The 488,662-nt window shown below is 47.0% G+C and overlaps 5 protein-coding genes and 1 pseudogene across 18 annotated transcripts; 5 read left to right on the forward strand and 1 right to left on the reverse strand.

Annotated features, from left to right (window-relative positions):
* Nucleotides 1-16,971: 16,971 nt before the first annotated feature.
* NSMCE4A (NSE4 homolog A, SMC5-SMC6 complex component) lies at nucleotides 16,972-31,711 on the reverse strand. 3 transcript variants are annotated; one of them, XM_004265755.3, is made up of 11 exons: nucleotides 30,913-31,416; nucleotides 30,126-30,203; nucleotides 27,177-27,307; nucleotides 24,805-24,956; nucleotides 22,503-22,602; nucleotides 21,663-21,753; nucleotides 20,723-20,817; nucleotides 19,517-19,565; nucleotides 18,693-18,787; nucleotides 18,516-18,602; nucleotides 16,972-17,136 (listed from the first exon to the last, which is right to left on the reverse strand). In XM_004265755.3, the coding sequence occupies exons 1-10, from the start codon at nucleotides 31,202-31,204 to the stop codon at nucleotides 18,528-18,530; spliced, it is 1,158 nt and encodes a 385-aa protein (XP_004265803.1). In that variant the 5' UTR covers nucleotides 31,205-31,416; the 3' UTR covers nucleotides 16,972-17,136; nucleotides 18,516-18,527. The 3 variants fall into 3 exon arrangements, with proteins under 3 accessions (XP_004265803.1, XP_049552457.1, XP_049552459.1); XM_049696500.1 differs by lacking the exon at nucleotides 16,972-17,136 and having other exon boundaries at nucleotides 18,515-18,602; nucleotides 30,913-31,422; XM_049696502.1 differs by lacking the exons at nucleotides 16,972-17,136; nucleotides 18,516-18,602; nucleotides 18,693-18,787; ... (1 more) ...; nucleotides 20,723-20,817; nucleotides 24,805-24,956 and having other exon boundaries at nucleotides 21,731-21,753; nucleotides 30,913-31,711.
* Nucleotides 31,712-45,890: 14,179 nt separating this feature from the next.
* Nucleotides 45,891-252,529, forward strand: TACC2 (transforming acidic coiled-coil containing protein 2). Of its 6 annotated transcripts, none has more exons than XM_049696478.1 (26): nucleotides 45,891-45,953; nucleotides 70,719-70,797; nucleotides 75,128-75,187; nucleotides 85,645-85,757; nucleotides 109,209-114,509; nucleotides 115,081-115,194; nucleotides 134,677-134,751; nucleotides 149,614-149,739; nucleotides 163,026-163,160; nucleotides 203,543-203,679; nucleotides 213,628-214,939; nucleotides 216,580-216,615; nucleotides 218,772-218,832; nucleotides 219,954-220,155; nucleotides 226,341-226,402; nucleotides 227,411-227,526; nucleotides 228,679-228,850; nucleotides 230,126-230,266; nucleotides 231,145-231,234; nucleotides 237,492-237,635; nucleotides 238,336-238,412; nucleotides 241,909-241,952; nucleotides 247,919-248,079; nucleotides 248,302-248,408; nucleotides 248,800-248,920; nucleotides 251,979-252,529. In XM_049696478.1, exons 2-26 carry the CDS (start codon nucleotides 70,765-70,767, stop codon nucleotides 252,042-252,044), a joined length of 9,006 nt encoding a protein of 3,001 aa, XP_049552435.1. In that variant the 5' UTR covers nucleotides 45,891-45,953; nucleotides 70,719-70,764; the 3' UTR covers nucleotides 252,045-252,529. The 6 variants fall into 6 exon arrangements, with proteins under 6 accessions (XP_049552435.1, XP_049552436.1, XP_049552438.1 ...); XM_049696479.1 differs by lacking the exons at nucleotides 45,891-45,953; nucleotides 134,677-134,751 and adding exons at nucleotides 68,017-68,173; nucleotides 118,458-118,508; XM_049696481.1 differs by lacking the exons at nucleotides 45,891-45,953; nucleotides 134,677-134,751; nucleotides 163,026-163,160; ... (1 more) ...; nucleotides 230,126-230,266; nucleotides 231,145-231,234 and adding an exon at nucleotides 68,021-68,173.
* An 11,129-nt stretch (nucleotides 252,530-263,658) lies between these two features.
* BTBD16 (BTB domain containing 16) lies at nucleotides 263,659-317,704 on the forward strand. The gene is given in 16 exon segments (XM_033420847.2): nucleotides 263,659-263,688; nucleotides 263,690-263,737; nucleotides 265,592-265,728; nucleotides 272,062-272,135; nucleotides 274,046-274,189; nucleotides 277,501-277,590; nucleotides 278,658-278,772; nucleotides 283,584-283,653; nucleotides 284,447-284,577; nucleotides 291,148-291,267; nucleotides 301,066-301,157; nucleotides 302,027-302,109; nucleotides 303,761-303,838; nucleotides 304,967-305,065; nucleotides 306,450-306,638; nucleotides 307,735-317,704. Coding segments are annotated over 16 exon segments (1,569 nt in total). The 3' UTR covers nucleotides 307,804-317,704.
* An 85-nt stretch (nucleotides 317,705-317,789) lies between these two features.
* On the forward strand, nucleotides 317,790-326,678 carry LOC125960945 (60S ribosomal protein L17-like; annotated as a pseudogene).
* Nucleotides 326,679-337,052: 10,374 nt separating this feature from the next.
* Nucleotides 337,053-395,950, forward strand: PLEKHA1 (pleckstrin homology domain containing A1). 7 transcript variants are annotated; one of them, XM_033420842.2, is made up of 13 exons: nucleotides 337,053-337,342; nucleotides 350,701-350,861; nucleotides 363,324-363,380; nucleotides 365,599-365,644; nucleotides 371,819-371,916; nucleotides 377,753-377,878; nucleotides 382,757-382,900; nucleotides 384,450-384,518; nucleotides 387,987-388,051; nucleotides 388,655-388,718; nucleotides 390,816-390,905; nucleotides 392,150-392,220; nucleotides 393,498-395,950. In XM_033420842.2, the coding sequence occupies exons 2-13, from the start codon at nucleotides 350,721-350,723 to the stop codon at nucleotides 393,706-393,708; spliced, it is 1,182 nt and encodes a 393-aa protein (XP_033276733.1). In that variant the 5' UTR covers nucleotides 337,053-337,342; nucleotides 350,701-350,720; the 3' UTR covers nucleotides 393,709-395,950. The 7 variants fall into 7 exon arrangements, with proteins under 7 accessions (XP_033276733.1, XP_033276734.1, XP_049552952.1 ...); XM_033420843.2 differs by having other exon boundaries at nucleotides 337,054-337,342; nucleotides 392,150-392,190; XM_004265748.4 differs by lacking the exon at nucleotides 392,150-392,220 and having other exon boundaries at nucleotides 337,056-337,342.
* Nucleotides 395,951-415,594: 19,644 nt separating this feature from the next.
* HTRA1 (HtrA serine peptidase 1) lies at nucleotides 415,595-471,440 on the forward strand. Its single transcript, XM_004265746.3, has 9 exons — nucleotides 415,595-416,168; nucleotides 445,848-445,947; nucleotides 446,361-446,565; nucleotides 464,014-464,208; nucleotides 465,222-465,254; nucleotides 467,030-467,144; nucleotides 467,708-467,765; nucleotides 469,322-469,417; nucleotides 470,728-471,440. Exons 1-9 carry the CDS (start codon nucleotides 415,610-415,612, stop codon nucleotides 470,894-470,896), a joined length of 1,530 nt encoding a protein of 509 aa, XP_004265794.2. The 5' UTR covers nucleotides 415,595-415,609; the 3' UTR covers nucleotides 470,897-471,440.
* Nucleotides 471,441-488,662: the final 17,222 nt, after the last annotated feature.

The raw sequence follows: 488,662 nt of genomic DNA on the forward strand, positions 1-488,662 counted from the left end.
ATATCGCTAAGCATCAGCTGTGCCTCACACAATGGGAAAGAACCTAAGGATAGCCATGTAGCATGCCGGAGGACCTTAGATTTATCCAGCTCCTCCAATCCTTAGATTTAAAGGCCCCTTACTAGATCTCAGTACCCATGTTCTTAAGACAGACCTCATCCGTTTTGTTCATTATAACAGATTTGACTATTTCTGGTGCTTTCCTGGACAACATAGGAAACAAAGGCCAGAGAAGCCAAATAATTTGCCTAAGATCACACAACTAGTAAGAGACAAATAGGCGGGGGAAAAGGTGATAAAAATAAAATTAATTGAAAAAGAAGAAAAGAGATCAACAAATACTAGGTTTGGACATGGGTAGGGCAATAGTTCCTAGATGTGTTTATTTTGCTGAAGGTTAGGCACAAAGTTTTCATCTTCCAGGCCCAAATGAGAAAAATAGTGCAAAGTTTCATTTAGTTTCCATCTTTGGGGGCCGGGGGGAGCTGGAAGAGGGCACTATTAGAACATCCTTTTATTTATGAAATTGCCAGTAATAGATAGTTGTCTTTGTTTTTAATTTTCATTCTTGACAAAATGCTGGCAACACTAGCATGTTTGGTTCCATTAACATAGTTTATATAACTGAATGTGAAGTTGAGTTTGCAAAGCTTAAGAGTGAGGTTCAGTCCTAGGCACTGATGATGTGAAGGACTCTGCATGGTGATAGGCCCGTGATGCTTGAATTAAAGTGAAATGTGTTTCTCTTTCCTTCTGAAGAAAGTGTTGTGAGTAGATAGTAAGTTGGGGGGTGGTGGGGAGGACAGTTAAATACAGAGAAGGGGGACACACTAGGAAAGAGCTGTGTTATGAGCAGAGGCAGGGAGGTAGATAGGAGCACCAGGGGTCTCAGGTACTGGTGGTGGTGGTAGAGTCCTAGGAAATGCTTTCCTCTGTGGGGCACTCACTGCCAAGAGACCTCAGATTAGACCCTTTCCCTCCACTGTCTAGACCTTTGCTCTCCAGTTTGGTAGCCACTAGCCACATGTGCCTGCTGAGCACGTAAAATGTGAATAGTATGACAGGGAAACAACTTTTATTTAAATTTACTTGAATTCTTAAATTGAGGCAGTATAGACAGCAAGCAGGATAAATGCCAAAAAATCTGCATGTAGGCACATCATATTCAAACTGCAGAAAATCGAAGACAAACAAAAATCTTGAAAAAAAAGCCAGAGGGGGGTAAACCCTTAGCTATAGAGGAGCAAGGATCAGAGTTACATCAGTCTTCTGGTTAGAAACCGTACAAGAAGAAAGGAAAGTGAAATATTTTAAGTATTGAAAGAAAAAAAAGACCAGCCTAGAATTCTGTATCCAGCAAAATTATCCTTCAAAAGTGAAAGAGAAGGCTTTCTCAGACAAAACAGAAATGGAGGAAATTTGTCCTCACTAGACCTGATTTGCAAGAAATGTTAAGAAATTCTCCAGAAAGACAGAAAGTAATATACGTCAGAAACTCAGACCTACTTTATAAAAAGAGCATTAGAGAAGGAATAAATGGAGGTAAAATGAAATTTTTCAGAATCTTAATTGACAGATAACAGATGGTTTAATAACAGCAACTTGTACAGGGTGCAAGTTTATGGATAAGTGAAATGAGTGAAGCAACGTTATAAGGGGTGGGAGGTAGGAAACTGGGAATACTCTTACAACGTACCCACACTGCCTGTAAAGTAGTTATTTGAAAAAGAATTTGGATTAGTTGTAAATGTATACTGCAAACTCAAGGGCAACCATTTAAAGAAGCAAAAAAAGTATAATTGCTATGCTAACAGAGGAGAAAAAAATAGAATCATAAAATGCTTAATTAAAACCATAGAAGGCAGAATAAGAGTGGAAGACAAAAAAACAGAGCAAGAGCAACAAATTGAAGACAGTAACAAATATGGTAGATATCAATCCAATTATATCAGGGATCACTTTAAACATCAATGGTCTAAATATACCAATTAAAAGACAGAGACTGGGCTTCCCTGATGGCTCAGTGGTTAAGAATCCGCCTGCCAATGCAGGGGACATGGGTTTGAGCCCTGCTCTGGGAAGATCCCACATGCCGCGGAGCAACTAAGCCCGTGCGCCACAACTACTGAGCCTGCGCTCTAGAGCCCACGAGCCGCAACTACTGAGGCCTGTGCGCCTAGAGCCCATGCTCTGCAACAAGAGAAGCCACCACAATGGGAAGCCCGTGCACCGCAATGAAAGAGTAGCCCCCACTCACCGCAACTAGAGAAAGCCCGCGCGCAGCAACGAAGACCCAACACAGCCAAAAATTAATTTTTTTTAAAAAGGACTATCAGACTGGATTAAAAAATGAGACCCAACTATATGTTATCTACAGAAAAACCCACTTTAAATATAAAAACACAGATTAAAGGGATGGAGAAAGATATATTGTGCTAACACTAATCAAAAGAAAGCTCGAGTAGCTACTTTAATTTCAGATAAAGTAAACTTTAGAGCAAGGAAAATTAGGGATGTAGAGGGAGCATTACATAATAATAAAGGGGTCAAGTACCCAAAAAGACATAACAGTCCTTAATGTGTATGCACCTAACACTGTTCCAAAATGTGTGAGGCAAAAACTGATAGAACTGCAGGGAGAAATAGAAGAATCCACTATTACAGAGACTTGAGCACCCCTCTATCAGTAATTGACAGGTCCAACAGGCAGGATCGTAATTGAACTGAAGACCGTCAGTCAACTGGATATAACTGACATCTATAGAATACTTCATTCATCTGCAGCAGAATACCTATTCTTCTCAAGCTTACACAGAACATTCACCAAAATAGACCACATTCTGGACCATTAAAAAAGAAAGAAAGAAAAGAAAAGAAAAGCCTTAACAAATTTAAAAGAATAGAAAGCATACAAACTATGCTGTCTGACCACAAAGGAATTAAACTAGAAATCAATAACAGAATGGTAGCTGGAGAAGTCCAAAATACCAGAGATTAAACAGCACACTTCTAAATAACACTTGGGTCAAGGAAGTTGCAAGAGAAATTTAGAAATATTTTGAACTAAATGAAAAAATACAACTTAACAAAATTTGTGGGATGTAGCATGCGCCGTGCTTAGAGAGAAACTTACAGCATTGAATGCATATATTAGAATAATGACCTCAAATCAGTAATCTAAGCTTCTACCTCAGGAAATGAGAAAAAGAAGAGCAAATTAAACCCAAAATAAGCAGAAAAAAATTACAAAAATTAAAGCAAAAAGAAAAATTACAAAAATTAAAGCAAAAATAAATGAAATTGAATACAGGAAATCAATCTAGAAAATCAATAAAACCAAAAGCTGGTTCTTTGAAAAGATAAAAAAAGTGATGAACCTCTAGTGAAGCTAATTAAGAAAAAAAGAATACAAATTACCAGTATCAGAAATGAGAAAAGGACACCACTACTGCTGCCATGTACATTAAAAGAATAATAAAGGAATATTCTGAACAATTCTATGCTCATACCTATGATAATCTAGAGGAAATGGATCAATTCTTTGAAAGACAATCAACCAAAACACACAAGAAGAAATAGATAATCTCAATAGGCCTGTATCTAAAGAAATAGAATCAATAGTTAATGACCTTTGAAAACAGAAAGCATCAGGCCCAGATGTGTTCACTGGTGAATTCTACCAAGCATTTAAGGAAGAAATTACACCAACTCTACAGTTTCTCCCAGAAAATAGAATCAAAGGGACTTTTCTAAATCATTTTATGAGGCCAGCATTACCTTAATACCAAAACCAAACAAAGACATTACAAGAAAGGAAAACTATAGATCAATATCTCTAATGAACATAAATGTGAAAATCCTCAACAAAATACTAGTAAATGGAGTCCAACAATGTAAAAAGAATTATACACCACCACTAAGTAGGACTTATTCCAGGTATGCAAGGCTGGTTCAACATGACAAAAGCAGTTAATGTAATCCATCACATTACTAGGCTAAAAAAAGAAAAATCATATGATAATATCAATAGATACAGAAAAAGCCTTTGACAAAATCCAATACCCATTTATGACAATTAAAAGAAATTTCAGCAAACTAGGAATATATAGGAACTTCCTCAACTTGGTAAAGAACATTTACAAACATTCTTAATGGTGAAAAATTATATGCTTTCTCAATAAGATCAGGAACAAAGCAAGGATGCCACCTCTCACCACTCCTATTAAACATCATACCAGATGTCCTAGCTAATGCAATAACAAGGAATAAAAGGCACACCTATTGGGAAGGAAGAAATAAAGCTTTCTTTCTTCACAAATGACATGATTAGCCAAATGGAAAATCCCAGAGAATCAACAACAACAAAAATCTGGAACTAAGAACCAATTATAGCAAGGTTGCAGGATACAAGGTTAATATATAAGAGTAAATTGCTTTCCTATATACAAGAAATTAATGAGTGGAATTTGAGAGTAAAAACAATACCATTTACATTAGCACCAGAAAAAAAAAACAAAACAAGAAATACTTGTGTATAAATCTAACAAAATATGTACAAGATCTGTATGAGGAAAACTATAAACCTGAGATGAAAGAAATCAAAGATCTAAATAAGTGGAGAGGTGATCCATCTTCATTGGTAGGAAGATGAATACTGTTAAGATGTCATTTCTTCCCAACTCGATCTTTAGATTCATTCTAATCCCAGTCAAAATCCTAGCAAGTTATTTTGTGAATATTGAAAAACTGATTCCAAAATTTATATGGAGAGGCAAAAGACTCAATAACCAAAACAGTGTTAAAGGAGAACAAAGTTGGAGGACTGACACTACCAGCCTTTAAGAATTACTACAAAGCTACAGTAATCAAGACAGTGTGGTATTGGTGAAAGAGTGGACAAATAGATCATTGGAACAGAGTAGAAAGCCCAGAAGTAGACACAGTTATATATAGTCAACTGATCTTTGACAAGGAAGCAAAGGGAATTCAATGAAAGGATAGTCTTAACAAATGGTGCTGGAACAACTGGGCACCCACCTGCAGTAAATAATTCAAAATGGAGCATAAGCCTAAATGTAAAACACAAAACTAAAAACTCCTGGAAGATAACTTAGAAAATCTAAGTGACCTTGGGTTTAGCAATGACTTTTTAGATGGAGCACTAAAAGCATGATCCATGAAAGAAGAAATGAAGTCATGCTTCATTAAAATTAAAAATGTTTGCTCTGCAAAAGACACTGTTAAAAGAATGAAAAGATGAGTCACAGACTGGTAGAAAATCTTAGCAAAACATCTGATAAAGGAATGATACCTAAAACATACAGAGAACTCTTAAAATTCTCAGCAATAAGAAAACAAGCAACCCAATTAAAAATGGGCAGAAGATCTGGACAGATACCTCCCAAAGAAGATAAACAAATGGCAAATAAGTATATGAAAATATGCTCAGCATCATGTCACATTAGCGAATTGCAAATTAAAACAATAATAAAATACCATTATGCACCTATTAGAATGGCTAAAATTCAGAACACTGACAACACCAAATAGGAGTGAGGATGTGGAGCTACAGGAACTCTCATTCATTGCTGGTGGGGATGCAAAATGTGCAGCCACTTTGGAAGACAGTTTGACAGTTTCTTACAAAACTAAACATACTCTTTACCATATGATCCAGTAATCGTGCTCCTTGGTATATACCCAAATGAGTTGAAAACTTAGGTCCACACAAAAACCTACACACGAATGTTTATAGTAGCTTTATTCATATTTGCCAAAACTTGGAAGAAACCAAGATGTCCTTCAGTATGTGAATGGATAAACTAATGGCTGTGCACCCATACAATAGAATATTATTCAACAATAAGAAGAAATGAGCTATTAAGCCATGAAAAGGCATAGAGGAACATTAAAGGCATAAGTGAAATAAATCAATAAGTGAAATAAATCAATCTGAAAAAGCCTTTACAGTATTAAAAAAAAGCCATATTGTATGATTCCAACTATATGACATTCTGGAAATGGCAAAACTATGGAGACAGTAAAAAGATCAGTGGTTGCCAGGGCTTTAGGGCAGTGATACAATTCTGTATGGTGTACTAATTATGGACACTTGTCATTATACATTTGTCAAAATCCATGGAATGTACAACACAAAAAGTGAACCTTAATGTAAACTATGGACTTTGGCTAATGATAGTGTGTCAGTATTGATTCATATATATACCACACTAATACAAGATATAAATAACAGGGGGAACTTGGAGGAAAAGAGTACTCTTTGATCAATATTTCTGTAAAACTACAGCTGCTCTAAAAAAAAATTGTTACTTTAAAAAACAGCAGTGTAAAGCTTTTAAAATTGATTAAGTGTAGAAATGTAATATTTTGTACATATATCCTGGAGATATTTTATCCTGACATCCTGATAAATACATATCACAAAAATTAACCTCATCTGTTTCTTTACTTTTTAAAATGTGACTCCTAGATGGCTTTAAATTACATCTCGGACTGACATTCTATTTTTGTTGAACAGTGCTTCCTCACTGGACCAACTCAATTCTCTACTTTTCTCTGCTTCTAGTCCCTACAGTTTCAGGATCTTTTCTCTAGTGCCACTTCTTCTTAAGCACTTTCCTGTTAACAAAATTTCATAGTTCTCTATTTGTTTTGGGAAATCATCAAAATTCCTCCACGTCATATTCTGGCCACTGCGTTCCTCACCACAGACTGTGCTCTATATTCTGGCCCGCAGCATCCATCTTGTACTCTGCCTGTGCAACCTCCTCTGGTTAACCACTCTGATTGACTCACCCCTTGCTTGGCTGGTCTCAGGAGTATCTTCCATTTTTGCCACTGCTCAAAATGTGCTCCCCAAGAAGCCCTCCTTGCTGCACCCCATCTCATGCTAATGACTCCTGCCCTTGGTTTTCCCTCCACACTTAAGCATCCCATTTATACCACTACATCATGCGTGTGCTCTTGCATACATTTCTTGCCTCCCTAATTGGACTGCAAAGTCTACAAAGGTAAGGACTGTGTTTCTACTTCTCCAGTATTCCAAGGTTAGGTGGTATGGCAGGCGCTTAGGACTACAGGCTTTGAGTTTAGACATCGACTTTCAAGTTTCAGTCTCCCACTTGGCTGCTGTGTGGCCTTGAACACATTTCTTACCTCTCTTAGCCACCATTTCCTCTCCTGGAAAATGGGGAGAATAATAACATTACCTCAAGGGTGTGGTTGGAATGTCCATATTTTATGTTCAGATACTGTCAGAGGCACTTTAGTTTGTTTTCAAACTCCTGCAAAATGGAGACAGCAGGCAAGGTGCTGCTTCCAGTGCCAGCAGTTAATCTGTGATTATACTGTGAAGATTATTTCACGCTCAGTGACGTGAGAAGTGGTTTCACAATCATTTCAGTTCAGAAAGCATCATCATCTCCTCCTCCAGCTAGGACTTCTCATAATTATTTAAACATATTTCGTGGTTTTTGACAAAGGGTTAAAATTTAGGTATATAAGAAGATACTTGTTAGCAAAGTGTCCTTTTTATATTTGTCGTGGAGAAACACAACTCAAGCCATCTTTGCTTATGTTTGGGCTAAGTGTAGTCTTGCTCAGCGTTTGTTTCAACCTAATTGGCTATCAGAGGTTTTTGTTTATCTCCCTGGCTTATATTCTTTATCCCCCCAGTTTCTCTTATCAGGAAAGAGAAACTTTACAGCATAGTACTCAAAAGTACTTTCAGGTCCACATGATTGTCTTTGTGTGTTTTAATTAAGCTGATTCCTTACTTAAAGAGAGGCTCACATTAAGAATTGCATAGTTTTCTTTATCAAAAAAAAAAGAGGCTTTCTATTCTGTTTTCATGGGATGATAAATAAGACATTGACTTTTAGTCCTTCACATAGTGCCTGGCTCATAGTCAGTGACTATTAGGAATGTGTGGTAGTATGATGCTGTCAGGTCCCAGGTGTTATAAACATTTTGGCGGAATTATCACATAAGTTTCACGTCTGAGCAGCATGACTTTTGATCAGTTTTAAAATGGTATCTTGTTTGGTTTGGGAAGCACCTGATATTAAAATGTAGACTGAAGGGGTGGGATAGGGAGGGTGAGGGGGGGCTCAAGAGGGAGGGGATATAGGGATATATGTGTGCATATGGCTGATTCACAGAGTTGTACAACAGAAACTAGCACAGCATTGTGAAGCAATTATACTCCAATAAAGATGTATTAAAAAAAAAAGAATTCAGTGCTTTGGTATGAAAATAGAAACCACTGTCATGACTTGATGTTTGAAATTCTTTGATTTTTTTTAAGCATAAAATACCCGTATTTACTTCTATAACTCATTTATTTCTGAATTTGAGTTTGGGGCTACGGTTTCAAGCTCGTCTCCACAAGCAGCACATTTTGGAAGGGGTACATTTTATTCCTACTAAATAAGCCAGGTTGTAATTAATCACTGTATTTTCTCCTTTTCACATTTTTTTAAAGAACTAGAGACATCATAGTGGGTTATGTGAGGACTTTGTTCGAATGGATGCCACTCACATGTATGGTGAACAGGGTTTCCTGATGTGAATATGCAGTCATTTTCATTAATGTGATTTCAACACTGGTGTATTTTTTGCTTAATGACCAGTTATGAACATAATTATACAGTATAGGACTAGAAGTATACTAAACAGTATCAAAGCTCACAACTTCATAGCAGGAGCAGTATTTAGTTGAGTGACACGCCAGCTAAGTAATGATGAGACCCCACGACTGGGCCACCTGCACACTTGTCCGACCTCCTGCCACTACTGTGAGTGTGTGTGCAGGACCCGCTCCAGGGTTCTCCACCGATTCCAGGGTTCCATTTCCATAGAAGATACACAATATATATCCCAAAAAGAAAAAAAAGGATGCTCCCATTGCCTTGGGAGATGCTCCCTCTAACTGCACTTTAGCCAGGACACCTGTGCGTGTGAAGCACAGGCCCTTGTGCTCTCTGTCTGCAGCTGTTTAGCCCAGCTCACGCTGAAGCTCATTCCGTGCCAGCCAGAAGATGTCTTCACCTACGACCTCCCAGTAGTCTCAATCTAGGATAGTGATGACACATACAGAAAAGCTTGTGACTACTTCTGGTTGCCCTAGAAATCAAACCAAGGCATCCTGAAGGATCAACAGTAGGTAGCTGAAAGACTGAAAGAGGGCCAGAAACTTTAATGGCTGGAAAACAGGACTTGGCAGAATAGAGAATGAGAGATGAGCGTTGGGAGAGCAGCTTAGGAGAGCACGTGCTGAGAGGAAGAGAGTGAAGGGCAGAGATGTGCTTTGTGAAACTGGCCATTGATAGGGCGATGGCTGAAACAGAAGACACCAGAGATAAACAGCATGTGGCCCTAAGAGCCGCGGAAGTGGCCACAGGTGCTCCGAGGAGAAGGGGTGGTGGGGGCTGCGGAAGGATCAACCGGCAGTGCAGATCCCACCCTCACACCCGCCTTTGGCGACAGACTCAGAACGGCTGGATCTGAGTGCAGAAGAGCAGTAGGTATTACTGTCCTTACATTTTGAGTAAAGGCAGGAGAAGATTCACCTATCTGGGAACGGGTGTAGCACAGGAAAGAAAATTATGTGCTCTGGAGTCACACAGGCACACATCCTGCCTCTGAAACCAACCCATGGGACCTTCAGCAAGTCACTGATCCTCTCTTGACCTCAGTCCACTTTGCTATGAAATGGGGGATAACAAGTACTTACCTCATACGGCTGTTTGGAAGATTAAGTAAAAGAATCCATTTGAGTTCTTAGTGCAATGCCTAGAGTATGGTAAACTCTATAAATGTTGCTGTGGAAATAATATAAGAATTGCTTAGGAAAGAAAAATATGAAAGCAGAAATATGAGTCTTTGAGAAATTAACTTTACCTAAACAGCAAATATAGTTTTGTTTTTTTCTAGTTCCATGTTATAAAATCCCTCCCTTCTGCTGCTAAGTCAGAGCAACAATATTTATGACCCAGATGGCTAAACAGAGAACCTATCTGCTAACTGAGCAGGTTAAGAGATGAGGTCTTGAGGATGCCTACATGTGATTGTGCTCCGTCTTAAGTGATAAATGTCTCTGCTTTATTCTTCTGCATTAAATTAAGAAAAAAAACCCACAACTCTTTCTTGCTGTCAAATTGTTTTATTATCTATCTAAAATGTAAACCTTTCACAAGAATCATGAAACATGTTATAGTTAGATAGCTATTATTGGAAATTAATGATAGCTTATCAGTTATATTTATCGTTAATCACCTTATGCATAACTGAACTTAAAATGGACTTACCAACTCTGGAATCTCAAATTTCTCATCAAAGGTAAGTTCTTTTTTCTACCGTGGTGTAGAAATAGCAACTTAGCCTCCCCTCTCCAGTGTTCAAATGAATGTACTGAGGACAGCCTCAACCTCAAACACAATTTGGCTCTTTGTTTATGCTTTTATCAGAGAGCACTCCTTCCTTGGTTCAAGGAAAGATAGAAGAAGTTAAACATATTGTGGAGGCCTGCCTATTGAAGCACAGAAATGCCTTTTGCTACATAATGAAAAGTGAGTCTCAAATCAACTCCCATTACCATTCATACCAGAGCATGTTTCCCAAAACCTTTCTCCAAATCCTTGTATAATTTCTCTTTTTGCTCTTCTAGATTGGCCTGGGCCAAAAATACTCAAGACCCTCGGTTTGCAGTAGGTTCCCAGTCCCCATGAGAAAAGAAGATTAAGGTGAGGAAATACATTTACCATGAGCTCTGGAGCCAGTAATAGAATCATAAAAATTTATCACCAAGTTAAAAAGGGCCCAGGTATTGCAAGGGAGCATGCTTTGCTTGTACTGTTTGGTTCACTGAGCAACAGTGGTGCTGACTGGACAGCACTGAACAAAATAACACCCGCAGCCTCCTAGGGCTTAGTCTAGTGAGGGATGTGGACATTAAATAGTTACCACAGATTGTGAGAAGTGTCATGAAAAGATGGGATTTTATTTGAATGAGTATGTAGAAGGTCTGAAGAAGTGACACAGGCTAAAACCTAAAAACCATAGTCAGGGGCTTCCCTGGTGGCGCAGTGGTTGAGAGTCCGCCTGCCGATGTGGGGGACACGGGTTCGTGCCCCGGTCCGGGAGGATCCCAAATGCTGCGGAGCGGCTGGGCCCATGAGCCATGGCCGCTGAGCCTGCGCGTCCGGAGCCTGTGCTCCGCAACGGGAGAGGCCACAACAGTGAGAGGCCCGCGTACCGCAAAAGAAAAGAGAAAAAAAGAAAAAAAAACCCTAGTCAGAGCTGCTATATTATGTGTTTGGGAGTATATAAAGGAAGAACATGTGAAAATACTCAAACAGGAAAAGTCAGCGTGGCTGCAGCAGAAGGAGCAGTCGGCTTGAGAAGCCTGTTTGGAGACGCAGACAGGAACCAGCTTATGGCTGCCATACTGGAATTGGGGATTTTCTCCCGAAAGCAGTAAGACGCTATCCCAGGTTTCTGTGCAGGAAAGCAATGTGCTCAGATTTATGGAATACAGAGATCGCTCTGGCTGCTGTATGTGTGATCGGTCTGATGGGGCTGGGGACAGAGGGAGAAAAGTGTGGATTCAGGGAAGCTAGTTATAGGCTGCTACCATGGGGCGGGGGGTGCGTTTTGAACTGAGAAGTGACAGGACTGAGAAGGGGGAACGGAAGGAAGCGCTCTGGAGGAAGAGTCGAGCAGGGATGCCAAGCAGGCAGGCGAAGCTGAGGCGAGCACAGGGCAGCCTGTGTGCCCGGCTGGCTCGCTCATCCCTGACTCCCACTCCAAACCGGTGCCTGACACACAGCACTTCACTTCCTGAACGATCAGGGCTGTCCTCGTCCAAGGAAGCCTGAGTGTGACTGTGCTCTATCTTAAGCGACAGTTTCTCTGCTGCATCTTCCTACATTACATTTAAAAGGCAACCAGCAAAGCCGGTGGAGGGGGTGGCCATGAGGCAGGAAGAGAATGAGGGGCTATTCAGTTACTCGCGGACATTCAGCTAATGGCTGGAAGAGTGTAGGGGGTCCAAGATAGCCTTAGTCACATGCCCTTGGCTATAGCCTGAAAGCCAGAAGAAAGAAAGGTATTTCAAGGAGGAGAGAGTGGTCACCACTGTAGAATGTTGCTGGGAAGTCAAGTATGACAGGGACAGAAACAAGATGACTCGTGACCTAGATGAGAGCAGTCTCAGACAAGCGATGGGGGTGAAAGCCGAACTGAAGAGGATTGAGGGAAAACGTGAGGCGAGAAAGTGGAGAGGCAACTGCTTCAAGTTACACTGTGAAGGGGAGTAAAAAAGGGGATGTGCAGTAAAGGAAGAATTTTCCTTTTTTGTTTGAAGATGATATATACTGAAGTGTATTTTTATGCTGATGGAGCGATCCAGTAGGCAGGAAATTTTGAAGCAGGAAAGGGAATCTGATCATGGTAAATTGAAGTTCTTGAAGTTCCGCGAGCACAGGTGGAAGAACTGGCTTTTGATGGGCCAAGGGGCATTGTTTCCACCGTAAAGGCAGGAGGGCAGAGTCCAGGATAGATGCACGGGGTTGTTCCTGCAGTGGGAAGAGGACGGTGTTCCTGAGGGGCTGCTTCTGTTTTTACAAGGATGTCTAAGGCACAGTCTTCAACTAGGAGGGAATGCAGGGGGAGGAGAGGGGAAGAGGCTTGAAGAGGAAGACATGAAACAATTACGAGACCCTAGCTGGGACGTGGTGTAAGAGTGCCCTGCAGGGCTAACAGCCACTTGAGATCTGTGCCATGGACTATATATACAATAAAGGACAACCAGATACGGAAACATGTATACTGAGCCGAACAAGCCAGAGGCCTCAGAGACCACAAGTGTCGACTACACCGTCAAGAAATCTCAAATGAAATCCCTTCCCCCAAAGTATTAACACTGGAGAAGAATGAACACACTGAAAATATCCAGAAAACACACAAAACTAAGACCAAAAAGCACAGGGTGGCCTGGGCAAAGAAACAAAGGGGCATCAAGATCAAATGACTTGAGGGAGAGAACTCACAGAGCAAAGCAATGGTCGACGAGGTGCTCAGAAACTCTCTACGCAAGCTCCCACTTTACTGAAATCTCAAGTGGAGAAAGAGGAAGTAAAAGAATTTGAATGGGTCACAGCCTATCCAACTGTCCAGCCTTACCAGGAAGCACTTATGGAAGTGACTATTCTGATGGAAAAGTCAAAAAAAAGAAGATAAAGTTGCAAACCACTCCGAAGAGAGCTCTTGAGTATACCACCATTTTTGAGAAGTCAACTAGAAAAGCAGAAAGTTTAAATTATTTTCTAGATTGTATTTCTTTTTTAGGCTAGCATACCTTCATAGATGTTGGTGCAGTTAAATCCTATATCCCCTAATGTTGTTTCTAAGTGCATCACACTGGAAAAAAAAAAAAAAAAAGTTAAACCACAAGCACAGCATTCCCAAGTGTTTCAGCTATCTCTATAACTAACCTAAAACCTTGTGAATTAAAACCACCACCATTTCATTTTACCTTACAGTTCTGTAGGGATTCAGGCAGAGCTCAGCTGAACAGTTTTTCTGCCCCGTGCAGCACCACTGGAAATGCTTGGGAACATTCAGGTGATGGCTTGGCAGGGATGGCTAGGAGGCTTGAGCCTAGCTGGTCCTTTGCCTTGTCTCCCCTTTCTAGGTAGTTTCAGGGCCACGTGGTAGTTGGACTTATTACATGGCGACTCAGGGCTCTGGGAGGCCTATCAGATGCTCACTTCTGCTGTATTCCACTGATCAAACAAGCCACCCAAGATCAGCCCACATTCAAGGGGAGAGAAACAGACTCTTTCTCTCAAATAAACTTGGGGCTGGGCTTCCCTGGTGGCACAGTGGTTGAGAATCCGCCTGCCAATGCAGGGGACACGGCTTCGATCTCTGGTCCGGGAAGATCCCACATGCCGCGGAGCAACTAAGCCCGTGCGCCACAACTACTGAGCCTGCGCTCTAGAGCCCGTGAGCCACAACTACTGAGCCCATGTGCCACGACTACTGAAGCCCGTGCGCCGAGAGCCCATGCTCCGCAGCAAGAGAGGCCACAATGAGAAGCCCGTGCACCGCAATGAAGAGTAGCCCCCGCTCTCTGCAACTAGAGAAAGCCCACGTGCAGCAACGAAGACCCAGCGCAGCCAAAAATAAATAAAAATTTAAAACAAAACAAAATACTTGGGGCTGTGTTTTAATCTACCACTCCAAGCCTCTGAAAACTCTTTATCACACACCTCTATCCTTCCTTATGCTTTTCATTGTTCTTTTATGTGAACACTGCTCATAAGAACAAATATTGTTATACAAAGAAACCTGCAATTCCACAGCTTCTGAGTTATCTTGACTAAAGAGCCCTGGCTCCCTCTCTATAAATATAGACAGACAGTGTAAAAGCCTGTTACAATTATTATGCAGACAACACATTGTCTTGTATTCTCCAATGTACCTAAAATTTAATGGGATATCATGTGCCTAAGCCCTAGCCCTGCCAGAGATCCAAGACTCTAGGACGTAGCCCCTTAGAGGGCTTACAATCTACTGGGGGAAGAGAACAATAGAAGAAGTAAAACAAAGCTATGTCCAATTCTGTAGTATGAAAAGCTATACTGAGAATATGGACTAGAGAGTAGGGTAGCAGCAATTTATGGGGGACGTGGGGGCCTGAGAATGCATTTTGGAAAATACGTCCTCGGGCAGGCAGAGCAGTTAGGAGAAACTCAACGTCAATGTCTACCTCCTGCTGGCCACCGTCGGCGCAAAAATGGGGCACAGACTTATTTCAGTTCCAGTGCAGGAACTCCACTGCAAACAGACAGGGTGAGGAGCACCGAATAACTGAGGTCAGCACAAGGTGCTGTTAGAACACAACGCTCTGCAGGAAAAGAGGCTTTGGGGATGTTACATGCGTTTGGTCTTTAAGAGAGAACATACCAGTTTTTTTTTTTTTTTCTTCCTATTCAGACATTTAAAGAAGTAAAAGTGGCCCATAATCTCCCTGTCCAAATAACTTCTGTTGATAATTTTTTAAAATAATGAAAAAGTACATGGTTAGAAAACTCAATTACAGAAAGGTACAAAATGCAAAAGAACAGCTTTGCCTCCTTGGTTTGCAGAAGGTAACCACTTTTAAGTCTCTTAATGACGAGTTTGAAACAAGTAGAAAGCAGATGAATGAAAAATCAGCTCTAAACACACATGCTCGAAAAGTCCAAATGTTAAAACCACACGCTGTGTGATTCCATTTATGTGAAATGTCCAGAATAGGCAAATTTACGAAGACAGAGACAGACACGTTTATAGTTGCAGTGCAGGTTAGGGGTCGGTTAGGCCGAGGGGCTGGAGGCTGGATGGAGAGGGGTGAGTGACTGCTACTGGTCCAAGGCTGGGGGGACAAAAATGTTCTAAAACCAGATTGCGGTGACGGCTGCACAAGCCCATGAACAGACTAAAAAACAATGAATTAATTATACACTTAAAATGGGTGAATAGAATAGTATGTAAAGTATATCTCAGTAGAGCTGTTTAACCAAAATGAAAGCAAGGGCTAGAGTTCAGAGGGAAGGAAGTGAGCCTGGAAATGTAGGCAAAAGGCCTGATCCTGCGAGGCTTTGAACATCACTGAAGAGCTCAGGTTTCAAATCTTGAAGGCAGTGGGGAGATGGCTGAGAAACTGACAAGTGGTTTTGAAGATATGGAAGCAATCTGAAGACAGACAGGAAGTGGGGGACACAGAGGCTAGTCTGTGGCAGCAAGGGACCATACGGGCATTAGTGACCACTTAAAAGGTAGAGACTGTGGCAGTAAAAGAGAAAAGAAATCCTAGGCTTCTCTCTGAGAAAATAAGGTAGTAAAAGTACCCATACGGCAATTACAGGGAAAACAAATTTGGGGGCTGTTTTATACGTATGTCTAAAACAGCCCCCACACATGCTGTCCAATAAGCCATTGGTTACGTGCATCTGTAGCTTTGCAGAGTTTAGTCAGATAAATTTTCGGGAATGTCCAGGATACAGATATAAATCATGAGAGTAAGGTGGTAGAAGGGGAACCAGGGAAAGCATCAGACATAAGGATGTAGAGTTTTCAAAAAGTAAATTTTCAAGTGTTAAATGCACAGCATTTATCCATCGGATTTAACAATTTGGAAAGGGAATCACCAATAAAGAGCCTTGGTAGGATGGTGGGAAAGGAGGTGCTACACAGCATGGTGTGAGGACTGACAGGAGGCAGCAAGTGATTGTTAATTTAAAAGGAGACAGGACAGTAACTTGAGAAGGGTCACAGTAATTTTTTTAAGATGAGAGGTGAGCGCGGCTGAAGGGAAAGTGCTAGATACAGCGAAGGAATGACTGACAGCAGAGATCCCAGGATGCAGAGATCCAGAGCCTCCACAGAAGAGACACCTCTACCTCTGACACCAGAAGGAAAGAGTGAGAAAGGATGGATATAGAAGTGTGGGAATGGGAAAAGGAAGCAACTAGGACTCAGAGAACATCAAGGACAGACTTGAAGGCCCTGCACCCACGGGAGCAGCATCTCTCCACCCTGTCGTTCGGGTTTTCTCTGCGCAGTCAGCAGCCCTCAAGTACAAAGCGAGGACTGCTGGTAAGATGGATCCAAAGCGGTCTGGCGTGGCTTGAAAGAGGACTGAGTCGTTTCTTGTGTGTAAATCACAGGCTGAATCCTATCAAATTGCTGATATTTGACTGTATTTTACTTAAAAAACCCAACAATTTCATATGGTGCCACGTAATATTTGTTGACTTGACTAGCTAACTTTACAGCTAAAAAGATGCACGAAGAACCATAATGATCTTTAGGCCATTAACAACCTAACTAAAACCTCTAATGGGACAGGACTGGAGAAAGGAGAAACTCTTCCCAAGAACAGAAAATAAAGAATAACTACAATTATTTGTGAATATGGCAGTGAACCTCCTTTAATCAAAGACGACCCATTAACTATCAAAAGCTACACTTTACTAAAAACAATCTGTCTTTAAAAATGTTTAATCATACAGTATGTACAATACAATACGCTGCTTTCCTTTTTGGACTTCGCTATCCACTTGAGTCCTAAAAAAAGGGGGAAAATAGCTGGTTAACAGTTTATAAATGATAAAAGTTCATTCAAGATGCATACATGAAATCTAACAACCAGCCCCTCCTCAGTGAGGAGGGCCCAAGTAAACACACATTATATATCTTACATGAATTCTCCTCCTTCCTTCAATTATCTTGGAACAAAAGAAGCTCAATTAATTGAAGCACATGTTAAGAGTTTACATGAATTGTCGCAAGATGTTTGGACCCAGATAACGTCTACAGTATAAATTCTTGGCTACTCTTTATGCTGTGATTTTACTCTGTCCTTCATGGACAGTATCAGAAAACACTGGTCACCATCATTTTACTTGGATTGTAGCAGAGAATTTAACGTATTGATGGATGCAATGAAAAGATAAATATTTTGTTAAATTTTTAAATGCTCAAATAATCCCCAATATATTGTGGGGATGAGTATCTTAGGGTAGGTAAACAGTTACTGAACCTTTTTCCTCAAAGTCAGTAGCTCTCTTCAATATCTACTAATAAATGTTATTGTCTTTGAAATTGAATTCCAAAATCTCATTGGAATATAATAAAGAGCATACATAATCAAGCTGAGGGCTTAAGTGAAAGATGCTGTTTCATGTATAGTTTCAGTAGACATTTGATTTCTTTTAAAAAGAAAGCTATTTTTCCTTTAAAAAAAAGTTTACATTAAGTACTAAAAAGCTAATTTTAATTCTCCAAATCATAGAAAATTTGAGCTAGAAAAAAAAGTCTTAGCAATTATCTAATTCAGAATCCCCCCATTTTATAGATAGATTTATAGAGAAGGAAAATAAAGCTGGGTGAGATTGACCTGCCGAACATTTTAAAGGGGCAGAGCCAACGGAATCCAGTCTGCTGATTCCCATCCACAGCTGTGTGCAGTACAGATCATTACTAAGATTTCCTCCCAGCAATGTTCTCCATAAAGATGAAGAATTACTTCAAAAGCATAACTCAAATTTCAGAAATGCCCATTACCAACATCATTCCAAGGTAATTCCATCTTAATCCTCCTTTTCTACTTTGTACCTATAAAGTAAGCGAACCTAATGGGACAATGAACAAAACTGATGGGAGGATTCAATATTCCACTTATCTACTTTATCCATTTGTTTGGGTGTAAAAAAAGCCAAACCAAGAACAACCCCTGCTCTGTCTCTTTCAACGGCAAGTCTTAACAACACCAAAGTAATCAATCCAAAGAAGGGAACTTGCAACCTCTAGGTCCTGTTCTGCATTTTTCAGCAGTTACACACAGTTCTAAAAATGGGGCACTAGAGGGAAGCAAAATCCAAATTTCACCAGAATGTGAGAAAAAACTTTAATAAATACGTGCAGCTTCCCATAGGAAATGTTACCTTCAGCTGGTGTCAAGCACTTAGCCTCTGCCGGCTTTGACTTGAAGTAATCATAGGCTCTGAGATCTCAAAGGTCTTCACAATCTCCTGGCAGAGAACAAAGAACATTTGGGCACTGGGTTTACAGCAAAGGAATTCTTGAAGACGAACTGCCCAAGGCAACATGCAGAGCATTACCTCCCAGTCACGGTAACTCAAAGCTATAATTCCCTGATTCCTAATTTGAGTGTTTTGGTCAATTCCTCCACTTTCTTCATTAATATTAACAGGCTCTGTTTGAAAGACAAAGTTTTCAAAAGTTATCAAGTCAGAAGAGGTAATCTGAACAGAAACCAATGAATAATAGGAAGGAAACCTGTATCGACAAGATACTTAGAATATTACATATTTATTAGGATTTCATGCATTACTGTGCTGTATTATTACAATAGCAAGTAGTCCCGTTTGCTTCCATTCAGAAAAAAAAAGTGGTAGAATAACACATTCCAATCATTTGAAAAACTCTGCATATCTATGAACCAACCACAGAGCTAAGGCCTAGTGGGTCCAACATGAAATTAAGAACTTTTAAAGGAAGACATAAGTGCAATGAAAGAACTTCATTCTCTACAGGAGACCTTAGAAAGCTTGTAATGGACAGTGTGAATCGTTCCACAAAGAATTAAAGATTCGAGCTGCTGGCATTAGGGTTAAAATAGAAAGAAGGAAACTACAAAAATAACTGCAATTACAAGCTTTCTAAATTAAAATTTAAGGGAAATTATATAATTTCTTGTTTGTCTTCACAGCAATAGATGTTCAATCAATGATACAGATGAATCCATAGGTTTTAAACTATGATTCAGTTTTCAGCATTTTCAGTTAGTTGAAGAAGACACAGCATGGTAAAGTTTGTTACCTAAAATAAAAACTAGTTTACATTTAATAAAATACATTTCACAAACTCTAGTAACAAGTACACTTTCTCTAAAACTAATTTTTCTGAACATAGAATCATTTACCTATTATTGGCAGTCGGTCTTGGTCAAGTCTTATTCTTGCAAACCCATCCTAAAACACAAATGTGATTTTAGGAGAAGACTAAAATTTAGATTCAAAACCTATAACCATTGGATGAAAAAATTACTCAAATAGAAAATTCTAAACCTTAGACAATCAAAGTGTACCGTAACAATGAGGAGTTTATATGGACAAGCCTCCTCTAACATCTTTCTCGACACGGGGTATCCCTCAGGTTCTAATCAGCTCTTTTACAACCGCATCCTGAGGAGCTCTTAAATAAAACTGTAACCATCTTGACTCTTTGACTGATTCATATTTTTTGAATATTCCACTTTTTATTTTTATTATTATTTTTTGTCTGTGCCACTTGGCTTGTGGGATCTTAGTTCCCCCACCAGGGACTGAACCCGGGCCCCTCAGCAGTGAGAGTGTGGAGTCCTAACCACTGGATAGCCAGGGAACTCCTGAATATCCACATTTTATAATGCATAATTCTACCATTTACCACTGACAAAATATGCCTTTGTTATCATTTCTGGAAAAATACTTTGGTCGATACAAGATTTTTGCGTAAGATGAAAATCGAACTCATCTTACAAGTGCAGGAATGCAACCTGACAGAAGACTAAAGACAGCCTAGAGCAAATTCTCAAAGTACATTTCTGAGTACTTTTTTTTTTTTCCTAAACCATCTATTTTGAAATTACTTCAAACTTAAGAGTTACAAGACTACTGTAAAGACCTCCCAGATATCCTTTACCCAGAGTCACCAATTGTTTGATTTTTGCCATATTTACATTATTGCTTTCTCTCTCTATATATTAATTTTTATGAGTGATGGACAATCTGTTCCTTTTCCCTAAGACTTCAGTGTATGTTTCTTGAAAACAAGAATATTCTCGTACATAACATGACAACTACCAAGTTTGGGAAATTTAACATTTACATCATACAGTTATCTAATCTATAAGTTCCATATTCAAATTTTGCCAATTCTTTCTCTAAAAAATTTCTATAATATAAAAGCAAGCATGTAAGTTTTTAGCTAGTTCCTTCTGCCTATGACTTGTCAATGTTTTGCTACAATGGGTCTAAAACACTTATTGGTTAGTACAAATTCCTTTGCCAGCTCCCATCTATACCTGTTATTATTTACCCTTTTAAAAGCATATAAAAACAATTAGAGAAATAATCTTAAATCTTACCCTTATAATAAAAGAAACATGAAAGATGTTTTCCACTGTTCGGGCAAAAGAATGTGGATCAACCACAAAGTCAAAGAAGGACATCGGAGTATCAGCTACAGACAAAAGAGGAAAACAATTCTTCAGTACAGGAAAAGTTGTTTTTGCTTATCAATTAAGACCAATACTCTCTAGTGTCAGCCAGAGAAAGGAAATGGGCATTCATCCTGTTGTGGGATGGAAATCAATACAACCCTGCTGGAGGGCAATCTTGTGTACCTGTTAAAAATCTGTAAGCTGTCCTACAGAAATATTAGCACATGTGCGCAAAGTTATGTGCCAAGATTTTTCACTCCAGCAGTTTACACAAGAGTAAAATGTTATAAAGACCTTGCCCACTAACAGAGGGTTTGTTAAATATATTTACGATACAGCCACCCAGTGGGAATCACTGAAAAGAATAAGCGGGATCTTATGTATTGATATGGGAAAATGTCCACATGGAGAAGTCATATTGCAGAATAATGTGTATATTATGATTAGCTTTGAAAAAAGCAAAAAACCGACCAAAAAAATCCCTACTTAGTTGCATATTTATTATGACATAAACATAAGAAAATCTGAAAATATACACATCACATTTTATAAGTGGCAACCTCTAGGGAGTGAGGACAGGTAGAATAGGTACTTGACTTTTTACTTTTCTCACTTCTATGGCATGTATTATTTTGTAACAGAAAAAATATCCCACCTTCTAAAGATAAAAATGAGAATTTACTACACCAATGTTCTCATGGAATTTCTAGAGAGGAGAAGCCTCATTAAAGACGTACGTCAAGAAAGAATCAAAATGATTCAAACATTACATATATGCCTTTTGAATAAAAATAACTTCTCACTGAAAGTGACACAGGCCTGATAAATACAAGTTGCTCTCTTTTGAGCTTGGTATCATACTTACGATCTTTTTGAAAATATGTTTGCAACAATCCCAAGATTCTTTCTACTTCTTTTTCTGTTGCTTCTTGATGAGATTCTTCCATTCTTTTTAACTGAAAATATAAAGTCGTTATCAAGCAGACTGACCTATTTGTCTGCCTGTTAACCTTTTCTGCTCTCTTACATGGCCAAACTCCTCTAAATATCTTTTATCTGGGATTGCTAGCAGTTTTTATCCCCATCTTACAACTAATAGTTAAAAAAGATTTTTCTGGTTTTAGTAACATTTTCATATTAATTTTCTAATAGAAGAGTAGCATTACCAAATCAACCATTTTCAGGTTGAACATAAAATAGCAAAATACAAAAGGGACACTTTAGAACAGTGGTTCTCAACCGGGAGTGACTGTGCACCACCCCTCCCCCACCCCACTGATGGGCCATTTGCTAACATTTGGTTGTCATACTTGGGGTGGGGCAGGGGGAGTGAGAGGATGCTATTAACATCTAGTGGGAAGAGGCCAAGGATGCTGCTAAACATCCTGTAATGCACAGGACAGCCTCTCACAACCAAGAATTATCCAGCCCAAATGCTGACAGCGCTGAGGTTAAGAAACCCTGGTTTGGGAGAACGAATCCAAACTATAGAAATGAGTTAAAACTAAGACAAGTGGTCAATCCGATAAAATGTTTAAAGGCTTAAACATGCCAAAAATGATTCAAACATTAAATGATTACTTTTAAGTGACAGAACCTGACTCCAGACCCTAAAGCTTAGAAAAGATGGGCAAAGTACATGTATATCGTATTAATGGCTATTTGAAATTAGGTGTGTTAAAAAGCAACATGTGAAGAAACAAACCTCGTCAGGCATTGCCTGCTGCTCTTCTATCATCCGAACTTTTCTGGAACGCTCGGTTCGTGGCTTTGGCACGGGGCACTCTCCTTGTATTGAACCCAACCTAATGAAAAATATGCTCTCATGTCTTTTTTTGGGGGGTTTTTTGTTTTTGTTTTTGTTTTTTGCGGTACACTGGCCTCTCACTGCTGTGGCCTCTTCCGTTGCGGAGCACAGGCTCTGGACGCACAGCCTCAGCGGCCATGGCTCACGGGCCCAGCCGCTCCGCGGCATGTGGGATCTTCCCGGACCGGGGCACGAACCCGTGTGCCCTGCATCGGCAGGCGGACTCTCAACCACCACACCACCAGGGAAGCCCTTTTGTTTGTTTTTAAAACAAACTAATTTCACTAACTGAAAGCAGTTCCCATGGCATAGTCAAATTCGCAACCAGGCATCAGTGATGTATGAGTGACATCAGACCAAGACTCTTGTGTCAGGTTTGTAACACCCTTTCTGCTCCCTCTGTGTGTCTAAAAGAATTCTTAGGAGCTCGCCTCAATCACAGATACCTCCTCAACACGTTCGTATTTTACTCTGAACAGTAAGCCGGTGAATATGCCTGTGGTCCTCCCAGCTAGCCTGTTGTCTGTTTCACAAAGCCAACTTCAGAGATCAGGGGAAGGGAACGAACAGCTCCACTGGGGTTAAGATTTAAAAGCCTTTTGGTCTGGGGGTGCCAGGGCAGAGGCCCACAGCCTGGGAATCCAGAACACACCTGTCTTAGGAGATAACAGGTCAGGCAGAGGCCAAGGGATTCCTTTCCCATTTGGATTCCCTCCACCTTCCAAAAAAGCCCTATAGAGGTACCATGCAGAAACCAAGGCCCAGAGAATTTAGACCCATGTGGTCCCTTCACTTGAGGAAATCAAAGTATACAGTAGAGATGGACAGATAAATATTCACGCACAAAGGTCCATTTCCACATAATATGGTAGATCCTGTGGTGCTGTAGTGGAGTATTACTCAAGTGCTATGAGAGCATTTGGACAGAGAGATCTACCCAGACACGGGAGGGGTCTGGTTGGGAAAACTGATCCTACACTGATACCTCTGTCTAGAGAAGTCACTGGAGGCTTCCAAGCTGGTGCCTGTGGGAGAAGTAAACCTTACCAGATGGAAAAAAGAGGGGAAAGGACACTGCAGGCCAAGGGAACAAACAGCAAGTGCAAGGCTGCAAAGCCGTACATAAATCATTGCGGCTGCAAGTTGAGCTGCATCATGAGATAAAGGTTAAGTCACACAACAAAAGGCTATCTTTAGATCCTAGGATTTATGACACAGCCTAGAACTCAGCCACAAAAAAGACTTGGACTTTTCCTATAGTAAGGAAGCTTGACTTTTTTGCTGTAATATACAGCGGTTCTGGGCACTTGAGTTAAGGGAAGTCTTGTTAAAAACAGATGCCGGGCCCCACGCCCCAGACGGACCACATCTGCATCTCCAAAGCCTTCTAACAGACACTACCAATCTCAGAAGGTTTAGAAGGGTAATCAGAAGAGACAGATGCCCTGGAGCTATCCACTTAAGGAAGAAACCACCTGGGTGCTTACCCCAGAGAAGTTATCTACTATGTATTTAAAGGCTGTCTCACAGAAGAACCAGTAAGAGCTGTTCTTAGCTTCTCCATAGGACTGAGCTGGGAAATTAAGACAGAAGCCAATTCCATCTGAGTATAAAGAAAAGCTTTTCAAAATTAGAGTTGTATCCAAAAACTGAACTAGGCAGTTTATGTGATAGTGACTCAAGCAGTCTTCAGACATAAGTCAGAGATCATCTAACAGGAAACTATATATAATAAATGGCACTTTACATATACTGGTAGAATTTTAAGACATCTTTCATAGGAGGTATCATCCTGCTACCTGATAAGGACTTTAAAGATGATAAAACAAAGCCAGACATTATGCCACAGACCCAAAGTCTGCCACGCCAGAAAGCAGAGGAGCAACTAAGACCCGGCACAGCCAAATAAGTAAGTAAATAAATAAATATAAAAAAGAAAATAGAAGAAAGAAAGCTAAGGAGCCAGCAGGGCGCCCTGGTAAGGAGGTACCAGCCCACGGCCTTTCCTCCTTAAATTAAGCAGGATGAGGGTCCATCCACATCAAGATTTTATGGGCTTTTAAATCAAAGTTTAGAAAGTCTCCAAACAACGTCATCATGATCGTCACCTCCACAATACCAAAGAATTTTTGCCCCTACAATAAAAAACAATTTAAGGTTTACAAATGGCTGGTGTGTCGGATTTTTAAAATAATCTTACAGAAAGTGGAATGTATGGGTTTTATTAAAGGTGTTTTCTGCTGTTCTGCCTGATATTTTCCAGGAGTCATAGACTATGAATTCAAAATCAGAACTATCTTCATCACGGATGAGTTCTTCAGCTTCTAGCGGATTTACACCCATATGTGTCAGCTACAAAAACGAAGGGAAACAAAAACCCCAGTTAAGCCACAAGCAATCATTCACCGTACCCAATCGTCTCTATCACTAAACAACAGGCCAGAGGCAAAGTCTGTTTTTGCTGTCCTAACACGTTGGCTAAATTCCTTATTATAAATTCCTATTTTCAAAGGTACCTTCTTTGTGGCAGAAAATATTCCTCAATGTACTCAGAACCTTTTGGTAAGAAAGCGAGATGATCCAGACCCATGGTTCTCACCAGAGTGATTCTGTACCCCCCGTGCCCCCGCAGGGGTCTTTTGGCTTCATGTCTGGAGACATTTTTGGCTGTCACAACTGGGTTGGGGGGAGGCGGAGAGGGCAGCGTTACTGGCAGCTGGTGGGCAGAAGCCAGGATGCTCTCAGTATCCTACAACAAGCCCCCACAACAAAGACTCAGCCAGCCCAAAATGTCCTTCGTGCCCAGCCTGAGAAACCTTGCTCTAGCCCCCTGCAGGCTGAGGGGTGGACGGACCAGAACTAAGCCCACCAGGAATTTCCGAACACCCGTAGTTCACTTTTAAAGTATTAGCAAAGCTGAATTAGCATAAAAATATGACATGACATCCCCAAGCAAAAGTTCTGAGACAGAGCAGGGAAGTTTAGTTGGCCTTGGATTTTCGTTTTTCAGCCAACCTCCGGGAGACCGCTATTCAGCTCGTATCTCAGCATTTCCAGAGAGCAGGGGCCTAGCGTCAGGGAGAGAATCGTTCATCTTAAAACCGCCTTCCTGGGAAGAGTTGGCGGAAGTCTAATAATTCTGCTACCTGAAGCTATCCTACAGAAAGTGTATTGCATTAAATTTGCTTTTATGAAAGTACACTTTTATTACACTATAAAATTATGAAATGCCTAGAGGTTATCAAATTAAAATGGTAGTATCATATATAAACAGTAATCAAAAACCCTCAGAGAGCTTCACCCGTTAAAGGCAGTTAAACTTTGAAGAAAGAGAGGCTGCCAGAACCCGATCAGAGAGGCGTGGTCAGCTCCACCCCATCCTCCTGCCGCCCTGTCCCACCGCCGCACGCTTGGAGGGACACATTTCAGTTTTTGTCTGGTCAAATCTACCAATCTTTTCTCTATAGTCCTTTTATTTAGTGTCATACTTGAAAAGATCTTCCCTTCCCAGAGACTAGACAGCTATTAATTTCAGGTTTTATATGGACTGCTTTAAGACTTCTGGAATTTATTTTGATATGTTATTTAAAGTACAAAGCTCACCCTGATAAATAAAAGTAATTTTTAAAAAGATTACCCAATACATAGTTAACTTGATTTATTGAGCTATACATTAGTGTGCATTTTCCAAAATGCATGATACGTCAAAATTTAAAAGTTGTTGAAAAAGAAAATTTTAAGGTTTAAAATTTAAGTAAATTTAAATTTTAAAAAAATCTAAGGTTTTAGAAACAACGAAAACCTCGTCTGCCTCATACCTTTACAAAATACTTTATCTGGTCAGGTCTCATGGTACTAAATCATTTTAATAACCTTTTAACAAACATTTGGTCAGAAAATCAGTGTCCTAGCAGAAACGCTAGGATACAGGTTGGCTCAAAGTAGAACCAAGGAAGAAAAGACAACAGAGTAACGTACAAAGTTAGCTTCCTTGTGCTTTTTTTTGGTAAATCCATCAAGGAAAAGTTTCCAAATTTCAGGTAACAGCCATTCAAACGTATTAAGAGGCAAAGACAGGTGAACAAAACAACAGCAACAAAAAAAACAAAAGCAGAACCCCAATCATATTCGGATGGTTCTGAAATATTCTCAAAGACAAATCGAAACATGGCCCCTCCACCAGACCTGTCATCTCCAGCTGAACTCTGCCACCTGCAGTGTGGGCTTTTGCCCAGCCTGGGACAAACGTCCTAGGTCACTGAGAATAAGCTGGAACACTTATGAACTGACAGCTGAGTGAGGAAAAACATGGCCATTTGAAATAAACATAGCGCCCAGAGTCTTAGAAGGCTAGGAGATTTTCAAACTGCTCTAAGCTGCCAACCTAGATTCCACCACATAGCTCGACTGTCATCTGTTTAATTTGGTAAGATCTCTTTGGAGGAATCTGAGGCCCAAAAAAGGAAAAATGAAGTGAAAACCATTTGCATATGGATATAAGCAAAGTAGATAATTATACAATATGTGACAGATGAAGCATTTTTTATTAAGATTCTGTAGCTTTGAACTTACTAGGGTTTCGACATATCTTAACATATCAAACGAGTTCAGATCAGAACGCAGCTGCTTTGCCTTCTCTTTGCCCAAATCTGAAGCCAAAACAAGAAAGTGGGCGTCTAGGACTGCTTCTCTCGCTCGGGACACTATTCAAAAAAGAAGGAAAACATACACATTACAGCATACACATTATCCACAGGTATTTTCCCAAAACTTCCAACTACACTTACTCCGCATTTCCCACGGGACCAAAAAAATCTCAAACATCATCTGTCTAAAAACTGGTTCCCCTGCCCAGCTCACCAAAATCTGAAATCAAAGCTAACCAGTCTTCCTAAAAGCCAGCTCCCTCTGCACTTTTCCTACTCCCGGGAACTGAACCGCAATCTCGTAACAACCCCAGCTTAACAAAACCTCCATCATCTCCAACACCGGCTTTTCCCTTTGACTCCAGCAACCCATCCCAGCCACTGTTAACACCGCGCTGATGATGTAAGTCAAACTAAATGCCTGCTATGTGTAAGGCACCGTGCTGGGCGTGGTGGTTTGCGAACCAGCAACAGGTAAGTGGTCAAGGAGCCTCAGGTGAAATTAGGTGCGGGCCGGCAGCGGAAGATGCAGCCTCTGCCTGGCAGCACGAGCACCACCAAATGAACAGTCTACAGGCAGCAGGGCCGTGACCGCTGAGGATGGATGATCCCAAGACGTTTGACAGAGGGCATGGGATTTAAGATAAGCTATAGGCAGAAAAAGATTTAAATAGGACAGAAGAAGGGAATGGGGCAGGGAAACCGAGGAGGAAGTTTGGGGAGGTGAGGGAAGGGTCCACTGGGGGAAACAGCAGGGCTGAGAGGAATGGGTTTAATCAGACTCCGAAGGGAACAGGCAGTGTGTAAAAAGCGCTCCAGGAACACCGGCAAAGGCAAATGGAAAAGACACCCAAGAAGAGACAAATACACAAATACCTTTGCTTGGCTCACTCCCCAAGGCCATTTCGTTTGAATTACTATTTCCCCGAACATTCCTCAGGCTGGTGAACTTACTGACTCCAGGCTTTGTATTTATACATCATTTTCTTTTTTTTTTAACATTATCACAATTTTTAAAAATATTTATTTATTTATTGGCTGCATTGGGTTTTCGCTGCTGAGCGCGGGCTTTCTCTAGTTGTGGCGACCAGGGGCTACTCTTCGTTGTGGTGTGCGGGCTTCTCACTGCGGTGGCTTCTCTTGTTGCAGAGCGCGGGCTCTAGGTGCGCAGGCTTCAGTAGTTGTGGAACAGGGGCTCAGTAGTTGTGGCTCGTGGGCTTTAGAATGCAGGCTCAGTAGTTGTGGCGCACGGGCTTAGTTGCTCCGCAGCATGTGGGACCTTCCCGGACCAGGGCTCGAACCCATGTCGCCTGCATTGGCAGGCGGATTCTTAACCACTGCACCACCAGCGAAGTCCCTTTCCTCAGTTTTAATTTAGGAGAATTACTGCGAAAGCGACAATGAGTGAGAGAACGAGGCAGAGGCAGAAGCTAGAGGGGCGGTTTCCTGGGCTGCTCTAGACCCCCCAGCACATCACTGTCACAGCGCACACTGAGGAAAGTGCAGATCTCTCACGGATGGATCCAAGCCTCTAAAGAGTTAAAACTGAGAACATCAGATCCACGTCTACGGGGGATGCAGAGTTCTGTGCTGGCTGACCACCTCCCAAGTCAGTTGTAAATAATTTTGCCTTAAAGAGGTGACCCAGCCAGCACAGTGGAAATGGCTGAGGGGGAAACGATCTGTTGATCGACAACTCTTAAGCTGGGTGAATAATAATAATAAGGGGGTGAAGGGGTCAACAGTAACCTTGAGGAGCCAGCCTGGGGGGGTCTAGGCTTGGGAGAGAAGAAAAGCCTAGAGGGTGGAGGAGGGATTTCACAGGGTGAAAAGGAAAGGCTGGCTTCCGGAAGGTTTGCGGAAATTAGGTGAACTGGTAGACCAAGATGGGGGATGGTAAGTAGACCAAGATGGGGGATGGTAAGGAGGCGGCAGTCACAGCAAGAGAGACACGGATTTGAAAGCGTACAGATAGAAAATGTGCAAGTGGGTGACATTTAAACATCAGCCACACTAGCGAATGACCAGAAATAAACATTCTGGTCTTCAAAGAACATGAGGAATCGTGGTGTCCGGGCAGCGGCCGGCTCTGCCGGCTTCTTCACCCGCGTCTGCCTGCACCCTCCCTTTCCGCTCCCAATGGACTTAGGAGGGAAAAGTGGTCTGGGGACTCATCCTAGGGCTCTGTGACCCAGTGCCCACATCAGGGGCCTCTCTGACCTGTCCTCTGTCTTCAGACAGACTGCTCTTACCACTAACACTGCTACTGCTTTTCATTCAAACCAAGATTATTTTTTAGCGCCTCCTCCTTCTGCAACACAGGTCTAGAGTTCAGTGCTGAGATTTCTCTCTCTCTTTCTCACACCCCTCCCCCCATTAGAGACCAACAGGGCCACCTTTGGACATGGCTACCCCTACTGGGTTACAGGTGGACCAAGAGGAAGGAGCTGAGGGAGGAGAGGTTGGGAGGACAGGGAAAGAAACAGGACGTCAAGGTCCAGCTCAGTCCTTTCTTTTTAATTCATCCATTCAACCAATGCATTCTGGGGATACAGCAGTCAATACAGTAGAAAGATAATACACAGAAAGTTCTCAAATTTGAACAAGCAACAGAACCACCTGGGGGGCTTTGTCAGACACAGCCCCCCACCTCCCCAAATTTCACGTAAAGCCCTTACTATATGCTTAGGGAATGGTAAGTGCACAATAAAAGTAGAAGTAGTGCTACAGTGAAAACGGTTCCAAAACTAGTTAAGCACTATTATAAATGTGGGAGTTGTCTGATGTCGATAATTCGCTTCTTATGTAAAACTAATGAAAATTATCCTAAAACATATGATAACACAAAGCTTCCATACATAAAATAATGAATTACCTCCATTAAACAGGGTGTTGGCCTCTTCAAGGACCTCTGTTAACTTGTCGCCGGCATTCAATATATCCTCCCGGTTTTCTATTTAAAAAAATACAAGCTTTGGGAAGCGTGCTCATCATTCGCTAACAAATGGCTGACAAAGTGACCAGCTGCAGCAACACAGCCAAGCCCCGCCCCCTGCTCCCCGGGGGAATTACTTCCAACAGCTTTATCTCTTTAACCAAAACGGCCAGGCGAGAGAAAGAGGACTGTACCCCTTTAGCAGAATGAACTTTAAAAGGGGACCCACTTGGCTCCCCCGAAACTTCACCCAAAGGCTCCACTCCTTCTGCAGCCTCTGAGGAGCGCTGCTAACAGTGGTTCTCAAACTCTGCAAGCCACAGGATCCCCTGGGCCACCTAGAGTTTCAGACTGGATAGGTCTGGAGTGCGGTCCGGGAATTTGAATTTCTGACAGTTCACAGGCGACGCTGCCGCGGGCGGGCGAGCGCTCGCTGGGAACCGCTGGTTGCAAGAGAAGGAGCCCAGGCTCCGCGTGCCGTCTCTCCCCCTTCCCGACCATCTGGGCTCGCACGAGCGCCCGCCCGCGCCTGGCCTCCGGCGGTGCCGTCCTGCTCCTCGGGGACCTGCGCGCCCCGGCCAAGGTCGTGCAGCGATATCCGCACGACGGATATGCGAGCGCCTCGCAAGCCAATCGAGGCGCGGCCAGGCGACACAGGGCTGGCCCCGGCCGCCGCCCGCGCCGCCCAGCGCCCGCGCCGCCCCGCGCCCGCGCCGCCCCGCCTTACGTTGGACCGAGTTGATGAGCGCCCGGTACTGATGGCGGATCTGGCGGCACAGGCCATGGTCGGTCTCCGCCTCCAAGCTCGCCGGGTCCATCATCTCGTCCCCGGAATCCGACGGCTCCGTCTCCTCCAAGCTCGGGCGCTCCGGGGCCTCCCTGCGCTCGGGCGCGGCGCCGCGGCGGGACACCGGCGACAGCGGGGAGCGCGATCGGGAGCGGGAGCAGGTGCGATCCCGGTGCGGGTCGCGGCCCCGGCCCCGGCCCTCGGACCGGCGGCCGCTGCCGTCCCCAGACATCGCGCCAAGCCGCCCTGCAACTTCGCAACGGCGGAAGTTCGCGCCAGAAACTGAAACCCCTGCTCTGCGCGAGCGCTTGCTCCCTGCGGAACGCGGCTCCCGGGCCGGCGCGAGAGCACAGCGACGCCTGTGGCTGGAGGCCGACGGCGGGGACGAGATCGGGGGTGCAGTGGTTAGAGCGCCGCCGGGCCGGCACCGGGCGCAACGCAGGCCCCTGACCTTTCGCGTCCCTGATGTTTGATACACTGAGATCCCACTTACTCCACACTGGAAGGTGCTTAGGATCTTGGTTGTCTGGTCCCGCGTGCCGGCCCCAACGGACTGGGAAAGGGTCTCTTTGGCTCTCCAGGACACAGCCACAGCCTTGAAACAAATACTTAGCATTCTTCCAGGTGAAAATTCATTCCAAGCGCCAGACAGAAATACCTGGGACATTTATTTCCAGGTCATGGGCACGCAGCCCATGTTTGTTGATCGAGGCTCCTGCAGTTAAGCAGGATGAGCGGTGGACCTGGAGATAAGAGAGGCGATTCTGCCACTATCTGTGAACTTAGTTCCTTGAGCCATCCTTGGGGGGACCAAATGGGGTTTATAAACAGCTGGCAATCCCACTCTTTTTGAGGACAGAAGAACTAATGAGCAAACAAAAAGTTCACAAGTTTTTTTGGTTTTCTCATAGTAAACTCTGTTAACCATCGCTTCTAAATATCTACACCTTGACAGTTTATGTTCATAATCGGTCCTCAAACTAAAAGATTCTAAAATACCTTCAAATGGGTCTAAGAACGATGAAATTATATTCCTATAGTTTTAAAGATAAATGGATGAATTTCATTCCATGTATTTTGGAATTTCATTCCATGTATTGCAATGTTTCTCAAGTGTTCTCTTTGGTGTTGAGAACACATTTTCTCAAAGGAACAACATTATAAGTTGAGTTACTACATGAGCCTACAAAAATACCATTTTGTGAATCAGGTATAGTCAGCTTGAGTAAGCACTATTCATTGCTGCCCAACACATATGTCTCACCTCACACCTGCTTCACCTGGATTTCAGGAAAGGTATGCGCTGGCACCTGCTTCATTGGATGAAGCATGATTGGTCTAAATGAATCATGGTAATCTCATCCCCCTTCCCCAATGACTGGGCTAGGGATAGGACTCGATCCAGTTCTGGACAGTGACGTGAGCAGGAGCTTCCCATTCGGATGACACACAAAGCCTCCGGAGAAGAAAGCCTTTACCCCCATCCTCACTCTTCTTTGTGATGCTGGCATGAGGAAATGGAGCCTGCACGATGACAACCGTCTACTACTGATGACATGACAAGCATGAGAAAAGACCAGAATACTGGGGACACTGGAGAGGAAGGATGGACATGGCTGAATTGCTGAGTGACTTGGAGTCTGCCTACCTCCAGACTCCTTGTTAAGTAAGCCACAAATATCCTGTGGTTTAGGCCGCCGTTAATTGTTTTGTAGTTGTTACTTGCAGCTCAGTGCGTTGGAACTGAAACAAATACTTAGCATTCTTCCAGGTGGAAATTTGTTCCACACTCCAGACAAAAATCCCTGGAACATTTCATTGAATTCAACAAGCTTTTGATGTGTATTAATAGGCCAGACACTCAGCAAACCAAGCAGGTTACAAAGACGGCTGAGAGACTTGTCTTTGCCTTCCAGGGTCTCACCAGGAGACAGATATGAAACTGATCCTAAAATTCATGTGGAAATGCAAGGGACCCAGAATAGACAAAACAACCTTGAAAAAGGAAGACAAAGTTGGAAGGACTCACACTTAATTCCAAAACTTATTACAAAGCTATAGTAATTAAGACTGTGATACTGTCATAAGGACGGACATAAAGATCAATGGAATAGAATTAAAAGTCAGAAATAAACCCATACATCTATGGTCAATTGATTTTCTAAAAAGGTGCCAAGACAACTCAAAGAGGAAAGAATAGTCTTGGCAACAAATGGTGGTGGGACAGTTGGATACCCATATGCAAAATAATGAAATTGGATTGCCCCTTGCACTATACACACAAATTAACTCAAATTGGATCAGACCTAAATGTAAGAGCTAGTACTATGAAACTCTTAGAGGCAAAATAGGAGAAAACCTTTGTGACCTTGGATTAGGTGATGGTTTCTTAGATATGACAACAAAAGCTCAAGCAACCAAGGAAAAAATAGACAAATTGGAGACCAGGTTTGTGGTAATTTGTTATAGTAGCCCTAGGAAACTTATACAGGCACCCAGGATGAGTGACACTGGGAAGTCATTACCACTTCTGGGCCTGGCAGGTCAGAGGAAGAAGCAGTGTTAGCAGAGCCCCATGAGGGCTAAAGCCACGAAGAAGGGTCCATCAGACAGGAGCTCTGGTCCCAGAGGGATGCAGCTATGCCAGGAAAAGAGAAAGTGCTAGGAAAAGAGGAAGTGGGAGCTGAAATACCCTGGTCTCTCTCTCTCAACATCTCCCCTGTGCTTACCTCCCATTGGCTGATGCCAACATGAAGCCACAGGGCAAGAGAACCTGTGTGATGTAGTCCATAGATCGGCCTCTGGGAAGAACACGGCCAAGGAAGGTCGGGATGGATGTGAGGTAGGGGTGAGGACAAAAGGACAATAACCAGGTTGGTGGGTAAAGGGTGTATCAGCGTCTATTCAGCTAAAAATAATAGAAACCCCACTGTAGTGCCTTAACCAAATAGGTATAATTTTTTTTGTGAAACTAGAAGTCTTGAAGTAAGCATTGGCTTCATTGCCTCAACCAGAAATGGCACGTCACTGTTGCTTGCAGTCTGTTGGTCAGGTCTGGTCACATGGCCCGACCTAACTGTAAGGGACACTGGGAAACATTTTCTGTTTCTGTTTCCCCATCTCTTCTTCTTTACTGTCGGAGCTCGTTTTCCACCATAGAAGCCAAAAAAAAAAAAAAAAACAGATATTCACCTTTCCTCCGAACTTCCTTGGTACCTGTGATGGAATGTGGCCCAATCTTGACCAATGGGACTAAGGAGAAACCTATGGAAGGTCTTCTCAAAAATGTCTTCTCCACAATAAAAATAAACACCAAGAGGAAATGTTCCTATTTAGCCAAAAGTATCATGTCCACGTGTGTTTCTCAAAATGTGGCAGCCATCTTGTGACCATGTGAGAACAAATTAACAAATTAACTTCACAAGGCAGCGAGAGTCCACGTCCTTGTTGACATAACCAAGCTGCTGAACCAGTGATGCAACTGCCCTTCCTCTGGACGTCTTGTTCCGGGAAGTCATAAATGTCCTCACTGCTTACACCGCTTTTCATCGGGTGTTCTCACTGCTTACACCGCTTTTCATCGGGTGTTCTGTTATGTGTAGACAAAACCGTACAAGTGATGCATTTCTTTCCTACTGAAGCCAATTTGGTTTAGATTCTAGTACCAAAAAATAGAGACTCCTAACATGTGCCACCAGGTGGATTCAGAAAGTTGGAACTGTGCCTGAAACAGGAAAGCCTGAGTAGCACAGAGGGTCACACATGATAATCAGGAACAAAGAGTATTTCAAGATGATGAGGTGGAGAACGGTGTGGTGAGAAGAGCCGTGTGGACTCCGTCCTCTCTTCCTGGAGATGAAGCCTCTGGATCACCCTCCCAAAGACCATGGCACGACAATGAGGAACTGCAAGATGAGGTGTAGACAAAAGGGGGCGCTATCTGGTAACCAGGACTTGATGAACACCAGGCAGAGAGGGGCAATGCAGGAAAAGAATCAAAGGTGGGGCAGGAACGAAGACAATGGGTCCCCTAGTGGCATGGACTCTCCTCCAGGCTGTAGCTGGTTACCAGCCTTTTTGCAAATCAAATGGGAAAACATGTACGTTCTCAGGTAGGAAAAAAAGTTTATAATGGTTCTGGCAACATCACCTCTCAGGAAGACAGCCAACTACAGGTGAGATCCTCCTGGTGAGATCTGATTTGGTGCCAGGAACTCTGGACTTGGTGGCTGTGTATGTCCAGCCGCGGCTGAGTTGGAGCATCAACAACGTGTTGTTTAGGGCTGGCGTCATAAACGTGTCACTTGCTGTTGTTCGATATTCGGTATGTCTGTCCAGGAAATCTCTGTGCCCCTACTCTGCCAGGCTTCCAGGCAAAGTGGGAAGTTAGTGAAAACTTTCAATGCCCTGTTCTTTCACAGCTCCTGCTGTGCTGCCAGTTACATGAATCTGAGATGAAAATCTGCCCCTTTTCCTGGTGCTTCATTTATTAATGAATGTTTACTGAGTGCCCACCATGTGCTGAGCCACGTGCTAGATACTGGAGATAGAGTAGCAGAGACAACAGACAAGGTCCTGCACTCGTGGAGTTTACAGTTTTTGGAGAAAGTCAGACATCAAGAAAATGAAGACAGAGATAACTGTATAACTGCTGCTGTGTCAAGTGCTAGGAAGGAAAGGATGAGGACCCAGGCAAGAATTTTGACCTCCATGGCAGTCAAGGTCATTCAGCTGAGATGGAAAGAAGCACAGGATGAGAGTCAGGATAGGATGAGGAAGGCAGCTGGGGCATCAGAGCCCAAAGCCTGATGCTTGGTATTTGGGAACTGCTTTGTGCAAAGGTGAAAAAATGATCACAGATGTGTCAGAACAGACACTCTGAGAGTCTCCTGCTACAAAACAACTCGATCCTGTATACACTATAATTTGTATGGCCCTGCTAGGCTCACAAAAAATAAAGGAAGTTTCTGCAGGAACATAAAAGAGAGCTAAAACTCGTGAAAAGGGAAAATGCCAGGAACTTGGGGTGGAAAACTGTGCCTGTGGCTGCAGGGGAGCTCGGAGGTGGCAGAGGCATAGGGCTGGACGGTGGCAGTTCAGCTCGAAGCCATCATGTGCCCATTAAACGTCAGGCTCTGCAGCATAAGCAAGATAGACAAGATCCCTGCTGTTCAGTGCAGACACCAGCGGGCAAGCTTATCAGGGAGAGAGACAATAAGCAAGGAATAAATAAATAATTTCAGATGGTGTATCATGAGGAAATTAAAAAGTGTGTTTTGGCCAAGAGTGATTAGGCAGTGAGGGGTCTAGGGGATTACTCTAGCTGGGGTCTGGGAAGGCCCCTCTGAAAAGCTGACATGTCAGTTAAGAACTAAATAATGAGAAGGAAACAGCCATTCAAAGTTCTGGGGGGCAGGGTAGAACTTTTCAGATCTAGAGACTTCTTCTTTTCCCTAGCATCTCCCCTAAGCCTAGACACTGATCCAACAGCTTTTGAGAGGAAACTGAGCCCAGGATTGGGACACGCCTGCCTTTATTGTCAAGACCTCTGGGTCAGGGTGCCCGAGACACAAGACAATGCAGGAGGGAAGGGTATGCACAGCTCCTTAGCAATTCCCACCTGGGCACAGACAGCAAAGGAAGCACCTACTTTGACGCAATTTGGCTAGAGAGCAGAGGGGCTGCTTGTACTTAGATATGCAACATGCATGCATGAACCCAGAGAAAGGTGTATACGGTCATCCCTCAGCATCCGAGGGGGGATTGGTTCCCGGATCCCCAAGAATACGAAAATCGGAGTTTGCTTAAGTCTCATGTAAAATGTCACAGCATTTGCAGATAACCTGCACTCATCTTATATACTTTGTCATCTCTAGATGACTTATGATACCTGATACAATGTATGCTATGTAAATAGCTTTAATACAATGTAAATGCTACGTAAACTGTTGCCAGTGCATGGCAATTTCAAGTTTTGCTTTTTGGAACTTTCCAGAAATAGCTGCATCTGCCCAGAGAAGCCGGCAGCCTTTAGAGGCATATTTTCCCAATCCTGATTTCTTTTCTTTTCTTTTCTGTTTTTAATTTTCTTGGCTGTGCCATGCGGCATGTCGGATCTTAGCTTCCCGACCAGGGATTGAACCTGCGCCCCTTGCATTGGAAACGCGGCGTCTTAACCGCTGGACCGCCAGGGAAGTCCCTCCCAATCCTGACTTCTGATATCTCGCCTCACTTGGTTTTAATATAATTAGATCAGGTGGCCTGAGAGCACAAGTATCACCATTTACAAAAAGTAATTTGTTTTAAAATAATTTCAAACCTATAGGCGTTTCAAGAAGAGTGCAGAGACTTGCCATTTGGTCAATTGTTTTTTTGTTTTGGTTTTTGTATTGTTTTGGCTGCGTGGCTTGCGGGATCTTAGTTCCCTGACCAGAGATCGAACCTATGCCCCCTGCAGTAGAAGCTCGGAGTCCTAACCACTGGGCCGCCAGGGAAGTCCCAGCTGTATGGTCAATTGTTAATGTTTCATTTATGCCCTCCTCCTCCTCTCAATATACTCATCACTATTGTTTTTTTCTTTTTTAAAAATCAACTTTAGCTATGCTATTTTGCCTCATAATAAGGATGTTAATAATGCTAAAAATTACTATTATTTTTATTACTAATGAATTTTCATGAATAATATTTGCTAACATTTAAATATCCAAGGTCTCAAAGCATAACTGAGACAATTCTCAAAAGTTTCCTTGGCGCAGAAAACGTATTTGGTTTATATATTAATACTGGTCTTAATTGTGTAAAAGAGTGCAAACGTTTACCTAAATACAGTCATTTCCTCATAAACAGAAATTCTCATTACATTCATCTCACCCAAATCAGAAACATGGTATATATCAACTTCTTTTTAGTCTATTGTCCTATTATTTATTTATTATTATTTTTTTTGCGGTACGCGGGCCTCTCACCGTTATGGCCTCTCCCGCCATGGAGCACAGGCTCCGGGCGCACAGGCCCAGCGGCCATGGCTTACGGGCCCAGCCGCTCCGCGGCATGTGGGATCTTCCCGGACCGGGGCACGAACCCGCGTCCCCTGCATCGGCAGGCAGACTCTCAACCACTGCGCCACCAGGGAAGCCCTGTCCTATTATTTTTATACACAGAACCCTTTTAAAAACCAACATTTACACAACACATACCAAACATGACACTAAATGTATTTTAAGATATGAAGAGTAATGCATTTTAGCAAAGCTCTGAACATTGAAATTAATGGTTGAAATTAATATTGAAAATATTGCAAAGAGGATGAAATTTTCATTACATTCTCGTACTCTTTGGGAACACTCATTCAGGTTGATATGCTGGATCTCCAATTTTAACCACACACACACTTCTTTAGCTGATTTGCTTTTCTGACCATGGAAGAACAGCACATTCTTTCCTTTCCTTCTGGGTAAAGCTATCAATCATCGGAGGAGAGATATCCTCTCTTGGACAAATGAAGCAGATGAGGCTATAGGCATAATGGTTAATTAACCAGGCTTTACGGTAAAACAGTCTTGAGCTCATCTCTTCCTAATTTAGGCACATTACTTAACTGTGTTAAGACTTAGTGCCCTTACCTCTAAAATGGGGACAATAATCTTGCATCAGAGAGTTGCTATAAAAATTAAATCAGTCAGTATTATCCTATATAAAGTTCTTAGCACAAACTGAGAAATACATATATATTTAGCTTAAGTATTTTTGTTATTGTTAGTTTTGAAATATGAATGAAAGCAGGCAAGGAGGAAAAATAAACGTGAGGTGATTAAGAAGCTGTAATAGGAGTGGATAATTTGCACTTGATACTGGTTGGAACCTAGCTTAGGAAAGTTGGTCTAAGGCATATTATAAAGGGTTTCAAAATAGAGCAGTTTTTGTTCTTCTTTACTATTATTTATTGACCACCCCGTATGCAAATGGACAGTTTGCAACTTGATTTGATATATAGAACTTTGCATGCAGGAAGACGCACACCTTTCAAATATCCAGGGAAGCTTCATGAAAATGGATCAAAGGCAACAAAGAAAAGAAATTCTGCAAAGTAGAAAAGAGGCAAAAAATGAATCACGTTAGGAACACGTATTATCCTTTTTTTAATCTAAATTTTTGAAGTCTGACTTTTTCTATTTTATTCTCTGTAAATATTGTTTGTAATTAAATTTTAATTACCACTATTTGTTTTAAAATTTATTTAAAAATTTGTTTAATTTCTATTTATTTTAAATTTAGATGAAAATAAATATTTTTAAATTTATTATTTAATTTAAAATTTAGTTAATTTCTGCTTTTCTCTTCATTGACTCCTACTTTCTAATTTCTGAAGGTTAATTTTGTTCTTCTTTTATAATATCATGAGTACATTTATTTAGTTTATTTTTAGTCTTCCTCATTTTGTTTTTCTTCCTTGTTTTAAAGTAAATTCATTCATGGTGTCAGTTTTCTTCTGGACACCTTAAATTTGAGAGGTAGTACTTTTATTTCATTTTTTTCAAAATAAGCATCAATTTTAATTTATATTTTTCCTTCTTTTTTTTTTTTTGGCTAAGTGTCCTAGGGGGTGTAGTTATAAAATTTTTAAAATTGTTGTTTAAAATTTTGTTTGTTTGCTTTTGTCATCATTTGAAATTAGCATCTAGTTTCACTGAATTTGGGTCAGAAAATACACGTTTTATTTTGGAATTTTTTTTGAAATTTGTAGAGTTTTTTTTCTTTTTTAAAAAGTTTCATTTAGGACTTCCCTGGTGGCGAAGTGGATAAGAATCCACCTGCCAATGTAGGGAACACGGGTTTGATCCCTGATCCGGGAAGATCCCACATACCGTGGAGCAACTAAACCCGTGCACCACGACTACCGAGCCTGCGCTCTAGAGCCCATGAGCCACAACTACTGAGCCTGTAAGCCACAACTACTGAAGCCCGCGCGCCTAGAGCCTGTGCTCCACAACAAGAGAAGCCACCGCAACGAGAAGCCTGCACACTGCAATGAAGAGTAGCCCCCGCTCGCCGCAACTAGAGAAAGCCGATGCGTGGCGACAGAGACCCAACGCAGCCAAAAGTAAATAAAATTAAATCTTAAAATAAATAAATAAATAATTCGATTTCATGAAACTAAAAAAGCAACACCCGTTTCTCCCACTCCTCCACACCATGCCTCTGGTAACCACTTATCTGTTCTCTGTATCTATTAGCTGAAAATACGTATATATGTATATATATTAGATTCCACATATAAGAGAGATCATATGGTATTTGTTTTCCTCTCTCTGACTTGTTTCGCTTAATACCCTTGAGGTCTATCCATGCTGTCACAAGTGACATGATTTCGTTCTTTTTTATAACTGAAGAATATTCCATTGTAAATATGTGCTACGTTTTTTAAAATTCGTCCATCCATTGATGGATACTTAGAGTGTTTTCATATCTTGGCTACTGTAAATAAAGCTGCAATGGACATAAGGGTGCATACATCTTTTTAACTTAGTGGGTGTTTTTCTTTGAATAAATACCCAGAAGCAGAAGTGGAATTTGGGAGCTGCCTGCCTGCCTGACTGCCTGCCTGACACTGAGGACACCATCTCTGGTGGCAGGTGGCACACAGATTGTCTCTGGTAGAGGGTGGCAGTGCAATTGTTAAGTGAACCATCTGTGCTTTGTCTATAGATCGATTTCCAAATCTGAAAATCAATGAGCAATGTTTTATTGGATTTCTGTGAATATTGTTTAATAAGGAGCTAGTGATCAATACAATTACTGGTTACATTTTTTTCTTACACTTTTGCTTTCTCCTACAGTTTCTGATTGCTTTCATCGCACCATTTGAAGAAATATATGGTCAATTTTTTCCACCTTCTTCATTCAGTCAACTATTCTACTGAAATTCCCCCTTTTATTCTGGAGATTTCCATCCCCAGCACCCTCTATCTGCCCACTTCAATTTGGATGAGCTGCAATTCCAGTCTTGCTGTACAGTTGTCACCATGAGGCTTCCCTTTCCTGCTTTCCTCTGTTAAAGCCCTTGCTTTCTGGATTCCATGTTTAAAACCTTTCTTGGGGGCTTCCCTGGTGGTGCAGTGGTTGAGAGTCCGCCTGCCGATGCAGGGGACACGGGTTCGTGCCCCGGTCCGGGAGGATCCTACATGCCGCGGAGCCGCTAGGCCCGTGAGCCATGGCCGCTGAGCCTGCGCGTCCAGAGCCTGTGCTCCGCAACGGGAGAGGCCACAGCAGTGAGAGACCCGCGTACCAAAAAAAAGTAAAAAAAAAAAACCTTTCTTGGGAATTCCCCGGCCATCCAGTGGTTAGAACGGCCCTTTCACTGCCATGGGCCTGGGTTCGATTCCTGGTGGGGAAACTAAGATCCCACAAGTCATGCAGTACAGCCAAAAAAACAAAACAAACAAAACCAAAACCTTCCTTAGTTTATGCCCTGATTTTGTGGAGACACTTTCTTAGAAGAGTTGTAAAGGGGAAATTTTTATGAGTCTGAAAAATGTCTCTATTCTCTCCTTCCATTTGGTTGAAGATGATTCAACCAAATGGAAGGATGTTTGACTGAACATAGAATTTTGAGTTGAAAATAGTTTTTTTCATCAGGAATTTAAAGGCATTGATCCGTTGTCTGCTTGAGATGGATTCTGATTCAATATCCACTCAACAAACATTCCAGGTGCTGCTCTAGGCATTGGAGATACAATGTGGAATAAGACAAAGACCCTACTCTCAGGGAGGAGATGGAAAATAAAAACAAAAACAAGAAAAAAGACTTGGTAATGGTAAGTGCTATGAAGAATTTAAATAAGGCTAAGGGTATAAGTGCTCACTGGGAATGCTATTTTAGATATGATGGGCAGGGATGCCTTCTCAGAGAAGGTGACATTTGAGATGAGACTTGAATTGTGAGAACTAATGAGTCACGCAGAGATGCAGGGAAATCGTATTCTAGTCGGAGCCAATGGCAAAGGAAAGACTTCGAGGATAAAATGAGTCTGGCACATGTAGCTGGAGTATGGTACACAAGGGAGAAAATGCTGGAAAACGAGTTTGGTTCTGATTCTCATTACTTTGTAAGTGACCTATCTTGTTTTATTTCTAGAAGCATTCAGGATTGGTGGTGACTTGAAGATGGCCAGGAATTCTTTGATATTCCTCCCACTGAAGTAGGAGATCTGTGTCTCCTCCTCTTTAATCTGGGCTCTGTGACTCTCTGACCAATAAAATATAGCAGAAGTGACACTGGGCCTGTTTCTGGATTCAGGCCTTAAGAGACTGGCAGCTTCTACTTCCTGTCTATTGGAACATTCACTCTTGGAACCCATCTGCCATGCTGTAAGGAAGCTCGAAACATGTGAAGAAGCCATATGTAGGCCACTGATGAGCTCCCAGCCAAAGCCTGTGTGACCTGCTAGCCATGGGAGTGAGCATTTTGAACACCCAGCCCCACTGAGCCTTTGGATAACTCTCGTTCTACCTGTTGTCTGACTGCAGCCACACAAGAGCCTTCCCCCAACATGAGGACGGGCTAGCTGAGCCCAGCCAACCCACAGGACTGTGCGAGATATTTTTAGTTATTGTACCAGGCACCTACTGGGTCCTTTCAATCTGGAGATTCACCTCCTTTCTCTTTGGGAAATATTCTTCTATTACTTCTTTGATACTTTCTTTCTCCCACTTTTTTGTTCCATGCCTGGATCTCCTGTTAATCAGGTGTGAGACTTCATCAATTGATTCTCTAAGCCTCTAATATGCTTTCATATTTTAAACCTTTCTTTAGTTCTATTTTCTTAGATTTTTGTAGAGCTTACCTTCAACCTTCTATTGTTGTTGTTGTTTCCAGAATACACTGGAGGTTTGGTTTTGGGTTTCGATTTTGCTTTTGTCTAGTTGATAGGCATCAGGGGAGGGGTGGGATGGGGTGGAAGAGTCAGATTCACTTACACCTATTTTTTATTTTCAGCCCCAGTTCTGCTCCCTCCAACGTTCCTGGTTTCAGAGCCTCTCCTGGGTCTGCAGGGTCTTGTTGGGCGAAAGCCCCATCGCCCCCTCACCCCAGCTCTAGGCTGCTCAGCCCTGATTCCTCCAGGATCAGCCCTCCATCCACTTCCTGTTATCCACAAACATGGAGCCATCTCTTGTCCGCTGATGTGCCGGCCAGTTTGCTTTGTTATTGTCCCAACAAACTTGAAAACAAAAAACATTCCTTTGGGGCTTCCCTGGTGGCGCAGTGGTTGAGAGTCCGCCTGCCGATGTAGGGGACACGGGTTTGTGCCCCGGTCTGGGAAGATCCCACATGCCGCGGAGCGGCTGGGCCCGTGAGCCATGGCCACTGAGCCTGCGCGTCCGGAGCCTATGCTCCGCGGCGGGAGAGGCCCCAGCAGTGAGAGGCCCGCGTACCACAAAAACAAAAAACAAACAAAAAAAACCCAAAAAGAACATTCCTTTGTGATCACTTTAATGAAGTCTCTTGAAGCAAGGAGTTAAATTTGCGTGTTCTGTTTGCTTCCTTAGCAGGAGTTTCTTTTTTGCCACGTAAGGAGATGATGAACCTTAAACATTATCTTTTTATTTTCATAAATCCACCTGTTTACTGTCATAATAAACATTACTTTGAATTTATTTTCCTTCCAGAATTTTTAAATAATCAGCCGTTCTAAGCATTGCCTGGGAAATGTTTTGTTTTCTTTACATTCTCTGCCATATGCTAGTAATTTTCAGCAAGTCCGCATTTGCATGAATTTGAATTGGGCAAATAAGTAATATGAAATAAAAATATTATAAGACCTTACTTTATAAGAAAATTTTGAAATATGTCAGATATGCTCAAATTAAAATGTTTTTTTGCTTTTGTTGATTAAGTAATTAGTTTTTAGGTCAAGAATCATTTCAAAGCTGACTGGACAAATGGTAAAAACTGAACTGTTCCTATTGCCACATGGTGGCGCCACTTCCGCTGGTAAGCAGACAAGTCTGCAGTTTTTCATCAGGATTGTGGGAACCACGCTGTTCACAGGCGTTGGAACTTTGGCCTGTGATTTTAGTGTAATCAAAAGCCTTTTTTATATTTCAAGGCCATTTCGCCAACGCATGATACCTTGGTACTAATGTGAAGACTAAAAAATTGCTCTGGATTAATAATAATAAATAATAATAATAAATTAATAATTAAATAAAAATAATAATAATTAATAAACTGGGAACAGAACTTAGATGTGATAGGAAACCATGCAGGCCAAAACAGCCCACGATGACAGGCCGGGAGGTTTGTTTAGAAGAAGGCATCCCATAATAATGGGAGGTGATGCTGAGAAAATTAAAAATAGTCCTAAGATGAATATTAACCACAATAACTGTAGATCCAGGCCCTCTGAAACTATGCCCTTTACTTTTATGCTTGGTCTTATGGGAAAATTTGACAAATTATTTGAATGTTGAATTACACAAGAACTTCAGGAAAACATTATAAAATGTGATCGCCCTGAACCATTCTATTCCTGAGCAAGGGTTTTCCGCTTTTAGAGGGTTTTTATATACATCGTCTTATTTGGGCCACGTTGGGCCTGTGGAGAAGGTGGGGTGTGGGACCGTTTTATACCTAATAAAATCGAGGCATGTGGCATTTGGACAATTGACCCAAGCCCTGGCTAGAAAGAAGATGAATCAGGACTAAACATCCAGGCTTCAGACCCCTTATTCAAAACTCACTCAGGTCCTTTGCTATTACAGGATTTTATCTATCGCAGAACTCTGCCTTCTTAAAGAATATCCTTCCCAATCCGATCAAAATATTTAAATATGTGAAAAGTTGGCGTTATGGTCAATTGAATTCAGTGCTCTGAATAGTAGAATAATTTTGAAAATTAAATATTGCTAATGAAAATTAGATCACCTTTGAAATTTTCTTTGAAAAATTACTATTCACATGAGATAAAATTCCTAGACCAGAAAAGGAAATATGTGAGAAGACAATCTTCCTCTTTCCCTCCCCCACCCCGCCCAGAGTCTCCGCCCCTCCCTGGTCCATACCTCCCTGGAGGCAAGCACTGTCACTAGTTTCTCCTGTGAATTTCCAAAGAGTCATTAATTTGTATATCATAATATAGTATAGTATGATTTTCTCAGGACATAGAATTTATATACTATACATAATGTATACACACGCAAATTTATACCCTCCTTTTTTTTTTTTAACACAAATGGTAGCATATCAGACACACTGTTCTGCACCTTAATTTTTTTCACTTAATGATGTATCTTGGAGAGTTTTCAGTGTTGGTACAAAAAGAGCTCCCCATCCTTTCTAAGAGTTGCTTAGTTGGCCATTGTACGGTTGCACGTTTAATTCATTAAATACTGATGGAGTTTTTAGGTAGCTTTGCCATTTAGAGTTGGCTTAACAGTCTTTGCTCATTTCCCCTTTCCCGAGGGAGCATACTGACATTTTCAAAAAAGACAACTTGATTTTATGAGGTCGGTAGAATCTGATGATGACCTGTCCCCATTTACCAAAAGCACTTCTAATTTTATAGCTTTTTTCTTTTTTTTTTTTAAGGCTGCTTTGTTTTGAAAAGTAGCCAAAATATAGAACTGCCCCAAGTAAATTAAACTGCAGCCCGAGGCAGTAGAGACTGGCTTCAGATCCCAGATAAACTTAGCAAAACAGAGAGCTGCAGGCTCCCGGTACCTGCAAGCTTTCTGCCCCTTGTTGCCCTCCCTCTGGGCTGCAGAGGCTTCTGGAAAGCTGCCGCCTGGCCTGGGTCAGATTGCTTACACACTGCTCCCTCCCAGGCCAGCGTTCCCAACCTTAAGCCAATGCACATTTATAGAACACTTTCATGTGATCCTGGGAAGACAGACCGCGGGCAGAGGGCAGTGCTGAAAAGTCGTAACATCAGCAAGAGAGGGCCTTTCCCCCTTCTCTGCCCCTCATGCTAAGAGGATACTAGGTAAGTAAGACTCAGATTGGTGGCTTTATTCCTTTGAGCAACATGTACTTTAAACTGGTTTGGCTACTGAGATTAGAGGGATAAATGCATTTGTTTCTTTCTTTCTTTTACCTTATAAAGGGAAATTGAAGGCCCACCTGTGCTCTTTCTTCCCCCCTTCTGATTGTCTCCTAAGTCACATAAACTGTAGTTTTTCTTTCCAATAAGTTACTGGTTGCTTTTGGTAGGATAAGTCCCCATTAATCTAGACCTTCGTCTCTTCCCTTGTAAAATAAGTTTGGGGCTAGGTGGTTACTGAAATTTCTTCTGGCTTCTGTGATGATTCTGCCCACGGCAAACTGGACTTTCAAGTATTTATGAGTCTGTGGAACGATGATTTAAGACAGCCCTAAGGGCCTAAGACAACAAGACTTTATGGCAAAAAGTTATTTTAAAACTGGCGATGCTGTTGATTTTGACATGTTTGCACAGTGTTTCTCTAGACTCACACAAGTACCTTTTCAGAGCTCTTTCTGATGTCGTGCTTGCCAGCTTAAGCTGCCATGTGATCTCGACAAAAACTGAGTGTTTCTGCGTTTGACTTGGGGTCGGTTATAACCGAATCTTCAGATCACACTGAAGTAAGGCAGTGAGCTAAGCCTCGTGAGAGAATCCAGCAGTGAAGTTAAACACCGTGGAGTGGGAGTGGGAGTATGTGTGTGTGTGTGTGTGTGTGTGTCCTATTTCATAACATGTTCCGTGCAACAGAAATGCATAGACTGAAATTCTTTATACCACTCACACCACATAAAGTCCAGTGTGTAATAGCTGTGTTTGTGTGTATGGCGAGCGCAAAGCTCCTCCCGGTTTTAGCTGCTGCTCCCATACTGGCCCACCGTCCCTTCCAGTGGATACCTGTTGGCTCCCTGGGGTTTTTCCTGCTCTCACGTCCAGCTGACAGTGCCCCGTTTCTTCCCTCTGCCTCTTGCTGCACCGACATCAAAAGCAGGTGGGTCTTGTTGTTGGTTGAAGTTCAGGGAAAACCTTATTATCCAGTTTCGTTGTGAGTGTCCATAGGTTTTCAGTTTTTCTAACCAATTGCTCTGTCTGTTTATAGGAGGGGATTTGGGAAGATCTTAAAACTCTGCTGCCGCCATCTTCCCAGAATTCTACTTGGCAGGTTTTTAATTGCAATCAGGGAGACCAGCTGGCTTCTGCAGGACCTCTAACCGGTAGTGATGAGGGTCTGGCCTGGAAGCCAAGGGAATGGGGAGGAAGGGGACAAGGAAAGAGACAGCAGGAAGAAAGAACCCAGAGGGCTTGGTGAGTGTATATCGGAGAGACAAGAGGAATGAGGCAGAGGGAAAAATAAAAGATAACCGTCCATTCCTCCAATTCACTCAGCAAACATTTAAGTGATCCCCACGTACCAGACCCTAGGAATAGCGGAGGGAAGGAGGGAATCGTTGTACACTCCAGTCACATAATCCAGGCCCTCGTGGAGCCTCTGAGCTAGAGGGGAGGCAGAGACTAAGCAAGCAATCACCATGCGGTGCAGAATTACCGTGAGGGTCCCAGGGGATGCGGCTGAAAGAACACGATGCTCTCAGTGGAAATGGGAAAGTCAAGAGAGGGGCTGGCTTGAAGAAGAAAGGTATCAAATGTGCATTTTAAGAGTTTGAGTGACTGTGTGTCATCCAAGTAGAGATATCCATCAGCGAGTTAAAAACGCGGTGGGGATAGGAGGGAGGAGTCAGGGCTGGCGTCCGGATTTGAAACGCGGTGGGGATAGGAGGGAGGAGTCAGGGCTGGCGTCCGGAGTTGAAACGCGGTGGGGATAGGAGGGAGGAGTCAGGGCTGGCGTCCGGATTTGAAACGCGGTGGGGATAGGAGGGAGGAGTCAGGGCTGGCGTCCGGATTTGAAACGCGGTGGGGATAGGAGGGAGGAGTCAGGGCTGGCGTCCGGATTTGAAACGCGGTGGGGATAGGAGGGAGGAGTCAGGGCTGGCGTCCGGATTTGAAACGCGGTGGGGATAGGAGGCAGGAGTCAGGGCTGGCGTCTGGAGTTGGAGTGTTCTGCCTGGGCTCGGTGGAGGAAGCTATGGGAACCCAGAGAATCTTCCTAGGGGAAGACCAGGCCGGGAGACCAAATCCCGAATCTCATGAAATGCCTTTACAAAGAGGGGAAGAGAAGCACCGGAGAAGTAAAAAGAGAACGAGATTTTGCAGCACCTTTTAGAAAAGTCCGAAGTGGAGAGAGTTTGTGACGAGGGTGGGGTGACAGTGTCAGGTGCTGTGGAAATGCTGGAGGATGAGGACTGCGAAGAGGCCAGAGTGTAAAGGTCATGGGCGACTTTTGAGTGTGGTTTCAATCGGGGAACACTTGGTTGCAAGAAACAGAAGCTCATTCAAAAAGAGAAGGTGGGGGAGGGCTTCCCTGGTGGCGCAGTGGTTGAGAGTCCGCCTGCCAATGCAGGGGACACGGGTTCGAGCCCTGGTCTGGGAAGATCCCACATGCCGCGGGGCAACTGGGCCCGTGAGCCACAACTACTGAGCCTGCGCGTCTGGAGCACAGGCCGCAATAGTGAGAGGCCCGCGCACCGCGATGAAGAGTGGCCCCCCCTTGCCACAACTAGAGAATGCCCTCACACAGAAACGAAAGACACAACACAGCAAAAATAAATTAATTAATAAACTCCTACACCCAACATCTTCTTAAAAAAAAAAAAGAGAAGGGAGGATTAGTTGAGAAGACACAGCTCCAGGTTGTAGCAACTCTTTTCACCCCTACTTCTCAGCTACCACCTGCTTCATTTTGGTCTGAGGGTGGACCAGTTTCTGCTGGGTTCCCAGACTCCCTCCCGTTCAGGTCAGCACACGCAGTCTCTGGGGGGTCTCTGGCACTGATCCCCATTCTTCATTACCTCATGGCTTGTGGCTTCCCTCATAGACTTCAAAGCCCCTATCAAATAGCAAGAGAGAAAATCTGATTGGCCCAGCTTAAGCCAGAACCAAGCCCTAGTCCAATTAACAGTGTCTGGGAGGTGAGTTGGTGTGTGGTGGGCCAAGACCGCTCAGCCAGTGGAGGGTGGGAAGGAGGGGAGAATGATGGAAGAGTGGTTTTCACAGCAAAGGACAAAGGTAGGCCCTCGAAAGTTGCCTGCTTAAGTGTGTGATTTCACAGGAGTAGAGAAGTGAAAGCTGGGTGGCTGTGATGAGTGCTACCACCTGCAGGCAAGGATGTGGATTTAATGGGCCAAGGCGTGCTGGGAGTGGCTGCAGGACAAATGCAATCGACCGGATTGTGGAGTACTGGCCAGCAGAAAGCCAATCTCGCTATGATACTCACGCTGGTCCGATGCTCTGATTCTTGAGGAGATCACAAGCCCAGGTGAGATCTGTCCATCTGAGCGCAAGAGGTCCCATCCCAACACCAAAGGCAGGGCGTGGGGAGCAACACTCCACGTGGTGCAACAACAAAGGGGCAGCCAGACACCGACCAGGAAACTAACACAGGAAGACGACACGCTGCGGCTTGTCTGCACCCTTCGAGGATCACTGAACAAGCCACGACCCTCGTCCCAGGGCTCTTAATTCAGAAGAGGTGGATAGCGGTGTGTTTTTATAATCCTAGCCTGGTAGGCAAGTTTGTGCATGTGTTTCAGTCTTGGGAAATGCCCCTGTACAGCAGGGGCAACTCAGGATAGTTACCACTTTGCCAGCGTTTCCTAAATGTTAATGAAGATGTTTAAAATTGACACAGTGGAGAGAGTCTCTGGGATGAGTGGGTGCTCTGAGTTTGTGACCTAAAAAGGGGAAATTCTGCTCCACACTCAAGCCAGGGAACAGCCTTGGCTGAGCTCTGTGCCAGAAGTGGTACCAGAGAATTATAAAGAGATTAAAGCCAGCAGCTCAGGCTGATGCTGTTCTAGTGAAGAGAGCTAACTTTCTGTAGTCAAGCTGCTTCCATCTGTATAAAGTTCCAGAATGACTAAAATTGGTCGTGTCTCAGTGTTCTGGGGCTCCCAAGAAACGTCCAGGCTCTAGCAAGGACCAGGCATCCTCTGAGCAGTTGCCTTTGGTGCTGATCAAATCCTGAGTTGCAAGACTTAGACCATGAAAGATTATTTCATCCTGGTTGTGCTGCTTTTGTGTGAAAGGACTGTGAAGGGTTTGGATGTGGGTGAAGCTAGAGTGATCATTTATAAGTGGGGCCATGTTTCTCATTTTGAGGAGACATAATTTTGTAAGTGACTCTATGGGTTCAAAAAACATGTCTCTGGGAGTCCCCTGGCTGTCCAGTGGTTAGGACTCCACGCTTTCACTGCCAAGGGCCTGGGTTCAGTCACTGGTCAGGGAACTAAGATCCCACAAGCCGCGTGGAGGGGCCAAAAAAAAAATAAAAATTAAACTAAACCAAACCAAAAAGCAAAAACGAAAAACAACCCATGGCTCTGTATTCACTTTTGGTCACGCCTAAAACCATTCTTATGACTATGCTTCTGCTGAAACATATTCAGTTTCAAGTTAGGATCTGACAATGTTATTTTGCATCTCGTATTTCATAGCAAACAGATGAGACAACTCTTGAATCCCATCAGTTACAAGATTATCCTCTTATGTGTTCCAGTTCTTTGAAGAACATTTGGTGAGGTTGTTGTTTGCATCACCTGGTGGGAGCGTCACTATTTGACATTTGTTGGGTGTGCTTCCCTCTCCCCCAGTACCAGCACGCTTTACTGCCCCAGGACTGTCAAAAGATTGAGATGTTTTTGCAAATGCCTCCTTCTCATTTAACATAAACAAAGAGATTCAGGTGGACTTATCTTGGTCAACGTGTTTGAGGAAAATGACCCAACTACAGTTGTGAACCTTGGAGAAACAACTAGATAGAGAAGGAACGATGCCCACGGACGATTATTAGTACCAGAGCTTCTTGTTCGGGGGGCAGATCCTAGTAGTAGGAAATTTAGGAAGTTTGGCAGATCTATCCTTTGGCAGATGTGTTTATACATGGCAAGGTCAGTCCTCAAGCCCAGGTTCTGGAAGCCAGGTAGTGATCAGATACACAATACTAGGAACCAACCCACCATGGATGGGAGAGAAGGGCTGAACTAGGACTTGGGAAAGAACACTAGGACTTAGAGGTCCATTGGAGGCACTGGGTCCACATTTGAAGTTCAACAAGGAAATTTGGTTTGGAAAATGCAAATCAAAAGTAGCCTAAATTACTGGCAGGTCAACTTGACGCATGCTTAGGAAGGGATGACCTGATTCCAAAGCTGACCATGGACAGGGCAGAGATTAGCTCAGCCAGGACTGGCTGGAGAACTGGAGTGGACCCCAGTAACACATGAAGGAGGAAGGATCTCTTTTCCTCCCTCCCACTCTCTCTCCTTCCCTTCCTTCACTTTTTATTATGGACTTTTCAAGCATGCACAAAGATAAGGAGAATATTATAAGAATCCTCATATACCCATTACTAGTTTCAATAATTATCTACATCTGGACAATCTTATTTCATGTATTACTCTACTTTCCATTAAGGTCTGCCCCTCCCCCAACAGTGATATTGTTTTCAAGCAAATCATTCCATCATTTAATCAGTGATATTTAAGTATGTACCTCTAAATGATGAGGGCTCTTTTTAATATGTGTATAATGATGACATTATTATCATGCCTAAAAAATAAACAATAATTCCTTAATATTAAAAATCCTATCAGTATTCAAATATCACTGATTGTCTCATTTTTTAAGGTGGTTTATTTCAATCAGGATCCAAACAAGAACCATACATTTCTTTGGGTTGATATATCTCTTAAGGCACTTTTCTGTTCCACAACCCCCTGCCCCAGGTTTCCATAGTCCTCCTATATCGTCTGCTATATATGTCCTCCAGAATTTTCCTGTCTTCCACCATTATATCTCTCTCTATTTTTTGTCTTGCTTGTAAGAGTTATTTTTAAGTCCTTGTTTGCCACTTCCAACTTCTAGGACATCTACGTGTCTGTTTATATTGATCATTCTCCCTCTTGATTATTCGTCCTGTTTCGCTGCTTCCTCACACACCTAGTTGTCTGTTAATGTGTATTGGATATTGTAGTGACACCTGTAGGCACTAGAGTCTATCCTCTTCCTCTAAATAGTATTGTATTTTCTTCTACAGGCAGTTAAATTACTGGGAGATTGCCTTGATCATGGGGAGGCTTAGTTCTAGACCTTGTTAAGGCAGGTCTATTTTGATTTAGCCCTTATTCCTAGGGCATAATCCTTAGTCCTGAAATATAGTCCTTATTCTCAAGGTGTGGTTCTTCCAGGGTTTCAAAGAGAAGCTTGAGGTATTTACCAAGCCCCTCTAATTCCATGGGACTTGAACTCCAAATGACCTTCTCTGCACCAGGCAGCTGCTGAAACCACTTCTCAGAGCTTTCAGCTTCCAGCCATTCCTTTTTCTTGAGCTCCTTGGAGTGCACCCTGAGGATGTGCATTTTAGGAATCAACCAGAGACTTGAGGGGAATCTGTGTGCAAATTTTGGGGCTCCCCCTCTGTGGCTTCTTCCTTTAAGAGCTTCCCCCTCAATTCCAGCTTCTCTGGCAGGCTCAAACTCCGTTTCTTCAACTTAGCAACAGTGCAGATTTCTGCTTCAGTTTTGGCCCCCATTTATCAAATAGATTGGGGAGAGCCCCCACAGAAAAAGCAGGTTAAATATGCTCTTAAGTGTTTTTTAATCTCTAAACATAGAGGTTCCTCTCTTTCTCGTACTATCTCCCTTTCCCTTGCAGTTATTTGTTGAGGAAATTGGGTCATCTTCCTGCAGGATTTCCCACTCTTCGGGTTTTGCTGACTGCATCCCTATGGCGACATTCCTCTATTCCCTATATTTCCTGTAAAGCGGTACTTAGCTCCTTAGATGCAGAGGCTTGATCAGATGTTTTTTTATTTTGTCAAGAATACTTCATAGGTGATGCTCTGTACATACTACAGCATCACACCAGGTGGCATTTCATGTCTAGCTGTCTCTTTTTTTGCTATGTTAAGATTGATCAATGAGTTCAGATATTCTCATCCTTTATAAAGTTTCCCATCAGCTTTTCACTTAATGCTGTTTGCGTGGAAGAATATCGCCTTACATGTATTATTTCATTAAGGTTTGGCAAATGGTGATTTTGTAATTCAATTACTCCTTCTTCATTTATTAATTGTGATTTCTCTAGAAAGAAGTTTCTATCATCAACTATTTGGATGTCCTGAAATGCAGTTTGTCTGGAAAGTCAGGTTCTGTGCTTGATTATTTCTATTTCTTGATTGCCTAGAATTCTTGAAAGGTGACCAATGAGCTTTGTTTAGGGAAGGAAGAGTATCATTATGAATTCATGGAAATTAACATATTGGATGTGTTTCAACTCATCGCAGTCGTTCTTTTTGATCAGTTCCTGGAAATCCCACTTGTTTGTAGTATGTTATTTTCTGAATGTGGTGCTAGAGTTTGTTTGCTAGTATTTTTAAAAAAATTTTTTGCAACAATATTCATGAATAATATTGATATGCAGCACTCCTGCAGTGATCCATTTTTTATCAGGTTTAGGAATGAGTTTATTATTCATAAAAAAAATTAAGAGTTTTTTATTTGCCTTTACAATGCCTTGGAGTAATTTATAGAGCATTGGGACTCTCTGATCTTTGAAGGTTTGGTAGAATTCCTCTGTGAAATCAACTAGCCTGGTGCTTTTTTTGTGGTATTGTTCTTTATAAATTTGTTGTTTTGTATGGAAATTGGTATGTTTAAGTTTTCTAACTCTAATGAAGTCAATTTGGTAACCTGAATTTCCCTAGGAAATTATCCATTTCATGCATTTTTCATTCGCAAAGAGGTCTGCAAAGCAGTCTCATAATTTAAAAATTTTCTTCTGTTACAATGGTTATTTCCCTCCTGTCATTTTTTATTTTGTATATTCATGCTTTCTCCCTTTTCTTCTTGATCAAGTTAGCTAGTAATTTTTCTGTTTCATTAATTTCTTTTTATTTATTTATTTTTTTGCGGTACACGGGCCTCTCACTGTTGTGGCCTCTCCCATTGTGGAGCACAGGCTCTGGACGCGCAGGCTCAGTGGCCATGGCTCACGTGCCCAGCCACTTCGCGGACCAGGGCACCCACTCCGGACCAGGGCACGAACCCACGTCCCCTGCATCAGCAAGCGGACTCTCAACCACTGAGCCACCAGGGAAGCCCTAGTTCATTAATTTCTTAAACAACTATGATTTTCATTCGTTCATTAGGCTGTTCATTTTTCTATTCTTTACCTCATTAATTTCTACTTTTGTCTGTATTATTTTCTTCTTTGTACTTTCCTTAGTTTATTTTGCTTTTCCTTTCCTAGTTTTTTGACTTGGAAATTTAATTTGTTATTTCCCTCATTTTATTTTCACTGATAAATATGTTTAGTGCAATGAATTTTCCTCTGACCCCTGCTTAAATACATCCCTGTTTTCTTACTTAAACTTTCACTCTCTGGTATATCAAGACTCAACACCCCCCACCCAATAACCTTTAATGCCCACCTCTTAACCTATAGCAATGAGCTTGTTCTAGTTTCCTCTTTCCCCTTCTGTCTTCTTCAGTTTTTTAGATGCATTACTTCTACTTTGTTAAATCAAATAACGTTTGTACATTAGTCTTCCATCCTTGCCCTCCCATCTTTGTTTTAGTCTTAGATGTATATTTAATTTTTTTTTTTTTTAAGCCATGCTGCAAGGCATGTGTGATCTTAGTTCCCCGACGGGGATCGAACCTGGGCTCCCTGCAGTGGAAGCACTGCTTCCTAACCACTGGACTGCAGGGAAGTCCCTATTTACATATTTTTAAATCCTTATCATCAGTCCTTTTGCTAAAGTTTTCCCAGTCATCACTAGGTTAGATGAAATATACATCCTCTAGGAGATACCCTGGAATGGAATCTGATGGAAATAGAATTCAGTAAGTTATTACATGTTGAAAATCATTTTCCTCTAGCCTTGATATATGAAGAGCAGCTTGGCTGAATATAAAATCCTTCATCCACACTGTAGTTCACTGGGTTTTTTAAAATGCTACTCCATTGTTACTTTGCTTTGTGTATTGATTTTTTAAAATATGATAGGAATCTTATTCTTTTGGCATTGTAAGTTATTTGATATTTCTCTCTGGAGGTCATGAGAGTTTTATCTTTTATCTTTGAAATCTAATAGTTTTACCAGGATATGTCTTGGAATTGATTGTTCTGGGTATATTTTCCCAAGTATTTAGTGAGTCCTTTCAGTGTGTACATTTGGGTATTTTCCTATTTCTGGAAAGTTTTCTTGGTTAAAAGTTTGAAATATTAGCCCCGCTCAATTTTTTTGTTTTTATATCAAGGACTCCAATAATAGGGATATTATTCCCTCTTTGTCTCCAATTTCCATATTTTCTCTCTGACCCTATTTGCTTCTTTCTTATGTCATTTCTCATTCTCTTCATTGTTTTCCTGATTTTCCTCAATACCCTCTATTAAATTTTTATTTGAATCTCTTCTCTCTTGGGTGCTTTGTGACTTATTTATTTCAGAGGTAATTTAACTGTTTTCTATTTCTTTCCTGAGTCCAATCAACAGTCTTTTCATTTCTCCCTGATTTTTGTTCATTGCCTTCTTGAATTTCTGATTCGAGGTGTTTTACATATGCTTGAATGCTTATTTAAGAATATTTAATTCTGTTTAGTGTATTGACTTATAATTTAGTTCTACTTAGTTTTTTGATGGTGTGGGAAAGATTTTCCCCAGGTGATATGTCTCCTGATTTTTTTGTTTTTGCAATAGCCCTGTATAGATTTGTTGACCTTCCTCTTGTCCACTTTTATAGCATCGGGATGCTCTGCAGTATTCCTGGGTTAATAGCGCCCTGTTCTGTCTGTAGAGAGTCCATGTTTGGTGGGTAGGGTGGGGGAGTTTTTGTGAGTCCTCTGATTTTGTGGTTCTCTTTTTCTTGTCAGGCTCTAAATTTTCTCTTTTTCATTCTTTTCCCCATTCAATACCCAGCTGCCATAGAGTGCTTCTCCTGTGGTTTTTGATTTTTTTTTTTTTTCCTGCCCCAGAGCAGTGCATTTTGAAGTGCAATGAATCATACCTGTCTCTTTAGATGTCCTGTGCTTTGAGGCCCTGACCCTGTAGTCCAGGCTCTGACCTGCTCAGGCACCTTTTTTTGGTATTTTCTGATTTAAGGTGGACTTAATCATTCTGACAATAATTTCAGATCAACTTAAGCTTCCTTCTTCTGTCTTCTCTACCGTTTTACTAGTATCGATGAAAATGCTAATCAGTAGTCAATCTGAGAAAGAAATGGAAAATTTTGTTCCAGTCACGCTGAGGATTATAAGCTGGGAGACAGTCTCTCAGAGAGCTCTGAGAACTGTTCCGAAGAGGTAAAGGAGGAGGCCAACATATATGTGATTTTGGAGAAGGAGGTATGTGCAATCAGGCACACATTTCAGTGGAATTTTGCTGCTAGCCAGAGAAGCAGACATCTTAGTTAATGGTTTTAGTGCTTTTCTAAGTATGGGAAGATGGAAGAATCCAGGTTCATAAAAAATTTCTCCTGAAAATATCTAACTATTTGCAGACCTGTTCTGTCAGTTTTCCCAGAACACAGAGGGCCTCATCCTGATCTTTGCCCTGAATTCCTTTCAGGGTGTGTTGTACGTAGGTCAGTGACTGAGGTCGTGTTGTACATAGGTCAGTGACTGAGGTTTTAATGATTCTTGTAGAACTGGACGGTGGGCAATGTTTCTTATTTTATAATCCCTTCCCTTTTGGAAGCACCTTAATGCCTCCCACATTAGGCATTTCGTGACTAATTTGTCCCACTGCACTAGGAATGCTCATTCCTAGGTCAGGCGAGGATTTTGTTGACAGGCCACTCAATTCTCTATTACTGGACTGGGCCCTGTTAACAGTAGCCAGAAACCTCTGGGTCGCCTGTCCTGCTAGTCTGTTATGGTCCAGGAGATGGTTCCCTCTTGTTGCCTCTTCCCATATCTAGAAGTTAGACTATTACAACCGTTGGTCTTATAGAACTATACATTCGGCCAATTCGCCAAATCATCGTTAATTTTATCTGAGGTTCAGTCACACATTTGGTAAAGCAAGAAACAATAATCTTGTAAAATAGGCAGAATACAAGCAATATAGCTAGTGACATTAATAAGGTCCTAACTAAGTATTTAAGATAAGAACTTCCATTAGGTGTGGCCCAGTACCTCCCCAGGAACTCTGACCAGTCTGTTCTGCACCAATCTCTATCTTTAAGGGAAATGATATATCGCATTGTACATAAAGTTCACCAAAGATGTCTATACGTACAAGGCCAGTGGTGGGTCATTGTAACCCTTTACAGGCTTGACAAAGGAATGTTATCTTCTAAGGAGTTACATAGCTGGCGCCAGAAAGAGAAAAATTGATCTTTATGGTTGAGCATGTATTTCTGCCATTGTGGGGTGAGGGTCTGCTTAAGGCATAATGGAGATGTACTATGCACACCAGAGGGGAGGCAGGAGGCCCAAACGGACAGAGAAATTTTTGTTTAAATTTTTCTTATCTTGCCTTAAAAGCTGAATTTTTATTTCTTCACTAGTTACTAGGTCCGTCTGCGCTTTTCACAAAGCTCTGTGGTGGGGTGAGGGTGGGAGCATGAGGAATTGTGCTCCAGGGCTGCCTGACTTTTCTCATTTTATTCACAGTTATTTTGAAGAGTGCTTAAGCGTCTCTGTCTTTCTTTCTACCGAGGGCCTGGTTTTTGAGTACATTTTCTTTCTCCTTCTTGTTGTTTTATTTCATTTGCAGAGGAAATATTGGGAGGCAGGTGGCTAGGATGCCTCTATTGTTTTTAGCCACCACCAAAGCTAACTTAAAAACAGGAAAATATGATTAAGATGTTCTTTTTGTTCTTGCTGGAAGAATGGTACTTAACAAAGTCTTATTTATAAGGACTTTTAAATTATATAACTATTGTTATCCTTAATTTTTTAAAGATAAATTTACAATAAACTTATCTGAGGAACAGAGTTTTTAAAAAGCTATTTTCTTTATTTCTTTCTTTCCTATTTATTTTTATTTTGGCTGCGCCAGGTCTTAGTTGCAGCATGCGGGATCTTTAGTTGTGGCATGAGGACTCTTAGTTGTGGCATGCATGTGGGATCTAGTTCCCTGACCAGGGATCAAACCCGGGACCCCTGCACTGGGAATGTGGAGTCTTACCCACTGGACCACCGGGAAGTCCCCTTAAAAAGCTATTTTCGGGACTTCCCTGGTGACGCAGTGGTTGAGAGTCTGCCTGCCAGTGCAGGGGACATGGGTTCGAGCTCTGGTCCAGGAAGATCCCACATGCCGCGGAGCAACTAAGCCCGTGTGCCACAACTACTGAGCCTGCGATCTATAGAGCCCAGGAGCCACAACTACTGAGCCCACGTGCCACAACTACTGAAGCCCACGCGCCTAGAGCCGGTGCTCTGCAACAAGAGAAGCCACCGCAATGAGAAGCCCGCATGCAGCACGTGAAGAGTGGCCCCCGCTCGCCGCAACTAGAGAAAGCCCGCGTGCAGCAACGAAGACCCAACGCAGCCAAAAAATAAATAAATAAAAAATTTTAAAAGCTACTTTCTATTTTACATAATAAAATTGCCTGATGTTAGCTGAAACTCTCTCTAAAGCTTAATAATTACATTTGCAAGTTCTTACTATGTCATATAGAAGGCAAATATCTTCAGTTTCTTAGTTCGGCTCTAATACATGACGCATACGTAATAGTATCTTTGGCTCTGATGTGATTGGCACCAATATCCCATCTACACTCAAGATCTCTGTCGTGTTGTTTGTGTTGAAACAGCCTTCCCGCACCCCCAATTCCATCCTCCTTCCACCCACCCCTTAGCCCCCAGTTCCCAGTTAGGTTGATGTATTTGATTTCCAAAAATGACAGCACGGTTCAGCTTTTGGATTCGAACTGATGTCTGAATTTTTGTGGGTTTCAACAGCTTGTTTTCATAAGAAATAAGTTTTGCTAATATCCAGTCTGCAGAGAAGGACTATATGGAAATTGTGAGTAAGGGGAACCTTATATTTAAATGTATCAGCAAATATCTGTTTTGGCAGGAAAAAAAGAGACCCCATTCCTGCAAATCTATATGCAGCTTCATGTTTCCATTTTGGGCTGAGGGTCTATGCATGGTTCGTAACATGGGATGCTCAGAGCATCACCCTCAGAGAGCTATAGGGTAATGACACTTAGTGTGGCATAGACCAAGGTGACACTAGGGGCCACCAGTCAAGGGGCTGTTCTTGTAAACTGTCATTTCACTGCTGCAGAGGGATTTGATCCATCTATCAGTCCTCCCTCATGTGGCATCCTTTGTGATGTCTTCAAGATCTTCAAGATGGCCAGCCAGAGTTGGGTGCAGCCTGGTATGAAGGAAAGTTCTAAGGACCCTCCAGGGGAAATTTTATCATTTAGCTTTTACCATGTAATAAACCACCCCAGAACTTGGTGGTTTAAAACAATAACCACTTACCTAGCTTCTGATTCTGTGGATTGGCAATTTTGGCTGGACTCAGCTGTGGTCCCTCAAGTGTCTGTGGTCACCTGTGGGCTGGCTAGCTGACCACAGCTACCACTCATCAGTCGTGAAGATGAGAGAGGATGCTGATTCAACGCAGTCCCAGAACAAGGCAAACTTAGGTTGGTGCTTGAGTAAAGGCTTGCAGCCCAGTCTAAGATGATGGTCCATAAAGTCAGCTAGATCGTCCATGTTGGTCCTCAGGCCTCACCACTGGCCATTGCCCAGCCCATGCCTAGTTGTAGTCACTATTGTCCAGAGCCGTTAGTTCAGCTCTCATGGAATCAAGGGTGGGATCTAGACTATGGAGCAATAGAAATAACTTTCCAGTGATCCAGTACACCTCTCTCCAGAAAAGATGCCTCAGCTTCCCTGGTGGCGCAGTGGTTGAGAGTCCGCCTGCCGATGCAGGGGACGCGGGTTCGTGCCCCGGTCCGGGAAGATCCCACATGCCGCGGAGCGGCTGGGCCCGTGAGCCATGGCCGCTGAGCCTGCGCGTCCGGAGCCTGTGCTCCGCAACGGGAGAGGCCACAACAGTGAGAGGCCCGCGTAAAAAAAAAAAAAAAAAATCGTGCTAAAAAAAGAAAAGATGCCTCAGGACGAAGTGAGTTTCCCATCACTGGAGGTATTCAAGCAGAGATTCCATGATTATTCACAGGTTCTGGTTTAGAGGTTCAAAACCTGGAAGGCATCACCACCACAGGTACCTGGCCTCTGTCCCAAAGAACCAGATTCCAGCTCATGAACGAAACCTTTCAAGACCTGTCTCAAACATTGTAGGACGTGATTGCCAATGGAGACCCCAGGTCTCCCCATTTAAAAAGCAGCACAGGGAGGCAAAACTCGCCTCATACAAGAATCCTCCGCTCTCCATCCTGACTGCTTGCTCTGGCACAGTCCTTGCCCCCGTTTCTGATCCTGCCAACCTGATTGTGCCCGTAAGTTCATCTCCCATTCATAATTCTCTGGTTTCAATACCTTCCTGCTTGATCTAACCTGCGGCAGTTTATGCTAAGTCCTACCCACCTCACTCTATAATTTCCTCCACTATCCCAGGCGGAGACAAGTTATACAAAATGAGAAATGTATTTTTAAACAGCTAAAACTTGGAGACAACTTAGTATCCACTGCAGCTATTAAATATGATATTGTAGCCATGGGGAAATGTTTCTGATATGTTACTGTTAAATGGGAAAAAAGAAGCAGTTTCAAAAAGAGCACAAACAGTACGTATGATCTCCAATTTCGTTGTGTTGGTTTTATTTAAGTTTACAAATATATGCTCACCCCAGGTGTCAGATGGGGTCTCCCTGACCTTTTACACTCAAGCTCAAGTCCATGACTGGGGATCTCCAAAGTCTACCCCCAGATTTCTGTGAATTCCCCAAAGTTTATTTTACACTCTGGTCTCCTCTACATTCAGGTTCCTACTTTATGCTCTCTCTGTTCCATATTGTATGGACCCAAATAAGAATAAAGTGCAGCCCTTTCTTCAAGTTCCAAACCCCCAATCCCAGCCAAAAACCAAACAAAGCAAAACACAGTACTAGCGAAGCATTCATGAATGTAGCGTGAAGATCTGTGGGGAGAGAGGAGAGCTTTGCACTCTAAGGACCGAAAACAACTTCAAAATGCCATTAGGCATTGCTGTTGTTCAAATGTCCCCGGTTCCTCATTTCAGGGGAAGTTCCACCGGCCCTTTACCTTATCATCCTCTATCTCACACCAAAGCCCAGGTTCATCTCCTCCAGCCCCCAATTCCTTTCTCTGACCCTGTGACCTCTTCTCTGACCTTCCACCTCTGGAACCAAACCCCAAATACTCTCATCTCACATGAGGAGCAATGTAACCAGCTCCTTTTACTGAGCTTCAGCTCCTGCCAACGCTTTGCACCTACACAGATTACATCACGTTCCTTTCCTAAATGAAGATTGTTCCTTCCCAAGAGGAATTCTGTGCTAGGCTTGAGAAGCCCAGGCTGGCCTGCCGGAGGATGAAGGAGAGCTGAGACGCTCTAGCCAACAGCTGAGGCTCTTCACATTTGGGCCGGTTACCTAAACTCTCTGGCCTTAAGTTCATCACCTATAAAAGGAAAGCCTTAGATTAGGTCACTGCTTCTCCACCGTAAGCCAGTGGCCCACTGCCGGGCAGACAGGTTACAAGATTTCGATATCCTCAACTCTTGGTGTGGCCAGGTCGGGCCTGGGCAGTGGATGAGCCATACAGCAGCCTTGTCCCAAGTCAGAGTCTGTATTAATGTGATTGTATTATGTGTGTCACGATGTGAAAAGGTTGGGGAGCCTTATAAGTTAGAGCTGTATTCCCTTCCAATTCTAATAGCTCGTGATAGAGACTAACATCTGGAAGACAGAAGGTCCAGGTTGTGATTGGGTGAGAGGTTGTTGTTGGTGATGGGGAATCCTAAACAACTTCTTTTTTTTTTTTTTTTATGAATTCATTTATTTATTTTGGGCTTTGCTGTCTTCATAGCTGTGTGGTCTTTCTCTAGTTGCGGTGAGCGGGCTTCTCATTGCAGTGGCTTCTCTTGTTGCAGAGCATGTGCTCTAGGCACACAGGCTTCAGTAGTTGTGGCACATGGGCTCAGTAGTTGTGGCTTGCGGGCTCCAGAGCGCAGGCTCAGTAGTTGGTGGCGCATGGGCTTAGTTGCTCCACGGCACGAGAGATCTTCTCGGACCAGGGCTTGAACCCGTGTCCCCTGCATTGGCAGGTGCATTCTTAACCACTGTGCCACCAGGGAAGCCCTGAACAACTTCTTATTAAAGTTAAAGCTGATGAGGGACTGAACTCGCTTTACTCATTCATTTAACTGAACACATATTTATTGGGTTCCAATGCAGAGAGTCGTGAACCAGGAGAAAGAAGATTTGTATCCCAGTTCTGCCAGCATATCAGGCACGGTTAAGTCAGAAGACAGAAACGTCCCAGTTATTTTAACAGAGAGAATTTAATATAAACGATTGTTATCTAGGTAAATGCAAAGGCAAAAGGCAAACTCTACAGGATGATGGAAGGTAGCCACTGCAGGAAGCAGTTATCATACTTAGGACTTAGAGAGCAAAGGGAAGTGGGAATTATTATTTAGGAGCTTGGAGGGGGTTCCCCACAGAAGGGAAACTCAGACCTCTGTGGAGGGATTTGCAGTCAGCTGGGGCTGATGTCCACGAGGCTAGCTCTGTAAGAGTTGGGAGAATGGCAAACTGGACCCCACTGCTGCCCCGGGTGGGAACTGTTGCTGCCACAGGGGAGAAGTGAGGTTGGGGGTGATGCTCCCAGAAGCAGGAAGCAGCCAGGAAGGAGTGTGCCCTCCTCTGGCTTCCGCCTTCCCCTGGCAGAGCCGCACGAGGAGCAGTTGGCAAAGCAGAAATGGAGTTTTCAGAGCCTCCCAGCATCTGAATATAGTGGGTTTGGAGCTGAGAAACAAGAACTTAATAATTGACCTGGCCGCTCACCAGCAGTCTCGTGTCTGATCTCTATGGCATGAGAGCAGGTGATATCTAAGATCTGCGAGAGTGGACTTTTCACATCAAAGTTTCTCGGTGCCCTCAGAGATGGGAGAGGAAAGAAGACAAGCGGCTAAGGGGAGAGTATGAAGGAAGAGTTGTCATTTCACTTAAACCCCCTGGAGCAGCCACGTCCACGGTGCTCACGAAGGGCCCCTGCTGGAGCAGAAAGCAGGCAATGTCTCTTAATAAATCCCTTTCCCAGGCTACGGGTGTTTGTTTGTATTCAAATAGGAACATGATAACAGAGCTATAAGTAGCTCTGCGCTCAGCCGTTCAAGGTAGGGAGTTAGAACAACTGACTTCAGCCACTGGAGGGAGAAGCTGAGGCCTCCTGCCTGCCTGGGGTGAGAGTTGGCGCCATCTGTGGGAACAGCAGCTGACTTAGGTCACTGGGTTTGTCAAGCAGCCAAAGGAGCTGCTAGGTCAGGTGAACCCGAGCTCACCCCCAGAGCAAGCATAACCTCCCAGTTGGTGCCTCCCATATCCTCAGCTGACGCAGGACCTGAACGGCTGGAGGCCACTGTGACTGGAGAGCAATGCCGTGCAGGAAAGGTGGGTCTCATCTGATCTTGCTGGGCCGGTCTGGAGGCGACTCCGGAGCCTGCAGAGGTCTTGTGAGGGGAGGCTGCCTGTTGGAAGCAAGCCTGTCTGAGTCCAGTTCTGGTTCCAGCCCTTGCTTGCTGTGGGAGGATGGGCAGATCATCTCTACCCTCTGGCCTCCGCTTCCTCGTCTGTGCTGGAGAAGATGATCTCCGCGCTGCTTCCAGCACTAACAACCGAAATGACTCAACGCAGAAGAATCCAAACGTATTGAGTCTTTAAAACGGATACATTTTTCTCATGTACAGAAAAAGAGTCTTTAAGATAGAGAATTAAAAACCCTGAATAGAAAACTCGATGAGATTGTCTGATGTATCAACACATCCCAATAGATTGCTCACAGGACAGTGGGAGTTTGGCTGCAAAACCTCTCTGAACCCACGTGTTACCATCGATGAAACGGGGCCTGCGTGATCTCGTCTTCGCTTCCGCAGCATCTTGTACCTCCCACCCCGTACACAGCAGGTAAAATGGGGCATCAGCTCAGACACCACAATCTGGGTTCTGAGCCACGTCCTCCACCCACATGCTGCTCTGCACAGTTTAGCTGCCGTGCTCGTTCTCCCAGCTCCATCCCCTCCTCTCTCAGACTTGGCTCCAGGCCCTGTTTCCCCAGCGGTGCTCCTGGCCCCTCTCAGCAATGCTTCTGGCTACCCAGCCCCATTAGGCTATCCCCGCCTCGGTGGTTCATCACCAGCCCAAACATTACCTCCTACCCTCTTCTAGATCAGCGAGGGGGATCCGTAAGCTGGAGCCTTCCCAAGCAGCTTCAGTCGCCAACAGCTAGAAACCCCATGCTCTGCTATAGAGGTAAGTAAGCGAGTGATCAAGGCAGTCATTACCTTTGAACACTTGCCAAAAGTCTTCCAAGGTGGCAGCACTGCACTGTTCATCGAATGCCAGGGTTGGGGCCATCAGGCTCCAGCCTTCCTTTTCCTCTCTCCTGGGCTTTGGCCATGCGACTTGACCTCTCTGAGTTTCAACTGTTCATCCATAAAAAAAGAAAAAACCTACCTCATGGCTTTGCTGTAAGTGCAAGAGAACACAGGGACCTCAGGCTTGGCACGTAGAAAGAGCTCAGTATTTATGGAATAGACGCGTAAGTAAATGAATGAATCAAAGACTGTCCCAGTTTATATTTGCAGCTGTGATGATGTGACACCAATACACCAGTTGAAAAATAAAAATTCTCCCAAACAACTATCATTTAAAATGAATTTTATATTTGAATCTACTGGAGACTAGGTTGAGGTTTAGCTGGCTGTCTGGACTCTGTACACAGAACAAGTGGGTAGAAGAAACCTTTGTGGATTCAGTCTTGCTTGTGGAAAACCCCCTTGAATTAATTAGAAGCCTAAACCATGGATCATTTTTGAAGAAGTACAGCTTCATTTGCCCGGGGATATAGAGCAACTCTAGCTAAATTAACATTGGATGCCCAGCAATGGCCACGTAGAGGGACAGGATTGGAATGATGGGTCACTTGCCCAGCAAATATTTTCATGTAAATTGCTTGGTCCAAGTTCTTGAAACCGTGAACTTCTTATTGAGCCTATGTTATAAATAGTCTTCATCAACATCTGTTTCTTTCGGTGCACAAGTCAGTTTAGCTGACGTACTGATTTCTAATCAGTAGCATCAGAATTCATGATTTTTCTGAAGGGACAAAAAAAGAAGGCAACCTAATCTTTGTGTCACTGCGGGATTTGCTTGTTGGGAGCTCCAAAGAGACCCACTGCCAGTAGTAATATAATAGGCAACGATCTATCTAGTGCTTAATCTATGGAAGAGCTTTATGGAAATTATCTCACCACAGTCACATGAGTTACGTATTGTTACGATTCCCATTTTATTTTATTTAATTATTTTTTGGCTGCATCGCACAGCATGTGGGATCTTACTTCCCCAACCGGGGATGGAACCCCTGCTTTGGAAGCGCGGGGTCTTGACCACTGGGCCGCTAGGGCAGTCCCTGATTCCTATTTTAAAGATGGCAAAACTGAGCACAGAGAAGTTAAACGATTTGCTAAAGTTTATACATCAGGCGGGTGGTGGAGTGGCGTTCACAGGGCAGCAGTCACGACCCCATCCTCCCTCCGAGGCGAGCTTGTCCCAGAGACAGATGAAGGAATTCACATACACGTGCGTTTAGCCGTCTGTGGCGGGAAGTGGAAAGCTGGTCCCTTGCTGGATGTCCAGCTTGGAAGAAAACAGCATGAAGAGAATGAGGCTGATCAGCACAAACAAATGCAGACAGCGGTAAGACTGCTGTTGGGGTCCCGTCAGAGCAGTACCTCCAGGAAAGGGCGTCTTGACTAAGAAATATGGACACTCTGGATTCCGTGGTGCCCGGCCTCCAGGCCTGTCCCCTGTACCTGGGGACTCTATCATTATAAGAGACAGAGCACTAGGTCCTGGGCTGGAAGCTGAAAAGTCTACGTATTCATTCACTCTCTTCCCCAGTGGCAGTGGCAGCCTCTGGTGCCCGTGGTGTCCAGGACAGCAGTGAGTGATGAGACAGGTGTCAACGACGATGCTCAGTGTTCAGCAGCTGTGGTAGTGGTGGTCCAGGGGCCAGTGGCGGCAGCAACAGGTAAGGCTGCAGAGCTGCCCGAGGGAGTGGTCCCTGGAGGGCATTTCACTGCTGAAATGTACACAACCGAAAACGGAGCACTGAACATTCCCCACCTTCAAAGTCCTTACCCTTAAGGGACTCCGCCACCGTGGTTGGCCATCCTGTCTCCCTCCTTTGCCTCTCTCCTTAGGAGTGAGCCCCCGACTCTCTCGTTCTCTTTGTCAGGGTTTTTTGCTATGTTTGCTCACCTGTTGAAGACTTGCTTGGGACCTTTCTTCATTCCCAACTGGCTCATCCAAGATATTTTGCTCGAAAAGATTCTCTTCCCTAGAAAAATTCTCTTTTGATTTTGTGATGGGGGGGAGGGAAGGGGGCGAGGGTAGGCAAAGGTTCTTGTTTCGTATCCCTTTAATCCTCAACTTTATGGGAATCTAGTGTTAATAAACACAAAAGCAGTCCTTTTCAAGCTTTTTCCCCCCAGTAGATTTATTTTTTCAAACAACATCTTACGCAGAATCTCAAGCTATGAAACATACTCACTTTAAAAACCTGAGTTGAAATGCACACAACACAAAATCAACCATTTCAAAGTGAGTAACTGAGTGGCATTTGATACGTTCACAATACTGGTGTCTGTCTCTCTGGATTTACCTGTTCTGGACATTTCACGTCAACAGAATCACACCGTGCGTGGCCTTTTGTGTCTGGCTGCTTTCACTTAGCATATTTTCAAGGTTCATCCAAGTTGTAGTCTGTCTCACAATCTCACTCCTTTTTATGGCTGAATAATATTCCACTGTATGGATAGATCACAATTTGCTTATCCGTTGTCTGCCGAAACATACACACTTCTGTTCTATTTGAACTAGAAGTGGGGCGCTGAGATCCCCCTCCACGTCCAACGTTCCCCTCCAAGGAGCCCCTGACGCTCCTCTGAGCTTGGTAGGACATCTGGTCTCCAAGAAACCTTTGAGGAAGTGCTAACTTTTTTCCCTGGAGGGCTGCACCGTGCGGCAGGTGTAAGGAGCTTCTGCAGAATGAATGGAAGTCTCGGCCACTACAAAAAATATACGTATATATATTGAAATGGACTGCATTCGTGAGAAAGAGTGGCTAATTGCTAATGACTGGAAACCAGAGAGGAAGGAGGCTGCTGAACAGAAGGGTCTTTGGTGGCTGCCTTTCTTCAGTCCCACCTGAGAGCCGCAGGGCCTCCTCCACCCTGGATGGGCAGGTCTGCCTACCAGCGAGCTGGGCAAGCCTGCTGCTTTTTACAACTTCACTTGCTGAAACCCAAGCCACGCCTGGGTAAGTACATTCTGCACACGCCACACCATAAACAGGTGCCAGACTGCTGCGTCATCATGTTTCCACAAGTTTTCTTTGTCTTTCCGTATTATTTACGGCAGAATTTTCCCAGGTGCAAACAGGAAGCCCTTGGAGCATTTTCCTCCTCTCTAGAAAGAAAGGTTTGTCTCCTGCTCTAAAGCATAAGGACAAGCGAGTGACTTATGGCACCCCTGCTCCGGGAGCAGGACGGTCCTTGCTCCCCTAGGTGCGGCCAGTCAGATCACAGGGGCCGGTTTTAGTTTGGATAAGCCTTTTCTGAAAGGAGCCCTGCTAATGTACTAACAGGAAAATCCTCTGCGTGAAAGGCCCTGGCCTCGATGGGCTGGGAAATGCTGATTGCACGTTTGTGTATTCACTGCGGCTCTGCTCTGGCTCTGCCCAGGTATGATGTGCAGCTGATTTGTGTCAGCGTCGTGGGTGGAGACTGGGCTGTGTTCCCAACTCGTTGAGGTGGGTCTGGGCCTCTGCTTAGACCTTGCTCGCTTCTGAATGGTGGAGGAGAAAGTCCAGTTGCTGACACACAGACTTTCCAGGGGCCTCGGCCTCCAAAGTCACAGACCGTCCCTGACTGTAAGTAGATGGCAGGGTCCTACAGAGCGGTACTTCCTCTCCGGTCTTGAGGAAGCCGGAGGAGGGCAGTTCTAAGGGTTACCAGGAGAGAGTTTTCAATGCAGCCAGGCCTTCCCTCTGGGGTTTTGAAATTTACAGTGAGCCAGAAGTAGTTTTAAAAGCCAGTTTAAAAATCTAGTTGAAGTGTTCTGATTCTTAAGAAAATTATTGAATTTTATTTGATAAATGAGTTTCAAAAATTAATGTTACATCGAATCCCATATATTTCCAGCTGCGTGTGGTTCAGCCTGGCCGGTACAAGGAAGTTATGATAATGGATGAGGGCACAATGATTGTGACACTCAACATTATTTCCTAATGAGGCAGAATTTTGCAAATGAACAGAAAAAATAAACTGAAGTGATTGATTTTAAATAAATGAAAATTTTTACATTCTGTAAGTGAGTATATGATTCCTTTTTTTTTTTTTTTGGCCATCTTATAAACAGCAAATGGCAGAAAGGATTGAACAATTGCAACTTTTTGATTAAAGGGTTAGGAGGGAGAGAATTGATCACTACAGTGACTTCACTCATAATTTTCTCAGTTTGGGGGCATTTTAATTAGGCCCGTTCAAAATACTTATATTTTATTTTCCCGTGACTGTTGATTACACGTAGTACATGGTAGCTACTCGCTCAATTTTGGTTGAATGGCTAAGCAAATCAATGGACACATTTTATTTTGAGTTAAGTCCATCACTGAAGTTTTCTGAGGAAATGCTATGATGACAGCCATCCTGCTGGGAAGAAATCTCGAATCAGAAGGCAGGAGACTGGGCTCTGTTTCCAACTCTGGCCTCCCCAAACTGGGTCTTTGGCAAGTCCCTGGCCTTCTCTGCAACCTCAGTTTCCCCACCGGATTACACTGGTAATCTCTAAGGCTCCAGCTCGAAAATTCTGTCATTTATTTTATTTATTTATTTATTTATTGAAGTATAGTTGATTTACAATGTTGTGGTAATTACTGCCGTACAACCAAGTGCTTCAGTTATACATATATATATATTCTTTTTTAAAATATGCTTTTCCATTACGGTTTATCATAGGATACTGAATATGGTTCCCTGTGCTATACAGCAGGGCCTTGTTGTTTATCCACTCTATATATAATAGCTTATATCTGCTGACCTCATCCGCCCACTCCATCCCTCCCCCAACCCCCTCCCCCTTGGCAACCACCAGTCTGTTCTCTATGTCCATGATTCTGTGTCTGTTTCATAGATGGGTTCATCTGTGGCATATTTTAGGTTCCACATATAAGTGATATCATATGGTATTTGTCTTTTTCTGACTTACTTCACTTAGTATGATAATCTCTAGTTGCATCCATGTTGCTGCACATGGCATTATTTTGTTCTTTTCTATGGCTGAGTAGTACTCCTTTCTGCATATGTATCACATCTTCTTTATCCATTCATCTGTCGATGGACATTTAGGTAGCTTCCATGTCTTGGCTATTGTGAATAGCACTGCAATGAACATAGGGGTGCATGTATTGAAAAGTCTATTATTTTATTTATTTATTTTATATTTTGGCCACGCTGTGTGGCATGCGGGAATATTAGTTCCCCAACCCGGGATGGAACCTGTGCCCCCTACATTGGAAGCGCAGAGTCTTAACCCCTGGACTGCCAGGGAAGTCCCTGAGAAGTCTGTGATTTATAAGCTTTCTGTAACTTAGTTTCTCCACCTAGATCAAGTGAACAAAGAGTCCTGATCCTGCTGTGCTATGGGGTCTCGTGGAACTCTGTTGGCGATGTCAGCAGATGTCCTGGGTTTCTCTGTGGGCTGTGTGGGAAACATCCTCATTATGATGACGATTAATAAACAACGTCACTAAGTAAGCCCAATGAAATGACTCTGGGTGTCCAGACAGCAAGCCGCTTTACATGATTATGTATTCCTTGTCTGGCTACAGCTACGCATTTTCCTCAGCAAGAAAAACATGCTGCCTTCATTGAAATATGTGCAGAAGTGAAACTGATTTGATGAAACAAGTGTTTAGAGAAAAAAATATGAAAACCACATGTTTTTGAAGAGCAGTGGATTTCACGCCTCCTAACATTGGACACCCAGCTCTGCTGTCCTCGACAGTGGGCAGCCAGCCACACTCTGGATTTCCAAACCGAACACAATTAGAAACAGAAAACACTCCAACAGCGGTGCTCCTCAAGCTGTCCTTGGCAAACGGGCCCCTTTAGTCACTCCGTTTGTAGGTATACATATACGTGCACGTTGGCGTTAGGTCAGAGGCTCAGCAACAAACTCGTCTTACAGAAGTGTCTGCCAACCCGAGGGAATAAAGGCTGGGAATAAAACACCAGCCTGTACTGCTGGGTGGCACGTCACAAAGGAAAACCCTTCAAAAGCAATTTTCCATGTTGTGACTGCAGAGATAAACACTTCCCATCATCTGGCTTTTGAGTTTGGGGAAATGAGCAGGTGGAAAAATCCTCAGATCTTCTTCAATTTTACAGATGTATATACCCTTTTGTTTCTTCCAGTCACCACTGATCAAATCCGAAGGGACGCTGGGCACCCTGAATCACCATGGGCAACGAGAACAGCACCTCAGGCAACCAGGTGGGTGTCACGGGGCTTCCCCTTAACCTACACGGGTCTCTTGAGTGACATTGACTAGACTGTTTTTTCAGCATCTCCTCTCTGCCCAGGAAGAAGTGAACTAAAACTCAGATTGTGGCTAGATACATGTGGGCATATTCGTATCCATGTAGGCATTTTTCATTCCATTTTCAGAATTCTCATATTAAGTCTAGCCCTAATTTTATTTTTTTTTTAATTTATTTTAATTTTATTTTTGGCCATGTTGTGTCTTTGTTGCTGCGCGCAGACTTTCTCTAGTTGCGGCAAGCAGGGGCTACTCTTCGTTGCGGTGCGTCGGCTTCTCATTGTAGTGGCTTCTCTTGTTGCAGAGCACGGGCTCTAGGCGCGTGGGCTTCAGTAGTTGTGGCACACGGGCTCAGTAGTTGTGGCTCACAGGCTTAGTTGCCCTGCGGCATGTGGGATCTTCCTGGACCAGGGCTCGAACCCGTGTCCCCTACATTGGTAGGAGGATTCTTAACCACTGCGCCACCAGGGAAGCCCCCTAATTTTATAAACTATTTTATAAACTATATATAAAAACTAGTTTTAATTCTTGTCCTATGCTTTTGAAATTGACATATGAGAGTTTGGCACATTATTCCTGGATGGTGCCCCCCACTCCATCTACTTACCTACATGGATACATACCCTTCCCCCCAAAAAAAGTCATGGGCCTGAAAAAGTGGTTTTAAAAATCTATAAATGTTGAGCAGATTAAATGTGAACTATCATTTCCACGTTAGGTAAGGTTTTCACAATTGAGGAATAGGCTTTGCTTGACTGTGTGTAATACTGGGATATTCAAATAAATTCAAATTTTATAGTTATCCATTTTAAGTTTGAGAGTTGCAATTCAATGCGCTGGTGAACAAAATTAGGGAAACACTTTCCCATTGATCTGAGACACAGTGGAAATTTTGGATTAATGGTATTGAGTTCTTTGAATGAGAAAATTCGACCTAAAGCCAGCCTAAGGCAATTCCTTTTCCCTCTGCTTTTTTCTTCCCCACAATCTTCTTTCCTCCCGCAGGAAAACAGGAATCATCAAAAGAAAAGATGGCAAAGTCCAACCTTTAGGGGCAGACAAGAAACAGTAATTGTGTTAAACAACTGGGTGGGAAAGTGTAGGGAGAGGTGGGAACTGTGGCACACAGAGGTGTCCTGTCCCACTGTCTAAAGGAGGCAGTCACCATCAACACCAGCTGATGGTTGCCAAGTAGAAATGTGGGTCCAGTGTTACAAGACCTTTCCATTTCTTCAAGAGAAGTCAGAAACCCATATTTTTATTTCCAAAACTCTTAAAGTTTTTAAAATTAAACTTTTTATGTTGAGATAATGGTTAGATTGGCATGTTGTTGGAAGAAATAATACAGAGAGATCCCACATACCCTTTACCTAGTTTCCCCCAGGGGAAACATTTTGCAAAACTAGAGTACAAAATCACAACCCCCATACTGACATCGACACAGTCAAGATACAGAACATTTCCAGAGACAGTATTCCTTTTGTTGCCCTTACAGCCACACCCACCTCCCTCCGGTGCCCCGTTCCTAACCCCTGGCAATTTCTAATTTGTTCTCTATCACCGTAGAGATGAGATAGAGAATGTTATACCATGTTATATAAATGCCATCATGCAGTAGGTGACCTTCTGGAATTGGCTTTTCTCACTCAGCATGATTGCCTCGAGATTCATCCAGATTGTTGCACGTGTCAAAGGTTCATTCCTTTCTATTGCTGAGTAGTGTTCCCCAGCACAGATGTACTACAGTTCATTGAACCATTCACTCAGCGAAGGACATCTGGGTTGTTTCCAGTTTGGGGCTGTTACAAATAAAACTGTTATGGACATTTGTGTACAGGTTTTTTTGTGAACATAAGTTTTCATTTCTCTGACATAAAGCCCAAGAGTGTAGTTGCTGGATCTTATGGTAGTTGCATGTGTAGTTTTATAAGAACTGCCAGACTGTTTGCTAGAATCCCTGTACCATTTTACATTCCCACCAGCAGTGCATGAGGGATCCAGCTTCTCTGCATCTGGTCATCATTTGGTACTGTCACTATTTGGTGTTGCCATTCTGATGTGTGTGTTGTGACGTCTCATTATGGTTTTAGTTTGCATTTCCCTGATGATTAATGATGTTGAACATCTTTCACATGCTTATTGCCATCCGTATATTCGCTTTGGTGAAATATCTGTGCGTGTCTTTTGCTCATTTTCTAACTGGATTTTTCTTACTGTTGATCTTGAGAATTTTTATATAGTCTAGATACTAATCCTTTGTCAAATTGTGGTTTGCAATTATTTTCTCCCTTTGGTAGCTTGTCTTTTCATCCTCTTAACAGGGTCTTTTACAGAAAAGTTTCTACCAGGTACAATATATCAGTTTTTCTTTTTATAGATAGTGCTTTTTGTATCTTCCCTAAGTTGAGAACTCCTACCTGAATACAGACAATAAAGTAGGTTATATTTTCTCTCTATTACCTATACTAAACCACACTGTCCAGAATTGAAGGCCGGTTTATTTAGGATAGATGCACAGAAATCGAATTGGCACATCAAATGGATGGTAAGTATTTTTGAAAGGCTCTTGCTATATATCTATATCTATATACGAAACGCATTTCAGAAAGGTGATGACAATTTATATGTCTCTCATCAGGATATGAGAGCCCATCTCACTATATCCTTTCAAGCAATGGATATTTTGGTGTCTCAGATCTTTATTGATTAGAAAGGTAAAAATACTTAAAGATTTAAAAACTCTCGCCCTACTATACCTTACACCCATTTCTCATCTCCTGCCAGCTCCCAACCCTAGCCTCCCTCCCCAGACCGCCCCTCCCCACTCCTGGAGCAGACAGGAGAGGTTTTCCCGGACCACAATTTTTCACATCTCCAACTTCAGCCAAACATGACCCAGTGGGGCATCACGGGGGTGACTTTAGGATTCCAGAATCAGAACAAGGTTTGCCTTCCTTGGAGAAACAAATAGAAATGAAGCACAAGTACGTTTGGCTGTAGGACTCAGGGTCCCCCACGGGGCTGAGGCTCCAAACCTGTCTTTCCACCATCTCCCGGATATCTCTGCCTGGATGACCTGCAGTCACCCTGAGCTCTTCAAACCTGAGCTCAACTGATCCTCTCCTTCTGTATTCCCCCTCTTGGGTACCAGGCCCTATCCTACCATTCAAGACAGAAACCTGGGGGTCACCTCTAACTCCACCCATTCCCATTCTCCATATTTAATAAATCACTTTATGATTGATTGATTGATTGATTGATTAATGGACTGGCCATTTAACTTTCCAAATTTCGGTTTAATCAGGACTGTTTTCAATTGTGAGAGACAGAAGCCCATCTCCAATGGCCACAAGCAGAGAAGGGGCTCGTCTGGTTTATAGAATTGAGAAGTCCGCGGAGAGGGTTTAGCTGTAGTAAGTTACTGAGTCCAAAGGGTCAAAAGATGACGCTGGAGATCTCTCCTCCCTGGATCTCACTCTGCTTTCCTCCATGATGCCCTAGTCCTTAGAGAGGTGCCCCAGCCCCACAGGCAGCTCCACGCTTCTTCCAGCTAATGGCCCGGCCTCTGATTAGCTCTCTCTAAGGAATCTGATGGGCCCTGATCTGTCATGTGCCCTCTCTTGAATCAATCACTGTGTCCCCAAATGTGGGACACTTTGATTAGCCAGCCTGAGCCACATCCCCATACCTGTAGGGGAAAGGTGGGCCCTGGGTGATGACGGTCCCATCAGTATGGCTTTAGAGCACTTTCTCAAAAGACAAAAATGTAGCACATATCCATGAAGTTTTTTCTTACAGCTTTTTTCCTCCACATCCCCATTGTCACAACCCTATTACCCCACACCTGGCTCACTTGCAGACACCTGCAAACTAGTTTCTCTGCCTCCACCCCCTCCCCCATCCCACCCACGCTCCCAGCCCTCTCTCTCAGAAGCGTTTTCTCTGCGAAGATGCACTTGGAGGTGCCTGCAATCTGCCTACAAGTGAACTCTTGGAAGGAAAGGTGCAGGTCTGAATGAACCTCTGTTCACAGATTAAGGACCAGGTGTTGAGAACCAGCCATGTCACTGGTGCAAAGGATGAGAGACAAGCCTGCCGAGTCCGGGCCCTTGCCTCCTTCATACACCCTCGGGCTTCAGGTTCCTCTCCCTCTGTTGTCTGATTTCCCCTGGGTAGCCGTGGGGGAGGTAGGAGCACCCCCAGCAGGTTAGGCTCTCGCTCTGGTACTCGGGGGGGATACAGTTCACTGTGGCCTGTCCTAACAGCAAGACACTTTGCTTTCAGCAAGAGGACTCCGGCTTGAATAACATCATCCTTTGGCCTCCAAACCCTGAACCTCTGCAGGTACTGGGAGACGTGCTGTGCGTGGCTTGCTGTCAGCCCCCTTCCTACCTTCTAGATGGTTGCAGGCTTTGGGCGTGTGTGCTGTGTTCATTTGCATTTTTAGTTTTTCTCCTCTTCCTCCTTCTCCCATCGCCTCCTCCCAGCCACCTCAAATAAGTGATAAAACACAGTAGAAATCTTCAATATATGTTTGGATTTTTAAAACTAACATTTTGGCGTGTCTACCCAAGACCTGGCTCGTTTGATATGCTTTGAGATGCTGAATAAGGCTTATGAGCTCAAGGTAACGCAGCTGCTAATACTTACCTTTCCAAACATTTCTACTTTGATTTCCTTTGTCCTGGACGGAAGCTGAGCATGGGATGGCGCCCCCCCCCCGCCCCCGCCATCGCCACCAGTGGGCAAAACTGATCTGTCGTAAGGAAGACTGATTCCCCAAGTGCCGCCAGTGTCGTTGTGCATAACACAGCTGGCTGTGAGTCCCCTAGTTTTAGCCCTGCTCAAAGTGTTTGCTGTCGGCTGGACAGGAGGGCAAATTGGGAGCTATGCATCCCTTTCATAGAGATGTTTCCTGGAGACAACATCAAGGTTGGTGTGTGCTGTGGGTGTGGTCAGGGTGAGGCAATAAAATGTGACTTGCTGTGAAATCCTGGCACACCCAGGAGGAAGAGGAGTGTTAGTCACCCACGATGTGTTCCTCGCCTTAAGGAAAGAGCAGCTCCACCCCAAGGGTGGCTGCCAGAAGGTCTGCTTGGTGCTGTTGATGAAAATACTCAAAACAATCAATAATAAGAATAGAAAAGAGTTTTACTTGAGCCAAACTGAGGACTATAGCCCAGAAGCCAGCTTCTCAGATTACTCTGAGAAAGTACTCCGGAGAGTTTTCAGCAGAGGAATGATATGAACTGAGAGGGCTGTGATTGCTTTGTTGAGAACGGTCTTTAGGGGGCAGGGGGCAGAGGCAGAGGAGGGACATTAGTTAAGATGCTATTTAGAAGTCAAAAGATAGATGATTATGGCTTGGAATGAGGTGGCAGGGAAGGGGGTTCCTGGACTGGGGATATATTTTGAAGGCAGAGAGAAGAGACTTAATGATGGATTGAATTTGGTGGTAGGGAAAAGAGCAGACTCAAGAATGAACCCTAGGTGTTGGGCCTGAGCCACTGAGTAGATGGGAATGTCATTTCCTGAGATGGGGAGGATTGGAGGAGGGGAAAATTTAGGGAGAAGGGAGAGAATCAAAGGTTCTGGTTTGGTCATAAAATCTGAATGCCTATTGGGAGCTGCAATGAAGAGATCTAATAGGTATTTAGATACACAACAGATGGGACTTGAGATGTATATTTGAGTCATCAGCACAGGTATTTAAACCCATGTGACTGGATGAGACCACCTGGGAGAGAGTAAGAGAGTTGGAAAAGGGGACCCAGGTCTAATTCCTGAGATGCTCCAACATTTAGACATAAGCCCAGGGGGAAGTGTGGGAAAATCTTTGAAGGAGTTGGAGCTGGCTGAAGACAAGGGAAAATGAGGGACCTAAGAGATCATGAGAGTGTCAAGAAACAGAGAGTGTACAGTGGCATCAGATGCTCCTGGGCTATAAGGAGCAGACACCTGTCCACCGATTTGACAATATGGCAGCCTTTGGTGACCAGGAAAACTTCATATTGCCCTGCAGGCCCCTGACAAGCACAGTTGCAGTGGAATAACAGTGACGCGGGTTGCATGGGGAAGAAATGATGAGGGAAATGGAGATAAGGAAGTAGAGAGAGGTGTGTACATCATCCAAGAAGTTTTCCTAAGAAAGGGAGCAGAATATTGGGACAGTAGCTAGTGGAGAGAGTTGCATGGAAGCTTTAATTAAAGACTGAAGATACTAGATGCCTGCATGGTGAGGGGCTTGAGGGAGAGAGGCAGGGAATCATTGGAAGACGGATGAGAGAAGGGTCAACTGAAGGAAGGCTGACCTTGAACGTTTGCGAGGGAATGGGATTGGAGCAGAAGTGGGCTTAGAGGAGAGACATTTCCACCACTGTGGACTGGGGGAGGGAAGACAGAAGCTGATACCCCTCAGAATCGAGGGGGGGAGGGGGAGGAGCTGAGGGAGCTCTCTTCCCATGGCTGATAAGGGTGCAGAGAAAGGGGTGCATGTGTGCGGGGGTGGAAATGAGGTCAGATGAGGAAGGGGGTGTCCTAAGCATGGAAGTTGGGGGATAACAGGTACTTGGGGAGACTGGGCCCTGAAGCCAGGGTACGAGGCATGGTAGGACCTCCCATCATAGTCTCTTGGCAGTGGGCCAGCAAATTAGCTTTAATGATTTTTGCTTTTGAAATTTTTTGGCAGCAACGGATTTGTCGAATTAATTAATGACCAATTTTACCTTAAGAAGTCAAGTTTACTAACATCACAATAGTCCTATATCTGGATCCTGCTGACAAGTCACAGTTATTTCTACTTTCATCAGCGCAAACTCTATTTAAACTCTGAAATTTAGTGGCGTGGCCTTGGTTTCTTGTCTGTATTGCCAAGGGAAGAGGAGTCATTGAGGGGGAAATTCACACACGCAGGCTGGACCAACTCCATCCATTTATTGAAGGTTCCTTAGCGACTGAGGCCTTTTGACCTCAGACCCACCCCCTCGTGGATGCCTGTTGCTGCATGCTGGGTCCTACTTGTTACTCCTGCTGCTTCCCTCCACTGACTGACTCACGGAGGTCTCCTGGCAGGCAGGCTTCTCTCAGGGAGCACAGAGCAGCCTCAGTTACTAGAATGCACAGCAGTGACTCACAGCCAAACCCCAGGCCTTTCCTTCCTGCTGATTTCTCTTCCTCAAGGCATCATATATGTTGGCTGCAAATGAGAAGAAAGTCTTATGTGTAACCAAGGCTGTGGAGGGTGACTGGCTTGGGCATGGGAGGGCACAGTCCAGTGAGAGGTCAGTAGACGAGCACTGAGCCAAGGGGAGCCTGAGCTGTCTCTGGGAGTGTCAGGGTCCTAGCTTGTGTGCCCTCTTTGGAACAGAGGTGGAGGTGACATAGTAATGAGAGGTTTCATGAGCCCTTTCTGGGGTTTCATGCATCGTGACTTGCATGGATTTATGGTGAAATAAGGGACGTGTCAGCCCACATCCCCATCCTGAAAGTGGGCATGACAGTGGTTCAGTGTTCTTGCCTGAGTGCTCGGTTCTGGGTAGCCGTCCAGAGGGCACCTGAGCTCTGAGCACATGGATTCCAGAGCACAAGGGCAACACCCATCCTTCGGTGGCCGCTTTACCACCTCTGAACTTCCCCTCGGCCATTGGGTTGTCATGATACCCGTTTACGGCTCTGACAGTGTGGAGAGGGAAAGAAAGACAGTCAATCCTATTACTATAATGGCCTGACTTTAAAATACATGATCATTAAAAAAGACTCTTTTAAAGCAATTCCATTGTCTTGACGTTTCTGTAGTTTGAGTCCCGGGGTCGGGGGGGGGGGGGGGGAAGGATTTTCAACTATTGAAAGTGTGGTCAATGCTGTGAAGCAAGAAGACAGACGCAAAGACACCTGACGTGGCACTGGGTGTCCGAGAAGGCGCTTTGGGGGAGCTGAAGGACGAGCAGGAAACCAGAGGGAGATCAGGACGACTGAGAGCAGGTCACTGGGTGCGGCGCCCCCTGCAGCTCGGACCTCATCAGGGCAGGTCTTTCTGGTTCCGGCTCAGTGTTGAGAAAGCTTGGCCTGAGGTTCGTTCCTGAAGGCGACCTCAGCGTTGTGGTTTCAGCCTGTGGACTTCTCTGACATCCAAGGGACAGAGGACCAGGAGGACAGGAGAATCTGTTCTGAGTGAGCCGTCCCTGGGCGTGTTTCTGCAGGCTGAGGTCTGTAGAAAACCTTAGGCACTGTGTGATTTCATTTTGCTTCTAGATAAACGTCCCCTAAATATGTGCATAGGTTGTGTAAATCTACAGATGCTTGGGGTCCCACGTTCAGCTTGGCGGTAGTTTCTCTATTTCCTGAGGAACCCAAGGAACTCAGCATTACGACAGCCTCAGACCAGTGCCGGCAGAAACAGCATCCTCTAGTATTCTACAGGCAGTAGGTGGGCACCTGGGATGATTTAACTGTATTTAATGAGAAAGAAATTGAACAAAGACAATTAAACAGCATGAACTCAATGCTGATGACAGTGGGGAGAGCTCTTTTATTATGACGTCTGATGGCGCAGCCCGGAGGGTTGATGCTAATTTTCGCTGGAGTGATTATCGAAGTTTGTGAACTGCCTGGCTCCACGTCTGGCCAGACGCATCTTCTGAAGAATCTGATTAACTATGTTAGCTTTAAGCTGAGATGGGCACTGGGGCTCTTGGTTAAGGAGTTTTGAATCGGTTTCTTCTCTATCATCATAATAACTAGAATACGTGAGTGTCCACTGTGATCTAGCCTCGTGTTTTGTGCTTCACATGTATTATTTTATTTAACCTTCAAATCAACCTTGTAAATATGATCCCCCATTCTCCAGATATGAGACTAGAAGGCTTATGTCTGAATAAACACTAAAGCTTGGCTTTGAACCCACTACACCTAGCTTCCTGCACCCTTATTCTTTTTCCTTTTTTTAACATCTTTATTGGAGTATAATTGCTTTGCAATGTTGTGTTAGTTTCTGCTGTATAACAAAGTGAATCAGCTATATGTATACCTATATCCCCATATCCCCTCCCTCTTCCTGCGCCCTTATTCTTGAATCAAGCCTCATGCTGCTTTAGCATGAAAATGAATAGTTGTAGAAAAATTCTACAGGAGCAAAAAATAAGGTTTATATCTGCATTTCAAGAGCAATCAAGTAAAAGAAATCACAGGATGTTACAGGCCGTCCTGACAACCTGTACTCTTTGAATAGAGACTCTGTTCCATTTGGACAGTTTTTTGCCATATTGACAAATTGCTTTAATCGCCCACTGAGGCAGTTAGGCCAGGGGTTGGGGTCCCCATTTTATAGACAAAGAAATAGGCTCCAGGGAATTCCCTGGCGGTCCAGTGGTTGGTACTTGGCGCTTTCACTGCTGTGGTCTGGGTTCAATCCCTGGTCAGGGAACTGAGATCCCGCAAGCTACGAGGCGCGGCCAAAAGAAAACAAAAACAAAAAAAAGAAAGAAAAAATAAATAAGTAGGCTCCAAAAGGTGAAATGATTTGGGTTTTCTGAACTTATCCAGCCCTCTTTAAACCATATTGCTTCTAAAATATTAAATACATACAGGATGTTAATATTAAGAGTGGTTTTGAAGTCTCAGAGGTTTTCCTTTCCCCACAAACTCCAGACGTCAGAACATGTCAACTCTGGCATCTCTGAGGTTCCTGGGTCCTTTGAGGGTAATTCCTACCACTTTCAATGCTGATGCTTTTGAGGAAGGGAAGGTAGATATCATTTATTGAATGTTATCTCTCATTTATTCACTAAACTCTAAGTTCCATGAGGGTAGGAACCATGACTCTTTTATTCTAATTAAACCTTTTATTTGGGAATATTTTCAGATTTACAGAAAAGTTGCAAAGATAGTCCAGAGAATTCCCCTACTCCTCCCCCAGCTTCCCCTAAAGTTAGTATCTTATACCATGTCTTTTAAAATCTTCTGTGTCAACCTAAAGCCTAGACCAAGCCCTTCCTGAACATGAGGCAGCATCACCCAAACCCCAGTGCAAACTCAATTCTCTTATTTTCTCCATCTTCTAAAGGAAGAGTGGGGCTTCAAACCCAGCTCTCACTGACTCCAAAGCTTGTTCATTTTTCCTACCACGTCATACCACGTTACGTGAGAAACCGTTCCATTTGGGGAAGCCTAAAATTCCACCTTGGAGCCTCCCCCTTCTTGGCCTGACAAAGCGCCTGTGAGGAGAGCTCGGGAGGTGAAGAAATGTTTGGGATGATCTAGCAGAACTGGCCTAAGCATTTGCCTTCCCTTGGCAGGGAGGGTGGGCAGCCCACTGGCTCCAGCACAGAGCATGTGTTCGTCCTCCATGTTTGGCAGCCTGGTAGTTGTTTCTGAAATCCGACTCCTAATGCCATGGGGATGACCTTTGGTCTACTTCCCATCATTCACCTGCAGTCACACTGCTCCCAAGAAGCTCATTCCAAGAGTGGGCGACTTGGCAAGACACTCTGGGCCTGATCTAACCATGTTCATTAAATCTCTTTATTGTCATGACCGGTAAGCAGTGGTCTAGAGAGGTGGGGCACATTTAAGAGGTAAGGTCTGGGGAATTTTTCTTTTTTAATGAGGAAACACTTTAGCTCTTGATAAAGTGTATTTTCCAGGACTGGAAAGTTGCTGCAACTGTTTGAAAATTGCTTTAAAATAAACCCAGAGCGCTGGAGTATTCCTGAGCCAAAGAAAGACTGTTTGTTTACTCAAGCAGTGGCAGCAAAGGAAAGATTTGAAGAAGCAGTTTGAAAAGTCAGTTTGTCACGTGGAGGACTGCCGATTTTTTTTTCCAGGCTGCTATTTAGCAGTGTAAGGGGTAACTTTAGAAATGTACGCTATTTGTAGTGACACCTGTTGACACAGCAGACCCCTTGGGATCCTGTAAACAACAGGGCTTAGTACTGTTGCTAGGATGGGGAAACTGGACAGGGGTTGGCGGGGGTGGGGGGTGGGGGGGGTGGGGGTGGGCTGGGGGGTGGGGTGGGGGGTGGGGGGTGGGGTGGGGGTGGGGGTTGGGGGTGGAGGGGGGGTGGGGGTGGGGGTGGACTCAAAGACACTGTAGGAAATGTGGCAGAAGCAAGAGCTCCAAGGACTGAGTGTGCTTCTCTCGATTTGCAGAAGTGGCTACCAGACTAAACGGGAATAATCTACTTTTCATACATTCAACAAGTATTTCTAGAATGCCTGTCTGTGCCAGGGCTATTCTAGGCATTGACTCTAGGCCTCTGTATCACATTGTTCATAAACGTCCAGTTCTTTTAGCAGGAAGATGGCAGGAATCACAGGCAACTATTTCCACTGCTTTGTGAGGCAGCATAAAGTAGGGAGGGGTCAAGGGCACAGATTCTAGAGCCAAACCGTCTGGGTCCAAGTCCTGGCTTCACCACTTCCAAGCTGTGTGATTTCGGGCAAGTGGCTTAACCTCTCTGTGCTGTGATCTTATCAGTAAAATAGGACTGTTGTAAGAATTGAAGGAGTTTAGAAATATGTTAAACACTTAAATGAAGAGTACAGATTTCCCCAGCTACCTGCTATCTGAAAGTAGAGCATTCTTAGGAAACCTTTTGTAAGCTGAAATGGCTTAAAGCAAAGAAGCGATTACCTTAGGACATTTCTTGCTAATGGATGCACAGAATAAATTGAATAAAGCACAGACGCTCACAGGCACATTTCAAAGCTATGGCGACTTGATGCTGTGATGCTGAGTGTGGTTCCCGGGGAAGGAGCTTGGCGGGGCCCCTCTTGCTGCTGCTGGGGGTTCTCGCTGCCTCCATACCGGCTTTGCTGCAAAACAAACACTGAATGCTGTTTTTGCTTTTTGCCTCTTTTCATAAAAGCAAAAATCCTCTTGGGATCTCTTTTGGTTAACAAAAACAGGTACAGGTCTTTTGTAACAAAAAATTACATAAAGCAAACATGAAAAGCAGCGGTTACCTGTACGTGGCACATAGAAAGTGTTTACAGTGATAAGTTTGCTACTATTGTTATACCAGAAAATGTGCTATGTAGGCGTTGGGTGTCATTATTACTGTGCAAAGAGTATTGGACTTCAAGGCCGGAGACCTGGCCAAGCCACTTAACCTTCTGTTTCTCATCTGAAAAAATGGAAAGCATTATTTTACCTGCCTGTCTAGCACACAGGGATTTTGTAAGACTCAGAGGATGTGAAATAACTTTGCAAAGTGCGGCGTGCCATTCCCATGGGTAGTGCTATTGCCTTTATTTTGACTCCATCCAGGGATGTTTTTGCTGGAGAGAACTGCAGATTAGCTCTTTATTAGAAGGAGAGGTGGCCCTGAAAAGTGAGAAAGGTCTATCCTATTTCGTTCTTCAAAGACAAATCTGAGCCCTTGTTATACTTCCTTTGCCTGAGGAAGTTCAGCACGTGGTTCCCTCCCCCCTTTAGTCAGAGCAAAGAGCTGCCCCCCTATTCCATCTGTTGTTTGCATCTGTCTGAGCTGTTAGACATGTCAGTGTGTTTCCAGAATTTCTTCACCTTGATCGTGGAATAAAGAGCAGGAGATTTATCTGTTAAATTATTTGCAGATAACGGGGTGATTGAAAGGGAAGCCTGGCTGCGGAAGGTATTTGGAGCTGAGGCCTGCATGACAGTTAGACAAGTAGGAATTGGGTTACAATTTTAAAAATTCAGGACCCTGATATGAAAATGTCACTCACTCTGTGCTGTGATTCTGGAGTTATCAAAGTAAAAATTGTAAACCATGAACCCCAAGGTAGTAATATGTACAGATAAAGAACCTTCCTCAGAAGAGTCAGGAATACTTGGAGTTTGAATTTACCGTGATTTGAAGTTTGTACTGTCTTGATACTGCCCTAGAGGATGATTGTTGTCCTGGAGTCACAGATCAGGAGACTGAGGCCCACAGGACAGGGCAGCGGCGCTTGTTACAGGGAAGGGTTCAGCCAGCATGGAGATCAAGCCAGCCTGGGGTCCACAGGCCCCCCTTTGGTGAGGAATCAACCCCAGTTGTTTGCCTCCATTGAAGGCATAGAATAGAGATGCCTTTCCTTGGCTTTGGGCTCAGAGAGAATTAGGTCCATCCAGACTCCACTGCTGTGTGATCTTGGCCAAATACTTAACCTCTCAAAGCCTCTGCTCTAAAACAGGGACACAGATAGCATCTTCCTCATCAGGTTGTGGTGAAGATTGAATAGAAGGCTCCTGGCCCAGCGCCTGGTACATGCTCAGTAAACAGATGCTATTATTATTGTTGTGTTATTATTTTCCCCCCATTCTGTCTCAGCAAAAGTGAATGAAGATTTTTCTAATTGTGGTATTCCTGTTAGCACTGGAATATATGGGTCCCTGAGAGCTGAAGCATCTTTTATATCTTCCCTCTGGACACAGCTGGGTGAACACAAACAGTCAGCTGTTCAGAGAAATGCACCAGGTGGGGAAGCATCTCATCTCGGCTTTTCTCTACCTGCTGGCTCTGCTTTCCTGCTACAGGCTGCCGGCCTCCACAATGGCTAGGGACAGACTGCCGGTAACCCTTGCATTCATATTCTACAGAACCAGCCACCAGATTTCCGTCCCTCTTGTTCTTTGGGAGTCCTGAGGAAGGGCCTGTTCTTAATTTGAGTCTTGTGTGCATCCCGATAGGCAGGGGTGTGGAGCAGTAGGCTGGCGTTTCCGTGAGAACCTCAGGGACGGAGGGTATGCATGGAACAGGTCTCTAGAAGAAGGCAGATCTGGCCCCAAAGATGTGTGTGTTGTTTCAGGGAGGGGGGTTCAGGAACACTGCTGGGAAGACAAATAAAAGACAACTGCGGGGCTTCCCTGGTGGCGCAGTGGTTGGGAGTCCGCCTGCAGATGCAGGGGACATGGGTTGGTGCCCTGGTCCAGGGGGATCCCACATGCCGCGGAGCGGCTGGGCCCGTGAGCCATGGCCGCTGAGCCTGCGCGTCCGGAGCCTGTGCTCCGCAACTGAAGAGACCACAGCAGTGAGAGGCCCACGTACCGCAAAAAAAAAAAAAAAAAAAAAGACAACCACTGCTTTGGGGAATACTTCTGGGGGTTCCTAAAAGTCCTTTCCCCATTTCTGATATTTGTATCTGACTTAAATGAGCACAATTTAAATTGAGTTTTAAAAACATCTCATCTCTTTCTGTCCTGTGATTTGAAGTTTTGACTGTGCTCTAAATGTTTGCATCTTGATTTTAAAAATCAACTGAACAGCAGACAAGCTTATTGCGGGGGTTTAAGAAAAGACGACCAACTCTCAGAATGGTCAGGACCTCAGTGAGGGGCCCTAAGGTTCCCAGGGTCCCTCATTTTCTTCCTTCAGTTTTTTTTTTTTTTTTTTTTTCAGGTTTCCAGCTGAATTCTGGTGTGCAAAACCATGAGGCAGGGGAAGGAAGTGTGTTTTCATCTAGGCAGTGCCCCAGACGAGACACTTGAAGATCTCAGATTCAATATCCCACTTTCTCCAGGGAGCAGACGACCCCCAAAGTATAATGTGTTTCCTAGTCTCAGTTTCTTACTAAAACAGTTAACCTACTCAGCTGGAGATCTCTGGTTTACTGTGTTTCTCCTCCATTGGGTGGGAGCAGGGGCCACGGTCGCTTTGCCCACCGTGTATCCCCAAAGCCTTGCTCAGCGCCTGGCACAGAGTTGGTGCTCAGATGGGCGGTAAAGCAAACCAGAAACCTGGCCCTTGGAATGTTGTGGTCAGTGGACCATTGATAAAGTCTCTGTGTTTTCAAAGACTCTTGTTTGATTTCCTTTCCAATTTCTCTTTCTTGTCGCTCAGAGGACTTCTTTGGCTCGGAGTCCAGGATCCGTGGAACGGCCTGGGAATGGTCAGAGTGCAGAAACAAATCCGGAGGAGAAGCCCAGAAGCAATGACCGCAGAGATCTGCCCAGGTAGGACCAGGTCTGGAGGACTGACCCAGCCCAAGGCATGGCCAGCTCGCTGCCTGTTCAGAGTTTGTTTTGCTCTATTTACTTTGGAAAATTTACCCCAAAATCCATGATGTGGTCCTTGGTGGTGAGGTGCTCCAGGCTGTGGTTCCTAGACCTCTTTGTGATTGCCTAGATGCATGACTGGAAAAGTAATGTTTTCCTGCCCAGGGATGAAATTAGTAATGATAGGCTTCCATTCCACAGCACGCCAGGTCTTTTATCCTCATTGTCAGAATTTACAATAAACAAGATCAAGGCTGCCAAGGGGCTGAACAGGGGTGACTAATCTGTGGCAAAGTTGGGGTCTGTATTCTAGCACGGAAGCCGAGGTGGGCACTGGAGGATGAGACAGAGGATTCAAAGAACAATCGCTGAGTCTCAGGGAGACTGTGCATGAATTTCAGAAATCAACAAGGCCACACCGCCACAGTGGAACGTGGCCAGTGCAGGTGCGGCCCACTGGTCAGTAGTCCCTCGTTTCGACCCGCAGTCAGGTCCTGATTTCCCCGCTAGGGCTACTGGGAAGGAATCCAATCGACTCTCCCCACGTAGTGTTCAGCAGCCACAGTTTTGGGGTCAGTCACAAGCAGAGGGTGAGCAGATGTGAGCATTCTGTCCCCAGAACGGACACTGGTCAGGAACACTGGTGTCAATTAATAATTGCCTGTGGGTTCAGCACATGATCTGGTCAGAAAAACCCTCCTGAACAAATAAATTGAAGCCCAGCGTCTGGGAGGCTGTAGTTACAGGCCTTAAAGGAACAAATGAACAAAAGCTTCAAGGAGCAAAAATGCAAAATTGAGTGGTACACACCCTGCCCCCCAAATCCCCCATCATTGACTTCAGGTCTCAAACGCTTTGCAATCACTTTTCACGTCAAGAGTTCAAGCAATATTTTTTGCTTTGAGGGTCATGGGTGAGTAAGAGCGGCCCCTGGTGGCAGGAATTTCCACGCCGGCTGGTGTCATTTTCTGGGGGGGTCTTCAGTTAATGCGGTTTCCAGAGGAGAGGCTCTTTGAACCTCTTGGCATGAACACTGGATTTCTTTAGGGCAATGCTGATCCTGCGGGGCAGAGGATTCTTTTTTGTGGAGAGAGGCACAGACTATGCCTTGAATGGCACCTTTGATCTCAATTCTTTGTAAAATGGGAGCTTCCTTTCCCTCCCAGAACCCCATGGCTGCTCCACCTTCATGAACTTTTCTATCAGGGTAGCAGGACAAAGGGTTTAATATTTGGCTCTAACTAGACTGGATGACAGTCTAAACTGGCTCCCGGTGATATGAATCTAATGATCTGGAATCCTACACAAGCGAAGTCACTGCTGGCTGAGACCCAAGGTCCAGCTCTTCCATCCCCATCCTTGTGAGGTTCTGGGATTCCTGGACAGGTTTGGGAATTACTTGGGGCCGGTGTCCCAGCTGGCCTGGGGAGTAACAGCTCAAAGTTCTTTCGTTTCTTGTTCCTCAGCTTAAATCAATTATCTTTCCCTTGAAGAAGAATTGTCTCTCATTGGCAGGCAAATTGCACATGAGGCGCCTTCTAAGAGCAAGTTCAGAAAAGCAACTTCCTGTTCACAGTTAAAAACATGATTCTCCTCTGTAAATGTGCCCATGTCTATTGTGCAAGGCCCTGCACTAACTAACTCAGAAACTAGCAAGAGGAGGCCGGGGAGTCAGGATGTTTACAGGAAGAGAGAGCGAGCATGGGGTCCCCTGTGTACTATTTCAGTGGGGCACGCCACCCTTGGCATCCACAACAATGATAGCATTTGATTAGGATTTGACGTTTATTTTGCAGACGGGCACTAGAAACTATGCCAAATGCTCTATGCCTGCAAAATAAAATTTTATTTTCTTTAAATCAATTTATTTCTGATTCTGAGTCCTTACTTGGCCAGGCTGGCGGGAATGCCCATGTCAGCCCTCCTTGGGAACCCCTCTCCTGACCTGGTGTATCGAGGCCATCATCTGTCCCCTCGTCACCCCATCACCACTGAGATGTCCACGTCTCAGGCCACACTGTCTCTCCGGCCCTATGACTGTGCTGCTTTCACGATACACTTGGCACATGGGGGTCTTTGGTGAGGCTGGGAGCCCATGGTCATTCCCTTCAGTCCTCTGGGATCATCTCCCCCCGTGAGCCTGAGCACGCGCTCAGGAAGCAGGGAGGGAGTCCCGGACGTTCCCTACTTCCTAGGACCCTTCCATGCTCTCTCCTCATCATCCTAAAATGCACTTGTGGTCTCCTTTTGCCTCAACGGATAGCTAGCATTTTCTCTTCAAAGGATGTACTACAGATTTTTACAAAAGATGGAAAGACCCATTGCCCTCAAACTGTTTCTGTTTTCTACTTGGAAAAGCTCCAGAGAGAGAACACAGAAAGGCCTGCAGTGGGCCTGCTGGACCGGGAGGCAAGGGAAGAATATAAGGAGAAAGGCGCGTGTTAATACTGCCAAAGATTGTCCCTCTGCGCAGGTGTGATCTCTACTCTCCAGAGGAGGAAACCGAGGCTTGGAGCACTATGCCATCAAAGCCCTAGTGGTAAAAAGTCCATCGTTTCCCCCTGGAAGCTCCTCTTCCCTCTGAACACACAAGAACAGGCTTCATACATCCCCAAAGAGGTTAGCTCTTCATCCAGTAGGGAGTCCCCTCAGTTTAGCTGCTTTGCTTTCCAGTTGCCACACGGTGTCGCTGTTGTAACTTAGCCCTACATTGGCCAAACCCGTGCAGAGGCTGAGCAGTGCCTCCCAGGTGCCCCGCCTTCCCGGTGCCCCACCCTGCGCAAGTCCCTGGGCTCCTGCGAGAGTATCACCCCGCCCTCCTCTGACAAGCTTCGCCCGAGTTTGCACCTCTCACTGCTCAGCGATGTCCACCCTCGAGCACAGCTGCCCTGGAAACTTGCGACTGGACTGGTTCCAGCTCCACTGTCCAGTCTCCCGGAGCCTTTCCCTCCTTGGATACCAACAGCCCTTGCCTTTTTTTTTTTTTTCAATAGATCTTTATTGGAGTATAATTGCTTCACAATACTGTGTTAGATTCTGTTGTACACCAAAGTGAATCAAGCATATGCATGCATGTGTCCCCATATTCCCTCCCCCTTGAGCCTCCCTCCCACCCTCCCTGTCCAACCCCTCTAGGTCATCACAAAGCACCGAGCTGATGTCCCTGTGCTATGCTGCTGCTGCCCTTGCCTTTTAAACCCTCAGAACAAAATGGATCTTATCATACAACCTTTCCCCAGTTAATGAAGCCATTAGGTTGCACCAGAGGAAATTACTGTTTTTGTAGGTTAAAAAAATGTCAGATAGGGCTTCCCTGGTGGCGCAAGTGGTTGAGAGTCCGCCTGCCGATGCAGGGGACACGGGTTCGTGCCGCGGTCCGGGAAGATCCCACATGCCGCGGAGCGGCTGGGCCCGTGAGCCATGGCTGCTAAGCCTGCGCGTCCGGAGCCCGTGCTCTGCAACAGGAGAGGCCACAACAGTGAAAGGCCCACGTACCACAAAAAAAAAGTCAGATCGTGGCCATTTCCTGTGCTTCAATATCATACTTGCTCATTCTCTCAAGGAGGGTACCAGGCGATATTTCAGAGATGACAGACCTTTCTCAGGGAGTGACCCTAAGTGATTCATGGGTGAATTTCTGGCACCCTTGTCACTGAAGGAGGAGTGGAAACTCAACAGCCAAGTCTTAACTGTTCTCCACTGGCTGTCAGAGGTGAGCAGGCAACAGGATCACCTGCAAGGCTGGTTAATACACAGGTCACCGGACCCGTCCTCTAGAGATTCTGATTTGGTAGGTCTGGGGCCAGGCCTGAGAATGAGAATTTCTGATGAGTTCCCAGGTGACGCTGATGCTGCTTTGTCCAGGGACTGCGCTTGAGAAGCCCTGCATTATGCCAGAGAGCTGCGTGAGTGCCAGGGCTCCATGCTGTTGGGGTCCAGAGGAAGACACCTTTGCTGGGGGCTGGGTTAGACAGGAGAGTCTCCTGGGGGTCGGTGGGGGTGGGACTTGAACCAAAGGGGATGGCTGTAGAGGCCGTTCCAGGTAGGGGCAGAATTCCTGAACTGGACCTCTCTGGAGCAGAGCAGGAAGTGAGCCCAGGCCTGGTGGTGGATGTTCACTAAAAACAAGGTTGGAGAAGTGAGGCCAGGTTGAGAACTTGGAGGTCAGGGAAGGGACTGAGATTTTATTCTGCAGGTAACAGGAAGCTGGGGAAGTACTTTGTGGTTGGCTTGTTTGTATTTAAACAAGGGTTTATGAGGGAACTTAGAGCCTGAATTAATGTGCTGGAGCAGGTAGGCTGGAAGGACAGTAAGGGATGCTCCTGTAGTAGAAGGATGGTGGCTGGGAAGTCACCCCAAGGTAGAACCTGTTACTGAAGTGAACTCCAGTCCGCTTGCCCACGTGCAGCAAAGCCAATCTACTGACACTGGGTTGTGGTGAAGGAAAGAACAGTGTTTGTCGCAGGGCACCAAGCAAGGAGAACAGGCAGCTCATGCTCAAAAGCTCTAAACTCCCTGATGGCTTTCAGAGAAGGGTTTTTAAAGCCAATATTAGGGGTAAGGGTTGCAGGGTGTCTGATCAGCTCATGAACATTTTTTTCATTGGTTGGTGGTAAGGTAACAGGGTGATGTTCGTGGAATCTCAATCATCAGCCTTCTGGTTCCAACCAGTCTGGGGTCTACATGCTTGTGGTCAGCATGTAGTCACCAACCTCCACCAGGATATTGTTATTTATATCCCTTCAGGAGGAACCAGGAGTCCTGTGACTCTATTGTCCTAATCATTAACTTCTTGTGTCTGCTCTTTGGAACTCAGGGAAGGTCAAACAAGAAGTGGGGACAAGGGAGGGGCTTGTACCTTGGAAGGGCCCACAGGGTCCTCCTCAGTCTCAAACCTACAGAACCTGGGGATGGCCTGGGTGCAGGCAGAGATGGAGTCTAAGAAGATGCTAAGGTTCTGGACCAAGAACCCAAAAGAAAGGTCCAATATTAGAAACTGGGACGTCCAAAGTGAGAGCTGCTATAGGGAAACTGTGATCAATTTTAGGCACATTGAAGGAAAGACCTTACTGGGAACCCTGCTGGTATGGTCTTTATGTAAGCTGACCCCTGGCATGGGGAGGAGTGACAGTTTAATGGCATGATGATGGAGCCTTATGGCCCCAAATGCTATGATATCCTCATGGAGGTTTCAGTTATTTACACAAGTTATTCTCAGATAGATTGGCTCATTCCAGTGCTGCTGTGTGTGTGTGTGTGTGTGTGTGTGTGTGTGTGTGACTTTAAAACTATATTTAAGAACCCAGAAACAGGGCTTCCCTGGTGGCGCAGTAGTTGAGAATCCGCCTGCCGATGCAGGGGACACGGGTTCGTGCCCCGGTCCGGGAAGATCCCACATGCCGCGGAGCGGCTGGGCCCGTGAGCCATGGCCGCTGAGCCTGCGCGTCCGGAGCCTGTGCTCCGCAATGGAAGAGGCCACAACGGTGAGAGGCCCGCGTAGCGCAAAAAAAAAAAGTGAAAAAATAAGAACGCAGGAACAGATCGGGGTTGGTGTGAAGGACAGTAAATGAAATCATATGGGACAGTGTTTCCCACAGTTCCCAGATCATAAGATTTACCCGGATGTCCGTTAACTATATAAATTCTTAGGCCCCTTCCTGGTCCATCAGAATCACTAGATGTGGAGCCAAGGAGTCTATGTTTTTAATAAACACCCAGCGTGAGTCTTTCCAGCAGGGACATCGTGAATAGTGATCGACTGCCAGGTTCACCTTATCACGTGTTAAAATACCCCATTTCCTGACCCCTCCCTTGAAGAGTCTGATCCAGTAGACTTGGGGTGAGACCACAAAATCTGTTTTTAATAAGAAGACCACGTGACTCTCATGATAAAGTGTGGGAGGCACTGACCAGGGCCTACCCTCAGGCCAATAACCATAGCTACCTTTTGTTTGCTAGTCCGTGGAGTTTATAGTGAAGGCTCAGAAATCAGGGATAATTAGCATACGTTAAACTCCTGCCCCCTCCCTTTCTCTCCTCTATGTTTTTCTTTCAATAAATATCTATTGGGAATCCATTGTGCCAGGCACTGGGGACACAGCCAATAACACCAGAAGCCCTGGGGCTTCTGCTCCAGCTGGTAAGTAGGTTGTAGTGAGGAAGACAGACATGGAACAGAAGGAAGACGGACACTTTCAGGTAATGTCACGGCTCTGAAAGACACCAACCTGGTGTTGTGATTGACAAGAACAGAGGAGGGAGTGACTAGTTTGGATTAGATCAGTGGTTCTCAAAGTGGGGTTCCCAGATCTGCAGGTGGAGCACCAAATGGGAACTTGATAGAAATGCTAAGTCTTGGGCCCTTCCCCAGACTTTGGGGTGAGCCCTCCAGGTGTTCTGTTACACACTAAGGTTTGAGAACCATTGGATTAGATGGTCAAGCAAAGGAGTGATATTTGCACTAAGTCTGGAATGACAAAAAGGAGGCAGGCATGGGAAGATCCAGGTAGAGGGACAGGCGGTGCACAGGACGTGAGGGAGGAATGAATTTAGTGTGTTAGAGAAACAGGAGGAGACTGGTGAGTGAGCGAGAGGTGCGCAGGGGTCAGATCAGCCAGACCGGGGCCTTGAGGGCTGGCCATGGTAAGACACCCAGATTTAGGTGACGTGAGCCGATATGTGTTGAAACAGGACCTCTCTGGTTGCTGTATGGAGAATGCAAGGGAGAAAGACTGGAGGCCAGGAAGTCAGAGGAGAGGTCATTGCAGGTCCCTGAAAGATGAAGGGGTGCCTGGAGCTAGGGCAGGGATTCCCAACCTTGTTTTCATTATCTTCCTTTCCCTGCCCTCCCACCGGAACCTTTGTAGATATTTTATTCCAAATTGCCTGCCCCTCCCCAAGAAATTTCAGTACCATAGATACAGTGCACATGTTCACGTATTGTGGTCTTTTGAGGGCCACGAACCATTGTAATATGTATGATTGTCTTTTTCTGCCTCCTGAGAGCCAATTTTCACCCCTCTGGGGGTGATACTGGCCCACGGATGATGCAAGGACTGAGGTGACAACAGTGGAGATGGAGAAACATATGCAGCTTTGAGTGTTTTGGATATTTTGGAGCTAGAGATGCCAGAACTTGTGGGTGGATGGGATTTAGAAGGAGGGAGAGAAGAACCAAGGAAGACCCCCAAAGTCTGGGCTTGAGCAATTGGGTAAAGGGGGCCATTTGCTGAGATATGAAAAACTGGCCTGAACAGGTCTATCTGCTGAGTTCCACAAGTCACAGACCCAGTGTCCAGGAGGAAATCCTGTTGCTACCAGGTAGCAATCTGGCAAGATAGCGTGGTGACCATCACACACCCTGTCTCAAACTGGGGGAAACGTAGGATGGCCCACCATCTTTGAGAGAAAAGCACGGTTCTCCTTTGTGCTTCAGGGATAGCTCATTTCCTGCTATATACCTGTGATATTGTGATTTATAATAAGGAACATATATTTGGTCTTCATCCCAGTCCTGGCACTGAGCTCCTAAAACCTTGGGAATTTCCTAAGTGATGAGAGCAATAAAGGTGTCTTTTGTTATGCTAATGACGTGACTTTTGGAAAGCACTTAAAAATGGGGGCTGGTTACCAGGGGAACCAACCCTGTGATTGGAGGGTTGGAACTTTCAGTCCTACCTCCCTGACCTCTGTGTGTGTGTGGGGGTGTGTGTGGAGAGGGGCTGGAGGTTGAATTGATCACCAATGGCCAATGATTTTAATCAGTCATGCCTATGGAATGCAGCCTCCTTAAAACCCCACAAAGACAGGGTTCAGAGGGCCTCTGGGGTGGTGGACACATGGATTCAAAGCAAGTGCGAAGCTCAGAGGGCATGGAGGCCCCTCACTCTCTCCCCATACCTTGCTTTATGCATGTCCTCCATTGGGCTGTTCCTTTTGTAATAAAATGGTGATCTAGGAAGTAAAATGTTTCTCTGAGTTCTGTGAACCACTCTAGCAAATTAATTAAACCCGAGGAGGGGGTCATGGGAACCTCTGATTTATAGCCAGTTGGTCAGAAGCTCAGGTAACAATCTGGACTTACTGGGGTGGCGGGAGCAGTCCTGTGGGACGGAGCCCTTAGCCTGTGTGGTCTGATGCTATGTAATGTACCTCCAGGTCATGTCAGAATGGAGCTGAATTGTAGGACTCCCAGCTAGTATTGGAGAACTGCTTGTCGGTGTGGGGAAAAAATACCCACACTTCAGAATTTTTGGTGCAGAATCTTAACACCCAACACCTTAAACGCCTGAATTTCCTTGGAGGAGGGACAGGTTTCTTAGTCCATTTAACAAACATGGACCCACAGCTCACCACAGGGCAAGCTCTGGGCTTGAGGCCAGAGGTACAAAGATGAACAGGACATGTTGGTCCAGTTGTAGAGAAAGACATGTAGATGAATAATTCTAGAAGAAGCTAAATGCTATAGGCAGACTCTGTGGGAGCACAGGGACAGGAGAGAGGCCAGACTCGCTGAGGAAAGAAGGAGCATCCTCCAGAGGAGATGGCCTTGCAGCTGGGGCTTCAAAACTGAGTGGAAGTAGGGGATTGTGGGGAAAGAAGGTGGTCCCAGGCAGAAGGAAGAGGTATAATTATAGATCTATAAGAAACAGAATTTAGGAAGGACTAGACTTACTAGCCTCTTAAATTTCAGAACTTCTTTAAATGTGGAAAATAGGAGATGTAGCACATTCATTAAGCTCAACCTCTTGGATCTTTCAAAACTACAAACTTAGAAGAAAAAATCCTTGGTGTTTGGGTAGGGAACACCTAGGGAAGGGTAGAAAAACGGTTCGAAAAAAAAGAAATAGTGGGCTGCAAATGACAGGTAAGGATGTTTCTTATACCTTGCCTCCCATGGTCATTTTCTTTTCTTTTCTTTTTAGTTTATAAAGGTACTGACTTTTTTTTAAAAAATTATTTTTATTTTATTTTTTGTTGAAGTGTAGTTGATTTACAATGTTGTGTTAGTTTCAGGGGTACAGCAAAGTGACTCAGAATATATATATATTCAGAATACATATATTCTTTTTCAGATTCCTTTCCCTTGTCAGTTATTTTCAAACTAAGTCCACTGCATGCTGGGCATTGGACTCAGGGCTGAAACACATACCTCATTCTAGCAGCTCTGTGTGGATGCATGCAGATGACCTGAGGGGCTATATAAGGAAACTGAGGTTCTGGGAGGTTAAGGAACCAGCCCCAGGTCACACAGACAAAACGTAGCATGGTGGGAACTAGAATCCAACTTGGTTTGATGCCACCCAAAGCCCAGGCCCGTAGCCATTACGCTGAGTCCTTACAGGTGCCTGAAAAGATTTGCCTTGTGGTCTTCCATAGAGACACATTAGAAAGCAAGCCCCAGTCTGTTTTCAAAGTTTAATTTCCCTATAAAGAAGGTCAGTTCTCAGACCCAGAAAAAAGAAGAAGCAAGAAGATCTGATCGGTTTTATGAGCAGTGGCCGGGGCCAGCGCCTCAGGTCTGGGCCCCACGTTTCCCAAGCAGTAGATGCTGTTTCTTCCAAACAAAGCATTGTGAAGTCCGGGTTCTGTTCACAGGCTCCTGCCAAGCAAGGCAGGGTGTGTCAGGCAGCGCCGGTTGCAGCTTCCACCAGCCTGTCCTGCTTCTCACTCATTATTTATCTCTGGCAGGAAGTAAACACGGAGAGGAGAGTGGGAGGGAGGGAGAAAAGGAGGAGCTCCCTGACTTTTGACACTGGCTGGAAAAGAAGGTCATGCGCTGAATTAGGTGTGTGTCTGCTTTCTGCTCCTCTGGTTTCAACAGAACCTTTAAGAAGCGGAGAAGAGGAGCATTGTTCCATTCAGAGACAGGACTTGGAAAATAGAGAAAAGTAGAAAGTAGAGGGGGAGAAAGTCACTGATACTCCCACCATCTACAGACAACTGTTTTTAAAATATTAGTGTGTTTCCCTCAGACTTTTCTGTTTTTTCTAGTTCTTTATTGATTGTCATAGCTCTGTGCAGATATACATATATTTTTATATATTTAAATACAAAAAACATTTAAATAACTTATTTGTATAAATATAATATAAATATATAATATATTTAAATAATTAATGAACAATTTTTGGAGCGGTTTTACAGAAAAACTTAGTACAGAGAGCTCCCCAAATCTCTCCCTCCTCTGTACAGTAGTTTCCCCTATTATTAAGATTTTGCATTAGTGTGGTACATTCGTTACAATTAATGTACCAATATCGATACATTATTAACTAAAATCTATACTTTACATTAAGGTTCACTCATCGTATTATACATTCTATGGGTTTGAAAAACGCATAATGTCATGTATCCACCATTACAATATCATACAGCATAGTTTCACTGCCTTAAAAATCTCCTGTGTTCCACCTATTCATCCCTCCCTCCTCTCCAGGGGCAACCATGAGTCTTTTAACTGTCTTCATAGTTTTTTTTTTTCTTCTATTACCTTTTTTAAATTGGTATAAAATACGTACCATAAGCTTATAAATCTGAACTTGTTGAATGTTTACACGCCTATACCCCTGTGTAATCACGCCCAGATCTATTTCCATTACCCCAGAACATTCTCTCATGTCACTTCCCAGTCCGTACCTCTGCCCAAGAATAACAACTATTCTGACTTCTACCACCACTGATTAGTCTTGCCAGTTCTTGAATTTCATATAAATGGTATTGAACGGTAGGTATACTTTGGTATTTGGTTTCTTTTAATCAACACTGCTACTTGTTTTTTTAAATTATTTTTTATTGGGTTTATAAAGGCAAAGCATACAATTTACCATCTTAACCAATTTTAAGTACAGTTCAGTGGTGTTAAGTATCACCACCTAACTGTTGTGTAACCAGTGTTTCTATAGTTTCTTAAGGTAGAAGCTGAGGTCATTTATTTGAGTCCTTTTTTAATATAGGTATTTTAGGGCATTAAAAGTCACTCTAAATCTTGCTTTAACTGCATCTGACACATTTTGATATTTGTGTTTTCATTTTGTTCAAATACTTTCTAATTATCCATTTAATTTGTTCTTTGACTCACAGCCTATTTAGAAATGTATTATTTAATTTCCAAATAGTTGAGGATTTTCCAGATATCTTTCTCTTATTGATTTCTAATTTAATTCTATTGTAGCCAGATAATGCACTCTGAATAATTTAATATTTTAAAATTTATTGAGTTTTTTTAATGTGTAGAATATGGTCTGTCTTATAAATGTTTCATTTGCAATTGAAAAGAATGTAATTCTGCCACTATTGAATAGTGTTTAATAAATGTCAATTAGGTCAGGTTGGTTGATAGTGTAGTTCCAGTCTTCTATATCTGTACTGATTTTCTATCTACTTGTTGAATAAATTATTGAGAAAAGGGTATGGAACCATTAGGTTATAATTGTAGATTTGTCCATTTCCGTTTTTATCAGTTTTTGCGTTTTATATATATATATATTTTTAATTAATTAATTTATTTTTGGCTGAGTTGGGTCTTCGTTGCTGCGCAGGGGCTTTCTCTAGTTGAGGTGAGCGGGGGCTATTCTTCGTTGCAGTGCGCGGGCTTCTCATTACGATGGCTTCTCTTGTTGTAGAGCACAGGCTCTAGGTGTCTGGGCTTCAGTAGTTGTGGCATGAGTGCTCAGTAGTTTTGGCTCGCAGGCTCTAGAGCACAGGCTCAGTAGTTGTGGCACACGGGCTTAGTTGCTCCGCAGCATATGGGATCCTCCCAGACCAGAGCTTGAACCCGTGTCCCCTGCAATGGCAGGCAGATTCTTAACCACTGAGCCACCAGGGAAGCCCACACTATGTATTTTGAAGCTCTGTTGTTAGATAAACTTTCAGAATGGTTACATCCTCTTGATGAATTGAACATTTTATCATTATGATGATCTACTTTATGCCTGGTAATATTTTTTGCTCTAAAATTGACTTTGTCTGATATAATATAGACACAACAGCTTTCTTTTGATTAGTATTTTCATGGTATACCTTTCCCCCCCTCATTTTCTTACTTTTAACCTATTTGTGCTTGTTAAGCAAAGTTCAAAGTGCCTTTTTCGTAGGAAGCATATAGTTGGATCTTGATTTTTTTAATCCATTCTGAATACCTCTGCATGTTAACTGGAGTGTTTATAACATTTACATTGAATGTGATTATTAATATAGTTGGCTTAAATCTACGGTCCTGTTGTTTTCTCTGTACATCTATTTTTTTGTTCCTTTTCCCCTCCTTTTTCTCCTTTTTCAAAAAAATGTATTTTTATGATTCTACTTTACCTCCCTTTTCACTTATTACAATTATTTGTGTTATTTTAAGCGGTTGCTTTAGGATCTATAGTATATACATCTTTAAAGTATCACAATCTACTGTCAAGTGGTATTGTACCACTTCATGTATATTAGAAGAATCTTGCACAGTATACTTCCATCTCTCCACTTTTGGCCTTTGTGCTATTGCGGACATACATTTTACTACTATATGTTACAAATCCCACAGTATATGGTATTTTTGCTTTACATAGCCAATTATCTCCTAAAAGAGATTTAAATAGTGAGGAAAAATGACTTTGTATTTACCTGCATAGTTACCATTTCTGGTGCTCTTTATTCTTTTTTTTTTTTTTTTTGTCTTTATTCTTTTATATAGATCCTGACGGCCCTCTGGTATTATTTTCTGTTGGTTTGAGGGACTGTCTTCAGTATTTCTTGAAATACTGGTTTGCTGGTGATGAATTCTTTTAGCTTTTGCATGTCTGAAAAATAATCTTTTCTTTAAAAATAAATTTATTTATTTATTTATTTTTGGCTGCACTGGATCTTCGTTGCTGCGCACGGGCTTTCTCTAGTTGCGGTGAGCAGGGTCTGCTCTTCGTTGCGGTGCACAGGCTTCTCACTGCGGTGCTTCTCTTGTTGCCAAGCACGGGCTCTAGGCTCACGGGCTTCAGTAGTTGTGGCGCACAGGCTTAGTTGCTCCACAGCATGTGGGATCTTCCCGGACCAGGGCTCAAACCCATGGCCCCTGCGTTGGCAAGCGGATTCTTAACTGCGCCACTAGGGAAGTCCCTGAAAAAAAATCTTCATTTCATCTGTGTTTTAGAAAGATATTTTCACTGTGCAAAGAGTCCTTAGTTGGACAGTTTTTTTTTTTTCTTTTACTGCTTTAAAGATATCCCACTGTATTCTAGCTTGCATTGTTTCCAAAATCTGATGTCATTCTTAAGTTTGTTCTTCTGTTTTTTTCCTCCAGCTGATTTTAATGTTTTTTACTTTTTCACTGGTTTTGAGCAATTTGGTTATGATATGCCTTGGTGTAAGTTTCTTCTTGTTTCCTGTGCTAGAAGTTAGATTCTTGGATTTGTGGGTTTACAGTTTGCATCATAGTTGGAAATTCTGCAACCATTATTTCTTCAACTGTTTTTTGTAATGTCTCTGCCGCCTTTGGGGACTCTGACTACACATACGTTCAGCTGCTTGAAGTTGTCTGACAGCTCACTGATGATCTGTTCTTTTTTTTTTTTTTAAGTCTTTTTCTCTTTGTGTTTCATTTTGGGGAGTTTCTACTGCTATGTCTTCAAGTTCACTAATCTTTTTCTCTGTAATGACTAATCTGTTATTAATCCCTCCCAGTGTGTTTTTCATTTCAGGCATTGTAGTTTTCATCTCTAGAAGTTTTATGTGGTCTTTTTATATCTTCCATGTCTGTACTTATCATGCTCAATCCTTCCTCTAGCCTCCTGAACATATGGAATACAGTTATATTACTTTTTAAAAAGTCCTTGTGTACTACTTCTGTTATCTGCACAATTTCTGGGTTGACTTTGATTAACTGAGTTTTCTTTTCAGTCTGGGTCTATTTTCCTGCTTCTTTGAATGCCAGGCACTGTGGACTTTAAGCTTTCAGATGCTGGATATTTTTGTATTCCTATAAATATTCTTGAACTTTGCTCTGGGATGCAGTTATTTGGATCAGCTTAATCCTTTTGGGTTTTGCTTTTTAAGGTGAGACCAGAGCAGCGTTTAGTCTAGGGTTAATTTTCTCCACTACTGAGGCAAGACCCTTCTTAGTACTCTAACAGATGTCCAATGAATTATGAGGTTTTCCACTGTGGTTGGTAGGAATGGGAACTATTCCCAGCTCTGTATTAGCTTTAAGGATTCTTCCCTATAAGCTTTTCAGGTGGTCTGTACCTAGTCCCACGTGGTTTCCATACATACATGTGCCGATCAGTGTTTTGTACAACTCCAAGTTCTCTCTTTGCCCAGCTTTCACTTCTTGGTGCTCTGCCTTGGGAACTTTACATGCCTTGGTCACCACCCCACCCCCCAGCACCCAGCTCTATCGCCTTAAGTCAGGGAGACTATCTGGCTTCAGCTGGGGTCCCCCACCCTGGGCCACTTTCTCCAGGCCTTAAGCTGGGGCAAGAGCAGGGCTTACTCTGTTACTTTCCATCTCCAGGGATCACTGCCCTTCATTTCCCACATCTCCTGTAGAAGCCAATCCCCCATCAGCCCAACCTCCTGTTAGTTAATAATTCTTTATATGAAATTTTCCAACCCTGGCTCCCTGAAAACTTTGAAAAACCACCGTATCAAATTTTTTTCTTTAAATGGAAATGCAGCAAAAAACACCTGGCATTTATTTTGGGAGAGGTGGGGAGACCCTTCTAGAAAAAAAATTATAGTAAGAGAGAGGATGCTAGGGGCAAGAGTTGTTTCTCTTTTCTCTTCAAGAGCAGCTTGTATCACAGCCACTTGCTGTCTCTTGTGTCTTTTTACAGCCTCAAATGCCAACTTTGACGGCAGTTAATCTTCCCAAATGCGTCACTGCAGCTGTGTCAGAGCTGGGAAGGAGCCTAGGATGGTCTTTATGTCTTTGACATTGAACCAGCTTGGCCACCACTAACGTTGACTCATCACCACCACCCCCACCACCATGTAGACCAGTGGGATCACAGAGAGACAGATCTCAGCAAAATGGATCATCCCTGGGACTTGCTCTAACAAGAGACACTTAGTCACATTTTGGGGCTCAGTCTCACGTAGGTGATATTGGTAACATCTTCTTTTTCAGAGAGTGGCCCAAATCCGCTGAAAGATTTTTCAGTCATCAAGGGAAAATTCCAGTGTGTTCTCTGTTTTGCACTTTGTTGACTAAGGGAGGGAAATTATTCTAATGTATGTTAGAAGTCTTATCAAGAAGGAATATAACAAAAACATGTTTCCCACTATTTCTTGTCCAAAATACCCTTGTGGTGTCAAAATTAAATAAAAACACCCCCATAATCCGAGGACATGGGCAAAACTGTCATTTACATTTTTCCATGGATGAGTAGTGGGATTTAATTTACAATTCAGGAAATCTTCATATTCTCAGTTAAACATGCTACCCAATTCCTTTTTTTTTTCATATTTATTTTTATTTATTTATTTAGCCTGCACCAGGTCTTAGTTGCAGCACGCAAGATCTTTTAGTTGTGGCATGCGGACTCTTAGTTGTGGCATGCGTGTGGGATCTAGTTCCCCGACCTGGGAGTGAACCTGGGGGCATTGGGAGTGCAGTCTCACCCACTGGACCTCCAGGGAAGTCCCTCTACCCAATTCCTTGATTCGTGCTTATTAGAATTTTAAAAATCTTTACTGTGAATAAAAGCAGATGCCTCTAGAAAACAAATTTATGGTTACCAAAGAGGATACTGGGGGGCGGGGAGGGTGGATAAATTAGGAATTTGGGGTTAACGTATACACACTACTATATATAAAGTAAGGAAACGACAAGGACCTACTGTATATCACAGCGAAATCTACTCAGTATCTTATAATAACCTATAATGGAAAAGAATCTGAAAACGAATATATATAAATGTAAAAAACGAACCAACCAAACAAACAAAACAACTACCTGTATACAACATTAGAGACATTTGATTACTTACTGTGAATAACATTGATGGAAATCTCACTTTGTGATCACATCTTACTTATCTTCTTCAAGAAATATCTTATTAGATTAAAAACAGACAAACAAACAGAAAACCCAGATGCCTCCTCTAATGGGATTGTAGTTTTCGTTTTGGTAATTGATCATTAAGAAACATCCAAATGATCAAAAGTAATTATTATGCCAGAAATGCATTTAAATGAATTTCTGTTTTCTTGTGATAATATCTACATACATTTGAAGTACAGTGACAGACAGAAGGAGGAGACACCGAGTTCATTCCAGCTACAGGGAAGGCTTGGGGGGTCACACTCCAAGCCCAGCACTGAGGCTGGGAACCACACAGTTTGGTCAACACCCACATGAGGGTTGCTGAAAAAAATTGGTTACAGTACAGTTTTTGAATTTTCTTTGGAATTCAGTTGCCTGTGCCCTCCCCTCCTTATGCTGGTTAATGAAGTCTCCTGAGTGGACCAACACCTTGACCTTGAAGTCAAATAAAAGTTCATGTGGCAAAGTAGGCTGAATACTAAGGATGCTTTGGTGTTTTATCCAACCCCCAACACACACACACCCTTTTCCCCAATAACTCTTTAGAACCTACTAATAATTTTCTTTCATTTATCGCGTGGATTGCTTAAGCATTGTGGTCTTTCTTTTTTCTAATGCAGAACGAGCCAGAGAAGAGTTAACACTGGATTTAAAATACAAAGCTGAGTCTGACAGGGCTGCCAAGGTCAGCAGGCTTGCTGGCATCCTTATAGGGAGCATTGTTTGGACAAGTTAGGACTGTGAGTGTGGATTGGACCTAATCTGCTCGGACCACAAAGAAGTTTCTGAGGAGGTGCCTTTCTCTGTGAAATACCATGTTATAGTTGTTAAAGCATGGCGGTTGTCATATCCTTATTAACTTGAGAGTCTTTGCTCTGCACAGATCACTCACCATGTAAATTCCTTCTCTGAAGCCTCTGGAATGGTGATCTATCTCACAGTGCAGGAGTCAACCTAAGTGAGCAGTTATGGCATCCGTTAAAAATATATTTTTTATTCATCCCATTGTTGACTTAAAGAAAATGCACAACGTGAGAGTTGTGGGTTAGGTTTTTTGTTGTTGTTTTTAATTATTTTTATAATTTTTAAAAATTTATTTATTTTATTATTTATTTATTTTTGGCAGTGTTGGGTTTTCGTTGCTGTGCGCGGGCTTTCTCTAGTTGCGGCGAGCGGGGGCTACTCTTCATTGCGGTGCACAGGCTTCTCATTGCGGTGGCTTCTCTCATTGCGGAGTACGGGCTCTAGGTGTGCGGGCTTCAGTAGTTGTAGCGGATGGGCTCAGTAGTTGTGGCTTGCGGGCTCTAGAGCGCAGGCTCAGTAGTTGTGGCGCACGGGCTTAGTTGCTCCGCGGCATGTGGGATCTTCCTGGAGCAGGGCTCGAACCCGTGTCCCCTGCATTGGCAGGCAGATTCTTAACCACTGCACTACCAGGGAAGTCCCGTGGGCTAGGTTTTATTTGGGGCAAAATGAGGACTACAGCCCGGGAGACAGCCTCTCAGAGAGCTCTGAGGAACTGCTCCGAAGGGGTGGGGGGAAGGTCAGTGTTACATAGGATTTTGGTGAAGGGGGTGCGTGCAGTCAAGCACACGTCTCAGCAGAAGGCCGCTGCTGGTCACGAGGAGCAGATGTCTCCGTTCATGATCTTAGTGCTTTTCTAGATCTGAGGAGGTGCAAGACATGGGCTCATAAAACCTCCTCCTGAAAAATATCTCAGTCTCTGGAGGCCTGTTCTGCCAGTTTTCCCCAGAGCACAGAGGGCCTCATTCCTGATTTCCACCCTGAACTCCTTTCAGCGGGTGTTGAAGGTCAGTGGTCACAGCAGATTCTGAATCAATTGTGAAGGAGGTGGCCGGAGTCAGAGAGGGAGAAGGAAGCCAGCTTGATCACTGGCGAGGCTGGACTGGAGGAAGAGCCAACCAGGGGCTTGGCATACTGTGCCCGGAATCAAGTCCCACCAGCGCCAGGCTGTGTGCGAGGGCAGGCTGCCCTGAAGGGCGGGGAGGCAGGCAGCGGGGAGAGGGGCTGCACTGTTGGTGAGCTCATCTCAGTGACCTTGAACACCTTAACTCCCACCCATGGGCAGACTGGACCTACGGGGGGCTGCCTTCCCCATCTAACCAATCAGAGAAGCCTCGCTTCCTGGGGCGACGACCCGAAAGGAGTGGAGAATAGGGCAGAAGCGTCAGACTTCTCTGAGAACTCAGAAGCGTCAGAAAAGCCCCTAATTTGTGGGCCACGGCATGATGCAGAAGCCGAGGGGCACCCACAGCCCCCGTGCCCCTCACCCCAGCCCCAGCCGTTAGCCGTGCTTGAGGACAGGTCGTCCCCAGGGTCTGTGGTCTAACTTGCTGGATCTCCCTCGGCCCCATTCTTTCCTTTTCCAGAAACTGCAGCAGAATGCAAAATGAGTAACAGAGACGATGTTCTGTGGGGACACCTTATCATCTCTTGAATTAGGCTAATTTATGAAAATTACAAATCATTTGCAGACTTCTGTGCTTCATAATTAATAACAAATCACTTGCAGTGCACCCCCTAACTTATCAGACCCACCAGTGAGCAAAGGGACCTGTGGTTGAGTGGTGCTGCCTTAACCTCGTTTCTTTGGCAGAGGTATTTAAACAAAAGTACTTTGCCTTTCCTGGGCCTCAGTTTCTTCATTCCTGTCAAATGAGAGGTTTGGACTCATAGATCACTAGAGTGCTGTGACTGTATGGAAGAAAAGAACTTTCCTAATCTTCAAGTCAAACGACCAGGATTTGGGAGCATTTCTGCATATTTAGTACCCTTGATTTGCGTTTAGTTGTATTTGTCCATCCATCCATCCATCCATCCATCCATCCATCCACTCATGCATTCATATATTCAATGTTTGCAGTATGGCAAGCACTGGAGATACAATATTGAAAAGAGGCAAGACCCAGTCTCCATTATACTCCAGTGGGAGAAATGGTCATCCTTTCTGATGGCAGCTGTGACTGGTGCCCTCACTGTGTAGGGCTGTAGAAGGAGAGCTGATCCCAGAGGCCAGTCCAGGGAGGTTTCATCGAAAAGTGAAGATTGGGGCTGAGATATGCAGGGAGAAGCAGGAGGGCTCCAGCTCCAGGAAAATGCACGGATGGGGAGCTCTGTGTGGGACGAAGCCGGAGAGGTAGGCTGGGGGCACAGCTGATTGCAAAGTGAAGCCACCACCGGAGAGTCTTCCCATGAGGGTGACAGGGTCAGGCTTTCATTTCTAAGCCATTGCTCTGCCTGCAGCCTGGAGAAGAGAATGCAGGGGCCAGAGTGGGTGGGAGAAGAGGCTGCTGCATTGGTCCAGGAGAGGCGAGGCCAGCAAGCACAGGGAAGCAGGAGACAGCACGGTCCTGGAGCCAGGTGGGGCTTGATCTTGCTTTGCCGTGGGAGCCCCGCGTGCGACCCAGGTCTGGTCTTGAACCTCTCTGTGAATATTTCCTCATTTGTGCAGTGGGGGGCATCCGCTCTGCCTGGCTACTGTGTGGATTAAATGTAATCATAACTGAAGCGCTTAGCACGGGCTTGGCCTTAGTAAATGCTCAGTCAGCGGCGACTCTCCATCCTGACGACTTTGCTTTATGGTTTTGCTGCTTCCCTTAAAGCCTGGTAGTGCAGGGGCATGCTTGTTTTTCCCTCCACCAGCCTCCTTCCCCTTTTTAAGCATTCCTACTTGGCCTGAGTGTGTGTCTTCAGAGCTATTCATTCAGGAACCCATCTGGATGTGATTGTCTCCAGCTAGGATGGTGGGGAGGACATTTTCTGCATCTCCATCCTCTGCTTAGACCTTCGCTGCAGCAAATCACCCCTCCTCCCAGGTCTCTGCACCCCATGCCTCTCGCTTTCTTGGCTGGAGACGTCTGGTCGGCACCAGGGAGGCTGTGCCCTCTCCTCCTCAATTCAAAGGCTGTGCCCACTTTGGGCTGAAAGCCTTCCATTGAGAACACGCTGCCCAGCCCACAAGAGCTCGCCTTTGGATTCTAAGCTGAACCTCCATCCTACACATTGTGATTCAATCTTGAAGCACAAAAGGACATTATGGAAGCTTCCATTAACGCAGAGCCCTCACAGATGAGTTCTTAGAATTTTTCCTGCCCTTGGGCAAATCTGCTCCTGGTGAGTGGCTTTAATCTGGTTTTAAAAATTGGCTTCTGATGGGCAATCACAGAGATTGCTGGTGCCCAGCTTAGGCGAAATAAACCAAGGCTGGGTCCTTATTTTGAATGGAGTCGTATGCTCACACTCTGGGAGATGTGTTCCTGGTTGCTGTCTCCAAAGACCTGCAGGTTTTCAAGGTGCCCAGATTGAGTGAATTTGTCATCTCGTCCCCAGATGGTCCTGACTTCAGGCAGCCTGAAGGGAAGCCGCACGCTCTCCTGAGCTAGCAGCTGCTGTCAGAGACAGGACAACAAAGCTGCTTTGTCTGTTTTGTTACCAGCGCAGAGGGGCTGTGTTCTGCGCTTCTTGAGCAAGCAGGCATCAACAGGAGCACTTCATTTATGAATTACACACCATTGATCTCATCAGCTACTAAACCGTTTGACACCCCAGTTAAAGATTGGGACACAATTCAGTGTAAAGTGCTTATTAAAAGGAAAATGGCCAGATTCAAGAGTGCAGAGTTGCTGGTTCTGGAACAATCCATTGATTTCCAGAAATGCTGCTCTGCAGAGGCCAGGCCAAGGCACGTTACCTGCACACCTGGTGGTTTCACACGTGTGAGTCAGCATGGGGCCAGGGCTCTCTGTGGGTGCGTCCGTCCTCATGACCATGTGAGGATTGGAGGGATTCCCATAACTTACCCTCTGGGTTTTCTCTTCTTTGCTCTTGTCAGCCTTGCTTTTGGTCTGAAAATGCTAATCTGGTTGAGATAGTAGCCAACTCTCTCGCTTGGGTCCATCTGAAATTTTTTCAATGTCATATGTGCAGGAACAAGCATTAAGTCAGGACAACTAGTGTGGTGACATGTGTACACACCTCCTTCAAGGATGTCATGGGATGTCATGTACATTTCATAGGTGAGGGACTTGGCAAGAGGCTGGAATGGAGCCAGGTAAAGAGACTTTTGCCCTCTGTCTCAGTTTGTTCAGCCTGCCATAAAAATACCATAGACTGGATGGCTTAACGACAGACATTTATTTCTTGTGGTTCTGGAGGCTGGAAATCTAACGTCAAGGTGCCAGCAGATTCCATGTCTGGTGAGGGTCCATTTTTGAGTTCACAGATGGACGTCTCCTCTCTGAGTCCTTACAAGGCAGAAGGGGCAAGGAAACTCTCTCGGGTCTCTTCTATAAGGGCACTAATCCCTTCACGGGGGCTCCACCTTCATGACTTAATCACCTCCCAAAGACCCCATCTCCTAATACCATCACCTTGGGGATTAGTTTTCAACATTTGAATTTTGGGGACATAAACATTGTCCCCCTCCATGGAAGTTTTTATTTTTGGAGGCAGCATAGAGTGAATAAGAAGATTATGGCCCAACAGATTCTAGCTTAACCCCTCTGTTCTCGGGGTTCTTATCTGCAAAATGGCAGTGATAATATCCATCTTGCGTGGCTACTGGTAGGGCTCAATGAGATAATCCAGGTAAAGCACTGATGTCCAATAAATTTCATCCATTATTATTTTCCCAGCTTTTCATTTTGGAAATTTTGAAACCTTAAAAATGTTGAAAGGATGGTACAATAAATGCCCAATACACCTATTGTATTAGTCTGTTCACACTGCCATAAGAGAAGACCACAGACTGGGTGGCTTCAATGACAGAAATGTATTTTTTCAGTTAGGGAATTCCAAGGTTAGGGGGCTGGAGGGTTGGTTTCTGGGAGACCTTTCTTCCTGGCTTGCAGATGGGACCTTCTTGCTGCATCTGCTCATGGCCTTCTTGTCTATGTGAGCGACTCCTGGTGTCCCTGCCTCTTCTTATAAGGACTTCAGTCTTACTGGATTAGGACCTCCCTCTTACGACCTCACTTAACCGTAATTAACCTCCTTAAAGGCCCCGTGTCCAAATACAGTCACATGATAGATTAGGACTTCAACATATGGATTTTTAGATGGACACAATTCAGTCCATAACACATATTTCTAAATTTGAACAGAAATGTACTTCATCTTCCTGCTATATGCATCTCTCATAAACGAACGTATATGCGTTGCCCTGCACGGAAAGATAGGATTTTGGTAGTGGACACGTAGAATAAAATCTTTCCTCTGGTTGTATCCAAAACACTGTGGGTCTATGAATATGTGAATGTGTGTGTATGTAATAGTTACAAGAAGATGCCATAAGTTTTCCTCCCTGTAATAATTTCAAAGAACATGGTAAAAGCCTTAGAAAAGCCATACTTCTGTTAACTTTGCCTTGAGCAATTTCTTTTGATACTGAAAGATACATGATCATAAAAGTATATAGAATCACAGCTATGTAAAAATAACAAAAATTGCACCCCCTAAAGAGTTGCATAGGAAGAAAAGGAAATTCACTAGAATACTTCAGGTGGCAAGCATTTTTTCTACATTTTCAAAATTTTGTCTTGGCCGTATATTGCTTTTAAATTTAAAAAATACACCTAATTAAAACTATACAGAATTGAGAAACACAGTCTAAATATGGGATGTGATAAGCTATTTTACAGTAACTGGATAGGTACTGATCTATAGCAAGTCCCTGACTCTGAGCCATATGCCCCCAAGTTTCCTACATGTTCACAGTTTTTCTTTACACACTGTACAGCAAAGTAATTTCAAGCTGAGACACATATGGGTATGAAGGTAGTTCAGCTCCCAGGAATTTTATATGTAGTTCATATGCAGAAATTCCACAGCTAAATAGAATTGAGTTTTGGATTATGCCTCACAGTACCACCCGCTGAATGTAAAGAATCGAGTTAACTTTTTGCAAGAACAGCTCTTGATTTCAAAGCTTGGCTTTGCCCATTTTTGCCTTTTTCCTGAACATCTAAGGATCCCCAGAAGTGTTCAGGACCTCTCTGTAAACTACAGAGAGCTCATCCAAATTCTCTACCATGGTTTATATTTATTCAAAATCTTCTGAGTTTCCTGCATTGTAGACAATTATGAATTAGTTTCCATATTTCCCCATTCTCTACTGACCAGCATGGAAAGCCTCAGAGTGAATGTTTGAGATTTTCTGCACTAATTTTTGCAGAGAGTGAGGGCACGTGTCATGGTTACAGGTGGGGTGGGATTGGGGGGTGTCTCTTCATGGAGAGGAACGAGATGCACGAGGCTGGTGTGTGTTGTGGCCTTTGGTGGGGAGACGTGTGCAGTGATTCTGCCTGGGCTGTGGCTCTGTCCTTGGCATCCATGAGGACTGATAAAACAATAAATGTTTTCATTGTTGGCAGCGTCGGGCACGGAGGTTCCTGCTCCACTTCTGAAGGTGCTGCCAGCCGGTATCCCTGCATCATGTCCCCAGAGGTGACTGAGCCGAGGAAGCACCCACAGGAAGCCACGGGCCAAGAAGATTCTCCACTGCCCAGCCCACCGGAGCCCTGGGAGCAGGGGAGTCCCTTGGCCTCCGTGCCCTTTGCTGAGGGTGCCCCGGAAGGTTGCTTGGCAAGCCCAGCAGCGGAACCTGAAGATTGTCCCCTGGCTCAACACCCCCAGAGGGAACCTTCCCCAAATGCCCCAGGATACGCCCCAGCAGCCTTTGTCCTTGGGATGGACAGCTCTACTCAGCGCAGGGTGGTTGCAATCGCCCCCAGCGCCGGAAGAGAGAGAGGACCGAAGGAAGAGGAGGGGCGGAAACTGTCTTCCTCCATTTCCATTGGCCAGGTGCCGGGAATTTCAGCAGCTGCTCCTCGAGAGCCGATGACGGTGCAGCTGTGTGGAGAGGATGGCTGGACTGGTGGTTTTGACTCCCAAGGGAAAGAGGCTGCAGGTGGCTTTCCCCTGCCAGAGTCTGCGCGGGGAGCCCCCATGGCCCCTGCTGCAGCCCGACCAGGCCAAGAGAGCTCAGCCGGCCCGGAAGAGTCCCCCCCAGAACCCGAGAACCCGACCCCGCGAGATCCAGCCCCTAAATGCCAAGTGGAGGGGCCGCCTCAGGACTTCACCGATGACTCGGGAGCGCTCGGGGCCTGCCCTCCCAGCGGGAGTGCTCCAGGGGCGACCCAAGGAGCAGAAGCGAAGGTCGCTGCCCGGGAAAGCTGCCCGCGGCAAGTGGGAGCGCATCCGCCGCCCACAGAGCTGCCCTGGGAGTCACTGGGTCCTGCCCTGGCACCGGGGGCCAAGGACTCTTGGGAGGAGACTCTGGTTGCCCCTGATGCTCGGGGTCACTCGCAGACAGGGAGGCAAGGAGCTGAGCCCCGTCAGGCCGTCTGTGTGACGGCAGGTGACCAGCCCGAGGGGGGCCTGCTTGTGAGCCCCGAGCCCGCCCCACACGCGGCGACTAAGGAAACGGACCCAGCTTCAAGCCTCACTTCACAGCCAGCTGCTCGGGCCTCTGCTGCTGCAGAACAGCCCAGAGAGATGATTTCCGATGCTAAGAGGCCCGTTCCTACAGAGTGGGCAGAAGCAGGGTTGGCAGGACAGGAGAAGCACGCATCAGACCTCGGAGGAGAGGGAGCGGGTCCCGAAGGCGGCCCCGGAGAGGTTCCTATCCCTTCACCCCCGGAGGAGAGGGAAGAGCTCTGGAATAGGGAGCAAAGCCACGAGGTCCAGCAAGGGCTTCTGCCTCTTCCCCCTCCCGGCGCATCAGATGAAAATGCCAGAAGGTCACTGGGGCCAAAGGATGAAGGCAAAGCCCCCGAGGGTCCAGCTGTGGCTACGGAAAGCAGACAACCTGGGGCCGACGCTAGAGGACAGGAGGCAGCCCCAGAGCCCCCCGAGGGTGCAGATCCTGGGAACCTTCAGGGAGAGCAACCCGAAGTCTGTGGCTGCAAGCCTGACCCAAAGGGGGAAAAGGACGAGGTTTCACAGCTAACTGGCGATGTGGAGAGCAACAGCCTTCCCAGCATGGCCTCAGCACAGCCACTCGGAAAGGAGGCCCCCGGGCACGTGGACAGGCCCGGCTCTCCATCAGAAGATGCAGCTTGGAGCTCGGCAGCCTGTGGGATGATGGGAGAAGCCCAAGTGGTCCATGCATCTGCTTCACTGCACCAGCTCCACGAGCAGGATCCCATCCCCCCCTCTGGGCCGGATGGAGCCGGTAAACATGTTTTTCCCGAGGGAGCTGTCTGGGAGGGGCCAGGACTGCAGACCAAGTATCCTGACACCTTTCAGGATGTGGGGGCATTGGGAAGAATGGACCCTCTTCCTGCTTTAGAATCAGAGAAATCGGATTTCCTGTCAACTCCTGCTACAGAGGTCGTCCCCAAAGCCCAGGAGGCGGAGGGCAAATCTGAAATAAAGACGAGGAGCCACCCATCCGCGCAGAGGCTGCGCAGCTGTGATGCGGAGGGCTCGGTGACACCACCCAACGCCCATGGGCTGGGGCGTGATGCAACTGGACAGGAAGTCCACACCGATGGGCCACCTCCCCCTGAGGAGGAGAACTTGGCAGTGGACTGTGGGCTCACGACCCTCAGCCTGGAGCTAGATCAGCAGGAAACCCTGTCCTGCCCAGGGGACAGCGGGATACGAGTGGCTGCAACCGAGAGGCCCTCACTGTATTCTGAGAACCGTCTCCAGCAGTCCCAAACGGACCCAGAAGCATCCACCTCCGAAACGCTCAGGGAGAAGTCCCAACGGTGCGAAAGCGAGAAAGAGACTTACCCAGGTGATGCAGAGCTTAAGAACCTGGGTGCAGATTCTCCCCAGATCCACACACCTGTGGAACCTCGGGAAGATGTGAGCTTGCCCACTCATGGAGCAGAGGAACAGGCTTCTGAATCAGAACTTCAGAGCGAGCTCCCCAAGGGCAGTCCGTCTGCTGCTCCAAGTTCACCTCCCGGGCACACGGTTCCGGAGAATTGTACGACAGAGCCGCTGGAGTTGTCAGCACCAAAGAGACCGGAGTTGCCTGCACTAGGGGGGAACGGGCAAGAGGGGGAATGCAGTGGCAGTCAGCTGTCCAGGGGCCCACCTCCTGCCGCAGACACCTTACAAGACTCTTCTCTTGCATGTAGCTTGAGCAGAAAGGAAAGTTGCTGTGCTGGACAGGGGCCAAACAAGTCCCAGCAGGAGCTGGTTGATGGGCGGAAAGCTGGCAGCCAGCATGAAGAGGCATGTCTCGGGGATGCAGGCATTTCGGAAGCAGCTGACGCTTGGCCCCCGCTCCAGGACTTGGGTGAGACAGAGAAGGCAAGTGGGAACACAGTGGGGGCCCCGCCTTGTCGGCCTGATTCAGTAGCTCTCCTGAAGGCAGCTCACTGCCCACCAGCTCCAGCACCTGCCGGCCCCAGAGTCACACCCACCCAGGAGGCCCCAGAGAGAGAGGCCGGTGATGAAACCCAGGAGGGCAGGCGGCAGTCGGGGTTAGCCCCACACAAGGAAATGGAGCATCCCACTGCCACGGATGCAGAGCCCCAGAAGCTTCTTGAAAGTTTCCCATCGGCCGAGGATCAAGGTGCGGGTGGTGGGACGGCTGGGATTGGTGGGAACGCTGACGGAGGAGACCTGGGGACACAGCGGGCTCCGGGGGAGCCAGGAGAAGCTGCTCGGAGTGGGGGCTTCCTCCCAACAGAGCAGTGCCCCTCCCCTGGGGAGGAAGCTTCTACCTGTGCCCTAGGTGAGCCCTGCCAAGCTGGGCAGCCCTCCGCCAGCTGCCAGGATGCCTTGCTGCCAGCCAGAGCGCTGGGTGGGAGTCCCAGGAGCGAGGTGGATATTTCTGCAGCCCAGGCTGTCCCTGACTCAAAGAGGCTCCTGTCGTCCAGGCCACCAGAAGAGGCTGCCCCTGACACTCCTTACCTGCATATGGAGGGTGCTGCCAGGAAAGGGGCAGAAGACAGTGGCGTGGAAGCTGTTTCACCTCAAGGCCTCAGAACTCCTGGCGAAAGCCCTTGTCCCACACGGGAGCCCCTGCTTGTCTTGGAAAATGCCTCCTCCACGAAGGTACCGTGTGGCTCCCCTGCCTCCCTCTGGCAACCAGGAGCTGCAGGTGAGGAAATCTCTGCCGTGCCAGCCAGCAGCGGAAGCCCCCAAGCTGGGACCTTTGAGGGACCTGTGGACTCCATACCCTACCTGGACAGGGTGCCACTTCTGGCCAAGGGAAAGCAGACCGCAGAGGAACAGAAAGTCTCAAGAACTCCCGGGGCAAGTGCCAAGCCCAGTGAACTTTCGGCACACCTTGCCAGTGAGGGGAGCACAGCAGGTCATGCAGCAGGGGAGAGAGAGCGCAGTGGGGAGAGGATGGTAGGCCCTTCCAAGGATCCCAGGAAGGGAGCATCAGCTGGTGTAGACGCAAGCTCCAGGCACACCAGTATGATCGCTGGGCTCCCTGACTTCAGAGAGCACATCACCAAGATCTTTGAGAAGTCTGTGCTTGGAGCCCTGACCGCCGATCGGCCCCAGAGCACACTGGGAGAAAAGGCAGGAGCTGGGAAGAGTGTGATGGGCAAGGACCTCGCCACGCCAAGCCCGGAGAAGCTTCCAGATGGGACTCAAGGAGTGGCCATCGCCCCTCTCCCCACCACTCCTGCCGGACTCTGGATACAGTCAAAGGAGGAGAAGCAAGAGCTGACTGTAGAGGCTGAGATTTCTCGTCTGGGTCCCCAGGATCCAGCTCCGGAAAAGCTGCCGGGGCCGGCACGGCCAGCTGCAGAGCAGAGCCTGCCAGGTGCCAGCGTGGGGAAGGAAACGAGTGGGCCTCCACAGATGCTGACAGAAAGCAAGAAGCCAGAGGGGTCTGGGGAAGGCTGGCCGGGGCTTGGGAGCCAGGCCCTCTCCCAGCAGGAAAGCGGCCGGCAGGAAGCAGCTTCGGATCTGTCTTCACAGGTGACTTCTCCAGAGATTCCCGATGCTGACTTGCAGGTGGATCCCCAGAGCCGTGGAGAAGGGGACGCAGTTCAAGATGACAGAATTCCTCCTGGAAAACAGCACCAGGAGACATCTAGCCGAGACAGTCAACCCAGAGAAGATGGTGCCCAGGGCTTTTCTCATCCAGGGGCTCTGGGTGACATGTCGGTGCCCACCTCTGCCCAGGGAGCATCTTCTCCCCATGGGATTGTTCCGACTGTGGCCGAGGCCATCAGTGAGGCCTGTACCCCAGACACACTTAGGGGTGAGAGGAGGCATGAAGGTGCTGCTGGGATCTCGGAAACACAGAACGCCCTGGGCACCCAGAGCACCCTGGAGCCACCAGCTGGGGAAGTGGTGGATACTCCCCTGGAGCCCGGCTTGGGAGCAGGAGCTGCTAGGGAAGCAGAGGATGACGTCACTTTGAGCACAGCTGAGACCGGGGCACGTGTGTGTGCTCACCTGCCTGAAGCAGGTACTACGACAACATTCTCTGGTGCGGCTTGTGCCTCGGCTCTGCCAGGAAGCCTTGGGGACCCCAGCTGCTGTGAAGGGGCTCTGAGGATGGAGGCTGCAGCCGCCCCGAGCGGGGACAGCCCGGCCGGGTACCCGCAGGCTGAGGGGCAGCCCGGGCCTGAGCCCCCCACTCCTGCTGGCGATGGGAAGGTGCCTGTCTCCTCACCTGCAGAACCTGACGAGATTCGGGACCTGAAGCTGCAAAGCCTGGATCCAGAAGCGCTCGACGCCGAGAGGTACTTACAAGAATAAATTCCTACGGGAATACGGGGTCAGCCTCAAAAGTGGTTCCCACTTGGTTTTAAAAAGTCAATCAAAGAGATGGGTGGTTAGAAGAAGGTAAATTTTCCATATCTAATTGTTGAAATTTACCTGCTCACAATCTCTGGATGTGCTGTGATTCTGAAAAATGTGAGAAGTGCTTTGGAGGCATGGGAGCTGTGTCTGTTTAACGTGTCTTATTCCTTGCCTTGTGTTCTTTTAATTCTTCTAACTGAAACTGTTCGCAAAGCATGAAATGTTTACAGGCTGGCAGTGCACTATAAGGTCACAGGTTATGGTCAATCAGAAGTTTTTCTGGCGTCCAAATACATCTGCCTTTGAATCTGGATTTATTTATGCAGAGTTATGCAGAGAGACCTAACTGATCCCAAGGCATCTCAAAGCCATTTGCTGCCTGAAGCTAATTTTTTCCTGAGATTTTGGTGAAATAGACACTTAAAGCTTTAATTGGGAAATGGGCTTTTCAGTAGGACATGGAGAAAAATGCCTTTTTAAATATTTATTGCTTCTTTTACTCTATCCCAGAAAGAGCTCTGGGCCCGGCCCATCCACCTTACCTTCGGTTCCTGAGGAGGATGCTCCAACTGTCATGGGCGAGGTCATTTCAGACGAGACCCGAAGTGCGGGCGGAGCAGAAAGGTCAGTGAAAAGGTAGCAGCCTTTGGAGAACCATGATACGTGCCTTTGGCAGAGACATGCTGGATGTTTTGCAAAGGAGGGTACTGCTAATACATGAGTCTTTATCTAAGAAAGAAACACCTAGTCACTCCCGTTCTCTATACAGGTAAAGCAGTGGCTAAGATAACTACAAGCTCCATTGCTGTGAAAGGAATTGAGTTGCTTTCATATCTGAGCTTATCTTTGTTTTCCTTAACAGCTTTATTGATATGTAATTCACAAAGCATATAATTTGCTCATTTAAGGTGTACAATTCAGTGGCTTTTAATATATTCACAGAGTTGTGCAATTATCCCTACAGTCAATTTTAGAACATGGTCATCCCCCACCCCGGCAAAGAAACCCTGCACCCCTTAGACAGCACACCTTGCGACTCCCAACCCCCTGAGCCCGACACCTCCTAATCTAGTTCATTACCTTTTGAGGCAAATGGGCTCAATTTTGCTTAATCTCAAGCAGGAATGTCTAATCACCAGCAGCAGTCACACCCCTCTCAAGATTAGAGGAGGTTCTTCATGACATTTTTTTTTCTTAAATTCCATATATATGTGTTAGCATACGGTATTTGTCTTTTTCTTTCTGACTTACTTCACTCTGTATGACAGACTCTAGGTCTATCCACCTCATTACAAATAGCTCAATTTCGTTTCTTTTTATGGCTGAGTACCTAGGGGTAAGGCAGAAATAAAGATGCAGACCTCCTAGAGAACGGACTTGAGGTTATGGGGAGGGGGAAGGGTGAGCTGTGACAGGGCGAGAGAGAGTCATGGACATGTACACAGTAACAAACGTAGTAAGGTAGATAGCTAGTGGGAAGCAGCCACATGGCACAGGGATATTGGCTCGGTGCTTTGTGACAGCCTGGAGGGGTGGGATAGGGAGGGTGGGAGGGAGGGAGACGCAAGAGGGAAGACATATGGGAACATATGTTTATGTATGACTGATTCACTTTGTTATAAAGCAGAAACTAACACACCATTGTAAAGCAATTATACCCCAATAAAGATGTTAAAAAAAAAAAAAAGATTAGAGGAGGACAAATGATAGATGCAACTGCGAATCCCAGACCTTCACACTTTGCAGCACACCTGCCTGTTCTTTTCCTAAGTGAAATGCCACCCTGTTGTCAACAGCAGCTTCTGGGAGATTTCATCCTTTGGGGGAGAGGGAGATACTGTGGCAAAGACACATTCTGACCAAGCTGTGCAGCATCCTTCGATCTTTGGCTATTCCAGAGCTTTCCGTGGGTATGTGTGCGTGTATGTGTATGTGTGTGCAGGCACACGCTTGTGTGAAGCGGAGCGGGGTTGGACTTTAAATTAGTACCTGTGGCTGGCCAGTGTAGCCTACCAAACAGCTGCAGGCATTTTGTAAATGATTTATTGCATATTCTACACATGCTGAAAGAATGCATGATCACCTGTTTTTCGAGTCTGAGCACTTCCACCGACACCCAGCTGCCTTTCCTGCCCTTCGAGAGCGACTCTCATAACTCTGGGCCAGTGAGATACGGACGCTGCTGCCGAGACAGATGCAGTTTTAATCTGCATTCGACACTTGTCTCCACTGCTGACTTAGCACAAAATTCCCTGCAGCCCCTGCTCGTATGTATTTTTGACGTTCCCAGTTAAAGCGTAGGAAAAAATGTCTGACTGGAAAATCCTCCCCTTCCCTCCCCTCCCCTCCCCTCCCCATAAATGTCATATTAGCTCCTTCTTCAGTCCCTAGATGTTTTATCACCTTCTTGGAGAACAAGAAGATCTCAGGACCAGGCATATAGTAGTAGTTCAATAAGTATTTCATGGCTCTTTGTTTTAATCACTTTAAATTTTAAAATTATAATTTCTAAATTAATATTAGAAACTTCGTAAGGTATAGAAGAGTATAAAGAAAAGGAGAAGAATCCACAACCACACCAACTAACGATGACTGGTGTTCGTTATGTTAGTGTCGCGTCATCCACTGTCTTCTCCTGTTTACATTCTGAGTCCTTTTTCTCTGCTGCCATCAGAACTCTTTGCAAACATAAATCTTAGTGGCTGGAGTTGTGTGACTTATCACAGTTTACAGAGTAGTAGACATTTACATGATAATGGGTGTTCTGTGCGCTTCGCTCTGGTTGAGGATTTGTTGGGTGGTGGACTTTTAGATTCTTGAGTTGTGCTGTCCAGTTTGGCAGCCACTGGTCACATGTGAATGGAGGTGTGCTGTAAGGGTAAAACACACCCCAGAGGTTGAAGATTTAGTGTGAAGAAAAGAACACAGGGAATTCCCTGGCGGTCCAGCGGTTAGGACTCTGCGCTTTGAACTCGGATCCCACAAGCCGTGCAGTGCGGCCAAAAGAAAAGAATACAAAATACATCGTTAATAATTTTTATATTGTTATATGTTAAAATGATAATATTTAGGATGTACTTGGTTAGAATATGTTACTGAAATTAATTTCACCTTTTTTTCTTGTTTTTAATGCGGCTATCAACCTTTTAAAATTACCTACGTAGCTTTTGCATTCCGGGATTGCATTTGTGGCCCATGGTCTACTTCTATTTAGATCACTGGGCTCCAGAACCTGCTTTGCCCTGGTCCTTGAAGAAAATGAGGATGGAAAAGGGCTGACCTTTCCTGTGCTTTGGGTTCTTAGGAAAAAGGGCTGCCACTCTCCCATTGGCTGAGGATTTCCAGAAAGAATTCTGAATGGACCCTCCCCTCCAGCTTGCCAGGAGGGGTGACCTCTGTCTCTTAGTAGACAGTCAAAGGTCTCTGGAAGGTATAGACCAGCTCTGTCCAATAGAAATAGAACATAACATAGCACAGGGAGATCAGCTCGGTGCTTTGTGACCACCTAGAGGGGTGGGATAGGGAGGGTGGGAGAGAGGCGCAAGAGGGAGGAGATATGGGGATGTATGTTTATGTATAGCTGATTCACTTTGCTATACAGCAGAAACTAACACACCATTGTAAAGCAATTATACTCCAATAAAGATGTTAAAAAAAAAAGAAATAGAACGTAAGCCATAAATGCAATCCTAAATTTTCTAGTAGCCACATTCAAAACTAAATAGAAACAGGTAAAATTAATTTCAATAATACATTTTATGTAACCCAGTGTAACCCAAATATTATCATTTCAACATGCAATCAATATATAAATTATTAATCTGATATCCTACATTCTTGCTTTCATATGAAGTCTTTGCAAGCTGGGCTGTATTTTGTACCCACAGTGCATCTCAGTTTGGACCGGCCACACTCCAAGCCCTCAACAGTCCCACATGGTGAGTAGCTGCCCCCTGGAGCACCCCAGCTCCTCACAGAGCTCTCACAGCTATCGAATGATCCAGAAGGCCAAGACGTCCCACGGCGACCCTCATGTCTCAGCCCAGCAACTTCATTCCTACTGTAACACAAACGTAGGGAATGCTTCTTTGCCTTGGGGGTAGGCTCAGTAGCTCCAGTGGACCTTTCACCAGGAGGGAGCTGTGCCGTGGACCTGGGCAGGCCTCAGAGAAAGTCCGGCCAAGGTCAGAAGTGCACGTCCTGGGAACAGGAGGTGTTGCACGTGCAGGTGAATTTTGGCAGTGGTCTGGGGGAGGTTGGGTGGCCACACTGAGGCAGACACTGCTAGAAGCTAGGGTGGTGGTGAAGTTTGGATTCACATCCAGCTGTGCACCTTACAGGTTACATACCTAACCTCGGTTTGCCAATCTGTAGAATGGGGAGGTCACAACTATACTTGCCTCGCTGAGTTGCAGTGAGGGCTGAGATAACTGATCAAATGCAATTCCAGTGCATTCCAACCCCTGGCAGGGGTTAGGTTTCCTATTACAGTTCTGTGGCACGGGCTTTTCTCCTGCAGTGAACTGAGCGGTAACTGTTCGTCTTCTTGAGGTTGAGGTTCCAGCCCAGCCATCTTTCTTTTCCAGGGCTCACTTCCTTGTCTGCTAAAATGTCTTCACGGCTGAAGAGAGCGAACTCTTTCTTACCCCCTACTGGGTAGCCCACAGCGATCTGCTTCAAGTCAAAAAATTTTGAGATCTTGTTTTATTGTAAAACTTTATGTGTATCTTTTATTGTATGCCATATCGTATTGTATTTCAACATAAAAATAATGCTTTGAGTTGCCACCAGAAGAGCAAAGCAAGTCAAAACCATATTTTCTACTCTCTTGGTTATCAGGTGACGTGCTTCTGTTGAATCTATTGAATTTTGAGATTCTGCTAACTTGAATGGGGCTGATATCACAGATCAGATTCAATATCTAAGAAATGTCTCTTTTCTGTCTTGGTGACAGGATAGTTCAATAACCCAATCTCATGTCCAGGTAGATGCCGGGAGCACAAATATTTTGCTGCTTAGTTTCCCATCTTTTGACGTCAAATTGGCCCTGCTGGTGGATGTGCTGTGGGTATCTGTGGCTTTGCTCACCTCCATCCAAGGGGTACATGTACACCCAACTCTAAGAAATAGGAGTCTGTTGACAGATGGCTTGGCTGTGGATTTCTATATACAACGACTGTCTTCAGTGGATGGAAAGTCTAGAATTTGGCATTTTGCTTTCACACCACTGATGGTCAGATGTGTAGTTCTGAATCCATCGTGGACATCACGAAGCTTGTTTTTGCTGAATATTTATTTAAAGGGGTCTCTTTTTTTTTTCCATTTGGGGAAATGGTTGGAAAGGTATCGTTTTCAATTACTAGTGCATTTGAGAGAATTAAATTATTCCCAGGTGCTTTGGGTCTTTGCGTACACCTAGGCTAAACCACGAAGGGCAGTTGGGTTGAGGCGTTGAGGGGTAGAAGGAGGAAGCAGCGAGGGGCAGCCGGCATCTTGTCCCGGAAGCCCCGGCTGGACTTAAAGGCGGGGCTGGAGCGACTTCCTGCCCTTCCTCCCACTGGGTCTGTTTCTTCCTTCTCTCTCCTCCTCCTTCTAAAATTACCAGCTGTGACACCATGTTTTTGAGTTTCAGAATAAAGTTTTGAGGAGGGCTACAGCTGTATGAATTAAGGAAAAGAAAAGAAGCTACCAAGCCTAGGTCTCTTAGCAGATAAAGCCAGGATGACAGACCTCCGTCCCCACCCCCATCCTTCTGGGTTCGATTTTCGGTTACATTGCTTGGATTATTTTAAACTTCCTTTTGAGAAGTATTGGGCTATTACAGGGCTATTACAGAGCTACAATGCTGACACTTCTTTCCCTCGGAGCAATTTTCTTCCCAAAAGGGAGACAATGGAGTAAGATGGAGGGTTTGTATCCCAGAGACCTCTTACTGGCTGGGTGATGCCTTGGAGAAGCTGCTTAACTTTTCAATCCTGTTTCCATATCTATAAAATGGGAAAAATAATACTTCCCTGTTAGAGTTGGAATTAAGATTAAAATGGAATGTTTCCAAAGCCACCTAGTATAATGCCAGATATATGGTAAGTGTAAAATACAAATGGTAACCACTATTATCATTTTAAACGTCTTTATTCAAAAACATCCTGGGAATTAAGCAAACAAAGAAAATACCCAAGGTCTCCAAATGATATAGTAACAGACCCCACAGGAATGGGAGACATGAGGCTGGATGAGTCTTTCTCCAGCCGGTTGACCTCTCTATGCCTCTGCTTCCGTCATATGCGAGCTCTGCTAACCCTGCTCGGCTCGCAGGAGCTTGTTACGTGGTTCAAAAGTACCTCAGGACTAACGACTCTACAGATGACGCGGATTTACGTTACGATCCACAGCTTCAATCATTGTGAACCATCGTATTGTAAAAGTCAAAGGACCTTTAAAAATGTGGGCTTTATGTTCTGAAGCTTTTGTGTTCCATAATTAAAACAAATTTTTTTAGAGGTGAATCTGTCCTTGGGAATAATGCCAAGTCACTTTGGAAACCTGGATGATGAGGCAGCCACACCAAAGGTGGCAGCCGCCCTGAAGGCAAGGGGCTGGTTCCCTCCCTCCAGGTGCCTGTGACGGGAACGCCACTACTTTGGTCTAGCCCTTCTGGGTTTCTGAGCCCCTCAGCCCTGAGGCCTCTGCTATGCCACATCTGGATCTGATGCAGGAAGAGCCACTTAAGAATCCCAGGCCAGTTTCAGGGCAAGGTGGTGATTTTCCAAATGAATGTGTCCAAACTCATCCGCTTCTCTTCCTGGAACCTCTCATTACCGCCACGGTTTTAGACCAGGATGCAGGTTCGTTTCAGTAGGTGTGACTGAGAAATGGGTATTTTAGACTCTAGCTGGATATCTGGAAGGAAACTTGGGCGCATTCTTGTCGAGACTCGGAATAGGGATGGGACGAGGGAGCTACCTGACAGCAGAACCAGAATCAGGATCTGGCCCCTGACGATATGCTTCCCCTTCATGCCTGAGCTGAACCGAGGACCTGCCCCAGGGCATGGAGCCATTCTTCCCAGCCACACCGCCCCACACCTGCTTCTGGGCTTTAGAGAGAAGACTGTAGAATTGAGTTCTACAGGTAAGTTCCAGGCCGAGTTCTAGTTCTGTGTGACCTTGGGGGCATCACCTTTGATGAAACTGTTTACCCACCTGTAAAGTGGGGGTATATAATACCTAGGATTAAACGAGCCACTTTATTTAGAGTGCCCAACACAAAGTAAGTCCTCAGTGGAAGTTCCCTTTCACTTATTCCTCCTTCTGGGCCAAAGTACGCCCGCATCTAGCATCTTATTTCCACCTCACCTTAACCCTTAGTAGGTACCACTTGTGTGCCCCTTGTGCAAAGGAGGAAGGGTAGGCTGGGACAGGTGACATGGCTTGCTCAAGACCAGTGGTTTAATGAGAGTTAGGGCTAGGGCTGGAACCTCTCTTCTGGAGAATTCTTCAGACATCAAATCCATGTTTGGATCCCTGATCAGTAACTTATTAGCCAGAAGGAATCTTGGGGAGGTTATCCGCTAAGACATTCTGTCCACTGGAGCTTTCTACGATGATGCAAATGTTCTATATCTCCGCTATCCAGTATGGCAGCCACTAGCCACGTGTGGCTACTACACACCTGAAATGAGGCCACTCGAAAATCTGGGGCCGGTTTCAGGGTGATGTGGTTTAGGGTTAGGGAGGAACTGAACTGTGAATTTTATTTAACGTTGATTCATTAAAACTGAAATTGAAATAGCCACGTGGGGTAGCGGGCTCTGCATGGGACAGCCCAACCTGAAGACATAGTTCCTTCATGTGTACATAAGAGGTGAACCGTGCCCGTCAGCAGCATGGATTCCGAGAGGTTCTGCGTGAAGCCCTTGCAGAGCTCAGATGCCTGGAGGTGCTCAGTGAGCGCTGGGTTCCTCCTGGCCACCCCTTGGCTCTGCCAGTGGGCAAGTCAGGCAGCTGTGCCTGCAGAGCGGAGACTGGGCTGTATTCGTGGCACAAGCGCCTGGCGACACGCATCAGCAGAAGGCGTCTCTGGCACCTGAACCGAGGATGTTCACCACCGGGCCGACCGGAGGCCTTGGCTAAGCCAGTGCAACCTCACACACAGGCCTGGTAAGGAGGCCCGGGTAACCTGGTCAACTGGCTCCAAACACTTAATCTAGAGCTCTCTGTGCCTACCCATCCGCACTGGCCACACCTGCAAGGGTGCCCATCTGGGCTGGGAGGGAGCTGACATGGGTCCACAGCAGAGAAGTGTTTGCCAATTGCCGTCTCTGTACCGATCTTGTCCCAAGAAACTGGCAGGGTGGGAAAGAAGCTTACCGTGGGGTGTGCAAGGTCAGAGGCCGCAGCTAACTGCATCTCGGCCTCCCCTTTCTTCTCAAGCATGTTAAGTCGTCAGGTGTTAAATATTTTAGCAGCCTGCTGAATCAGAGGTAGACCGTGCAAGTGTTTCTTTGTTTCCAGGGAAGGCACTGTAAGGGGTCTGATTACTGAGACTTTTAATGCCTTTTCCTTTTGTAAGGTGGTCAGAGGGTGTCTGGGAAGAAAAACCTCAGGGGAGGGGTGCACCTGTGCCCTGGGAGTGGGCGGGGTGCGCAGAGAGAGGACCGCAGTGTGCAGCGGACATGGTCAGCACTGAGTCCTCAGGCCAGGAGCACCCGTAGGTGGAGGGAAGCAGGGCCCCGAGACATGGGCATGGAGGATGGGGGGAGGAGGCACCAGACGTGAGGCTGAGGGTGAAATCAGGCTGGAGGGAGGGGAGCGTTAGGTCCTGGAGTTCAAATCCTGATCACCCGCTCTTGGGCCTTGTTGGGTGATTGGGTCACTTCTCCAAGCCTCAGCTTCTTCACGGATAGATGGCCAATGATGTCTCCTAGGGCTTAAAGGAAGGTTAAAGGTGATTAGAGGAGGCAAGATACAGAGCACCCTGCACAAGCCAGCTTTCCATAGCCAGGAGCTGTGACGGCAGAGCTGTAGACAAGGTCCCTGAGCTGCGGGGCCTCCTGAAGGCAGCTCCATCCCCATAGCGGGCTCAGGCCCCCAGCAGGTGTGCAGCCAGGCCAGGTGCTTAGAAGGCAAGCCAAGGTCTCCCCCTTAGGGAGGAGCTAGGACACTGGGCACCCCTCCTCCCTTGGATAGAGGGTTGGGGTGAATCGGCAGGTGGGCAGTCGGTGGGCAGACACTGCGGGGGAGTGACGCGTGCGGTTTGCTGACTCCCAGCCCGGTGCTCGGCACCCTCCCTCCAGAGGGATCAGGTGGTTCACGGGTTCCCGCCACTCACTGTGCACCTTCAGGCCTTTGCCAAGCGACTGCACTTCCTTCCCCTCCCTGCGCCGCAGTGTCCTCTGACGCTAGATCAGGAGGTGGGTGTCATGAGCATGAATTCCCCGTCTAGAAATGTTTGGTGGGACACATGGTGATGGTCACCTCTATAGAAAGTGGGTGTCGGCCTCTGGCCAAGGGAAGAAGTCAGGATCTTGTTTCTTTGGGAAGGTCAGACTTGCAGATGCGGCTCTCGGTTACCCAGCACCCGATACTCTGCGTGGCACACAGTGGGCGCTCCGTGAGCCTTTGCTGAATAATTCATCTCAACTCACTATCTGTTGGAGGCTTTCTGTCTGGGAAAACCAGATCAGGTGGTACTCCAGGAGGCAGATGGACAGGTCTAACTTCTGAATCTGCCATTAGACTCTCCAACCTCAAGCAAATTCCTTAGCTACTCTAAGCCTCAGTTTCCTCACCTGTAAAATGTGTATAATGCTACACTACAGACAGATATTAGGGAGATCACATAAAAATAATGTGTGTTAAAAGCTTAGCCGAGTGCCTGTCTGGCATGCAGTAAGGACTTAATCAGAGGTAATTTTTGTTATTACTGCTGTTTTTACTACTATCATCATTTGTGCTTTTTTATTTTTTACATCTTTATTGGAGTATAATTGCTTTACAATGGTGTGTTAGTTTCTGCTTTATAACAAAGTGAATCAGTTATACATATACATATGTTCCCATATCTCTTCCCTCTTGCGTCTCCCTCCCTCCACCCTCCCTATCCCACCCCTCTAGGTGGTCACAAAGCACCGAGCTGATCTCCCTGTGCTATGCGGCTGCTTCCCACTAGCTATCTATTTTATGTTTGGTAGTGTATATATGTCCATGCCACTCTCTCACTTTGTCACAGCTAGACACAGACCTACTAAAGAATGGACTTGAGGATATGGGGAGGGGGAAGGGTAAACATTTGTGCTTTGACACAAGGACTCCTGGAAATTTGCTGAAGTTCATTTGCATCTCCCCTGGATTCTTTGGAAGGTGTCATGACCCATTAAAGCTACCTCTCGAACTGTGGCTGACATCCTCCCCACTGGAGTGGCCCTCAGTGTTGCAACATTGTATTTGATGCAAGGTCAAGCCATCAGGCACACATGGGGAATGCCTTCTCTCCCTAGGGGAAGCTAGGGCTTTGTGGTTAACCTCTTGCCAAGAATGGCTGCAAAGAGGCTGAAACCTAACATTTGTGGCAGGGATGGAGCGCCTGTGTGGGTGAGCCCAGCGGAGGCTGCACCAGCTGAACGCAAGCTCTGAGTGTGTCTTATGGGTCAAACTGCCCGACTACTTAGTACGACGTTTTGACCTGCTGGCCCATCCCAGACTCCTAGAGGAAGGGGCAGGGATGAAAGTTGTCTGGCCGCCTGACTTCCAGATGCTGCAGCACAGGAGCTGGAGAAGGAGACCCCCTCCTGGCAGGTGACCAAGCGGCTGGTATTTCAGTGGGCGTGGCCAGAGTTGTCAGAAAGTGAGGATTTGGATGAGGGGAGAGTGCCAAGCTTGGGCTTGAGGTCTCAGTTTAGGCCAGACTGCCTTTCAGGACCACCTTTGAAGGATGTCTGGGGCCGAGTCCCTGGCTCCTGAGGCCTGGCTGCGGGGATGCTCATCCTTTGAGACAGGTACCACCCATGCCTGGCTCAGGCATTCGTAGTCCTGAAACAACTGAACCAGAGGGATCTTCAGGCTCCTCATTTTACAGGTGAGAAACTTGAGACCTCGAGAGGGTGTGTGACTTCCGGAAGGCCACGCAGCTTGTCAGGGGGCCACTGGTCTGACTCGTATTGAATGCAGTCCTTCTGGCCTCGAGACCAGTGCTCTTTCCAACAAATCCGCTGCCATTCTAGAGAGCAGGCATCACCTTTCCTGTACACAGCAAGCACCCCAGGTGGGCCTGGTATGAACTGGCGTTATAGATTGTTTTCTGGAGGTGGTGGTAGTGGTCTAAAGTAATCTTGTCCTTGGGTTGTATCCAAGAAAGTTGCATATGCAGGCTTCCTCCAGCTATTTTGTGAAATGAGTTAAACTGCAGCCTCTGCACTCTGCTGACCCTGGCTTTCCTTTGATTGTGGCCAGTACCATTTGCAGTAGGATTGCAGGAAAACCATTATGAGGAGCTGGTTGGACAAGAGCTGCAGATTCTCGAATTCACCAGGATTTGGGGAGTGTGCAGATACTGGTGGGGAGGGAAGTCTGATTAGAGTTAACTCGGAGAAGGTTCTGCTGAAACTTGAGTTCACCTCCTTCCAGCCCAGTGTGTCTATGTGAGCGGTTTGCTGAGGAAACCCTCAGGCGATGCTGCAGTCTGTTTCAGGTTTCTTTACAAACAGCTGGGCCGTGAATCCTTGGGAGATAAAACACTCTTGATGATCACTGCAGGGTCTAGTCTTGCTTTTGCACGAAGATGGGAAGCTTATGTTAGAAACCACCAGGCTCCCTGTTGAGTCGCTGTTTGTACCTGTTCTGTGGTTCGTATTTGATCTTCAGTGGAGAGAAATTATTCTGTAGAAACGGCCTCACCCGGGAGCGGCGGCATTTTTGCTTTTCAGAAACCCCCTTTGCATTTTGCACTCGGGAGCTATGACTGACCCCAATGGGACAGTGTTACACTTCCCTGCTTCTTCCTGGGAGTCCTGAAAAGCCACTGGCTCACAAGTCTAACGAAGGGCATTCTATGTCTTCTCTTCTAAATTCCTTTTCCTCTGGTATAAGAACTGGAGAAATGTGTAAAGGCAGAGGCAGGCCCAGACTTTAAAGGCATGAGCAGAAGGAACTCTCGCATGGCTGAGAGATGCTGGCCAGACCCAGACACCCTTGTCCTTGGGTGACCCCTCTGCCTGCCTTGCCGCGCCCCCTACTTCTCCACCCTCTGGGGAACCGCACTCTGGTTCATGAGACCATAGAGGCTCAGGCAAATGTAGTGACTGTGAAGCCTTCTCAACCCTCCAACTCCCCAGGAGCACCCCCGCCCCCGGCCCTGCCCAAGAATCGAGAGTTCTTTCTGTTACCTGACCACAATTTTAAGACAGAAGCAAATGTATTATAGTTCGTATAGGATTTCACACTTTGCAGAAGAGGTTGGGTGTTTTCAGCTGGACAGATCTGGGTTCAAATTTGTCACTTATTCACTGTAGGACATCGGTCCAGTTACTTACTTGCTTGAGGCCTCAGTTTCCTCATCTGTAAAGTGTGTATGAAGTCAGCACCTACCTCCGGAGGACTGTGTGATAGTGTGAGGGAAGTGCTAGCTCGGGGCTGGCACAGGCAAGCACCCAAAATACGTCTGTCTCCGTTTGAGGGCGAGGCCTCTGACGGCAGGGTCTGCGCTGGTCCTAGTCTTCAGCACAATGGGCTACACATAGTAGGTCCTCAACAAATGTTTGTAGGTTGATTGTGCGTTGTCCAGCGGATAGAGGGTGGGTCTGTTTGGTGCTTCCCTCAAAAGAGAAATACAAATCTACTGGCCAGGTTAGTTCAATAACACAATAACAAAATCATTGTAGTTGTACATCATACATTCATTCATGTATTCATTCACTCAGACTGAGGGCCTCCTACATAAAGGTCAAGCTAGGGGCTCTAGGCAGGGTTTCCGATCCTCAACACTATTGGCATTTTGGGCTGGGTAATTGTTGGGGACGGCTGTCCCGCACATAGTAGGATGGATGCCAGTAGCATCCCCCAAGTCATGACAATCAAAAATGCCCCCAGATACTGCCAAATGTCCCCTGGTGGGCACAACTGCCCCTGGAGAGCCACTGCTCTAGGGCTGTGCTACTCAAGGTGTGGTTCTCTAGACCAGCAGCCTTGGCATCACCTGGGAGCCTGTTAGACTGTGGTTGTTTCATCAAGTACTTTATTTTCCACCATCGTGTCAGATGGGACACAGACATCTGACTCTGACTCCTCGAGAACACTTTTTCTGTTCAGGAAGAGGGTACAGCCAGCGGAGCTTGCTTTGTATTTGGTCAGACTTACTTAAAATTAGGACGAGGTCAAGATCAAATACAGGTTCAGCCGAGTACACGTTCAAGCGAGGCGGGCCCTTGTGTGAAGAGGGCTTTGTGTGCACTCAAGGAAAATTCCAAGGCCGCGGCTGGAAATCCTGGAGGAGACTCCGAAGTCACGGGAACTGCCCCACGCATTTTCTGTGTATATTTTGGGTTCAGGCTGACATTTCATCTTAGCGTGGGTGGAGGCAATGGCTGAATATTTTGAAGGCCTGAACCCCACCTACCAATATTTCTCTTTGTCCTTACAACTACATTTTGCTGGGTTGCAATTCAGGAACGTACCTCCCTGCTTGGACAGCCATTCATGGAATGTGAGAACTTAGCTCAGAAGCCCAAAGCGGTGATTCCTTCTAAAAAAAAAAAAAAAAATTCCCCAGAAATCACTAGCGAAGTGGATCTTATTAGTGTGAGAGATGAACTCACATGCTAGAGGCGGGCACTGGTCCTGGGTTCCTCGTGGCATATTCTTCTGCTGGTGTGTTCAGAGTATATAAAAATAAGCTGAAGTTAGCCCTTTGTCACTGTGGACCGGTTAGGAGTTTGGGTTCGTAGACACGCAGCCTGTGTGTGCACCTGCCTCTGCTTGGTTGGTGGGACCCTGGGTAAGGGGTTTCACCACTCCAAGTCTGTTTTCTCCTTTGTCTGCTAAGGACAACAGCAGTGCCCACCGCATAGGCTCATGTGAGGATTAAGTCAGAGGAGGGATGGAAGCCACTTAGCAGAGTGCTGGCTCTGCAGCAAATGCTCACAAATGTTAGCTAATATTAGAGTGGTCATTTAAAAAATTTTTTGTTTTTTGGGTTTTTTTGCGGTACGTGGGCCTCTCACTGTTGTGGCCTCTCCCGTTGCGGAGCACAGGCTCCAGACGCCCAGGCTCAGCGGCCATGGCTCATGGGCCCAGCTACTCTGCGGCATGTGGGATCTTCCCGGACCGGGGCACGAACCCATGTCCCCTGCATCGGCAGGCGGACTCTCAACCACTGCGCCACCAGGGAAGTCCTAAAAAAGTTTTTAAATTGCCTTTTGGTTTTCCTGATCTGATAATTAAGTGGGGACAGCAGAGGTGCAGGCTGTCTTATGGGTGGTATTTTGTCACCCTTCATAGCTGGCAGATGACAGGATAATCTTCTAGGCAAAAATGCCCTATCGGCTCGGGTTTCTGGGGGTTGGGTGAAGCCCTGAGACACCGCCACATTGGAGAAGAAGGGCTTCAGGGAACAGGGAGGTAGGGAGGGCTGGGGAAGGCGGGCCCCGGAGGAAAGACTCCTGCCAGGAGAGCGATGAGCACTGGGCTGAGAGTCAGCACAGCTGTCAGGTGGGCACGGGGAAGGCTTGCTCTCCTGCCCTTGAGCTGACAGTCTGGTTCAAGAGGCAGCACACGAGCATTAAAGAGTTAAAACAGCTCACAGCCCTAATTGTCTTCGCCTCTCATTGGGTAATTAAGGTAGGCAGCCGTTAATACTTACCTAGAAAGTATTCTCCACGAGGGCAGATATTTTGTCTCTTCTGTTCATCCCTATCTCCCAGCACCCGGAAGTAGCTAACACATTGTAGGTGCCCAAGAAATACTTGTTGAATGGCTTAGTCGTATGCTTCCTTATCACAACCAGTTACTGGTTATACTCAAGAAGAGATTTCATTCCCACGCCCCAGAACATTCTGTTTCTCTTCTCCACGTCCATTTCCCCTCTTTTTTTGGCTCAGTGTTTCATCAATGTGTACCACCCTGTAACCACTTTCAAGAGTTTTACCATATCTGTATACCACCGTATTATTATCTACTTATTATTTTTCTTTACATCGATTCATTTTTATTTCAATATATTAACTTTTGTGTTAGGTAATGTCTGTGAAGTTATGGGTTTGATGTGCTAATTAGAACTTCTTCCTCATATGCTTCAAATGTATAACTATTTAAAATACCCTCATATGAGAAACCTTACTATGGTAACACCTCCTTACCCTATAAAAGTCAGCTTAAGTATTCCCTCTTCTGGAAAATCTCCCCATGCCTCTTCCGAGGCTGACTGAAATATTGCTTTTATGTTTCTGTCATGTGGTGGCCATTCCATGAACCATCTGTAGAAGTGGGCAAGGGACCACGAGGCATCTGACATTGCACAGGGCCAGGAATGCAGTAGATACTCAATACGTGATTTTGAAAGACTGAATGAAACCTCTTGAGTCCAGGAGAGTTTGTGCTGTCTGGCCACGTATGGGTGTCCTGGGCGGACGCCCTAGGATTCTCTGAAGACAATGTGCTGTAACCAACCTTCCATTTGGGTGCCCACAAACAAGGCAGATATGTGAACTTCCATGCAGACTCACTTCCGGCAGGGAGCTAGTGTGTTCTTTGTTTAGGGAGAGTTTGACCTCTGTCCTTCAGCATCACACACTCCCTACCAGTTAACCAGCCACCTTGCATGTTTCCAGTCTCTGGCCTCGTTTCCCAGGTTTCTTCACGTATGAAGTTATGGCATTGGCCGTTCAGGGGGGTGCCCATGGTCCAGTGGGGCAGAAGCAAGTCACATAGTTAGAATGAATAGAATTGGATAGAATGAAGGTTCCTTTCAGTCTCCTGAATAACTTCTCCTAATACACCTGCTGTACCCTTGGTTCTTCCCGCTCCGAAGGCCGACGGCACCTGGTGTCTGCTGGTGTTCTTGGTCCCATCCTCCTGCTTCTTGCCCCTCCAGCATGAGTCTGTCTGCCCAGGCAGGGTCCTGTCTTACGCACTTTTATACCCGCATGGGCACTTGGAATAGTGGTCAGTGAATATTTGATTAATTCATGGTTATTTAGGTATCAGGCAAATTTGGACACAGGTTTCTCGTTTGGCTTCCCATTTTCATGTGGCTTGCCACCTCTCAGCCAAAGAAAAATATCATTGCCACAACAGCGTGTAAAGGAAGCTGCAAACACAGAACAGAGCAGTACTCAGTGGACAGAGCTGGGGGTGTTTCCTAGGCACTGATTTGCCTTTTGTTTTCCAGGAGACTCCACTGGCAAAGAATCTTTGATTTGCTTTGTGGTTTTAGAGCCTTAGGTCTAGTATGGACCAAATGAAAGCTTCTCAACATCACAGTTGACAGCCTTTTCACGATGCTTTTGGTTGCAAGTAACAGACAACCCAATACAAGAAAACAACAATACTAGGTCCATCATTTCTCCTGGCAGGAAATCCAGAGGCAGGGCACTTCCAAGGTTGAGTAATTCATTAGCCCTTTTCATCTTCCTCTCTACCTGAATTTAGTGTGCTGGTTAATGTTCCCCTTCATTGTTTCAAACTGGCTGCAGAAGCTCTAAGCATCAGGCCCATATGACAATGTCGAGAGGCAGGAAGACATCTGAAGACACAAGATTTGCAGTCTTGTATCTCCTCTGGAGAGTGAGGAGAATGTCTCCAGAAATACAACAGACTTTCCTTTCTGTTTCATTGGCCAAGGGTGTGTCACATGACCATACCTAAACTAATTATTTGAGCATTAGTAAGTAAGTAAACAGGAGAGGGAACATCACTTTTGGAGGCAACCAATGACTCCTGCCACAAAAGTTCAGATTCAGAGTTTCTCCCAGTGTGGTTTGGAAAGCATCTCCACCAGAATTATCCAGAATATTCTTGCTAAAATGCTCATTCCTGAGCCCCTTCCTGACTTCCTGAATCACAATCGCTGGGAACATTTTAAAAATAACCCAGGGGGTCTAACATGCACCAAGTTTTGGACCCATGGTGCTTGTGGTTGTTACCTACTAATATTTACAGGTTGTAGATCATCCTTCAGCTGTGCTGACCCTCTTGAGGGGAGGCTGAGGGAGCGAAGAGAATACAGAGTCAGCCTTCAAAATTCCCTTCCCAGTCCTTGCCTTTTGGAGATTCAAACAGGAATATTAAGTGATACAGTGATGATATCCAGGATTTGGTTTAAAATAATCCGAGTAACAAGTGAGAAGTGAGCATGTGAATACAACAGAGTTAGCCATGATTTGATAATATTGAAACTGTTTGATATAATAGAGTTCATTATACTGTTCTCTTCACTTAAGTTTAAAAAAATCTCCCTTCCTGGGCTTCCCTGGTGGCGCAGTGGTTGAGAGTCCGCCTGCCGATGCAGGGGACATGAGTTCGTGCCCCAGTCCGGGAAGATCCCACATGCCGCGGAGCGGCTGGGCCTGTGAGCCATGGCCACTGAGCCTGCGCGTCCGAAGCCTGTGCCCTGCAACGGGAGAGGCCACAACAGTGAGACGCCCGCGTACCGCCAAAAAAAAAAAAAATCTCCCTTCCTGATACCTGCTCTGTCACTATGTAGCCTTTGACCTTGGGTGTGTCAATCTCCTTCTCTGGGTCTCAGATTGGATTCCAGGATTCCAACAGCACAAGTTCTTTTCTATAAAGCAGTGTATTCATGTTTTCTTTTTCTCCTTTTCCCTCCAAATGAACCTTTTCGTGCACAAAATCTTTTGTGGAACCCAAAGATATGACAGATTTCAGTGAAACAGCTCTGGTTACAGGGGCCTCCCAAGTAGCCTTTAAGATAATTCCAGAAACCTAGGACTCTGGAGAAGATGGTTGAACAGCTGTTGCACTGGGGCATTGCTGAAAACACTGACCACATTTCTGCAGGGGCCTTGACCTTGTACTCAGAACCAAGAAATCCTTAGGATGTAAAGATTCTGTCATGGATGCAATTACTAAGGCACATCCATGCTGCCTGTGATTCAGTCTTCTTCTGTAGAGTCCAGGTATCCCAAGATGAAGGGCATAAGCACGTGTCTGTCCTACTCTGTACCAGTGCAGTCATCCTCTGCATACCTGGAGAATGATTCCAGGACCCCCGTGGATAGGCAAATCCGAGGATGCTCAAGTCCCTTATATGAAATGGTGTAGTATTTGCATATAACCTACACACATTCTCCCATATATTTTAAATCATCTCTAGATTACTTATAATACCTAATACAACATAAATGTTATGTAAATAGTCGCCTGTGCATAGCAAAATTTAAGTTCTGCTTTTGGGGGCTTTCTGGAATTTTTTTCCTGAATATTTTCGATCCACAGTTGGTTGCAGATGCAGAAGACGCAGATGTGCGGGGCCTGCTGTGTCGTATTGTTACCCTTGACCTGGAGCCGGAGGAGACAGGCAATGCACATTTACTATTGCTTCAAGTTTATCATCAGGGCAACTTTTCCAGCTGCGGCCAGGACCAGGGCTGTGTGGGTGGCTGAGACTTTCTGGTATGGATGTATCTTTGTCAGATGTCGGGATTTAAATATCAATCCCTCGTGATGTTGAGAGCCCTTTATTTCATCTTGCAATGAGTGTGTCCTACACTGGACCACGGCTCTGTCTGAAAGCTAGCTACTGAACATCATTGCGCTGTTCTGATCCTGATGATACCTTGGAGAGGTGCTGGGGTCAGGTCTTTCTCAGCCAGAGTGTTTCTCCTGCAATGAATGGTCTTAGACTCTGGATACTTTCATAAAATTCTTCAAGGAGGAGATTAAATCACAGTAGTAACCAGATACCTACTGCATTAGTTTCCTATTGCTGCTATGATACATGGCCACAAAATTCATGGCTTAAGACAATACAGATTTATTTTCTGGGTTTCCCTGGTGGCACAGTGGTTGAGAGTCCGCCTGCCGATGCAGGGGACATGGGTTCGTGCCCCGGTCCGGGAAGATCCCACATGCCGCGGAGCGGCTGGGCCCGTGAGCCATGGCCGCTGAGCCTGTGCGTCCGGAGCCTGTGCTCCGCAACGGGAGAGGCCACAACAGTGAGAGGCCCGCGTGCCGCAAAAAAAAAAAAAAATTTCCTTACAGCTCTGTAGGTAAAACATCTCACATTGGTCTCAGTGGGCTAAAACCGGTAGGGCTGTGTTCCTTTCTGGAAGCCCTAGGGGAAACCTATCTCCTTGCTTTTCCAGCTTCTAGAGTCTGCCCACATTTATTGTCTTGTGATGTCCATCCTCCATCTTCAAAGACAGCAACACAGCATCTTCAAATCTCTCTCTGGCTCTGCTTCCACTATCAGTTCTTTTTTTCTCTGACTCTCTTCTTCCTCCCTCTTCCACTTATAAGGACCCTTGCGATTATAATGGGCCCACCCGGATAATCCAGGATAATATCCCTATTTTATGGTCAGATGATTAGCAACCTTAATTCCCCTTTGCCCTGTAAATTAATATACTCACGGACATCTTTGTGGACATCCTTGAGGAGGGCATCATTCTCCTGGCCACACCAGTAGGTTTCAAAGCATAGTGGTACCTTCCTGTGTCATGAAGGATATGCCTCCGGCAACTGGGGAGGGGCTATTTCACTTGAAAGGGATGTTATCTCAAAATCATGTTAGCTCTTTGCCTAATTGGAATGCTCAAGCTTAGGAGGTGGTGAGTGGAGCATTTTTTTTTTTTTTTTTTTTTTACCGTGAGTGGGTATGACCTCGGATCAGGGCACAAGGGCACAGAAGACTGGGCATTCCAATTCTCATGTCACGAACAGCTGATGGTATACATTTGAACAAATTAGCCTATTTGAGTGTCAGTTATCACATTAGTGAAATAGGCACTTTAATACTAAACCCCTGAGCCCATGATAAGCATGTGAAGGAGGAATCTATTTAAATTTCCGTCAGAAATGTGATTCTTAGAAGCATGGTGTTTTTAAAAAAACAGTATTTTAGTGGAAGGCAATAAAAGTCTACTTTATTCTACAGAGAATTCCCATTTGGGGACATCGAGCCTTGGGCATCTGTTTCTTTAAGAGGAGGAAATGAAGCCTTGAGTCATTTGTGAGTCTCTTACCCTTTGGTCCCAGAGGATATAAAACACAGCAATGTTTTCTTGACACTAAACTTAAAATAGGAAGCCTGGCGCCCACATATAGCCACAGGCTCTTCTCCATTGCGGCCTAGATGCAGAAATTTCCAGAGAAAAGGTGATACGTTTCACTGGTGCAGGCAGGTAAGCGCCACTCTGGGGGTGAGGTCTATGTTAGCGAAGGAGTTGATCTGGGGTCCTATGAGAAAAACAAAAAACCGAAATCACAACGCACAAATAGAAACTCAAATGCTTCCCGGAAATATGGCCGCGGGAAGGGGTTTGGATTTAGCCTCTGCCCAATTTGGAGGGCACATCAGCCCAGGAGAAGGCATAGGCAACAGGTTTTGCAAACTGTAGAGCGCAGTGCGCTCTAAGGCTCCGTGGTTAAGCAGAGTTAGGACTAGGCAGGTGAAGAAAGAAGGGCCAGAATTTGGCTCCCGGAACCAACGAGCCACCACATCAGTCCCAGCTTCTTTCTGAGGCTCCGGAGGCCAGCGGGCCGGCATTCCTCTCCTCCCCTCCGTCTCCACACCCGACCCCCCCGCCCCGGGCGAGGCGGAGGCGGAGGCGGAGGAAGCGCGCGTGGACCGCAGAGTTGGGGCACCGGCCTGTACTTGGCCTTCTCAGTGGTTCACACGCCGGTGCCTTCCCCGCGTTGTCATGAGTAGTGGAAAGCGCCGTGTAAAAACTAAGAGCTGTAGCAAGTTGTCATGACTCAGAGACTCCTGGAGGAAGTCTGCAGCGCATTCGCGAGCAGCGCTCGGGCCGCGCGTCCGTCTGTCCGACTGTCTCTCTGTCCCCTGCGCGCTCGGCGGCCGCGGGGCGAGTGGGCGCGCCGCCGCGTGGGCCCCTCGGTGGCCTGGGCGCGCCGCGACCGGCCCCGCGCATTCCTGGCCCGTGAGGAGAGCGCGGCGGGCGCCCAGCGCGAGCAGCTGGCTGCGCGCTGGCCGGCCGGGAGCGCCGAGAGCTGGGGGAGGAGCCTGGCCCGGCCGGCGCCGCTGTCCCACTCATTGGCCTTTTGTGCTGCAACTTTGCCCGAGCCCTTCGGGGAGCCGCGCCGCCCCGCGCCCGCCCCGCGCAGTTGCCCCGGGAAAGTTTGTGTCCCCGGCCGGGTTGGGCCGTGAGACTCCGCGCGCCGCGCCGCCGCCGGGCTCGGAAACCTCAGCCTCTCGGGGGCTCTTGGGCAGTTGCGTCCCCGAAGGAAGGCGGCTCCGTGGTAAGTGCGACGCGGGCAAGGGCGGGCGGGAGGGCGAGCGCCCGGAGTCGGGGAGGAGACCCGCGTCCCCAGGACCTTGGCCGCCAGACAAAGGCGTGCTAGAAGTAGCCGAAGCTCATTTTATCTTTCCCCAACGGGGACTGGCTAAGGGGAGGAAACTGACATGTGTGTCACTTGCTGGCAGAGGAGTGTGTCTGCGGGGGAGCCGGCGGGGCCCGCGGCTTCTGCCCGGGAAGCTCGTTCCGTCGGGTGAGGCGGGTCGGGATCCGCGCCCGAGGTCGGGGCGCATGCCCGAGGCTGGGATCCCGCTCACGGTGGAGGTCCCCGCCCGCGGTTGGGGTTCGTGCCGGTGGCCCGGGTCCCCGCCCGCCTCCCGGCTCCGCGCCATCCCCGCTGGGGTCCTTGCGGGCTGGTGTGGTCCCACCCGGTAGCGTGGGGGCTCCCCCGGCAGGCCACAGCGGCGCGTGGATTAGCCCTAAAACTCTGCACTGGACTTCTTCCGAGTTTGGGACTTTTAAATTCTCGAATAGTTACGTCAGCGGGGCTAGTGCACTTCAGGGCTCGGACGCACCACGTGACCAGCCCTTGATTTTTTTTTTTTTTTTTTTTTTTCTTTTTCTTTTTTCTCTTTCTCCTTGGCGTCCTTGGCTCCCGCGGCCTCGGGCCGTGTCTTCCCCACGACCTCCGAGCGCTTTCTGCTGCAAGCTGTTGCATGGTGTTCCTGCGACGTTTGTTGTCCTCCTCGGTGCTTGTCTTTTCTTAAATGGCATCGTCATCCGCGTGATATTATTATTGTTGTTATCTTTTGCCTCCGTCAAATGCTAGGACAGGAAAATGTGGGAGTGGGTTGAGATACAAGTGAAATAGACATTGTGAGAAAAATGTGTCTCCAAGGTGTACTGGGGGGATGGAAATAGAAGCTGAGCCTAGGGAAGGGTAGCCAGGGTGTTTGGTTGGTGCGGCAGTGTGTGTGTGCCTGCGCACGTCTTCATATGTGTGCGTGCATGTGTACACATGTCTGTCCCAAGCCTTTTCTATCACAGTACATGGAATAGCAGGGGTCCTAGTGCAATTTCCTATCTGTTTTATGCCAGAGGAAGGTTCAGCTCTGTTATTAGGTGGAGAACTTATTTCTCTAGGATTCCCTATTGAGGCCACATTTCAAAGACTGTTTCCATTGTATTTAGAAATGACTTTGGGGCCTTGTCCTGAGACAGGGTTTCATCTGTGGTTTTCATCCATGGTTTTCATCCATCCAGATTCACTTATATATTTCAAAGTTAGTCTTCACTAGTGTTTTTAGGGGGTCCATTTGGACAAGTGATGGAACTCAGAGGAAGGATTTGGTTGTGAATTGTGGAGTGAGTTACCTCTTAGAATGTTCGGTTTTCCTGTTCTGAGGTCGAGCTGGGAGCTCCTCCAGAGAATGGGGCCAGTTGTGCTGGGCACGTGAGTGGAAGGGAGTGGATTCCCACGGGGCTTCTCATAGGCTGTGCCTGGGGCTTGGGCATTCTCTTCAGAGGAGAGTTGCAGGAAATAGGTCAGGGACTGCCCTTCTTGTGCAGACACCACAGCCAACTGTCTCAGCTACCCAGAGCCTCTTCTTTGGTTCTTACATTGTCACTGGCCCCTCATCAAAAGTTAACTTCCCAAGTCTCAGGGAGGCCAGCACCACAGAGTACAACCCATGCATAGGCAGTACTGCTCGTGGAGCCAACGCACCCCTCCTGGTCCCCTCTGGGAGAGCTAGACAGAACTGGCCTCTGGGCCCTCTGTTCACATGCATCCCTTTTGTCTCTCTGAGCTCGGGCACTTAGAATATTTTAGCTGGAAGGAAACTTAAAAAATCAAGATTTCATTTTACAGATGTGAAAAGGGAGACTCAGAGAAGTCCGGGGTCTTGCTCAGGGTCACATGTGAAGGTGGGACTCAAACCCAGGACCCCAGACACCTGGCCTGGCAGCGGCCTTTTTGGTTTCACGCCGTGTACCGTGGTTATTTACATTTGTCGTTTCTATGGAGACAGACAGTGCTTCCCGGTAGGCTTGTCTAGTTTATGGTACCACTCCACAAGTGTGACGAGGGGCCGGGGGTCGGGGTAAATGGTAGTTGAAGTAAGTAAGGCCACCCCTGCTCTCAGGGAGGGGTGTGTGTGTGTGTGTGTGTGAGATACCTGAACAGACACACTGGGCAAACTTTATGGTGAGGATAGTGCCCCAGGAGGGGATGTGTGCGTATGCATGAGGATGTTTGGTCGTCCCAGGGACTGGAGCGGGCAATATCTAGTAAGGGCCAGGGATGCTATGCATGGGACGGTCCTGTCCAACCAAGAACCGCTTCACCCTAAATGCCAAGAGCGCCCCCTGTAGAGGACACTGCAAGGGTTTGAGGAGTTGGGAGAGACCAGTTCTAATTGGGAAGATGAGAGATGGGGATCTATGGGCTCACTAGACCCCAGGCTTCAGGTTTGAATGAGGCTGGGAGAGACTGAGGGTGAGGTCAAGAGTCGTGTGTGTGTGTGTGTGTGTGTGTGTGTGTTCTCCTGGTACTCAGTTCCACAGCCAAAAGCAGATGGTTCTTGAATTAACTATGGTTTGAGTCGAGCAAGCCCTGACACCTTTTGCATAACCAGGAGAAGGTTTAGGAAGCTGGTGGTGGTGTCCCTGACTAGTCCTGGTGGGAGAAGCAAGTCTAAGGAGGAGGACTGGGTGCCCTGGTCTCTCCCGCTGTGACCTGTGGCCACGGCGCGCGAAATCTGTCCTGGAGGCTGGGCTTTGTCTCCCTTGCCCCCGCTGAGGTCACAGTCCTTTGTTCACAACCTCAATAACCATTTCCACAGCAACTCACCGTGATGACAAAACAGGCCAAGGATTATGAAATCATTCCAGAGAAAGGAAGCCATGAAAAAGAAGAGCTGGGGAAACAAGTTTGTAGGGAATTGCCTCTAAAAATAGAGTAGAGGGCAGGCAAAATTCTCGGGGGACTGCAGAGCCATGACCTGTGATGGGGCTTTCGTTTCAGATACATTGGGTATCAGCTGCGTCCCCCTCCCTTTCCTGTCTGGTCCACTCTGGTGTATGGTTTCAGTCTGTCATTTAGCAAATGTATTCAGGCTACCACTTAAAAGAAAGCAAAGTTCCCAAGACTGTTTTTCCGTGGCTTGGAGAAAGGCGGTCTAGAGAGAGCTCCAAATTCAGAGACAGAGATTTTGTATTAGAATCCCTGCCCCACTCTTAACCAGCTCTGTGACCTTGAACAAGTCACTAACCGTGTCTGTGAATCATGATTTCCATCTCATTAACAGTGGGGGTAGTCACGGTGCCCGCCTGGCTCACAGAGCTGTAGGGGCAAGTGAAATCATGTGCATGAAAATACTTGGCAAACTGTGAAGTGTGGTGCAAATGGAAAGTCATGCTAATATTTTTCACTGTTACGATTAAAAAGGATTTAATTAGAGGAGGTAGATTTCCTAACACCTCCTGTAGCTTATTTTTGTTGTTATTATTTTTAATTGGAAACAGGGAGGTGTGCTAGTCGATGCAGAGCTCTTTTATTTGGAAGCTGGTTATCTAGGTTTCCTTTCTATCCATCTTCCCTTGCTTTGTCACCCTCCCGTTTAATTGCTTATTTATAATTTCCCCAGAAAACAAGTAAAAATGAAAGAATAGGAAATGCATGTCAGTTCCTCTTACAGAGAGCAAATCTGGTGAAAAACTGGAAAGAGAAAGCAGTCACTGGCTCCTATGCAGGACGGGCTATTTAGAGTCCTAATTCCTCTCGCTGCCTGGTTGCGTCCAGTGGGTCCTCTGAGGCCCAGAGCTCTCCGGGTGGGTGTCTGTGTCATCGAGAGCTTACAGTTCCTGGCCAGCATCCTCAGGTTTAAGCTCCTGAGGGCGCAGGGTTGGTTTCCTATCGTGACGTTTCCCCAGTGCGGGCCCGTTCCAAAGAGGCGATAAGAAGATGGGTCATGTCGACGTGAGGAGCATCTTTTCCCTCCTTCTTTTATGGTCAGGATGCCCCTCCCTCCAGCCCTCAGGCTTCCCCTGGCTGCCTGCTCTCCAGCGCCTGCTTCACAGGAAACAGTAGAAGGTCCAGGGTTCCCTTGCAAACCTTGACCGAGGCTCGCTCACCTTGTGAGTTACCTGGCCCAGGAACCTGTGTTCCACAGCTCCCTGCTTCCAGCTCCCAGGTTGTCTTGTGCTCAGCCAGGTGCTAGGGTCTCTCTCTTCCAGTGCCGACAAGACCCTGCCTCATTTCCCCGGCATCCTCGTGCCTAGTGTCGTGCTGAGTAGGACACCCGTCCAGCGGTTCCTTCTTGGGTCAGTGACTGTCTGCTTTGGCTTCTCTCTGGAAACGGCGGGTACAAGGCTTTGCTCCATGCATGATGTGTAGACCTCTCGTTGCATTCCGTGGGTAGGGAGAGCTTACAGAGGTAATTTTGCTACTTGTGTAGTTTCGGAATCAGGGAAAATCTGTGACTGTTATAAGATATGGAGAACTCGAAGAGGTTTTTTTTAAAAAAGAACACTCAAATTTTGCCTCGTCTGTACTTAAGGCATTTGTTCAGGCCTCAGCTTGATTACGAGCTGAGTTGCCTGCTCTCAGTTCAGAAAAGTTAGAGAAGCTGGCTCTGGCCTGAATTAAGTGGCAGCTAGACAGCTCTGGTGGCAGCAGCAGTTAACATCTTTCTGCCCTTGCTACTTTCCTTGCATCCATACGTTCAACTAATATTTATCGGACACCTACTGTTTGTTGAGGACCCATTGTGAGATTGACGCTATGCTTGACATCTATGTTTTTGTTCTTTTTTTTTCTGTACACGGGCCTCTCACTGTTGTGGCCTCTCCCGTTGCGGAGCACAGGCTCCGGACGCGCAGGCTCAGCGGCCACGCTCACGGCCCCAGCCGCTCCGCGGCATGTGGGATCCTCCCAGACCAGGGCACGAACCCGTGTCCCCTGCATCGGCAGGCGGACTCCCAACCAGTGCACCACCAGGGAAGCCCAACATCTATGTTTTGCTCTTATTTCTTTTAATAATCTTTCCAAGTTATTCAATTTGTCCCCATTTTATAGGTTCAGAAACTGAGGCTCAAAGAGGTTAATGAACTTGCCTAGGACTACAAAAAGCTAGTAAATGGCAAAGCTGGCTTCAAGCTCACATCAGCCCGTCTCCAGAGCTGTGCTCTCTGTACTATACTCACTGCCCTGCTCACGCACCCAGTGGATGACTCAGTTGGATTTCTGTGCCCAGGGTTCTGGTGAAGTCGAGGCACCTGTTGGTTACATGCACGGGCTCTCGGGAGAAGTAGGCAGCCTTGGCTGAGGTCTTGACCCCAAGGTGCTGGCCTGTTCATCAGGCACACCCCTTGGCTTTGTGCTCTCTGATCAGCGGAGCAACTACGTCGTCACTTACCTGACCATGTAGCTTCTCCCAGCACCTGGATGGGTTTATTTCTTTGTCTTTTGAAAAAAACAGTGACTACTGTCTCCCTGCCTTGTCCTCCTAGAATAACTTCCTCCCCTTTGAGCTTTGCATAAACCCCAGTCCTTGAGTTCGTTAACCCTGAGAGGTACGGGGGCAGCAGTCCGATTTTAAGGAGTGTGTAAGTTGTGTATGAGAGGGGGGTTCCCCCTCTGCGCCCCCTCCCCGTCACCAGGTCTCCCAGGGAGCTGGTCACCCCCACCTCCCATCTGTAAGTCCTAACCAGGAACCTGGCCCCTGGACAAGGTGCCAGGCCAGCTGGGGCTGGGCCACAGTGGACACGGCCAGAGCCTCCTCCAAGATGTCCTTTTCCAGCCATCCCAGGGGGCTGCGCCTCTAGAGCCTCGGGGTTTTCAGATCAGAAAATCAGTGGCCTGGAAGGGACCCTGGAGACCCAACAGTCCAAACCCTCATTTTATGGAGGACGTGCCTGCAGCCTGGGTGGGGAAGGGTCTTGCCCGGCTACCCCGGGTTAGAGCCGCACCAGCGCCCCCGTGGACTGCTCACATGCTTTCCGTGGGGAGGCGGACCCTGCTGGGCTGCTTTGCACGTCACTGTCTTCATTCTGCATGCTTGAGAGAGACGCCGCTTGAGACCAGGGTCCTGTTGGCGTGAGGTTTGCGGTCGGAGCAGCCGGATGGAGCTGAGCTCAGCGTGGCCGTGGGTAGTGACTTTCTCCATCCAGGGGCTCCATTTGCTCTTCCTGAAACGGGCTGTCACATTGCTCACAGTGACAAAGGCCCTGCACGGTGCCCGGCACACAGTAGGTGCTCCTAAACCTTGGTTCCCGTTGCTGTTGCCACCTGTACTCATCCTTGTTCTATGACCCCAGACGGCATGCACACCTGAGGGAGCACACCTGGGCAGGGGCGGCGGGAGGAGGGGCACGGGTACTTTGAAGAAGCACATTCAGTGTGTTCCATTGGGGAAAACACCACACCCTGTTGTGTTTTGTGTTACTGACGCCATCACTTGTGAAGCACTTCCGTGTGCCGGGCCCTTTGCCAGTCGACATGACTGGTCTCAGCGAACCCTCCCCACGCCCTTTCCAGACAGGGTGGCCCTTGCCCTCTCTGACAGATGGGGAAGCTGGGCTCTGAGGAAATCTTCCACAAGGTTGCACAGCTCTTTATTGCTGGAGTGGTGTTGAGACCCTGGCCTCCTGTCACCGGCTCCATCCTGCCTCTCTGGGGAGAGCGCGGTGGGGATGCAGGTTCTGTCTCGGAACGCTGAGGGGGCACCTGGAAAGGATGCGCCTATGTGCCCCACGTGCTCCCGTGCCTTGGCCCTGGCTTCTAACCTTTGCCAGCTGGGTCGTGCCCAGCTCCTAACCGGCCAACAGCTCCCAAGATGGAGATCTCAGAGTATGCTCTTTTGGTCATTTATGACAGGTTTTGCTTTCTTAAAAAAAAAAAAAGAGGACTGAGCCAGCGTGAGCAGCGCTGGGCTGTCTTTCAGCTGTGTTGGTGAGAGCTTCACCAGCACTTTCCAAAGTGCCCAGCTCCCGGGCGGCCTGGCCCGAGCCTGGGGGCTGCCTGGTCGTGGTGAGTTATCTATTACTCATTCTGTTAGAAAAAAGTGCAAGCAGCGCATCAAAACCGCAGACTCACCGGGGTTATTCCCTAGAATGATGTACCTTTATTTAATTTGAACAACTGACTTCATTGAAAGTTAAGTATAAAGTAAATAATAGTACAGAGGGTCTAAGGTACTATACGTGAAACATGCAGTCATTAACGCGACTTTCCAACCAATCAGATGCTTAAAATCCAAATCATCTTTGATTGTTCCCCGTTTCGCTTTCCTCCGTCTTCACGATGTGTTGGGGGGACATCGTGAAGCTCGATGCACGACTGGCCCTGGCTCCAGCTGCTGGGATTCCGTCCCGCATCACCTGGCCCTGCTCCACGGCTCCGGCTCCGGCTCCCTCGTCTGCATTTCCTCTCCCCTGTCGTCATTCTCTACTCCGCATAAGGGCTGTCTCCCAGATATTCTGCTGCTTCCCTGCTCTTAAATCTCTGATGCTCCCCATGCCTTGGAAAACAGCCAGTTCTTGGCCTGACGTTTGAGGCCTTCTGCTAGCTGGCTTAGGCCCGAGTGAATGGCCCACAGGCCACCGGCTGCCCCGGTGAATGGCCCACAGGCCCCTATTCAATGCTGCTGCCGTCTCGACCACACTCTGTCCTCCAGAACCCAGACCGAACTCTGCGGGTGCTGGGGAGAGGCTGCCTGCATGCCTTCACTCAGGAATGGTTTTGTTCTTTTCTTCCTGAAATAATTTCCAACTTACAGAAAAGTTGCGAGAGTCGTACAAAGACTTCCCTACTCCCTTTGCCCAAGTTCCTGAATTATCGCCATTTACCTCAAGTGCTGTCATCCCCTCTTTATATGTGTACATATGGATGGAGATACAGATATATATCCATTATCATCGCTCTTTTTCTGAATCATTTGAGAGCAAGTTGCAAACACGAAGGTGTCCCCATCCAGACAAACACTCCAGTGATCATTTCCCCCAAGCAAGGTCCCTCTCCAGCACAACGCGATATAGCCATCCAGTTGGGAAATCGATAGGATATGTCGCGGCATCAGCCAGTCTTCAGAATCCATTCGAATCCATCCACACCGTCCCTTTTCCTACAGATCCAGGGTCCAGCCCAAAGGCACGTGTCACACTCTGAGTATGCCCGCAGACTCTCCTTCAGTCTGGAAGAACTCCTCCGTCTCTTGCTGTCTTTCATGACCTTTCAGAGTACAGCTCTTTCATTCTGGGAAGATCCCTCAACCCGTGTCACCTCATGACCAGACTCTGGCTGTCGTTTGGGGCAGGGATCCCATAGAAGTGACATAGGGTGAGGACCACCCACCGCCAGGGACGTAATCCCGGTCAGCACCTGGCCACGTCGGTGCCCACCGGGTTTCTCCACCTTTAAGTCACCATTTCCCCCTTTGTAATCTATCAGTATCTGGTGGGAAGGTACTCCAAGACCACACCACTGCCCTTCACTTCTTTAAACCTCCATCCACCTCCCTTAGTGTCCTTCGACGGCTCCTGCCGGAATTCACCACCACTCTGATGGTTTTTAAATGGTGGATTTTCAGTTTTCATCGCTTCTTCTACATTTACCAGTTGACATTGTACTGTAAAGAGGAACTTTCCCTCCCCCGCATTTATGTATTTGTTGGTGTTTTTATATCTATATGGACTCGTGGATTATTACTTTACTCAATGGATTTTAATCTATTACTATCTGTATTTTTTTTTTTTTGATGTCCAAATAGTCCCAGATGTGACCAGTGGCAGCCTCTTTAAGTGGTTCTGATGTCCTTTTGACGTGACCCCTTTCAGCAGACATAGCTGGGAAATAGGTGTGTGTAATGTGTACACACACCCCTCTCTATCTACAGCTAGTGTTTGTCTGATATGTCTGTTTGCAGCCCAGCCCTGAGAGCTCTTTCAAGCCTCGTCACCTTTGTATATTCTATGCAAGTCTTCCCTGACTGTGAGAACCTGCTCCCTTTATCCCTGATGAGTTTATTTTTCTGCTAATCTCCCAGTGGGTAACAGTTTCCTTAAGACACCAGTCTCCTCCTCTGTGCCAGTGTGGCCCCTGTCCCTTCTCCGGTACCCCTTCCTTCCTTGCCCTGTCCAAGTGAAGGGAAGCGAAGCCTAGTGGATTTCCACCCAAACCATCAGGGAGAGAGGGAGGGAGAAGCATTTTTCACCGAGAAAGCCCTTTGCACATGTCTGTCTGTTGAAGCACTTGACTTGCTTCATCCCCTCACAGGCCCTTCCCAGATCACCCCGGCCTGAAAGGAGCCCATTTTTCTGCGGCAGCTTGTTTTGCTATTACCGCCCTTCACAGTTTTCCTTGAGTTAGACTTTCAACTTGCCTTGCTCTCCAGCAGCCTGTCCACCCTGAAGCGTGGGATCCCCATCTTTTTAAAACTACTTTATTGAGGTGTGATTGACATATAAAAAGCTGTACATATTTAATGTATACAATTCGATGAGTTTGGGGATGAGTATACATCTGTGAAACCAGCACCACCATCAAGGCCATAAACATATCCATCACCTCCCAAAGTTTCCTCCCACCCCGTTACTATTACTGTTATTGTTATTATTAATTTGATCCTGATTTAATTTATCTTGGTGCTGGCCACAGAGCTCTTGCTGTGCACAGGTCTTATGTGTAGAACTGAAGGTGTTGGCTTTTTAGACTAGAATGTGAATATCTTCCTCTTTGAAGCAGAGCCCTCTCTGCCTCGGCCTCTGAAGGAAGGTGACTCATGGCCTTTGGAGAAGCACTTGTTGATACAAGCTTCCCTCCCTGACATTCCAGTGGAAAATCAACCCTTTGCTGGCCTGACTAAATTTATAGTGGGTTGGCCCCAGCAGCTGGTGGAAGCAGCTGGTGGTTAAAATCTCTGACAGATTTTTTTTTTTCCTCTCTGAAAAATATTTCAGTCACCCTAGTCCCAGCACCACAGAATTTGGAAGCCATTTATAGCCTCTTACAGCTGGTCTGAGAAGAATTCCCCTGTGTCCCCAGAAGTCGGCTGTCCCCTATCCTTAGCCATCTGGAGCACGACCAGACCCCTGCGAAGTAAGACAGAAAGATCTTGAGGCTGATGGTACAGTGTGAATTTGACAGTTTTTTTCTTTTAACAATTTCACATAGTTCAATTTAATATATGCGTATACACACATATATGTACATGTAAAAATTATTAAAATTATGTCATATGGGAGGTTTATATTATATGACATAATATGGGAGGCTTATCCAGCCTATTAACTCCTGATTTGCACACTATTCTAACACCCGTAGTCTGTAGTACATTAGAAGCAGAGAACTGGAAAGCATAAAGTAAAAAAGAGTCAGGTGAGTTGGAAGCAGACGTACTGGCTCACAGCCTGCGAGGGAGGGACCAGACTGAGTTTGCAGAGTCCTTGAGATTGTGCCGTCCAGGGCCTTCCCTTTTAAAGATGGAAAAGTTCAGCTCAGAGGAGTCACCTGGCTGAGATCCCAAGGTGGGGCTGGTCTAGAATCCAGCCCTCTTGACTTCGTGTACAATTGTTTTAGTGCCGTAGCATACCTCCTCACTTATATCATAGTCGCTCAAGATGCTGATCATGTGTCATTGACAAAGTGTTTAGTTATGTTCAGGATTCTCTGTTCAAAAAAAATCAAGGAAGTGTCTAATATGCTTTGCAAATTAATTCCATCCCAAAGAGTTAAAATTAAAATGCCATCCTGTAGAACATGCGAGCAGATACTGGTTATCTAAAAAATTCTCCACCAGGACCTTATTTTCCCCACGGGTGCCTGTTGAGTGAGACATGGCTGGGTTTCTGTCCTGAGATGAGGCGGACAAGCCTGGGTCCTCCCTGGGGGAACGTGTGAGTGTAAAAGTGGGGGAAAGACGGCGTTGCTCTGCTTGTCCCGTCTCTTGAAACTTTCACTGAACTATGAATTGAAGTTGCTCCCTGGCACTCAGAATTTTCCTTAAAAATGCTTTCCTATTTCTTTTGCTTATAAAAGCAGTATGTGTTCAGAATAGAACTAGAAAATAGAGATAAATTCAACGAAGAAGAAAAAAACACTCATAACTTTACTACTGAAAGAATTACCATTAATACCTTGGCGTTCATTCACTCTGTTGCTCGCTTCCTATGTGGGTGTTTACACATACATGCATGTGTACACATATACACACACACACGTATATATCGATACACACATGCACATAACGTCTGGATCATGTTGCCAATAGTGTTTTAACCTAGTTTCAGTTAATAACGGATCCTTTACCTCTGGATACATGGAGAGCTACTTTCTTTTTTTTACTTTTTAATTTATTTTTTAATTATTTATGTTTTTTACCTTCTTTTTTAAAATGGTTGCAGATGAGTCCATTCTGTGGACATGCTTTAACTTGATTAACTGTCCCCTAGTGTGGGACATTTTGGTTGTTTCCATTTTTTTTTTGCTATTGTGGTCACAGCTGTGGTCAGCATCTTTGCTCACACCGTTAATCATCTCCTTAGAATAAATTCTTGGAAGTAGAATGGCTGTGTCAAAGAAAACAAAGTCTTTTACGGCTTTCGATCTGTGTTGCCAGAACTCCTGGGCCACATTTTTCCGCTCAGGCTTTATGACTTTAGAAAGTCGATATTGCCTGTGGTTTAGGATTCTCCAAATCGTGATCCAGCAGAGACACCCGGAGTCCCTGCCGGCCCCCTCCTCCAGGCTCGCCCCTTGCTTCACTTCACGCTGTGCCCATTTCTCTCTGGCTCCTTGGGTGTGGTCGTTACAGGGCTCCAGGGTCACGTTCTGGGGGATTTGGGTTAGTGGGTGGGAACCATGGAGGAAAAAGGAAGCGTCACAAGACCCATGGGAATAAATAGAAAGGTGTGGGCACAACCGTGTGCTAGTCCGGCCATATTTAGAACACAGTTTGGGGAAGTTCGCCCTGGGCCTCCCTGCCTGTCTTTCGTCTCGATGCCCAGGGCAGTACTTTGTGGCTGAGTATTTGATAGAGGCTTTGGGCTGATTCTTCAGCTTAGGATCAAGTCCCAGTCCCTCGACCTGGCCTTGTGATCTGGTTCCTGTCCACCTGTCCCCTTCCTGGTGGTTTTGATCTGCGTTCCAGCTACAGTGGCCTTTCTGCATTCCTCCAGAATGCCAGTCTCCTTCCTGATCTGGGGCTTTCAGATGTGTGGTTCCCTGTGCTGGGGGCACTCTTCCTTCCCTTACTCTTCAACCTTTGGGACATAGCCTAGTGGAGTGGTTAAGAACATGGCTTCTGGGGTCTGGCTTGGGTTTGTATCCTCTTACCGGCTGTGCAACCTTGGACAAATTCCTCAACTTCTCTGTGCCTTAGTTTACTCATCTGTAAAATGGGAATAATGATAGCACCGACCTCACAGGGCTGTTGTGAGGATCACCATATGGTGATATCTGTAAGTGCTTAGATCCTGGCACACAGCAAGTGTCAGCACATATTCGCTATCACTGAGCTGGTGACTGGCCTCAGCTTACAATTGTACGAAGACATTTTTCCTGACCCCCACTCCCACTGGGACCTCCTAGTTTATGCTTTCTTAGCCATCTGTACCTTTCCTTCTTAGCAGTTACAACAGTTATTACTGGATAAATAAGCATTTTTTTAAAAATGTTTGACTGTTTCCTGAGACTGTAAGCTCCATGAGGGCAGGGACCACCTCTTTCCTGCTCACCACATAGAGTTGTTGTTCAGTCAATATCTGCTCAAGGAATGAAGATAACTGTCTCATTACTGACTGCCCCAGAGCTGAGTTCATCAGAAGGAAGAACTCTTGACTCTCCCCGATAAACTGAGACATAACTGATCATGAAAGGGGTTTCCCAGCAGAGTAAGCAGATGTGTGTGATCGGAGACAGTGTCTGGTGACCTGTGTCCCTCCAAACTTTCAAATCCAGCCTGCTCTTGGAGGTTGTCAAATGCTGACTTTCCCAGTGGATGAAGGACCAGTGTAGTTTTTAATTTCTATCTCACTGTAGATCAAAACTTTTGAAAATATAATTAAGTGAATTACTAGAGAATGAAACAAAACTCAAGGCCAGGGTTTCTCGACCTTGGCACTACTGACATTTGGGGCCAGATAATTCTTTGTTGTGAGCCTGTCCTGTGCACTGTAGGATGTTTAGCACCATCCCTGGCCTCTACCTACTAGATGCCAGTAGCACCCGCCCCCTCCAGCTGTGACAACCAAAAATGTCTTTAGATATTGCCACATGTCCCCAGGGGGCAAAAATCACCCCTGCTTGAGAACCACCCATCAAGACCTACAAAACGCAAGCCGTGACTTACATTATTAGCGTCAACAGACAAAATGACTCTATCGTGTTTCTCTAAAGGTTTCTAAACCCTAACCCCAGGTGTCTGTGCTGTCTCATCGTGGAGCAGTAAACAGCCCCTCCTGGACCAGCCCCCTCCGTGGGCTACACCTGGAGCAACACCGGCCCCTTCCTCTATGAAAAGGGAAACTGAGGCCCTGCTTAGGGCCCAGATAAAATGTGCTGTTGAAACATATTTAAGACATTCAGGAACATTTCTGAGCCTCGGTTTTTTTCCTTCCCTCAGTTCACCTGTAGTGGATGATGTCATCGAACCAGCTGCCCTTGAAGACCTGGAAAACCCTCTCTTAGCTGCCTTCTCCCCCCACGGTGATGTCAGCGGCTGGGTGTCCCCGGATTTGACAGCCCAGAGGTATGGTGGCGGTGGTGCCCACGGCGGATGGCGGGACCCCCGGGCCCGGCCCCTGAGGCTGCCTCCTGTCCTCCGTCCCATCTTCTGTCCCGCAGTTCCCCCCCAGACCCAACACACACACAGGTGTACTCACTCTCCTGCACAGGGCTGGGCCTCTTCTTAGGGCCGCAGGAATTACCTGAGGGGGCACCAGAAAGACACCCCCCGCCCCTCTGCTCTATTTAAAATAGCAGTCCTCCAGGAGCGATATTGTGCTCTTCATACGTTTCCAGGGAATGACTTAGCCACCTCTGGCTTCCCGGGACACGCGCTGGGTCAGCCACTTGTTTTCTCTGTCTTTGGAGAAGGGAAGAGGCATCAGCACATGGGGAAGGGGACCAGGTGCCGCGCCTTGCTCGGCAGACCGGCCTGGGCGGCGGGGGAGGGGCTTTATCCTGCCTCATGTTCTGCCCGTGCGCCCTCCCCCTGCCCTGCGTGCCCCGAACCCCGCACACCCATCGCTGCTCTCCATGTGCGGTGTGTACATCGGGCTTCGCCCTGGACTCAGAGGGTGCGGATTTGACCCGTGGTTTATTTAAACCAGGCTTGCTCACAGCCAGCCTCGGGACTCGGCTCACACGCCTGTACACACACACACACACACACACACACACACACACAAAATCTCCCTCTCTACACACGTCTATATGTGTCTCTCTCTGTATTTATATAACATATGTACACACACACACAAGCTCTCTCTCTGCACACGTCTATATATGTCTCTATATTTATATAACATACACACACACACACACACACACAAGCTCTCTCTCTCTACACACGTCTATATGTGTCTCTCTATATAACATATACACACACACATATACACAGTCTCTTTCTCTACACACGTTTATATGTGTCTCTCTATATTTATATAACATATGTACACACACACACAATCTCTCTCTGCACACGTCTATATGTCTCCATATTTATATAACATACACACACACACACACAAGCTCTCTCTCTCCACACGTCTATATGTGTCTCTCTATATAACATATACACACACACATATACACAGTCTCTTTCTCTACACACGTTTATATGTGTCTCTCTATATTTATATAACATATGTACACACACACAATCTCTCTCTGCACACGTCTATATGTCTCCATATTTATATAACACACACACACACACACACACACGAGCTCTCTCTCTCCACACGTCTATATGTGTCTCTCTATATTTATATAACATATATACACACACACAATTTCTCTCTCTACATACATCTATATGTGTCTCTCTGTATATTTATATAACGTATATATATACACACACACAATCTCGCTACACATGTCTATATATGTCTCTATATTTATATAACATATATATAAACACACACGCAATCTCTCTCTCTACGCACGTCTATATGTCTCTATATTTATTTAACGTGTACATACACACACATACACAGTCTCTCTACCCACGTCTGTATATGTGTATATTTATATAACATACACACACACACACACACAGTCTCTTTCTCTACACACGTCTGTATGTGTCTCTCTCTATATTTATATAACATATGTACATACACACACACACAATCTCTCTCTCTATACACATCTATATATGTCTCTATATTTATATAACATACACACACACAGTCTCTTTCTCTGCACACGTCTATATTTATATAACATGTACATACACACACACACAATCTCTCTCCACACATCTATATATGTCTCTATATTTATATAACACACACACACACACACACACACAGAGTCTCTTTCTCTACACATGTCTATATGAGTCTCTCTATATTTATATAACACACACACACACACATAAGCTCTCTCTCTACACACGTCTATATGCGTCTCTATTTATATAACATACACACACACACACACACACAGTCTCTTTCTCTACACACGTCTATATGAGTCTCTCTATATTTATATAACACACACACACACACACAGTCTCTTTCTCTACACACGTCTATATGTGTCTCTCTCTATATTTATATAACATACACACACACACACACACACAGTCTCTTTCTCTACACGTCTATATGAGTCTCTCTATATTTATATAACACACACACACACACAGTCTCTTTCTCTACACACGTCTATATGTGTCTCTCTCTATATTTATATAACATACACACACACACAGTCTCTTTCTCTACACGCGTCTATATGAGTCTCTCTATATTCATATAACACACACACACACACACATTTTAATTGTATTTGTATTAGTAAAACAGCTGCTTTTTGCCGGATGGTGCATGGCACTGGGGAACCATAGTGAACGGGACAGACACTGGGTCCCTTCTCCCCAGGCTGAGACAGGAGCCTCCCTCTGAACTCCTGCAGCCACCCCTCTCCCCCTGTGTCACTGCCCTTCACAGATCCCTATGAATTACCCGTCTCGAATGCCCTCGCAGGGAGGAACTGAATCCGCTGCGACCTCTGGAATCACAGGACCCAGCCTGGCCCGGGCTGGTCCTTGGGGAAGGGCAGTACACTTGAACGGGGTTAGAGGGAAGACGGGGGTGAGTCTCCTTGTCTGCCTGCTTGGGGGCCAGTGTGCGCTAACCACCCCCGAAGTCGGCCCTCTTGGGGACAGGCGGTCCATTCCTGCCCCGTCCCTGCTGTCCTGCTAGGACAGCGTCGAGAGGCCTCTTCATAAACTGGGAGGAGGTTTGCCTGGTGGAGGAGAAGTGTGAGGGCAGGGCTGACACAGCAGGAAGCTCCAGGCCAGAAACAGATGCTCTAAGGCAGCTGCATGTTGACGTCGAATTCCGAGTGTTTCTGTTACAGGTGGGAGTCAACCATAGTTCTTATGTATGAGTTTAACTTCTTAAAAGAGGCATCCTAGCTGGGCAACAAGGCCCTCAGCACACAAGGAGGGTGCAGAAGCTTCCAGGGTGAAGTCAGGCATCCCTTTCCGTCCTTGTGCTCGGCCTCCTCCCCTCCCCCATGGCCCTTCCCTGACCCCCACCATTGTAGCAAGGCCAAGGGACCTCCAGCTGCAGCCAGAGAGGCTCAGCCTCCCTTAGGGAAAGGAGTGGGGCTGAGATCATCCTCATCCAGTGCTCGAGGGATGCCAAGGGGCCGTGGGAGCAGAGGATACAGGAGGACTTGGCTGGGTGACTCAGGAGAACTGATGTCCACTGGGGGGTGTTACTGACGCTTCTGAAGTTAGCGCCTCAACCCGAGACTGTGTATTTTGAATGACCTGTCCCAGGCCCCACAGTAGTCCCGTGATGTCTGCTCTTTAAGCTCCCACTAGGGCACTTCCTGTGCTCCAGGCACCATGCGGGGTGTATCTCCGTAAATCCTCACAACAGCCCCAGCAGGTAGGGGGTTCTGTTACGACTGCTGTGTTACAGGTGAGCAGACAGAGGCTCAGAGACACGTGGCTAGTGAGTGGCAGAGCTGGGGTTTGAAGCAGGTCCAGCTTGGCTACCGAACCTGGTTCTGAGCTTCTCCACTGGCTGCAGGGAGCTGGGTTCCCCCTTCCCCCCACGCCACGGGGTCTCGCCTACATCACTGGCCTCTCAAGTTCGAGAAAGACATGAGTAAAGAAGTTGTGTCACCTGTGACCATGACCGAGAGTGATCACAGGATGCAGGAAGGGACCGGTGGCTGAGTACTGAGTTCATCAGTGCTGAGAGCTTGGCCAGCTCTCTGGCTTTATTTTCCAGTGGAAAGACTCAGTAGATCTCAATGCCGACTGAGCAATTTTGGTGCCTTGCCAGTGTGATTGGACCTTTGTCGGGAGTTGTATTGTCCTATTTTTACTGGAAATTGGTGGGAAGGAGGTAGTTCTGGTAGGAGCAGAGATTGGTCTGGCTTTGGTTACCAACTCTGTCTACAAAATACGGTCGATCCGAGTTATTTGCAGATTCCGTGTTTGTGAGTTTGCTTCCTCGCTGAGATTTATTTGTAACCCCAAGATTGATACTCATGGCTCTTTCATGGTCATTTGTGAACACATGCAGAGCAGCAAAAAATTTCAGTCACCTGACGAGCGTGCTCCCAGCTGAAGTGGAGCAAGGCGACCTCTGGCTTCTTGCCACAGCTCTCGTATTATGAAAAGTGTCCTTTCACAGTATAGTTAGTGCCGTGCTTTTTGTGATTTTGTTGATGATTTTGCTGTTTAACATAGCCCCCAAGCACAGTGCTGTCCAGTGTTTCAAAGTGCAAGAAGGCTGTGATGTACCTGATGTAGAAAATACTTGTTAGATAAGCTTCGTTTGGGTGTGAGTTATAGTGCTGTCTACTGTAAATTCAGTGTTAAGGAATCAATTATATATTAAATAAGATGTTTTTAAATAGAAACGCACATAAAGCAAGATTATGTTTTGATCGGTTGACAAAATTATTGGGACCAGTGGCTTGCAGGAACCTAACCCTAGATTTCCTCTAGGAGCAATGGTTTAGTGTCTGCTAATTCAGTGTCCAGGCTGACTTTATAGAACATAGTTACTGTGAATAGAGAGAATCAACTGTACTTAACCTTGCCGCTCTGTGGGAGTGGCTAAGAAGGGCATTCTGGGTGTGTGCTGGTGGCTTTTTAGACCTCAGAAATGACCCTGCCTCCCCACCCCATCTGTCTTAGTCTGTTCCTGCTGCTATAACAAAATACCACAGGCTGGGTGGCTTATACACAGCAGAAATTATTGCTCACAGCTCTGGAGGCTGGAAATCCATGATCAGGGTGCCAGCATGGTTGAGTGAAGGCCCTCTTCCTGGTTGCACACCTCTTCTTGTGCTCTTACGTGATGGAAAGGTCTGGGGAGCTCTGCAGGGTCTCTTTTATAAAGTCAGTAGTCCCATGATGAGGGCTCCAGCCTCATGATCTAATCACCTGCTAAAGGCCCCACCTCCTAATACCATCGCCTTGGGCACTGGGACTTCCACATAGGAATTTGGGGGGACACAAACATTCAGATCATAGCATCACCCAAGGATCCCCCCCTCCACTTCCTGTTCAGAGCAGGGACAGGAGAGGCAGGGGGAGAGGTGAGGAGAGACGGGGAAGGAACAAACCTGGGCAGAGGGCAGCCTGCAACATCCTCTAGAGGTTTGCTGCCCCGCAGAAGCAGGGTTGGTACCTTAAATTAAAAATTTAATTTAAATTAAAATAAAAATATGTTAAAAAATTATTAAAACAAGAAAAGTGGGGCTGGAGCATTTTCTTTAAGCCACCAGAGAGAAAGCAGAGCAGGACTCTCTCCCTCCTTTCTGCTGCTACTAATTCTTTGCTACTGATCCTTCCCTTTCAACTCTTCTTTCTGAACAAGAACAAAGAGAGAAGCTACCCCCGTCCCTGCAGCAATTCTCAAATAAAATGAAAGGGATTTTGACACTCCCCTTCTGTCCAGTTAAAGCCACTGGACGACATCAAACTTGCTCCCTCTTCGGGAAACAGCCCCTGAACCCCCTGTAAGTGGTTGAGCTTCCCTTTGGCTTTTGACATCCCCAGATGGCACAGAAAGCCGAGCCCAGACCCTCCAGAACATTCTACAAATGACTGGATTGCCCGTGGCCACTTGTACTCCCATCTGTTCAATATTTTCTATTTTTTTTATAAAGCAGCAGAATTGTTTTTCAATTGGAACCTTCCAGCTCTACTACCATTTGTTAAACAGAGTAAAATGGGGCACCCTGGTTACATCTGGGAACCTTCGGTGCTTTTCCTGTAGTCAGGAATCCAGGCGGAGGGGTCTCTTTAGACCTTGAGGTCTCCCGTGGACACAGCTGGAAAACTACTCACCTGACTCACGTCCATGGGGTCCAAACGTTAGCATGCCTCAAAATAACCCACTTCCAGCCCAGATGGCTGCCCCATCCCCAGAGTGTCTGATTCAGGAGGTCTGAGGAGGCACCCAGGGTTTTGCCTTTTTAACAAGTTCCCGGATGCCGCTGCTACTGCTGGTCTGGAGTCCACAATCGGAGAACCACTGGGTAAAGCAGCGTGTCCAGATGCTCTTCTCCTCACCTGTCTGGCTGTTAATGGCTCCTCAGGGTAGGAAACGCCTGACCCAGCAGCTGGCGGCTGAACTTTCTGACCAAAGAGCCAGGAGTAGGGGATGGCCCCTGCTCAGCGCAATCATCTCACTAGAGTTTCCAAATTCAGAATTTTCCGGAGTTGAAAGCACAGGGAATTCACACTGACTTACAGCTTCTGTTTTTCCTCTTGCTCCAAATCCTGTGGTTTCTTTTGGTTTCATCTGTTTGCACAATACGTTTTTTTTGTCTTTCTGCTATGGGTGTGCGTGGGTGGGTTCAACTGCTTCAGAAAGGTTAGCCGGACCTTGATTTAAGCAAGCGCCTTGTGGAAAACCGAGGGATAAAGTGGGGGCGCTGTTGTTTTAACTTAGAAAAGGGATCACCAGAAAGTCTTCTCTGAATAACCGAATTCCTTTGTACCATTTAAAAGGCACATGTTGAATGAAGGTACGTGCTCATGAGATAGAGTTACATAACCAGTACCTGGCAGGCTGAGCCAGTTGGGATGCGCCTATATATCTGTTCAGAACCTTTGCGTTTCCGGTGTCCAGCTGGCTACTGTTAGGTTGGAGCACAGGAGTCACCACATTGGCAATTGTCAAAATATGCACAGCTTCGTAGGGTTCAAACTAGCACAGGATTTTGTTCGTGGCTTGGTGTTTCATGGTTCTGGAGTTGCTTTATGTAGGTTATACCTTTATGTAGGTTGTACCTTATAGTAGGTAGGTTTGACTTTCTGAATAAATAGTTAAATCTTGGATATCTGAGATCAGTTTCCTTTTGTCCTCGGTATCCTCAGCTCTGCATTCTCTGTTACCAAGGACCGTCAAGGCACGCAAGGAATCTTGCACCTGGGAAGAGGATGCAAGGAACTGGGAGAGACAGTGGTGGGAATCAATGTGCTGGATGACCCAACCCAGATCAAAGCCTCGTGTAGTTTTGGGATGGTATTTATGACTTTTCCTTTAGTTAATATTTTCCTTCCTGATTAAGTTTTGCTTCTGCCAAGCTTAAAAGTCATCTCTGTCCTCTGAGCACAGACTCGCTCTGTGAAAAGGGTACGAGTGTGCTGGGAAGGAACCGACAAGCCTGTTCAGGGTTAACTGTGCAGAGCCAGCCTACGGCCAGACATCTGAAGGTCGGTGGCATTTATACTCTCACGTGGGCTGCTCTTCACAGGCTGGAATATCTCCCTCGTGACTAGAGATCACCTGATGTGCCTGTCTTGAGTTGCCAGCCAGTTTGCCAGCCTCTCCGGGCACTTTCTGATTCGGGCTTTGTTGCTTCTCGGCGGCTGCATCTCAGAGGAGGGTGATGCAGGATCTCCCATCTCGGAGACTCCTCTTATCAAACCCCAGGCCTCGGTGGGACTGATTATCCGGTGCTCCTGTCGACCGAACGTAGCTCTCCAAACCAGCAATTTCAAAGCGCTTTTCTTTCTCTGGCTTGCATCTCACTTTCAGCCTGAGCTGAGTCTTTGGCCTTAGCTCTTGCCCTATTACGTGATCGTGCGCACTTGGGGATTCAGGAAGAAAAAAATCAAGGGGGCCTGTGAGGAAAGGCTATTGTGTTAATACCTTCCAGATGGTGATGTGAAATAGGAGATAAGATGCTCTGGCCCATCTGGCCCGACAGGACGTGATATGCTCGGCTTGTATCTTGGGGGCCGTTATCACACTCCCGTGACAGCCAGGGTCACTCTGGTGTTTGTCCTTAGACAGGGGCTTAATTTGGCAACTCTCTCCGATCTCTGAAATGAAACCTGCTATCAGTTCAGTGGGGGATCCGCCAAGAAGGACTCAAAAGCCCTGAACAGGGTGTCAAGAGACAACAGCTGGTGACGGCATCTCACTACAGCTGGGCTTGGAGGACTGTCGGGCTGAGTGCCAGCCCTGAAGCAGCATGCTCTGTGTTTCTCAGGTCTCGTGTGGGTGGCGACTGCATCCAAACAGTTAATGGGACCAGTTGTTGTTAGTGACGACCTTGGTGAGGTACTGAATCAGGGATGGCAAACTCTGACCCGTTAGTAGTGGTTCCTTAGGGATCTGTGTTGAGAAGGATTCAGAGGTCTTGTCCAGCTGGGCCTCGCAGGAAAGAATGCCTTGATCGACATGCCATTTCTGTCTGCTGAAAGTATGGTGAGTTTATTTGCCCTTTTTTTTGGTCAGCTCTTCCCTTAAAAAATAAAAGGCTTAAATTAAATCAACATTTCCTTCATCTTCCAAAAATACAAATACTTTACATGAATTTGAATTCAGCTTCTTTGTTATTCCATAAGACACATTGATTAACTCCTTACATGGGAAAAGGGATTAGTGGACTTTTACAACTAGAAGGGTCTTTGCAGCCCTATTCCTGGCCCATTTTATAGGGGAGGAGATCAAGGGCAAGTGAATGTAAGTGCCTTGCAGAAGCCAACTGAGGGGAATTCCTTGGCGGTCCAGGGGTTAGGACTCCGCGCTTCCAGTGCCGGGAGCACGGGTTCGAACTCTGGTCGGGAAACTAAGATCCCACATGCCACGTGGCATGGCCAAAAAGAAAAAAAAGAAACCAACTGAGAATGCAGATGTGGACCCCATCTCAGACCTCTGCCCCGCTCTGTGCTGGGCTTGACAGCTGCCCACGGGTTCCCACTGAGGGCTGGGAGTGGTACTGGGCATTGGAAAGGGCCCGACTCCCTGAGAATAACGTCTCTAAGACAAGTCACTGCTGCTCACGGGAGACTTGAGTGGACAGGAGCTGGCAAGGGAGGCCGACCTGGTTATCTGCTCCAGCAACAAGGCCCTCTGGCAGCTCAGGGGGCCTTGGAGGGGCCCTATGGAAGCTTCCCCTCGGGGTCTGGAACGAGGGCTGACTTCATGGGCATGTGACCTGGGCAGTCGCCCAGGGCCCCGTGCTCAGAAGGGCCCCGTGCTCGGTTCAGCACGCTGCTGTCGTCACCCTCCTGAAATTCTTATATTTTAGGCACACGGGGCCTTGCGTTTCCACTTTGCTTTCATTTGCATTCCTGCAGCTTATGTTGCTGGTCCCACCTCAAGACGGTTGGACTCTGAGATTCCAAGAAGATAGGACAGTTGTCCCACTGTCGGTGGCCTGCATGTTTGGGAGGCCGGGGGCGGGAGGGAAGGAGCTGCCATGTGTTGCACACTTGTTCCGGGCCAGGCCCCGTGCTGGGGGCTGGAGAGACCACAGTGGCTGAGTCTCTAGTAGGAGAAGAGGACGTGTTAGCAGAAAACAACAGCATATGCAGAAGCCAGGCCCAGTTCAGCCTGGCAATGCAGGGTGGGCATCGTTACCCCTGCCGGGGACGGGGGGAGCTTCCTTGTTTGGGTGACACTGCAGGATGATTATGGGGTGGGCTAGGAGGGGGCCTGAGAGAGGTAGGTGGGGATTCAGGGTCAGGGTCTGCTTGAGCAAAGACACAGAGGCAAGAAATTGCCAGGAGCCCTTGGAGACTGGCTTGGTGGGGTCAGGGCAACAGGAGGACAAACCCGGAAGGGGACAGAACTGGGCTGCGAGAGCCCCAGCTTGCAAGGCCCGGGAGTTTCACCTGTATTCCATCAGGTGTAAGGCGTGGAAAGTGGGGGAGGGCTTCAGGCAATGAAAGGACCTGATCAGGGCTTCCCTGGTGGCACAGTGGTTGAGAGTCCGCCTGCCGATGCAGGGGACACGGGTTCGTGCCCCAGTCCAGGAGGATCCCACATGCCATGGAGTGGCTGAGCCTGTGCGTCCGGAGCCTGTGCTCCGCAACGGGAGAGGCCACAACAGTGAGAAGCCCACGTACCGCAAAAAAAAAAAAAAAAAGAAAGGACCTGATCAGAACTCGAGTTGGGACATCCTGGTGTCTGTGTGTGTGTTGGGGGGTGGATGTGCAGGAGCCCTGCTCAGAGAGGCTGCAGGCCTGGACCAGCAGGACAAAGGAGACAGATTCTGGAAGGACAAGGGATGTGACTCAGCATGGAGGGGCGATGATGGGGCGAGAGAACGAGGAGAGTCAAGGACAGTCTCAACTTCTGGTCCAGGGCCTGGACAGCTGGTGGGGCCACTAGCCAAGCTGGGGAGAAATTTGGGGGAGGAGGAGGGTTAGGAGGGGACAGCGGGAGTTCTGTGGGGCCGGGAGGCATCTGTAGGTGCCCGTGTGTCAGAGCTTCGGTCGTGAGTCACTGAAGCTTTCCCTGTTGAGGCCTGACCTCCCCGCCTCTGGGGTTGGACCAAGGGCAGCCTGCAGACCAGGAGGGAGGGGCGCCATCATTCTTAAAAGAGCTGTTGAGTCATTTGTTTGGTGCCTTCAGCTGATGGGAACAGGCCAGCGCCGGAAGGGTGCGGCCCTGGTGGTCTGGGTGCCAACCAAGTGAAGGGTGGAGGGGGCAGGCATCCGGTCTCCAGGCTGAAGAGCTGAGGGGACCACAGGGTGTTCTCAGGGGTGGAGGGATGCGGTCAGCCTCGAGGCATCCTCATCACAGTGTGACTGTCACTGTGCTTCCCCGTGGGGTTGGCCTTGTTCTGAGGCCACAGCTCCTCCCCTCTGCCAGGGTTTTCAAAGACAGAAACCTTTCCTTGCACTTTGATGGAGTTGTGTCCACGAACTGTGTCACCTATTCTGTTTGCATTAAATTAAATAAAATCTTCAGGGGGTTTGCAGAGGAAGGGGCTCGGCCAGTGTAATTTCTTTCGAAAGCAAATTTCAGACTAAAGGCTTGAGTTTGTAAGTGGCCTGTTCACTGCTTATGGATAAGAATAAATGTAGCTTTCCAGAGTGTGAAAATGGCTTTCTTAAGGAGCTTAACAGCCCTCCATAGTTTTCATTATTCGTTTGAGTCATCTCTTTACGAAAAATGTTATTTCAGACACTGTCCATGTTGTGACAAACAACAGTTTGAACAGCCAAGGCATCGTGCCATCTGTAAACCCACTTCGCACTTTTGCCGGTTCTGCCCATGAGCTCATTGTAATTTTTGTTCACGTGTGGATTGCCTTGCTCTGGGCTTAACCAGGATCATTACTCTCTGCTCTGTTTTGCTCCTAGTTTCCATGAGGCCCAGGGGAGAAGGTCATGTGGTTCCAGCTCTGTCTCTGCTCCCTGAACCCGGTTTGGTCGTAGCCATTCGGGACTCCCCCCGCCCCGTCCCCGGCTTTCCCTCTGCCTGTCCGAGTGCCCACTGTGGGTGGCCCGGCTGGATGTTGGGCTGCTGGGGTGAATCTGAGAGATAAAGCCCCTGTCCTCAGGGAGTTCGGTCTCCCTCGTGGTCTTCAAGTCCCAGGTGATGGGAGTCACCGAGGAGGAGCTGGGGGCTTCCGGGTGTGTGCTAGGGGGTCCGTTAGAAAGCGGGCATGGAGCTGGACCCCAGCTTCGACCTCTGGCTGGGTTTCAGGCTCTCGGTGCTGAGTCACGCAGTGTTAAGGATTCAGAGCCTGGGTTCCCATCCTGGCTCCCCCGCCTACTCGCTCTGTGACCTCGCCTCTCCGAGCCTCGGCTTTGATCTCTGTAAAGTGAGGGTGGTGACATCTGACTCAAAGGCTGTTGTGGCGCTTCCCGACGTCACGTATGTGAAGCATTTAACACAGGCCCGGGCTCACAGGCTCAGGCACCTAGGACAGAGCCAACCCGGACATTTGCACCAGCAGGGGCGAGCTACTACTGTTTTCGTAGCTGCGGAATAGTGAAGGCCAAGCCAGGACGCGGGCAGCGGAGGAATTGCTGGCCCGGGGAGGAGGGGGGCTTCCAAGGCCAGGAGACAGCAGGGGCAGCCAGTGCTGTGGGAACCCGGGGAGGGGGGCCCGGCTGGTCAGAGCAGAGCAGGTGAGGGTGAGGACCGTGGGGCGAGGCGCGGGGCAGAAGCCCGGCCCTGCAAGACCTGCTGAGAGCTGCGACAGGGATTTGGGGCTAGACTGAGAGTTCTTTCGCTGTACTGGGTGTGCGGTGCCCGTGGCAGCCGTCCTCCAGGCCGGGAAGCCAGCCTCGCAGGGGACGTGGAGGAGGTGGAGATTAGCAGGACGTGGAGGAGGTGGAGATTAGCAGGACACCCTTGACACGGAAACCTGGAAACCCTAATGTCCTGCCTTCCTGCAGTGCGGGAGCTGCCAGCAGGAGCTCACGCCCACAGGGAAGCAATGAGTCCCCAGCATGAGGCTGTGAAACTCGTAACCCCAGATTCGACCTCTGGCTGGGTTTCAGGCTCTCGGTACTGAGTCACACAGTGTGGACAGCAGTGCGGACAGCCGGAGAGGCTGGGAGGGCTAACCCGCCCTGGAAGTCTGTGGACGGCATCGCTAGTCTTGCTTTTGCCAAAGGGGAAGATCAGAACCTCTTTTGAGCTCCAAGCCTGGTGCCTTTTGGCTCCAAGGGTGTGTCTGCAGGTGGCCGTCCTTCCTGCCTTCCCTCCTTTTTTTTTTTTTGCGGTACGCTAGCCCCTCACTCTTGTGGTCTCTCCTGTTGCCGAGCACAGGCTGCAGACGCGCGAGCACAGGCTCCAGACGCGCAGGCTCGGCGGCCACGGGCCCAGCCGCTCCGCAGCACGCGGGATCCTCCCGGACCGGGGCACGAACCCGCGTCCCCTGCATCGGCAGGCGGACTCCAAACCACGGAGCCACCAGGGAAGCTTCCCTGCTACCTTCCCTCCTGCTGGGGGCCTCCCTGCACTCCCAGCCTTTCCCTGGATGTCCAGCAGGGGGCACTCACCCATTAAACCAGGGACAGGGCTGTGCTCTGGGAATCCTTCCCCAGGGAAGAGGGATCCCGGCAAATTCCTGGTGCAGGTTCCTTGGTTACACATCAGCCTCTTCACCTTGACTTTTCTCAGCCTCAGAGTTTTGGGCCAAATCCTGGGGAGTTTGCAAAATTGTATTTTAGTTTTCAACTCCCGGAGTTTCACTGCTTATTAAAAAAGTGATGAGAAACGATCATATGAAATTCCCTTCCCCCAAACAAAACTCAAACAAGACAACTCAGAGTGCTCTGACACCCGAGCTGCCTGCAGCCTGGGTTCTGCTGCAGCCTAAGGAGTGGCGGGGGGGGCGGGGGAATTCACAGCCTGGCCTGGGGGCTGCTGCACTGGAAGGTGCACCCCGACTGTGTCTAAGCAGAGGCCCGGGGAACCCGGTGGGGAGCCTGGGGCAGCAGTGTGCTGGGTCTTTAAATACCCAACGCCATGTGTGTGACTGGGTTGGGAGGGGTGAGCGGGCCTGATGAATGTGCCGTAAAGGAGCCGAGTTCCGCTGGGAATAATTCTCCCTTTGTGTCCCCAGCACCCACCCAGCTGCTGCCCGTGCGGATCTCACTCCCCCGGCCTCAGAACACACATCTCTGCCTTCCGCCCCAGCTGGTGATGGAGTCGAAGCTTCCATTCCCTCCTGCCAAGGTCTAGCCAAGGACTTAAGCAGGTATTGTACAAAGCTCTCCTTCCAAGCCGCTGGCCCCAGAGAGGAGGGGCCTGGTGGTCTCTGTCCCTTAGGCCCTGGGGAGCTGCATTTAGGATGGCGCCAAGAAGGCGTTGACAGTTTGGACCCGTGATGCCACGTGAGATTGTTTGGGCTGTAGTTGATCTGAAGTTTATCCATGCTAGCAAGCTCTCCATGTAACAAAGGGGACGTCCTGTGAGTATTGGTGTATTACTTGGCGTTCTCCGGAGAAACAGAACCAGTGGGATATATATACACAAATACAGGCATAATTTGTTTTATTGCACTTTGCAGATGTTGAGTTTTTTACAAATTGAAGGCTTGTGGCAACCCTGAATTGAGCAAGTCTGTTGGCTCCATTTTCCCGACATTTGCTCCCTTCGTGTCTCCGTGTCACATTTTGAGAATTCTCGCAATATTTCAGACTTTCTCATTAGTATATTTGTCATGGTGATCTGTGATCAGTGATCTTTGATGTTACTATTGCAAAAAGATTATGACTCACTGAAGGCTCAGATGATGGTTAGCATTTGTTAGCAATAAAGTATTTTTTAATTAAGGTATGTACAATGGTTTCTTTAGACATAATACGATTGCACACAATAGTCTACAGTATAGTGTAAAAGTAACTTTTATACGCATTGGGAAACCAAAAACTTCGTGTGACTCACTTTATTGTGATATTCGCTTTATTGTGGCGGTCTGGAACCATACTTGTATTACCTCGGAGGTCTGCCTGTTTAGAGAGAAATTTATTTTAAGGAATTGGCTCATGAAAATGTGGAGATCGGCAAATCCAAAAACTGCAAGGCAGGCCAACAGGCTGGAGGCCTGGGCACGAATTGATGCTGTAGCTGGAGTCCAAAGGCCGTCTGCTGGCAGAACTCCTTCTTCCTTGGGGGACCTCAGTCTTTGTCTCCTAAAGCCTTCAACTGATTGGGCGAGGCTCACCCACATTATGGGGGGTAATCTGCTTTACTTAAAGTCTACTGATTTAAATGTTACTCTCATCTAAAAAAAATACCTTCACAGCAACATCTACACTGACCAGATATCTGAGTACAATGGCCAAGACAGCACTTAAAATTAATCATCACAGCAAGTATTCAGAACCCCTGTTTCTATGCAAACGGCTGGTTCTGATTAGAAACTATTCTGCTTAGCTATTCAGTCCTCTAAAGGGCATTTTCGGATAGTCTTTTCTTGTGGAGGGCTAAACACGCCTGGGTGTGTTGAGAAGGGGAAGCCCGTGGCCTCAGAGAGTCCTGCTACTGGGGAGGCACAGAGGTGCCCAAAGCTAAGCTGAAGGAGAGAGTGAGAGTACAAGGGGTGGCCAACGCATTGATGATCACCTGCCAAGCCAGTGTCCAGAAGTAACAGAGGAATCAGGGGAGAGGAGGCTCGGGTGTGCAGATGTGGTTCTAGAACACGCAGTGATGAGGAGCTGGGGATGGAGCTGGACCTGAATCTCTCTTATCTGGATGATACTCCATGGAGCAGACGCTCTTCCTTGCCCATTATCTCTTGAGGTCTACCTGCCTCTCTGTTGGTCCCTTGTCCCCGAGGGCTTCCCGGGGGAGGCAACTTCTAAGCTGAGAACTGAAGGCTCAGTGGACTTAACTACACATGGGCAGGGGAGGGAACAGCATCTGCAGAAACCTTGAGGAAAGAGAAGGGAGCAAAACTGAAGAGGTCCCGTTGAGGCTGGGCAGGCAGAGAAGGGAAGGGGTAGCACAGTGGTCAGGGGCCGGTGGTTGGCACACCGTGGCTCATGTTAAGGATTGGGGGCTTTATTTTTTTTTCTCGGTAGAATTTTTTTCGATTAATAGATTTCTTTTAAGAATAGTTTCAGACTTACCAAAAAAAATCGAGACAGTAGTATCAAGAGTACCCATTTACCCAAGCACACAGTTGCCCTATTATTAACCTCTCAACAGTAGCGTGGTTCATTTGATGCAATTCATGAACCAATATTGACACATTGTTATTAACTAAAGTCCACAGTTTATTCCGATTTCCTTACCTTTTCCCTAAGGTCCTTTTTCTGTCCCAGGACCCCATCCAAGATGCGACATGGCATTTAGTCTTTACGTCTCCTTAGCGCCTCTTGGCTGTGACTGTTCCTCAGACTCTCTTGTTCTTGATGACCTTGACAGTTCTGAGGAGGACTGTCAGGTACTTTGTCGAATGTCCCTTAGCTGGGGTTCGTCTGATGTTTTCCTCATGATTGGAGTAGAGTTACGGGTTTGGGGAGGAAGATCACAGAGGTAAAGTGCCGTTTTCATCACATCCTATCAAGGCTACTTACCGTCAATGTGTTTTATGACTGTTCCCGTTGACCTTGGTCGCTTGGCTGGGGTCGTGTTTGTCAGATTTCTCCACTGTCAGGTTTCTCTTTTGTCCCCTTTTCCATACTGTCCTCTTTGGAAGGAAGTCACTATGGGCACATCTCAGGACTGGGGAGTTGTGTCCCCTCTTTTAGGGGGAGTATCTACATAAATTTTTTGGAATTCTTCTGCATGGGAGATTTCTCTCTTCTCCTCCATTTATTAACTTATTCAGTCATTTATTTATATCCGTATGGACTCGCGGGTATCGATTTTATACTTTGAGTTATAATACAATACTACTTTATTTGGTCGCTCAGATTGTTCCAGCTTTTCGGCCATTGGGCCATTGGCTCCTAGGGCTTTATTTTAAGGAAGTCCAGAAGCCCTGAGGCAGGCAGAGATCTGAGCAGATTTGCATTTTTAAAGATGTCTCCAGCTGCTTGGCAGGGCAGGAGTGGTTTCAGGACTGATCAGGGGCCCCAGACCTTGAGGCTCCCTGTCCTGGCCCAGCGGACTGGACAGGACCAGGGACAGCTGTGGTCCCATCGCCCTAAGTACACCCTCAGCTGTGGCTTCAGGGTGTTGGCCAGCTCCAGTGTCTCTCCATGGCTGCTCTTTTCAACGGGGCTGTGGCCTGGATCCAGGGATCCAAATAAGTCCTGTCTTCTTCCCTCTGGCAGGTCCTTGGAAGTTTGCGAAGCAAGTTTCAAAAATGTACAAATGAAAATTTCATTTCACTGAAATGGAGGTTGTTATTCGCCAGGTCTGGGCCAGAGTCTGAGGTCCCTGTTGGTCTCATGATTTGGAGATGCATCCTCCATCCGTGCCCATCTCCAGCCAGGCCTCTCTTGTTGGAGCAGTTATGCCCTCTGTGGTTGTCACCATGCCCAGGTGACTGCAGTGCCCCTGACATCTATGGCTTTGTCTTCCCCTCTTTGGGCTTGGAGGGGAGAGCAGTGGGGCAGTGAGACCTGGTGTCTTAGCAAAGAAAGCCCAGGGCACATCTTATTACAGAATCGACAGATGTTCTGTTCTTGCAAACATGCTGGGTGACTTCCTGCAGCCTCCCCCTGCTTCTGATGGCTGCTGTGGAAATGATGACATAATCCCACATTTCCAGTGCAAATGGCTTTTCTCCCGGAGTTTTCCCACCCTCACCCCTCCCCCATGTCCACTGGTAATCATTAGGCCACAAGCCTTGGGGAGAACAGATGTGACTTTGAGAGAGTCCGTGGGGAGGAGAGGGGGCTTCGTTTCTCTGCTTCCCAACCCTGGCCGCAGCAAAGGGGGTGTCCTGGGAGGGACACTGTCCACCAAGGTGGCAGAGCTCCGACAGGCCTTCCTCGTTCCTTCAGCCCTGCCGGTCTGTGGCGTTTGTGCTCAGCAGACACCCTGACCTACTAAAGCTGTTTGGAGAGCATTATGTGGCGATTAACTGAGCTTTAAGAGGCTGGAGCCAGACAGGGAATCTGAAGATAAAGAATTTCCAGGAATGCAAGTCGAAAGCCCTCACTCTTGCAAAGGCAGCCACAGCTGACCAGGGGTTTTGGACCTCGGGGGGCTTATGGCAAAGAGCCTGCTGTGTTGGCATGTGGGGCAGGCAGACGTGAACCTCAGCAAACATCAGAGCTGACCTCCCACTCTGCCTGCTGGGGATGGCGGTCCCTAAGGAATCGGTAACTTGGAAACCTGGCCAGCGGCTGCCTGGACGACCCAGAAGGAATGAGACGGGGGAAGCAGCTGAACTTCTTGCAAGGAGGAGCTGGTTCCGTGCTGGTGCAGGAAGGCCAGGGGACAACAACCCTGAGACACACCACCCTGAATGCAGCCTGGGGTCTGGGGAGGGGCAGGTGGCCTGGGCTCACCACGGTTTCTGGTGGGATGTTCGGCCCACCGTGGGCAGCCCTCAAATGCTCCTGTCTCTCTGTCAGCACCTCTCCCAGACTTGAGAGCTTTTCCTGGCGGGAGAGGGAATGAGGAGACCTTCTCCCTGGCCTCTAGGGTGGTACGCTTCTCCTGCCAGCTCAGAGAAGTGAACCCCTCGAGAAATACCGCACATCCTCGCGCACAGCTCAGGGGAGTGAACCCCTCGAGAAATACCGCACATCCTCGCGCACAGCTCAGAGAAGTGAACCCCTCGAGAAATACCACACATCCTTGCGCACAGAGCCAGGCCGTTTGCCCACTCACAGCTCAGTGGTTAATTTCGTAGGTGGGGTCAGGACCATCCTTGGGGTTGCTGATGCTGAGACTCTCTGGTGATGAGATGCTGCACTGAGCAGCCTGGGGTCTCATCTGGCCTCGTTCATCCGTTTATGTGAACACGTTTCATTTCGCTCCCTCTCCTGCCTGTCAGACCCACTTCTTGCGGGCAGCCCTGGGCGTGGATGTGTTGCTGAGCATCACCGTCCTGGCGGGACAAGCAGAGGCTGTCTGACCTGGGCCTCCGGCTCTCGGCCAGTCTCCTGAACAGGCACCAGTGTTTGGGGGCTGCTGAGCTTCCCAGTGTTTGCAGGCAGGCGTGTCTGGAAGCTCCACCTGGCTGGCTTCAGCCCCAGGAGCACAGCGAGGAAGCCCGTCACTCTGTTCTCCAAACACAGTTCAGTTAATGGTGGCCTCCTCAGTCTGGGCGGAGCCAGTACGGAGCAGGCGGGACCCATGATCCCAGCTCTCAAATTCTTTTTTTTTTATTTTAATTTATTTATTATTTTTTATTTTTGGCTGCGTTGGGTCTTCATTGCTGCGCGCGAGCTTTCTCTATTTGCGGTGAGCGGGGGCTACTCTTCGTTGTGGTGCGCGGGCTTCTCATTGTGGTAGCTTCTCTTGTTGCAGGGCATGGGCTCCAGGCGCGCGGGCTTCAGTAGTTGTGGCTCACGGGCTCCAGAGCAGAGGCTCAGGGGCTCAGTAGTTGTGGCGCACAGGCTTAGTTGCTCCGCGACATGTGGGATCTTCCCAGACCAGGGCTCGAACCCATGTCTCCTGCACTGGCAGGCGGATTCTTAACCACTGCGCCACCAGGGAAGTCCCAGCCCTCAAATTCTTTTTCCCATTTCTGGGGGGAGACAGAAGGAGAGTGGGCCGCCAGGCAGGGCTCCCCTGGCCCTGCAGTTGGGAGACTTCTCCAAAGCTGGAAGGGATTCTGACCTGATTTGGGGTCCAGCGAGGAGCAGGGTGTGCATGGAGCTTTGAGGGGACAGTGAAGGCCTGGATGGAAGTCCCCAGCCCAGCTCTGGGGCGTGGGAGGTGTCAGGGCAGCGTGAGGCCCGGGAGCCTGCCTTCCATTCCCAGTGGTGCCCCGGACCCTATGTTAGGTTGGCTGCCACTTTATAATTTTAGATTTTTGCATTTCAGGAGGGTCTCTGTGTCCCCGGCATTGGGCATTTCGTGGGGCATATGGGGGGCATGGCCTCAGCCCTCCAGGAGCCGACCTGGCCCAAACCTCTGCTTTGTAAGGAGAAACTGGATGCTGGGGGTACTGGGGGGCGGCTACCCTAGTTTGAAAGGGTCAGAGCAGTCCCCTCTGGAGGGCGATGTGGACCTCCCAGAAACCAGGGAGCCACACCTTGCTGTCCCCAATGCTAGGGGACCAGAGGCATGTTCCCAGGCTGGACAATTACTGCCCCAGGGAAATGTTGACATAAAGTAGGACCCCTTCATCTTTTTGTGCATTAATGGCTTGAAGAGATGCAAAAAAAAGTGAATATACCAAACACGTATTCTGCACTGAACTTTTATAAGCCACCAGCCTCTGAAAGCTGTCACGAGACCTGGTGATGCCTCTCGCACATTTTCTTAGGGTCAGAGGGATGGGGCAGGAATGGGGTCAGTCTGCTGTCACAGCAAGATTGTCTTCCCATGGACAGATCAATTCCTAAAAAATCCGGGTATTTGCGAAAAATAATCCCTTTTCCTCAGGCACTAAGTTATAAGGTAATTGCATCCAGTGACAGCTAGGCAGGGTGCCTAGTGGGTTACATAGATAGGGTCTATGGGATGGTTATGAAAAGAAGGAAGTATATTTAGGGTTTGGTAGCACACATGTGCACACACACATGCCCCCCCCCCACACTCACACACTCATTCAGTCACTGCCCTCAGATGTTATGCTAATTAGCTATCAGTAGATGCGCATGGTTGCTATTTCTGGCCCAGCTGTTCTGGATTTCTGTTCTATCACAGAGCCTTGAGTCAGCAGTTCTGGGACTCAGCGCCTGGTTTTCACCGCTCCGCTCATAAGTAGGACAACCCCGTGTCAGGCTCTGTGTCACTGCTAGTCAGGCATGGGAAGACATTTACTCCAGACCAGCTGACAACCGGCCACCTTCCTGAACTGGCCTCTGCTCTGGGGCAGCGGACGTCACAAGGACCCAACGAAGGAAGGGCCACGAGTTTTAGAGCTTCTACACGTGCTCTTTTGCATTTTCATCTTGGAAGCATTTCCACACTGAACGGCCACTTCGGGGCCACTACGGAGAACCCTCTCTCAGTCCAGATGGGTGGAACCTGCAGTTCTCAACCTGTTTCTCCAGTCTGGCTTCAGAAACCAGCTTCACTGTCCATTTTGACAGCTGGGAGATTCCATCTCTGTTTACACTTGAATGTTCTCTTTAAAAGGTCTCTTATTCCTGGTAACCTCTAAAACCAGTAGGCTTAAGCTCTAGAGGAACTCAATAGATTAACACAACAGTCAAATCAAATACAATATTTCAGCTCTTTTAACAAGGACTGAAATGTTTTCATAGTGCTTTTGCAATTTTCTGTTCTTCTTGGAAACAGTTCTCCGAGAGGAAAGATGGATTTCACTGGTTCTGTTTTTGACCCCAGTCAGTCGGTTCTCTCTTCCCAGGTTTGAATGAAACTTGACCATTTCTTAGTAGAAGGTTGAACTCTGGAGGTCGGTGTTTTCTTTGGCCAAATGTCTCCGTGTTTGGTTTTGCCTGTGATCTTAAACCTAGTTGTTAAAGTAGTTACAGTAAGGGGTGCAGATTATCTAAAGAAAATTGTTCCTTGAGAAAGGCCACTTGAAATGAATCCACTTGTTGAATCAAACTTTTACGGTAATAGTGGGAAAAATGTTTAATTGGGACTTGATCTTGAAAAAAGAAATGAAAAAATTATGAGAATGATTAATATTTAACAAAATGTGGACTTTAATGATAACCATATGTTTGTGCTTAGCATGAACAAAGAATTTTGGCTACGTTTTTCTGGCAGATTTTCAGACTTGCATATTCTTCACTTCACACTTGACTCCTGCAGCTCAACTACACAGTCACTTTAACATAAATGCTTCAACTGTTTTCTGAAGGGCTCTCTCCCTTCTTTGATGTCCTCTCCTCGAAGCTACCTTCTTCCTCATCTTTGTGAGTTTCTCCTCTTCGGTTGTTCACAGATCACCATTATCTCAACAGGTTTGGGTGGCTTTTGAGCCGTTCCTCAGGATCAGATTCATTCACTTCATGGTGTCCTGCAGCTTCTGCTAGGTTTGCAGTTTCCTTTGCAGTTGGTGGTGTTGTATATTTCCCCACAATCAACGAGAGACAACTGGCAAGAACTTGCGAAGCCAGGAGGAGTATTTGAGGGACAACTGAGTCCAGAAGTGGTTGCTTTGTTGATGAACATCTTCCAGGGCTGACCTTTGCTTCGCCTTATTGTAACCTTGTCACTGTGGGAGCGTGGATGGGGGGGACCCTCTCTGCAGGATGGGGCAACTGGAAATATATCCTCCAGGAACTTCTGATTTTATTGATTGCTAGAGGAGCTAAGTAGGGGCTGATATGTTTGCTGAAGTTGCCATATGAAATTGAATGTTGTGTTGGTGGAAGGATATTGTTGAAGGCATTATCCACCATATACCCTGTTTCCTGATGGAGAACCCATAGGAAAGAACATGTTGAGAATGTCAGTCACGCAAAAAGCTGCTTATCCGTGGAATGGCCTTTTTAAAAAAAACATCTGCTGGGTTTTATGAATTGCGTAACTGAAAATGATTGTTTCCCTTTTCTCTTTGGCTGCTGGGAAACGTAGAGCCAAACTTGCAGCTTACTCCAACCAGGGTTTAGGTAAGTACTTTCGGGATAACCTCAGTCCCTCAGGCTTTTAGCCATCTTTTCTTTCAAAATTCTTTTGCTGTCTTGAATTGCAAGCTTGAGTCCTTTTTGAGATTAGGTAGGATGTATTTTCTAAAATGTTATCTCAAGAGTGTCTTCTACCATTTCCATCTCAAAAGAGCTGAATTTATTTGGTAAAGAAAGAGGGATTTTAAGGATCTTGTTTAGTCTTCTGGGATGTGGTGTTCGTGTTACTGATTTCCTTTGCACACGTGATGAGACTTCTCAACTCAATGCTATCCTCATTTTTGCATAGCCCTGGGTTTTAGGGTTAGCCTGCTTTCCTTCCTTCTTGTAGGAATCAAAGATTAAAAATGTATCCTGAATCCTTAATTTTGAAATAAAAGTGAGTCTTACCGCTCTCTCTTTTTTTTAATATTTATTTTATTTATTTATTTTTGGGCTATGTCGGGTCTTAGTTGCGGTGCGCGGGCTTCTCTCTAGTTGTGGTGTGCGGGCTTCTCTCTAGTTGTGGTGCGCGGGCTCCAGAGCACATGGGCTCCGTAGTTGCGGTACTCGGGCTTATTTGCCCTGGAGCATGTGGGATCTTAGTTACCGGACCAGGGATTGAACGGACGTCCCCTGCATTGCAAGACAGGACCACCAGGGAAGTCCCCCTTATCTCGCTTTACTGATTCCTTTTCTAGTACATTTTGGCTTGCCTTCCTGGGTCTAACAGTAAAATCCTCAACCTTCACCTTCTATCCTAAAAGAATTGAAAGGAATTTTTTTCCCCATGAAGAGTAGCCTTTGGGGTGGTCCTTGCTTGCAAGGAACTTTGAACGATCTCAGGTGTACCTGTGGTGAAGGCGGTGAGAAAGGCATAGAAGATCAGCCCTTTTCAAAGAGAGAGCGAGAGAACCTTGGAAAAGGTGAGGTTTTACCTGAGCCTGCTCTTCAGCCCAAGTAAACCACTCGAGACTCCGCAGGGTGAGCACGTGAGATCTAATGTTGGAGTATAGAAGATGATCAGAATCCCTGTGGCCCTGGAAATGAAGGAACCCCACCATCTTCTACCTTTTCTCTATTTACCATAAGACTGAAGACTTTTGCCAGGACCTGTTCCCACATCCTCTGAGGTTTCACACCGTGTATGTTTATGAAGCTCTCGCTGAGCATGGGGCACACGGCAGGCCGGAGAGCGTGGACACCAAACACAGACACACGGATAAAGCGAGACTCTGATGAGGCGAGAAAGCGCCAGGCGTAAATCTGCCCGCGGTAGAGAATGGGGAGAAAGAAGTCTGTGGGCTGGAGGAGACTCACCCCTCCTACAAGCTGGCCGGGAGATGGGCCCTGACGCACAGGAGGAATTGGGGGAGCTGGAGAGGTTGGGGAGGAGCGTCTCCTCGGCTTGAGGTCACAGCGGGGACCCTGGCCCTGCTCGAATGCAGGGTGGAGCCAGTGTCAGGATCAGGGCCGGAATATAGAACTGGGACTTTTTCCCGAAGGCAGTGGACAACTTATGGAGCGAGGCTGTGGGACGTTAAAGCTGTATCTCCAAAAGCCCAGGAAAATGGAGCCCTGCTCTGTAAAGCCTGGTGGGGAAGCATCGGCAGCACGCTGATCGTGACCCGCAGCCCGGCCCTGCACGCCGGTCGTGACCCGCAGCCCGGTCCTGCACGCCGGTCGTGACCCGCGGCCCGGTCCCGCACGCCGGTCGTGACCCGCGGCCCGGTCCTGTACGCCGGTCGGCTTTGCTGGCCTCAGGCTCCTATTCACATAATGGCTGCTGAACGTGGGCCTGAAATCAAACGGCTCCCAGCTCTTAGAGTCTTAGGAAAGGCAGTGAGCGACAGGCTGGCTGGAGCTGCGGGTTGTGGGGCAGGACCTTCCGGCCTTGAGATGAAGGAACAAGTTGCAAGCGGGTGGTGATGGCCCTGCAGAGCCGGGACCCTGCCTAAAGGTTGGCGGTCCACATGCTTTTGTGCAGCCTCGCTCTGGTCCCCACGGTGACGGTGAAGGCCAGAGACTTGAAGAAATAGGATCTTGCCCAGGCCCATTCTCCGTCTGTATTGACATTATTCGTGCTCGCCAGATGGATTTTTCTGTGATCTGACCTGGTTTCCTTTAGCCAGTGTGCTTGGGCTAATTAGCAGCACAGGGGTCCACTGGTCTTGTTTGGAGAGTGTTGTTGCTATGGCAACTGGAGACTTCCCCGAGGCTGGAGGCAAAGATGAAGCCGTTCAAGTGTGTTTTTCTTGGGGTGTCAGAGGTGCTTCAAATTACTCGCCCTTTCTGACTGTGGCTCGGTCCCTTGGACCCTAATGGGATTTAAGAGTCTGTACCATGTATCTTATCCCTCAATTACAGGGATTTAGCAGGTTTGCTGATCTTTCTGTATGTGTCAGTAAGTAACTTGAGAATAGACTCATCAGGCACATGCTAAATGCACTAATATATGTGGAATTGCTAATTGATGTAGAGATGATGGGTGCATTCCTTGATTTATCCAGGTTTCTAGGATGTCTTGGGGACATCAGTAGGAGGGTTGGCAGTGGAGCCCATCTGAGTGGGCTTAGCCGACCTTTAGCGTTCTAGAATATGCATGCTCTGATCCAGAGCAGAGGGGGAGGAGTTCAGGTCTCATGAGGGCCATGGTTAGAAACATTGGGCATCACTGGTTTGGTGGAGAGAGGAAGTGCTCTGCTGTAGCAGCCTCTGCATCTCACAGAGTGGCCAGGTGCAGGCAGGTGGAGTCTGGAGCGTAGGGTGGGTGTGAAGAGGCGGTAAGGGAGGGAGGGAGGGGCAGCCGGGCCGTTTGAAGGCAGCACTTCCGGGAAGGAAGGCTGGGACTAAGCAGAGGGGACTGATGGGACTGTTGGGACTGATGGAGCCTCGGCTTCAGCCAAAGGTCTGGCCCAAGTGGGTGCTCAGTGCAGGTTTGACTACACTAGGGAATGTGTGATTGCAATGCTAATTGCTTGCATTGTAATAATTTTGGATGGAATCTGTGCTTTCTTATTGTATAAACCCATGATTTTACCTCCTGGGCATGATTTGGGGTGGAGTGGCTGAGGAAGGAAGGGAGGAAGGGGAGGGAGTAAGCAGGCAGGCGTGCGGCATAGCGGGTGGTGTCTGTGTCATCAGCAGTTCCTGTGGATAACCAGAGCCCGGGGTCTACGGAGCATTTAAGCGGGCTTAAACGGCCCTGGACTGCTGTTTTTTCGAATTTCCTTGGTCTAACTTGGGTAGTTTTTTTTGTTTTGTTTTGTTTTTTAATCTTTTCCCTTTTTGTTAGTCGTTCTTAGTCCTAGAAGTGTATCTTAAGCAGTCCCTCTTGGTTGGTCAGCTTGGGCTGCTATAATAAAAATAACTTGGGCCAGGTGGCTTACACAAAAACATTGATTTCTCACAGTTCTGGAGGCTGGAAGTCTGAGATGAGGGTGCAGGCATGGTCGGGTTCTTAGGGAGAGCAGCCCTTTTCCTCTCTAATCAGTCTCCCTCCCCATTTTTTTTAAGTTCTCCTTTTTTTCTGTAGGCAGAATTACTAGCTAACCAAGCTTGTTTTATTTTATTTATTTTTTATTTATTTTTTTGGCCATGCTGCGCAGCATGCGGGATTCTAGTTCCCTGATCAGGGATCAAACCCGTGCCCCCTGCAGTGGAAGCGTGAAGTCTTAACCACTGGACCACCAGAGAAGTTCCCAAGCTTGTTTTAAATTGTGTGTAAAGTAAGCATCAACTGTCTTAAATGAGGGTCTGAAAAGTTCTTCCGGAAGTTCATCACAGAAACTAGTAATGCACGGATTTCAGTTGCATCGACCTCAAGGGCTTCCAGGTTGTATTTGCTTTCCCCCTGGTTTTTGGTCATGTTTTTAACATCACTGAGATGGTGTCAGCCTACTAAGTGACGTGTCACTAGGTCATAAGTTTATGATTGTTGGGGTTCTAAATAAAAGCACTTCACTGTAATGCCTCCTCATTTCCCACGTGGTGCTATACTTAGGGGAAAACATTTCTTATAAAGAAGGAAAGAAAATTAACACCACTCAAGCAGCAATTACAGTCCTAGTCCCAGGCTGTCATACATATAATTTAATATTCCCAATACCCTGCAAAATAGATGCTTCCTCACTTTTGCCAGCTGAGGAAGCAGTGGTTCAGCATGGTCAAGCGATTGCCTCAAGGCCACACAGCAAAGGAGGGAGAAGTCAGGAGTTGAACTCCCTTCTCATTTCAAAGCCCTCTCTTGTTATTGCAGCAAATCCCTGCTGGTTAAGGATCTGGACACTTGGAAGGGTCTGTGCTTTCACGTGTCATGAAAAATAAAAGTTAGCAGATGAGTTCTAATTGTGGTTTCTCATGTTTTTTCCCATGTATTTTCCTAGTGCTGAGTTTGGCTGAAGGCCATACATACCCTCAGTGCCCAGGGAAGGGGTCACTTTCCTCAAAAGATAAAGTCTAAGTTAGTGCTTATGAAGTTTTCAGCTCCACGTGGTCAGGTTCTTTGGAATCCCAGCTGCGTATGTGGCCCAAGAGGTCTGTTTTCTGACAAAGAAACAAACCCTCGGGGTGCCGAGAATGACAGGATGAACAAGTCTGAGAATCCCTGCCACCAGATGACACGCCGCACGACAGTGAGTGACGGCTTCCTGGGAGGTGCTTTCTAGAGCAAGCCTCACCAGGCCAGCCCCTGACAGTCGCCTTCCCTGCGAGACTGACACATCATTAGCTATTTTCATATAAATTCGAGAAAGTAAACCTTCTCAGTGTTTCCTGGAAATTTCATGTTGCTGCATCCCGGGAAACGATTTTGACTTTCTGGCTCTTTGTTTGACACTGATCTTAACTGTCAGCAGAGGAAAGTCAGCCCACCATGAAGCTCTAGAACTGCTCAGGAGCCGCAGCCTCAAAAGTACCCATCCAGACACCCCTGGCCACAGTTTTAGAAAACACTCAGTGTGTTGGAGGACGTTTCAAAACGCTTTGAGTTTTGTTTCCATTTAATTTTTCTTTTGGCCACGATTTAGATGCATTTGAGGCTGACGGCGCTGTGGGGTAAAGAAATGCTGGGAACCTGGGGAAGAGTTTTCAATTTACGCATCAGAGGTTCCACCTTAATTCAGTCGTGGGTCTGTGTTTGGAGCTCAGAATGGGACGGATGGTCAGTTCCCAGGTGGGCCCCCAAACCTCCTGAACCAAAAGGAGATGAAATCCTTCTCTAGTAGCCTTCGATGATGATGCCCAGGAGCCCAAGCAAGACTTGAGGGTTTTGGAGCCAGCCAGAGCCAGGCGGGGGGACCTGGCGAGCTGGGCATGATTGCCCCAGCAGGGGGATGGGGTGGGTGCTGTGGGCACTGGATGGGGTGTCACCGACCCTCCTGCAGGCCCAGCCTGTGTTTAGAAGCACAGAGATGGATGTTTTGATTGTATGTCAGGGAGGTCTGCCTTTTCCCTGTGCAACCTTAGCCTTAAGGGGCTTTTGACATGCTGCTCGCAGCCTGCCTGGCCTCTGATGGTTTAGGACGAGCCCTGGCACGGGGAGTTCTCTGTGGAGCCCTCATCTGGTGGCCAAAGATGGGGCTGCAGACTCTGTAGCCGCTGTGTTTCTTTCTTCCCCCAATCCCCCCACCCCCAAAAGGTGTCCTTGGAGGCCGGGCCTAGGTTCACGAGGGGTGGGGAGGCGGGGAGCCAGGCCCTCGCATCTCCCTGGTACAGGCCTCAGCCAGCGCCAGCCTGGCCACCGGGCCTGAAGGAGGCAGAAGCCGCCAGGATACTGCACACGTCTTGCACATTTCCCGCTGCAGCCTGTTTACCTGCTCTCCCAGCCATCGGGAGAGTCCACTTCCTTCCTTGGAGGGATGAGCCAGCTGGAATGAGAATACCCTCACTCCCTCTGTGGTCAGCCTGGCCGAGACCACCACACCCCTCCCTCCTGGGGCCCCCGCGCTCCCCAGCCCGCAGTGCATTTGCATTTCAAAGCCACACAATGCCGGCGGTCTGGGCGAGGCTGCGGGAAGCTGGGGGAGGCGACTTGGGTGTAGAGGGAGGGTCTTCGCCCCGTTTCCGGAGCCAGCGGTGGAGCTTTGTGAAGATTCAGGCGTCGGGGGCTGCTCGGTGATGATGACATCACCGTGTCGTACACAGGAGCCGGGCTGCCGGGGTGTTTGAGAGCAGATCCATTCGGACCCCACCGGCGCTCACGCTCACACTCGCGCGCCCCGTCAGAGCCGCGCGCGCCGTCCACACTCGCGCACACACTGAGGCGCGCGCCGGCCACCCTCGCGCGCACACTTCCGCGGCGCTCGCTCCCCGGCCTCCGGCTCGGGCCCCGATCCGCAGCTCCCCGCCGCCGCCGCCCCGGATGCCAGCAGCTGCTCCCATCTGCAGTGCAGCAGCCCCGGCCGCCGGCCGGCCCACCCCGGACTCCCGCTGGAGGAATCGTGCCAGGACGCTGGCCCTACTCGCGGCTAGCCTGCTCGCCAGGGCGCAGCGAGGATGGGAGGGTCGCAGTCTCTGCAGCCAGTCCCAGCCAGCGACCTGAACCTGGAGGCTTCCGAGGCTATGTAAGTGCTCCGCCGGGCCGCCCTGGAGGCACCCCCCCCCGCGTCCCCCCAGGAGGAGAGGCTACCAGGGCTTTGTTAGTGTCCCCTCTCCTGATGCCCGGGCAGCCCGGAGCTGGGGCTGGCCCCGCCGTTCTCTCCAGGCAGCCTTGCATGGTTTTACCTGGTGGCTCCCCCTTCTAGCATTTAGTTCCCCCTCTGGAACGGGCATCTGGCAGCCCCAGGATACTGCCGGGGGCAGAAGTGACCCCCTGGAATTTTACGGTTGTTGAGCAGCCCAGTGCATGACTGGGGGCTTCTTGTGTGTCTTCACTCTGCACCCCCGGCACAGTGGTATTTCCTGCAAGGGAACAGCCGGGCCTCAACAGGGGCCTCATGGGAAGAATCCTTGAGTGTGGCAGTGCTGTGCCCATGGAGACCGACCAGTTTAGGGGCAGCCACTCACGTGGCTCGGCGGATGGAGTGGAGCATCGCTGGTATACGTTCAGTCCCGTTAGCCTAAGCGTCCGTGCACTCACTCGCTGGTGAACGCTGTCGACGACAAGGCCTCTTTTTATTATTAGTAAAGGCAGCTGAAGGGTCCTGTCGTTGGTCCATCGGTCGAGGCAGCATTTGACTTTGCATCCATCCAGGAATCCGATCGTTTCTCTAAACCGCAGAGCTCATGTGCTCAGAAGTGGCCTTTATCCTGGCTGGGTGTTTATTAGGATTGCCATTTCTGTACGGTCATCTCCATCGCCTACCCAGGCATGCCTGGAGGACGGGGCTTATTGAATAGATCTGGCTGCTGAGCTGTATTTCAGCAGGTCAGGCTTGCGGGCCTCCACATTCCCAGCCTTGCCTGCTCTCCTTTCCCAAAGAGAAGAATGTGTTTCAGAGAGGAGTATTTGGTGGGGATGCAGGGGTGGGGACGGTCCAGTGGTCACGGGAGCCACTGATGTGTAGATTACAGGGTTGCAGGGATTGGTCTGTGTGTTGTAGTAGGGATGGGGTGCCATGTGGGGCTTCCTCACTCGTCCCCGCTCCTGGGTTTCAATGAGGAGCTGGCTCAGCGCGGTGATGTAATGCTAAGCTGAGTGAGCCTCATGGTTTTCCAGGCTCTGGCTCTTCAGCAGCGAACCACGAGAAGGAGCAGGTGTGCACCGATCATTTGTCTTGCTCCCCGTAGCTCGAGAAAGCATCATCTTACAATGGAGGCGCGTCGTGTTGGAGGATTTTAAGTGCCGTGAGCCTCGCGCTTTGCCTGCCCTGTTTTTCGTTCATGTGTCGTATTGTTAGATGCGTGGAGATCACGTACTACCACACAGGATTTGAGCCTAAGCCTAAAAGAACGGTTTCAGCCTATGTTTAGTTAAAGGGCAGTAACTGGCTAGTGAGCTGTCAGGGCTCAAACCTGTCTAAAAGCTTTAGAGAGACTTGGAAAAGATAATGGGACCGTATGTTTGGGAAAATACACTCCTCAGCCATTGGGAATTCAGCTTCCCCGTCCCTGGCATCCCCTCCCTCTTTCCCAGTTACGTTAATAAATGACCAGGATTCTGCTGGTTGAGGGCTGAGTGGGGAGAGATTCTGTTAGGTAGAAGCCGCCTTTTTGGATAAGGTCCCCTAAGTCTACCCTATGGGAATAAGTGGTGTTTAAGTAAAACTCCAGGCCAAACAGCCACATCGTGATGGAAGCTGCTTCTCAAATATTGCATGCGTGAGCTGGTCCGTATGTGCCAGCCTGAGTCTTCTTTCCCTGGAAGTGCGACTTCTGAAATGTCTCTAAATCGACATCTTTAAGATGGTATATTTACTCCTAAACAGAGTCCCACCCTCCATCCCCTAACATTTTTGTTTTGAAAAAATGGAGAGAGTGGAAATGCTTGGGGCTGGTGCTATACCTGGCAACTCTTCTCTAAAATCGCATCTCTGCTGTCTGAATAACTGGGGCTTGTTTTTCTACTACAGATTCGCTTATTTCCAGTCTAGAGATTTTAAAAAGTTTATTAAGAGAGTACCCCCTTTTTGCACAGGTTCGTGTCTTTCACAATAGTATGCGTTTCCATGCACATAAAATCACATGCACATGAATAATACGCAAGACAGCGTAGCATATGGTCCATGGCAGAAAAGACACTTCCACTGTAAGATAATGCTGTCAGGGCTGCAGGGACGGAGATGAACTTGGTGCACGCCTGCCGCGAGGTACAGCCCATGACAACTGGTATCTAAACCGAACATCTATATCTCTTTTTTTTCTGGTGGTTCCCTGTGAAAGATCAAATTAAGGGAGGCCCGTGTGTAAGAGTGAAACCAAAAGACAGAGGAAGACAGGGATGATTTGGAAATCCCTGCAGGACATTTTTTTTTTTTTTTTTTTAGTTTCAGGATTTCTCTTTGTGGTTTCAGGTTGGGGTGCCTTTGGGCAACTTTTGTGGCCCCAGCTGATAGCTTCATTCTGTACAGCAGTGCAGTGGGGTAAGGAAGGAGGAGGAAGATGGCGAGTCTTGTGTCTCCCCTCTGGGGGTGTAGCAGCAGACTGGAGGGTGGCACATGGGATTGGGAGGTGAGGCAGGGGGACTGAGGTTCAAGTGTTGCAGTCCCTTGCTATTCCCGGGATGGTCCACAAACGGCAGCATCAGCTTCTCCTGGCTTGTTAGAAAGGCAGAATCTTAAGCCCCACCCCATTCTGATTGGCTCCATCAGAATCTCCATTTTAACCAGTGAGTTGTAAATATGCCCAGATGATTTTTAGGCAGAAAAGTTGGGGAAGCCCTGAGCTAGGTGAGTCTCTCCATCCTGGTCCCTCGGAAACCGTTGGCCACTTCTCTAGCGGCTGCTTTCTTGTCTGGGAAAGAAGTTCTGGTAGCGACAGTAGCCGTTGTTTCCGAATAGAAGAGGGGTAGCAGGGAGAGGAGAATTCTGCCACAGAAAACACTTACTTCTCAGCACTGACGGTTGGGAAACACATACAGGAAAGGGACGGGAAGTACTTGAGTAAATGTGATCTGAGTCTATTGATTAGACCCGCTGTCTGTGCCCTTCTTCCGCTGCAGCATTAAGTACTTTGTCCTTTGTGTAGCTGGAGACCCTCATTCCGGGGGCTCCCTCAGCTTCCTGCAAATTCCCACACCCTGGCCACCGAGGGGCAGCCAGGGGCCATTAGCATCTGAGAGTGAAAGTGATTGTTCTGTGGGGAAGTTCAGCCTGCTTCGTCTGTGGCGCCACTCATGACCTGGGCTCTAAAAACATCACAAATAGGGAAACCCATGCCTGTGTAGACCCGTGAGGATCAAAATAGGAGGGCCAGGATGGATGGAGAGAAGTGATGACGGCCCTGGTGATTGATGAGACAGGGGAGGGAAGGTTAAAGACAGTGGGGAATACAAGTGCGGGGTTTATACTCAGATGACCAAGAAAAGGATGTGGCGTTTGCCAAAACAAGGAAATGGGATTGGGAGTGCGTTTGGGGGAAGGTTGATGAGTTTGGGCTGGGATTTGAGATGCAGATGGGATCAGAATTATAGCTGAGAGGGAATTCCCTGGGGGTCTAGTAGTTAGGACCCCGAGCTTCCACTGCAGGGGGCACGGGTTCGATCCCTGGTCAGGGAACTAAGATCCCGCATGCTGCGCAGCATGGCCAAAAAAATGAAAAAAAAAAAATTTAAAAAAGGCATATATATAGAGAGAGAGCCAAGACAGTGGCCAGGACCAGAGAGGCCTTGGGCACCACCTGCACCAGGTTCAGCGGTTCCAGGACAGGGGTTGCACCTCTTCGTGCAGCTGTGTTCGCAGACGGGAAAGTAGAGTTTTGGTCTCTTCCATCCTCGTGTGGCTGGCTCCCCATCCTGTCTCTCAATCTGGGAGCTGCTTAGAGGGTCCAGTGACTCTGACCTTGCCCCACCTGCCTCTTAGGGCTTCTCAGAGGTGAGGTTCCACCTGTGTAGACTCTGAGAAGGCAAAAGCACCAGACAGTGGCAAAAGCAGGAACGCTCTGTGCCTGAAAATGGCCAGCATGTCAACCGCTCAGAAGTCCCGAAAGGGCTGCTGGGGCTCCTGGCAGGATCTTTCTCATTGGATCTCTTTCAAAGCCTTGTTTCTTAAGGCGACCCTTGGCTAAGTCATTTAGCTTAAATGACAGCATCTTGAATATGGGCTTCTTAGTTCCTAGAAGCAGATTTCACTTTTGGATATTATCATTTGACAAAATGATGAGTAGTTTTTTTCCCCCTGAAACCGAATAAGCTGTAAAGTTGTCTGTAGAGTGGGAGTTGCCTGAGTCCCAAAGGTGCTATCTTAGTTCAGGTTGCTATAACAAAAATACCACAGATGGGTGGCCTAAACAACAGATATTTATTTCTCATAGTTCTGGAGGCTGGGAAGTCCAAGATTAGTGTGTCAGCAGAGCCAGTGTGTGGTGAGGGCCCCCTTCCTGGTTTACAGACGGCTGTCTTCTTGTCCTCGCATGACAAGGCAGTGAAAGAGAGAGACGGAGAAAGAGAGAGAAAAGCAGGCTCTCAAGTATCTCTTCTTATAAGGGCACTAATGCCCTTACAAGCCTCCACCCTTATGACCTAATCACCTCCCAAAGGCCCTACCTCCTAATGCCATCACATTGGGAGTTAGAGTTTCAGTGTACAGATTTTGGGGAGACACAAGCACTGAGTCCATAGCAGATGCTCTTCCTTGGTTATCATTTCTGAATATCTCCAGTGTGGGCTCTGTGGCCAGGTACCTGGGTCCAGAAGAATGGCCCTTCACTACCTTCTCTGTAGGGCTTATCTGCTGGCTTTCTCTAAGGTGAGCAGAAGGCAAGAACATTCCAAGGCCTTCCGAGTAGCTGCCAACTGTCCAAGGGGTCATGCCACCCCTTTCTGCTGGGCACTGGGACAGGGCACCTGCTTATGGTAGGGTGAGCAGCTACGACTGGGAGATGAAGTGACCATGGCAGGTGTTACATCCAGGTCAGTGGATTCGGGGTACTCTCCCCATCGATGCTCTGTCCTCATCTTCATGTTTCTTTCTGTCATCTACAGCCTGTTTCAGTGGCTATAGTTTTGGTTGCCTAGGAACCACTGTAGCCTGAAATATGATTGGCTGCTCTTGCCAGATGGATTGCCTGAGCTGGGGCAGCGTTCGGGTGTAGGCAAAGGATGTTGAACAATTCCATTCTCTCTCCCTAAGATTAATGATGAGGACTTAGGCATTGTAAACAGTTGTTCCATGAAAGCCAATTGTTGATGGACTCATGCTTTTGCTTCGGGTTGACGGGAGTCTGCGGGAGACTGGTTGGCCATAAAGAACTGACTTAGAACTGCTCGTGTGTATCCATTCTGCTTTGGAAGTGGTAGCTTTGGCGCCACTGGTTCTGTTTATGTTTACAACTTCACTTTAGCGGTTGTTTCTAGAGAGCAGGTGGGTGGTGTTTGCTTTTGCCGAACATGGAAACAGAGCTGGATGCTGCAGTGTCAAAGCCAAGCGTGAAAAGCTCTTCTTCTTGGTCTTGTTGAGTAGACTCAGGTGTTTCCCATTATAGACACATTATATCATTGCTCCTATGATGAGGCAAGTACTTCCACCCCCATTTTACAGGTAAGGAGACTGAACTCACTGCATGGCTTAAATTAAGGGGTTGGCAAACTTTTTCTGTAAAGGGCCAGACAATAAACATGTTAGGCTTTGCAGGCTGTATGGTCTCTGTTGCAACAACTCTTCTGTGAGAGTGTGAAAGCAGCCACGGACAGTTAGTGAGTACATCGATGTCCCAGTTAAACTTTAGTTACAGAAACAGGCAGTGAGTTGTACTTTGCTGGTACCTGATCATACAGGGCTTGGACCCGTGTCCCCTCCTCTCATTACCTCATGGCCATTTATCAACACAAGGGTCCTCAAGTCTTCGGTCTGGGCCACCTTCTCTGTTTGAAGACACCTCATCCATGCTCATGGATTTAATACTATTATGTACTGAGAATGCCCCCATTTATATCCTTCCTCCTCGTCTGAGCACCATACTTATCCAGCTGCTTACTTTATATCTCCTCTGGGGTCTCTCAGGGGGCGGTGAGGCCTAACTTGTCCAGAATAGAACTGATGACCTTCCTTATCTCAAAAACAAAAAAAGTACATATGAAGTAACCGAGCCTCCACGCCAGCTCCCCATCCCAGCACATGACACCTCACCGCCCAGCTGCTCTGACCAGAAACCTGGTAGTCAAGCCCTGTTTCTCCTTTTCCCTCACCTCCCTTCTTTCTAAACAGTTCCCTGTATCTGCTTCCCATTGCTTTTAGTCTAACATCCAAACCTCCTGTTGGGGCCTACAAGCACACCGGTCACCTGTCAGTTCTTTGAGCATGCAATACCCACCTGCCCCAGAGCCTTTGCACATGCTGTAAGCCGTCTAGAAGGCCTTCTGCCCCACGCTGGCGTGGCCGCCTCCTTCTCCAGCTTTGATTCTCGGCAGGTTTTCCCGCCTTTACTCTCCAGTGCTGTCCGGTGGAACCTGTGACGATGGAAAGGTCCTATAATTCGTGTTGTCCCATATGGTAGCCGCTAGCCACTAGTGGCTACTGAGCGCTCAAAATGTGGGTAGTACACCCAAGAAACTGAATCTTTAATTTTATTTAAATTAAAATAGCCATGTATGGTAAGCGGCTGTTGTATTGGACATTGCAGCTCAGTATACCATTCTTTTGTTTGAGTTCTTTGTAAAACTCAGCACAATGTGGAGTTATTTGATTTGTCCCTTTAACTGTTATCAGAATGTGAGCAGCATGAGGGCATTCTCCTTGGTTTTCTTTTTTTTTTTTTGCTGCTTTTTATTTACTTATTTATTTATTTAAATTTTATTCAAATATAGTTGATTGTCAATGTTGTGTTTAATTTCTGCTGTACAGCAAAGTGATTCAGTTATACATACCTATATTCTTTTTCATATTCTTTTCCATTACAGTCTCTCACAATTTTACTTTTTATGCCTGTGTCCCCCATACCTAGTACAGTGCCTGGCACATAGTAGGTGCTCAGTAAATCATTTGTTGAATGAATGAATGCATGAACAGATGAATGAATGTCTTACTAGCAAAAAGAATCCTAGGCACATCGGCTCCACACTGAGCTATGCCAAGGGACCCTGCCGTCGGGGACTTGATGGGGCCGGAACAGGCTCCGGTGGACCCCAGGCACTAAGGTTCTGTGGTACTTGACCCAGGAAGACAGCTGGTTCAACCCTTGGCCTGCCAGTGACCACCATGTAGCGTCACAGGATCCTGCCAGAGCCCCGGGTTAAAGGAAGCACATCCCTGCCTAAAGGCTCCCGCAGAATATCCCAGGATGCATTGCAGGCTACAGGTTACTCAGGTAACAGCTGGACACGCACCGCAGCCTCCTCCTTCCCTTCCTGGATGGCTCGCTCCTCCTCTCAGACGTCTGTTTTCTCCCAAACTTCTGTGCACCTGAGGGTGTCTCTGTCCGTCTCTCAGCTGGTCTCTTCCCCGCCTTCATTGCTGGGTAGATGAGGCAGCGGCCGCAGGCAGTGCAGAGGCTTATGAGGCTGGGGCAGGACTGTGTGAGCCGCGAATTCCCTTTGTTCTCTCATTCTTTGCCCTATAGCAAAAGAAAGCGGCTCCTAGGGCCTTCTGCACAGTGCATCCCATTTCTGTGTGATAAATTACCTGTTGGAGAGGTGGACTTCCCGCAGGTTTTGTACTTGCCAACCCTCCTTATTTAGAAGCATTGTTTTCTCTGTGTTAGCTGCTTTCACTGTTTTCTTTGCTTTCTCCTGAAATGGAAGCAGCAGCAGCTCCTGGCTCTGGGCCGGGGATGGTGGGGTGGAGGCAGGGGTGGAGGTGGCCCTTCTGTCCAGGGTTTGCTCCAGCCCTGCTAACAGGCAGATCCAGCAGCTCTTTGTCCTTATGGGACTGACAGCTAAGGCCAACTGCTGGGCCCAGTTTGCGGTCAACATCCCAGCTTCATTTCCTTCAAGGTGTTTGTGGAGTTGCAGAGTCTGAGAATTGTAGAGCTGGAAACATCAGGATTTTAGATATCACAGGGGGCTTTTTCCTGACAGAAAGTTAGTTTTAAATCCCATGAGCACATCATTTGTGAACTATCACTCGGGCCTTTCCTGCTAGTTATTATTCAAACTGAGTCTGGTAGTCATTTTTGTTGTTGTTGTTGTTGTTGTTGTTTTGGCGGTACGCGGGCCTCTCACTGTTGTGGCCTCTCCCGTTGCGGAGCACAGGCTCCGGACGTGCAGGCTCAGCGGCCATGGCTCACGGGCCCAGCCACTCCACGGCATGTGGGATCTTCCCAGACCGGGGCAGGAACCTGTGTCCCCTGCATCGGCAGGCGGACTCTCAACCACTGCGCCACCAGGGAAGCCCTTGGTAGTCATTTTAATCGTTTCCCTTTAACTTTCAATTTCCTAAAAAATATATTTAGATATATCATTTGGCAAGCTTAAACCAGAGGTGTCCTCCCAGGGCAGTGAAATAGCTTAGACTGCAGATTCTCTTCCTGCTGAGGAAATGTAGTGGATAGTTTATTTGGGGATAAAAATGACTGACAGGGCCCTTGGTCCAGGCCCTCCCTTGAGTCTTAGCCTGTGTCTTTGCCCTGAAGTGTCTTTTAATTTTCTGATTCCTTCCATCATCTCAGGGATGTTCTAGAGGTCAATTTCTAAGGGAAGTGGGGGTTTACCCTGTTTATCCGAGTGGGAGGTAGCTGAAGTTCGTCTACGTTGAGCTTAACATTTATTAAACACCCAGCCGCTCTTTATTGATGCTGGGGGAGAAAATCACACAGAGATTTGCCAACAACCCGTCAGTGGCTGCCCGCCCAGGAGCAGCCGTGCTTTCTGCAGCTCCGCCCCCTTCCCCCTACCCTGCACAAGCTCGCCTTTAATGGGGATCAGATCTGGGTCTCTGGGACTTCAGAAGCAGCCTGGATCAAAGGGGGCTCCAGCTTCTGAGAGTTACTTTTCTTTGTCAAGGCCCTGGTGGAACTTGCTAATCGTTCTTTGATCTGCTTTAAAGGGACATGCCTAAAGCAGTCTGGAAGTATTTTCCCTCCAGGAAGAAGGCGGGACAGGCTGGCTTTACTTTAGGGAAAACATCTGCAAACACGTAGGTCTTGCGTGGAATTTCCTGGCCCGACTTTGTTCAGAGAGGATCTTGTCACTGTGTTCATTTCCTTTAATGCTCGAGGGGAGAAAGACTGACCCTGAAGACACTTTCCTGGAGGACAGTGCTGCTGGGGGAGTGAGGTCATCACTCACAACATCATTCTCCAAGGAACTCTGCTCCTGGGGGAGAAGGAAAAGGCTGAAGTGCCCAGAGGGTGTTCGGGAGGCAGCTGCTGGGGGTGGGGGGGTGGCGCCGGGGTCAGGCTGGACCCTTTGGTATTCCAGCCTCAGTGTCTCTTCCTCGGAAGGGCTTTGCCTGTGGCCTCAGCTAGGCACCTTCGCTGGCACGTGAAAAACCAAAACTTCAAACTGATTTAAAGAAAAGAGGGAGCTGGGGAGAGAGAAATTAGGAGTTTGGGATTAACAGTTACACATTACTATATACAAAATAAACAACAAGGACCTACTGTATAGCACAGGGAACTATATTCAATATCTTGTAATAACCTGTAAGGGAAAAGAATCTGAAAAAGAATGTATATATATGTAGAACTGACTGAATCACTTTGGTGTACACCTGAAACTAACACAACATTGTAAATTAACTATACTTCAATTGAAAAAATAAAAAAGGTCCAGAGCAAAGGAAAAAAAAAAAAGAAAGAAAAGAGGGAAAATGTTTCCTATAACTGACAGGTGGTAATTTTCAGGATGGCTTAGAGAAAGGGATTTCCTCCTATTTTGTCCAAAAAACTGGACAAAAACCTGAAAAACGTAAAGCATCAGAGTTTGTGGCTTTTAGACTCGCCTTCTTTGACCTACAGTAGGTGAGTTCCTCCTGGGGCTGCCCCTCTAACCTCTTGATGCCTCTAAGGGGCTTTCAGCAGCTGGGGTTTTGTGCAGCCTCTGGTGCTGCCTGCAGGGACCAGGCTGGGAGATGAGGAGACCGAGGGGAGGGGCGGTCCTCTGGGCCCTGGTCCTTGTTTGGCCGATGAACTGACCTTCGGCAGCTCAGCCTGTGTCTCGGGCCCTAACGGGGGTGTCATGGGAGGCAAGCCTGCCCCTGGGAAAACTCCTGGGTGTTTTGGCACCTGTAGTGAGTATGTTTAGGTCCCAGGGTCAGGCCTGGAAGCATGACCCGAGGCAAAGGGAGAAGTAAGGAGCAGGTGGAGTGTGGTCATGCGTGGCTGGAAGCTTCCATCAGTGTTCGCCTCGGAGTCTTGCTGCTGGTGGCCAGGGCGCTACACAGAGGTGGGGTCAGTGGGAAGGAGTGCCGGGTAGGAATGGTGAGGTGGACTCTGGTGGGACTGGTGCCCAAGGTGCTGCCTGTGAGGATGAGGAAGCAGGACTTCAGAAGTGGAGAGGTGTTCGTTCTCGTGTCCCTCATGCCCAGCTGTTCTAGTAACAGATGAGGGAAGAGCGCTGTGGACCACACGTCATGAACGCTGGCCCCACTCCAGGGCGTGGCTCTTTCCACCCACCTGACTGCCCAGAACCGGGGCTGGACCCAGCCTTCAAGGCCGCCTCGGGATTTAGTCACGGCCCCCAGGTCACTAGCCACCTGCTCCCAGAGACAGGACAGTAGGAGGAGGCTGTGCTGGCAGAACTCTTCCCCCCCTTCCTTTCTCTGTCTCTGTCTCTCTGTCTCTCTCTCCTGTCTGCCCTCTCTGTGTGAGTCTGTCCCTGTCACCTGGCCCTGCCCGTGGATTCAGTGGACTGTCTGAGGGTTCTTTCTCCTGACTGCAAGTCCTCCGTTTCCTCTCTGTCTTTCTGGCTGGTGAAATGGGTCCATATCTGTGACCTGCTTATTTTACATAGACCAGAGAGTCAGGTGACATTGACACTGCGGGGGTGGGGTGGGTGGGAGGGGGTGCTGATGTAGTGACCCAGCCGCTCCCGAGATAAAGCGGGGTGAGTGTGCCCAGATCAGTGCTAAGCAGCCCATCTCCACTGTCAAGAACAGTGCAAAGTTAATAAACACCACCTTAAAAAAACAATTGGTGGACCACCGCACACAATGCAGACCTGTCCTAGGTTCCTGGGCACGAGGCGTTGCTGGCTCAGTCTGTGCCCTCAGGACCGTCAGCTTTCAGAGCCTCAGTGATGACATCCATGAAATGGGGTTAACACCCCATCCCCCTCCTTGTTGCAGAAGAATTCTCCACCTAAGAGAATATATGTAAAGAAATGATATATGACATAATGATGGATACGTGTCATTATACATTTGTCCAAACCCAGAGAATGTAAAACACCAAGAGGGAACGGTAATGTAGACTATGGATTTGGAGTGATTAGGATGTGTCAGTTTTATGTTGATCAGTTGTAGCGAATGTCCCACTCTACGTGAGGATATTAGTAATAGGAGAGTCTATACATGTGTGGAGGCAGGGAATAGTAAGTATATGAAAAATCTCTATCTTTTCCTCAGGTTTGCTGTGAACCTTAAACTGCTCTTAAAAAGTAACGTCTTAATAAAAAAACCCAGTATAAACAAAACAAACAAAAACAACAAAAAAGAGAAATGATATATGAAATGTTTCTGGTTTTTTGTTTGTGTGAACATAGCATAATTCCTGTGTAATCTACTGAAGAAAACCCTGCAATGCCAATACGTAGTGTAGTAGTCTACATTAATATCACTTGTCTGAACTGTTTATAACAACAAGAAAACCCCTTCGTGCTTGTGAAGGTGGAAAAGAACATGCTAAACCTCAGAACCAACCTGCTGGGAAGGGGGTGCTTTAATACTGCTGTTCGGTTCTCTAAGCTCACTCTCTTAGGTTTACATATTATAGTTCCCAATCTGTGCTCAAAATATATACTATGACTTGCATGACATGACATGATATTTGTAATTTCCTGGGTACTGATTTTCTCCCACTTCTCCAAATGTGACCACTCCTTCTAAAAGTCAGGGTTTCGATGCCTCTGGTGGTGGGTGGAAGGGACCAGAGGTGCGGGGGTGTTTGGGTACAGGCTTGCCAGGAGATGATACGCATTGCCCAAATCTCAGGGGCCCTGGGAAATATCTTCCCCATACCCAGATGTAACCTTTTATTGGTAAAAAATTAAATTGGGGATGAAAATCGGTGACATTGGAGCAGTCAAGTTGTAAGATAGAAGGGAACAAAATAATAGAATGATGGCTACACATGAAGAATTGGGGGCCAAGGTGATGCAGTGGCCACACTCGGCCTGCAGGGAGCCCACGTCTGCTGGGGAGGCCGATGCCACACCCCCAAGCCGTGCACATGGGCATCCTGGGCACTGGGCTGGAGACCTCAGTGTGCAGAGGGGGTGAGGAAATGAGCGAGCAGCATTCCGTGTCTTTGCGAGGTCCCCAAGCTGCGCGTTGACAGTGTGTCCATGTGTCAGGAAGTGAGTCTGCATCTTCTCTCCTCTGGGACCTGGAAAAAGTCTAAGGCGCAGAGCACTGGACATGCTGTGATAAGATGGGTGAGCTCGCCTCTGGGCATCCCTCAGACAGGCATCTATCTATTAAGGGCTCAGAATCCAGTGTTTGTGCCCGTGGAGTCCCTTGTTCTGAGTGACACATACCCTCCCCTTCCCGCTCTCCTTCTGGCTCATTCTGAGGCATTGCTTCCAAGGCCTGGGGTGAAAATAGTGTCTAAGGGAGAAATTGAGGGTTTGTGGGGCCTCCGTCTTGAAATGGTGCTTAGGAAGTGTCTGATATTTTTTCCATATCTGAGTACTTTTGCATTCTTTGGCGGAGATGCTCATTTTCCATCCCTGATGTCTTTGCTGTAAGATTTCTATTTACTTGAATTTAGAGGCTGTGGAATGAGGATCTGGTGGATGGGGGTTCCTCCAGGAGTCTGATCTCGAGCTGGCCAGTTCTCTCAGTGGTCATGATGATCATTACCTGAACCAAGCCCGTGAGACCCTCCGGTGTTGGTTGTTGAAGGAAGTGCGGGGTGGAATGTCAAGAGTCAGAGCTTCTCCATCTTAATTTTGGGCAAAATGTATCGTATTCTCCATTCATGCTTCCCCCGGTTTTGTGAGCAAAGACTTAGGTGAAATTCCTGATTCTTTCCTTTTCTTATCTCTTATGCTTAATCCATTCCCATGTCCTGTGACAAATAAAGACAAGAAGAGATAAGCCCCTAATTATTTAATTCATCTTACATTAAGGTTTTCAGCTGAAACCAGAAGCATGACTTTTAAATGGCAGGAACCTTGAGATAATTGGAGAACTTTGAGCCTTTGATGCAAGAGATTTGAGAAACAAAGCACAAAGCTGGCCTTTAACATCTTGCCCTAAAAATAAGTGAGGATGGAGGCTGGAGCATGCTTATAAGTAACTGGGCTTGCAGGCAAGATGAAGAGAAATAGCCAGGTGACTATGGTCAGATTTGTACCATGTTCTGTTCCTTTTATCATAAAATTGAGTTGTTTGTGGTCAAGAAGGTCAGCTCTGAGAGTCTGTTTTAACCCAATTGGCTTCTTGTCCCAAATCCCTTAACCTTGAGACAGTTTGTCTGTTTGATGTGGGTAATTTATCTGTTGTTGGAGCTTTGTTATACGTAACTGAAATATGAGGTTACTTATCAGCCTTGTCATATTTAAACCAGTGATGATGACTCCGATACTTTTGTTATTATTAAATCAACCAGTGTTAAAGATGATTCAGAGTCTCTTGGAGTCGAGAAAAACTATTTTTTTCCTTGTATCAATTATAGTGCAAGTAAAAATAAATGCTTATATTTAGCCAAAACTTTTTTTTTTTGCGGTATGCGGGCCTCTCACTGCTGTGGCCTCTCCCGTTGCGGAGCACAGGCTCCGGACGCGCAGGCTCAGTGGCCACGGCTCACGGGCCCAGCCGCTCCACGGCATGTGGGATCCTCCCGGACCGGGGCATGAACCCGTGTCCCCTGCGTCGGCAGGCGGCCTCTCAACCACTGCGCCACCAGGGAAGCCCCTAGCCAAAACTTTTTGAAAACGCTCTTGGAATCTCAGTTCCACCGCTGACAGCTGGCTCCTTAATTCTCACATGTTAACACCTCAAATCTGGCCGCTTCTCACCACCTTGGTCCATGCCCCTCCGCTAGTCTGAGCCCCATCTTCTCCCTTCTGGATTCTCCTATCTCCTTGCTGATCTGATCATCTCCTCACCCCCCCCCCCGCCCCGCCTCCCACTCCTGCTCCTGCTGCTGTTCTCTGAGCAGCCAGAAAGACCTTTTAAAAACGTAGATCAGGGGCTATGACTTCTGTTTTGTTGATTATAGTTTCTCTCCTAGTGGCTGTGAATTAATTCAGTAAATAGTCGAGTGAAGTTTCTTGCTTAATTTTACAATTCCTCGCCCACAGCCCTTTTAGCCGTATGTGTCTGGGGGCGGGGGTTAGGTGTGTGGGAAGAACAAGAAAATCACACTCTTTTCTCATCGCTCTGTAGAAAACTCAGGAATCATTGGTACAGCTGTCATCTGACTACAGGGGGCTTTAAAGAAAAGATGACTATGCTTAGTGTTTCTCTGATAATGTTTAGGTGATGGATACAATAATCTTGGTTGTAGAATTTTAACACTTGAAGGACTGGAGAGAGTAAATGCCTTCGAACTGCCTGGGCTTGGGCACGGCATTTCCCAGGTATAAACTCACTCCTCAAAGTAACCCCATATGGCTGGTGGTACCACCACCTGTTACTCGCTACTATGCGCACTGCATAGACGGGGAAACTGCGGCCCAGGGATGTTACAGAAACTGTCCCAAGTGGCTCACCTCACAGGTGGCAGAGCAGGACTTTTAGAACCAGATCTGTTGATCTCATTTTTTATATTTGGTGAATGTTGTGCTCTGTTCATCTACAAAATGATCAGAATCATAAATTCCTATCTTATACACAAAGAAAGTGCTTTCACTTAGATTTTATCAGTTCAGAATTTTTAATAAGTAGGTCAAAGACTGGGTTGATGTCGCTGCATCTTGTATGAGAGAGGGCATGATAACACACTGAGGCAGGCAGTGCCTTCAGGGAAAAGCATGTTTTCAAGGCGTTGAACAATACTTATTCTCTGCAACTGGCCTCCTGTTTACAAGCTGTTCTCTTCCTTTTTATCATGTAAGGAGATGGGAAAGAAAGGGACAAAAGATTGGCATCCTCCTCCTTCTTTATTATACAGAAGCGCTGTTTGCAGACAGTGGTAGAAAATGAGCTTTTCAAACTTTCTAAGTGTCAGACTTTTTTTTACAAAAGTATTCTGGCCACCCATCCCGAGTTCAGGTTTGTACATCTTGTTTCTGTGTGCAGCATCGCGATGGAGGCTCATTGACACCCACAGTGGACCGCAGGTTGTCATTCACTTAGCAGAGCTGGGAAAGAGGTTTTCTGGAGAACTCATCTTTCTGATTAGCAGAGAGAGGGACGTATTGGTTCAGATAAGTGAAATATAGCAAAATCTAAACCCACTCTGGATGCATGTTCTCAGTTGTCAAAGCATCAGGGTCTCCAGATGCGTCGCTGAAGGTCACTGTTCTCTTCCCCAGGAGGGTGTTGTTTCTGAACTGAACTTGGGTCCACGCGCCTGCTTTGCAGCAAAGCCAATCTACTGACACTGGATTGCGGTAAAAGAAAGTACAGCATTTATTTGCAGCGCGACAGGCAAGGAGAATGGTCAACTCATGCTCACAAGACCTGAACTCCTCAAAGGTTTGCAGGGAAGGATTTTTTTTCTTTTACTGACACTGGATTGCGGTAAAAGAAAGTACAGCATTTATTTGCAGCGCGACAGGCAAGGAGAGTGGTCAACTCATGCTCACAAGACCTGAACTCCTCAAAGGTTTGCGGGGAAGGATTTTTTTTAAAAGAAGGTACTTTTTCTTTTTTTTTAATTTTTTAATTTTTGGCTGCGTTGGGTCTTCATTGCTGCACACGGGCTTTCTCTAGTTGTGGCGAGTGGGAGCTACTCTTCGTTTCGGTGCATGGGCTTCTCATGCGGTGGCTTCTCTTGTTGCGGAGCACTGGCCCTAGGTGTGCGGGCTTCAGTAGTTGTGGCACGCAGGCTCAGTAGTTGTGGTTCGCAGGCTCTAGAGCTCAGGCTCAGTAGTTGTGGCACACGGGCTCAGTAGTTGTGGCTCACGGGCTCTAGAGCGCAGGCTCAGTAGTTGTGGAGCACGGGCTTAGTTACTCCGCGGCGTGTGGGATCTTCCCGGACCAGGGCTTGAACCCGTGTCCCCTGCATTGGCAGGCAGATTCTTAACCACTGCGCCACTAGGGAAGTCCGTCATGGGCGCTTTTTACAAAAAGTTGCAATTCTAGTGTACATATAACTTGGCCTTTTGCATTTTGTTTAAAATTACATCATGAATATACATATCCTTCATAAATACAGGGGCTGACCTGACCCCCAACAGAGGCCACTTTCTTGACCCCAGAGGTCTGGGTGGCCCATGACCTCCCCTCATCACTCCCTGTAGGTTCTAAGAACCTCAAGCCACTGTAGTCAGGATGCCAGGGCCAGGGTGCCTAGACATACACTGGTTGAATGAGGGGGAGGGGGTTAAGGTGTGGCCATAAGGAAGGGGAGAGGGAGTGAGTAGGGCAGGAGACCCAGGCTGGCCTGGCTGGATACCCCCCATCGGGCAGTCGTGGACCCAGATGCAGAAACTCCATTTGATCTGTTGCCTTGGAGGTGAGGATGCTCTGGGAAACTGACAGCACCCAAATGTACCAGAGACTGATCTGCAAATGAGGAGTCTAGCCTGTCAACGTCCAGGAGCCTCTAGGACGTGGAGGACGGTACTTGGGTTAGGACAAGAGACGGAAGACACGTGCTCTGGTATTGGCTCCGAGCCCTCGGCAAGTCGCTGAGCCACTTGGCTATAGATTCTCCTCCTGGGCACCCAGGAGGACGCAAGCTTCTCGAGATGGGGAGCCGATCTGTCTGACTCAGCTGCCCAGGTGCCCAGCACCTGACAGGTCCTGCTGGAATTGTCATGGAGTGAAATCCACGTGCCTCCCTTGTTGTGAGGATCACGTGAGAGGCTGGATGAGGAAGCTCTGAGGTACTAATTGTAAAACGTTGGCCCCTGCTTGGGGTACCCCCATCCTGGTACCCAGGTGTCTGCCTGGAAAACCACCTTGAAATCAGAAGAATGCTCGCTGAGTGTGGACGGTGAGCCCTGATGCAGGACGGATGCTTCTTGCAGGCTGTGACAGCACCTGGAGGGTGGCCCCGCTGCACCCCTGCGGGTAGAGCCTGGTGGGGGCTGGCCCACGTGGGCGTGTCTGCCCTGAACTGTGCAGAGGGGATTGGCTGCATTCTAGCTGCCACTCTGCTTTCTCCAAACTCCTTGTCGGCGCCTTCTCTTATATTGTGTCACTCTGGACATCCAGCTAATCAGGTCCCAGCTGTGTTCAATTCCTTGTGTTCTGGACCATCTCTACATAGGTATATATGTGTATGTATTTGTTTACGTTTATATATAATTATTGTACCCCAAATAAGCTCATACTATATTCCTTAATTTGCTCAGGTATTTTTATAAATTTATTTATTTTATTTATTTATTTTTGGCTGCGTTGGGTCTTCATTGCTATGCGCGGGCTTTCTCTAGTTGCGGCGAGCGGGGGCTACTCTTTGTTGCGGCACGCGGACTTTCCATTGCGGTGGCTTCTCTTGTTGCGGAGCACGGGCTCCAGGCGCACGGGCTTCAGTATTTGTGGCACGTGGGCTCAGCAGTTGCGGCTCGTGGGCTCTAGAGCGTAGGCTCAGTAGTTGCGGCTCGTGGGCTCTAGAGCTTAGGCTCAGTAGTTGCGGCTCGTGGGCTTAGTTGCTCCATGGCATGTGGTATCTTCCCAGACCAGGGCTCAAACCCGTGTCCCCTACACTGGCAGGCAGATTCTTAGCCACCGCACCACCAGGGAAGTCCCTGATTTGCTGTTTTTCTACTTACCACTTAGCTCGGAACTCTCCTGACTGTACTTGCAAACCCACCCACCCTCATTAACAGTATGCGGTTCTGAGGGAGGGTTTGTTACTTGCCAGGTGCTAGAAAAAGCCCCGGTGGTTGTGGCCAAACATTACTGCTCTGTTTGAGTTTTTGCATCCTCTCCTTTTGTTTTTCTGTCTCTTTTACCACTTAGGCTTTATAGGTGCTATTTATCTGCCTATCTTTTTTTTGCTAGCATCCATAAATATCCAGTTAGATTTTTAAGAATCTGAGTTGAAAGATTCCAATGTAAGTTATTCAACCAAGCCGTTAGGCTACAAAGATGAGATTTCAGGAGTATCAGCATGAAGGTCAGGACATAAAAGGGCCATCTGGGTCCCTTCTCTCTTTATTTCTCCTGAGACTTGATTCAGTCTGGCCTTTCTCCAGGAAGGCATAACACGATGCAGTTACAAATCTGTGGAATCACGAGTCCGGAGCCCATTCAGCGTTGATTCTTCACCGCCTGCAATAAGGCCCGCAGCCAGTAGAGTCACTTCTCTTTTGTGAAGTTTCTGGTGTCATTGCAGTTAAGGCAATTTCAGAGCTAACTCTGTGTGTGTGTGTGTGTGTGTGTGTGTGTGTGTGGCGGGGGGGTTCATCGGGCACACGCATACACACACGTGTGTAGTGCCACACCGAGCCCTCACCCCTGTCCCTGGCAGACGTGGGTTGTGTGCACCTTGAGGGAAGGATGAGGGCCAGCTCAGTGTGACTCTGAGAGTGTCCACATTCTCCTGGATGCACTTGTGTCCACGGACCACCTGGCAGGACAGCCATCCCGTTCTGTGTGTGGCCTCCAGATTCTCTTTCATGCCCAGCTCCGTAGGCAAGACCAAATAAAATAGAAGACTTAACTTGCTAGCAAATCACATTCCCCCAAACTTCTAATGCTTAGAAGCCAAGGGCAGACTTGGAGCCGTAATAATATGGAGAAAGTATTATCCTTCCAGTTATTTCCCCACTTACTGGACAAACAATCCAAGGACCTGGGAGGTCGAGTGACTTGCCTAAGGTCACACAGTTACAGTGAGTGACGTAGTTACAGTGTCGTGAGAGCTGATGGACTGCATACCATCCATTCCAACTTCTGATTTCTTTGGGGGACATTCTGTCTCCCCCATTCCATTGGGTCTGGATGGGTTGCTTATTTATCAGCGTTCCCTACCGTCTTCTAGCTAAATGATGGGCATGCGATCCAAGGTGGGCCAATTGGACACTCCTCCCTATCTCTTCAAATCTGACTCCTCAGCCACCATAGCATTTCTGTATAAATTCCATTTTTTAGTTATTGAGTCGGTTCCTGTTTCTTGCAACTATAGTCAATTTACAACTGGCCATCACCAGGTCTGCGGGACTCCTCTATGTATGTATAGTCTTTCCCTTTGTGATTGCATTTCTCTTGCTGGGGCAGCAGCCTAACCCAGAGGTGGCCAGTGAGTTGATGGCCAGTGTCTTTTGAACCCTGCTGACGTCTCAACGTAGCCACCAAGTGAAAGCTACTTGAATCTGAAAATGGACCTGGCTTATAGCCCGACAGACGCTAGGTGCCAAGAATCTTGGGATACGTGTGTTAGCATCTATGTTGATTTTCCCTAGAGTGTCAGGCTGAAAATCCTAGCTGCCTGGCTTGCCAGAGCTGGCTCTGTGTTCATGAGAGACAGCACCTGACCGTGGGCCCCTCAGTCACCTGACAGTCCAAGAAGCATCCCAGCCAGCCTTTGGTTGTGTTGAAATCACGTTCTCCCTTTACCTATATACTGAGGAGCGGTGGCTGAGCAAATCCCTTTTCTGTGTCCGGGATGGGCAAATTAAAGTGAAAGACCCTTTTCAGTCGGCCCGAAAAAATGACCAGTCCGGCCAAGTTGTTTTAGGCAGGAGGGAAGCATGTGTGTGTGTGTTTGGGGCAGAGACAGCTTTTCTTGACACGGCTCTCACAGCAGAATGTTCTGATGAGTAGAATTTAGTGCACATCAGTTTCAAAGATATCTGCTCACTCACAAATCCATCAGACTCTTACGTGAGCTGCAGAGATGAACGAGACGTCTGATCTCTCGAGAGCTCAGGTTCGTTCCCGGAAGGTCTCCCTCTGTCTTCGGGCGGGACGGTGGTCTTCTGACCTGGAGGATTCGAGCCGTCCTCCCTGAGTCGGGGCTTTGGGCCAGCGCTCTGCCTTTCCCTTGGTTTGTCTTCAAGGAGGGGGTGGGTAGGAGGAGAAGGGGCTCACTTCTCGCTCAGGTGGTCCCTCCACGAGGAGCTCAGAGGCTGGGGCTCGTGTCCTGGGAAGCCCCCCACCTCTCAAGTGCCTGCACTGTGTCCTTTCACTCTTGGTGGGTGGTGACAAGAACCTATGTCCCCCGAATCACTTTCACAGTGGGAACTGTACACTGCAATTCTGAGGAATTGATCTGGAAATTGATACGCACGTGGAAACGTCCCCTCCACTTTAGCAACGCTTAATCACACAGGGTGTCTTGATAATCAGGTAACCTGTAAGTATAGGTAACTTTAGATTTCCAGGGTGGGAGGGACATTATATTTAGAAAAGAAAGCTGTTATTTGGAGTCAGTGTTTCCTACAGGCAAGCCCAGTTCTATAGAACGTCTGCCACGAATGGGCTGGTGGCCTTGGGAATCACTTTAGCTCTCCAGGGCTCAGTTTCCTCACCTGTTTAAAAAGACGTGATAAGAGTGTTGGAGCAGGAAGGAGTCTCTAAGTTTTCTACCAGCTTCAAAGTTGGAAGATTCTGTGGTCTTTAAAATGTATTCTCCCAAGCCCTTGAATTAGCTCTAGTAAAGCTTAAGCAAAATGTAACCGTTTAATGATGTGCTGGAAAACTGCGTTTATAGTTCTTCTCTATTAAAAGGCTCTGACGTTTTATTTATAGATACACATTCACACATGTATTTGTATATATATGTATGTATGTGTATATATTATAATATGTTAATTATATTATACTAATATTATACTATGTTATATTATTATTATATTATGTGAGTGATCTTATACTACTTTGTTGTTGTAGTTTATAGAAGTAAAACACAAACATATTTAAACCAAATCAAAAACATAGGTGAATAGGCCTCGGGGTTCTACATTCTGCCGGCTGTCTTGCTTTGGGGACAGCTGCCATAAAATACTGTTTTGACACAATGTGCCGTCTATAGAGGGACCGTATTCGTTGTTGTGCAGAGGAGAAGTTTCCAAGCTGTGCTCTGTGGGCTTCAGCACTCTATAGAGATTCTCCAAAATCTGAGAAAAGTATTTGAAAAGATATTTAGAAACTTTACCAGCGCGCTGGGGAGCTTGGTAGACCTCAGGTCTCAGCAGCCAGCACAGCGTGTCCGCACTTGGTTCCACATTTCCATCTTCCTTTCTCTGTACACACACACTGTGTGGAGTTGGATGCCACCAGCATATGGCCCTGTGCTGATAGATTAATTTGGTTTTGCCCAGTTAGGTAGCTCTCCTGTCTTGTCTGCCTTATTAAAGAATGTTCCATGGTCACAGGACAAGCTGTTAAAAACAGGTGTTGTTTGTGGTTAACTCATCGGTAAGTATCGGGACTTTTCTTTTCTTTTTCTTTCTGGCTGCACTGTGCAGCTTTCGCAGGATCCTAGTTCCCCGGCCAGGGCTCGCACCCGGGCCCACTGCAGTGGAAGCACGGAGTCCTAACCACGGGCCCTCCAGGGAAGTCCCTGGGACTTTTCTTAATAATGTGCAGCCAGGAGAGGAATCAACAGATCTAACGCTGCAGTTGGCATCCCCGACCCTCAGTGTCAGATTTTCAAGTTCATCAAAGTAGCTTAATTGTTCTCAATAACAGACTTTATAATTAGAACATATTATACCTTGAGCTTACAAAATAAGTGAAATACTACTTGTCTCTATGCATAGGAATTTCATGGAAGATTCATTTGGAAAAATAGTTCTGTTGCTGGAAAGGTTTGGAAGCCACTGATGTAGTAAGACAGCACAGGTTTTAGAGGCAGACAGTTCTAGACATGAGCCCTGCTTTCCCTAGCTTACTAACTGGATGGCCTCGAGCGAAGCAATTTGCCTCTCTAAACCATAGTTGTGTCTTCTGTAAAATGGGCCTGCTCTCCAGCAGCAGGATGTTTTTGCAGATTATAGAGAAATGTACAGATGGCCTAGTCCAGTGCCTGACACATAACAAAGAGTTCAGCATATGATAGTTATTAGAACGCTCTTCATGCTAGGAATTAAAGTCGTTATAGTTCATGCCTGGCCATTAAGAGGTATGTCTTTACACTATGGAAGTGCATATACCTTACCGTATTTGCATGTATTTACATATTTCCTTATATGGAGAACCTAGATATGCATATCCTGCTGAATATATTTCCCTACAATTTAGAGTCGTTTTGGCAGACTGTAATGGCACATTTCTCTTTCTAATACAGCTTCTTGGCAAATTAAATCAGTTACTTTTTCATTTTAAAAGTGTGGAGCCTTTGCAGAATAATTTCCTGTGCTTTAGGTTCTTTTGGTAGGAAAAAATAATCAAGCAGCCGATGGGAACTGCTTTAATGCATTGGGACTCTGAAATGCTGCTTTATTTTTATGTCCAGGCTCTGTGGGGGGACTGCAGAAATCCCTGCTCTTGGGAATGTTTTTGAGCCCCCTGAGAAACTGAATAGGGAGAAAAGAGCTAACTTAAAAAGCTGCTATCCGCCTCCTCTAATTAGCTTGCTCTCCACTCCTGGGAGAGGGAGTGAAAATATGAAAACAATGCAGGAAGTGCTGGAAGTGAATGGCATTCTAGGGGTCCGTGGTAGCCTCTGATGCTTTGATGCAGAAAAGTTCATGGTAAACAAGGCAAGGAACCACACAGGGGCTTGGTGTACCCTTGCCCTTCCCACGCACTGCGTCCTGCACGGGGCCGTGGGGAACGGTGGTCCCTTCCAAGCAGGTGTGCCAGCTGGGCAGCTGTAAGCAGGGGAGACCTCATTGGAATTCAGCAGCTTGAATCCACAAGCGTCCGGCCCTCCCTGTCGCTTGCTTGTGCTCTTGGGAAAGATCAGGGGCCCTTTGTGCTCTAAAGCCACATATCGCCAGGGCCCGGGGATGCAGAAGCCATGGGAAGAGCACAGAGTCTCTCCCTCAGTATCTCTGCTGGAGGCTGGGGAAGCTCTCACAACATTTGTGGCTGGCGGTGCAGCTAACCTTTTCGTGACATCTTAAAGAGATTCAGATCCCAGAGATACCAGCAAAGGAATTAGGGGTGGGAATTGGGGCGACAGAAGCTGTTCTTCAGCGGAGATGGCTTTTGCCTCCTGGTGGACATGGCCCCCGGTGGAATGGGCCCGGTGGATGTGGACAACGGTGACCGGCAGTGGGGACTCCAGTCTGCAGGTCCTTCAAGGAAACTCAGTAAAGAGGCAAGTTGTCTCCGTGTATCTCTTCAGCATTGCCCCTGACGTGTGTGAAGCTGGGGGCCAGGGCGACACCCGGGGCCCACCACGCAGATCCAAGCTCCTCTTTCTCTTTGATGCTCGGTTGCATAACTTCCTTGTGTTTTTCATACCGGTAAACAGATTCTGCAAAACGTCAGGCACCTAGATCTGCTGTTGTCCAGGCGTGGATCTTAAATTTCCCCCCTAGACAAAAGCTAAGTCTGTTAATATTAACGTGTGTTTGTAAAAGTCAGCATGGCCTCTGTCGTGTTTGCATGAATTCAGTCTTTACTAATGAAATTTAATAGTATGCAGGCTTCGGCTCATTGGATCCCATCAAAAGCAGCTCTGATGTTTCTGTTCGTCTCTTTGTCCCTGGAGGGCTGTGTGGCAGGTTGGAGGAGCCAGGGTCCTTGAAAGGATGGGGGTGGGGGAATCTTTGGCTCTGACAAAGTGAGTCTCTGACAAACAAGTTGTAAAAACATCGATGTAGATTTCCTGAAGGAGAACTCACCAAATGGCCCTTTTTTCCTGTCCTGCCTGACTGTGGAGGGATTGGTTTGTCGTGGTGTTCTCTGCCGGCTGGCAGATGGTCTTTAGAAGATGCTGACTTCTGCAGAGGACACTGGTCCTTTGATATCTTGGTGCTCTGCGCTGTGAGCGTTTCACGTTCCATACACACCTGATGCGTCACCCTCTGATTATACATCTTCTGCCAAATCGCCGGCTGGGTCGCTTGTGCCAGCAGCCATCCTAAGTATCCACCCTCTTGATAATTACCTTCCTTGTTGCAAGTAAGTGAGTGGCATCTTGATCTATTTAAAGTATCCCGAGGCGGAACTTAGCCCACGTGATGCTGCTGCTGCTTGCACGCCGGCATCCTCAGAGTGTGGTGGGGCTGGGACCATGGACCCCTGTGCATCCTAAGCATGTAAGGAGCTGCCCTCCGGCCTGAGGACACATGCCTGGCTCGGTGATTTGGGGGTGCCTCATCCTTTCTGGCTTGAAATTGAGTCCTCAGTGAAAGCAGGGTGATGGAGGAGGACTGTCTGCTCTGGATTTTCTCGAGCCCAGGATAAGGCTTTAGTTCGGTGAGTGGCATCCCCTTGTTCCTCGGTGGGGGGCGTCCTCTGGGTGGAGTTTCGGTTCATCTCTCTGGCTGAAGAATCTTCCTTGAGAGGAGACTTTGCTGCAGACCAGCGAGGGCCATTTTCACACTCTTGGGATCAGCAGGGGGGCTGTGCTTTGTGTTTTAGTCTGACACGTCCTCCACCTGACCTGCCAGCTCTCATTCATTCATGTATTCACTTACCGGATGTTTAGGCTGGGGATGCAGTGATAAACAAAAAAAAACACAAAACAAAACAAAACAGGCTGTCCTCTTGGCCTTTCAGCTCAATAGAAGGGAAAGATCATTAACATGATTAGAAACTGACTAAATCTATAATAACAGGTTTTGTGCTACGAAAGAAAGGCAGTGGGAGAGAATGATGGGGTGAGAGGGAGAGAGACCTAATGAGATTTTGTCTTGTGGAGTGAGGGTCCTATGGGTGTGTTGGAATCACAGAGTGTCCCTGGGAATGCTTCCATGTCATTTTGCCTGAATTGTTGCCAAAATAACACGAGCCAACGTTGGTCAAAAGATTCTACTGTTTGTATTTGCCACTAAGGCCAGAAATACGTATTTCGTGTAGAGCTGAGTTCAAAGACTCCATCATTTGGGCGCAAAGCTGGTGATAACGAGTTTCACTCCTGGGAATCACGCTGAGAAGTGACTTTGCTCACGGCTGGCCTCGGACCCTTTAATTGGGCAGTGAGACTGGTTGCACCGGTCCTGGGAGGGGTCATTAGGCCGTGCACGGCTCCCCAGCGCTGGCCCCTCGGAGCCAACGCAGCCCCGGCCACTGTCTAACCTGCTCTCCACCCCCTCTCTCTCCATCAGGAGTTCTGACTCTGAAGAAGCATTTGAGACCCCGGAGTCAACGACCCCCGTCAAAGCTCCACCGGCCCCACCTCCGCCACCCTCTGAAGTCGTTCCAGAACCCGAGGTCAGCGCTCCGCCTCCCCCAGAAGAACCAGGTAACCAAGGATCAGGCGCCCCTGGGGGAGACCTGGGGACAGCCCTGCGGCTGAGCCCCAGGAAGACTCAACAGCGGCTCCTCAGGGGACCCGACTGGAGGAGGGCACACACCCCGGGGGGCTGGAGCTCCTTAGACTGTCACCAGCCTCTGGGGCCTCTCAGCTCCGGGCTTGGTTTGATGTGGTGTAAACTAAGGGTGCAGAGATACAGTGGGCTATTTTGTGTCTGCTTTGCAGAAGTTTAGGGGAGGCCTCTGGGGAAACCATGCATTTAACTATGGGTGCCTTTCAGCTGACGTCCAGAACTGGGTTTGTGCGGGTCATGGAATTCTCTGGTGCAATCTTAGATTCTGACATTTGGCCCCTTGCTCCCATAAGAGTACTGGTTCTGGATCGCCCATGTGAACCTGCATTTTTATTAAAAACGTTGCCCCTGTGGGCTTGGGGATGATAATTAGTAAATGGGCGAGAAGAGAAAACGATGGATGGCTGAGTCTGTGCAGGGATGACTCCTTTATTCCTCATTAACTTCAAATTATCCAGATTTCTTATCACTTTCCCACACCCCCTAGTGTGACCTAGAACTTAGAACAAAGACCTTTATGTACCTTTCAGATGTGGTGACTACTGCGATTGGGAGGATGGGGAAGGATAGGACAGACCTCCTGTCCCAGCCCCCAGCCTGCCCAACTGGCTGGAGTCCTCTGTGTGCTGCCTTCAGTTACACCAGCAGGGGTGGGACCACCTCAAGCATTAAAGTTTAACATGCGGCCTGGAAGGAGATGGGGATTGCTAGGAATGGCCTTACAAGCTGGTCAGGGGGTCAGGTGGTCTCAGAAATGGCCGTACAGGCCAATCAGGGGGCCAGGTAGTACCGTCTTCAGAGCCGGACAGCCTCAGCTGGACCCTGAACTTCAGAGGGCCCCATTCTGGCCTTCCTGGGGCCACAGCCCTCGCAGCGAGATAAGTCTGCAGAGCCAAACTCCTCCTGGTCCGTGTTCTGGATACCTGGGGGCAGCCACTTCCTGGGCCCACCCCGTCCCCATCTCCTGGCCCGTCTTCCCAAGGCTGACTGTGCCCACGTTTGCACCCTTCAGCCAAGGAGATGCCAGGTATGGGGCTGTGACTTACAGGTGGGTTGTCCACACACCTGTGCTCAAGGCTGCCCCTGGTGAGGGATGGAGGTTGGGGAGAGAAGGAACAGGCCATGGGCCCGGCCTCCATTTGTACTCTCGCCCTGGCCAGGAGCCAGGTGAACTGCAAAATAAAAAACGATTTTGACCTTAATGTTGGTTTTAGAAAGAAATGGATGGGATTCTTTCTAGCTGCTCTGGCTTCAAGCTGGCCATAGTTTTAGGGCAGATACTCCTGGAGCTTTCTTCCTAAGCAAATGTGCTCCATGGTGCTGGGGGAAGAGGAGAGATACCTTTGCTGGTGTCTGATAAATGCAGTTTTCATATTCTCCCCTTTTGACAGCTTATCAGTTAGTAGTACCTGATGCTGCAAAGTTCGTTTAGGCACTGAGCTCTGAGAGGGTAATTATTGGAATTTATTTGATTTTAAGGTGGGGAAGAAGCAGGAAGAGCTGCTTACATTTCTCAGGGAGTCGTTTGCACCCCAACTTTCTTTCTTTCATATAATAAAGAACGTAAAAATTCCATTTCCTATAATATTGTAAAAAAATTCGCCCCAAGGTTTTAATGGAAAGTGGCTGAATGACAAACACATTTTAATCCTTAGGTCAAATGTGCAATTAAGAATAAATTATCCTTTCTTATGGGTATAATAAGTTCATGCCTACACATGTGTGGGATACCTTAGGAAAGATGTCAGAAGAAGAATGAAGGCCGAGGACAGTGCGTGGTCCACCCCCAAGCGCCATGCAGCGTCCAGAGGACGGTCATTGCTGTGGGCACGTGTGCGTCCTGTGGGATTTCCAGTCACATAGCGCTTCTGGGGTTGGTTTGCCACCTCTGTTCTTTTCTTCAGCCTGTCTTTGTTCCTTCTTCCTGACTTCTCTTTCAGCAAAGCGAAGAACAATCTCCATTCTTAAACACGCACCCACACGCATGCACAACACTCACCTCTTGCTTGGATGGTAGTTTTTGAAAGAATGACCACTATGGAGGATTAAGAGAGAACCCCCAGTGGAAGGGGTTGGAGCCGTGAATTGCCATGAGTCACAGCCCCATGGAACTTTTGATCACCCTGGCTGGAGCCTGACTTTATGCTTCTCCTCCTTGGAAAACTACAGCGAGGCTACATGTATGCGGATTATACAATAAGGATGCTTACGGTCGGGATTGTGTCTGCCTAAAGCCCCCCGTCTTGGGCTGTACAAAGATCCAGCTGATTTGTCGCACTCATTAGAAAAGTCTGCTGGTCCCTTCTGTGGACAGCGTGGGACGGTACAGATTAAAGGGGCGCTGTGCTTGCTGTGGAGGTGGCTAGAGAAGAAAGCTTCCTTCTGGGAACCGAGGGAGAGAGAGGGCAAGAGAGGAAAATCTGCCGTTTGGTTTTTGCCTCTGCAGAGCGCCTGCGATGTTGCTAAAGTTGCCAAAAGAACCCCAGGAAATAATAGACGAGACCTTTGGCTGTGAATAAAGACATGATTTTTCCTCCTGGAAACTTAATTTACAAAATAATCTGTCACCTTACCTTGGGTGCTGCCAGCATGATTGTGCTGCACGGGACAGGATAATGGGTGAGATGTGGCTGGCCACCATGTGTCTGCCGCTCGTCTGGGCTGTGCCAGGGTGTGGCTTATCTGAGCCCAGTTTTTTTTCTTTTTTTTTTTAATAACTGACCTAAGATTTTTTTAATGATTGTATGATTTTACTAGTTATTAGGTAAATATACATTCCAGAGGCTCTTAGGATTTACCATTGATTAACATAGTCTAACTAGGGATGGTCACTCAAGCCTTTATGGCTTTTATTTCAATGGCTTTATAATTCTTGCATAGTTGGTTAAAACCGATGGTTTAGCTCATGATACAAAAACATGTAACTGCCTATGTGGATTAGTCATTAAATCTTATTTTCAACAAGGACATGATTTTACCTTAGGTTGCTACGTTATAGACAGATTAACTAAAAAATAAAAGTGAAATTAACCTCTTTAATTGAAAAGAAACGGGAGAAAATTAATTTGAAAAGTTACATGCACCCCATTGTTCATAGCAGCACTATTTACACTAGCCAAGACATGGAAGCAAACCAAGTGTCCGTCGACAGATGAATGGACAGAGAAGATGCAGTGCATATATATACACAGTGGAATACCACCCAGCCATTAAAAAAGAACGAAATAATGCCATTTGCAGCAACATGGACACACCCAGAGACCATCATATTAAGTGATGTAAGCCAGACAGAGAAAGACAAACATCATATAATATCACTTATATGTGGAATTCAAAAAAAATGATACAAATGAACTTATTTACAAAACAGAAATAGACCCACAGACATAAGAAACAAACCTACGGTTACCAGAGGGGATAGCGGGGGAGTGGGAGGTAAATTAGGAGTTTGGGATTAGCATAAACACTCTACTGAGTGCAAAATAGTTAAACAGGGACCTACTGTAGAGCACAGGGAACTATTTTCAGTGTCTTGCAATAACCTATAATGGAAAAGAATCTGAAAAAGAAGGAAAAAAATATATATATATAACTGAATCACTTTCTGAGCCGTTTTCTTATCTGTAAAATGAAGCAGGTGACCCATGAGTCCTCTGAGATCCTTCCCACTCTGACTTTTCATGGTTCTGTGATCAGGACGCGTGGCTGCTTTATTAGAACTCAAAACTGACCACTGAAGGACATAATTAAACGTCACATAATTAAATAATAGCTCCATTTCATGTCTGCCAGTCCTGTGCCAGGTTCTTAGCAAGTTTCATCCCATCTCAGGCAAGGGGAGGAGCCCCAGTGCTCACAGCATCCCTGTACTGGGCATCTCATCACCTGCTTGCCAGTGAGATGTGGGGCTTCTGGACCTTGACCTTGGTCTCAAAACAAGTGAGGGGCTATGGGATCAGAATCCCCGCTTCTCGACTCCCTTCCATTTGGAAATCAAGTTGCTTTCTGTGCAGGAGAGATGAACCGGTACATCCGAGGCAGAGGGTAGGCCATGCGGTTGCCAGGTAGGTGGCAAGTAGATGGTCAGTGAGGAAAGCCCGTCTATGAGACCAGGGGCGGGTTTCCATCCTACAGTTGCCCTCCCTCTGGAGACGCGGTTCCCCGTGGGGGAAGCGCTGTTTGCTCATCGTCGCTGGGAGGATGCCCAGCACGGGGAAGGCCGGTGTGGGGGGCCTTGGAGGTGACCGGAGCCGCCCGTGCCCTACTTGACCTCGACCTTTCCTCACTGCTCCATGGGGAGGGTGGCCTCGTTGAGGCTCCAGTTGTGCTCCACGTGGCCGTGTGTGGACTGCTGTCTGCAGATTGACCCAGAAGGGAGCTTACTGCACCCAGGGGCTTCTGTTTTCACGTCTCAGGACTCAGTCTCCATACATATTGTCACTTGCTTTCATCTCCTCTGAGGTTGAAGTGCAGGGTGCCCGCCGCAGAGAGACAGGAAGCCTCCTGGTATCAGGCGAGGCATCTGAGAGCCCGGCCAGGCGAGGGCCCTTCCCGTCCTGGGGCAGGGGCACAGGGAGTGGGGTCACGGTGGTGTGTGTAAGAGTTGGGGCCCACGGCTGCTGTTTCCTGGCACTGCTGTACCCGGGACTAGGTGCTTACGTGCTCCTCCTGTTTCATCCTCACAAGAATGCTTGATGTATGGTTGAGGCTCAGAGGAGTTGAATAACCTGCCAGGGGTGGCCCTGGGCACCTTGGGTGGGCACACCAAGCACCTGGCAGGGCCCTGAGCCTCTGGACTCACATTGTCTGCCCTTAATGACCTCGCTGGAGGATCTTGACTGCACTCAACGTCCAGCTCAGGTGGATCCAACCTGTTTTCACAGAGAATTTCTCCATCTGCAAACAGAGTCACCCCAGTCGATAGCTGTCGTGACCCACAGAGCCTCGAGCAGGGCTGCTCCTCAGCCTTTGGGAGCTGAAGGCAGGTTGGAGAGCATAGGCGTGGGAGAGCAGGGCAGGTGTCCAGGAAGCAGCGGGCACAGACCTGCCAGGTGTGGAGGTCCTCGGGACCCAGCAGGGTCTGCGTGAGAGTCCGGAAGCCTCCCGGGTCTGGGAGAGAAGCCGGTTTTGCACGGGCTGCCTGCCTCTCTTGCTGGTCCGTTCTGGGTATAGTGACCACGTCAGAGTGGACACACAGGGACCGCATCTGCCTGTCACTTCACCCGCCCTGACGTCCCACACCGCTGAGTCCCCGTAAGCAATCAGAACTCACCTCAAAGATCAGTCCAAGCCATCCAGGCTGATCCTCCAAGCCGTATCTGTGGCCACATGTGAAAACATTGCCCCCGGAGATGTGAAGAACTAGACTGTGTCCTGATAGGAAGCAGGTGACATGAGCTAGCCCGGGCCCGACTTCCCTGCTCTGGGAGGCACCTGTGGCACCTGTGAAAATGGGCGTTCCGAGCCCTGATCCCAGCCGTGCTGAACTGCTTCGCCAGGGAGGAGCCACAAGTCAGGGCTTTCAGTGAGCGTCTCAGGCAAAATGCTGCATGAGGACTGAGTCAGGCTCTATTTCTCTCTCATTAGCCTACTTAAAACGGAGGCCTTGGGCTTCCCTGGTGGCGCAGTGGTTGGGAATCCGCCTGCCAATGTAGGGGACACGGGTTCGTGCCCCAGTCCGGGAAGATCCCACATGCCGCGGAGCGGCTGGGCCCGTGAGCCGTGGCCGCTGAGCCTGTGCGTCCGGAGCCTGGGCTCCGCAGCGGGAGAGGCCACAGCAGTGAGAGGCCCGCGTACCGCAAAACAAACAAACAAACAAAAAAAACGGAGGCCTTTTCCAGAATAAACATTATTGATTGCAATCGATTGTTATTCGCATAATTGGAAGGATGTAGAGCTAGGCTCCCCGTGTACAAGACCATTTACGCTTGATACACTGGGTGAGGCTAAGCGTCTGAGTGCAGGGGTGCCTTGTGTTGGCACCTTTAGGCCTCTGGGCCTGTGGGTTCCTGCCCAGGGTGAGCTGGCTGGGGGTGGGGTGGGGGGAGGCGGAGGGAGCAGCACAACACAGCTGGCAGTACGTGCTCCAGTTAGAAGCAGTCAGCAAGGCTAAGGGATGTGGCCTTTGAAGACAGTAGTGTGAGAGTTGGGTGACGTCGGTTGCCCTTGTTGGCTTTCTCCCTTTCCTTGGAATCCCCTCTTGTTTCCAAACACATTTCTTTTTCCTTAGCTTGGGGATTGTATTGCCTAGCACAGTTAGGGACTGCACTGTGTGCCCTCAAGTTCATATGTTGAAGCCCTGACCCCCCAGTGTGACTGTATTTGGAGATAGGACCTTTAAGGAGGTGATGAAGGTTAAATGAGGTCGTAAGGCGCTAATCTATTAGGGCTGGCGTCCCTGTGAGAAGAGGAGACGTTAGGGATGAGCTCACACAGAGCAAAGGCCGTGTGAGGACACAGGGAGAAGATGGCCGCCAGCAAGTCAAGGAGAAACCAAACCTGTGGACCCCTTGACCTCGGACTTCCAGCCTCCAGAGCTGTGTTGTTTAAGCCCTTTGGTCTGTGGACTTTGTTCTGGTGGCCTGAGCTGACTGATATGTCGGGCACCACCTAGTAATCCTTTGGGTGTCATGAACCAAAGATGCTGATTTTGTCCTCAGACTGAGCCAGAACCTGGAGCCAGGACGAGGCGTTGGTCTCCAGGGCAAGCGTTGCCCAGCTCTGCGCTGTTGGGATGCAGCAGGCAGAGGACATGAGCACGTGGATGGATCCTTCCTTACCTCTGTGTCCACAGCATGCCCTACAGTGGTTGACGTATAGGAGGCAGCCAGATTGTTTGACATATAGGAATGAATGAGTAAATTGTCTTCATGCAGGTACGATGTATGGACATTTAGAAATCCAGTGGGGGGGACCAGGAATCCAGTTGGACCACACTTGCTTTGGAAAATCAAGGCCTGCACCTGGCAGTGACCCATTTCTCTGGTCTAAAGTTTTCTCTGAAGAGCATCGAAGGGCCCTCCCAGCCCTGCTCCGGTCAACAGACAATAAAACAGTAGTTCTCAACCAGGGATTATTGCGCCCCCCCAGGGAACATTTGGTAATTTCTAGACACATTTTTGTTGTCACAGCTTGGGGTGGGGGGATGCTAATGGCATCTAGTGGGCAGAAGCCAAGGATTCTGCTAGACATCCTACAATGAACAGGCTGGGCCCGCTGCGACAAAGTACTAACCATCCTGAGATGGCCACAGTGCCGAGGCTAAGAAGCCCTGTGTCGAGACTCGATTTCCTGGTCCATGATGATTTAATTAGGGTGTGTCAGTTCTAAAGAGGAAAGCCACATTAAGCCGTCAGAGAGCTTTTCTTCTGGGGAAAACAGTTAGCAGATGGTTGAGCTGCATATCTGCTGACTGTTGCACGGTCTGGGGAGAACTCCTGACATCTGAAGGGCCTCGAAAGGCTTCCTTCTTCAGGCTGCTGGGGTGTGTGTAGCAGCCTGAGAGAACGCAGGTCAGCAGTTGTGGGCCTTGCTTTGGAAATGATGGGCTGGGCTGAGGCCCTTTCTCTCTCCTGCAAGGCCCACTTGAAACACCTGGTCCTCTGAGTCCCCTGGTCCTTCGGTGCCCACTGTACTGTGTGTCCAGGGCAGGAAGGGGGGACAACTGCTGATGCGAGGATGGGGTGCCGGAGGGTGCCAGTCTCTGGAGGAAACAGGGAGGGAGACGGTTGTAGAAAGAAGAAGGGAGGGGACATCTTTTGAGATGAGAATGAAGCAGGAGTGTTTTCGAGACACGGAGGAATCTTTTGGCAAAAAGTGTTGAGAGCCTTCAAGCAAGTGCTCCCATCTTCTAGGACATCTGCTCCAAGTAGGGCCTGGGGTGGCTTTGGATGCAGAAGAGAAGGGAAGGTTTGAAACCATGGCTGGCGAATAGACCTGCTTCCAGGAAGTGATCTCAGTGCCAGAGGCATTTATTGAGCTGGCAAGAGAAAGTGTGGCAGGTCCGGGGAAAACGAAGATAAATTAGACCAGTTCCTGAACTCAGGAGGCCGGCAGTTTCCTCGTGTTGTCTTCATCTCCTGCGGTTCTCTGCTAAGTGCTCACCACCTCGGGGTGTGCTGCTGTGAGCATGAACCGCTCTGAGAAAAATCTACAGTAGGAAGCCAGTTTGGGGGTAAGTGAGCATTTCTCAAACCTTGTTGGTTTGTTGGAATGAGGGATTAGGGCTGCCAGATTTAGCAAACAAAAATACAGAGCGTCCAATTAAATTAGAATCACAGATACACAGTGAGTGACTGGGACATATTTATACTAAAAAATGTATTCTTTTATTCTAAATGCAAATTTAACTGAACATCCTATATTTTATCTGGCAACCCACGGCAAGGGGTGGGGTGGGTACTGCAGGATATAACTCCTGTAGTGGAATGCCGTCCCAAGTCATATATGTGCCAGCTCTTTTTTTTTTTTTTTTTTTTTCTTTTTTTGGCCGCTGCACACAGCATGCGGGATTTTAGTTCCCCGACCAGGGATCGAAACTGCGCCCCCTACGGTGGAAGCCCGGAGTCTTACCCACTGGACCGCCGGGGAAGTCCCTGTGCCAGCTCTTGAATTCCTTCTTCTGCAGGCCACTTTGCAACATTTTCTCCCCTTTGTCTAGGGACACGTTTTCAGTTTTCTGGCCAATCGTTTTCTGGCATCTTGACTGCCCAGGACAGCTGTGAAGCCAGAAATGCATGCAAGGTGCCGCCTGGTGCAGGCAGAGCCCAGGGTAGCCGAGGCCAGGCTGGCCGCATCCCAGCAGAGCAGTGGGGTCATGAGATGATGGAATATCTTGGCCAGCATCTGGAGCGCCCGCAGCATGTTTTAAAATAAGGATCAGCCTCCTTGGCTGGTAGTGGCTGAGGGAGGAGGAGAAACGGGGAAGAAGCTCTAGAAAAATGGAGAGAGGATGGATGAGAGGGAAGGCCAAGAAGAGGAGCATGGCAGGCAGGGTTGGAGGGAAAGATCACGGGGATCCCTGGAGTCGGGACAGGTGGCAGACGGGGCGAGCTCAGTCCTGCTGCGGTTGCCCGGGGCCTCCAGATAAAGGCTCTGACGAGTCAAGAGCAGGCTGGATGATGATAGCAACTAGTATTTCCTAAAGGCTCACTATGCTTTACTTGCATTATTTCTCTGTCTTCCTTTCCTGCCCCTCTCCTTTACTTTAGCCACACTGGCCTCTGATATTTCTGCAACACACCAGGTGTGCGCCTACCCCAGGGCCTTTGCACTTGCTGTTCCCTTTGCCTAGGATGCTTCCCCCCGCAGGTATCCCCCTGGTTCACGCCTTTACCTCGTTTCTGATCTTGGCTTCAGTGTTTCCTCCTTGGAGGGCTTTGCCCAGCTGCCTTATTTTAAAATTGCAACACCCCTCCCCTGGCTTTCTTTTTCTCCATAGCACTCATCACCGTCCAACAGTCCATACGTTTTACTTGTTTATTGTTCCTTGACTGTCTTCTCCCTAAAGAATGTAACTTCCAGAAGGGCAAAGATTTCGTTCATTGTTGAATACCCAACGCCCAGAACAGGTGCTTTGTTTGATCAGGCACTTGGTAAACGTATTTTGAATGACAAGGATTTGAGCTATTCCTTAAACAGCCCTTATTGCTCCCACTTTACAGATGAGAGAGCTGAGGGTCAGCTTGTCCAGACCCTGGAGCCAATGGGTGAGAGCAGGATTTGTACCCAAGCAGCATGCCTGTCCAGTGATGGGTGGGCTGACCTGGGGCTCTGGTTTTAGAGGGTTGTAGTCTGGCATGGGATGAGAGACTGTCCGAAGTGTCCTGTGTCCTTCAGTGACGGCTTTGTCTCCGTTTCCTCAGGATGTGGCTCTGAGCCGGTCTGTGTCCCCGATGGCCCCCACAGCAGCTCGGTGGAAGGAAGTCCTTTCCGTCCTCCGACACAGTCCTTCTCCTCCGTCTTCGATGAAGACAAGCCGATAGCCAGCAGCGGGACTTACAACTTGGACTTTGACAACATCGAGCTGGTGGATAATTTTCAGACCTTGGAGCCTCGCTCCTCAGACTCTAAGAATCAGGATTGCAAGGTGAGCTCGCGGAGGAAGTCCACGGACTCTGTCCCCATCTCTAAGTCGACGTTATCCCGCTCGCTCAGCCTGCAAGCCGGTGACTTTGATGGTGCTTCTTGCTCAGGCAACCCCGAGGCCGCGGCCCCGGCCCCGGATGCACATAGCACGGGTTCGAGCAGTGCTTCCAGTACCCTTAAGCGAACTAAGAAACCGAGGCCACCTTCCTTAAAAAAGAAACAGACCACTAAGAAACCCCCTGAAACCCCCCCAGTGAAAGAGACACAGCAAGAGCCAGCCGAAGAGAGTCCCGACCCCAGCGAGGAGAATCGAATCGCCGAGACGAAAACGGAATCGGCCAAGACGGAAGGTTCTGGACCAGCCTTATCGGAGGAGGCACCCGTAGAACCTGCTGCTGTGCCCAAGGCTGCCTGCCCTCTGGACTCCGAGGGTGCAGAAGGGGCCATCCCCCCAGCTTCTGGGGGTGGCAGAGTGCAGAACTCACGCCCCGCTGGAAGGAAAACGTTGTCTCCTGCCACGGCCCCAGAGGTGGTGGAGGTGTCCCCATTGGATACTGGGGGGCAAGAGGACTCCCCAGCCAAAGGCCTCTCAGTGAGGCTGGAGTTTGACTATTCTGAGGACAAGGGTAGTTGGGACACCCAGCAGGAAAACCCCCCTCCCACCAAAAAGATAGGCAAAAAGCCGGTTGCCAAAATGCCCCTAAGGAGGCCAAAGATGAAAAAAACACCCGAAAAACTCGACAACACTCCTGCCTCGCCTACCAGATCCCCTGCTGAACCCAATGACATCCCTATCGCTAAAGGTACCTACACCTTTGATATTGACAAGTGGGATGACCCCAATTTTAACCCTTTTTCTTCCACCTCAAAAATGCAGGAGTCTCCCAAACTGCCCCAACAGTCATACAGCTTTGACCCGGACGCCTGTGACGAGTCCACTGAGCCCTTTAAGACATGCTCTAAGACCCCCAGCTCACCTTCTAAATCCCCAGCCTCCTTTGAGATCCCAGCCAGTACCGTCGAAGCCAATGGAGTGGACGGGGATGGGCTGAACAAGCCCGCCAAGAAGAAGAAGACGCCCCTCAAGACGTAAGTTCAGGGGTGCAGGTGGTAAGATCGGAGTCGGGGCTGAGCATTGGCTGTGATTGTCGCTCACGTGCCTGGATGACCCGTCCCCCATTGGCTGCAGTGCCACCATGTTTGCGGCAGGATACCTGTTTTCATTCCTCTCTGCGCCCACGGTGCTGCTTTTCCCATCCACATATCCCGTTGGGTCTAGAGTCATTGATCTTTTGCCTCAATTAGTCAGTGGTCTAAAGCTTTACTTGTAGCTGAAGACCTGACTTTCAACTTCAGGAGAGTGTGGGAACCATGGAAAGGGAGCAGCCCAGTGGAGGTCTGGTCAGCCTCCCTGTTGGTGACTTGGCATTTTCTGTTTAACACATGAATTGCTTTTTGGAGTGGCCTCAAAACTAAGAGATCTGCCCTTATATTATTAAAATTTGTAGTGTTTGTTTCTGCCCATTAAGGAGACATTAGCCCAGGAGGCAAACACAGTAGGCTTGGGAAGCCCTTGAGAGAGAGAGAGGTCTGGTCTGGGCCCCTTCCTGTACCCCAGCTAACGTGTAAGAAGCACGCCGGTTTGTCTTCACCCCTGTGTAGTCATCTTCATAGACGAGCGTCCACAGGCCCTGTAGGTCCAGAAAAGGTCAATGGGACCTGAAAGGGAGAAGCAGTCCCCACGGTCCCCAGGAGGCCGTTAATAATCAGGTCTGCTATCCAAACACTGGCCAAGTAGACTGAGCATAACACTACGTGTCCACGCCTCTGGAATTCATCCCAAGACCCAGCTCCAACTCGGATGGCTACCGGTCCATCCTCAGGACTTTGGTCCAAGTGTAGGTGGTTTGGTGCTTGGAGCTTTTCTCCACTCATGTAGTAGCGTCAATAATTTAACAAGGCCAAGGAGACCGGGCTTCTGGCAGCAACTCAGCAGAACAGACCATGGCTGCCGGCCCCTCCGAGTCTGCCTGGCACAAATTGAGATAGATGGTGACCTGTTTACCTCTCGTTCTGGGCTCCCCCAAGCACTTAACATTTGAGAAGAACCCAGGGCTTCCTGAGAAGAAGGTCTCTAAGCAAGCTTTGGCCTTGGATCGCCTTACCTCTGTCCGGTGTTGGATAGAGGAAACAGTCCTGGCCCAAAATGGGACTTTTCTTAGATCAGCGGCCAAACCAGGCCCTCCTTAAAGATTCCATAGCATCTTTGTTGGAAGCTTTGTTTTAAGCCTGAAACCGGAGAAATCTGAAAGGCCCAAATCACAAAGCTAATCTCTCATTTGGGGGATGAGAGCCAGTTTGTAGCCACTACCTCCTGCTTCCCTGCAGAGAGCTTGGTTCTCTTCTGTTCTGTCATCAGAGATCGCTAACCGAGGTTGGGGACGCTAACCCGTCTCCAGGTCTTACCTCTAGGGCAGATGCTTGGAATCCTACACTGGGGTGACAAAGCTCTTTGAGCCACCAGCATTTTATGGGATAACTGGAACCAAGAGAGGAAGGCGTTCTCTGACAGCCCCTCTCCAGAAAGCGGGGATGTGGCCCACACTTCCAAGCAGAGCAGTGGATGGCTGTTGTAGCTTCTAACCCATTAATAACCAGTTGTCTGCAGATTTACCTTTTTTGTCAGTTCCTTCTGTCTGTCTCTCTTTTTCTTTGTCTTCTTGTCTTAGGATGGTTGAAGACGTGATGTCTGTATGTTCTCTGTTGTAAGTAAATTAAACGGAATCTGCCTCTTACACTAAATGTGCTTTTTTCTGCCTTTGTTTTTGCTTCCAAGCTCTTTTCATTTCCTTTCCATGGCTGCTCCTTGCGTATTTCTGTGGCGGGCCTGGGAATGATGGGGCATGGGGCTTCCCAGTAGTAGAGGTTATTTATCTGTCTCATCGTGATTAGCATAAATGAAACTGCTTGGCTGTGAAAACGTGATTATCCAACATCTGCCTGCTTGTCAGGAATGGAAGTTTTTTTTTCCCCTTGCTTATTGGACGTCTTCATCTGAAACCCATACATTTTTTTTTTTTCACTCTCATCCCATTCTTTCATTTGAAATTGGGCGATTGCTTTCAAAGTATCGTGGCTTCACATTAAAATAACCACCCAGTCCAACCGCAGGCAGCACCCGCTACCACTTGTTCTGGCTACACGTGAAGCAGAAATGTTTGAGCTGTTTCAAATTGAGACTGATGGGAGCCCCCTGAAACGCAGGGTCAGCTCAGTGGAGCACACGGCTGTGAGAGCCATCGCCAGGCTGCTCTGGGTCAGCAGGACCGGGCTAGGTATCAGCATGCCATCTGGGGGTCGCCTTGTTGAGGGAGACAGAGCAACAGAGCAGACCACCGCTGTGCCTGGACTGCTTTGCCTCCCTGGCCAGGAGAGATCTTGTGGGCTGCTCCCCGGGGGGCCCAAGGACAGGCACTTTCTCTGCCTCTCCATTATTCCACGAGGAGCTGGCCTGGCCCCAGACATCCAGCAGCCCCGGGATAGGGTGGAGTCTCTCAGGCTCTCTTCTGCCCAAGGGATTTCTTTGGTATTTTAGAGCCATTTAGCAACTGTAAAATACACAGTTGTATATTTATATGCATGGATAAATATATGCTTCAAGCTGTGATTGCACTGTTCACATGGCAAATGTCATAAATGCTGTAAATAACCATTTATGGTATTTCTTTCATGACTGAAAGCCATTGTTGGAGCGTTTCATTCCAGAGAACACGAGGAGGAACTTGGTGCCAATTTGCTCTGTCCACCCAGTTAACGTTTAGAGCAGGGGAGGGGAGGGGGGTGGTCTAAGGTGAGGGGGACCCCCGCACAAGCCCTTGCCTTGCTGGGGGCAGGACCAGACCACGGAGGGGCCTGAGACCAGGGGGCAGGGGCCGATCTGCAGGTGGAGAAGCCTCCATTCTGATAGTGGAGATGCACCCCTGACCACCCAGTAGACTTAAGGGAGCCGTCTGTGCTAAAGGCCCCTTCTGACTCCTCTGGAGTCTGAGCTGATGCTTCCTTTGCCTAGGTCCTCCCCTCTCCTCCCCTCCCCCTCAGCCCCCAGTTATTTATACGAGGGGGAAAAAAAGAGAGACCTGAGTTGTTAGTCGTGGTTAGGAAAGACATTTTTTAAAAAATTGTTTCATCTCCGAAAAGCAGTTCCGGAGATTGGTTGCACAACAATGTGAATGTACTTTACGCTACTGAACTGTACACTTAAAAGCGTTGAAGATGGTAAATTTTATGTTATGTGTATTCTACCATAATTTAAAAAAAAAAATGATCTCACCCCTCCCCCTGCCTTTAGTCAGAATCCCACCCAGAAGTTCAGAGGTGCGGGAATCCATTACGCTCAGGGTTCCCGCGCGTAGGAGGGAATCTGCCAGTTCTCGCTGAAGACCCGGGACTTTGCTTCCTGTTTCTGCACGGCTCCTTCAGTTGTTTGAGTGCTGTGTCGGCTTGGTCTTCTGTGAACTGGATCCTGTTAACTGGTGTCACGAGCTGACGTCCCCTCCCCCACCTTAGTTGGTTCAGACATTCCTGGATGGATCCAGATCTATTAATCTGCTCACCAGAATCTGCCTTTTGAAATAAGAACATCTGGGTAAATTTAGCTTCATTTTCTGGGTCAGCTCTCCAAAATGGCATCTTTTCCAAGATTTCCAGCTTGATGACTCTTTCCCTCGGGGGCAATAATAATATCTGTTAAAAAGTCGGAATGGATTGTCGGTGTGGACGTCTTTCAGTTGGTGTTGGAGTGGTGTAGACTGGAGGGTGGTCTGGGTCAGGTACTCAGCAGTCAGACGCTCTGGGCCTCAGTCGGCTCTGGAATGTTCTGTGCCTCTGTCTGTTGTGTTTACATTTTCCATTTTGTTTCCAGTGACACATTTAGGGTGAAAAAGTCGCCAAAACGGTCTCCTCTCTCTGATCCACCTTCTCAGGTATAATGTTCCCTTGATACTTGTGATTTTATCCCTCACTCGGGAAGATAAGGCTGATGTGTTTTTATTCCCCATTAGTCAATAGAGTTTTCTTTTCTACTCATCATGCTCCTCTCCTTGCCTCCTACATGGAGGGTCCCTCAGTGTTCGCAAGACATTGTTTTGATCCCTTTCCTTGGGGAAACATCAGAGTATGTCCGAAGAATAGGCAGATGTTCAGGGAAAATGTCAGTTGGATTCTATGGGAGTCGTGCTGGTCCATTTGGGCCAGTTAATCTGTTGAGAACTTAACTTGAATATCAAGTTGCGGAAGACTGTTGAGATAAACGCATATATAGTGAGAAAGAAATGAATATATGTCAGGAGCCCTGGATTATGTAACCAGGGTCAGGATGGGGAGATAAAGGGCTTTCATCCCCTGCAGAAGTGGCGGCTTGGGCTCTTTCTTCATACGAGTCCCTGTCTCCCTCTTCCTATAGTTCCTCTACCAAATATACGCCATTTCTTCTACCCTGTTTACAGACCAAGAAGGGTATCCTGAAGTATGTGCCAGGCCATTCAAGGTCATAAAACAAGCAAAGCCCTGGCCAGCCAACCCTGGGCAGGGCGAGGCTGCAGAGAGGCGCCCAGCCCCACGAGAGGGGTCTTGGGTCCAATGCCACCTCTGCTGTAACATTTCTGGGCTCCCACCCTGCCCTGCTCAGCTGCACACCCTCTGTGGAGATGGAGATGAGACCCCCCTGTCTCTACCTCCCGTGTCAGGCGTGAGGACTGTCAGGCAATGTTGATGTACAAGCCTGAAACACTGTGTGGGCGTAACACTATAGTTGCCTTCATAAACATGCCCGTAGTAAAAGTTTCCTTATTTTTCTCAAAGCGAATGGGCAGGAGTATCTCAAATAACCAAGACACAAAATCCTGATTCTTTTAAAACCCACGGTCATCACCCCCTGAAACAAACCATCAGAAACAGAAATTCATAGCGGAAAGACTTGGTGTCCTTGGGACTATTTTGAGCAGAGGAATTTGACAGGGACCGGTCCTGGTGAGGGGGGCCCAGACCCCTGTGGGTGGGCGCGGAGGCTGGACGAGAGAAGAGACAGCTTCCCTTCTCCTGGTAGGACCCCACCCCCGTGACCACGCCGGAAACGCCGCCCGTCATCTCCGCGGTGGTCCACGCAACCGACGAGGAGAAGCTGGCGGTCACCAACCAGAAGTGGACGTGCATGACGGTGGACCTGGAGGCCGACAAGCAGGACTATCCGCAGCCCTCGGACCTGTCCACCTTCGTCAACGAGACCAAGTTCAATTCGCCCACGGAGGGTAAGCAACTCGGTGGCCGCTGGACCGCCACTCTGCCTTGGAGACCGCTGCCCCTAGGGAGCAAAAGGCCAGGAAAGGAACTTCTAAGCCAGGTAACCGTGCTGTTGGGGACCATCTCCCGGTGCACCCCGAGCTCAGGCTGCCTTTTGAAACAGCCTGAGGCTTGAAACCAGCTGAACGGTGACCCCGGGGCACCTGCTGAGAGCCTGCAAAGAGCTCTCTACCTCTGGGTCCTGAGCTCACCTGAGCTTTGCACCTTCTCGGCTGTATGGCTTACATCCCTTGAGGATTTTGAGTCAAGTGCTCAGGGTACGTCAACCTGCCTGTGGGGTCTCTTAGTCCACTGTTCATCGGCCCTACGGGACGTCCCACAGTGTGACCGACACCTGCTCAAGCCCCAAACCAGAGAGTCCCCCCAGGCTTGCCAACAAGAGGAACCGAGTCCTTCTGAATAGGCCCCAGGCAAGTCACTTATCTCATTAGTATCTTCCTTCCCCTTACGTAGACCCACTTTCAGCTTTCTGCCTGATTCTTCGGCTTGAAAAATTCATCTATCTTAAGTCAGCAACTAGAACCTTCCTGCGAAGGATTAGTCCATTTCCAGGGGTGGTGGTACCCTGCCTCCCTAGTCCTCCTGGGGCCTTTCCTCCACCCGCCACCATGTGGGGCTTGTGGGCCTAGTACTGGACCGTCATTCCAGCGCTGGGGGCTGTTGTGATGGTTCTAAGTTTCCCTTACCAAGATCTTGATTTCTAGCAATTTCTAAAAACTGAGTAGAATTCAATATGAGGACAGTCCTACAGGGAAACCTTATCTCCGCTTCTTTGCTGCTAAGAAGAAGCCATGATCTCCATCAGACAGCCTCCTGCCCCTGCCTGGGCAGGGCAGGGCTGTAACCGAGGTGACTTAATTGTAAGTAGGAATGCTGCCTCTGGAGGTTCTTGTATGATCAGGCTTGTTGGCGGCTTGCTGTGTGCCCATGAGGTCTCTGAATGGTACCAGTGAGATCCATGTCAGGTTTTGGGGGGATTTGGGGTGCTTATCTTATTGTAATGCCTTTCTCTAGTTTGATGATGAAAAGACAATCCAAATTACGAGTACTTGGACTTCCGGGCATTGTATTTTCTGCATAATGGAGCCTTTGGTTGGTTGTCTTGTTGGCCCTCTGGCTACGGGTTTGGGAGGCTTAAGAGTGACCATGTCACTCCAACCTGACCCCTGGGGCCCAGGCCTGGCCTCAGCTTTTTTCAGTCCTCCTTTTCCTCTGTGCACACACGCCTGGGCCGTGACCGTACCGGATGGAACCACTTTCCCCCAGGGACGCCCCTGCTCAGCTCCCCTGCAGTGGCTGCTGCAGGATGCCCCCTGCTTCCCTGTCTCCCAGGCTTGTCCTGCCCCCTCCCAGCCTTTCCCTGGACATGGCCCCTCTGCCGTCTGCTATCAGTGCTTGGTCTGAACTCGCTCTGAGGTTACGTAATGCGGTAAGGATGATGCGGGTGCATCTCTTGCTTCCCTGCTAGACTGTGTGTTTCTTAAAGACAGGAAGCCCATCTGCCAGCTTTGTTTTCCTTACAGCACCATGAACACCGTAAGGGCTAAAGACAGCTTTGTGAGGAAAAGAAAATAGAAGCCTAGGCAGGTAGACAGCTTAGTGTCCACAGTTTGATCTTTGCATCAGTCAGCACCTGTGTGAGGGAGACAGGGCGGGGGAGGAGGGGAGGGTGTGTTGACAGCCCGGAAGCAGCAGGGGGTGGCTGAAGACTAGCAGGGGCCTGGCCAGTTTGTAGCACCTGTGGTTTCCTGCTGGCTTACCTCTCTTGAGGCTTAATAAGAAACTTTTAAATGTCATAGAAACCAACCTGAGCTTGCCATTATAGATAGGAATCAAAAGGTGTGTGTTTTGGGCTATGTGTGTGTGGTTGTACCATCAGGAACCAAATAAATACATGCTTTTTTTTTTTTTTTTTGGCCGCGCCACATGGCTTGCGGGATCTTAGTTCCCTGACCAGGGATTGAACCCGGGTCCACGGCGGTGAAAGCGGGGAGTCCTAACCACTGGACCGCCAGGGAATTCCCTACATGCATTATTTTCATAATACCTTTCAAGCTAATAGGTGCCTCATTCAGTGGTAACATCTATTTCTTCATCTTTAACTTAGAACTAAAGCAGTCCACTCACTAGCTTAGTGGCATATTTGAGAATTGTTTGTTTTCTGCAAAAGTTCCACAAATAGGGAAATCTGTAAGTTTGGAACAAAACTCTAGTAAACCTGCCTCCTTAGAAAATGACTGTGGGGCTTCCCTGGTAGCACAAGGTTAAGAATCCGCCTGCCAATGCAGGGGACACGGGTTCGAGCCCTGGTCCGGGAAGATCCCACATGCCGCAGAGCGGCTAAGCCCGTGAGCCACAACTCAGCCTGCGCTCTAGAGCCTGCGAGCCATAACTCCTGAGCCCGTGTGCCACAACTACTGAAGCCCGCGCCCCTAGAGCCCATGCTCCGCAACAATAGAAGACACTGCAATGAGAAGCCCACGCACCGCAACGAAGAGTAGACCCCACTCGCCGCAACTAGAGGAAAGCCCACGTGCAGCAACAAAGACCCAATGCAGCCATAAATGAATGAATGAATGAAAAAGAAAAAGAAAATGTGAATATGTGGGAAGTCCTGACCATAGTTATAGCTGGTGGGCGATGAGAAATCCATTGTCTATGTGAATTCAGAACAGCCTCGGTTTCAAGAGGTGTGGCCTGCATTCACCTCTCTAATGTACCTGGTTCCCTCCAGCAACTGGATGTAGAAACTGGATGCAGAGCCCTGTTCTCGGATTGTCCTCCTGTTACTGAGCCACGTCTGGCCATACCAGACACGAACCTGGTTGGGGTGCAGATGTACTCCCCAGAAAGAGCCTGCCCAGTGCTGCAGCCGCGATTGAGGCTTTCTTACACTGAAGTCATAAATCACAGGAAAATGAAATGTTGGGTTAGAAATAATATTTGCCACTTGGACACGTATTCACTGCAATATGAATTCTCCAAGTAACAGTAATAAGGAGGAGCTGTCGGGCTTCCCTGGTGGCGCAGTGGTTGAGAGGCCGCCTGCCGCTACAGGGGACACGGGTTCGTGCCCCGGTCCGGGAAGATCCCACATGCCACGGAGAGGCTGGGCCCAGGAGCCATGGCCGCTGAGCCTGTGCGTCCGGAGCCTGTGCTCCGCAACGGGAGAGGCCACAACAGTAAGAAGCCCGCGTACCGCAAAAAAAAAAAAAAAAAAAAAAGGAGGAGCTGTCATTGGTGGAGTAGCCCTGCTGCGCCTTTTCCTACGTGATTTCATTTCACCCTCCCAGCTCTAGGTGGTGGATTTCTGCACTTCCTCACGTAAGAGCGAGGGAGCAGAGGCTTTGAGCTGTTAAGATTTGCTGAGTGTTGAGGGTCTAGTTCTCGTAGGACCAGGTCTGCCTGACTCGAAGGGCCTCTTCTTTTCCGCCATGCTCTTTACGTGAGCGTCATACAGACTTCCTTTCGTTCAGTGTAGAATGAGGATGTTGAGCTGATCGGTGCTTCCCTACCTGGGTTCACAAGAGATTCAAGTTGTCTTAATATTTCAGAAAACCTGTGGAGCTGGGTTAGAAAGATGCCCAGCTAGTTTAAAACCGCATGCTTGGGGGCTGTAATCATATCAGCTCACTGTGGTGACACTGATACTCTCTCATTGATTTAAACCTCAGATTGGCAAAATTATAAACATTTTTCTGTGAGTGCTTGCTTATTAGCAAATGCCCTTTTCTGGAGCAATCTATTGAAACATGGTGCCGTGAGAGAAAACCTTGTGCATGTGATCCCCAGAGATGGAAAGTTTAGGAACCACTGGACGACAGAGCCTCCGAAACCTCTTAGCTCTGGTCTGAGACCCTGAGGGAGTATTTGCTTTAGATTCGAAGGTCTGGATGGCCATTGCTGGTCACCGTGTCTCCCTCTACACACAGCTGCACCAGCACCTCCTCTTGCATACAATAGAGAAGGGGTGTCCTTCTCAGGAGCCTAACCTGGTCTTCAGTGGTGGGCACCGTTGTTGTCACACTACAGGCATGTAGAAGGGCCACCCAAGGAAGTTGGAGCAGTGTCTTTGTCCCCTTCCAAAAGGCTCGTCTCCTCTCATCACTTATGTTAAAAGTTTCAGAAATATTAGCAAAGAGCAGTAACAGACCTGGTCACAGTCCCTTACCTTTGTGTGACCAGCTGTGGGGCTTTTCATCTTACATCAAATCCTTTTACCCTGCAAGATGTATGCGCTTTGAGCTCCATTTATGGATAAGTCGATGGGCCTAGAGGAGTCAGGGAGTTGGCTTCCCTGATCCTGGCAGTGGCAATCAGGACTCGGTTGCATCCTTCCGGCTTCTACCCAGGCTCCTTCGGTCCCCCAGCAAAACTCCAGCCATGAGAGTCAGATGGAAACACAGGCCCCTTGCCTTCAGAACGACAGGACCCATTAAAAATAACTTCGGGGGAATTTCCTGGCAGTCCAGTGGTTAGGACTCCTCGCTTTCACTGCAGTGGGCCCGGGTTCGATCCCTGGCCGGGGAACTAAGACCCCGCAAGCCACACGGTGCTAAAAAAGCAAAATAAAACAAAACTTCTGGCCTCTTCAGCTCGGGGCCGCACGTGCTTTAGTGAGCGGCCTCTTCTCTCATTTGTAAAGATGTTGAGCCATTTGGTATAACTGGCGTTACCCTTCCTGGCCTGCCTGCTGCGTGTGGCGTAGTTGAAAAATGGGGCTAAAATTGGACGTGGCTCCCCTCTCCAAGCCTCCCCTCTAAGGGTTAGAATTTAAGGCAGGGGAATGGGATTTTGAAAACCAAGTTCAGTAAGATGTTTTCTCAAAAGGTCTGAGACCCTCTTGGCAGGTAGGAAAGAAGGCAGATGAATGAGCTCAGTGATCTGAAACTCCCCCAGATCTGCTGCCCGGAAACGAGCTCAGATTCCAGGTGGGACACTGAGGAGAGCTGGTAACCAGAGCCGGCACTGACGCGGGGCCCCAGCGCCTAGAAAACCTCCACGGTGGCCTCAGCTTATTCCGTGCATCCCAGGTGCTCTGTGGCATTGTGGGGTGTGCGGGGGTGTGGTTTCTGTGAAATAATTTAGGGTTAAATCATGCCTTGGCAATAGTAATACCCTGGAGGAGGAAGCAGCTGATTCACTATCATCTTTTCCATTTAGACAGTCTTTAGTAGAGCAATAAAATGATAGTTCTGGGGTCCTGCACCCGGAAAGTGACAGGTCTAGAAGTGGGCCTAGAAATCACTTTGTCCTTCACTGTCCCCTGCCTTGGAAAGATAGTAAGTCTTAGTAAACGAATGCTTCTTCGTCTTCGGTTGAGGCAGACCCTAGGGACAGATTCACACGATGGTTACGGACACTCTGAGTTCCTGCCCAGCATATGGTTTGGCTTAGTCTCCATTCTTCCCAAGTGATGCACAAGTCAGGGCCTTAAGGATGCACGAGGTCCTTCTGGTCGTTAATCCACAAAACTGTCTCCATTCCTGTGATCAGGTATCCAGTGAGAGTATCTGGAGTTTTCTTTGCAGCCTAAAGTCTCCGGTCAATTTGAAATAGGTCATCTTTCCATCAAATTGGACTTTAATAGTCTTTGCAGCTGAACATTTGATTTGGACCGGCCCTGTTGGCACTGGAAGAATTTTGGGAAGCATTCTAGACAACTCGCAAAGCTTCTCTTACAGCAGCACTGTTCTTCCCTTGCTTCCAACAACTGGATGGGCAACTGTGGGTCCAGTTCCAAAATGTCACCAGGACTTGGGAAGGTTCCGTGTATCGCACGTGAGACTTACAGAGAAAAGCAACACCCACAGTGTACACACTGTCTGATCTGAAAACTCTGTGCAAAATGCTCAGATCTTTCCCCAGTCAAATCCGTGCTTGGTCATGACATTTAATTCTCTTGGAACTCTCTCAGGCTCCCAAATGGCAGAAGCCCCTTTATGGTAAGGGGTTTACCAGTTGTCTGAAAATAGCTGAGTCGAGCCTCCCCTTTTGACCATATCAGAAATCTCAGTCAGTGGACATTCTCAGAAAGCTTAAAGCCTTGTTCCAGACCCCACCTGCCCAGCCCCAAACTTTTCACTCCCCCTCCCCCCTCTGGCACTCACCTCTCCTTCTGTTTTTTTTGCAGAGTTGGATTACAGAAACTCCTATGAAATCGAATATATGGAGAAAATTGGTTCCTCCTTACCTGTAAGTTCTTCTGCCTTCAGCCAGCAGGGAACTTGCTCTCCCACCCTGTCAGTTTGGTGAACGGGGACTGGGGGAGTTGAGGTTTGTCTCAATCCACTTCAGATGCCATTTTCAGGGAGAAAAATGATAGGATGCTGTTAGGCTCCCTGCAGAATTACTTCCTAGACTGAGAAGGAACTCGTCAAGAGATTTCTTTTAAAACAGGTGGAGGGGGTGGTTTGGTGGTGTCTAAGGTGTGCCGTTATCTGGTTTCTTCAGATTAATTGCTTCCTAGAACTGAAAATTGTCCCTTTGGGCAGTAAGCCTTTCCCCCATCTCTTTTTCATTTTGAGTTGTCATGATGGGCACCTGTCTTCCCCGGCTTAACATGTGCTGCTGCTGCGGCATTTGGTCCTGGACGTGACCTCTTGTACTGCTGTTGTCCAGAGATGCCCCCAGAGGTGTGGAGATGCCCAGGAGGGCTTGTGCAACACTCAGCAGCCCGGACACGTTGCTCTTATCTCTCTTTCTTTGCATCATTCATAGATGGGGTGTTGCTGTTTCTAAACCACATCTGCTGTAAGTCAGTGAACCTTGATGGTGGCGTTCATCACAATGGGGCGTCATGCCCGTCTCCCTCATTCAACTGTGGGCCACGCCCAGACGGGGGTCTCGCCTACCCCTCTGTTTATCCTCGGTGGCCAGCATGGTTGCCCATCCAGAGAGGATGGCCCCTAAATGCCGATGGGCTGAGCAGCATGTAACACACCAACACCATTGCAGTCCCCCCCAGAAATGTTCCCAACTGCAGGCGGTCCCACTTTCTTCCTACACTTTCCTCTTCCCTCCGGTCCTCCTCTCCTCTCTCTTAGCCAGCGCCGCTTTCTCCTCTCTTCCGGGTGGCTGGAGAGAAATGAAGGCTTCTCCCTGATGAGTTATCTGTCCCCATTGAAGAGCGCTCTGGTTTTCGTCTCTGTAGCGTGTTTAGGCCACTGCATCCGAGCTGACGTGTGACTTTGATCCCTGCAGCAGGACGACGACGCCCCGAAGAAGCAGGCCTTGTACCTTATGTTTGACACTTCTCAGGAGAGCCCGGTCAAGTCTCCCCCCGTCCGGATGTCGGAGTCCCCGACGCCGTGTTCAGGGTACGACTTCCATGTTGAGAGAGTTACACCCCGGGGCGGAGGTCCCCAGGCCTCAGAGCACCTGCCCTGCTCTCCTGAACGCCATTCATTTGCACACACTCAGGCAGCCCACAATCCCATCTCCCTGTGTCCACACGGGCACAGATGCAGTGGGTTTGTCACGGGCTGCCCTTTGGACTAAGGTAGCACCCTTTCACTGCTGAGAGCGGGAGCCCCTCCCATCACCTGCCGGTGCACCCCGCTTTATTGTGTAAGTTGTCCCGTGGGGAGGCTTCAGCGCCCGAATCCCACTCCCAGCCCCTGCTGGTTGTATGACCTGATGCGAGTCACTTGACCCTCCTGGGCTGCAGTTACCTCACGTGTAAAGTGAGAGTAATAATAAAATTGATCCTGTAGGGATTTTTTTGAAGATGAATTGAGGTGCCACTTGGGATAGGGGTAGGGGTACCTGTTCAAATAGCCAAAAGGAGGAGTAAACTGAGATGCTGTAAGGAAAGCACTTGTCGCAGGGCCTGGCACAAATGAAGTTCTGATAAACGTTTATTATTCATATGGATGTGCATGTAAGCATTTGTCAGGCTCCTGTTCTGAGCTGTGTGGTGCTGGATTGGGTGGGGGGGTGGGTATCATGCTAACACTGGGACCTTCCTGTCCTCTCCTACCTGCCGCTTTCACTGCGTAGGAGTGAACGCTCTTGCTGTGACTTCCCGTACCTACTCCGGAATCTGCTCAGGGTGGTGGGAACGAGATGAGGATGTTATTGTAACAGCAGTAATGGCGCCTCATGACTGGCACTGTGTCGAGCGCTTTAGGCGCAGGCAGCATCTCACTCGATCCTCACAGAGTTACAGTACCTAATCCCTCCCGCCAAGGTGCACCGCCAAGGGGTTGGCAGTCTGCTTGACTCCAGAGCTCGTACCCTTAGCCAATGGCATCTGTGCTTCTGGCTGTCTGTTGTCAGCAGGCTTTTATGTGGGGCTGGACTACCCTCTATCCAGCCAACGGACCCCTTGGTCACCTAAGCCCTGCCCGTTTTCCTCGGGGAATATAACCTTGGCAGTCTGGGATCGCTTGCTCTGTTAGTTGGGGCATCCTGGCTGATTTCAGTGGGGTTTCCAGGGCGGCCTCTAAAGATGTGCTTTGCTTCCTTAGCTCCAGTTTTGAGGAGACTGAAGCCCTTGTGAACGCCGGGGCAAAGATCCAGCATCCCGCTGCACGAGGGCTGGCCCCCAGCCAGGAGCCACACTTGCAGGTGCCAGAGAAATCCTCCCAGAAAGAGCTGGAGGCCATGGCCTTGGGCACCGCCTCAGAAGTGATCGAAATTGTAAGTGGGGTTGGAGGGGCCCGAGATCACTGCGGGTGAGCCCTGGGTCAGCTGGGTTCTGTCACCACTCGGGCCAGGCCTTCGGAGCAACACTCCCCTGGGACCTGATGTGGGTCCCTATCCCGCCAGAGAAGCCAGCCTAGGAGACCCCACCCCATAATGATGAGAGAAGGTCTCTCCGTCCTCACCAATGTGGTTTTGCAGTTCTCACCTAAGTGCTTTATTTGCCTTCAGGGTTATTCATTTTCCACTTCTAGACCCTTCAGGCTGGACTGTTGGTTTTTGAGCTGCCATCAATCTGTACCCTGCTCCTCTGTCCTCTTTGGCAGAGGGCAGAGTATGGTAGATCAGGAAACACTCTCCTTTTGAGGAACAGTTGGTTCTCCTGGGCTTTGGTGATGGGAAGTCCCTCCTGTTTATAGACCAGGACTTATACCTCTTCCCTCCCAACCCCTGTGGGACCTGCAGAGCGAATAGACCTGAGCTGAAGGCCTCACCCACGCGCCCCACACGTCTAAAATCGATCACCCTTCTGGCCAATTCTGTTTTTCTATTTTTACTTCCCCCTAGCAATCCCCAAGAGGGTATGAGGCCATTGACTTGGCGTGTTGCTTTATTGCTCCAGATGAGTAGACATTCATTTATCTCACGCATCAGGTATTTATTTAGCACCTACTGTATGTCTGGCAGGTGGATACTGGGAAAATAATAGTGAGCAAAAAGAGTCCAGACGGGACCTAGGCCGTCTCTCAAATAGATGCTATGAAGGACTCATGCGTGATTCAACTGCAACCTTTGCCTTCTGATTTGGAAGTCTTTCTGATCTACCAGTTTGAGGTCATCTTTCCATTATTTAGAAAGTGACCTTTACCAAACCTTCCTTTGGATGTTTACAATGGAAAGTATGTTCTTGATGACTTATGTTTAGAAACCCCATCACCTACCTTGTCTCCTACCCACTGAGGTTCTCAAGTGAATAAGTAAAGGGTAGCTTTCCTCCTAGCAACTGGTTATGGAGTGAGGGTGACATGGGGGTGGAGAGGGCACCTAAGGCTGTGCTTTTGGGGAGCGGGTTGGGCCTGCCCATCTCACGATGCCCATGATCAGCATGTGGGAATTAGTCCAGATGAAAAGGAACGTATTGGCACCTAACTGATACTCTCTTCAGCCTTAAGGCAGAGATGTCCAGCCAATAGATGGGTGGTCCTTGCTTGGAACCGATATCACTCTGCTCTCCTCTATTTTTCCTCTGTGTCCTCCTCTGCCGGCCTTCAGACAGCTCCTGAGGGCTCCTTTGCCTCTGCTGATGCCCTCCTCAGCAGGCTAGCTCATCCAGCCTCTCTCTGTGGTGCGCTTGACTATCTGGAACCCGACTTAGCAGAAAAGAACCCCCCAGTATTTGCTCAGAAACTTCAGGTTTGTAGCCCACGTGTGACCTTTGGGGAGTTTGTCAAAACCTCAGTAGAGAATGAACCTCCGAACTCCAAATGCAATGAGGCAGGATTTAATGGAGCATTGCTGAGAATGTTCCAGATGGAATAGCTTCCCCTCAAAGACAGATATATGTGGTGGTCTTTACCCAGGACGCCAGAGTGCTATAAATCGTGCCATTACATGTGGAACAAACCATTTGTATTTCAATTTGGAAAATGGACCGAAGCAGTCATTTTTTAGAAGTTTTGATAGCCCCAAAAGCAGTTTCTCTGATTTATTCATGGAACCAAGGGTATTAGCTCACCATGGAGCCAGGCTGTTTATGTATACAAGGTTATCTCAGACCCCTGTTGAGATAACATCTGGACTCAGGTCTTGTATCTGGCACCAAAACAATTGTCTACAGTCTGTGCTTTAAATTTGACAGCTCAATTTGATACCCTCTAGACTGGGATGTTCAGAGCAAAAACTTAAGAGAGATTGTTAATAGTCATTTGAGATATGCAAATCCGCTCGTGGAAATTGTTGGCCGACTTGACATGAAATGAACAAAAGGAGAGAAATTGAAAGAACAGTGCATTAAAAATTCTGATCCCATTTTAAAAATTATTTCGTATTTGTGTCATACTTCCCGCCAGACATCCCAAAGGGTGATTTAAAAAAAAAAAAAAAGGAAATGAGACACTTATTTCATGATCTGCTGAGGTGTTAATTGTGAAAGAAAGCCAGCGCGTATGTTTCCCCGAGTACCTGTCATGACACATTCACGTGGCACATTCGTTTCTTGGATGTGGAAAACATTTCCGTCCTGTCTCGGTGCATTTCCCCTGTGGTTTGCTCATTTCCCACCCCTCCGGCAGGAGGAGTTAGAGTTTGCCATCATGCGGATAGAAGCCCTGAAGCTGGCCAGGCAGATCACCCTGGCTTCCCGTAGCCGCCAGGACACCAAGGTACCGGTTTGCTGCTGCCGTGTGCTGCCTCTTGAGAATGTTGTGTGGTCCAGAAGCTTCTTTGCTAACCATGGCCAGGCAGGTGTTCGACAAAGTATGATTTTTCAAAAAGCTAAAAGTGTAATTTGTGCATAAGTACACACTGAACACACCAGCAGGATGGTAAGGCTTGTTGAATGGAGGAAAATACGAGAAACCGATGTCCAGTCAGTGGGGTAAGGAGGCTGGAATAAGATTGCAAAGTTAGATATAAAACAGGTTAATACTAGTTAAACAGGACAGATAATTCATAACCTTTGAGGTTCTTTTTTCTTCCTATAGAAATCATTTGCTTCGCTACTAATAAAAAATAATTTGCACCTTTTCTATTTTCTACAAGTTAACATCTAATCATACTGAGACTGGATCCCAGTCAATAGTGAATAGGTGAAAACAAGACCTTCCTGAGATGTCAGATGACCCTTAGGCCAGGGTCAAAAGGATTACAGAAAGGCGGTCTTTTTCTGCAACGGGAGAGCGTAAATATTTCAGGTTTTGTAGGCATCTGTTGATCTCTGTAACAACTAACTCAGCTCTGGCACCAAGCTCTGCTAAAGCAGCACCGGACCACACGTGGATGAACGGGTGTGGCGGGTTCCGGGAAAACCCTTTTTACAGAAAAGGGCAACAGGCCATTTGAGCCATCGCCGTAATTTGCCAACCCTTCTCTAGGGCAGAGTGTGATATTGACAAGACCTGCAGAAATTGTTTGGCTGGCTTCCAAGTTTGGAGTCATTTTTCTTAACAACTGGAATGTGTCGCTGATGACACGCACGATGGAGCGTGGTCCAGGGAGGTTCAGCCCACCCCCAGGGCTGACGGGTGCGCCTGGCCTCTGAGGATCCGCCTCATTCCCTCTCCCACACCCCACCCCCAGTTGGCAGCCCGGCGAACCTGGGTTGTCAGACCAGGACTGGGCCCCAGTGCGCTCTGTGGCCCTGAACCAGTTGGTGAGCCTCTCTGAGCCTCAGTTTTTCCATCTGTGACAAGAGGCTAATAGCAGCGAGTTTGCACGTTGCTGTGACGACAGTAAGTGCCGTGCAGAGAGCCTAGCACTCAGTAGGTGTACGATCAATGAAAGCTGCTGGGAGGTGACCTTCACTTGTGCCTCTTGTTACCTGATGAGACTCTCCCAACATCTCTCTTCAGACAGCGGGTCCAGGTCCCATTTTACAGATGTGGAAAATGGAGCCTGGGAAGCTGGGAGAGTTGCCTGTACATCTGGGAGCCTGGGAGCTCGTTGCCTGTATATCTCAAGTAACAGCTTACTTGGCAGAGGGGCCCGTGCTCTCTCCCGTCAGTTGTCCTTGGGACAGGATCAGGAGTTCATCTGCTGGCCCTGCCCTGTGGGTCCCCCACATGTGGTTTCCCTGGAACCAAATGGGGACCCCTTTCCAGAGATATCTCTCAGTGATAGAAGAAGGTCATCCCATGGGTGTCCAGACTGGGGACATCGGGTGTTTACAGGAATGTAAACACCCATTGCTGATGTCTTTGTTCTTGTGGCCAACCCATACACTTGGGTTTAATTTCCGTAAAAGTGAGATTTTTAGAATGCATTAAGCAGTAAGGATTTTTTCCCCCGTTAGATTTATTTCTTGATGTCCTTGGGTAGTGGCTTAAACACAGAATGAATTGCTTGACGTTTGGTCACTATAAATACAGTTTATTCCTGTTCAGAAGTCTGAGGCAGAATTGAGCATGTTCTCAGTGGTTCCAGTTGAGTATAAAGTGTTCAGGACTGCCTGATACCCGTGCCTACTTCTCAGAGACGGCCAGCAGTTGACTTCCCGTCAGTTAAAGCCTGTTCTCAGACCATGTGTCCCGATTTTGATTGAGAAAATACTGTCACCTGAGTCTACTGAGTGTGGTTTGGAGAGACAGCCCCCGCTCCCTCCTTATGTATTCCAGAAGGGCGTGTTAAAAGAATTATTCCATAGGGGTAGAAGTGTCTTGGAGTATGAGGAACATTTTTCTCTACCATAGGAACTTGGACCACTTTTGTAAGAAGTATATTAATCTAGTGACGTTGGCCCATGGAAAATAGATGCTCTTTTCTGTAGCTCACCAGACCGAGAGTGGTCCATTTACCTGAACCCAGTTAGGTTTCTGTGGGTTTCTTGCTGGTGAGATGCTTGATTGGCCCTTAGCACATTGGAAACTGCTGATATATAGAAAGAGAAGACAGCAGCTGTGTATCCAATTTGTTCTTTTTTTCTGCTCATATGTTTCAGCTGCAGGTGACCTAGCCCAGTGTTTCTGGTAGCATGGTCTTAAACTGTTGCTAACACAAAATGAAATCACTTGGAATGAAAAAAACTCATACTGAGAGGATGAAAAACATCATGAAATATGATGGGGGTGATTTCTGGTCGCTCCTGTGAGCAGCTTCACTCGACGTTTCCCTTCAGACTGAGGGCCGGCAAAGCCAGCCTTCCAGGCACTGCTGTGCGGTTTCCTGTCTCATTAGTCAGAAAACGTTAGAAACGAGGGAAACTCCACAGGGGCTGGGGTGTCAGACCCCTTATTGTTTTCCTTCCACACACTTCTGGTGGAACTGAATTCGGTTGTGTCCTCCTGGCGGGGGCGGATCTGACCAGGTCACTGGTTGTGAGGTGCAGCAGCCCTGGATTCACCACTAAACCAGGGTGGATAGAACCTGAGCGTTCCATCTGTATGGCTTTCCAAGGGCTGCAGGGCACAGGGATGGATTTAATTTGTGTGTATAACAGATACTGGGTATGGTCCAGTATCTGGCCTTGTGGGATTAGGGGGACCCTATATAAAGAAGGAAGGATGTGTCTGGGTAACATGGGAACAAGGATCATACAAATGGCAAGCTTTGGGACTGGAGGAGGTCCTAGAAACAGGCTCCCCTGGGAGGGAAAGGGTGTTAATCTTCAGTGTGTGATTCCTCCAGGAGTCCTGGCCCATAAAGGAAGATGCCTGGGTTGTCGCAGCATCAGTGGGAGAAGGAATCAGGTCTGGGGCAACTGTATGGTTGGTGAACGGCCTGATAGCATAGCTGCCTTTTCTCCTTCTGTGTCCGGAAACCACCCACCCCGGCCATTTAACCAGGTGATACCCGAAACCCGCAAGAACAGTCTGAAGGGCAGTGACAAAGGGCTGGCACGTGGGTTTCAGCTTATTTGCCAGTTTCAAGAATTCGTGGTTTTCGTCTGCAGCCTGTGTTGAGGTCTGAGGCCATGTCTTGACCCAGGGGGAAGGAGAGGCCGGTCGGTGCTGGTGGCGCCTCCTGTGGGGAGTGGAGTAAGGGCACGTATCAAGTGCCTTCCTTTTGTTTGTCATCCTGAACTTGAGACCCGCCCCTTGTCAGATTTGGATGGGGCGGCACTGGGCTGAGGCTGCTCTCTGCCCCACCTGGCGCCACGTGGCCCCGTCACCCCCCAGGCACCCAGCCTGTGTCCACGCTCCATGACCTTGGTCCATGACCTGATCTCGGCTTTTGGACCCTACCCCTGCGCCTTCTCACTGCTTCCCACCTGGTTTCCGGGGACCAAAGCGATCCTGCTTTGGTCCAAGACATAGCAGCTTCCCCTGAGCCTGGCAGCAGCGGGTTGGACACCAGGAGGATTGTGAGCCTGGCTGAGCGACAAGACCCCCAGCCCCTGGCTGCAAGGCCAGAAGGACCCCAGGCATGAGGTCTGCAGGCCTGATCCCGGCGACAGTGCCCCAGGGGTCCCCGCAGGGACCAAGATTTGAGGGAGTGGATCGAGAGTTTGGACGTTGGTCCCGTGCTGTCTGAGTCGTGGCCGCTTCACATCTTAATTTGTGATTCTGGTGGCTTTTTGGTTCCTCTAAAGTAGCAAGTGGGAGGTTATGTGGGAGAAACAAAGCTTAATCTAAGTCTGATCTTAAAATACCATCAAGAGACAAACCTATTAATTTCAGTTAAAAACAATTCTTGGTTGTAAGAGAAAACCAGGGTGTGTACCTTGAATTGCATTAACATGCAGATACTCTGGTAGTAATTCAAATGGATTCTTAAGTCATCATGTTTCTTTATTGAAAACACCAGGTGGCCAGGATGACCGGAGATAGTGAATTACTGTATCTGGTGGTAACCATTTGCATTTCCTTAGAAAGCTCCTTATTTTGTTTATTTTTCATCCCCTTCCTTGTTTTACAAAGGACATTAGGCAGCTTAAAGATCATTAATTCCTGCACTGGTCGTATTTTGTTTCTGCCCAGTATGATAAAGTTAGTTTTAATTCATTTTCTCTTGCACTTCAGAGAGTTGGTTTATCTTGGGTCAGAATTGAATCTCATTCTGGGAAACGATTTGACCAAATCTTATTTAGATCCTCAATTTTTTCATCATCAGAGGGACCAGGATGAGTTGGACGGTGTCTAGGGTTCTTTCCATTTTGAAACGTTATTTAATTTTTTTCAAAGAATACATTATTTTACTTAACTGTGACAGGAACAGGTTTTTTAAAAATCCTCTTCAGAATTTTGTGTTTTTGAACTTTCTCGATAAATGTAAATACTGAGTCTTGGTGTCTAGGTATAATTTTCTGTTTACTTCCTGAGAAGTTTCCCATTTGACAAGTAGAACCTTGAAAACATCTCAGACATCAGAGATTAACGCCTACGTGGGAGAGGCTCTGCCCTGTGGTCTGGAGGCCCTCTTCTGAGAGGTCAGCCTGCCTGCTCCTGAGGGCTTTAAACTTGTGTTCTGCTCAAATGTCCTGTCACTGAAGATCCTGGCATCCCACTTGACAGGTGGGCGTGTCCCTGGGGTCTGGTACTCCCCTCTGACCAGCAGTGGTCATTCTGGGTCCCATGTGAGAGTTAGCCCAGATACTCAAGGCCAGGCAGGGGTAGTGACACCCATGCAGCAGACGCTCGCTTCCAGGACAGCCTAAACCACTTAGTTCATCGTGCATGTGTACAACTAACAGGTCCTAACTCGGTGACCTCCAGTCCTATCCATTAAGCTTCCACCTGCGTTTTCTAAGCTGTCACAAGTTCATTGCCTCGGAGGCCACAGTAGGGTAAGCATGCCTGTTCCCGTGATTGAGGAGAGAAATTCTGCTCAAGCACCTTCGGGTCACCCCCTTCCCAGTTACCATTGGTTCTTTCATCTCCTCTGCTTCCATCTACAAGATAAGTCCTCACCGATCCTTTCCCACATCTCTCTCTTTCTTCTACACTGTGGTGTTCTGTTCACGGCTCCATCTCTTCTCATAAATTTCCCAAAGGAAAAGCAGTTGCCCTCCGCCCATTACACGCCCACTGCTTCACGTCCAGTTGGACTCTAGTAACCAGGGTGGAGGTTTGCCTTGGCAACCACGACGGGCCAGGAGGTTAATGAATAGGACTGAGAGTGTGATTGGTTTGACATTTCTTCTGCAGTAGCACTAGATTGACAACCCGCTGCACTGGTTGGCGACGCTCCTAATGCTGCACTTTGGGTGTGTTGGAAATGGCTGAGCATTTGTGCGAAGGGAGGAAGAGTCAGCACAGACCTCTCCTCCCTCCCAGGAGGCTTGTGACTGTCCAGTGTCGGTCGTGGGGGCAGGGAATCACACCACTCACCGAGGGGCTTATCGGCACAGGTGGATGTCGTCAGTGATCCAGTTTTCGATTTTCCCGCTGACGCTGTAACTCCAACGTACCGCTTACCTTTTGGCACCCAGAAACTAGCTCGTTGAAGGTGATGTTGGTTGAGAGCTATGGTAGGCCTTAAGCTCTGTGTGAATTATATCCTTTCAAACACAGTTAACCAATGTCCCCTAAGTTGAAATGTGGAAAGTCTTACAAAAATGATCAGATCTGTGGTTACTCAAAACTGGGAAAACATAGAGTAGAATTCAACATTGTTCACCGTCAGGCTTTTATTTTGGAAGTGGAACCTGCTGGAAGATGACCTTGGTTCTTATGCGCTGTGCCTAAATGCCTCTGCGGCTGATAAATGGCAGTGATAAACGGGCACCAGACGTGCTTGACTCCAGGGCCTGGGAGCTGGGGAGGCGTCCGCCATTAGACCCTTTGTCAGCCGGTGCAGGTGCAGAATGATAGATTTCCGTAGATTGTATCCGGCATTTCCCCATTCATTAGTCTTAGCATTTTCTCATACTTTTGGTGTTCTTTGTTTCAAAACCATACAACTGACCCATTCATGAGAGGATGAGTGCAATTCTCTTTGTCATAAGATTAATGTTAACTTTTTAAAATTAAAAACCATTCCACAGAGAGAAGCTGCTCACCCAACAGACGTCACCATCTCCAAAACAGCCTTGTATTCCCGCATCGGGACGGCCGAGGTAGAGAAACCCACAGGCCTTCTGTTCCAGCAGCCTGACCTGGACTCCGCCCTCCAGATCGCCAGGGCAGAGGTACTGTGGCGTGTGTGTGGCTCAGAGAAGGCAAGGCCAGCTCTGGGTGCCCTGGGAAAAGCTCCGGGTTCTGCCATTTGTAAATAAATGTATGTACCCACGTCCCACAAAGCCAGCATCTCTGGACACAGACTTTCTCCTCTGACCACTGCAGGCAGAGACAGGCGGCAAACCGTGGGTTTTGATCTTGGACACTATTGGGGTTTTTTGGGTTTTTTTTTGTTTTTTGTGTGTGTGTGTTACACGGGCCTCTCACTGTTGTGGCCTCTCCCGTTGTGGAGCACAGGCTCCGGACGCACAGGCTCAGCAGCCATGGCTCACGGGCCTAGCCACTCCGCCGCATGTGGGATCTTCCCGGACCGGGGCACGAACCCGTGTCCCCTGCATCGGCAGGCGGACTCTCAACCACTGCGCCACCAGGGAAGCCCGACACTGTTGTTTAATGAGTTTTTAGGGCCTCGTTCGAGTTATAACAAAAAAGCACATGCCTTTTAGTTGCTCTCTGTGGACATTGTGAAAGTCTCACGTTTGGCTTATTTCTATCTCATGCTTGGGGAAATTCTCTAAATACAATTATTTGGTGTAGCAGGTTTTAATTCCATATTTATTTAGTGTTTCCTTGTCTTGGTGTATGAATTGCTCAGATCTGAATTGACTCAGCTGGGACTAACCTCCTTCCTCTTCTTCTCCCTGATACTAGATCATAACCAAGGAGAGAGAGGTCTCGGACTGGAAAGATAAATATGAAGAAAGCAGGCGGGAAGTGATGGAAATGAGGTCAGTTGTGATGCTCGGGCTTCCTGGTACCTGGGGGATGCTTACCTGTGGTTTGATAACAGCTGGAGCTGGTGTGGCCCATGAACAGTGTCCTCTGTAGAAGTTACCCGTTATTCCACAAGGTTTGTATTTTCACAGAAGTATTCTTAGTGTATTACTATTATTAAAATACCACGAGTCACATAATGCAATCAAATAAATATATGTATAAGGAAAAACACACCTGCTTCCCACTCAGCCTCTGGTTCCACACCCTTCAGGTACCTACTACGCACCATTTCTGGTGTATCCTTCCCAGAATTTTCCATTTCTGATCCCAAATGTGTTAGGGTATCTATGTAGCCTCCATTTTTCTTCAGAAGTGGAGTGTAGAAATGTACATTACCCTATACTCTTTTTTAACTTAGCGTAACTTGGACAGATTTTTATACATCTTGACCTTATTGTTCAACAGGTGCTTGACAGTCCTTTTAAGGGTCTAACATAATTAATTTCACCAGTCTCAATTGATAAACATTGAGGGTGTCTCCCAAATGTCGCCTGAGTTATTTTCATTTGCTGCCTATTGTCACAGAAGTATGACAGCTACCACACGGTAAGTACCTGCCGTGTGCCAAGCACTGTGCCTTTGGCTGGAGACACACAGCCTGTTTCTCCCCACAGCTGTCGAGGGGATGGTCAGCCCCGCTTGAAGGCGCAGAGAGGTTAGGTGACTTGACGGAGGCCCTGGAGCTTCTAGTTAACAAGAACATGGATTTGAATCCACCTTTCTGACTCTGAAAGCCAAGCTCTTTCCACTGTACCCAGCAGCCTGCCTCTTGCTTTCACTCCTCACTTGCCTTTTCCCCTTTATTTCCTTTCTCAATTCATCATCTTCTTAGAAACTAAGAAACCATCTCTGGGGCTAGAATTTACCCTTGGGATGTGACTTTTAAAACTATATTGTAAGTGGCATTTTTAAAGCAATTTTGGCCCAAACCTCTGCTCTGACCGTCCCGGGTTAGCACATCTTGTCCAGGTCCTAGATGCTGCGGGTCTAAGAACTGCGCATGGCGGGGTGGAGGGGGCATAGTTCATTCTCCACACACCTGCCTTTCTTCAGCACGAGCTGAGGCAATTGCAAGAGAAGATATGGATTCGACCACAATCATTTTAACAAGACAGAAGGTCCGGCACTGTGCCAAGAATACATAATCAGCTTCATGTTAAAGTCTCAAAGTGTGGGAATAAGAGAATGAACGCATTTTTAAACATTGGTCGAAGAATTTGTACGTTTTTAGTACACTTCGTTGCAGTAGTGCTGTGAGCTAATTATCAAAATCATATTCCTGGCTACCGTTTTAAGTAATAAGCACATGTTTAGGTGATCGTCTCCCATTTTCGAGGTCAAATAGCATCTTCCTGAAACTCTTCTGTTAGCTCCATCTTTCTGCTGACAGCTTTTGTGATCACTTCTGGAGCTTAATCTTAGCGCTGTTTCACATTCAAACTGAGGCCCTGTAGTTGCATTATTTTAAAATCTCTTTTATCTTTCTTTTTTTTTTTTTTTTGGCTAAGGGGAAGTTGGGGAGGGAACCGGGTGGCTTTGGTTTTTTGCCTGCACTCAAGGTGGAGGCAGGACATACGGGGAGGCTGGAAGTTCTTGTCTCTGATTCCTTTTGCTTTCCTGGGAGAAGTTGTACCTCTGGGGGCTCCAGGGAGTGCTGTTTGGTAACTGGTGTGGTGGGATTTCAAGTGTCTCCGGCTGGCACAGAGGCACTAGTTTTTGGTGCCCTAAACGTCAGCCTCTGGAGCCAGACCAGGTGGAAGTCAGGCTCTGCTTTGTAGCTGCTTTTGAGTCTGTTTCTTTTTCTTTCTTTTTAAATTGTGATACAGTTGTTTTACAATGTTGTGTTAGTTTCTACTGTCCAGCGGAGTCAAGTAGAGTTCCCTGTGCTACACAGCAGGTTCTCTGAATCTGTTTCTTAACTCTGTGTCTAACTTTCCTCATCTGTAAAATGGGGGTAAGTCACAATGCCTGGAGGCAGTGGAGCCGAAGGGTTATAACAAAGACTCCAGAGTTGATACCTGGGTTTGAAACCTAGCTCTGCCACTTTGTAGCCCTGGGATCCTGGAAAGGTTCCTGAATGACCCTGTATAGCAATTCTAGGGAGACCACTTCTTTGGCCCCCAGTCTCCTAGCACTTCTGAAAGGACACGTCACTTACTTGCTGTGGTCCCGCCTCTGCCCTCAGTGGTGGTGGGTTTAGATGGGGCAGCCTCAGAGATCCATCACTGTATTGTGATTCAGGGGTGCCAGGAGGGGTTGTTTAAGCACAGAATACATGAAGTGTCTCTGTGTAGGATTCAGAGAGAGAATGCAAGTGCACTCATGTTGTGGCTGCCTTTCTTGTGGGTCTGCCCTTGGGTGAGGCAGTGACCTTGGGGCCAAGGTCAAGAAGCCAGGGACAGACACCCAGCAGCTGCAAGGCCTTTAGCCTTTGCAAGAGTGTCTTCTGCTGTTCACTGTCGCTTTTAGCTTCATTTATTTCCCACCCCCCAGTCCCGAAAGTCAAGGTCTAAGGTAATCCTCACTGGACCAGGGAGTAAGCTGAACCCTCAGCGTCCAGTACTGACTTGGCCAAATCACACAGCTCGGAGAGGCAGGGTCAGCTGCAATCAGGTCCTAGATCTGTTGGAGGTTAGTAGCTCTTGGTTCTCTTGTGGATTGGATAATGTAGGTGAAACCCTCAAGTCTTTTTTGAGAGTTTCCTTTAATCTTATAAACAAGGGATCTTAGTGCTTTTGTGCAGCTTCTCTTCATTGAGCCTACCCAAGAAGGTCTACTGTTTCGTTTCCTGCCACTCCCCCACTCAACAACACAGGTGACTAAGAAGTGGTCCCTGGACCTTGAGGAGCTTCCACTCAAGTACTATGATGTATGTTTTGGAAGAAGAGTCAGATAAAATGTTATGGGGTTCTAAGGAGAAATCAGGGAAGGCTTCCTGGAGGAGGTAGCATTTGAATTGGCCCTTGAGAAACAGACTATGACAGGTGGAAAGAGAGAGGGGAAGTGAACAACATGGGCAAGGCCGTAGAGGTGAGAAAGCTCCGGGCAGACAAGAAATCATTTGTTCTCACTGAACCACTGTGTTCACGAGATGGCATGGAAGGAGGTAAGACTGATGAAGATCAGGCCCAGGTGACAGAAGGCTTCGACTGTCAGGCTGAAGGTTTGGCCTTATTTTTTTTCTCAGTGGGCAGAGGGGAGACACAGAAGGTTTTGTATAAGGGAGTGATTTGATCAGAGTCTTGCGCTAGGAAAATGAACCTATTTGGGTGTACAAGAAGAGGGCTGAGGTTGGAGGGGTCCCTAGTAGTCTGAGCCACCTGTGACCCATAAGACTTGTCCTCTTAGACGGTGGTCAGGCTGTTGATATCCAGCACGTGGGCTCCCGCGTGAAATTAAAAACTATTCTGTGGTCACAGTTCCAACCTATTTTCACTTCTCTTACAGGAAGATAGTGGCCGAGTATGAGAAGACCATCGCCCAGATGATAGGTGGGTATCCTCACTGGTGGGGGGCTCAGGCCTGCCCTGAGATTTCTGAACTATGGGGAGGGCTTTGAAAGTAGAGACTCAGAGTGTGTTCCTCTCAGGCTCCTCTTAGAGCATGAAGCCCTTTAGGGAGGGACCAGAGCATCCCAGAAGGTGGCTCTGCCCCAGATCAGTGAGTCTGGGGACCTCCTGGAAACACCTGTCAGCGTGTGTGTCCCTTAGCATGAATTATTCATGCCTGTGGGAAGCCGTGGCTGTCACTTCAATGGCCACCATTTGAGCCAGCCAGGATGGCCCACCTCATGGGGAAAGAGATTTGGGTTGGTTACTAGGATATTTGGGTGATTTTTTTGCTCATGGGAGAGAATCAGATCTCTATAATGAAATCTCTAAACCCTAATTTAGTTTAGACACAAGTGAAAAAATACCTGACTCGGCCTTTACACAGAGGTCTAGAACAAGGACAGTAGAACACGTGGCAGTCCAGCTGCCTGTCCCTATTGACTGGTCACAACACTATTTCTCACTGAGGTTGGACACTGCCTCAGAATCCATCTTAACACAGCATCCCTGGCAGCCAGTACTGACAGATTACTTTGGCCTACAATAAAAAAAAGGCCTCATGTTACAAGTTATACACACCTGGCTCTTTTTTTTTTTTTTTTTTTTTCTTTCTGCGGTACGCGGGCCTCTCACTGTCGTGGCCTCTGCTGTTGCGGAGCACAGGCTCCAGACGCGCAGGCTCAGCGGCCATGGCTCACGGGCCCAGTCTCTCCACGGCATGTGGGATCTTCCCGGACCGGGGCATGAACCCGTGTCCCCTGCATCGGCAGGCAGACTCTCAACCACTGCGCCACCAGGGAAGCCCTCTTTTTTTTTTTTTTTTAAAGAAAAAGTGAGAAAAGGCCTTTTGCAGAAGTTCCAAGCCCAGGTCTTTTCACTGATGATCATCATTGAAAAATGCTGTTATAACTCTGGGTGCGAGGTGTGGGATCTTTGTTTATTTATTTATTTGCTTAGGTCCGTGATAGCAGTTTTTTAAAAAACCTTTTACTCCAAAGGACATAAGCTTACTGCAAACCACAGCTTGATGCTGTTTTAGCAGGTGACCCCTCGTCATGTCAAACGTTTGGATATGTCACACCACACCTCTAGCTTTTGCCCCAAGGTAAATATGACCACAGCCTTGGGAACAGTGAAGAAGCTTCCATTCAAAAAAACTTTAATTTTGGTTTATTATAATAAAGACCATTTCTACCAGAGCTCAAGGGGAAGCCCACTGGGGTTTTTTGAAGGATCAGCCTCATGGTGTGTGCTTTCTATCAAATGAAACCTTTGTTAAATTGGTATAACATATGGATACATATGGATGAGATAAAAAAAAAAAAAACCTTGGAACTGAAACTGCTGCTGAAAATGGTCAGAAGGAAGGATTTATATCTTCCAATACACATTGTTTGGCAACCTTTCCGCATCCTGGAGTCTTGGGACGTGAAAATGTCACTCAAACCTACATGGCTCATCTGGAAACATCCTTCTGCATCTCAGTCATCCATTTTTATTTTTTACTTTTGACGATGACGTTTAGGCCAGTGTTGAAGAGCCTTTGTCCTGACGGCAGGCCGCCCAGAGCAACCAGATGTTCTGGCTCGGCTGGCGGTTTGATAGAAGCAGACATTCCCTCTTGAAAACTGACAGAGCCAGAGTCTCTAGTTGACATAGTGGCCTGTCCTTGTGGTGACAGAAAGAGTATTGGACTTTGATGCTTTCCACGCTGCAGGTGACAGTCGTTAGAACAGCGTTTTCAATTCAGACAGAGTCTGAGGAGCGTGTGGAACCCTGACTCCAGGGATTAAGGCCACACATGCCACCCCCCTATCCCCACCCCCTCCAGGAGACCTGGCGTGTTTGGCCTGAGAGCCCCTCTCTTCAAGAGCTGTGAAATTTTCCCTCAGCGTTTTCCTGTTTTGGGGGTGTTTAAGCACTCTGCGGGTGGCTCTGCGAGACCCCCTCCCCAGCGTCCCTGGCTGGAAGCAGTGCTGTCACTTGGGGTGGCGCCTCGTGGTGTGTCTGTTCCTCATCGCCCCCTCCCCATCCTCACTTCCTGTCCCGTTCATCACCCACCTTCCCAGAGCTGTTCTCGTCCGAGAGGTGGCATGTCTGTGGGTGTCATCCATCAGTCACTTGCAGGTCGCCGATTAGGGCCACTGTCAGTTTCAGGGTCCTTGTGTCCTTGCCGAGGATGGTGTGGGGCTGCGGCATGGCTGGAGCTCACTGTAGCTCTGGGCGGGACCTGCCTTCTTTTGAGGCCGGAAACACACCCATATGTCTCATCTGGATCCCGTATTTTTCTTCTCATTTCCGCTCACCCACCCACCATTCCTCATGGAAAGGGAAACTCAGGCCCAGAGAGCTTGCAGTTCAGGGCCCAGAGTGAATGTAATAGCATTTTGAAGTTAAAACCAGCTTCTACCCAACTTCCACTAGCCTTGACTCCAGCCTGGCTCCCTGACCTCTGTTTAACCTTCACACATGCTCCATGTTGGTGTGACATCTGTCTTGTCATCACAGTCCGTTCTCACCATATGTTACTAAAGAGAATATGTTTCATTAAGTTCAAATATTGACTATTGAGAATTCAGAACAAAAAGGGATTTCTGTGCTTTCTGCATTCCAGGTTGTTGCGATTGATTTTTTTTTTCCTGCTTTCCTAACAACTGCCCTGATTATCTGTTTTGCTTCCATTTTCCGTTGCTTCTTGCCCTTTGCTTGCAAAACAAACAGGCAAGCCTGGTAAGTAAATGCTTTTTCACCTAATTTGACACCCGCCCACTGCAACCCTTATTTGTTTGTTTGTTTTTCTATTTTTGTTACTTTTGCTTTTGTGTTTTGGCTGCATTCCCCACATGGTTTAATAGTGTTTCCGCCTGAAAAAGCCAGAACATCTCCAGGGCCATTGTTTTATTGTTGTGTCTATAGAACATCTTGGGTCTTGAGCTGATTTCCTGCTTTGAAGCACCTAGCAGCATTTGTAAGTTACAAAAAAAAAAAAAGATGTGTGAAGCATTCTCTCCTCCTCCAGCATTCTCTCCTCCTCCGTCTCTCCCCGGGAACAGGGAAATTCTATTTTTACAAGGGTTATGGGGGGAGGAAAGGAAGCTGAGGCGGCCTAATCTCAGATCCAGGAAATCAGATGGACTCCGTTTGATAAATGGCTCCTTTACCAAGCCAAGTGAAATGTATACATGGCGTAGAACCAGCCCAGAATGTGCATTGTACAGCTTGCCGAGAACTAAGGAAGCAGCTAAAATTCAAAGAATAAAAACAAGCATTTGGTTACTGGTGGAACTTTGTAACGCCCTTTCTTTTAGGAGTCTAGATGTAGCAAACAGATTGCTGGCGGTTCTGTTCTTGCCATATGTTAAAAAGCTCCCCCTTCGTGGGTCACTGGGACTTGACATCATACCAGCTGGGGGGAGGCAATGATGCTGCTGCTAACGGGTCACTGATGCTGGGTCCTTACTATGTGTTGAGGGCTTTATGTTTAATCTTCTCCCAAATGCCATAAGAGAAATACTGGGATCCCCTGTCTCAGGTGTGGAGGACAGAGCTGAAAACCTCTGCCCAAGGTCACACAGCTGGGAAGTCTCAGAGCCAGGTCTGGAATGTGGGCTCTCAGACTCTGGCTCCTGGGTCTTCACCTCTGCCCTGGTAGCGGGATCTCTGAGAGGCAGGGTATGAGGACCTCAGGCATCTTCCGGGCCTGTGGTTCTCCAAACGTGGTCCCGGGACCAGCTGCCTCAGCATCGCTGGGGACCTTGTCACAGATGCAGATCCTCGGCCCCACCCCAGACTGACTGAATCGGACCCTGCTGGGTGGGCACAGCCATCTGTGTGTGAGAAGCCCCTCATTTTGGAAATGAGGCCCTGGGACCTCGAGGGAGGACTTATGAGCAAGCTTATGGTCAGGGCTGGAGCCGAAACCAGAATGTGGTCCCCTGTTCCGTGCTCTTCCCTCCTCCCCCACCCGAGAACATGCCTGACGTCAGGATACAGAAAGATGCCCGTCTATCGGGAATCTAAGGGAAAAGAACCCAAAGCAACATCTCCCCACTTTTTTTTTTTTTTTTTTGCGGTACGCGGGCCTCTCACTGCTGTGGCCTCTCCCGTCGCGGAGCACAGGCTCCGGACGCGCAGGCTCAGTGGCCATGGCTCACGGGCCCAGCCGCTCCGCGGCATGTGGGATCCTCCCGGACGGGGGCACGAACCCGTGTCCCCTGCATCGGCAGGCGGACTCTCAACCGCTGCGCCACCAGGGAAGCGCCCTCTCCCCACTTTTAAGGGAGCTACATCCTTCCAGGTCCATCCCTAAGGGGCTCACGTGGAGATGCAGTTATGAGCACAGCCTTGGGTTTGGATCTGGATCTGCTGCGTCCTCAGTGAACAAGTGACTCGGCTTCTCCTGTCGGAGGGATACTAGAAATCTGCCGCAAGGCTGTGCTCATTCATTCACTGCCCAGCTGCACGGCGCGTATTGAGGTGCTGTGAGTCCGGCACTGTCCTAGTTCTGGGACAGAGCAGTGGACAGAACAGACTCAGGACCCTGCTCCCAGGGAGCGTGCCTTCTACACAGACACACGTGCACACCCACACGTCTGATTTCACGATACGGAGTGGCCACCATTGGGCCCCTCAGAGGAGGCGTTTCCCAAACGGGCTCAGGGACGGTGCCTCTGAACGAGGCGGGAAGCTCCAGGCTGGCGTTCCCAGCAGAGGCGCAGCAGTGCTGAGAGCAGAGCATGTGGGCAGGGGTTTGGATTTTATTCCAGCGCAGAGGGAAGCCCCTGGGGTGGGGTGACCTGGTTTGGACTTCCTGGAAGTGGCTTAGGAGCATTGAATCAAGATAACAGTTGGTCCGGCGCCCAACACGTGCAAGAGCCCGGTACACTGGCCGCTGCTCTTACCATGGCTGTGTCATCATTTACAGCTGCTGTCCATCCTGCGGCCCAGGCACCCCTCCCAGCTGACCTGGGGCCAAGGAAGGACAGGAGCTCGGAGTGGGGCTTCCCCTCACCCCCACCACTCTCTGCTGTCAGCAAAGTTCCAGACGGTTCAGAGCAAGTGGTTCCTTGCCCACCCAGACCAATGATGGATTGGCATACAAAGCATAGAGAGCGCTGTGCGGTCGCGGGGCTTTTCTATAGAGTGGCCAGAGAAAGCCGTTCCCATCAATATGAGGGGTTTTCACGGGGTTCCAGGCATATTCGCTTGCAGTGGCCCACCAAGCAGTCCATTTCACCAGGATCAGCCACTCTGAACTGGGCCAGAATTTAATTCTTTTGTGCATAACTGGGAAACTCACTTTGACAGAAATAGCTCCCTTTTCCTGGGAGTTAAGATACTTGCTGTATCAAAGGAAATGTCCATTTTTGTGTGGAGTAGAATTTCAGGGCCATGATTATGTGGGCTTTGGGTTCATGGGATGTTTTAAGGACGAGGAAACCGTTTTTCTTAAAACGGTTAATAATAACACTTAAGCTTAAGCTTAATAATCACACTTAAGAAGGGAGATTCCCTCCCTCACAGCTCAATCTACGGCACCTTTTAATCTGGACCAACACAAAATTCAGTAGCAACGTTTTCTTTCTTACCTTATGGATCGGTCTGTGTGCTGTGGACAATCAAATAGAATCACCAGGGTCTCCAAGGCTGCATTGATCAGGTTAAAGAATGCTGGTTCATTTCCATCCCATCTAATGTTGCCCAGGCCCAGGTCTGGGATGCTGCGCCCGTGGGTTTTGTTCCTTTAGAGCTGGATGGGCTCGGGGGAGTGGGTCTGTCTCAACCAAAAGCCAAGGTCTGAGATGGCTTGCTAGTCAGGCTGAGTTGCATCTGAGGCGTCAGCCAGCCCCAGAGACCAGGTCCAGAGCCCATGGGCCCCATCATTTTGTTCCCGTGTCTCCTGCCAGAGGATGAACAGAGGGAGAAGTCAGTTTCCCACCAGACGGTCCAGCAGCTGGTCCTGGAGAAGGAGCAAGCCCTAGCCGACCTGAACTCGGTGGAGAAATCTCTGGCCGATCTCTTCAGGAGATACGAGAAGATGAAGGAGGTCCTGGAGGGCTTCCGCAAGGTGTGTTGATGTTCGCGGGCAGAGCGGGAGGGACGCGTGTGGCGGAGGAGGTGGGGCGGGCTGGGAGGATTGTGGGCCGCTCGGGAAGGCCGTCCCTGCAGGGCGGCCGGGGCGCTCGGACTTGGCTGTCCGGGGTTACACCCGCGTCCCAGGGCGCTTGGGGTTCCCAACCCTCCTCGGCATTTCTTCTGTGGCCTCGACCCCTGTCCTCTGTCGAGTCAGAATGAAGAGGTGCTGAAGAAATGTGCGCAGGAGTACCTGTCCCGAGTAAAGAAGGAAGAGCAGAGGTACCAGGCGCTGAAGGTCCACGCGGAGGAGAAGCTGGACAGGTAATGCCCCCACCCCGGGTCTGCTACCAAGGGCCCCTCAGCAGCCCCGACCGAGGCAGGCTGGGAGCTCCCGGCACCCCTGCCGTCAGCTTGGGCAGGGTGGTTATTGCAGCTGTGTTTTCAATACAGTTCAGGATGAGAGTGCACTCTCCATTCGCATCCATCTTGATAAATAAGGGATGCGTGTTGTAATTTCCGGGGTACCCACTGGAAGTACCTCGGCATCACGAGCATGGGGGTTCTCATGGGCTCCTGTGCTCCAGCCCCCATTAGAAAGAGCTGGAGCCAGGTGATGGGGTTCCCCTTACCCAGATTTGGGAGGAGGAAAGCGGGAGGCATCTACGAGGAAGGGTGGTCATTTCTGAACCCCATCCCCGCGCCGTTCCTGCAGGGCCAACGCTGAGATCGCCCAGGTGCGGGGCAAGGCCCAGCAGGAACAGGCTGCGTACCAGGCAAGCCTGCGAAAGGAGCAGCTTCGAGTGGACGCTCTGGAAAGAACGCTGGAGCAGAAGGTAACAGGCCCAGGCGGGCCGGGCTGGCCAGACACTGAGACACACAGAGGCTAGGCTTCCCTGTGCCCGTGGCAGCTCCAGGACAGCCCGCATGTCAGGCACTCCCGGGACAGGTTCATGCTTCATGAGCATGGCTTCGCTCTCCGTCTGGAAGATCCAGGTTACCGCAGCCCTGAGGCTGGCCTCTTTTCTGCCTTTCTGGGAATTGCCATTTTTCATTCCTTTTCAGCGTTCATTCGTCAGATATTTGCTCAGCACTTGCAGTGTGCCAGGCATAGTACTTTAATCCCTGCATCCAGCGAGCTTACCAGTAAGTGGATGGTACCCACCAGGCAGCCCCCTGCTGCAGAACATGGGCAGCGTCAGGGTCAGAAGGGCCCCCAGGTGTCCTCTCATTTTCGCGGATGGTGGGATCCTCCTGAGGTCCCTCAGCCTGTCCCCAGATTTCCCGATTTCCAGTCAAGTGCTTGGACCACCTTAAACACCGTCTCCCTGGGTGTCCAGATGAGAAGCCCCTTCCACCCAGGGGTGCTGTGAATCTGATTCTGAGTGAGTGTGCGCCAGGCAGGCTTCCTCCCTGGGTGTGTTTGCAGACATGCACCCCCATTCTGGTTGATTTACTAAGCCTTAGGATTCCCCAGGATGGGGTCATCTGAGGGCCCAGTGGCCGGGGGCAGCAGCACTTCACATGCATTGGGGTCCTGATGGGCGTTGGTGAGGACACTTTATAGGCAGGTAGCAGCAGGGGCCCAGAGTGTCTCCCAAATGGCCTCTGCTCCCCTAGAAGCACCCATCCAGGTTCCAGCACGGCTGGCTGGGGTCCCCAGGGGTTCTGGGCCAAGCAGTGCTAACCTCTGCAGTGGGCAGGTACCACCTCCCACGTCACCTGCATGGTGTCAGGGAGAGATTCAGGTCCCTGCCCCTCCCTGCCATCCATCCTGACCCTCGGCAGGCCTGACCCTTCACCTCGGTTTCTAGGTTTGTAATGTCGGAGGACTGAACCAGTAGATCTTGAAGGTTTGAGATTGTTCCCTCTTGTTTCCATCAGGGTACGATGGTGTTTAAATTGCATCCTGATGTTAGCTAAATCAGTAGAGCTAAAACCAGGGTCAGGAGAGGTGCTTTTCAAGGCACCCGGCCTGTTCAGATGGTTACGGTCGCAAAGTGGAGGTGATTGATGCTAGGTTTTCTGGCAAGCTAAAAGACAAGGAGAAAGCCAGTTGGATTTGCATTGTTTTGGATAACAGAAAAAATACAAATGTATCTGCAGACATAGTTTTGTCTTAAACTAAGACTCAGGAAGAAGGGGTTAAGCACATGAGTTCTTAGCTAAATGGCTCTAAGTGATATGGAGACGGTGGTCTCTGTTTTCAAGAGATCCAGAAGCATGATTTCCCCCCAGGGCAGCTCTCAGGTGACGGCGTTGGGCAGTTCACCCAGTCGGGACTTGATAAAGCGAGCTGGGACTTTTGCCCAGTGCGCTGAGCTCCTCGATGGGGCAGTTTCCTGGGCGGTGGGCTGATGGTGCCAGGACAGAGCTTGGAGAACCTCCAAGAACTGATAGCTAGTGGGTCTGCTAGTACCTCTCAGCATGCCTAATGCATAAAATAGCCAAGCTGTATAGGAGCCAGGCCGACCTGAATTTGCATTCCAGGTTTGCTACGTCTGACCAACTGTGTGACCTTACACACAATGCTTAACCTCTCTGAGCCTCAGTTTCCTCACTGAAAAGTGGGGGGATAATAATGGCTACCTTTAAGGGACTGCAATGAGCACAGAGTGCAACCACAGGGCCTAGGCTGGGTTTGCATGGTGCCCGGCATGTGGTAAGTGCTCCAATAAGATGAAAAATCACTGTTAGCAGCCCCAGCAGTGGCAGTAGTGGCGATAATAGTAATTTCAGGATTAGTGGCTGGTCCTGCAGCCCATGCAGAGCCCCATCTTCCAACCGGCATTTCAGTGCCTCAGGGAGCCGAAAACTCTAGACGGGCCAGGGCCGAGGCCAAGGGGATGTTCCAGGTGGGGCTCTCTCCTGGCGGGGCTGGTGGCAGGGCTGCAGCCAGGACCGAACCTCTCCCCTGCTAAGGAGGGCTGATTCCTCCCAGGCACCGGCTCAGTGATGAGTGGCACCCGGAGCCCAGCTGGGACACAGGGCACGTGGCTCCGGGCTGGAAGGTGTCTTAGGCCCCAGGGTTTCTGGGGAGGGGCCTCAGTACAGCGTCAGGGCACAGGCTTGTGATTGACTTGCCTTCCATGGGGACCTCGAGGAAAAGCTGGCTGCACAATGTTCTGGGGATACTGGAAAGATCTCGCCCCCTTGGAGAGGACCTTTCAGGATTGGCTGCTGAGCCAGATGAGCATCAGGCCCGACATTTAGTCCATCTGAGAGCAGAGCCACTGCTGTCCAGATGGAGGCATCGCCCCGTTGATCCCCGTCCCTGGAGAATGGACAGTGTTGTCGGATCACTGGTGCGAGATGACATGTAGTTGACTCCTCTTGACGGGGCTTCCGAGGACGGGCAAGGTGTGACTTGAGGAGCCCCTGAAGACGGCTTGCATCTGCCCTCACCTCTCTCCTCGGGCCCTGTATCCACAGCACCTCCTCACCTGGCATCCTCTGAATAATGCTAGGGATCCCATCCAGGTAGAATTGCTTATCCCCTCTGGTGGCATTTCTCAAAAAAAGCCACCATCCTTCTGTGCCCACATCCATGGAGACAAATAAATGGAAGAGAACCAATACTAGTTCAGCCTTTACTATGTGCTGTGCAGGGAACTTTATATTTCTTACCTCATTTAATTCTGAGAGAGACAGATGTTATTAACCACACATTTGAGATAAGGAAAATTGAGGCCCAGAGAGGTTGTGTAACTTGCCCAGGGTCACACAGCTAGAGCTGGGATGTACAGATTGTTTGGCTCCAGGTCATTTCTTTTGCTGCTTTGGATAAATTCAGGGGGACCAGGTGGCCCAAAGGACCCCTTCCTCTTAAAAAGCCCAGTGACCATTCTGATTGACTTGATTTCAAACAACCTCTTTTTTTGTCTTCATTTGCAGAATAAAGAGATAGAAGAACTCACCAAGATTTGTGATGAACTGATTGCCAAAATGGGGAAAAGCTAACTTTGAACCAAATGTTTGGACTTTGACCATTGCGTGCAATATGACCGTCGGCACACTGCTGTCCCTCTGGTTATGTGGACAGGTTCTGTTTTCACTTTTTCGTATGCACTACTGTATTTCCTTTCTAAATAAAGTTGATTTGATTATATGCAGTACTAAGGAGACTATCAGAATTTCTTGCTATTGGTTTGCATTTTCCTAGTATAATTCATAGCAAGTTGACCTCAGAGTTCCTGTATCAGGGAGATTGTCTGATTCTCTAATAAAAGACAAATCGCTGACCTTGGCCTTGCCCTTTGTACATGAGTTTCCAGGGTGAGCGGCTTTTGGATTTAATATGATCATGTACAGCTTGCAAAGGGACTCTTGCCTTAAGGAGTGTAAACTTGATCTGCATTTGCTGATTTGTTTAAAAAAAAAAAGAAAATGCATGTTTCAAATAAAATTCTCTATTGTAAATAAATTTTTTTCTTTGGATCTTGGCAGTAAGTGTGGCTGTGATTTATTTTCTGGAAAAGGTTGGGTCTTTTCTCACCTTTGTTAAATCATATCAGATTTGGCCTTTCACTCTTCTCTGTCTGGGCTCATTTTTTTGTCCACAGATTTAAATAACATTTCCTTTGTTTATCGTGGCTGTGTTTGTAAGATGAAGCAATTGAGAAATATCGACTTGCTACTTAAATAATTGAGTGTGTTAAATTAACTTAAATTTTGTTTTTACAAATTCTCTTGGACTTGAGGGGGGCAAAATCTACTTCCCTTTATTGGCTCAAAGAGGTAGCAGGCTGTCACTCTTCCTGTTCATTCCTTTAGTCTGTGCAGATCAACCCTGAAATGTCCATTCCTCTCCAAAGGAATAGGAAATGGTGGCTATTCGGGTAATTAAGCCACTTTGGAGGTTAGGGATATGTCTGCCTTAGATTCCCTAACTGCTCCTAACTTTCCCAGGGACCCCAGCTTGAAGGGTGGGTGTATAAGGGCAGTGAAGGGGTAGGGGAGGTGTCCCAGTTTCCCAGGATGGCCGTAACAAATCACCACAAACTTCGCAGCTTAAACAACAGAAATTTACCCCCTCGTAGTTCTGGAGGCCAGAAGTCCAAAGTCAAAGCGTAGGTGGGGTTTGTTCCCTCTGGAGGCTCTGAGAGTCTGTTCCGTGCCTCCCCCGGCACCTGGCCGTGGCCGGCAATCCTTGATGTTCCCTGGCTTGTAGCTGCATCATGACAATCTCTGTCTCCGTCTTCACGTGGGCTTCTCTTCTGTCTCACATCTGCCTCTCCGTTCTCTTATAAGGACACCGCTCTTTGGCTTTAGGGCTCATGCTGTATCCAGGATGAGCTCATCTCAAGATTCTCAATTACAACTGCAAATACCCTATTTCCAAATAAGGTCACATTCACAGGTAGTGGGATGTGGATGTATCTTTTGGGGAGGACACCTGTGGTGTGGGGTATTGGCTTGGAAAGCAGCCCCAAGCGCCTGATGGCCCTGGGCTGGAATGCCCCTCTCCTGCCCAGCCACAGTGGCTAAGGGATGCTCCCCTCCCACAGGCCCACCCCACCCCTGGCAGGGCAGGCCCTATGCAGCCTCAGCTGGGTGGCAACGGGGTGGGGTGGGAGAGTCTCTTCTATAACGTACAAGGTAGGTGAAGCTCAGCTGTACCACGCAGGAGAGAGAGACACAGCCTGCCTTTCTGGGAGAAAATACCTGCCTCGCGTCCCGCTGTCACCCTCACTGGACACTGGGCAGGGACCCTAACCAGGGCAGGGCTGTGCCTCCTGCCACTGCCCAGCAACCTCTGCTTGGTCCAGCCTCTGGGTACACCTCCCAGGGCTCAGCCGCGGCCCCCTGCCCCCCATGCTTGCTCATCCAGACCAAACCCCCCTTCCACCCCGCCCCCAGATTCTGACCTCAGTTACCTTCTCATTCCTATCGCTTGAAAGCTTTAACAGTTTTTATTAAGTAAAACATTTCCATCGCTAAAAATCTAGAAGTGCAGGTAAGGAAAAAACCCTCATAATCCCCAAACCAAGAGATGCTATTAATGTTTTTTAAAATTTATTTATTTATTTTTGGCTGCATTGGGTCTTTGTTGCTGCGCGCGGCCTTTCTCTAGTTGCGGTGAGCGGGGGCTACTCTTCGTTGCGGTGCGCGGGCCTCCTGTGGCGGTGGCTTCTCCTGTTGTGGAGCACGGGCTCTAGGCGCACGGGCTTCAGTAGTTGTGGCACGCCGGCTCAGTAGTTGAAGCTCGCGGGCTCTAGAGCGCAGGCCCAGTAGTTGTGGCGCACGGGCTTAGTTGCTCTGCGGCATGTGGCATCTTCCCAGACCAGGGCTTGAACCCGTGTCCCCTGCATTGGCAGGTGGATTCTTAACCACTGCACCACCAGGGAAGCCCTATTAATGTCTTTATGCTTATATTTCTATGCCTTTTTCCCTCAGTGTATGAAAGACTTATTTTTATGAAAGTGGATTATTTGGAGTTACGTGGTGTCACACCGACACAGCCATCTGCAGGGCCCCTGCATAACGTTTTGTAAACCTGTTTTTCACCTAATACTATAGTGTGGCTATCACGCTATGGTAACTCTTATATAAATAAATATCGCTGTTTGTCATCATTTTGAATGGCTCCATGTCTTCCATGGAACCAAAATGTATTTGACCAACTGCCCACTGATGGACATTTATATCGTGTCCAGCGTCTTGCTATCATTACGCACGCAGCTGCAGTGACTTTCTTTATGCACATATGTTTATGAATGTGAGTCTTTCCTTAGGTTAAATTCCTAAAGTGGATAACCTGGGTGAATGCTGTCACTGTCTTCCAGCCAAAGGCCGCCATGAACACAACAGTGGTTGAACAAGTCGGGTTTATTGCTAGTTGCAGTGAGGAAGGATGCCCGCCAGGGGGAGCTGTGGGGCATCTCAGTAAGCGGGTCTTAGGAGGCCTGTAGATACACAAGCATAGGATTTGGACTTGGGTGAGGTGAGTCTGGGGAAGGCTTACGGAAGCAGGGCTTTGCTCCGTATTGGAGGTGACAGGCCCAGAGGGAGGGATGCCTGGCTCCCTGAGCACCTCCTTTCACGTAATCCTTGCTCAGCAAAGCCTCTGTGCTTTCCAGGACATTCCACGTGAAAAATTGAGCGGGACAGGCAATGTTCCGATGGGGGCGGGGTGGAGATGTGCGCATGCGCAGGCCATGTGGGCAGGAGGAAGGATGTTTACACGTGAGCACCCGCGGGGTCTCCATTGGGGTCAGTGCTCTCTAGCTTTTTTTTTTTTTTGTGGTACGCGGGCCTCTCACTGTTGTGGCCTCTCCCGTTGCGGAGCACAGGCTCCGGACGCGCAGGCTCAGCGGCCATGGCTCACGGGCCCAGCCGCTCCGCGGCATGTGAGATCTTCCCGGATCGAGGCACGGACCCGCGTTCCCTGCATCGGCAGGCGGACTCTCAACCACTGCGCCACCAGGTAAGCCCCTCTCTGGCTCATTTTATCCTTGAAATATTCTGGTGAATGGGAACTTTTTTTTTTTTTTTTTTTGCCGTACGTGGGCCTCTCACTGTTGTGGCCTCTCCCGTTTCGGAGCACAGGCCCCGGACGCGCAGGCTCAGCGGCCATGGCTCACAGGCCCAGCCGCTCCGCGGCCTGTGGGATCTTCCCGGACCGGGGCACGAACCCGCGTCCCCTGCATCGGCAGGCGGACTCTCAACCAGTGCGCCACCAGGGAAGCCCGGGAACTATTTTCTATTTCCATTTTACAAGAGGGAAACAGAGGCTCAGAGAGGTTAACCCCAGGGACTTGGCTGAATCACTCAGCCAGGAGATTGGATCCTGGTTTCTTCAGTGACTGCAAGATCCTTTGCTTTCCCCAGGCTAACAGATTCCTTCTCAAGGAGGTCGGAGCAGAAAGTGGTGGGGAGAGAAGGCACAGGGGAGGGAATGCGCTCTGCTGCCTGCCGTGGTCCTCAGGTCCATTCTTTAATTCATCTGATTGGTGTCTCTGCCTTGAGTCTGGGCTGGCTTCACTATTGTTTTTACGGAGTATGAAAACCCTGCTCTTTGTTCAATGGATGGGAAGGGTGATGGGGCTGCCCCAGGTGTGCTCTGTTAGGCTGTCGTGAGCGGCTTTGCTCTTCCTGGCCTTTGTGTGTTTCCCTCAGCAGTCGGTGGACCCGTGGCACCTCCCCAGGCTGGTGGCAAGGCTTCTGGGTTCCCTGGAACAGCAATGGCAGAATCTGGAGAATTCACACGTTTTTCTTTTGAGCTTTTTAGGAGCTGGGAAAAGCAAGCTGGAGATCAAAAGTGGTAGGACTAGACAAAACCCCGACTCCTCAGCCCCTCCGAGCCCCGGGGGATCTGTTCCCTGCTCCCTTTCTGGCCTCCTGTCCCAGGTTCCCACCCTATCGTGCAGTCAGACTGCGTGGGCATTCTTCACTGCAGCCCAGCGTATGCTGTTCCCTCCACCTGGGACACCCACCCCTGGCCCATCATCGTATCTCTCAGCTAATTCATACCCCCTTGGCGCTCATCCTTGATATCACTTCCTACAGAGAACTCTCCCTGAAGCCCCAGGACTGGGTCGGTGTTTTAAAATGTAGGTTTTATTATAATTTGGGTAGGATAAGGCCAACAGATGAGGAGACAATTGCCACGGAAAACATAGTTTGCTACTCACAGTTCCCAAGGGGAGGGGAGCAGGGCCACATGGGGAAGCACTGTAGGGTTCAGCAGGAGCCAGAGGGAGAAGGGGGAAAATGTGGGCAAGAGCCCTTGTTGTGGTTCCCGAGGGAAGGAACAGGTGAGACAGGGTGAGCAGGCTTAGGATTGGCTAGTTTGAATCGTTTCAGCTGACTCTGGGCATAGGGGCTTTCTGTAGCTGTCTGGTACCTGGGATGGTTAGGGCAGGGGAACAGTGGCCCTGAGTGTCACAGGTGGTTGGGATATGGGCTCTGGATTGGCTAGTTTGCATATGAAGGGCTCACCTGGAGATGAGTCCTTTACTCTCTGTAGGAATTGTCCAGTCCTGGGAGAGACAGTCCCTCTAGGGTCAGCAAGGCCCCAAGATGTCAAAGCATGAGAATAAGAGACAGGCTTCATACAGTCAGTTGCCCTGCCTATGAGTTCCTGCAACTCACCGACCCATCACCCTGTACGCCATGAGCCTCACAGGGGCAGAGTTTAAACTGCCAAAAGTGAGATGCTTGGGCACAAAAGATGATTTTTAAGAGCAGCTCATAAATGACTTTTAAAAAATAGTTATGTAGTTAATTTTAATGTATATTAGAAATCAACCGGTATACCAAATATGTTATTTCATCCATAAAATAAATTTCCTTTAAAAACATTGTAACAAAAAATTGTAAGTAAAATAGTAAGCCCGTCCTTAAAGAAAGCTTTTGCCTAAACAATGCTGCAGGCCGTGTGAGGTCACAGAATTGCAGGGGTGGTCTCATCTGTCGGCTCGCCGCCACTGCACCCCAACACCCAGCACAAACTTGACCATCAGACTTTGTTGAAATGAGCAAGTGAAGTAATCCCTGGGGCAGCACGTTGTCATCAGCCCTCGCAGTCCCGGCTGCACCAACCAGAGGTCTTGGAAGAATAGGGTCAGCGGTGGACGGAGCTGAGTTGTTTTGCCTGAACTTCAGCGGTGGGTGGAGCTGAGTTGTTCTGTCAGAACTTCATTTTGCAGATGAGAACACTGAAGTCCTGAGCCAGAGTAAGACTCTCTCAGGGTCCCAAAGCAAGTCAGTGGCCAGGGTCTGACCGATGCAGCTCTCATTTCTTATCGCTGAGACCACCCCCTTGCCATATAGGACTCAACTCAAGGGCACGCCCGGTCCCTTGCTTCTCCTTGGTGAAGCCCCTGCCTGTCTTCCAGCTCGTGCACTGCCTCCCCCGGAGGCTTGGCCTGGAGCCAGGTTGCACAGACAGCCCCCCATACCTTGGGAGCCAGCTGATCCCGATACCCATGGTGTCTCCCACTGCACACACACCGTGTCAGGGCCCTGGTTCTTTTAGAACCAGAGACTTTGGAGCAGGGGTCCCCAACCTCCGGGATCTAATGCATGATGATCTGAGGTGGAGCTGACATAATAATAATAGAAATAAAGTGCACAATAAATGTAATGCGCTTGAATCATCCCGAAACCATGCCTCCCGCCCCATCCGTGGAAAAATCGTCTTCCCTGAAACCGGTCCCTGGTGCCTAAAAGGTTGGGGACTGCTGCTTTAGAGCCAACGCTCGGCTCTAAGACCTAGATGCTCCAAACCGCCAGGCCCCAGGGGCTCTGAGTCTACACTTTCCACCAAGGGAGGATAAGGTCATGTCCGGGGTCACACAACTAATCAGTGCTAGAACCAGGGTCAAAATCAGGTGTTCTTTCCCCTGTACTCCACTGCCTCTCCATATGGGGTACCAGATGGAGTGGCTGAAATGGGCAGTCTGGGAAGGTAGTGAGTTCCTCATCCCTGGAGTGTTCAAGAAGAAGATGGGCATCGCGCTGGAATCCTCCTGTAACCGTGTCACGGGAGATTTTGGTACAAGATGGTTCTAGCTGAGGGCTGTGCTCAGTGAGGTTTGATGTCTCGGCCACTGAAGGATCTTGGGACTTCTGACTTGTCTGGGCCCGTGGGGCTGGATCACTGCACATCCCGGAACACTGGAGGCCACCAGGAAAGGACTTTAGGGAAGCATGATGGGAGCCATTTCTATTTATTTGTATTTGCTGTCTTTGACTTTGGCCAATAGCTCAGCTCCCAAGATTTGTGGGGAGATATGTGGATAGAGGGCTTTGGGGTAGGCTGAAGGCCCGGGATCCCTGAGCTCAGACTCTGTAGGAAGTGATGGATCCAGCCAAGGCCAGGGGTTCTGCTTACGGACAGAAAGGAGGGTACCACCCTGGGATGCTTCCCTAGAGTGGACACTAGGGGGCGCCCAAGGGCCTGCCTTCTGTGCCCCAGAAAGTGGTACCTGAGGGCATCCTGGGATGTGGCCCATAATGGAGCGAGTGGAATTGCCAGATGGTCCAGGACAACGTGTTTCAAACTTTTTAATTGAAATCTTATGTGGGGTCCTACATTCCAGAGACAGGGGCTGGGAAAATTTGGAGTGGATGGAAGGGAGCCACAAAGAGGGAGTGAATCTGCCCATTTGTACACAGACTTCTGCTGAGATGGGACCATGACCCACACAGAAGCAGATACACGCACATGCGCGCGCACACACACACACACACACACAGTGCTCATCCATGTGCAAAGACAGAGTGGTGGGTAGGGACTGATAGATCCAGTTATCCAAGTTGAGACATTTGTTGAGCAGGTCCCAGGGGCTGCGTTTGCTATTGGGCTCTGGGGGCACACAGGGATGGGTAAGCCGCCATTGGACACGTCACAGTAGCCAACTACCCTGCAAAGCAGAATGTGGGTGTCAGGAGGGTAGAATCACAGGTCCGAGAGTGAGGAGGGAGGTACATTTGGGGGTGCCTCCTTTTTATCAAGGGTTTTACAGATTCGACAACACAATTACCCGTAGGCAGAGTAGCTACTTTCCTGTTTTGCTTTATAATTTACTTGACTCAGGAGAGGCTGCGCCTGAAGGCCCTCAGGTCTTAACAAGCTGCACCGACCCCAGGCTCCTTTTACAGTAGCTGGCGTTTCTGTGAGCCCTGGGGTGGGGTCCAGGACTTCAGTGGATGAGGTCCCACCTCCCTACCTCACAGGCTTCGCAGACCAAGGCACTGAGGACACTGCAAGATCCCACCTTAGCCCGTGTTATGAAGGGTCTCGGCCTTGTCCCCAACTTGTAGACAGTTATCAGTTCCCGGAGAGAGCAGATTAAAAATCATCTACCAACAAAATAAGTCATCAGGCATAGCTTTCAATAATAAAAAATGCTCCAATTTTTATTTAAACAATTTTGTCTAAACATTTCTGGGTACTAGATCTAGAAAAGGAGCTCCCCAGAATGCCAAAGCTGGGAGGGATCTGAGAACCTTCTAGTCCAATCTTATTTTACAGATGAGGACTGAGGATTTAGGGGTTGGTTCCCACTGAGGCCCTTTTAGAGACTCTAGTTACCCCAGGCGCTGTAAGGAAGCATGGCGCTACATGGAAACAGGAATGACACTGTTTCCCTAAGGAGGGAAGTGGAGGAGGACATGCGTGGCACCGCAGTTGGTCTCTGTAAGACTCTATCCCTCCCGCAGCCCCCAGCCTGTGCTGAGACTGAGCCTGGAACAGGGAGTGCTCGGAACCTTCCCTGATGTTGCCATGGTGCCCACAAAGACCCGAGGAAACCAAAGGTGAGCTCCCCTGCCGTAGCACCTTGCCCACAGGAAGAAAAAGGTGAGCCCCACGTGTCATGAGCGCTCTGAGGATTCAGGCTCAGAAGGCGAATGGCTCTCAGCTCTCCTGTAATTCAGAGACTGATGTAATGAGAGTGCCTTCGTTCCACTAGCTCCCCCTGTAAGCACACCTGCGGTGGGCAAGGGGGCTTCAAAGTAGTAAGTATGGCTGGTACTTTCATCCACGTTAGAGACACAGAGGGCATCCATAGGGCACTGCTTGGACTTGATTCCATATGGTCAGTTGGCAGAGAGGGGCTTCGGGAGTTCTGGGCTGGGAGGCAGGAGGGGTCTGGGAGCTGAGGTACCATCTTAAGTAACTCATGCCAATCAGAGTGACCCAGGAACCAACCCTCAAAACCCTTTAAAGGACATTTTGCCTGGTGTGATGAAAAAAGGAAAAATAACATGTCCAGGCCATTGAGATAGCCCTGGATTTCAAGATCAGCTAAAAAGGCTCTGGGATACCAAGCCGGAGCTTGGGTACCTCAGTGCAAACCCCAGCCTCCCCCTCTTAAGCCGATGCTGAGTTCTGCTTAGGTATGGGGAAACTTCTGTCTGGCTGTGGTTCATTCTGTGCTGACCAGGCTTGCTTTAGAATGTAACTCTAACCTCAAAGTGGCTCCACTGAGGGTTCAGGAGTTTATAGTAAGGACTGTGGAAGCTGGTGAAAGATTTGACATTGCGGAGTTGAGGGTCTTTCTGACGCCTGCGTGGAAAATGGATCAGAGAAGCATATATGTGTTACCTGGGGGTAGGAAAAACCTCCTTATGCAAGATGGAAACCCAGCCATAAAGGAAACACATCAATTTGATATCCAGTTTTTAAGTTAGGGATAGTCAAAGGATAGATATGTACATATACATACAGAGAGATATACGTATAGGCATACATATGTAATTGACATATTTTCCATACCTAATTAAATACTTTGTATAATATTCACAAAGTGAAAAGACAAGTGATACACTGGAGAAAATTTCTGCAATATGTAAGGTAGACAAAAGATTAACGTCTGTAGTATACAGAGAGCTTCGAGAAATGCTAAGGAAACTATATCAATCCAGTGGCAAAATGAGGAAAGCCTGTGATTAGGCACTTCTCAGGAATAAAAAGTTATAAGGCTGATACATATATAAACGAATCTTAATAGTGGCCAGGGAAGTTCAAATTAAAATAACAATCTGAAACTATCACCCACCAGATTGGCAAAAATAAATATTGATAATACCGAGTACTGGAGATGGTGTGGGGGAAAAAGCACTTACAAATTGGATGGGAATGCAAATTACCATAACTTTTGGGAAAGTGAGTTGGCATCATCAATTAAAGATACCTGTCTTCTTTAGCATAATCCCACTTTGAAGGATCTGTTTCTTAGAAGTAAAAGCAATAACACACAAAGATATATATAGATATAGAAAGATAGATGATAGATAGATGGATAGAGATATAGTTAACAGCTATAGATATAAATACCTGTGTTTAAAAACATATATATATGGCTTCCCTGGTGGCTCAGTGGTTAAGGAGCTGCCTACCAATGCAGGGGACACGGGTTCAACCCCTGGTCCGGGAGGATCCCACATGCCGCAGAGCAGCTAAGCCCGCGAGCCACAACTACTGAGCCCACGTGCCTAGGGCCCGTGCTCCACAACAAGAGAAGACAACGCAACGAGAAGCTCGCGCACCGCAATGAAGAGTAGCCCCCGCTCACCGCAACTAGAGAAAGCCCGCGTGCAGCAACGAAGACCCAATGCAGCCAAAAATAAATAAATAAAATTAAAAAAATATATATATACATATACACACATACATATATGTATGTATGTTTATTGCAGCATTGTTTTTGGGAGCAAAAACACAGGAAACAAACTGAATGATCATCAACAGGTGAATAGTCTAATAAATTATGATATATCCACAGTATGAAATATTATGTGGCTCTTGTTAAATTTTTCTTTACTTGTCTTTGTATTAGCTCACTTGTTGCAATGAACCTGTATCACTTTGGCAATGTAAGAAATCTAAGGTAATTAAAAGGAAAAGAAAAGCCTGTCTGCCCAGGTGGAATAGAAGTTCCACGAGGCAGAGATCCTGTCCACTTTGCTCACTGCCGTATCCCAAAAACAACACTTTCCTTGCATATGGCAGCTGCGCAGAATATACTTGTTAAATGGACAAGTGAGCCCCTTCTCAGCACCACGGCTATAGTGCAGGTGAAATGCTATCTGGGGAGTGATGCACAGAGTCAGGTGGGATGCTTGGTCACCAGGTGACCTAGTTCCTGCTGGTTTTGCCTGCTCGGCCACTATCCTTCTCCCCAGGCTTGTTCTGGGGAACCACCCAGTCCCCACTGCAGTCTCGTTGGGAGAGTTAATCAAGCTGTCTGCCCGCCTGAGACCTAAGCCAAGCCAGTTGTGTTCTTTTCCTGAGAATTTCAGTGGAGCAGGACCGCCCAAGACTGACTGGGGCGGGTGGGTGGGGGGGTGAGACGGGGAACTGCTAGAGGCAGCCTAGATGCAGCGTCTGACCCAGGTGGACACTGGTGCTTGCACCGTATCCCTGGAGCTGCTTCCTGGCCGTCCCCCAAAAGAGTCTCCGTTTTCCCTTTGATTCTGAGTTCCCTCTTTCCCTTACCATCCTTTCAACAAATCCCAACCTCCCTTAACCCCCAGATTTTTTTTTTGCCATATCATTAACAGAGTTACTTTCTGTTGCTTGCAACCAAACTACCCTAAAAATGATCAGAGACAGCTGGGAAGTTCTGCCACTCAGCCCCTTTCATGTCCCTCAAAACTAAGGTGAGATGAGTCCACTGTGCTCCAGGACAGCCCTGGTCGACACTAGCTGTCTAGGCCTAATTATTAATATCACCCCTTTTAGCCTCCTGGTCTGAATGACAAATTACATGGTCAGCCTACTCATAGGCCTCCTTTGGTCCCCATCACCTTGGTAAAGGGTGGAGACTCAGAGGATCATGGATTGTCTCCTATTTTGCTTGATCTGAGACACTTTTCCCAGCACAAGAGCAGAGAATCGTCTTTCTACTAATGTGCTTTCAAAAGTTAGATTTTCCACTTAATTTGATAAATAACCGACACTTGAGGCTCACTCATTATTACTTTTGTGGCAAAATATAGATTCTTTGGTCCAATCCCCTCCATAATATTTTGAAAAGACCCTTTGGAAATTTTTTGAAATTTAAAATTTACCTCTTTCATCTTCCAGGTGCTTCTTCCCTTTGTGTAATCTCCATGGTCCTTCATGAAAATGCTGAATCCGGTAAGTAGATCAGTTTCACAAGAGGGCAGGCAATGGTGAGGAACAGAAGCACCTGGTGACAGTTGCATTGCTGGGTTTCCACAAGGGGATGGGTCCAGCACCCCTGAGGACCTCAAGCTTTATTGGCTGACTCAGCTGGGAAGAGTGTGTTGGAGGCCTGCTGTCAGAGCCCATCATTTTTGTGTCACACTTCAGCAGGGCTGTATCTAGGTTCAGATTCTACAGTTTTCAATCACCCACCATATTCCAGGCACTATACTAAAGCATAGTTCCCAAACTTTATTTTATCATTTCAACAGCATCCTTATCCTCATCCACATCCACATCCTCATCCTCATCCTCATCCTCATCCTCATCCTCATCCACATCCACATCCACATCCTCATCCACATCCACATCCACATCCACATCCACATCCACATCCACATCCACATCCACATCCTCATCCACATCCTCATCCACATCCACATCCTCATCCTCATCCTCATCCTCATCCTCATCCTCATCCTCATCCTCATCCTCATCCACATCCACATCCTCATCCTCATCCTCATCCGCATCCGCATCCTCATCCACATCCTCATCCTCATCCTCATCCACATCCACATCCTCATCCACATCCTCATCCACATCCTCATCCTCATCCTCATCCTCATCCTCATCCTCATCCTCATCCTCATCCTCATCCTCATCCTCATCCTCATATTCATCCTCATTATCGTCGTCATTATTCCCATTTTATATATGAGGTCCAAGAGGCTCAAAAGAGTAAATTTTTTGCCCAAGGTCACACAACCAGTCAGTGGCAAAAACAAGATTTGAACTCAGATCCTCCATTCCATGGCCTGTGGTCTCCCCACCACCCTGTTGGTGCCTGGTGTGGCTTAGGATCCGTTTCACCCATTCCTATGGGTCCCTCATGGTGCACTTGTCCTGGGTAGGTTTCCTTGAGCCACCACATCTGAGGTTTACATCCATGCTGGGTTTTGTACCGCTCCCTTAAGGAAATTGCTGAAGCCCAGGACCTTAAGAAAATGTCTAAGGAAAAGTCCCCACCCAGTGGCCCACCTGTTCCAGTCCTGGGTTGATACCAAAAGAACTGAAAACAGGTGTTCAAACAGAAACTCATGCACGAATATTCATAGCAGCACTCTTCACAGCAGCCAAAAGGTTGTAACAACCCCAATAGCTATCAGCTGGTGAATGGATAAACAAAAGGTGGTCTCTCCCCACAATGGAATGTCATTCAGCCCTAAAAAGGAATGAAATTCTGACACAGGCTACAACGTGGATGAACCTTGAAAACATGCAAAGTGTAAGAAGCCAGACTTAAAAGGCCACTATTGTAGGATTCCATTTACATGAAATTTCCAGACAGGCAAATCCGTAGAGACAGAACGCAGATGAGTGGTTTCCAGGAAGTGGGGAAGGGGGAACTTGGGAGTGATGGCTTAATGAGCCGACAGTTTCCTTTTGGAGTAATGCAAAGGTTCTGAACTAGATAGTTGTAATGGTTGTACAACACTGTAAATGTACTAAGTGCTACTAATTGTACCTACAAAATGGATTAAATGGTGAGTTTTATGTTTTGTATATTTTACCGCAATTTAAAAAAAAACAGTCCCTGCGCCAGATCTCCTCAGTTTGATATCTTTCTCCCTGACATTTCACCTCTGGCACCTCCTGTCCCGGGTGCTAAATTCCAAATTACTTTGTGGCTTGAAGTCCTCAGTCTCCTGAATACAATATATTTGTCTGGAGAAGACGGCTCTGGAAAAATATTGGCCATCTTTGAAAATTAACCAGCCTTTTAAAATTTGTCTTGATTTCCTTTCTGCTGTACAATTTGGAAAACCTGGTATTTATGTGTGGTTAAAAAAAGACGTTCTTTCTTTCCAAGCAGCACAAACCCCAGCTGGAACGCCAGATCGTTGGCTCAACCAGCCGGTGGCGTTTCCTCAGAGAGCCTTTTTTGGGGGACCTGCTGGCGCTTTCCCAGATGTGCAAGGCTGTCAACGTAGACTTTGATGAAGTTCTGAAGAACCCAGACAGGTAGGAAGACCAAAGGCCCATGGCAGGGTGAGCCACCCTTCTGGGAAGTGCCCCATGGTTGGGCAACTCTGATTGGGCAGGTGGGCTGTCCTGGGTATTTGCAAGGAAGGCTGCCTTTGGGACCATCCCTTAGGGATGGACAGGATCAGGGTGACAGCTTCCTCTGAGAATGTCTGTGGGTGGTGATTAAAGTCCAGAGAGATTGAGAATTTTTTTTCTAGATTTTCCTTTGTACTGGGAACTTTGGACCCTAACAGGATTCTAAGTTTATCAACTGATTTGTTGACAAACAAAGTGAGATGGCCCAGCTCAGAGTTTGAACCCATCCCACGAATGCATGTCCACCCAGCAAGGGGAGAAGCAAGCTTCCGCTCACCCGCAAAGTGTTCCGAGCCGCTGGCTTAGAGCATCACTTCTTCGGGTTATGAGTTTTTATTTGCCTCTCCTGGGGACACAGAGCTGGATCCCGTTGCAGAAGGAACACTTCACTTCCCTGGCCTTTTGCCCTCTTTTTTTTTTTTTTTTTTTTTGCGGTACGCGGGCCTCTCACTGCTGCGGCCTCTCCCGTTGCAGAGCACAGGCTCCGGACGCGCAGGCCGCTCCATGGCTCACGGGCCCAGCCGCTCCGCGGCATGTGGGATCTTCCCGGACCGGGGCACGAACCCACGTCCCCTGCATCGGCAGGCGGACTCCCAACCACTGCCCCACCAGGCCCTGGCCTTTTGGATCTGCCTGGATGCTTCTGCCTCCATGCACTGGCACATCTGCCTTATGAGCACTCCGTCTGACCTGTCTGAGCATCTGCCTGAGTGTGGGCTGTGCCCTGGGCAGCACCTGGCACGGAAGAGCTCCTGGCTCCATGTTTGCTGAGCGAGGAGCCACATCTTCCCTTTCCAGGCCCACCGGCCAGCCCTGCTCGGTTGCCTCCCACCCCACAGATGACTATACCACACACGTGGGAATAAACCAAAGCCCATCTGGGTTTGGTCTCTAAATTCTCTGATGACCCCCGCTTAGAAAAAATTGAGTGCTGTGAGTTGCAGTTTTTGGCATTGGTTACTCATAGCCTTAAACAACTTTGAACTTATTTTATATTTTGTTTGGTTAGAGCCCTGAAGAAGTCTTAGAGTTCGTTGTGCTCCTTGGCATCAGGGCCAGGCTGGGCAAGCAGGTGCAGGAGCTGGGCCTGGGAATATAGGCAAACTGATCCAGAAACCTGAGGAGGGAGGCTGGGCTTGCAGGGGCAGACGTCTTCGCTGAGCTAGGCTGGGGGTGGTGGCCTGAGGGGTGATGGCCATTGGTGCTGGGCTTTTGGGCCATTAAACGTAGTCTATTTGACAGGGTTGGAATTCCTTCTCCTCCATTTACTAGTTCTGTGACCTTCAGCCAGTGGCTTAATCTCTCTGAGCCTCAGTTTCCTCATCTGTGAAATGGTGACAATAGCATCTCCCCTGAAGAGTGACCTTCAATCAGACAGTACATTAAAAATGATTAGTGCTGTTCCTGGCAAATAGTAGGTGCTCAGTAAACACAGCTATTATCTTTCTAGCCTAAGCAGCAGTCTTAGTTATTGATCCTGGTGGTTCCATTCGGGGGAGTGTCAGCCCTGTGCTCTGCCAGCCAATGACTCCATATGTCACTCTGCCTCTTAGCACTTTCTCCAAATCAAAACATCTTGCCTCAAACACAGCAGATGCAGGGACTGGTCTGGGCGCTCTCTTCCCAGGAGAAGCTTTGCAGATCTGCCTCTCTCCTTGGTGATGCTGGGAAGCTGGGGGTCGGGAGGCAGGCTGAGGGCAGGTAGGCGCTCAGGACGGCCGATCACTCGTGTATCAGCCATCAGCCGACCCAGGCTTAGCTCATCTGGGCAGTTTGGTGCTCCACAAGCCTCTTGTCCTCTTCCTGAGACAGCGGGCTAGCCTGGGCATGTCCTTGTCTTGGTGCCGGCAGAGGGCAAGAGGGCGGGCCCAGTTGCTCACTATGTCCACTCGGCCAAGGCAAGTCACATGGCCAAAGTCAAAGTCAGGGGGCAGGAAATACACACCAGCTCTCTTGGGAGAAACTCTGGAGTCCTGCAGGACAAGGGTGTATAATTGGGGCCATGGATGCAGTCTACTACAGTGCGGGAGGAGCTGATTTTCTTTAATAAACACAATATTTTATTTTCTTTATTTTCACAATGGGGATTTATTCCATGTGATTGTGAGAAACATAAACTTGGAAAGCATAACAAAAGTTTTATTTAATTTACGTAATAAAATAAAGGGCTTATTCCTGGTAACCCTTCTGTACTTTCAGACTTGTCAGCTAACAAGGTCGATGGTAGGGGTGGGGGTGTCTGGAATTGTACCTGCGACACACACACGGGCACCTTCCCCGTAGCTCTCTGGCTGCCCAACCAGCAAACCTGTTCTTGCCGTTGATGCTGTTATTGTTGCTTCTTCCACTTGGGAGCGCTGTTGACTTTGATGGGAGCTGGACCCATCTATATTTTACTAGTTCTGTAAAGCGTCACTGGCCGTGGAAAGCTGAGTTAACTAGCTCTGAGCTACCCATTTATTTCAGATACGTAATTGTGCTTCTCATATGTCAATGCCCCAGGTTCTGCCCAGCTAGCCAGTACTTCTGGTTGTGTCTGTGGGTCTCCATGACGCCGTGAGCTTTTGGCTCCAGAACTCGGAGATGCTATACAGGAACCTAAGGTTCCTGGTCTTCGTCATGCTTCCTTCCACTGGGACTGGGGTGTGGAGTACAGGGAGAAGGGGCCTGAGAGATGAGGAAATGCTAACCACCTTGCAAACAACATAACCTTTTCGTGCCTTAGTTTCTTTATCTGCAAACTGGGGATGCTGTCTTACAGAGTTGCCATGAGAATTATATGACATAATTCATTGAGAGCTTAGAACGGTATCTGGCAAATAAATACCCAATTAACATGTGTCATTCAGTGTCCCTGGAGTTCTCTGGTACGTGTGGACACAGCTAACATATGAACCCAAAGATCCAGGATGGAGGAGTGTGGCTGAGGAAGGAGGCTCTAGGGCAGAGGTCCCCACCCCCCGGGCCACCGGTCTGTGGCCTGTTAGGACCCCGGGCTGCACAGCAGTAGGTGAGCTGCGGGTGAGTGAGCGAAGCTTCATCTGTATTTACAGCCGCTCCCCATGGCTCACATTACCGCCTGAGCTCCGCCTCCTGGCGTTAGAGTCTCATAGGAGCGCGAACCCTGCTGTGAACTGCGCATGCGAGGGACCTAGGTTGCGCGCTCCTTATGAGAATCTAACGCCTGATCTGAGGTGGAGCTGAGGCTGTGATGCTAGCGCTGGGGAGCGGCTGCAAATACAGATCATCATTAGCTGAGAGGTTTGACTGCACGGAGACCATAACAAATCAATGGCTTGCAGACTCATCAAAACCCCATCAGTGAGCAGCAAGTGACAAGCTGCATCTTACGGAGTAGACTGGACACAAGCCACACACTTCAGGTGTCACTGTCTCCCATCACCCCCAGGTGGAACCATCTAGTTGCAGGAAAACAGGCTCAGGGCTCCCACTGATTCTGCATTATGGTGGATTGTATAATTATTTCATTATATATTAGAATGTAATAGTAATAGAAATAAAGTGCACAATAAATGTAATGCACTTGGATCATCCTGAAACCATCCCCCCAGCCCTGGTCCATGGAAAAATTGTCTTCCACGAAACCTGTCCCTGGTGCCAAAAAGGTTGGGGACCGCTGATCTAGGGGGCTTGGGCCCTAGGAAAAGGTGACCCTGCCTCATGTTTTTTCCCATTCTGACGGCAGTGCCAAGTCCACTCTGAGGTTGGAAGGAGGTCATGCTAAGAGGCAAGGATGCAAAGAAGGGACCCCTAGATTTTTATCAGAGAGCAGTTTCAGGAGAGCTGGGACTGGAGACCCATGATCCACGGTGTAGAGCTGATAGGAGAACAGAGTGTCTGCTCAGTGCCAGGCATCCCGAGCATTAGCTCTTTTACTCCCCCAGTGACTTCCACGTGGTCCTCATTTCCCTCCTACAGAGGAAAGAACCAAGACCCAGAGGCAGGCCCAAGGTCTGCATGACTCTTCCCGGTAAGCCACACTGGAGCTTTGCATGTTGAAGGTATCAAGTCGAAAGCCCTTTGTTTCGATGGTCTGCTGCAGGAAGTCCATATGTCCATGAGAAACTTATGGACTTTCCCTTTTACCCTCTGTTTCCCCATCAAGGTAGTGAGCCCCAGACTAACGGCATGTTCCCAGCATCCCCACTTTATCCCAGGCCACTTGGTCCCACAGGGTGAAGAGGACAGCTCCCAGATGCCATGTGTTCCATTAGCTTTTCCAATGGTCCTGAAATGAGCCTCCGCTTTGGGAGCTACAGAGTCCACAGGATACATGGTATATCTTGGCAAGCAGCCAATACACCAGGAGGAGGCAATGTGGTTACTTTTGTCGCCCGGCATCTCCTGGCCCAACTGATGACAGTGAGGTTTGTGAGGGTGGTTGAGGTCATGGCTGTTGCCCCAGCAGGACAGAGTCTGTCGTTCCATTTTAAGGTCACAGTCTGAACTCCTGACCTTAGCCGGCTCTGCCCAGATGTGTGACCCAAGCCACCAGGGGGATTGAGTCTGGCTTGGGTCAGGTCCACTGCTCCTGTGGGATAAACAACTCAAGCGCCCACAGCCTTCCTGAAGCTGAGTCACTTGTAATCACCATCTCTGCTCGGAAAGGGCAGCATGTGGTCAATATTATTCTGGACACAGGCTCTCCGACCCAAGCCCTCCTGCATGCGCTCTGGCCCATAAGGATTTCTGGCGTCACTGGAAAACAGCATGGCAAATGTGACAGGGGCTGGTGTGGTCCAGTGTCCCCTGGCTGGTTGGCTTTCTTGGGATGACTGTCTTCAAGCTGTGAACATGTGACTCCAGTTTTGTTTCGGTTCCTTGCTTAGCAGGGTGAATATAGTGTTTATGGAAAAGCGTCTTATCTTTGTCATCATCCAAGCAGTGATATTTATCGAGCACTTGCATGATGGCTGTGCTAGGGCTGCCGGGGTAAACAAACGCCGACTCTGTGGGGTGCAGAGCCTGGTGCAGAGGGCCCGTGAGGAAACAGGCGACCAGAAGACGCTGGGGAAGGAGTTTTAACAGGGGCAATCCCAGGGTGGGCTGGGGAGGGCCGCCAGCCCAGCCTCCCCAGAGGAAACAACAACTAAGCTTAGCTGGAAGGATGCGTAGGAGGTCATCCAGTGAAAAGGTGAGGGAGGTGCGTGTCCAAGAGATTGGAAGCCAGAGGTGATGGTTCAGGCTGTTGAAAAGGGCTGGAGCAGGGAGTGTAGAGGGGTGAGACTGCAGAGACAGGCAGAAGCCTACTAGCCGTGTGAAGGAGGTTGGCTTTCCCCCAGGAGCACTGGGGAGACAAGGAAGGATTCTCCGCAGGGGAGAGGCAAGACCAGATTTGCATTTCAGGTGGCTCCTCAGGCTGCAGTGTGAGGTGTGCATCAGAGGGGACGACATGGAGGCCCGGAGACTGGCAGTGACAGGGGGCAGGAAATGGTGGCTTGGATGAAGGTGACAGCAGTGAGGGCAAGGATTCACCCAAGGAGAGATGGCTGCATTCAAAAGGCATTTCATTAGATCTGGGCAAGCGATCAGGTGAGGCAGCATTCAGGATGCTGGCCTGGGCAACTGGAGGCTCGTGATGCCATTTCCTGGCAGAGGATTGGGGCTCAGTTCAGGGTAGGTTCTTTTTTTTTTTTGCCACACTGCAGGGCTTGCAGGATCTCAGTTCCCTGACCAGGGATTCAACCCCGGGCCACGGCAGTGAAAGCCCAGACTCCTAGCCACTAGACCACCAGGAAACTCCCTCAGAGTAGATTCTGTGTTTAGACTGTGGGCACACTGAGACTGGGGCATGCATGACCCTAACCAGAAGTTTTGCTGAGTTAACTTTCCAGACATGCCAGGACTCTCTCTCCCTTTCTCCAGCAGTTATGTATTGAGTACCTACTATATGCTAGGCACTGTTTTAGACACTCACCCAAAGAGGTGTCATTTAGGCAGCCAGATGTAGCCTCAAATACCTCCTTGGCAAGATCTACCCGCAAACTGAAAACAGGAATTAATGTTCTGAGCCGGTCATCAGACAGAGCTTACAGTTTGTCAAATTGGCAGACACACAGTGACCCGAGCAAACTGTCCCAGAGGGAGAGATATGATAAGACTGATTCATTTATGCTTTAGGGATGCTTACACTGGAATCATACATGTTGCAGATGAAGAAAAAAAAAATGTCAGTATGAACGCCTGGATTTTTTGTTTGTATTTTTTCTTGAGGTTATGCATTTCACAAATTCAGGAAAACATCCCTGAGACTTTGAAGAACAAGGCCATCCAAAGCGCGGAGGCAGGTGAGTTCTTGTCACCAGTGGATTCGTCAGAATGTTGCTGACCTCAGGGGTAGCTTGTGGTCTCTATGGAAGGAAAACCAGACCAGAGGCCTGGTCACCAGTCTGTGAGTTCTGTTCCTGCCCACTGCACAGTGTCCCTCGTGTAATAGGTGTGACTGGAAATATTTCCCAAATGCCCAATGAATGAAGCCGCTTGGCAAACACATTTTCATATGCTAATGGCCATGATAAATACAGACCTGCTGATGTTAATCAATAGGTTGGATTGGAAGACTAAGCAGAAGCCCATCGGGGCAGCCCGGGGCAGCTGTTCTGTGTCCCTCTGGGCTTTAATCAGTCGTGACTTGGATGTCCACATCTGCACTCGTCCAAGAAGACTTATCTGAGGTAGGGTGAGGAGTCAGAGCGGGTCCGTCCAGCTGGGAAGGGCTCACTGAGCCCCACGAGGAGCCTGGACAGGTCAGCTTCTTGATGGTGCTTTTTTGGATAAACCCCACCCCACGGTGTGGCTGTCTGAGGTCAGAGCCAGCCTCCTTCCCCGGCGGAGGCTAATCGATTTCTTCTCACCCGTCAACGCTGGTTGATGGTGGGAGCAGGGGGTGAGAAGTAGTGTGAGGCTGCCTCCGGGCTCAGGAGAAAGAGTTCCAGATTGGTTGTGATGTCTGCCCTGCACTGCCATCCTGAAAGCGGAAGGGGGCGCAGGGGACACACTTTATCCGCAATTCTGCCCTTGCTTAAAATCACCATTACGGGGCAAGATTCCTTTTAATCCGGCATAGCCAGACTGTCACCTGAGGTGACCGGAGATTTGAGGTGAAAACCCAGGTTCTCAACTCCCAGCACCAAACAATATCATACAGTGGGTGAATAACAATAATAACAACCGGAGAGGAAACAGGTACCCAAAGTCATGCGGTCAAAATAATAGCAAAGCCAAGAAATACGTAGATGGGGCTAGTGAACCTCAAGGTTCTGTCCAGCGCTGGGATTTAGGGTTCGGGGGGAATCACCCCGAGCATGGCTCCCTTCTTCCCAGCTCTGTGCTAATTCAGGGGTCCAGCCTGCAGAGCCCCCCTTGCCCATAGCCTCTCATGTCTCACCTGGATCCTCCATCTACCTTCCTATTCAAGTCTCTTCTTTTTTTCTTATCATCTTTGCCACCCCGGGTGAGACTCCCCAGCATAAATCCTTTACAGTTTGCAAGGAACCCTCCTCACACTGTAATCCCATTTCATGCCTGTGAGCTGGGCTTTCTGATGATCTCCATTCCCTCGAGAAAAGCAATGCTGATGAGAACCCTGCTCCCTGGTGATGGGGTTTTTTCTATGACATTCAGGTGGGTAATAATTAGACACTAACAGCCCGGGTAGCAATTTTGCTCCCCAGAGGACATTTGGCAATGTCCGGAGACATTTTGGGTTGTCACAACTCCTGGGTGGGGCGGGTGATACTGGCATCCAGTGGGTGGAGGCCAGGGATGCTGCCAAACATCCTACAGCGCAGGACAGACCCGTCCACAGAGAATTATCTGGCTCCAGATATGAACAGCGCCAAGGCTAAGAAACACTGCAACGGGGGAGGCAAGGTGAGGCCCCCTCCAAGAGTGTCGCAGCCAGCGTCCCTGCCCCACGAAGCTTTTTGCAGCCCCCAGGTTGGAGGGCAGCTTGTGTGCCTCTGTTGGTCGGCAGCTCTGGTGGACGTTTACCGCTTTCTAAGTTACCTTGTGCCCATTGTATCCGCTTGGGAGCCAGGAAGCTCCCCGTGGCTGGAACTTTGTTCCTAGCGAAGCCGCCTGCCCACTCGTTTGCTCGATAACGGGATGGACAGAGAGTACGTGGGAGACAGAGTGAAAGCATCTTCAGGTCGGGGTGTCGTTAAAACGTTTGCTCAGCATCCTTTCCTCTCCTCAGGTGTGATTCTCGAATGCCTTGGCTTCAGGTGGGAACTCCATCAGCCCCAGCTTTTTCAGTCCGAGACCCTGACCAAGCTTTACATGATGGCCCTGGCCCGAGGCAACGCAAACCCTGAGAAGGAGCTGGAGAAGCTTCTGCAAGGTATGTTCTCACCCAGAGCAGGACCCCCAAGGGCTCTCTGGTTAGAGAGGCCCCAGCTTGGCGTTCGGTTATCTGTTTGGAGACCACGGTCACTCTGGCAGTTAAGACCAAGGCTCACGGTGTGATCTCATTACAGGATTAACCTCAGTCTCCTCGGCTCTAAAATGGGATAATGGTTCTTATTGTGTTTCATTGTGGAGGAGGTAACAGGTGTGAAGTTCTAGAACAACGCCTGGCACATAGTGAGTAGTCAGTAAATGTCAGTTTTGTTCTCATAATAACCCATTCTTGTCCACCAGCTATGAGGGAGGCCCTCCCTACTTCTTTGAGAAGAGAAAGTGGGTTGTGTTGAGGCTTCTGATGGGCTTTCTAGAAAGAAGGCATAGTTCTGACATCTGTGGCTTGTTTGGCTCTAAGTGCCGGTTGGAGGTTTACAAGTGTACATCAATTTCATTTTTTCTTTTCCTTTTCTTTCTCTTTTCTTAACGCCACCTCATACCCGAAAGTATTTAGGTCACGTCTTTCTTTTTCTCTTTTTTGAATCCTAATAATCCCCAGCTGCCCCTTATCTGGCCCATAAGTTCCTCTCCTGCAGCCTTGCCAGCTTCTTCTCAGGTAATATAGTTGGCATCGCCTCCGGACAGCTCATAGGCAGGTGCCGTGGAAAATTCAAGGTCTCCCAGGCAGCCAGCATGCCAGTCGGGATGGGATTGCATTTCCAGGACGTGGCAGTAAAGCTCTGACATTCTGGAGCCAGACGGGCTGCCGGAGCCCCCGGTCGGGAGACGGAGCCTGGCTGCCTGCCGGCATCTTCCCGGCCACAAAGCCTCTGACTCAGCCCTTCCCGGCCAAGCTGGGAGCCAAGAGCAGGCCGTGGCGTCCCCGTAGAACTGTAACAGCTTCACACTTACGATCTTCCTGAGCCTTTGTCCCAGTGTCTTCAAACGTGGGACCGAGCTCTTTCTCCCATGGCCCCTGTGCCCAGATCACAGCCCTTCCTGGGCAACCAGTGGAAGGCCACTGGGGTTCAGACAGTGAGTACAATGAAAATCCAGAGAATATGGAAGGGAAGAATGGAGTTGTCATGTTTTTAGTAAGTCTAGAATGGTCCCACTTAGATTTGGCCCTACTAAAACAGCTGCTGTAATCCAACCCCCTGCTAGAGGCTGGGCCCGGCTGGGGGACATCAGGTCACGTGCAGGAGTGAAACCTCAGTGCCTGGGCTGTCACAGCGTCCCGGGGTCTCCCCTGCAAGCACCACCAACTGCGTCAGACCCTGGGACTCGTGTCTCCAAGGCTTTCAGTGGGTACAGTCCCAGCCCTTCACGTGCCTTTGATGATGGTCTCTATACGCATCTCACAGTTACTGCTTTTCTATTCCTGAGAGCGTGAGCATCATTCTCCTGGAGTTAGCAGCAGAGGAGTTTCTGACCAAGGCCTGGAGTGGTGGGTGCTGAGGAGACACAGCTCCCCTGGAGCAGCCCTGTGCTGGCCACACGGGGCTGTCCCAGCCGCTCACGTTCACGTTCATTCCACCCAGAGTCCAGGATCGGCTGTACCATAGCAGCGTGTGTTTATGCTCTAGGAGGATCCAAACGCAAACGACCCTCTTTTACTAAAAACAAACCACTTTGGTTTGGGGGCACCTCAGAAGCGTATGATCAGATTATCACTTTCCTATCGGATTGTGAAGTTTTACTTACAGAAACTGTCTTCCACGTACTCTAACCTAGCCGATAAGGTTCCTTCCTCCCTTCAAGAGACGTTCAGTCCTTAACTTGTGCCAGGCATTGTGCTAGGAACTTAATGTCGGGGGGTGGGGGACAGATGAGCCCGCCTGAAGTGATGATAAAGCATGAGAAATCGTGTGATACGTGATGATCCTAACGGTGCCCCGTGAACACCCGCTACGTGTCAGGCACTTGCCAGCATCCTCTTGTTTACTGCCCCCCGTGGGGGTGAGTGACAGGATGGAGCGGGCAGAGGGGAGGCTGTGCAGAGATCCAGGGGAGGAAAGTGAGCCAGAGCCAGGAACAGGGCCTGGCACTTAGTAGGTGCTCAATAAACACTGGCCGAATGTGAGCCTGAACAGAGCCAGGTGCCGAGAACGTGGTGAGGGAAGGCTCGACGGCCTTGTTTGCCTGAGGGAAGTGGACCTTTGTTCTCTTTTTTCTGCATTCTTTGTAGCTGCAAATTGTGACATACTTTGGGCTCCTGACTCATGTCACTTGCGTGACCTGGCACCCTGACCTCACTGGCCATGGAATCCATTCATCCATCGATTCGGCCAATACTTATTGAGCACCAGTGTGTGCAAGACTGTGCGGGGCCTGGGGTGGGATGGCAGGCTCACCGTCCAGTGTGCCTGCCCGGCCAATCGTAAACCAACAGATACTCGGTGTATTGGCAGGTGGTTGGTCCAGGAGGGAACATAAAGCCAGTTTCGGGGGAGGTGGTGGTGTGGAGCTCCCTTCCATAGCAGAGGGTCAGGTGGGCCCCTGATGGGGAAGAGAGGGAGCGCCACAAATCTCCTGGGCAACAAACCACGAAGAGGCAGGTTTGGGACCTGGTGAACTGGAGACTAGTGGGAGGGTCTTGGGGCTGCTGGAGGGGCTCTGGCTTCGTGCCAAAGGCACGGCACGCCGCTGGAGACCTGAGGGCACCGTGTGTCGTAACTCACATTTCAGAGTAACTCTGAGTGGATTGTGGAGGCTGGCGGTGATGCGAGCTGCCCCTTTGCTTCCCCCTGGAAGCTCTCCGTGGCGGGGGTCCTTTGTTTGGAGCTCCATGGGGCAGAGTCTCAGGAGCCGCTGGGAGGACGTCTTGGTCCCACACTCATCCTTCAGCTAATGGTCCTTTTGCGCTCTCGCCTGGTGCCAGGTCTGAGCTAGGTGCTCAGGACGCAGAGGTGATGGAGGCCCACCCCTGGCCCTCTCGCTGCTCACAGCCTAAGGAGAGGAAGGGGGGAGGGAGGGAGAGGAGGGGGAGGGGGGTCTGTATCAGTGTGAGCATCAGTGTCCCGGTCTTGCAGTCACAGTGGTTGTGTCAGATCGTCGGGGAAGCTGGCCCAGGAGGACACGGGAACTCTCTGTACTATTTTTGCAACTTCTTGTGAGTCTTCAACTATTTCAAAATAAATAATCATTTCATCAATGCATCCACTAAACCAACAAGCAAACAGAAATGAACAAAATACAGCGTGATCCATGCCAAGATCAAGGCTGCGCGAGCAGTTGTGGGGCTCACGCTGTACCTGCACGGGTCACTGTGGCTGTCACACCTGTGCGTCCTCATCCTGTTCCCTTCTCTAGCTCAGCTGCCCGGGAAGATTAAAGAACAACGCCCTGTAAAGAAGATGATCGTTTCCTTGAAGATCAATGACCCTCTGGTCACCGAAGCTGGTAACGTGCACCTGTCCTCGTATTCTGAGAGTGTCGTTGAACAAACTGCCTCTCAGATTTGAAAAACAAACAAAACACCCCAAAGCGGAGGCACACAGTGTTCAGTGCTTCCTTATTAAAAATAGCTGAGCAGCGCAGGGCGGAGGGGAAGGAGGCCGGCACAATGTGGGGAAGTAAAAGAAGGGGACTTCTGCGAAAGAGAGGTCCCCGTCCTTGGAAAGAGGAGTGAGGCATGCAGAGGAGGGAGGAAGAGGCAGGTACCCAGACAGACCCAGGGAAGATGTCGCTGCTTTTCTGGGCGCAGATGCCCAGGGAAGCCCTCAGGCCCACCCTTGTCCATAGGCAACACTGACCCGCCCCTTCCCACCAGGGCCCCTCCCTGGCTGGCTGCTGGCAGCAGAGACCTCCCCCAGGGGCCTCCCTTGGGCTCAGCCCCTCCCCATCCCATCCCGGCCACCTAGACACACCTGTTAACAGGTGTGAACGCACCGTGCTGTCACGTGCCATCAGGAAATTATCCACATAATAATTATCCGCACCAGCTGTCCTCGGAGCCCATGGACTGCACTACAGCGCTGCTGGGGATCAGGCAGAACTCGGAATAAGCTGAGTCCACGGACTGGCAAATTGATCCCGGCTCGTCCCAGGAGTCCTTAACCTTGATGAAGATCCCAGACTCTGGGGAAAACCCGCTGTGATGATGTCATCTCCAGAGAACACAAAACACACCTCATGCACACAGCACTGTGCACACCTTGGGGTGGCCAGCTCCCGGCACAGGCCACAGACCCCCAGTTAGGACAGAACCCCTGAGGCACAGGCTCGGGACAGGCTCACAGAAGGTTCTTTCACAGGAGCTCCATGTTCTTTAGCTTCATCCTCAACTCCTTTGGGGGGCTGGGAGCCCAGGCAGCATCTGCACCCAGGTCAGAGCCGTTGCGTTTTGTCTAATGCGTCCCTGACCCCCAGCTCAGGGACCCTCATCCAGCGGGAGGGCGCCTGTGCGTGAGGGGTGCGGGCCTGCAGAGCCCCACGCTGACGGCTGGCCCTCGATGCTGCCTCCCCAGCCTTCGCCGTGGCCCTGCAGAATCTCTACCTGCGCGAGGTAAGGGTGAGCATGGACGACGTGCTGGGCGTGCTGGCTGCAGCCCACGTTCTTCAGTTCAACAGCCTGTTCCAAAGGTAAGGAACCGTGGCAAGGCGCGGCCAGGGCCAGCCCCAGGTGGGATCCAAAGGGGCCCTCCCGGCCCAGCTCACGGAGCATGCCTCTTCCGCGGGCTGGGACATCTGGGGTTTCTTTGCATAGAACACAAGTTTGAGTCGGCCGTTAATGCTGATGGAAGGCAAATGAAGCAAATGGAAAAGCACTGATGGGATTCATTTTTCTAGAGTATTCTGTCCCTTCTCTTAGGCTTTTTCAGGGATGTGTGCTTACTGCACTCACGTCCTGAGCACAGAGGTGGTATCTTATCGCTCTTCGAGTTCCAAACTCCTGACGCAGTTCAACAGAGAGGAGGTTTAGGGCGGGGATGCTCTGCCTGGCTTGTCTCACCACCCTAAGCCTCAGTTTCTTCATCTGAGGGAATGAATGAATGAATAAATGAATGAACGAACATCCCATCTTAGCCCAGAGAGGACAGCAGATGCTCTGTAAAAGGCAGGGGCAGGATGTCTTCCAGGGACCTTGCAGGTTTCCACTCTCTTTCTATAGAATCCATACAGCCACGTTCAATCCCAGAGATGACTTTGAGTTGGTGCCTCATTCCTGGGGGCACCTGGAATGACTCGGGCCAGCTCCTCAGGCGGGAGCATCTCGAAGCCTCGCTGGGGATGCAGATGCCCCGTGAACCCAGGGACGCAGGCTTTCAGAGGCCTGGACGTGGCCACAGAAGACACGCGGGGGGGACCAGTCTTGAAAAGGCGCTCCAGCGTGTCGGCCTGGCCAGACTGTGGGGTGGGCGGCTGGCTGTGAGAGACGGGAGGCCCGCCGTCACAGGCAGGCACAGGTCGTGTAGCATCTCGGGGAGAACCCAGCAGTCTGGCCTTGACCCTGCAGGTGATGGGGTAAAGTCTGGGTTCTCCTGAGAGTCCCCACTCCCCTTCCATTGTGTGTCGCATGACTTCAGCTCCGCATAACCTTGTGACTGATAATCGCTACTAAATCACAGCTTCTGCGCACATGCGTTTCTGAGCGGCTGTTTCCTGGTGCTGTGCAGGGAGATAACTCTGGCCCCAAACCTGGAAGGCCAGCTTCCCTCTTGGAGTGGGGCATCTGGCCACCTTCTGCCTGTGAGCCTCAGCTGCCCTACGGGAGGCCCAGATTCAAAGCCCCATCTTCCTTCCGGAACCATAGCCCTGGCTTATCTGGGGTGGAACCGAGAATGGCAGATTCATTTCCTTCCTCCTTCACATGCCTTGTCTTGAATGCCGGAGCAGGGAGGGCTCTGGATACCGAGCCAAGCCTATCATTCCACTGATGAGCAAACCTAGGCTGCCTGGGGCTGATGGGCCCCGCCCGAGATTCTACAGATAACTGTGGTGGGGCTGGAATCCGAGGCGCCGGAGCCAGGCGGGTCTGGCACACAGCTGGGCTGGGTCTCGCCTGCCTTTGAGAGGCTGATGGTACTGTTGGCAGGGGTGTGGCAGCGCAAGCCTCAGTGTGTGCATGTGTGTGTGTGTGCGCGCGCGCGTGCGTGCGTGTGCACGCGCCCCAGGTCACTCTGATAGCATCACAAATCCAGGTGCTGGATGGGATCCCAAAGGTCATCTGGGCTGAACCTCCAGCCGGTGCAGAATCACCCAGATGGCTGCTTGAGTCTGAATCACGCACACTCGAGGCCGCCCGTCTCTAGGGGATGAAGCGTGTGCGTGCGGGTTACACAGGCTGCTGTTCGTTAGACTCATGCATCAGTGTCTGCTTTGGCACAACTGGGATCATGGTTGTTGGTTGTTGCCTGCACACACACACACACACACCCTCCCTCCCTGAGGGTCACTTGGGTCCCTCCAGGCTCACAGGGCTGAAAGGGCATTTCCTTCCAGGTAGGGCTGAACTCCATCTGTGGGCAACTGCTTGGTGCCCTTAGAACTTCTGCAAGTGGAAATTCCCACCCTCCCTGAGCCCAGAAGCAAGTGGCCTGGGTGGCCCCAGGGCTTGCTTGGTGTCCTCCAGTCTGGGAAGCCCAGCAGTGAGTCTCACAGTGAGAAGGGGGGAGCACAGGTGAAGGTGTCAGCTTCCTGGAGCACTGATTTCTGTATCCCAACTTCAAACCCAGCTAATTCTGCCCGTGCATCTCTACTGGCAAAAACCCACTCCTGAAGAACACTGTGCCTGGTGAGGTATGGGACCTGAACCTCGCACACAGCCCCTTTCACACCTGGTTTGCCCCTTGCTGATCGGTGAGCTCGGCTCACAGCGAGGCCAGGAGCCGCAGGAGGAGAGGAGTTTTGTCTGTATATAGCAGGTATTTCCAGAAACAGCCACAGAGGCTGGCACAGAGGAGACACTCAGGGAATGGGTTTATGCTGGGAGGGCTGCTTCCTGGCAGTCTCTAGTTTCAAGGGGAGAGTGTTGGGAGGAGGCAGAGGTACCAGGCAGAAGGAGGTCATGGAAATCAAAGCAGAGGGAGCATGTGAGGAGAAGCAATCAGGGAGACTTCCAAGAGGAGGTGGCACTTGAGCTGAGCCTGAAAGGATGGCAGTTGTCAAAGAGTGAGAGAGAAGAGGACTTCAGGCAGAGGAGAGCATAGAAACTGGAATGTGCTTGGCCACTAAGACCCAATGCAGCTGGAGTTGGGGAGGGGTGTGGAAAGATGAAGGGAAAGGTGGGTGGGGCAGTTAGCGGGAGTCCAGGTCATGCAGACCTCAGAGGTCATGTGAGCAGGTTCTACCTGGTTCTGCCAGCAGAGGAGAGCCTGAAGCTTGGGCGGGGAGAGTGACCAGAGCCCCTCTGTGTTTTTGGCTGAGACCTTCAGGATGCGGTGGGGACGCGGGAGGCTGGTGTGGGCAGGGAGACCTGTGCAGATGCCCGGGTGAGAGAGAGGAGGGTCTGAACTAGGCAGGGGAAGTGGGAAGGGAGGGGAGGGGGCAGGTCTTCCAGGGGATGGTGAAGATGTAGAATTGATGGGACTCAGCAATCTCACCTGCCAGCGTGCCTGAAAGATGACAGCAGAGTCTGGTGTTTACCCAGCACAGATTTTTCCAATACTCAGGACAATTCCTTATAATGGGTATGATCAGTCTCACTATGGTGAAGGGGCCATCCTAGGATCCAAGGAGGGTGGGGCGTAAAGTGCCTTAACCATGACCAAATTGTTTTTCATTCAGTATTTCTTGCCTTGTTCTAGTAAAAGTTTTTGGTGGCTCAAAAGAATACATAAAATAACAGGGCACAAATTGTTCAAAAAGAAAAGAAAAAGGAGAAAGGAAAACAAGGCTGGAGAAGCTAAAATTACAATACCAAACCTACACTCTACAAGTGGACCATACTTTTGACTGTGAGCTCCCTAGCAGCTAATATGAAAAGGGAAACCTGATCAATGACATTAGATAAAACAAAGAAACCAAAAACTGACTTGGGAGGTAGAACCCTGGGTGTCTTCATCAGATGACATTGAGTGATGTGATGGTCAATGTCCTCAACTATATCCACAGAATAAAAGCAACGATAAATTTAATAATGTTCTTTCTTGATATTGGCAAAGTCTTCACTTCAAAATGCAACTGAGTAAAAGCTATTCTTCAGGGGTGTGGGTGTTGGTGGTAATGAGCTCCCCAGCTCTCTGCTGACCTGGCTTAATTGAAGAATACATTTCAGAATATGTGCAAGACTTACCAGATATCCTTTAAGCCTTTGTCCAAGAGCAACATATATCTCAACTGAGTTTAGGATAACCATTGAGTAATAATGAGTTCAAGATTTTGCTTCTGTATGAGAGCTCAGTAGCTATTCTCTGGTGCCCTGTTTGATGACACGAACATGTCTTAAGAAAATTGTGCTGGAGACTAGTCTCAGCTGTGACAGGTGAGTCACTGAAACTCTCGCCCAGCATATCCACCCCACCACACACCCTGCCCACCCCAGCCCATCTCCTAGTCTTACTCCCCTCACTGCACTGCATCTGGGATCTCCTTGATGTTCCCTCAAAGTAGGGCCCCTGTCCCTGCCTCAGGGCCTTTGCACATCCTGTTTCCTCTTCTTGGAATGCTGGTTTCCCAATTCCTGGTCTGAACAGTTCTTTGTTCTCCTCCTTCAAGGTTTAAATGTCACTTTTCTGATCATCCCCCCATCAGGTCAGATTCCCCCTTTTTCACATTCCTATGGCACCTTGTTCTTTGACTTTTTAACCCTTAACACAACTGTAATAATGTGGTTACATGTCTAAATGTTTATTTAACGTGTGTTGGGCCCATTGGCTTTATTCTTTGTAACCCAAGGGCCTCGCAGGGTGCCTGGCACATAGTACCTGCTCAGTAAATAGATCTTTGATGAGTAAGTGAAGCAAGTAAATGAGGCCTAGTCGTGAAAAGGACAGAGGTTTTCATCAGAAACTTGCTTTTTGAATCTACTCTTGTACAGAGAGGAACAGGACCGGAAGCCCCTCTACAGCTCCGCAATGGTCTGTACAGGAAGAAAATACCTCCAGCAGGGGGACAAACAGATGGTCACCCTGGCTAAAATTAAAACTCAGTAAGGCACCTTTAGGTGCTTAATCTCTAAACAGTAATACTTCTCCCTGGTGCCAAGGCTACGTTGTTTCCTTCAGAAGGATTTGACCTTAGGCCTCACCTCCCTCAGCCCAGAGCTCTTTGCAACAAGCCTTGCTGATCTTGTCCTCCAGCCAAATGTCCACATGCCTAAAGTAAGGCTCTTTTCCTTCCCTTCCCTGAAAGGTCTCTGCTGCCGGCGTGGAGTTGAGGTAAAACCTCTGGGGCTGCCCACTTCCCTAAAAGCAGCCTGGGGGCCTCCAGGAACAGCAGTTGTCTCTCTGCAGGTGTGTGACCATGATGATGAACGGACTCACGCCGAGCACCATCAAGGACTTCTACCTGGCCGGCTGCAAGGTGAGAGCAACCTGGACAGGGCACGCGGCACCTGGGGGGCCCTCAGGAGCGCCCAGACTCTGGGATTTCACGCACCAGACCCAGCTCCAAAGAATCTGATAGCACCAACCTAACAGTGCCAAGTGAACAATCTTTAAAAATCATTTTATGTTTCAAAGAATATTTTAACACTCCAAAAAGTAGAAAAGCTTTAATCTGGGGGGTGAGGGGGTGGGGAGGGGAAAGCCAGCGTTTCTTGCCAAAACAGCAGACAACATTCCAGGACATTCTTGGTGGGGTTGAGGGAAATTTGTCGCCCCCTGGGCTCAGTCAGGGTGTCAGGGTTGGCAGTAAATGATGTAATCTAACACTCTGATTATCAGAGGAGAAAACTGAGACCCAAGGTGTGGCGGGGGTGGGGGTGGGGCGGCATCTGTGATCGGTCACAGACCTCAGTTCAGAGATTTCAGCTTGCAAGCCCTGTGGTCAAACCACTTCCCTAGCTGTGTGACCTCAGGCAAGAGCAGGAGTTTTGGAGCCTCAGTTTTTCCCTCAGTAAAATAGGAATAATAATGAACCGACCTCATAGGGTAGCAGTGAGGATTGATTTGAATCAACCTAGTGCAGTGCCTTGAGCGTAGCAAACACTCAGATAACGTGGGTTATCTGCTGCCGTTTATGTTTTGAAGAAGCGCTTTGAGCAGGGCTGCAGCGCGGTCTTCCCGAGAGCACGCGTGTAGCATCGTCGCCTTCCAGCAGAGGGTGCTGCAAGTTCAGGGATTCCTTTCTCCATGAGCTTTTCTTGCCTTCGCAGTACAAGGAAGAGCCGCTCACCACTGCCTGCGAGAAGTGGATGGAGATTAACATGGTCCCTCTGGTGGGGACGCAGATCCACCTCCGGAAAATCCCGCAGGAGCTGCTCCACAAAGTGCTGAGGTCCCCCAGGTGAGAGCTGGCTCCCGGCAAGCTGCCCCTGGGATGGGGGGAGGGAGGTGTTAGGGGGGCCTGCGTCCACACCCCTGCTGGACATGCCCAGTGTGCAGTGCCTTCTCCATCCCAAACGTCCCTCCCTCTTGGACAGCCTGGCCTCGGGGGGGGCCCAAACGTGGGTACTGTACTCGGGCATGGGGAAGAGTGCTATTCATCAGAGTAGGGACCCTCGGGGTGCCCGCTGTCTCATTACCCACCTGGTAATTAATTAATTGCCTAAATAATTTTTTAAAACTCTGTCAATATTAAGACACATTCATTGTGGAAACTTTGGAAACCAGGGAAAAGGGAAAAAGGAAAAAGCTCTCACCCCGAAATCAGTTTTTATCTCCAGCCCTGAACAGCTCTAGACTCAGACATACCACTGCCGGTATGAGCTCTCTGACAATTAAGGCTAAAACCCAACTCTTGGTGCCCTGCCCTTTACTGCACCCCCCGCCCAGTGTTCCTTGACGAGCTGCTCAAGCTCCTGGGAGACTACTTCATCCTCCCGCACAAGTGCAACCCATCTCTGTGGGCCTCTGCGTGGGCACCAGCCGGAGGCCAACCTTCCAGGTCTCTCATCTGGACCAGCACAGGGACCTCTACCTCAGGGTCTTGGTCTGCTCCTTACCCTCTTCCAGTCGCATCTTTAACCCAGGGGGCTTTGGCTCTGCCTATCCTGCTGCTCTGTGTTACCCATGTGGCAACCACAGGGCTTTCCTTAGACTCCGGCCAGTGCCTGGCCTTTTAGGTTATTTCCAGTGTTTCACTGATATAAATAGTACCTTCGTGACATCGTTCAACGTACATTTATTTTCATCTCATATTATTTTCCCACAGAGAATTCCTAAAAGTGAAATTACCAAGCCAAAAGGACTTTGTTTTTATTAGTATTTAAAAAAATATTTTATTTGAAAATAATTTCAAACAAATTAGATAACAAGAAAAGTACAAAGAATATCTCAGTACCCTTTACCCTGCTTCGTTCAATCTCTGTCCTGTTTGCTTTATCATTTGCATCTGTGTATCTATTAACACACATTTTTTAACCCTTTGAGGGAAAGTTGCATATATCATGTTCCCTTACCCCTGAAGGCTTCAATGTATATTTTCTAATAAAGAGAATTCTTCTGTTATAATCCCAGTGCAGTTAACAACTTCAGGAAATTTGACATTGATGTGATACCTTACACAAGTGATGCATTGACTCAACACTGTCCTTTATAGCATCTTTTTTCCTCCAATGCAGGATCAGGTTAGGAACATGTATTGCATTTAGTTGTTGTGTCTTTGGGGGACTTTTTAAAAGGTTCTTGATACCCACTGCCAAGTTACCAAGATGGTGTTCCCTTTGGGTGAATTACAAAACTGAAGACAAAATTCTACGAAAAATTATGATGGTATATTAGGTAATAAATGTTTCCTCATGCATGTGTGGTGGAAAGCGTTCCGATTTCAGGAATTAGACCTGGAAGGATTTGTTCTCCTGTTGGTTTGAATTGACTCGGTAGCTGGCAATGCCCTCAGACTTACAGGGAAATGAGGTTGATAGAACAACGTTCTGGGTTCTGGTGTTGAGGGAGACCTCTAATCTCTGTATTATCTAAGAAGACCTCAGGAACTCGGGCCCCAAGAGCAATGCCAGGCCCTGCCAGGGGGGAGCCGGGGGCTTCCAGGGTCATTTTGCCCTGCTCTCCATGGCTTTTCCACAAGCGCTTTCTCCCCACCCTCCATGGAGCAAAGGTTGTGCAACCCTTGAAGAAAAGATAAACATGACAGCCCTTAGACTTTTCATGACACTGTCCCTCCCTTGGAAAGCCTGAGCTGTCTCACCCCGGTAACATTTAACCAAGGAAGGGAAAAAGAATGTCTGACCACAACCAGAATGTTAGCGATGGGATACGCCCTAGAAAAGGCTGGCTGGGCAGGAAAAGAGGTCAAGAACATTACGTGTCAGGCGTCTAGACTCACAAGTTTGGGGAGACATGACTGATGTGGACACTGGGTCCTGCTCCTCTGGCTTCACCCCAGGAGCTGTCTGTCTTCACAGACAGTGCCGGGCTACCTGGAGGGAGGGAAGAGCCTGGGAGGCCTCAGGCATGTCGTCAGCATGTGTGCCCCAGAGGGACCAGGCCCTCAGCTCCTGGACCTTATGCTGCCGTCTTGTCTTCCGAGGTGAACTCTCCTCGCCTGGTTGACGTCCAGCTGCCTTGAAGCTGGAGGGAAGTGGGGAACAGAGGGCATGGAAAGAGGGGCCTTGGGCCACACCCAGCGCCCAGGGAGATGGTTAGAAATTTACCAGGCTTCTCATCTTAGTGGCTGGTGGGCCTGACACCACGGACCACACCTGCTTAAGAAAGGAGCTTCGGGTGAATTAACTTTTACTGAGCACTTCTGGGTGTGTGCTGTGCTGTGTGCACTGTCCCTTTTAATCCCCACAGCGCTGTGCGGTAGGTACAATTATTGTCCCTAAGATAAGAGGAATGATAAAAGACAGGGCTAGGCTCGAGCTCAGGGCTCCGGTTCCCAAGGTCCAGGTCCCACCCTCACTGCTGCACCGTCTTCTCATTTGTAACAGAGGCCAGGTTTCCCAGCAAACAGAACTCAGCGAGCACTGGGTTGTCCTGGGAAGTCACATGGCCCCAGGGCATCTGTGCAGAAAGGCCAGCTGGGGGTCAGGGATGGAGAGTCCCTCAGCCGCACTTAGCGTAGACTGTGACCCATCCCTCGCTCGTGGGCGTGGTGCTTGGGTCTCTAAGCCTTTGGGGAACAACATCTGTCTCAGCAGGTGCTTCAACTTCAAGGCCATTCACCTTCCCCATCCGAAGTCCCTTTGACCTCATCTTCCTTTGAGTTTTCTTTCCATCTTGTAAATGACCTGTGGTAAAACACACAGTTTCCCTGACCTCCTGGGCCTCTGGTTTTCAGTCAGTTTTCTCCTTAAAGGTCACCACTCGGTGACCCTGTTTCACTCACTCTAATATTATGAAAACTTCATTCTGAATTCTGTTTTTCTGGAAGCCAAGCTCCTTGTAGACTTAGGAGAATGGAGGACTCAGAGGGCTGTCTAGTTCTACCTGCACGAAAGGCTGCCCTGCCACCGGGGGGGCACGTGTCCCACCACCCCCAGACTTCCTGTCTGTGATGCAAAGAGTCTTGAGGGCTCAGGAATTCCCTGAGAAAAGCCACCGTGTCCTCCACGGCATTTGGAACACCACTGGGCAGCCCTCTCAAACAGTATTTCCTGCAGCTAATGCTTCTCTGGCTAATAACAACAATACCTACCAATTATGAAGCACTTGGGGTATACAGAACACGCAGAGTGGGTTTTCAGGTCTAATTCTTATGGCAACCCAGGGAGGTATTCCTCGTGTTTTCCCCTGCGGAATGGAGATTATAGGACGTGAAAGGATTGCTCCTGCCATGCAGCAAGAGGGTTGGGAATTGAACCCAGGTCTGAGTGGCCTCAATGCCCGTGGTCATTACCAGCCCACTGGTGTGCTCTGCTCCAGGCTTTCTTATTCCTTACTGATGGTCAAGATCAATAAGGACATGGAAGGTCATATTTTTGATTATAAAAAAAGTTACAGAGGTAGGAGGATAATGCAAAACACAATTGGACCCACCTCCCCAAATGAACAGATGGTAGCATTTTGTCGTAAGTTAAGAAATAAAACATGACCAGGAAAGCAGAAGTCCGCTGCGTGCTCCGCCCAACTCCCCGCCCAGCCCTATTCCCCTTCTTTCCTCTTGGCCTCCCTCCCTCCCTAAAGTGGAGGATTTGTGTGAATCCAGTCCATGAGATTATATTCTTGTTACATATATGTACATGTGAAAATAATGCACAGTATGGTTTTGCAAAGGTTTAAATTTCAAATCAACTTCCTCATAGTGATTGCACTGATTGTGACCTCCTGCAACTTACTCTGTTCACTAACATCACGCGACGTGTTCTCGCCGTATTGATATGCATGTACCTAATTAGCATTTTAAATTTTAATTGTTGTACAGGGCCCTGATGAATGAATAGACAGCAGTATTTTCATTCCCTTCCTCATGGCCTTTTGTTTTATTTTGCTTCATTTTTGTGATGACAATCAGAGCTGCAGTGGACCTCCTTGTTCATATTTTCTTGTTCACTTGGGCACGGCTTTCTCTGTGGTCTGTGTTCAGAAGGAGATCTTTATTGTTTATACACAGTTTTCTCAATAAAAATAGAGGACAATGTTTTGTTAAAGGCATTTTTACACCAGTGACATCCCAATGGCTACTTGTGAGCCCCAATAAGAACATGTAGAACAGCCCAGATGTTCGCCTGTGTCGGGGGGAAGTTTAGGATCTCTGTGAGTTCCGTCTCGATTCAGATCATCAGAGCTCTTAGGTAAATGGAAATATGTTTGAATGTCCTCAGCGTGATTATTTCCTGTAGGAACTAATGCTTTAGGGTACTAATACTTGGCCTAAAGACAGAGGGCTTTATTTCAATAATTACCCTTCATCATAAAAGTAAAACCAGGGTCCTGATTCATGGAGCTCCCAATTACTCCCCTTGTGTTGGTAAGCTCCTCTTTGGTAAGATCTCAAAGAACTTTCTGGGCTTGAGGACCTCAAGCGTGGGTTCTGCACCAGAAGATACGTAGCTCCCCAGCCCAGCAGTGGTCGAAGAGTTCCTTGTGGGGACATCATACCAAGTGATTCTGTGATGTCTCCCCTCTTGGCTCACCGTTATTGTCCAGACAGTGACAAATTTGGTCACTGTCTGGCCAGAGTCAAAGCCCACGCATTGTAGGTGCCTAAAAAAAATAAGAGGAAAGAGACGGTTCTACTGTGTCCAGAAATAGCGAGAGGGGCAGGAGAGTGACATTCCCATTGCTTTTTAGAGTCACGGTTTAGCTTGGTTTCCACCCACCATGACCACTAAAGTGGTGGTTGAAGAGGCTATGATATATTTTGAAGCCAAGGTGCATCTCTGTGGTCAGAGACAGAAAATATCAGTGGGTTTAAGAAACATTGAAATGATTCAGAGAAGCAAGTCGGCGGCAGCTCTTAGAGGAGCCATTTGGGAAACATCCTTTACAGAGCTGATTCCATGGAGAGCAGCACCCAGTTCTCCTTCTCCCTTCTTCCTGATGAGATGCCTCGTGCGGCTGCAGGCACAGTGTGGGCTCTGGAGCCAGGACCCAAACCTCTCGGTGGGCCACTCGGAGCCCTGCCACCCAGGAGTCAGCGCTGCTGCCGCCTGAGCCCATTACTGTGCCCAGGCACTGCTCTATGTGTGGTCAGCTCAATAATGGTCCCCCAAAGATGTCGACATCCCAAGCCCTGGAACCTGCGAATATGTTAGGTTGTGCGGCAAAGAGGAATTGAGTTTTCAGATGGAACTAAGGTTGCTAATTGAATGAGCTTGGCATGGGGAAGTTATCTTGGATAATCCGGATGGGCCCAATGTAATCACAGGATTCTTCAGTGTGGAAGAGGCAGGAGAAAGAGTCAGAACCAGAGAGAGATTTGAAGATGCTGTGCCGCTGACTCAAAGACGAAGGAAGGGGCCACAAGCCAAGGGATGCCAGTGGCTTCTAGAAGCTGGAATAGGCAAAGCAATGATTCTCCCCTGGACCGTCAGGAAGGAGCAGGGCCCTGCCCACACCTTGATGTTAGCCCAGTGAGATCCATTTTGTACTTAGGACTTCTGGAGCAATAAGATAATAAATTCGTGTTGTTTTAAGCCACTCGCTCTGTGGCAATTTGTTACAGCAGCAATAGGAAGCTCATATGACGTGTCGCCTCACATGGCCGTCACAAGTATCCTCTGAGCAACTGCTATAATCACTGCGTTACAGATGAGGGAATTGCAGCTGCAGGGCCAGTTAGCCTGCAGGAGGTTCCACAGCCAGTCTGGGGCAGAACTGACCCCTGCCCAGGTCTGACCTCAGAATTGTGTGACTTTGGATAAGTTATTCACATTTCAGCCCTCAGTCAGGGCCGGGACTGGAATATGACCAGTGAGGCACTCAGCTCAGGTGCAAAATTTAAGGGGCACGTAAAAACCTCAGTCATTGAGATAAAATGTATTTTAATGCAATATTTTACAGTGAGAATTAATGCCAACAAAACCCCATGATGAAGAAAACATTAAATTTTTAAATAAACGTAGGGTCAGTCCAATTTCCACATCTATAAAAGTAAGGAATATATCCCAGCTCTGCAGGGTCACTGTGTGGAATTAAATTTAAAAAGTACGGAAGCGCCTTGGGAACACTGTCTCCTGGTAGGAGCTCATTCAGTGATAGCCATTGTTTAACAGCAGCACAGCCAGTGGGTGAAAACACAGGCTCTGGTGGTGACAGGTGACTTGAGGTTCAGGGTCCAGCCATGCACGTTACCAGCTGAGTGACCCTGAGCAAGTAACTCGATATGTGAGTCCACCTACAGACTCAGGGTGGTATTGCCTCCTTCCTAAACTCACTTATAATTTTTCCGTTTTTTACACACTGTGGTTTTGGCTGTTCCTAAAATTACTTCTCAATCTTGTATTTTGGCCAGGTTGTTTACTTTCAGCGAGTTCCGCCTTCTGAAAACACTTCTTCTGTGGGTCTACTTGCAACTAAACAGCAAAACTCAGACGATGCCGACGTACGAAACTGTGCTCTCGTTTTTTAGCAGGTAACGTGACTTACTGTTGATTGATGAATGGTACATACACTGTTTGTTTGCTCATAATATCATGGGGGAAAGCATCAGTGATATTATTTTTCATAGCATCATTCAGAGTGCATAGCATGCAGTTTTCTTATGGGATCTAAGATTATGGGATAACTTTGAACCACTAGATTACTTGAAAAAGTGAATAATAGGTGTTATAATATGAGATAGTCCTGTGCCTTTGAGCACGTGTTCTGTGTCCAGTAAAAGACATGATGCAAAAGGTGTGCTTTTTATTCAGGAAAGTTACCATACCGTACTGGCCTTAAAAATTTCATACCTAAAATGTACCTAAATCAGACCAGATCATTCTCATTTATATTTCACTAGTTAGCCTGCAACATTCTGAATTTTCTGGACAAATGAAAAAGCATTTGAATGTACAAAGATTTCATAGCATTAATCTAGTCTCTCAGAATGTCTAAATTTATAAATTCTAAAAGTTATATATCTCAACATTCAAGTGAAAAATAACAATTACCGTATAAGAATGGGCACCATTTCATTATGCTTACTAAATGCAATAATTCTGATAAACACTTTCTATTTGTAATCTCATTTAATCTACCTAGTACTCAGGGGCTGGTTTTATTATCCCCATGTTACAGATGAGGAAATTGAAGTAGAGATGAAAACCTTGTCAGAGATCATACAGGTGATAAGGGACAGAGCCTGACTTGAACCCAGACCTGCCAAATCCCAAGACATTTTGCTGCCCATTCCTAGGATGGCAGGGAGGGTTTCTCTCTTGTGCCCGCTGCAGCTGGTTCAGTCGTGAATCCCTGGGCATGGTGTCTAGAAAGATCCTGAGGCTGCCTCTAGGTTCAGTGTTGTTGTCAGCCAATTACTTCTAAAATTGCCTGGCAGTGCATCTTCTTCCCCTCCCTGTGTCCTCCTCTGCCTGTGTTTTCTGTCTGTTCAACCCCACTGGCAACGTCAGCTGTGGCAGCATGGGACAGGGGGACAGGGTGGGGGTGAGGGTGAAGGCAGTAATCCATCTGGTGTCTCTTTAGCTTCTGTTAAAACTTTGTAAATACACTCGCATCATCCAGGCTGGTTGCAGAGTGTGATGGCCCCGTAGCCAAAGACAGCGCCAGGAGGATCCGCCCTGGACGGGCAGGCTTACCTTCACGATCAGGTTTACGTTCTGTTCCCCATATCAGCAGGGACGGGGGCTTCCAAGCAAGATAAGGTGCATTCAGGGGAGTCAAGAGATTCCTTTTCTTTTGCACATGTGACTTTAGCGGATAAACACATCTTCCATGTGTTCGTCAGCACATCAACCTGTTTAAGCCAAGTTTTGCTTGCATTGTTCTGAAGCAGTTAATCCTTTTCTGGAACATCTGTGCACCATGTCAAGTAAAGAGCCCCTTTTTCCTGTCTCGTTATTTGGGGAAAGCAGTGTTCATTGCCAGAATGACATGTCCTTGCTTAGTTTCTATATAATTTGCTTTGAACCCAAGTGTCTTAGATACACCCTCTCCCACTCTTTTAATAGCCCAAGAGACACTTTTTCTGATGAGTCATGCACACCAGGAAAAGTCGCTGTTTGGCACCAGGTTAGCTCTCCTACTGGAAATGTCTAGAACTGGGAGATAGGAAATGAGCTAGAATGTGGGTGATTCATTGGAACTGTGTTTTTACTGTGAGAGGAACAAGTGGGAGTGAGAGAGCGAAGGCATGTGGCCCTGAAAGCGGGGTTTCCTGGGCCTGCCTGAGCTGGGGTCTCCAAGGCTCCCCCCGTCCTCGGGTGTTCCTTACCAGCATAGCTTCTGCATTACTCCTGAATCGACATCAATTCCATTTTGACCCCAGACCTCAGCCCTCCACACGCATTTCCCCAAGGCCCCCTGAGCCTGCAAGGTTTCCCTTGTTGGAAACCATTCGTGTGTCTCCAAATGGTTTCGCTGCCCAAGCTGGGATGCTGTGCTCTACCTGGAGCCGTGTTCTCAGCCTCCTGCCCTACATCCCTTCTTCCCTCACTCCCTCTCCCTCCCTCCAGCAGGCTTGGTGTCCCCTTGGGAGAAAAGATGAGACAGTCTGGAACTCAGATGCTCTTCCGCTCCGTGGTCACCCAGGCTTACCTCCGACTTAGAGGACCGTGGTCCATTTTTAGGACTGCGGGTGGTTCGCCTCCCGTCCCAGCTCACTCTTCTGCCTATAAGGTGCTCCATGGTCAATGGCCTCCACCTCCCAAGTGCTTGTCCCCTGAGTCCCCGAGGGACTCCTTAGCCGAGGGGTCAGCACTTGCTGCCCCAGCTCCCCTGACCCCAGCCTGCTCTGCTTCCTCTTCTGAGTCCATCCCGGCGGGGCCTCCCTAGGATGCTTGCCAGCCAGGCCCTTACGAACACCTTGGTGGGTGCATATGTCCTGTCTCCCTGGGTAGGTTGTGAGCAGCTTGTAGGAAGGGTTTACAGTCCTTTATTGCATCCTCAGCTCACCTGGCACCGCGCATATAACAGCTTATGGAATGATGAAATTCCATTGAACATTTCTACAGAGCTGGGTTGCCCCAGCTGAGAAATGGGTCTGACCATGCTAACGCCAAATTCAGAGAACACCATGTCTGCGGCAGCTCGAAATAGGAGGGCTGGCAGACAAGTTTCCATTTTTACTGATGGGTAGGGCCTGTTCGGTGGACGAGACTAGGAAGAGTTCTAAGGCTTTCTCGAGGCTCAGTGAGAAATAATGTCTCGATAGTTTGGTGACGCCTACCCTAGACATGGGAGGGGGCAGCGCTGGTGCCCAGGCTCTGTGCTGGCCTGAGGATCCCTGGGGCTGAGCCTCAGAGCTGCTGGCCTGAGGGCTTGGGCTGCAGGAAGGCACCTCTGCTCCAGTGGTGGAAGGGGTGGAAGTGGTGGAAGTGTGGGAAGTCACGGTCAGCCTGGGCCGGAACTGAGTCACCAGAGGAGCTGAGCTCCACAGTTCAGTGAAGACAGAAGGAACAGCTAGTCAAGGAAGTTTCCACAGCCACTGACAGGGACATTCCAGGAGCATTAGGAGGTGGGGCAGATGAGCAGACCCTGGGAGACAGTACACAGGCTTGTGTATGAGAGCCAAGGAAGTTGGCTGTTTGGCCCAATTTTTAAAGTTTCATCTGTTGATGAAATAATTGAAATGACAGAGTGGTTTATAAGGTATCTCCCAGGTGGGGGAGCAGAGGTCAGAGTGGACCGTCACAATATGGGGACCTCCAAAATGGGATTGTGCTTTCCTAATGCGGCAGCAGCGGGACAAGCTGCCCGAATGTTAGACCGACCAGGAATGAGGCAGAGCTGCAACTCTGGGTGTGGCCTTGGCTGGCCCAGTAGCCAGAAAGGAGGGTTTAGAGCAGCAGTTGAGTGAAATAGATCAAATACTCCTTTTCTCAGCTGTCTTAGCAACGTCTTGAGCTAGGAGGGAAGGTATTTGAATAGTTAACTCCTTCAGCACCGCTGTACCTGCAAATAAAGACATATGTCCAAGCCTTTTCTACTCATCTATATTCTTTTATTCATTGATTTTTTTTCATTCATTCAACAAATAGTTATTGAACATGTGCTCTATGCCAGGGGCACCGATGGACAGTGAAAGGGGCAGTTTCTCTGCCTAGCTCCATGTTTAAGAACATCTTCAAAGCTTATTTTCATTGTTGTCTAAATACATCAATATAGAAAGGGAACATGCGTGTGTGTATACACACACACACACACACACACACACACACACACAGCTGTTTTCCTGGCAGTGGTTAATTTAGAAATACAAATAGGCTGTCCAGAATTTAACATTTCCTTGTAAGAAAAACAAAAACTGTAAGCAAAACCATTGCCTTCATTCGTCCACAGAGGAAGTCATCATTTTGTTCCACTTAGCAGTCTGAGAAGTCCAGGGGGGCTGTAAAAATTCATCAATTGGAGAAGAGCCAGAGACAGGCAAATTTTCTACTTTTTTGTAAAGTTTTTTTTTTTATGTGGACCATTTTAAAAGTCTTTATTGAATTTGGTACAATATTGCTTCTGTTTTTTATGTTTTGTTTTTTTGGCCCCGAGGCATGTGGGATCTTAGCTCCCCGACCAGGGATTGAACCTGCACCCCCTGCACTGGAAGGCGGAGTCTTACCCACTGGACCGCCAGGGAAGTTCCGGCACTTTTTTTTTTAAGTACATTTTTCATCAAAAGATAAAATACATACAGCAAAGTGCACACACCTCAAGTGAACAGCTCAATGACTTTCCACAAAGTGCACACACCTGTGTAACCAGCACCCAGACCAAGAAACAGAACCTGACCAGCCCCCTAATGTGCCTTATTTCGGCCACTACCGCTCGCACACCAAGGTGCACGGCTATCCTGGCTTCTTTTGCTATGGAGACGTGTTGGCTGCTTCTGAATTTTAAGCAGAATCTTACAGCGTAGACTTGTAAAGGTCCGGATTTTTTCACTCAACAGCGTGTCTGTAAAATCCGTGCAGGGATGGCAAGGGGCTTACAAGGGCGCCTTTTGCAAATTGGTGGTGGAGCTGGGTGGACCTGGGGCTCCTAGATCATCAGACACATCCTTTTACTTTGAGGTCTTCGAGTTAAGGGCAAGTCATGAACGGACCTGTAATTCTAGTCCTTAGTTGATTTGCTAATCCCTAAATGGGTCCCTTTCAGACACTGCAAGGGTGGATTCCAGCAAGCTCACCAGAAGGAGGTCATTGAAAGCAGTCAGTGAATCCAATTTCCACACCATCCCAACTATTAGATTTCCCTGACCTCTGCAGCAGAGTCTCCTCCCTCCTATGCCCTGTCCAAATCTGACCCAGCGTTTATGGAGCTGGCCAAAGACCCCTCCAGGAAGCCTTCCTGGATCTCACCTGTGCACTGGACAGATTCCTTCTCTGAGCTTCTTGGAGAGAGAACGAGAGCATGTGCCGGCTGTGTGGGTGAGCACCGCCCCGACAAACCCAGCACCACCTTCCCATATATAAAAGGAGGGGAGCCTCCGAGGAGAGCGGCCCAGCCATGCCCTGCACTCCGAGCATCGCAGCCCACAGGTGTCTGAAGGAAATGAACTGTGATGCTGTGTGCCAGGGCGGGCACACAGCCATGTGTCTCTTGTGATTAATGGATGGCATTTGCAGATATAACCACAGAGTCATCATGAAACTGGGCACCCCTGGTGTGACAACTCTGATCTCTTTACCAGAACATTCATTTTGAAGTAGTCCATGAGTCATGGACATGAGGGTGGTTCAGTTGTTCTCTGTCAGAATCTCTCCACCAAGCCCTGTGCAGGGAGGTTGATATATTTCTTTTGTGTTTGTTGCCGTTTTCATTTCTTCTGTGTCTCTGACCAGCGGTGCTCCTATCCGCCTTAGCTTGGCTCCCTGGAAGCTGAATCTCCCTCTTTTCAAGGTCCCAATTCCTTCCTACTTCTGCACTTCCCTCCTGTGTGGCTTCTTGGCCTTTCACCCAAACTGGGTGGCCCCAAGACGTCTTCTTCAACGGTAAGAGTGGAGACTTTGGAGGAACACAAGGAATATAAGTGTCTGGATGCGGGAGGCTCTTGCAGAGGGCAGGTAGCATCATCGTTACACAGAGTTTCTAGACGCAGTTCTGCCTTTGGGCAAAGGTCAGGACCATCTTCATCTTCATAGTCAAGATGACATTGACTGGGTCTCGACAAATGACCCAGAGGACTTGGCCTGACAAATAATCATGGTAACAACAGACAGGACCCTGTGAGCATAGGAAAATTGGCATAGAATAGCCTGGTCTGTGCATGTATGTGTGTGTGTGGTGTGTGTGTGTGTGTGTGCGTGCCCACACATGCACTGGGCTGGAACTGCATTCCTAGAAGGTGAAGTATGGTTGAGCAGAGGGATGGGATGGTAGGATTGAGCCTGGTGAGTTGGCAGGGACCAGCTCATTCATCCAATTAATTCACTTAACATTATTGCAAGCTGACTTGCCTGAGAACCAAGCACTGCAAAGGGTGCTGTGAATACAAGAGTAGACAGAACAGACGAAAATCTCCATCTTCACAGAGTTTACAATCTAGGAAGCAGAGACAAACAGCACATTCAGTAAATGAGGTGTGTGTTAGCAGGTAGCGGCCCTAAGTCTGAGTCCCACTACTGCCATTTACTGGCTGCAGAGGTTAACAATACCCCGTCGTCGGGTCTGATGTAGGTTCGTTCTGACTCAAAGAAAAGGCCCAGCACAGCACTTGGCAGGACGTCCTGAATGGCAGTGACATTCGCTAGGTGATGGTGGTGGCAGCGACATTCAGAATTATTGTTTCCTTACCACACTTTGGTGTCAGGAGCCAAGAGGACCGTTTCCTGCTTCTTGGGTTTCAGAAGGCGTCCAGGTCTTCCACACCGAGTTACCTTTTGAAAAAAGCCTTGTTGCCTTCCCCCAAGTGTGTAATTTTTTTCAAACTTCACTTTAAAATATAAACTATTCTTTCAGATATTTTTCATAGAAACTAAGTAGTTTTTAACTCTAATTTTTTTATTGTGGTAAAATATACACAACATAAAAATGACCATTTTAACCATTTTTGTGTGTACAGCTCAGGGGCATTAAGTACATTCACGCTGTTGTGCAACAGTCGCCATCATCCATGTCCAGAACTTGTTCATCTTCCTAAACTGAAACTCCACGCAAACTAAACAATGAGTCCCCTTTCCCCTCTGCCCATCCCCGCCGCCCCTGGCAACCACCATTCTACCTCCACCTCCGTGAATTTGATTCTTCTAGGAACTTACGTAAGTGGAATCATACAGTATTTGTCCTTTTGTGTCTGGCTTAATTCACTTAGCACAATGTCTTCAGGGTTCATCTGTGCTGTAGCACATGTCAGAATTCTAGAGTATGCATTTAAAAGGCAAAAATTTGAAGTGCTGGGCTAATGGGTCTCTGAGTCTGAAAGGGTAAATGACTCTGACCGATGACAGGCTGGAGGAGGCAAGAAGGTCGTGGCTGATGGCAGCTCTAAAATGACAACCTGTGCCAGTCTGACAGAGACTTGTTCCTGGCACTGCCTTTCAGGAGGTCAGAAGGGAGGATTTGTCCCCAGGGTCTTGCAAGCAGAACCCAGAGCCGACCTGGGTGTATCTTTCAGTATCAAGGACCTATGAACTGTCCTCCCTAAGGGGGTCATGCCCCAAGGGTTTCCCATGAACTTTAGGAGGCAGGCACCATGACCGGAAGCTTGTCCCATAATAGTCAGTGCTAAACCCAAAGTCTTTGCAGAGACAGAGCTCAGCGCCCGGGGAAGCCATGCCAGCCTTTGTTTCCACCAAACAGCCATGCAAAGAGGTCCCGACGCAGCAGCCAGCTTCCCTCACTTTATGTTACATCAGGTGAGCGTGCTCATCCTTGGCCCAGAGAATCCAGATGCCACGACCCAGCAGCGGAGTTGAGCCGGGTTAGATGGAAACACGTGGGCTGTTCTCTGGAGGCCCGGGCAGCGTCCCAGCTCTGCAGCCATCCACCCGCCCGGCTCCAGGGGCAGGGTTACGCCCATTGGTTCAAGGCGCTGGACCACACTGCTCAGATGCTTTGGGATTTTAGAAAATCAGCGGCTGAGGCCACCGTTTACTTCCTTTGAGGTGGCCCATGGCTCCGGCGAGTTAGAGGGTGGCAGTGATAACGCCAGCAAGAACACGGCCATGCACTTGACCGGCTCAAGTTCAGGTCACTTTCCTTGGGGTGAGGGGACAACGGTGGCAATCATGAAGCCCGGAGTACCACTAGGACCAGCAGCTGTGCCCGGCATATCAGAAGCTCTGTCACCTTTACTTCTCCCGACCACCCAGGGAAGCACGTGTGGCTGTTGTGCCCCTGGACAGAAAAGGAAGCTTGGGGAGGCTGGGTCACACGGCTGACGGCCGGCTGGCCCAGGACTGGAACCTGATCTGTCTGACTCCAGGGCCCAAGCTCAGGGACCCCAAGCATGGTTGGGCGATGCATGAGCTGACTTGTGACCTGTCCAAATCAGCCATCATCAGTGCCACTTCCTGTGGTCCAAAGGGGTCATAAAGTCCAATCACCTGTCTCAGCAAAGCTCATTCAGAATCTTCTCGGGGAGAATGTCTGTCTGGAGAGGTCCTGGCTGACGGTCATCTGGCTGAGTGCCTCTCATAGGGAGACTCGGGGGCCTTGGGTCCCTCCTACTCTCCCAGCATCCTTCCCACAAAGCTGTGGAGTTGGCGCCTGGGGGCTTCTGAGCTGGAGGGGAAATCTGTCCTCTAGATGGTCCTTTCCCTCCTGGGCTGAAATTGTATTAACCTGCAGCTCCAGCAAGTTCTGTCTCCTCAGGGGCCACTCCGGGCTGTGGGAGCCCTTGCCGAGGGTCCGGGCTCGTTCCCCAGAGCATGCAGCTGGGCTGGGGGTTCTGTGTCAGCTCAGCCCCTTCTTTCTTCCTTGACGCCTGCGCCCGCCATGATGCCACCTAGCCGATTCTTCCGTTAAATGGTGAGAGAGAGGCAGGGAAGGAGGAGGCATTCACGTCTGGGAAAGGAGTCAAGCGAGCGTTATTTGTCCAGCTAAGAGATCCGTGTTTCTCAGGGCACTGGCACGGCCCACACTAGCCCAGCTCCATCTGCCCTGGGTAATGGAGGGCTGGATCCAGGATCAATAGCCCTGCACTCCTGGAAGTATCAGCCCTCCTTTATTTACGCCTGGTCCGTCCACCCCCAGAGACAGCTCCCCGGTGGATTCTAATAAATAATCATTGAATTTGAATTCGCTCATTTGTCCTCGCGCCCCTCTCCCCTCTCACAACGCCTCAGAATCCTTAAACTTCTCTCCTGGGACCAGTGCCACGAGGAAGAGTTGGAGAGTCTCAGGAATTCCCAGATCTTGTGAAAACAAATGGCCCCCAGGCAGGTTGGTGGGCACCCCCAGCAGAGGCGGGACACGGGGCCAATGGAGTGTTCAGTCTGGCTGGGACAGGGTGTGATTTGGACATCACTCTTGATTCATGGAAAAATATTCTAAAAGTGCCTTTGGCCGGTCTCATACAGGATCTGACTTGAGGGAATGACTTTGTGTTTCCAAAGTCACTGGAAAAATTATCCCCTGTCGTCCCCATTTGTCAAAAGTGACCATTTTATGCAAGTTGTTTCAAAACAAGACTGGATGTGTGCCTGTGTGTACATGTCTTCTCAAGGGGAATGTGATTTCAACCCAGCCCTGACCTCAGCCACGTGTGGAAATTAACCAGAGTTTAGTATTAACACTGTCCAGAACTGAACCAGCTGCTAAAACGAGTTACGCACTCATCCGACCTTTCTTTCTTCTTGATTCTACCAGAACGTGCTTTGGAAGTGCCTAAACTGGCCACTTACTCAAAGGGCAGCATGTGTAGAGGGGGAGTCAGAAACCCTGGGTTCAAGTCCTGGCTGAGCCGTTGTTTTTCCATCTGTAAAATGGAGCCGATGATACTTGTCCTGTCTGCCCCTTGAGAAGTTTGTGAGACTCAAGTGAGAAAACGTATCCTGAAATCCTCTGTACCGTTATGCGTTCCCATCATCATTTAATGAGCATTTGTCGGGCACCTACTATGCGGTAGATGCAAGGGGAAGATAACCCTTTGTCTCATTACAATCTCGGGGGGCAGCCCCCCTCTGCTTCCACACTCCCCACCCATCCAGAGAGAACCAGGCTCCATCTACCCCTGGCTGGTGAAACTGCTGGTCTCTGACATGACTTTCACGAGCCCTGGCCAATTCCAGAAAGGAGGGTTCTGAAGGCCTTTTATTCCTCTTTGCACCTTGCTAAGCTTCCCCAAGAAGTGTTGCTTTCTGGACCGGGATGTGGGACAGAACTGGATGCCGCTCTTCCTTTGCCTGCGTCTGCACGGCATCACCAAAGGTAAGCCCCAGCCCGTGGGAGCGCATCCAGGGGAGGCTGTTGGGGACCTGCCACACCCCTCAGCCACTCCTGAGGAAGCCCCACCAGACGTTTCCAAAGGAATCAGCTGAGATCTGGCTTTGTCATTTCCAAGGTGTGTGACTTCAGGAAAGTCAGTTGGCTGCCCGGTCTCAGTTTCCTTGTCTGTAAAATGGGGATAATCAGAGCTCCTGTCAAACATGACGATGAATGGAAGGGGCTTACCGATTATGAAAGTGCACTCAGCGCCCAGGGCTGCGTGTCGCCATCTAACCACACGCCCTGCCTCTTAGAGTGGCGTCGCCTCTGGGCCGCTCGCTTACTCGGCAGTCTGGGAGAAAACTGTGGGTCTGTGCTCCAGGCTTGAGTTTCCTCGTGCTCTGGGCCCAGAACAAGGCAGCTGTGACTTGGAAAGAGAGGGAACTCTTGGGGAGTGTGTTTGGGGCAGCCCAGGTGGCCACCAGTGAGAGCTTTGCCTCTGAAAGGATATTTGAGAACTTTTTCAAAGCCATTTCCAGTTATCCAGATAGAATGAGTAGCTCCAAAACCCACAAATGGTTGATGGAGCCCAGAGAGTTTGTCCAAATTGCTTCTAGACACTCCAAAGACACTGTTTATCAGATCTCAACCCTCCCTCCTTGGGCAGGATTGTGGCCGGGGGCTGTGAACCCTTTGGGGGAAAGGGCCATGGGACGTCTCACTTGGGTTCCACACATCTAACGATTCCTGGGGCCCGGGAATGCCCACCAGTCCTCAGCTCCCAACTTCCTCCTTTGTCCCTCCGTAAATGAGGTTTTTGCAGTTCTCTTATGAATAAATCCGTAAGAATGTCCCCTTTGTGCTTCTTCCAGGCAAGGATCTGGAGGAGCTAAGGCACATTAACTTCTTCCCTGAATCCTGGCTCGTCCGGGTTATAGCCAACCATTACCTCGCGGTGAGTCGCCAGCTCAGCGCGGAAACAGTTATCGAAATTTATTGCCTTTGCTTTTTCTGGAGATGTGTTTTGCATTTGGAACCTCTGGGCCTCTGAGGTGGGGAAGTATCTGGATCCTTCCCCAGGGGAAGTGGGAAGAGCCAAGCCTGGAGGGGAGGAGAGAGGAGGCCCCGCCTTGGAGCCCAGGTGTTTAGAACATCTGTCCTGTTGACCCGGAGAGTCGGGGACAATTGGCCACACGGCCCTGCAAACAGAGTCCCCTCACAGATACAAATTTCAGGTGCTTATTATTGAAATTTTTCAAAATTCAGAGAAACTGAAAGAAAGAAGACACATACTCTCAGACCCATCACTCCCCAAACAACCATCGCAAACATCTTATTGCATTTTATTGCCTTCAGGTCTTTTTTAAAAAAATACACTCAATGAAATGTGTTTCTTATCACCATTTTTACTGGCTGCAAACTCTTCCACCAAGAGGATATGCTACAAACAGTGCTACTTGGCCTTTCCTTTATTGTAGAAAAGTCGTGGTGTTTCTAACTGCTATCTATTATAAGTAGGCTGCATGGTGAATGCATTTGCACGTAATGGTTTATTTTACTATACTTAGAATTATTTTCTTATAGGAGAATCTGAAGAGTAGAAAATACTGGCCCCAAAAGGAATGTGCACTTTTGTTCTTGATACATATTAGCAAAATTTGAACCAAATTACTCCTTCCCCAGTGATAAACGAGGTGCCTTTCTTTGAACAAGCTCAGCAACATAGAGCATTTTCCTTTCAGATCACTTGTGTCAATTGTGAAGTGAACAATGGCGTCTCATTTTTGGATATGCATTCCCTTTATTACTAGTAAATATGAATATTTGTCCACGTGGCATTTCCCCCTTTGTGAATTGTCTGTGCAAACGGTTGTGCTTCTTATGTGTTTCCAATCATGCATTTTCAGAGATGAAGTGGGGCAGTGTTTGAATTCTGAAGATTTATGAGTCACTGGTTGAAATTAAATTCAACTCAACAAATACCTATTGTAATGTGCAAACCACAGGGCTCGGTGCCCCGTACGCAGTAGATAACCGCTCCGTGGAACTGTGCTTCTCTGGGACATAACTCAAAATTGTGTTCTAACAGAGCAGAGGGTGGGAGGGGCAACAGAGAGAGAGGGGACAGTCTCGGGGCTGGGGCTGGACACCTCAGGAAGTCCCCCACCTCCCTTTTCATGTCCCTCTGGCCTTGCCCACCTCCTTCCTTTTGCCCCCCGCCACCAATGTCATCCTCCTGAAATTTGCTCCCTCCAGGCCCCCACCCTCACGTGGAGCCTGCCCTATGGGGCCGTACTTGCTCTTGACTTTACAGCCATGAATATTCTCTGCCTTGTAATCGGGCTCCTGATGTACACATTTTATTTCTCAAGTAAGAAAAAAATGCTGGGGCATTTTTCTTGTTCTCATCTTTGCATCTTCTGAGAGCATCGAGCATGGTACCTGGCTAGTAGGTTTTCAGTAAATACTGTGGACTGGATTCATGGGTGAGCATAGGCTCCAGAGACAGAACTCTTTCAAGCACGATGGGGGTTGTAGGGATCAATGTAGTGAAGGTGATGTTGGGGGGTCGGGCTGCTGGTAAGTGGTGTGTGTTTTCCTTTCAGCTGGAGAATGGGGGCGACATGGCCCACGCGAAAGATCTTACCACCCAGGGGGTGAGATTCGGGCTGCTCTTTAACCAGGTACTGACCACTGGGCCTGAGCCAGGGGAAGAAACATCCCTTCCCGTGCTTGGTGAGAGACCTTTGTACAATGGCCATGCTCACTTCCGCCCTCTGGTAGGAAGGCCGGGGCAGAAGAGGGAATCATAGGGGTCTCTCCTGCACACTTGCCACCCCCTTAGAAGGAAAATGCACAGACGGGGCCCTGGGACAGGCCATTCAGTCACTTGATGGGCACATCTACGATTCCCATGAGGGTACCCAAATGTCTCAGCTTTCCAGGGTTGGAGGTGTTTCCTGGGGATGCAGGACCTTTCTGTTCTAAAACCAGGAAAGGCCTGGGCAAACTGGGATGAGTTGGTCATCCTCTTCCCCACAAACATGGTGAGCTGCCAACTGCCCAAGAAGAGATTCCACTCTGAGCCCGTGGTTAAGGTTGCAAGGGCGACTGTTCTGAGCAGCTCTTTAGATGGAGCCCAGAATCAAAGCGGCAGTGAGTTAGGGAGCTCGGCTGCAAAGCCTCTGGGCGCTCAGTCACCAGCGGAGCCTGAGCGGCTGGTGGCTGCCCTCTGTCTTGGGCTCCCTCGATAGGTACAATTCTCCAAGCAATGGCTGCGATCCTCCAACATCACTAAAGCCACCCCAGTAGTGATCTCAAAAGAATTCATGTTTTACGGGTTTGGGGCCCTGAGTCTATCATCAGAGACTCCCCTCTGGGTCAGGCCTGGATGGGCTGTGCTTGCAGGGACCTGCCCAAGTGGACAGATTGCAGACCACAGTGGCCGGGACACCGTGCAATACCGTGGGCATGGCGGGTCTCTTAGGCCCATCAGATTGGAGCCAAATGCTTTGTTTCAAAGGTCTGCAGACCACGGGTCATCTAAGAATATGCCTAACTCATTCTTCTCCCCACTAAGGGGGGCATGCAGAGCAAATAGTATTGCCACTGAGCGCCAACCTATCAGGATTTGTAAAGTCGCTACAGTTTGTCTCTTCTTTTGTTTCCCAGGCTAACATTGCTGTTATGTTTTAAATCACAAATTAGTCACTTTAGTAGTTGTAGCTAGAATCGGTCTTGCTATGTTTTCTTGCCTTTGACTACTGAAGGTTTTTACCCCGTCACTTTGTTGCTTGTCTTTCCCCATTTAGGAGTATACTACACATTCAAAAGTGATTGCCATGTATGGATTCTTCTTTGAGATAAAGGGAATCAAACATGATACTACTTCATATAGTTTTCATATGCAGGTAAGAAGGACAGAGAGCACAGCAGAGCTATGTCTCTGAAACAGCCTTTGAGATTCAGAATCAATTCATAAGGAATTAATAATAATTGATTAGACATGAGTCACGAATTCATTTGTAAAACGTGTTGTAAGCCTGGTGCCGATCCTCCTCATGGTCGTGATGTCATTTGACTTTTGCAGCAACGTTGTGAGGCTGCTGCTCTTAACCCATTCAGTAGACGAGGATCTCAAAGCGGAGTGTCTTCGTGTTTGTATGGCCTCTGCTGGTAAGGCCAAGTTTAGATGATAGTCCTCTGGAGCCACGTGTGGGGCTCAATTCATTTTCAGTTTGTACATGCTGGGGGATGCTTTACAGATGGCCGTTCTTCTGTGGAGGTAACGCACATGCCCGTAAAGGCAGAGGGAATGGTGTTCTCTAGGGGGGCAAAGCGGAGGCTGTGAACAGGACGCTGGAAGAGTCAGGAGGGTGGATGCCTTCACCTCCATGCTCCTGCTGGACTTTCAGGAGAGGCAGGAGAGCTGGGTTTCAGAGTAGAGTCTGAATTCAAACCACCTGGTGAGCCGTTTGATCTTGGTGATCCCAGGAGCCTCCCTGTGTCCACTTTCTGACCTTTAAGTTGGACAAGGTAATAAGACTTACCTTCCTAGGTTGCTGTGAGTATTAAATGTGTTAACTTGTGCAAAGGGCTTGGAACAGGGCCCTGATGATGATGGTGACAGCTATGATGGTGGACCCCTACCTTTCACTTAGGGTTTCATTATAAGTCTCCAAAACTTTAAGCTCCTTGAGAAACCATATCTTTAATATCACCATATCTTTTTATTACCACTGCCAATCACAGAACAGGAACGTAGGGGTGGTATATTTGTATTATGAGTGGATAAATGAATGAATGCATGAATGAGAAACCTGGGGTTTCGTCCAGCTTGGCCACTACCTCTTTATGTGTCCTTGAGCGAGTCACATCTCTTCTTTAGGCCAGTCCTTGGCCTTCAGTGACTCACGCGTTTCCCTACATAATGGATTTTACTGGATGGAAGAGATGAATTATGTAACAACAGGAGTCGAAGTGCTCATATGAATACTATGTTGGTTTTTTAAACTTTGGCAAAGCGATGTGAAGACCTTCCCGTTCAATATAGATTGACTTCATGGTGCTTTCCTGAGTTGGCCAAACCCCAGTCCGTTGGCCAGTGGTTTGCTCATGGTGAGGGTTCAAATGCCAACTGATTCAGCAGCAGCTGCATGTAGGAAATGGGGCCACGAGGAAACCCTCCTGCCCTGTACACATCAGACAGGAGGGCCGATGTGGCAGGGACCACGTTTCGCTAACTCCGGTCACCCTGGTTTCAGTTCCACCTAAGGTGGGTCACCCTCCTTGCAGAGAATAAGGCACACCAACTTGGAATTTGCCTCCTCCGTCTATGAGCACAGCCCCATCAGCCTGAGAGCAGAGCGCTTGGTGACGTACGAGATCAGAGCCCAGACCCTGGTGGACGGCAAGTGGCAAGAGTTCACGACGAACCAGATCAAGCAAAAGTTTGGGTTGGTCAAGTCGTCCTGCAAAAGCCACGTGAGTGCTTATCTTTTCTTTTCTCTTTGATTGCTCTTTTGCTCGTTCTCTCCTCCACACATTTTTGGGGATCACTGACTTTATAGCTCTAGCGATCTACGGGGGGAAATTTGCTCAGTTTCTTCAGGATTTTCACAGCCCCAAATAATGCTAAAGAAAAACCTTGTAGGATGAAATCTGGGCATACTGAAAACGATAAGCCAAACCAGACTGCCTGATTTGGGTCACACCCGAATCATTTTATAAATATCGAAGGGGACTTTTAGGGAGAGGTGGAATGTCTGGTGGAGCGTATTTGCTGCCAACACCACCTTTCTTGCCGGGACATCACCTTCCACCAAAATCCATGGCCCAGCCCACCCGCCCCTGGCTCCTCCAAGGAGAACTGAGGTCATCTGCCTCAGTGGGCCACCGCAGCATCCCGGTAGATTCAGTACCTGGCTTGGCTCCTGACGGCTGCAATCCAGAAATCGCTAGAGAGCCTGTCTGCAGTGCTGGGAGGAGCTCTTTGGTCTGTGAATTTAAGCCCTCGCTGCCCTGCAGGAAATGGGACTTGACCTTAAACCAGTGAGTAATTCTCAGTCCTGTCTGCACATCAGAATCACCTGGCCCTTTGCAAACTCCCCAGGCCCGAGAGCCACCCAGATAAGACCAGATATTCCGTGGTGGGACCCAGGCATCAGTATTTTTTAAAGCTCCTCTAGTTATTCTCTATGATGTTAGAAATCAGAATAGCAATTTCCTTGTGGAGGTGGGAGTGGGGGAGGCTGGGATACTGACCAGGAGGGGATGGAAGGAGATTTCAGAGGTACCTGAAATGTTCTTTATCATGATCAGGGTGGTGGTCACACAGGAGTGCTTACTTGTGAAAATCCATCAAGCTGTATCCTTAGGATTGGGGCACTTTATTGTATTTAAGTTATATTTAATTTTTTTAAGGTTTATTTTAAAAACCTTCCCTACATGATTCTTAATGTGCATCCAGAGTTGAGAAGCAGCATCTTATACAATTGCTAGTTCTTCCTCTTTCCCCTTCTAGAGGGTGATTGCGTTTATCCTGAAAGTCCCGTTTGCTTTGTTTTGTTTCGTCTTTTAGGCCTTGAAAATCCAAACTGTGGGCATCCCAATCTATGCAAGTTTTTCATTCATCTTCTCATTATCTTAACGGTTTTCAGAAGAATCTATGGGATTTTTTTTTCTTCCACTGGTCCATGTAAAAGGAAATAAAACGACATGAAAGGGACTGCTCAAGTATTCAGCTGACTGTCCGAGTTAGTAATGGTCTCAGAACTTTGGCCCACTGTCTTGGTCTGTTGGGCTGCTATAACAAAACACCACAGACTGGGCGCTTATAAACAACAGAAATTTGTTACTCACAGTTCTGGAGGCTGGAAGTCCAAGATCAAGGTGCCAGCAGATTCCACGTGGTGTCTGATGAGAACCTGCTTTCTGGTTCATAGACGGCTTCTTCTCGCTGTGTCCTCACATGGTGGAGGGGGCAGGGAGCTCCCTGGGGCCTCTTTTAATAAGGGCACTAATCCATTTTACGAAGGCCCTGCCTTTCCCTCATGACCTAATCACCTCCCAAAGGCCCCACCTCCTAATGACATTACCTTTGGGGGTTAGAATTCAACATATGAAGTCTGGGGAGACACATTCAGACCATAGCACTCCCATTTGTATCGTTGGAGGATGGAAAGTATCAGAGCCATGAGTCCATTGCCATCATCGACCCCGAAGCTCCCTGAGTCCAGCCCTAACTTGATGCATTCTCGGAAGCACTCCTATGGGGGTATCAACAGTAACAACATACTCCAACTGGCAGCGCCAAGGTTCCCCTTTTTGTGATACATCTCTGCTTGCCACACAGAACAACACACCTTGCCATTGTCGCTGGCAGTTTTGGCTCAGCCAGAACAAGAGGTAGGAAGGGAAGTAAACAGTTATAAGGTATGGCATGACTTAGTTACTGTCCCACCTTTTTAAATGGAACTTTAGGTTTTGGAAAAAGCAAGGCAAGAGAGGCTTTTTTCGCACCGTGTGGATTAGTTTTCTGTTGCAGTGTAGCAGAGTACCAAAAGTGTAGCGGCTTAAACAACACATACTTATTATTTCACAGTTGTTGTGGGTCAGGAGTCCAAGCAGCCTTGCTGGGTCCCCTGCCCAGGGTCAAGTCTACAATCCAGTGGCAGCTGGCTGTGTTCTCATCTGAAGACACAAGTGGGGAGAACCCACGTCCAAGCTCATGAGGTTGCTGGCAGATTCATTTCCTTGCAGCTGTATGACTGAGGGCCTGACTGCTTACCGGCTGTCGAGAGAAGACCACCCAGGTTCTACAGGCCCCTGTACTTCCCTGCCACATGGTGCTCTCTACAGACATTTCAGAGCATGGCTCTTTGTCCTTCAAGGCCAGCAGGAGAGTCTCTCTCACTGTCGACTGCTAAGACAGAGCCGTGCGTACCGCAAGGTAATCTTGGGAGTGACATAGCATCACCTTGGCCATGTTCTCGGGGCTAGAAGTAAGTCATATGTTCTACCCACACTCAAGGGGAGAGGATTATACAAGGTGTGTGATGATTTAGGGTGTGTCCACCACAGCCTGTTAACCGGTGTCTTTGGGAAAGTGATGGAGCATCAGCTGATGCCGTATAGACAACAAGGTGGGTAAATTTAGTCTAATGATCACCGTAGAATCAGACATGGGCTAAGGGAGCCGCCTTCCCAGCAGAGGACTGATGCCCTGGGCAGAGTGAGCTGGCAGAGAGGAGGGCTGGTGGGAAGGTGAGAAGGGGAACCAGTGGAAGAATTGGACAAACGAACTGGGAGTTGGGCCTGTCCTAGGCCCCATCCTGCAAGTTCTGTTCCCTAGCTTGCATCTGGCCAGGCCCAGCCAATAGGAAATGGTGATGGGAGCTTGAAGAATAAGAGACTGAGGGAAGCCAGGGGACTTCTCACCCTCTCGGCTGCAGAGGGCATTTTCCAGCAGTGGCTGTGTCTCCCCTATGGCTCCAGCTCTGCTCTGCTGTCCCAGCTCCTACCTGGCAGCCTCCTGTCGTGGTTCCAGATCCATCAGATGGCCCTGCTTCTGCTTCTGTTCTGGTGACGCCTCCTCATCTGTGTACCCCTGCAGCTCCAGGCCGGTGAAGACTTCCTGCCGGTCTCTGGGTGCCTCATTCTCCTGTTTGCCTTCTCAGGTCTTCCTTCATCTGTGTGATCTGTTCTCTATTATATTTATTCTGTTTGAAATCCCTGGGGTATTTTAGGCTTTCCAGACAAGTCCCTGATATAAAGGGTTCTGAGGGGTTGGCAGGTGTGACCCAGTGCATAGGCTGTTGGAAAACACAGCCTCGATTATTCCTCCCACCCCTGCAGGGCCGGGACAGGGCAAGGCAAGTGAGACGCTCTCCTTGTGTCAAAATACACCGTCATTCAGATTAATGGTATTTTAGTGGACTATCTTAAAAAAATCAAAATCAATGCCAAAAATCTATGACGTAGGTTGATGAATTACCACAGATGAACACCCCCATATTCCAGCACCCAGATCAAAGCCAGAAAGTGCATGGTCACCACCCCAGATGCCCCCCTCCCTCCTTGTACTTCCTCCCAGTCACTGTTCCTCGAAGGTAAACGCTATCTGACTATCACATTCGTTACAACGGCCATTTAGTTTGAATATTGAATGAAGAGAGTCGTGCAGCCTGTTCTCTTCCATGCTTGCATCCTTTGGTTCAACATCACGTTTAAGAGATTCATCCACGTCTTCGTAGGGAGCAGTAGTTTGTTTTCAAATAAGGATCGTTTCCCCTTTTATAACACGAAATGTTACTTCTATATAATAACAAGCTTGTTGAAGAAAAATGAGAAAATTCAAAGAAGACAATAAAATCCAGTGGGACTCCCATCATTCAGAAGTTTGGCAGGTGACCTTCCCGAATTACCTTTAGATGCACTTGGAGTTTTCTTCCCATTCAAAATGGGATTATGCAATGTGTTTTTCCTTAGAAGCTGATTTTTTTTCTCTCTCCAGATAGATGATTTCTTTAACAGAGAAGCACAGCCTTAGGAGAAGAAGGCGGGGATGAATTTGCCTTGCCTCCAAACTAATGGTGCTAAGTCGGAAAAGTCACTTGTCATTTCCCCTCTGTGAACTGTGCTTCCTTGTCTATAAAAAGGGGATAAGGCAGCCCCTCGGCCTCCCTCGGGGCTATGATCCCTGCGGCCACGACTTGTGTAACAGCCCCTCGGTAAGCAGCCCCTGGGCAGATGTCGGGGTGCGGCTCGACTCACTGGCTCTGGAGAAAGAGCAGCCTCGTGGCATTTCACCAGGGTCCTGGGGGATAATGGGGAGGATAAGAATGGAAAACTTCTGAAAGCAAGTCTGTAGATGTCCAAGAGAGAAGAGGCTGTTTGGAAGCACTGCTGAAACATGAATGACTGTCCACTTTCTATGGGAAACCACTGTCCTGGCTCAGCTATTTGGAATATGCAATGTCAAGCTCCCGGAGTCTGCAGGATTGGGACAACCTCGCGGAACAGCAATTCCAAAAAGGCCTCCCTAAGGTGACCAGTCACACTGTGAGGGTCCAAAAGGCAGGGATGTAGGAGAAAGGCAACCCCAGAAAGGATGGAGTAAGGGCCTGACGGGCCGGGCTGCGTCCCCTGCCTCAAGGGCCAGAGAATGGAGGCACCTGAGGCAGAAGGACTCGGGGCGTCAGGGACAGGAGATGATGTCATTTCTACCTCCTCACTGTAAGAGCGGGGAATCAGGCCCAGGGAGCTGGAGTGACAGTTCTGGTTTAAAGATGTTACACTTGACGCCCACCCTCTCACTGAATCCTCCCAACTGCCCCCCCTCCCCGTGATGTAGGTGTATTTTCCACGTCAGTAAGAGTGGCAGCTGAGGGCTTCCCTGCTGGTGCAGTGGTTAAGAATCCGCCTGCCAATGCAGAGGACATGGGTTCAAGCCCTGGTCCAGGAAGATCCCACATGCCGCGGAGCAACTAAGCCTGTGAGCCACAACTACTGAGCCCATGTGCCACAACGAATGAAGCCCACGCGCCTGGAGCCCGTGCTCCACAACAAGAGAAGCCACTGCAATGAGAAGCCCGAGCACCACAACGAAGAGTAGCCCCCGCTCGCCACAACTAGAGAAAGCCTGCGCACAGCAACAAAGACCCAATGCAGCCAAAAATAATTAATTAATTAATTAAATTTTTAAAAAGAGTGGCAGCTGAGCTTCAGAGAATAAGGAAGTTGTACATCCAGGTTCCTCAGAGTGGCAGAGCCGGGGCCACCACGGGCCTGGCCACACGGCTCACCTGTTTCCATTTCCCTCCACAGGCCACTGAGAAGAGGGGAAAAGTTTACTTATTTATTTATTTATTTGGCTGCATTGGATTTTTGTTGCTGTGCGCGAGCTTTCTCTAGTTGTGGCGAGCAGGGGCTACTCTTCATTGCGGTGCGCAGGCTTCTCATTGCGGTGGCTTCTCTCTTTGCGGAGCACGGGCTCTAGGCACGTGGGCTCAGTAGTTGCGGCTCACGGGCTCTAGGCGCGCGGGCTCAGTAGTTGTGGTGCACGGGCTTTGTTGCTCCGCGGCATGTGGGATCTTCCCAGACCAGGGCTCGAACCCGTGTCCCCGGCATTGGCAGGCGGATTCTTAACCGCTGCGCCACCAGGGAAGTCCCGAGGGGAAAAGTTTTAAGGTGCTTAATTCAAGTATTTATTGAACACCTACTACATGCCCGACAGAACTGTGCGCGGAGCATCTGGGCATGCTGGGCCGTGCTGGGCAGGGTGCCGTCACATGGGAAATCACATTTGATTCCGCTGGGGGCGTTGGGACAGGGCAAGGGTGGTCTCACTGAGGAGGTGGCAGGTAAATGGGCCATGGAGGATGAGCAGTGTCCTTGCAGGTGGAGGGTTGCTGGGAAATGGTACAGGTGAAGCTGAAACAGCTGAGAACAGGCTCATGTCCAGGTCCAGGACTCTTGGACTGAATCTTCACCAGAATCTCCTGGTTGCTGGTGCAAATGGACCCCTGGCCCCCCAGCTGTGAAGGCTGACTTTGCAGCCTAGGAGACACCCAGGAACCTGCACTTTAACTCCCAGGCTTTGGGGAAGTCGTGATGCGGGAGGTCTGGGATCACTCCCAGAAACAACTCAGATCGATCTGAAAATGTTGATTCCATAGCAGGGGTCCCCACCGTACCCCACATACCCGACTGTCTTTCTTCTCCAGTGAAAAAAAAATCCAATAACAACAACAAAGCTGTGAATCTATTTCACCACACTGGATGATTTTATTTTTAAAACCAAATTTCCTGTATTATGAAATATAGAACTTCAAGGAGGCACCCTCCTGTGGGTGGACCATTTACTATAATGCAGAGTCCACCCCTTTCCACTAGGGGGCGAGGTCTGCCTCAAAACTGGGAACCAGAATTTCAGTGGCAGAAATTTGCAACTTAAAAGCTCATCTTGCAGGGTCTTCCTTGCTTAGTGGTTCAAAGTGAACTTTTTTTTTTACATCCCAGATGAGACTGTGGTCATTCAAACATCTACAGTGTTCACATCACAAAATCTCTGAACCTGGGAAGTAGAAGTCTTGAGACAAAAATTCTTAAGATGATCTTACAAGCCCTCCTTACAAGTGAGAACTTCTTAGACTAGAATTTAAAAAGTCCACAGTCACCAGGCCAAAAGCAGTGACCATGAGTGTTGGTCAGCCTAACGTATTATGTGCCATGTCCATGACCTTCTCTGTGTTTGCTTCTCCTATCACCCACCATCTGGCTCACCTCCCCAGACCCTCCCCTCCAACAAAGATGGCCCAGCAACTCTTTTAAGTCATGAAGTAGCAAGACAAGGGTTTGAGTCCTAGCTCTGTCCCTTACTAGCTGTGTTGCTTTAGGCAAGTCACCTAACCTCTCTGAACCTCAGAGTCTAATCTGAAGTGGGCCATCAGACCTGTGGTGTTAAATAAGTTGATGTGTGATTGGTAAAGCACCCAACACATAGTAGGAGGTTGATACAATTTATCTCTGTTCCTCCTCATTATTTGGAGTCATTCAGTATTTATTAGGTCAAGATGGATGCTCTGTGATCTTGGGCAAGTCCTTTTTCTCTTCTGGGCCTTCTTCCCCTTATGCAAAATGAAAGGTCGAGCTAGGCACTCTTGGTAGACCTTCCCAGCTGCAATCATTCATTGAGTCCTCTGATTCCAGGAGAGCAGAAGAACAGAAGTGAATGGCTGTGCCTATGACCAGGAAAAGTAGGACCTGGGGAAGAAATGAACTGTCTTATTTTCCTATGAGCTCATCGGGAAGAGCAAGAAGGGCTTTTATCCTCACTCTTCTTTAGGGGGTTTGGTATCCTGGAGGCTAGAGTACCAGATGAGAGAGGACATTTTTGCTCTTGTAAGCCTAAGATGAGAAGGGGATGTGCTGGGGCCTGCCAAGCTGCTGGGGAGAAAGACGGGCTCCCCAGGAACTGGGTGGGGGAAGTCCCAGCCCCATGTGCACACAGGAGGATGGCATAGGATGTGTTGGAGGCTGGCCCACAGGATCTGAGGCCTTGAGAGCTGAGAAGCAGTGAGGACAGAGTATCCTGTGGGAGACAGAGAGGAGAGAACCCTCTGTAGGGAAACCTCTAGGGCAGTGCTATCCAGTAGAACTTTCGGCAGTGATGGAAATGTCCTATATCCACCCTGTCCAATATGGTGGCCACTAGCCCCATGTAACCACAGAGCACTGAAATGTGGCTAGTGTGACTAGGAAATTGAGTTTTTAAGTTTATTTCATCTTAATGTATTTACATTTAAATCACCATAAATGCAAGTAGAAGGAACAGGGTAGCAAAGGTACCAACCACGGAACAGGACTGGGACCTTCCAATTTCTAGAGACCCTCCAGAGTACTGAGTCTTTTAGTCTCTCCCCAAGGCCCGGAGAAGGAAGCATCAGTGGCCATGCCTGAGGCTCAGCCTGCAGTCACCACAAACATTTGCCTGGACTGCTGGGCGAAGGCTACCTCCTCAGGGGCAGGGAGAAGCATGTTGGGGGAAAGGAAGGTTCTAATGCCAGGGAAGCAGAACTCAGCTCTCTATCAGGAGTCCCAGTGTTACCCCACTCCTACCTGCACTGACAGTTATTTAAATTTCAATTTATTAAAGTGAAATAAAATCAACAACTTAATTTCTCAGTGGCATTGGCCACATTTCAAGTGTTCGGTGGCCACATTTGGCTGGTGGCTACCGCATTGGACAGGGTGGAATAGGACGCAAGGCTCCCATGGCTCCATTTGGTGACTCTGAGTGAGTTATGTGCCCTTTGCGCTTTCAGCCCCTGACGTTCATTCTACAGATTTCTCATGGGCGGCTGGCTGCTGTGGGCCAGGCGTGGGTTAGGGCTTCAAAGGTGAACAACACAGACAGCCTCTGCCCTCATGGAGCCCACAGTGTGGAGAGAGACAGGTGTTGATGGAATCATTGCACTAAGCAATGCTTCAGCGCCCTGAAGCGAGGAAGCCCAGTTACTTGAAAGCTTAAAGCAAAGAAGCTGACCTAGAGCCCAGGAGGGCATGCGAGGCCCAGGGAGGGGTCTTTGCACGGAAGTAGCCCTTAAGCTGAGACATGAAGTATGAGTGAGATTTTTTTTTTTTTTCCTGCTGTGCCACGTGGCTTGTGGAATCTTAGTTCCTCAACCAGGGATTGTACCTGTGCCCCCTGCGATGGAAGTGCAGAGTCCTAACCACTGGACCACCAGGGAATTCTCATGAGTGGAATTAAAATGGGTTTGGATGGAGAAATCGGAACCCTCATATGCTGTGAAATGGTACAGCCACTTTGGAAAACAATCTGGCAGTTCCTCAAATGATTAAACATAGAGTTGCCGTATGATCCAGCAATTCCACCAAGTATATACCCAAGACGCACAAAGACATATGTCTCTACAGAAACTTGGGCACAAATGTTCACTATTCATAGTAGCCAAAAGGTGAAAAGAACCCAAATGTCTATCAGCTGACAAATGGTTAAAAAAATGTGGTAGATCCATACGATGGAATATTATTCAGCTGTAAAAGGGAATGAAGTACAGTACATGCCATAAGGTGGATGAACCTCGAAAACATGATGTTAAGTGAAAGAAACCAGTCACAAAAAAGCCACATATTATATGATCCCTTTCATGTGAAATGTCCAGAACAGGAAAATATGCAGAGACAGAAAGTAGATAAGTGGTTGCTTAGGGCTGGAGGGAGGAAGAGGCTGGGGAGAGAGGGAGGGTGACAGCTAAAGGGTACAGGGTTCCCGTCTGAGACGATGAAAATGTTCTAAATTGACTGATGGTGATGGTTGCAAAACTGTAAATATACTAAAAAACTATTGAACTGGACATTTAAATGGGTGAGTTGTATGATACATGAATTATATCTCAGCAAAGCTGTTTTTTTTTTCATTTATTTACTTTATTTATTTACTTTTGCCTGTGTTGGGTCTTCGTTGCTGCACATGGGCTTTCTCTAGTTGCGGCGAGCAGGGGCTACTCTTCGTTGCGGTACGTGGGCTTCTCATCGCGGTGGCTTCTCTTGTTGCGGAGCACGGGCTCCAGGCATGCGGGCTTCAGTAGTTGCAGCACTCGGGCTCAATAGTTGTGGATCACGAGCTCTAGAGCGCAGTCTCAGTAGTTGTGGCGCACAGGCTTAGTTGCTCCATGGCATGTGGGATCTTCCCGGACCAGGGCTCGAACCCGTGTCCTCTGCGTTGGCAGGTAGATTCTTAACCACTGTGCCACCATGAAAGTCCCAAAGCTGTTTTTTAAAAAAGGAAAAGTTGGGGGTCAGGAGAAGATTCGGTCCAGACTAGAACGTGAGCTGGGGAGCCGACTCCTTTAGAAGACGAGGAAGAAGGCCAAGTGGCCAGAGGCAGGGGAGCAGGCAGAAACAGCTGGAGTCGTGGTGGATTGGACATCGGGGGGACTTGCGAACCAAATCTGTGTTTTGAAAAAGTCATTCTGAACGATGCATGGCAAAGGAGTGGGGGGCTGGCAGAGTGGGAATGAGGCTTAACGTTTAAGAGGCTTTTGTGGTGATCTGGGAGAGGTGAGGGGGCTTGGGCAGGAGTGACAGCCGTGGAGATGGTGGCCAAACAGACAGACGGGGAGAGACGGAGCTCAGCTCCTGCTCTGCCCAAAGGGAATGACCATCCCTCAACTGCCCTGCGGGAATGTTGGCTATGCTGCCAGGTCCCCAGGTGACCACCCAGGGGTATGACTGTGACCACTCAGGAGACAGAAACCTCCTCTTCTATCACAGATTGTGTGCATTCTTCCAGAAGTGGTTGCCCCAGTTTTTTAAAAAATAAATATTCCCAAAGGACGCTGGCTGGTGGCAGTATAGATTGGTACTGTCTTTCTGAGGACAATTTGGAACACTTTAGAAAAGGGCTTAGGATGTAAGTGACTGTGGTATATCATTATAATAACGGCCCCAGTGAATCCCACCTCCCTGTGTCTGTGCCCCTTGGCCTCGCTGCTCCACTCATCAAGAGATGGAGACCATTTCTCCACCCTCTTGAATCTGGGCTGGCCCTGGGCCTTGCTTTGGCCAATAGAATGTGGCAGAAGTAACATCATGAACCCCTTATGGTTCAGGAGTCTGGACCATAATGGGCTTGCACCACCACCCTTGTCCTCTGGGAGCCCCGGGACCACACCACGTTGCAGCCCGGGCTAGCTTGCTGGAGGCTGAGAGGCCACGTGGAGAATTGAGGTTTCAGCCAACTACCAGCACCAACAGCCAGACCTGTGACTGAGGCCGCCTGAAACCTTCCAGCCTAGTGCCCCCTCCAGAGGAGCACAGCCACGTGAGTGACCCCAGAAGGAACCTAGTACCCCCTCCAGAGGAACACAGCCACGTGAGTGACCCCAGAAGGAAATTCCACCGAAAAGGACTTCTCCAGCCAACCCTCAGAATCATGAGAAATAATTAATTTTTTAATCAATTTTAAGAAATTGAAGTATAGTTGATTTACAATGTTGTGTTAATTTCTGCTATACAGCAAAGTGATTCAGATATGTATGTGTGTGTATATATATATATACATATATATATATATATATATATGTATGTATATACATTCTTTTTCTTAACTATTCTTTTCCATTACGGTTTATCATAGGATATTGAATATAGTTCTCTATGCTATACAGTAGGACCTTGTTGTTTATCCATTCCATATATAATAGCTTACATCTGCTCACCCCAACCTCCCACTCTATCCCTTGAGAAATAATTGTGGTTTTTTGTTGTTTTTTTTTGTGGTACGCGGGCCTCTCACTATTGTGGCCTCTCCCTTGGCGGAGCACAGGCTCCGGACGCGCAGGCTCAGCGGCCATGGCTCACGGGCCCAGCCGCTCCGCGGCATGTGGGATCCGCCCGTACCGGGGCACGAACCCGTGTCCCCTGCATCGGCAGGCGGACTCTCAACCACTGTGCCACCAGGGAAGCCCAATAATTGTTTTTTTAAGCCACTGAGTTTTGGGGCAGCTTATTACCCAGCAATAATACTGAAAAACATGCTCTTTTGATTGAACAAATACACTTTAGGCATTTATACTGGTGAAAGCAAAATCCAGAAAAGAGCCAATGATTCAGTTACGAAGGTGTTCCTTGCAGCATTGTTTATAGTGCAGAACGTCAGCATGATCTTAGCTGTCCAACAGTAGGAATTAGAATACTGTACACTATGCAATCATTGAGAAGCTATTGTTGAAGCATTCTAGTGGCAAGATTTCCAGAATATACCAATAACTGGAAACACAAAAATTCTAAAAGCATGTGTGATCCCCTTAAAACATGCATATTTTAAATATATTTTAATATGAAATCGGTGGGTCCAAGGGCATGTGCAACTTCAGTTCGATCACATAAAATCGCTCTCTACAGTGGATGCCACAGGTTTTCTTCCTGCCAGCAGCGATGAGCTTTCCTGCTTCTCTGTGTCCCAGTCCCTTCCTGCCAGCCACGTTTGAGAGGCAGGTGAGTCCATTCTCGGAGCTGTTGTGACATAAAGCAAAGATAGCTTTAACATTTATTTCACTGAACAAGATTTCCTGGTTTCTTGGCCACCCAGCGACATCTTCCCCGGACCCATTTCTCACCCGAACAAAGGGGCCTGATAGGCTCCTGGACTCCGTTAAGGAGAGGGGCCCATCAGGCCCAGCATCACACAAAACCAGCAGGAAGCCAGGCTCCATGGGCGTGGGATGGGATGGCAGCTGGCGGCAGGGGAGCTGTCATGTGTCCACCCAGAACACCAGAAAGGGCTCAGCGAGTCTCGAACACAGTGATTAACTTCTCTTTATCTCTGCATCACTGAACAGCATGGCCAACTGCTTGGCTTCCCCAGCAAGCTCTGCATGGGTCACCCAGTGTCTTACTGGGACCTGAGCATGTTTCCTGGCAGGCAGGTGCAACTGTCCCTTTATGCGCCCTTGAGATACCCAAGGAGTGAATAATACTTGCTGTCCCCCCTCTAACACCAACTAAATATTGAATCTATAATGCCTTACTTAAAACAAAATAATATTGCCCCCGCGTCTTTTTTTTCTGCCGGTTCAGTACCCAAGAGATGAGTCACTATTTTTCCCCCTTCTCCTGGCCATTGAATCAAGGCTGAAGGTCCCTGGGGTCTGGGACATCTCCTTAATTAACAGGAAGCTTATTAACTCATGGGTTAATTGAGAAAATCATTTACCAAACCACATGTGAGCGTGCGTGTGAGAAACCCTCAAACTGCCATAAAGACCAGAGACCCAGCTGTGGCTTGCTGAGCTCTTTCTTCAAATGTGGGTCACTCCCTGAACTAGGACAGGCTGCAGGTGTTCCCTTTGTGCTCAGACAGACACTCAACTCTTAACCCCTGAAAAAAGAAGGAGGGACAAAGGCCTGCCCGGGAACGTTGAGGAGCAGAAATCTCAGAGGGAAAAGCCGAAGACCTCTGTCATGTTGAAGTGCCTTGTTTTCCTCTTACATGATGACATAATCTGTTAAATTCAGTTAGAATCACAAAGACCTGGATTCCACCTCCCCTTTCCTACAACTTTCTAGCTGTGTGACTTTCAGCAACTCACCTAACCTTTCTGAGCCTCAGTTTTTTATCCTCCCAGAGCCACTGCGAAGATGAGATGATATGATGAATGGGGGTGTGTGGTAGGCAGAATAATGGCTCAAAGATATCCATGTCCTAATCCCCAGGACCTCTGAATGTTACCTTACACGGCAAAATGAACTTCGCAGGTGTGATTAAATTAAGGATTTTGAGCTGGTGAGGTTATCCTGGATTATCCAGGTGGGTCTGAAGTAGGCATCGGGGTCTTTATAAGAGGGAGGCAGCAGGTCGGAGAGGTGGAAGGTGAGGAGACTGTGGAAGGAAGAGATTGGAGTGATGCGGCCACAAGCCAGGGAATGCTAGCAGACTCTAGAAGGTAGAGGAGGTGAGGAGCCCTCAGGAAGAACCAGCCCTGCTGACACCTCGACTTTACCCCAGTGACACTGGCCATCATAACTGTAAGAGGATAAATGTGTGTTGTTTTATGTCACTGAGATTGTGGTAATTCATTACAGCAGCCACAGGAAATGAATACAGGATGATGTGTAAATATAAAGTCCTCCACAAATGGAAGGATTTGCTGTAATGTGGCCAGAGCAGGTGAGGCCAATGTCAGTGGGTGTGGCTGATAAGCCAGCAGGGTGGCAGCCTGCAGGTGTCTATTTGCATGGGACCGGCTGTGCTGCTCTGAGGCCCAGCGACAAGGCAGGACACAGAGGAAGTAGGGAGCATTGGCCCCACTTCTAGACGCACCACGGCCTGGCTGCAGTGCAGGAGACACTGCCTGGCACGTCCTGCAGCCTGAAGCCTGCAGCTCAAGACCGCTGGCTGATCTCAACCTCCACCTGGGTCGCTGTGCAGGTGGCAGTGGAGAAACGTCCCCCTTGGGGCCTTGCGGGCCACAGGCATCACTAAGAGGTTTGAGCCAGAAGACACAAATTTCCCCTGAAACTTCCTCACAGAAATAATGAAGTGAGCCCTGCAGGGGTGGTGAACACCGGCTCTTGGCATTTGGACAGCGTGCGACGGTGCCACTGATGAGGCCTTAGGACCCTCAGGCTACTGTCTGGCCTTCCTGTCACCCATCAAAGTTTCTCTCCGGGACACCTGTTCCCTGGAAGCTCCACTGACCTGGTTCACGGCCACCCCTCCCTGCACAGGTGTGACCACACCTAACATTTCATAACTTGGCTTATTCCCTGGAACTCATGTATGAGTCTCTGGGAATTCCTCCTCCTCTTGGCCACACGCATTCTGAGTCCACTTGGAGAACCGTCAACCACGGTGGCAGAGCGGGACGCTGGATGTCACAGGCTTCTCGTGCTCCAGGTGCCTCGGACAGTTCTGTTAACCCAGCAGCCCTGCAGCTGATGGCAAGGGCGCCCTGCCATCCAGGGGCTGGACTAAGGATTGGGGTCCCCTCTGCTTAATTATTCAGTCAACAAACCCCAAGTGGGTGGCCTCGGGCCTCTTCCTTGCGAGCGTACACTCACCTCACCTGCGTTCCTTGGGTCAAGGCGCCTGCTCAGGCAGCCTCTTCTCCCTCCCTGTCTGCAATTCCCACTTCTCCATCTGCCCCACCACAGCCCACGGTCCACGTGGCAGGTCCAACAACCCAACTAGGCTATAAATTGGATCAGGTTGTCATTTCATTGCTTTAAAACCCTCTACTGCCTTTCAAATAGGACTTGGAAATACATTTCCCAAGTAAAAATACAGGATGCCAGTTAAATTTGAATTCCAGATAACACATGAATAATTGTTTAGTGTAAAACTTATCTGAAATTCAAATTTAACTGGGTGTCCTATATTTTATCTGGCAACCCTTATCGAATACGATGAATGTGATCTCAACTCCTTGCCTCGGCCGCCGCGATCCTGGGGGGCACGCTTCACCATCCTGGTGGATTCACGTTACGCCCTCACCTGCTCTCCATACCTCCCACCACCCCATGTTTCTTCCTGCTGCTTGAACATTGAATCCCTGCTCTGAGCCCTTGCGCTTTCTGTTCTCTGCCTAGAACATTCTTCCCCGGGTCCTCAGACAGCTGGCCTCTACTCATCAGGTCTCAGCTCCGGGTCACCCCCAGGGTGGCTTCCCTGAATCCCTCCAGGCTCTCTCTGCCCCATCACTCTCTCATATTTTCTTCTCGTTGCACATCTAAATCCACTGCTCAGTGGGCTGGAAAATCTCAGAAACTAGCCAAGTGGAAAAGGCACAGGAAACCCGGGAAGTGATTTTCCATCAGGATGGCCTGAGCCAGGGTCAGCGGAACGCTCTGCAAGAATCGACCTGGTACTCCTGCCACACTACAGTTTCCTCTTCCCCGAGGGGCTGAAGAGACCGGGGCGGGAGAGGGAAGTGTGTCTCCTTCAGGGTCTTTCTCTCCCCACTTCCTCCGCGGCCTGGTTTTGTAGCATTGTCACGGATGGCATCTTTCTGTCCTCACCACCACTCTGCCTGTTCTCTCTTCTCAAGCTGGGCTGCCTCCTCTAGTCAAATGTTAAGGAGACTCTGGAAAGTTCCTCCTGGTCACTCGGTGTTTAGGAAGATCTCACAAAAGGGTCTTAACATCACTATGAGTTTTCCTCTGAACACCATTCTCAGAACAGGGCATCCTGAGCGATTCTAGAATTTCAAAATGTGTGGAGCCATGAGAGGCCAGGGGGAGGGGAGCGAGCCTGAGGACTCCTTTCTTTATACAAGGTCATCTCCTTCTGGAAGTTGGGAGCCAGTCGTCAAAATGCCAAACGTTCTTGATCTGAGCCTTTAGTAGGTGTTTGCTAAATGCCCCGGTAGATTCCCTCCAATGAGCAAATCCTGTGAATTCCAGTATATTGCCCAGGTGGGAGGAAGAGCCGATAATACTTTCCTCCTCCCCCATCCCCTTTTAAGTATCTTCAGAATTGGGAGATGTACAAACCCAGCCCAGAGTTGACAAGGAAGGCAGTCAGAAAATGAGATTCCATATGGAAATGGAAATTTTATGCAAGAAAATCAGGTAGTCAGCTCGACACTGCCTCAGCTCAGTCACTCAATGCACTGGATCCCAATACTGCGTGCAGGGGGTGCTTGCTGCCTGTGGCTGGGCAACTGACTCTGACCAGCCTGAAACGTAACCTGCTCTTGTGGGATCATGCCACAAGTGCAGGACAATTTTAAGATCATCTTGGACCTAATCTTACTTTCAGAGGCTTTGCTCCTTATCACATCAAATATATTAAAACTCAGCCCGTTCCACATCAAAGCTAAGCTGTTTTGCTACAAATTTTGAAAGTTTTTATCATTTTGCTTTTGAAATTATTTAGCTGTGATAAATATCTAGTGTATAATATCTATGATTTCTTAGTAGTCATATATGTTTGGGAACATTTTGGGAAGTGAAAGAAATCTAATCTCTGTTATCTTTAAACGTCAAGATGTTCGACCACTCAATTAAGGAACTCAGCAATTAAGGAAGTTGACAAAATGTTACATTATGGGTGGGCATATAATTAAATGTTTATTAATTCCAATATTGCCATTTTTTAATTTTGAAGCTAATAGATTTTTTTTTCTGGCTTTAATCATTTTCAAAGGCTCATAGGTCCAAGTGCTGTCTTCTTTTTTAAAAAATTTTTTTAAAAATGTATTTATCTATTTATGTCTGTGTTGGGTCTTCGCTTCCACACAAGGGCTCTCTCCAGCTGTGGCAAGCGGGGGCCACTCTTCATCGCGGTGTGCGGGCCTCACTGTCGCGGCATCTCCTGCCGCGGAGCACAGGCTCCAGACGCACAGGCTCAGCAGTTGTGGCTCACAGGCCCAGCTGCTCCACGGCATGTGGGATCCTCCCAGACCGGGGCCCGAACCCGTGTCCCCTGCATCGGCAGGCGGACTCTCTCAACCACTGCACCACCAGGGAAGCCCCTTTGTTTTAATATTAATAATTATGTTTGTCCCCCCAGCTTTTAAGAGTCATCAGTGTTCTGGGAAAGCAACCACATTTATTGTATGTTTTTCCTGTATCCCAACATACCACCTCGGATGCTTGGTGGGAAGTGATGTACTTAGTGGTTGGAGAAGCTTGGGACTGGAGGATTCTCCTGCAGAATCTCCGAGCTGGGTGCACCTGGCCTCACTGGGCGCCTGTGGAATTGAGCTCCAAGCACACGCACCAGGATATGCTGGCCACCCGTTTAGCCCACAGGCAGGGCCCATAGCCCATCTTCCAGCTGCACCTCCTATGCCATGCAACAGGGAACATTGCCTGGTTCTCCTGCCCTCAGTAGCAACCCAACCACCACTGGAAGATGTGGGGAGGGAGTAGCCAAACCATAAGAGATAAAGGCTTGATAAAGGGATAAAGGATGGAGAGATACACCATGAGACCTTGTGACAACAAAATAAACATAATGCCATGTTTGTATTAGAATAATAACAATAACTAAAGTTCATTGAGTTTACTATGTGACAGACCCCTTGATAAGTGCCTCACATACGTCATTTCGTTTAATCTTTAAACAACCCTGCAAAGTTCCAGATAACATCTTTATCTTCACTTGACAAATAAGGGAAGGAGAGAGGCACAGAGCAATCTCTAAGTCACAGAGCCAAGAAGCAGCAGAGCCAGGACATGAGCCTGGGACCGTCAGACTCCAGAGCTCTCAGCCACTGCCCTGCTGGAGAAAAAGACCCACCTCTTGTTATCCAGCTGAAAACTATGTTTGAGGCTGGCTTTGAACAAGGCAAGAGATGCTCTAAGAACAGCTTGGAGCTGTGGAAGGTCAATGGCTTACTCGTGATTGATGAAATTAATAAAAAACTATAGCCCACGAACAATGTTTAAATTCATTTTGGCTGAAATTTACTCCATCATTATGAGGGGAAAGAACCATTATCTTCCCGATAGTCCTGAGTTGGTTGATGCATTTAAAAAGCAATTTTGGTAAATTAAAGGATATTTTTACCCTCTCTTCCTGAATGAAAAGCCAATAGAGCACAGAAAAGAGCACGTTTGTCCTAAGAAAGATGGAAAGTGATACACTTGAGGGAGAATTATGCCTGGACGGAGTTAGTAATGACCATGTGATGAAACCTCTGAAAAGAGCCTGTGGCCTAATTATCTGTCCCCAGGCCCATCCAACTGCCCAGAATCCCACCTTTAGAAGTCTGGCTTTTCCCGGTAAGTGGCCTGAGGTGACTTCTAAAAATGGTTCGCTATTCACTTGACCCAGAAAACCCCACAAAATCATGCAAGTCAAGAGGTTCAAATCTTCGTGTTCACTTTAAGATCGCTCTGAAACTGCCCAGGCCATTAAGGGTATGCATATCCGAAAAGCCACCAAGTATCTGAAGGATGTCACTTTAAAGAAGCAATGTGTGCCGTTCTGCTGTTGCAGTGGTGGAGTTGGTAGGTGTGCCCAGGCCAAACAGTGGGGCTGGATGCAGGGTCAGTGGCCCAAAAAGAGTGCTGAATTTTTTACTTCACGTGCTCAAAAATGCAGAGAGTAATGCTGAACTTCAGGGCTTAGATGTAGATACTCTGGTCATGGAGCACATCCAGGTGAACAAAGCCCCCAGGATGCCGCGCAGGACTTACAGAGCTCATGGTCGGGTCAACCCATACATGAGCTCTCCCTGCCACATTGAGATGCTCCTTACTGAAAAGGAACAGATGGTTCCTAAACCAGAAGTGGAGATTGCCCAGAAGAAAAAGATATCCCAGAAGAAACAGAAGAAACAAAAACTTATGGCCTGGGAATAAATGCCACAAAAAATAAATGCAAGTAAAAGTAAAAAAAGAAAAGAAAAGAAATCTGTACTTTTGGGTTAAGACACTGTTGTTTCTAGAAGTCTTCTGTTTTCACCTCCTGACAAAACGGACTGTGTCTTATTGGGCTGCGTATCTTTGGGCCACCCAGCTCTTTCCCTAACTTGCTGTGGAACCTTTGGTGGCTACTGCAGACTGTGTTACATGTGCCAGGCATGGGGGGAGGACAGGGGAGGGGGAAGAGGCCGGGCTCTCCACTGAGGTGATCACTCCCAGTAGCACAGAGAAGACAGGACTTAAATAACTGCAACTCAGGGAGGAGAAAAGAGGGACCTGAACAAACTGACCTGAGGCTTCAGAGACAGATTCCTCTCAGCTAGTTGGGGAAGTGACCAGGCAACAGGTTCAGTACAATTTTAGAGGAACAGCAACAAAAAGCAACCTCTTTGGGGTGGCCAGAGGGTGTCTTCCTCCCCCTTTGTAACTGAGTCCCCTGTAGCCTGTAGAGAAGGGTGGAGGTATCGAGAGACTGGAATTTTTTTCATTCTCTGCTGTTTCTCTCGCACCCTGGGCAAGCCTTTTCTCCTATCTGGGCCTCTTTATCTATAAATGGGTTGACGGAGAGGCAAGCACTGCCCAGCTGCCTCCCAGTGAGGTTATAAGAAAGAGGCCCGCGCTGTGAATGGCTCTCAGTCAGAGTGCCTTCACAGATGGGTCTTTGCTCCTTGCCCCGAGGGCGATGCTGTGACTGACGGAGCCGTCTCCTGACCCACAAGCTCACCATCAGCAGGGTGGGGCCAGGCCCCAGCTCTCTGCAGATCCCCCCTTCCTGGGGGTCCAACCCGCCTCCCTAGCTTGCTCAGGCCATTGCATCTTCTCTAGTGGAACTAGTGACGCCCCCTTCCTCAGCAGGAGGTCGGTGACCACCAAGGACACCACCTCAGCCCAAGGCCTGAGCTTGGCCACTGGCCGCTCAGAGGGGGCACTGTCTCCGGTCTGTGCAGTCCCAGAACGTTTGTCCTTGTTGCCAAGATAGGCCGAGACGGGACTTCCAAGGAGCCAGATGCTGCTTCTCTTCAGGCACCAGGTTACCCTGGTTACCTGGCAGGGGCATCCGCCTGCCGCTAAGAGAGAGCCTGCAAGGTAACTGGTGCCTTACGCACAGCACAAAGGCCGGGGGGAGGGTGGGCCTCTGGGCTGAAGGAGGACGGTCATTTACTGCCATGTCCCTCTTGCCACTCATTTAGTGACGTGCTCACTCCATTCGTTATTCATTCATTCAGACATTCGTTTGCTCCTTGATGTTTTCAGCTATCCATTTGGTCATCCACCCATGGATTTATTTGTTGATTCAGTTAGATATTTGTCTCCCAGTCCACTCATCTATCCATCTACCCACCCATCTATCCACCAACACATCCATCCCTTTATTTGGTTGGTCGGTAATTAAATCAGCTAGGCAGTCAGCGCACATATACGTACTCCCACGTCCAAAGCCCTGGACAGGGGAGGGCAGGGCGCTAACATCCACTGCCAGGCTACTATGTGCCCAGCAAGGTGCCGGCCTCTTAACATATTGGATCCTCACATTAATCCCGGAGGCAAGTACTAAGCTTCCCACCTACAGAGGAGAAAAGTTAGCCCAGAGACACTGGATGGCCTGCCTAGAGACTGTCAACCAGTGGGAGACAGAGCCTAGGTCCCACCCCGGGTCTCCCTGGCTCTACAGCCCATGCCTTTTCCCCTTTTTGTTTAACATCACTGTTTACACAACAACACAATCACAATAGTAAACATTTTAATTGTCCCCCAAACTGTGTAATCCCCCCTCTTGCCCACTTTACTTTTCCATCCTCTGATTTCTCTGTAACTATAAATTCGTTTGCATTTTCTACAGTTTATCCAGTAGAACAGGAATCATGGAGTATGTTTTTTGGAGGGAGAGTAGTGTTTTGTTTGTTTGTTTGTTTTTTCTCGGCCACTCTGCGCGGCTTATGGAATCTTAGTTCCCCAACCAAGAATTGAACCTGGGCCCTCGGCAGTGAAAGTGTGGAGTCCTAACCACTGGACCGCCAGGGAATTTTCATGGGAGAGTAATGTTCTTTTCCTCTTTATGTTTTCCTTGCATACGGGTCTGGCTTCTCCCACTTGCTAATATATAGAAATAAAATTGGTTTTGTGTATTGCTCTTGTATTCTGCCACCTTAAATTCATTCTACTAGCTGTTTTTGTAGATTTCTTTGGATTTTGTGGACAATCATGTTATCTAGGAGTAAAGATCACTTTCTTTCTTTCTTTTTTTTTTTTTTAAAATCACTGTTCCCAGAGTGCTTTTACGTTCTTTTGATACTTACCCCAGTCCTGGGAGGTGTCTGTCGAGCAAATGAGCAAAGTGTGGCTCAGGGAAGCTGAGTGAGAGGCCGAAGATCACAAACTGCTAAGGACAGAATCTGAACTTGAACTTGGATTTTCTGACCGCAAAGTTTTGTTCTTGCCACAGCGTTGTGTGCTCCAAGAATTAGCCACATAGAGTAGCAAGTTCTGAGTGGCCCTGGCTGCTGGGTGTGTGGGAAAGAACCCTGGGTTCTGGGAAGGGAGCAATGAACACGTGCTGAGGGGCAGGAAAGGATTTCTGGAGGCGGAAGAACCAAGCCAGGCCTTGAAGTACAGGGAAAACGTTGCCATGTGGAGAGCACTCCAATGGGGCAGAGGTGCAGAGAGTCTGTGTAGGGGGTTGGCTAGAGCAGAAAACCTGTACTGGGCAAAGGAAGAAGATGCTAGAATATAGGTGGGGTTTTCATCAAAGAGTTCGGAGCACTTTTCTAACCCACAAATCTGATCATGTCCCTTTCTTATTTAAAAACTTTCAATGCCCCTTCTCCGAACCCCCCAAGATAAAGCCTATACCATGTGCTTGGCTTATAGGCCCTCTGTACCCCGTAACTCTGCCTGTGCACCCACAGGGTATCCTACCTCTGACATGCCTGTGTAGGTGCTTGGATGTACTGGCTTCTCCCAGCAATGACTCAGGGAGCAGCTTTGGTTTCAAGGAACTGCATGGGCAGGCCTGCCACTCCCTGGCTGGCCTCCTGCATCCAAAACAAACAGTCTGGCGGGCAGCATGTGGGCAGGAGAATGAAATGGGGGAGAGCATTTCAGGATAACCAGGAAAGCTTCCAGAGCAAAGCTTGTTTGTTGTTAGGAAGTAAAGACGACGAATCCAGGGATGGGGCTGAGGAGGGGAGGGGCGTGAGCCTTCTTCAATGGCCAGGTGGACACCATCATGGTAGCTGTTACTGAGCACCTGCCATGCACTAAGCCCCATCCTCACAACCGCTACACAGCAGAGGGATCATCTGGAAAACAGGAAACTGAAGCTCAGAACATGCAGTTGAGTGGCTCAGTTACACAGCCAGCAAGTGGTAGATTTGAACTCAGGTCTCTCTGGCACAAACAGCATCCCTTTGCCACAGCATCGTGGGTCAAAACCTTAGATCACAGACATGTGAAGGACATAAAATTATAAACCATTAGTGAGCTAATCATTTGAAGACATGCAATCATTTAAGTCTTTGTGAGAGCAGATTTTCTAAACAATGCTAACCATCTTTCTGTGACAAAAAGCGTGAATTGCTGAAGAGCTGTTCATTCAGAGACTGAGCTTTCTAAGTAGTGCTGTTGGGTTGCCATACTGGACTGAGAACTATATCGGTGGCCTTATGTAAGTGACTTAAATGAAGGACTAGAGAGAATTCAGAAAAAGGAATCCTGCAGCAGCAAATCCAGTGAATCCCACTAACTCAGCTCCTCTAACCCAGCTTCCTGGGTAACTCCACATGTCCCACTGGAAGGGGAGTGGCAATCATGAGGGATCAAGGGCCACGTGGCAGTTCTTAAGACAGAGTTCCGGGCCATGTCAGGACTTAGGCGCTCCCAGTCCCTTGGAGCTGGCTGGGCCCACTGATACCCTGCCTAAGGGCTCCATTCTCCCAGCCTCCTGAGCCCATCTCCACAGGTGCCGCAGGGGGTTCGGCATCCGGAGCTAAGCCTGGGGCTTGGAATCAGGACACTGGGGCTGCTACTGGGTGTGAGCCCTGGGCAGCTGCACGCTGTGCTCACACCCAGTCTGTCCCACTGGGTGTCCCACCTGGCAGGTGTCTTTCATGGTCTCTGGGCCATTTCTAGGCCTGGAACCTGCTTTGTTTCTGCCGGCCTCCCTTCCCAAAGCCAGATCTGACCCCAGGTGTCCCCACCGTCCCTAGTAGGGGGCCTGCCTCCCAGAAACCAGCCACTCTTTCTTTCTGCCTTCTTTCTTTCTTCCTTAAATTAATTTAATTTTTAATTAATTTACAATGTTAAGTCAGCCATTATTTCTTGACCCCCTCCTATCTCCAGGGCACTGTGCTGAGACTATAGAGATAATTAAGACATGGTCCCTGCACTTGAGGAAATCATGGTCCCTTACAGAGATGCCCCTATAATTTCAACCTGGGGAGCAGTGGGGTCACAGAGGAGAGAGGGTCATTTCTCTAAGAAAGGTCAGAAAGATTCTAAGAGACAATGAGTTTCGACTGGGGTCTTAGTGGTGGGCAGGTTTTATTTGTAAGAGATCAGGGGGCCGAATGGAGCTGGAGGGAAAAGTCACTCTGGGCACAGGCAGCAACATGGAAAAAGAAACAGGAGGGAAAACAACCAAACTGGCCACCTATAGAATAGGTAAATTGTGCTTTATTCGCAAAATGAAATGTTACACAGCAATAAAAGAACAAATTGTTACAACACCCAATGACATAGATAAATCTCACAAACACAATGTTGAGCAGAAGACGTTAGACCCCAAAGAGTATACAATATGGTGTGTAATTGCAATTACATGAAATTCAAGAACAGGCAAAACTAATCTGTGGTGATAGAAATCAAGCAGTGGCCTCCTCTGGCTGGCATAGGAAGAATTTTGGGGTGTGAGAAATGTATCTTGATGTGGATTGTGCTTACATAGTTTATTGGCCTTTATATCTAAGAGCTGTAGACTTTACTAGGTGTCTTAGTCAGCTCCGGCTGCTGTAACAAAATACCACACAGACTGGGTGGCTTAAACAGAAGTTTATTTCTCTCAGTGCTGGAGGCTGCAAGTCCAAGATCAAGGTGCTGGCTGATTCCATTCCTAGTGATGGCTCTCTACCTGACTTGCAGATGGCCACCTTTGTGCTGAGTCTTCACATTTTGGGGAGGTGGGATCTCTGGTGTCTCTTCTTGTATGGACACTAATGCTATTGGATCAGGGCCCCACTTCTATGACCTCATTTAATCTTAATTACCTCTACAAAAACCCTATCTCCAAATATAGTCACATTGGGAATGGGGGCTTCAACATATAATTTTGGGGGGACACATTCTTAAGTTATACTTCAAAACAAAACAAAAGAAAAAAGAAAGAAATAATACTAAAGTCAATTCCTCATTGCCAGAGATTCTGATTCAATTGGTCTGGGATGGGGTCTTGTCCTAAGAATGTTATTTAAAGCACTCGCAATGATCCTAACATGCAACAAGGCTTGAGACCCACTGGAATAGTCCTTCTTGAAGACCTTCTCTCTCCGAGGTTCTAGGACTTGAACCTGGCAGGAGAAGCCAGCTGCTGGGCTTGTCCTGGAATGCACAGACTGCAGTGCTGGATAAGAAAATCAGTGCAAAGCTCTTTTTAATCTGAAGGAAGTCTTGCATGAATTGCTGGTTCTGAGACAGCTGCTGAAGCCTCCAGCCTCGGGGCAGTCTGGCCTTGTCACCGAGCAACCGTGCAGGCTTCTCAGGGCCAGCCCCCTCGTGCACACCTGCACGGGCTGCACTTGGCAGGGGCTCAAGCTTGGCATCCCTTTTCAGCTTCTCGAAAGCCCCGAAACCCCCGCTGAGGAGGCAGGAAAGCTGTTGATTCGAATAAGCCGCAGTGGGACTAGGACCAGGCAAATAATTGTGAATGGAATTCATGCTTGAGACTTCTGGTTCTCACAGCTGTGGATTGGGGGCGGGGATCACCATGGGAATTCTGAGTATTGTTCAGCGCTGGCTGCAGCTTCCATTGTTGGACTCTGATTACAGCTTTTGTTTCACCATAAAGTACAGTTATTAAATGCCAGCGGAGAACAAAGATGTATTTACTTGCCAGGGGGTCTGGAAGGCAAGCTATTTTTAGAGCTGCCCTGCTGTTAGGTCTGCTGATGGGGGAGGGGCCAGGGGAGGTGGTTCCAGGTGAAAGTGAAATGTTTCTGAAGGAGCGAAGATGATTGAAAATGATGAAGAAGTCTTCACAATCCTGCTCTAATCTATTTATATTTATGCATTTTTGTGGCCAGGAGAAGGGGGTGGGGGTACTTGGGAAAGCAAATTGAAGTCCCCCTGTATTAGTCAGGGATCTCCAGAGAAAAAGACAAATAGGAGATGGGTAGATAGATAGGTAGAGTTATGGTAGCATGTTTATTATAGGAAGTGTCTTGCATAGTTATAGAGAAGTCCCATTACCTGCTGTCTACAAACTGGAGAGCCAGGAAACCAGTGGTGTAATTCAGAATGAGTCCAAAGGCCTGAGAATCAGGGGTCCAATATTTGAGGGCAGGAGAAGATGGATGTCTCAGCTCAAGTAGAGAGAGTGAATTCACCCTACCCCTGCCTTTCCATTCTACTCAGGCCTTAAACGGATTGGATGGTGCCCCCCCCCCTTATTGGAGAGGGTGATCTTCTTTACTCTGTCTACTGATCCAAATGTTCATCTCTTCCAGAGACACCTTCATCAACACACCCAAAAATAACGTTTTACCAGCTATTTGGGCATCCCTTAACCCAGTCAAGTTGAAACATAAAATCAGTCATCACATTCCCCCAAGACTGGCATCCTGGGTCCTTCCAAATCAGGCCCCTTATTCCCCAGTACCATATCCACATGGCCCTGCTCCCCATCCATATCAAATTTCCCAAGGTCCTAGACCACAATGAGTACTTCTATCCTGGTCATCCAGATATGTGGGCGGTCCACACCATACCCACTGCCCAGGTGAGAGACTCTGAATGTGTCATCCACCTTGCTCAGGTGGGCTCAGGAATTGGGCTAAACAAGGTACTATTGATGGAGCCAGTAATGTGTGCCAGGCACTTGGCTAAGAGCTTTACGTGCATTATTTCATTTAAGACGTATGCAGAGGCTGTGAAGTAGGAATTGTTATCAACTCCATTTTACCGATGGGGAAATGTTGAGGCTCAGAGAAACAAGGTAACAAGCCCAAGGTCATGGCTAGTCAGCTCAGATGGACTCCGGAGACCAGGCTTTTTGCTTGTGTCCATAGGGTCAGCTGGTGGAAGCGGTCACCTCTGCTTCCCTTCCCCTGGGGGTCACAGCACGGCACACGTCAGCCTTCCCGAACACTTGAGGCACTGGTTCTTGTCGAACGTAAACAAACACTTCTGACAAACGGCAAGATGGATGAGAGAAACCACTGGCCTCTGACTTGAGGAGGAACTTGGCTAGCATTAGACAGGTGAGTTGCCGGGGTCTGAGGAGGAATTCCCAGAGCCCAAGATGGATTCATGCCCAGATCCTCCCCCAGCTTTGTCTGGAAAGAGCCCTTCACCCTCATGAGTGTTCCCCACTTCAGTATGGCAATTAGCTACCCGGCTGTGGCCCTGGACATGCACCTTGGCTTCAGAAAATCTTCCTTTTCAAGTTTTCTCGCCACGCTGGAGCAAGAGTCCACGTGCTTGGAAGATGCAGGCATTGTGTGCTCCACAATTTTAGGGATTCCCAGAATCCCAGACCTGCCACATGTAGTCAGGATAATTAATGTATGACCTAACTGGGGTGTCTGATGGGGCTGGAACCTCACCAGACCCCAGAGATCACGTGGGTTGCTGGGGACCTTCAGGGGTCTTGTGGTATCAGGCGATACTCAGTGCCAGGTTCCCTTTTTTGTTGCCTGTTCGTCCTAAGGCAGGAAAGTGCACCTAGGGCAGGTGGTCCTGTTCTCTAAAGGTCTTGGAGGCAATCATCTTCCCTGACCCTCGATTTTTTTTCCTGTGTGAGCCTGGAATTCGAGATTGGTTGCTGACCTGTTTGGAAATCCTGTTCTTGTATCTCAGTAAGCATGGCATATGGACGGTCCCTCAGAGCTCCTCCCTGAAGGAGGATTGTGTTCCAGCCCTGGGACACGAGAATTCTCCAGAAGGAGAATCAGTCACCTGATCTGTATTCTGCGCAGGTCACCTAATCCCACCCCATCCTGGGTGATGACTGAGAATCACCCTTCCTATGGCTTGGCTAAGGCCAGGTACATGGGAGGGCCACTCTTCTGACCCCTTAACCTCAAAAGCAACCCCACCAACTCCCTTCCCAGGGTGTGAGTTTCATTTTTACACTGAAAAATAGGAAAGAGCTGTCTTTAACTCTCTGCTACCCAGTTTCTGGAGGGAATAAGAAAGGAAGAAATCTGGGTTCAGAGAATGTTTGATTCATGTTTGATTCTTGTTCTCTCTGCGTTCTGATTTCTAGTAAAAACAGGAGTTTACTGCTGGAGTTGCTCCTTCTGTTGACTTCTGATTCTGACTCTGTTCATAAAGGGGGCTGGTGGCATCCATCATTCAACAAATATTTCTGTTCTAGGCACTGAGGATACAAAACAGATAAAATCCCTGTGGGTGTGGACGTGACATTCTAATGCGACACGCAGAAAATAAACCAGATAAATAAGTAAAATATATGATGTGTGGGAACGTGATCATTGCTAAGGAAAAATAGAGCAGGGAAGGAGCTAGGAAGTGCCTGTGAGGGGAGGGAAAGTCAAGTGCTCAGTCCCTTTCTGTGACTTTGGATCATCCTCCTGATTTCACTGTTCTAATCTGTGTTGTCAAAGAGGCTAACGCCTGTCTGGAGGATCCAGGGCCCAGCATGTAAGCATACAGAAGGGGCTCAATAAATATTTTTGCTGGAAACATACAAGTGCTTTGCACATGCAAGGCAGGATGATGATGATGACAAGGATGTTTGAAAGGTAAACTGCAGATTCTTGAATTCAGAGTCCTCTCTCTTTTCTTCAGATGACAAGTATCCATGGAATATTCCAGCATTCCTCAATGCCATCTGTGGGTCCTGAACGTTCTTGGTTTGCTCCCAGACTGTAATTTCAATAAGGGAATATTCCACATACTTTTTTTTTTGTTAAATAACACTGAAAGTACTGTTATGTAATAAACTTCTCCATCCAAAAAAAGACCAGAGGAAAAGCAGAGAGTGTTTTTTTGTTTTGTTCTGTTTGTTTTTTCTTTTTTCTGTTTCTGTTTATTTGTTTGTTTTTCTCATTGTGTTCATTGGCCGATCCAGAGCCTTCCACACAGAGGGATGCTAACAGGTTCTGGTTACACTGCAACCTCAAAGTAGCCCTTACCTTGGTGTGTGTCCTTGGGCAACTTGAGTCACTTCTCTGGCTTTCCTCATTGTCTGTAAATGTGACTGTCAAAATCAAACACCCTTTGGGGCTTGTTAGGCAAAAACAGCAAAGGAATAATTTAAAACCACTCAGTCAGTAATGTCTAATGATAATAACAGGAGAAAGATTCCCTCTGGGTCCCATCTGGAGGGAGTGAGAGCTCTCTGCTTCAGTGGTCTGATCTCTGAGCTAGGGTTTTCAGATCAAACACAAGACATTAAGGTTGAATTTGAATTTCAGATAAACAAGGAATCTTTTTTTTTTTTAAGTTTAAATATGTCCCAAATATCCCATCTAGAATCTTCTAGGATTCTGGAGCTGGAGACCCTTCTGGACCCCCTAGCCAGGGACAACAAGCTCAAATATCCAGAGAGACCAGGCAGGTGACACCTGGGTTTTTATGTGAAATCTCCCTATTTTTAACTGTTAGCTACACATTCAGTTAAAAATAAAACCCACTGTGTGGACAAAAGGAAACAGCTCTGGCCAGTTTATAAACTATGATGAGGCCAAATCCTTTCAAGCATTGTAAAGATGAGGAAATGAGGCCTCGGGAAGACAGCTGTCAGCAGGGCTACACAGCTAAGGTTTCTCAAAAGATAACAGAACAATCATCCTGGAAATGTTGAAGACAAGCAGTCTGAAAGAACCAGGGCGGGAGCATTCCACGCAGGCTGGGGAGCGGTTTTCCCCTCTATCAGCTTATCAGACTCTGAGAACATTCTGTAAGGTGAGCGGTTGAGGTCACTGAGCATCAGAAAGGTAAAGTGTCACCCTCTGCCTAAGGTCACAAAGGTAAGTGTCCACAGGTAAGTCTAGGGCTGTTTTTCACTCCACCTCTGATTTTGATGAGATAATATCTAAGCTTCCTTTAGAATCCTAATGGAGGTAAACTCCAAATCCGATTCTCTACCTCATAAACAGAAGTGAGTCAGGAGGCCAGGCTGAGTGCTGAGACTTTTGACCCAGTTCACAAATAAAGAAGGCGTTAAGTAGTCAAGGTTCCAGGCTCGTAGGCATTTACCTTGTGTTTTCTGTCCTAGCAGCTGTACACGTCCAGCCTGTGCTACTGCTGGACATTGATTTGTCTCCTGTACATGTTTGCATAGGAAGGATGTTCTGAAAGGTGTTCCTAAAGATTTTGATGGAGAAGGAAAGGAAGGACACAAACGGAACAAATATTTATTGCGAGCCTAGCGTGTGCCATGCACTGTCAAAGCCGTGGCATATAGTCCTTTCCCAGCTCTTTGCGTATCTGAATGATTCTTTTTTTCAGGTTTCAGCTCAAAAATCACTTCGTCAGACTGCCTTCCCTGACCACCTTCTCTAAAGAGCCCCTCCTCCCCCACTATCTCTTTAACTTGCTTAGTTTCTCCATTGCATTAAAATCTGTATTTATCTTGCTAGTTTAAGGACTAGCTCCCGCTACAGACTGCAGACTCCATGAGGTCAGGACGGCATCTATCTTGTTCTCAAGTGTGTGTCTAATGCCTCTTGCGGGATTTGGCATGGTACGTGCTCAACAAACAGGTTAAATATTTACGAATAAATATTTATGATAATACATATTTATGTTCCAGCCTTTCGACTAATCGAATATCGACTAATCGAATGACTAATCGAATTTCGACTAATCATTCTTTAAGTTTCTCTAAGCCTCGTGTCCTATTAAGTAGGAGGTGCAGATACAGTTCTAGGGAGAGAGAAATTGTTAGAATTGGCGCGAAGAGCTGTAAAGCGTTTTTCCCCAGGTTACACAGCAGCCTGTGAATTTATACTTCCTGGACTGATTATGGGACAGCTTGCAAACAAACTATCTGCAAACGAATGAAGCCTATTTTTAAAGATCCCTGTGCCTGGAAGTTCTAGGCGGTGACACAAGAGAACCCTGAGTTCCAACCCCGAGCCAAACCCCGTGGTCCTCGAAAACTACGAATCCCAGGATGCACCGCAGCGCAAGGGCCCAGCGCTCCGCGCGCGGTCCTCCCCAACGCGCCCGAGGTCGCCGCCCCTGAACCAGGAAGACGCCCCCTAACCCGGCCCGCCACGCCTCCAGGACCCGCGCGGGGCCTGCCGGGACTTGTAGTCTCCTCGGGCTGGGAGTGCCCGCTCTGGAATCTCTGCCGCCGTCTGGGGGCTGAGGTAGCGCGGGCACGCGTGCGCAGTGCGCGGGCGGGCCGTCGTGGGCGCCGCTCCCGGCAGCTCGGTGCCTGTGGGACCAGGGGCCGCGGCGGCGCCGGTGCTCCCGAGCGAGGGCCGCCGTGAAGTTCGGCGTGAGGAGTGCGGCCGCGCCGGGGCGGGGTGAGCAGGGCCGGGCTCCGGGAGCGCGGCGCCGGCTGAAGCGAGCTGGGAGGCTCGAGGGACCGGCGGGCGCTGGTAAGTGCGGGCCCGCAGGCGGTGGGGGGCGCGGGGTCCCGGGCTGCGCCCCGAGGCCTCTCTCCTGGCCGGTCGGCCCGCGCGGCTGCACCTGGTAGAGGCCGCGGGGCCGGCTCACCTGCGCGCGCCGAGTTCTGGGCGGCGGGAGGGGGCGGCGGCGGCGGCGTCTTCCCGCGGCTCCTTCCTTTATTGTTTTCCTGACCTCGGCCCTCGGCGGCGTCCGGCCGAGGAGGATGGGGAGCCCGGCGGCGGTCGCTGTCGCCGAGGAGCCGTGCGGTGGCTCTGCTAAAAGTACCGTCGCGCCCTCCTCCCGGACGCCCGGCCGGCCAGCTGTCGGGGGATTCCCGGCGGGCGACGCCTGTCGAATGGCTAGACTTAAGGGCAGAGCTCACGGGGGCTCAGCTGCCTAGGGGCATCGTCTTGTATTATGTTAATGCGCTTTCACTTTAGGACTCGCCGAGTCAGAAGTCGACTCCGCCCTGTGCCCTAGCATCCTACAGTATTAGTGCTTTACCCTAGCACCTTAATGGTGCAGTGACCAGTGCGAAAGTTGGAAGTGACTTGTCCAGGGTCACGCAAGTAGGACCAAGGAGGCGACCAGAACCCAGGTCTTTAAGCTTAGAGGCCAGCTGCCAGTCTCACCGCTTTGGGACCGTCTTGAGTGGTTTGTGGTTTATGGTTTATTTCAGATTCTTTCTATTGACCCTCCTGGATAGACCATCAGAGGGGAAAGTGTTGTCATAATGAAAGTCGTGTTTACCGCCTTTGGTAGAATTCTAGTTATGCTGTGCCCAACAGCAGAGCATCTGCGCGCGGCTGGCCACCTGAATAATGAAACTCGATCGCTCTGTTGGGGGCAGGTCCTAGAGGAGGTTATAGAAGATACAGTAGGGCAATTTGGGCCATTTTTTTCCCCCTCCGATTTCACCTTACAATCCTATAATGCTTGTTTTCTTATTTTATGATTGATCGTTGTTGGTTTTGATAAGATTTTCTTAGCTTTAACGGAGTCGTTGCCGTTTGTCAATTCGTTTTTTTTAACTAGAAAACCTTATTTCCTGTGTGCTTAACGACTGGAACCAATAGCGCACTATGCGGTTTATACCATAGTCTTTTATCCGAGAACTACTCATCTGTCTGCTTTATTTCCCCCCAGGCACTCAGCTTACACACTTTCTATGTTAGTTTAAAGCCATTGAAACTCTACAGCAAAATTGGGGTAAGCTTTATATGATTCAGAGAAAAACTTGAAAAATCATTTTGTAAAACTAAATGTTTTTTTCACAGAAGAACTTGAAGAATTGTTATTTAAAAAATAGTAAGATTCATTCTGACTAAAAAGCCTATTGCGTTTCATACTCAAATTTTCATAGTAACACATTTGTGGCAAAAGATATTTCCCCAAGTAGAGTTAGTTTAAATCCTTAACTTGGCCATATCTTCCCAGGGGAAATTACATTTTAGAATATTTATGTATTTAAACAAGAGTATTTAAGCTTAGCAGAATTTGAGTTAATAATTAATTTATTTTATAGTGCTGTAAACCCTACAGTGTATCCATTGACAGGATTCTCTTGAAGAGTGTACCTGTATCAAAGGATATGGCCATGCATTTGTCCTTTGTGGTAAGCAGAGGATAACTTTGTGGCATTAAGGAGATGTGATTTATATGTATTGAAACTGCTTCATACCTCATTTTATCTTGTTAATTAGTATTTTTATTGTTGCTTTTGAGAAAGGGGGGAAGTAGCAGGTTTGTATCCCCCTCCCCCCTAGTTTTAGCAATGTAGCAAAATAGGAAAGAGGTGGTGTGTAAATGTGAGTTTGTCATAGACTAGGAGAGACAGTAAAACAGGATAAGTATACAATTGTTAGGAAACTGCCATGAGTTCATAAGCCGGAAGGACCGTTTTAGAATTGTTTAAGGACATTAAGAATAGCATAGAGTTATTTTCTTTAAAAAGTCACTGTGGGCAACACTCACATGTCAGTTGTTAATATATAGGTTGTGATATTGAAGACCCCTAGGAGAATAACTTGGGAAAGATGGAAACATTTTATCTTTTTATAGGGCTTTTTCTCAAAAAACATTTAATGCAGCTTAAAAAATAAAGACTTTTATTTAAGCCTGAAAGTTCTTACATTCCTACTGCAAAACCCACAGTTACTTCTACCGATGATAATTTGTAATCCAGAATGAAATCCATGAAGTAATTTATTAGCATAATTTAAGTCGGCCTTTGACATTGAAGTACCGTTTGATGTTAAATAATTGTTCTTGTTTAAATAACTGTCATTTAAGAATGAGGAAGATAAATAGTTTTCTGAATAAAATGTAGTAATTATTCAGATGTGACAGTAGTTACTCACACTGCCTTTATTAGACAGAAAATTTCAAGTTCTGTAGCAGTAACTGCCTCAGCTTTATTACTTTTTCACATGCTTGAGCATTTTACTTTTGATAATATTAAAATTTGATTTTAAATTTCAAGGTGATTCTCTCATTTAGATCTGCAATGATACAATAAAATGGCTTTATTAGGAGATAAATATTAACATTTAGTTTTAATTCTTTTGGCCATTTGTAAGTACCTAGCATTTGGAAATTTATTGACTGGTATCAGAAAAGAGTTCCTAGGGTAGAAACTTTCTGTTGCTTTAGATGCTTGTCTGCAATGCTTAATTATTTTTAGAAACATAAACGTGTGGATTTTTTTTAATTTAAAAATAAAAATTGTTGGTATTTGTTGCAGCAATAGGATTTTGTTATGCTTAATGAGTGACATTAAACCATTTGAACTCTGAGTGATATTTTTTCCCAGTAGTTGCTGTATGATAAAGAACACGTGAGTTTGTAATTCCTAGAAGATATTTAAGCAAACATGTGCTTGCTGTTTATTTTGGTAAGCCTTTGATTAGTTGAATTGCTTTGATTTAGGAAGATGCTATTTTGAGGATTTTAAATCATAAACATTCTTTGAACTGGAATTTCTGTTGAATGTAAAAGAAAAATCAAAGTCATTTAGGAGATTATTTTAATGCTTAAGTCTTTAGAGTCTTAAAAATATTGAAGTCTTAAATATTTTTTCCTACATGGAACCCGTATCAGACTTATCAGTCTGATAATTTTATTCTTCAGAAAGTTGTGGTTTTACTCCTTTGGGTAGCCTAGCCTTTAATAGTTTAACCCTTGAAATCTGGATTCTGGATTCAGTTTAACCTCTTCTTGAAGAAAGGACAATCACAGGCACTTAGAATTGGAAGTGGTCTCAGAGGACTTCTAATGTAGCATTTTGTTGGGTCCCGTAAATCCCCCATGGGAATTTCCACATCAGGTGTTCCTGTCATTACTGAGGGCAGTGGTGCTGTGCCGTATGTCGTCAGGTTATTGAGCAGTCTGAGCTTGGTGAGAACAGATTTAAGACAGTTATATTTTTCCACATTGACTGCTTTCAACTATGCTTTGTTGGATCTTCCCTCTCCCTGCTTCCTCATGATTTCATGGGCAAATGGTAACTTTTCTATCATTCACAGCTATTAAAAGCTCCAGTCTAATCTATTTCAGTTTAAACCTTCAATCTCCTATTAAAGCTCCACTCCTCCTTTAACCCAGTATCTGGCCACTTATTCCCTGAAGCACTTGGAGTGGGGAGGGATTGTGATATGCTCCCTGGATACCTCTTTCTTTTCCCTCTTTGTGGATGTATTTGAATAGAGACTAGTTAGAAGAAAAATGAAAAAAGGCAACTCTTTCTTACCTGGTGTTATTAAAGCCTTTTCTTGATTAACAGTGGCGAGCCATTAATGTCTAGTGGTAGGCTTCCAAACTGGAATTTTTGGTGAGATCTTGCAGGGAGAGTCCCCACTGCACAGTCCCTGGATATGAAATTTGCTGTGGGTAAACCTTTACCAATCTACACTCCTTCCTCATTTCTGTCCTCTCAGCCTACTTGCTGGTTCTTATGAGTGTTTGGGGGTAAGGTGGGTTTCTCTCTGCAGCCAGATTTTTTGATAACAGCAAGACAGCTCAAGTCCAGCTACCTTCTGTAATTTACACTTAATACACTGGAAACTTACTTCCTTTTGATGTCAAATGGTGGCCTGCAGCCTGCTTAAGTCTGCTCCCTTTCTGTGCCCTGCCGTTTCTCATCAATTCTCTTTGTCCCCCTGCTCAAATAGGCACAGGGTCACTCAGTCTACTTCATAAGCAGACATTGAACTGGAGAAAGAGATGACAATTTGTCCTTCTTGTAGGCACTTCTGATCTTGGTGAATGATTCTCTTGGGGCCCCCTACCACTGCTTTTGGGTGACCATCACCTTCCTTCTCCCTGAACACTTGGAATACTTGTGTTTTTCCCTCTCTTCTGTCAGCTGCTCGAGTAGAGTGGAATGACGGTAAGACGTTGGTTACAGTACCATAGCCCTGAGGTGTGTGTGGGGTGTCAGGGCCAGACTCCACAGGTATTTGATCCTTGATGTCTGTATATCTTAAGCTTTGTGTTGTCAGAAGTTTTGGGACAAGAGTAGTCTCATTCAGCATCTAATCAGGACTTCAGTAGTGAAGTCCTGTGGGCCTAATGAAGTCTCACTGTGCAGAATTTAATTTTTCTTTTTCTTTTCTTTCTCTCTTTTTGATTTTTGTTTTGTTTTTATTTTTTTGACTTGCTTCATGGTTCCTGACTGATGAAGTGTTAACTGTGTGTGTTAATTTATGAATGTTTGTATGATCTAACTATGCCCTTAGAGCACAAGTAAAGCTGAAGGATAGATTTTGTAGAGGTTTTAATTACACAGTTTTATCTGTTTTTACCTCATACGAGCTTTACTGAAAGTATAAATCCAAACAGAAATATACTATCGAACCTTTTTCCTTCCATCATCTAAGCAAACCAGTCGATTAAATCGTTTGCTAAATGATTTCTCATCAGATGACGCAAAAGCGGCTTTCTGTCTGGAAACTTAAACATTAATATTTGATGCAATAATTATGGGTTCCTTAATTTTTCATTCAACAAATTGTTATTGAGTCCCTTCCATGTTCCAGCCACTGTTTTAGGCATTGGAGAAACAATAGTAAATAGAAAAAAAGTCCCTGATCTCATGGAGCCTACATTCCAGTGTGGGGAAACAGACAAGAAATAAGTAAATGATATTGTTTGTTAGCAGTAAATACTAAGGTGAAAAATGAAGTGGGGAAGGGAGATGGGAAGTGGCAGGACAGTTTGGAGCATTTGCAGTTTTAGATGGGGCGTCAAGAAGGCTTCCCTGAGAAAGTGACATTTGAGTTAAAAGGCTCCGAGTGGGGAGCTTGTCTAGTGTGGTAGGCGTCAGTGACTAGATGAGTAATCAAGCGGGGGAACTGGGACAGTTTGGGGTGGGGGGTAGGTGAAGCCTGTATGTCTTTGTAAGAGCTTTGGTTTTTACTTTGAATGAGATGGGATTGCATTAAAACAGTGGTTCTTAACCTTGGCTGAATGTGGGAATTATTGGGGGAGCTTTAAAAATGTACTGATGCTTAGATCCGATCTCCAGAGTTTCTGATTTAATTGGTCTGAATGCTCTAATCTAGGCATCAGGATTTTCAAAAAAACTCCCAGGTAATTTTAATAAGCAGCCAAAGTTGAAGAGATTTGAGCAGAGTGACATTTTATAGTACTGAAGAACATGGGCTTTAGAGCCAGATTCCCCTGGTTTGGATCCTGGCTCTGCCACTTCCTAATCATGTGACCTTGTACAAGTTATTTTTAAAATCTTCTGTGCTTTGTTTTTCTCATCTGTAAAATTATTATAAGGATTAAATTAATTTTAAATATTTGCTTGGCAAATATTGAATAAACACTCGAACATACGTTTTAATGAGATCACTCTGACAGCTGTATTGAAAATGGAGTGAAGGGGGCAGGGATGCCCTTGCAGTAGTCCAGCTAAGAGGTGATGGTGGCTTGGACCAGAGTGGCAGCAATGCAAATGGTGGGATTCTGGATATACTTAGAAGATGGAGCCAGTAGGATTTGCTTATGGACTGGACATGGAATGAGAGAAACAAGTCTTGATCAAGTGTGACTCCAAATTTTGCCTGAACAGCTGGAAGAAGGGAGTGACTTTACTGAGATGGGAAGGACAGAGGGGAACAGATTGCTGAGGGGGTATATCTGGGCTCAGTTTGCTAAGTGTGAGAGGCCTGTTAGGTAAGTAAGTAGATCCATAGAGTTGGCAGTTGTATACATGAGTCTGGAGTCCAGCAGAGTGTCCAGGGCTGGAGATCGCAGTATTTAGACCTATGTGAATGGGTGAGCTCACCAAGAGATTGAGTGTAAATAGAGAAGAGGTCCGTGGACCATCCCCTGGGACACTACAACATTCAGAGGTCTAGGAGAGGAAATGTTTTTTAAGGTTTCTGATGTGCTCTGGAATGAAAGATAAAAGACAGTTATAATTCTTTTTTTTTTTTAAACAGCTTGGTTGAGGAATAATTCACTCAAAGTGTGCAATTCAATGGTTTTAATATATTTGCAGAACTGTGCAACTGTTATCACAGTCAGTTTTAGAGTATTTTTAGCACCTTAAAGAGAAACCCTGAACCCTCCCATATCTAGGCAACTCTTCATTCCTTCTCATCCCCCATCCTCCTAGGCAACTACTAATCTACTTTCTATCTTCATAGATTTGCTCATTCTGGATATTTCAGATCAGTGGGATCATATAGTGTTGTGATCTATTTAGAGAGAAGTGATATCCGTTAATCCCTGGCTTCTAGATTCATTAGATGCTAAATCATTTGGTAAAGGTGGGGACTATAAGATCTCACCACTGTAAAGATACATATACATACATTTTGCTCTTTGTAATTGGTAAGAGCACTGGGGTGAAATTTTGAGACTGAATATTCTGTTCCCTAACAACCTGTTTTCTTGTGGTATTGGTATTCATTGAAGACTCTTGCTTAAATCAGTGATTATATTGGAATTGCAAAGTGGTGATTTTCTATTACTATCATATTTTCAAAGATCATGAGTTCATACTAACTGATTCAGATGCATTGTATAGAATTTTTCCTTTTGTATTTGTACGTTTTTTCCCTTACTGTGAAAATCTAGGTTCCTAATAACAAAATTTGTTTTATTTTACTTTAAATATAATCATAGCATCAGTATGTTTACATTGTCCTGTGATGCACCTGAAGTACTATCATTTGCATAAAATTGTTTCAGAATTACAGAAGCAAGTAGGATTGCTGGTCATAGGGTAAATGCACATGTTAAATAGTGCCAGATTCTTCTCAGTAGGGTCATACCATTCTGCATTCCCACCAGCAATATAAGAGAGTTACTGTTTTCTTACAGCCTTACTAGTATTGTAGATTGTCAGATTTCTGAATTTTTGCCAGTCTCATAGATGAGAAATGGTATCTCTGTGTAGTATAGACTTTTTTGGAACTTTTCTTATGAAAAAAAGTTCTTATTAACCTTTCTTTTTGTAATGAAGGATTGTGAACTTCCACAGAAGTAGACAGGATTGTATAACTACAGTACCCAACATCTAGCCCCGACAACTGCCCACCCAGGCCATCCCTCCTCCATCCACCCCTCCTTCCAGAGTATTCAGATAATGTTTTGTCTCTGTATGAATAAATATCTCTAAATGATGCGAATTCATTTTCTTAGTAACATAACCACAATACCATCACCACACTGAAAAAAATATATATGTTTCCTTAATTTCATGAGGCAGTATTCAAGTTTCCAGTTTCCTTAGATAACTCAGTGTTGTTGTTGTTAACAAGATTTAGATAAGGCCCACATGTTGTGATTATGTCTTTTTAGGTCTTTTAACTTATAAGTTCTTCCTCCAGTTCCTTTCCCCCTACTCCCTTGGAATTTATTTCTGAAGAAGCCATGTTGTTTGTCCTGAGAAACTAATTATAGTTTGAATTTTGCTGTTTGAATCTCTGTGATATAGGTTAACGTATTCTTTCTCTGTCTTCTCTATTTCCTATAAATTGGTAGTTAGATCTAGATTCAGGTATTTGTACTTTTTTTTTTCATAAGTGTTTTATAGATGGTATAAATTCCACAAGGAGGCACATGAAGTCTGGTTGCCTTTTTTTGCTTGTGGTGTCAGTAGCAATGCCTACAGTATCGTGTGTCATTTGGGGATTTTCTTATCATGAGTGATTGAGCATCTCTTAATATGTTTGAGGGTCATTTTTATGTCTTTTTCTGTGGAATGTCTGTTCATGTCTTTTGCCCACTTTTCTACTGAAGTTTTGATATATTTCCCTTGACATTTTTTGCAGACTCTTTAAATGTTAGGGAGATTAGCCCTTTGTAATATAAGCTGCAAGTATTTTCTACTGGTTTTGACTTGCTGATCAGGATTTGCCATGCAAAATATGTTTTAAAAAGTTATTTGTAGTCAAATTTATTTAATGAATTTTTTATTATGCTGGATTTTTAAAACTTTTTGGAGTTTAAATTACATACAATAAACTGTATCCATTTAAAGTTTACAATTTGATGAGTTTTGACCATATTGTTGCATGCAGTAGGAGTCCCTTTATATTGTAGACTGCTTTTCCATTGTATAAACATACTACATTTTATTTATCTTTTCACCTTTTGATGGACATTTGGGTTGTTTCTAGTTTGTAGCTATTATGAATAAAGCTGCTACTACTAATGGTTGTGAATTAGTCTTTGCATGAATATATGTTTTCATTTCTCTTGAGTAAATACTTAGGAATAGAATGGCTGGGTCATAGGGTAGGTGTATGTTTGGTTTTATTGTCAGAACTTTTCCCATAGTCATCGTACCATCTTACATTCCCATCAACAGTACATAAATTCTGGATGCACCACACCTTTAATAACATTTGGTGTTGTCAATCTGTTTTAATTTTAGCCAGTCTGGTGAGTATATATGGCATCTTTTTTAAAAGAAATTCGGCATTATTGAGGTACAATTGTACATACAATAAATTTTACCTCTTTTAGTGTATAGTTCTATGAGTTTTGACGGATGCATGTAATTATATAAGCTCTACCACAATCAGGATGTGCAACAGCTATGTTGCCAAAAAAATTTCTCTCTTGTTCTTTCTCTCTTTTGTTCTTGTTCTCTCTTGTTCTTCTATCGCAAGCCTAGCAACTCTGATCTGGTTTTTATCACTGTAGTTTTTTTTTTTTTTAATTTGTATGCAATACAGCTCACTGTATGTGGTATTTGAGCCTACTTTTGATAAATACATAGTTGTGTATACTATTACAATCAAGATACAGAACAGTTCCATCACTCCGTAAATTACCCATTGAAGTCAGTCCCTCTCACTGATCTGTTCTCTGTCCCTATAGCCTTTTGGTCTGGCTTTTTTCACTTAACAAAATACCCATATTGTGTGTATCAATACTTTGTTCCTTTATCTTGCTAAGTAGTATTCCATTGTATTGGATGTACCACAGTTTCTTCATTTACCAGTTAAAGGACATTTGGTTTGTTTCTGCTTTTTGCCAATTATGAATAATGTTGTTTTAAACGTTTGCATATAGGTTTTGTATAAACATAAGTTTTCAATTCAGTTGGATAAATACCTAGGAGTGGCATTGCTGGGTCATATCGTTAAGGGTACGTTTAACTTTCTAAGAAACTGCCAAACTGTCTTCCTAAGCTACTGTGCCATTTCGCATTCCCACCAGCAACATGAGAGACTCGTCATCTGTTTCACATCCTTGCCAGCATTTGGTATTGTCAGGGTTTTATTTGTTTGTTTTTGTTTTAGCCATTCTAGTAGGTATGTAGTGGTATCTCACAGTTTTTATTTGTATCATCTTACTAATGATGAGCATCTTTATGTGCTTATTTATTATTTGTATGTCTTCCTTTTTCTTTCTTTTTTATTATTTTAAAAAAACTGTATATCTTCTTTGTTGACTTGTCTGTTCAAATTTTTTTGCCTATTTTCTTACTTGGTTGTTTGTCTTATTGAGTTGTAATAATTCCTTGCCTATTTTTGGATATCAGTTACTTGATAGATATATGTGTACTGAATATTTTCTCCTGTTCTGTGGCTCATCTTTTGATTTCTTATTGGTGTCTTTCAAAGAGCAGTTTTTAATTTTGATTAAGCCCATTATATCAACCATTATATGGTTTAGGCTCTTTGTGTCTTATCTAAGAAATCTTTGTCTACCCCTAAGATCATGAAGACTTCATTTATATGTATATATAAATGTCTTTAAAAAATATATCAGTGTGTGTGTGTGTATGTATTTTTTTTTTTCGAGAAGCTTAATTGTACATTAGGTTTCTGATCCATTTCAAGTTAATTTTTTTCCACATGCATAGTTAATTGTTCCAGCACCATTTGTTGAAAGACTGTATTTGGAATTGCTTTGACATCTTTGTTGAAAATCAATTAACAGTATATGTATGGGTCTGTTTCTGGATGCTATTCTGTTCCATTGATTTATTATATCTTTTCACCAGTCCTACACTATCTTTATTGCTGTAGCTCTGTTGTAAGTCTTGAAATCAAGTAATGTCAGTCTGTTCTTTGGGAAATAGATTTAGCTTTTCTAGGTTATTTGCATTTAAATATATATAATAGAACCACCTTGTCAGTTTTTATAAAATATCTTGGAATTTTGATTGGATGTATTGTATCAGTAGTTCATTCCTTTCTGTATCTGGGTAATATTCCATTGTATGTATGTACATTTACCTGTTGATGGACATATGGGTTGTTTACAGTTTTGGGCTATTGTGAATAGTGCTGCTATGAATGTTCAGTATAAGTGTTTGAGTACCTGTTTTCAGTTCTTTTGGATATATACCTAGGAGTGGAAATGCTGAGTCATATGGTAATTCTACGTTTAACTTTTGAAGAACTACCAAACCGTTTTACACAGCTGTTGTACCATTTTACATTCCCACCAGCAATGTAGGTGGGTTCCAATTTCTATACATCCTTGCCTATACTCTTATTATTTTCCTCTTTTAATTATATCCATCCAGGTGGGTGTGAAGTGGTATCTCACTGTGGTTTTGGTTTACATTTCCCTAATGACAAATAATATTGGGCAACTTTTTGTGTTCTGGTTGGCCATTTGTTTTATCTTCTTTGAGAGAAATGTCTTCTCAAGTCCTTTGTCCATTTTTTAATTGGGTTTGTTTTTTCGTTGTTGAGCTGTAGGACTTATTTGTATATTCTGGATATTAGACCCTTATTTGCAAATACTTCCTTCCATTCTGTAGGTTGTAGTTTCATTTTCGTGATGTCCTTTGATGCAAAAAAGTTTTTAATTTTTATGAAATCCAATTTGTCTTATTTTTTCTTTTGTTGTTTGTGCTTTCAGTGTCACATCTAAGAATTCATTGCCAACTCCAAGGCCATGAAGATTTTCCTCTATGTTTTCTTGAAGTTTTATAGTTCTAGCTCTTATTTTTAGATTAATTCATTTTGAGTTATTTTTTGTATATTGTGTAAGATAGCGGTCCAGTTTAATTCTTCAGCACGTGGCTCTCCAGGTGTCCCAGCACCGTTTGTTAAAGAGGCTTCTTTCCCTATTGCATGATGTTGGCACCGTCGTTGAAAATCAGTTAGCCATAGATGTATGGGTTTGTCTCTGTGCTCTCAATTCTGTTCCTTTGGCCTGTGTCTTTCCTCATGGCGTACCACACAAGTTGACAGTTTTTACCTGCAGTATGTGTTAGTATAGTGTATTAATTTTCCAAGCTTTGATTACATTTTAGAAATTTTTTAGAACTTCGGGTAAGTTCATTAAAAAATTATCTCCAAGTGCCAGATCTGTAATAACACACACATACAAACTTAATTTATACTTTTGTTTAAAACTTTTTGGGGAACACTTTTGGTGGCGCAGTGGTTAAGAATCCAACTGCGAATGCAGGGGACATGGGTTCGATCCCTGGTGTGGGAAGATCCCACATTCCACGGAGCAGCTAAGCCCGTGCACCACAACTACTGAGCCTGTGCTCTAGAGCCCGCAAGCCACAACTACTGAGCCCGCATGCCACAACTACTGAAGCCCACGCACGTAGAGCCGTGCTCTGCAATGAGAAGCCACCACAGTGAGAAGCCTGCACACCGCAATGAAGAGCGTCCCCTGCACGCAACAACTAGAGAAAGCCCATGTGCAGCAATGAAGAACCAATGCAGCCAAAAATAAATAAACTAATTAATTAAAGAAAACTTTTTGGCGTGTTTCACCATTTCTCTGGCTGTATGCAGAATAGTGATTTAGATAAACAGTATATCAGGGCATATTCTAATTGAATTTTCACTGTTAGTTAAACGAAAAAATAGTTACATAAATAATTCAACCTGCCGAAAGATGTTGGCGCTGGCTGTAGAAGTACCTTTGGAGTAGGAATAGTCTGCAGATTTGCATCACGTCAGGAGGGAATCACATATCTACAGTTTTTAGAGAAAAATGGATGGAAACACTGCTTTTTATCCAAGCCATGGTTTTTAACTTTAATGAACATAACAAAAATTTCAGTACTTCAGAATCAGAATATGATATGCCTCTGAAGTCTCTTTTAGTCTGTGACTTCTCTTTCTCTCTCCTTTTTTTTTTTTCCCCCTGTAGTAGTTTATTTGCTGAAGAAACTGGGCTTTTGGTCCTGATGTTTCCCACGGTCCACTTTTGCTGATTGAATACCTGTGGTGAAGTTTAATATGTTCTTCTGTGTTCTTTGTTTCCTGTGAACTGGAAGCTTGACTTAGGGAAATCTAGAAACATGATCAGATTGAGACAAACCTTTTTTTTTTTTTTTTTTTTTTGTTATATGTTCTTTATTGGTGATGTTTGTGTCTTCCATTCGGGGGGCATATAATACCTGCTTATCTCTCTTTTCATGATGTTAGCTTACTTTATTTTGATTCATTTTGGTTTTAATAATACCAAGGATTTTAGAGTGACAGGATGATGTAAACGTTAAGATATAAGCTCTGGAGTCCAAGAATCTGGCTTCATGTTTTGATTCATTACCTGCTAGTTCACTAATCTTGGAAAGGCACTTCCCCTTCTCAGTGTTATATTTCTTACCTATGAAATGGGGATGACGATGCCTACTCATAGTGAAAAGTTAAGTAAATTATTCAGCTGACATGAATAGCTGTCCCTTGTCCGCATCAGTTCTATATAGTTGCATTTAGTAACCACTCACAATAAGCTTAATTTCAAGTGATTTTTGCCTATGCTTTTATGTATTCACATTAACCAGCCCCCACCTAATGTTGGAAAGTGGGCTTTTTGTTGAATAAACCATACCATAGCACATTTAATGCTTGAAGTCCACTGAGAAGTACTTACTGTTAATGTTTTTATTTTACAGTGTAATGTTCAAGCACAGAAATGCCTTATGTGGATCGTCAGAATCGCATTTGTGGTTTTCTAGACATTGAAGAAAATGAAAACAGTGGGAAATTTCTTCGGAGGTACTTCATACTGGATACCAGAGAAGATAGTTTTGTATGGTACATGGATAATCCACAGGTTTGTAAAATCCAAAGCGTTACCTCTTCAAAAGCATACAAGAGTTTTAATTATGAAAGTATTTGATATACTATGCAGGTGTTAGGATTTGTCTTCCTAAACAAAATATGTTTAGATTTATTTCTACTGACTGTATTCTCCTTGCCCTGTACCCCCAACTCCTACTGTGTTAAATAAATTTCAGAAGATGAAACTAAGTTTATTTGATAAAAATTTATGCATGTATTTATGTTTTCCCTTCCTTGGGAGGGGCAACTCTTAACTCTGGTAGAAAATTTTTGAACCGTTTTAATTTAAGATACTGTCTCTAAGATAGAGACTACTATCTTTTGGTAAATAAACTACTTAAACGAGTTGATACTCTTGCACATGTATAGTCCTTTCATCTTGTAGTGTCAGACTTGAGTGTTGGCCACTCGTGAATTTGATTTTATTGTTGTTTTGCAAATTATTGGAGGTAAATGTCATATATTAAAAATTAGAATCCCAGTTTTAAGATCTGTGAGTGGCCTTGGATTAGAGATCATCTGTTGAGTAGTTTTAAATTTTCTCTGCCTGTGAAACTCTTTATTCAAATTGAGAAGTATGTTGCAAGGAAGCATGTGCAAAGCAAGAGATGAGTCCCTAGCAAACTTCTAAGCTGATTTGGTCTAGTGGATGACTTGTGCAGGTGAGGAATGAAAAGTTGGGGAAGAGCAGGGACTGGTAGGAGGTTCCATTCTGTGTCACAGAGCAGGACCCAGATCCCCTAACAACTGGTCTGGTATTCTTTCCTCCCCAGTACTGATTTTAGGTTAGACAAAATAAATATGTGCTAATGCATTTATATTTGTTTATATAGAATTTGAGATGTAAGGAACTATATTCAATATCCTGAGATAAATCATAATGGGAAAGAATATAAAAAAGAGTGTGTATGTATATGTGTGTATATGGCATATATATATGCAGCAGAAATTAACACAAAATTGTAAATCAACTATATTTCAGTAAAAAAATTAAAATAAAAAAGGAAAAAAAAGAGAACTAGGATAAATACTAGACAATTGAAAAAGTAATCAATTGGCAATACCCTTGAAGGCCACAGGGTACTGAGTAACCCCCAGCAGGACTTTGTGAAAAGCAAGTCCAGTCAGGAAGCAAACATCCCCTCATCCTGTCCTGTAATGGGGACAGACCAAGGAGAGATGATAAATTGGAGCTTGGCTTCTGACAGGTTTTTTCTTTTTTCCATTTTTTGGCCGCGCCATGCGGCATGGGGAATCCCAGTTCCTGGAGCAGGGATCAAACCCGCGCCCCCTGCATTGGAAGCGCAGTCTTAACCACTGGACCGCCAGGGAAGTCCTATGACAGGTTTTTTTTTCCTTCTGTTATACAAAAGGTAATAAGATGGTGATCAGGGCAGCCTCCAGCGATCTGGTTTAAAATATACCCAAGGTCACACAATACAAGAAGTTGAAGTTTTAGAAAATACAGTGTCATATATCTTGGATTTGGAGTTTATACATTTATCATTTCCTACACCAGATATACTGACAACTCGCACTTCTACTGATAATTAAAAGAAATTATAAACGTAAAAAAAAAAAAAAAAGAATTTGAGTTGTTAGGGACCTTAGTCCTTAGTATTAATTCAACCTCCTCCTTAATGCAAGAAACCCATCTATCCCTGATCTTCACTTTAACTGTTGTTTGAACTATATATTACTAAAAAAACAAAAAAAAGTGTTTATTATATTCGAGACAGTTTTTAATTATTATTTTTTTTGTGCACCAGAAGCTGGTTCCTTGGATCTTCTACTTATTGATCTACTTTTGCCTCTTCTACTTACTGATCTACTTTTGCCCTCTGATTCTCTATAAATTTAGTCCTTTATCCACATGCAGCCTTTCAAATTTTGGAAGATAATTTGTATTTTAATTCAGTTTATATTATTTGAGTGCTGACTTTGTATGAGACTTTCTTTGCTAGGAACTGTCTTTTCTCTCTCCTTATCCTTATTGAGTTTATTGACACCCTGTTTTACTCCCTTATCTCTGGGTGTGACCAACTTTCTTGGGTGATAGTAACCTGTCTATGCAACTGCATGATTAATACCTTTATTTACTTGACCAGAGTCACTGGGAGAAGGAACAAGTCAGCAGAAATCAAAAGTTCATGTTTACCTTCTTTTTCCTTTTTTTAAAAACATAAATCCAGTTCCTCCCTTTTACTACCCATCCCTTTATCTGTGACACAATCCCTTCCCAAACTCCTTTTCCCAAGGTGGAAAGTAACTTAGCCCCCTTTGACTCCCTCTGATTACAGTTTATTAGATTCCAGTTTCGGTTTTCCTCCCCCATGCAAACCACTGCTCAGTCCTGCCTGTGAGCTCTCCCTCATTTGTCTTCATAAGATCTGGCTGACTCGTATATAGTTTCTCCTGAATTTTATTTATAACTCCTTGATTGTTTTTCTGTCTTTATATGTAATAGAGTCTTCTTAGAATTTCTCCTTTTGTCGGTACTTCCCACTTAAACAGAGCTAAAAGAAGAAAAGTACAAAATAGAATATGTTTATTACACTGAAGGAACCATAAGCTTGAATTTCAGAGGAAAGGTGTGATTATAGCTAGCAGAGGGAGTGAAAGTCTTGACGGAGGTGGTAACATTTGAAATTGATCTAGAAGAATGGGTATGATTTTGGCCAAGAGGTGGAGAAGTGGGTATTCTGGTGCTCAAAGAATAGCATGGGCAGGAAATCAAAGTAAGAAACCCTGTAGTGTATTTGGAAAATAGTTCACTTTGGCTATAGCAGGGAGGGTATATGTTAAAGTTTGGACTCAGCTAGATCTTTTTCACATGAACTCTTCTAAAGCCAGATTTCTGTGGTGTAATTAGCCCATTAGTGTTTTTGAATGTAGTATAGAATTTTAAATCTGTCTTTTTATTCAGTTCTTAATAATTTTATCTCTTCATTCCAACTGATAAGAATCTTTTACAATCTGCATTCTACTGTCCAGTGTATTAGCCATCAATACCAGCTTTGTGTCACTTTAAAATGTATTAAGGCACATCTCTTCATGAAAACTTTAGTAAAATGTCTTGATAAGATTATTGTGGTTGAACCACATGAAATTGCCAATATACCACCATTTTGATCTACTAAAAAACGGCAATTTCATATGATTCAATCTGGTTGCTATGTTAAGTGCTGTAACACTGACTGCTTTACTGATCATAGTAACCCTGATAATGAAAGCAGTTAGTTTGGCTCACCTGTCCTTAGGGAGCCGTTCTTCCTCTGATCACTGCTTTCTTTACCACTAACCATTGGTTTAAAAATCCATTGTAGTGTATTACTAGGGATCAATTTGGGGGTTTCTGTGTTGTTTTTTTAAAAATAAATAAATTTATTTATTTATTTATGGCTGTGTTGGGTCTTTGCTGCTGCACGCAGGCTTTCTCTAGTTGCAGTGAGCAGGGGCTACTCTTTGTTGTGGTGAGTGGGCTTCTCATCGCGGTGGCTTCTCTTGCTGTGGAGCATGGGCTCTAGGCACTCGGGCTTCAGTAGTTGTGGCACGTGGGCTCAGTAGTTGTGGCTTGCGGGCTCTAGAGCACAGGCTCAGTAGTTGTGGCACACAGGCTTAGTTGCTCCGCGGCATGTGGGATCTTCCCGGACCAGGGCTCAAACCCGTGTCTCCTGCATTGGCAGGTGGATTTTTAACCACTGCGCCACTAGGGAAGTCCCGGCGCTTTCTGTGTTTTATTGAGGGAATGAGAAGTGGTGGAGAATTAAATAACTAAGTAGCTTTATTAGGAAGTGAATTTGAGAAAGGTTGAAAGAGTATTTTGGCAAAATGAGTACAGGAACTCATGAGAACAAACGGTTTCTTTCCCTTTTTATCTTAAATGTCAGATTGGTTTATTATTTCTTGTTCATTGTCAAGTAACAAATTTTGAAACCCAGATTTTTTCTGGTTGAACTTGGCAGTAATCGTACCAGTTCTTAGAAACTAGGTATTTTGAATATCATTTTATCTCCCAGCTACTTATATTTCCTTTTACTGTGCCACTATTTATTCTGTGACGCTTTATGTCATGCAGTGATGACATAGTTGCTCATTTCTCTTCCTCACACACGGGGTTAGAGCTGTATTCAGCTAGTTCAAATAATAGACTTATGGAGGACTTAAAAGAAAAATAATGATTTTGAATGGAAGGATAGCAGTGTTTGAAAAAAAATCACATTGGTAGTGGTTAGGAGATCTTGAAGATATTTTAACATTTCATTTTCTTATCCAAAATTTTTTAAAAAACCTTTAAACATAAAACATTTTATATAAAAATACAACCATTTAAAGGTATATATTAAAAATTATAATTTTATTTTATATACATATTTATGGAGATTTAAATTTGGAAGCTTGTACATAGTCTGTAGTTTAAAGCAGAACATAATAGAGTTGTAGTTTACATAGAAACTACAGGTTTTGAAAAGACCTGTCCCTGTAAACAATAATCAGTTCATGTTTGTGAATCTTAAGTCTTTTAAATTTCTAGGCTTCCATAGAATTAAATGTTTCTGCTAAGCTTATAGAGGTTTGAGAAAGGTACCTCCTAATCATTCCTGAGAACAAGCCCACAGATTTTTTTATTAAATATTTATTTATTTATGTGGCTGCATCAGGGTCTTAGATGCGGCATGTGGGATCTTTTGTTGCCGCATCTGGGCTTCTCTGTAGCTGTGGTGCATGGGCTCCAGAGGAGGGTTCCCTTTTCTCCACACCTTCTCCCGCACTTATTGTTTGTAGATTTTTTGATAATGGCCATTCTGCCGGTGTGAGGTGATACCTCATTGTAGTTTTGATTTGCACTCTCTAATGATTAGTGATGTTGAGCATCCTTTCATGTGTTTGTTGGCAATCTGCATATCTTCTTTGTAGAAATGTCTATTTAGGTCTTCTGCCCATTTTTAGATTGGGTTGTTTGTTTTTCTTGATATTCAGCTGCATGTGCTGCTTGTATATTTTGGAGATTAATCCTTTGTCATTTGCTTCATTTGCAAATATTTTCTCCCATTCTGAGGGTTGTCTTTTCATCTTGTTTATGGTTTCCTTTGCTGTGCAAAAGCTTTTAAGTTTCATTAGGTCCCATTTGTTTATTTTTGTTTTTATTTCCATTTCTCTAGGAGCTGGGTCAAAAAGGATCTTGCTGTGATTTATGTCATAGAGTGTTCTGCCTATGTTACCCTCTAAGAGTTTTATAGTGTCTGGCCTTAAATTTAGGTCTTTAATCCATTTTGAGTTTTTTTGTGTATGGTGTTAGGGAGTGTTCTAATTTCATTCTTTTACATGTAACTGTCTAGTTTTCCCAGCACCACTTATTGAAGAGGCTGTCTTTTCTCCATTGTATACTCTTGCCTCCTTTATCAAAGACAAGGTGACCATATGTGTGTGGGTTTATCTCTGGGCTTTCTATCCTGTTCCATTGATCTATATTTCTGTTTTTGTGCCAGTACCATACTGTCTTGATTACTGTAGCTTTGTAGTATAGTCTGAAGTCAGGGAGCCTGATTCCTCCAGCTCCATTTTTCTTTCTCAAGATTGCTTTGGCTATTCGGGGTCTTTTGTGTTTCCATACAAATTGTGTGATTTTTTGTTCTAGTTCTGTGAAAAATGTCATTGGTAGTTTGATAGGGATTGCATTGAATCTGTAGATTGCTTTGGGTAGTATAGTCATTTTCACAGTGTTGATTCTTCCAGTCCAAGAACTTGGTATATCTCTCCATCTGTTTGTATCATCTTTAATTTCTTTCATCAGTTTCTTATAGTTTTCTGCATACAGGTCTTTTGTCTCCTTAGGTAGGTTTATTCCTAGGTATTTTCTTTTTTTGTTGCAGTGGTAAATGGGAGTGTTTCCTTAATTTCTCTTTCAGATTTTTCATCATTCGTGTATAGGAATGTAAGAGATTTCTGTGCATTAATTTTGTGTCCTGCTACTTTACCAAGTTCATTGATTAGCTCTAGTAGTTTTCTGGTAGCATCTTTAGGATTCTCTATGTATAGTATCACATCATCTGCAAACAGTGACACTTTTACTTCTTCTTTTCCAATTTGTATTCCTTTTATTTATTTTTCTTTTCTGATTGCTGTGGCTAAAACTTCCAAAACTGTGTTGAATAATAGTGGTGAGGGTGGGCATCCTTGTCTTGTTCCTGATTTTAGAGGAAATGGTTTCAGTTTTTAACCATTGAGAATGACGTTGGCTGTGGGTTTGTCATATATGGCCTTTATTATGTTGAGATAAGTTCCCTCTGTGCCTACTTTCTGGAGAGTTTTTATCATAAATGGGTGTTGAATTTTGTCGAAAGCTTTCTCTGCGTCTATTGAGATGATCATATGGTTTTTCTTCTTCAATTTGTTAATATGGTTTATGACATTGATTGATTTGCATGTATTGAAGAGTCCTTGCATTCCTGGGATAAACCCCACTTGATCATGGTGTATGATCCTTTTAATGTGCTGTTGGATTCTGTTTTCTAGTATTTTGTTGAGGATTTTTGCATCCATGTTCATCAGTGATATTGGTCTGTAGTTTTCTTTTTTTGTGACATCTTTGGTTTTAGTATCAGGGTGATGGTGGCCTCATAGAGTGAGTTTGGGAGTGTTCTTCTCTCTGCTGTATTTTGGAAGAGTTTGAGAAGGATAGGTGTTAGCTGTGCTCTAAATGTTTGCTAGAATTCGCCTGTGAAGCCATTTGGTCCTGGGCTTTTTGTTTGTTAGAAGATTTTTAATCACAGCTTCAATTTCAGTGCTTGTGACTGGTCTGTTTATATTTTCTATTTCTTCCTGGTTCAGTCTCGGAAGCTTGTGCTTTTCTAAGAATTTGTCCATTTCTTCTAGGTTGTCTGCTTTATGGGCATATAGTTGTTTGTAGTAATCTCTCATGATCCTTTGTATTTCTGCAGCGTCAGTTGTTACTTCTCCTTTTTCTTTTCTAATTCTGTTGATTTGAGTCTTCTCTCTTTTTTTCTTGATGAGTCTGGCTACTGGTTTCAATTCTGTTTATCTTCTCAAAGAACCGGCTTTTAGTTTTATTGATCCTTGCTATTGTTTCCTTCATATTTTTCATTTATTTCTGACCTGATCTTTATGATTTCTTTCCTTCTGCTACCTTTAGGGTTTTTTTGTTCTTCTTTCTCTAATTGCTTTAGGTGTAAGGTTAGGTAGTTTATTTGAGATGTTTCTTTTTTCTTGAGGTAGGATTGTATTGCTGTAAACGTCCCTCTTAGAACCGCTTTTGCTGCATCCCATAGGTTTTGGGTCGTCGTGTTTTCATTGTCATTTGTTTCTAGGTATTTTTTGATTTCCTCTTTGATTTCTTCCATGATCTCTTGGTTATTTAGTAGTGTATTGTTTAGTCTCCATGTGTTTGTATTTTTTACAGTTTTTTCCCTGTGATTGATATCTAGTCTCATAGCGTTGTGGTCGGAAAAGATACTTGATACAATTTCAATTTTCTTAAATTTACCAAGGCTTGATTTGTGACCCAAGATGTGATCTATCCTGGAGAATGTTTCGTGTGCACTTGAGAAGAAAGTGTGTTCTGTTTTTTTTGGATGGAATGTCCTATAAATATCAGTTAAGTCCCATCTTGTCTAATATGTCATTTAAAGCTTGTGTTTCCTTATTTATTTCCATTTTGGATGATCTGTCCATTGGTGAAAGTGTGGTATTAAAGTCCCCTACCCTTGTGTTACTGTCGATTTCCCCTTTTATGGCTGTTAGCATTTGCCTTATGTATGGAGGTGCTCTTATGTTGGGTGCATAAACATTTACAGTTGTTATATCTTCTTCTTGGATTGATCCCTTGATCATTATGTAGTGTCCTTCTTTGTCTCTTGTAATAGTCTTTATTTTAAAGTCTATTTTATCTGATATGAGAATTGCTACTCCAGCTTTCTTTTGATTTCCATTTGCATGGAATACCTTTTTCCATCCCTTCACTTTCAGTCTGTATGTGTCCCTAGGTCTGAAGTGGGTCTCTTGTAGACAGCATATATACAGGTCTTGTTTTTGTATCCATTCAGCCAGTCTGTGTCTTTTGGTTGGAGCATTTAATCCATTTACATTTAAGGTAATTATCGATATGTATGTTCCTATTACCATTTTCTCAATTGTTTTGGGTTTGTTTTTGTAAGTGTTTACCTTCTCTTGTGTTTCCTGCCTAGAGAAGTTCCTTTAGCATTTGTTGTAAAGCTGGTTTGGTGGTGCTGAATTCTCTTAACTTTTGCTTGTCTGTAAATGTTTTAATTTCTCCATCGAATCTGAATGAGGTCCTTGCTGGGTAGAGTAATCTTGGTTGTAGCTTTTTCCCTTTCATCGCTTTAAATACGTCCTGCCACTCCTTTCTGGCTTGCAGAGTTTCTGCTGAAAGATCAGCTGTTAACCTTATGGGGATTCCCTTGTATGTTATTTGTTGCTTTTTCCTTGCTGCTTTTAATATTTTTTCTTTGTATTTAATTTTTGATAGTTTGATTAATATGTGTCTTGGTGTGTTTCTCCTTGGATTTATCCTGTATGGACTCTCTGTGCTTCCTGGACTTCATTGACTGTTTCCTTTCCCATGTTAAGGAAGTTTTCAACTATAATGGCTTCAAATATTTTCTCAGTCCGTTTCTTTTTCTCTTCTTCTGGGACCCCTATAATTCAAATGTTGGTGCGTTTAATGTTGTTCCAGAGGTCTCTGAGATTGTCCTCAATTTTTTCATTCTTTTTTCTTTATTCTGCTCTGCTGTAGTTATTTCCACTATTTTATCTTCCAGGTCACTTATCTGTTCTTCTGCCTCAGTTATTCTGCTATTGATTCCTTCTAGAGAATTTTTAATTTCATTTATTGTGTCGTTCATCATTGTTTGTTTGCTCTTTAGTTCTTCTAGGTCCTTGGTAAACGTTTCTTATATTTTCTCCATTCTATTTCCAAGAATTTGGATCATCTTCACTATCATTACTCTGAATTCTTTTTCAGGTAGACTGCCTATTTCCTCTTCCTTTGTTTGGTCTGGTGGGTTTTTATCTTGCTCCTTCATCTGCTGCGTATTTCTCTGTCTTCTCATTTTGCTTAACTTGCTGTGCTTAGGGTCTCCTTTTTGCAGCCTGCAGGTTCATAGTTCCCGTTGTTTTTAGCGTCTGCCCCCAGTGGGTAAGGTTGGTTCAGGGTTGTGTAGGCTTCCTGGTGGAGGGGACTGGTGCCTATGTTCTGGTGGGTGGGGCTGGATCTTGACTTTCTGGTGGGCAGGGCTATGTCCAATGGTGTGTTTTGGGGTGTCTGTGAACTTAGTATCATTTTAGGCAGCCTCTCTGCTAATAGGTGGGTTGTATTCCTGTCTTGCTGGTTGTTTGGCATGGGGCGTCCAACGCTGGAGCTTGCTGGCCGTTGGGTGGAGCTGGGTTTTAGTGTTGAGATGGAGATCTCTGGGAGAGCTCTCGCTGATTGATATTACATGGGGCCGGGAGGTCTCTGGTGGTCCAATGTCCTGAACTTGGCTCTCCCGCCTCAGAGGCTCAGGCCTGACACCAGACCAGAGCACCAAGAGTCTGTCAGCCACATGGCTCAGAAGAAAAGGGAGGGGAAAAAAGTAAGTAAATAAATGAATAAAATAATTAAAATTTTAAAAAGTTATTAAAATAAAAAAGTAATAAAAAGAGAGCAACCAAACCAGTAAACAAATCCACCAATGATAACAAGCACTAAAAACTATACTAAGATAAACGTAAAAATCAGAAACAAGTCAGTCGTAGACAGCAAACCCCAAGTCTACAGTTGCTTCTAAAGTCCACCGCCTCAATTTTGGCTTGATTTGTTGTCTATTCAGGTATTCCACAGATGCAGGGTACCTCAGGTTGATTGTGGGGATTTAATCCGCTGCTCCTGAGGCTGCTGGGAGAGATTTCCCTTTCTCTTCGTTCTTCGCACAGCTCCTGGGGTTCAGCTTTGGTTTTGTCCTCACCTCTGCGTGTAGGTTGCCCTCAGCCTTCTGTTCCTACCCAGACAGGACGGGTAAAGCAGCAGCTGATTAGGGCGCTCTGGCTCATTCAAGCTAGGGGGTGGGAGGGGTATGGTAGTTAGAGTTGGAACGTGGGAGGAACCTGCAGCGGCAGAGGCTGGCGTGACACTGCAACAGCCTGAGGCGTGCTGTGTGTTCTCCCAGGGAAGTTGTCCCTGGATCGTGGGACCCCTGGCAGTGGCGGGCTGCAAAGGCTCCTGAGCACGGGTGTGGATAGTGACCTGTGCTTGCACACAGGGTTCCTGGGGCTGCAGCAGCAGCATTAGTGTTTCACGCCCATCTCTGGGGTCTGAGCTGATAGCTGTGGCTCGCGCCTGTCTCTGGAGCTCGTTAAGGCAGTGCTCTGCCTTCTGTGGGCAGACAGGGAAGGATTCCCCTCTCCTCACACACCCTGAAACAATGGTCTCTTGCCTCTTAGGCAGGTACAGACTTTTTCCTGGACTCCCTCCTGGCTAGCTGTGGCACACTAGCCCCCTTCCGGCTGTGTTCACGCAGCCAGCCCCAGTCCTGTCTCTGGGATCTGACCTCCAAAGCCCGAGCCTCAGCTCCCAGCCCTGACCTGCCCCGGCAGGTGAGCACACAAACCTCTCTGGCTGGTGAGTGCTGGTTGGCACCGATCCTCTCTGTGCGGGAATCTTTCCGCTTTGCCCTCTGCACCCCTGTTGCTGTGCTCTCCTCCGTGACTCTGAAGCTTCCCCCCTGCCCACCCCCCTCCCACCCCCATCTCTTCCAGTGAAGGGGCTTCCTAGTGTGTGGAAACTTTTCCTCCTTCACAGCTCCCTCCCAGAGGTGCAGGTCCCATCCCTATTCTTTTGTCTCTGTTTTTTCTTTTTTCTTTTACCCTTCCCAGGTACATGGGGAGTTTCTTGCGTTTTGGCAAGTCTGAGGTCTTCTGTTAGCATTCAGTTGGTGTTCTGTAGGAGTTGTTCCACCTGTAGATGTATTTTTGATGTATTTGTGGGGAGGAAGGTGATCTCCATGTCTTACTCCTCTGCCATCTTGAAGGTCCCAAAAGGTTGATTCTTAATCTACAGTGGAGGAAACATTCAAAATCAAGATTGTTTTACTTTTGAAATCTGTCAGTCTTTGCGTTTATATTTATTACTTTTTTCCAGATTCTTTTATCTGATTTTCCCACCTCCATCTTCCCCCTTTATATAATCCATCCAGTTTGTTATAAGATATATTAATTAAAACACAGTTTGATTACAGAACTGCTCACAAAGCCTTCTTTAATGTTTTCAAATTCTTTTTTTTTTTTTTTTTGCGGTATGCGGGCCTCTCACTGCTGTGGCCTCTCCCGTTGCGGAGCACAGGCTCCGGACGCGCAGGCTCAGCGGCCATGGCTCACGGGCCCAGCGACTCCACGGCACGTGGGATCTTCCCGGACCGGGGCACGAACCCGTGTCCCCTGCATCGGCAGGCGGACTCTCAACCACTGCGCCACCAGGGAAGCCCTCAAATTCTTAACAGTATAAATTCCTTGCTAGTTTGTTTCTTATTTAGGTCCTGTATAATTAGGTTCTTAGTTCAAGTTCCTAAACTGCTGTTTCTTTCTTCAGCCCTATATGACTCTATATTATGGCCCAACACAGCCTTTTTCCCATTTCAGTAGAGAGCTTCTGGACATCCTCATCTGCTTGCTGTAGCTCATCTGTTTTCTCTGCCTGGAATATTCTCTCTCCTGCTTTTTGTGTTTCAGAATTTTTCTTTAATAAAGTACAGCTTAAAAGCCCTTCATTCTTTCACTGAGTCTTTCCTGATAGCCTCAGCATGAAATGATTCTCCTTCTTCTTAATTTACCCTTAGCTCTTTTAAGACACAAACTACATCTTAAACTTGTTAAGGGAAGAATAAAAATATTTTTTTATGAAAGTGCCAATATATACATTCCCTGAATATGGTTTTAAAAGTATCAATAATTTTTTGGAAAAATGGTATAAATGTAGATTAGTTATGGTGTAATAAAGACTAATATAATTTAAATGAGGGAAAATTCAGTCTTTTTCAAGAGATATATTTGATTTAAAAATTTTTATAAAACAAAGTTACATGTATACCCTTTTGAAATTTCTTACATTTGTGTTTGTTTTATGTCTAAATATTTTTCCCCATTGCTTTCTGGAGTAAAATCTGACCTTGTTTATGAAAAAGAAAAGTTTAGATACAGTGCTAACAAAATAGCCTTTTAGTTATAAAATGCGTTGTGGTGGAACAGACTAGAGTTCAGTTTTGTTATCCATGTTGTCCACTTGATTTCAGACTTAGTAAATACTTGAACTGGAATGTTAATTTGTAAAGTGTGACATTTAAAAAAATCTGATTTCTTAACTTTTTTGGTGTGTGTAGAACATTTTATATGAAATAAATTTGTAATGTTGGATAATAATTATATATTAATAATCTGTTTATAGAACCTGCCTTCTGGATCATCACGTGTTGGAGCCATTAAACTTACCTACATTTCAAAGGTAGTCTTTCTGTATTGTCTTACATTCATGCATGAATTAAAATCCCTTAGAATGAGAGTGTGAATAAAAGGAGCCATCTCCTCGCTTTGCCATTTAAGATGATGTTCTGGTTCATATTACATTGAAAACAGTACCTGATTACTATGTTTAGGAAGTTCTTTGATAAAATTAGGAAGAATATGGAGTTAAATTACAGGATGTGGCAAATTGAAAAGTTAACATTAACTTTTATGATCAGGTATATGAACGTCAGAAGGGGAGATTCATCTGTTAACAATTAGGTTCTGTCTTTGGGAAATCTGGAGAAGATTTTTCTAAGTCTGTATTTATTTATTTAAACTGTAATTTTTAATCTCATTACCTTTGTTTGTTCCTTTATGTTTTACTTTGAGGAAAATATGAACCATCTTCATGATAAAAGATGGGTTTTTTTCCCTCATTTGACTTTGTCTCTACTAACTTGTTTTCTTGTTTGTTGATTTTTCTGGAATTTTTGCAATACTGTTTTTCTTTTCTTTTCAGAAATTTAGATTTGGTATTAGGTAGTTTTTTCCCTCTTATTGTCTTTTCTTAGTGTTTTGGGAACTGAGATAGAGAGATGCTGAGGAACTAGTTTTGTTTTACACAAAGTAATAAGCTTGATGATGACTTAAGATGAGATATGAAAAATAGCAACTCAGTATGATTAATATGCATATACATACTATTATGCATACACTGAGATTTGTTAGCAAAGGTCTTCAACAGAAGAACAATTTACAAGTGTGCCTCTATTTAAAAGAAAGATATTTTGATTAAAAAAAGCTGTTATCAGCATCATAATAGAGCTATTCATTCTCATTGACCAAAAAAATTACATATTTAAAGGGAACCATTTTATGTTAAAGCCATATTATGTAAATTTGCAAAAGACAAATATTGTTGAAGTATATCTCAAGTGTTCCTGTAAATTTAAGACATTTAGTAATACTTCAGGGTATCTTACAGCTTAAATTCTATAGAGACTATCATTAGGAAGCAAGTGTAGAATTACATTGTAGAATAAATTGTAGATAATTCCGGCCCCCACCTCCCCTTTACTTGATTGCCTACAGTAAAGGTATACTACCTTTGACTCTTAATGAAGTGATGTGGAAAGGCCTGTTTTCTTGGAATAGGCATTTGAGGTAGAAATTGCCCATGTGCCTGTATCTTTTCAATTGCTTGTTGCCTGGTCTTTTTAAAAATAAAGGTATTAACTCAGCAAAGCAGGCAGACTGACTGGCCAGCTGCATTCCCCTCCTCCATTGCTTCCTTTTTAAAATATAACCTTCCCTGTGTAGTTCTGTTAGGTTTCATCTCTGTCCCACAGCTTACTGAAGTTTGAATTGTACACCTTGTACTCTACTTTAGACATGCCACTTTTTCCCCAGAATTAATTCCTGGAACAAATTTCATTGTGACTCAGTGCTCAATTTGTAGTTGAGATCAGTCAGGAACCCCAGACTTAGAATTCCTTCTGAAGGTACAGAACAGATGCTACAGTTGTAAGTTCTAACACTGGGCAACAGCATGGCAACAGTCATGAATGGGCTTCCATGTGAGCTACTTTATTTAAAGGGCTAGCAGCAACCAGGTGCAACTAGTTGCTTCACCTTCTAAACGGGACCATGTGCTGCTTTTAGTAAAGGGGGGGCCCATTATCCTAGGGTATTTTAATGTACAAGTGGGAATCCAGTGCCATTTTGATTTCCTCATTGCAGGTTAATGCCTTCTGGATTTTTGGACTTTATTAAATATACAATCTCCCCCTTACCCACCACCATTTCCTCATGCAGTTCACAGCTAATTTAGAAATATGCAATTTGGCAAGAATTCATAGTTTCTGTGGAGTATTCATTGAGGGTATTTTGAAAACTACATTAAACCAAAAATATGTGTATGTGTGACATAAAACTTAATGGTTTATTTTCAATTTCTTTGCACTTCCTTTGAAGAAAAAACAATTTTGTTCAAAGAGAGCATGGAAGTATCATTTGTTTTAAACATCTTAAAGTTGGGACCCATATTCTAAATTTAATTTACAGTTCTTTTTCAGTTGCCTTAAAGTTTAATTTTAGATCTGTGTGCTAAATGTGTATGATTACTGGGAAATCATACATGTGGAATTCACATAGTGTTTAAGATTGGTTATAGTAGCACATGAAGAAGTGAGTGATTCATCTCTCTTTCTTGTTAGGTTAGCGATGCAACTAAGCTAAGGCCAAAGGCTGAGTTCTGTTTTGGTGAGTAGCCATATTTTATACGTTAGTTATTTTAAGTTAGACTAATATAATTTCATCATATTGTAAGAAAAAACAGTCACAGAAAACCACACAACACAATCCTATAGGGTAATGAATTATTCTAAGGCAAATTCCCTTGAAACTATCATCTGGTGAAGAAATAAAACTGCTCCCCAACCCCTGAAGCCTCTTTCCTGTGTCCCATCCCAGTCACAACCTCCTCCCACTCAGCCCATGTGTAATCATTATCTAGACATTTATAGTGATCACGTCCAGTGAGATTAATTTTAAACGCTCTACCCGATATTATTTGATATTCAATACTTAAATAACAGAAAGGATTTAGTTTGCAGCTTATGGGTAATGAGAAGTTTACAGTTTGGGAGCAAGGGTAGTTGAGGGTATTTGATTAAGTGCTCAGTGAACATTTAATGAATGTCTGGTATATGCACTGTGCTTGCCATGGGGCTATGAGAGTAATAAGAAGCAATTGCTGCCCTTAAGAATCTCACGGGCTGGCTGTCTCACAGACAGATACAGTACCAGGGAGTTATCGTTACATTTATCACAGGCGGTAGATAAAGCAGTGTACAGTCTATTCAAGGAAGAGCTTCAGATCCTTTTTGGAGATCTTGGGAGTGAAGGGAGCCACACTGGATGAGACTAACCTGATCATCCTTTATCACTGGGGAGAAAAGCTGGGAGGACAGAGGCGTGCAGGGGAGAAGAACAAGGTGTGAGCAGAGAACTGAACACTCAGTAAAGCTGGAGAGAATGGTGAGAGACTGAAAAGTAGAAAGAGGAGTCAGGGTGTAACGTGTTGACAAGCGATTTTTTTTTTTTTTGCGGTACGCAGGCCTCTCACTGCTGTGGCCTCTCCCGTTGCGGAGTACAGGCTCCGGTCGCGCAGGCTTAGCGGCCATGGCTCACGGGCCCAGCCGCTCCGCGGCATGTGGGATCTTCCCGGACCGGGGCACGAACCCGTGTCCCCTGCATTGGCAGGCGGACTCTCAACCACTGCGCCACGAGGGAAGCCTGACAAGCGATTTTTTTTTGTTTGTTTCTTTTATTTTCTGGAAAACGAGAGAAGAGAAATTAGAGAGCATCTAGAAAGTAGATATAGGGTGAAGGAAGTTTTTTTTTTTTTTTAATGGATCGGAGAGCTTGATGCAAGTACATTAGTTAAGTGGCTTTTGAACTGCTGTTCCTAACATAGAGCCTGAATTAGGGGGAAAGAGGAGGTATGAAGAACATCAAAAGGAAAAGCACAAGGACTCGGTGACTGGATATGTGGGAGTTGAAGGGAAGAGAGAGGTGTCCAGTAGGTTTGCTTCAAGGAAAGAAATGAGGGATCCAGGAGAGCAGATTAGATAGGGTGAAATGTTCGGTAAGGAGTTTGAATGGTGGGGAAACATCCAAATGGAAATATTCTGGTGACAGTAATTGAGGACTGGATGGAGCTTGAAGATCAAGAATGGAAAACTTTAGAATCTGTTAAAATAGTGGGTGTACTTGAAGCTGGGAGGATCGATATGCTGTTAGAGCGTATGTTAGTGGACATTAGTGATGAAATTATTGATGTCAGTTTCCAGCTGACATCAATAGGGACTATTTTACATTAAGTAAAAAAGATACTTCTTGGGGTAGAATTGATGTTAAATTTCTTTGTTTTCTTTTGCTTGAAAAGAGCAGGTTTCTTCTGTAGGCAGTATGTTAGGGATAGCATCTGATGGCAATCATATATATCCAGTAAGGAAATGTGATAGGAGCAAGATGTAGTATAGCTGTTCAGAGAATCCTCTATAATGCTTTTATTGCCACTAAGAAACTAATAAAAAGTCATGTATTTATTACAAATTTATAATTTTTGGTTGCCAAATAGGAAAATGCCTCAGAACCTTGTTGAATGGAAGCCTACTGGGGGCAAGTCAAGTGATAGAGAACTTTATATTTTAGAGTGTATCATGTGCATACTCTTGACAGGTCTTTAATGTAAAATCTCAAACATACAGTTTGAAGGGCTAGCAATATACAGTAAAAGATTTGCTATTCAGTTACTGGGGTATTTAGAATGAGTGATTTTAGTTGAAATCAGAGATTAACAGTTATTTATTGGTCTGCCAACAGTTTATTGGTCCTTTACTATTAGAGGGAGTAAAGATTCATAAAATGTTTGCCTTCAGAGAGAGGCACTGGCTTCTAAAATGGAACTACAGCTTCCATTCAAAATGGCAACATGAAGACTTTCCTTCCCTGTTTCCTCTCAGATTGCCCCCAAACAGTGAGAACAAGAAACATCCAAACCATCTTTGCTGAAACTAGCAGATTTCTGTAATCCACAGTGTATAAAGATGGAAAGTGGGTGGAGGAGGAATAAATGACTTGACAGAGTAGAAGAGACCAGTGGAAGGTAGCTATTTCCATGTCCTGCCCCCACGCCAGCTCTGGATAGACTAGGTGTTGGCTTTGGTCTGGGGAGGCAACAGGGAGGAGGGACCCAACACAGGGACTTTGTTTGCATGTCTACGTAGAAACAACCTCTAGTCCCTACCTCCATCTGGCTCCGGCAGGCAGCCACCCTTCCCCCATCCCAGCGAGGAATGGCATGCGTAGTATCTCCAGAAATAGAATCAGTGAGGCTGTGTGCGTGGGGACAGTAGTCTCAGAGAAGTGGGGGGATGAGGCATGAAACAGAAAATGGGAGGATTAAATGAAAACGTCTGCACGCTGAATGCAACTGTTTCCCGTGTCCAGGCCCAGAGCACCAGGCAGCCAGGTGGAGGTGGGGCAAGAATCTGAACACCCCAGAGAAGAGAGCCATAGGTACTGACAGCTGGGCATTTCTACCAGAGGAGATTGCTGTACAGCAAAGCCCACCAGTCAGAAACCCTACATATATTCAAGAGAGCTTCCAATCCGTTTTTTGTTACCTTGTTTTTAAATATGGTACCAAAATGCAATCCTGGTCTTGGCCAGTCCAGGATTGCATGACATTTGAGAAGAAAGAACTGTCACATAGGAAAAAGAACATGAGACAATGCAAAACTCCAAAGAAGAAGTCAAAGAAAGCTAAAAATAAAACAAAGATAGATAGTAGGAGAGAAATAAGAAAATTAAATTAGAGTTTCCATTAAGAAAGCCAACGTCTGACTAATAGAGAAGGAAAGGCTAGAGAAAGAGTAGAGATAGAGAAAACGGGAGAAAATTGGCAAAGAAGTATAATAAAATGTCTCATAACCGTTTGAGCCGTAACCAGTTGATCCTGGGGTGTGAAATGATTTTTGTTTGGAGTCAAGCTAATGTTTATGCTTCAGGTTTTATCCATTTGGTACATTCACTTTGATGGTAAAGACTTGAAATGAAATAAGGGAGTACTTAAGTGAAAAGATAGTAAGCACACAAGCCTCTGCTATGCATTCATTATACACAATGAAACCCTTGCTTTAAAAGCATGGGAAGTTACAGGTTTCATACAGTTTATTATTATTATTATTATTAAAAGTTTTTTCCTTCCTTTCCCTGTCCACTGTTCCCCCAGCATTGCTAATATAAGTTTTTAGTAATTTGCTTTACATTTTCCACAATACTTCTTTACTTGGAAACCTCCAAGTGATGATGATGGTGATGATGGTGATGATGATGCTGATGATGAAGGTGATGAAGATGGTGAACAAGAATATCTGTTCTATCCCAGGCACTGTGCTAGTTTCTGTACACAGATCACCTCCACCCCCCAAGGCAGGGATGGGTGGCATTCCACTTCATAGATGAGGAAAACAAGAGTCAGAGATTAAATACATTTCATAAGATGGTATTGCTAGTAAGTGCATGAGCTAGTCAGGTCTGCCAGCTCCAGGCTCTGATTCTCCCTCCTGTCGTATCGCTGTGCCTCTTCCTGCCATTAAATAATGCTTAAAGCACATGATTTTTTATTCAGACTGCAAAGTGTGCTGAGAGTCTTTTTAGAGGTGTATTTGCCTCTCTTCTTTCCCTTCAAAGAGATCCTTATATAAATGTTATTTATTCAAAAATATGTGTATTAAGAGCTTTATAGCAGGTGTAGTGTATTACCAAGAGCTTAGATTTTTAAACTCTTGAGATGTTTTAGGTAGCTGCCCAAAACAACATTGAGGAGGAAAATAGCTGTTATGAGGAGAGCTCAGCTTTAGCCGGAGCTGGAAAAAGATTATGAAAGGATGCTTTACTGATTGTTAGAAATTAAAAACAGAAGCTATATATTGACATATATAATAGCCTAGTGAGTTACTAATTTATCTTAATTTATATTTATGGCATTTATAATTTCTCCAATCTCTAGTAAGGTATAAAAGAACAGATTTATAGTGTGTTAAATTTCTTTAGGTCCAAACTAATTGTTTTATAGCACTTCACAAGATAAGACTCTCATATCAATACAAGGAAGCTCTTGTTTAGTGTCTTGGTCTCAGTCTCAATTTCATAATCTTGTGTATTTGAGAAATAAGCTTTTTTCCCTTGAGGGTTTTCATTACCCGCTTCCCTTAGTCACATTCAACTGTTAGTGTACCATTTAAAATTTTGATGGAGACTTTTGGAAGTTATTTGTATATTTACAAAAAAAAAAAAATTGCAGCACTGTAGCTATTCAGATGCCTTATCTCCTAGAATAATGTTTGTTTTTAAAAATAAATCGTGTGATGTATAATTAATAAGCTTTAATTTGAACATTGACTAGTAGTTTGTCAACAACTGTATGCAGGTGTGCTTTGCTTTATAGAAGTCGGTAGTCACTAAAGGGGTATATGTAAATTAAATTGCATAAAAAGTTCCAAATGTATTAAGATTATAAACATAAAGAAAATGCATAAGTGCTGGAAAAATAAAGCTGTTTATTTTTATAATCTTGAGTTGGAGAGACTTTCTTAATATGATGTGAAAGCTAGAATCATAATCATTAAAGGAAAAGAAGAAGATTGATGGACTGGTTCTGATTGATCAGAGATACCATGAACTAAGTGAAAAGACAAATGATAGACGGGGAAAAGTACTTGAGATAAAACAAAGGATTAATACAAAAGTGCTTATAAATCAGTAAAAAATAAATCAACAACTCGGTAGAAATATGGGTAAAGAAAATAAACAGCTCACAAAACAGATGCGGGTGGCCAATAAACATATAAAGCTAATTTGTCTCAGTAATCAAAGAAATTCATATTTAAACAAGGTTTAATTTTTCACCAGTTAGGTTGACAGAGAGTCAGGAAAACACACCACACTTGGCATTTCAAACCCAGGGCATTTGTTACAGGGAATTGGATAACCAGATGTTGAAAGGCTGAAGGAGCACAAAGGGAATGCTGCAGTAACCCACAAATTAGAACCTGCAGCTACCATCCCCAGGGCTGGAGAGAGGAAAGGGAGGAGGTGGTCTTACCAGAACCTAGGACTCTCTGAGGGGACTGCAAGGCTGATGGAGGGAGGGAGCAGCAGAAGAGCCTGGAGCAGTGGCCGTTGTGTGTTGGCTGCTGCTGGAGGGAGACCAGCAAGAGCAGGACTCTGCATGGGAGTCCCCTCCGCCACCTCCCTCCCACCTTCCAGGCTCCCGCCAGGAGCTCCCATCGGCAGAACGTGGCCCGTGCTGGCAAGGAAGTCTAGGAAATAATGTCACAGAGCCTTGGGGCTGAAAACAAGAGGTACTGGTGAGGACTATTAGACAAGATAGGCCTTTGGATACACTACTGGTAGGAGTGTAAATGGATTCAGCCTTTGGAGAAGACAATTTACTAATATCTATAAAAATGTTAAATGTGAATTTTCTTTGACCCAGTAAGCCTATGTTAAGAAATTTATCCTATGCTAGTGCTATCCCAAGTGTGGAGAAGTATACGTATATGTTTCATTGGGATATTTTATATAGTTTCAAAAATCAGAAATAGCCTAAATGTCCATCGACAGAGGATTGGCTAAATAAACTGTGGTATTTTTACATTCACTGAAAAACGTGGCCATTAAAAATGAGAGTTTTACCTATGTTATTGAGTGATAAAAGAAGTATCATATATGGTCTAACATTTTGTCAGATTCGAGAGAGTCACAATACTGAAGCTTGCAAGGTTTTTCAGCTGCTGCAGACATAAATTTAGAGGTAACAAGTGCAAAATTTCATATGTTGTAGTTTGTTTTGTCTCTCAACAGTTATGAATGCAGGGATGAGGAAATATTTCCTACAAGCCAATGATCAGCAGGACCTAGTAGAATGGGTAAATGTGTTGAACAAAGCTATAAAAATTACAGTAAGTATTTGTACTTTTTGTGTGAAAAAATTTTAATGTGTGGATGTGATCTTTACAGTTTGTAACGATACTTACTGAGTGTCTTCAGCTTACCAACAGTTTGTCCCAGAGTTACTCAAAGTTTGTTTAAAAGACAGGTTATAATGTGAATGAATTTTCTTGTACATGGTAACTTGGCCCCTAAAATCAGCCCATAGATGCCTTTTTAACCCATTGTGTACCTAATAAGGGTCTATATTACTGTAGATTTTTAAAAAAAAATTATTTATGATACTTTTTTTTTTAACTTTTTTAAAAAATTCATTTTTGGCTGCTTCGGGTCTTAGTTGCAGCATGCCGGATCTTCGTTTAGGCATGCGGGATCTTTCCTTGCAGCACACGGGCTTCTCTCTAGTTGTGGCGTGAGGGTTCCAGAGCACGTGGGCTCTGTAGTTTGCGGCATGCAGGCTCTCTGGTTGAGGCGCACAAGTTCAGTAGTTGTGGCGCTTGGACTTAGTTAACCCGCGTCATGTGGGACCTTAGTTCCCCGACCAGGGATCGAACCTGTGTCCCCTGCATTGGAAGGCAGATTCTTTACCACTGGACCACCAGGGAAGTCCCTTACTGTAGATTTTAACCACTGTTTACAGTAGTGTTTCTAGGGGAAAATGCATGTAGAGTTTTACCTTGAGGATATGTTTTTACCCCCAGGGAAGATAAAGAGACTTCCTGCCACCTACCCAGGGAACAGGAGTGGCATTCCGTCTCTCCTCTAAGCCGTGACTGGGACTGGCGTTAGGTAGGTAGGAGTTGAAGATAGGAGTGGGACAAGGCAGACAAAGGGCTTAGAAATGACATATGGGGATAGGATAGGGACTGATCGGAAGAGCTGTGGCAACCAGAGGGTCCTGCCTGCGTGGTCCTTGAGGGGTTTGTCTCAGGCATCGCTTCTTTCCCTCCAGTTCCCGGGCACTTTCCTCCTGTGCTGTAGCTTCCTGCTTCCAACCTGGGCTTCTCTTCTTGGTTTTCTGATGAAATCAATATGTTTTGATTATTTATAGTGTGCCAGGCCTTGCACTAAAGGTTCTACATAAAGTATCTGGAAAAGTGAGACTTAGAAGGATTGAGTAACTTTTATGGGTTAAATGGCTGGTAAGTTGTGGAGCCATGAGCCACCCCATCTGCTTGAGTCTGGAACCTAACCCTGAAGTGCAGCACCTCACTGCTTCCTGAAAAAAAGAGCCTCCTTCCTTACTCTTTGACCCTGAAGCAGAAAACAAACTTCGGGGAGAGTTTACTACTGCTGCTGATGAGCAAGTAGGCAGGAACTGTTCCCTGATGAAGCCTCTCCTTCCCTTTCTCCTCTTTACACACTAGTGGAGAAAACACACACAGCAGGCCCGCATGGGAAGTGTGGGCAAGGAGGTCCTGTGTGAGATTTGTGTAAATTGAAGTGTATTTTTACTAAAATGAGGTTATTTACTGACCCTAAATGACTTACTCTTTAAAAACATATGCCCTGACAGCATATGTTCGTTTCCATTTAAATAAGTGATTCCGTATTTATATCACAACACAATAAAGAGTTAATATAATTAAAGCTGTTCTCAGAGTTAAGTCGATTTTTTATCTTGCACCAGAACAGCTTGTTACCACATGACAGAAAACAGCCAGCGCACTGCATCTGATCTGTACGTGGAGCAGCAGTTATTTTAGGTTTGTGCAGTTTCAGGAAAGCAATTTTAAACTGATTCAGAAGTTCATTTTCTTAAAAGGTTTTAACTGATTGTTTTTGACTCTTAATAAATAAATATTCCCTATTTGGAAAATTTCTTTAGAACGACAACATGTAGTAACTTTACTGAATTAATCTATTTTTTTTACATTTGCAATGATAAGCAGCACTGGTTTCTTAGAGCTTTAAGAGAAAAAGTAGTGAATGGTCTCAGGCTTTTTACCATTTGGGAGATTCTTGAATTGCTATATCTAATTTATTAATGGTATGAAACCATCTTACACAAGTGACACTTTAAGCTTATTCAAATGCAAGAGAAACTGATTAGGAATTGGGTAATGTTTCAAAGTATGTGGACTTTTAAATAGCTTTTGTGGTCTTGCAGCTGTTACATGTTGAAATTTTTATAGTTTTTAAGATAAATCTGTTGATATTTGTGTTTTTATAATTCACATTTAGAGAATATATATTTAAGATATAGAAATCCGTAGCCAGTCAACAAAGTGATTATAACTATATTAAAGTGAGTATAGAATTGATAGCACTTACTAAAAATCAGTTTTATATAGATACACATTAACTCATAGAATAGCAATGAAAGAATTTCCCATGCTTTAATAAGATATATTTTTAACTTTATTCTTTAAAAAATCTTACCAGTTTTAATTGCATATGCATTTTACACATTTCAGTGCAGAATCTTCAATTTGTCATACTTTACTATGGAAATTGCTGGTGATTTACGTGTAGATTTCTTTGAATATTTCAAGTTTACATTTTAATATATGTGCAGTTTACCTTTCTGTGGAGTCACTCCAAATGACGTTTTGGTGAACCTATGTAATTTAGTAGTCTGCTGAGTACAATGTAATATGTAAACTTAAAAGTTTTGGAAATCCAAAATTAGATTTTGGAGGTATGTGGTTTCAGAATAGAGGTGATTAGAGGGCAGTGGGTAAGGGAATGGTGGTTATTTATCTACTTATTAATTATAGTACCATGCCGTCTTAATGGACCATCATCCAACACCATAGTTTATGGCTTTCCTTACTTTCATGAAGTCTTTTTGAGTGTGTGTTGGTGACTACCATTAAAAAATTTTCCCCCTATTTAAAAAAAAGAGAGGAAGAGCAATAGTAGAGGAACAACCCTGAAGGAAGTATTGACTAGAGTTTGGAAAATCAAAAAAAAATTTTTTTTAATAAATTTATTTATTTTATTTATTTATTTTTGGCTGTGTTGGGTCTTTGTTGCTGCGTGCGGGCTTTCTCTAGTTGCGGCGAGTGGGGGCTACTCTTTGTTGCGGTGCGCGGGCTCCTCATTGCGGTGGCTTCTCTTGTTGCAGAGCACGGGCTCTAGGCGCGCTGGCTTCAGTAGTTGTGGCTCGCGGGCTCAGTAGTTGTAGCTCATGGCTCTAGAGCACAGGCTCAGTAGCTGTGGCACACGGGCTTAATTGCTCCGGGGCATGTGGGATCTTCCTGGACCAGGGCTCGAACCCGTGACCCCTGCATTGGCAGGTGGATTCTTAACCACTGCACCACCAGGGAAGCCCTCAATATTAGATTTTAATCTAAAAATTAATGTTTTTAAATTATGGCCAAAATTCTAAACTTTTTTTTTTTTTAATTGACAACTGGGAGTAGACAGAATAAACTGAATACAGGACTTTAGTCCTAACAGAAGTGTGTGCCCCAAAGCCTGCAGGTCATGGGTAGAGCCCTCAGAAAGATCCTAACACCCAAGAGTTTGTTCTTGCATGCCTTAGGTTTCAGTCTTTAAGCCCTGCCATTATTCTCCATTTTGTTCATCTGTTCTCTAGTCATCTTTACCTTTTCGTTTTTCTACTATTAGAATTTCCTACTGTTAGGATCATGTGCAAATACTTGTCAAAAATACATTCAAATCTCTCACAAAACAACAGTCAGAACAATAAAGGATAGGGAAGCAAGGGAGAGGGGAAAAAGGCAATAGGCAATTAAACCAAGCATGTTCAATGTCTTTGACATTTGCCATCTGTCTAGGGAGGTCACTTTAAAAAAAAAAAAATGCAATTCTAAGTTAATTGTTGAACTGTAACATTGGAATTACGCTATACTTAGCATTTTATTTTATTATAAGGACAAATGAGAAGCAGTAGGTTTAACAGCATAGGGAAGGTTTTTTTTTTTTTTTTTTTGCGGTACGTGGGCCTCTCACTGTTGTGACCTCTCCCATTGCGGAGCACAGGCTCCAGACGCGCAGGCTCAGCAGCCATGGCTTACGGGCCCAGCCGCTCCGCGGCATGTGAGGTCTTCCCGGACCAGGGCACGAACCCATGTCCCCTGCATCAGCAGGCGGACTCTCAACCACTGCGCCACCAGGGAAGCCCAAGGATTTTTAATATACTGTCATTTCTAGAAGAAAAATGGAAAAACCAATGTAAATTTTAGTATATTTTTAGGGTGATATTAAAGGTATTTTTTAGGATATTCTCATATATGATTAAATCCTCAACTTCTTGAGAGGGAATAGCCACTTTTTATATGGGTCACCTTTTAACAGCACATTTCAGCTAATACATAAGTTGAATAGATAATTCTGTCTCTGGTTTCAAATTCTTTTAATGCCGTTTTCTGTTCTTAAGGATAACTTGGCCACATTGTCAAAATAATTGAAATACATGATGCTGTTCATTAGAAAACACTGGGACTTCCTTAGCAAATTGTTTCCGGGTGCAGTGAACTTTATAGCCCTTTCATTCTTAAGTATTTTTGCAAATCTCGTCAAGTAAAATTCTGTCCATTATCATATTGCCTTTAAAAAGCACTCCAAAATGTGCAACCTCTTAGAAAAAAACTCTTAGAAGAATTCAGGCTTTCCCCTCCAGAATTCATTTCTCTTCTCTGCCTTTCTTGTTTCCTTCTTTCTTTTCTTTTTTTTTTAACTTAAAAAAAGTTTTTTTTATTTTTAAATTTTATTTATTTGTTTTTTATTTTTGGTTGCGTTGTGTCTTCATTGCTGCCCATGGGCTTTCTCTAGTTGCAGTGAGTGGGGGCTACTCTTAGTTGCGGTGCACAGGCTTCTCATTGTGGTGGCTTCTCTTGTTGCAGAGCATGGGCTCTAGGCGTGTAGGCTCAGTAGTTGTGGCACACAGGCTTAGTCACTCTGCAGCACGTGGGATCTTCCCGGACAAGGGCTCGAACCCATGTTCCCTGCATTGGCAGGCGGATTCTTAGCCCTGCGCCACGAGGGAAGCCCCCTTTCTTTTGTTTCTGCCCACGACTGGTATTGTAGTTTAAATATGGAGAGAGGGTAGAGGGTTGGCCTAAGGCCTGGGGAGAGTCATTAGGGGAAGCATCTAAAGGGACAGGATCCCCTGTCCTCGGGATGTTGCAAAATCTTGGGCAGGAATGGAGGAAAGGGAAAGGTAACAGCACAGAGAGGTAATACAATGTCAAGTGCTCTGATAAACTAGGGATGCAGTATAGCGGTTAAGTGTGGAAGAGAGTTACACGAACTTAGCTAGAAAGTGGAATAGCCAGGATCTAAACTTATGTTCCTGGGACTTCCCTGGTGACACAGTGGATGACACTCTGTGCTCCCAATGCAGGGGGCGTGGGTTTGATCCCTGGTCAGGGAACTAGATTCCCACATGCATGCCGCAAATAAGAGTTTGCATGCCACAACGAAGGAGCCTGTGTGCTGCAGCTAAGGAGCCCATGTCCTGCAGCTAAGGAGCCGGCAAGCCGCAAAGGAGCCCACCTGCTGCAGCCAAGAACCAGCGCAACCAAATTAATCAATTAAAAAAAAAAAACTTATGTTCCCTAATGCCCCTGAGCCTGTTTTCTTACTGCTACGGTGGCGATGCTCCCCCTATGCATAGGGTTGACAGGAGGGTTAAATGGGAAAATATATGAAATAGTACCTGCCCAAGTAAGCACTTAGTAAATGATGGCTGTGTCATAAAGTAATACTGTAAAAGAAAAATTAGTATGAGAACTTAAAGGGGTATTTGCATATACTAAAAATAATTTTTATATATGCCAATTATATATAAATTGATGATCAGTTGGAAATTCTGTGATAAAGAGGGTCTCATATATAATGCTTGTTGCAAAATGATTCATTGACTTACTGTTTTAGGTACCAAAGCAGTCAGACTCACAACCTCATTCTGATAACCCAAGTCGCCAAGGTGAATGTGGGAAGAAGCAAGTGTCTTACAGAACTGACATTGTTGGTGGTGTGCCCATCATTACCCCAACTCAGGTAATAAATTAATTCTTCTATTGTGTGATGGTTTAACTACTGCATGTTGATTTTTGTATTGCTATCAAAAGTCAAGCAGTACATCTTTACTGAATTAATGCAATAATTAATACAAAAATTTTATATTTATTTCTTATTTCAGAAGTATATTTTTATTGTAAAATATCTGGAAAGCATAGATAAACAACATTTAACACTTTTCATGTTTCCTTCTGAGCCTTTCTTTGTACTTTTGCCCCTAGAAATGGGGATACTTTGTAAACAGCTTTTTTCACTTACATCTCAAACATTTTCCAAGTCATCAAAAATTATTTCATGTCATTTTTCATGACTGTGTAGTAGTTTTGCCATGAATTTACTATAAATTACAAACCCTCTGTTGTTGGACAGTTCTTTTTCCTTCTCTTTCCTTTTTTCTTTTACAAACAATGTAAGTGTTGTAGGAAGGGGAACCCCTTCCAGGGCCCAAGAGTAGGCTCTTGTCTGACACCCGGCAATGAATTGTCTGAGGAGACACACGTGCTGACAAAGCAAGAAACTTTACTGGGAAGGGGCGCCCAGGCGGAGAGTGGCAGGGTAAGGGAACCCAGGAGGACTGCTCTGCACGTGGCTCACAGTCTCAGGGTTTATGGTGATGGGGTTAGTTTCGGGGTGGTCTCTGGACAATCACTCTGACTCAGGGTTCTTCCTGGTGGCGCGTGCATCGCTCAGCCAAGATGAATTCCAGTGAGAAGGATTCTGGGAGGTTGGTAGGGTATACGGACTGGCTTCTCCTCTGTCCTTTTGACATTTCCCGAATTCTTCTGGTTGGTGGTAGCTTGTTAGTTCTATGTTCCATACCAGGACCTCCTGTTGTAAGAACTCACGCAAGTGGTTACTATCGTGCCTGGCCAGAGTGGGCGGTTTTGGTCAGTGGCTCCCCTAACAGAAGTAGGAAAAACCCACTCTTCCTCCTGTGTTTCTCCTGTACTCTCACACTGCTACACTCACAACACTTCTGACACGAAATGAGTGGGTTTTTTCCCCTACACAAGCAATGCTGTGACACCAGCTGGGTGTCCGACAATTTATCTCAATTCTGACACTGCCTATCTGGATCCCACAGGTGAAGGGCTCAGTCCCACAGGACTGCCCCTCCACCCCCTTCAGATGTCAGTCGTAAGTCCACATTGTTACCTGTGCTTCTGACTGATGGGCTATAAATTCGAGGTTCCTGTGGCCCCCTTATTGGGTTCAATTAGTTTGCTAAAGCAGCTCACAGAACTTAGGAAAACAGTTTAATTACTGTATACCTGTTTATTGTAAAAGGATATGATAAAGGATACAGATGAACATTCAGATAGAAGGGGTGTGTAGGGGAAGGTATGTGGGAAGGGGTGTGGAGCTTCCATGCCTTCTCTGGGTGCACCATTCTCCCAGTACCTCCGTTAATTCACTAACGCAGAAGCTTTCTGAATTCCATATTGTAGGGATTTTTATGGAGGCGTCATCACGTAGGCATGATTGATCATCCACTCTGTTTCCAGCCCTCTCCCCTCTCTAGAGAGTAGGGAATGGGGCTGAAAATTCCAAGCCTTTAATCATGACTTGGTCTTCCTGGTGACTATCCCCCATTCAGGAGTCCACCAAGAGTCACCTTATTAGAACAAAAGACATGCTGTCACCCAGGAAATTCCAAGGGATTTATGAACTCTTTGTCAGGAAGCAGGGTCAAAGACCAAATATTAGCACAAAAGATGCTTCTAGTGCTCTTATCACTTAGGAAATTACAAGGGTTTTAGGAGCCCTGTGCCAGGAAGTATGGGGCAGGTGGGGGCAATGAGATATTTTCCATTATCTCGTAAATGCTTTGATGAACATGCTTGTAGCATAAACTTTAGAGCCATAGATAATATGTTTTAAAGGATAAACTCCTGGAGGGAAAATTGCCAAGTCAAAGTATTTGTAAATATGTGTAATTTTTTAAACCTGTTTTTCTACAACCTGGCCTAGATGAACTAAACAGAAGACTGGAATTTTAAGTCAGTTCTATCCCCAAAGTACTGGTATGCTGAGTTAATTCTTACTCTTGGGTATTATGGAAAATATAAATTTATTTTAAAGTTTTTGATGAAATTAAAACTTGTATGCACTTAAATTTCTTGGGTTGCTCTTAAGTAAATGAGTTTGTAATGCAAATTAAATTACTGGCAATTGAGAAACTAAGAATTTTAAGGTAATTAATTGATATTGCCAATGTTAGGCATTTTCATTACCTGTGTGCCTTTTTGTACTTAAAAGCCTTATTAGTTAATTAATTATTGAGTGCTTTCTTTATGCTAGACAGAGGATATATGTATTAATGAGCAAAAATTCCCTGCCCTAATGGGAGGTTACATTTTTCACCAAAGTTGGATAAAAAATAAACTAGGAATTTGTGTGTGTGTGTATTTACTTTTTTAAAAAAGTAATGATTTTAACCTGTAAGACTTCTGGTTAAGATAGAGCTAGACTAAGCTGCTTTCACCTGTATTATGTCTTGTGTTGATAGAAGAGCTAAGACAATTTGTCTCTAGTTGTATTAAGATATTGTAGTTGTTTGTACCTGTGGCTGTCTTAATTTTGTATAGAATTAAGATTTGTGTTTTAATTTTGATATCGATTATTCAGTAGGTTCTAAGAGCGTATGGCAGGTGCAATATTAAAAAGATCCCAAAGAATTGTATTGCTTTATCATTTTACAATATAGTTTATTTAAAGTAGTATTTACTCATTATAAAAGCATTCAGATAACAGTAACAAAATGACATCTCATTTGCATGATTAATTTATTCAGTAACTATTGGTTTAGCAGGTTAAGTGCTAGGATTACAAAGTTAAGTACATAATTAGAGCTGTTGACCTGTCTAAATGTAGAACAGATTGAAAATTCCCTAAGATATGACTTGAGTACTTAGTTTTTCTCTTGAGATTTAGGAGTTCTTGAAAATACACCTTTGGTTGATTTGTAGAATAGATTGTCACCTGTGTTGTACGTTATAAATAAACAGCAGGCCAATGCTTTGGGGAACATGAAAACTGTGTATAGTCAGGCTTTTAAAAGCACTGGACTGAACTGTTAAAAAAAAATTAAAACTGTGAAACTTTTAGAAAATAGCAAAGGAGAAAATCTTGAGGATCTAGGACTAGGTGAAGAGTTTATAGACTGGACATCAAAAGCACAATCTATATAAAGGGAAAAAATTGATAAATTGAACCTTATCAACATTAAAAATGTTTTATCTGTTGAGGATGAAAAGAAAAGCACCATGCTGGGAGAAAATGTTTGTAAAACCGCATATACAACAAAGCACTTGTATCTAGAATATATAAAGAACTATATCAAAACTCAATAGTAAAAATACCAAACAGTCCAGTTAGAAAATGGGCAAAATTCATGAACAGAGATTTCATCAAGAGATAAAAGATACGGGCTTCCCTGGTGGCGCAGTGGTTGGGAGTCCGCCTGCTGATGCAGGGGACACGGGTTCATGCCCCGGTCTGGGGAGATCCCACGTGCCACAAAGCGGCTGGGCCCGTGAGCCACGGCCGCTGAGCCTGCGCGTCCGGAGCCTGTGCTCCGCAGCGGGAGAGGCCACAGCAGTGAGAGGCCCGCGTACCGCAAAAAAAAAAAAAAAAAAAAAGATAAAAGATACACAGGTGGCAAATAAGTGCTAGGAAGGATATTCACCATCATTAGCCAGTAAGGAAATGCAAATTAAGACCGCAATGAGATGTCACCATATAGCTATCAGAATGACTCAACTAAAAATTAATGATAACACAAATGCTGACAAAGATGAGGAGAAACTGAATCACTCATACATAACTGGTGGGAATGTAGAATTGTACAGCCACTCTGAAAAGAGTTTAGCAGTTCTTTATAAAAGTAAACTTGCAATCAGTGTATTAACCTAGGATTTGCACTCCTAGGCATTTATCCTAAAGAAATGAAGACTTATGTTCACACGGAAACAGCGTGAATGTTCACAGCAGCGTTATTCCTAATAGCCCAAATGTGGTAACAGCCCAAGTGCCATTTCAGTGGGTGAATTAGCCAGTGGTACGTCCAAACCATGCATACTACTCTCAATGAGAAGGGTCAGACGGTTGGTACAAGGACCAACCTGGATGAATCTCCAAAGTGAATGCAGAGTGAAAAAAGACCATCTCAAAAGCTCACCTACTGTATAATTCCATTTATGTTAAATTCTCTAAATGTCAAAATAATAAAGATGGAGAACAAATTAGCGGCTGCCAAGGAACTGGGGATAGAAGCTCTAAAGGGGTAGCCCAGGGGATCCTATTGTGAACACTCTGTACATTGGCGCTGGTGGTGGTTACACAGATCTGGCAATAAAATCGCATAGAATGATATATACAGAGACAATGAATGCATGTAAAACGGGTGAGATATGAATAAGGTCTGCAAAATGTTTCGGTGTCAGTTTTGATAATGTGCTATAGTTATACAGTTTCCCTGTTGAGGGAAACCGGTTGAAGGGTACATAGGACCTCCTGTACATTGTTTTTTTACAACTTCCTGTGAATCTTTATTTCAAAATTAAAAGTTATACCCCCCATCCAGCGCCCCCCCCCAGCAAAACAAAAACCAAAAAACACTGGTGGCAGGACTTTTGCAGAAAAAGAGAAATAGAAATCTGTGGTTTAATCAGTGGTATTGAAAGTTATGATTAAGTATCTCAAATTAATTAGAAAACTCTTTACTCCAAGATCCGTGTTTCTAACTGAACTAAGATGGATTTTAAGATTTTTCTACTAGAATGACACCGTGAACTACAAGTATGCTTTGAAGGTAAACAAGCAAAAAAGGAATATCTTTATTTTGCTTCATTTTAGAAAGAAGAAGTAAATGAATGTGGTGAAAGTATTGACAGAAATAATTTGAAGCGGTCACAAAGCCATCTTCCTTACTTTACTCCTAAACCATCTTCAGATAGTGCAGTTATCAAAGCTGGATATTGTGTAAAACAAGGAGCAGTGGTGAGTAGTTTAACAAAATATGTGAAGTAATGAAAAATGAGTATATATTAGCAAACTCTCAAAATGGGTTAGGGTTAGGGTTTGCTTTGTTTTTTGAAAGATCCAAAGTGAAAGACCAGCTTACTGACCAGGAGTCATCGGATAGAACAGGGGTTATTCTGTGTTCAAAACTCAGTGCTATTATTTTCTTGGTCTGTGGGTGGCTGGATAAGTTAATGCTTATTACCACTAACCTTCAATTTTAACTGAGCTTCCTAACAGCTTAAATTTATTCCAGAAAGTTTTTCTGTTGATTTTTTTACCCCCCTTGGGAATAGGTCAGGGAAAGGGAGCTCTAGTAGGGAGATTGGCAGGAAAGGGGAGACCAGGGGAGCAGGGTGTGGAAGGATCACTTACTCGATACGGGGTTGGGCGACCCCAGTTGAAAACACTGAGACCTTGGGCTACTTACTTAACCTCTCAGGCTCTCAGTTTCTTTTTATGGAAAATTATATTATAAAACCTACCATCCAGAGGTCTTTTTTGAAAGATATAAATAGAAAGCACTTAGCATAGCACCTGGTCCTTAGTAAGAGCTATTACGTCTTGGCCCAGATATTCTCACACAACCAGATCCATGATGGTGAATTGTGGGAAGAGCAAGTAAATTTACCAGTGTTTATGAATCCAGAATACCTTTCTAAAATGTGAACTAAATCTATAGACTTTCATGAGAAAATAAACTTCAAAGTTTAAAAATAAAATTTTAAAAATTTCTGTGAGTAAAGAAGTACTTAAATGTCTACTGGCGGTTCTGCTTGACCTCACATCACTCCTGGCAAGTCTGATTAGCTTAGGCCAGCCAGAGGAAGGTTCTTTCAGCTCTAATTGTGTGATCTTCTTTAGGCTAAGGGAAATGAAGGTAAGGGCTGAAGGTTTTTCATTCCAGCATGTCTACGGGTAAAATCAGAATTCTCATCAGGTCGAGTGTTAATTAGGGCTTTTAAAGAGACATTCCTTTCTTTTTGTTTTACTCTTAAATCCAAAATACTAACTAACCCTTAGAGATATTGAAGTACTTTCACAAAAGCTATATTTCATTGACAGAAGATATCTGTACAAAGCATATTCACTTTATTAAATACGTGTTGCTCTCCTTCTTAGCGTTATAGAGTACCTGTGGAAGGGTTCGTGCACTTTACAGACGAGAAGCTTCATGTGGTTAACAGCATTTCCTGTGCTTGCTGTTCAACTCTTGGTGGCATTTACTTTGTGGGGGATGGGGAAGTGCCTTTTTTTTTTTTAAACTTTTAGAGCATAAAAAAAATAAGACCATATTATAAAATCATACAGTAAGAGCTGAAAGCCAGCCACCAGAGTTGAATTAGGAGTTCAAGGCCTGAGTAGCAAAAGAGATGAAATTTCCTGTATCTCCTCACTAAGGGATGGTAGTAAGGTTTTCCAGTGCTTGACATTTCTGATTGTGGGTTCATATCAGAATAATTAAGTTGTTATTAACATTTGACATTCTTAGAAACAGAAGTTTTATGTCTGTGTTCATCTCTGATAGATGAAAAACTGGAAGAGAAGATATTTTCAATTGGATGAAAACACAATAGGCTACTTCAAATCTGAACTGGTATGTTGCTGAGTCATGAATGTTGCTTTAAAAATGTTTGACAAGTGTTACACTGTGGTGATTATATAATTTCTTGTCCTGTTTTCTATTTTTAAAATAATTAAAATCTGGTTTTGAGAGGTATATGCAGTTCAGTTTATTTTGTTGTGATGCTTTTGGTTAATGATATTTTTGTTAAATACATCTTAAATAAAAAGAGTGTATCTTCAAAGGCATTCTACCTTGAAAGAATTAAAAATATCAGAACCCCTCAGTCTACAGATTTCCTCTGAAGGCATTGGAGGAGGTGGTAGAAAGAATTAAGTCTCTGAAAGTCAACATTTGACCCTCTGATTTCTGCCTTCTCTTCCCTGCCCTCTCTTGATATTTTCTTTTCCATTTCAGATTGACTTTTAAGTTTCTTCATACAAGATATTTTTGTCCTATCTGAAGGTAGAATCAAAGATTGAAGGTCCATCTTTCACTTGTTTGAGTAACATCCTTATTTAAAATACTCCTGTCGTGTGACTGAGCTCTGCAATAGATTGTTGGATAAATTGAGTGCGATCCTACCTCTTCTTTTTATGGGACATTTGAGGGGGGAACCATACGTTTTATTTGAATGACGGTACCAGAGCAGCACTGTCCAGCTGAACTCTGCACTGATGGGAATGTTCCATTATCTGCATTGGCCACGTCTGCTGGTTACATGTGGCTCTTGAGCACTGGAACTATGGCTAGTGCGACTGAGGAGCCTGACTGTATTTAACTTTAAAAGTAAAGCCGGTTGTATCTGGTATTCGTTAATTTAAATTCAAGTAGTTACACGTAGCTAGTGGCTACTCTATTGGACAGCAGAGCACTGGAGAATAGGAAGGGAATATTTAAGATTCATCTCAGGTGTCTGTTCTTCTGGAAGGCTTTTGGACTCTGGATTTCGTGGCTTCTCTTTACATACATGGAAGCTGATGCCCACACCTGTCATGATACTTCCCACTGGCTTTTGTAATTGTTTGCATACTTGTCTTTACCAGTTAATTGCATGAGCTTCTTGAGAGCAAAGATTCTCTTTTGTACCCTTTTATGAACACAGCACCTGGTACTTAGAAAATAATCAATAAGTGTTTTTGAATGAATAAAAAAATGACATAGCATAACAAGAATAGCCATTTTAGCATGGGACCCTTTCTTAGACTTCAAAACCTAAGAGCCTCAGTTGGAAGCAGTAGTTATTTGGTTCAAAAAGTACCAGCCTTGGTGTCTCAGAAGCTACCCTTGTGCTTGGTTGGCAGGTTGATTCGTTGCTTTCGGTTAATGCCAGTCCTCTGGGAGGAGTCCTTCCTGCACCAGACGTTCATTGAGCTCTCCATGGCCCTGGTGCACTGGGAACTGGGAATAAAGAGGGCAGTCAGTGATGTTCTGGCCTTCAGGAGTTCAGTTTTACCAGAGAAATTGACATGTCCCCTTGTCATCCACAGTAGTTATAATGAGACAAGAACTATTATAGAAATATTTACTATAATTTGAAAACCTGCATGTGGATATTATGCTATAAAGTTTGAGATGAAAGAATACTTGAACTATCATAGGAGGTAGGGAAATTATATTATGTGTATTCAGGAATATGTTAAGTATTTAGCAAACACAGATAAAGCTGAACACTTTAAATATAATTATTGACCTTTGTCAGTTACTAAGATGCACATCCCCTCCCCCCGTTTTAACATTTCTGAAATCTTCAGGTCTCTTAGGGATGCTGAAGGTGAGGGAGCCAGGCAGCAGCTGTGCTGTGTTGTCATTGCCTGTGTGTGCACAGCACCTTTGGGTAAGATCAGAAGACACCAGCACCAAAACCTGCAGAAAAGGGTGCTGGCAGCTGGAGGAAAATCTCAGGGACACAGTGGGAGATTCTTAGGAAATGCTGTAGTATCACCAGTGCTCTTTCTGGCCCAGAGAATAGTATGGAGTGAAAAGCACTGCGATTGATGGCTTCTAGTCAGAAAGTGAGCTGGGGTCTGAATGTGAGGTTTTAAAAAACCTTAACCCATTTATTTTGCCTATTTTTATATATGCTCAAGGATAATATATGATAAAAGTTGATGTTTAAAGTATAAAAGGGCTCTTTTACAAAACCTTTTGATCATGGAAAAGTTTGAACATAAAGTAAATAGATAGAATAGTATTCTGAACCCCTATATAGCCATCACCCAGATCTCATAATTATCAACACATGACTAGTTTCGTTTCTTCTGTACCACCACCTACTTCTCCCTTCCTATTTTGAAGCAAATATTAGGCATATCATTTCATCTGTAAATATTTTTGTATGTTTCTCTGAAAGATAAGAATTTAAAAGTTTCTTTCAGTAGGTATAAAAGATTTCAGCAGACAAGAAAAACTGGAGAAAATATTTAATAACATATATCACAGATAAAACATTAATATCTGTAATATGTAAAGAACCTTAAAAGTTGGGGGATCCTTCGTCACCCTGTTTTCCCTCTTTTCCTCCCATCAGTTCCTTACAATTCAGATGTAAATTTTCTAGGCGAGGCACATCAGTGCAGGTGTCCCAGGTGGTGGTGCAGGAGCAGGAAGGAGTGTCTGGAGTGGCAACCAGTGTGGGCGGCCAGAGCCACGCAGATGAAGAGGCCGTCCTAGAGCTTACCTGCAAATGAGTTACTTTCTAAAACTTAAAAAATAGATTTTGGTTTTAAAAAAGTGTTCAGCCATGGTTTAATTATTTTCTTAGTACTGCATAAAGTAATGGTATGTCTTAAACTCATGGTGTCGTTTTCAGTGAAATACAGTGTATAGTATTTCATGAAATGTTTACTGTAAGTACTGTGCTAACTAGGAGCTAGTTATATCTTATGTGTGAACCTTATATCTAGTTTTGTAACCTTAGGTGAGGTACTTAATATGGCTAATCCTGTTTCCTCAGGTGAGTAATAGTGCATGTATTCTAGGGTTGTGGAAAGTGAGATAACACATTTAAAACATAGCAGATGTCCCGGCACTTAGTAAATGTTTAATAAATTGTGCTTGTTAAAATGATGTGTTCATATAAAAGTGATATTCCTAAAATGACAAATTTAACTCAAAGAAGCTGGGTATTCACTACTCTGGTACCCTCTGTATGAAAATAACATTCCAAAATAGGAAGTACTCCACTTACTGGGTATATAGGGGTTCACCAAGGAAAAGTCTGGTGGTTAATGGTTTTTAATAAGCTACACTGTCATTTAGCGCATAAATAATGTGAACATGGGTTATATGCCAGTTTCCTTGTTTCAAATCACAGTGTGTATCAGGTTATAGTATTTGAGCTATTCTGATGCTGGATGGTTCAAGAAGGTAGATTTATGTCTTAGATGTGCTTCAGGAAAGAAGCATGATTTTCGCATAGACCTCTAAATAAAACAACTAATGCTTAAAAGCATTTTAAGAATATATGTCATGTGTCTGTTTATTTGCTTTTTTTGACAGGAAAAGGAACCTCTCCGCGTAATACCACTTAAAGAGGTTCATAAAGTCCAGGAATGTAAGCAGAGGTAAGCACCACCTCTGACTTGGTGTCTGACACAACTTATTATTACACAATATATAATTCCTTAGTTTAATTGATGTACTTACAGATGATATTTTGTGTTATTGCTAGTGGGTTATGCTAAAACTTTCAAAACCTTCAGATGAAACAGAGTATTGAGATTTTTTTGTTTGAAAACTACAAATTAGGAAACAGTTCTTAAGCTTATTAATGGAAAGGACAAAATTTAAAGTGAACAGCTATCGTATTTGACAAATTGATGTATTATTAATTCTAGTATTTCAGGGTTGCTGCAATAGAGCTTTGTAAGAATGTTAACTGTGCCATTGTTTCTTTGAGCAAACTGATTTCTTCACAGTTGAAAACTTTGAATTTTAAAGTTGTTTTATGAACCTTTCTAAAAATACATACAACTATATAAAATATGTAAAATTTAATGCAAAAATAAATTGGAAAACGATCACTTAGTATTTCTCAATTAAATCAGTATTTTATCTCTAATATTTATTTTCTCATTGACACATATTTGGTACTGGGTAAAGAAGTGAAAGGAAACTATCAAACAACTGCTATTTAAGTACAATTGGAAAATTTTTTTTGTTAACAGTGACATAATGATGAGAGACAACCTCTTTGAAATTGTAACATCGTCTCGAACTTTCTATGTGCAGGTAGGATACTTCTTTGGAGATTATAGATCCTCCTAACAAGAAATAAATAATTTTAGAGGTGAAATAAACATAAATAAATGTGTTGCTCATAAAAATAAGCAAAAAATATGACAAATATAATTGCCAATTTAATAAAAAATGTTATATGTAAGATTATTGGCAGGTCATATGTTCAGCCAATAGGGGTATTCTTTGATGGAATTAAGTTTTATTTGGAGGAAGGGAAATGCTATTTAAGTTAGATGCTAAGTGTACTTTCAATTTGGATTATTTTTGCACATATTTTGGAATTTTAATTATATCACCTTTTGGTAATTTTATAAGAAGGGGGGCTCGAATATCCATAATAAAAGTACACAGTATATCGTATCATTTCACTAATGGTAGATAGTATCCTATGTTTAAGTTTAAAATACACTTTTTACTTAACACATTTATTTAGATTAGAAGTTTTTTAAAAGAACATTTGGTTTTGTTTTATAAAAGTTACTACATATGCTTATTGCAGAAAATTTAGAAAATACAGAAATATGAAGAAAAAATGTTTTATAAACCATGTAGAATTCCACATTCAGGCAACCATTCTTTTTTTTTTCCTTTATTAGAGCATATCTTTTTATAACAAATGGGATTATATGATATCAATATAGTGTTATATCCTATTTGTTTACTATATTATAGTCATTTTTTTCTACGTTGAAAATTCTCTTGGGCTTCCCTGGTGGCGCAGTGGTTGAGAGTCCACCTGCTGATGCAGGGGACACGGGTTCGTGCCCCGGTCCGGGAGGATCCCACATGCCGCAGAGCAGCTGGGCCCGTGAGCCATGGCCGCTGAGCCTGCACGTCCGGAGCCTGTGCTCCGCAGTGGGAGAGGCCACAACAGTGAGAGGCCCACGTACCACACACACACACACAAAAAACCAATTCTCTGAAAACCTTTTAGAACTATGCTCTCTTATATGAATGTTTCACAATTAAACTGTTTCTCTACTGTACTGTTACTGATCACTCATTTACATAGTTTTTGTACATTTACTGTGATTTAATGTGGTAGTGCACATTTTGTGCATAAATTTGCCTGAATTTCTTACTTCTTTACAATACGTTTTTAGATCGAGGGTAACTATCAGAGCGTGAGCTTTTTTAAACCTCTTTATTTTGCCAAATTGACTTCTAGACTGGTGTTCCTGTTTGTAGTGAATGAAAGTATACTCTGCCTTTGCCTACTTTGAGTTTTTCCTTTTAAAAACTCTTTGTTAATATCATTGGTTCAAAAATATTACTTGTATCTTTAAAATTTTTAAACTACTAGATAGTAGAATCCAGAAGTAAAGGGCAGTACCTCTCCACCCCTCTGAGGGCCTTGTTTAATTGGATTAAAGTCATAGTAAGGTTTTTAATTCACATTGGAAGTCATGGTCCTATCAAGGAAGATGATGCTTTGGAATATGATGATTTAGGGTATTGTTAGAAATTATTATTTTATTTATTTATTTTTTTTTTTTTGCGGTACACAGGCCGCTCACTGTTGTGGCCTCTCCCGTTGCGGAGCACAGGCTCCGGACGCGCAGGCTCAGCGGCCATGGCTCACGGGCCCAGCCGCTCCGCGGCACGTGGGATCTTCCCGGACCGGGGCACGAACCCGTGTCCCCTGCATCGGCAGGTGGACTCTCAACCACTGTGCCACCAGGGAAGCCCTAGAAATTATTTTTAGAAAAATAACATATAAAATGATGTCACAGTGGATTTTTAACTGCACAATTACATAAATATTCATCTTGAAAATTCAAACAATATAGCAGTAGAAATGAGAAGATCTTTCTTTGACTTCTTCCTCTTCTTGTTTTCTCTCCATAATTATTCATATTGACACTTTTTGATGTGTCTCATCTTAAAACATTACATGCCCAACTTACATCTCTGTAAGTTACCCAGCAAAACCTGGTTTAAAAAAGTGATTTCTAAAAGTTTTTGGAAACCATTGCCTTAGAATGATTTTGTTGTTGACACTGTTAATTACCAAAATGAATACATTGGATTTATAGACATAGGAGCTGATTTTGAGGAAAAATTGAATGAATCCTTCCTTCCCCTTAGGCTGATAGCCCTGAAGAGATGCACAGTTGGATTAAAGCAGTCTCTGGTGCCATTGTAGCACAGCGGGGACCTGGCAGATCAGCGTCTTCTGTATGTTTCCTGTTCTCTGGGGTGATACTCCCTTGGGTCCCCTGATCCTGTCAAGTTATTTTTCTTCCTCTCCCCCTAATCCTTTCAGTTTCTTTCTGTTTTGAGATTTATCTGCATGTTGACTTTCATACCAATTGGACTTGCAAAAAAAATAATGCATTTCTAATTTAATGCTTCCTGTAGTGTTATGTATACATAACTTTCTGTGCATTGTATTGTCTTAAATGCACAAGCAGGGCAACTAAAGAATGAACATTTCCTTGTTTTGTTTTAGGAGTTCTTACTTGTCAGTAGGTCCAGATTTGGTATAATTTTACCAATTCTTAGTATGGTATTTGGCCTAATCATGTGAGGCACCTTTAGTTGTAGCATTACACAGTTTTGTGAAGGTCTCAATTTCCTTTTTGCTTCCTATGATTTCAGTTTAGGTTTTTGCCTCACTAGTGCTGGAAGACAGTTGAGCAGCTGGAACTTTAAATAGAATCTAGTGTTCTCAGTCAGTATTTTCCATTTCATTCTCATTTTTTACTAGGTTAATTTAAAAGGCTGCTTTTTACTATCTTAATTATCTTTTTGGTAGTATAATAATAAAATTAAAACAGCTAAACATTCTCAGTAAGGAAAATGTCTTTACTTTTTAATTTATCATGTACAAGTTCATCATATAGGAATAAGATTTAGCTTTGGAATACTTTGGCCACTGATCTCTGATCTGAAAATACAAATTCTACTAAGCAATGAAGAACTTTCAATCGCCTTGAAGTGCAGCACATTGGTCTGCAGAAGGTGGTCTAACGTGGAGCATGAGAGCCTTTAGTATCTAGACTCATTGATGCTGGATAGTCTGCACTTCCAGTATTTTCCTGCATTTCTAGTATTGCAGTAATATTGTCTTTTAATCGTTTCTTATTAGAAATGACTCTAGATCAGTAAATACAAATCCATTTTTCTCACTTTTAAAGTTATTCTTCTTGTATCCTGTTTGGAATGTCTCAGAAATTATTTTCATAGGTGTTAATTTTGTAACTGCCTGTGTTTTATGTGACCTTTTCAGCAGTCAAGTATGAGACTCTCTGCAAAAACAATGTCTGTTGGGAAGAGGAAAAGTTGGAGAAGGGCGTTTGTGTTTTGTGCTTTGTGGTGGGGGCAGATTGGACTCTCTAAGCTGTAACTATCAGCGGAACTTTCTCTTCCCCCCCTCCAGTACAGGTTAACTCTAATCTTAGCTTTGCACTGTGTTCCAGATGCGGCAGGCCAGAAGGCTGTCGAATCCTTGTATACAGAGGTATACGTCCAGAACTGGGGAATGCAGCACGTATGTGGGCTCTCACGCAAACGTGCCTTCTTACTAGAGGGCCTGGACTTACTCACTACTTAACAACTGATTCTGGAAAGTTGAGTTAACTAAACTGCCTTCTGCAGTTATCATAACTGACTTTGTCAACACTAACGCAAACTATTTCACTACAGTTATCAGGTTGGATACGGATATTAATAAATAAATAATAAAAAAAGAGACAACTTTACTAATTTAAAAAGTCATATCTACTAAAGCTTAATTTACTGAATTGCCACAAGTTTCAATTTCTGTATTTCCTGTATTTTGAAATTTTTTATACTACACCACTTAAAATGCACCTTTGTGGTAGCAGTTTGCTCAAACTCACAGGTGCACATGCATTGGATAAACTCTACATTAGTATAGTGTGCATGGTGTATTAAATCTCAGGTGAAATTTAGCCATCTAATGGGAATCTAGAGTGTTTTGTAGCACTTTGTTTTCAAAGCCACTAATGTCACAAATGAACACAATATACTAGGAACTATATGGCAATGCATTTGGAATGGTCATATTTCAGGCTGTCTTCAGATTTGGTTTAGTTAGAAGCGTATTGAAATTAATATTCACAGCTGAAATTATTTCACCACAGTTTTAATAAATGCTTAAATATGTACCCTTCTCTGCCTTTAAAATCTTAAACCATATGAATGTATGCCATATGCAAAAATAAATGCAATTAAATAAGAAGTGAAAAGACTATGATATTATTGGTTGCAGTGAAATTCAGGGAACCAAAAACTTAAGTTCGTGAGGCTGACAGACAAAATAATAGGTTTGAAAAATGTTGAGTTTTGCTTATTAAAGAGATAATGGCCTTTTATTTTTATATTCTGCATTTTCATTTTTTAATCTTTCTAAAATGTGTGGGATAATTCCTAGTGTTTATTGAGAATAAACTCTTAAATAAAATGGTAAAGCTGGTAGGCCCGCTGTTAAACACAGTTCAGTTGCAGTTGGCACACTGCATTCCCCTTTAGGCTGAGTCTTCAGTGTCAGCTACGAACTTTGGCTTCAGAAAAAAGAACTGTTGTTCTTACTGGGCGTGGTTGTTGGCTGTCAGCGCTCTAAACTCACTCCTAAAACTGCATTGCTTTGGGTAGGAACTTGCACATGTACGCTGCATGGCTCATGCTTCTGCTCTGTGTGTGTGTGTTTTGTTCTGTTTGTTTTTCAGAGAATAAAGTCTCACACTGAGTTACTAGCCTTGCCGTTAATGATTGCCCGTGTCTGATCAGCACCCCTCTTTGCAGGAGCATTCCCGCTGTCCTTCCGAACCCAAACACGCTCTCCTCTCTGCCGGTGCCACAGCAGCCACCCCGCGATCCACAGCCTCTCGCAGCGACTCTCTGGTCTCAAGCTTTTCCATGGAGAAGCGAGGATTTTACGAATCTCTTGCCAAGGTCAAGCCAGGGAACTTCAAGGTCCAGACTGTCTCTCCAAGAGAACCAGCTACCAAAGTGACTGAACAAGCTCTGCTAAAACCTCAAAGTGAAAATGGCCCTCAGGAACAAGATTGTGACCCCGTGGACTTGGATGACGCAAGCCTTCCAGTCAGCGATGTGTGAGATGGAAGCACGTGGAGCCTGACCCGCCTCATCCGCCCTCAGTGTCCTTTCAAGAGGCTTCTCGCCAAAGATGATAAAGGGGAAAGGGGCTTTAATGCATATAGTGTACTGCCTCATCGATGTTCTCTTTATAAGCTGGTAAGCCAAGAAGCTAGGGTGTGGCCAAACTCAATGCAATTTCTTTAAAAAAAGAAAGAAAGAAAGAGAAAAGCCCGACGAAGTATCTCAGTATCAGCTGTCTGAAGCTTTGTTCTCATTGGGATGATAAAAGTGTGTGTGATATTTTTTCCAAGCGAATTTGACAATTTAAATGTTTCACAATTTAAAACATGAAAAATGCTTATTAATTATTTTGGTTGTTTTAAAAATGCTACTGTGACTTCCAATTAAATGTTCAATCTCTACACATTCTTACCGGTTAATATTATTGAATGGAGTATTGCCAGACAAAAGGATCTAAACTCATGATGTCTGTGGTGCTGTAACATTTACAGTGCAGTGTGGACAGTTCTGAAATGGTAGCCATGTTTGATGCTCTGGGTCTCAAGGTGAGCGGTGAGTTTTGCATAGAGGATATTATTGGACAGTTAGTGAGGGTCGTGTGTTGTACTGGGATGGAGAGAAGGGGAGAATTAGAATTCAAACAACCGTATCTCGGACATTTATTTGTAAAAGCTTAAGACGTGCAGCAGTCATTGCTTTATTCAGTGAAAATTATTTGATACGAAATTTCTTGGAGATCTGATTTTCTTGTCAGAGTTTTGTAAAATAGTTCTTATTTCTATATTTGGATCAGTGAAAGACCTCAAGTTTATGTGTAAAGACATACTGCCCTTAGTCATGCGATTGTAACCTCTGTGTTTTGTCACTAATAGCCTGTATTCAAGTGCCTGTGTTTTTTCATCTTGTTTAGGAATATTTTGAGATTAATGTGCTCAAAACCCCTACATGATTGGTTTTAAACTATTAGGATAAAATTAATTTTCAGTAGCATAGGTTAATGTACTAAATAACATACCATTTTGTGTTAGAGATACCAGAATGTTGTTATTCTACTATCTGTGCAATATATGTTTTAAAACACATATTTGACTTTACATTTAATCATGGGGATATCATAAGTATAAGCACCTCTCTAAAAGATCGTTAGTTTCAGGTGTTGAGTAATAGACCAGTTTGACCAAGTACTGTTTTTACGGTTCATTCTTAAACATTTGCTTTAAGAAAATAGTCTTGAATTTCACATGCTGCTATTTTTATGATATTTTGCCGTATTACAGTACTGTGTTGTTTTGAATTCGTAAATGTCACTGTTTCTCCTTTTCATTTTCTAAGATGACTTCTTGTTTGAGAAAGAGAGGGGAGGGTGGATTTCTTATTACAGTCGTGGGGTCCAGAGGTTACTGTCTATTATACTAGAATTATCATAGCATCACTTTAAAAATCCGAATGCATCAAGAATGCACCACTCAACATTTTTATTCATAAGCTAATATTTTTAGAAGTTGTATTTAGATTTTTCCTTTTTTGCAGCTACATTTGAGAATGATAGAATGAAAAGGTTTTAAGTAGTTATCACTTTCTCTGCAGATATATCCATTACAGCAGCTCCTTTAGAAAGCTCTTTTTTCATGAACACACCTAAGAAATCTTGTGTAGACAGTTGGCTATTTCAGGAGCCTAATGCTGTTTTCTTTGGTACAGCTTTTACATTGCATGTTCATGTTAATATTTTGGTATTGGTAATTTGATATATTCCATAGTGGCAAAATATTAGCTCTATTTTGGGACTTTTTATAGAACTACCCTTGTATAAAATAGCACAGGGAAATGGTCTTGTGATTGTCAGAGTCTCCTAATATTTATCTCAATACTTTTATAATTCTATGAAAATTATTTAATTATTTTAAAACTTATACTTTTCCTGTAAATATGTCACATCTGAATTGTCAAAGAATTACTTTGAATACCTTAATATTTGCTGCATTTTTTTCTGTATATATAACATGTCTTCTTTCAGAATGGGAATATATGTGTGCTTCCCATTGTTTACTTTTATGTCTGACATCTTTATACATCAAACTGGTTGAACACTGTAATGACTTGAGAATAAATTGCTCAGAATTAATTCTAACTTATTTCTCATTTGGTCTGGTTCAGTTCTTGTGTGAACAAGTAAATAGAACAAGTACAAAATGTGTTTGGTTAATTGACTTGAATTTAAGGACAGATTATTTGGTAGACTTGGAAGGGTATAACTTGATATGAAATTGCACAAGGAAACATGAGTCTTTTGGGGGAAAAGAGCTTATTTTGCTTAATTAGAAAACGTGTTCTCAAAAGCAAAATCAATTATTCTGGCTTCAAAGCATTGTTTGAATCATCCAGGCTGCTTCTGCGGTGTTTGGTTATTGGTTAGATCGGTATGACACAAATAAGGATGAGTGCAGAGGACATACTGATCCCCAGGTGAGCTGTAGACCTGCACTCATAAAAATGCCCTGTTAAGTATTAGAGGCTGCTTCTTGCAAACCCACTGTTAGTAACAAGTAGTCCACACTTGCTGTGTATCCAGCATCTAGTAATAATGCAACTGGATAAAGGATATCTGTGTTGGTAATTTTTATTAACTGGTGCAACTTAATTTTCTTTCCCTGAGAAGTATTTTAAATGTTTTTTTTTTTTTTAAATGTGGAAGTTCTAAACTTTGTTGCTTTCACCAAAAAAAAAAATAAAAGATCCCTTTCTCAGCCATTTTTTTACTTCTAGTTAAAGTAGTGCTGTGTCTTTATCAGAAGTTCTAACAGTTGGTGAGGCAGGAAATGTTTGTATAAAACTGGAATGACATACCAGCTTAGTACCAGACTTGGTAAGAATCTTCCTTGTCATGGGAGGTTTGACAGTCCACATATGACGCAGCGAAAAATACACTTAGATGGGTTCGTATTTTCCATTTGCAAACTTCCCTGTGAAGCAGATCCAGAATTGGTTATTTGTATATGTTATTTTTTAATGACTTAACGAAAACTGTATTTTTGTCAAACCTCACGTAAGACATGTATTGAAAATATTGCTGAATTAGAGTTAACATTTACAATTTTGACTGACGAAATCCTAGCGTTTTATTTTTTATTTTTATTTTTATTTTTTTTTTTAGCTGTACGTGGGCCTCTCACTGCTGTGGCCTCTCCCGTTGTGGAGCACAGGCTCCAGACGCGCAGGCTCAGCGGCCATGGCTCACGGGCGCAGCCGCTCCGCGGCATGTGGGATCTTCCCAGACTGGGGCACGAACCCGTGTCTCCTGCATCGGCAGGCGGACTCTCAACCACTGCGCCACCAGGGAAGCTCTAGCGTTTTATTTTTATGACATAACGTGAATAGTGCCTTACTATGGTATATTCATGAAGTAATAGCGCCACCTTCTGGTTACATCATTGTTAAATTTGAAATCTCGCTATTTCACTCAAAATTAGAGAAGATACGTAATTGCCTAGGATAGTTTGGAAATTAATATAAAACTTAAGTCAACATTTGTGACTGACTTCTTTAATAAACCTTTTATTTGGAGATAACTGTAGATTCCCATGTAATTGTAAGAAATAATGCAGGGCTCTTGTCTACCCTTTTTACTCAGTTTTACCCAATGATAACATTGAAAAACTATAGTAAAATAATGTAACCAGGATATTGATACTGATATGGTCAGGAAACAACAATTCCGTCATCACAAGGATCTCTCATTGTGGCCCTTTTAGAATCACATTTACCTCCTACTTTACAGGTTTGGAAATAAAAGTCAGTTGTTTAAAATCACACTAGGTTTACAATCCAATCTTTTTTATTTCAAGGTCTGGGCTCTTAACCATTATGGTACTGCTGCCTCAGTAGAAGTCTTGAAAATCATTCTTTGTTTATATTGTACTATCTCCAAATTAATAAATGAGTTGAATTTTCATTCAGTCTATTTTCAATATTTTTCAGAACCATAATATTTTAAATGATATTCTTTATGCATGCATTTAAATTTAACATTTGAGAATCGATAGTAGATAAATATCCTGATCGTAACCTCCCGGAGAGGTTTTTAGCCCTGACGTTTGACATGTAAATTAATAAGGTTATCAGAATAAGGATTTTAAAATAGCTTTATTTTAGGTTGCCAGATTCTGGAATTGGAAGGAGTTGCAGAAACTGGTTATACACTGGGTATAGGGTAAGAGTGAGGTGTTTTTCCATGTGAAGAAACTTTTGACCTTCTGATGAGGTCTTGGGCCAAATGGGTGTCCAGTGTTACAATATGCAGTGCACAGGAAACCTAAGAAAAAGATGACACCCACAAGGAATTTGCTAAAAGAAATATAAAGTGTAATATGTGATCAAATCAGTCATGGAAAACTACACATCCAGAGACTGAGATGGTAATGGTGGAGTGGGTAATAAGAGAAGCATAGTGATGGAGGGGATTTGGAAAGGTCCCAGAAGAGAAAAAGTCCTTATAAGTAAAAACTATGTAACATGACAATAAATTTGGAAATGATGATTTGGAATTTGAAGTATCCAAATTCGTGCATAAAATTTAAATTGTTCTCTTGAAGTTTCATTGCCTCTTTCTCCCTTCGAAATGAGAGTACTTTTACCTGTCATACTGGTTTTCTTCAGCATTGGTCGGCATTGGGGCAGGAGAGAAAGAGTGGGTGGGAAATGTGGGGATCTTTCCATGATTTAGGAACTTAACCACATCAAAACTCACTTTTGCCTGGCTTTGGTACCTTCACGATGTGAACTTAATCTCTTCCCTGTGGAACCTTATTGTTTCCAAATAGAGGCCATTGGTCCCAGTGACATCTTTTCCTTTGTGACTTTCATATGCATTGTGCTCCTTGTCATGGTTCATGTTATCACTCATGTTACTCTTTCTTCTCACTCTCCTTTTGCCTGTCTGTATTTCCAAAGTGGAAGATTTCCTAATCGATTAGAAATGGCGAGTGAAGGGAAGTGATGCTTCAAGGATAACGGCAAGTTTTTTGGCCTGGACAACTGGAAGAACAGAGAGCCCTTGAGCTGAGGGGCAAAGGTTGCAGGTAGAGCAGGTTTGAGGGCAAAGGTTGCAATTGCAGTATTGGGTGTGATGGTTTGAGATGCCTATTAGATACCAAGGAGAAAGGTCAGGAAGGCTGTTGGATATACAAATTTGGAATTGAGAGAAATCTTTATTGGAGATAAAAATTGGGGAGCCTTCAACATACTAGGTGCTATTCAAAGCTATGAGGCTGGATTATAGAGATGAAGGAGAAAAGAGGACCAAGGAACGGACAGGGTGCTCCAACATTAAGAGCTCAGGAGAGGAACTGGCAGTGGAAAATGAGAAGTTGTGACTACAAGTCAATTGGAAGCAAAGGACAGAAAATGAGTCAAGGAGGAGGGGCTCAGATGTGTCAAACGATGCTCACAGGTCTAGTAAGAGGCCGACTGAGAAATGACTGCTCGGTTTGGCAGTGTGGAGGCCATTGGAAATCTTAATAGGAGCAGTTTTGGTGGAGTGGACCAAACAGAACTATTGTGAGTTTTGCTGTGACAGGAGCAGAGAAATGGGATGGTTGCTGGTAGCCAAAGCGGATTCAATAATTTTTTGTTGTTTTTTTTAAGATAGAAGAAATAGTGGCCTTTCGTTGATGGGATGACCCAATAGCAAAAGGAGGATTGATGATGTAGGAGGTGGGGAGACTTGTTGGAACCAAGTCTGGGAGGAGATGAGATGGAATCTAGCACACCAGTAGAGGGCTTGGCTTTATTCAATGTGTCAGTGTTCTGTGGTGGGAGGGCAGAGTAAGTGGGTGCATGTGGAGGGAAGGAGTCTCTGAAAGTCTGGTTGCCTCAGTCTCAGCAACTTAGGAAACAATCCTCAACGGTGAGATGGGGAAGACGGTTTTAGAGGTTTGAGGAGAGAATAGAAAGTGTGAATTGTCTCGGACTGTGGAAAAGGAATGGACTACTGAAATAGAGGACATCCTGGCAACACTTGAGCTCTGTGGTCATGAATTACCGTCTTAAATAACAGGCAATTGCAGTCATTTTTGTCATGCTCCTAACTTTAGTGGAAAGGCCTCTAGTGGTTCCCATTGAAGGGCATGGTGCTGGCTTTTGGGCTGAGGTGGGAATATTTTATCAGGTTAAAGAAGTATTCAACTATTCATATTTTATTGAGTTTTTTTTTAAATGAAGAAGGGTAGTTGAATTTTATCAAATATCTTCAATATCTGTGGAAATAATCTTGTTTCCCTCAATTAATTAGATCAATTAATTTGGTGGATAACATTAATCCATTTCCTAATATCTATCATTACATTTCAGGAATAAGTACCATTTGGTCAGGATGCATTCTTTTGTTTTATTTTATTTTATTATTTATTTATTTTTTTTGCGGTACGCGGGCCTCTCATTGCTGTGGCCTCTCCCGTTGCGGAGCACAGGCTCCGGACGCGCAGGCTCAGCGGCCATGGCTCACAGGCCCAGCCACTCCACAGCATGTGGGATCCTCCCGGACCGGGGCACGAACCCGTGTCCCCTGCATCGGCAGGCGGACTCTCAACCACTGCGCCACCAGGGAAGCCCAGGATGCATTATTTAAAAATGTACTGCTTGATTCTGTTTGCTATAACTTTATTTGGGTTTTTTGGCATAAATACAAGTGATACTGGTTTGTATTTTTCTTCTGTGTGGATCTAGTCTTTGTAGACTTTGTGGTGTTATGCCTAGCTTCGTGGAAAGAACTTGGAAGATTTTCTTCTTTTAAGCTGTTTTGGAACAGCTGAAAAAAACTTGGAATTATTCCTCTAAAGAGTTGGTGAACTTTCCCTGTGAAACCTGTTGGACCTGTTTTGCAGGGCTACATTTGACAACTTCCTCATGTCCTCTATGAAAATTGATGCGCTTAGGTTTTCTATCTTTTCTGGAATCAGTTTTTTTTTTTAATTAAAAAAATTATTTACGTACGTATATATTTATTTTTTCATTTATTTACTTTTGGCTGCGTTGGGTCTTCGTTGCTGTGCCCGGGCCTCCTCTCTAGTTGTGGCGAGCGGGGGCTACTTTATGTTGTGGTGCGCGGGATTCTCATAGCGGTGGCTTCTCTTGTTGCAGAGCACGGGCTCTAGGTGCATGGCCATCAGTAGTTGTGGCGTGTGGGCTCAGTAGTTGTGGCGCACGGCCTTAGTTACTCCGTGGCATGTGGGATCTTCCCGGACCAGGGCTTGAACCTGTGTCCCGTGCATTGGCAGGATGATTCTTAACCACTGCGCCACCAGGGAAGTCCCTGGAATCAGTTTTAATAAATTATATTCCTAGAAAAGTATACATTCTAAGTTTTCAAATGTATGTGCATGGGGCTGAGCAAAACACACAGTGTAAGAACTCACTTTGTCTTCAACTCAAATGAACTAACATGAGCACTTTGTTTATATGGCAAGTTGTGATATCTGATTTTTACTTGGCACCAAGATGACTACAGACGCAAACATGGGCACCAGAATAAAGTGCTGCAATTCAGGTATAAGGAGGCCATCTAAATCAAATGTATGGGTCGTCTAAAAATTAAAATTCAAGTGTGACATATATAATTTATCATAAAGAATCAGTGATCCCAGGAGAACAAGTCTGGGTTTCTCATTTGAGAAACAGTCTCCTTATGGAAAGTGTTTAAACTTCTTAGCTTCAGGCGCTTACATTTCCACCTTCTCACACAGTGCTTCTTGTATATCCTACGCGCCAGTTCCAGGGAACCGTTCTTTGTTTCCTGATTTTCCTACCTCCCTGTCATTATTCGCGCTGGTCCTTCTGCCTGAATGCCACTTTCCTGATCCCTTGTGCTGTTTAATCCCACTCATCCTTCCATTTCCGCTAAGATGCAACTTCCTCCTTGAGATGTTGGACTTGCTTTCTCAGCTTCCCCACAACACAAGCCACGATGGCCCCAAAATACCTGATTCCCTCTCCCTTCCTGTGCCAACATTCAACTCAGTTAATTGGAACTGGAATGCATTTTAAGATTTTGTGCTTGAACTCTGGGCTGACTGTATAGCTTCTTCTCTCACCGCTGCAGTCTTTTCAAAAAGCCAATGACGTCAAAATTTGGAAGAGATTAGAAAATGGAAACAGCCTCAGTCTAGCGGTTTGTTGATTAGATTGGCCCAAAAGAGAAGTACATAAGAGAGAAAACAAAATTTAAACAGATCCTGGTAGTGTTGGCCGCTCTGTGAAAGTACTGCGAGAATGCCTGGTTTCAGCAGTCACTCACAAGCTGTTGGAGGTCCAGGGTCCCTTTCACGCTCATCACATTCAATTTTACATTGAAGTTTGGAGCACCCATAACTGCCCCATTGCTCTTCTGAGCCTGCAGTGGGAGAAAGTAAATTCTAATTCCCGAAAGCAGTGGCTCTCAAAAGTGTGGTCCGGAGACCAACAGTGTCACCGTCATCCGAGAACTTGTTAGACGTGCAAGTTATCGGCCCCTCCCCAGTCCTACTGATTCAGAGCCTCTGGGGATGGGACCAGCAATCTGTTTTAACGCCTCTAAGTGATTCCGGTGCCCATAAAGGCTGAGACCCACTGCCCTAACGCATCCATTGCGTGTCGTGAATTCTCTCCTAGGCATCTCCTTAGGAGAGCTGAGAAAATGGTCACCCATATCACCATCTGTGTTCTGGGGTTCAGTTGAGGAACCCCACTGAGAAAGGCTGCCTGCATCCACCTGCTTTGAGAGATTACACTCAGATAAGAATAAAAAGTTTTCTTTATTTGATATCTTCTATAGAGACAGAATTTTATCAGGAATCTAGGAAAGGTGCTTATACCATTTAACTCTGAGCCTCCTGGCAATGGAAGAAGCAGATGTTGAGTTCTGTAAGTCTGTTGTTTGATGCAAAGAAGCATGTCACCTTTACTCAGCCAGAGAACCTTTTTGGCATTGAATATTCAGAAGCTTCTGTTGTATGGATGTGTTACAAGGGACACTGAGTAAGATGGGATCAATGTCCTTAACACTAGCACAGGAGTCTGTCCAGTTTTCTCTAAGCTGTTAGTATTAAAAATCTATTTCTTCCGACTGACTTGAAATAAGACTTTTATCAGTGTCTTAGTCAGCTTGGGCTGCTACAACAGAATACCTTAGGCTGAGTGGCTGATAAACAACAGAAATGTCTTTCTCGCCATTCTGGAGGCTGCGAAGTCCAGGATCAAGCTGTTGTGGCGTCTAGTGAGAACGCTTTTTCTGGTTCTAGGCAGCTGCCTTCTCGTTCTGCCCTCACGTGGCAGAGGGGCAAGGGAGCTCTCGGGAGTCTCTGATGGGGTGAGAGTGGAGCCCTCATGGCCTCATCACCTTGCCAAGGCCCTACCTCCCAGTACAATCACCTTGGGGGTTAGGTTTCAAGATATGAATCTGGGGGGCGACACAGACGTTCAAGTTATAGCACTCAGGCAGTAATCGCTCAGAGTGGAGTCCATTTCTGAACTTCTTATAACATGAATATGGATATTTCTCTGCCAGAATCATACAATATGAGTAATTGTAGTTAACAATATATTTTAATATCATAGAAATGTTTTTCTATTCAATTTTTGAAACTCTGAATCTTTATCTTGGAGTTCCAAAATATCTTACTTTTTAAAAATTGGAATTACGTCAAGTTTGTAGTTTTGTGAGGTGCTCCTGTTACAACTGAGATGTGATAGTAGCTGTGTTAGGTGACTCTGTGGGCAGGGGGGGGGTCTCCCCACTGGGGATCTTCCTGGTAGCTGTTTGCATTTGGGGGAAGGAGATTTGCGGAGAGGAGGCCATGTGCGTGGAGGGAGAGGATGGCTGGGTGGAGGCTCCGAACACAGAGAAGGCTGTGAGTAACGTGCCTTTGGAGACAGGATGATAAGAAGTACCCCTGCTTTAGGACCAGGTGGCAGAGTGGGCACAGAGAAGGGTGTTCCCCCCAGTTCTGTGGGACCCGGTGTGGACACAAGCCACAGAACTGACATCTGCCAGGCCATTGGTCACTTCAGTCGGTGAGGTGCTGGGGGCTGGCTCAGGAGAGTCAGCTGTTGAATTTTGGGGAATCATGCAAGCTGGTTGTCAAACAGCCATTATTGAAAATTAGACATAAACTTACAATTACATAAATTACATTAGGAACAAAGGTAATAAAAAAACTCAAAACTCATCGCTTCCTAGTTGTTTTACTGCATCTAACTATTACCCACGCTCTAGGGGTTATTTACATCTACTGGACCCGGGTGGTTGACGGACTGTGTATGCTGTGCGCCCTGCCTCTCCTTCCAATTCTGTGTTCAGTGATGTTACATCGGCAGCGTGACGTGCCCACAGGGGGAGCATTTACACCACAGAAATTGGCAAATTGGAAGTTACAAATGAAGGCCTGATTTATTCTTTTACTGATTGTCTAAATGAGGGGTTGGCAACTTTTTCTGTAAAGGGCCAGATAGTAAACGTTTTAGGCTCTGCAGGCCATAGGGTCCCTGGGCTCTTTATTTTTACTTTTCAAATTTAGGTCTATGATCCACTTTGAATTAATTACATTTGATGTCTGTATGGGACCTATGTTCATTTCCCCCCCCCATATGAATAGCCAATTAATCCAGCACCATTTATTGAAAAGACCCTATTTAATTGCAGTTATGCCTTTGTGAAATCAGGTGACTTTTGTCTGTATGAGTCTGACTTGGACTCCTTCCTGTTCCATTGATCTATACTTTCATCCATATGCCAATACCCAGCTGTCCTGATTATTGTTAAATTATGTTGTGATTCCCAAACACCATCTTCAAGGGTATCCTGGGAGTTGCCACCTCTATAGAGTTTGCAAGGCCATTTCCTTGTGCCAGGACACAGAGAACTGGCCCCTAGCAATGGGGACAGTGAAACAGGGAAAACAGAAAGGGAGTGGATAAGCCACGTCCAGATACCAGAAGAGCTTATCTAAAGACTTCAAGGTTTTTTGTTTTTTAAAGATGTATAGATATCTTGGTGGATTAAAAAGCATAGAAAAGCATCCTCATTTTAAAATGTCAGAAAATATAGATTTGGAACAATCTGTAATCTTTTTGTATTCATTCAGTGCTAAGCACTTGGTACACACTCTACCATGTGCCCAATGAATAGAAGGCAGTCATGGATGGAGCAGATGCTGAGCTCAGAGGAGGGAAAAGGTGGGTGTGAAGTGCCTAAGGGACTAGGAGTGACCCCAGGAAGGAGCACAGCCCAGGGTTAAGGGGCCCTAGGAGGGGGGGCCTTGGCTTTAAGGAGAGCACGACTGGGGAGGTTGCCCCCTAACAGGGCTTTGGCTTTCTTGACCTTTCCTTCCTTCATTTTAATACTCTCTCCCCTAGTATTAATGGTTAGTGCAAAAAATAAAAAGCAGCAGAAACTATCATCCATCCCCCATCACCCCTCTATGCAGAATGAACCACGGTTAACACTCAGGTTTTGTTCCTTCCAGGTTTAAGTCTGATGATTATTTTTTTAAACAATCAGGAGCAAACAGCACGCACAGTTTTATATCCTGCATTTCTTGTTCGGTGTATAAGTAACCCCCTGGGTCTTTCTTCTGTTTCCTCTCGAATCTCAAGCCAGGGAAATTGGGCCCTTAGTGGAGGATTTCCTGAAATCTCTTTGAATGATCACAGGGGTTGGGCTCAGTCTTCCTGAAATTGAGGGTTCTGGTTTTTTCTCCCTCCACTCCTATCAAGCTACAGGTCTTCACGTCAGGAAGGCTAGTGTAAACGCAAGAGACTGAGTTTTCAGTCTGATTTCTAAAAGTGGTGGTTCTTCCTTTTTTTTTTTTTAAAGGAATAGAGAGTCAATTTAATAACTGGGTGCTAGGCACTGAGATAGGCTTGAGCACCCAGAAACTGTCCCTAAGAAGCTAAGAAGTGGAGTCCAGCAGGAGAGAGAGAGGCAAGTGTCCATGGTGTGTGGTGATTCTATGGAAGGATGGAGAAGGGCTGTGGCTGTGAGCCCAGTGGAAAAGTACCTCGGCCGTGACTCATCACGGATAACGTGCTGCTGATGTCCCACTGTCACCGTCCGGGAGTACTGACAGTGACAGCAGAGGTCATATCAAAAACGGAACCAAGCTGAAGGGAAGAAAGTAAATGAAAATCAAGATGAAAATGTATTACTTCAATGCAATTCCTGGCTTCTGCTGCAAGCGAGCATCTCTAACTCAGCCAGTGTGCGACTTGTGTCTGCTCTGTGGCTGGCACTGTCTCGCTCAATGGGCAGGCCAGGTGGCTGGTCCAGGCAGCTCCCAGCCTGCTGAAGCTGTAAGGGGGTGGCATGGGGTGAGCCATCCAGGCACAGTTTGGTTGACTAAATAAGGGCTGTGGATTAGACAAATGGAATTCCCAGTGCCACCGAATTTTGGATCTCTAAGGACATTACCCTGGTTATAGAACAACTGGATGGTTTAAACGTGTTCACATAGCATCACTACATAGGAACAGCCTGTGGTTCTCAGCCCGGCTGCCCGTTGCAGTCCCTGGAGAGCCCTGAAAACTAAACACCAGGGATGCTCAACCACACCCCCTAGAGGGGTTTGTATGTATTTATTTTATTTATTTATTTATTTTTGCGGTACGCGGGCCTCTCACTGTTGTGGCCTCTCCCGTCGCGGAGCAACAGGCTCCGGACGCGCAGGCTCAGCGGCCATGGCTCACGGACCCAGCCGCTCCGCGGCATGTGGGATCTTCCCAGAAGCGGGGCACGAACCCGTGTCCCCTGCATCAGCAGGCGGACTCTCAACCAGTGCGCCACCAGGGAAGCCCTCACCTGGCTTTTTGATTCTAGTCACCCTGCTGCATGTGAGGTGGCATCTCGTTATGGTGTTGATCTGTTGATGACTAACAATGTTGAGAACTTTTCACGGGCTTGCTGGTGCTTATTGTTTTTCCTTAAAAATTGTTTTTTTTGGAAATAATTTTAGGTTTAGAGAAAAATTGCAAAAATAGGACAAAACTCTTATTTACGCTTAGCCCAGATTCCCCAAGTGTTAACCACGTGTGCTTAATCATTCTCTAGCTCTGAAACATTTAAGACTAAGTTGCAGGGCTTCCCCGGTGGCGCAGTGGTTGAGAGTCTGCCTGCAGATGCAAGGGACACGAGTTCGTGCCCCGGTCCGGGAAGATCCCACATGTCGCGGAGCGGCTAGGCCCGTGAACCATGGCCGCTGAGCCTGCGCGTCCGGAGCCTGTGCTCGGCAACGGGAGAGGCCACAGCAGTGAGAGGCGCGCGCCGCGCAAAAAAAAAAAAAAAAAAAAAAAGACTAAGTTGCAGACGTGAAGTTTCTTTACTTCTAAATGTTTCAGTGTGTATTTTCTTAAAACAAAAAACAAAAACCAACTTTCCCTTTTGCAACCACAGTAAAATCATCGGAATCAGCACAAACTCAATACTATCGGTTACTGAATTTATCCAACTTTTGCCAAATTCCTGGGTACCAGCATTTTTTTTTTAAAGCTCCCCAGGTGATTCTATTGGACAACAGGGATCTCTGTCACCTCCTCTCGCTGAGGAGGACCATTAAAGCCAGGGAGGAGAATGTCCTCCCTCAGGTCATTAATGATTTAGGAAAGAGTTTTCAGGGTACCCATCCTCTGGGGCACCTTTGTGTGACTTGGGAAAAGACACCTCTCCCAGAGCTGACCCAGGTGGGCAGCTGGCTGGCGAGCAGACAGCGTTACTCCCCCTGCACCTAGCACACGGTGCCTTCTCCATCCAGGACTGGCTGTAGCCACGGAGGAGGGGGTGGGGGGAGAGGCCCGCCTCCTGAGGGCCTGGGACAGCCAGTCTGTTCTGCTTAGTTGGATGTGTACCCTTCATTTCCGCCCTTGGCGAGTCTGCGCTTGACATTTGAGAGGGGAGGAGAAAGAGTGACTGCAGGCAGAGCGGCAGACTCTTTGTGGCACAACGTGAGCCCAGCTGCTAAAATCCTAGCTGAACTCTATTTAGCATACGCTCTTCTCTCCTGCCAGAACCCTCCCTCTACTTCCCTATCCCTCAGGCCCGCTTCCACCCTGGTCCTGGTGGTCTTTCTAACACACAAATCTGACCACATCCCATTCCTGATTAAAACCCCATCCCTAGATGAAGCCTGAGTTCCTCCATCCTCAATAAATGGGAGCAGTGGCCGTCTCTGCTCTGCTCTTCCCTGCCTTTGTTTAAGGTCTACAAAACAGAAACTCCCGGGGTGTGGAGCTCAGCTATCTGAGTCTTCAGCAGCCGTCCAGGAGCTTCTGATGCACGCTCAGGTTTGAGACCCCCTGGCCTAGTAGCTATGGTCACAGGGAGGTCCAGGCAGGACCAGCCCTTCTCTGGTTCAAGTTACTCTAAGCACACGTTCTTTACAGCTGGTGAATCAAGAATATGGACAAATATTTCCAATGAACCTATTCTGTGCCAGACAAAGGAAACAGGCAAGATGGCGTGGGTGGGAGAATGTGACTGGGTGACGGGAATCCCAAAGCCCGTGGAAGGCCATCTGGGCGGCCCCTTGAGCTGGCGGCAGCCTTGTCTTGGGGGGTTATACTGAGGGGAGCAGAGACCTCAGCTGCCAGCGACTTCTGGTCCAGGTTTTTAGAGTAGACATGGCTGCATAATTCTTTTATATTCTCACAGCTTTACACATCTCATGGTTCCCATTGATTTAAGGATTAAAAAAAAAAAAACTAAAAGAGACAACACTTGGCGGTATATGTAAGAAAACAATTCAAGTTTGTAGAAGAAGAATCTGGGCCTTCTAGGTCTAGTTGGTTTAAACTTTGATTTCTAAGCACCTTAGAGATCCTATTGATAAATAAACTTAGTGAATGCTTTTTTTTTTTTTTTTTTTGCGGTATGCGGGCCTCTCACTGTTGTGGCCTCTCCCGTTGCGGAGCACAGGCCCCGGACGCGCAGGCTCAGCGGCCATGGCTCACGGGCCCAGCCGCTCCGCGGCATGTGGGATCTTCCCGGACCGGGGCATGAACCCACGTCCCCTGCATCGGTAGACGGACTCTCAACCACTGCGCCACCAGGGAAGCCCTAGTGAATGCTTTTTAACGCTTATAGAACTTCGGCACTTTGAGGATACCTTAGTGTCTATATAACTAGATGGTGAGATAACTCAAAGGTTGAAGCACCCCCTCCCTTTTAAAAAGTCTTTTTACGAGTACCTTTAAAATTCTGTCTCATAATTTCCTTGAGTCAAAGTTGAACAATCTTTCCTAAAAGACAGCATGTTCTATATTTGAACTTTTTCCCATATAGGTGAAGGGGTCACATATGGTTCACATATGGGTGAAAGGGTTCAAAATGTACAAACCTCCAGCCATAAGATAAATAAGTCCTGGGGATGTAATGTACAGCATGGTGTCTACAGTTAATAGTATTGTATTACATATTTGAAAGTTGCTAAGAGAATAAATCTTAAAAGTTCTTATCACAGGAAAAAATTTTTGTAACTATGCATGAGGATGGACAGATGTTAACTGCACTTACTGTGGCCATCGGTTCATAACATGTACAAATACTGAATCATTATGTTGTACACCTGAAACTAATGTAATGTTATATGTCAATAACACCTCAGTAAAAATGCATGCCTCCAAACCAATGCCTGTTTGCGCTAATACGTGCAAATGAACAGATACACAATGAACCATCAGAATGATTGAGAGTGGGATGGAGCTGGAGAGATGGATATGTGAGTAAAAGAGAATAAATAAATACAGAAAACAAGAGAGGGGCCTTGAATGGAAAAATATAAAAAGTATGATTTACTCAATCCTGTGCACCTGAGGTCCAAAATAAATATATCCATAAAAATATGAAATATCCTTAAAAAGACTACACATTCTTAAAAAACCTCTTAAATGTTAAAAGATATTTTCTTAAAAAACAAACAAAAAACGCTTTTCTGAAGGCAGGTTTTTTGGTTTTTTTTTTCCAGTAAGTGCTTTTTCCAACTCATTTTTGAATGATATTTTCCAGGGTTCATTTTGTGACTAACCCAAGGGGGTAGCAGGATGCTCCCTTCTCTACCTAAAGATGACATCATCAAACCACCACCAACAGGGTTTGCATTTCGGTTTGTTTTCTGTGACGTGGTGCTGGTTTGTGTTGACTCATCCAAACTCCTTAGTAAGGCATATGAACTTCCACAGTCTTGCCCCAAGCTCCCTTCCCATGCTTATTTCCTACCTGTCTAGACAAAACTGGCTCCTCGCTGCTCCTCTTTTTTTTTTTTTTGCGGTACGCAGGCCTCTCACTGTTGCGGCCTCTCCCGTTGCGGAGCACAGGCTCCGGACATGCAGGCTCAGCAGCCACGGCTCACGGGCCCAGCCGCTCCGCGGCACGTGGGATCTTCCCGGACCAGGGCACGAACCCGTGTCCCCTGCATCGGCAGGCGGACTCTCAACCACTGCGCCACCAGGGAAGCCCCTCGTTGCTCTTTAAACAGCCTTGTCTTGGTTCTGTGCCTTTAGACATACTTCTTGTGCCTACTTTCAAATGTCACTTCCTCCATGAAGCCTTTTCCAATGTGGCCAGGAGAGTTAATCACACACAACTGGGAGGAGACAGAGTCACCTGGGTACCAAATCTCACCTCTAACGCTCACGACCTCGATAAGTTACTGGATTTTTCCAAGTCTCAGTTTCCTTATTTCAAAAGCAAGGTTGTGATAATAATACCTACATTACAGGGTTGTTGTCAAGCTTGTATATTCAAACTGCTGGGAATCTGCTGATGCTCAATAAATGCTTGTTCCCTTCCTCTCCTCAAAAAGAAAAAAAAAGAAAAAACGCGAACAATCTTGCCTAAAAGGCGGCATGCTCTACATGTGACCTTGTTCAGCTTTTCATGCAGCTCCTGAATAACAGAAAATCGACAAGCTGTCATTCATTACAATTTGGTGCCTGCCTGTGGGTCTATTTGAAATTGTGTCTGTCTGATATTTGGTCATTGAGAGTGGAAAAAACTGGTCACGCACCTTGCACTTTTAGTTTTCTAAAGCAAATATACTGGAACGAGCTAATTAGTGCAAACGTGGACCGTTGGTCTTCTGCAGTTGATTTAGGCGTCAGATTAGTCTTAAATTAATGAAAGGTCTGAATTAGAGATCTTGAGGGCTTGAAAGGAAACAGAGCAATAGCCAGGTCTGGGATTGTTTTCTACGGCGGGGTCCTTCTTTAATTAACAGCCGTGAATGTTTTGTGACTTGATATCAGAAATCCTAATATTCCTAAAGTGCTTCAGAAGTTCTCCAGAATATTTTAGACATCCATACCGTTTGCACTATTTCTGAAGGAGGGGTTTGCACTGAAGAAGTCGTTGCTGAAATGAATTAACTGTTACAAAGCTAATGGAATCTCTTTGCTTCTTATCCTACTGGGTTATGCTAACTGCATCTTCAATGTAATTCAAAGTTCTCCTTCACCTAAAATCGAATAATGTATCTATAATTTTAACTGTCTGTTACTGAATCCACTTTTTTTTTTTCAGTCTAGCATCCATACTGCAGCAGGGTGATTTTGCCAAAACACAGCTCCTTAAAAGCCTAGTGGAACTCATCCGCATCAGTGTAAGCCCAACTTCCTTAGGCGGACAGCTGGAGCCCTTCTCAACCTGGCCCCCTACTCCAGCTGCCTCTCCTGCCCACGGGGACCCCTTTCCTGCCTGTAGCCACACTAGAATTTTCCCAACTAGGCGCCCTCGTAATATCACGCCCCCTCCCACCCCCATGGACGATGTGCTTCCTGCTGTTCCCCGTCCTTCAAGATGGAGCTCTGTTAGCACCTTTCTAACGCCCCAATTTTCCCCTCACGGAAGTCCTTCAACCCCCCTGCATTTGTTTTCTTGTCCTTCTCTCTCCTGAGTAACAGGCACTAGTTTCCTGCGCCTCACGGAGTGCGTTCACGGGGCTGTTTACACTTAAATGAATTAAAATGAAAGATGAGTAAAGTTCAGTTCCTCACGGGCACTTGCCGCATTTCAAAAGCTCAGCAGCCACATTTAGTTGGTGGCGACCTTCCGGGGCAGCACAAGTAGAGAGAGCCTTTCCATCACGGCAGGAAATTCTAGACTTTGAGCTCCTGCGGGGCAGGGGCTGCATCATTCAACACCACGTCTCTGGTGGGCAGTAGAATGGCCACCACATGGCAGATGCTCAGAAGTTTCTCCTGAACCAAACCAAACCGATCGGACGTGAGACTGTCTTCAGAGAAGCAGGACCAGGGTGTGCCTATTGTCACAGGAGGTCACCACCTTCTGACGGTGGGGTGGCAGGAGGTGATGGGAGCGTGCCTGGTACTCAGAGGGAAGGGAGCCCAAACCAGCTCAGAGGTGGCATGTGCCAGCCAGGGTTCCGTTACTATGGAGAGAGTGAGAGTGGGCGCTATGGGGGAATAACTCAGGATACCTGCCGCCCTGGGACCACAGGGCAGCCTGGTTTGAGGGCATTTTGGGGGAGAGCATCGGGCATGAAGTCTGGACTTCATGTGACTGTGATTGAGAGACCGGGAAGTTAGGGCGTAGGGGACTGACAAGACTTTAGGAAGAGTCAAAAGTGTTACCACTGCTCCCTAGCTTCTGGTCCTGCAGATGAGGAAAGGCAATAGGGCTCTCACCCCTCTGGGTCCTTCATGCACTTGGGAGACCCCGTGGGAGATCTTTCTCCTTCTGAGAAGCACAGCCATGGTTCCACTTCAGAAGCCCCATTTCCAAACCCAGGCTTTGGCAGCCATGGTGTTTCATTGTTCATTCTTCATGAATAGGCTTGACTTTGTTCAAAATGAAAGCTTACATGCTGCAGATCTGGCCTGCAGAGGGGATGGCAGGGAACTCGCCTGTGTGGCTTCAGAACTGCCCCCTTTTCTCTGGAAAAATCCTCTCTAGGAATCTGTGCCAAGACGTGGCGAGTGAGAAATGACTTTTCATGATGTATTCAAAAAATGCATCTTTTAAGAAACTGTCTTTATAAGTGGCAGCAGAGGAGGAAGAAATAAAAGAGAGAAAGAGTAACCCTTTCAGTTCAAAAGCATTATTTCTAGATATGGAGATGCTGGGACAAAGGGATGGTCAATGCTGGGCGCCTGAGGCCACATTTCACCTGATTTATTCTGTTCTTCCACACGTGCCCTCTCGTGGACACACACACAACACCCTCCCACGTGGACGGTTCAGGGCCCCAATAATCCTTTCAGTGGGACTTTAATTTTCTAACTCAGAGTCCGTGGACTTGTTGGGGCCCCTGGATCAAGCTGTCCCCTTGGCGATCTGCGTTATCCTCAGAGCAGGAGGGTGATCGTGATGCGATCATGGTCTTTCTAAAACCTTGGGCATTTCCAATTCTGCTTCTCAGGTTCTGCTCGGTCTTCCATTCCTCCCTCAGTTGACTCCTCCTGAGGAAACCACCAGCGTGGCTTCCAACAGCAGGGAGGTGCTTTCTTCCTTCCCTAGTAGTACAGCCCTGTGGCCTATGTGGCTTGCATTTCCGATCATCACAGTCACAAACACCTCTTCTAGGTTGTGAACCATCACAGGAGTGGTTCCATTGCCAAAAACGCTCTTAGGTTAGTTACCCCAGGGAGACCCGTTGTCACGGCCATTTTCCTGGTGAAGGTCCCTGAGGTCCTTAAGCGATTTACAGAAAGCACAGAATTAAGGGCTAGCAGTGGGATTTTGAATCCAAGCCCATCAGATGACATGGCTCCTGCCTGCTTCACTAGGTCACACTAACTCACACTGGAGGGGAGGAAGGGCGCTTCAGGTAGAGAGGAGAGCACGAGCAAAGGCAGAGAAACCTTCAACAGGAAGGTATGTTCCAGAAAATGCAAGTTATTCAACTCTGGGGGAGCAAAGTGTGTGTGGTAGGGGGACGGAGTGGAGAACGGGGTGCGAGCGTGATGGGGACCCAGTGGGACCCTCAGGGACTTATTCTCTGACAAGAAGGGAGCTCGGATAAGTTGTGGTCATGTTTTGTTTTGAATCATCTAGTTCACTCTGCAGTCTGGTCACTTGGCTGGAGGGTGGAGGATGGGAACTTGCAGGCACAGACCGTTTAGAAGGTGCTCTGGCTCCATCACTCTTAACTTGTGGTGTGACCTGGGGAGTCACTTACCCTTTCTGGCCTTCAGTTTTCTCATCTGTAAAATACAAGTATTGGATGAAAAGGAGTTTTCACCAATTTATCCACCACCGCAGGCCCTGTTTATCTCATCTGCTCACTGGCCTGCAGTGGGGAGAGTCTTTTTATTTCCTGATGGACTTTGCTAATTATTCCTCTCCTGCACCCCGCCCAACCCCTTTCTGGGTAATCACAGCCAGCCAGGCACTCAGGGCTTCTAATCAGCAGAGGTATCACCCTCCTTTGGTATCCAGGGCTGAGTGAATTCTGAGTGAAGGCCTCCCTTCCGACAAGAAGGATGTTCTGGTTTTAGGAAATACTGCCATGGGGTCTAGGGACACAGGCTGGAGACCAAGACATCTTTGTCATGCCCCGGGTTCCTGGACCTCCTGCTTCCGGGCTCTTGGTCCCAGGGACCCCTCTGGACCCTGGACGCTAACATGCCTCACATTTGGGAGGTGCTTGGAGTGGAGGTTACACATATTTGGATTTTACGTTTAAACTATTTTTGTTGGAAAAGTACCGCGTGCCCAAGGGAACAACCCAAACACAGAAGAATAGTGAAAAGTCGCTAAGCCCCCTAAGGCCGGTCATCTCAGGCCCGTGCCCACCTGCCCTTGGGAGCCTCTGCCCGGCTGGCCGGGCCCAGGGCTGCGTGAGGCCGCCTCTTACAGGGTCCTCCGGCTCAAGCTCTGCCCACCTGCCGGCCTGGCACCGCCAGGGCACGGAGACCCACCTCAGGGTCGTCCCTGCTCCTCCCGACGACGCCTAGACTGGCGTCTGTCCCAAATGGCTCACCGAAGACTCTCAAGTGGAAGATCAAAGGCGAGCTCTTTTATTTAATAACAACGTTTTGAGAGAATCACGCATGTGGTGAAAAATTCAAACAGTACAAAGCCTCTCTCCCACCCAAGACTCCCCCCACCCCGCGCGTTAGCAGCTTCTCGCTTCTCCTTCAGGAGCTATTCTGTGCATCTACAAGCGCGCATCCTGCCCATAACAACTTTTGAAAAGAACCTGACTCGAACGGTTATATTCTAATTACTTATGCTCTTTGCTTTTTTCACTTAACCGTGGATCTGGGCGCTGGCTTTCTGCCAGCCCCGCGGGCCCCGCCTTCTTCGTAGGGCTGCACAGGGTCCACGGTTCCGGTCGCGCGTGCCGAGCACAGGGGTCAGTTCCAGAGTGGTGCTCGTCCTCCTCCTCTAGAGCGCGTGACCGGGGCAGGCGGTGCCACCGCCCGGGGTCTGGGCAACGGCCCCTCCCGAGGCCGGGCGGGTCCCCAACTCTGCAATTTGCGGGAACTTTCCCGGGCGCTCGCGCGCCGGCCAACCGCAGGTTCCCCCGTGCAGAGCCTCTTTTTAGTTTTAAGGTCGCGAATCGCGGCGAGGGAAGCCGCAAGAGGCGGATACATGGGAAGCGGAGACCGGGAAACGAGGCCCCGCGAGCCGGCGGGCCCACCCGCGAGCCGCCCCGCCCGCGCCCACGAGCCCCGCCGTGCCCCGGCGCGCCCGCCCTGCCCCCGCCGCGGGCGGTCCCCGGTCCAGCAGCCCGCCCGCCCTCCCGCCATCCGGCCGGCCCCCCTCCCGGGCGCAGTGCCCGTCCCCAAGGCAGCTCGTCACCGCCGCGAGGCCAATGGGCTGGGCCGCGCGGCCGCGCGCGCTCGCGCCCGCTGGCCCCGAGTCCCTCCCGCTCTCTCCCCGGCGCCGCACTCCTGCCCTCGCTCAACCGGCCGCCGCCGTCGGAGCCGCCATGCAGCCCCCGCGCGCCCCGTTCTTCCCGCCGCTGCTGCTGCTGCTGCTGCTGCTCGCGGCGCCAGGCGCAGCCGGGTGTCCCGAGCGCTGCGAGCCCGCGCGCTGCGCTCCGCCGCCGGCACACTGCGAGGGCGGCCGCGTCCGCGACGCGTGCGGCTGCTGCGAGGTGTGCGGCGCGCCCGAGGGGGCCGAGTGCGGCCTGCAGGAGGGCCCGTGCGGCGAAGGGCTGCAGTGCGTGGTACCCTTCGGCGTGCCCGCCTCGGCCACGGTGCGGCGGCGCGCGCAGGCCGGCCTCTGCGTGTGCACCAGCAGCGAGCCGGTGTGCGGCAGCGACGCCACTACCTACGCCAACCTGTGCCGGCTGCGCGCCGCCAGCCGCCGCTCTGAGAGGCTGCACCGGCCGCCGGTCATCGTCCTGCAGCGCGGCGCCTGCGGCCAAGGTACCTGCGCTCCGGGGAGCTCCTCGCTCTCCGCCTCCCGGCCCCGACCTGCCCCCGCGGGACGGACGGGCCGGCAGAGGGGCAGCGAAGCTTGGCGGGGTATTCCGGGCGCCCACTGGCCGGGAGAGGCGGGCACCCGCCCCGGCGGGGGCAGCGTTGCGCGGGCTCTGTCGGAACCGAGCTTTGCGCCTAGCCCAGGGTCTGTTCCGCGCGCGGCGGGTCCTGGACGTGCTCTGTCCAGAAGCCCGGAGCCAGGGTGACGGGGCATCCCGCCCGCTGGCCGGCTGCTGGGTGCCCCGCGGGGAGCCGCACCGCGCCAGGGCCTGGGGGACAAACGAGACAGGAATGTGGGTATAAAGAGAGTTGAGAAGTTCGGGGCTGAAAAAAGTGCCGTGTGCTGCGTGAGTCTGAGGCTTTGGGACCGGGTCTAATTTCCGTAGCTTTCCCTTCTTTCTCTGCATCTGCCCCCCCGCCCTTTAAAATTAACCATGCATTCATTTTTATTTCGGATACTGTGGTTGAAAACATTGCCTTTTTATTTGAAAGGGACGGTGTTGCCCGTCAGGCTCCCCAGTTTCCCCAGGTGACCTCCCCGCCCCCCTCCCCCCCCACTCGCCGCCCTGGCCAGGCACCAGTTTAGGCGGTGCAGCGGCGTTGCTGCCGCCTTGCTTCCCGTGTTTTGAGCCAACCCTACAAAAATGAAAGTGGTTCTTTTTGAACAAGCTGAATGTAGTTTTGGATCACAAAATATGCAGACGCAGGGGTGAGGGGAGAGGGTTAGGGATGAGGGAGAAGGATACCCTCTCCCTCCTTAAGCATCTTTTCTCTATCAGCGAGACCCATCCTGGCAGGGGAGGTGATGGTGATGGGGCAAAGGGTGGAGCAATCGTCTAACTCTCTCGCGGGACCTTCCAGAGGGATGCTTCTCGTCTCCAGTCAGAGAGACCATGTGGAAAAACAATACGGAGTTCAGCTACGGCCAATCCAGCGGTATGGGGACGGGCCAGCTCTGCTTGGCAGTGCACTTGGTTGCAGCCACACGGTGCCTCTTCGCCGCGGGCAGTGCGTGGAAAGGGAAAGAGGGGAGCCCAGCGCAAGGGGCTGCTCTAGGTTTTCTTTGTAGGAAAACCGTCCAGCACTAGGGCCTGGCACAGGTTGGCCGACACAGAGAGGAAGGTGCCAGAGCAGTGTAGGTGAAACGGCGATTGTGTGTTCTGCCAGCACGGGAGCAGGGAGCCAGCCTCCGCGCTCAGGAAACAGCCTAATTAGAGGGTGGAGGAGCGATATTCCCGAGAGAAGTGAACCTGCTGAGTCTGAGGTATGGGCATGACAACGCGTGCGTATTGAGTGCCCACTCTGTGCCCCAGTCCGTGTGCCTGGTGTGTTACACGTGTGACTGCACTCGGCCTTCACAGCCTCGAGAGGAGGGAGCCTTTGCTGTCATTCCCACTTTACAGGTGGGGGAACTGAGGTGGAACTACTTGCCCAAGGCCACTCAGCTGGAATTTGAACCCGGACAGCCTTACTCAGAAGCAGCCCAGTGTTTAGCCCCAAGCCTGGGGAAGGGAGGTCAGGCTGGGTAAAGGAAGTTTGGGGAGGGCCCGAAGTGCATCCCACGTGGAGTGCGGGGGTCAGGCTGAGCCAGGTATTGCTTGGTGAATAGATTGGTGTGGCTGGGGCTGCTTGGGGTGGGGGGCATCAGGGGTGACCCAGGCTGGTGGTGCAGAGCCCCAGGGCCAAAGTGTTCTCAGATGTTCTTGAGCCAGGGCAGCGCAAAACAAAAAAACCAAACAATAACCAAAAATACCTGGGTAGGACAAAGCTAGCAGTAGAATGCCAAACACGCCAGGGCACGGAGTTCGGGCTAGTGCAATCAGTAGTTTGGGTGTGAGGTGATGACTATAAAAAAAGCACGTTGTGTGTTTTTGTCAAAAACAAGCTGGCTGTTACTGTTTGTAGTCGAGCTGCACGGGGTCCTGAGTAACTGGCAGTATTCAAGCACCGAATTTATTGCCAGTGAGGTGGAGTCACTGAGTAAGTTTCAGGTCATTAATAGTCACCGTGTGTGTGGAGGGAAACAGGTCCTCTCCCACTGGCTGTCAGGCCCACAGCGGGCTCCCAGGAGAACCAGCGAGGGGACAGCCACGGAAGGATGAGCGTGGTGGCCCAGAAAGGAGGGAGAGACAGAGGGTGCAGAGCTGTTCTCCTCTGTCCTTCTTTCTTTCTGCAAATATTTACTGAGCTCTATGGTGCATCCGGCACTGTTTGTGTGTGTGTGTGTGTGTGTGTGTGTGTGTGTGTGTGTGTGTGTGTGTGTGTGTCTGCCTGGCACATAGGAGGCACCTGGCAGATGCGTGGGGGGATGTTGAATGAATAAATGAACGAAGGAAGAAACCAGAGGTGCTGGAGATACACGGCCACCCAGTCTTTCCTCAACGGAAGGTTTCACTTTTGCCACCCTTCTCCCCCCATCTAGCATTCCGCCCTTGACTTCCTGGAGGTACCTCTGAGGACAGGAGCCTGGGAGCCAAGACTTCATTCAGTCGAAGCCCTGCCCACAAGCAGGTCACCTGACGTCATTGTTAACTGCTGTGCATTGGCCGCCTGCTCCAGCTGTGAGCCTTGGCAGGAGCACTGTTAGCTGGAGTGCCCCTGCGAGGCCTTTTGGAGGAGGCGGGAGTACGGGAGGCCTGGAGTTGGAGCGAGCGTGCGAGGACGAGGGGAAGGATCGGCTCCCCGATTCACGAGATCACGAAGAGGGTTTGTCTGGAGCGGAGAGCGAGGGCCAGGGAGGTAGGACAGGCTGGCGAGCAGCGTTTGGGAGCCACAGTGGATCTTTGGATGGCGGAATGAGCCACCATTCGAAAGAAAGCACTTTTATTTGTGAGCTGTTTCACAAAGACTTCAGAGGGGGTGTCTAATCATCGTTCTGGAAATGAAGGCAAATCATCTATTTCAGAAATCAATGTTGCTCTCAGGGTTTGGATGGGAAAGTGTCCAGTTATACCAGAGATCAAAAGAGCTGTCGTCTTCCACCAGGGGCAGTTTGGATTAGCTTCAAGCAAAAACTCTATACTGGTCAGGGGATTACGAAAAAAGAAAGGAATTGCAATTACTAATAGTCTGATAATAAGGGCTAACATACACTTCGTGCTTATTCTGTGCCAGGCCTGCGTTAACCCATTTGATCCTCCTAGCAACCCTATAAGGGGCGTGCTGTAATCCTCCCCAGGTTACAGCTGGGAGACAGAGTCACAGAACAGTACCTTGCCCAGGACTTGAACCCGTGCATCTGGTCCACAGCCCATTCATAAGCACTCTGTGCTGTTGACAGAGAAACCGAGATTATAAGCCAACCCCAGCTAAGCCGCAGCTAATAGCTGGAATAAACAGAGCTCCAGATGGCCATGGCCTTGAGCTGAAACAGAAACAAAGGCCACGTCACAGTGCTCGCTCCGCAGGCACAGGAGTCCGAGGACATGGTTGCCCCCAGTTGCCATCAAGGCAGCCCTTGCTGAAAAAAAAGCCAAAAAGCAGAAGCAGCTGTAGCAGAGATGCATCCAAACCAGAGCCCCAGGCCCCAGACTGCTCTTGGGCAGAGAAAGGCTCCTCCGGATTCCCAGACACTGCAAAAAACTAGCCAGGACGTGTAGCAGATTTCTGCCAAAAAAAGGACAGGAAGCCAGAAAAGAGGCCTGAAAAAGACTCCTCAAGCATCAGAAGTCTAGTCCTTTTCTCCTCCTAGTACACTCTCCAGGAAAGCGACCCGCCCCACCCAAAAAAACCCCAGCAGCCCCGAGCCCAGGAACTCCTCGTCCTGGTCTCACCCCAGGCCTGACAAGGGAGGGCTTCTGAAGGTGCGGGCCGGCCCTGCATTCCTGGCGAGGAACCACCACTGGCTTAGATGCCTTTTGAATAGTTTATAAGGCTTTGCTCACTCTGGTTGGTTATCTTCTTTTGTTCTCAGTTGGTTTTGCTAAAGAGTTAAAATATTAAGGTTTCATAAAATTAGTAAGCCGAGTGTATAGAAGCCAAGCGTCTGAGTAACTCCGTTCCATCCAGAGGAGCTGTAAATAGATTGCATTAGCACTTAAAATAACTGCATTCAGTAAGTGATTATGGCGGGGACCATGAGCTAACTGTGGTCAGACGGCCGACGGCCTCGGGACTGCAGGGCTGGATCCTGAGTCCATTTGGAGTTGTATGATCCTGGACGCCGTTCCATGCCTTGGATTGAGAAATCAGACTTTCCATGAGCTTATATTTCAAGTGAATAAATAGTGATGGTAAGGCTTAATTTGAAGAAGAAATCAAGCTTGGCAGTGGGTGAGGCCAGCTGGGGTGGAGGGACTGACAGGCTGAGACTGCCTCTGACCCTGCCTAGGCTGTTACCTGACCAGGTGACCGGCCCCCGAACCTTCAGAGCCTCAACAGTGAGGGGATTGGACCAGGTGATCTCTGAGGGCTCTTCCAGCTGGAATGGTGTGTGATTCTTGTAAGAAACCTAGTCTCTGAAGAATTGTGGTAACCTCATCCTTGTTTTAAAGCCTGGGCTGGCTTCTTTAAGAGTTATTTCTTTTTCTTAAGTTATCGCTGGTTAAAGCCAGGGTTCGGGTTGAATGCCTGTGGCCCACTTGGGTCTGGTTGCCTCGTACTGCAGCTTTGTGCTGTCTGTTGCAAGTCCCCAGGTGACCACTGCGGTGGCATGCCCAGCCCCAGGAGGTGAGCTCCACTGAACCCGGTGACCCTTGCTGTTTCCCAGGGGCTCCGAGGCCGGGCTGCATGTGTCCTCTGGAGTGAGATCCTTCCTGAGCCCTTTCTCCTTCCTTCCCCATCTTCTCTGCCGTTAACAAAAAGAGAGAAAATTAATGTCAGCAGAGCAAATGAGAAGAGTGTAGCCATCCCAAATGGTTCCCGTTGAAGAGGCATGTCTGTTGCCGCTGGAAGGGCAGAGTTCAGCTTTTGGAATTAGTGACATGAGTTCTATTTCTAAGTTCATTCAGAGCATTTATTGAACACCTTCTGTGTACTTAGAAGGTCCAGATAGAAGGAATCAGAGGTGAGAAAGGCTGGGTAGCCCGTGATCTCAAGAAGTTCGTAGTAGGTCATATCACACCCGGCTTAAGGAGTCAGATCACCACTTTGTAAAGGGATGACTTCTCGTATGTGACTTAAACTCTCTAAGTTTCAGTTTCCTTATCAGTAAAATCATTATAAAAATAATGGTGCATGCATACCTATGTCATAGGATTGTTGAAAGATGGAAACACCTCATTATATGAACTTAGTGCTTAGAACTGTGCCCAGTGCATTACTAGAACTGGATCAGTGTTAGCTATAATAATAATTATCATCATCATCATCATCATCGTCAAGGAGTCCGCTCAGTAGAGGAAGCACTATAATGATGTCTCCCTGGGGATAAGGTGCGTGAGTGGCTTAAAGAAGGCGTCACAGAGAAGGAGGGTGATGCGGGACCTGTGTCCTGGAGGCTGACTTGGGGTTTGCCAACAAATATGTTAGAAAAGCTTCTCTGGGCAGAGAGACTCAGACACCACGTTGCCTGTCGTCACCCTCTGAAACCCCCAGGCGTTGTCCGTACCATCTGAGAAGTGTGGGACTTCTCTTGAATGAAGAGCTGCATGCCTGGAATGCCTGGGATTTCACAAATGTCATCTCATTAACCTTCCTTAGAGTATGTGGCACAGGAGAGAGCAGTGTATAGCAGCCCCAAGACCTTCCTGAAGGACGCTTAGTTTGTTTTCCATGTTTTGGGAATTCCTCACAAGGAAAGACTTGTCACATCTTAAGGAAAAAAAAAAGTTTGGGAGCCCACAGATACCCTATTATTTTCGATTCCTAGGACAAATTGTCAAGTCAGTGTGTTCTGTAATAGCAGTCCTCCACAGCGTCATGTGACAGCAGCTGGTCCCTCACCAGGAGATAATCGTGCTTCCTCGGGCACATGGTGGTTTCAGAGGGCGTATTGTTGTGGCTGGAATTTTCAATAATTTTCAAATTTGAATAAGCTCTGTCTTAATGAGTCAGAGCCTTGTGCAATATTTTCAAACCTCAGGAAACATCTTTTTCATTAGTTGTGCAATCAGATCTCAAGGAGAAGACGGTAGGCCTGTCTGCCTGATAAACTGTTTTATTTTAGTTTTTAATTTTTTTCTGAGAGTTTGGTGAGATTCGTGGTAGACTTCCCTTTCACATAGGCTCGGGCGAGATTTTACTAGATCATCCAACAGTTGAGTCACCTCACACCCCAGGACTAGGGGCGCTGTCTCTTTGGTGCCAGTATTCCAAGCGGCATCCCTGCTCGGTGGGGATGGATGGACACAGAGGGTTCTGCCAGTTGGGGTTGTCCCGGCCGATGGCTGCCAACTGGATACAGAGGAGGGAAGGCTCAACGTTCAGCAGTCACGTCTGCTTTTCTCTGGCAGAGGGTGAGCTAGCCTGGGGGACGGGGGGACAGGGACAGTGTTCTCCAGGACAGCCAGGTGGTAGGAAACATCAGTGGGCAGAACAGTGACCAGAAGAGCTACCACCACTGGGTGCTTTCTGGGAGCTGGGCACTGTGCTCTTTGTGTTATGGGCCAAACTCGTGCTTCCCTCACCGTCACCCAGGGAGGGAGGGGCATCGTTCCGTTCTCCAGCTGGGAAGAGATGAGGCTCCAGGAAGTGACTGATAATTGTCCAAGGCTACCCAGTAGAGGGAGGTAGAGCCAGGATTTGAACCCAAGTCTGCCTCACTCCAAGATTATTCTTGAGATGTCTTTGACCCAGGTGTTACTTAGAAGCGTGTTACTTAATCTCCAAATACTTGTGGGTTTTCCAGCTCGCCTTCTGTTATTGACTTCTAGTTCAGTTTCACTGTGGTCTAGGAACATCTTTGTATGATTTCTCTTCTTTCTTTTTTTTTTTTTTTTGTCTTTTAAATTTGTTAGGATGTGTTTTCTGGTCAAGGATGCGGTCTCTCTTGGGGAATGTTCCATGTGAACAGCAGAATCTTCTGCTGTTGTTGGGTGGAGTGTTTCATAAACATCAATTAGGTCTAGTGGATTGATAAGGTCAACTATATCCTACTGATTTTCCGCCTGCTTGGTCTATCAGTTCCCGGAAGATGGATGTTGATGTCTCTGGAGTCTACTCTGGAGCCCTGAACTGCTGTCACCTTTACGGCCTCCCAGTTTGTGGAAACCTGGGTTCTGACCACACAACCATCTCTGTGTCTCCACCACAGAGAGTGTGTGCTCTTTACCAGGGAGCCTGTGGTCTGCATGCTGAGTTTTCAGGCTAAGTTTCTATTGAACATTTACTGGTCAAGAAATGGCCTGAGTTGGGGTTTCTTAGGTCCTAGTTTGACATTTCTCCACCAATTTGACCTTTTTGGCTCTGGAAAATGTAGCCCAATGTGGTTCAGCCCTCATTGGAAAAAACCCAGGAGGAGAAGTCTGATAATAGCACAGAAGGCATAGGAGGAAGGGCAAGAGTTTGAGACCATCTAGAAAGGCCCCATGCGCACTGATCCCTTTCTGTCTGTGGGGTCCTAGAACGCTCTCATCCAAGGCTCTTCTCTTGGAACGCTCACCGTTGGTCAGCCATATAGTTCTTCATCCTCTGAAAAATACAGCTGTGCCCTCACCTTCCACAACCCATCTCTAACCACATCAACTCTCCATTTTCATGTTTTCTGGGATTTTGTGGACAAGGACACTTCTGCCCTCGCAGAGACGCTGTTGACTGGCCAAAGACACCAGTTGGCTGTGGACAGAATCCCAGTGCACAAAATCTGAGTGTGGAAGGTTCTCGCAGGTCCCATAACCCAACCCTTCACTTCAGAGAGAGGCACCCAAAGGGAACACGACTCTCACAAGCTGCTTAGCTCATCGGGGCAGGAGGATGGTGGGTCAGTGTGGGCTCCATCCTGAGGCCCAAGGCAGAGCCCTTGAGCCCTTCCCTCCTCAGCTGTACCTTCCTGCTAAAGCAGGGGGTTATTTGGGAGAGGCTGGGGTCCATGCACACGATTCCCATGAGGCAGAAACAGTGGGTGCTTTCACTTAGTCTCCCATTACAAAATGATGCTAAAGAAAACTCCTCCCCCACCCCCGCCAAAAATAAGCTCCTTGGGTTGGAAGATGACAAAAAGCTATCCGTATAATGACTGACTTCTCCTCTCAAGAGTTCTAAGCACCTATTAATGCCCTTGAACCATAATTACAGTGCTCTTGCTAAAAAGAAAAAAATTAGTATAAATATAGTGGTGGGCACACCAGATAAACCAGGGCTGAGATGCTTCAATGTCTTTTAAGCTGTGGCCTGATTTTCCTCTCTCAGCATAAAGACTCTTTTGAATCTCTTTTCACCGTACTGTTTAGACGTCATGGGAAATGCATTTATACGTTTGATGGCATACTGCACTGTGCCAGTGTTTGAAAGTTATAAATACACTTTAATCACATCACAAATAAAAGAAAAAAGATTCAGGATTCCACCATTATTCCAGCAGCTTCATCATTTCTGTCCCCAGCATTACCACCATTTGGTTAACTAGTCCTTCTTTGTGTCCATTTGGGCCACGTTTGCCCCAAAACAAACATTTTTGTGTTCATGGTTATTTCTGAATCTAGGGTTATTCTTCTGGGATAGATACTAAGAAGTGCAATGACTGGATGGAAGGTTAAGTTTCTTTTATGGCCCTTGGTGTATGCCACGGGCCATAAATTTTTTTCCAGGGGGTTGCCAAATTATTTTCCAGGGGGTTGTACCCATATCCGTTGCCTTCAGCTATAGAGTTACCCACCTCCTAAGTCACTGACAGCTGGGGCAGAAGAAGCCAAGAAGAAATTCTCCTGAAACAAATCCTTCAGGATAAATGGAATAGGATGGTACCAAAACGGTCACTCTGCTCAGTCAGTAAATGACCTGGTCTGTCTTGAAGTGATTTTTATTCCCAGATTGACTGCTTTTAGGAGATATGCAATGTTTGGGGTAGAATGAGAACTTTTAAAGTTTGATTTTACCTGCGGATGGAGTTGTGATTACAGACTGGAAGGGGGATTGTGTGGTCGTCAGGTCATCTGGTCCAACACTTGTGTTTTCATTGAGGGGCCAGGACCATTGAGGGGATGTGAAAGCCCGAGGTCACAAGCCAGGCTGTGACAGAGACTCTGAGTTTCTGGACGCCCAGCCCACGGCTCTCTGCACTCAGCCTCCCGGATGCCAGCTCTGTCCAGGATGCAGGAGGAGGCCAGACTGTTTGTGCTTGTTTGGAAAAGTGAGCAATATGTTTATTCGATTGTTTGGTTACACATGGACCGAAATACAACTGGAGCGTCATACATAAAATGCAATTCTCTAGTAGCCACATTAAAGAAGTAAAAAGAAACAGTGACTTTTTTCTTTTTTTTTTTAATGCCGTTCTATTGAGATATTATTCACATACCATAAAATTCACCCTTTTAAAGCGAATAGATCAGAGTTTTTATATACTTAGAGAGTAGTGCAACTATCATCACTGTGCAATTCTAGAATACTTCCCTCACTCCAGAAAGCAGCCCGGTACCGGTTAGCGGTCACCGCGTACTTCCTTTCTGCCCTAGGCAACCACTGATCTCTTTCTGTCTCTATGAAGTTCCCTATTCTGGACGTGGGACATTTCATATAAATGGAGTCATACATTTGTGGTCCTTTGTAACTGGCTTCCTTCACTGACCGCAATGTTTTCAAGGTTCATCCACGTTGCGTGTGTCCATGCTTCATTCCGTTTTATGATCCAATAATATTCTGTTGTGTGAATGTCGTAAGGCCAGACTTTTATTTTATCTCCTCTTCCTGTTGGGGAAATCCTAATCCCAGCCCCAGAAGTCACCTTGACAGTGACTAGACGGCTCAGATGGCTCAGAAGAAACTGGAGCACAGGATGCAGGAAGCCAGCCTGGAAAATAAGAATATTCCATAAGGATGGGAATTACATACTGAAAGGAAAAGATCAGGAAGTGCACTTTTCAGATTTATTAGATCATATGATATTTTTTTGGAGCTGGAAATGATGTTGGAAATGGTCTAGTCTGCCCCTCGTCTTACTGATGAGGTAACTGAGACCCAGAGAGGGGAAGTGGCTTGTCTTGGGTCTTTACTTCTCGCTTGAGCCAAAGATTCCTTCTGACTTTTGTCTCAGTTTTACAAGTTACCCTCCTCACACCTCGAAGACAACGCTCATCAGCAAACGGGCAGGGGGTACCTCTCAGGAAGAGCTGTGCCCTTCCTGGACGGAGGGTCTTGCTTCACCATCACATCCCCGCTTCTCCTTTCCCAAGCCCCAGGCCCACCCTCCCGGACCAGGGGCTACAGGAGGGTGGCTGCTGGCAGCTCAGGAGTGTGTCCCAGACCCTTAATAAATGGACCCGTCACCGCCCAGCCCGCTGCTCGCAGCTGGAGGCTTCGGGAGCCTGCGCTGGCTTGGCCACTTCAGACACAACAACCGGGAGGAAGGAGCTGGAGCGGGAAGGGAACCCAGCTGAGAAATCTGGGGAGGTCAGGACGGGAGCCAGGTGCTAATCAGGAGGAAAGTTAATGGTGTTTTTGTGAGCGGAGCAGTCAGCTGTTTCCTCAAAGATGATGATAGACGCATCATTCGGGTGTTCAGGAGACTTCTGAAAAAGGAAATCGTGCGGTGGAGCTGATGGGAAACTTCTTTTTCTGACTATTTTCCTAACATCCGACAGGTCAGAAAAAAACGATTAAAGGCAACGATACCCAGCAAACCCAAGCATTCACCACGAGGATGCAAGCGAGGACTTTTTTTTTTTTTTGCCAGCGAGACTGAAAAGCGGTTATCAATGACAGGCACCTTTAGACATAGACGCATTGTTCTGGAAAAGGCATCTTTTACCAGTAGAGCCGAAGCTGCAGAGAACTGGGCCGTGCGCATGACTGACGGCCAGCTGGCCGGGTGCCCCCCGAAAGCTGTTCCTCCTCCAGAGAGGCTGCTTAGACGTGTTCGGGTCGCCTTTCCCCCCCTTCACTTCACCTGCCGAGTCTTTTCCAGCATCACCAGCAGCAGCCTGGTCCCAGCCCCTGCAAACAGTCACTCGCTCAGGGCCCATGGATATGGGGGACGGGTTTGCAGTCTGAGGTCTGGCGTCAGGCGAGCTTTTCCCGCTCTGAGCCGTCTGAGAGACCACGCCGGAAAGCCAGGGGCTGCCGGGCCTTGGAAGTGCCGGTGTGGGCTGGAAATTGAGGCCAGGCTCCCAGGCTCCTCCCCCCTCTGCCTCCTTTATTCATTAGGAGCAGAGAAATGGGTCACACGTAACTCTCCTGAATTTTACTTCTTCATTTGTCTGCAAAAGACAGAGAGTGTAGTGGTCCATCATCCAATTATGCATCTTAAAAAAAAATAACAGTTGCTACCTGCGAATTCGGTTTCTTTTGACAAAAATGGGGCTGAGGGCCCTTGGCCATGGGAAGCTTGATTCCAAAGCTGTGTCTTTTCTGTTTCCATCTGTCTCACTTAGATTTGCAGACAGTGGCCCTGAGAGGTACAGGACTTTAAGGTGATTGTAGACGTCAGTCAGCTGCCTTGGCCACAGCCAAGTGATGCCTCTCTCTCCTGAGCGTTTTCCCTGCAGGGTTCAGAGAAACCGAGCTGCACGGGCCCCTCTGCCCTGGAATCTGCAGCCGCAGCACTGATTAGAATGGGGGTCTGGTTTCCTGGAATGTGCAAGGTCTCGCTTCTGTTTCTGCTGTCTCCACGCTCCGGACCAGCGTTGGGCCAGACTCTGGGTTGGAGCCGTGGCTGACAAGTTTTCCTTGGAATGTAATGGCGTGGGACGGACAGAATTCAGTCACTCAAACTGAAAGCATGGAGAAGATGAGTCTCGCAGGGCATCTCTGCTGCGGTCACCGAGTTACGCTTTTTTTTTTTTCTCCCCCAGGCAACCACTCTTGCAAAAAGGAGGCCCCATCCCCTTTGCACTTCATGCATCCTTAGCCATTAGGGACCTGTTTAAATTGATTTGTCTCCTGACCCTCAGGGAGAAAGCAGTCAAAGTTCGGCAGAAGAGGAAGCATTCTGGGTTTCTCTGCTGTCCCGGCTCCTTTAACTGCAGCCTGCCTGATCTCTGTCTCCCCCTCAGCTGGTCTGGCCTCCTCCTCCTGTGCCCCTCAAGGTGATTCTCGAATTCATCATGCAACCTCACAAAGGAGCCTTTCTTAGTGAAAAGGCATCCTGCTGCCTTCCCTGGATGTGGACCAGCCCCCCTCCTAGCTGCGAGGTGTCGGGTTACTGAAACGCCCGCTTCCTGGCCCTGTCTCCATGCGCCTACACACCTGGCACAGGTGTCTTACTCGGGCCTCGGGTGCCCGCGCTTGGCCAGAGTTGTGGAGGCCACCTTCCAATCCTGCCATCAAAAGTCGTGGCAGGGCCCGCCGTTCAGGGTGAAGCTCAGTCTTCCAGCATCTCTCTTTCCGTGGTGCCCGCGGCTGGCCTCCCCACCCGCTGGCCTTGGCCTGCAGCCCTCTCATTCTCTCTGCTGTTTCATCCCCAGCAGAAGGAGAGGGACCTTTGGCTCAGGGCAGTGTGGTGCCCAGCGTTGCCATCCCCCTACTCCCACACCCCAGCCTCACCAGGCTCCACTTGGCCTCTAGGTAAAGGTGCCGAACAGTGAGTGGAATGGGCCCTGGGCCCACGCGGATGATGTGCCGGACGTGTAATCATTTCCTCCTGGGGGGGGGGGGGGGCCCTCTGGATTTGGACCTGGATTTATTTACCAGGCAAGTAGCCTCTTTGTAGTTACTTTTAATCTCGCCATACTAGGGACAGAGAACTATTCAGATGTGACCCTGGGACCCTCTCAAGGTGAAGAAGAGGACAGCCTCCAGCATACACCCCCATGGCAGTGCATTCTGAGGCATCACTGGTTTCTAGGCCTGAATCTAGGCTGGTCCTTGGAGGATGGGGTTCCAGAGACTGGACCTCATATGGGGAGCCCCTGCTCGGGGTGCTTTGGCTGTGGGAGGGTGGCTGATGACAGGTGAGGAGTGCGTCCCAGACCCCTTACTCAACTGAGCCGTTCCCAAAGGCTATTTTAAGTTTTCATGACCCCCCACTGGAAGCCTGCTGTGTTTGCTCCTTTATTTACAGTTTCTGAGCCTGTGGGAGACTGGCTGGCTGTGTCTGCTGGAGGCCAAGAGAAATTTCCCAAGGCTTTTGGGTAGGACTTTGAGTTCAGAGCAGTTGTGGGTCCAAGCTGGCATCTCAGGGGTCATTACTTTTTCTGGTCCTTCAAATGAAAATGCGAATATGTTTTCCATTGGCTTTCACTTCCAACCTCTGTACAATGCATATGTGCCCTTGCCTTCAAAAGAACGTTATTTCTTTTGTCACTTATGCCCAGGTCCACACACGGAAGGAAGAGAGGGCTGGACCGGAAGTGTCAGGGGGACTGGGGCCGAGCAGGAGGGAGGCTGCCCTGACCGGCCTGCCACAGTCCTTTGGCAAGTAGACCCTGGATGAATCCAGCCATCATCCTGGCTGAGCTGCTTTCTTCCCGTTTTGTCCTTTCCCCTGCATCTTGTCGACTTTCAGGATCGGGCTGTGCTACGATTAGTAGTCTTTAAAGTATGACTGACTTTGCTGGCGTTTAAAGTTGAAGAAATTAGGTGAAAAATCACAAGCGAGTTCTTCCTTTTCTCTGTGGAGCCGAGAGGGACCTTGGAAGCCACCCGATTAAGCCTCCGTATTTTAAAGAGGAGGAACCTTCGGCACGAGGGGCGTGCCGCGGTCGCACTGGTTGCCTCACGCAGTGTGAGCTGTACCAGGCATCTTAGATCACAGGAGGGGGGTGTCTGCCCGCTAGCGTATGGGACGTTTCCTCGGCTCCTATAGACTGACTGCCTGTGGGCTCCTGGGCTCAGCCAGATTAAGGCAGCACCTCCATCAGGTCCCGAGCACGTGTGGTGCTTCTCAGTACTTCATGTGCACTTTGGGTTTTAAAACAGATGAGTTTGGAAAGTAGGCAGGGCCAGCTTCATGGGTGTGCCACCCCCTCAGGAGGAGCCCACCCCTGGCTTAATGCCCTGCTGTGACCAGCTTGGAATTCTTAATAATTTTGGAACAAGGGCCCTCCACGTTTTCCTTTTGCACTGGGCTCTGCAAATTATCTAGCTGGTCCTAAATGTGGGACGGTTTTTGAGAACATGCTGTTCCCGTTGAATAAAGGAGGATTTATTTCTTTTCCCTCGAATATACTGTGTTTTGTTTTCCCAATTAGCCCTGCTTACCAACTCTGTTGAGAATTTGGAGAGCACGATTGTTCTTGCTGGAAGGAAAGGTTGCGTTGTTAATCTTGAATCCTGGCTCTGAGCTCTCGGGCCTGGAAGTGGGAAGTGTGTCCCCACAACTGCAGGAGCTGCGGGGGACTGGAGGCTGGGTGAAAGGGCTGGGACCTGGAAGGGAGGCCACAGAGGCAGAGCAAAGAGTCCAGCTGGGGAGCCAGACAGATGGCCGCTCGCCAGCTCTGAAGCTTTGAGCATCGTGCTTGACTTCTCTGATCCTCTGTTTGTTTCCCCATCTCTGTAGACTGGAGGTAAGATCCTCCCTGCAGGTTTGCAGGAGTGGAGAGTGTGCATTAAGGAATCTTGGGAGATAGAGCTGGGGATTCAAAGCCACGTGATGGAGGGAGTTGTGGATGAGACAGGAGATGGGGATGTCCTTGGGGGTCCTGCAGTAAGTTCATGCACCCCACGTGGCAATTACTCAGGGAAGACACCGAAAATGGGCCAGACCTGCCCGAATTAGAATGTAGAAGTGGGATTCTTAGAAGTTTCAGAAGTGTGGGAGGAGCCTTTTGGAGGTGTTGAGATGCACCGGGGAGTGCAGGGCTGAGAACTGGGAGGTGATAACCCAGCTCGTGGCCTCGAGACGGGCATGGGGTTTAGTGCTTTTTGTGCTTTTCTCATTCAGGACTCCCAACCCCCAGAAGTAATGGTATTATCTCCATGTTGTAGGAGGGGAGAATGAGGCTTGGACAGGCAGAGCCACTGCCTGAAGCGACACAGCTGTGAGGGGCAGAGAATCGGGACTGGAGGCCAGGTCTGCTCTGGAGTCACTCTGGCATTAACAAGGAGCCTTGCGACCTTACCCAGCCCTGCTGACCCTGCTAAGAATGTTCTGAGGTTGGAGTCCAGCTTGGCCTTCCTGTCTCCCTCAGACACTCTGGGTTTGTGAACCTGAGCTGCTGAGCCGGGGTGGGAGAGGGTGGGCAGCTCCGCATGGAGAAGGGACAAGGGACCAAGGGACGGGGCCGAGGGACAGAGCGTCCAGATCCAATTCTAGGACAACTGTAGCCAGATGTGGAGCGGGGGCCACCCTGGAGGGCCGCCTTGGTCCTCCTACAGTGGAAACAAACTTATGGTTACCAAAGGGGAACGGTTGGCGGGAGGGATACATGAGGAGTTTGGGAGTAACATATACACACTACTATGTATAAAATAGATAAACAACAAGGACCTACTGTATAGCCCAGGGAACTACACTCAATATTCAGTAATACCCTATAAGGGAAACGAATCTGAAAAAGAACAGATATATATAGATTTAGATGTAGGTTGGTATGTATAGATATGTATAACTGAATCACTTTGCTGTACACCTGAAACTAACACGACGTTGTAAATCAACTCTACTCCAATATAAAAACAATTAAAAATCAAGTGTATCTGTGGCACACTGGCCATGGTGACTTGTCGGTCACTGAGAGTCCTGGCTGGCAGAGGCAGTGTGTCCTGTAGGTGTAGCTCAGGTGTCCTGCTGGCCTGGCTCGGGCATCCCCCTCTTAACACTGTGAGCCAGCCACGTGCTCTAGGGGGTCATGGAGCCACGAGGGTGGGACCCAGGCCTGGCCCCTGGGCAAGATTTGGTACTCCCACCTACGCCTGGCAGGTCCAGTGTTATGGGATCTGAAAGGGGCACCCTCTTAAGAAAAAGAATTCACAATTATGAATACAGCAGTAGGCATGGAAAGGATTCCTTATTTAGACAGAAAACAAACCGCCACAAATTAAAATTTTTTAAAGTGGACAAATTCTACAAACTCCACAAAACAAAACCCAGAAAACTGTCATGATGTTGTTAGTAACTACCGGATCCACTTTCACCTTTAAAATACTCCTCCCCGCCGCCCCCCCGTATTTTTTGGCTGTAGATTCTTTGATCGCCTTTTCATGTGACATATTTTGTAATGTTTCCTCTGAAGAGAATAGAATTATTTCTTCTTCTTATTGTCATTATTATTATTACTACTATTATTGTTAGTTTAGTCTTTCCTCTGGCATATTTCTCCACGACCCACATACTTCCAGGCCAGATCACCGTACTCTATACAACCTGTGGCCTGCAGTAGGGGCGCTGGCAGGGTGGCAGTAGCAGTGCCCCTGGAAACCATTTCTGTCCCAGGATAGATAACTAGAACCAGAAGTGACTTCAAAGCACATAAATTAAACGCAAAGCAAAATGATCCCTCTAGTTTTACTTTCCTCTTAGCCACATCCCCAAATGCCCACAGCACTCCGACAGGACAGGAGATGTGTGACAGAGGGAAGGAGACAATGGTTTCAACCAGCTGCAGTTTAAATATTTCATTTCTACAGATTTTCCAAAAGCGTTTGCTTTGGAAAGCTGAATGCTTTGCTAGAGCCCTCGCAGGGCAAATGCGGGCCGGCTCTAGGGCAAAGCCTTGTTTACCTTCACTCTAAATCCACTTATGCTTTGGATTATTGTAGCTGTGCTGGGATTCAGGATTATCCACTGGAGAGAGCCCAGGAGACCTGGCCAAGGTTCCCAAAGCTTCATGGTTTGTGGGCACCCTTGATGTCTCAGTAATTTTTCATGGCACCTAGGCCAAAAGAAGGATCTGACAGTTCCATTTATCAAGTATTATAATTAGGTCCCAACACCTTAATAAGTTTTTGTGTCCTTGTAACCTATTAGTCATTTGACAAAAAAAGAAAAAAAAAAGAAAAATGATATTTTAATTTCATTATTCAATAACCACAATTACTTACAAACTTAATACAAATGATCTTTGCACACCTGTTGGGAGCCACACAGCCTCTCAAATCTTGGAATCAGATTGGACACTGTCAATCCATTTCCAGTTCAACATTGATTTTTGTACAGTACTTTCTTTTAATCACAGAGACCACCAGAAATCCAAATTCGCAAAATATGGAATCATCAAAAGAATGTAGTGCAATCTGATTTTGAAACCGTGAATGGCCTAGAGCTCGTTCTCAAGGTGTCCAACAGATATCAAGTATCGCTGTGTTTCCCCAGAAGACGTGAAATATCCTGTGAGTTTGCTATGGCACTCAGGGGTGGTTCAGGGCAGAGTGAGAACAAATGCATTAGGACCGGCAAGACTTCTTTCTTCTTGCTTCACCTCTCATCTTTACCTGATACTTTTGCCTTAAAGATGAATGAAACACACATTTTGATGTATTTAAAGCACATGTGCAATTGTGTGCTAAATCTTTTGAGAGAAACACAGGTAAAAGTCTGTCCTTTGATTCGTAGTCCCCTTGTGATTTTCATTTTCACTGCAACAAATTTTCTTCAGTGTGATCATGTATGTCCAGTACTTAACTTACTGTCTGGCTTTTTTTCAGTAAACACTTAATAATGGAAGTGTCTGTTAATTCTGATTCTGATAATAATCACTGAAACTTTTCAACACTGTGTCTCTCTTTCCTCATGTAAGTAAGTTGTTGAAAGTAGTTAGGAAGTATCATCTGTAAAACTCCAGAGATGATGGTTCCAAGGAAGCAGCATTTGTGGAGTTTTGCGCATGACTAGTAGTTTATAAAGGGGAAAGATGAATCATTATTATCTTTGGATGGGAATCTGGCAATTGTAAAACTCATAAAATTATAGTAAATGGCTACTCTTAATGGGTCATTTGTTGTGTTTAAAATTATGAATGATAAATATTTATTAGGGAAGTGGAAAGATCTGTCTTTGTAAAATGTTGTGACATCATTCTACTAATCCTAGTTATTCACAATTTTTCTGTTTAAAATCACGTAGTACGTCATTCAATTTTCTCTTTTTGAGAATTATTTTGATATCCTAGGTTCTTTGCTTTCCACATAAATTTTAGAAATAGCTTATCAATTTCTACAAAAACTCCTGCTGGGGTTTTCACTGGGAGTATGTTGAATCTGTAGATCAATTTTGGGAAAATTGATAGCTTAATAATAGGGAGTCTTCTGACCCACATGTATGATGTCTCTCTCCATTTATTTAGGTTTTCTTTAATTTATTTCAGCAGTTTTGTAGCTTCCAGTGAACAGGTCTTGCACATATTTTATTCAACATTTTCCTAAGTATTTAATATTTTTGATGGTGTGTTATAATTGGTATTTTTAAAAATTTCAGTTTCCAATTGTTTACTGCTAATACATAGAAATACAATTGATTGTGCATATTGACCTGTTACCATGTGATGTTGATAAACTCACTTATTCTACGTAATATATTTATAGATTCTTTTTCTGTGTGGACCCTTATGTCATCTGCAAATAAAGACAGCTTTATGTCTCCTTTCCAATCTCTATGCCTTTAAATTTCTTTTTCTAATTAATTATTCTGTCTAGGACTTCAATAAAATATTGAATAGAAGTGGTAAGAATAGATGTCCTTGCCTTGTTCTCATTTTTAGAGGGAAAGCATGTAATCTTTCACTGTTAAGTATGATGTTAGTTTTAGGTTTTTTGTTGATTCCTTTTATCAAACTGAGGAAATTCTCTTCTATTTCTAGTGTGCTGAGTATTTTTTTATAATGAATGGACGTTCAATTTTGTCATCTTTTTTTGCGTCTATTGAGATGATCGCTTGGGTTTTCTTTTTTAGTATGTTAATTTGGTGAATTACGCTATTTAGTTTTCAGATGTTACACCAACCTTATTTATCCTTTCCTGGGATAAACCCCACCTGGTCATGATATAGTATCCTTTTTCTTATATTGCTGAATTCTATTTGTTAAAAAATTTAAGCACATTTAGTCTGTGTTCATGCTGGATATTAGTCTATAATTTTCTTTTATTTATTTATTTATTTGAATTTTATTTTATTTTTTTTTATACTGCAAGTTCTTATTAGTCATCAGTTTTATACACATCAGTGTATACATGTCAATCCCAATCTCCCAGTTCATCCCACACCACCCCCTCCCCCCCGCCACTTTCCCCCCTTGGCGTCCATACGTTTATTCTCTACATCTGTGTCTCTATTTCTGCCCTGCAAACCAGTTCATCTGTACCATTTTTCTAGCTCCCACATATATGCATTAATATATGATATTTGTTTTTCTCTTTCTGACTTACTTCACTCTGTATGACAGTCTCTAGATCCATCCACGTCTCTACAAATGACCCAATTTCGTTCCTTTTTATGGCTGAGTAATATTCCATTGTATATATGTACCACAACTTCTTTATCCATTCGCCTGTTGATGGGCATTTAGGTTGCTTCCATGACCTGGCTATTGCAAATAGTGCTGCAATGAACTTTGGGGTGCATGTGTCTTTTTGAATTATGATTTTCTCTGGGTATATAGTGGGATTGCTGGGTCATGTGGTAATTCTATTTTTAGTTCTTTAAGGAACCTCCATATTGTTCTCCATAGTGGCTGTATCAATTTACATTCCCACCAACAGTGCAAGAAGGTTCCCTTTTCTCCACACCCTCTCCAGCATTTGTTGTTTGTAGATTTTCTGATGATGCCCATTCTAACTGGTGTGAGGTGATACCTCATTGTACTTTTGATTCGCATTTCTCTAATAATTAGTGATGTTGAGCAGCTTTTCATGTGCCTCTTGGCCATCTGTATGTCGTCTTTGGAGAAATGTCTATTTAGGTCTTCTGCCCATTTTTGGATTGGGTTGTTTCTTTTTTTAATATTGAGCTGCGTGAGCTGTTTATATATTTTGGAGATTAATCCTTTGTTGATTGATTCGTTTGCAAATACTTTCTCCCATTCTGAGGGTTGTCTTTTCGTCCTGTTTGTAGTTTCCTTTGCTGTGCAAAAGCTTTTAAGTTTCATTAGGTCCCATTTGTTTATTTTTGTTTTTATTTCCATTACTCTAGGAGGTGGATCAAAAAACATCTTGCTGTGATTTATGTCAAAGAGTGTTCTGTGTTTTCCTCTAAGAGTTTTATAGTGTCTGGTCTTACATTTAGGTCTCTAATCCATTTTGAGTTTATTTTTGTGTATGGTGCTAGGGAGTGTTCTAATTTCATTCTTTTACATGTAGCTGTCCAGTTTTCCCAGCACCATTTATCGAAGAGACTGTCTTTTCTCCATTGTATATCCTTGCCTGCTTTGTCATAGATTAGTTGACCATAGGTGCGTGGGTTTATCTCTGGGCTTTCTATCCTGTTCCATTGATCTATATTTCTGTTTTTGTGCCAGTGCCATACTGTCTTGATTACTGTAGCTTTGTAGTATAGTCTGAAGTCAGGGAGTCTGATTCCTCCAGCTCTGTTTTTTTCCCTCAAGACTGCTTTGGCTATTCAGGGTCTTTTGTGTCTCCATACAAATTGTGTGATTTTTTGTTCTAGTTCTGTAAAAAATCCCATTGGTAATTTGACACAGATTGCATTGAATCTGTAGATTACTTTGGGTAGTATAGTCATTTTCACAATATTGATTCTTCCAAATCAAGAACATGGTGTACCTCTCCATCTGTTTGTATCATCTTTAATTTCTTTCATCAGTGTCTTATAGTTTTCTGGATACAGGTCTTTTGTCTCCCTAGGTAGGTTTATTCCTAGGTATTTTCTTCTTTTTGTTGCAGTGGTAAATGGGAGTGTTTCCTTAATTTCTCTTTCAGATTTTTCATCATTTGTGTATAAGAATGTAAGAGATTTCTGTGCAATAATTTTGTATCCTGCAACTTTCCCAAATTCATTGATTAGCTCTAGTAGTTTTCTGGTGGCATCTTTAGGATTCTCTATGTATAGTATCATGTCATCTGCAAACAGTGACACTTTTACTTCTTCTTTTCCAATTTGTATTCCTTTTACTTCTTTTTCTTCTCTGATTGCCGTGGCTAGGACTTCCAAAACTATGTTGAATAATAGTGGCGAGAGTGGCCATCCTTGTCTTGTTCCTGATCTTAGAGGAAATGCTTTCAGTTTTTCACCATTGAGAATGATGTTTGCTGTGGATTTGTCGTATATGGCCTTTATTATGTTGAGGTAGGTTCCCTCTATGCCCACTTTCTGGAGAGTTTTTATCATAAATTAGTGTTGAATTTTATCAAAAGCTTTTTCTGCATCTATTGAGACGGTCATATGGTTTTTCTTCTTCAGTTTGTTAATATGGTGTATCACATTGATTGATTTGCATATATTGAAGAATCCTTGCATCCCTGGGATAAATCCCACTTAATCATGGTGTATGATCCTTTTAATGTGTTGTTGGATTCTGTTTGCTAGTATTTTGTTGAGGATTTTTGCATCTATATTCATCAGTTATATTGGTCTTTAATTTTCGTTTTTTTAAATTTTCTCTGTCTGGTTTTGGTATCAGGGTGACGGTGGCCTCATAGAATGAGTTCGGGAGTGTCCCTCCTTCTGCAATTTTTTGGAAGAGTGTGAGAAGGATGGGTGTTAGCTATTCTCTAAATGTTTGATAGAATTCACCTGTGAAGCCATCCGGTGCTGGACTTCAGTTTGTTGGAAGATTTTAAATCACAGTTTCAATTTCATTACTTGTGATTGGTCTGTTCATATTTTCTATTTCTTCCTGGTTCAGTCTTGGAAGGTTATACTTTTCTAAGAATTTGGCCATTTCTTCCAGGTTTCCATTTTATCAGCATAGAGTTGCTTGTAGTAGTCTCTTAGGATGCTATGTATTTCTCAGGTGTGTGTTGTAACTTTTCTCTTTTCATTTCTAAAGTTATTGATTTGAGTCCTCTCCCTCTTTTTCTTGATGAGTCTGGCTAATGGTTTATCAGTTTTGTTTATCTTCTCAAAGAACCATCTTTTACTTTTATTGATCTTTGCTATTGTTTTCTTTGTTTCTATTTCATTTATTTCTGCTCTGATCTTTATGATTTCTTTCCTTCTACTAACTTTGGGTTTTGTTTGTTCTTTCTCTAGCTCCTTTAGGTATAAGGTTAGATTGTTTATTTGAGATGTTTGTTGTTTCTTGAGGTAGGATTGTCTTGCTATAAAGTTCCCTCTTATAACTGCTTTTGCTGCATCCCATAGGTTTTGGATCATCGTGTTTTCATTGTCATTTGTCTCTAGGTAGTTTTTGATTTCCTCTTTGATTTCCTCAGTGATCTCTTGGTTATTTAGTAGCATATTGTTTAGCCTCCATGTGTTTGTGTTTTTTATGTTTTTTCCCTGTAATTGATTTCTAATCTCATAGTGTTGTGGTCAGAAAACATGCTTGATATGATTAAAAAAAATTTAAGTTTTCTTAAATTTACTGAGGCTTGATTTGTGACCCAAGATGTGATCTATCCTGGAGAATGTTCCATGCACACTTAAGAAGAAAGTGTAATCTGCTGTTTTTGGATGGAATGTCCTATAAATATCAATTAAATCTATCTGGTCTATTGTGTCATTTAAAGCTTGTGGTTCCTTATTAATTTTCTGTTTGGATCATCTGTCCATTGGTGTAAGTGAGGTGTTAAAGTCCCCCACTATTATTGTGTTAACTGTCGATTTCCTCTTTTATAGCTGTTAGCAGTTGCCATATGTATTGAGGTGCTCCTATGCTGGGTGCATATATATTTATAATTGTCGTATCTTCTTCTTGGATTGATCCCTTGATCATTATGTAGTGTCCTTCCTTGTCTCTTGTAACATTCTTTATTTTAAAGTCTATTTTATCTGATATGAGTTTTGCTACTCCAGCTTTCTTTTGATTTACATTTGCATGGAATATCTTTTTCCATCCCCTCACTTTCAGTCTGTATGTGTCCCTAGGTCTGAAGTGGGTCTCTTGTAGACAGCATATAGATGGGTCTTGTTTCTGTATCCATTCAGCTAGCCTGTGTCTTTTAGTTGGAGCATTTAATCCATTCACTTTTAAGGTAATTATCGATATGTATGTTCCTATTACCATTTTCTTAATTGTTTTGGGTTTGTTTTTGTAGGTCCTTTACTTCTCTTGTGTTTCCCACTTAGAGAAGTTCCTTTAGCATTTGCTGTAGAGCTGGTTTGGTGGTGCTGAATTCTCTTAGCTTTTGTTTGTCTGTAAAGCTTTTGATTTCTCCATCGAATCTGAATGAGATCCTTGCTGGGTGGAGTAATCTTGGTTGTAGGTTCTTCCCTTTCATCACTTTAAACATGTCATGCCACTCCCTTCTGGCTTGTAGAGTTTCTGCTGAGAAATCAGCTGTTAACCTTATGGGAGTTCCCTTGTATGTTATTTGTTGTTTTTCCCTTGCTGCTTTCAATAATTTTTCTTTGTTTAAGTTTTGCCAATTTGATTACTATGTGTCTTGGCATGTTTCTCCTTGGGTTTATCTTGTATGGAACTCTCTGTGCTTCCTGGACTTGGGTGGCTATTTCCTTTCCCATGTTAGGGAAGTTTTCGACTATAATCTCTTCAAATATTTTCTTGGATCCTTTCTCTCTTTCTTCTCCTTCTGGGACCCCTATAATGCAAATGGTGTTGTTTAATGTTGTCCCAGAGGTCTCTTAGGCTGTCTTCGTTTCTTTTCATTCTTTTTTCTTTATTCTGTTCTGCAGCAGTGACTTCCACCATTCTGTCTTCCAGGTCACTTATCCGTTCTTCTGCCTTGGTTATTCTGCTGTTGATTCCTTCTAGTGTATTTTTCATTTCAGCTATTGTATTGTTCATCTCTGTTTGTTTGTTCTTTAAATCTTCTAGGTCTTTGTTAAACATTTCTTACATCTTCTCAATCTTTGCCTTCATTCTTTTTCCGAGGTCCTGGATCATCTTCACTATCATTATTCTGAATTTTTTTTCTGGAAGATTGTCTATCTCCAGTTCATTTAGTTGTTTTTCTGGGCTTTTGTCTTGTTCCTTCATCTGGTACATAGCCCTCTGCCTTTTCATCTTGTTTGTCTTTCTGTGAATGTGGTTTTTGTTCCACAGGCTGCAGGGTTGTAGTTCTTCTTGCTTCTGCTGTCTGCCCTCTGGTGGATGAGGCTATCTAAGAGGCTTGTGCAAGTTTCCTGATGGGAGGGACTGGTGATGGGTAGAGCTGACTGTTGCTCTGGTGGGCAGAGCTCAGTAAAACTTTAATCTGCTTGTCTGCTGATGGATGGGGCTGGGTTCCCTCCCTGTTGGTTGTTTGGCCTGAGGCGACCCAGCACTGGAGCCTACCTGGTCTTTGGTGGGGCTAATGGTGGACTCTGGGAGGGCTCACGCCAAGGAGTACTTCCCAGAACCTCTGCTGCTAGTGTCCTTGTCCTCACGGTGAGCCACAGCCAATCCCCGCCTCTGCAGGAGGCCCTCCAACACTAGCAGGTAGGTCTGGTTCAGTCTCCTATGGGGTCACTGCTTCTTCCCCTGGGTCCCGATGCGCACACTACTTTGTGTGTGCCCTCCAAGAGTGGAGTCTCTGTTTCCCCCAGTCCTGTTGAAGTCCTGCAATCAACTCCCGCTAGCCTTCAAAGTCTGATTCTCTGGGAATTCCTCCTCCTATGCCATAACTTGGCCAAGCACTTCATCATATACAGGAGCTCATAAAATCAGCATCAAAAACACATGGAGGTAGGGCTTCCCTGGTGGCGCAGTGGTTGAGAGTCCGTCTGCTGATGCAGGGGACACGGGTTCGTGCCCCGGCCCGGGAAGATCCCACATGCCACGGAGGGGCTGGGCCCGTGAGCCATGGCCGCTGAGCCTGCGCGTCCGGAGCCTGTGCTCCACAATGGGAGAGGCCACAGCAGTGAGAGGCCTGCATACCGCAAAACAACAACAACAACAAAAAAGAAAACACATGGAGGTAGATATTATTATCATCACGTTTTATGGACAAGGGGAGAAGACATGGAGGAGTAAGGTGACATACTAAGGTCACATAGCCAATAAGTCCCATAGCAAGTGTCACACTCTGATCTTTCTGAGACCAGAGCCTGTGCTCTTACCTATCCTCCCCATGCTGAGTGGCCTGGATGCCCCAGCCCTCCATCTGTCTGCATCACTTGGAGAGTGAGTTGCGGCAGAGCCAGCCCAGGTCCATCTCTGGAATTCTCCACCTGAGTTGACCCCTCTGGAAGGAAGATAGTTGACCCGCAGTTGAAATCACAGCAGGTGGGGCCAGCCAGGGTTTCTAAAGACCACGAGGCAGCAGCAGCTTCCTTTAGCTCGGTGCACAACCTTTTACATGGAGCAGGACCCTAGCATTGAGCCAAGCTGCTCTTAGCAACACTCTTATTCCTCATTCTGAGATTGCATTTGGAGAAGACAAACACTTCTTTGGTTTGACGTTTTGCCCATCTTTGGACTATTAGTTGATAGTTCCTTCAGTTCAGTTGTTTCTGCTCTATTTATTTCTCCCATTAACACAGATCCACCAATGATAATAGAGGTCACCCGTTGTTTTTTTTTTTCTTTTTCGGTACGCGAGCCTCACTGTTGTGGCCTCTCCCGTTGCGGAGCACAGGCTCCGGACGTGCAGGCTCAGCGGCCATGGCTCACGGGCCCAGCAGCTCTGCGGCATGTGGGATCTTCCCAGACCGGGGCACAAACCTGTGTCCCCTGCATCGGCAGGCGGACTCTCAACCACTGCGCCACCAGGGAAATCCACCCATTGCTTTTTCATCTCAGCGGCACAATTAAGGCTTGTCACTGTGGCCTTTCAGTGTGGTCTGTGCACCCACTGTTCCTCCTCTCTGTTTACACATCTGCAGAATTAGGGGAGTCCTGTGCCCAATCTCAGATTCCACAGTCTCCTTATTTTGCTGTAGCATGTTGGAGTGAGGGGGAGAGACAGGGATTAGATCACAGAATGTTGAAGGTGGAATAGACTTCACAGCTCATTCTAGAGGTAGTTGGCCCCATTTTACAGACGGGGAAATGGGGACCACCCGGTAGACTGCAGATGGAACCTGGGCCTTCTGGTGTCCAGGCCAGCATCCTTGCTGCTCTCCCACATTGCCGTCCCAGGTGGACAGACCCTGGAGCCACTTTCTCTAGTGTGTGTGAGGAAGCAACTGCTTCTTGTTTTAGCTGGAAAAACCCATTCTCACTTTCATCCCTGATGTGGGCAGATTCTCCCGGGCTTATGTGGGAAGTAGGAAGAGGAAGCGAGTGAATGATTTTTAGTGGCAAGACTCTAGTAATCGTCCTTCTTTTGAGGGTCTCAGAATCTCCACACTTCCCTGGGGGTTGCTGGCCTTGTTGGAGTTAAGCCTCCTTTTGGCCTTTCCCAGGGAGCTAGTCCGAGGAAGCCCAGATGCATTTGTTTACAGTTGTCTCTGGGTGATGCTCACGGGTTCTGTGTTGGGAAGGAATGTTCCTATCCCCTTGTTTATATCTCGTGTTGGAGAATGCAGGGAGACACGCCAGTTAAATAACCACAGCTACCTGGGGTCCTGGGAGGGCAGCAGGTGTGTGATGTGGAGACGTTGTAGGTTTGCTCAGACTTTTCTGTTATTTATACACTCCGAGAAGAAAATTTAGTGTCTCTAGAGAAGTCATTTATAGTCTCTGAGCCTCAGTTTCTCTAAATATAACATGGGAGCAATATCTGATTTTCCTCTTCCACAGGAAGGGTACCATAAGGAAGGCCTTTCTTTTCTTTTTTTTTAAATACATTTATTTACTTATTTTTGGCTGTGTTGGGTCTTTGTCGCCGCGCGTGGGCTTTCTCTAGTTGTGGCGAGCGGGGGCTACTCTTTGCTGAGGTGCGCAGGCTTCTCATTGTGGTGGCTCCTGTTGTTGTGGAGCGCAGGCTCTAGGCACACGGGCTCAGTAGTTGTGGCGCACGGGCTTAGTTGCTCCGCGGCATGTGGGATCTTCCTGGACCAGGGCTCGAACCCATGTACCCTGCATTGGCGGCAGATTCTTAACCACTGGGCCACCAGGGAAGTCCCAGGAAGGCTTTTCTTAAGCTTATTTATTTAATTTATTTATTTTTGGCTGTGTTGGGTCTTCGTTGCTGTGCACGGGCTTTCTCTAGTTGCGGCGAGCTGGGCTACTCTTCATTGTGGTGTGCAGGCTTCTCATTGCGGTGGCTTCTCTTGTTGTGGAGCACGGGCTGTAGGCGCGCAGGCTTCAGTAGTTGTGGCATGCGGGCTCAATAGTGTGGCTCGCAGGCTCTAGAGCACAGGCTCAGTAGTTGTGGCACATGGGCTTAGTTGCTCTGTGGCATGTGGGATCTTCCCGGACCAGGGCTCGAACCCATGTCCCCTGCACTAGCAGGTGGATTCTTAACCGCTGCACTGCCAGAGAAGCCCCAGGAAGGCTTTTCCGATGGTACCATATGAAAGGGTTCTGAAAGCAAAAATAATAAATATTATGCTACCATAAATTTGTTGAATTAGTTAATCTTGCTCAGTAGTTGCAGATCTTTTTCTGCACCTTACAGAAATCAAGCTATGCAAAAGGAGAGCAGATTCCAGCCCTGAAATAAAGCAGCTCAGAGCCCAGTAGCCGTGACAGACAGGGGCCCTTTGTTCATAGATGGTCTTTCACTTCCAAGAAGGAAAGCTTGGGAGAGGCAGGCTGGTACCCGAGATGTCCCTGTGCCCAGCGGTATTGAGCTGGAGAACTGAGGTCCCTGGTGGGGACACACAGCCCAATCTGTACAGATGCTGTGGTGCCACTGGGGATGCCTGTGAACACGCAGCTCTGAGAGCCACAGAAGACTTCAGAATGTCACAGCTTTCACAGCCTGGCACCTGGAGAACGGCTGTACCCCTGGCACAGAGGGGTGTGTTTGTGTGTAAGAGTGTATGTATCTATGTATACGAGTGTAGCTGTGTGAATGTATGTATGTGTGTGAGTGTAAGAGTGTGTGTATACAAACGTATTTTGGTGAGAGTCAGAGTCTGTATGTAAGAGCGTGTGTGCATGCGTATGTGCGTATGTGTGTGGATGTGTTTATGTGTGTGTACATGTGAGTATATGTATATGTGTGTACGATCATGAGTGTGAGAGTGAGTGTGTTTGTGTGTGTGTGAGCATATATTCATGAGTGTGTAAGTGTAGGTGTGGGCGTGTGTGTGTGTGTGTGTGTGTGTGTGTGTGTGTGTTGGGGGCACAGGCCCTTTGGTTAGCAAGGGGCAGTTTTGCAGGCCTGTGGTTTCCTTTTAAACCTCAGCCTCCTTGCGAACCCCCGTGTGTGAACGGTGAGGGAGGGAGACCAGCTGTGGTGAAGGGTCAGGGTTCTTTTCCTTTTATTTCCTACGCATCATGGATCAGTACTTTTGTAAAATATGCTAAAAATGAATTACTACCAAAATATAGTTTAAAAAGACAGAAAATATCAGCCCCGATTTAAAATTTTTAGATGCAAGACGTGTAAGATTTCTCCGTCAAATTTCTATGAAGGTTTCTGGAAGCTCCCTGTGAGTTCCTGCATGGGGCCAGGTGGCAGCGGGGCTGGCAGAGCTGCTGGGTGCAGCCCTGTGCTCGACCCACGGGCCAAGGCGGAGAGGAGGGAAAGGAAGGGGTGTGGGGGTTCTTGGCTACAGACTGGCCTGGAGCCCCTCTGCTGTCTCTCTGCAGAGAGACTTGTTCAGGGGTGTCAGCAGGTGGCACGGGTTTGGGGTCAGAGCAAGAGGCTCAGGCTGCCTCTGCCAACTGTGTGCCCGCAGAATGGGGGCTCCCAGCCCCTGAGTCTCCAGGAGCTCATTTCTGAGTCAGATGCCATGGGTGTGCACATCGGGCTGGTGGTAACTAACTTTTTGCCTTGCTGGGAGACCTACATCAGATTTGTGATTGACAGCTTTGTCTGAAAGGAGCTTTGCAAATGCCCACCATACCGGGGGTTCCCTAATTACAGTGCATATGTTTATAGAGAGAATTATGGTCATTCGATTTTCTCTTTTTTTTTTCCCCAACAGAATCAAGGCATCTCTTGTGTCTTTTGGCCTGGGATGTCCTGGGGTCGGGGAAGTGGAGTGAGTGCTTAAGATGTGGTGTGAAGCTGCTCTGGGGACAGACAGCGGGAAAGACACCATCTGTGCCTTTGCCTTAACGCTTTTTCCTAGTAGCCTTTTAAATCTATAACACTTGATGGGCATCTTGTCAAAACAGCCTCAGCCCTCCCCTGGACAGCGGCAGTGTGCTGAGAAGGGCTGCTGTGTGGTGCTGCGGGAGTTGGGGAAGGGACACTGGTGGACGGTGTCATGTCAAGGTGGCCCTCGGGCGACCAACTCTTTGGAAAAATGTAGGAGGCCCGGGTATCTGCTGGAGCCTCTGGTTCAACATTCTCGAGGTGAAACTATTGAGAGCAAGGAAGCCAAGACAAGAGGTCATCTTTGGTGGGTTTTGCCGTCTTATCAGAGTGGGTATTTCCTCAAGAACCAGAAAGGTCTTTGCAACTGAGCCCAGTTGCAACGGGCTCTTGTCCTCACCCTCCTTCAGGTTTTCTGGCTCTTCTAACCTATATCTTTCTCCAGGTGGCCACAGCACAGAGCACAGCACCTTTTAAGTGTCTCGTCTTTGTTTCTGTTCTCAGGGCAGGAAGATCCCAACAGTTTGCGCCATAAATACAACTTTATTGCCGATGTGGTGGAGAAGATTGCTCCTGCTGTGGTTCACATCGAACTGTTTCGCAAGTAAAGAGAGCCTTCCTTTTGTTCCGCGGCCTCTGACGCTCCCACCGAAACCGCTGCCATTAGCAAAACATCAGATCTATTTAAAGTGTCCCTGAATATAGTCCTACAGGAAGATAAGCATTTCTCCTCTGGGATGTTTTCCTGTTTGACTACTTAAATCTACATTCTTGACCCTTCTAGATATTTTAAGAACCTCTGGTTCTGAAGAGATTCCCTAAGAATATTTTCTAAGTGGAATGTTTGGATGCGTATAGAAGTCAGTCTAATGTTCCATTTTTTAAAGTTAAATAAAGCCAGTGTGTCAGGTAACAATTGCTAGACGCGTGCTGCTCTTACAGAATCGGTTCATCAGTGTGTCTCAGAGCTGATCTGAAGATGTTTCAGCCTTAACCAGGTACTTTTTTTGGTTCTAGGCTTCCTTTTTCTAAGAGGGAGGTGCCTGTGGCCAGTGGGTCTGGGTTTATCGTGTCCGAAGATGGACTGATTGTGACAAACGCCCACGTGGTGACCAACAAGCACCGAGTCAAAGTTGAGCTGAAGAATGGTGCCACGTATGAGGCCAAAATCAAAGATGTGGATGAGAAGGCCGACATTGCACTTATTAAAATTGACCACGAGGTAAGTGTGTTCCCCACCTGCAGGACCAAGTTCTCAGGTGCCTTGACTGACATTTGGCTAAATCTGGAGAGGTCAAAAGGCACCAGAACTCCCTGATTTCATGAGATTCTGAAGCGGGACCAAACCAGTCAAGTCTGGACCAAAGGAGAACATTTAGGACATGCTGAGTGTGACCTGGGGTGAGGGAGGGGAGGGAGCTCATGGAAGCTTCCTTAATAAGCAGGCTATCAGGTGAGAGGTTTTTTGTTTGTTTGTTTGTTTTTTTGCGGTACGCGGGCCTCTCACTGTTGCGGCCTCCCCCGTTGCGGAGCGCAGGCTCCGGACGCGCAGGCTCAGCGGCCATGGCTCACGGGCCCAGCCGCTCCGCGGCATGCGGGATCTTCCCGGACCGGGGCACGAACCCGTGTCCCCTGCATCGGCAGGCGGACTCCCAACCACTGCGCCACCAGAGAAGCCCTCAGGTGAGAGTTTTCACAGTAGTGTTTTCAATTTTTATAAAAGAAAGCAATAGGTTTATAAAGAAATTAGTAGGTAAGCAGTGAAAATTGAGTTTCCCTTCCATTCTTAGCCCTGAGGCGACAGTGGCTGCAGATTTCTGTTCCTTTGTGCATTCATCACATGTAGAGAACTTGCTGGGTTTTGAAGTTAGCCATCATTAGCATGTGAACAGCCACTCTGAAAACAAACCAGGTCTCCCAAATTGGGTTTTTGCAGAGTTACTAGGTGTGTTTTAAAACAATACTCCACACAAAAAAGTTTTGGAAACCGTGAATTAAAACAAAGCTGATGGATTTCGTCCTCATAGCACTTCTCAGAGCTTTTAATATGCTAACGTGCATATGACTCTCCTACTAAAGGGTGTGTACTCTAAACTACAATTTTCTGAGTGTAGACTTTTTTTTTTTTTTTTAAACAGAGACACAAAGAGCTCAGTTTGGGAAAAGGTTTGCTTTCTTTTGAAATATTCTCCATGTAGGCATTTTTGTTCTGTTGATTTGTTTAGCAGTCTTCATACCTGAACTTAAATCCAATTTTTTTAGACCATCAACAATTCCCACTCTTTGGTACGTTAGTTATGGAGGTTTGTTTTGCTGTGTGGCAGGTGCCTAGAGAGATGGTGTTTTCTGGTTTCTCCACGCTCTTCTCATTTTCCAGACTTCATCTGGAAAGAGGAATCAGGCTAGGCTGGAATCTTGTTTCTGGCCCAGGAATAAAGATCATAGACCTCGAGCCAGGAGGGATCTTCTTCCCCGGCTCTCTGTACATTTTACTTGATCCAAGCTGTGAAGTCAGACCCAGGTGGTACAGCACGGGCTGTTTATGTTTGTGTTGTTGATTGGGACAGAAACAGGCTCTGGGCCTGGTGTAGGTAACTAGGTAACTGGCCTTTAGCAATGTCTCAATTGCGTATTATTTCTGTTAGGTTACCGTGGAATTTCTGTAACAACTAATCTTTCAAAATGTGTTTATCGGTCACAGTATAATCATAATAACTTCTACTTGATAAGCTCCAAAGCTGGACCAGGCTCTGCCTTCATTTGTAACTTTCACCTAATCTGCACGATAGCTGTATTATTGCCATTTTATAGAGGAAGAAACAGGGGTTCAGAGAGCTTAAGTCACCTGCCCGAGGCCACACATCTAATGCTGTGGTGAAGTTATAGCCTCCGAAGCCGGCCAGGCTCCCCAAGTGCCCAAGCCCGTGACCGTTATGGGAGGGACGCAGCCTGGCCTTTTGATGTGATGGGCTGACTCAACTTTAAATAGCCCACTGGGAGGCTGGCGCACCCCGGCTTAGGTTCACACTGCGTGAAAGGTGTCCAGGATGTGGTAGTCTCACCGGAAGGAGGTGACCAGAATAGCATAGCCTGTGGCCACACGCGGGACTTCTCAGCTCCACCGAGCCCTGGGGAAGCAGCCAACCTTGCGGGCTGTCTGCAGGCAGGGCTCTGGTCTGGACGCTGAGTGAGCTGCCCCCGCGGGCTAATTTCATGTTTGGCACGCGTGGGTGCAGCCCATGCAGCTGCTCTGGCCGGGGGATATCCTTTTCAGCTTTTGAGCCAAGGTGGCGAGTGTATTCTCCTGCCATCCCTGGCATGTCCCGGCTGGCTGTGAACCATCTCCCATCTCGACAGACCAGCTTTGTAAGGTGTTTCTGACCTGGCTCCTACTGTCCCCGGGAGGCTAGCCTTCCTGCCTGCAGCGCGCTATTTGAGATGCGTTTCTAGCCCAAGAAAAAGGAGCTTGAAAATTTAAAGTCGAGCTAACGTGGCCTTTCAAAATGGAATCGGAAATGAGAGGATATTAAATTGCAGACGCCCACACAAGAGACTGGTTTCCACTGACTAAACTACTTTTTTTCTGCTGATTGTGGTTGGAAGTGGAGAGAGTAAAAACATCTCTTCCAGCTCTTTCCATTTTGTTCCCTCAGTCTGATGATTGATTATGTAGGAGAGGGGGCCGCGGACTGGATTGTAATGAGGTTCAGTTTGGAAGGAGCCTCTCACCTGGGTGAATACAGATGTGCCCGAGCACATGACAAATGTGCCGGCAGCGCTGGGGGTTGAGGTGAGCTTGCCTCGCGCTGTGTCACCTCAGCAGCGAGAAACAGGGCAGGAAATCTCAGAGGAGGCAGAACAGAACCAACCAAAATTGGACTTGAGGGTCGAAGTCACTCTGAATGGCGCTTGCCGTGTGAGGTCAAGGCCCAGCCTCCCCAGGGCCATTTGCTAATAACCCAGTGGAACTGGTGTGACCGCCCCCCGCATACACGGGCCCAGTGGTTAAGTTGGTGCCTTATACTCTGGACCCATTTCCTCCCCCCAGCACCAGGATTTCACTTGAAGGGCTCTCCATTACTTAAACAGCCATCCTCCTTCCTGAGCATGCGATCCTTGCCACTTTTAATGAATGAAAATTACCATGGACATCTGTTGTCACTGCCCACTTTTCACCCAACCCCTCCCCCCTTCTTCTGGGAGCAGAGGCCAGCGTCTCCTTCGGGGTCCATTTCTCCCCCACTGGAAAGTCTTGAAGGGACCACCAGTCATGACACCCCGCCCTCTGGGGCCAGGTGGACACAGGACCCATCAGACCGAGCAGATCCTCAGCTTGGAGCAGTGGCTGAATGCCACCCACAGAAAAACAATATGGGGGAAGCTGGTGTAGCCTCTGCTGCCGGGACCCCGCTGCCCCCTGAGTTCCTGCCCTTTCTGAGCCTGATCTACCTACTTTCCCTTCCATTTTGCAAGCCCCACCTCACATCTTCCGTACACCTGCCTCGGCTTGAAGTTGCCAGAGACGTTTCTGGGCTTGCGACCAAAGGAATTTTTGCTTCTCACTGCTGAGCGGACACATGTGCGCTCACTTTCCCCGCTGAGTTTTGAGCCAGGAAGAACCTTTGGAAGAAAGCTCACTGGGCAGAGCAGCTGTCTTTCCCTGGTCTGCCGCTCCCACCAAGCTGGAGAAGGAGGATGTCCCCCTGCAGGCCCATCCCCTCCGACCACAGGCGGCCCGGATATCTCTTTCTGTGCTTCTGTCCTAGGATTTGCAGCTCCCCTTTCCTCAGGACCATGACTGGGACCAGCATTCATCAGGGGAGGGAATGCCAGCTGCAGGAAGGAAGGACAGTGTGCATGCAAACAGTTTAATAGAAAGCAGCTTTGAGGGCAGACTAGTTCAGCCTTACATAAAAACGGTTTCCAGATGTGTTGAACATGACACTGGCTGTGTCTGCAGAACATTTAAAAATTTCCTCCAAAGGCAGCATTTTGTCTCTGCAGTTTTTTTGTTTTTTTGGTGGTACGCGGGCCTCTCACTGTTGTGGCCTCTCCCGTTGCAGAGCACAGGCTCCGGACGTGCAGACTCAGCGGCCGTGGCTCACGGGCCCAGCCGCTCCGCGGCATGTGGGATCTTCCTGAACCGGGGCACAAACCCATGTCCCCTGCATCGGCAGGCGGACTCTCAACCACTGCGCCACCAGGGAAGCCCTGCCTCTGCAGTCTTTTTGCTGAGTAGTTCAGGGGGAGAGAGAGAGAGAGAGAGAGAGAGAGAGAGAGAGAGAAAATATTTGGTTTCTTTAGGCCAGAGTGCAGGACAGAAATACCGGGGATGTACTGAAGAAGGTGAGAGAGGAAAGTTACTTTTGTCCCAGCTGCTTTTCCGCTGTGTTGATTAGAAAACAGGCAGGAGAAGGTCATCTGTCCTCCCGCCTTGATGATTGCAACTTTCAGATTGGGTCCTGTCTGCCCTGTGTAAACCCCTTCACACACTCTCTGTTCTTACAGAGAGATCGTAACTGCTTACAGGGCCTTGGAGGGCCACCCAGCCCGACGGGCGCCCCACTCTACCCCGCACTCCTCCCGCTGCCCCTCCCCCTCTCTGCTACCCCCCGCCCCCCATGCAGGGCTGTTCTCCTGGGGCCTTGGCCTTCCCTCCCTGGGGTGTCCCCATCCAGCTCCTCCACAGGTGACCTTCCTTGTCCTTCAGGCCTTGGGTTAAATTCTGCCTCTGCCCAAGACGGCCCTTCCCTGACCCCCTACCCCGGGGAGCGGCCCACGTCCCAACCTCCCCTCATCACTCAGGGGCTGCGTAACCCCGGAGGTGATCACATTTCATCGTTCATTTGCCCCTTCTCGCCCCCTCATCATAACTCACGATCGTCTTATTCACTTGTGGATATCAGTTTCTCTCTGCTGCTGGAGTGTGAGGGGCACGCCTGTCTTAGTCCCTTGTGAGGAGGTAGAGGCTCAGCAGCAGTGTCCTGGGTGTGAACTGCGAGCCTCCGCTCAGCAGCAGGCAAGGCCGGCTGCCCTGAGGGCTCGGGGAGCAGTGAGGCACTGGGGCGCCTGCAGTGATCCGCTGTCCCCTTTCCGGCGAGGAGGTGACCGCGCAGCAGGCTGACTGCAGGGCAGCAGCCCCCAGACTCCGAGGCCAGTTCTCATCTGATCCAACGGCTGCCTGGGGTTTGGACGGCGTGTTGCTTTGCTGGGGCCCCCGTAGCTCTGCGGTCTTTGGTAACTCAGAGCCCTGGTGAGGTGGTGAGGTTTCCTGTGGGCGCTTCTACCCTGACGCCAACACCCAGGGGAATATTTGGAAGCAAGCTTGTCGAGGCTTGTGAAGTGGTTTTCTTCCCTCACTCCCAGACCTGCATCCGCCCTTGGCCACCTTTGGGCCAGATGCCACCTATGGCCCTGTTTGAAGTGGCTGAAGAGTGACAGCCCTGGGCACGGGGGCTGCTTTGTGGGCAGAGGGTCCTTCTCCTGCTGAGCGGGCTCTGGTCTCTCCAGGCCTGTCTCCTGGAACGTGGCCTGCTTGCAGTGGATCTGCCCCAACTTCTCTGAGTGAGGAGGGTCCAGGCGGCCTGGGGACGATGGTGGGGGAGGGGAGTGGCGGGTGCCAGGTGTGACTCGTGCCCCTCCACTCCCCCACCCTGCGCCCAGCCTTCAGCCAGTTCCCCTCAGACAACCTGCTTGTCAGAAGGCGCTGACTCAGCCGCCTGAGCTCATCCAAAAGTGGATCAGATAACACAGAGCCTGTGCTGGACCGGCTCCCCATCTTCTGGAGTCTGTCACTCATGCTTGTAAAGTAACCAAGAGCTGGAATGCTGCTTGCCCTACCATAGTTACCCTCGTATTTTGTTTCTGTGTTTTTCCATTTGAATTCTTTTCCCCACTCCCTCCATCCTGGTTGTTTTGTGGTCTCTCCTCTTTTTCTCCCTGAACTGAGAGGCCTGCATTGCATTCGTTAAAGAGGCCCCAGACCCTGTCGATGTAACGAGGCTTCTGTTACCGTATTGATTTTTACCATTTTTAGGGGGATGCAGATGAGTATTGCATTAGGTGATGTCAATCCAGACGCTGGCGGGGAAGCCGGCGTTTTTTGCGCTGGGCCAGCCTGTGTCCAGAGGCTCATGGGGACGAGGCTTCTCATTGTTCTGACTGCAGCTTCTCGTGGAATGAAAATATTTCAGTTCCCCAGACTATCAGAGCTGGAGCCCTTGTGTGTTCTCTGGCCCCATTTCAAGAGCTTAGTTGATTGTTAAGGAAATTCTTTGGCTATGTTTTTCTCTTAATATGGTAATGCTTTTTTTCACTTTGGCAGACTTTCTTCAGGGTATTTGACCAAGACTCTTATTTATGGTTCTGACAAAGCAGCTGGGTTGTCGGGACTGAATTTGTAGATGCTTCATCCGGAATGTCCCCTTCAATGAGGAGGGAGGGCATGCATGCATTGTCAGTTTAGTGAGTGAGTAGCAGTGTGTTGGGGCCCAGGGTTGGCTAGCTGTGGCCTGCAGTCCAAATCCGGCCCTCCATCTGCTTTTGTAAATAAAGTTTTATTGAAACACAGCCATGCCCATTTGCTTATGTATCAGTAGAGTCTACAGCTGCTTTTGCTGGACGGCAGCAGAGTAGAGTAGTTGGGATGGAGACCACATGGCCCGTGAAGCCAAAAGTAGTTACTCTTTGGCCTTTCACAGAAAAAGTTTGCCAACCCCAGTGTGAGATGATTAACACCTTGTTCTAAAGGAGCAAAGTGTGCTTGGACCAAAATATACTCTTAAGACCCAAGTGAGGTGAAGCACGAGGTCACTACAGGGGAAAGGGCAGAGAAGCTGATCTCATTTGCTCTTGTGGGGACTGTGCTTCTTTGCTGAAGAAGATGCTTCGGTCTTGCCGGATTAAGCAGAGAGAAGCCTTAGTTTTGACCATTTCTCTGTAATATCGGTAGAGAGGAATTTTGTGAATTTGAAGATGTTTTCCAAATTATTATTCAATTTTAAATCCTAATGATCTTTTAAGGTCTCGTTGGTTCATTCTTTCAGTTATTCCTTATTCATTCACAGAGTCCATAAATATTTATTGAGCATCTATTTGACCAAACACTGTGTTAGGTGCTGAGGATGTAACAGCAATGGGCAAAAGCCATGGAGCTTATGGTCTAGTGTGGGAAACAGGTAAACTGGAATAAATAGGGTCGTTGGTACAATGAAGGAACAGATAGAAGAAGCAGGAGAAGGCAGTGGAGCTGGGGAGACCCTGAAGGTAGTATAGGCAGAGAAGCTTATCTGAGGAGGTAACATCCAAGCTGAGACGTGGAGGACAGACAGAGCCAGCCAAGGGGAAGAGCGGGGTACCTAGGGTTGCTTAGATTTCCTTTTCTGCCCATCCTGAGGACCTGGACCTTCGGCCCAGTGCAAACTTATTTCCCAGTGAGTTTTTGAGAGGCCTCCAGAACACAAGCCAGTGCTTCTGGTTAGCCGGTTCCTCTGCATACTGTCCATGTATCCTATTGGCCTTGGTTCTTTGGGGTTCCCGATCGTACTCTGGAAAGCTCCAATTTCTTATGTAGTCAATCTCCTGAGAGTCTAGAAGTGCAAAGGGTTCAGAATGAGCTGCTCGCCTCTTATTCATGGCAGGGTGGAGGCAGTTTCCCAAAACTGGTTTCCTAAAACCAACCACTTTCTATGGCAAGGCAGAAATAAGACATTCTGGTGAACTGAGGACTGATTATTCTAATAAATGTGCTAAGCAACAAGTCACTTTTGTTAAATAAGGCACCAGAATCTGATAACGAGAACATATGACTCAGGGTATTTCCCTTTTTGCTTTGGCTGCCAGGCAGCTCATAGAAACCATTGGCCCTGTGGCTAGAATACTTCCTATGCCACCATTTTATGTCATAAAGAGATATGAATTAACTCATTGTAGTAAGCCCTGTGTCATTGACCATCTCAAATTATTTTTATCTAGAGGAGGTTATATGTCTTTAAGAATTTTTTAGAATAAATTTTACAAGAATGATATATCCTGCATATGGAGCCACATGAGCTCTGTGTGGTCATGGGTAATGGTCACTGTGCCCTCAATTCAGTTCAGCCGTTACCGAGTGGCTGCTGTGTGTTGAGCACTGAACCTACCAGAGTGAGACCACAGCCCTTCCCTTTGCGGAGCTGGTGGGTATAAGTTGTCCCTTTACCCACCGGAGCCCTGAGCCTACCACCGTATAGGCGGCTGAAAACCAGGCTGCAACTGGAGTCCTTACCCAAACTGAAATGCCAGGCCCTGGCTAACCCCAAGGTTAGTCCAAATATTGGACTAATCCCAATTTTAACATCCTGATGGATCTTTTAAGACCTGATTTGTTTATTTGTTCATATATTCACTTTCACATCCAATGATTTTCATAAATATTTATTGGCCAAACAACGTTGTAGCAGCAGTGGCTAACTTGAAGTCGCCAGATAAAAGTGGAGGGGTTGAGGGCTTCTCTGGTGGCGCAGTGGTTGGGAGTCCGCCTGCCGATGCGGGGGACGTGGGTTCGTGCCCCGGTCCAGGAGGATCCCTCATGCCGCGGAGCGGCTGGGCCCGTGAGCCATGGCCGCCAGGCCTGTGCGTCCGGAGCCTGTGCTCCACGGCGGGGGAGGCCACGGCAGTGAGAGGCCCGCCTACTGCAAAAAACAAAAAGTGGAGGGGTTGATAGATGAGAAGACAAAAGTTACACCTGATGAGATGGTGTTTCTCCTACTCTCCATGCCACAAACTATATACAGTCACTGGCTGTCGGGCTCCTGTATAGAAATGTTGACATTTCTATACGGGAATATTTGAAATGCCAGTGTTTCTTGATGTAGCCTAAAGGAGTCTAGATATCATGGTGCTGTGCTTAAACAGTGAGGGGGAAGTTTGCTTCATCAGCCCTTTCTCTGTTTTGTTTTTTCGTAACCATCCTCTGTTCCTTTTCTCTCTTTCTCTCCATCTCCCCCACTTCTCTTGTCTGTCCCACCTGAACATCCCCCCACTCATCCCACCTTTTCCCCTCCTCCCCTCCCTGTATAGCAACTGTAATATGTCAATCTGGGGAAACGGACGGGAGTAACTTGATTACACGGTCCTTCCGAGTTCAGCGCGTGTTGTGATCTCGGTGCTGTGTAGCAGATCCTTCCTGGCCTAGCCTCCCGGCTCACCTGCGCACTGCAGACGCCCTCCCTTGGTGGTACCCTTGACCTTGTCGTCACTGATAACCTCTCCGCTCTCTAATCTGAATGCCAAGCATCTCAGTCTTGGTTCACCTCCTCCTCCCCCGGCACAGCTGCTTTATGGGCATGTGACCTGTGCCCTTACAGACCCTATGCTCAGAACGGAACCCCGCTTGAGGGTTTAATGCTCTGAGGTCTTTGTTTTAATTTTATCTTTGAATTTTGTGCTTTGTACGTGAAGTCTGATGAGACAGCGGAGTATGTGCTGGGGCTTAGAGCCTTGGCCTCCGCCCTGTTTCTTTTCCTGTTGCCTTCCTACCTCCCCAGGATGGGTTCTTGGCTTCCCTACTCCTCTGGCCCCTGGGACCTCAGACCCCGCACAGCAATCACTGCCACCCTCCTTCCCCCAGGGAGTACAGGCATGGGGTATATACACCCCACAGCATCTTGGGCAGCGGGTGGATGATGCCACAGGTCATTCTGCCGGCAGCGAGGCAGGGCTAAGCCTTTTCCACCCCATCCGGGTACCTAGTGCATCCTGGTGCCGAAGGAAGTTGCAGTGCCCTTGGGGGTGGTCCGTCCTCTGTGGGTTGGGGCAGTGAGCTCTTGGGATGGGGAGAGGCCTGGCTCTATTACCCTGTCGCTGCTCGGGCACAGTGCATGGGTCTGTCCAGTAGCTGGTGAGCAGAGCACTGAGTCTGAGTCTCCTGGGTCTGCACTCACCCCATGAAAATCTTTGTGCCCCAGGGAGCATGACACTGAACAGCAAATAAAAACATTGGGACAGATGAAGAGAGAGAGAGAATATAGAAGAAAAAAAAAAGCTTTATATTTTAGTACCTTTAATGGGACTTTTTATGCACTTTATGAACAAGGCGTCTCCATGTTTATTTTGCCCTGGGCCTGCAAATTATGTAGCAGATCTGTGGTTCATCTGGGTCCACCCATCTGCTCACATTCCCCTGTCCCTCAGCCCCTCGTGGGCTCACTTCCCTCCTTCCCCAGGCGGGATCCCCGTGTCTCAGGCGAGTCTTAGCTGCTAACATCCCCCTGAACTCTGTGGTCTAGTTTGCTGTTCCTTAGGAAGCATGCAAGTTCAGTGGCACTGCTTCTTGCTGTGTATGGGGGTCGCGCACGGGAGATGTGCTCTTTTCCCCCATTGCCTATTTTTTTAAAGAAAATGAAAGGTTAGCATAACTGTTTCCAGAAGACACACTGAATCACTTAGTTGAGTCTCAGCCAGTTGCTGCAACATTAACCTTTGAAGCAAACTTCATCCAACACACAACACCAGCCTGCAAACCCCAGCCTCTTGAAAACAGTGTGCTGGGCAGCTGGTGGATACAGTGGCTTCTGCAGATTCAGCAACAAAAATGTTTTTGTAACAGGAGCAGTTTATACTTTGCAAGGAAGAGAAAGAAGTAGTTGACTTGTCTCATGAGGTTAAAAGAAAGTTGCCAATTTTTTTTTTAGTTTTATTTGTTCATTTTATTGCTCTTCTCTCCAAGCTTTAGTGAATGAGGTTGCAACGAGAGGAGCGCTCAAGGGCTTTTAGGCCAAACCCAGGGTGGCCAGAAGCTGAAATGTTGATGGGTCATTGTTTTTAGGTCCGCTCTAGATGATTTCTGGCTGAGCCAGCGTCTGGAGAATTCCAGGAATCCCCTTTCCTCTTGCGGCTGTAAGAGTTTGCAGGGATCATCTGACCTCTTTGCGAAGTTGTATGAAAAGAGATTTATTAAGGACTCTGGTGCTTGTTTTTTTTTCTTTTTCAAAAAATAAATAAATTTATTTATTTGGGGCTGTGTTGGGTCTTCGTTGCTGCGCACGGGCTTTCTCTAGTTGTGGCGAGCGGGCACTGCTCTTCGATGCAGTGCGTGGGCTTCTCATTGCGGTGGCTTCTCTTTGTTGTGGAGCACGGGCTCTAGGTGCACAGGCTTCAGTTGTTGTGGCGTGTTGGGCTTCAGTAGTTGTGGCGTGTTGGGCTTCAGTAGTTGTGGCTCGTGGGCTCTAGAGCTCAGGCTCAGTAGCTGTGGCGCATGGGCTTAGTTGCTTTGCGTCATGTGGGATCTTCCCAGACCAGGGCTCGAACCCATGTCTCCTGCATTGGCAGGCGGATTCTTAACCACCGCGCCACCAGGGAAATACGTCTGGTGCTTGTTTTGATCTCACCAATTTAACCATTGTCTGCTAATAGGTTTTTTTTTTTTTTGAAATCTACCAGGTCTTCTGGAAAGATCCCTAATTGTCAGAGCTGGGATGACTTTGGACATCACCAGGCTCAACTCCCTTATTTTAGAAGTGATAAAACTGAGACCCAGAGAAGTCTGTCACGTGGCCCAAGGTCAGAGTGAGTTAATACGGATGCCCTGCTCCCTGGGACTGTGTGCTCCCAGCGTACGTGGAGGCTGTGGTGGTGCTGTGTGTGTGTTTTGTCTGTGTCTTCACTCTGCACCACACTTTGTGGATGCTGGAGGATATGCCCATAGCAAGTCAGCAGCCAGGGCCCTTACTCAGCACAGGCCTTTTCTTCCCTGTGGGAATCAGCAGTTGTGATGCCCCTTCAGGGGGATCCCAGGCCACACGGCGAGCCCGTGAAGCAGGCAGTGCCACACAGCAGGGGCTTGTCTGAGGGTACCACCGTGGCCTGGGCCCTCGCCCTGAGGACGTGTGACCTTGGCTTCCTCTGGCTGTGGCCTCTGCTCTGCTTCCCTTCAGCTCCTGGCCCTGTTGTGTGTCATGTCTGCTCCCGTCTCCTGCCCTGCCCCGCGGCAAGGTCTGGCAGAGAGGCTCTTCTTTGGTGGCTGGCTGTGCACCCTGAGCATCTGGGCGGTGAGCACTGCGGAGAACACCTGGGCTCTCGGTACCACCACCACCGGCTGCAGGACCGTCGGTCCCCTGGTGAGCGGAATGGGCACTATGCCCGTCCCATCTGCTCATGGGACAGAGCACAAGGCGTGTAGGGCATGCGAATAAGAGGGAGGTGTGTCTACACGGATGAGGCTCTGCTCGGACCACTTGTATTTCACGCTGACTGCCCTAGACATGTGTGGCCATTGCTTTCCTCTGAAGCGGACTTCTCCTCTTTCTCCCCTCTGCCAAAAAAAGAAACCTGCATGAAGGAATATACACCTACAGATGTTTCCAGACACGTATTAGCATCACCACTGTAAAAGGAGCCAGCTTTGGTGGACTCTGATGTGGCCCAGCACGCAGCCCTTCTCCTCCCTGCTGGCATAGCCCTGAGTTTGTTTTAGGTCCACTCCTGACCGCCCCCCGCATTCCTAACTCAGGCAGATCCTGAGAGGCTAAGGCAGTCACCAGGGCTATGATCCCCCCCCCCACCTAAGGGTGGTTGAGGATAACCTATGACCAGGCAGTGGCTGATGACCCATGAGGAAGAATGTGCTGGGCCCTTCTGGATTCTCAGCTCTTCTGAAGAGACACGCAAGGGAGAAAAGAGTCTGTTACTTCCAGTGGGCATTGCTGCATCTTTATGTCATGCCTGGAATGATGGTGGCCCTCCTGTGACCATGAGCCCAGGCTGCCGTTGATCAGACGGAAGGAAGGCAGGAGCTTCTCCTTGACTGACGTTGCCCTTGAGCCTTTGAAGTGAGCAGCCCTCTGCCATCGCGCCCGTGAGCAGGTGGATGTTCACTCCACTTCGCATTGGGTTTTTGTTACTTGCAGCTGAAAAAAAAAACAAACCTAATTGATGCACCCAAATCATGTTTAGTGTTGGTCTATATTTAGCCTTTATGGAAGATTCTAGGCTGAGCTGCCCTTGGGAAGGGAGATGGATTTTATCTCTTTTTACTGCTGTGTGTTCTGCCGGCTTGTGTGTTTCCCCCCACCATCAGACAGTAAGCCTGGAGGGCACGGGTGGGTTTCATTGATCTTTCATGTTCCCTGTGCCAGGCCCGTCCTCAGTGAATGCTTGTTGAGAAAGTTCTCTTTCATGTAGGCAGCGTTTTGTGGGAGCGGTGATGCCAGGCCTGCTGGTTGTTGTCTGTCTGTTTGTTTGTTGGCATCTAAACGAACAGTAAGAGCCTTCTTTAATCATGCTACTCACCAGCCTCTTCCAGGTTTTAGCAGTGAATCTATCACGCCATTAGTATCCTGCCTACGGCTTGTAGTTAGTCATTTAACTCGGACGTAGAGTCCACACGCAGGACTCTTGACGCCCTCGTCTGGGCTGTCTCCATCGGCCTGGCTGGCATGGCCGACGACCCGGTTGTTCTCAGGATCTGTGTTCCCTTCCAGCCCCTCTTGTTGACTCTGCTATGAGGCTGGCATGTAGCACAAGTGAGTCACTTGCAAACCGAGGATGCTGTGCCTTTCAACGCGGACGTCCCCCTTCCCCACTGGCCTCCCAGATTCCTCCCTCTCATGAACAAGAGCATGACCTTGAGAACGGGCAGTGTGATGGACTCACTTTGGGATGCCCCTCGTCCTGGAGGGATTGGGACAACGTGAGCTACACGCTCTCCTGGTGGGACCCGAGGGCGTCTGCTCCGCTCTGATCCGGAGCCTTGGGGTTGAGCATTTGCCACGTTCAAGCTCCCGATCCCGGCTTTGCTGTGTACCCGACTTGCATTTCACCCTCCCTCCCCGCCAGTGGTTGGAGAATCTGGAGACAAGGAACGGGAGCCTCACGCCCCAGTCTTCCTCCTTCCCACTCTGCTCCTCCCGGCTGCCAAGTGGAGGATGGATGTCTGCGCCTTTACTTCGTAGGCGTGTTGCGAGGCTCCTGCGAGGTGCTGAGATGCGGGCTGTTAGGAGAGGGTCGGGCATCTCCAAGATGGCCTGTGGCTGGGCCGCTTCACACGGAGGCTCAGACAGAGTGTCTGCTGCAGGGAGCCCGGAGCCGGCTTTGATGTGGGCGACCTGGGAACCAGCCTGCGGACAGCAGCGCGGGGTTAAACCAGGAACGGGTGGCCCCAGGGTTTCCCATCCACAGGTCAAGGCCGAGGCGTGCCTTGGCGCTTCCAGCCGTATCTGCTTTTCGTCTCCCCCCGAGTCCCCCCGTGGAGCGTGTGTCTAGACAGCTGTGGAATAAAACGCTCAGTTGCCGAATAGGAATTTGGCCAGCAGAGGTATAGCTGCGCCGAGCAGACGGGCCCAAGGTGAGGAGGGAGGATGAGGATGAGCCCCACTTGGGTCTGGAGCAGGCTGGAGAGCCTGACACCTGTGCGGCCCGCTGGCACCTGCGGGAGACGGGAGCCAAATGGCCCCCAAAAAGGCATTTTGACCTCATGAAGGCTGTAAATCTGGCCTGGCCCACGTCTCTGCCCCACGTCACTCTCTTGCAAAGATTTCTGCCTACAATTAGAATTCACATTAACACCTACAAGGAGTGAAGGTCTGGGAGGTGGGAGACCTGTTCTCTCGTTTAGCCAGGCTGCTCGTGAGCTGTGAGAAGTCACTCCCCCTCTGAGCCTCAGTTTCCACATCTGTAAGATGGGAAGAAACATGCCCTAACTGCCAAGGGGGTCATGAAAGTGCTTTGTCACCTGGGAGGTAAAATGTCACCTGTGTCATTCCTTTCACATCAGTCCAAGCTTCATAGTCTAGGATAGTCATAGTCAAGGATCCCCCTTGATACGTGTCCACTTGCTTATTTCTGTCTTATGATTGCCCTTTAGAATCTAGGAGATGTTTGAGTGAATAAAAACTTAAACAAGGTGATACTTGGTGTTGCCATCGGTGCAGGTTTGGCTAAATGACCACTTGTGATCCGAATTTCTTCCCCTGGTGTTGAAGTGAGGATTGGTCCTCGGGGAGACTCTGGGCTCCTATCACTGGTGTCCACTTGTCCAAGCCTGCATGGTCACTACAGTGTGGTGACTTCACTGCGCTGGACCCAAGCTCATCCACAGGCTTCCCTGGGCCCCGTTACTGGCCATAGGCCTGTTCCTCCCCAGTGAGTGCAGCCAGCCGAGCGGCAGGCCCTGGGTGTTCTCCTTCCCTCCTGGGGGCTCTCTCCCCTCCGTCCTCACAGCTTCTGCTCCCCAAGAACATGTGCCTCCTTTTCCCATCCCCTGGGCCTGAGCTCTGACTTGGAAGAGGGGAGTTCCAGGGAGCGCTGTCTTTGGGCCCCTCTGCCTTCTCAACCCCCTGAGACGCAGGGGCCTGGGTCTGGCCCCCTTCCTAGGGGCTGGAGGTGGAGGAACAGGGGGCGGGCGGTGAGCAAATGCTAATGAAGACCCTCTGCAGTGAGTCCGGCCCTGTAACTTTCTGATGTGGTTCTCGGCTTGTGACTGAGCTGATGTGGGCTGGGCCCGCCTTTCTGTGTTTGAACCTGAACTCTTGCCTTGAAGCTGTGCCTTGAAAAGCAACTGTAATCTTGGGCAGCCTGGCAAACCCAGCTCAGGAGCCTTCGCCACTGTGTCCCCTTGCCCACCCCCCAAAGCCAGCCCTGAAAGCAGTCCCTGGGCCCTGAAGGAGTGCTAGTGTCCCTGGCGGGCCTCCCCACAGTGGTCAGTGCTCATCACTGGCCCTGACTCCTGCCCACCCACCCGCTGTGGCTACTGGATGAAGTCATTCCTGGCAGGGGCAGCTGGCGCGGGCCCAGGGTAAACAGGCCACGCTGAGCTCATTGGCGTGCTTCTGGATGAGCTCGGGGAGTGGGGACTGCAGGCTGCCCCCTCCAGAGCAGTACCACACACGCCAGCCTCAGGCGACCGCAAGGGCAAAGTGTCACTGTCAGGGCAGGCCTGTGCCACCAGCCTCCTCCTAGTGGAGGGCTGGGTGACATGCGCTACTTTGTGGGAGTTTCGTTGGTGGGGTTTCCCGCATTGAGACTGCACAGACCCTGATACTAATAGCAATAACCAACACCTCTGATGCTTACATGTCCCGGTTATGTGGTGCTTAACTGAGCCAGGTGCTCTTCAAAGAGCCATTCTGGTCTCAAGTCGCTTAATTCTGACAACACACCAATGAGATACGTGTGCCGCGTTATTCCCGTTTTCCAGGTGAGAACACTGAGGACGAGAGTGGCTGTAAGCTTGAGCCAGGATCTAATCAGGCCGCCTGGTCCCAGGTCCGTGCTCTTCACTGGGGCACTCTTCTAGGCTTCTCAGTACCTGTGATCGAGGGGCATCCCTTCTCAGGCAGCCCCTTAAAGGTTTAGGTCTTGGATCCCTTCTTCAATATCCCTTCTTCCTCCTTGAGTTTTCTGACCCAGCTTGTTCCTGACCAGCATCTTCCTTATTTGGGGTCACAGGGGGTTCTTTGTGCTTTGTGGTGGATGAGAGTCTGGGTTTGGGGTTGCACTTTTAAATCCCTGGCTGGTCTCAAGTCACCCAGTTGCTTGGAGTCTCAGTGTCTTCATCTGTCAAATGGGCTGAGTGATCTCCCCATCTCATCAGCTGGCGTCTGCTTCATCCCGGCGAAGGAAGTGCTAAGTAACCGCTGGTTTCCACCCCCTGCACCCTCCCAGCCTCCTCTCCTCTTTCCTTCTTTTTCGAGGTGGACGAACATGAGGACTCTTACCTCGCAATTAGCACTAGGCCTGGGCCAGCTCTTTGCTTTCTGGGCTGGTCCACACTGTTCAGAGTAGCTGCTCATTTTGTCTCAGGAAACAAAGGAGAAAGGAACTCGGAGGTTTGCCTGGCTCCAGGGAGGAAGGGAGGGAGGAGAGCTTAGAGCCTTCTCAGATGGAAGCCCAGCTCAGCCCTAGTGACGAGAGCTGGCTTTATTTTGTCCAGTTTTGGTTTGAAGAGTAGTTTGGGGCTTCTGACTCTGCCTGGCCCTCACAGGGCATCGGGGATCAACCAGCCTTTGTTGGGTTAATCAGCCCGCCAGGGACGGGAGCAGAGGTGGTTGATGCAAGACCTTTCCAGGCAAGGAGAGAGCCCACCTCTTGGGTCTTGGCGTCTCGGGGCCCTGGATGCCCTGTTGCCCCCAGCCCCACCCCTGCCCCTCCCCAGGATTGCATGTGCTTAGCACAGAGATGCACCGGACGGAGTCAGGGCAGCTGCAAGCCCACAGAGCCCCTGATTCTTCAGAACCCAGGAGGGACGAGCCTATGATAAGTGGGGGGGGGTGGGGGGGGGTGGGCTCTGGATCCTTCCCTGTGGCTCTCTAAGAGTGCTGCAGTCAGGCTTGCCCCCAGTCCTAAACCTGTCCCCTCTGTCTCCTGGCCTCCGGATTTCAGAGCAAGTCTGTGCTGATAGCTTCAAGATGTGCTGAGACCCTGAGCTGGCCTCCAGTGTCCGTCCCACGTCTTCCTTGGCGTGTGGCAGCGGCAGTGCGCACTTGACTTGCAGCAGCTTACGAGGAGGCACTGATTATCTTGGGTGGGAGGGAAGCTAGTCCTCAGCCGGGAAGGGATGCTAGACCTGACCTCGGTTTCCTGCAAGGCCTGGTGGGTATGAGCGGTGTCCCTTACCTGGCGCTCCACGACATCTGTGCGTTTATCCGTTCTGTTCGCTTAACCAAATGCAGCAACGCCAACCTTGTGTTTCCAGGGAAAGCTGCCCGTGCTACTGCTTGGCCGCTCCTCGGAGCTGCGGCCCGGAGAGTTCGTGGTTGCCATTGGAAGCCCGTTTTCCCTTCAGAACACTGTCACCACTGGCATTGTCAGCACCACCCAGCGAGGAGGCAAAGAGCTGGGGCTCCGGAACTCGGACATGGACTACATCCAGACAGACGCCATCATCAACGTGAGCCCTCTCCGCTGCAGGGTCGCGTGGGCTTTTGGAAAGCTGGGCTGGGCTTAGGAACCAGGGCTGGAGTCAGGATCCTCAAGGTGCTTTCAAGGATCTCCTAAAGCAGATGAGGCAGAGGGCTGGTCCTCAGCCTGTTGGCAGTCTCCGGGGACTCCTGTGACGGGAACTTGAGATTTGCCAAAGTTTGCAGCCCGCAGGAGCTCTCCGTGCCCCCTGCCGCCCTGCCCCAGGGTCAGCCACCCCTGGCTGGAGCTGCTTGTTCAACTTCGTGGCAGGAGGGATGCTCACCTCAACACAGTCTCTGTAGCCCCGAGAGGAGTTTGCATTGCCTTGTGGGGGGAGCGGTCTGTGCATCAGGCCGACCCATTCAATGTCTAATGAGGTCAAGGATTATCACACACAATCTCATCAATGGGATCTTTTTCAAGTCACATTTTTCCACTTCAGCTGTTTCCCTATAGGATTAACGTTTCTAAAAAGCATTTCCCCCTACATCTATCTAATAAGTAAGAAACACAGCGTGTCTTGTGCACTCGCTGCGTCTGGTAGGCTTTATTCCCAAACTTTCTTGTGATCTTCATGAAGTAATGGAAATAGAGCAAGCCATGTGGATTTCCAGGCCAAGCAGCAAAGTAGGGGGTCACATAGATGTAGGGGGGGCGGTTTTGAAGATTTGAAATACTGTAATACTGGAGCAAGTGGGCAGCCAGCCTATTGCCAAGACAAGGAAGATGTGTTGGGTGTTTTGGGAATTTATAGTTGGCAAAAAAAAAAAAAAAATCCATCCATCTATCTACCTATCTATCTATATCTATCTATATCCCCTTTATGGCACGTCTAAAACTTTCTAAAAATTGTTTAAGGTCCTTTTTTTCCCAGCAAAATACTAGGTAGACAGGAACAAAACTCCGGCAAGAACTTGTACTCAGGGACCTGCCAGGCAGAGAACTAGATTGGACCATGTAATGACATAAACTCATAACCTTTTCGTTTTTGCTTAATTTCAGTATGGAAACTCCGGAGGCCCATTAGTAAACCTGGTAAGGCCTTTAAAAAATCTATGTACATGTCTTTTTCTTCCTTTTGGTTTCTTTTCACACATGAACTTGCCAAAGCGCATTATCTAATTCTTTTAAAGTGAAATCTGTGACTGTACTATACCTCGCAAATTACTCTTCTTATCTTTTCTGCAAAGAGTAAGGCATGATGGAGTTTGGATTGGAACTGCTATGCCAGCAGACATGCTTATGTTTCAAAGTTACAAGTAAAGGCATTGGAATTCAGGTCCAGTCCAGGAGTGGTTAAAGGAGTGGGTCTTTATTTTGAAGGTGTCAGCAGTTCTGGCCTGTCCCTACGCTGCCTAAGGAGCTGCGTGGCTCATCCACAGGGTTTGTCTTGGCCAGGGGCCCTCCTCTAAGACCAGGCTGGAACGAGGAGTTACCCCGCTCACAAAGATGTCACCTAAGTTTATATTTTATTTAAGCAAAAAAGGGAAGCCTTAGAATCGGACAGTCAGAGCCAGGGTGCAGCTCAGGGTCACCCATCCCAACTCTCATTTACAGGTGATGAAATCGAGGCCTTGTTTAGCAAAGCGCAGGATGGCAGTGCCTTCTCGAGGTCCCTCTGAGTCGCGGACTGAATTCTCAGCGCTACGGGAAATGTGCAAGGAGTGACTTAAACTCTCCTGGCAGTTTTCCGTTCTAAGTCCGAGTTGAACGACCCCTTAACAATAGTGTTCAGAATAATGGTTGGATGGTGTGAGGCAAGACTGTTATACCAGGATTGTTTCCTGTGGTGTGGCGTTCACTGAACTGTGACTTTATCTTGAATTGAAGCACACCCTGTAGACTGGCTTCCTCCATGATTTAAAGCTAGTCTTTGACAAGCAGAGGCAGTGAGATGCGATTGTGAGCCCTCTGCCTCCCCAAAGTGCCCCGGAGTCAGCTCGGAAGTGAGGCTTTGTTTTCCTGATGATGAAGTCCTTCCGCCCTAAGCGCTAAGGTTGTTTCTCCCTGACGCCAGCAGAGAAATCTTTTTTTTTTTTAAATAAATTTATTTATTATTTATTTTTGGCTGTGTCGGGTCTTCGTTGCTGCACACTGGCTTTCTCTAGTTGTGGCGAGTGGGGGCTACTCTTCGTTGCAGTGTCCAGCTTCTCATTGCTGTGGCTTCTCTTGCTGCGGAGCACGGGCTCTAGGCACTCGGGCTTCAGTAGTTGTGGCACGCGGGCTCAGTAGTTGTGGCACTCGGGCTCAGTAGTTGTGGCTCGAGGGCTCTAGAGCTCAGGCTCAGTAGTTGTGGCGCACGGGCTTAGTTGCTCCGCAGCATGCGGGATCTTCCCAGACTAGGGCTCGAACCCGTGTCCTCTGCATTGGTAGGCGGATTCTTAACCACTGCACCACCAAGGAAGTCCCAGCAGAGGAATCTTAAGATCACTGGAAATGGGGGAAACAGGAAGGTGTGGACAGCCATCTAAAGGACTCTGGGGCTTTTGGAAGCATATTCCATGCCAAAGGAGCAAATGTGCATTTTGAAACTGTCTGTTGTGTCTGTTGCTGTGCTTTCGGCGTGGTGATCACTCAGTTCTGAGTCGAGTGGGTGTCGATTCTTCCGTTGCTGAGATTGGCTTACGCTGCCCAAGTCGGGCCTCTCCCTCTACGACCCAGGAGCGCCCTCCCTCCAGCTCCCCCCACCTCACACATTTCTCTGAAGAAGCTCCAAGCCTCCTTTCTTGCAAATTCTCCACTTTCTATCCGTGCATATCTTCAGGTGACCCTTCATGGATTCAGTAAGCTGTTTCCATCTTGCTTTTCAGGATGGTGAAGTGATTGGAATTAACACACTGAAAGTGACAGCTGGTATCTCCTTTGCAATTCCATCTGATAAGATTAAAAAGTTCCTAACGGAATCCCACGACCGACAAGCCAAAGGTAGAGCACGTGCCCCGCGGGGACTTGGGTCGGGGAAAATGACGCCCTGAAGGTCAGAAGGGAAAGGAACACACACTATTAAGCCCGTGGTATTAGGTCATAGGTGTTGGACTATTTTCAACCTATGATCATGAATGTGTCATATGGTTCAATCTGGCATGTACCGGGCATGATCCTGGGTGATTTCTGTACATCATTTCACTTCATTATTCATTATGTCATTTAATTCCTTTGCGTGAGCAGGTGGGAATTATTAGTCCCATCTTATGGATGAGAAAACTGAGATTCATGGAGCTCATTCCTTCCACAAATGTTTATTGAACCTTCTGCTCGAGTCAGGCTGGGGGTTTGAGGCTCAACAAGGTCCCTTGCAGGTGTGATGTTTACCTTCTACCTGGGGAAGAGAGGAGGCAGGTAGGACCCCAGTCAGGATTTGAACCACAAGCCGAGCGCATCCCGCTATGGTCCTGACTCTACACAGCAAACTGGGGGATTGGACCCCATGGCTCGTGGTGTACCCGGCACAGCCGCCAACTGGGCTGACCTTCTGTTGTCCTTTCCAGGCAAAGCCATCACCAAGAAGAAGTATATTGGCATCCGAATGATGTCACTGACATCCAGGTGGGTAACAGAATGTCTGTGTCTGTCTGTGTCTTAAATTTAAAACAAACCTGAACTTCAGAAGACTCTCACTGGCACCCCTAAAAGGGAAACCTTACTTTGCTTCAAGACAGCTCAGTTTCTGGTTACAGTTAAGTAACATTAGGAAAGAGAGGAGGACCGTCAGCCTTGGCCTCTTGTTTTATCCTTCATGTTTGTTTCTGGGTTCTGAGCAGGCCCTTCCTTCTGGAAGATTCCATTCTTCTTGGAAGGCAGGCCTGAAGAGCCGGGGTGTTCGTCACTCCCCCATGCCTTCCTTTCACCGCTTGCTCTGTTGAAACTCACATTCCAGGAGTGCCCCGAACACCTCCCTCAGCCCCAGAGCGCCCTGCCTTTCCTCAGCTCTGCCGCCTGTGGGCTGAGCCTCCTGGAAACACCTCCCTCAGCCCCAGAGCACCCTGCCTTTCCTCAGCTCTGCCGCCTGTGGCCTGAGGCTCCTGGAAACACCTCCCTCAGCCCCAGAGCGCCCTGCCTTTCCTCAGCTCTGCCGCCTGTGGCCTGAGGCTCCTGGAATGCCCGTCAGGCCCAGCATGACTGATGGGCTTGTTTTTCCCGAGCTGGTGGAAGTTGTGGTATGTGGCTGCCAGACTCACAACGTCCTGGTATTTTAACCTTGATGAAAACATCTGGTGTAATCGTAGGAGTCCTGGTACCTAAGGGCTCGCTTGAAACTCTTGTAGGTAAAGTTGGCAAGGAGCAGAACATATTGATATAAATATTAATGGATTAATTATTGTAGTTAATTAGCTATTAATTGTGAACACACGACTGTAGTTTAGACACATGTAATAAATGGTGGTACCTTTCTCAGCTGGCTTGCCAAGACTGAAACGTGCATCAGGTCTTGTTTGGGAACTCTGAGAGATGAAGGCGTAAGGAAGGAATACGGGCCCTGGGGTCCAGCTTCCTGGGTTCTTGTCCCAGTTCTACTGTTTCCTGGCTTGTGACCTTGGGATGACTTGACCCCTGAGTGCCTCGATTTCCTCCTCTCCGGAATGAGGATAACTGCAGGCGTGTTGGTATGTGGTGAGGACTGAGTGATTTCATGTGTATCAAAGCTTGGATGAATGGGTGGTGGCAGTGGTCACTAGCCACGGCGACCCCGCCCACTATTTATCACGTGCTCAGCACTGGGCCAGGTGCTGGACCTAGATGGTCTCATTGGGTCCTCACAACAACCCCATGTCGTTATCCCTGTTTTACAGGTGAGAAAACTAAGGCACAGAGAGGTTAAGCAACCGCCCAAGATCACACAGTCAGGAAGCGGCAGAGCTGGGGCTCCAAAGCAGGCCCACCACTATATTGTACTGACTCCTCAAGTGGTAGCTACTATCAATTAATAATGATGATGATAAAACACTTCCCTTGCTGTTATCCAGTAACTCTAGGAAATAGGCAATTTGAAGCAGAATCAAAATCCCTGGAGGAATTTTACGTTAGGATCAGGGAAGGAGGAGAAGCTGGGCAGGAGCCCCGTTGTTACCTAACAGTAATACAGGTATGTTTGTCCTGAGCAGCAAAGCCAAGGAGCTGAAGGATCGCCACCAAGACTTCCCAGATGTGCTTTCAGGAGCGTATATCATCGAAGTCATTCCTGATACCCCCGCAGAAGCGTGAGTGAGAATTATTTTCCCTTTTCCTAATATCCTTGTGTTTCCTGAAGGTAGGGGGCAGGGGGCTGTTCTTTTCGTATCAGCTCAGGTGATTGTGAGAATCCTTGACAAACTTGTCGGACGTCCCTGGTCGACTCTGCCAGTCAGGACTTCCAACCTGGTTCAGCTCAGGACTCGTCAGCAAAAGGTTGCTTCCTATCTTCAAAAGTCCTCTTGAGGAGGGGTATCAGATGGAAAGAGTGATGTCGGACTTGTTATGAGTCTCCAGAACAGGCCTGGCTGGGGAAAGAGGCTTGAAGGAGCAATGTCCCGGAGACCTCGAGCAGTGGTCCTGTCCTAGGCTGCTGGATGCGTCTCCTCCTGAAGCCTTCGCTAATGATGTCTGTTATCAATCAGGCCGTACTTATCCACACCTCTAGAAAAATAACCCAGGGGACGTCAAAATAACATGAAAAGAAGTAGGTCAACTAACAATCAGGGTCTGTTACCTGTATCGACGAAATATCCAGAGAGAGGTGCTAGAGCAGGGAGGGGCCAGCACACTGTTTCCTGGGAACCAGCTCTGGAAGAATAGATTTTGCATTTTTAAGTGGTTGAAAAAATTTAAATGAGAACAGTATTTTAGGACACATGAAAGTGATGTGAAATTCAAATTCCAGTGTTATGTAAATGAAGTTTTACTGGGTCACGGCCATGCCCAATAGATTATATATTGTCTGTGGTGGCTTTTGGACTACCACGGCGGGGTTGAGTTGTTGTGATGGAGACCATCTGGCCTGCAAAGCCTAAAATATTTCCTATCTGGCCATGTACAGAAAACGTTCGCTGACTCCTGTGCTAGACCATTAAGAACCATAACCGCTTATTGGACACTGTCATATAGAAGAGCTACAGTCCCAGCAACAGCACAAAGCAGGTGTCTCACAGTAGAGCCGTCAACCCATCCCCGTAGGAGCTGCTCTCTGAGTTGTAACACCCATTACAAGCAAGTTGGCCACGGTCCTGGTACATGGTAGATGGTACATCCTCATCTCCTTTGGAGTCCATCTATGATAAGATCATACAAGTGCTGGTAGGCATTTCTACAATGGACATGATTGATGATGTGGCCTAAAAACCTCAAAAGGAAATAATGCAACCCATGGGTAGTTTAAGCCAGTCTCGCATAAGTTAACTATTACCCCACCCTGTTTGCTCTGGGCTTTTAGGTCCTAAACTGTGCCTCTGTTGAGGTACAGTTGATCACCTTTCGCGGCAGTTAGACCAGGAGGAATGGAAACATTACAATCGCATTTCCCTTTGTGTTGCAGTGGTGGGCTCAAGGAAAATGATGTCATCATTAGCATCAATGGACAGTCCGTGGTCTCCGCCAACGACGTCAGCGACGTCATTAAGAAGGAAAGCACCCTGAACATGGTTGTCCGCAGGGGCAATGAAGACATTATGATCACCGTGATTCCCGAAGAAATTGACCCGTAGGCAGAGGCATGAGCTGGACTTCATGTTTCCCTTAAAGACTCTCCAGTGGACGATGCATGATGCCTCTGGGCTGGTGGCACTGGATGCCCGAGACTTTTGTCCGCCATGTTGCTTGTTCAGCAGAGACACTGGCCAGCAGAATCCTTCTTGATAGGTCATAGGCAAAGCCAGTGTAACGTTGTAAACCCGCAGGCAGAAGCTCGCCCTTCTGTATCGTATGTACGCAGCGTGCTTTTTCTTGCCAGCTTGGACTGCTCCTGCTTGGACAGTCGACGTTTGTCTCCTTCTTTAACCGAGTCATCATCTTAGTCTAGCTAAGCCTGTTGCTATAACGTGTAGGTAAGAGGAAGGTCCCACGGGAGCCAGGATGGTACCAGGCGTGCTTATGCTTTCCTCCTAGTCAGCATCCAGAGGAGGGAGTTGCCGAGACCACGGGAGGGTGAACGCTGGCTTCCAAAATGGCCAAAGTTGCCTCTTTTAGGAACCTCTTCAGAACTGGGAGCACAGTGACTTGGAGTTTGAGCTATTAAAATACTTCTTCATACTTTGCTTTCTGGCGTCCTTCTTTGCTGGGAACGGCTGGTTGGAGTCTCTTTGAATTGATTATAATGTCAACGGCCTGCTCGTTGCACCACGTTTTCCCTGCTGGTTGAGCTTGAGGTCGCACCAGTTATTTCAGAATCATCCCGGGGGTTTACCGGTGCTGTGAACACTGTGCCTGGCCACCCTGGCTTCATGAAAGCGGCCTGAGGTCAGTTGCCCTTGAACCTGGAGCTTTTCAAACTAAAGAGAGGCTGTTAACTCCACACACCGTGCAGTAAGTCAGCAAAGATTTTCTGGACCTCTGCTGTGTGCCAGGCAAGGCACAGGGCCAAGGGTAGAGGGGTGAATGCAGAGCGGGACCCCAGAGCTTCCGTTGAGGATCTAGGTCTCTTTCTGAAAGGGAGACGGTTCAGGAGACCAGGATGCGACCCAAGAACAGTCCTGAGTCTTCAGAAGGCGCAGGTTGAAGCTGGTTCCAGCTGCCTGGGGCTCTGAAATAGATCTTAAACCTTGTGGGGCTCCCCTCGATGTGTCCTTGAACAGACGCGGCCTTAAGGGGCTGTGGGCACTTTTAGCTCCGTGAAAGCTTCCAGGAGTTTGGGAAGTTGGACCCATGAATATGGCGGCCAGACTTTAGCTTGGAACTTTGCACAGGCCTGAGTGCCTGCGGGGAAGCGCCCACCACAGAGGACCCTGCTTACGCCCAGAGCAGAGCCTAAAGGCTTTCTAAGTGTCAGCAGTCCAGAGGGGGGCCTCGGACAGGAGGGAGGTTCAGTTCTGTAGACAGAGCTTAATCCTTCCTCGCCCACGAGATCTCTAGGAGCAATTCGTAACTGGAGAGGCTGTGGGAGGTGAAAGGCGGCAGCGGGATGGAGGCGCAGCAAAGCCAAGCCCTCGTCAGTACTGACGCTCGGCAGGCGAGCAGCCTGTGCTCTGTTGAGCGCAGTGCGTCCCTCTGCTCTCTGCTTAGATGACCTTGTAGAGTCAGGAAGGAGCCCGTAAACGCTTTCCATCCTGGCATGGGTTTTGCGTTCCCCTGCCTCCTCATTAAAGGTGGTGACTCAGAGGATGGCCTGTGGCTTCAGGGGTTCATCCTCAGCTGTTTTGCCCGTGGGCCTGCTCCTCTGGTGGTCCCCGGGGCCGAGGTGCTGCCACAGGTGGGGAGGACGTGCTGGGTGGCATTGAGGTCAGAGCCCGCCCGGCCCCCAGCCCATCTATCTTCGGCCTGTCGTCCACTCGGGAGATCACAGAGGGTTCCTCTGGAAGGAATCGGCCTGGCGACCGATGGGCCTGAATTGTCTGTAAACACTCAGCAATATCTCCCAAAGATCCACAGGGCTCTGGGTGGGGTTGGAGTTTTGCCTGCATATGTTTGGTCTGTAGGCCTACATACAAGGCTGCAGAAAGGGCCGCTTGGTACGCTGTAGGCACGTGATGTGTTTGGTCACAAGGCTGCACTGGCCTGTGGGGCCCTGTGTCCTGTGGGAGCTGCTCATCCTAGCACCCCTTACTCATCCTTTCAGCTTTCACAAGACTTCTCAGAACAGATATTTCTTTTTCATCCTTTGGGCTCTGATGGAGGTTTTTGCAGCCCAAATTAGCCTTAAAACCTGGGAGGCAGAGCTGAATTGAAAGCATGGCTTTCGAAGTTAGATGGACTTGGGTTCACTCTACTGTCTACATTGTACTGGCTGTGTGACATTTGAAGAGTTACCTAACCTCTCTGTGCCTGTTTCCCATCTGTAAGATGGGGATAATAATAATACTTCCTATGGCTGTTGTGGGGATTAAATGAAGTAATACATGGCACACAGTAAGCACTCAATAAATACTAGCGACATATATGTTAACTGTCTTTGAGCCTCAGTTTCCCCCTGTGTAAAATGTGGAACAATAATAATGTCCCCCTTGTACTGGAGCTGTGAGGGTTAACCATGATGGCACGTGCCGCTAGGTCAACACAGCTGCTAGTGTTTTTGTTGGTATCAGCCTGCCACTGTGCTGGTCTTTAATGACACTCACAGTAGCAGACGTCTGTTGGATGCTTGCTGTGTAACAGTCACCATGCTGAGCATCTTACATTTATTAGCTAGTAGTTCAATCCTCAGATCAGCCCTGAGGTGGATGCCACATTTATCCCCTTTGACAGGTAAAGAAATGGCTCTTCAGAAATTAGGCATCTTGACCAAGCCACAGAGCTAATAAGCGGGTGCTGTGATTTAAGCCCAGGAGGTCTGAGTTCATGGCTTTTGTACGGTGCCACCCGGCCCGTCTTTACCTTCTTAGGACCAAGGCTTCTGGTCCTTTCATCTCTGTGTAGTCTAGGTCCATCACCACTTCTAGAAGGTGGTCGTGGGGACGTGCGGACTCAGCCCCCTGCTGGGTTGGTGACTCATCCTGGCCCTTTCAGGTCTCTCAACAGCCCCATTGGCTGGTAGGTCAGCAGCTGCCGCTCTTCTCTGTCTCCTGCAAAGCTTCCTCCGCTCACCCACACATCTTCCCATCTCGGCCCCCCGGCTCCAGTCCTCTGCTTCCAGCTTTTGCGAAACGTCAAGCGACGCTGCCAATCACGGGGGCTGGATTTCGCCAGCACATTTGCGTCACTTGCCGGTCCCCATCCAGCCCTGCAGGATGCTTTACGAGATGCTCTGGCCAGGAGAGGCGCTGAGTGCAAGAGTTCCTTTGCTGTGCTTTCCGGGCCCAGCTGAGTGGGTGTCATGCCAGCAGCTCTGTACAGAGTCACTCTCTTTTCTATGTGAAAATTTGGAAGAATGCCCATGTCTGGTGGACAGGGTGAAGGGCAGCATGTGTTTACAAGAACTCGCTCAGTGCTTGTCTCCACCTGGTTAATGCTTTAGACAGGCCCGAGCCTCCGATGGTGGTGCTTTGATTGGCCGGCGAGGGTGCTGGGCCCATTTTGGTAAATGCCACTCAAGTCAGGGCCGGGCTCGCTGAGGTTGTGTGGAAGGGGGCCCGTGTCTGGGCGAGTGGGCCGGTGCGGGTTCCAGGTTATGACGAAAGCTGCCTTCTCCTCTGAAGGTGGTTATGGGTAGGTCAGGGGTATGGCAGCACCAGGGTGGCTTAGTGCCACGATGGCAAATAGGTTTCTACTGGGTCCTCCGGGCTGAGCTGGTTGTAAGACTCAGCACAAAGGTGTTTTAAAACAAAGGTGTTTAAAAGCCATGTTCACATGCCACGGCCCACCTCTCCTGCAGGGACCCCACATGGTTCTAAAGAACTGTCACCAGAATTGGCCTATGGGATGTGACTGTTGGCCACCTGGATATGAGCGGACCATCAGGATACTCACTGAAAAGCCACCGCTGTCTTGAAACAAGTATTGTTGGTGACATTTCTGAGCATGTGTCCCCCCGCACCCCCAGGATGCACTGAGCCACAGCTCACAGGAAGGAGTCGGTCTGCCAAGCACAAGGCCCGTTCCTGGAATCAAACAGTGCCCACGTGTTGGAAGCCCACATCAGAAGGGCCATGGTCTTTGCAGGGGACCTTGGGCCTAGCTACCTGGGCCTCCAAACCCATCTGTGTCCTGCTTCTGGGGCCCAGCTGGGCTGACTCGCTGCTGTCCACGCTGGCTCCCACCCGGAGCCAATGGTCCTCTGGTGTTTCCATCAAAATATGGGTGGAGGGGCTTCCCTGGTGACGCAGTGGTTGAGAGTCCGCCTGCCGATGCAGGGGACGCGGGTTCGTGCCCCGGTCCGGGAAGATCCCACATGCCGCGGAGCGGCTGGGCCCGTGAGCCATGGCCGCTGAGCCTGCGCGTCCGGAGCCTGTGCTCCGCAATGGGAGAGGCCACAGCAGTGAGAGGCCCGCGTACACGCAAAAAAAAAAAAAAAAAAAAAAATATGGGCGGAGCATGTGAAGAGCAGAAGCCTTCCTGCCGTTAGGCAGCTGTTTTATTTAGAACTTTAAAAGCTGCCTCCGTGTGGTGCCTGCCAAGAATCAGCAAACATCAAATGAAATAAACCCTAACAAATGCATTATTAGATAAAAAACTAAAAATGAAAACTGGTTCAGATGCTTTATGAAAATAGTATTCTGTTACATGTGTCTCACTGGGTCAGGTAGGCTTTTGTACATGCACTGCCTGATCCTCTTTCACCCCATCTCCTCTTCCTCCTCCACCACCATAGTAGGATCCCCATTTTACTGATGAGGATAGTGAGGCACAGAGCCGTTAAGTAACCAGCCTGAAGTCACACAGCAAGAAGGAAGGTAAACCTGCTTCATTGGAACTCAAGTGCCTGGCTTCAAGCCCTCTCTCTCTTTTTTTTTTTTTTAACATCTTTATTGGAGTATAATTGCTTTACAATGGTGTGTTAGTTTCTGTTTTATAACAAAGTGAATCAGTTATACATATGCATATGTCCCCATATCTCTTCCCTCTTGTGTCTCCCTCCCTCCCACCCTCCCTATCCTACCCCTCTAGGTGGTCACAAAGCACCGAGCTGATCTCCCTCCCATTCTCTAGTAGGTCTGCGTCTTTATTCCCGTCTTGCCCCGAGGTTCTTCATGACCATTTTTTTTTTTTTTTTTTTAGATTCCTTATCTATGTGTTAGCATACGGTATTTGTTTTTCTCTTTCTGGCTTACTTCACTCTGTATGACAGACTCTAGGTCCATCCACCTCACTACAGATAACTCAATTTCGTTTCTGAGTAATATTCCATTGTATATATGTGCCACATCTTCTTTATCCATTCATCTGTCGAAGCAACTTAGGTTGCTTCCATGTCCTGGCTATTGTAAATAGAGCTGCAATGAACATTTTGGTACATGACACTTTTTGAATTATGGTTTTCTCAGGGTATATGCCCAGTAGTGGGATTGCTGGGTCGTATGGTAGTTCTATTTGTAGTTTTTTAAGGAACCTCCATACCGTTCTCCATAGTGGCTGTATCAATTTACATTCCCACCAACAGTGCAGGAGGGTTCCCTTTTCTCCACACCCTCTCCAGCATTTATTGTTTGTAGATTTTTTGATGATGGCCATTCTGACTGGTATGAGGTGATACCTCATTGTAGTTTTGATTTGCATTTCTCTAATGATGTTGAGCATTCTTTCATGTGTTTGTTGGCAATCTGTATATCTTCTTTGGAGAAATGTCTATTTAGGTCTTCTGCCCAATTTTGGATTGGTTTTTTTTTTTTTTTTTTTTTTTTTGCGGTACGCTGGCCTCTCACTGTTGTAACCTCTCCCGTTGCGGAGCACAGGCTCCGGACGTGCAGGCTTAGCGACCATGGCTCACGGGCCCAGCCGCTCCGCGGCATGTGGGATCCTCCCGGACCGGGTCACAAACCCGTGTCCCCTGCATCGGCAGGCGGACTTTCAGCCACTGCACCACCAGGGAAGCCCGGTTGTTTGTTGTTTTGATATTGGGCTGCGTGAGCTTCAAGCCCTCCCTTAAGCACTCGGCCATCATCCCCTTTGCCTGATGCTGCCCAGTGACATTTGTAACTGAAGACCCATATTTCCAGGGTGGTATAATTTTCACTTGACCCATCTCTGAAGCAGTAATGATGTTAGTGGCTGTTTTGTGAGAATGACTTTGCAAAACGGGAAAGCTCACATGGTTTCATGGGCATCGCCCCCCAGAAAGGGTCATAAATGCTGTGGGCAGTAAGGGACAGCCCGAGGCACACCCGTCTCGCGTTCGTTCACAGATAATCCGGGCATCATCTCCCAGCTGCCTGTCTGCCTTCGTGCCTTTTCCATTGTGCTGTCTTCTGATGAGTCATTAGATCTGGAACACAAAGTCTGAAACCATACCCAGGGTAAGCAGTGTGCTTCATCTTTGAAAGCCTGGCACTGACGCTGAGCCCAAAGAACACATCCTAAAACCTCCAGGAAGAGAAGATCAGCAAAACACTTGCACTGACCTCAAACTTCATCAAAAATCCTGACAACCAAGAATCCGCAACATTTAAAAAAAAAAAAAATTTATTGAAGTAGAGTTGATTTACAATGTTGGGTTAATTCTGCGGTACAGCAAAGTGAGTCAGTGATATGTATATATACATTCTTTTTCATTAGAATCCTCAACATTTTTAGCTGTTTTCTGGTTTATCATCCTTGCCCTTTCCCTCATAAGTTAATTGCACTGACATTTAATGACTGAAATTGAGAAAGGTGGAGTGGGTATGAAAGAGTCTGAGCTGCTCTCCTGTACTAATGAAAGTAGATCAAAGTGAATGGGGGTTTCGAGGGAGTGTCCTCTCAGGGCAGCTGAGGTTGGGGCTTACCACATCAGTCTCTCCTTTTAATCTTGGTCACGCACCCATTCCTGCGACCTTTTATGCAGTGCTGTTTCCGTGCCCTGCGTTGCTCAGGCTCCGCAGCCACCATCCCGGGGAATTCTGATGGTGCCCTAGTCAACCTTGCTGCCTCCCTTTTGACGGGAGGAAACTGAAGCTCAGAGGGGCAGCGTTCCTCACTGGATGACACACTAAAGTCAGAGCAGAGGGTCGAAACCAGGCTTTTTGCCTCCTGAACCCGTGTGCTGGCTCCCATGGCGGCAGCCCCAGAGCATCTTCCGTACTGGCTGGCTTAGTGGTCTGGAGCCCCACACCCAGTCCCTATCCTGGATTTGGGTGGGAAAAGGGGTAAACATTTGTCAGCACAGCTTTCTCACCAGTCAAATTCCTTTAAGCTGAAAAGCCACAAAGAGTGAAAGCAAAAGCATCTAGAAAGAAAAAATGACGTCCATGAAAACCGGCGCATGGAGGTTTTAGCAGCTTCATTCATAATTGCCAAGACTTAGAAGCAACCAAGGTGTTCTTCGGTAGTTGAATGAATAAGTAAACATCCAGGCAATGGAATATGACCCAATGCTAAAAAGAAATGAGCTATCAGACCCTGAAAAGACACGGGGGAACTTTAAATGCTTATTACTGAGTGAAAGAAGCCAATCTGCAAAGGCTACTTACCGCATGATTTCAACCATGTGACATTCTGGGAAAGGCAAAACAATGGAGACGGTAAAAATAAAAATCAGTGGCTTCCAGGAGTTAGGGGGGAGACGGATGAATGGGTGAAGCATAGAGCATTTTTAGGGCAATGAAACTATTCTGTATGATGCTATAATGATGGACACATACATTTGTCCAAACTCATAGAGTGTACGACACAGAGTAAACCTTAGTGCGAACTGAGAACTCTGGGCGATAAGGATGTGTCTTGTAGGTTCACCAGCTGTAACGAACGTACCATCCCGGGGGAGGGGATGGTGATGGGGGGAACCTGTGGGTGGGGTGGGGCAGGGGGTGTAGGCGAATTTCACTTCCTCCTCGATTTTGCTGCCAACCTAATACTGCTCTCAAAAATAGTCTATTAATTAAAGTTTAAAAACAAACATCTGAACGAGATGCACTCACCATCAAGCCCTAGAGCTAAACGAAGCACCTGCCTGACCCAGAAAGTGACTTCAGATTCTGCTCCCCGACACTGGCTTCCAGCAGTGGCCCCGTTCTGCTTCCTTTTTGTTTTTTGTTTGTTTGTTTGTTTTTTGCGGTACGCGGGCCTCTCACTGTTGCGGCCTCTCCCGTTGCGGAGCACAGGCTCCGGACGCGCAGGCTCAGCGGCCATGGCTCACGGGCCCAGCCGCTCCGTGGCATGTGGGATCTTCCCGGACCGGGGCACGAACCTGTATCTGCTGCATCGGCAGGCGGACTCTCAACCACTGCGCCACCAGGGAAGCCCGCGTTCCGCTTCCTTTGGCCCAGACTGCAGATCCAAGACAGGCGTTCTGGGCAAAGGTGAGAGGAGGGCGCCTTTTAGAGCCTCCCAAGGAAGAGCTTCCCCAGCAGGCTCAAGCCTGCTGAGCTATCCCTGAAAATAAAAGTGAAAACCCCAGTCGCAGGTGCTGGGAGTGTCGCTGCTGGCCCCACGTGGCTCCCACGTAGCTCCAAGCCCGGTTCCTTGCAACCTGCTCTGCCAGGGCTTCCCGACGCGTCCTTTGTCTGCGACAGAAGCACATGTTCTGATGGGAGAAAGTCTGTTCTTGACTAATGAGGCCGGGGTGGGGGGGAACGCTGTGCCTTGCGCTGGGAGCTCTGTGAGGTGTGCCAGGCAGACCGCTTCTGTGTGCGTTTCTACCCCCTGGGTGCCACCCCTCTCCTGTGGCAGTCACCTGTCCTTGTGACAAAATCCCCCAGAGCCCAATCAGGACCGAGGAGGCTTTTGATGACCACGGCTGCCTCTACTCCATGAAGCCACCATCACCTCCCTCCTGGGCTCTCGGGCAGTGCCTATGGCCTCTTGCATTGTCTACCCGCCCCAGGTGCCCCTGCCCGGCTACTGTGCTCTCTTCCCTCCATGAATGCCTCCGCCAAGCCCCTTTAGGAGTGTTGGGCTACTAGGTCTGGGACCACCTGGTCCCTGCTCACACAGGGCTCCTCTCCTCCTCCCGGATCATTTTATAACCTCCTCTCTACCTATGAAGCAGGCATATCACATCTGAGCTCCAGACCCCTAAACTCTTCATTCCTCCGCTGGGAGAGGAGAAAAGGTCCCATTCAACATCACGGCTGGGATGACGGGGTAGGTGTGTCCACTAGGGGGTGAACTGACCTCATGAAAGTCCCGGGAGGTGTCAGAGGACCTGGCTGTGAAAGGGAAGGGTGCCTGGAGGAAGCAACTGGGAGGACCAGCCGGCGAGCCTGGGGGCAGGAGTGGGCAGCTTCCCCCAGCCATGACTGGGCAGCATCGCCCGGCCTAGGGGGGCAGCTCTGACACCCCCGGTTCCCTTCTGTGATCCAGACACAGCAGCCCCCTTCTCTTCTGTGTGCGCACACACCGATCTCATTTACTTGTCTGCTTGTTTATTATTTGTTTCTCCTGCTAAAATATTAATACCAGCCCCCTGACAGCAAGGACCTTACGTACAGCCTCTCCAGTGGGGCCAGGAGTAGGAAAGGAACAGCTGAGGAATAACGAAACAATGAGCTGCAGTAGAGAAATGTCCGCCACACCCTCAGGCATTTGCTGTGTCCCTCCTGGCCAATGGGAAGCATCCTGCTGCCTCTGGCTTCCCGTACTTTGAAATTTGGGACATTTAGACCTAAGGGGCAGGTGAGTACCGCTGGGAACGCCTCTCTGATCTTCAGTTTGCGTAGCTGGTTTCCTCTCCTGCTGTATTTATCTCCTCTGGTCATAGCTCTCCTTACTTCTAAGCATCTCTCCCATTTTTGAAGATCAGCTGGACTTAGTGTCCCCAGTGGCACTGGGCTGTGACCTGGTGTAACCTGCTGTGTATCTGTTCACAGGGACACACCTGGTCTGAGGATCCCCTCCACCCTGGGTTCCTGACCCCCAGACCCACCCAGAGCTGAGCCTGGGAACCTGCATGCTAACAGGCCCTGTAGCTGAGAAACCCTGCCTGGGAGATCAGATCTGTTTCCACCTCATGCTGGCCCCTCTTCATCCCAGCAAGAAATACTGGGAACGGAGGTGATAAGTTGGTCTTCTCCAGGGCGGCAAATTGTCAGGCTGAGGACACTTATTTACAGCCGTTTCTGCCCTCCTCTGTCCCCGCACCCACCGGGCCTCCAGGCCTCTCCCATCACTCATGTTTTCTCAGGCTCTGATGTGAGTTACTTACTCCTTGCAGAGATGCTGAGCGAGTGATTCACACTCTGGACCTTTTGAGGCTTCCCTATTGTTAAAGGTTGAGGCTGCTGGGGTTCCGGACAGTGAATAGCGGGGAGACAGGGGGGCTGTCAAGCATGATGGTTCCAGCCCAACGTGAGGCAGAGGTGGGAACTGAGCAGAACTGGGTCAGAATCCACCCGCTGCTGGGCGCACAGCCTGGAAAGTGCGTTTCAGGCCATGTCCCAGGCGATGTTGGAAGTTATTTAGTCTCTTGGGGCCTCAGTTTGTTCCTGTCTCTGTCTCTCAGTATAGCAAGCACCCATCTTCCATTGAACCAGGTTTAATAACTGCTCCCACTTTGCTATATTTGCTTTTTTACAAATAAAAAGGAAAGGCCTTACAAACACATTGGAACTTCCCTTTGACCACCTTTGCCCAACCCCATCCTTCCTGCCTCCTCACCCCAGGGGCAGCTGTTGTTATTAATTTGATGTGTCACTTTTTCATACATTTGTATATTGCATATATACCTATGGGCAATATGTACTGTTTCATACAGGCTTTTAGAATTTCATTAACGGTATCATAGTGTGTATCTTTCTATAACTGTTTTTATACAACGTTGTTTTTTGAGATTTATACTGTCGTGATAGGTCTATATCTATATCTGTATCTGCATCTATTTCTCCATTGTAGTACTCCATCGTATGAATATGCCAGGATTAACTTTTGTATTTCCTGATTGACGGACCTTTATGGTGAAAAGGTTCAGTGTCTTGATCTGTAAAGTGGGAATCATTATACCTTTCTCACACATTGTGGAGCCTATGTGAGGGGACACAGGTGAAGGCATCTCACGTGGTCCCTGGCCACAGAATCTTCTTAAGACCTACAGGGAGTGGTTTTCCAGCCCCCAGGATGAGTCCTGTTGCAGGACACACTGTGTCCAGTATCTTCCCCAATGTCCAGCGAAGGCAACCTTTCTGGTTGGCCTCATAAAAGGAGGGCTTGTGGCCCAGTGAACAGGGTCAGCCCTGGGGGCTCCTCTCTAAGACCAGAAAGAATTTTATGAGTCCTCTAACCCAGTTTCCTTCACAAGCTACCACCATGAGCTGGCCATTCCTTCCGAGCCCTAAAGGGCAGCTCTATCGTAAATCGGGTCAAATATCTGTGTCTTGCTAAGTTCTACTTTTTTGCCCCAGTTCTGCCTGCAGGGGTCATACAGGCCATCCCAGCCCTCCGTGAACCCCAGCACATTGCACATTGAAGGGCAGCAGCTGTGCCCATCCTTACTTCTTCCATCGTCTAGGCTAACCACCCAGAATTTAAGAAGGAGAGGCAGCCTTCCTGGGATGCATTCTTCCATCCCTTCGTCATCCTGCTCATCCTCTGAATGTGTTCCTCTTTCCAGTCTCAGATGAGAGATTCCTGGTGAGCTGAGTTTCTGCTGAAATGGTTGGGACTGCAGTGTATGCCAGAAACGCGTATGGCGGACACTCTCTGGATGCTTTTTGCCTTAAGTATAAACAACTTTGTACGGAGCATCTATTGTTTTTTCTGCTCAGGGCCCTCCCCATCCACAACTTTTCTCAGAGCTATCTCTTCACCCAATTCACCTGGAAAGTGCAATTGGCATCCAAGCAGCCTCCTGGCACAGAGAAGGGACCGGGGCCCTGGAAGCTCTGAGAAGTGGTTAAGCCTTCCACAACCCTCCCTCCCAAGTCCCCTGATGTTCATTGCTGAGGACACCCATTCTATTTTTTGTTTGTTTGTTTGTTTGGTTTTTTTTTTTTTGCTGTACGCGGGCCTCTCACTGTTGTGGCCTCTCCCGTTGCGGAGCACAGGCTCGATTTGCACAGGCTCAGCGGCCATGGCTCACGGGCCCAGTGGCTCCACAGCATGTGGGATCTTCCCGGACCGGGGCACGAACCCGTGCCCCCTGCATCGGCAGGTGGACTCTCAACCACTGCGCCACCAGGGAAGCCCCACAGTTCTTTATTTTAGGTGATTGATTCGGCCTTCTATAAATTGTCATACAAATGCAGTGTCAAGCCCTGCTTTCCAATTTGTTGGCTTTTTAAGTTGAAACTAAGAGATTCTGCGTTAAGTTTGTGGGTCTCTTTAAAGGAGCAGATGCAAATTAGAGAGTTGCTGGCAGCCAGAGGTTTCCTCAGTAAGCAGAGAAAATCCAAGGAGAGAGAGGGGGAGGATGGAATGAAGCAAGAGGCCAGTGAGAGAGCTCTGATGGAGCAGTGATGAGGGAAGGAGAGAGTCCCAAGCAGCCTGAGCCCCTGCTTCCCATCCCCTCCTGGGGACCTGCTGTGTCCTGGACCTTGGAGACCATTAAGACACCCTGGATGCCTAAAGAATCTTCCTTTCTGTGTGAGCTGCTTCCAGTTACTTCCTGTTTCTGGCAAGCAAGAGACTTGATTCATGCAAATTGGAAGCCAAGTTGACTCTATTACCAGAAGCGGCCATGTGACCTGCTGTCGAACCACATCTGCTCCCTCGTCCCCTCTCCCTGTGGCCTCTATTCCAGTCTTTTTTTTTTTTACATCTTTATTGGAGTATAGTTGCTTTACAATGGTGTGTTAGTTTCTGCTTTATAACAAAGTGAATCAGCTATACATACACATATGTTCCCATATCTCTTCCCTCTTGTGTCTCCCTCCCTCCCACCCTCCATATCCCACCCCTCCAGGTGGTCACAAAGCACTGAGCTGATCTCCCTGTGCTATGTGGCTGCTTCCCACTAGCTATCTATTTTATGTTTGGTAGTGTATATATGTCCATGCCACTCTCTCACTTTGTCACATCTTACCCTTCCCCCTCCCCATATCCTCAAGTCCATTCTCTAGTAGATCTGTGTCTTTATTCCTGTCTTACCCCAAGGGTCTTCATGACAATTTTTTTTCTTAAATTCCATATATATGTGTTAGCATACGGTATTTGTCTTTCTCTTTCTGACTTACTTCACTCTGTATGACAGACTCTAGGTCCATCCACCTCATTAAAATAGCTCAATTTCGTTTCTTTTTATGGCTGAGTAATATTCCATTGTATATAGGTGCCACATCTTCTTTATCCATTCATCCGATGATGGACACTTAGGTTTCCACCTCCTGGCTATTGTAAATAGAGCTGCAATGAACATTTTGGTACATGACTCTTTTTGAATTATGGTTTTCTCAGGGTATATGCCCAGTAGTGGGATTGCTGGGTCATATGGTAGTTCTATTTGTAGTTTTTTAAGGAACCTCCATACTGTTCTCCATAGTGGCTGTACCAATTTGCAATCCTCTTGCACTTGCACCAGCAGTGCAAGAGGATTCCCATTTCTCCACACCCTCTCCAGCATTTATTGTTTATTCGAGAGTCTTTGAATGTCCACCGTTGTACTGTGTTTTTATCCTAAGCTACCCCTATTGCCTTGGAAGGCAGTAGGGCACGACCCTGGAATCAGTAAAACATAGGAGCGGAGGGGAAACTCCCTGTTAAAAGGCTCAATCTGGACTAAGTTAGGGACCACATTCCACCACTTCATCTGATCCAGAGAGAAAAAAAATCAGCTCCCAGATGAGAAACACCTGTGCTTGTAACTATTCTTGCAGTTGATGCAGCCGGGAGAATTGTGCAGCCGGAGGCTTCAGGAACTGGGCTGAGGTCCGGGTCAGCGTGCTCATCAGCAACACCCAGTTGCTGGAAAAATTGAGTAACTTGAGGAGGAAGAACACTCTCCTCCCTGTCTCACCTCTGGCCACCCATGTGTCAGCTTGGAGGCTTTTGATTTTAGGCAGCGCCAAGGAGCAGCTTTGCAGGGGAGGAGGTGGGGCACCTTGGTTCTGCTCCACGCTCAGCCACTATTAGCTAGGTCAGCTCGGCCAGGTGAAGCTTTAATTCTGTGTGTGTGTGTGTGTGTGTGTGTGTGCGCGCGCGCGCATGCACACGCACGCATGGATGCTGTCTCGTAGAGTTTTGAGAGGATAAAATTTTTTTTAATGGATTAAAAACCTGCAAAAAAAATTAATTAAAAATGGATTAAAAGGGCTTCCCTGGTGGCGCAGTGGTTGAGAGTCAGCCTGACGATGCAGGGGACACAGGTTTGTGCCCCGGTCCGGGAAGATCCCACATGCCGCGGAGCGGCTGGGCCCGTGAGCCATGGCCGCTGAGCCTGAGCGTCCGGAGCCTGTGCCCTGCAATGGGAGAGGCAGTCACAACAGTGAGAGGCCCGTGTACCAAAAAAAAAAAAAAAAAAAAAAATGGATTAAAGAGTTTTTGCCAAGCAATAATAATAATGACAGAAATGGCTACCATTAGCTGGAGATAGAAGTGTGTTGACTCTCAATGTTGGTGAGGATGTGGACAAAAGGGAACTCTCATACACTGTTGGTGGGAAGGTAAATTGGTGCAGTCACTGTTGAAAACAGTATGGAGGTTTCTCAGAAAATGGAAAATATAAAAATACCATATGACCCAGCAATTCCACCCTTGGATATTTATTCAAAAAACAAACAAACAAACAAGCACCAAAAAACTCATTCAAAAAGATACATGCACCTCAATGTTCATAGCAGCATTATTTACAGTTGCCAAGATATGGAAACAACCTAAGTGTCTATCAACAGATGAATGGATCAAGAAGCTGTGGTGTATATAGACAATGGAATACTACTCAGCCATAAAAAAGAATGAAATTTTGTCATTTGCACAGATGGACTTGGAGGGCACTGTGCTGAGTGAAATAAGTCAAGCAGAGGAAGACAAATACTGTATGATATCATTTATACGTGGAATCTAAACAAGAAAACAAACTAGTGAATAGAACACAAAAGAAACAGACTTACAGATATAGAAAACAAATTAGTGGTTACCAGTGGGGAGGGGAGAGGAGGGGCAATATAGGGGTAGGAGTTTAAGAGGTACAAACTACTACATCTAAGATAAATAAGCTACAAGGATACGCACAACACAGGGAATATAGCCAATACTTTATAACAACTATAAATCGAGTGTAACCTTTAAAAATTGTGACTCACTCTATTGTACTCCTGTAACTTATATAATATTATACATCAACTATACTTCAATTAAAAACAAAAAAGAAGTGTGTTGACTCTCATATTTGGTCCTTAGAACACCCAGCAGCATAGGTGTTATGGCCCGATTTCAGAGATGAGCAAAGTGAGGTTTTGCTCACTAAGTAGCTTGTCCCAGATGCTCAGCTAATAAGAGCAGGAAGTTGATTCCAGGTCTTTTCTGACTCCAGGGTCCATGAGGCACGATTCTCTTCTTCCAGGAGGCACCCTTCACACTGGAAGGCAGCATCGTGCTGGCTCACCCGGGTGTGTACAGCGCTTTAAGGTCACTCAGTGTGGCTTTACAGCTCTGGCAGAGAGAGGGGACACTGCTCTTTGAACCGAGAGCTGTCTGCAGCTGCCATGCAGCCCCAGGGCAATGGCGTCACTCACGCCACAGCAGGTGGTGCTTTGTTTTGGGGGAGAATTTGGAGGCCTTTGGGATTGAAAAAGTGAAGGCCCCCGACTCCGGCGAAACTCCTGATCTAGAAAAGGAGATGGCTGCTTTGTCAAAGAAGACAAGAGGAATTTGGGTTTTTCCTGGGCAGCCTTCAGAGGGAGGTTAGCAAGCCCAGAAAATCTGAGGGCAGAGGGGCAAAGAGACACAGATCTTGACGGGAAGCCAGTGAGAAATTCCTGTGGGTGGGGAGAGCTGACAGAGGCGGTTGTACGTGAAGCTCTAGCTCTTCTGTAAACCCCTTTCATTGTCCCCAAACGTGGGTAAAGTTTTGCTGATGAAACTTTAGGTCAATGCTGGGCAGAGAGGAGCAAACGGATGAGGTGGTAAGACCCTGGTGAGACCGGTCGCCGAGCTCAGTGTGTGCAGGAAGCAGGCACCAGTGGTGATTTCCAGTGTGAGTTACAGAACCGTGGGAGCTGTGCTGATGCTCTCAGTAGGTGACAAGGCATGTGAGCGCTTTATATTTAAATATTGGAGAAAGCTGAAGGCGTGGGGATGCACAGGCACCCGACATCTGGCGTCTCGGCCCTTCCTAAGGTGTTGCCCGTGCTTTCCAATTTCCCTCCCATGTTCTGATGCCACGTCCATAGTGCACCCAGAGGATGCTGGGTACCCATCTGTGACTTTCCTATTCCTGTGGTCCTATTCCTTCCCTGAGCAGGGTCTGACACGTAGAGAAGGAGAATGCGAGCTTCCCCCCATCCTCCTGGTTGCAACAAACCCCAAACTCACCAGCACTGCACATTTAAGAGGCAATTACCAAGCAGCATGGAGTCAGCCGCCCACCACTGGGATCATCACCAACAGTCCCCTTCAGACTTATTTTTCTCATAAAACCAACCCAATGTTTTAAAAGGAGACCCGAAGAGGGAGCATTTCCCTGGCAGTGGGTAAGCACCTCACACAGCCCAAGATGGCGGCTGCCTGGTGGGTGGGGCTGGGTCACTATGGGAACGGTTTGGAGCCAAGTGCATTTCCTTTGGCTTGGCCGCACCCCTAACTTCTTTTTATTCTGGATGGAAATGGCCAAGTCATTTGGCAAGAGATCTTGACAGCTAGATGTGGAACTTATAACCTCTGGGAAGGAGGGTGGCACTGTAAGATGTTTTCTTGGTCACTCCTAGGACACAACATTTTTCACTGACAATTTCTCTTTTTCCTTGTCCTCCCAGCCTTGAGGGGGAATAGCCTGTAATGAGCAGTTGAGGTGGATGTCATCTCTGTTGTTGTTGTTTCCAAAATCCTCTTTCTAGTCTTACATATTAGTCACGCGGCAGGCTCACCACGTTGCCAGGCACTTTACATACATTATCTTATTTAATCCTCCCATAACCCTATGGAATAGACATTATATTAATCTACATATAAGGAAACCGAGGCTTCGGGTTTGCTTCACTTGGAAACGTATGCTCTTACCTTTACCTACCGTTCACGGCTCAGCTGGAAAGCCTCTTCTAATAGAAAGCCAAGCCCTACTCATCCCACCTAAGGGGTCTCCCTCCCCCAACACTGTTTCCTGGATCCCTAGGTCTGTGCTTGTCTGAGGTCGGCTGAATAATGCCCCCACGTCCTAATCCCTGAAACCTGCCGCTGTATCACCTGACGTGGCAGAAGGGACTTTGCAGGTGTGATTAAATAAAGGATCTTGGGCTCTGGACTATCTGGGTGGGCCCAGTGTCATCACAAGGGTCCCAGTAAGAGGGAAGCAGGAGAGTCAGAAGGAGAGAAAGCAGATGTGACCAGAAAAGCAGAGGTTGCAGTGATCTGCTTTGAAGCGGGAAGAAGAGACCATGAACCAAGGAATACGTGCACCTCTAGAAACTAGAAAAGACAAGGAAATGATTCTCCCCTGGAGCCTCTGGAAGGGACACAGCCCAGCTAAAACCTTGATTTTAACCCAGAAGACCTTTTGTTCTGTACGTCTGCCCTCCAGAACTATGAGAAAATTAATTTGCGTTGTTTTAAACTACCCAGTTTGTGGTAATTTGTTACATGAGCAATAAGAAACTAATACGGTCCGTGTCATGATTTCTTCCCCCGCACTTATGTCCACACCCCCAGCCAGGATGTAAGTTTCTGAA

The sequence above is a fragment of the Orcinus orca genome, chromosome 14, assembly GCF_937001465.1.
Source record: "Orcinus orca chromosome 14, mOrcOrc1.1, whole genome shotgun sequence".
Classification (NCBI taxonomy): domain Eukaryota; kingdom Metazoa; phylum Chordata; class Mammalia; order Artiodactyla; family Delphinidae; genus Orcinus; species Orcinus orca.

Bases quoted from the DNA above. Each gene is read 5' to 3' on its own strand.
- NSMCE4A (XM_004265755.3), bottom strand. From the start codon at position 31,204: ATGTCTGGGGACGGCAGCGGCCGCCGGTCCGAGGGCCGGGGCCGGGGC. The intron at 22,603-24,804 runs GTAAGATTATTT...ATTTTTCATTAG, and splicing joins ACCCATACATTCCACTTTCT to GTTGGGTTCAATACAAGGAG. The intron at 20,818-21,662 runs GTAAGTATGATA...TTTTGTCTGTAG, and splicing joins AACATATTTTCAAAAAGATC to CTGATACTCCGATGTCCTTC.
- TACC2 (XM_049696478.1), top strand. From the start codon at position 70,765: ATGGGCAACGAGAACAGCACCTCAGGCAACCAG. The intron at 70,798-75,127 runs GTGGGTGTCACG...CTTTGCTTTCAG, and splicing joins ACAGCACCTCAGGCAACCAG to CAAGAGGACTCCGGCTTGAA. The intron at 248,921-251,978 runs GTAACAGGCCCA...CTTCATTTGCAG, and splicing joins AAAGAACGCTGGAGCAGAAG to AATAAAGAGATAGAAGAACT.
- PLEKHA1 (XM_004265748.4), top strand. From the start codon at position 350,721: ATGCCTTATGTGGATCGTCAGAATCGCATTTGTGGTTTTCTAGACATT. The intron at 384,519-387,986 runs GTATGTTGCTGA...TTTTTTTGACAG, and splicing joins GCTACTTCAAATCTGAACTG to GAAAAGGAACCTCTCCGCGT. The intron at 388,052-388,654 runs GTAAGCACCACC...TTTTGTTAACAG, and splicing joins GTCCAGGAATGTAAGCAGAG to TGACATAATGATGAGAGACA.
- HTRA1 (XM_004265746.3), top strand. From the start codon at position 415,610: ATGGGCTGGGCCGCGCGGCCGCGCGCGCTCGCGCCCGCTGGCCCCGAG. The intron at 465,255-467,029 runs GTAAGGCCTTTA...CTTGCTTTTCAG, and splicing joins GAGGCCCATTAGTAAACCTG to GATGGTGAAGTGATTGGAAT. The intron at 467,766-469,321 runs GTGGGTAACAGA...TGTCCTGAGCAG, and splicing joins ATGATGTCACTGACATCCAG to CAAAGCCAAGGAGCTGAAGG.